This window comes from Camelus ferus, chromosome 19 (genome assembly GCF_009834535.1).
Source record: "Camelus ferus isolate YT-003-E chromosome 19, BCGSAC_Cfer_1.0, whole genome shotgun sequence".
Lineage (NCBI taxonomy): Eukaryota > Metazoa > Chordata > Mammalia > Artiodactyla > Camelidae > Camelus > Camelus ferus.
This window is the reverse complement of record NC_045714.1, coordinates 467,938-1,029,757: the sequence shown is the minus strand read 5'-3', so window position 1 is coordinate 1,029,757 and position 561,820 is coordinate 467,938. Positions and strand designations below refer to the sequence as shown.

The 561,820-nt window shown below is 44.5% G+C and overlaps 1 protein-coding gene, 3 long non-coding RNA genes and 1 other non-coding gene across 5 annotated transcripts; 2 read left to right on the top strand and 3 right to left on the bottom strand.

Annotated features, from left to right (window-relative positions):
- Nucleotides 1-2,615: 2,615 nt before the first annotated feature.
- Nucleotides 2,616-16,036, bottom strand: LOC116657812. The gene is made up of 3 exons (XR_004312930.1): nucleotides 15,801-16,036; nucleotides 9,118-9,124; nucleotides 2,616-2,626 (listed from the first exon to the last, which is right to left on the bottom strand). It is a non-coding gene; the product is annotated as an uncharacterized LOC116657812 (long non-coding RNA).
- A 67,102-nt stretch (nucleotides 16,037-83,138) lies between these two features.
- LOC116657813 lies at nucleotides 83,139-99,812 on the bottom strand. Its single transcript, XR_004312931.1, has 3 exons — nucleotides 99,650-99,812; nucleotides 98,535-98,544; nucleotides 83,139-83,149 (listed from the first exon to the last, which is right to left on the bottom strand). It is a non-coding gene; the product is annotated as an uncharacterized LOC116657813 (long non-coding RNA).
- An 8,188-nt stretch (nucleotides 99,813-108,000) lies between these two features.
- On the top strand, nucleotides 108,001-551,338 carry LOC116658023 (receptor-type tyrosine-protein phosphatase T-like). The gene is made up of 8 exons (XM_032462327.1): nucleotides 108,001-108,219; nucleotides 355,892-356,017; nucleotides 437,106-437,377; nucleotides 447,825-447,906; nucleotides 457,449-457,564; nucleotides 478,999-479,173; nucleotides 550,311-550,604; nucleotides 551,196-551,338. The coding sequence occupies exons 1-8, from the start codon at nucleotides 108,132-108,134 to the stop codon at nucleotides 551,336-551,338; spliced, it is 1,296 nt and encodes a 431-aa protein (XP_032318218.1). The 5' UTR covers nucleotides 108,001-108,131.
- LOC116657811 lies at nucleotides 129,490-135,517 on the bottom strand. Its single transcript, XR_004312929.1, has 3 exons — nucleotides 134,406-135,517; nucleotides 134,292-134,299; nucleotides 129,490-129,501 (listed from the first exon to the last, which is right to left on the bottom strand). It is a non-coding gene; the product is annotated as an uncharacterized LOC116657811 (long non-coding RNA).
- Nucleotides 153,702-153,773, top strand: TRNAA-AGC. Its single transcript has one exon. It is a non-coding gene; the product is annotated as a tRNA-Ala (tRNA).
- Nucleotides 551,339-561,820: the final 10,482 nt, after the last annotated feature.

The window sequence follows — 561,820 nt, the reverse complement described above, 5'->3', positions numbered from 1 at the left end:
CCATATATCTGTATACATTTATTTCAAGGAATTAGCTCACGTGATTGTGGGGGCTGGCAAGTCTGAAATTTTCAGGGCAGGCTGGCAGGCTGGAAACTCTCAGGCCAGAACTGATGCTGCAGTCCTGAGGCAGAATTTCCTTGTCCTTAGGGAAACCTCAGTTTTGCTCTTAAGTCCTGTCGATTGATTGGAGGAGGCCGCTCAGCGTGGACGGTAATCGCCTTTACTTTAAGTCGCCTGATTGTAGGTGTTCACGACATCCACAAAATACCTCTGCAGCAACACCTAGATTAGTGTTTGATTGAGTAAACTAGGTACCACAGCTGGGCCAAGCTGACATATAAAGCCGGGCATCAGAGCGTGACATCCCTAATCCCGCTAGCTTGTCCCCATGCACGTTGCTGTACTGACCAGCAGTATCTGACCTCCAGGGAAGTTTCCTTTCTTCTCTCACTGCCTCTCCTGTTAAGTTCCCTCCCCTCCATTCCTGACCTCTGACATGGCTATTCTCTTTCTTGCTTATTTCCTCTGTGGGTAAGGGAATTGGGGGGTGATTTTGGGTTCTTGGGGTGGCAGAGGGGAGGAAGACCAAAGAGCGTGTCTGGAGGCGTGGAGGCAGCCTGCTTCTTTCTCCCCGTTGACACTTGCTGTTAAAAGAAAGAAGAATCAGACCTCATCCACCGCCAGCGTGAATCTTATGCCAGAACTCACGCAGCTTTTGGAAACTCATTCAACTGAAAGTGTGTCTGTCTCCTTCCCAGTCTTGAATTATGTTAACAAGCCCCGTTTCCTTATTCCTTGCTCCATCCAATTTCTTTTCCTTGATCAATAGATAGGGGAGGGGAGGGCTGCCCTACCGGATGACTGTCACCCAGTTGGGAGGTTTGACTGGAAGATGAGGGCCTGGCTTGCATTTCTCCATCAGTTAAAAAGTGTGTCCCACTCCCACCCCATCATGGGCTTGTGACTCTTTAGCAGCAAATTCCTGATTACATACAGCTTGTCACAGTCTCCCCCAGTTGTAAAATTTTATTTTAAAACACTGTATGCTCCAAAATATTTACAGATGAAATTTATACTGTTCGGGATTTGCTTTAAAATAATGTGGGAGGGGAAATTGGCTGAAACTGGAACAGCCACAGATAGATAATTGTTGAACCTGGGTGGTGGGTACATGGGGGCTCAGTCGGTTATACCGTTCTGTGTACTATTGAATATGTTTAGACCATTTTCCATAATGAAAAATTTAGAGAAAGAAAGAGGAAAAAAACCCCACATTATGAAGTCTGTAAGTATGTTTCCAAATAGTGTTTCTCAAGAATATTTTCAAGCTTTCATTTGACTAAAATTTCAGTTTTTAATATATTCTTAACTCTTAAGAAACAAGACGACAGGACATGCGAGTCTAGAACTGGGGTCGACAGACTCTGTCAAGGGCCAGACAGTCCACATTTTTGGCTCCATGGATTACATAGTGTAAAAGCAGCCACAGGCAATGTGTAAATGAAGACACATGGCTGTGCTCCAATAAAACTTTATTTATGAACACTGACATTTGAATTCCACATAATTTTCACATGTCACCAAATAGTCTTGTGATTTCAAAAAAAATCACTACAAAATATAAAGAGCATTCTAAGCTTGCAGACCTTACAAAAACAAATGCCCTGCTGGATTTGGCTTGTGAGCCATAGTTGGAAGACCACGCTACAGATGATGGTTTAACAAACTGGGGATCACCGACCACGTAATTTGGTCTCCAAGGCTCATTTGTTTTCTTGAACAACCTGGGGAATAAAAGTTCTCCTGTCATCTCTGTGCATGTTCTGTGTGTCTATTCTCCTCCTGAATTCTCTGATCATCTTCACCATCGCTGCCTGTCTCCTCACCACTTAATTCTTCTTTTGGGATTTTATCTTGTGCCTTTGCCTGGAGTATATTCCTCTGCTGCCTCATTTTGTCTAAATTTCTATTCACATATTTATGTAGGTTAGTTGCATTTCTCGACCTTGGAGGAGTGGCCCTCTGTAGGAGACATCCTATGTGTCCCAGCAGTGAGCTCCCCTCTTGTCACCCAAGGGCCAGGGTCCAGCTGGTCCTAGGGCAGAGTCCGGCCTGTGTTTGGGGACTCCATGCACAGGCTGTGGTTACTTCTGGTGTCTGCCCCCTAGTGGGTGAGGCTGGACTAGAGACTTGTGCTGGTTTCCTGGTGGGAGGGGTTGGTGCCTGCCCACTGCTGAGTGGGGCTGGATCTTGGCCCTCTGGTGGGCAGGGCTGTGTCCGGGGGCATGCCTAGAGGCAGGTGTCTGCTGGGGCTCAGAAAGTCTGCTGATGGGTGGGGCTATGTTCCCACCTAGTTAGTTGTTTGGCCTGAGGCATCCCAGCATTTAAGCCTACAATCTGTTGGATGGGGCCAGGTCTTGGCACTAATGACCCAAGCAAGATGTCAGCCTCCAGGAAAGCTCATGAACCCTCTCCGAATGTCTGCCACCAGCTTTTATGTCCCCAGGGTGAGCCACAGCTGCTGCCCACCTCCCCAGGAGACCCTCTAAAACCGGCAGGCAGGTCCTGTGAAATCACTGCCTTTGCCCTAGGTCCTGGGGCATGTGAGATTCCGTGTGCTCTCCTTAAGAATGAAGTCTGTTTCCCCCAGTCCCGTGGAGATCCTGCAGTTAAGCCCCCCTGGCCTTCAAAATCAAATGCTCTGCTCTTCCCGATGCCAGAATCCTGGCTGGGTAGCCTGATGTGGGGCTCAGAATTCTCTCTCCTGTGGGAGGGCCTCTGCAATATAATTTTTCTCCAGCTTCTGGGTCTCCCACGTAGGAGGTATGGGACCCAATTATATCGAGAGCACACCCCTCCCACCATCCCACTGTGATTCCCTCTTTATGTTTCTGGTTGAAGAAGATCTTTTTTGGTAGTTTCCAGTCTTTTTTTTATCAATACTTGTTTAGCAACCAGTTGTGGTTTTGTTGTGTTGATGAGAGGAAGCAAGCTGGTGGTCCTACTATTCTGCTATCTTGACCGGAAATCCCCTCTGTGCGTGTTAACAAAACAAAACAAAACAAAACAAAACAAAACAAAACAAAACAGAATAAAACACCGAAACCAACTACAGAGTAAGTTGACTGAAAAAGAACCAAATAATTAAGATGTGACAAAAGTACACAAGTGGAGGTTTCTTCCTTCATTGCCCATTCCCTGGCCCACTGCCCAGAGGTGACAGCTGGGGTCCCAGTCTCCAGGGATCCCAAGACAAACTCCTCCATCCTTCTTCCTCCCCAGAAGGCCAGACTTATTCTATCAGTGCTTCTTCGAGGACTAAGCATGAAACAAAGATTAGCTGACCATCTCCCCAAATATAAAGAATTATACACTTTACATTTTGACGATCAGTCCACCCACGGGCAGGTGAACTCTTTAAATTGTTAAACCAACCAAATGAAAAGGGAATGATTATATGTCGGACCTGAACTGTTGTATGTCAGTGTTGCTCTAAAACTCCGTGGCTCATGATCCCCTTGAGCAGAACCTCATGGAGAACCTTGGACAGACCTTTCTTCCTGCCTCAGCTTCCCCTGTCTCTCTGGCCGCCCCCATCTGGATCCCCAGCCACGGGGAGCTAGGTTGTCTGATCAATCTGTGGGTCTGATGCCTCTTACTGTTTTGTTCCCTTTCTTTGGTTTTTCTTTTGATTTTCTAAGAGTGGACACTAATTTGACTCTCAGCTTCCTTTGTATTTTTTCCTTAGGGAATCAAACCAGGCTATTTTTGTTCTTGAGATGGTGAAACACATTGAAAGTAGAGAGGAAAAAAGCGTGAGAGAGAACACGCCCTCTGCTTCCGTTGGGATCCTCGCTGGCTGTTCCTGAGTTTTCCATGGAAAGCACTTAGATACTCAGAACAAAGTCTAAGTGGTTTGTGTGCTGAATTTTTCTTTTAGAACCAGGAGGGAAGAACCTCAGGGATTAGCCAGTCCAAACCCATCCCTTTATAGATGGAGAAACCGAGGCTCATGAGGTGGAAGATGGGAAGTAGGGGAGGCATGCATAGGTGGGAGGGAGATATATTTGAGGGAGGGTGAGCAGGCCTGGAGCCTGGGATGGAGAGCAGGAGGTGCTGCAGGTGTGTCATGGATGAGAGATGAGCGGTGAGGGGCCAGGCTGGGATAGTCCTTGAAGGCTAGACCTAAGACTTAGCCTCCTCTTGGGGGTTAAAAGGCTATTAGAAGGTGTAGGCAGGGAATATTGTGTTCTATTGTGCTTCAGAAAGATCTTTCTGTGGAAGAGGGACTTGTGATGTGGGGCTGGAGGCTGGAGACTTGGGGATTGTTGAGGAAGGACAGACAGCAGATGTGGATGTTTGGCAGCAGGTGGGCAGAGGGAGAGGATCATGGTATAGGAGGGAGGCAGAGCCAAGGCAGGGGGCTTTTGTCCAAGTGGGTAGATGAGACCTTGGAGGTGGTGACCTGGGGCCAGGTTGGGGAGCAGGGGAGGGCTGAGGTGGCAGGTGCTGAGGGAGTTTAAACCCAGCTACAAAGGCTGACCTGTGACACTCCTGTTCATGGTTAAGGCCCCTGACCGTAGGGGCATTGGCCACTGAGAGAACAAGCCAGATGGGTGAATTTTGGAGACCCCAGGGTTTCCAGTGCCCCTCTGACCTCCCGATACCCACTCATTCTCCTTACTCTTGAAAGTAGAATCAAGGAGGTGCTGGCTACTGTTTAATGATGGTTGATGTGAAAATAAAAGGAAAACCTAATTACCAAAAAGAAAATCCACCCACTGGGTGTCTGGAAGCATCCTCTCAGCATCCCTGCGTTTATTCTGACATCTTTGGCCAGGTTCCTTACGTGTTACCAAGTGCCGCTCCAGGCATATATATTTCAGACCCTTTCCAATCTCTGGCAATTCGTTTCTTGGCCACTAAGCTGGACTGAAGCAGGAATACTTTAATGTACTTATTTATATCTCATTGGTTACATAAGTTCCCTCGTAAGTGAGCTCCGTGATCCCCCAGCGTGTCAGTGTGAAAGCTTAAATGGACTCATCAGTTTCTCAGCCAGTCTTCCTGGAAGGTCAGCCTTGAAGTAAACTGCACCTTTGCCACCACCGATCTTAGAGCCCTTTCACCACTTCCTTTCTTTCTTTTTTCCCTTTTACCACTTTCACCTCATTTTGATTCATAGAATCATAGAGTTACAGTATTTGGATCAATTTGAGAGAGGAGGTGAGGGCAGTGGAGAGGGGGCCTGGATGAATATGTGGAGAGTCGCCAGAGTCTGGCCCCTTCAGAGAGCTGGAGCTTGTGGCGGAGGGGCCGAGACCCGCATGGGCTGGGGGTGGATGCACGCTGGTCACGGGAGGGTTATAAATGGGAAGATGGCACTGCCAAGCTTCATCCGAGGAGGATCATTTTGGCTGCATGGTAGGGGATTGCGTGGTGGGAGGAAAGGCAAGTGCTGGTCCTGCTGAGTGAGACCAGCTCCCACGCCCTATCGGAGCCAGCTCGGATCAGCTTCACGATTTCAGAGCCTGGTGCGAAGTGAAAAGGCAAAGCATCTTATGCAAAATTTAGGTACAATGGGATGTTTTTCAGCCATATAAAAGAATGAAGTGCTGACCCCTGCTGCAGCATAGATGGACCTCAGAAACATGGTGCTAAGTGAAAGAAGCCAGACACAAAAGGCCAAGTAGTGTACGATTCCATTTACATGAAACTTCCAGAATAGGTGAATTCATAGAGACGGAAAGTAGGATAGTGGTTGCCAGGGTCTGGGGACAAGGAGGAGGGAGGAGTGACTTTGAATAAGCATGGGGTTTCCTCTTGGGATGATGAAACTGGGGACTAGATGGACGTCGTGGTTATACAAGATCATGAGAACACTAAATGCTGCTGAATGATCTGCTTTAAAATGGTTACTTTTATGTTATGTGAATTTTGCCTCAATTAAAAAAAACTGCATTCCCAGGTGATGTGGATTAGGATGTGGAATTCATCAGAGGTGGAGGGCAGGAGGGTTGTGCTGGGGAGCATTATTCGGCCGACCACACCCTTCTAGAGTGATGTTGAATTCCTAAAGTTTTCTAAAAAGCTTAGTTTCTTGACAGGGTTCAGAGTGGGGTTTTTTTTTTACACTTTTTAGATAAACTATCTTTCTGCTATTGTGCTTGTATGTTTATGAAGATCTGTTGATGTATACAGGTGGCTTGGATATTTTGGATGGACATTATGAATTCCATGCCAGGATTATGTGTCATTAGCTCCTTTCCTTACAATTCATCTGGTCTGCAAGACAGAGGCTGGTTATAAGTGTTACAGAAGACTAAAGGAGAACAAGGGCGGGCTTTGAGTTAAATTATTTATTTGACTCATCACAAAATTTGAGAATTGCGGGAAAGCTTCTCCAAGCACCCTAATGATCTCCCAGCTTGACTGCAGTGCTTTGAGTGAAAGGCGCTCACTACTTGTCAGAGCAGATTACCCCAAGGTTGAATATTTCAATGCCTAGAATGCTCTCATTTTCCTGCAGTTGAAATGTGCCTCTCTTCGCTTCATACCCACAGGTCCTGGTTCTGTTCTCTGGGGCCCACTGGTTACCCTTCTGCAGGGAGGTGAAGGCAGAGGTCTGGTCCCTTCTTAAAGCTAAATGTCCCCTATTATCTTGCCAGCTTCTTCACAGTCCGTCCATCCTCCCCAGGGAACAATGAAGTTATTCACATCCCTTTTCCAACCTACTGACCAGATCCCCTTCCCGCATCCCAGTGCCCCCTCCTCCTCCCCTCTCCCCAGACTCCTTCTCAGGGTGCTGCCCTCTCCTTCGTTAGGCCACCTCTGGTAGAAGCCCTTCTTTTGATTCTTTACTCCCAGGTGGGGCGTAGGATCTCTTAAGAAAAGAAAGGCTTATCTGAACCTGCTGACCCTCCCTGAAAGGGAGTGGGTCTGTCATGGGCTGAACAGTGTCTCTTCGCCCCCTACATTTATATGTTGAAGTCCTAACCCCCTCAGTACCTCAGAATGTGACTATATTTGGAGATGGGGCCTTTAAAGAAGTGATGAAGGTAAAAATGAGGTCATATGGGTAGGCCTTAATCCAGTAGGATTGGTGTCCTGATAACAAGAGATCAGGACACAGATGCGCACAGGCCTGGAGGGAAGGCCTTGTAGGGGACACAGGGAGAAGACGGCCATCTCCAAGCCATGGAAGGGGGCCTCAGGAGAAATCAGAGCTGCTAAAACTTGATCTTGGCCTTCTAGCCTCTAGAATTGGGAGAAACTAAATTTCTGTTGTTTAAGCTCTCCCATTCTATGGCAGCCCTGGCAAACGAATACAGGGTCCTCGTCATCATAACCTCCCTAGGCCTCTCCTTCCTTTCCCCTTTTCAGAGGGTCACTCTCTAGACGCCTCCGCCTCCCACTAGTCAAGGGTAGAGGAAGTAACTTCTGGCTGAAGCAGAACAAAACAAAACACATGGTTTAAGTTCCTAGCAGGCCTCCCACTGGATTAACTCATGGCAGGGCCCTGACAGCATTCTGTGCTTCTCTAGGAAGTTGAATCCTAATTTTAGTGTCTTGCTCATGGATTCTCTCATCCCCTAACTGGACCATGGGATTATTGTCCCTGGTGCCCAAAGTAGCAGCCCTGACTCACCTAGTTCCTAATGGAGGGAAAATGGATTTAATAAGCCTGCCAGCAGGGGCTTCTGATAAACAGCATGGATCTGGCTGTGCTCTAGCAATACTTCTAAGTGCTTGGGGCCCAGGGGGTGGATCCAGACATCATTCCTTATCGCTCAGTGGCCCAAGGGACTGGGTAGGGCCTGATCTCCAAAATGAAGCTGGAAGCAGGTAGCCAGGGTGGTTTTCAAGCACTGGCAGCTTGAAGTCCCCATCCTAGCAGATCCTAGCCACACAGGGTCTTAACATGCCTTCATGGAGATTATTTCTGCAGGGTACAGGGTTTTGAAGCTCATTATTAGTTGGATGCCTGAACCACATTCAGAGTAGAACAAAGTTCACCTTTTTCTGTGGGTTCAGCCAAGTTGGTGTCTCAAGGCAAGAATTGATTATAAAAGTTGAGAAAGGCCAGTGCAGAAAGCAAACACAGCCCTCTGATTGGCTGAGCTAGGTCGCCGGGAGCAAACAAGACAGAAGGACAGGAGGTAGGGGTCTAGGAGTGAAGGTCCCAGGATGGACCCTTATCACTGACAGCAAGCTGCCTTCCCATGTTCAGTGCTATTGGCCAAAACCAGTTGTCTTGGTTACAGAGCCCGTTTTCTTATAGGAGCAAAAGGGCAGGTGTATTAATGTCTGTTTGTGTGAAATGCAGGTGACATGGAGGAAATCAAGGGATTCAAACAGCTAGGGGTGGGGATTTTTGAGATGGCTGAGGCAGGATGATTTGCAGGGTGGCGGGAGGATCAGGAAGGTGCAAGTAATGAGGTGTTTCTATTGCTTGCCCCTCGCTGGCTGATGCTTAGCTCTGAGCCACTTTGAGCAGCACTGATCACTAACGACTTGGGTTCTGAGATTCCGGACTCCCTGGGTTGAGATCCCATGCACGTTGAGGCTCCCTGAGCTGATGTTGCTGACTGGATAAGGTCTGTGGCTGCTGAGGTTCTGATCTCCAGGGAGCCTTCGGTGGTGTAAGGCCTAAAATTAAGGCACAATTTGATGGGTTGCCTTGATTATCTGGTGAAATATCTTGATTGTCTGAGGGGCCTTGAGTGGCCTAGCTGCAAGTTTCCTTCCCCTCTCTGTTTCTGCAGTTAAGGTCTTCTTGTCAACAACCTTCCCTGTTAAGGAGACCGGGTGCAGTTCCTGCTTACTGCCCTGCGCCTGCCCCCTTCAGTAGCAGGTTTCAGTTCTCTACTAGATTGTGGAATTATTCAAACAAGCCAATCCCGTCATCTCTTGGGAACCAGGGGTCATCCCACCCTCTTGATACTGCAAAGCCTGCCTCCCACAGACGCTAGTTGTTCTCTGTGTTCTGGAGTGCAATGCCTGTGTGGCCTTGAGTGATGTGCAGCGTTCTCCTTACCCAGGCTCTGAGTGTATACGATCAGTCTGTCAATCCTGTCTGTTTGGTGCTGGGTGTTATTTGGCCTTCCCCACGACCCTATCTCTTCCTCATCAACAAGGTGAGTAGGAGATGGTTAAAACAGACTCTCCCCAGCCATGCCTGGCAGCCGTCATGTTAGGCTCTCTGGAGAGTGGAGATGCTGTCTCATTTAGTTTAATTAAATCTTTGATTTGCTCAGATCAAGTACCCCTTGGGCTTGAGGTGGGCACCCTTCAAGTGGGCCCCTTTCTGGGTCAAGGTGGGCACCCTTCAGGTCAAGCTTGGGTACCTCCATCCTCTCACCTCCAAAGTCATTCTCTGTCCCTTCGTTTGATCCAGGGTACCGGGCCCAGCGCCTTAGGGGCTCTGCTAGCAATCCACAAGCCTGCCTCCTCTTTTCTCCTTCGAGGCACTGGTAAAATAAGACCCCCGATGGCTGTCTTGGTGTGCCAGCATTCCCATAGTTCAGATGCTTTCTTTCTAGATGAATGAATGAATGAGCAAGAGGGAGAACTGACTCTGTATAGTAAGGGAATTTGGCTTGATGTTCTCTATGGGTGTGTATTAGTTAAGATAAAAGGCACTGCTGTTATAACAAAAGGTACCAAATAATATGGCTTAAAGAGCAAAGACGTTGGTCTCCCATACAATAGTCAGAAGCGACGTTCTAGGTCAGGAGGCAGCTCTGCTCCACGCAGTCATTCAGGAGCCCAGGTTGATGATGCCTCTGCCATCTTCATGTGGCTTCCAAGGTCGCTTTGGTTATCACCACCCAGCCAGTAGGAAGGGGTAAAGTGTTCCAATCCAGGGCCATCAGGGCCATAAATTCTTTGTAAACAAGTGAGACAGAAATGGCACATGTCATGTTTACTCATATTCCATCACTGGAATGGGCACATGGCCATCCTTAGCCTCCAGGGATGCTGGGAGCTGCAGTCCCTAGCCAGATGGCCATGTTCCAATCACAACAACTATGGAACAAAGGGAGAATGGATTTGGGTGGACAGCTAGCAGTCTCCCCCACAAAGAGCCACTTGATGCAGATGAAGGGATACAGGACTGGGAGTCAGTAGATGCTGGTTCAAGTCCTGGCTTCCCCTCTTGTTAGCTATGCGCTCTTGGCCAAGCACCCTTCCTCTGTGAGCCTCACCTTCTCCATCTGCAGAATCAAGGTGCACACAGCCCTGTTTCCCTCACTGAGCTGTCCTGAGGGTCAAAGTGAGATGACATGTAAACTCTAAATTGCTGGCAAGCATGAGGTATGCTGATGTCCACGGCCCCTTCTAGCTTGACATTCTGTGCCCCAAGGGCAAGGGGCTCTTGCAGTGGTATCCTGGTCACCTGTGATGCTCATCTTCAGTGTACTGACTGTTTATTAGGAACCAGAGAATCACTGGGGTTTGAACTGGGGACTAACATCAAGTGCTCAGGGTTCTGCAGCTGGCAGATCCCTCTAGGGGTGCCTGCCTCCACCTATTCCTAGCTTTAGGAATTCCTTTCCTCTTCTGCATAGAAAATTGAAAGAACTCAGGAGGATTTGAGTGTATGTAGTGGAGGAAAATAAGAGTTGGGCAGGCGAGCATTAGAGCTGGGGTTTTCAAGTTAGGTCCACGGACCTTTGGAGGGAGATAAGTCTGGATTCTGGAGTTGGCGAACTCCTTGGAAGGGCAATGCAAACATTCTGTGTGTGGTGCACGTCCTTTTTTTCTTTTTTCCTCCAGGCCAGAAATTCCATAAAGTTACTGGAATCTCAAAGGGCTACTTGATGCAGGAAGGTGAAAAAGCTCGTGAATGATAGACAGTTTCAATCAATGCCCTATATATAAAAAGGACAATGGCCACGTGGTCTGTGTTTAGAGAAGGCAACTCGGAAGCTCAGGGGACAGGGAGCATGTTTTCTGAGAAGGACATGTAGAGAGAAATTGTGCTGCTCGGTGTGGAGGAGAGGGTTGGGGCACACGGCTAGGACACGCATGTGGTTATCAGATAACTGCAGGGCAGAGTGGCAGGTGCCGTTGGTGCTCTGCTCACATCCCCTATGCTTGAGGCTCTTGATCATGCTGATGGCTTCTGACAAGTTCCTTCAGCTCTGAGGGTTTTCTTTGGCTGCAGAAGCTCGCTGGTGTGTGGGGAAGGTTGAAATGCTGGGGAATTTACACCCCTGGGAGCAACACCCATCCAATGATGCCTGGAAATTGGTGGGTAGAACCCCAGCTCCCTCACCCCTTGGGTGGGATAACTCTCGGGGTTGTTCTGTAACAGCAGTGAAGAATAGAAATAGAATGTGAGCCATTGATGGGAGCCCAATGTACTTTTCAATTAAGGTAAAAAGAAACAGGTGAAACCAATTTTAATACTGTATTTTAACCCAGTATGTCAAAAATATTGTCATTACAATACATAATCAATATAAAACAAGATATTTTACTTTTTTAAAAATACAAAGTCTTTAAAATCCATTGTGTATTTTATATTTATTCCACATCTCAGTTTGGACTAGCTACAGTTAAAATATTCCATGTATTCCATAAACCCACACGGCTAATGGCTGCTACATTGGTCACACTGTTCTGTATAATTTCCCAGCCGTTCCCCAGAGGGATTAAGCTACATTGCCCACAGTGGTAACATACTCATTGATTCCTCCCATATTTCCTCCCTTTCCCTGTCTCAGTTCCTCTTTCCCCAACCTCCAGAATCAGGGTCTGCTTTTGGGGTTCCCTTTCTAAGAGAGGCAGTCATAGGACCAAGGATGCTCCAGAGGGTAGCACTAGGACCCATAAGTGAACGTATCAGGAGAGCTTTTGGAGCAGCACCAGAGATATTCATTCATTTATTCATTCATTCACTCATTCAGAAATATGTGTTGAACTCTTGCTGTGTGCCATGCACTGCTGGGGAGCAGGTACAAAGCTCCCCATCACAAGAGGGGACCAGGAAGGTGCAGGCTGACTTCTTGGTGGGGCAGCTCCACAAGCACTTCATGAATCAAACTAGGATTTTGATCACGTGCTGGCTGGCATCCTTTGCAGCCTATAGATGCTGCCTTTCGTGATTCATCTGTGCCTCCGTGAAGCTTCTTACATTGTTAATTGCCTGGCTCCCATGGCATGTCGCTCCCTAAAGCTGCAAATCAAGGTTTTTGTGACATTTCTTCTCCAGCAGTGACTTGTGATTAGGTTGTTGTTCCTAAAAAAGGTCCATCCCTCATCATCTTTGCAATTTCCCTTTGATTTTCTTGTTTGGCAAATTGCTGTTCTCCAGATAAAGACTAGTTTGCAGTCTACTCACTTTCTCCCTTCATTACTCAGCTGGAAAACACACCTAAGACTCCTGTGGCTGGATGGGACCTCAGAGACCATCTCGTTCAATGCCTTCATTTCAGAGATGGGGAAACGGAGGGCTGGAAAAGGGGAAATTGCCAGCTCAAATTCACATGGTAGAACAGTGGCTCAGCTGAGATGGAAAGGAAGTGCCTGGAGTCTCTGTAATCTCTTTTTCTAGCTCTTTGCCTCAACCTGGCCCAACCCATGCCAAAGCTACACGGTCTGCATACATCACTGGCTGGAGGGTGGAGTGTGCCCCAGGAAGGAAATGGCTCTTCTCATGGTGGGGGAGAATGTTTTTCCATCTTGCATTGTCCTGAGGCTTTTGAGGGTGATCCCACAGTAGTTACGGCTTGAATCAGGATTCTGGCTCCTCCTTTGACTGCCATGAAACTCTAAATGGGTCTCCTGGCCTCTCTGAGCATCAATTTCCACTTCTGTAAAGTGGAACACGGTAGCTGTTACATTAGTTTGCTCTGGTGATAAAGAACAAGTAAACCCTTGTTGCCACAGAATCTGAGTTTTTTAAGATAGAGACGCCAGTCCTATCTTTTCAAACAAAAAGCAGAGTGCATTCTATACAGAGGAAATAGCTTGAGCAAAGTCATGGAGATAGTGGAGAAATTGGTGTTGCAGGGACAATTATGAATGAGCATTTTGAGCTTTCTTCCTGATCCCACAGGGAAGAATCCTGACCCGCTTGGTCAGCTCCTGGGCTCACCTTCCTTCGCAGCATCCAGGTGAACTATGAAATGGAGAGAAAGCACTTAAGCTGTCATAAGATTAAGTCCATCTACCCAATACAGAGCTAATGCAGGAATGTGTGGAGGCAGTGAGAAATAGAAAGGCCTCATGGTTTGGAGGCCAAGAGTGAGTGAAGGAGAGAGAGAGTTTTGGAAAAGGGATACACTTGGGATATTGAAAGCAACAGTGATAGAGGAGGTTTTAAAGATGTTTGTTGTGTGTTAAGAATGTACATACTTATCCCTTTGAAATTCTTTGAGAGCTTGAGTAAATATTTGCAGTGCTCTAAGTTACTTTTTGGTTGCTGGACTGTTTCTTTCAGTTTAACACTGTGTTGGTCCACATCCAAACTCTGAGTTACATGATGTTTGAAATTGAACTTGTGAGTAGCTCGTGTCAGGATCATTGGAAGGGAATTGGGTGGAGAATATCAGTATGTGAAGTTGTAAAAGATGGCAAGAGTCTTCAGATGGTGCTGAACTATTCATATTCCCTAGGTTACCTGGGTCCTGCTGCTGAGTTCTTCCCCTAGCGAGTGTGTATGGGAGTAGTAGTAATAATATTTGTTCACACTTACCATACACTTACCACATGCCTGGAAAATTCCTAAAGAGTTTTACCTATGTTATCTCAGTTATCTCCACAACTACTCAATGAAGTAGGTATTATGATCATCCTCACTTTGTAGATGAAGAAGTTTAGGCATGGAGAGGTTAAGTGACTTGCCCAAGGTTACTGCACTTAGAAGTGGTGGGGCCTGTATTTGAATCTAGGTAGTCTGACTCTTAATAACTATCATAAGTATCAAAGCAATTGTTTATAAAGGGAGGAATGGCTTTGGAAATCTCTGCAAGGTTTTTCTTACTCTTTTTTCTCTTTCTTCCTCTCCCCTCCCCTCCCCTCTCTCCTTTGTGAGGGACTTATCATGGCATTATGTGGATTTATTGGATTTATAATATGGTTTACAGAGGCAACAGTTTTAGTTAAAGAAAATTGGTTTCCTTTTCAAAATGTCATGTTTCTCATTTTCTCTCAGCATCTTGGGCTTTTTTCAAGCTCCCCTCAGCTCCTAAGTCATTCAGAAGCATGTTTCACAATTAGAATGCTAGAAACCCTCACCAGCCAATTTGAGATTTGTGATTTGTTCAAAAAGACACTTAAAATAAACCCAGGAGTTGATGTTGAAGGAGAGGAATGAGTGGGAGCTAGAGGGGCGAGAAAAAGAAGTAAATGTGAGGCTGTTGGGCATCCCCAGGGATTAAGGACTCCATTTGCCCATCCATAAACTGTCCAACCATCTGTTTATCTGCCCTTCCAAAGGTACAGACATCCTCATCCGTCCATCCATCCATCTTAGAGTTTTTTCCCCCTTTCTCTAACATCTTGATGGAGTGAAGAATTTCTCAGGAATCAGTCTGGAATGGTTGATTTATTACCACTTATTAACGTCTTCTATATGTCTAGAAACTTTATGAACACATTCAATATTCCCAACAACCCTAAAGAAATGAGGCTCAGAGAAGTTAAATATTTTTTCCCCAAATCACACAGCTAATGAGAAGCAAAATAGAAACAGAAGGTGGAGGTAGGGGAGGGTTGGGAACTGGCACACGGTTTGCCCTTGACATAAGCCAGGTTCAGGGGTGGAGGGGACTGATCTACAGAAGATGCAGACATAGGAAGTTTAGTCAAGTCCAGAGTAACCACTAGCATCCAGTTAGCTATTGCTGCATAACAAACCACCCCCAGATTCTCACTTCTGTCATTCAGGAAATTTCAGAGGTTTAGAGGTTACCATTCAGGTGCTGGGAACAAAGCCTAGACCTCTATTTGGGAAAAGCTAAATTCTTTACTACAAAAAATTAGTTTGAGAAGTGTTCATTTAGGAAGAGGGGTGGCAGAGAGGCAGAACCTTGTTGTTTTGATCCTCAGACTTTCCCCTTGGTAAGCTTGGAACAGAATGGCACATTAATTGGCTCTCCAGTCACAATTGTTAAATTTCACCCCTCGTTTTCTTTCTCTTTCTCCTTCCTGCCCCACCCAAAGCAGAATTCCTAGCCTTTTTCATCTGTGCAGACCCTCCCATTAGTTTGGTGAAGCCTGTGAATCTCTGTTCAAATATAGACTCTTTAAATGCATAACAGATACATAGAATTCCAAAAGAAACCAATTGTATTGAAATATAGTTATCCAAATGTTAAGAAAGCAAACTTATGATATTGTAATATATGTGCTTCTTTATTAACCCTTTAACTGTCAACCCAGTGGAGAGGTAAACAATTACTGTGATTTCAAAGTAGTGTTGAATGTAAATATTTCAGAATATATGAAATATGTAGCAACTGTTAGGTGGTGTGAAAACATCCCTGGGTTTAATTGGTGAAAGCCAGTTCTTTCTAATACCACTGTGGTTTGTGTTCTATATTCATAATGGAAGAAAATGCCATATTTCAGTCGGAGGTTGGTGAAAAAAAGATGTAACTTCTTCCTGTCCAAGTTTGTAGATCACTGAATTCTATCCACACACCCTTAGAACCCAGGTTAAGAAGCTCTGCTTCAAAATCTTACATGGTATGTACTTATTTTTAAGTGGATACTGAGTGAAAACTCGAATTGTTCTGAGACATTTTTGAGAAGATTGCAAGAGTCATTGAGATAATTGGAGGCACCCTGGAGTTGCACAGAACTTGACCTGGGACTTGGTGCCCTCGTGCCTGATGGATTTACGGCTAAATGGGAGTGGGACTGTTGATGGCCTATAATCCCCGCATCTGGAAAAGTTATGTTGTGCGACATGGCTCAAAGGTGGGCTTGGCTTTTCCCATTATCAGTAATGACATTTAAATTTACTCAACCTGAAAGCACTGGCCCAAGGCCACGGTGAGGATGGAAGAAAAATACATGAAAAATTTTAGGAAAAGCTGAAAAGAAAGGAGCTGTGTGCAGCTTTTGGGTAATCCATTTGTAGCCACCCGGCATCACCGGATCCATCTGGATAAAACCAAGGTTTCCACCATCTTTCGGACAGAACAAGACCCAAGAGCAAGACTAACATTATAAGAAAAGGCATTTCCAGCATATCCCACAAAGATTTGGTTATGTTATCATTTTGTGCATAATTTTCACTGGCACTGTGAAGCCTTCCGCTCACAGAAGGGTTTTCCTCTACGTTCCTTTTTCAGAGCTATGAAGGCAGATGTTGACTGTTGGCCATATGCGAGGCTCTGTCAGAGCAGAACGTTTCCCCAGGAATTCAGGGCCAGACCCTTTTTATATTTCTGTGTAACTGGCACCATTCCCTGGCCCCCTAGGAGACAGACAGGCTCCTGGCATGGATCCCTTGGGAATCCAGAAGGGATGGAAGCCTAGCAGTGGGGCTGGGCAACACTTACCTGGCTCTTTCTAATTGTTAGAAGTTTGGCAGTGCAGAGGCGAGAGGAGAAGGCCTGCCTTACTGGGCTTAGGCTGACTTGCTGCTTCAAAGCTCATCTGACAGGCCTGCAAACGAACATCTGAGTCACTAGAACCTTCCTGAAAACAGGGGAATGGAAGGTGGGAGCTCTCTGGAGCACACTGCCATGGTGGAGGGCTGAGCCCACACACAGAGCCCCAGGAAGGGATGTTATTGGCATTGGAGGTGGAATTGAAAGGTGTATGTTCCCCTTTGAAGGCTGAATTGCTCTTTAAATGCACTGGGTGCAAGATGGAGTGCAAGATTTTTCTCTTTAACCTGGTCCTCTCCCAGGGAGTTGTGAAGCCAGGATCTTAGATGGGGACTTCCTCCTCAATCCCCGTTATCTGTTCAATCAGCAATCCTACCTTTCTCCATTTCCTTGAACATCTCCCTAGTCTCAGACACAGCCCTCCTTCTTCAGGAGTCTACCTGGGACCTAGACAATGGCAGCAGAGTCATCATCAATCTGCACGTCTCACTCTGCCCCGTTTCATTGATTTTCCTATGAACCTTTATAAGCAAAGGAGAGAAAATACATTTCTTGAGTATCCACTATATTTTAATTATTTAATTAATCAATTCATTTAATAAATATTTATTGAGTATGCACTAATGTCCAACAGCTCGGTTTTAAGCCTGGCAGAATGGGATGTGTGATCACCTTATCTCTGGTGCCATGAGTGTTAACCTGGAACCATCTTAAAGCTGTGTCTCTGTTTTCAGTAAATGATGATCCTTGAGAGTTTTTTTAGACAGAAGAACCTATTTGAAAGCTTAACTGTTTAATTTTTTTGTTGTCATAATGAAACATTTCAAACAGAATAAGGAATTTGGAAAGAAAGCCAAGTACCATCCAAAACTAACACATGCAAACATTTAATCATATTTGCTTTAAATATTTCTTTAAAAAGATAAGTAACATGCTACACTTACTGCTGTTAAGTGCCCCTTTGTGCCTCTCCTCAATCCTGTTCTCCATTTTTCAGGTAGCCACTGCCCCCAGGCAATATATTCTTTTTGCTCGTGTTTTAATACCCAAACTACATATGGATGGACTTGTAATCTCTTTCTTTGCCTTTGTAAATTTTAAAAATTAACTTAAGTGATATCATGCTGTAAATATTCTGCCACTTGCCTTTTAAAATTCAAACATTGTCATAGGAATTTATCCATGTTGTTCATAGAGATCAAGTGCATTCATCTTAACTGCTGTATAGTATTCCTCCAGCCTGTGACTCCATCACGATTTGCCTTTGTGTTTTTCTACTGAGGGATATTTAGATGGCTGATACTTTCTATTTTTCTGATGACAATCAATGCTGCAGTAGACATCTCTATACCTCTCTACTTGAGCACGTACATGGGATATTTGTATATCTTTAGTCTTTACCGGTTACTGACATACGACTTTCTAAAGAGGCTATCTTGCAGTGTGGCAGGAAAGTTCTACAGTTCGGAGACAGGTGACCTGGTTCTAGTCTAATTCTGGCACCAATTCATAATGTGACCTCAGGCTTCCCTTGTTTGGCCTCAGTTTCCCCGTCTTTAAGATGATGGCCTGGACTGGCAGATTTCTACACTTCCTTTTTCCTGAGCTGGTTTTGCAGAAAGATCTCTCTTGGAAATAAAAGAAACCTCCCAGAGGCACATTTGCCATAAGTGTTAGAGAAGGGTTAATTGTGGAAGGCAGCTCATACTTTCTGAGCTCCTACAAAGGGTTGGAAACTTTCATTTTTCATTTACTTGATTTAGGGAGATTAGATGGTTTGCACAAGACCACAGAGCTAGAGAGCATCAGAAGTGGGACCTGAACCCCAGTCTGAGGGATTCCAGAGCCTGGGTTCTGTCTACCATACAAGCTTCTCTTGCTTTGCCACGGGCCAGTTTTTTCCCTACACCCACATCTGGGTTGTTGGAATGACATTTTCCTTGGGCATCTCAACAAACACAAGGGGCCTCTATCCTGGGCCCTGCCCCAGGAATGCAGAGCTGAGTCTTTTTGACACGAGAAGGCACTACGAAAGAGCACTCCTTTGGAGGGAAGATAAGGAACAAGTGGCACTGAACCAGAAGCTGAGGACATCACAAAAGCATGAACTCTGAAGGCATTTATTCTCTGACCACAGCTAATGAACCAGTGAGGAATCGGCATCAATAAGAAGCAAATTAAACACCAGCTCCAGTTAATTAGTAAGCACAGCTGCCTGCTTTCCTACATTCAATTTCAGACTCACATTATGAATTGCCTCCCTGGAGAAACCAGCCCCCTCCTCCCCAAAAAAGCCTTGATCCAATAAACCAACTTTTAATGGAGCAGCTTCTTTCAATTGAAGGACAGTGACTTATCTCTGGGTCCTAGCTCTGTGGTGACACAAATTCTCTGAGCTGCCCAATCTCACTCAAGGTTAGTAATTAAGGCATAATTGAAATGAAATTAATTGCAATAAATGTGTAATTAGCACAGCCATTGATTAAGGGCATTTGAAACGCGGCCTGTGCATGAGACATTGATTGTCATGCTTTTTTTTTTTTTGATAAATGTAATTGCAATGATATCTTTTGTTACTCCAGAAGGTCTTTTTTTGTGTAATGAATTTCCACAGGAAGGACTGGCCTTGAAGCCATCTGACTTCATGAAATTCAGATATAAAGAGAATATTGCAGGTCTCATTTGTGTTGGGTATAAGTTCTTTTGCCCAGATTTCATGTAGGGTCTGTTTTAGGGTGACCCTCTAACCCATAGACATCTTTGTTCAAATTGGAAAAAGACACTCTTGGTGGTGTTGATAATGGAGGAAGCTGTGCATGTGCTGGGGTATGGAGTATACGGGAAACATCTATATCTCTCTCAAAATTTTGCTGTAAACCTAAAAATGCTCTTTAAAATAATAAAATAAAATGGGGGTAATAATAAAAAGAAAAAGAAAAAAGAAAAGGACACTCTTTCCTCTGTCCTTTGGGAAGTTCCAGCTCATGCCAGGTGCACAACTTGGCCAATGGAACATGGGCTGGATTTCAACCCACACTATTCCACCCAGCTGGGCACCTTTGTGTGATGAACTCTACATCCATACACAGCAGACTTGGTATGCTTCTCCAAGTACAGTGAGGTGACAGGAAGGCAGAGTCAGACCTTACGGGCTTGAAACTTGTCTCAGGAGCAAAGTCTACAGATCCTGGATGATCCCCTCCCCCCAGCCACCTTGATTGTTTGGATGTTATGCAGAAATTGCCATCTAGAATGCTGGGACTATAGCAGTAGCCAAGAGGGAAGACAGTGTTACTGGGCTAGGTGTGGCCTGGTGGGGTGGGGTGTAATATTAGGACCGAGGGGTAGGCAGATGGTAGAGGTGATGGTCCTACCACACTATGGAGAGGACATGGTGACTTCAGGAGAGTCAGGCTGGTGTTCATATGCAGGGGTCAGATATGGAGGTGGGGAGGGGAGTGGTTGGCAGGACCTGCCAGAGGAGTTTGTGGGTAGCAGGCCTAGGGTTCTCTGGGGTCTCACACTGAGTCTGGGGCAGTGGGTCCAGCCCTGAGTCAGTGGGGAGGATTTAGTATTTCAGGCAGCATGACTACTCCAGGCCCTGCCCCTAGGGGCTGAGCCCTAGGCTGGATGACAAGGGGCTCAAGGTCATGTCTGATGCTCTGTGACGACCCTTCCTCAGTTTTCTGGCTCCAAGGAGGAATGGCTGATCCTGTGTGATCCTGAGGCCTTCCCTCTATGAGTGTCTGTTCTTCATACTGAGGAGTTTGTTCATTCATCCAACCATTTATTTTTTCATTCATTCACTCAGGGACTATTTAGTGGGTGCCTGGTGTGCAGGTGCTATGCTAGCTGCAAAGAATGAAGTGGTGACCTAGTCCCTGCCCTCATGGAGTTCAAGGTCGAATGGAACAGACAGGCTTTGAATAATCACACAGACTTATATAGTCCCTTAATTACAAGGTGGAACAAATGCTTTGCATGTGGGCAGGGCCCCTTCCATTGGCCTCACAGATTTACCCTCCACTTCCTCCACCACTCTTCTCTGTGCCCAGGAGGCTGACCACTGTGGGCCATGTCAAATGGCTCTTTTGTTCTCTGCCTTTAGGTTGGACTGGGCCAACAGGGTGCCTGGCAGGAGACCAGAGGGAGGGAGGAAAACACAGTCAGGATATTTACTTCCCTAGATCATTAGTCATTGGCTGTGTCCTTACTGAAGGCCACAGCTCTCCACCCAGCCCAGGTTCTGTACAGTTTCCTCTCTGCTAGGCCCTGGGCTGTTAATGGTGTCCCGCTGTTTCTTGTCTGGAGCACTGCATGGACCTTTGTCTTTCCCTTCACCCTGCTCATCTTTTAAACGGGCCCTCTTTTCAACTCCCTTCTGCTCAGCTTGGCTGTGCTGTGTGTTTCCTCTGGGGGACAGAATGGTAGAAGTACAGGAGATTATGAGAAAGGACAACAGGGAGCACTGGCTTGACCTGGAGTGTCTGTGTATGTGAAGAAATGTTTCTTTGTGGTTAAAGCTCAGATATGATGGATGAGTAAGGGTTAAGCAGGTGTAGGAAAGTGACAGAAAAGAAGAATTTCCCTGTAGAGGAAAAGTCAGTGCAAAGGCCCTGAGGTAGGAGGGGAGAGTGAAATGTCCTTGGGGCCTGGGAGGAGGCTGAATCCCTGCTGGCATTTGCTGCCTCCTCTGGCCCAGAAAAGGGGCAGCTCTGGTCCCTGAAGCCTTCAGCATGCCATTTCCTCGAGCAAGAGAATCTCCCTTTCCTGAGGTCTACATATATCTTTTAATGTGCTTCTTGGAGAGGGGATGAACACTGGACTTAAGGGGCAGTAAGCTGTGTGTGGTTGACCTGTTGAAACCAGGCTTAGTTAGGTGTGACTCCTACTTACTCTGGGCCTGCTGCAAGGTAGTTACTTCTTTAAACCTCATTTTCTCACCTGTAAAGTAGGGCTCATGAAACCCAATCAGACGAAGCATCTCTCAGCTTCCCCTCCCCACTCCCAGCCCCTTGATTCAGGACTTCAGAGCCCCAATTCCTCTTGGCTGACTATGGCAACAGTCTCCCAGCTGGTTGCTTCCCACCTTCAGTTTTATCCCACCTGACCCACTCTTCCATTTTTCAGCCAGGTTAATCCTGAAATTAAATTTGACCTCATAACACCCCTAATTGTAACTCATCAATATGTCCATCAGTAACTCTCCAGCGCTCCCAGCACTGGGGCCTCAGATACACCTAGATAGTTTTTTAAATTGTTGTAAAAGCACATAGCATAAAATTTATCATCTCAACCATTGTTATTGTTACTTTTAAGTGTATTCATTGTTGTCCAACAGATCTCCAGAATTTTTTCATCTTGCAAAACTGAAACTCTATATCCATTAAATAATAACTCCCTATTACCCCTCCCCATGCTCCTATAACCATTACGCTTTCTACCTCTATGATTTTGACTACTTTAGGTACCTCATATAAGTGGAATCATACAATATTTGTCTTTTTGTGTCTGGCTTATTTCACTTAGCATAGTGTCCTCAAGGTTCCTCCATGTTGTAGCGTGTGTCAGAGTTTCCTTCCGTTTTAAGGGTGCATAATATTCCATTGTATGTATAGACCACATTTTCTTTATCCACTCATTCATCAGTGGACATTTGGGTGCTTCTGTCTCTTGGCTGTTGTGAATAATGTTGCTATAAACACGTGTGTACGAATAACTCTTTGAGTCCCTGCTTTCAATAGTTTTAGATATATACCCAGAAGTGGGATTGCTGGATCATGCAGTAGTTCTGGTTTTAACTTTTTGAGGAACCACCATACCAATGGAAAGGTTTTTAAAAGTGTAGATGCCTAGGTCCTACCCTAGGAGATGCTGACTCAGTGGATCTGGAGGTGAGGTTGGGGAGCTGAGAACCTATCTGCCTTTCAACAGCCTCCCTAGCAAGCCCCTCCCATGCTCCTCTGGACTCTACAGAATCAGATCTAAATTCCTGAGTCTGGCACACAAATTTCTTGATGATCTACCTCTACTCTACCTCTCCAGCTTCCTCCTCTTCACTGTCCCCCTCATCACACTTATGCCTGAAAAATAACCATCTGCTTGTTTCCTAGACATAACAAGGTCTTTCACACTTCCAGGCTTTTGCACATGCTCTATCTCCTATCCACAGCTCCCTCTCTTTCTTCTGTGCCTAGAAAACCTCAGTTAATCTGGCAAAATTCAGCTTAGATATTGGTTACCTCCATCAGGAAAGTCCTTTTCTTCCTGGTCTTGGCTTCCCTTGGGCAGAAGTCAAGCTGAGTCCCACAGAGGAAGGAGAACCATGCCAGGTCCTCTGAGGTCCACATAAGGAACCATTTCTTTATCCTCTTCAGCAGATTTTGAACAAAGTTTGAACTGCATACATGTCATGGTTGCCATGGTTACTGTAAAGGCATTCTAAATGTAGATGATTATATAACCAGCTGAAATGACTTGTTTGAGAGAAAAAGAAAAGTTTTGACCCTCCTCTTGCAATGAATGACTTGATGACCCAAGGGCTAGGGGTGGTGACTGTGCATGGGGTCACTGTGGAATAATGCACTTGGGCTGCAGGCAGCAGCAAGTCTTGCTTTCAAAGAGCAAGTGCCCCATGCCACCCTCCAAGACAAAACTCTCATTCTGAAGGTGGGTAAACTGAGGTCCAGAGAGGACATAACTTTCCCTGAGTTCCATGGAGAGCTAAAGCCTGAACAAAGACTAGCTTCAGGTCACCAGGGGCAGTGTGCTATGGGGAAAGAAGCCCCAAATTTGACATGAGACACTTAAATATGAACCTTGATTCTTGGAGCCTCAGTTTTTAAACTTGTGATATTACTTGTATTAGTCAGTGTAATCAATGCTGGTTGCTGTAACAAAGAAGTCCAAAAATCTCAGTGACTTTTTAAACAATGTAGGTTTTGGGGGTTTTGTATATGACAAGCTGCAATTGGCCATTTAATGGATAACCTTCCATGTGGTTACTTGGCAACCCAGTCTCCTTTCACTTCTTGGCTCTGCCATCTTGAAGGACCGTGAAGAGCAGATGGCAAAGGGCCTCCTTCTGCTAGGTGGACACATATATGACAAGCATGGTGGATCCATAGGAGGGAAGATGGGAAAAAGCTGTCCTCTGGCCAGGAATATCTGCTTGGATTGCTTCAGCCAAACTTAGCCTACTCTAATGTAATTGTTGAAGGTTCCTGGAGCAGAGCAAGTAATTGCTCTCCATCTTGGCAACTTATCAAAGCCTTTCACTTCCCCATGGCTCCATCCCAGCTGCCACTTTGTAATTCATCTTTTAGGGAGGCTACAAAGTATAGGGAAAGATCAGAAACTTTGAAATCATGCAGACTTGAATTTTATCTTTGTTTTCATTAGCCAAGGGATCTTAGGCAAGTCATTTACCTTCTCAGAGTTTCTTTATTGAAAAAGGGGATTATTAACAAAGATGGGAAGATGAAATGGACTATATTGTAGAACAGTGTTTGCCCAAAGTTGGTGCTCAATAAATGTGCTCCTTATTACTTTCCTGATCTGATTTTTAGAGCCTGGAAACCTACTGGCGCCTCAAACCTGTGACCACTTCTGCTACCATACTGTATTATCACCTCCTGTGTCTTCACCTCTTTTTATCTTTGTCTTGATAGCTGTGCCTGGGGCATATTCCATAAGAGAAGCTCCACCTTCTTAGCATTTCCCTACCACTCTAATCTCTGGACCCATTCTAGAATGCTCTCAACCCCAACAGGCCATAGAGGGATAGGCTGGTGGACATCTCTTAGGAGCCACAGGGCCAAACCAGGCAGTTTGTTGGAGGCCTTGAGTTGACTGGATTTTCTTCTGAATGCAACTGAAAACCGATGAAGGATGTTAACAATGTGTAAGAATGACTTGGTTTACATTTTAAAAGGGATGCTCTTTTTCTTTCCTGCTTGGTGGGGAATGAATTATAGAAGTGCAGGACTAAGCAGGAAGACCTGTTAGAATGGGAGTGGTTGGGATGGAGAGAGGTAGTCAGACTTAAGAAATATTCAGGAGAGGAAATCAATGAGACTTGAGGACTAGGAAGTTCTCTCAGAACACAAGGTGCTGAAAGTGATCAGAGGGAGGATGAAGAATATAAGGTACCCAAGGGGGAGGTTTGAGACAAAAAACATTGTTCTCAGCACGAGAAGACCCTAGCAGCACTACCAGTAGTAGAAGCAGCAGCACCTGAAGGTGTGCTTGTAGAAAACTTGACTGAGCTAAAGCAAAACTTGAATCTACAAATGGAAAGTCTTCCCATATAATAAATAAGAAAAAGAAACCACCCAATAGTCACCGCCAGGGAAGGTTTAAAATTTCAAGGGTAAAGAAACCATCCTACAAGTCCTCTTGAAGGTAAACATTTTAAAAAGAAACCAAGGGAGAAAAATCTAACTGACATGACAGCAAATTTCTCCACATTTAATACAGAAGAAGAAGCAAAGTCAAAGCTTTGAAGGAAAAGTTACCCCCAAATTCTGTACGCAGGCAACAGGTCATTCCTATTGGAAGACAATGTGAAAATACTTACTGATGTGCAGAGATACTGATTATACAACTTGTATATATTTTTTTCTCGGAAAAAAAAGACTGGAAAATGCATTTCAAAATGTCAAGGTATGAAGTAAACTCTTTAAGGATAGAAAAATCAGGCTATCAATGGTGGACAGTAAGAACTGAAACAATTTAAACTTAGCATAAATCTAAACATATTTTTGAATAGAAAACAAATATCATAAACAATCCTAGAAAGAATAAAAATAATAATAGCGAATGGTTAGTGAGCACTTCCTATATTGGGAGCACTAAATGTGTTACCTATATTAACTCATTTAACTCTCATATCTTCATAAGGTGGGCACTTTTAGATGCCTATTTTTATAATGAGGAAGTGGAATAGAGAGAGATTAGTTACACACACACACACACACACACACACACACACACACTCGAACCCAGGAAATCTGACTCGAGTTTGCATGACTAATTATACTCCTTTCTATACATATGGGAGGGAGAGGGTAATAAAAATAAACATGTGGTGACTCTCACAAACCTATACAAACAAAAATCGTATAGGAGAAAGTTCAGGTGGAATTTCAAGCAGGATACCTTCCTACAGCAAACACATAATACTCCTGAAAGAAAAACATATTTTAAACTTTGTATTATTTGACCTAGAAGTTCTGCTCCTATAAAGTTTCCTAAGAAATAATCAGTAATATACCTAAAGACTCATGTACAATGATACTTACTGCAGTACTATTTATTATAAAGGAAAGTGTGAGAGAAATACAAATGGCCAAGAATTTATAATTAGTTTTGTTCAACAACTTTTTTCTGGAGTCAGTAAATCTTGATGCTGAATGTTGGTATGATAGAAAAACATGCAGTCATTCAAACTATATTGTAGAGAAAGATCTAGAAACATGTATTAGGATATAGATTTGGCTGCTATAGAGAAGACCCAAATTAACAATGAATTAACTAATGTGGAAGTTTCTTTCTCCTTCACGCAGCAGTCTGGAGATGGTCAGTCCAGGGCTTGCAGCAGCTCTGCTCCATGAAGTGGCTCAGGGACCCAGCCTCCTTCTATCTTGTTGTTTTTGCCACCTGTAGAACATGGTCCAAGACAGTTGACACGTCATCCTCACTTCTGGAAGAGCAGCTGAAAGTAACAAAAGAAGGTGATGGAAGGCATGTCCCTTTCTTTCAGTGCAACATCTGGAAGTAGTATATACATCAATTCCACACTGACTAGAACTTGGTCACGTGGCTACACCCAGCTGCAAGGGAGGCTGGGAAGTGTGGTTTAAAAAATAGTATGAACAATTACATGAAGTTTTGGTGGATTACGTTACTAAAGGGAGAATAGGAGAGTAGATATTGCAGGACAGGTAGCTCTCTGACTTGGCACAGAAAGTTTTACAACATATTAAGCGGGAAAAGTAGGAAATAAAACAGGACCAACTTTACACATCTCTGTGTACCTATATGTAAAATTCTTTTTTTTTCCTGTATTAACAGTGGTATTCTTTAAGAGTTGGGATTGTAGATGATTTAAATTTTTTTTGTGCTTTTATTGTATTTTCCCAATTTTCTACAAATTAACACTACCCCCCACCGTAATCAGAAAAATCCACCATATATACAATAAAAGAAGTCATTTAGGGGAGAGGGCAGGGTGTGTTGTGTGCAGCTACCTTCCCTTTCTTCTGACTTCCCTCTGACAGGCCTCTTTTGTTGGTAGCTCTCTCGTCTCTTACACAAAGGGATGACATTGTCTGTTCTACGTCTCAGATATGAAACCCCAGAGGGAGTTGTCAGTGGGTTTATTCTGGTGTGAGGCAGGACGTTTCCTACCAGGAATACAAGCCAGCCTCAAACATGGCCTCTCCTCCTGGGGGATAATTAAGAGCAGTTCTCTTGTTCTCCTAGGAAAGAGGGGCTTTTGCACTGAGATGGGAGGAGGGAGGGCTGTTCAACAAAGGATGGTGCTGGAGGATGGGCAGGACCCTGGGTATAAAGAAACAGGAAAAAGGGAAATAGACTCTTTAAAGGGTCTTCGATTTCTGGTCCTTCTGCTTCTAGGAGCCTGAGACAGGAAGGGGTTTAGGCAAGACCTGCTTCTCCCTGGGGTCTGACTTCTTAACTGATCTTCCCTAAGGGAGGGACAGTCTTTTTTTTTTTTTTTTTTTTTCAGTCTTAACTGAGATATAATTGACATTCAGCACTGTATACATTTAAGGTGTACAGCATCATGACTTGACTTATATATATTACAAATCGATAACCACAATAAGTTAACATCCATCATCTCATACAGAAGCAAAAAAAAAGAAAAAAAGAAAAAATGTTTTTTCCTTTGTGATGAGAACTTTTAGGATTTACTCTTTTAGCAACTTTCAAATATACTATTTAAATATTTAATGCCATGTTAACTACAGTTATCATGCTGTTAGCTACATTTCCAGTGCTCATTTGTCTTATAAGTGGAAATGTGTACCTTTTGACTACCTTCATCCAATTCCCCCAACCCCCAACCCCACCTCTGGTGACCTGATCTCTTTCTCTATGAGTCTGGATTTTTTTCTTCTTCTTTTTTTTTTTTAAGATTCCACATATAAGGGAGATCTTATACTATTTGTCTTTCTCTGCCTGATTTATTTCAGTCAGCATAATGCCCTCAAGGTCCGTCCATGTTGTCACAAATGGCAGAATTTCCTTTGATGTGGCTGAATAATATTTCACTATACATATGTACCAAATTTTCTTTATCCATTCATCTGCAAGTGGGCACTTAGGTTGTTTCCATGTCTTATGAATAATGCCGCAGTGAACATTGTAGGGCAGATAGCTCTTTGACATAGTGCTTTCATTTTCTTCAGATATGTACCCAGAAGTGGAATTGCCGGATCATAGAGTAGTTCTATTTTTAAGTTTTTAAGGAAACTCCATACTGTTTTCCGTAGTGGCTGCATCAATTTACCATCGTGAGGACCGTTATAACTCCTCCTCAAAGCTTTGTTGGATTGGTTGTCAGCTTGTCCTGTGGTCTAATGACAGTGTCTCAAGACTCCCCAGCGATTGAGTTAGTGCCTCCTGTGTGCCAGGCATTGTTCAGGCTGATGGGAGTTCAAGGTTCAGCTCTGTCTTTTAATAACTGCGAGATTGCAGATGGAGCACTTACCTCCTCTGTGCTTCCGTTTCCTGTCTGTCAAGTGGGGCAGAACAACCTCTACCCAACAGGATGGGTAGGAAGACTAACTGAGTTAAGGCCTGTGAAGTGACTCAAAAACACTGGCCTAGTTTGCTAGCACTGCTGTCACAAACTGCCGCACACTGGGTGGCTTAAACAACAGAAGTATATTGTCTCAAAATTCTGGAGGCTGGAAGTCTGAGATCAAAGTGTTGGCAGGGTTGGTGCCTTTTGAGGGCTGTGGAGGAATTCCAGGCCTTTCTCCTTGGCTTGTGGACAGCTGCCTTCTCCCTGTATCTCTTCACATCATCTTCCCCTTAGGCATGTCTGTCTAAGTTTCTCCTTCTTGTAAGGACACCAGTCATATTGGGTTCAGACCCACCCTAACGACCTCATTGTTAACTGGATTATCTCTGTAAAGTCTCTATCTCCAGGTAAGTTGCATTCTGAGGTAGGGGTGGTTAACATATGAATTTCTGTGTGTGTGGGTGTGGGGAGTAGGAGGGAGGGCAATTCAATCCATAACAAGCAGCTATAGCACCTATAACAGAATACCAGAAATATTAGTCATTATTATCACCACGATCCTTGTGAGCTTTGACATGTCGTGCTGCCCCGGGGCCATCTCAAGTTGCCATGGCACTGCTTTTCTGGAGGGGGGTCAGAAAAGTCTTCCTTCCCCGAACCCCAATGGTGACATTCCCGTCTGTCTCCCAGGGCTCAATCCCAGACAGCTCAGTGTGCCAACAGTCTGTGGAGTGCTGGCCAGCTTCTACCCTGCGGGGTCATGCCTGTTTAGCTCCTTCTCTCTCCTGCTGAGAGTTTGAAAAATTCATTTGTTATGTTTATTTATTTAGCAACCACTTTTGTTATGCTTACTACGTGCTGAGCCTTATTCTAAGCACCTTACACATAGTAACTCATTTAATTCTCCTAACAACCCTGTGGGGCAGGTGCAATTATCACCTCCTATATGAGGATACTGAGCACAGAGAAGATAACCCCCCTGGGATTTCATGAAGCAAATGGCAGAGCTGGGATTTCAACCCAGGCAGAGTTTATCATGAACAACTATACTATGAAGGGGAAGCAATGTGGCAGGAATATAAACTTGGGGGTCAGAGAAATGTAAATTTGGATGCCAGCTAATGAGCAGAATTAGAAATTTCCATCACTGCCTGCTTCATCTGTAACTTTTCTAAGAAGAACAGGCCCATCCCCCAGTTCTCTTGGACGTGTTCCATTACATCATTCCAGGCCTCAGCTGATTGGATTGAGGTGGACATGTGACTTAAGTAGGCTCCATCTGTTGGCTGGGACCCGTGACTTAGATGGCCAATCAGATTTCATGCTGAGACATTTGGCTAAGAGGCTTGAGCTGTGAGGATCAGAGCTGAAACCCTTTGGTCCAGAGGCATCGTTAAGCTGGAATGGTCATTTGGGGTCAGGTGCAAGCCTGAGTTAGAAGGCAGGAGTGGGCAAGTGCGGGCAAATGGAGGACTGCTTTCAGAGGTAGGGAGAAAGGAGCAGGGCATTCTCTCTCTCACACAGACACACACACACACACACAGACTCTTGGTGACCCTCTCCGTTTTTGGTGCCTTATCCTTCAAGCTTCTGAAGTGTTGGCTGCCAACACCTTATAGTTTTTCCTTCCCCAGAGAAACCCTTGACCTAATGGCTTTCTGGCCAGGTTAGTTAGTCCCTCCGCCCTCAGCAACCAGCTGCCAATGACTGACTCACATAGGGTACAGAAGGCCAGCCTCGTGACTCAAGATGGGGCCAACTCTGTGGTGCCATTGACACTCTTGAGCTCCCTTGGGACCAGGCTGAAGCCGGTCTCCACCCGAGATGACGTTCTTGCTTAGACTTCTTCTTTCCCTACCTTGTCCTGCTTCCCTCTCTCCCATTCTCCTTCTCAATAATCACTTACGCAAGGATCCCCATCCCATCTCGAGGGCAAGTTGGATTCCTAAGACACAAAGACAGATAACTTGGCTCTCAAATCTTGTCCACTTTTAGGCTCCACACCATTTGCTCTTGTTGGGTTTCCTATCCTGGGATTCTGAGTCGTCTATTTTCTTTACAACAACTCCTCTTTTGTTTTCTTGCAGCTAAGCAAGTCCAAATTGTGTGAACTTGGTAAAGTTACTCAGCCATTCTCAATCTCACTCCATCTGGAAGTGAGATTATTCTTACATTATTCTTCCAACTTCAGTGCTTACTTTGGTGACTTAATAAGAGAATGCATATGATATGACAGCTTCTAGCACTATGATTGGTTTAGAGTAGGCACTCTATTAATGAGTTCTGTGGTTTTGTTTTTGTTTTTGTTTTTGTCTTTTTTACAGTATTTTCTTCTTCCCTCGCCCAAGTCAATTCAGGCCGGGAAAGCATAAAGAGAAAATATATCAGAGTGTTGTATGTCTTTCAAAATACTATGGAAATGTAGGATTTCAAAGAGATATGAGTTTAGAGTCCCAAAGATCCAAATTCGACTCTCTAGCCCATTGCTTCTCAAATTATAATGATCATGTGAGTGACATGGGGCTCTTGTTAACAAGCAGACTCTGATTCAGGAGGTCTGGGTGGAGCCCAAGTTGCAGCCTTTGTAACAGAGCTCCAGGTGGTACCAAAGCTGCCAGTCCTCAGAATAGCAAAACTTTGAGTATCAAAGCTCTAGTCTGCCTTTTGGTTCCAGAGTGATTTTTTCCTCCCCAAATAGTCAACCTGAATGGCAGGCTCTTCCCTTTCCATTCCATTTTGCACCTCCTGCGAGGTGTGGTTCCTGCCAACAAGGAGATCTCAGTGGTTGAGGCAGCCAGGAAAGCTGTCGGTTGTGAAGTGCAGTGTGTCGTAAGTAAAGCTCACTGTAGGGGGTGTGGGAAGCTGGTGAGGGGCACTTGCTCCCGGAGAGGAAGTCAGGGAAGTCTCCTTGGCAGAGATGAGCTGTCGTCTATCACTCTGCACAGATATCTCCTGATTCCTAACCCCCCGCTTTTTAAGCAAGGATCACGCACAAGAATCCCAGGGCTGCTGTGACATTTTACCTCCTGTTGCCCGGACTCTGGTATAGATGCCCTGCCTTCTGGACAACAGTATCCACACCTGAGCCCACCATGTTCCTTTGGCCATGGCCTTGAGCCTCCCAGCCCCCTACACATGAGAGGTCCTAGCCTGCCTCTTTCTGATCCAGGGCCTGTTTTTATACCACAACTATAGCGTGAGGTTCAGGCAGTTCCAGATATGAGGGTAAAAATGTGTGTTATTTCCACAACATTTAATGCATTTCCTGTTTTCATTCTAATCCTGCCAAGTCCTTACAAACATTATCCTTTCCAAACAGAGATTGGTTTTCCTTGTTCATGGATGCCAGCAGCTGGGACAGGTTCTCTCCATCTGCTCATTTTCTCCTTTGCCGTTCTTCTTTCTTTGCCCCTCTTTTCCCTTGGGAATCACAGCGTGGAGGCGTTGTCTCCAAGGCCACTGTTGGCTTGTGTAGGGGAAGGAGGTCTTCTGTTCATTGTTAAGTCATCTTCTGTTGGCATATCTGGGAGTTTTCACTTAAGCCTAGAAGTAACTGAACAGAAACGAGGCCCTTGATTGATTACTCCTTTCCTTAACACATGCTAAGTATCCTGATATGTCAGACACTGCTCTAGGCTCCTGGGTCCAGAAGTACACAAACATGGTTCCTGCCCTGGCAGTCTAGATAGATGTACTATACTTATTCTATCAATGGGGGGCACCTAACGCACGCACACACACACACACACACTCAAGTCTTCAATCTCCTGAGCAACCCAATCTCACTGTCTTCAGAGGAATGGTCTCTGTCCCAGGCCCAAGGAAAACAAAAGAAATTCCTAGAAACATACCTCACACCTGTTTGAATGGCTCTAATCAAAGAGATAAGAATTAGCAAGTGTTGGTGAGGATGTGGAGAAAAGGGAACCCTTGTGCACGACTGATGAGAATGTAAATTGGTGCCGCTAGTATGGAAAACAGTATGGAAGTTCTTCAAAAAATTTAAAAAAAAATAGAACTACCATATGAGCCAGCAATCCCACTTCTGGGTATATTTCCAAAGAAACTGAAGTCTGGATTTTGAAGAGATATCTGTACTCCCAGAGTCATTGCATTATTGTTCACAATAACCAAGATATGGAAGCAACCTAAATGTGTGTAGAAGGAAGAATGGAGAAAGAAGGTGTCATATGTATACACACACACACACACACACACACACACACACACACACACACACATATATATATATATATACACACACACACACATATATATATATATATACACACACACACACACACACATATACACACATACATACATACATACATATATATATGTGATATTATTCAACTTTAAAAAAAAAGGAAATCCTGCCATTTATGACTTATACTTGAACTTGGAGGACATTATGCTAGGTGAAATAAGCCAGACAAATACTGGGTGATTTCACTTATATGTGGAATCTAACATAACCAAACTCAGAAGCATAGAGTAGAATGGTGGTTGCCAAGAGCAAGGGGAGGGGAAAATGGGGAGGTGTTAGTCAAAGGGCACAAAGTTTCAGTTCTGCAAGATGGGTACATTCTGGAGATCAAATGTACAGGTAACAGTACTGTGCTGTGTGCTTGAATTTTGGTAAGAGGGTAGATCTTCAGTGTTCTCACCACACACACAGAAAAAGAAAATGGTAACTTTGTGAGGTGATGGATATATTCATTAGCTTGATTGTGGTGATTATCTCACAATGTACACATTTATCACAAATTTAATTTGTCAATTATACCTCAATAAAGCTGTTTAAATTTTTTTTTTCCTCTGGGGCCATTTTGAGAGCGAATGGAGTGGGAGCCACAGGAAGGGTTTAAAAGTCCCATTGGTCAAAGAAACCAAATTGCTGGGGACTCGTTTGGTGTAAGAAGGGAACAAGAGTCTCCCGGAGGGCCTGGCCCTCGGCGGAGGAGGGCTGCTCTTGAGAGACCACAGTGAGTCATATCCGGGCACCGTGTACTTACGCACAGAATCTCACGTTCAGCAAGGAGAGGCTGTTGCTTGAAACCTGATGGTGAATACAGACAATGCTCCAATCCCTGTGGAAAATGACTGCACTCAGCTCCCTAAACTCTGTGTTTCTCCATATTTATATATGCTGTTACCCAGTGAATACCTGATTAAGGAATGCAGCTGCCAAATGAATACATTTGTTGCTCATCAAATGGAACCATAAAGCTAGCGATGATGGGGCTTATTAAAAACCTCCTTTCACTCAGTGAAAAATCCCCCGCATGTCCCAGCCCGTCTCAATATCGTGGCTAATGAAATGGGTAACCAATACACAAAGAGATGTATTCAAGAGCAAATTAACTGCCTCAGGAATATGCATCATAAAGATTGCAGCCTGGAAAATAAATAGACAGTGTATTGGGCAAATTGGACTCGTGTTTAAGTGTTGATGAGTTGGAAATATTGGTTTAGCTTCTTGATGGTAGCAGGCAGTATGGGATCTTGGAAGGCAGACGTTAGCAATGAAAAATCAAACCAGGGACCCTCTAATCTGCTAGCACTGGGAAAGGAGTGAGAAGGAGTAAGCACTGAGGCATTACTGAGGCATTCCTAAGTGCCAGGCCCCATGCTGTTGCCATGTAGGCCTTACATCACCCAAGAAGAAGGGGCCACCATATTTTTGGCCTCACCTACCTGTGACCACGTAATGAGATGACACAGAGAGATTTTGTTTTCTTTGTCTGTCCAGACTATTAGTACATGAGTCTTTATCAGATTCTTTAAAAAGAATTAACAACCCCTCTTAAATAAGTCCTCAGACATTTCTGGTTTTCTTTGAGCCTTTGCTCATGATTTTAAAAAAAGAAAGAAAGGAAGGAAAGAAGGAGGATAAATAGATTTCCCTTTGTGTCTTCTGCTCCAGACTCTTGTCCTTCTATCCCATTCCTACTCTCTGCCTTCCTTCTTCTCTGGGCCCTTTTTGGACCAGAGGGAAGCAGCAACTGCAGGCTAAGTGGCCATCCCAGCCATGGATAGGTCTTCCTGCTCTCCCCTCCATCCTCATCCCAGTCAACAGACAGACACAGCCTGAGGAGAAGTTCATAGTGTGGCTTTTGAGTTATATGGATCTGGTCATGTGATCTCAGGCGTGTCATCTGATGCCTGGGAGTCCCTATTGTCCCAGGAGAGTGAAGGTGATCTTGTCTCCCTCACAGCCAGTCGGGAGGAACTGTGGAAATAACATGCAGTAAATTTCTGGAACAGAGATTCCCAAACATCAGTCACTTCTGAGTCCTGATCTCCTCCATGATTTTCACAGGCCTGCCTTCTTTTCAAAAAGAACCAGTGAAGGGGGTAATTGAAAGGAAGGTCACTGCAGCTGTGGGCCCTTCTACAGAGGGACTGAATGAGCTGATTTAATGTGTGGCAAGACCACAAAGAGACAAAACCCAGCAGCCCCAAGTGCTGGAACACATACCCACTGCACCTGCTCAGGCAGCATTTCTATTATTCTGTTTATTGTTTTATTTATTTATTCTTTTGTATTAGTATGTTTCATATCATGTAATTATTATATTTGATTACTTTTTATCCACAGTGCTGCAATAATTATTTTAAAAGGAGAGCTAATATATTGTTTGGGCTTATCCCCTGACCCATTCCAGGTTAACTGAAAGTCAGTTTCCACGTGGGGTAAATGGATTCTGAAGGGCTGTCAGGGCTGTGCACCCCATTTGTTTATTGGTACATGTCTCAGAGCAGGCTCCCCCAGAAGTACACAGGGTGTGAATACAAATGGTTTTCCTGGGAGGTGATCTGAGGAAGCAACTGGAGGTGAGTGGGGAAGTGGGACTGGGAAGGAAAAGTATGGGGTGCTTTATTGAGCAGGTTACTGCACTGGCCACTGGGGAACTTCCGGTAGACAGCATAGAACCCACATCCTAGTCATCCCACCTGAGGGGGAGGGAGCTGAGGTATTTATCTACCAACTCAGAGCTCATTATGGAAGCTGTAGGCTCTCTACCAGGGCAAGAGAAGGGTGGAGCTGAGGAGTTCAGATCTGCTTCCACATGTATTAAATTAAACACAGTTGAAGGGATTTTGTGATGCCCCTTGAGGTGGGTAGAAAGAACTTCAGGTAAGAATAATGGCCTCAAGTTGTGGGTGAGAGTTGCGTTTTTCGTCCTCCAGGAATTCTCAGTGTGATGTATCTCAATGGCATAGGCTAGACTCTACTCCTTTAGGGATCACTAAAGACCCTGAGTTACTCTTGGCAAATGATTCTGCTTCTGAGAGTCACTTTTCTCGCTCACTATGTGAATAGGTGACAGCAGGACTGAAGATCCTACTGGCAGGCAAAGATCTCTGAGCTTGGAGCTCCACCAGCAGCTTCTGTTCTGCTCCCAGGGATCTGGAACAGAGAGTGTGTATTCTCTACCCAATGCATGTCTTCTGCAGAAGGAGAGGGGAGGCAGCTCAGTCCTACATCATTTGGAGCAAATGTGTTCAAGGAGTCAACCTCTCTGCTGGATGTTTATACCCTCTACACATTCCCCAACAACCGGACGATGAAGTTCAGAAACCAGCCCTGGCTACTTCTCACAGAAGGGAGGTTGTTGGAGTCATCCAAATGGATGAAGGCAGAACAGGTGTAAGAAATAAGGCAGCTCCTGAGGGTAGAAAGCAGAACAGGGTGGGATGGGACGGGCCCCATAGTTTTTCAGTTTCTTTGTCCTGCTAGTAGAGATTTAAATTCCAGGGAGGGAAGCCAGTTATACAAAGCGTGGGGCATCACAGGGCATTCCCAAAGAGATGCACAGCCTTCTGGGACCCTCAGAGTTTCCCATGAGGAGGTTCCATTTTTGTTGATGCCACTGCTGGACCAAAGAAGGTAGCCTCTGCCATTCTCATGAGGGTTGTTATACTCTCCAGGTGTGTCTCCCCCCACCCTCCAACTGTTCTGAACACCATGGCAACAAATCAATACAATATAGCTATAGTGCCTTCCTGAGCAATGACGTGAGCCTGGAGGCTCAGAGGTAAGTTTTCTAGACATAACATCACTCAACAGGTCCAAACCTCAAAGCTGCCTGAGGTCTAATCCTGGGGCAGGGATTGGCTTACTCCTATTTGCTTCATCCTTTCCCCAGCTGGACAAACAGCCCATCCTTTAGGGCCTGTTTGTTACAGATTGTGACAGCTCCTTGGCCAGGTGCCTCAGTGTCTCTTAAAATCAACAAGTAATCCCAAGGCAATATTTGCACCGAGATGAGTGGGAAAAGTGGGTAGTTGCAGGGACATGGGTTACCAGATGGCTCTGAGAGGCAGTCCGATTTCAAAAGTAATTAAGAACAACGATCTCAGAAGAGCAGCAGAAACCAAACTCTCTGAACAAAGAGGCACCGGATCTTAATGTTTTGCCAGGGCCTTTAATGCTTCATTGTTTGGTCTTCTGGGCTGGGGCATCAGGAGGCAGGCATCTCTCAGTAAACAGACTAATTTCTGTGTGTGGGTCAGGGTAGATCTCTCAGAACAGAGAAAATCAAATCAGAGCAAAGATCATCACGGAGGGAGAAAGGGAATGTTTAAAAGGGCAGTCTTGGTCAGGTTTTCTCCCTCTTTAAATGACCGTTAGTGTGATAGCCAATAGCTTGTTTATCTCTTAAGGCATTTATAGAGCATTGGGAGGGATGGATGAAAACACAAATAAGGTACGGGCCCTATTCTCACAGGAGTTATAAACTACGGATAATGACAACAAGTACTATTTAGAGGGTGCTATATAGTTTGCAAGGTATAATTTTGGTGAATATTGTAATGCTATTGATCACAGGTATTATTCATTCAGGATTTTTCCTGAATGCATCAGGAAAGGGAAGCTCAGAGAGGTTAAGCAACTTGACTAAGTTCGCACAGCTTATCAGTGAAGAGACTCAGTTTGAACTTGGATCCTCTGCCTAAACTTCTTGTTATATGTACCCAAAGAGACAGACATGTATACAAATGATATGAGGGATTGTATTAATAGAGATAAGGAAGGAGGAGGGTGCTAATTATTAACTAAACATGAAATAATGAAAATAAGGTGTGGTGTTGAGGTGACTAGGGTGCATCCTTCATCTCTCTACCTCCCTGCTCTAACCTTCTCTCTACACTGCTGCAGATATCTGATTTGGTCACTTCCAAGCTTAAAACCCTCCATTGGCTTCATAGTAAGGTTGATATTGGACACCGTAAATTTACATGTTATTGTTATGTGGTTCCCCAGTCACAGCTTGGAGGAGGAAGATGGTTAATTCATTCAGGGTTGTGCTATTGCCAGTTGATGTAACAGAGAGATGAGGAGTGAGGCAACATAGTAATGATAGATCATAGGATCTAACTGACGAAATGAGGAAAGGGAAGGCAGGAGAGGCTCGTGGATGGGAGGAAGAGGAGAGGTTGGTGGACTGGAGGTCCTGATGAGATTGAAGAATGGCTGCAGTGGGGTGCTTGGGCAAACAAGCTGGGTAGAGAGGAGGTTTCAGGGGGAATGGGTGCATGGATTAATAAGTTTGGAAGAAGCAGTCTCAGATGATGATAAAGATCAGGAAGTGACCCTCTCAGTGGGTGAGTGGTAGAATAATGCCCCCTCCCAGAGATATCCATGTCTTGACCAAAAGGGGCCATAAGCCAAGGAATGCAAGTGGCATCCAGAAGCTAGAAAAGGTAAGAAAACAGATTCTCGGGAGAAGGGTACTATCTCAGTTGTAGGGCATGTGCTTAGCATGCACGGGTTCCTGGGTTTAATCCCCAGTACCTCCAATAAAACAAAAACAAAAACAAAAACAAAAACAAAACCAGATTCTTTCCTAGAACCTCCAGAAGCAACACAGCCTTGCTGACTCATTTTGGACTTCTCAGCTCGAGAACTATCAGAATAGTACATTAGTATTGTTTTAAGTCACTAAATTTGTAATTTGTTGCAGCAGCAATTTGGAAACTAATGAAGTGACTAAGGGCATGGAGAAGAAAATATTTGGATGACTTTTCACATCTTAGATTCTCTATTTCTTGACATGCTCATTATCAACTTAACTGGGTTTTCCAGAGCTGGATGTGTGTTTCTGTGTGTGTTTCTAGCTAACTCATTCCTCCACCATTTGCAGCAATTATTTAATTCTAAAGCTTTCCCCACTCTCACCGCACCTCTTACCTCCTCCTCCTACCTGGCTATCAGCAGCTGATCTGTCTCCTCAAATCATTCAGTGTGAAGTCAGGGAGCTGAGACTGAAGACTTCATTGAATGAAGGAGAGTTTCCTGGAGGTTATAACAAAGATGGAGAGAGACAGGTATAACTTGTCTTAGCTTCAAAGATGCAGGAATTTTTAAAGACAGAGGAGGTGTACTGGTCTTCCTGAGATCCTTAAGTAATGAAAAAAATCATGGTAAAGCTGCTCTATCTGGGAAAATGAGAGACTGTCTTTCAGATCTTTGAGGAGGAAAAGAGAAGCCAGTAGAAGGAGAAGGAAGAGGAGGAAAAGGTATAGGAGAGAGGAGATTTCAAGATGGCAGAAGGCCAGGGACCACCTGGGTGATGGGGTAGCTAAAATGGCCTTCAAAAGCAGCTATGTTTATGTGTAGTTTTAAGTCATTTGCCATTTTGTAATATGTGTCTCATGGCTTTCCAACACCTCTGGCAAAATGTTCTACATTCTTGCTTTCATCAGTGGAATTTTGGAAATTGAAGATGGAATTTGCTTTTACTTGTGTATAAACTTGATGTGGAAAAAAGATGTCACGTGCAGAGTCAGAATCCAGAGGTTGAAGTGAGCATCCATCCATCCATCCATCCACTCATTACCTATGTATCCATCATCCACCTATCATCCATCCATACATCATCCATCACCATCACCCATCCATCATCCATCCATCTACCCATTCACAAACTCATTTATTCAACAGATACTCAGTGAGTATCTATCATACATACTTGACTCTGTTCTGGGTCCTGGGGATATAGCAATGAACAAGACAGAATACCCTGCTCTCAGGGGCTTCCAATCAGTATGAAAGGCAGATCATAGTAAAGTAACTGAATAGATTACCATGATACTTTCAGACTGTGATAAACACTGTGAAGACAATAAAACAGGGTGATGTTATAGAGCAGTGGCTCCCAAAGTGTTGTTTCTGGACTGATAGCATTAGCAAAGCCTGGAAACTTGTGAGAAAGTAAATTCTCAAGACCCATCCCAGGCCTATTGAATTAGAAACTCTGGCTGTAGGTCCCAGAAATTTGTAGTTTAAGCCCTCTGGGTGAATCTGATACATGCTCAAGTCTGAGATCCACTGTTGTGGGGAGTGACAGTATAGTTACCTGAGGAAGGGTAGTCAGGGAAGACCTCTCAGAGGAGGTGACATTTAAGTTGAGATCTCACTGACGAGAAATCTAGCCATGCAAGCCAGAATGTGTGTTCTGGGCAGAGGGAATAGCCGAGGGAAAGCCCTGAGACAGGAACAATGTTGGGGGTTTCAAGGGCCTGTGTAGCTGGAGTGTGGTGTACAATTGTGTGCAAATTAACCTGAAAGACCCTGCTAGAAACATCCTGTCTGTTCTTTGGATATTTGTTCTCTTTATGTAGAGATACATAAATAGACATCTTTATTTAGAGATGTGATCTTTGCCCATTTGTATTGGAAGATATATATAGAAATTATCTTTTAAAGTAAAAAAATGAGTTCATTTGAGCATACAAGTAATACATATATAAATTTTCCTTATAAATGGATTTCTTGGCCTCTTATAAAGCTGCATGCTGTCTTGGGAAGGGCACTGTGGTCTGGGAGGCAAGGGACTTGGGATCTAATCTGGTCAGAGTCAGGTCATTGCTCCTCTCTGGTCCTCATTTCACCATCTACAAGGTCAGAATGTGGAGACGGTAGAAGGAATCAGCTGATCTGTCCCCTGAGTCAGAAGACTGCTGACATCTCCTTGAGGGGCCATCAGTTCCTCTTCAACCTCCCTTACCTCCTTTCCCTGTTCCTGATTCCACCTTGGACAGACATGCCTGGGGCAGGGCAGGAAGAAAGAGGCGAATGGGTTCCCTTGGAATTATTGTCTATGTCCGTCTGTTTTGAATGTACTGTATTGCTGGGAGCCAAAATCCATGCTCTTAATGGCAGTTTTCTCTGTAGTTATTGCCCTGCTGCTGAGCCCAACAGTTTTATTTCTTACAAATGAATGTCTTATGAAGAGAACACTGAACAGAGCTGCAAAGTCACAAACATGGCATTTGGACTTGACTTTGCAGGATTGGGGAAACAGAGTGAACAAAACCTAGCCCTGGTCCAGGGAGGCAGGGAGTGCAGAGGGAAGACCCCAGTGTGGATCCTTTAACTTGGTCTCTCTGAGCCTCTGTCGCAACGTTTGCCAAAAGGGGATGCTTCCCCGTTCACTGCATTAAGTAAGATGATGTGTGTAAGTGTCTGGCACACCATAGGAGCCTAATAAATGTCAGTGCTTGTCTTCCATCCCTCTCCTGGGAGTGGGGAAATGTCTTTCCTCCCCAGGCAGCCAACAAGCCCCTCTTTGCCTACAACTCTCGGGGTTTATTTTGCTTGTGTAGTAATTAGGCACCAACAGCTGAGAATATCCAAACCTGCAGCCTTATCTTTTTCCCAAGCTGCTTTAGTTGATAGAGGGTTGGGTGGTAGATGACAGCTTGTTTATCCAGAGAGGCTGTAAAATATTCTGTTGAGTGAACATGCAGAAAAGCTCGTTTGTCTTGTCTTTTGTCTCTACAACCACACAGTTCAGAAGGGATGCTTTCCTCCCATATTACGGACAGCTTTCTTCTCTGAGTATTGCTCACAGACCCTCTTCTGCCCACCCCTGGGAATTCTGGGGCCGCCCCAGCCCCTCCCTCTCACCTGCCATCCACCACAAGGGCTCCACGGACCACTCTCAACTCGGGCTCCTCCCCTTGGACCACCACCTGGATGTCCACAGGCCCACTCAGCCTTTCCAAGATGGAAGCCACCTCCCTTCCCACACTTGCTCCTCTTCTCTGCGTCTCACCCATTGGCAGCACTGGCCACCCACTCATTGGACCTGAAACCTAGGAGTCCATCCTGGATGTCTTGCTCTTTCTCTGCTCCACATCTCAACATCCTTCAGGCCCTGTCCATGTTCTCTCTCAAGTCTCTCACCTGATGGTCCTCAACTCAGCCTCAGTCACCACCAGCCTGGGGAAGGCTCCCGGTCCTTCTGCATGGCTGCAGCCGGGGTATGGTTCTGGAACACACACCAGGTTGTGCCAGCCTCTCTTCCTGGGCCTGCAGTCCTGAGGAAAGGTGTAGGGAAGAACCTGTGATCATCTCCAGAGGCCGTGGAGGCAGGAAATAAACCCAGGTTTTTGAGATAAACAAATAAATAAAACAAACCAAAACATCCTGGCCTTCACTTCTGGTGCCACCACGTATTAGCTGTGCTATTTCTGACTCTATTTCAGATTTCTTTGGAGCTCATTTTCTTCATTTCTGTAAAGGGGCCAATACCTCCAAAAGCTGCGGTGAAGTTCAGATGAAGCTATATATGCAGTAGATGGAACCAGTTTGACAAGTGTCAGGCTCTTCTCCCTGTCCTTCACTTTAAACAGGACTTTGTAGTTCTCAGTACCCTTCCTTAGCTTGTTCGTTCATTCCATTTGTTCATTCCACACATATTTGGAGTGGAGAATAAGTCGGACTTAGTCTCATCTACCCTTGGGTTTGCATTTTTGGTAGGACGAGACAGACAACAAGCAAACAAATGAGATAATATCAGCTAGTTTTAAGTGTCATGATGAAAAATCAAGCAAAGTAAGATTGAGGTGATGGAGACCGAGAACTTCCTGAAGAAATCAGTGGGAAAGAGTCAATAAATAAGCCAAGGAATAATTAAAATAATTTACTGACTATGGTATGTGCTGTGAAGGAAGTTAAATGTGGTTATGTGAAACCACAGGCAGGTTGAAAGAATTAAATATTAAAAATGTGTGGGATGTGCCTTGTATGATGGTAAATAGCATACACACAGTGACCTATTCTTTCCCCCCATTCTCTTTCCTGTGTCTTGAATTTCTCCCTGCAGGGGATCCTTCCTACCAGCATTTATGCATGTCCAAGTTTCCTTCTGCTTAGAACACACCTCCCTGCCCTAACCTCACACCTTCTTCTGTCTCTGAGCCTACTTTATCCTTCTCAGAGAAAACTGTGCTAAAGTGTTGTCTCCACTTCCACTTCCTCAATTTATTCTACTCATTTCAGTCTGGCTTCTGCCCCCAAAAGTGTCCCAGAAACTGCTTTCTTTGAAGTCACCAATGACATCTGTGGTTACTGAATCCTCTGAGTTCTCACATCCTGTCTCTTGGTCATATTCAATATCACTCTCTCTCTAATTCCCAATACATCACCATCTCTTCAAGTTTGCTTTTTCCCCACCTGTCTGCTTACTCTTTCTCAGGCTTCTTTGCTGACTTACCTTCCTCTGTTGGTTCCTTATATGTTGGGGTGTTGGAAGACTCCATCCTGGGCCTCCTTTTCTTTTCTCCCTCTACATGATCCCTCGGTAATGGCTCAAGCCTCCCTAATTTATGTCCTCTGCCCAGTTTGCTCACCTGAACTCCCTGGCCCATGTCTTAGTTCATTCTTAGACGCCTCCACTTGGAAGTCCCATAGGCATCTTAAACTCAACAAGTCCAGACTGGAATTCACCATCATCTTCCCCCTCAACCCTGTTCTGATCTTCCCATCCAGTGGATGTCACTATCATCCAGCTGTTGTGCAAGACAGAGCCTTGAAATTCACCAGTTCTCCTTGACCCCTCCCTCACCCTCACTCATATCTACAGGTCTTCAATTCCTGTTGATTCTACCCACAAAATTGCTCAGATTTGTCCCTCTCCCACCGCTTCCTCTGCCCCCTTCCTTAATTCAGCAGCTCTTGCCTGGACAACTGTGCAGTCTTTTCCCTGTCTCCACCTTTGTCCCTATGTTGCTTCCTGCACATAGAAACCAAACAGATCATCCAAAAATGCAAACCCATGGTGTTCACTCTCCTGTTAAAAACCTTTGACTCTTCATTGCCTGCAGGATAAAAACTAGACTCCTTTCTTTTGTACGCAGGCCCTGCAGGCTTAGTCACTACCTATCTTTCTGCCCTCCTCCCGCTTCTGTCCTCTCTCACACTCTGTCCCATCACACCAAGCTTGGTCCAGGCGCTCGGAACTGCTAAGCTCTCTCTCTTGCCTGGGACCTTTCCTACACTCTTCCTGCTGACTGGCGATGCTCTCTTCTCGTACTTTTCCCAGTTGGCTGAACTGGGAGCTGGCAGATGAGCCAGTCCAGCTCCCCCTTTTGTAGATGAGTCCCCTGAAGCCCAGAGAGGAAGAGTGACTTGCTGAAGGTCACTCAGCACGTCCAATGTGCTTCGTACTAAGCAGAACAACCTCACTTCTCTCCCTCCCTCCCTCCCTCCCTCCCTCAGCCATGATGGGAGGAAACTTGACATCAACTTGGACCCTTCCCCAAAGATTCTGGCTTTTTTTGCTGCTGGAATGAGAAAGATGAACAAGGGGTAAGTTTTACTGGGAAAGGGTGGAACAATGCAGGATCTCTTTGCCTTTGCCTGGGATTTCTGAGGCTGAAGCCCTGGTGACACCCTGGCTTCTCCTGCTGCTATTCCAGACCCCTCACAATTCTACCTTGGCCTTTCCAGACCCCACTTCTAATACAGACCCTCACCTGCAGACAGTCCTGCCTGCTTCCCTCACCTGAAGTAGCTTGAGTCACTCAGTAGCTGTTGGTACAACCGGGCTGGGAACAAGTTTGGCTGATACTTGAGACCAAGAGTGCTCAGGCAAGGTACCAAATCCTAGTAACCTAGCTGAGGTGGGGGTGATGCCAGGGCAGGCTCCAGCAGCGAACCCTTGGCCACAGATTGGGCTCTTAACCAGGTCATAGACCAGGCCCTGACCCTGGCCACAGACTGAGCCATGATTTTGGCTATAGACTGGATCCTAACTCTCCACCCAGAAACAGCTCTGATCCTGCTTCCTGACCTTGGCGACAGATTGAGCCCCAGGCTGTGCCCTGACCCTGCTTCCAGACTGAGCCCTGATCTTCATCCCAGACTGTGCCCTGACCATGGACTGACCCCTCTCCAGCTCACAGACAAGATCTGCAGCTGTGGGAACATGGTGAGAGTGTAGTTGATTCAAGGCAAACCTATCCCCTTAGGGGAGGGGCAGGGAATGTCTTTTCATGGGAAAAACAGAACAGGATCAGCCTTTGGTGTTGTTCCACTCATGGATTTCGGGGGTCACAGGCTACAGAAGGGGCAGGCTCAAAGGACTGCAGCAAAATCATGTTGGGTAGAGCTTCCCAGCCAGTATAGCTCCCAACTAATGGAGAGATTATTCCTGCCGATACCCATCAAGCTGAGATTGAGAGCATTTCCATGAGAAGGTGCTTTTACGACTCTTCAAGGATTTGGGGCCTAATGAAGCACACATCAGAGGACGATTTAATCTTTCCCTCATAAAACCTGTACAACAAGGAGATCAACTTCAGAATCCAAATTCATCCTGACATAAAAATGTGAGCTCAAGACAGTCCCGGATCAGTGATAATTGTCTGAGGCTAATTGCTGTGGTCTTGGGGGTATATAAGAGAAGCCAAGTGTGGGTGTGGCAGAGGGCGTCCAGGGACATGCTAAGCTGTCCCCTGTGAAGTCCCTGGAAGGAGCTGACAGTAGTGACATTGGAGGATGGGACAGAATAAGGTGAATGGGGGGGCAGTAGAAGGTCTTGCTTGACCGTGGCCAGCCCATCCCCTGCAAGGTGGACTCTTCTCCCCAAACCCCACTCCAAATGCACTAATGGTCAGCAGATATCCCACAGCCACTTGTCTAATAGGGAGCCCTAAGGAGGCCAGGAAACTCCTGTTTCCAAGCCATAAAGGTAGCAGTTAGAGCTTATGAGAGCTACTATGGAGACAGCCAAAGGAGGCTGCAGAAGTGATCCAGGCATGTGTGGGGTGGATCACCATCCTTAGAACTGTCTCTCCAGCTCTTTGGTGGTAGAAGCGGGGTCCTCTGATCATGGGCTCCTCATGGGCTTCTCTTCCATCCTTCCACAGCTTTCTGTTAGCCACATCCCATTCTTCTCTCATGCTGAGTCTTGTCCCTGTCTTCTGTTGCAAAGACTTTCTTTCTGTTGCCCCAAATCAATTGATGACATTAGGCTGGGGGTTAGGGGGGATGAGGGAATCATGAACAAATGGAGTTCAGCCAGTAATTTCAAAAGGGAATGGATTTTGTAGTAATTAAATGGCAAAAAGCTGGAAATGATGAGAAGCAAATTCAGTTGAGCCCTGGCTGATGCATAATATAATCAATCACTTATACTAAATTGATGTCCATAATGTACTGTGCAGCCAGGGAAGGTATGAGATAAAGTAATGGGACCTTCCTCCCACTTTTTTTCCCATTAAGAAAAGATAACATTCTTGAGTAAGACATAGAAGCCTTAAAGAAACAAAAGAACAGATTTTACTATAGAAAAAAAATTAAACTTAAAAAACAACCTGTAGAGTGAAACACAGGCTCAAAGTTCAAAGTAAGCAAAGAAAAAACCCATTAAGTTTGCAAAATCAGTCTGGATAAAAAAATAAAATTAAATTAAAGAAAGTAAAGACAGGGAGAAAATATTTGCAGCATATACAACAAACAGCTGCTACACTGGATAGAAGAATTTCTGCAGATCCATAACAAAAGACAAAGATGCAATAGAAAAGTAGGCAAAGGATGTAGCCAGTTACCTTCTAGAAGAGAAAAGACTGGACGACAGCAATGGCCATGGAGATGTTGCTCAGATCTTCCTTCAAGAGAACTTTCTATGGGGAGGAGAAGGGAATGACAACCTCAAGCTAGAACATCTTTTGATCCACAGTCACGCCACGCCATGCTTCCCCTAGGCTGTTCCCAGCAATGACCAAGCACAGTGGGATTTTTGAACCAGCCACCTTGGAAACTCCCAAGAGGTCTGATGGAGGCTTTCTTAGAGCTGTACTGTGGTCTGAGGATCATGCTACCCAATCCTTCCTTCCCCTCTTCTATCACAAGTGTCAGACCTGCACTTGTCCCGAAGGTTCTCCCACCTTCTCCTCCTTCTGTCCTTTCTCCTCCAGAAATATTTCCTTCTGGAAGGTTCTTGCTTGTCTAAGAACCTTCCAGAAGGTCTTGCCATCTGCTTCTCAGAGGACTTGAACTGACACAACCGCAGACCCACAAAAAAGGCTATTCAGCCCTACTCATAATTAAGAAAGTGCAAATGAAAATGTGATACTATCTTCCACAATAATCAAATTGACAAACATTTTCAAAAGGTCATTAATGTCTTGTTTAATGAGGGAGGTACAAAATCTCTCCCATATTATGCTGATGCCAAGAGTATAAAATATACATATTCACTGAATCAACATTTCACTTCCAGGAATCTATTCTATAGAATATATACATATATGTACAAAGATACACATGTTCATTGTGGCATTATTTATATTGGTAAGGAAAATATTCTAAATGTGCATTAATAAGGAACATTTACATCAGTTATGGGGCACCCACACAATATAACTTGTAGCTGTTTAAAAGAAGGAGGTCAAGCTATATGACATGAAAAGATGTTTGTGATGCCAAGCTCAGTGAAAAAAACAAGGCAAAACTGGAGGATACATTGTGTAATGCCCTTTGAGTAGGAAAACCCTTCTTTAAATGAGTTTACATGCATACAAATCGGTGAATAAGTGCAAACATCTGGAAAGGTAGATGTTGAACTGCTAAGATTATTTGTCTTCAAAGGGGAGAGTGAGGTTGGGGATAGCTATTAAAGACAATCCTCAACTTTTTGCTGTTTCCTTCCTTATTGTTTAGATGTTTGACAGTGAGCATGGGTTATTATTTTTAATTAAAGTGAGCAGTACGTAAGAAGAAAGAAAGACCCCCCTCCCCCAGAGTGTAAGTGCCAAAATGAGCATTGACTCCACTGGGAGGCTGTGTCTGTATTCCCATCAGTCTGTTCAGTGTTTAGATTCTCCTGAGAATGTCCTTCAGTGGCAGACAACAGCATAAGAAATTTGCTTTTATTCTTATCTTTATCCTTTAAAATTACTTATACAAAAATATTAATAGGAAGTGGCATTGCCTACTTCAATCCTCGCCTGATTGACAGTCCCTGACTCTGAGAGTCTTTTTACTCTTTTCAGAAATCCACCCCCTGCCCCCAATCCCCTGACCTGAAGGCCAAACACGCTATCACTGAAGATATTGTGGGGACACACCCAAGCTGTCTGGCCTCAGTTTCCTCATCTGAGTTGGCAGAGGTTGGATTAAACCACCTCGACATCCAGTGAATGTTTCAGAATTCCGAGGCCTCATGGCATAAAGCTGCTGTTCTTGGCATACTCTGGACAACTGAGGTACCAGAGAAGTCCACCCATGGCCCTCAGCCTGACCTTCAACCAGTTCTTCCAACCTCCTGTCGCATCCCCACTTTCCAGAGTGAGCCGCCAGGTTGGGTGAATGTGCCCTGTGTCTGCCCTCCCAGTTCTGTGTGCCCAGATTGCCCAGGCTCTAATGTCTCTTACTGAGTCTTTCATGATCTCCTCTGATCAACTAGTTTGGACTCCTGTTACATTTTCCCTTTGATCATATGGTGTGTAGAAGCCCAAACGGCCACTTTGCCCTGCTTCCAATATAATCAATCTCTTTACTTCAGCAGAACAAGAGACCCCGAACCAACACAGCTACAGACTCATAATCCTGAAGCAAACCCCAAACATCAGGGTCCCCCAAATTATACATCCTTGAATACTTCCCTTAATCCTGGACTCCCTAACAAAGACAATTCTATCCTTGATTTGTGCCGTGATTATCTCTGAAGATACCTTTGCGATTATGCAAATCATGTGAGAAAGTTGCTGTTTTCACGCCACGAGCAGATAAATGTAAACCCGGTGAGCTCTGTGACTTGGCAGTTGTTTTCCTGTAAATAATTGCTGTGCTTTGTGTTTGGTGAGCCAGTCCTCACGAAGCCTGACTCCCTTGTTCTCTGCAAGTAAAATTTTCTTTTCTTTTCCAAGTACTTCTAAGTCTTCCTTTGACAGATGGGATAACTTACTACATTAATTTGTGTTGTGTTCTTGCATTCCCTGTTCTAAGGTGGAGAGGCTTTTGTCTTCTCTTGCTAAGGGAGGCTTGTGTTGTAGGATGAAAAGGAGATGCTGCCGAACAGGGGTCTTTTTCCTGATTCTATTTTTCTGAAACCCTGGGCCTACTGGATGTGGGGAGAGTAATGCAAAGTGGGGAGGAGGAGGGATCTTTGGACGGATAAAGTAGAACCCGGTGAACGGATTGAGGGATAAAGTGGAACCAGGTGAATGGAAAGGGGGAAGGGGAGAGAGAGAAAATTCCCAAAGACCAAGAAGGACATGTCGTTCGGGGTTCCGTGGGCAGAAGGGAATTCCTGGAGTAGCAGGATCCAGAGGGGATGACTGTGAGGGTCTTCTAAGGAGGCTGGGTCCCCACCATTAGGGCTCCCAGTCCAGGCAGAGTGTCCTGAGCCCAACTCAGCAGGGAGGCAGCATTGCCGCCTGCCAACAAGGAGCCCCTAGAGCTTGGGCAACAACCCTAACAAAGGACACCTGTGTGGACCTACAACCACTGGACATCCGCAAAGTGGGCTCCTTGTAAGCCTTTTGGGACCTTCACAGGATCCTGGGGGACAAGAAGGAGGGCACTCCAAGTATAAACTTCCTGCCAGCTCAGTAAGCTGAGGCCTGGGATAGATTTAGAGAAAATAACATTATTGTAACATTTCTTGCCTTTCTGAGTTTGACACCCACGACCATTTCTTTCAGTATTTAGCATCCGTCTTGTACTGTCTCCCGACCTGTGCTCTACCCTCCCCCAGCCTCCTGTCCCCCTCACACTCTGCCACCCTGAAGAATACCCTTTTGTTTGTCTGTCTATCCTACTTTGGATGGTAGAGCCCATCTTCGTATTCCAATTGCCAATCACAGGCCTTATACACAGTAGGTACTCAAAAGATGTTGGTGGAAATGAACAAAATTGCATTGAACTGTAACCCAGCCCCCCACCCCAGCACCATGCTTTGTGTCTGGTTGACAGTCAACACATGTTTGCAGAATGGAGGCAGGTGAGTGCGGTATTCCAAGGTGACCACTTTGTAGGAGACAAGGCGAACCTGAATGTGTAAGTTCATGTGTGTTGCTTGAAAGCACATTAGTGACCTGGTTTAACCACAGGAGACTGGTGAGCCAGGGGCCTGTGCATCTGCGAAATGAGCCATTTTAAGCCAACCTTCACATAGGGAGTGGTGCCGCTTGATCAATTAACCCCACGCCCTTGTCTTCCATCTGTGCTTGGATCAAGACGCGTGGTTCTGCTATGAGCGCAGAAGGTAATAGCCACCCTTCGAATGGGCTGCATGTGTGTGGGTAATTGATGGGTTCCTGGGATCTGGGGAGAGAGGGAGAGATCTGAAATCAATTACTGGCTGTCTGCACGCAGTGGCCAGCCCTCCCTGTGGCCTGGGAGGAGAGGGGAGTCAGCTGCGGCCTCTCACCAGGGACACCAGCCGGCCAGACGAATTGAGCCTGCCAAGGGCCGCTGGGAGGGCTTGTCTTCTGTCCTCAGCCACAGCTCTCCCTTCTGGCAAAGGAATGAGTCCTGATTTGTGCTCGGAGCCACCCGCACACCTGTCGAGTGGCGAAAACAAGCTGTTTTAAAAGATGATGTCTGGCCAGTATGAATATGCTGGTCTCTCTCTGAATCACTTTTTACACTTGTTTTCAAAGTTAATGAGGCTCTTGGCTACCCAAGTCTGTCCTCTTAGGACACATTATTGGGCAGCCTTAAGAGTGGGCTCTAGAATCACACTGGTCCAAACCCTGACTCCTCCACATGTGAACTGTGCGCCCTTGGGCTTACTTAGCCTCTCTCTGACTCTGTTTCTCCATCTGTAAGCTGGGATAATATTAATCTTTAACTCATAGACCCTTGTGGAGGGTTAATGGAGGTAATTCATGGGATGATGTTCAGCTTGTTGCTGGATCATCTGTTAATAATGTTCCTGCTGGAATATGTGATGTGTTGAATGGATGATTCTGGAGATCAATCATGTTTGATCCCTGATTGTTAAGTATCTGTCTCCTTTGCTAGACTAACAGCTCCATGGGGCTGTGGCTGTGGCTGCTTTGTTTACTGCTAGACTCTCAGAATGTGGCATTGACCCTGGGTCATACAACACACTCAGTAAATATCTGTTTCAGGGGGAAGAGAAGCAAGGTGAGCCAGGGACCCAGAGGGGTTTGAGGTGGTGAGAATTAGGTCCAGATGTCCACCCACAGCTACACTGTCAGCTCCAACAGGGAACTGGAGTGAAATCCTAGAACAGGGTTCAAGGGGCCAGTCGTAGACACTGTATATAGATGGTGATCTAGAGCAGCTCTCTTGCCCTTGGGACCCTGTTGGGTGTGTAGGCAGCAAACCCAGGCCAGCTCAGTGTGAGCATCTGTTTGGCTGGGCCAGAAAGTCCACATGACTGGATATCATTGTGGGCAGCTGGGTAGGTCTGTGGCAGGCAGGGACCAGCAGCAGCCACAAGATGCACCAATTACTAAGAAGACCAGTGAGGGCTTCTGGGCACTTGCATTTGGAGTCATACAAATTTGGGTACACACTCCATTCTCACCTTTGTGCCCTGGGAAAATCATCTAACTCCTGAACCTCAGCCTCCCCATCTGTAAAAGGAGAAACTGTAATGCCAGCTTCACAAATGTGTGATTGAAGTGAAGAAATACACATAAAATGTCTAGCACGGTGCAGAGTAGATACTTCATAAACACTGGTGTTCTGCCCCCTCCCCTTTGGAAATCATTGAAAAGGCAATATCTCATTTTTTGGCTCCATTTGAAAGAAGCAAAGTACTTTGCAGACGTCTTTATTTGGGAGCAATGAGTGATCGACCCACAAATTCACAGTGGGAATTCAGTGATTATTTTCAAATATGTGGAGTTTTCAGGTTCCTGCAGCTTTCTCAAGTAGAGAGTAAACCCAGCACCAGCTTCTGACAGTCCCTGTAATTACCTTTCAGTGAATCAAGCTGAGGTTTATCTTTGTCCCTGAGGTTGGTGTGGACTTCACCGCCCTCACCCTCCACACCCACGTCTGAAGGTAACAGTTAATGATGATTTATAGCACTGGCTGGTTGAAGCTGACCTGCTTGCTTGGGGTAGAGCCTTATAGGTGGCCCCCTTCTCTGTCAGACAGCAGTAAGGAGATTCAAAGGTGGCATGGTCCCCTGTGATCGAAGAGCCCAGCAACTTTGCTATTAAAAATAAATAAAGTGTAGAGATAGGCACTAATGCTAGGCTGCTGACAACCTATAATTCCAATGGCAGTGGCAAGATGTATTTGTCTTTTAGAGCTTTATTAAGAGGTGATTTTTGGTGGGATGGGGGCTGTGTACACTGAGGCTGTGAATTAAATGTATGTTTTTTATTCTGTGGGGGCAGAGGAGGGAGCCCAGGCATGTTCTATAACTAATGGGGCTGTGTGTGTCCTAAAGATTGTTAACTCATTCAAGACCAACCAGGGATTATAAAGACCAACTCCCTGACCTCCAAGAGTCTTTTCATTCATCCATATATTGAACCATTCATCCAACCATCCACTCACCATGATTCCAACAAGTATTTATCAAACATCTTTCTCAAGTTTCTGAGGATGATGATAACAACAAAAACATCAGCAGCTAATGCATACCGAGGTGGATAACATAGCACACTTACTACAAGCCAGGCTCTGGGGTAAGCACTTTACATACTTCATTTGATCTTCACACGACTCTTTGAATTAGGGACTATTATTATCATCCTCATTTTACAAATGAGGAGATAGAGGCTTATGGAGGTTAAGTGACATTATTGACATTTCAGTCTAATATGTGACAGATCCAGAAGTTGAGATCAGCCAAGTTGATTCCAGAGTCTTCCCAAAGAAATCCCACTGCTTCCCAGTGTCTCCCTTTGGTTTGGCCCACACCTTATGAGCCAGTATCTGTGGTATGGGTTCATAGATGTTGCCTAGGTTTGTTACTGGAGGCTTTGTCTCTACCTTGGGTTCTTTTTGGTCAATCTGATGGACTTCAGAGAGGAGTTTGTGAACATTGTCTTATTCTGCAGTAATAACATTAGTAATAAAATTACTAGCAGCAATAACGACAGCTAGCATGTATTGGGTTTTTACATGTAAGCTCTGGTCTAAACGCCTTGTGAGTAATAACTATTTCAGTCTTCACATTAACCCTATGATGTTACTTCATTATCCCGTGATTACTGTCATTATAGAAAAGAGGATACTGAGGTATAGGGAGGTTAAGCAATTTGCCATCTTCATGGAAGTCTTTGTGTAACACTTGAGAATGCTTTGGCTGCAAATAACAGAAAATCTATCACCTGCTTACACAATTAAAAAAAAATCTCGTATAACAGGAAGTCCAGAGGCAGAGAGCTCAGGGCTGGTGTGGCAGATCAAAGAGGCCATCAAGGACTCACATTTGGATTTCCATCTCTCTAGTCCTCATACGTTGGTGCTTTGTTGCTGAGCTTGTTGCACATATGGTTGCAAGGTGGCTGCTCCGTTTCCAATTTCATCTTGCATTTTTAGGCAGAAGGAAGGGGGAGGTAAGAAAGCAAATACCTTCCCAGAAATTCTCAGTAGGTTTCTATTGTATTTCACCAGACAGAACTGTGTCACAAGCCCACCTTGAGCTGCAAGAGAAGCTATAAAATTGAGTACCTCCTCTAATTCCTTTCTAATCTTTAGAGTAAAGGAAGATAAAAAAGAAAGGGTTGGGGCTGGGGGGTGGTGGGCTGGGTGACCTAAGCGCCAGTGTCTACCATGATCCCTCTTATCTATTCTTGTTGTTGTTGTTGGCTCTCTTTATTCTTCCTTAATCTACAACTTGCTCCTTACACTTTTTGATTTTTCATGACCATAATGTTTTAAAGATCCCAGGCTAGTTGCCTTGTAGAACATTTCACATTGCTTCCTCTGTATTGCTTAAACTTTGAACAAAATGGAGATATAATCCACATACCATAGAATTCACTGTTTAAAAATGCATGGTTCATTAAAAAATGCATGATTCATGGATAAACAATGGATAAAGAAGATATATATATGTGAATATATGTATTCACAATGGAATATATTTATTTATTATATATTATATATTTATTTATTATTGTGAATACATATATTCACAATGGAATACCATTCAGCCATAAAAAAGAATAAAATAATGGCATTTGTAGCAACATGGAGAGACCTAGAGATTATCATACTAACTGAAGTAAGTCAGACAGAGAAAAACAAATATCATATGATATCACTTTTATGTGGAAACCAAAAAAAAATAAAATACAAATGAACTTATTTACTAACTGGAAATAGATACTCAGACATAGAAAACAAACTATGGTTACCAAAGGGAGAGGGGTGAGGGGGAATGATAAATTAAGAGTTTGAGATTGACATATACACCCTACTCTACATAAAATAGATAAGCAAAGACCTACTGTATAGCACAGGGAACTATATTCAATGTCTTGTTATTAACCTATAATGGAAAAGAATCTGAAAATGAATATATATATATATATATATATATGTATGTATGTATATATATATATGTATGTATGTATATGTATAACTGAATCACTTTACTGTACACCTAAAACTGACACAACATTGTAAATCAACTATACTTCAATAAAAATAAGTAAATAAAATTGTAAAAAATTCAGGAAAATAGTATGGTAGTGCCTCAAAAAATTAAACAGAATTGCCATATGATCCAGCAATTCCACTTATTCATTTATTTATAACATTTTTTTATTGAGTTGTAGTCATTTTACAATGTTGTGTCAAACGGCAATTCCATTTCTGAGATTATACATCCAAAACTATTGAAAATAGGCACTTGAAAAGATATTTGTACAACGGTATTCATAGCACCATTATTTATGGTAGCTGAGATGTGGAAACAGCCCACATGTCCAACTATGGATGAATGGACAAACAAAATGTGGTGTATCTGTACAGTAGGGTATTATTCAGCCTTAGAAAGAGAAAAAAAAAATTCGGACTCATGCTACAACATAAATGGACCTTGAAGATGTTATGCTAAGTGAGATAAGCCTGATACAAAAGGATAAATATTGTATGACTTCACTTACATGAGAAACCTAGGGTAGTCAGGTTCATAGAGATAGCAAGTAAAATGGTGGTTGCTGGGCTAGGAGGAGCAGGGAATGAAGAGTTGTTTCCAATGGGTACAGAGTTTCAGTTGGGGAAGGTGAAAAAGTTCTGGAATTGGATGCTGGTGGTGTTGCACAACAACGTGAATGCACCTAATGCCTCTGAACTATAAAGAACACTTAAAAATAGTTTAACTGATAAATGTTCTCTCACATATATTTTACCACAATAAAAAAGACCTGTAGTTCTGTGGCTTTTAGTATATTCATAAGATTGCACAATCATCACCACTATCTAATTAATTCCAGAACATTTTTGTCACATTTCCCACCACAAAAGGAACTTTGTACCTCTCCATTCCTTCCTCTCCCCATCCCCTGGAAGGACACAAAGGCCACATAGTGTATGAGTCCATGTTATGAAATATACAGTATAGGCAAATCCTATCTGGGGATACACATTTTTAAAAAATATTTCTTCTTGGTGAGGAAGACAGGTGAAGGGAGCTATCTGCCTTCTTTCTTCAAATTTCCATTAAAATCAGCAGTATTTTCCTGGAGGAGCCACGTTATCAGGGCCTTGGGTTCAACAGAGGAGAAGGTCAAGGGAATCAAATCAACGGTATGAACTGTGGTGAGCTTTTTCACCATCTTCAAGTTTGATGATGAATCACGACTCTGGAACAGATCAGGAACAGTTGAAAGACCTGAGATTGCTGAGCCAAATGAAAAGAAGACTCAGGGGAAATATTCAAAGAGCTGTCATGGAAGGGAAATATGGTTTCATGAACACAGTGAGAATTTTAGAAGCTCACAGACATGGATTTAAATTCTGGCTCTGCCACTTACTAGCTACCACATCTTGGGCATATTTACCTCTCTGAGTTTCAATTTCTTCTTTGGTAAAGTGTAGGTAATTACAGACTTACAGGGTTGTTGAAAGAATTAAATAACTTATAAAAGATATTTTATCCCTTTCCTGTGTGTCTGCAGAGGACAAAGCTGTACCTGTCCATTTATAAGCTATTTACTAAATCCATGTTGAAGGACAGGGCTTCATTAGACATGGGGTTGTCCTATGGAAGAAGACAGAGAGGCATCTAGTTGAGGATGCAGATAATTGAGTAAGTGGCTATGATCCAAGGTGAGGTATGCTTCTTTGTTGGAAGCATTAAAAGGGTCTAGGAGGCCACAGGGAAAGCTGTGAGTGACCCTGGAAGTCTTAGGGATGTTCTCCCTCAGTGGATCATTTAAGCCAGATCTAGAGGGGAAGACGAGTTCTCCAAAGGAGAAGGGAAGCACATGTATAAGAGGTGAGAGAACAGCAAAGAGGCTGTGAAAATAGTGCTTTTAGGGAATGGTGAGAGGTTTGGAGAGCTTGGCTGTGAAAAAGGTGGGGCAGTAGTCGTTGAGAGGTGGGTCAGACTGGATATGAAGGAAACTCAAATGTTAGGCCTTGGAATATGGCCTTTACCTCTCTTGAAAGTCTTGTAAGACTTTGCAGGCACAATATTTGACAGGACTCTAGGGATGATAATGAAGGAAGAGGCACTGGAGCCAGGGAGAAGAAATAGGAGGCCACCTCAGGCTTCAGGAGAAGCAAATGAGGTTGAGTTGGTGGTAGAAAGACTAAGGGAAACCAAACAGAGGAAACTTGGAGAAAGCTCAGGGTAGATTTATGGGACAAGGATGTGTCAAGGATGACTTTTCTAAGATCCCACAGGTTGGTGGTGACAGAGGTGGGACCAGAACTCAGAAGCCCTGCTTTCCTGAGTGGTGTAGTGTAGTGAAAAGAGCTGGATCTAAATCGCAGTACTGGCACTGGATGTGTGACTTTGGGCAAGCCTCTTCTCCTCTCTGTGCCTTTTTTTCATCTCTAAAGCACAAGTGATCATTTCCTCTCCATTGTATGAAGATTAGACAAAATTCTTCAATGCAGAATTTGCAGACTGGAGGCCTGCTTGTCAGCATCTGTGCAACACTGAACTTTCCGGAGTATTTTCGAGGACTGTTCTAGGTGTTAAAGATACATCAGAAACCAAAACAGATTTTAAAAGTCTGAGAATGTTTAAAAATTGAATTAATTTTTAACTTTTAAAAACCCAGAGATATCACCAAAAAGGTCTAAATTTCTGGTTTTTCTTTAAAAGCTAGCAGATCTGGCCTCTCTAAGTCAATGTTCCCATTAGTTGGAGGTGAGTAGTGACTAGTCCCTTTAGACAGAGCATTTACTCTCTAGTTTACTATAGTCCTCACCACTCCCTATTGTCAACCCTGCTTGCTTCACACATTTATATCACCTATGGGCATCTGAGTTTGCAATACCTGATTTGGTCCAAGTGTTGGTACAGAGTAAACTACTGAGTTTCATAGATTGGAAGCATGAAGACCCTGTGGGATACTGTTTAACAGTCCTAGGGCTTTTAGTCCAAGAGTTGAAGCTGTGGGGATGGAGAGGGAAGGAGATATATACATACATGGAAGGGGTGTGTGTGTGTGTGTGTGTGTGTGTGTGTGTGTGTGTGTATGTATAATGCCAATCATAAAAGTTCATCATCTGGAAACCAAACAGACCTGAGGGATAACAGGATAGATAAAGTCTATCTTAGATAAAGTCATCTAAGCTTTTCAGCCTGGATAGGGTGAGTGATGGGATGGTAGGTTGGGGGCAGGCATTGGAAGGCAGGGAAATTGGAAGGGTATGAGAAAAGATGACATTGAGATCTAATCCTAACTCCCATCCCCACCCTTAAGAAAATCCTCTCCAAGGCTGTCTTAGGCTTTGTTCATTTCCCAGAGCTGTGTAGACCTGCTCAACTGGATTCCTCAGATGTCCGGGAGCTATGCAAATGCTCAGGTCACCAGGAGCAATGCCAGGAACCTTGGACTTCTCCATAGTTTTAATTGTTGTGTTGCAACTGTAGACAAGTCCGTGCTTTTTGCATTTCTTCTCTGCACTGTCCTCCTGGGCGGATGCCCAGGGGCTCAAGCATGGCCTGGGGGCTGAGCTTTGGTGCCTGTCCATGGTGCCACTCACTGCAGGCTTTCCTGCCAGCACTTAGTCACTTACCATCCTTGGGAGCTGGTCCATTTGCTTACATTTGAGGGAATTTTCCTTCTGTTATTTCCTTCGTTATTGCTTCTCCTCCATCTGTCTTGTTCGCTCTTTCTAGAATTCCAAATGGGAGCTTACTGAGCCTTCAGGATTCATTCTCCATTTCTCCTCTCTTATCTCATCAAATTCATCTTTTCATCCTTTTCCTCTCAGTTTGAGATACTCACTCACACTGATCTTCCAAATGACTAATTTGGATTTTGGCAGTATCTAAATCCATTGTTTGGCCTCCACTATATTTAGATATTTTAATCATCATATTTGCTTTTCCTACTGAAAGTGTTTTCTGATTTCAGAGCTTTTCATTCATAGATGCCACGTTTGTTTTGTTTAGTCTTGTCTTATTTTTACATTTTATTTTAGATTTACAGAAAAGCACAAAGAAATTATAGAGAGCTCTCTTGTCCCCTTCACCCACATTCCCCTAGTGTTAACATCTTGCATTGTGTTCTGGGAACTTATCGCATATATTTAGGAGAGATTTCCTAAAGGTTTTTCAACTGTAGATGCAGGAAAACATCTGCAGAATTGGGCTGTTGTTTTCACCACCAAATCTTTTCTTATGGTAGGTGATTATTCTTTATTTTCTTATTCTTTGAGAGATTCATGTTTGTCAAAGACTGAGACGGGTTCTGTCTAATTATAAGTGTCTCAGCTCAGATGTTTCCCAAAGAGAGAGAAGTAGAGTCTAGTTGTGTGTGTGTGTGTGTGTGTGTGTGTGTATGGTGGGGTGGAGGCATTTAAAGGCGTGTCCCTCAGCAAGGTGGATCCTTTCCTATGTTCGTATTAGTTTGACATTAGCTAAGACAACAGCCCTCATCCCCCCTGGGCTCCTCTGCCCACTCTAGGACCCCACTGTCGCAGTGGTTCCACTTGATTTGACCTACCACTCACACCTTCAGAAGGTCTGGGGTTAAATCCCTGTTTACTGTGGGTTTCCCTGTATCCTGAGATTAAAAATTTTAGTGCAAGTAGTTTATTTGAGAGGTAATTTCAGGACACACCTGACACGGGGAATGAGGGAGTGAGTTAGGGAAGAAAAGGCAGCCAACACAAGGTACATAATCAAGCAGGTTACCTCCAGGGACACCTGCAGCGCCTTCCCACCAGCGGAACTCTGGGAACCAGCAGAGAGTATGTGCCTTAGAGTTATCTTGCTTGAGGGTGAGGGAGCTGAGGTATTTATATACCCTGTTTCCAGAGACTTGATCCTTCTGGTTTACCTCACACGGACTGAGGTGGCTCTGGTGGTCAGAGAGTCGTCAAGCAAAACAGTGCAGGTGCTGGCATTAGAAGTGAGGTTGGCCTGCAGGGAATTAAGTAAGTGCTGAGATGACACAGGCAGCGCCCTGACAATGCGTGTGCTCTGTGCTTTCTCTACACTCGTTTTTGTCCCCACACCTCTTGAGGGGGTTAAAATTTGCCCCTTGCCTCACGTCTCACATCTCACCTTTATCTCTAACCCCCAGTGCTGTGAGCTTTTCTTTTCTCTTCTTTTTTAGGTGGGGGGAGAAAGAAGCGATTCTGGTTCTACCAGAGATCTATACTGCCTACTTTCTGGATGGGCTTTTTGCTTTGTTTATTTTGAGTTGTGAATGGGTCAGTATTTTCCTCCATCTGCTGCTGCCTGCACCGTGTCCCACAGACATTCCATGACGATCTGGGCTTGTTGAGAGCACCATCCTTGCTTTCTAATGTGGAGATCGAGTCCTTCCTTTTATCAAATGTCTAGACTTTTTTTGTTCATTTCTATTGGTAGATCAGAGGAAAGGGATTTATATGTACACTCAAAATGGCATCTCAAAATGCAAGTAGTATGACTTATTCCCAGAAGGTATTCTTAGTGCATTATCGTAGGGACATTTGAACTTACATGTATTTAATTTAATAACAGTTATTTAAAAAAAAAAAAGCAGGCAGAAGCAGCTGCATTATTCACTTGGTTCAAAGACCATTTGTGTTTCCCCAACATTAACTTCCTGTACTTAAACTGACAAACCCCAGATAAATGCAATAATTTCTTCACATTTCACCGTGATCAGCTCTTTACTTCTAACAGCAACAATTGTGTTTTTCATTAACTTGTCCACTGCTGATCCTTGGAGTGTTTGAATCGTTAAAAAAAAATTATAAGAAACTGTCATAGCTCCTGTAGGAGACTGAAGAAGTAAAGAAATAAGCTATTGTGGTTTTCTCCTGGAGATAAGGATGCTGCTTGGGTCTTGAGCCAAAATTTCATCATGTCTTCCTCCTCTGCTGTTGTGCTAAATCTCACATATGCTATATGTAGTTGATGCTCTTGGGCATGTGATGGGTGCAGTAGGGGAGGCTTCAGTGGGAAGCTTAAGAGAAGGACGGGGGCTCTAGAATGTCTGGACTGCAAAGAGGAAAGCTGACATTTAAAAGCGAGAGTTTTGGATTGACTTCATATCCTTCACATGACTTTAGCATCATTGGCTGAGTTGAGGTCAGAGTGAGATCCCTCATGTTACTCTAGTTTCGTACCAGAAAGGAAAGTTTTAGCTTCCTGAGTGTACAGACAGTAGCTGGCTGTTGGCCAAGCCAGTTTCCTTTTCTTCCTGGGCACATAGCTAGATCATGTGTCCCAAAACTATCTTTCAGGCCGGTGTAAATTATTCTAGCCAATGGAATGTGAACAGAGTGATGGGCCACCATCTTCCAGGCCAGGCCCATAAAAACCTCCCATCCATGTCTCCGTACTTAATCCATTTATGCCCTATGGGGGGCATGCTGATCTTGGAAGCTACATGAGGAATATGGCTTCTATTCACAAGAGAAAAGGAGCCGGGGTCCTTGAATCACCACTTGGAGGAGAGCCAGACACTGATCCAAAACACCTCTTTTATCTTTATGGGAAGAAAAATAAATTTTTATTGGGTTTGAGCTACTATGTATAAATATTTTACAGTAGCTAATATTATCTTGACTAATATATCCAGGGTCTGGAGGCAGACCAGAGAATGCTAGAATTAGAGCCTGTACCCTCATCTCCATCTCAGAGACCACTTCTCGAGGCGTCTAAACTGGGACAGTTGGTAGGAGGAGTGGTCTGAGAAAGCAAGTGCTAAGATAGGATTTTGGAGTTGGAGCATCTGCTATCCAGCTGGCCACGCGGATCGCAGTAGGTGATGCTTGGAGAGCCCCTCACATAAGGTAGCAGTGACAGTGTGAGCTGGGATGGTATTCTGAGGAAGAGAAAGCACCAGATGATACAGGGTATCCGGAATTTGGGAAATGGGGGCAAATGGTATCTATAAACCCAGAGGAATTGGACGGCTGTTGCTCAGCTCAGTTGGCACATTGGAAACACATAAGGAAAGGCTTTGAGTGATTAATGGGCAAATAAAAGTGAACTGTGAAAGTCAGAGGCCCTCCTTGGTAACAGAGAAAGGAACCCTCATGGCCCAAACCTGAGGGCAGAGAAAGCTGACCCAGGCCCAGGACTTCATCATGAGAGCAGCAGAAAATAGATTTCCAGCTGAGTCCCATCTGAGGGACCTGGTTGGGAAAGAAGGTGACCGTGACACATGGGACAGGAACATTTGAGTCGATGCACCCCCAGATCTTGAGTTCCCAGACTCCCCTAAACTATCGGAGTCTGCAGAAGTGGTCACTAGCACTGCTCCCCACCCTCCTCGCCTGAAGATAAGGCAGAAGCCTCCTGCGAGGCCGCATGCTGCTTTCGGGATCTGCCCCCTCCCTCGGCCCTGGCCGGAGGCCACAGCTGGGCTTAGGTCTCTGGTTGACTCCGTGGGGGTGTGGCATGCCAGGGAATGGAGGAGATAGAACACAGACTGTCCCTGATTCATGACGGTTGGGCTAACTACTTTGTGACTTTACACATTCGGTAGAAACTGTACTTCAAATTTTGAATTTTGATCTTTCTGGGGCTAATCACAGGAGGTCCTATCCTCTCTGCTGATGTTGGGCGGGGCAGTGAGCGCAACTCCTGGTCGGCCGTGCCATCACGAGGGTAGACAGCTGAGACACTTACAACCGTCCCGTCCTAGACAGCCATTCCGCTCTTCACTTTCATTGCAGCATCAATAAATCGCATGAGATGTTCAACACTTTGTTATAAAATAGTCTTCTTTTTAGCTGATTTTGCCCAGCTGTAGGCTAATGTAAGTGTTCTGAGCACGTTTAAGGTGGGCCAGGCTAAGATATGATGTTTGGTAGATTAGGTGTATTAAATGTATTTTCAACTTATGATGCTTTCAACTTGTGATGGGTTTATCTGGACACAACCCCATTGTAAGTCGAGAATGATCTGTAGGTTCCCAAAAGTGAGACAGGATTGGTAAGCATGTGTCCCGGGGAGCCCAGCCAGTGCCTGTGAGGCTGAGTTCTGAGAGTGCTGGGTCAAGGGAGAGAAAGGCAGAGCTGGATCACAGAGGTTATTGGATTGAGAGCATTCTCCTGGGACACGAGATTTAACACCATGCTGAGGACCCGGAGAAATGTGTAGCTGTGCTGTTAGCAGTGCTTCTAGGAGCATGAAAAAAGCCATGTGGATGGTTAGGGGAGCTCTGATGTGCTGCCCAGATCCCCACGTGGGACTGAAGGTCTTACATCTCTGTTTGCTGGGGCACTGCAGACTGTTAGCCATGAGCTGTTGGTCCCCTGCAGAACTGTATCGCTGAAGACAGTCACCTCACTCTGGGTCATGACCCCTACCCAGGGCAGCCCCTATTGACACCTGTATGTGGAGTCCTAACTTGAGATGACTCTGAAAGTCCATCTTCAGAGCGCTCCCTGAAGCCAGCTGAGGCTTGTATTGTGTCCAGCTTCTCTCTCTGTCCTGTTCTGCTCCCTTCTCAGGGAACAATGCAGGAGTGTTTGCTACCTGAGTCTGCTTCCTGGGGAACCCAACCTGCTGGGAGCTCTTAGGGGGGGGGTCTCTCAGTGCAGACCAGCATAGTGCTTCTCAGTGAATCCAACACAGCTGCTCTTCCTCCAGGGCTGGAAGAGGTCACTGGCTTAAGGGCCTTGGATGAAGACACACATCTCCTCAAACCCTGGAATCCTAATCCATGCAGAGAGATGCCCACACCTTGAAAGGCTCAAGGGGACAGAGACCAACCAAAGGGATGGCAGGTTCACACCCTCAGCTCATATCCATTCTGAAACCTGTGCTTACTGAGTGGAAGGTGGACAGATGTGGTGTGAAGCCATGCTGAAGCTGATCACAGACATGGTAATCTCTCCATGCATCCTTGCACCCACCCACGGCTCTGTGCAGCCACCATGATTCCACCATGCATCCATCCAAGCATCTCTTCATTCTAAGCATACATACAGAGGAGTACTGTGCACAAGGTGCAGTGCTCGGCACAGGGGGTTATGAGATGAATAGGACTCAGAGCCCATCCTCCAGGATCTCACAGTCCAGGGGAGGAGACGGATGCATTCACAGGTCCAGGGCTGTGTGACAAGAGTAACACGGGAGCCCCATGAGCCTGGGAGACAGAGGGACCATGCTGCTTGTGTTCTCCTGAAGGAAGGGAGGGTGGAGCCTGGCTTTGAAGGGTGAGTAGGGGTTTTACGGGTGAGTAGGGGTTTTACAGATGGGAAGTAGGAGGTCAGTGGTGCTTCTGTCAGAGGGAATGGCATCCTCAAAGCCAAAGAAGAAAGATGGATTCCCCAGCATGAGATTAGGACATGGTGAGGCAGAGAGGCAGAGATGGGAGGCTAGGAGGGCTGGCAGGAGAGTAGCACACAGTTTAGACTTGATCCTGTGCTCAGTTGGGGCCAGAAGGGACCTTCAGGGCAGGGTACAAGGGAGTTAAACACAGTATGGAGAAGGGACAGTGAGGCAGGGTGGGGAACCAGGGAGGAGGCTCCTGGACACATCGAGGGAAGATATGGATGAGCTGGAAAGAGATGGGGGCAGTGGAGGTGCTCAGGAGGTGGAACCGGTGGGGCTTGGTTATGCAGATGTGGCAGGTGAGGGAGACGGTCAAGGCCAGGGTCCTTCTGTTATTTCTCTCTTGGGAGTCTGAGGATGTGATGGTGCCAGAAGTTGAGTGTGGATGAAAGGAGACCCAGGTTCATTTGAGAGAGAGAGAGAAAGTGGCTCACACACCTGGAAAGATTCCAGTTTGTTCCTCTAGAGGGAGGTGGGTACCGAACTCTGTCCGTGGGGACTCAGCGGGCTCTGGACCCTCTTACTTCCCTGGTCCCGGCCCTGTACTTGTGTGCATGTGGCCTAGTGTAAAATTAGACACTTCCAGCGTTCAAGTCACACTGTGAATCCACTTTAATGTCACATCTAACCCTTTGACCCACGAACAACGTTGGAACCGAGGGTGGGATCTGTAGTTTTCCTGTCTGAATTCCATTGTTAGATTTGGCCACCACCCCTACCTGGCAAGACCTTCCTGAAACCTGATTCTGTCATTCAATGAGTGTGGGTGAAAAGTAATCGTAACAGTTTAAGGCTGAATTCCAGGATTTTAAGCAGTTCTCCAGCCCCTTTTAGAAGAGTTTGACTGCTCAAAGTTGGGGTGGGTGGGGAGCACATGAGGGACTGGTGAGGTGAATGCCTTGTTCTGTAACATTTTTGTGAAAAGCTGAGACTGGATGTGTGTGTGTGTGTGTGTGTGTGTGTGTGTGTGTGTTGTGTGAGTGATGCCTTACCAACGCCTAAAAGAGAGAGAGAAATGAAGCAGGTAAGATGCCCAACCTCCATCATTTATCTCAAGTGCTGAGCACAGATTCAGGTCAGTTGTCATTTTCCAGGCCAGGTCTGTCATCTTAATCTCCGTGGGGCCAGTGCCCAGTTAATCTGAGCCAACGCTCACTGCTGTCTCCACCTCAGAGGCTCTGTGCTTGGCCTTGGGCATCAAAGACGACTCCTCTCACCACCTGCCCTCTCAGAGCTCCCAGGCTGGTAGGAGAGGACCTCGATGGCTCTTTGACTCTGATCCCTGCTGTGCTGTGGGAACCCAGCCCCTAGAGGCAGCTGGGATCCGAGGACAAGTTGAACAGACCAGGCACTGACTTCTTGTGTGGCTGTTTTTCTTGAGCCTCAGTTTCACCAGCACTAAAATGGAAGGAATAATCTGTGCTTCATATATGCATGAGGATTAAATGATAGACCTGAGCTGGAATGCTGGGAGCAAGAACCTGGGATTCGATAAATCAGGGGTGGGGGTAGGAATAGGTGGTAGGTTGCCAGGGTCCTAGTAACACAAGGGTTCTAGGAGTCCCTAGGGAGATGTGTTCCAGATCCCCAAGTCTGGCTTGGAAATGATGGACCAAACTAGAGAGGAGCTTCTGAGCCCAATGCTGTGTCTGTCACCCAGCAGGCCACTCATGGGCCTTTCCTAAGCTTTCTGGAAAGGTAGCTATGCTAAGACCACAAGGATATCCTGTGGGCTGGGGCGCCTGGAGCCTGCAGCTTTCACACCAACAGCTCCTACAAGGAGAGGGGAAGAAGCTCTCTGTGCAGATGCCAGCCCCCTCCCCATGTCAGATGCCCCACAGAGCCAAGTGGAGCTGTGGGAGCCCTGGGCAGGTGCAAATGGTGTGACTGTAGCCAGCCTGGTCCCAGAAGAGGGGACTGGCAGACACCACAGGGCAGCAAACAAAAGCAGAAACAAAAAAACCCAAAGAAACAAAAAACACCCTCTGGGGCTGCTCAGAAATGTTCAGGAGAACTTTGAGGTGGGGCATGGGTGAGGACTCAGGACAATATATGACAGTTGAAGTTCCTTTGTAATCTATTTTTTTTATTGTGGTAAAAGACACATAACATAAAACATGTCCTTTAAACCATTCTACAGTGTACAATTCTGTGGCATGATGTACATCATTCACACTATTGCATAACCATCGCCAGTACCTAGTTCCAAAACACTTTCATCATCCCAAAGGGAAGACCCATTAGTAATCCCGCCCCACTTTCCCTGCCCCCAGCACCCACACACTAATCCACTTTCTGTCTCTAGGGATTTGCCCATTCTGGACACTTCCTATAAATGGAATCATGCAGGTGTGACTTTTTGTGTCTGGTTTCTTTCACTGAGCATAATGTCTCCGAGGTCCCTCCGTGCTGTAGTGTGCATCAGAACAGCATTCCTATTTAATCTCATGCTGCACAGAGCCTGCTATCCCAGGCACATAGATAAAAATCAATCCCACCTCTTTCCCCCATTCACAAATTTACTGCCACCTGTTGGAGCTCAAGGGTCCGCTCAGAGTGAAGAGACAGGTGCCCACGAGTTGGGACGCTTTGTTTCTTGGAGGGTGTGTGAAATTCCAAGCTCGGGGCGGCACTAACCGCGCACGCGGCCAGGGGGCAGCATGTTCCAGCGGAGGAGCGGCTGTTCAAGCCGCCTGGCTCTGGGCACGTTCACCGCTTTTCCATCACGCATGTTTCAGATGTTCTGCTCCAGCCAAACAAATTGTCTGGGCTCAGTTTCTGAGAAATCATTGTCAAGAATTGCTGAAGCAGTTTAATTCTAAAGCACATATTTATACGGGGCTCCAAAACTCACATCCCTGCACACGGTTATAAATGGAAAGGAGAGGAAGTTTAATCAGGAAAGAGATTAGGTCTGAGCAGGGGAGGGCGGTGGAGATGCAGCCAGCAGGTGTGGATTTCGTGAACCCCACTGGGGCAGCACCGGTGGAACAGGGGTTGCGGGTTGGAACTCCCCTTGGACTCAGACCCATTGACAAGATGCTTTGGAAAAATGATGAAAATGATGTGTGAGAGACGCCAGGGGCTGTGTGTCCCACTGGACGTCTGGGAGCTGCATGGTGAAGTGGCCTGTTCAGTGTCTGTTGACTGGCCCCTGCCTCTGGGAGATGCCAGCCTGCCACCCAGTGGGGGATGCCCTGCTCCTGCCTCCCCTGCCCCATCCAGGTGCCTGCCCTCAGCTCGGGTTGAAGGGGGCAGGTAAAGTCAGTCACATGGAAGGAGTCAATTGGAGCCCTGACCCTAGAAGAAAGAAGATGGGCAGATTCTTGCTGACGGAGGTCCTCTGCCCTCTTCCCCACTGTGCTTGCTTGTCTTCCTCAGATGCAGGTCAGCTGCAGGAGGTCCCTGCTTGAAAGACCCAGGGAGGCGTCGACATGCCGTACAGTATGGGCCCGGAGACAGAGCCACAGTGTCCCAGATTCAGGATGAAAAGCATAAGAGGAAGGGGAGGAAGCCTTAGGCTTAGAGACAGCAGAGCCTCTAGCCAGACTTGCTGTGTGATCTTGGCAAGTCCCTGTCCCTCTCTGGTCCTCAGCTTCGTAATCTGTAAGTGGAGTATATCAGACCCATTCAGATTCAGAAACAAACATGACTGAACAGCTTTTATATACCAGATCGGGTGCTAAGATCTTGCATGTTTACAATGTTGTTTAACTCTCAAAACAGACCTCCAGGAAGGCATTCTGACCCCCATTTTACAGATGAGGAAGTGGGGGCTGAGATAGGGATTGCACACAGCTGGCAGGAACTGAAGGCCCCGCATCCCCATTTGAGGTGAGGAGGCAGCTTGGCTCTGATCCCTGTGTCTCCAGGCACACACCATTTAGGGGACCTGTAGCATGCGTCCTGCCTGCCAGCCACAGAGTGAAGCAGATTCCAGCCTTGGAATTTCCTGGCCACCATGACTTTAAAAAGTTCATGGAAATCTTTACTGCAAAAACCAGCTTTATTCACAGTGTCCCACATAAAGTTATCAAACTTTGAAAGAAAAGAAAGGCTAAATCTACATTATATTCTTTGACACATGAGGCAGTGTAGCTCCATGAACACAGGCTTTTGGATTCAGAGGCCTCTGTTCAAATCTCAGCCCTGCCACTTACTGGCACTATGGTCTTGGACAGGTTGTCCAACCAGCCTCTCTGTGCTCGAGATTTCTCTTTGGTAAAATGGGGGTGATAATAATGATTTAACTACTTTACAGGAATTGGTGAGATGCCTCACTAAACTGTAGCTATAATGCACACACACTGATTGAATGAGAAGTCTGAACCATATTTAATGTCAACTGAAATCCACCACATGTGTTAAAACCTGCATCACTTGCAACAGCCCATCTTGAAGAGATAAGGACTGAAAATGCTGGGACGGGGAGGTCTGGAGTTTGGGGGGGGTGTAATTCATTTGAGACTTTTCGAGGCTTTGGCCATAGGAATGAAGAGTGGGCCCTCATTCTGCTCAGCAACCTTCAACTTTATTTATTAAACCCCGCTTTGTGTTTAATCTTTCTTTTCTGTGGCCATCCAGCAAAACACCGTAATTTTCTAATACTGTACAGTGCCAACATCTTGGAGGGTTTCAGGATAGACCCTAATAGCCAGCAACCTCTGCATTATAACAGTCAGATACAGGAATCCTTGAAAGGCATGTGACTCTCTAAAACTGGGAACTGAAGCAGTTTTTCTTTAAGCGTTTATTACAAATACAAGCATTATTTGTATTCAGCACAGACCGAAGAGAGACTAAGCAGTTGGTCCTTTTTATTGCAGTTGAAATCTGGCCTGATCTGGCAACCCTTTTTAGAATCAGACACTGAATAAAGTTCCCAAGACATGTGGGGAGGTGTGACAGTTTCTGTTTGTAGCGCTGGAGTGTTGGGTGTGGGGGTGTCTGCCTGCGTGGGCTAGACACATGGTTCTCCAGGGAGCCTGCGGGCTACAGGCTTACCTCACTCTCGGCTGATGATGATGAGATTGAGAATAAGGGATGCCACATGACTGTTTATTTTTCACTAAATTAAGAGACCCCCAAGGTCAAGTACAACTGTCAGAGACTCAATTCCAACCAGCTTAAATAAAAAAGTGAATTTGTGGGCTCTTAGGGCTAGGAAGTCCATGGTTCTAGCTTCAGGCATGGCTTGATCTAGGGGTGTCTTAGGTTGGATTCCCTAGAAGCAGAGCTTGCAGTGGGGATTTTCATGCAAGTGACTTACTGAGAGAGTGCTTTCAGGAGGAACTGCAAGGGAGTGAATCTGTAAGCAAGATAGAGCAGAAGAAAGAGCCAATGAAGATTGCTGTTTCAGCTGGAATCTAGATTTGGCCTGACCCCACGGGGAGCTCTGGAGTGTGAATAACATCACAGAACTGTCCCATTCTAAGGCAAGAGGCCTGGCCTTTTGTCTTCCCATGTTAGTCACTGGCTGTGTGCCAGTCTCTAGAATGGGGCACATAACCTCCCGGGACTTTCTAGGTAAAGCGGCTCTCTTTGGCTGAGGGTAATTCTCTAAAGGTTTCAACCGTGCACTGTAAGCAATCCACAATTACAGTCAACACTTACAGTCGGGGGCACAGTCTGGTCGCGGGTGTCTGGGCAAGGCACCAACATTGTCTACACCAAGGGGCTCAAGCAATGATTCAGGGTTTCATCTCTCATCCCACTTCTAAGGGCTGCTTCTTGGCTTCATTCTCAAACAGAATGGGGACAAGATGACCACCAAAGGCCCTGAGCTTATTTTATGTCTTCCACGCAGCTTAGAAAGAAGAGAGGCCTGATCTCTCCTGGTGTTAAATATTTAGTTTCCTGGGTTAGCTCCACACTATGTCATGCTCTCCTCTCTGTTGGAGAAGGTGGGCAGCTCTAATTAAACCTCAAGGATAAGTTTCTCCACAATGGGTTTATATTTCTAGAAGAGGGAGGGATGCTGAGTAGGCAAAAACCCAGCAGCAATCACCTGCTGGGCTCTGAACTATTTTAAGCTGGAAGGGCATTCTGCACGGAGGGAACAGCATGTGCATGGCTGTGAGGTGCACCATCTACTTGGGGTGGCAGAAGTGGGCTAGATGGATGGGAGGAGGAAGGTCAGGAAGGAGCAGATGGGGAGGACGACACACACAAGTGCAGCTCATCAAGGGCCTCATGGACTAACAGAGGAGTACCAACTTTATCCTGAAAATTATGGGTTTGGTTTGAGGTTCTTCTGAGTCTATACTGTCCCTTCCTTACACCATGCTTACCCCAAGGGTCTGGTGTCAACCCACCAGTAAGGCTAGAGATTGTGGGTTAAATCCAGCCAGTGCCAATATCAAAGGGACCCATTCCAGGGGCAGAATTCAGTAGCAAGGTCGAGGGCAGTGGTCCCATGAGTTGGCAGGGGAGGGGGGTAGGTGGACATCACCTATGAAATTTGAGGTCATGGTCCATTTTAAACAGGTCTCAGTCCAGAGCTGTGATGAGGGTATGTTGACCAAGTCTAAACAGCCAGTTCCAAATGGACTGGGGTCAGAGTCAGCCCTGTCTTGAGCGAAATCTATTGTTCTCTTCAGGGAAATTGAGGCAGAAACCCAGCTGTGAGGGTCAGGTCAGCTCACAACAGGGAGAAATTGAAGATTACAGTTCTTTCAGGGAGCAAGTGGGATTCCAACTCTCTCCATGCGGAGCTGAAGGTGCCAGAGGTCAACAAGGGAGATACATTTGTTCAGTTTATTCTTGCTGCTATTACAAATAACCACTGTCATTTTAGCAGCCTAATATGAGTGTTTACCATTGGGATGCCCACGTTCCCTCTATTGTGTGGGTCCATCATTCCCCAAGGTCTGCATCCAGGCAGAAGAGAACATGGAGAAAACACACCTTGCTCAGGAGAGACACCGATCACTTTTGTTCATAAGCAGTTGGTGAGAATTGATCACATGAGTCCACTTAGCTGCAAGGGTAGCTGGGAAATGTAGTCCTGGCTGGGCTGGGCTGGGCTCCTCAGAGAGAACTCTATAACCACAGAAGGGGAGCATGCATTTTGGTGCACAGCAGGCCATTCCTGCTATAGGAGCCACGCTCCATCAGAAGGAGGCCTCAGTGAGCCCAGCTGGGGAGTGGGATCATGTCTTTGCCCTGCCGATAAGCAGTTGTCCCTGATACAACTCAGCCCCTGAAACAGTCTGAACAGATTTGAGCTCTTTCCAACCCAACAGACTGTGGAATTGGACCGAGGAGATAAGGAGTCAGTGAAACACGGAGCTTTGCAAAGTACACACGAAAAATAAACAAATGCATGAAATGACAATTTCCCGAAAGTGGGACCTGGGTTCCGGGAACAGCTTCTGAGTACACAGGGTTTGAGATAAATCCTGTTTCTCTGCTACAGCTTCTGTTTGTGCTCGGGCTGCGTTTGATCAACTCAATTTCTGTTTGGAATCAAGGACCTTCTCCCACTCGTTTATTCCCAGCCTTTTCCTGGATCTGCAGTGCATGTGTGTGTAAGGCTGAATTCATAGCCTGAGGCATCCTCTCAGCAGCTCCTCGTCATGATCTAAATATAGACGCCTCACCTCGGATGCAGAGCAGGGAGGGGAGAGCCTGCTCTGCAGACACCTTGCCGCGAAATTCTTGGTGGAGGGTCGGAGGACGGGATTCCAGTCTCAGCCTCTCCTCTTACTCTGTGTGACCTTGACAAGTCACAAGACCTTGAGTACTGGTTCCTTCATCTGTAAAATGGGAACAGCTGCCATAATGAAAACAGATGAGGAGTCCAAAAGAGGGCTGTAAACTGTAAAGTGCTGTGCCCACATTAGTGATCGTGGGCAGGGGCCGTGAACAGGTTAAAGCACAGACTTGAGAGCCGGCTGTCTGAATCTTGCCAGCTCGCACCCTGGCTTGGCTACTTTCTAACACTGTGATGTGGGTAAGTTACCGCAGGCACGCGTCTGCCCCTCAGCTTCTCATGTATTCAAGGAGATGATAGTAGTACCTGCCTCGCGAAGGGGTTGTGGTGTCAAGTGAGCTAATGCATGGGAAGAGTATTTGGCCTTTGGTTCCTGCTCCAGAAACCCTGGTGGTTATCACCTCCACGTGTGTACAGTGCATTTTCTGTCCACTGGATCTTTGTTCCTTTGGTTTCAACCCGGTGCAGCACCTTTCCCCTAGTCCCCACAGGTGTGGTCTGAGGCTCAGCGACAATGCTCACTCTTCTGGGAAGCTTGCCCTGGTACCAGAGTGACAGTGTGACCCGACCAGGTTTGTTTTGCCCGACACACAGCAAGCCACAACGCTGAGATGCCGAGGTTTGCAGCAAAGAGAGGGTTTATTTACAAGGCAGCCGAGTGAAGAGATGGGAAAATATGTCTCAGATCTGCCTCCCCAAAGGTGAGGGGCTTGGGGTATTTAGGAGACAAAGAATGAAGAAGCAGGGGGGCATGGGGAAAAGTGATTAGGAAAAGGTGTGGTCATCGTTCTGTGCAGGTGTAACTAATAAGCTACAGGCCTCTGCAAGTTCAGATGATCTGAGGATGGAGTTTTCAGCCTTCTGAGGTCAAACGGTTACCACGTGGACACCCACGCATGCCCAGTTGGAGGGTCATTGGTCCTATCCATTCTTAATTAGCTCAACTCAAACTACACACAGCTGACTCCAAGTTTCTGGAAAACTTGGACAAACATCTTATTGTTTAGAGGACATGCAAGTCCTTGATTACTGAATGTGGGTGAAATGGAATTCACTAATGATTATCTAAGGTTTCAACAGGTTGCCCAGATCCCAGGAGTGCTGGTGCCTCATGCAGGCGTGCAACAGGGCAGAACTGCCTGGTGTCACCATAAGAAATTTTCCTCTGGTGCCTGAAGTTCCAGTGAATCATCCCTCTGCTGGGATACTTGGGTACATGTCTCTTCTCTCTTACTAGACAGGGATCTCTTCAAGGGCAGGGAATTTGGGTTTGGGTTATGCTTGCTGCTGTAGCACACAAGCACCAATATTTTAATAGTTTAACACACTCACATTTATTATCCCAGGCCAGCACCGGGCATCTGGAAGGAGTACTGCATTATGTTCTGAATGAATGAAAGAATGAACAAAGGAATGGCCAAAGGGCTTCCTGGGATCTTACAACACTTGAGGGAGAGAGATTTACCCGGAAGCTCCCGTGAGCTCAGAGGGAAGGGTGCGAGGGAGGGTGGCAGGATAAGAGGGTCCAGGCTCCCAGAGTAGCAGGGCGAGAGGCAGAAGGAAGGGAGCAGCTAGCCTAGAGTTCTCTAGATTCCTTCCTCTTAACTGCCATGCTGCCTGAAGCTGGCTCCCTAGACCTGGGTCTATTGCGCCATTTACATACAAAAGCAGGGAGGGCTGCTTTTTATTTCAGGACAGTGGGTCCTGTGTGATACACTTGTGCCTTTGCTCAAAATATAACCTGAACACTGGTCCTCACAGTATGATCCCCAGACTGGTAGATTCAGCATCGCCCGGGGCCGAGGCAGAATCTCGCGCCCAGCCCAGCCCTCCTAAGTCAGAACTCCCAGGGTGGATTCGGGTAGTCTGTTTTGACAAGCCCTCCAAGTGATTCTGCTGCGAAGCACTGGTCTCCAAGGTGCTGCTTCCTTCCAGGGAGCTCCGTGGGTGCAGTTCTGGGGATGCCTCCTCTCTCTCCTCCTTCTTTCCGCGTTTATTTAGACACTCTGCTCTGGTGTCCTGCAGACAACACTAATCCTCTGAAACACCATCTTTATGACCACACAATAGCTGCCCTGCGTCCAGTAAGCTGTCCGCACCCCAGTGCTCCTAGTAGACTCTGCCCACGTGTACTGCAGGCTTCTCAAGGCTGAGAACCATTGGTCTTGTACACCTGGCTTCCAGGTCCCCCCGGCTGCCACCTTACACCACTGTGATTTATGTATGCACGTGTGAGGGGCAGCACCTGTTAGAAATATACACCAGGCAGGTTTTACTCTTGTATCATAAAAATGGATATATCTGCCACCCATAAAGGTTTATTTATTGCTAAGGGTTCATTATATATGCATGAAAAACCAACTAATTTAACTCTCTGGCAGTAACTTCTTGCCTGAGGCTGGATACATGATTGGGATTCAGGGTTAGGTGGGGGCCGTTAAGGTGAGTTTGAGAGGGTTGGACCTGCAGCCAGGTGCCAAGGGTCTGGAGGTATAAGGCGGGGTTCTAATCCTGGCCTGGCATTGCTAGTGCTATGATTTTAGGCAAGTCTAGCCTCTCTTAGCCTCAGTTTCTCACCTGTAAAATGGGGATAATCATACCTCTTGCCTGACATTATGTTAGCAATGAAAATAACACAGTATTTCATCAAACCAAAGCCACTGACCACTAACTGTAAGATGCACTTTTATTTTACGCATCACTGAGAAAGAAAAAAGTGCTGCTAACTAGTTTCCACGCTTTTTAATCACTTACAATTTTTATTTTATGCTTGTTGAAAGAGCTGCTTTAAATTCATTTAGACATAGATTCTAGGAACGCTTGCATACATAAAAAAGGAAAATACAAGCAAAATAAATTGGTGAAGGTACTCCTAAAACTCTTCTGCATTCAGAGTTTAATTTCTCAGAACACTTTTTGACTCAGACGTAGCTATCTGTATTTTCCCACATAATCCTGTCCTTTGTGCTACCTAGAGGTCCCCGATGCAGCAGTTCTTGGAAGAGTGCTCTCAACTCTGTCCCCAGGATTTTTTTTTTCCAAGCTGCCCATTCTGCAAATTTTGATGCTGGAATTTTTAGAATTTACCAGGAGGTGTCAAAGGAAGGTTTGCAGATAACAGCTGAGACTCGACAACCCTGTCTTTAAGAAATAGAGAAACAGAAGCAAAAGGATATTTATCTTAGGGAGGAAGAGGAGGAGACTGAGCTGGTAGGAATAGGCTCCTAGAAATTGGCTATGGAGGCTAAGTCCCATTTACAAGCTGAAGAACCAGGAGCACCCATGTCCAAAGGCAGGAGAAGATGGGTGTCTCGGCTCAAGTAGAGACAGCAAATCCATCCTTCCTCTACCGTTTTGTTCTATTCAGGTGCTCAGCACACTGGGGAGGGTGGTCTTCTCTGCTCAGTCTGTTTTCTAACCCAAATCTCTATCAGAGACACCCTCACGGACCCACCCAGGAATCACGTGCTACCTGCTATCTGGGCATCCCTCAGGCCAGTGAGTTGATACATAAAGTTAACCATCACAGTCTGGAAGTGGTTTGTTGATTGAAATGTGGCTCCTGCCCCTGTGCACCAAGACTCCCCAGCAGCAAGTTGAAGGATGCACATCCACAACCTCGCCGCGACTGCTGCCTCCCCTGGCAGCCAGACACATCCCCATTTCAGAATGGGAAAAGAAGGTGCATCTAGAATCAATCAAATGTGACAGATGCAGAATGCTTGTCAGTGAGTGTAGCACATAATGATGGGGAGGAAACTAACAATTTTTGCCCGCCCTCTGTGTGCCAGGTGTATTTTAGCTCGGGCTGCCAGGTCAAAACCACAGATCTGGGGGCTTAAACAACAGAAACTCATTTTTTCTCAATTCTGGAGGTTTGGAGTCTGAGACCAAGGTGTGGACAGGGTTAGTTCCTTCTGAGGCCTCTCTCCTTGGCTTGGAGGTGGCCGTCTTCTCCTGTGTCTCCACATGGTCTTCCTTATGTGTCTCTGCTCTAATCTCTTCGTGTAAGGACACCAGTCATAATGGCTTAGGGTCCATCCTAAGGACCTCATTTTAACTTCATCACCTCTTTAAAGGCCCTCCCTCCAAGTACAATCCCAGCCTGAGGTACTGGAGGTCAGGGCTTCAACATAGGAACTTGGTGTTGGGGTCACAAGTCAGCCCCTAACACAGGCCCACTGTGGGTGCTCTGCAAACAGGCTCCCCTTTCAGCTGTGCGGTCATCAAATTGGGCTTTATCTGCATTTTACTGATTAGCAAACTGAGGCTGTGAGTGATTATCTGTCAGAGATCCCCCAGCTGCTTGGGGGAAGATTTGACTTTCATACCCTGGAGAGTCCTCTGCTGTACCTTTCCTGCAAATCCCTATTGTCAAACTGCGCTTTATGGAGCCTGAGAGGGTGTCAGTCATGGCCACATCCTCTTACCCCCTTGACCCCTGAAGTTGTGGGGGGTGGGGAGCCTGATTTCCTGCTCACCGCCCACCTCCCCCCAATATGTGAATCAGAGCTCTTCCAATATCTTACTGAACATTATATGTCTCCCTTATACATTTTTATTTGAAGAAAGGATGGCTGAGTAGTGAGCCTTGGACACTCCTATGTTACACACTGTGTTAGTTTCCTAGGGCTGCTGTACATGTTACCACAAACTGGGCGGCTTAATACAACAGAAACTTATTCACCCAGTTCTAGAGGCTAGATGTCTGAAATCAAGGTGTCAGCAGGGCCATGCTCCCTCTGAAGGCTCTAGGGGAGGGTCCTTTCTTGTTTCCTCCTAGCTTCTGGTGGTTACCAGCATTCCTTGGCTTGTAAGTGTTTCCCTCCAATCTGTCTCCATCCTCATGTGGTCTTCGTCCTCGATATGTGTGCGTCTGTGTCTTCTCTTCCTATAAGAGCACCGTTCATACTGAATTCAGGGCTTGCCTAAATCCAATGTGACTGTACCTTAATGACATCTGCAAAGACCCTATTTCTGAATAAGGTCTCATTCACAGGTACCTGGGGTTAGTACTTCAGCAAATCTGTTTAGGGGACACAACTTGAACAGTAACACATAGCGTGGTTAAGCAAGAGCGTGTGTTAGAGCGGAAGCTGGCATCACAAATGTGGGACTTGCAGGCAGAGCCCAAAGATAATGGATGAAGCTGAGAGTGGTCACAGGGGTCAGGAGTGATGGAGTGGGGTCCAAGAGAGAAGGTGGACTGACTTCATCTTTTGGGGGGACATACATAACCTACCTATCATTTGATGAGATTGTTGGGTCTGAGCTGCCCTGTGCTCATTCCTCTGTCCCATTCATTTGCTCCTAAAACATTCAACAGGGAGAAGGCAGAGTGGATGACGGTTAGTAAGCACCGGGACCACCCTCTACTTTTCTCCTTACTGATGAGGCAGAAGTCTTTGAAGATACCAGGGGGCTCTGCTTTGAATCTGAGGCATCACAGAGTTTAATTCTTTTATAATCCATGATGCGGAGCTTCCAAAAATATACCTATCCCTTAAGCAGTTTTCATTATGGATGTTAGTTGCTCAAACCTTGACTAATTCAGGTTAACTTAGATCCCAGTGGAGTTCTTTTCTTTTTTTCTCCCGGCATCCTCTGATGTCAGGCCAAACAAAAATTCACATAGAGGATGTGAGTCCCACACTTCTCCCGGCATTATATCAAGAAGGCCCTGGGAGTGTATTAATAGCCTGGAGTGGTGGTACAAATGGTTATTTATATGTGTAGATGATGGCTAAAGTACACCCTCCAGTAATTATTCACAATTAACAAGCACTTCAGTAAATGAACAAAATCTGTTCGTAATCCATTGAGGCAGCAATTCTTTCTCTGGAACTCATGTACCTGAAAATTCTGGTTCACTAGCCCTCCCACACAGCTCCAGAACAAAGCTAATTAGAGATTATAATCATGACCTTCAGGCTCCTTCCAGAGCCTGAAGGGTACTTGAGTCATCAATAAAATATAATGTGTTCAGTAGAGTTTCAGTTGACAAGCATAATAGAGTTGAATTTGGTGATCTATATGTATCTGTTAACTTTCTGTTAACTGGAAAAGTGAGGGCGGTTCTTGTGCAGCGAGCTCTTACCATGTGTCAGGAGTGGTGCTGAGAACTCTCCAGGTATCCAACATCGTTCCACCTGGGGGAGATTCCAGCTTTGGGGAGTCCCAGTGTGTCCTTGGGTCCTCTTCCAGCTTGTCCATTCTAAGATTTTGTCCTTGACTCAGGTCTCTGTGATAATGCAGTTTATGGAGGGTCTGAAATGTCTGAATTAGAAGAAACTTTCAAGAGGATCCCGTTAAATTCTTACACTTTACTTGAGGAGACTGAGACCAAGGAGCTTGAATGATGTGCCCATCTTTGCCTCTGTCTCCTAGACCTATGTTCTCACTATTGTATCCCAGTATATTGGACTAATTTAGCTGCTATATTGATCATCTCTAGGGGTGTGCAGATTGATTTTATGGCCAAAGACAGGATCCAGAAGACAGATCCTGTCTTTTTTTAAGATGAAGAAAATTAACTAAAACCTGATGCATGGATTGTATAAGGGCTGGCTGAGTCTGGATCCTTGAGGGTAAATGTGAGATACATGGAATGTATGCCCACCAATGTAATTTGGTACATTTCCACTACTCCTGCCTTCATTCACTCCTCACAGCCAATCTTTTAGCAGTCCTGCTGGCACTACTTCTAAAATGTATCCAAGATCTGACTGTTTCTGACCTTACCACAGCTCCTGCCCAGGTCCCAGCCACTGCCTTCTCTCTCCTGGGTGATCCCAGCCACTGCCTTCTCTCTCCTGGGTGATTTTCCCAGACTCCTTTTTAGTCTCTGCTTCCATGATTCTCATCACAACTTAGAATACAATACATACTCCTTACCTGGGTCTCAAGTCCTGAAAAGACTTAACTTCTGTCTACCTCTCTGACCTCATCCCCTACCACTCCATACTCTTGCTCTGTTTCCATCACCTTGGCCTTATACTCAAAGCTGCCAAATTCATTCCTGCCACAGGACCTTTGCACAGGTTATTTTCTCCATCTGGAATGTTCTTTGCTCAGGTGGTTTCTTGACTCACTCTTCTCCTTCTATTCAGATCGGTGCTCAAATATTATCCCTTCAGAAAGCCTTTCCTAACTGCCATGTCTAAAATAATGCCCCCACTCTTTCATTTTGTATTTCCTTATGCTGCTTTAGTGTTGTAAAGAACATTTCACAATGCCTTAGTATAAAGAGCAATATTATTTGTAAATATTTATTTGTTTCTCTGTTATATGTCTGTCTGACCTGCTAGAATTTAGGCTCTGTGAGGCCAGAATTACGATAACTCCCCAATTCTAACAACAGTGCCTGGCACATGGTAGATGTTCAGTAAATAACTGTTGGAAAAAGAAAATAAAGAAGCTAAAAATTTAGAACCAATAGGAGAGTTCAGTAAGGTGTCTGGTTATAAAAAAAAATTTTCTGGAAAATAAAAACCTGAGGATTTTCCATAACCAAAATGTACAGTACCTACAAGAAATAAATAGCAAAGTCTCACACAGGCATGTGCAAGCTGACTGAAGTACATGGAGAGGCACACCATATTTTTGGATGTGAAGACTTAATATTGTAAAGAAAATAATTTCCCTCAAAATAGTTAATAACTTAAATGCAATTTCAACCCAGTGCCCTCAGGAATTTATTTTGCAGCTTGATGAAATTTTTCAACAACTCATCTGGAGGTGTGGCCAAGACCCTAAGCTCACCTCCTCTCACGGTCACAACAAAATTATGATTCGTTACAGAACAGCTCTCTATGAGAGTGACCTGAAGACTAGCAGAAAAGATTTCCCACAACTAAAGACATAAAGAAGGAACCACAACAAGGCAGGTAGGAGCGGCAGAGATGCAGCGTAGTCAAGACCCACATCCCCGGGTGGGTGACCCACAAATGGGAGGATAATCACAGTGACAGAGGCTCTCCCCAAGGAGGGAGAGGTCCAAGCCTCACATCAGGCTCCCCAGCCCGTGGGTCCTGTACTAGACAGACAAGCCCCCAGAACGTCTGCCTTGCTTACGGGAGGCCAGCAGGGCTGTAGGAAATGGAGACTACTTTCAGAGGGTGTGCACAAAGTCTCCTGTGCTCTGGGTTCCAGTGCAGAAGCAGTAATCTGAAAGGAGCCTGAGTCAGATGCACTTGCTGATCTTGGAGAGTCTCCTGGGGAGGCAGAAGGTAACTGGGCCTCTCCCTGGGCAGATAGATGCTGGCAGCAGCCATTTTTAGAAGCTTATTGTACCATGAAGACATGGGTGCTGGCAAGTGCCATTTTGAAGTCCTCCCTTTAGCCAGTTAGTGCCAGGGGCTTATCTGCCCACCAGCAGGCCAGTACCAGCCCCAAGATCCCCTTGGTCACACAGACAGCAATGCAGGAACCTGGCCCCCCTCACCAGCAGGCCAGCAGCTACCACACAAGGCAGGGCCTGGCAATCAGTCAGGCTTAGGGCTGGCCCACCTACAAGTGCATGCACAGTCGTTGGCTCTGCCACCACAGAAGGGCCCATGCAGCCCACATAGGGGGCACCTCTAGAGGATGTAGCTCTGGTGACCACAGCGGGTCTGCTGCTGGGCTCCACAGGATGTCTCCTGCATAAGGCCACCTCTCCAACATCAGGAAATGTCATTGCCCTACTTAATACATAGAATAAGGCAAAAGAGGGAGACAGAGGAATACGTTCCAAATGAAGGAACAAAGCAAAACCCCAGAAGAAGAACCAAGAGAAGTGGAGATAAGCAGTGTAACTGATAGAGAGTTCAAGGTAATGAGCATAAAGTGCTCAACCAGCTCAACAGAAGAATGGATGAACACGGTGAGGAGTCTCACAAGGAGTCAGAAAATGAGAAGAAGAACCAAGCAGAGCTGAAGAATGCAGTAACTGAAATAAAAGAATACACAGAAGGAAAAAAATAGCTGGTTAGCCTTCTTCAAAAATGTCAAGGTCATGAAAGGTAAGGGAAGACTGGGATGTCAGCTTGAAGGACACTGAGAAGACACGACAACTAAATGCAGGGCAGGATCCTGGATTGGGTGCTGGACCAGATATAGGACACTAATGGGAAAACTGTTGAAAATCAGGTAGAGACTTCAGAGTATTTAATAGTATTTTATCAATGCTAATGTTCTGGTTTTGATCATTACACTGTAGTTGTGTAGGTTCTTAACATTAGGGGAAGCTGGGTGAACTCTCAATTCTCTTACGGAAAATTTTCTGGAAGTCTAAAATTATTTCAAATTAAGAGCTGAAAAATTGTTTACTATAGGAATAAGGTGGGGGAAATAATGGATTATTCAGTCAATGATGGTAGGACAATTAGCTAACAATTTGGAGAAGTATATAGTTTTCATTGTATATATATTACATATATTTTATTTATAAAAACATAATTCATGCCATAAACCAAAATAAATTCCATGTGGATTAAATACTCCTAAGCAACCAAGACAGAAAGTTATATCTTCTCTTAAAAGCAAAATAAGAGAAATTAAGTTTGGATGTAACAATGTTGGAAAATGAATATCTCATTTATACATAATAATTAGAAGTCAGTTTATATCTATGTTAATACTTTAATTAACTTTTATAGCTTAATATATCTATGGTAATATATTTTTATAAATGTAGGTTATTATCCATACTTTTCTAATTATCTACTTACGGATATTCTGATCAGTTTTAAGGTGAAAGTCAGAGAGACTTGGGTTCAGATTTAGACTTCACTGCAAACTAGTTATGACTGTGTCTTTATTTAGACATTAATTAAATTACTATTTGTTGAGTGACCACTGGATATGTCAGCCATGGTGCTAGGATTCCCATTCTGTTTTATGCTTTTAGTCTCAGTTAACTCACTTATAAACTAGAGATTATAGTGTCTGTCTCCTAAGGCAGCAAACTGAGGTTTTTGGAACAAAGCCTGGTATATTTTAGATGCTCATTCAGTGTTGGTGCTTCCTGCATCCATAAAGTAGGCACTACTTCACTGGTAAGTGAATGGGTCACACGTGATCACCTGAATTATAAAAAAATAATATTTAAGAGGATAGTGCAGTGGTTAAGAAAGCGCTGGAATCAGCTAGGTTCAAATTCTAGCTCTTCTGCATGTGAGTTCTGTGACCGTGAACCCGTCACTGAAGTTTTCTGTGCCTCCGTTCCCATCCACAGACTGTGGATAATAAGTGAGTCTACCTAATAGGGATGTTGTGAAGATTAAACGAGTTAAGATTTGAAATGCATTTGGAATAATACCCATAACACATAACACATAGTAAGTGCCATTGAAAGGTTTGTTAAATACAAGGAAAGTTATCCCTAGCCTTTCAAAGTAGATCACGGGAGCAGAAATAACCACTTTGCTCTCTGCGTGGAGATGGGGAAGTGGTGCTATCATTTTTAGCTCTGTCTAGGCCTGACCAGCTCCTGGGATCAGTCCATGCCTTTTGCCCTGGGCCTCGAGATCCAAAGCCTCATTCACAGGCAAAGCAATGAGCTTGCTGAGGGGAGAGGGAAGGGAGGGTGGTGGGGAGGTTCTGCAATCACGTTAAAATTGTGGCAAATACAAGGAAGTGATTTCAGACAGATTTGCTGCTAATGAATTATTAACTTTACCACTTGTGACAGTGTATCTGCAGAGTAAATCATGTTGGGCTAAATAACCCAAATTCACTTACAACGAGGAAGGAAACAAGAGACCGCTTTTCAGTTGCAGAAATACAATTCCCCATAGATCATGGAGTGTTTCACAAGGATGCTAACAGATTGCTTTCCCGTGGAGAAGAGACATTGCCCAGCAGCAAGAAAGTTCACAGGCAGCTCCAGGGGGACTGTAGGACACATGTGATCCAGACCCGGGATTGATATTCAGCTGGCTTCCCTGGTGCAGCAAACCTCCTGGGGTCTGTGCTGATTGCTCCTGCCAAGGCCATATCTGCTATTTAATATCTTTAATATTGCTTCTCTTTGGGACCATGGTTACATGATTATGAGGCCATTTCTATGCACTGGTAGATAATTAGTTGAAATCCAAGAGACACCAAAAGTAAAATTTGTTTGCTTTGTCAGTTTCTCTCCCTAGAGCATTGGTTGCCAAGTAACTACTTGGCTTCTGAACTTTGACCCAAGTTGGTGGCCATACCTTAACTTTTTCTTTCTCAGTTGCACAGTTCATTCAGAGATGAATGCATGTTTAGCTTACTTTTGTAAGAAATTAGGGTGAATTAGTGCCAGGCCACTTCCTTAAGTGATAAAGATATTATCGTGTCCCTGCCTTTTTAAAACTCACAAATGAAAAAATACCAAACCACACACAAAAAAATGAGCTCATCAAGATTCAGACTTTGGGGCGTGCAGAGGAGGCAGTGTGAAGAATAGATTTGGCTCTCTTTGTAATCGCGAAAGGAGAATGAGGGATGAACCGAGAAAACCAGATCTTAAAAGTCCAGGGGTCTGATGTGAAGAGAAAGGGCAGAAATAGGAAAAATAAATAAATAAATAAAACAGTCTTTGAAGAATCTTTGCTTTGTGAACAGAGAGTGACTCTGGGAGACGTGTTAGAGATCTAAGGAGTTGTCATCTTCTCAATCTTCCCCAAGACGTGTTTAACTAAGGAGAGTTTAATAAAGGGACTGTTTACAAGGGCTGGGGGCAGAGTTTAGGGAAACTGACAAGAGCACTGTAGGGAGCCCTTCCCACCCTAGACCTGAAGGAGCAAGGGAATGAAGCAGTTACTGGAATTTGGAGAGGAGTCCAGCTGATTTAGGCTGGGTTCAGTTTGGCTTTGTTAACAAACCCTATCCTCAGAATCAATAGCTGATGATAATTGTATAAATACCCCAAGCTCCTCCTCCCCTCAAAAGGAATGGCTCTGAGACATGTGCTCTATACTGGCTCCCAGTGGAGCTTAAATCCACATACCAGGTGGCTTGATAATGCACCCTTTATTGACTGCCACAAAAAGGGAAGGCAAGGCTTAAATCCCTAGAGAGGGGAGCACTCGGGGAGGATTGTCAGAATGGAGTTGTGGCCTTTAGCAGAAGGATGCAACCCACTTGCCGTCCCCTGGGAGGGAGGGAGCTGGGGGAATAATGATAATACCCTGATCACACACTCCAATATTTGAATGTCTTTTCCTGTGGGTTTCCTCTGAAGGCAGAGAAGACTTCTCTGCTAGCAAGGTAGGACAAAGCATTGGGAATAAACATTACTCATGATCATCTCCACTTCCTGATATTCACACCCTTGTATAATCCCGACTCAGTAAGTGAGGACTGGAGTTAATTGACTCACTTCTAATGAACAGAATATGGCAGGAATAATGGATATCACTTCCAAGAGCAGGCTATGAGAAGATGGTGTTTCCAGTTCGGGAAAATTCTCTCTTGCTTTCTCACTCATTCCAAGGGAAACCAGCTCTTGTTGTGAGCCACCCTGTGGAGGGACCCACAGGGAAGAAACTAAGGGAATTCTCTGGCCAACAGCCAAGGAGGAACTGAATCCTGCAAACAACCACACAGATGGGCTTGGAAGCAGATCCTCCCCAGTTGAGCCTTTTGATGAGACTGCAGCCGCAGCTGACAGTTTAGCTGCAACCTCCTGAGACATCTTAAGTCAGCAGCACCCAACTATGCTGTGCCTGATCACCCCAAAACTGTAAGACAATACATGTTAGTTTTTTTTTTTCTTTTTCAGTTTCATTAGGTAGAATTATTATGGTTTGACTGCACATATACATTATATTGCATGTAAATACATATATACAATATACTGCACATTTTGTTTTAGTTTACAGATATGTACTGACCATTGTTTCTAAGAACATATTAGAGCTTTAGCTTTTTAAACTTACATAGTTATCAGAGGAATAAAGCCAACCACAAAATAAGAATCAACAGAATGCAGTAATCCAATCATAAAGGCCAGTCAAATGTGCTTACACTTATTCAAGAAATCAATCATCTAAGTTATAAATAATAAGTAGTTCATTTGTGTCCTTTTTTTTTTTTTAAGATTCCACATATAAGTGATATCATATGGCATTTTTCTTTCTGGCTCACTTCACTTAGAATGACGATCTCCATTTCCCTCCATGTTGCTGCAAATAGCATTTTTTAAAAACATTTTTTATTGATTTACAATCATTTTACAATATTGTGTCAAATTCCAGTGTTCAGCACAATTTTTCAGTTATACATGAACATATATATATTCATTGTCACATTTTTTCTCTGTGATCTACCATAAGATCTTGTGTATATTTCCCTGTGCTATACAGTATAATCTTGTTTATCTATTCTACAATTTTGAAATCCCATCTATCCCTTCCCACCCTCCGCCCCCTTGGCAACCATAAGTTTGTATTCTATGTCTATGAGTCTGTTTTGTATTTATGCTTTGTTTTTTTTTGTTTGTTTTGCTTTTATTTTTGTTGTTTTTGTTTTTTAGATTCCACATATAAGCGATCTCATATGGTATTTTTCTTTTTCTTTCTGGCTTACTTCACTTAGAATGACATTCTCCAGGAGCATCCATGTTGCTGCAAATGGCATTATGTTGTCGGTTTTTATGGCTGAGTAGTATTCCATTGTATAAATATACCACACCTTCTTTATCCAGTAACCTGTTGATGGACATTTAGGCTGTTTCCATGTCTCAGCTATTGTAAATAGTGCTGCTATGAACACTGGGGTGCATGTGTCTTTTTGAATTTTATTTTTCTCCAGATATATGCCCAGGAGTGGGACATGTTATTTTTAAGCTGCTAAATTTGGGGGGAATTTGTCATATCAAAATAGATAACCAATCTACTACTTCTCTTCCCCTCTTGCCTACTGGTATTTTTTTTTTCATTTCCCAAATAAATGACATGCCCTTGAATCCTTGACTCAAGGTCTGTTTCTGGGGGTAGCCCAGACTAAGAAAACACACAAAGAAACAGAGGCTGGGAAAGAGGAAGGAATTTTCTGGAAGTTCTGCTCCGTGTTTGAACACTTGATTCTGAGTGTAGTGTTCATAGCCCCACTTCCCACTGGGGGAGTCACTGGTCAGGATAAGGAGGAGCAGCAGAACGGGTTCTGGGCTTGAAGTCAGAGAACCTGGCTTCAAGCTACTCCCCTGCCCATTCTTCTGGTGGTGAAGGGATTTGATCCTTCAGGGGCTAAGTGGTCCCAGCTGAAGAGCTCTAATGACTAACTCAAGGGTGTGAGGATTAAATGAGCTTAAAGCCAATGACCAGGGATTTGGAAATGTGACTTCCTGCAAATGTGAGTCATGATCATGGGCAAAATGGCCATGGGTCCTCAAACTGCTAATCACAGGACTGGGCATGTGACCCTGGAGTGGCACGGGACTTTGAAACTGTCCACTGGGTTGCCGGCTTCTGAGCAAGTTTTTTTTCTTTGCCTGAAAAGCTGAGGGCTCTTGGACAGGAGGCAAAGCAAGAAGCAACTCAGCTGCTCTCTAAACAGAAGTATTGTGTCCCAAGGCCCTTTTAAAAGAATCCTATTTTGAGATGTTTATATACAAACGCGGGAAAAGAATAGGGGTATTATGCCCGTAATGGAAAGTGCTCATAAATAAAAAGGCGCCATTTCTCGTTCAAGGCTGCTCTGCGGGCTGCTGCAATCGGAGGTGGGCCTGGGCGTGATCTGACTGGTTGGATGGGCTTTTCTTGGGGTTTTGTTGGGCCTTGTCAATCAGGCTTGCTGGGGGAAGGAGTGTGCTTTGCCCTGGAGTTCCAGGAGTTTCTCTGCAGCCCTGCTTATCTGCCTTGTCACTGTAGATGGAGGAGTCTCTTTAGGAAAATCACTTTTTCTTTGTAATCAAGGCTTATAACATGTTTCAGTGAATTCTTCAGAATCACTTGTCATCATTGTAGAGAGCCCTTGGGGGCGGGGATGAAGATGGGCTTGAATGCAGCATATGAAACACACACACACACACACACACGCACATCACGGTTACCTTCTATGATTGTCTTGTTGCGCCTGCCACCCAACATATCATCTCAAGGCACACATGTCCAGTACCTCCCCGTTAACATCGTTAGCGTGTAATAGGAAAGGCACACTGAAAGAGGTGAGGGATAAATACATATATATATATATATATATATTTAAAATTCGTATTTTTTTATTGAAATGTAGTTGATTTACAATGTTGGTTTCATGTGTACAGCAAAGTGATTCAGTTACACATAGACATACATATACATATATATATTTTCAGATTCTTTTCCGTTACAGCTCCTTACAAGAAATCGAATGTAGTTCCTGTGCTATATAGTAGGTTGTTGTTGTTCATCTATGTTATGTACAGTCATGTGTGTCTGTTAATCCCAAACTCTTAATCTATCCCTCCCCTTCTCTCCCTCTCTGGTAACCACAGTTTGTTTTCTATGTCCATGAGTCTATTTCTGGTTTGTAAATAAAATTTGTATTTTTTTTGTTTTAGATTCCACATATAAGTGACATCGTATGATATTTTGAGCTTTTTCTCTTGAGAGGAGGATCATCACAGGATCTGTGGACATATATTTAAAACCACCCCAGTCGCTTATCACAGTTTGAGTTTTACCTTTATGTGTGTGATTACTTGATTAATATCTGTCTGGGCTGCACTATTCAATAAGGAAAAGTCTCTTCTCCCCACTCCCTTTTCTCACCATTTATCTACCCAACACATAGCACTGAATAAATATTTATTTAATAAATAATAACCCTATGTATTTAATTTTGTCAGTATGGTTCAAGAAACATCTTTGGCAAAGAATCATGATCAATTTGTAGTAGCATGTCATTGAAACTTGGTGTATACATGAAAATGCTTGCAGCTGACCTTCCAACCTCAGTTTGAGGGTAAGGTATAGAGTATGGAGTCCAAGATTTTTTTTCTTCATTCATTTTGCAAACGTTTACTGAGCACTTACTATGCGCTAGAAAGAGTTCCAGATACCGAGGATGTAGGCATCAATAGGGTGCACGATGGTTTTATAAATTGAGACATCCACATGTTAATGTGTAAAGTAACCCAAAGACTTTTGAATAATTTTTAAATATGAAAGACAATAGGCACTTGTATTAGAAACAGACCACTTGCTATTGAGTTTGCAGAAGCTGTTTTATCAGCCCAGCATGTCACCCAAGTGAAGCGGAGTATTTACATTTAATTCCAAAGTGGTTGTGCCAACATCAGTTCTCTGGTTTTCATACTTTTGGTCACTGTTTGCAAATGTATAAGAGATTTTGTCAAAGGAGCTGGATAAAGATGGAAAGAGAACGGCATTATATATGACTGTTGGGGGTCTCAGAGTGGTTGAGGCTGAGAAACAGTCAGCTGAGGTCACAAGGGTGTTCGTGGAAAGCAAGGATAACGTGAAGAAACGGAATTGGAAAAAATGAATAGCAGCAAAAATAGGCTTTGGCTGAAATGAATGCAGTGTGGCAAGAGGCCTGGTCTGTGGCTCAGGAGACCCCAGTTCCTGTCCCTGCTCTGCTACAGGGAGCCCAGGCTCCCTTTCCTGGGCCTCTGTGTCCTTGCTTGTAAAATGTGTGCATTGGATCAGACCAGAGGTCTTAAGATGTTTTTTGCATGTCTCTTGCATATTAGAGCATGTTAACCCAACACCCAGATAAGAGTTAAGCCTCTCTTCTCAAAGGAGTAAGGGTAGGGGGCTGTATCCCACACTATTGATGCCTCCTCCACAGTCCCTTGCTCTTAAATTTTCAGTTCATTCCACTGAATTCCAACTGTCAGCATGTCCTTTTTTTTACCCCCCAAGGTCTTTCTCTGGCTGCCAGAGATTATTTTGCCACCTACTTAGCAGGCTGGAAGTACTGGGGAATTAACATCCCTCACAAGCAGCACACAGCCAATGACTGATAGGAGCTGGGGTATTCATACCCTCAGGTGGGCCATCCTGGGGCTTATGATCTAGACTGGCTCCCAGAGTTCCCTGGGAGCCACAAGCTCTGGGCGCCCACAGTGGCACCCACATTGCTCGCACACCCCTTCCTGGCTGCCTTTTTCCCCTTCTGCACTTGCTTACTCTCCTACTGGTGATTCCTGGGATCACTTTGCAAATATACCACTTGCACTTAAATCCTTGTCTCAAGGTCAACTTCTGGGCTGACCCTAAGATAGGGTCTCAGGGCAGAAAACACTCTTCCTCCCTGCTTCCTTACCTCCTGAGACCTGCTCTGCAGAGGTCCTAGGCCCCAGAGCAGATTGCAAACCATTGGACTTAAAAATATATATATAACAACTCTGTTTCCTTATGGCTGTGGCATTCAAAAATGTCCACACATCTCTGCTTTCATAGAATGTGGTGTATTAAAAGCAAAGTCACACTAGTGTTTCCAGGTGAAAAGAATCAGATTCTTTATAAACCCAAAGTCAAATTACTCTTCGACTTTGGAGAAGCGTTATTATGAGTTAGCTTTCTCCTTTGCTCGCTTGCTTTATGGGGTGAGGAAATGAATCTGTGCCAGTTGGCAGACACGCTGGCCCCAAATAAGTTAGGGACAATGAAGCTTGAATGGTTTCTGGATTGATATAGGCACCTCCTTCCTTATGATTGGCGATTCCCTTTCTGACTCTTCTTCCAACCTTCAGAGCCTTAGTGGTGTTTGTCCTCCACATCTGGGAAGGGAGAACGTGAAGCTACAATGTAGTGCTCACGGTAGTGTGATGCTCAGATCCCCTCGCCCTTACTGCTTCGAGGCATAGTGGCCTGACTTCCAACTGCCTGTGTCTGCATTTCGTTGCCAGCAACATGTGGCTGCCTTCCAGGGAATTCACACTCCCCGGGAGCAGCCCTCAAGCTGAGATCGATGGGTGTTGGGGTACCAATACCCCAGCTCCCCTATCTCTGGTGTAGGAAAACTGCCAGCATGTGCTTTACCATTTCCTGAGCAACCCTGGAATCTGGCTCCAGGCACCCACAGTGGTAATGTGCTTGATAACATGCCCTATATTGGCTGCCTTCCCTGCCTCACTTCCCCACTCCTCTACTGGTATTTTCTTGCACCTCCCAAATAAATTCCAGCTGCTCAAATCCTTGTCTCAGAGTCTGCTCTTGGGAGGACCCCAACTGAAAGAAAATTTCCCAGACAAGTGCCGGGTAGTTAGTTTCTGCTTATCCTTTATTCAGTCCCTGGAGGCCTGGGTTGTTGGGCACAGTATCAACTGATGAGAGGAACTTCATGGATGCTGTTAAGTGCCCCTGGGATAGGGACTCAGGCTTGGTGAGTCCGAACCACACTTGGGTCCATTCACCTGCACACAGTAAAACCAATCTACTGACACCAGCTTGTGGTGAAGGAGAGTCTAGCATTATTGCAAGGTCAAGGCACAGTGTGGGGCCAAGCAAGGAGAATGAGCAGCTCATTCTCAAAAGACCTAAAGTCCCTGATTACCTTTGGGGAGGGGTTTTTACAGTCAAGGTGAGGGAGAAGGTTGCAGGGTGCCTAATCAGCTCATGGACATTCTTCTGATTTTTTTGGTGGTGAAACACCTGGTGGTACTTAGGAGTTAACACCATCAACATTCTGGTTCCAGTGGGTCTGGGGTCTACGTGCTGGTGGTCAGCAGTCAGCATCTTTCACCTGGTGGGGGTTTTAGTCTCTGCAAAACTCCTCAAGGTTATGGCTCAGGGTATTATCTGTAGCCCTTAAGGAGACAATAAAGGTCCTTGACTTTGTTTTATGGCTAAACTATTATTATTTTGTCTTGCTTGACTACTTTCCTTTGTTTCTGCATTTTCCCACTTCTCTGATTAGATTTGCTCTTGGGAACTCGGGGAAGGCCTGGGAGGGCTAAAGCTTCTCTACAAAGAGGCAAGGGACACGGTGGAGCCTGACCCTAGGAAGGCACTGCTCTGTTTCAAGCGCTGCCCTAGGAGACCACTGGGGGCTGGAGTACAGGTTAAAGACCACGTGTCCTTTGTTGATGACACTTCCTCATGGGTCAGACCTGCTCCTCCTGCTTAAATCCTACCCTACAGATGGCTCCCATGGCCCCCACGTCATCTGTGCTCTGCCCACCACCTCTCTTTTGCCATTTATGCTCCAGCCATAGAAGACTCCTTGGAGTTTCCCATGCCCCGTTTCCCATACTTTTTATGCAGGCTGACTTCTACTGTTTCCTCTGCCTGTATTGCCCTTCTATACCTTCCCTTTAGCAAAGTCTCATTCATCCTGTGGCATCCATTCCTAGGATCACCTCCTCCAGGGAGCATTCCCTGCCTCCCTTATTTTTATGCTTCCCCCTTACCTCCCAGCATCTCTCTCTTACCACATCTTACTGCACTGAAATCATCAGTGCAGGCATCTGTCTCTCCACCAGACAGTGGGCTCCCTGAAAACCCAGGCTGTGTCTTATTCTCCGGGTCTGCCGGGCACACTGCAGGTGCTGGATGTAGGTTGGATTTCCCAGAAGCAGACTCTGAGATGGGGACTTGTTTGCAAGTGATTTCTTAAGGAACTGCTTAAGAATTGGAAGTAATTGGAAGGGGGCCAGGGAAGGGCTAAAGATGTGATTTCAGGCCAAAGTCCATGTAGGGGAGCATTCCACCTGATCTGTAGGGAACTCTGGAGTGGAAGTCAAGCCTCAGCAGTTGTCCTGGAAGCTGGGCTTTTCCTTTCCTGTACCAGCCAGTAATGTCTCCAGGGAGACATGAACACCCGGATAAGTCCATGTCTGTGTGCATGTGCATGCAGAGGGGCTCCAGGAGCCCACAGCTGGTCTTCTACAGTCACAGATATGGGCCATCAGAGACAAAGGCCAAAAGATGAGGCCCCAGAGACCCCAGGGCAGAGTCCTATAGATGCCGTTAACAGGGCTGAGAAGATTAGGCCACGCTCCAAGAGTGTCCACTAGAGGGCTCCCCACGTGTTTTTATGACTGAACTGAAGTGTGTCTAGGTGGGCACCACACCTGCATGGCTCTTTGGCACCTCAGACCCAGCATGTCTCAAACCCAGCTCATCCTGTGGCCCCTAGGCCGCCCCGTCCCTACTCCCACTCTTCCCGTGTTCTCTACCTCCAGGGTCACCTTTAGCCTCATGAGTTCACCCTTCCTGAAGTCACACAGTTCTTTCAGTCCTTTCAACATCTTTTTCAGACGCATTCCCATCCTTCCCATTTCATTACCTTGAAGCTACATACTCAGAACTCAGTAAGATAGCTGTACACGTTGATTGAATGAATGAGTAAATGAATGAATGCACGAGTGATGGCCCAATCTGCTGAAAGACATCCACCATCCCCAGCCTGGTGTGCAGTGTTTCCAGAAGCTGATCTCACCCCCTCTTTCTTACAGCTTGTGAATCCCTACATGCACACTCTACTTAATGGCCAAACAATCCACTTATTTTTCTGCGATATAACTCTCATGTTCCTGGCTCTCTCATCTCTATTCTGCTCTTCACACCTAAAAAAGCCCAGTTTCTTACTTGTAAAAATCCTGCTCATTTTCAAAGGCACAGCTCTCCAGCCTTCTTTGAACTTGTGACATATAGTTTGTTCCTCTCCTAGGGAACTGCTAAAATTTTTTTTGCCACCACTATCTTTAAAAGACAATGAGCTTCTCCATATCAAGGGTTGTATGTGTGGTTGACATTAACTGTTCACCAAATATTTTGGGTTATCCCCTCTTGTGGAGACATAGTGGGACCATGTCTTCCTACTCCCTTGAACTAAGTCATGACCATGTGACTTGATTTGGCCAATGAAAGATGAGCAGTGATGAGTGTTCCTTCCAGGTGGGAACTGTAAGAGCCAGTGCAGAATCCTCCCCATCCCTTTCTCCTGATTAAGCAAATCACAGGAGGACAGAGATGGAGCCTCTCTCAGCCTGGGTCCCTGTGTGAGGACAATGTTGAACAGAGGTAGCATAAGCAAGAAATAAGCTTTTGCTGTTTCAGTCTTTAGGACTTGGGGATGGTTGTTACACAGCATAAGCTAGCCCCTCAGAATCTGGCATGTGTCTTCATGCTGGAGAACCTCAAGGTATACATGTTAAATGAAGTCACTGAGAAACTATTTCTTGGCTGGAGTCACCACCATTCTGTGGTTGAGATGATGGAATGGGTACACTCTGGAATTAAGGCATTAAAAAATTAAATTTGCCCAAAGTTAAGTGAGGCATTGAGTAACCATCCATTGCATTTTCATTGTAGGTGGCCAGTAAGGTGGTTCCAGTTTGGAATCAAAAGAATGTCCTCCATATACTATTTTTTCCCCTCCTTCCATCCTCCCTGCCTCCCTCCACCTCTCCCATTTCATGTCTTTCCCCATCCCTCCTCCCTTTCTTTTAAACGTAGTTCTGTCTGTTTGTTGAGCATGAAAAGCTTGTATGGTAAGCAGGAACAAGCCAGCCACATGATTTTTAATTTCTTTAAGGTATGAATAAAGAACAGAAAACCTTGCCATGAGAAAAATAAATTTGTATTTTGAAAACATTCATCTTGAGGCCAGCAGAGGCAGTTTTGATCCGATCTTTCATTCCTCAATTTCTCATCCTCTATATCTCAAATTTCACCCCAAAAGCAAAAAAGGGATGCACTTTTCTAATGACAAAATAAATCTAATATTCAACTTTTGCATCATGCTTTTCTCAATTTCCGGCATTATTTCCTACCATAATGGTCCAGGATCTTTGAAATATCTTTTAAGAAAAAAATTTTTTTCTTTTTCATCCGCGCTTGCAACAAATGAATCACACAGACAATTTGCTGCAATGGGCTTTTCTTTTTGTGTGAAGAGCAAGAAATCCTGAGCGAGGAAGCTCAGATTTCACCAACCTCTGGGTTCTGAAATTACTCATCCAGACACGAAACAAAATTGAAAAATCAGAGAGATCTAGTTTGAGAGAAAAAGAATGGTTGATGGCCTGGGAACCAAGTAAGTACTCATTTTGCTTTTGTGCTATTGGATGAAGATGCTTGGCTCCAAAGAGGACTTGGGAACATCAAGGAATTGACAGGCAGGGCTAATAGATGCAGGCAAAGTGTTTATCATACAAACAAGGGCGCACATCTGGAGTGTCAGCGGCGGCACTCAGCCCAGAGAGCCTCGCGTCGCCCCTCTTGCCATAACAAACTCATTGACAAGAACCGTCACTGACTCTGCTTTATCTTCCGTGTGCTACCAGGAGGGCACACGCCAAGTGCATCCTACCTAAATTGAGGTTTGCTTCCCGACCTGAGAGATCAATTCTCTGTCAAAGAGAGTTGAGTGATGGAACACCATGTGGCTGCCACTGCATTGAAAATCACATCAAATACCTTCTCAAGCACACACCTGAATTACATGCTGGATCTCCAAAGAGGTTACAGTTGCATCCTTGTAGCTCACCAACCTGCCAGCCTCACAGAGCAAATTAAGTGAGGCTGGTGTTCACTGGTTTGGGCTCTTCTCCCAGCCAGAGGCAGCCGAGTGTCAGGGTTAATAGCACAGATTTTGGAGCCTGGTAATTGGGCTTGAGCCAGGATCTGCTGCTTGCCAGCTCTGTGACCTTGGGCAAGTTATTCGACTTCTCTGTTTCAGTTTTCTCAGCTGCCAAATAAGGATAATAATATGGTACCTCTCTCCCTCTAAGGGCTGTATCTTTTGTTGTTGTTGTTGTTCGGTTTTATTGAGATACAACTGACCTACAACACTGTATAAATTTAAAGTGTACAACATAATGATACGACTTACATACATCATGAAATGATGACCATAATAAGTTTAGTGAATATCCATCATCTCATATAGACACAAAATGAAAGAAATAGAAAAAATTTTTTTTCCTTGTGATGAGCACCCTTAGGATTTATTCCTAGGGCTGTATCTTATCTTGGGTTCCTCAGAAGCAGACCCTGAGACATGGATTGAAGACGAGAAGTTAATTGGGAGGTGAAGGTAGATGAGGGTTACAGGGAGATGGGAATGAGCATACCCAGGGAGCAGTGAGTTACTGAGCAAGGCACCGGGGGGTGACTGGAACTTGAGACAGTCCAGGGAGCTTTGGGGACTGTGAAACACGTACCTCAGAGCAAAACATGCACTTGATGGGTGGAGAGGCTGGGGTATGGATACACCGACTCCCAACCATCTTCACGAGGACTGCGTGCACTTGCGCAGGGAGGTGGTGTTAATTCCCTGATGCTTCTGGCTCGCCACGCCGGCTACAAAGTGGGCTCTGTCAGGACGAGAAAGCCCTCAGGCAAAGATGCACATGCTGGTGGCTGGAAGTCAGGCAGTGCGCACTGAAGAAGTAAGACTGAAGGGGTAGGTGTGGGGTGAGGACAGACTCTTTGAAGATGAAATGAGTTAATTATTGTGCAACACTTAGCAAAGTCCCTGCACCAAGTAAGCGCTCTTCAAAGAGCCTGACTAAAACTGAAGCTAGACTGCTGTAGTTTGGGATGACTTAGTGTTTTCAGATGGATTTTATTTTTGTTTTTCACTTGTTCCTTTGGGATTATGACCCATTATTAGGGGCTTGGTACTGTAACAGTGGCCAAATACATTACAGGTTTTCTTGAAGATGATTGTGTAAATGCGAAGTGGGTTTACTGATGGAGCTGTCTCGATCAGGAGCACCATGGTGTCATGGCCTGTGTGCCTATCTGTTAGAAGGGCTGAATGTCATCAGCACCTCATTTGATACTGGAGGTCACGACCTAGGTATGCTTATGCTGCGGTAACAAATAAGCCCGGAATCTTAGAGGCTTCAAGGGAATTAACACCATTTAATCTTTTCCCCACACCCAGCCTGCACTGTGAACTCACTGAAGACAGGCAGTGGACTAGATCTTAGTCATGGCTGTCTCTTTAGCACCTAGGACAGGGCGCAGCACGAAAAGGGGACAATGATACGTGAATGACTGAACAAATCAACCAGTGGATCCCATGAACATCATTCTTGCAGACTTCCTGTTCTTTGAAATACTGGCCTCTTCCCATTGAATATCTGCTCAGCTCCTTAAAGCTTTTCTTGCTTCTCTGAGTCTGTAGTAGCCCCTCTCTGCTAACTGCTTGAACGTTTGGTGTCTCTAACCGGAGCATCACATTCTGCTTTGCATTATGGTACTTTGTGTACATGTCAGACCTTCTCACCCTTCCCTCAAATCCCTTTGATGGCTTCCAAGGACACTTAGGATGCTCTCCTTGTCCTGACCTGCGGATCTCACTCACCACTTTCTTGTCTCTGTTTCTCTTCTCCAGCCATGGTGAGCTCATAGCTGCTTCTGTTACATGTCACGCGTGGTTCTGCCTCTGGCCCTTTACACCTGCTGCTCCTCATGACTTCAATCCACCTGTTGCCTTCAGATCACTTGCCCCATTGATTCAGGTCGCTGCTCAAGTGTCATCACATCAGAAAGGACTTCCCTGACCACTGTGTCTTAAAAAGCACACACACCACCACACTCATCTGCTTTCTATATTTTTTCCATATCATACATTTACTTGGTCCTCCTGTCTGCCCCCTTCACCTGCAAGAATGCAAACTCCAGGAGGACAGGTACCTTGCCTTATTTTGTGTGGTATCTTCAGCTCCCACAGCAGTGACTGGTGCTTAACAGGACCTCAGTCAACATTTGTTACATGAGTACATAAGGATTAGCATCTCATTTTAGACATGGAGTAACTGAATCCTGTAGAAATGAACAAAACTACATAGAGTAACATAGCTATTTATCTATCATTTATATCACATCTACTATGTGCATATATCTCACTTTAATCTTTACAATAAGAAATTTGTTTTAAATATACGAAAACCAAGGCACAGAGAGGTTGTGACTTGTCCAAGGTCACACAGCCGAGGGAGCACAAAGCAGGGATTCAAACCCAATGGTCTAGCTCTGGGGCTCATGCTCTTAATCATGGCGCTGTGTTCTAGGAGGCAGCCAAAAAGGAACACATGGTGGGTTGTTGGAGGAAATACCAAGAGAATCAATTGAAAGGTCTTGGTCAGCTGTCCCAATGTTGACTGGGAATTTCTCACATGGGAAACATTATGGGATCTCCAACACGTAAGCCTGGACAAAAGCTAGGGGTGACATTTGGGAGCTGTGATGGAGATGAGGCAATTACTCTGTGAAAAGAGCCATCAAGCTCACATAGGGCATAGGCCTGGGGAGACAGTCTCATCACTGGGTCTGTAGAGATGGCTTATACAGATGCTTGAGGCATGACACACCATGGCAGCAAAAGTGAACAACATCTCTGCTTCCAGAATATCCTGATTTCGTCATCCAAACAGACCCATCAGTGGGCTACCATCTGAGTAAAGCATCCTTGCCCTAGCAAACTCCCTGAAGGCAGAGCCGGGGTCTCCACAGTACCTCACAAGGGCCATAGGTATATGTGAGGTGCTCAACTAATGGTCAGTGAATGGGGGCAGCTTTTTCCATTTAAAAGCAGACATTAATTTAGGGACATACCACCTGCCTGTTGCCCCACCATCAGCTTCTCCCCACACTAATTTACCTCTTACACAGGTGGCTGACTATTGTCACCATCCCAAATGTGATCAAATCCCTTCCATGCTCATGAACGTTCTCTGGATTTTCATTGTCCCAGAGGAAATTCCAGTGGCATCTCTACTTTAAAAAAAATGTCCCAGAAGACCTATAGGATGTCAGTACTTGACAGAGGTTCACAGACCACCTATTGGATTTCCTCTATTTTTCCCTCCACTAATCTTACAGAGTCCTGATAAAGGAAAGGGAATTAGCCAAGGATGTAGTGGTCAGTGGTGGAGACAGGCTGGAACTCTAGTCACCTAATGTCCAGTCCAGTGGTCTGTAACTGTAACTTCAAGGTCACAGAGAGCAGCTTTCTGTTGGAAGGCAGCTGAATCCTCCCCTCCCTCTATCATGGTAACCATTTCCATACAGTTTCATCCCTCTTTGGCCTCTGATCCGTGGGCTAGATAATTAATCAGGCTTTTGAATAATTAAAATTATTAAGAAATGCCTTTGTATCTGCTAAAATTGCTCCAGTAATTACTGCCTTATCGAGTGACTGATTCCGCAGATTGGAATACTATTCCAGCAGATGGGAAGGATTTTCACTTGAGGCTTCGGGATTCAGAAGTTGAGGAAGGAGCACTTGTTATGTTAGCCAGTCCCTTTGAAGATAAATAGTACCAGCTCTTGACTGCACCGTTGCCACAGAACCTCCCTCATTCTTAGATTTCCTAAGAAGATACAGTGTCTCTCTCTCTTTGCTTTCAGAACCTGCTGTGAAATATGTTCATTAATTAAAATATTGGATTGACTTCTTCAATCTAAATTCTGCCCTTGGGCTTTTTTGAGCCTGGTTTCCAAATTCGACATCCATCCTTCAATAAGTAAACTCTTGTGGGAGCAAAGTGAACGACGGTGCTTGCTTTTCCTGAGTTACTACCTGGGCCCTCCTGCCCCAGCCAACACCTGGTGCTGAGCCCTGAGATGGAACATTCTTTCCCTGAGGCCCCACCACTTCTTTGTGCTACCTCTTAAGTAGGTTTTTTTTTTTTAACCCCAGATCCAAGTTCCCCAAGGCTGACAATTCATCCTGGATTCAGGGTGCTTTAAAGAAACCAGGTGGATATTTCCAGAAAATTTAATGTGGTAGAAGGACCAGCTTCCCAGCCAAGGCTCCTTAAATTACTCATGACCAACGGCAACTAATCACAACATCAGGGGAGGAAATAATAAAGCAGGTGCAATCAGGTGGGGATTCATGAGGCTGTATAAGGGAGACATTATTTTATAGTAGTTAAGACCACAGGCTCTGGGCTCAGACAATCTGGAGATTTTTTTTCCCAGCTCCTGTTTCTTTTTAAAAGAATTTTAAAAATTATTATTTTTTAAAAATTATCACTTCTTTTCCTTGGGGTCAGGTTCACTTACGTATTTCAATAAAGGTACTGGGAATTGAACCCAGGACCTCGTGCATGCTAAACAAATTCTTTACCATTGGGCTATACCCCAGGAATAGGTATACCTATTCCCAGACTACTGTTTCTGATGGCTTCCAGCTGTGCGTGACCAGTGAGAGACGCTGAGGAAATGCTGAAGGGCAGGGGAAAGGGAGGCACACAGGATTTCTTCTCCTTTCTGCTTTGGGTGATTTCTCCAGCAGCAAAGAAGTATTCTCTTTGGTGTCATCTTCCCCTGGACACATCTGTCATGGTTCCAGCTTCCATGCAGTACCGCACCCCTGGGCTTCCAATCCCTCGGTCTTAACGGCTGGGAGTAGCTCCTTGCTCCCGTGCATTTCTCACTTACCTTCCCATCCCTTGTTGGGATCTCAGTTCCCTCATCACTTCTATCGCCAATGTCCTGAATTGAATTTCCCTCTGTTGTGAACACAGTGAAGCAGTTTGCTTTCCTGGTTGGATCTCAACTGTTCAACTACTGGTTGAACTATTGGTTAAGTCAACGCGTATCCTCTTCGGCTTACATGAACTTGGGATGGGTCTCTGTCACTTAAAACCTGGAGGCTGAACTCATGCAGGAGTCAACAGGAAAGAGTAATTACCAGCTCCTGAGTGGTGACTGTATGTCAGCCACTGTATTTATTGCTTGGTTTTCATTTTAGAATCTAAAAAAAAAAAGAGCTTTTCCAGGGGTAAAAAACAACCTATGAGGTAGGAATTATGATCTCCATTTTATAGATGAGGAAGTGGAGACGCAGTGTAGGCAATTTTAGCCTCATCAAGTTCATTTTCTTCACAGGGAAGCTCACTTAGAACCAGTTGCTCCTTTAAATAAGGAAGACTTCCCTACAGGTCTGTTGAGGCTCAGGGGTGGCAAGACAAGAAAGGAGGTGAGACATGACAAAAGGCAGGTCTACATGCTATTTCGTGGCACAGTCTAGAAGCTTAACCTGCTTCCCCAAGCCAGGAGGGTAATGAGTCAAGAGAGCGCCACGTAAATGAGCCACAGGCATCCCTAGTAACTGTGATTCAAGTCAAGTTCTCGCTGCTAATTGCACACACATTTCGCTAAAGGTAGTAAATAGGAATCATTCCCGTGTCCTTAGAGACCGTGGTGCCATTCAGTATTCATGGCAAATATGTCACTGAGCCTCATAAGAGAATCATTTTAAAACAAAGCTTGGTCAGCTGTTTAATAATTTACTGATGGTGACAGCAGGGAGAATATCTAATAACCAGTGAGATTGGCTTTCAAATAGAAAATAAATTCATGTTAGAAGTTACAGGAGGAGGAGGAGGGGGAAGCTTTATTAGCCGTAAGGAAATATTTAACATTTGTCAATTCTTGATTTTTTGGGGAAACCTATTAGAGTGGAGAAACCTGACTATTGAGAGATTGCAAAATTCCATGCATTTATATTTTAAAACATTCATGGGCCCTTAAATATTCTTCTTGCAGGAAACAAGAATTAGAGTGCATTCTCTCAAAGCAGAAGCCGTGATCCCCAGCTGAGCATTGGGGAGCACTCAGCTTTGTCCATCTGGGGGCTTTAGAGGGGGGCTCTGTGGTTTCCGCCATCACATCTCAGTTCTTCCTGGGGTAGGTAGGGCCTGAGAAATTTGAAGAGGAAAGCCTCAAAGAAACAAACTCAATCTGAACAATAATGGCACATTCTCCTGCTCTGGGGAGAATCCAGCCCAGAACTTATTACAGGGGATCTGGCTTCTGGGTAAACTGAACTTACTTATTTTTGTTTATCAGCAAAGCTCTATTGAAATGTCTGAAAAATGAAAAGTGTTTTGAGATGGTTGGGCTTGGAGTTCCCTGCTCATTCCAATATACTTGGTCTATGGTTGGGAGACATGATTACCGTCATCTTAAAAGGTCCGGGAGACAATGGAAAGGAAACCTCAAACCAGTATCCTTCCCGACTCACCAAACCTCCTTGTGCCTTTGTTTCCTCACCTGTACACAGGGAATAATAAGAGAACTGTAGGGTGGGTCATGCATGTAAGGCTTTTAGCTGTGGGTCTGACTCACAGTAAATGTAAGTTCAAGCATTTCAGAAGGGCAGACAAAACCAAAGCAAACCATCCCCCAGATTATCCATCTTTAAGCTTTAGCGGTGGACAGTGATGAATGGCATATTTTGGGTAACAGAGAATCTCAGGCCCCCCTGCCCTTCAGGTCCCCTCCCCCGGGCACAGGGCACACTCTGTCCTCCAACCCATCCCTAAATTTGCCACTCTGGAGACAGGCTTCCAGATAAGACAGATGAGTTCTGTGTTTCCAGGTGGTATTTTCTGTGGTTTTACATTCCAAGATCGTACCCTCCATTCTTCACGTTCGTTTCAACAAACTCACTCTTGTTCTGCCTTGAGTTATTAGCATTTATTTTAGCTTGTAGAAATAATGATTTTCTAGCCACATTTTATTTGACGTGAGGATGGCTTAAATAAACTTGCATAGTCTGGCCAGTCGTGCCAACAGAACAATCTCGGTGCATCTGGGAGTCCTCGGCCGCCATCCCGCGCGGTTCCAGGAGTGGGGAAGGGGACCCTGAGGGCTGACGTTTGCTGCTAATGTTTTGGGGGAAATGTCTTTCTCTGCAGTATACTATAGTAACATAGTTCTCAAACAGATGCTGTTTTCTGAAACTGAAGAACTCGTATTTATCCCACTGCATAGGCCAGGGAGTATCTGGGAAACGTTTTAGGGATAACATTCATGCTTTGGTACAGAGGAAGGGGAGGCTGTGTAAAAATCACAGGGTCTGTGTGGGAATGGGGGATCGAGTAGTGTCTGATGGAGCAGACAAGGTTAAGTAGAGGGCAGACCCTGGGTTCGTGGTTTGGTCTGTAGACCACTTACTAAAGGATTTTGTGAGCATTTTGATTCATAAGAGAGGTGGATAGATGTTACTTGATGGTCCAAGATCCTTTGGAGGAAACACTCCTTCCTCCTCCATTTGGTCCTCATGGGCTGTCAGTTATGGTGACCACCCCTAATGCGGAGGGCTGGACCAGCGGCTGAGGCTGGCCAAGTCTAGTACTGCCTTCCCCACCACTTCCTGGGCCAAATTGATTGTTTCAGGAAATGGAATGTGACCCAAATCAGCCAATCAGTGTCTTCACTAGAGTTTGGCAGCAGTGTTGCAGAAGGTCTCTCTCTCTCTCTTTTTCTTTTACTGAGGATGCTAAGCCATGAGAACTATACATGCAGCTGTTATTGTCCAATTTCCCTGACTATCCAGAGAGAAGCACAACTGAGATATGGATGGAGAGAGGGAGAGAGGGAGAGGGAAGTAGGGGGAGAGGGAGAGGGAAGTGGGGAGAGAGGATGGCAGTTGAGTACCTGGATCCTGCTTTGCCTGAAGGTGCCCATGAATTGCTCAGCTAAATAAGCCACTGGAATCCTCTTTCCACATAAGCTTATTTGAGCTAGATGTCTGCCATTTGTAAAAGAGTCTTGCCTGAAATACAATGTGTGTACATGTTCCAGGCTTAGTATTCACCCTCTAAGCCCTTATAGGTGTCAGAGACACAAAAATGGGCAAGATGCTGACCTGGCCTCAGGAGGCTCAGAGTTGTCCCTGGGGGCTCTCAACTTCCCTCGTTCCTGACACTGCATCAACCATTCACCAACTTACATATGCCTGAGAATCACTGGTGTGCAAGTTAAAAAAAATCAGACTCCCGAGCCTCAGCCTCTATGGATTCTGATTCAGTCAATGCAAAATTAATGAACACCTGAGTGGTTCTGGAATAGATAATGTCCCATAGACCCATGTTGAGAAATGTACTATCCACTTGGCCACCATGGCCTCTCCAAGAACATCTCCCCTTATGTGCAGGGAGTCCCTGACGTGGGCAAGGGGCTGGGGCAACTTGGGGCAACATCCCCCACTCCAACACCGTTCCAAATTTCTTAGATGATTCATATCTCACCCACCTAGGGACAGGGAGACAACATATTAGGAGTCCTTTTGCAGTGGTTGCTAATGGAATTATTAGAGAGATGAAAAAAATACGGTTGCATGGGTCCTACCCAAATAACTCAATGGCTGAGGGTGAGGCCCTGGGTAATTCTAATATGCAGCAGGGCTGAAAGTCATTGCAGTGGAAACCCAGACCTGGCTGCCCTGTGGGAGCCCAGGGACATCTGGGCTCTGGGATCTCCCCCCGAGGGCCCTCTTGCCAGCCTGAAATTTGATTTGTGCAGCATTCATGGGTTGGACCGCAGTGAACAGAATTCTGTCATTGTCAAGGGCATGGATTTTATGGTGGGCATTTCAGAAGGGCTTTAAGCTGGTGAGTGACAAGACTGTGGGGTGATGGTCTTGTCAAACAACTGCTCTGGCGGCCGTGCGTGGAGTGGGTTTGGCGGGAATGAGACAGCAGAAGGGAAGGGAGAAGGGAACTGAAATTTGAGCTAAGCTCCCTGTGGGGGGAAAGCGGAGCAGCAACAGGTTCAGCCCACCTCAGACTTGTGAGTCGATCCCTGCCTGGGACCCTCCTGAATTGGAGTCTGGAGTCAGGGTTGAGGAGAGGGGCTGAGAGCCCTGGGGGACCTCCGTGCTCTGAAATGCCCGTGTCCAACTCCAGGGTCCCAGGCCACCATGAGAACAGTGGCCTTTGTCCTGCTTCATCAGAGAACTGCTTTGCTAGAAGCAAGAAGCAAAGGCTGAGGCCATGTCTCAATCATGTTTGACGTCCATTATTCAAACCCTGACCCTAACACCACAGCGCTCCCAGTGTGCTGGCCTGACCCCTCAGCGTGGTCTGACTGTGGGCTCCTGTGGATGAGGTCACCTTACCTTGGCATCCTTACTGCTCAGCGTGGGGCTGGGCACACATTTGAGACTCAAGCATATGTGGTGGGTGCTTGGCACATATCACTTAGTTTTGTGGGGTTTTTTTAATTAAAAGAAACAGCTGGCTGGAAGAACACACTTAGGCAAAGCAAGATGCTGTCCCAGCATCCCAGGCACTGAGGTCTACCTGCCAGTGGTCTGGACCTGCCAGTGGTCTGGACCATGTGCTGGTGGTTTGGCTCAAAGACGAAGCAGCTGGCGCTCTGTGCTGTGTTGTCGTCCAGATATCTATGGTAACTGGCGTGGAGTCTAGGCTGGGGTGGTATGTGAATCTAAGACTTGGAAGTAGCAAAGGAAGGAAGCGAAATAATCTCTTGGGTGGGCCAGCCCCTGTTCTAGGTGTTCTCATATCCATTAAATCACTTAAGTCGAATTCAGCACAATCAGGTGGGAATAAAAACAGATCTGGAGAGGGAGCAGGACTAGTTCGTGGTCACCTGGGTGGTAAATGGAGATATAAGGAATGTGGGCAGGTGCAAAGCCTCAACTGGAAGAAGGGTGTTACCAAAATATAGCATAGTCTGGAAGAGGAACCAGGTGTTGGGGGTCTGAAAATCACACAAGAAGAGGACCAGGAAGGATGGAAGGGATTGAGAAGACTTACCCAGACAGAACACACCAACATCCAAATGAAAGTCACCTGGAAGTGTGTCCAGGCTCTGTCTGTCTGTCCCTCGAGAGAGGAGCCGACTCAAGGGAGAAAATTACTGGGTGGCAGCATTGGTGTAGCACAAGAGGCCTCAAACTGAGAGTGATTCCTTCGTAAAGTTTTGCTTTTGGACTCAGCAGTGTTATGGGATAATGTATGTTGTTAAAGAACAAAATGGTCAGATCATCAGCCTACACTCGAAACATATGCATGGTTTCTAAGTTGCATTTGAGTTATTTATATTTGCGTATCTTGACAGACAGCATTAATGCCTATTAATATTCCTACCGTAAAAAACATTATTCAAGCCAGAGCCACTGGCTCTGAAAGAGTCTGTAGTGTGTGCAAATCCACTCTGCTAATAGAAAGGTTAACTTGTATTTTTGAATTATTGATGATTGCTTGTTACTAATTTTTTTTCTCAGAAAGAAGGAAATTATTAATGAAGAGATCATTGCCAATGTGTCTGACATCTATTAATGGTTTCATCTTGCAACCAGATTAAAAGAGACAGCTGGTCCATGAATTTATGCGTGGAGACAGCTCCAAATGTGCTGACAACTTTATGGGAGGGCGGGGCTGGGCAGGCAGTGGGGCCTGGGCAGGCAGTGGGGCCTGGGCGTGAGCACAGGCGGCTGGTGAGAGGTCCTGTCCTGGCTGGTGTGGCCTCATCCAAGGGCTGTCAAAGGCTCTGCTGCAGAGGGACCAGGCAGCGGATGGGCAGCCACTCTTCTGACATCTTTCCAAACTCTTCTGTCCCCACCGGAGCCCATTAACACCTTTTTGTGCCAGTCACTCACTGGCATCTCCTCCACAGGTGTTTTAGATCCGTGGTTTTTCCCCTTGAGTGTGTATCAGAATCACCTGGGAGGCTGGGTAAAACACACATTCTTGGGCCCCACCTCCATCATTTCTGATTCAGATGGGTTTCGGGTAGGCCTGAGAATCCACATTCCTAACATGTTCCCAGGTGATGTTGATGCCACTGGTCCAAGGACCACACTTTGAGAACCAGTTTTTCACCAGTGATTTTCAGATTGTGCTGTTAATACTGGCTATGGAGAAGGGGCTGGCAGACGTTTTCTGTAAAGGATAAGGACACTAAGTATTTTCAGTGATACGGGCTAATCTCTGTCGCAAAGACTCAATTCTGCCTCTTTAGTGCAGAGAGTAGCCACAGGCAATATGTAAAGAAATATGCAGGGCTGTGTTCCAATAAAACTTTATAAAAATGGGGGGGGGGGCGGCAGGTTGTGGCTTATTTGAATGTTTTTTATGGCAGAAATATTAATATACCTTAGTGCTTTCTGTCGAGACATGCAAATATAAATAACTCAAATGCAACTTAAAAACTGTAAGTATTTTTTAAATGTAACCTCATAACTCATTTTATTATATAAAAAACACGCATTATCCAATAACATTGATGCACCTACAAGCAGAACTTTACAAAGGAATCCTCAGGTGGTAGTGTTACTGAGTTCAAGCTCATACGGCTTGCTGCATGACAGGCCAATAAATCGAGAGACGAGTTGTTGGGGCAAGGAACAGAGACTTTATTCAGAAAGCCAGCAGACTGAGAAGATAGTAAACTAGAACCAAAGAACCATCTTCCCCTCAGGTAGAATTCAGGCTGCTTTTATACTAAAAGGGGAGAGGGTAAAGTCAAACATTTCCTGGTTCTGGTCAGATTCCGGGTGGTGGGTGGTGGGGAGTTGAGGGGGGGGTATGTGTTAATTTCTTTCTTTCTGCAGGCATTCACGGCTGGGCCTGGTCTTGGTGTTTCTTGTGAGCTAAACAAAGGTATTTATTTTAGCTTAATGCTCATCACCTGGGAGGCAGGGTTCCCAGAGATGGGCTATTACGTATAATTTAAACTTATAGGCAACATCCCTTTAGTGATTAGCTAGTAATAGAATACAAAGGTTGTTCCCTATTACAGTAGTTTGCTGGCTTGAGAGCAGCACTAATAGAACTTTCTGCAAAAAGCAGCCATAGGCAGGACACAAAGGAATAAGCATGGCTGTGTTCCAATAAAACTTTATTTAAAAAAACAGGCAGTGGGCCAGACTTGGCCCATGGGCTGTATGTGGACCAGTGCTGTCTTAAAGACTTTTCTGTGTTGATAGAAATGTGCTGTCCAATATGGCAGCCACTAACCATGTGTAGCTACTGAGCACTTGACATGTGGTTAGTCTGACTGAAGATTGAATTTCTAAACTTAATATCTAAATGGCTAGTGGTGCCTGTTCCACAGCTCAGTTACCTTTGCAATGAAGGTTCTTCTTGGGGCCACATGAACCCTATTCAGTGGGAGTTTTTAGGGCAGAGATATAGCATCTCTTGAGTGTGGGTGTAGGAGGGCTTGTACTCTGAAGACGCTATGAGAACTGCTATTTTACACTTTTCCAGAAAGTTTGAGAGTTCGAGAGAGGTAATGAATAGGAGCCAGAGGGAACCAGGACAAGTTTTAGAAGCTCCTTGGTGTATTAGAAAATTGTTCCCCTGGGATCAGCCATGCCCAGAGGCACAGATCTTGGGCTTGGGTTGGACCTTTCCAGGGAGGCTCCCTAACAACTCCTCTGCCTGAGACAGGTCTCAGGTGAGGGTTTGGTGGAGGGAGCAGCCAGCTGTTTATCCCTGAGCAGAAGGGATCTTCCTAACCCAACTGTCCTGAGAGCCACTCATCTATGTCCCCAGAGATGAGCAGAGCAGGGCCCATGGTTAAGTGCTCTGTATATATCTGTGCAATGATTTAGAATCTCTGAGACAGTTGGTAATAGGTCCCACTCCTGGGCCTCCCCCCAGACCTGTGGAATCCCACTCTCCCCAGACAGGGGTCTGGGAGGCAGAACTTTGAACAACCTCCCTGGCAAATCTTTTGTGTGGGCTGCACTGGCTAGTTCAAGAGGCTAGTCCAAGCCCTTCACCTTTTGAAGGTGGTGGAGGGGGGCGGTGGGGGGAGACAGACTGTAGAAGAATTAGCCTGGGATGACAAGTAAAGTGTTGGGGGAGTTAATAGTTCTCCATTCAAGGGAGTTGTTCCAGTCCATCTAGTGGGAACTAGGGTAGGGTGGAGGGAGACTGTGTTCTCTGCCATAACAGCTTAATCCAGAGCCCTAGGCTCCCCAGTTTTGGAAACCCTAGCCAGGCCTGACTTTCATATTTGTCCCCCATAGTCTGTCCAGTCCAATCCTTGGAGTCCCAACAAGGAAAAGGCTGAGGGACTTGCTGTTTGCTGAAACAGAAAGAGGCTTTTGGCCAGGTTCAGAGCAGGAATCCTCTGAGCTTTGCCCAGGGGCTCAGCCTCTGGCTTTTACAGCCCAGGCCTCCAGCCAGGACCAAGTGGCATCTCGTTTCCTCCATGAGATCCCTGCTCCCAGGAGAGCAAAGTCCCGGCCTGTGGGCTGCAAGGGACACCTCGAACTCTGATCTATGTATGGTTTTAGGCTTTCAGCTCCAACCAGGTCTTTGTTCAGACCGAGAAGAAAAAGGAAAAAGCTACAGGGTGCTGTCTCCGGAGAAGGGGAAGGGGGAAAGCAGAGAGAGAGAATGGGATGCCTCAAGCCCAGTCTTCGCCCCCTCCCGCTAGGGGGAGGCAACAGGGGAGAGTTGTGGGTAAATAAGAGGGGTGCCTGGGCGGCTGATGAGGTGGTGGTGGTCGGGGGATTGCAGCGCAGTCATCATCGATGCACCCAGGAGAGAGAGAGAGGTGGGAGGCGGGGGTGACGACTCTTAGATGAAATTCTCATCTCAGGGCGTGACTGACCCTGGCGAGCAGAAGCCAGCCCCAGTTTAGGGGAGATGCCCCTCCCTTCCCCCTCTTCACCTGGCTCCCCCTATCCCGTGTTGAGACGTCTGCCCCCTCCTTCCCTCCTCACCCACCCGTCCCCCCACTCACCTGTTCTCCCACTCCGAGTTCAAAAGGCTGCTCCCTCTCTCCCTCCTCCGCCGACCGCCTCTGGTGGGCAGACGGAGCGTGGCGGCGGGGCGAAGAAGCGAGGACCCAGCAGGGCGTGTGGGCGCGGGGGTGATGCGTGTAGGCGCGTGACTGTGCGAGCGAGCGGCCTCGAGCCGGCCAGCCGGGTGAGGGTGCGCGGGGAGCCCGCGTGGGCCAGGCGCGGGCGTGTGCGAGGCGCGGGCGTGCGCGCGAGGGTGTGTGCGAGGCCGAGGCGGAGCGCCGGGCGGGCGGCGGCGGCGTTAGGACTCGGGGGACACCGCCCCCCGCCCCGCGTCCCGCCCCCGCCCAGCCTCCCGCCTCAGTTCGCGCCGCCGCGCCTCAGCTCCGAGCGCAGCCGCGCCGGCTCCTGCAGCCTAGCGGCGCGCACCGCCTGCCGCCGCGCCGGCGATGCGGGGCCGCCCCGCGCCCGCCCCAGTCCCGGCCCCGGCCCCCGCGGGAAGGGGCTGAGACGCCGCCGCCCGGATGGCTAGCCTCGCCGCACTCGCCCTCAGCCTGCTCCTGAGGCTGCAGCTGCCTCCTCTGCCCGGCGCCCGGGCGCAGAGCGCCGCAGGTGAGTGCACCCCCGGTCCCCGCTACCTCCCCGGCGCGTCCAGGAGCCCGCCGCCGGGCCCGGGAGGAGAAAGTTGTGCGGGCTCCTGGGGGGCGCGGGGCCGCCGGCCAGAGCCCCGGTCCCCGCCTGCAGCCGCCGACCGCCGCGTCCTGGCGTGCTCGGGCCAGCGGGCCCGGCCCTCGGTGTCTCTCGGCCGCCCGCGTTCGGCGAAGTGCCCCGCTTTACTTTCCTGCGGGCCCCCGGGCTCGAGTAACTTTCCGCGTCTGTGGCGAATATTTACGCTCGCTGCCTCCCACTTGTCGGAATCTGTCGCTTGAGTGTTTGGGGCGGCGAGCTGAGAAGTGGCATCGACGCCCGGGGTGGATCACCCTCTCCCCGGCAGCTTCCCGGGCAGCGCGCGCTTTTCGTGGGGAAGACCGGTCGCCAGCAGGCCGAGGCTGCCAGGGCGGTGGCTTTTCTTTTCTCCCGAGAGATACAGGCAGCTCCAGACTTGCTCTAAATACGACGCGCCCCTAAAGCTTGATCTCATACTGCTGAAGGCACTGTGGGGGTGTTTGTGTTAACGACTGAGACAGCAGCCCCTCCTCCCGACCCCGTGGTTTTTATCCAAAGTAAACGGGCCTCTTGTTAGGGCCCTTCGGGTGGAGTGGCTTTGACCGGTGAGCGTGTATGTTCCTGAAAAGTTTGGGGGACTCGAATTTGGGTTTGACGGGAAGGAGGTGAGCAGAGGTAGTTCCCCGTGTGTGGGGGGGGGGTTACCCTGGCATTCTCCTAATGGCAAGTTGGCACGCACAGGAGGCCACCAGGATCCGGGGTCTTACACATCCCCAAACCCCACCAGAGGCAGTTTCCAGCCTTGAGTCCCCAGAGAGTAAGCGGTGGGGTAAGGAGAGAAGGGAGGGAGTGGTGCAGGTGTGCTTCCAAGTTCAGAATCACCTTGAAGTTTCCTAGCACATTAGTTCAGGTGTGACCGCGCTGAGGGCAGGTTGCTGGGATCCCAGGGAGCGGCTGAGATGAGCAAGTGGAACTTGGGAAAAAACTCATTTTGGATTGATGAGTAACAGTGGTGCCCATTATATTATCACCCTGGAAGAAACAGGGAGAAAGAAGCTATGGGGGAGTGTAACCTCTTTAAACAGGCTGCTGCTTAGGCCAAGAACGGCTGGAGTGACATTCCATCGGAAATGCCTTGGAGTCTTCCTTGGGCCAAAATGGGAACTGAATATGGGACTTCTGTGAAGGGACATCCTGTTTCGTGGCTGGGAAGTTAGGCGAGTAGGATACTTTTGACGTGTGTGCAGCTGAAAGTCTGGCTTAGCAAATGAGAGAAGAGGGACAGCCACAGCACCGTTCTGAAGATGGTGCACAATTCGTGTTTTCCTCGTTTTGGGTCTGCATTAGGTGTGCTAGGGCTGGGAAGGAAGGAGGGTGTTTGGGGGCAGTCCTGGGGACCAGGCATCATTCGTGACTTAGGTTTTACTATCCTCCAAGGCCTGATCGGCCCGCCACACATTAATAGTACTCACAATTCGGCGGCGAGAACAATATCAAACATATTCCGCCGCGGGTCTCAAAGCGTTCTTGGGTAGCGGGCGGTAAAACCGTACGGGGTTGGGAAAGCGGCCCGATGCTAAAAGCACGCCGGTTCCGAGTGCTCCCGCCAGGTGGCGCTCGCCCACAACTGTTAAAATGCAAATCCAGTTGCTTTCATCTCAAGAATAGAACTTCTTTTCAATTTTTAAATGAGTAATGTGTTTATTCAGCAGCCTTTTGTTAAAACATTTAGAGAAGTGTGAGGAGCAAGCACCTTTTCTTTGTTTGTTCTTCAGAACACACGGGAAAGAAAAGCAATCCTGGAGTACAGTTTGGGAAGAAATCTACTGTTGGCGGCATCCTATGTTTCTTTTGATTCTACCTGAGCTGAGTACCCTCTGCAAACCTACTCTATCCTGTACTTCCCGAGTGTCTGCTTTTGTTCCAGGGGCTCCTTAAACGAGGGAGATTAGCTTGTGTTGAAGATTTGATGCATTCTAAGCCTCATTTGTTAAAGCGGAAATATTCTGCATGTATCTATTCTCTCCTTTCTGGGTTAATACTAACTAGACCATTTAAATTAATCCTTCCAGGTTCCAAACATCTGCACTTGTAGATGCCGGAATGCTGCAAATGTTGACTTTTTAAAATGGACTTCTTTCTTTCTAAACGCAGACATTGTTGGAATCCAGATCTAGTATAAATATGACACTGGTTTGATTTCTTCTAAAGAATCTTATTTAAAACTTTTGGCAAGTTTGGGTAAATAATAACATTTTAAAACTCAGTGGTGTGCTCTCCATATTCTTTTAACCTGAGAACCCCCGGTCTCGAAAGCAATTTTGATTTGTAAGCTTACATCCGGTATACAGTTGGGATGATATGTTTTGTTGTAACATGTTGGTCACGGTGTCCAAAAGTCAGCGGCAAAAGCTTGTCATCAACAGGCATTTTCCGTCTTCCTTCTTTCAAGATGTGTTTCATGAGCCAGGATGATGTTTGTAAGGAATAAGAGTTTAAAAAGCATTTAAAATCATCTTGCGAAGAGTGTGGCAAAACATGATTTGAGATGAGGAAAGAGGGAATCAGTTAAACAAATGGATAAGGGGATAATTACTTTATTTACTAGTGGGTTTCAGCATCCGTACACTGAGAGCGAAAAATGAATCCTAGAAGGGACTCACTCGCTGGCGATTGTCAGTTGTTAGCAATGTCATTGTTTAACTCGATAATCATTGCCAGATACCTCTGGGGAACTGTTAGCAGCACAGTCAGATTTCACTTTCTCTCCTGGATTGCTTGATTTGTTTCCTAATAAAAGAACAATTCATGTGCAAACCTGGCTTGGATTCATTTCAGCAACAATTGCAGACATGTTTCTAGTGGAAGCTGACCATCTTCTTGGGTTACAACCCACTGCCATTCTCCTCTCCTTAATTCGTTCTTGCTTAGCCCCAGCACAGCTCCTGTGGGCTCCAGGCTGCCAGCTGAGGCAGCATTCTCTGTAGTGGTGTAACTGTCACCTTTCAAAGCCACGATCACAGGACATTACAGCATCATTCTTTGAGCCCGGGATACTCCCATGACTCTCTGGCAGTGTGTTGCTGTGGAAACAAGAGCGATGCCATACAGGCAGTGGGTTCCTTGATGAATATTTACTAATGATATGAAGAGATGGTAGAGTCTTGTGGCAACTGTGATGGGGGACAGAGGAGTTGAACGCGGGAGGCAGCCTGATTTAGCAAAAAGCAGATGAGATTTGAAGTCTGAAGTCCTCAGTTTGAATCCTGCCCCTGCCACTTTCTAGCTGTGCCAGCTTGGGCAAGTCATTGACCTTCCAGCTTTTCATCTGTCAGGTGAGAATGATTATAGCTGCCTCACTAGATTTCATGAAGACTAGACTAGATGATGTACGCAGAGTGCATTGTACTGCTTGATCCTGAAGGGGGGCCTTGTCTCTCACTTTCCCTGGCATTGGGGTCTGTATACGGGCCAAGGGGGCACTGATGTTAGGAATTGAAAATTAGATGGCTGAGTTTTGGTGATGATTTTTAGTTTTTCTCCTTTTCTTCTTTTGAAGGGGGGTGGTTGATTCTCTGCAACCACTTTCACAAAGAGATTTAGAATGAAACAGGTGGCACTAATACATGTGGCCATTCAAGGGTTTAGAGGGGCGTGTTTAGTTCCAAGCATGTTTTACCTTGCAAATGAGAATGGCAAGAAACCAAGTGGTCGCACATTGTAACAGGAAAGTGTTCCTGTACATCTTCTCTCCCTTCCTGTCACCCCCACCACACACACACACACACACACACACACACACACACACAGTCCTCCTTGCCTCAGGGCTCTGTCTCCTGCTCCATTTCCATCTCTTACCTAACGTAGAAGTCAGGTGCATGACACTCAGGGGCAGTGGAGGGAAAGATGCTTTGTGTGCTCGATAAACAAGCAAAGACTAAGTAAACATATAGAGGGCTGTGGCATTCCAATAAATAAAAAAGCTATGAGATTATTGAAAACAAACCACGCCTGACAGATGTAATAGCATTTGCAGGCACATTACGGAATTGGGGCCAGGAGGCAGCACCATGTAGATATTAGAAAGCAAGTTAGAGTGCCTTGTGAAATCTTATAAAATGGATTCAAATTGGTTTGGAGAAGAAGAAAGCTGTGGTTTTTTTTTTTTTCTTTTTTTTGCGGATTAATAGCTATCAGATGCAGCTAAAGGGACAGTGGGGCTCATGGGTGCTGTGTCCGAGTGGGCCAGCGTGGGCAGTTGGGGTGATGGGAGTCAGCATTGGATGTGGTCTTGCTGGACACTCTTATTTGCCTGGAAGAGGGCGAAATGAACACGATACTATCAGTTAGGTGTCCCCTGTTGGTAAGAGTTGCAGGTTCTAAAAAAGATACAGAAGGATGCAGTGAGGATTCGAGGCTTAGATCCCAAGGGAGCTACCAGAGGTCAACTGTGAAAAATGGGAATTAATATGTCAAAAAGGCAGAGTGGTGAAAAGGTGAGGAGCCGCTGAGAAATGATAATCTGCTTGCCTGTTTTATTTCAAAATTTCAGTGTTATTTCCCTCTGTCCGTCCTAGGTATTTACCCAGGTGAGGGCTGCTCAGAAGCCCGTCAAATCCACCATCAGACTGGTGGGTAACTAATAAATTGAGGTGAGTCTCCAGTGTGACAGACTTACACTTTTGTTCACCCTGGAGCCTGGTGGCTGGAGTACATCTGGCACACATACATTGACTGGTGCACAAGTAGAACAGATAGAAAGTCTTTCCAGTCTCTTAAATGTTCAGCTGACACACTGGATGCTGGAGGGAGTGAAAAAACATGGCGACACCATTTTGGTAAGCAGTTTGTCAGTTTCTTTAAAAAGTTAAATGTGCACCTGCCATTGGATCCAGTCATTCTGCTTCTAGGAATGTACCCAACAGAAAGGAAAACATATCCACACAAAGGTACGGATGTGAGTGTTCAGAGCAGCATTATTCGTGGGAGCCAGAAGCTGGAAACAAACCAGATGCCCATCAACTGGTGAATCCATCCAACGGAACACGACTAACTATAAAAAGGAATGAACTATTGATGCATGATGCTACAGCATGGATGAACCTCAAAAAACATTAAGCTGCGCAAAAGAAGCCAGATGCAAAAGATTATGTGTTATATGAAATATTCAGAAAGGACAGATCTATGGAGACAGAAAGCAGAACAGTCATTGCCTGGGGCTGGGCATGGGAGCAGGGATGTGGGCAAGAGAGAGTGTTTCGGAGGGATGGGAAGATTTGAAAACTGGAAGGTGGTGATGGTTGTGTGACTATAAATCCCAGCTCTGGGCTTGTGGTGTGAACTTGGTAAGTTATTTCACTGTTCTCAGCCTTTCTTTCTGCACCTGCAAAGGGGGGCCCACCCATAACCCAGTACGGCGAGGGCTCCCGTACTCCTGTAAATTGTCAAGCTCAATTCTTGGCACAAAACAGGCACCGAGTAAATGGCATCACTCTTTCTCATGCCTCGCTAGTCTCCCAGATAGTTTGTTGCATTTGGTGTTTGCAAGGCGTTGTTCTTGGGTGCTGTTCCCCCTGCCTCCCTTTTAGGCTCTTTAGACTGTGAATTAAGCCAACGGAGCTAATGTGTCTTCCCCCTCATCGGTTTGGCAAAAATGGAAAAGTTTAAGACTATCAAGTTTTGACGAGGATCTGAGCAATTAGGTGGCTTTGTTCATTGTTGAATAGTGAGTATTGAAACAGCTTTTTTGAGTGCTCATTTGGCAACATCTGTTAAAATTGAAGACGTGAATGCTTTGTGCCTGGAGTGTTTTGGTAGGGTTTGGATTGGTAAGGGGAGGGAATCGACCATTCATTCATTTCCTTCCTCATTAAGCCAAGGATGTAGAAGTTTAACAGAAGAGTGGAGGCCCTCCTGCTCAGGAGCAGATACAACATATGTTTGGCCCCTTAGTTTCCTAACAGGATGAACAGCTTCCAGAGATGAGAGGTGAGAAAACAGCTCCGTTACTGTGTGTTGTGGGGGCCTCCATCAACACCCTGAAAGAACCTGGCACCAGCAGTCCATGTGCTGCTCTTAAAAAGATGTTTATTAAACTCAAACATTCTGGGCTCGATGATGCTTGTCCTCATGTGGGGAGGACGTGGTGCTGTCACCCAGGTTCCCAGCTCCAGCTTCCCGGGACCCTGGAAAGCCTGTTTCCTCTCACATCACCCCGACTTTGCTTTACTCCTCTTTTACCCCTGTTGTGAGATCACGTAACCATTTCTCATGGTCTTCTCATAACTCATGGTGGATGGTTACGGTTCATCTTCGGAGGGTCAGCTGTTTGTCTCTTTGGAACTAAGCATGAATTCATGTTAGCAAGGAGAACTTTTTTTTTTTTCTGGAGGAGAGATTATTAGGTTTGTTTGTTTATTTTTAGAGGAGGCACTGGGCATTGAACCCAGGATTGTGTGCATTTAAAAAAAAAAAAAAGACAGTATGAGCTAGATGGAAATCAGTCTTTTGTAACCTAGTTTTGGAGGTGACGTCTCATTACTCCTGCCAAGTTACTAGGTCCAGCTCACACTCAAGGGGAGGAAATCACCCAAGGGCTTGACTACCAGGAAGGGGGGCACTTTTTGAGCCATGTTAGGAGCTGCCTACCGTAGGAACCTCAGATAAAAGACACATAGGATAGGAAAGCGAGTATCTTAGAGAAAAATGCAAACGTCATTTTTAACGTGTGTTCAAATCTTTTAATTCTTTTTATTATTTTGGGCACCAGTGTCAGAGCAGTGTCAAGATTTTACTCTTTAAAGGACTTTGAGTAGAGAGACTTATTGTCTTAGAATGGACTTAGTCCAAATCTTAAAAACAGTTAATTATGAAGGTCAGAAAGTAAAAAATGAACTATACGAAGATCCATCAGAAAACTTTTCAAGCTTTATCCTACAAGTTGGAGTAGTATGTGTTTATAACACTGTAAGATGTTCGCACTAGTATGTAGGTTCCACAAGAATCAGTTTATAAAAAATACCAGTAGATGAAGGGTATAATATAATTTAGCTGAAATTTACTATTTTTATTGCATATCCCAGTTTTACAAATTAGTACTTATTTTAGGCTTTTTTTTTTTTCTGACATTCCTAGAGTTTCTTGTCACATAAAATCAAAATTGAGAATTTATTAGGTTACAGTGATTGAAAGGTTTAATGTAAATATACAGATTATTATATGGATCAACACATGTCCTGCCTGTACTGTTAGTTTTGATTGCTGTGGCAATAGTACAGTCATTACAGGAGAAACTCGATTGCAGTAATATTTTCAGGATAACTATGAGATCTTCCAGTGAAGAGTGGTTTTGTCAAAATCCAAATGGACTGACCAGACCTTTGACTTCCTGATGGGGATGTGCTCCAGGGATTTACCTGTTTTCACAGATTACTTGTTTGCTTGGTGTGTGGGTGGGTGGAAGGGTGGTTCCAAAGATCCTCATTGTGCTTGTCTAGGCAGTGTCTATAAGTAGACGGGAGGGTCACCAGTTTATGGTGGTTCCAGTCCCCTTTTGGTCTCATCTCTGCAAGGTGACCTTGAGGAAGAAGGAAACCAAGATACCTTGAGTTTTCCCTTCATCTGACTTGGGGAAGTGCTGGTCTGGCTTCCACTTTCAGGGGCTTGGATTTTGGAGCAGTTTCTCATTTATTCATTGTCATCTTCAGTCCTGCTAAATCAGGCTGTGCAAGGCTGGGTGTCAGCACCCCTCCTGGTGGGAGGGAGGGAGGGCATAATTTTCCTGAGTGTCTGGGTCAGGGCTGCTGCATGTGGCTATGTGGACCCGGCACAGCTGTACATGCAGGACCGGGTCCAGGACCTCGTTCTGCTCCACTGTACCAGCTTTGAGTTCAGAGCCATTTCCATGTCCAGTTCCTCTCCTGTTTCCAGGATCCAGAGCTCCTGATGTCTTAACTGTTACTTTTTTCTTTTTTTTTTAGTGAATCTTTCCTCTGCCAAATATTGTCCATTTACCACCTTTTTGCCTTTCATATTATCTTTTCACCTTTTGTTATAGGAAATGTATGCATTGGGTTGGGGGAGTGGCTTTCAGCTCCAAAAGTTCAGAAACCAAGACTTGAAGCAAGATGCTGACCTGTCTCAAACCAGGGCTGGGGCTGGAGGGGTGAGAGGAATGATCAGTTATATTCAGAAGCCAGGAGCACTGCCAGCCTCTCCCCTGTATCTCGGCTGGCTCCAGTTCAGGATGGTTGTCTTCCTCTAAACACAGTTGTCTGGAACAAAGCAGAGGGCAGCTCTCTAACACTTGGGTTGCGTTGTCTTGAGGTCTTTTAAACTGGATTTACGGAGGAACTGTGGGACCTCCTGGGAAAGAGGAAACTTAAAAGTTTTCAACAGTTGAGATGCTCAGCTCAAACTTGTAAACACCTTAACTGAACTCAAGTACCATACCACCTTTTGTTAAAACAAACGTTTATAAAACTTTTTTTCGGGAGGTATACTTCGTGAAAATTTTCCATTTCAGTTAAGTCTTTAAAATTTTCTGCACAGAGGATGTGTGTTCCAAGTAGAATGTTAATTCTGGGACTTGACACACTGAAGGCCATTTTTAATGGAGGAGTGCACTTAAACCTGAATGAATCCCAGAGTCCCAAGGTCACCATTGTCTATAGAGATGAATACATATTTTAAAACAGAATCTCTTAGTTTAGCTTGGGACCAGCTCTCTCTATTGGTCACTCTTTTAGTGAAGGTTGATGAAGTCAGAGCTTTCTTACCTGCATTATCTTTACCTCTTACCACACATTAAACTTTCAGGATACATTTAAAATCACTTGTGTGCAAAAAGCACATTGTTATTGCTTTCAGCTGAGAATGGACTTAGCAAGCACTGAAGCATTTCTCAGTTGTATTTTCATTTCCTCTCACCTCCAAAACCTCAGCCACTGTCATCTGTCCTTGGAAAGTTGCTGACCACCTGGACCTCTAGGGGCCTTTGGTACCTCCTCCATCCCAGCCGGCCTTTTCATGTGTCTAATTTTGGGCCATCCCTTTGTGATCCATAGGCTTTTGATTCAAATCTCAGACATTTCCTCCTTTTGGGGTTTCAACTCCCTTTAGAGAGTCTTAGTTCTAGCCACTGTTTTGATTCCAGGATCTATGCCTTGGACTCTTTGCCCTTGTCTCAACTGTCTTTTACATTATATACAAGGTCCAAATGATTGGAGGCAGAGAGACAGTGAATAGATTCCACTTGACTCAGCTCCTCTCACAGAAATTCTCACGTTTCAGGCATGTTTTACTTACTGTTTCCTTCTTTGTGACAGTCTGATCTCTGATTAAAATCTGGCCATGATAGTGAGCTTGTCATGGCTGCCCCGCTTCTGACACCGTGACATAGTTAAAATGGATTACAGATTATCTGACAAGACCTTGTATGTGCGCCAGGCTTCAGTAGATTCCTGACTTATTTAGTCAAAGATACCGGATATCATGGAAGTGAGGTGACTACCCAGATGTGAAGCAGACGTGGTGTATCTTGGTCTGACCTTTTCTGGCCTCTTGGTTCCCCTTTAGGGATGCACAGTTGTAGGGACATCTTCAACGCTGGCAGAATCCTGCTTATACAAGAATAGCATCTTGGAAGATCTTATCTAAAATAAGAGCATCTATTAAGGGATATTTACAAATATGATTAGGTTCTTCTGGTTCATGAAGCAAACTCAGCATGTGCAAGTCCACATCCTTTTCTCTAGGAAGGGGAAAGAGCCAGTTTTGTGGATATAGCAATCAAATGTTGTGTTAATAATCACACTATGTTTATGTTAGTATAAAAAGCATAATGGAAAGCTACACTTCGTAGAAGAGGGGTGGGGAGAAATGGAATTGAGGTGATACGTAAGGGGCGTTTTGGCTTTAATTTGTAATATTCCATTTCATCTGAAAAGGAGAATACTCTTAAAACCTTGTTAAAATTAGTTGATAATTCTTGATAGAGAAGAACATAAGTGTTAATTAAATTATGCTTCTCTTTGTAATATTTCTGCATTTAATTTATTTCCTGAAAAAGTGACACCCTTGCAGTTTAAGATTTGTTGCAAATTATGGAGATTTTAAACATGTGAACTGTTCTTCAATCATTCTTTCAAAACAAATTTTGGTGTTATTTTCTGTATGGAAAGGCTTCTTTCAAAGTCTGTATTGAGGATTCCTATGGTGAATTGTAAGGCCCCCTGCATCTGCTTAGGAGGAGCAAAGTAGAGAATTGTGTCACAGATACAGGGAGATACTTACGCATGAGTGATGAGTCCTCAGTGGAAGGGACCTTAGTAGGCATCAGTGTCCATCCACCTCCCACACCTCCTCTCTCCTGGGGCCTCAGCGGAGAAATAGCAGAGATTCTTCCATGGGACGGCCTCTAGGTTTGCTTGAGGCCCAAGGAGGACACATTTGACACAGAGGAATAATGTTTTCAGTGTTTAGAGATGCTGCAAACCTGGGCACAGTTTTCCCATCTGTAAAATGACCAGATGACTTCTTTGTTTCTTAAGGGCTGGAGTTCTAGTCTCTGGCTTTAGAATTTTGATTGTTTCCCCTGAAAAACAAATCATTTGCGATCTTTGATAGAGATTAAAATACTAAAAATCTGCCCTTTCCTGATTAATCAGGATTGTTATTTGACACCATCCATGGTCCATTCAAAAGGAGTGAGTTGTGAAATCCCCAGGTCTAGGAGATGAAACAAACAGAATATGTGTCCAGGATTGTTCATTTCAAACAGCAACTCCATCAGAACAGTCCTGATTAGAGTATGTTGGAAGGAATTTGCACTCTCCTGGGAGGAAGATTTCTAAACCCGAAGGAGGATACCGAGGAGAGGAGCATTTGGCTTATGCTGGAATGGAAAGCAGAAAACACAGGGAGATGACAAGTCATTTGGTGAAATGATGGATGATAAGGGAATAATAATAGGGAACCAGATTCAAAAGTTATGAAGATCACAGGTGCACTGGGGTATGTCTGCCGAGCATGAAGGATTCAAACTGAACACCAGGGGAATAGGTACACCAGATAGTGAACACTAACACTCTTCAAATGAGCCAGACGTTTTTCAGAGGCTTTACTAATTGTCACTTAAAGAGCCTTCTTTAGCAGTCCTACGATGTGGGTACAGTGGTTAGCCCAAGGTCGCATAGCTAGTGAGTGGTAGAGCCAAGGCTTGACCTCAGGCAATTTGAGGCTGGAATCTGTGTTCCTGGCCACTGCTTCCTGCTCTCTCTTCAGTTTACTCTGTGCCAGGTGCTGTGCTAAATTTATACTTAGGGGAAACATTTAGGTCCTATTTGAAATTCCTGGGTGGAAAGCCTTCCTTCAGAATTTTCGATGAGAATTCCTGTGGGGGAGTTCTAAGATTTCATTTAATTCTCATAATGACCTCATGAAGCAGGCCCAACAATTTCATATATCAGATAAGAAAATTGGGTTTAGGGAGGTTCAAAGGCTTGGCCACGGTCGTACTTGTAGTCTCGTTTCAGAGTCCGGGTCCTTCATCACATGATGTTGAATGTTAGAAGACTTTTATGGTGGTAAGAGGAATGGGAGAGAGGGGCTGTCTTCCCAAGAGAGAAGCCCCATCTTCTTCCCAAAGACATATCAACCATCCCAGTCTTAAAAACAGGGTAATTCATAGAGAGGAAGGACCCTCCCTTGTCCTGGGACAAAAGTTGGGCCCCTGCATGTGGCTGATTGCACATTGGAGGCTCAGCAGCTGAAGGTGCCACACCCACCAGAAACTCAGTTGGGATGAAGGGTTCATCCTTGACTACGGTCTTTGGACCTCTGGGTCTCCACCAAACACAGCATTTTAGGAAAACACTTTTTGGCTGACTATAGTTTATTGAGTTAATTTAACCCACAAGATAGTCACCCTGTGGATTTGAGAGGTGATTATTATTTGAGTTTTGCAAATGAGAGGCTGAAGGCTAAGCCATCAGGTGGGACTTCCCTTGCATTTGTAGGATGCACTGTCAAGTGTTGAACGTCTCAGATTTTGCAGCAAGAATCTTTGGTTCTGAAATATGAGCCTACGTAATTTTATCTCTAATTTTCCAAAGGTGCCAAATACCTCCCCACTGAGTTTTTCATTGTGTGCTCAGAAGAAAGAATGTGTCAGTTTTTGCTCCTGTGATGGCAGTTTTTCTGCTTGTTCCTAATATGACTTTTTGGTAGTTCTTGGCTCTTCTTGTGGAATCAGGTCTGGTGTAGGTGGACCCATCTGCTTGGACATGAAGGAAACCGTAATGGTTAAAAGCGCAGACTCTGATCTCAGGCTGTGTGGGCTCAAGTCAGTGCTGTGCTCTTTATAAGCTGTGTGACCTTGAACAAGTTATTTGAGCCCTCTGAGCCTTAATTTTATTATCTGTGAAATGAGGCTAATCACAGTAACTTGCTTGTAGGGTGGTTGTGAGGAATCAGTGAGGTGATGAATGTAAAATGCTTACCCTGGGGCCAGGCTGGTGGAAACAGCTCAACAAATGCTAGTCATGTTGGTGGTGGTGCTATTGCTGGAGCACAAGAGCACGTGGTGAGGGTGACCACTTGTCCTGCTTTGTCTAGGATGGAGGTGTTTCCCAGGATGTGGGACCTGCAGTGCTAAATCCGGGATTGTACCAGGAAAACCAGGCTGAACTGGTCACTCTAATGCCTAGCCTGGGCCATAAAGCTCTCTTCAGAGTGATCTCGTTGCATACGCTGTGCAGGTTCCTGCAAGTTGCATGTATAATTCATATTTATGTAGCAAAAAAGGATTATCTGATATTTGGCCTGCATTTGATAGATATTTCTGTAGGAAGAAATAGAATAGCTTTCTTTTGTCAGTTTCAGAAAGTATCACCACTGGAGGAGCTGTCTGGGGTCTGGTGATGTATTTCTCTGGATCCAGACAGAAAACAGAATTCAATTCCAATGTGTCATGAGACTTTAACAAAGAGACTGTATATGGGATGGAGTTGGGGTTAAGGAAACCTACAAGGGATGCTGAGACATCGAGAGACTAGGAACAGTGGGAGGTTATTAGTACCTTTTAATTGGCAAAGGGGCAGGGGAAGGGAGTTGTGTTCATGGAGCCCTGCTCTGCACTGCTCTGAGCTCCAGGGGCTGTGACTCCTTTGCCCGCTGGTCCTGATTGTAGTAAGCAGATGCGGAGCACTGGCAGGAGAGTACGAGGCAGGAGGAGGAGGCTTGGGGTATTTATCCTCTCGCCCTGCCTCACTGCTTTCTGGTATGGCTGTATTCCGCAGTGGCAGTGGTTCTCAAATGGTCCCTGGACCAACAACATCAACATCACCTGGGAACTTTTTATAAGTACAAATTTGGGGACCCACAAGAGACCTACTGAGTCACAAGCTCTGGGGGTGGAGCCCAGCAGTCTGCCCTAATAAGCCCTCAAGGTGACTCTGGCACTTGTAAAAATGTGAGGACGGCTGGTCTAGGGAGCAAAGATATACCATTAATTTCATGTGGGGCTTTTAGCCAGTCAAGTCCATTCTCTGGTTTGGAGGACAGTTTCCATCTCAGCCAAATGAGAGGGAGTTTTACCATCTCTATTCATAACACTTGATCCTCTAAAATAGCCTATTTATTTGTGTTTATTTTCTGACTCTTTATTAGAATTTATGCTCCACCAGTGTCAGGACTTGGTTCTGCTCACTGCTGATCCCGTGTGCTCAGCCCAGTTCCTAAACATGGTACTCAGGGTTGGTGAACGAACGGATAGGAAGTGATTTCTAAGATCACTTTCAGCGAGTTTACTTTTGATGTGAAGATTCTGTGTTCTGTCTTATATAATAATGGCTAGTTTATCTTAAATCTGTCAGTCTGAAATCTCAACCTGCAATTCCATGTTTTCAAGTGGGAAAATAATAATTGATGAATTAACAGAAGAGTTTTTAAAGCGTGCTCTGTGTGCTAGGGACCAGGACACATCGGTATGTCACACATAAATCTTCATAAAGTCTCTGAAATTGGATCGCTGTGAAGGAATACAATCTTAGTGAGGTTATGTGACATTCCCAAAGTCACATAGCTATTAACTGGCCAAATTCAGGTTTCAGTCAAGCTGTGTTCACTTCCAGGCCAATATTGTTTCAGTTTCAAAGCTGTGCAAGATTTAGAGAAACAGACTGAATTGCAAAGAATGATTGTAGCGTAAAAGAATAGTTTGCCTTGAAATCTATTTTGTCTTGAGTCGCTCAGCATGTTGGAGAGAGGATAGGCGTTGAAGTCAGAAATTGAATTGAAATCCCAGCTCTTGCCACTTAATAGCTGTGTGTCCTTGGGTGAGTGACTGTGCCTTTCTGAGCCTAGATTCACCATCTGGCAGGGGCAGTTGCGACCATTTGAGAGGATGCATATAAAACACCTGGCAAGTGGTAATAGCAATGGTGATTTCTAAGAATTTTTGAGATATACTAATTTATGTGCAAATTGTGATAAGTCTCAGTTCAGTGGGTGGATTTTAGAGTTTAATGTTCATTGTTAGGAAAAACTGATAATGTGACTTGAACTTGCAACAGTCTCTGGAGATGTTTTCATTCCCATCTGGACTGGCTATGGGCTCAGACTGCCTGGGATCTCTCATCATCTTGCTTACTTGCTGTATGTCTTTGGGCAAATTAATTAACCTCTCTGGGCCTTAGATGTCTTTATCTCAAAATGGGGGATGATAGTACGTATCTCATTAGACAGTTATGAGCATTATGTGAAATAACATATGTAAAGTGGTGACTAAACTGTGTGAAATTTATGATCATTGTTAAATGGGAATTCCTTCTGCATATCAGATACATCCATGGTCTCCTGACCTTTGAATATTAGGTGTGCAGATACATGTCTGTGCATGTAAGTAGGCACCAAGTGAGGTCCTATGTAGAGACAGTAAATAGTAATTATACACCAGACATCATGTAAAAGCTTCTTTCTTGCCCTGAATCCTACTGTTCACCTTCTGGTGTGCTGTGAAGATCTTGGAAAGAAGCTAAAGAGTCTCTGGGCTACACAGTAGATGTTAAACCCACACGCAGCTTCTGTCTTTCCTCTAAGGGAGAGCTCCCAGACTCTCATCCGGCGGCTGTAGCTCTCACTTTACATGCAGTTCTAACACGTTTGTATATGATGTCAAAGCCCAGACAGTTTAGAGGGAAGGAGACAGGCTGCTTCAGAGAGACATGCTCGCAGTGGTGGTTAACAGAAGAAGTGGTGACCTGATTGCTGGAGAGGAGCAGGAGAACCGCAGGAAGCAGCAATGAGATCTCAGTAAACTTGGTAGCGGGGCTGCTAGGCATGTGGGCAGGGGATGCTACTCTGCTGAAGGCCCTGAAGGCTACACCTTGCTGCTTGGCACAAGATGCCATGGCGGTCGTGACAATTACGACGTCAGGAGGAAGAAGCAGGTGTGGGACTCCGAATACAATGACTGATCTACAGATAACTCTGAGTTATAAGAAAAGGCTAAATTGTTTTCTTTATTGCCAACGATTCTACTTTTATAACACTTTCTACAGTATTTTCAGGCACAGCATTCCGTTTTAACTCTTGCCCTTAATATGTGCAACTACCTTTTTTGCAGATAAGAGGTTGAATCTTAGATGCAATAAAGGACAAACCAAGGCCACATAGGAACTGAGGGCCAGGGAAAGGCCTGAAACCTGCTTTTTAGGTTTTGAACCTGCAGTGTGCACCGTGGTCCCATTCTATCATGTGGGAGGGAAGGGAAATTTGTGGAACATTTTTAGAGGCTTTGCAGACACAGCTCTTCAACTGTCTGCTATGGTGGTTAGCATGATTAGCCTGATGCCTTCAGCCTGATAAACCCTGGGTTTAAGTATTTAGAGTAGTAAATTGAATTAAAGAGCAAACTTTAGCTATCTAGAAAGATCTGATATCATAAAGGCAAGTTTTCTAGGAGCAGCTGGAATGAAGATGGAGTGGAGGGCGAAGAGCTGGTCAGAGGAAATGCATTAAGAAAAGTACAGGTGAAGAGAGGCAGAGAGAAAGGGCCAGAGGTCCTGCAAGAGCACTGAGAGGACAGTGGTGGAACAGGGCACGTGGCGTTTCCTTGGAGGAGTATTTTGCCTCTTTTTCTCTGACTCCTTTGATTTTGCTTGACCTGACTCTTCAGGGGGAGCAAGTTTACAGCCTAAGGCTCTTAGTTAAAAATAACTTGTATTTAGCGTGAGAAATTCATGCTGGCATGGAAAAATTGCTATCGAAGATAGATTTTGATAGCAAACAGTAAGACAGTAGCTGCTGAAGGATACTCCACTACTGGCTTCCTCTGATGCCAGTTTTATCCAAATAGTCTGGGGAGGCTCATGACTCAGAACCATTTAACTGCATTCCTGGTGTGAGGCAGGCCAGGCCGAGTGCTGGTATCCCTTCCTTCTAGACCCAGAGATGGCGTGGTTTGATTTTCCTCCTTGTCACTTGCATCAAAGAGGAAGATTGGACAAATGACGTCCCTCTGTTGGAGGAAAGGGGGTCAAGGTGTGTTTCACGTAGTGGCTCTTTGAAAGACATCAGTGTCTAGTCCATTCTTTTAAATTTGTGACAGCCCAGCACAGTGCAGCTGGAGGTGTACAGAGAGTTGCCACCATGTGACTTCTGAATTAGGATGACTTGAGAAATTCAAATTGAAAGGGACCCTGTGTTAGTTAACAAAGTTAGCCGCTGAGGACTACACTTACTGAACCACTTCAGCCACTGACCACAAACGACATTTGTTATCTCGCTGTTTCTGTGGGGTCAGGAGTCTGTGCACATCTGAGCTGCTCTCTCAGGCTCCCTGAGGCTGCTGTCCATTCCTCAGCCAGGGCAGTGATCTCGTCTGAAGACTTGACTGTGAAGGATCTCTTTCCAAGTTCATGTAAGTTGTTGGCAGCATTCAGTTTTTTTGCAGGCTGCCAGACTGAGGGTTTTACTTCCCACAGTCCTGTTGCACTTGGCCTGTTGGCCAGAGGCCACTCTTAGTTTTTTGTGACATGGGCCTCCCCAACACAGGGGCCCGCTCCATCTCCCCAGCAAGGGAGGGAGTCTGCTAGTCAGACAGAGGTCACAGTCTCATGTAACTGATTGCAGAAATGGCATCCCATCACCTTGACCATATTCTGTTGGTTGGAAGCTAGTCAGCGGTCCTGCCCACATTCAAGGGGAGGGGACTACCTACAAGCATGAATACTGAGAAGTAAGGATCATTGGGGACAATTTTAGAGTCTACCTGCCACAGAATGACATCTGAAAACCCCCCTTTTTTGTATTCTTCAAAGCCTTGCCGCTAAAGGCTTCTTTGGGAATAGGGGGTGCCTGAAATTTAAGAGACTGAAAGACGGGGATGGAAAATTCTGTTTGGGTTTGACTTGATGGCTGATCTAACCTTGATGGACTTATCAAGGGTCTTACAGAGGGCTTGAAATACGTGATTTCCTTTCACCCTCACTGGTAACCCTGAGAAGTAAGCAGATGAGGGAACTAGGATTTAGAATCAACCTTGAATCTTGTCCGAGCTCACAAGGCTTGAGAGTTGTTGAATTTTTAAGAGATCAGAGGGGTCAGGAGTTAAGGCTTTGCTGGGGTTGATGCCATGGGGGTGCGTTCTCTCTGCCAGGGCAGGGTTAGCTGGAGCTGGGCTGCTGGGCTAAGCTGAATGTCAGGATGCCAAGTACAGTCTACGTGCAGATGCGAAGATCAGACTGGGCTCCAGAGGAGATGTTGGAAGTCAGGATTCAGGGCTGGTGTAAACACAGTAAAGCCAAAAAGGGCCAAGTCTCTTGAGAGCCTTTTCCTTTCATATAAGCAAGGATTAGCAGGGAGACACAGTACTGGTCTTCGTTATTCGTTCATGCTCCTCGGTGTTGAATTTGGACTTTATGAGACCAAGGGAAGCCGTTGGGCTCATGTCTGCCAACGACGAGGCCAGTCTTCCTCTCCTGCCATCCTTTGTCTGCATGGCTGTGATGGATGTTTTTCCAGTTTTCTCTTATAGTATAAAAATGAGCAGAAAATGGAAATGTGAAAATGCAGGTACTCACTTCGAGGACCTGGAGATCATCATTCTAAGTGAAGTGAGCCAGAAAGAGAAAGAAAAATACCATATGATACCACTTATATGTGGAATCTAAAAAAAAGACACAAATGAACTTATTTATAAAACAGAAAGAGACTCACTGACATAGAAAACAAACATGGTTACCAGAGGGGAAAGAGGCTGGGAAGGGATGCATTGGGAGTTCCAGATTTGCAGATACTAACTACCATATATAAAATAAACAACAAGTGTCTACCGTATAGCATAGGGAACCATATTCAATATCTTGCAGTAACCTGTCGTGAAAAAGAATGAGAAAAAGAAATTCTGTATGTGTATGTATGACTGAAACATCATGCTATACACCAGAAATTGACACAACATTATAAACTAACTAGACTTCAATACAAAAAGACAAAAAAAAAAGAAGACGCAGGTACTCAGTAATACGTTTGAGGCAGATATGGAGCCTGATAGATGTAAGGACAGGGTCAACTGTTCAGCTTCAGTTTGTTACTGGTCAGATGATTTCCGTTGTGAAAGGAAATCAAATGAAGCACACGTGCGAACTGCTAGAAATGGACTCTTAAACATTGTGTCTCAAAGGCCATGTTTAGTGATGGAGGAAAATGGGAAAATCTTTAAAATTATGGCTTGAGAATCAACATTAAAGAAAAAAAAAACCCAACGTCAGTGATTCAGATACAGAGAGAAATCAACAGATCGTAGCGCTTTTGTTGGGAGGATGGTGTGCTCCGGACTCCTTCATCAAGAGGACAGTGTTCAGCTTCCTCTTGACACATTTTTCAAGAAAGTTGATGACACCATCAGAACCACCACACAGCTGCCAAAGTAATTTTTTAAAAACATAAATCAGACCATGTCCCTTTCTTGTTTCAAATCACTCTACTTACACTTAGAATGAAGCCCCCAACCCAAATGACTGCTTCTTGCCTCTAAGGTCTGGCTCCTGAGACTGTTTTCAGTCCCCTCTTCCACTGTTCCCACTGCCATTGCTGGATTGAGTCTAGTCTAGGGGGCCACCAGACTTCATCCTATGGGCCAGATCTGGCCTGCCGCCTGTTCGTGTGTGGCCTGTCAACTAAGAATGGGTTTTGCATCTTGAAGAGTTGATAGCAAATCAAAAGGATAGCATTTCACAACCCATGAAGATGATATGACATTCCAATTTCAGTATCCATAAAAATGTTATTTGGGGACACAGCTTTGCCCATTTGTTGGCAAATTATCTTTGGCTGTCTTCATGCCGCAGTGGTGGAGCTGAGTAGTTGCAGGAGAAACTTAAGCCCTGCCAAGGCTAAAGTAATTCCTGGTTGGCTCCGTGTGGAAAAGGTCGGCTGACTCCTGCTCCAGCCGCATTGGCCTTCTTTCTTTTCTCAGACAGTCAGAACCTCTGCTCACCTCAGGGCCTTTGCTCTTGCTGTTCTTTCTACTTGGGATGCTGCTGCTTTTCAACTGTCACTCAAATATCACTCCTGCGCTTTCTGACCACATTAGCTTGGTTATATTGATATGTTAATAGCATCAACTGTCTCTGAGTAATTATTTATTTACGGATTAGTTTGTTTCTCCCACTTGAATGTAGGCTCTTGGAGGGAACAGTTCTGTCTTGCTCATCACGTAGGAAGCACCTGGCACATTCTGGGTGCTCTATTAATGTTTGTTGACAGACTGCATGAATGAGTAGAAATCAGTGCTGAATCTCCAGCCTAGTCATCTGCCATATCTGCACCAGTGTGTCCTTCTCCCCAACAATAAACTAATTTTCTCCTTCATATGAAATGTCCTTTTCAGTAAGCTGAGATAATTGGAATTTAAGATAAGACATCACAAAATTAAATTTATTGTTTGTACTTTAATTTATTTTAAAATATTTTCACTAATCCTGAACAATCAGGAGGACATTGTAGACACTCAAGGAGTAAGGAAATGAAACATTGACACCGAAATTAAAATTTCATGATTTTTAAAAACTCTCTCCCCACAGACAACCTCCTCTATTTTACTCTTAAAGCACATAAGAATCAGCATATTCCAAATTTCAGACTTTCAATTTGCAACCGATTTTTAGGAACACATTTTCTAAAAGAGAAAATGTGGAGTGGATGTATTTATCCCTCCTTCTCTCCCCTCTGTTTTACACACACGTAAGGACACAGAGGTGAGATGGATGTGCTGTGGGTGGGCATCCTCGGCTGGCTTTTCCCTCGAGGACACCAGTCCAGGGCAGGAGCCACAGAACCGTAACCTAATGTGTGAGAACGCTACTGCCTGACACATACGGCCTGTTCTTCACCTCACAGTAGCACGGCGTGGTTCACAAGAATGCTTTGCTGCAATTAAGGGCAGATGTGATTTGTGTTGGAGAGTAGAATGTCACAAAGCCGGCACTCTGTCCGTCTCAGTTGTTGACATAGATGCTTGTTTTGGAGACTCAAAAAGCTGCTGAGAGGCTGTGGTTGTGTGGCCAATCTTAGTAGGCGGGGAAGTGATAGGAGTTCCTGGCAGGGCGTCCTTGCTGCTGTCAAAGGTAGGTCTCTGTTCTCTCCCCAGCCAGTTCCTTTGGTCCACCCGTGTGGGCTGAGTTCCCTTGCTGGGTAACTTACTGGTGAGCTGCATCAGCAGGGGAGACACAGAGGACCATGCCTATTTTCAAGGAGCTCACTGTCTGGTTTGGGGAAACAGATGAGTGTGTTTGTGGTCACCATCCAGAGACCATAGATATAAGATGCTGCAGGGGGCAACCTGAGGAACAGCTCTGGCAGACTCTGGCTGTGCGGTAGTGAGCCAGGCAAGGGCGCTGGGGAGCTGCAGGGCATCGTTGTGAAAAGCCAAGCCCTTTGGTGTGGCTGGAACCATGGGAGGCTGAGCTAGTGTGGCAGGAGGGGAAAGGACAGGTGGGAGGAAGCCCCATGACTTGATCCAAAGGCTTGACTCCTTGCTGCTTCGGTAGGGAGGCAGTGCTGTGTTTGCCAGGGGTCACTGAGATCATTTTTGGGCCCTGCTAGTTGTGTGCTTCGGTGACTCAGGGTAGGATGGCGCAGAAGAGCTTTTGCTTCTGCTGAAAGCTGTTGCTGTTCTTGCTTTTTGTCCATTTGTTCACAGAACAGGGGCTTTGGAGTCAGACGCTGGCTTTGCCACTACAGCATTTCTGATCCTAGGAAGTTACTGAGTTGAGCTGTGCCTCAGTTTCATCATCTGTTAAAAGGGCGTAGCTATAAAACACACCTCGTAGGGTTGTTCTGAGAATTAAGTCAGTTAATATGTACGTAAAGCACGTGGGAAGCACACGCTCAGTGCTACCTGTTGCTACTAGTTGTGTTATTGACCCCCCTCCAAAATGTGCACGGCCCTTGTTTAATTACATCTCCCTGCTTCCTGTCCTCCAGTTTCAAATGCAGGAATCGCCGTATTAGCATGGTAATGCCGCAGTAATAATCTACCGAGTCTGTGTAAATAAGGAACATCTGTGCAGTATTTATGACCCATAAAGCACAGTTATACTCTGAAATGTTGTTCTAATCCCAAGTAGGTCATTGCCGTGGTCCACGATCGGAGGACCCTCCCGGGGCCCTCAGCTCTGTTCGCCGAGGTCTGTGCCAGCCAGCCCAGATGGGAGCGGGCTGTGCCACATGGCAGTTGGCGAAAATTAGGCTCCTGAGGGTTTTTTTGCCCATCAGAGCGAAAAATGAGTAATCTTTTTGCAGGAAAAATGGGATAGAAGTGCTTTTTAAATCAAGAACAGCCAGCTTTTAGTTGTGTGCATGGGTTTAGATACTCAGTGGACTGTGCAAGGGATGTTTTAAATCCCAGCTTGGTTTCCTGACATCCGGTGCATTTGTGTCACAGGTGTTGCCATTTTTTGCTTGGGTGTCCAGGAAACTCTGAGTCAAATTTGTAGCCTAATCTTAGTCATTATGTACGAGGTCACCATGGGTGGTTTTTGTAATACCTGTCTTGCCTTTGATCTTGATTTTCTTCCATTTGTTCTGGTTTCTTTCCTTACATTCTCATTGGATTGTATGTTTTTTTTTAATCAGCTAATATTTCAATTCTTTAATGAACACATCAGGGTAACACTAAGCTCTTCTTGTCATTTGACATGTTCTTGGAGTCTGCAAACTCACTTCCATGATTGACTAAGAAAAAAAAAGCAGAAAGATCTTCCAAGAGCCCAAGTCAAAATCAGTATAATGTTCACAAGGCTCAGCCGCCTTTTTCTTCCAAGGGTCAGAGAAGCAGAGACAATATGTAAATGAAAGGGCATGGCCGTGTTCCAATAAAACTTTATTTGCAAAAACAAGCAGCTGGCCCTCAGGTCGTGGTTTTCTGATCCCTGCATTAGTATAATGTACATAGAGAAAATGCCCTAGTCGCTGAGTGTCCACTGTGACGAATCATCACGCGATGATACTTTCATGAAACCACCACTGAGGCCAGGAAGTTAGAACAGGGCCAGGGTCTTAAAGTTCCTTCGTATCTTCTTCTACCACAGAGGGAACCAGTGGCTTCAAAACATAGTAAGTAACTGTTGCATTACATTTAACTCTGCATGTGAAAACACAGTAGATTTTAAAAAAATATTCTCAAGAGGTGGACTTGATGGCTGGCTCAGCTCTTCTGTTCACTGGCTGTATCACCATCATCAAATGATTGAGAAGCCCTTTAAGTTTCAGTTCCTTTACCTGTAAAATGAGATATTAATGCTTGTGTCGGGGGCTGTATGAGCAATCAATCAGATGCCATACTCGGGGCCCTTACTGCAGTCCTGTGTCCAGCAACCACCTCATGTAATTTTTTTTTTCATGAATGAAATCGCCTTGTCCATGCTGGAGGGCACCTGACCAAGGGCAGCAAGGTGCCACCTTTTGGGACTGTTGCTAACTCGAAATCGAGAGGATTTCTGAATCAACCGGACCTAGTTGTGTGCCTGTAACCAAGCCTGGTTGGCCCCAACCGTGGTCAGCTCCTTTCAGATTTATTTTGGCTGTTGGATGCCTCTGTGAGGCCTCCGTTGGTGTTTTCCCAGAACACCAGACAAATAGCCGTTGTGGGCCTTTCCTGGCGCCCAGGCCTCCCTGCTCGTTTGTATTCTGGTGGCTTCTTGTGCACACATGAGCGCTTGTCTCCGGCCCAGGTCCTGTTCGGCTGTACGGGCTGGTGGGGGGCTCTGGGCAGGCCTGCTTCCTGCGGGGCCCTTTCTAGACTGGTCTTTTGCGGGGGAGGGGTGGGCATGGGCAGAAGGGATTGGCTCCTTTTTGGGTCAACTTGCCAGTGCCTCTGTGAGCTGCCCAGCAACCAACGCACAACGGTGCCTAACATAATCGAGTTATGAACTGGTCCGTCTTCACCAATTTGCTTTGGAGATAAAAGGTCCCGGCGTGGCGGGTGCCACCAGCAGTAGCAGCAGTTAAGCATACTTTGGGGACCTGAATCCCCGTTGCCCCAAGCACCTCCACTTCCTGCATCCAGAAAGGCATATTGAGAGAGATGATTATCGACATCAGAGAGTACATTATGGGGAAGGAGCGCTCTGCAGCCAGAGAGCAAAGCTGTACAACTGAAAATGCCCTTTTGAAAGGGTCTCAGTGGCCCACGAGGAGGCAAGCTGTTCCCTTTATGTGCGAAGGGAGTGATGGGGAGAAAAAGAAAGAGGGAAGGGAAACTGAAATTCTTCCTGCCAGACATCATGCCGAGGGCTTTGATGGACAGGATTTTGTAAAATCCTCAAGCCAACTCTGAGGAGGCAGAAATTATTACTCCCCCCGTTTCATACAGGCTCAGAGGAGTTCCAGGGGTCCACAGTGGTCACTTGCTTGATAACACGCCCTGTATTGGCTTCTTTCCTTCCATTTCTTATATACCCTCTCCTTAACCAATGCTCTGTAGGATAACTTTCCTAATAAACCATTTGTTCTCTAATCCTGGTCATGAGGACTGCCTCTGGGGATCCCAAGCTAAGTCAAATGCTGCTAATAATAACAATAACAATGTAATAATTATAGCTGATATTTACTGAGCAGTTTCTAAGTCCCAGATGCTGTGCTAAGCTACTTAGATGGCTCTTGTCATTTAGTTGTTCAGTAACAAATCCCTGGGGTGGATGTTATTACTGTTATACACGTGAGGAAGCTGAGGTTCAGAGAGGTGGAGTGACTTGTCCAAGGTCACACAGCTAAAGAGCCACACTAACCTTAACAGAGCTGTGATCTCTCTTCTAGGTTTTCTGACTGAGTGTCCAGTGTCCTCTCCAACAGGCTTACTGTTTTAATACAAGTTGTCCTTGGTAACACTTGCACTGTCATGGGATGGATTTGTTTTAGGAGGTGCCCGTTTGGTATTACAAAGCACCTGTTCCCTCCTACGCCCCATAGTATAGCTCTGGGTGAACTAACAAGGGGGAATCAGATCTCTTTTTTTCCTTAGCATGTTCCACCCATACAATGTATTTTATTATATTTTTTGTTTAGTGGGTGTTTCATCTCCCACCTCCAGTAAGATGTAAACCCAAGAGCACGGGGATTTCAATCTTTTTTTCTTGCTGTGTTGCAATGACTGAGGGCAATTCCCAGCATTCAGAAATAGATGTTGAATGAAGGGGCAAGAGATTTCTGATAGTTGGTTCATCCCACCGCACCCACCGCCTCTGCATGAGTCCTGGCCAAGGAGCGTAGGTGCACCCTTCCTCTGACCTCAAAAGGCTCGACAGAGAGCCCCCATTGCAAGCCTGGCAAGAAAACCATTGCGGCTGGTGTCTCCTGATCATCCTGGACACAACAGTCTAGCTGTAGCAACTTTTGCCACTGGGTAGTTGGGGGCTGATAAGAACCTGGAACTGGTAAGAACATGGCATTCTTGGTGTGTGAAGAGTCTGTGTGTTAACCCTCCCTCCATCACTCACGTTGGCATTGAGTTTGAGCCAACTGTTCACTCTCCTCCACTGTAAACCATGCAGGAATTTTTCAGGTGGCCGAGTGGGGTCTTGGGACATGTTTTGGAACCAGGGAACAGCACAGCCTGGGGAGAAGACTTTGTTCTGGTTCAGCTTTTATAATAAAGTGCCAGCTAGTCATTTCTCTGTCCCTCTCTCTGTTCCTCCCTCCCATCCAACCATCTGTCCATCTGTCCATCTCTCTACCCATCTATCATTTGAGCCCCTTGAGCTCAGAGCCCTGGATTCCAGTTCTTGTCTGTCATTAACTTCCTCCTGGGAAATGCAAAAACCCAATTCCCTGATTTGGGTCTCAGTGTCCTCGTCTGTGGAATGGGTTTTGCTGAGGACCCTCTGGGTCTGCAGCTCCTAGTTGTGAGCTGCCATTATGTGCAGGCTTCATGATGGGGCTGCTCACTTGTTCCTGTCCCCAGGGCTGGCCGGGAAATGAGACCTATGAACTTCCAGACTCCACGAGCAAATAGAGAAGCCCCAGCACGGAGTCCGCCTGGCACTCCCTGTACCTTTCTAACTCAGTGAAGTTCCTCGTCGCTTGGGAGTGGTGTGGATAGTGTGCCAAGGAGCCAGGTGAAATGAACAGGTTTCAAAGGGGTGGAGATAAGTTCTCCATGGAGGCATGCTGAGAACAGGGCTGACTGTTGTAAAGAGAGGAACTTGACCTGTGGCTTAGCCCTCCTCACCTCTGTGGAAGGGTCCTGTGTGGAGGGCTCAGGCTGCTCATTTCTGAAGAGAAAAAAAAATCAATTTACATTTTTAGAGGGGGTTAAACAGTTTTGAGGAAGACCTTTCCTGCAGGAGAGTATGAATGGTTTTAGCAGTTTGATGTTTCCTTCCCCCAAAGACCCGAGGATGAAGAAGGTGGGAGATCTCACTTGGAAGGAACTTGCTGTAGTTCTTTTTCCTGGGGGAGGGATAGAGCCGTCTCCAGAAGTTTCTCCATAAGCCACCTAATTCTGAAAGGCTAACTTTGCTCTCTCACTTTTGTTGGGAGTGGGGTGGTTTACGGGATCTGGGTCTTGAGGTAGGAATAGGAGTTGGCCATTGTGAAGGGCAAGGGAATTAGAGGTGAGGGAGCTAAACTGAGATGCAGACTCCTGAGTCAGCATGGCAGATTTAGGGAGCTCTCTGAGTTGGTGAGACTAGAAGGAGGTGTGATGGGAAAGGGGCCGGAGATCCAGGCAGGCACTATTAGGTGACACCAAGGAGTTCTGGGGACAATGGGAAGCCATTGACAGGTTCAAAGTAGGAGAGTGACATCATTCAATGTGCTCTTGAAATAGTTATCCTCATGGTTAGTAGAGAGATGAATCAAAATGACAAGCCCAGAATCAGAGCTGTAAGTGAGGCGTGTCTAGAATAGTTCAGATTAAGTCTTGTAAATTTGGGATAAAAGCAGCTGTGTGTGTGCGCGCACGGGCACATTGTGGTAACTGATGAGGAAATGGATTTGACATTGCATTGTGACTGAGCAGAAGCTGAGGGAGAGGAGCGGTCTGGGATACCTCCTTAGGACCCTTGATACAGGATCTAGATGGTGGCAGGAGCCCTTTGTTGACGCCTACTCAGCATTAATTCTTTCTCTCCTTCTCCTAATTTCACCTCGATTTTTATTCTCTTTCCCAAGGAGTAGATCTCACTCCCAACAGCTTCCTCCTCATCCCCCAATCTGTGAGCCGGTCTTAGCCAATCAGAGTCAATCCAACTTTCCCAGACTCAGAGATTGGCTTAGGGGTGGGTTCCTGAACCAGCTTGTGCATGCATTTCCTTGGGCACAGCAGTTGGTGAATAAATGGGCATGTGACCCCATCTGGGCCAGTGAGGAGATCAGGGGAAGCCAGTCCACCAACTCTGCCTCCAGATGTAATGTTCACTGTGGGTCTGAGAAGTGATTAGTGGCTCAGGCAGCTAACGGCTTTCACTTAGATGCCCCAAGGCTAAATTTCAGGACATTTGATCCTGCTGTTGCTCGTCTGTGCATATTTGTTTGTATGTGTTTGTTTTTAGCACTGTGTTTTAATCTGAAGGCAGAGAGCTAAACTTCATACAGATACATACATTCATGTTCTTTTTTATTTGGGGGAAAAAAAAAGGTAAAACAAAAATACAGTCCATCCACAATTCTTTCACTTTATCTGAATTATATACAATAAGAAGTAGAAGCTTCTATCTCCCTAGCCCACTGGCTTTTCCACTTCAGCACACGCAGGGCTAATTATTATTTTCTACATGATGTATATCCTTTCTGATATTTCTTCTGTGGGTATGCACACACATCTGTATGCAAACACACATGCATACTTTTTAAACAGCGTTTCAGTCATGCTGTACATATTGGTCTCCAGTCTCAAGATACTTAGCTTCATGGAGAGGAATGATCAGAGGGATGATTGTGTCTTCAGCATGCCTTTGCCCCGGTGTTTCTTCTGTCTTTATATATCTGATGGTTAACTGGCTTCTCCATATACTTTGAGTGTGTTCACACATTTGTGTCTGGGTAAATGCCCCTTAGACTTAGGACGAAGAATCATGGGAGCCTTCCTTTAAATTCTTTTGGCCAGGACACAGCCTAAGAGGGAAAAAGGGAGTAGATGAAACCTGGTTGAAGGGTAAAAATGGGGAACAAGTTAGTAAAAAAAAAATCAGGGAAATGTTTAAGTAATACAGTCTCCATTTCAGGTTTTGGAATTGAATGCCAAGTGCAGAATGTTAAATGGGACATTTTCAGAGCTTGGAAGACGTTTGATATATAGTATGTAATTAAGAGGCTGAGGAGAGTGCCATTTCTTATATCCTCTGCTTGTCACTTGTGCAGATTTGATTTCAAATATGATTTTTGAGGTTACAAGGGTAATTAATTGCATGGTCTCTTCCAGGAAATATCATTCACCTGCGTAACATCCTCTAAATTGATAGACCCAGAGAGAGAGCAGGTGAAGGGAAACGCAAGAGGCTAGCTCTTATGCACTTAACAGGTGTTTGCTAGGTACCTACTATGTGTTGCGGACCTCACTGCTCAGATTGGGAGATACAGTGGAGACGGCAGGGCGTTGGGGGCACCTTTGCTAATCTAGCAGGGGACAGAAAGCAGAAGTGTAGGCGGTGCCCCACTGAGATGGATCGGTGGGTCCCAGATCAGGACCAGATAGACGCCTAACTGCACTCCCTTACTTGAGTGGGATTCACATATAATTTATTTTTCTCATCTAGTTATAGATTATTTTAAACAAATAAGGTCAGTCCATTTAAGAAAGAGAAGATATTAGAGGGGAAAAAAAGATCAAAAATGATACCTGCTATCTGTTAAGTGATCCTACTACGTGGAGTCAGCCATTTTAATAATCTGGTAAATTTCCTTTCAGTCTTTTTTTTTTGGCCTGCTCTTAAAATGTAGCAGTAAGCTTATTTATTTAGTCTTTGAGCCTGTGGTTAGACCTGAACACGAGACAAAGGCTTTTCCTGGCAGTTCTTGCACTTGATGAAACTGTTGTTTCCATGATGAGGGCTGAATCCAGAATGAAACCTTTAAACTTCATCCACATGTAAAAGGAAGCATCAGATTCTTCATTGTCTCTGGCTCCAGAATGTGGCTGGTTTCGTCAGTTGGGCTTGCTGAGGTCATCTGTCTCCTCCATCTTCAGGTGAGTCTGGAGTGTATTCTTAGTCTCACTAGTCTTCTCATTCTTGGTAACCTTAATGTTGATGCATCTGTGGATTGAATGGTGTGTGTTTTTAAGTAATTAGAAAAGCAAGAGTACAGGTCTTTGGTTTATTTATTCAAGTCTGAAGTCAAGAGTTCTTGGGTTCAATTCCCAGTTCTCACAGTTACCAGGACTTGCTGAGACTTTGTTTTCTTGCAGTTCTTTATTAGCGCTCCTTGTTAGATACTTTCTGTCCCCATGCTATCTTTAACCCCATTGCGATGCCAAGATTAGAGGCATGTTCTTGAATATGTAGGTGGAAAATCTTCAGGACAGCTCAGACCAACTGTGGTCTGTCCATTCCCTTCTCAAACACGTGGTTAAACATGGAGGCAGACAACGCTCGTCTTCCTCTCTGAGGAGGCAGAACATTCTATTGTGTGGACTGTAATGCTTTTCTTCTAGTGTTTCTTTTCTCCCTGGGGCTGAGTGAACTTCAGGTGTTTGAAGATTCTGTGAGGGGTCATGACAACAGTTGTGATTGTGGCTTCTGGGAAGAGCAGTGCTGGCTCCACAAATAGGAGGCTTGACCAGATATGATGGAGCGTTAGTTGAGGGTGGAGACCATCTTCTTTCACTGGGCATTTTTGTATTGTCTGGAGATCTATTTGAGAGTCTCCAAGTTTTTGTGTCCCAGGAGTCCCTTAGTTTATGCAAATAATGAACAAATGGAGGATGAACTTCAGGATGAGGCCACCTGGAGTGCAGTACTCCTTTGCTCCAGCCAGCTGTTGCCACGAAGCAGCTTAGGTTCAGTCTTGCCCATGCTTGCATTTTCAAGAGAATGTCTAAATCTAACTTTTTTTGCTGGGGAATCTCCTGATTTTAAATGTTGGCTACTTTTTAAGCAAAAGAGATTCTATTGTGTAGAATCTAAATGTTAGCCACTAGTTAGAGTAGAATTATCTAGAAACTCCCTTCTGGTCTTTCCACTTGATAAATCTGTATTTGTCACCATATCCTCTCCTCCCTGCAAACTTCCAGGGTGTTCATACAATTCTCTCCCCTGGGTCCTTCACAATTCTCCTCCTACTTTGAATGAATCTAGGTGGTTGTTATTTTACTCCTGAAAACATGAGACCAAGAGACCACAGTGCTACAGATGTTGTGCAGCACATTGGACGAACTGTGATCTTGCAAATCAAAATACAATGGCAGTAAGTGAGGGTTGTGATTTATGCTGTTGCAGCAAGAAGTCCCTACTGCTTGATGCGGGTACTGCCCAAGTGAGGTTGCAGTAGGGTCTTTCATGCACATCATCTCATTTAATCCTCTTGCTGAGCAGTGAGCGAGGTGGTGTGACCTCCACTTGACTGAAGATCTGGGAGGTTTGAGCATTTGCTCAAAGATGTACAGCTGGTAAGGGACAGAGCTCAGCTTTCTGGTCCATCTCTTCCACTCCAGTGTGGGCTGTGCTTGACGTGGAGGTGTCATTTCTCTCTACTCCAGGCCATCACCAGTACCTCCCTGGACCATGCCTTGCACAGGGTAGGTCCTCTGTAATTACCTTTCTTGACAATGATAATGTGAATGGCTTTCCTCCAATGGGTAGAATTAGCTGAGTGGAAGTAGTTTTTCAAGGCACGTAATGGGCCTTTTCAAACCTGAATTTTCATAACAAAGTTTATTTTGTTGAAATACAAAAGAAAGGCAAATATTTACTAATTTTTACTTTATTAAAATGTAATGCACAGGGGCATGTTTTTAGAAATGATAAATTGTTTTCCCTCACAAGGGGTTCTTGGGGAGAAAGAAATGTACTACATTTAAAAATTATATACTGTTCTATAATTGCACAAATCAAATATGTGTATTATTTGTAATTACATTGGTAATATATGTAATTACATGAGAAAACAATGAAAGCAAACTGCATTCCAAGCGAACATGCATCAACATTTTTTTTTCCTTTTCTCCAGTTACTCTGCAGCATTAATTTGTCTTGCAGAAGTAAAAATATCACACAGACATTGGAAAAAAAATCCCTGACCTACCTCAGGCACTTTAACGATTTCTCAAGCAGGAGATACCGATGTTTTGCAATCTCAGAGGTGGGAGTGAAACCCTCTTACTTCTTCACTTCTGCTGCCTTACTTTTTTTTTTTTTTTTTGCCTAGGAAAAAGGTAGCAGATAGTACAGTTTTGAAGCGTGCTAAAACTCTATACCACCGTTGCACCTGAGCCTCCAGAGTGGTTCTGCTATGGGTAATTTCTTCCTGAAAAAACCAGCCCACATATTCTTTATTCTGTCTGCAAAAAAAATAGCTAGTCTGGTTTGGTTATAATGAGCCATTGTTTGGGAATTTCTTTTAAGAAATTCACGGGTTATGTGGAACATAATTTAAGTCTCTGATTTCTGGGGGGTTATTCATTGAGCCATTCACTCTTCAGACAATTATAGAGCTCCTGCTGTGTCTATCAGCTGCTGTGCTGGGCTCTGGGGTTACAGAGATTGAAATATCCACTTCCTGTTCCACATATAGTCTGGTCTGGTGGGTGGAAGACAAGTGGACAAGTATAATGTGTGGAAAATGCTGAGAGCCACGTGACAAGAACCAGGAGACTCTGAGGAAGTGGAGTCCAGAAGACCTCACAGGATGGTGATGCCTTTGGAAGGAGTATATAGGAATTATTGCAATGGGTACCTTTTGCTGTGGGGATGGGGTGAAGGGTTAGTGAGAATGCATTCCAGGTTGGGGGTGATGGATGTGCTCAGGCAGTAGGATGTGAATGGTCTAAAAACTGTCATTTCTGTGAAGTTGAGAGTTAAGTTCAGGCATGAGGGTGTGACAGGGATGGGGTTAAACATGGTGGAGGAAGATCATACCTCCCAGCCTGGAGGTGTGCAAATGTCAGGAATCGGTGTTTTGATCACATTCATGAACTTGAATTGCACCTTCCCTGCATCACCACGCATAGAACTCCTGCTTGGCTGGAGGAGACCTTTTGTGGATTTGAACTCTTGTCTTGGGTTAGAGAGTTATCTGTGCTGTCTAATCCCACGGAAGAGATTGCCAAGGGTGAGAGTGCTAAGGTCTGCTGTCCGGCTTTGAGTTTCACCAGATTTCCCTTTCATCTGCAGGCCCCTCGGAGCTCTGTCCGCAGACGGAGGTAGAGGGATGGTGCTGTTCCTGGAGGAGTATGTTGTAGACAACCGGCAGCCTTGGGCTCTGCGGGCATGTGGTGGAGAAGGAAGACTCTTAGGAATATATAGAGAGACAGAATGCAAAGTGGCTTTGCTCCCTGTTCCTCCTGTCTCCTTTCAATTTTCATAAAATTCTCCTATATAGACTTAAAATGCTAGCAAACAGGAGACTGTGGGATGCATTATTGAATCCTACCTCTGTTGATCAGGTTATAAATATCACTTAGTTCCTTCCTGTGTTCAGCAAACGTTTATAGAGAGCCACGCTCTGTTCGTGGGCTTCTATCTCTGCCATTAAGAAGTCTCTGGTCTCATGGGGAGGTGCAGTGGATTGTTGAGGGATTTCTGACTGAAGAATGTGTAGGATGATGTGAAGATGACGGTGGTAGCTGGCATTTATTGAGTTTCTATTTTGCAACAATGTTATCCTCATGTCTGTTCTAGGAGGGATGAGGAAACTGAGGCATGGGGAGTTTCCGGTAAGCAGAGGAGGCAGAATTCAGACCCAGGGTAGTTACTAGCTGGTGGGCACAGAGGAGAATGTAGTCACTTTGACCTCGGGGCACCAGGAAAGGTTCTTCGGAGCTGGTGCCCCTTTAGTGAGTCCTGAAGGAGAGCCGTCCAGAGGGATAACACGGGGTGGAGTGTGCTTAGCTCAAGGAAAGCTGGGATGAGTTATCATTGCTGTTTCGATGAAAGGCAAGGGGGAGTGAGACTGGAGTCAGAGAGGTTCTGCCGGTCCATTCTGGGAGCGTCTTAGGTGCTGGCCAAGGATGTTCTGTCTTCCTGTTGGGGGATTTTGGATGGCCTGTGGACAGTTTATCCCTCCTGACAGCTGGGGCATCTCTGAAGTTTGTTTAGAAGCACTTGTGAAACACGTCAACAGGGGCAGGTCCAGGCGGTTTTGTAGAAGTGTACATGATGTCAGGGACTCTTTAAGAAAAAGAATACTATTTTAAATACAAAGTCAGGTGTAAGGCCTTGAAAGGCACGTGTGCACACGAGGGATCCTGAAGGGTCAGCTTTGTTAGCATCACGCTCAAGCCGCCCCAGACAGTCTTTTTCATTGATGTTGTACTTATTTCTGCACCAGTTCAGGAAAACAATGGTTCTTTTTTCCTGGACCAGAACTGAGGACCAGTCATTTATTTCATCATGACATCTACCACATTTGGAGGGTGGCCTAACCACAGTCTCTTTCCAGGATGTCTCCTAGGACTGGCTTCACACTTGTGACTACTCTGAACATAGAAGCATCTTAACGCATTCAGATATGGCCTCCTTGTACATCTATATATATATATTTTTCATTACAGAGGGTCTAGAGATGGTTGATATTCAGGACTTAATTCCCTGAGTGTTCCTGCCTTGCTAAATTTCAGTTTGTATGTCTTTCGTCAAATATTTGGCTTAGCTGGGGCTGGTTGGCATATTGTGTTAGCTCAAAGTGATTTATTGTCTCAGTGTCATCCATTCAATACAGAGAGGTAATATTTAGTATGTCAGTGGGGATTATGTTGTAATCTCAAGAAAAATATAGGAAGTTGGATAGAGGAAAAAAAAATCCAGGGAGAAGAATCAAGCAGTTATTAAAATAGACTTTTCTAATATATGTTCATTCGTGGAGAGTTACATCCACAACTTCATTTCTCATCAAAAAGTCTCAAAGAGCCAATTTTCAATAGTTCTTATCCCTCCTTGCAGCTGAATATTTGGGGGTATTTTAAAGTGATATCATAAAATAGATTGAAAATGAAGTCCTATAAATGATCTTTAATCAACAGGCTCTGTTGCTTTATGGAACAGAAAACAGTGAACAAAAGACTATGATTTTAATTCAAGGAAAGAGCTATTTATTTTAAGTATTTTTGCAGAATGGCAGAAGTAATTTATTCAGTTATAATTAGACACATTGTAAAATGGACGATTGTGAAGGGAGTGATTCTTACTGGCTTCTGTGAGTTGGGGAAGCCTTTCTGTACGATTCTCTCCTATCTGGCTGTAGATCCTGGGACCAGAAATTAATCTATGAACCGGGGAAGAACCAGAGAAAAATGGAAGCTGAAAGTGTTCATGTTTCCCTTTTCACCCTGAAAATGGTTTTTTTCCCTTCTGTCTTGGTGATAAATTTCTGCAGCAAGTATTTAAAGAAGAGAATTGTTTGCCTATGAGATGGAGTATGCCTGGTTTAAGAGTAGGTAATGGAGAAAGTCTCAAGGGGAAATGAGATGTTTATCTTTAGTGAACCATGGCAAGTTAAAAAAAACCCATGTCATTTGGGATTGCATTAATAGAAGTATAGGGAATAGACCATTGGAGGTGATTGATAGATGGAAATTCTTTCTTTCTTTCAACAGATATTAATAGAGGGCTTCTTATGTGTCAGGAATAGAGAGACATTGGTAGAAAACATAGACTCATTTCCTTAGAGATCAGAGATTTTGGAAGGATTTAGATAAATGGACAGATAATTATGAAACAGCAAGAAAAGAGAAGTCCAGCACTGCATGTAGAAGGAGGAGATAGGGATGGGGCAGAGGAAACAGCCTTTACATTGGTTCAGAGATGAGACAGCATGACACTTCAGGGGAACCAAAGTGTTCAGTGTGGTTGGAGAACAGAGTTGGAGGGTGGTATGGAGTAAGAGGTGAGGCCAAAGAGGTAAACAGGCAGATCTTGCAGTTAAGTTATAACTGTATCCCCAGAGCAATGGGAGCCAGTAATGAGTCTTAAGCAGTGATGTGTTGTGACCTGCTTTGCCTTTTGAAAGCATCACTTCTACTTCTGTGCCAGTAAAATGGATGAAAAGGACAAGATGGTGGAATGGAGATAATTTAGGAAACATCTTGGAGAGAGAGAGTGCCAGGAGAGAGAGAGAATGGTGGCTTCAGTTGGAGTCATGGCCGTGAGTATGTAGAGGATTAGGTAGATGGACCTGAGAACCAGTGTGTAAGGAAGAAACAACAGACAGGTGATTATTTGGATGTTTGAGGAGAAAGAATGAAAGCTGATGCCCCAGTTGGGAACTGGGTAAGATGCACCCTCCAGTGCAGAGTGTTTGGGTGTGTAGGGACAAGATCGCTTGTTCAGATCTCTGCACATTCAGAGTATGAGTGCCTGCAGGGTATTGCAGCAGGGGTGTGTGACAAGCAGTTGAGTGTTTGAAGTCTGAAGTCTGGAGAGAGGCTGGAATTTTAGATCTTGGAGCCATTAGCACGCAGATGGTCACTGAATCCTGAGAGTGATGGATACCTGTGCAGTTGGACAGTGGGAAGAACTGAGGGTTGCAACACCAGCATGATTGCTTTGGAGATATGGTACCCTATCCTGGACTCTTGCTCTGGACAGCTATAGGTGGCAGAACCAGAGTCCAAAAGGTCTAGCAGACAGATTATCACATGGCAGGAGGGAGACTTTCACATGATTATAAATGCCCAGAAATGCTTGGGTTCCTTGGAAGGTGGTGAGTTTCCTGTTACCATATATATTCAAGCAGAACCCCACTTGCCCAGGATTCTATAGAAGCCGTTCATGCATCAGGTGACTTCTAGATACCTCCCTGGTCTGATTGCTCCAATCAGTCAAACTTCCATTTTGTTCTTGAATAATTGTGTTAATTTCTGGTGTACAGCACAGTGATTTGGTTATATGTGTGTGTGTGTATATTTCTTTTCACCGTCCCAGGTTCACTTCTCCCTGTCTACTTGGCACGTGCCAGTGGTTCTTGGTGACCTGAGATGGGGAAATTGCATGGGGAATCTTTGCAAGCTGGAGTGCCTGGTTCCTGCCGTGGGAGGCAGACCAGAATCTCTGGGGACAGGAACCTGCACAAAGCTTCCCAAGGAGTTTGGGCCAGGATTTCACCTCTTATCTGAGCGCTGTTACCTATATGATGTCGCCCATACCTAATACATTTACATGGCAGGGCCTCCCAAATCTGCATCACCAGCCAAGACTCCTGAGACTGATCGAAGCCAGAACAGGTCCTGACCCCTCTTCTTCATCTCTCTTGTTGCCACCTTTGTCCAGGCTAGCATCCCTTGGACCCCCATCCCGACCTCCCACGTTGGCCACAGTGGCCTTTCTACCTGAGTGTAGTCACATCACCCTGCTGTGTAAAACCCTTGAGCATCTCCTGGGTGCTCTCACTCTGAGCCTGGCGTTTGGTGGGCCCTGGGTGAGTTTTTGTTGAGTGAATGAGTAAATGCATGAATGTGCAAGTGTTAGATTTTATTCAAGTGCCGAGTTAGCAGCCCCATGAGCCCTTTAGGCAGATAAAGAGCCAGAGCTGAGATGTAGAGCCAGTGAGCTGTTGAATTTATATTAGATCCATTTGCTGAAGACTCTCTGGAAAGTCAAAAGGAGGAGGGAGAGGGAGAGCGGAAATGGGAGCCACTTGCGTAAGAGTCATAGGAAGAGAAAAGTGAGGTGGGGGATGGTTGAGAGTAACTCACAGTGCAGGGGAGGGGAGGCTTCTGATCCCACGTGGAGAAGAGGAGTTTTTACTTAGACAGGGTCTCAGGAAGGGGCAGCTCTGCCCCGCGCTGGCTGTGTGCTCCTGGACAGATTCTCTGTGCCTCAGATGACTTACTTGTAAAGTGGCTATCGTAATGCCTACCTCCAGGGGTAATCACGGAAGTCTCTGAGAAATTGCGTCTAAAGCTGGCCTGTGGTGATTGTTCATAAAAGCTGGGTGCAGTCTTCTGTTGGCGGTGTGGTGGAGGCAGCATTAGTGATTGTGACTGGACCTTAAGGCTCCATCGGGCAAGTGCCGAACCTGGTACTTATCATCACTGCTTCTCCAGCCCCTTGGGTGGAATCCAGTACATAATAGGTGCTCAGTGAAAGCCCCTGAATGGATGTTTGTGCCCTGAATGCTAATTATTCAGTGTAGGTGGGCTGATTGGTAGTATCTGCCATATGATTTGACATCTACCAAATTGTAGCTATCACTCTGGTTATTTACCTGGAAATATAAAAAGTGGTTATGATGGGGGTTTATTTCCTTTTATAAAGAGCAAGCAACATTTAATTTCTTTGGGTCTTTAATAAAACCACAGGTATTCACGCTTTTCTTTCATCGGGTAGGGCTTTTTCCTAGCAAGGACACGTCCAGGAACTCATTCTCCTTTGGGAAGAGAGCGAGGCCATGTCCATTTCCATGGAGGGCACAGAGAGCACACAGTTCTGCTGTCTTGAGAATTTCCAGTCCTGCAGCCTCGTACCCTGTGGCCACACTTATTCTGTTTCCCTTCAATGCAGCCTTATAGCCTTGGTCTTCCTTCCAGCCTCCTGCTCACATCTGTCATTTTTATTTGGCTAACCAAGTCCTTTTAGAATTTTGGGTTCGCTGTTTCAAGGTCTCCTCCATGCAACACCGGGCACTTGCAGGTGCCTGGGGCCCGAGCACAGGTTGTTTCCTCTGCATCCTCCCAGCAGTTCTTTACATTGCTCCTGCCATCCCTGTCGGCAGAGGAGGGAAGGGCTGGCATGGAGAATTGAAATAACTTGCTATGAGAGCTGAGGTTAAGCTTGAGTTTTCTGTGCCCTCTGTCGGGTGATCTGTCTTCTGTCCCACCATTGCCATGAGGAAAGCCCTTCAGGGGCCGCCGCATCTGGATCAAGAGGGTCCCTGAGTGGTAACTTCTGGGATGACTTGGAGCCATTCTGTGGATACCTAACTGTTGGCCTTGGAGGTCTCTCCAATGGTTGCTTTATGTGGATCTTGTTCCTAGAAGCTGTGCTGGGAATAACGTCAGTGTGATTAAAAGCAGCTTGACATTGCAAAGTCTTGCACAAACATTGCTTTTAAGTTTGATGAGTTCAACAACAGTTTATGTGGTCATTTGTAAAAAGGGCCATCAGTCCTCCCCCTTACCTGCATCTGGGCACTTGCAGTGACATTACAGCTTCTTGCATGAAGAGGAGGAGTCTGTTTCTCTACCCTTTGAATCTGGACTTGGTCAGGTGACTCGTTTTGGACAACTAGATGGTAGTAAGTGTGACACAGGCTGAGGTTTGTAAAGTACTTGTGCACTGGGACGTGTTCTTTTCTGCTCCTGGGATCCCTGCTGCTGCCTCTAGATGAGGAAGCCCAAGCTAGCCTGTTGGATGATGACACACATGACCCAGTGGCCCCCATCACCCCAGCTAACCTAGGAGCAGAGCTCCTGATCTGAGCAGCCTCTGGTCACAGGTGCATGATTGGGTCTGGCCTAGATCAGCAGAAGAACCGCCCAACTGAGCCTCGATTGAAGTACTGCCCCCTAGACTCATAGGTAAATAAATGGTGGTTGTTTGAAGCCACTGAATTTGGGGGGTAGTTTATTACACAGGGAAAGCTAACTGTCTAACTAATAGAGTTGAATTACTGGCCAGTGATTTTTTTTTCCCTTAACCTAAAGGATTTAAGGAAAAAATTACGAATGGACTTGCTATAGGATTTCTTAAAAATTAACTTTATCGGGGGCTGGGAAATTTCACCCAGTGTAACAGCCTAGCATTTGTGCTAAAATTTTGCAGAACACGGGTGGCTTTTGAGTATGAATTTCTACGTTTGAAGAGAATCTTTGGTCTGAGTGTGAGTCCAAGTAAGTGGCCTCACCAAGACACCAGGATTAGTCGTGTCTGAGAATTCATGATCCAAAAAGCAAGACATTTAGCCAGAAGTACCCTGAGCATAGCTCTGGCAGTTGGGAGTAATTGACTGAAAACTATAAACTGCTTGGATTCAGCATTGTAAAAGATAATTTCACACACGGTGGTTCTGTAAGAGTATTAAGCCTCAAAAAAGTAAACTGGATTAAGAAGGCCTCGTGAATATGAAACATTGAATGGGGACATTAATAACCAAAAGTGTAGCTGAAATGGAGGAACAACAGACTCAAAGGAAAGCAGAGGGAGTGAGATAGGATGAGTTCCAATTTAGCTGTAATATCCTACAACCAGGTCTCATCCCGTTATAGTAATAAAATAAAAAAGGCCAACACACCATACACTGCACACATTACACAGACACACACACACACACACACACACACACACACACACACACACAAAACCCAGAGAAGATTTGCTAACTGTTGTCCGTTGATAAGTAGTTCCACTTCTGGGGAATTCTACCTGATGCAGAGTGTGTGTGTGTTCATGTATGGGAAGTATGTATGTATATTGCAGCTTCCCTTATACTTGTAAAAGACTGGACATAACATAAATGTTCCTACCAGGAAGTACTGTTAAAGAGAAAGAACATGATCTCTATGCATTGATATGAAACAAGATCCAAGGCCTATCCATTGGAAAAAGGCATGGAACAACTGCTGGTGGTTTGGCAGTTGTGTAACAAAGGGACACACACAAAATACACATGCATGCACATTTGTATGTACATCATAGACTTACATGCACAGCTTACCGCCAGAGGGAGATACAAGAAGATACTAATCGTCAGTGCCCGGGGTGGGAACCGTGTAGCCTGTGGTCAGGGGTAGGAGGGAGGTTTTATTGTATACTCTCTTGTGTTGACTTTTCACTGTATTTCTGGATTAGCTTTTTAAAAATCTTCTAAAGCATATTTAAAATATTGCTTCTGATCTGTATGAAGCCTCTTGAAGGCTTTTGTGTCTTTCTTCTGCCAGGAACCCGAGGCACTCTGATCCCTGGGGCAGGGGATTGCACTTCCCCGTGGGAGAGGAGAAACTGTACTAAGACCTTCAGGTATTTTATGTCCGTTAGTCCTCATAGGGGGCCTGTGGGGTAAAGGCTCTTGTCTGTTTACAAATAGTGAAACAGGCTCAGGGAGACCCCTTTCCCTTGCATCTCTCAGGACTAGGGAAGGAGGAGCTCAAGTTGACTCCAGTGCCCACCGTGTTCCCAGTCGCCACATCGTCCATCTCTGTCTTCCAGGCCAAATAGGGTGGCCTGTGTGGCCAGTTCTGGCCTGGTCACATGTTGTCTTTTTACTTTGCATTTCTGAGCATTGCCCTTGGAATGGGAGAAGCCTGCTTCAGGCCGTGAGTTTCAGAGGCTCTCCTGGATACTAGAATGTTGCCTCGCACGAGTCACATCCAGATGTCCAAGGTGGTGCTTACAGAGCTGCTCACCAGCACCCGACTCGGCCCTCACCCTGGGGCAGGCACTGTGCTGGGATCTCCACATGCATTGCATCATTGAATCCTCACACCTGTAGGTACCTTTATTTCATCGATGAGAAGCCCTGGCATCAGAGAAATAACTACCTCGAGGTCACTTGGTGGGTGAGGGCTGTAGATAAGACTTGAATTCAGGCAGCCTGATCCCCAGAAACCAGGCTTTTATTTTTTTCAATGAACTGGAAAAGGCTTCCTCCCTGTGGACAAGTCCCATGTCTCTTGGCCTTTCCCGTGTTGCGGAGTTGGGAGGCTCTCTTGTGGCATCTGAGGTTAATCTTCCAGACCTGTTTCTGAAGACCACAGCACACTTGGAACTCAGTGTGTGTTCATAGTTATGTGTGTGCATGTGTGGTGCTGGAGACAGCTAAAGGCTTGACAGTGAGTGGAGCTGAATCTCTGCAGAGGCATCTCTCAAGATGCCACAGGTAGCATAGGGGAAGTGGGGTCAGAGAGATGACTGGTTCTGACTTGAGTGGGTCCTCCTGTTCCCCTTTGGAGCTGGTCACCTTTGAGGAGACTAGCAAAATGATCAGCTGACATACCCTGAGGTGTCTGTATTGGTCTTTCCCTCCAACTTTCCTGTTCTTTTGACCTCTCCAGCAGGGCTTCATCAACATTTTCTGTAATTTAGTGAGACAGTAAATATTTTAGGTTTGTAGTTCTATGGTCTCTGTCACAGCTAGTCAGCCCTGCTATTGTAGCAGACACTAGTTGTAGATAATATGGAAATGAATGGGTGTGTATGTGTTCCAATAAAACTTTATTGACAAAACAAGCAGAGGGCCAGATGTAGCCCAGCAGAGTTAGTTTGCTGATCCCTGCTCCATAGAAAGAAACCTGGGCTCTTGAGGGGTCAGGAGACCTTGGACACAGTGCCCACACTGCCCCTCCCTCACTAGGTTACCTCTGACATGCTGCTTATGAACCCGTTTCCTCTTCTCCCTCGGGGGAAGTTGGACTAGATCTCTAAGGGATGGTTACGAGAGGACTTGGGGTGATATTTCGGGGACCCTGAGTGGGTATTGGCTGAAGGCCAGAAGACAGGAAGGGAAGGGGATTGTTAGCCGAGAGTTGGCCTTGATTCCAGAATCTGATGCCATTTCTCAAGCCAGACACTGGAGTGAATTGAGCAGGAAATGTCTGGGAATAGCAGCAAAGTCCGCTGTGGGCTTCTGAGGCCATGGGACCCTGTCTTCAAATAAGTTCAGAAGACTTTGTGGGTGGAATAAAAAAGCCTGCAGCTCGAGGGGATTCAGAAGCAGCTATAGATGTAGACGTTACATACGCAGCCTCATGAATTTTAACTCTGGAAATTAGTTTTATTAGGAAGACAATGAGATTGAGTACATCTTGGGCTGAGGTACAAGGAGTAAGTGGGAAGTATCACCAGGGTCTAGGGTGTGGAGGGTCTGGGGGTGTGGCAGAGGGTTGCATGCATGCACACGCGTGTGCGCGCACGTGTGTGTGTATGTGTCTGTAGTACAGGGCTGGGTGGGTGAATCTATCTTGACATCATCATTAATCCACTGGAAGTGGGGGTAAGCAGCATGTTAATGGAATCAGACCTGATAATTCCGGCCATTTGGTGGTCTTAGAAATGATAGCCATTCCCTGAGAAGACCAGAAATCAGGAAAACAGAGGGAAACACAGTTTTTTCCCCCAGCAATTATTTACTGAGCACCTACTGTGCACCAGTTCCCCTTCTAGGCAGGAGGGACACAAAACTGAAGAAGGTAAAAGTCTTTGTCTTTATGGGCTCTACCTTCTAGCAGAAGGGAATCACCATGAAGGTGGAGATGATTTGACAGCAGACTGTGGGACGGTTGAAGACGGAAAGGCAACTGAAATTTAAGCCAGATACCGCAGAAGGAATCATAACATTGGAGCCCTGGCTCACTGTTAATAACTTGTGCCTAAGTCAGGCTGCAGCCTCTCAGGTGAGCCAGACACAGTGATTAAATAGCAAATAATTTATATTTGGCATTGAAAAGCAGAAGAACTAAACCCCTGCTACTCAGAACCTTTGGGGCATGAGTCTAGCTTAATAGCTGAGTTTTCCACTTGGCTATGGATTTAAGCGCCAATGTGATTATTTAAAAAACTTTAGTATAAACATTTGCCTGGCAGCAAAAATACCATTCTCTGTGTGGAGAAAAGGATCTCTAAAATTTATTCCATGTGACTCTGCTTTCTGAAACGGGAGATCAAATGGAATTTAGATGCCCAAGGTCAGTATCAGGAAAGCTATGCAGGCATGCACATGCACACACACACACAGGGGCGTCAGTGAACTTGCTTTAATGTAGCATTTCCTCAGGGGCTGTGAGATATCTTTGCCTCTGTGCTCAGTGGCTCCCTGATTGTTGTGCTTTTTGAAATTTCATGTTTGCTTTGAAGTCTTTTTATTTCTTTCTTTGCCTGCTTTGTATCTCTCTATAGCAGTCCCTTTCTTCTTTATGAGTCTGTTTTATTTGTTTGTTTACGTGGAATAATATGTATATGCTCATGTGGAGAGCTTTGAAATGGGAGAAAGAGAATTATTACCTACAATTCTACCACCTGGAGACCATTAATGTGAATATTTTGATTCATATTCTCTCTGAGTATCCCTGTCTCTCTCTCTTTTTTTTATCAAAATGGGGTCACAGTGTACATACTGCCTGGTGATGTGTTTTTTTCTCACTTAATACCATGAACATTTGTCAGGAATGTGTTTCTACAGTATTACTTTATATGTTGTGTTTTTGCAAAAACCGTATCAGAAGTGTTCAAATGGATATTAACGCATAGGCACTAGAGTAATAACACCCAGGTTCTCCCTCCCCAGCTGCAGCAGTGGTCTTCATTTTGCCATTCTAGCAATCTCACCCAACTCCCCATAGTTTTTCCTAGAGTATTAAAACAACAACAAAAAAAGTCCAGGCGTATTACTTCACTTGTAAATTCTTCAGAAGACATATTAACACAGCGGTTCTCAGCTTGGGGTAGTTTTGCCCTCCAGGGTACAGGTGGCAGTTTCCAGAGGCAGTTTTGGTTGTCCCAACCTGGGGTGGTGGTAGTTGCGATTGGCTTCTAGTGGATAGAGGCCAGGGATGCAGCTCCACATCCTACAGTGCACAGGACAACCCTCCAAAACAAAGAATTATTTCGTCCAAATGTCAGCAGTGCTGAGGCTAAAAACCCTCGTCTAACAAATCAAGACTTCAAAAATATAAGCATAATTCTGTTACCACATCCATCAAAACTGATGACAATTCTTTAATATTACCAAATTTTCTTTAACTTCTGAATTAAAAAAAATAGGTATAACTACTTTGAATCAGTATCCCCAAAGGTCTTTTAATTTCTTTTAAGCTCTGGCAGTTCCTCCTTTGCTTTTCTTTATGACAGTTGCTTGTTGAATATTCTGGGTCATCTTTTTCCGTAGATTTTTCCTTACACTGGATGTGGCCTCACTGCATCTTTATGGTGTTGTGTATCATGTCCCTCTAGTCCCCCATTTCCTGTAAACTGAAGTTCAGATTTATTAGTAAGTTCAGGTGTGATGAGCCTGATGTATTGATTATAAATATCCCCATCAACCTTTTGTCTAATGCACGGGTGTTCACACTGTGGTCCCTTAATTAGCAGCCCCATCATCACCTAGAAACTTGTGAGAAATTCTAATTCTTGCACCCTACCCCAGATTTACTGAATCAGAAACTCTGGGGCTAGGACCCAGTAATTTGTGTTTTACCAAGCTCTTTAGTTGTATTAGGGTTCTCCAGAGAAATAGAATCTATAAAGAGAGAAAGAATCAGTGAATGAGAGTAAACAAGAGAGAGAAACTGATGTATGATAAGGAATTGGCTTATTCAGAGGCTGGCAAGTCTGAAGCCTGCAGAATAGTTTGGCAGACTTAAGACCCAGAGAGAGCTGATGCCACAATTCCAGTCCAAGAACCGATGTTGCAAATGAAGCCCAAAGGCAATCTGCTGTAGAACCAGGAAGAGCCAACACTACAGAATTCTTGCTTGGGTGGAGAAGGCCAGCCTTTTGTTCTACTCAAGCCTTCAACTGATTTGATGAGGCCCACCCACAATACAGAGGCAATCTGCTTTACTCAGTCTACTGATTTAAATGTTACATTCATCCAAAAACACCTTCATGAATATATTTGACTAAACATCTAGGTACCCTGTGGCCAATCAGATTGACACATAAAATTAACCATTACACCAAGTGATTCTGATACATTCTAGAGTTTGAGAACCACTAACAGTTAACAGTTTTAACAGACATTGATGGACATTTTCTAGTTTGATTATTTTGGTTCTTTCCTTAAAGATTGCTAAATGGTGTTCCTAGTTCTCTCATTCCTTTTGCATTTAACAGTAACTTTTGTATGAAGAAGAATTTTCCCTAAGTCTTTGCTTAGCCTGAAATATAGTACTTACAGGAAAGACAGGATAAATGCTTGATTCATTCCCTTTATTGTTCTTTCTTTTTTTATGGAGGCATAAATCACACATGATAACATACACAAATCTTAACTTTACAGCTCAGTGAAATTTACATATGCATACTCCCGTGCAACCATCATCCAGACCAAGATATAGAGCATTTCCAGAATCCTCCTCCCCTCTGATACCTCCTTCTGGTTGATGCCCACTCCCTGCTCCTCAGGGTAAACAGTTGTATTTAAACTGCATTTATTCTATCTTTTCCCACACAGTTTGTTTTGCATGTGATCAAAATAGTCCTTTGTTTTATTCATAGTTTCTGGACTTGGTTTCATGTTAAGAACTGTGTTATCCAACCCAAGATAATGAAGTGCTTTGCCTTTCTTCTAGGCTTAATAATTAATATGCATACACACACACACACACACTCTTTGGATCCAAGTTTTCCAAATGACTAGCTGGTTGTCCTAACATCATTTATTGAATCCTCCCTATCTCCCTTACTAATTTGAAATGCCTCTTTTATCTTAAATTTCCTTATAAACGTGGGTCTGTTTGGATATTCTGTGATATTTCTCTGTCTCTTCCTGCACGGTAGCATTATAATATGTTTTACTTTCTGGCAGACCAAGTCACCCCCGATCCTCACAGTAATCACACTTTCAGACTTTTGTTCTGACTGTTCTTGCTGCGTTTTCTCTTCCAGATGAATTTTTGGAGTCATGTTGTCTAGTTTCATAAATTGGGAGTTTTGATTGGAATTACCTTTTTATTATCACAAAATTGGGTATCACAGAGTTTCCAAGAACAACATTTTTGGTGGATTCAGTAGTTCCTTTTTGTCCTCCAGTAAAACTCTCCAGGGTTTTGTACGTTTTTGTAAAATTCATTCCTAGATATTTTGTTTATTTTTATTCTTTTAAGAAGTATCTTGGTAGAGGAGGGTATAGCTCAGTGGTAGAGCACATGCCTAGCATGCATGAGGTCCTGGGTTCAATCCCCAGTACCTCCATCAAAAAAAAAATAAATAAACCTAATTACCTCCTCCAAGAAAAAATAAATAAATAAATAAATAGATAGATAAATAAAAGTAAATGCTTAAAAAAAGTATCTTCCCCATTTTTTCTATATGGGTATTCTTAGTGTAAAAAATTAATGTTCTAATGTTTGTTTTTTAATCCAACTCTCATTGAAATCTCTATTTTTTTCTATTAGCTTTTCAGTTGATTCTTTTGGGTCTTTCATGTATACAGTCGGCTACAAATAAAGATGATTTTCTTGTCTCTTTTACAACATACACTATTTTGTTCTTTTCTAATTGTATCCAGTAGCACTTAGAGTACAATGTTAAGTAAGAGTGGTGATAATGGGCCACCTTTGTTCTTCCCTTTCCCTGACAGAAACACAGGGGTCCCCCTTGAGTACTCTGTTGGTTGTTTGTGATGTCATAATGGTGGTAATGGGGGTGTGTGCTGTTAATTTTTCACTGAGTTAAGCAAGAGTTCTATTTTAATTTATCAAGGTTCTTTTTTTCTTCCTTATTAACTCAAGCGTAAGTGAAGAATTTGATTAAATGCTTTTCTGGTAACTATTGAGTTCACCATAAAATGTTTTCTCTTTAATGTATTAACACGGTGATTATTTTTAATAGATTCTGTTCTGAGATGAACCCTATTAGGACATGGAGTGTTATTTTTAAAAATGTTTTTCTAGTTTCTATGTGATAAGTGCTTAATTAGAATGTTTGTTTATGTTCATAAGTTAGATTTTTTTTGAATTCTTTCTTCTGGCCTTTCTCAGATTATTATCAGTATTATACTGTCTTTGTTTAAAAAATAAAAGCTTGTTTAAATAAATCAACGTTGAATCCATCTTAGTTAAATGTTTCTTTGAGGGATAATTCTTTGACGAGAGAGAGGATATTTTTGTTTTTAATAAGTCACTTTGAAAAACCTTAAATTTGGTTAAGGGAAATTTTTTTTTTTGTCAAGTTAGTTTTTAAAATTATTATAGAAACAATCCGTAATCATTGCAGAGCAATTTGTAAGTTTCAGAAAGTGAGAAGAATATAAAAGTCGTTTTTTTGTTTTTGTTTTTGTTTTTGTTTTTACTACTGTCTATGTCTTCCTGGAGAAAAGCAGGACGGCCCCAGGACAAGCATAACACACTGGAGGTGGGGCTAGGGGTGTCATGTCCGATTTTGACGTAAGTGACGTTAAGTGTGATGAACAGAGTTCTGCAGTTTTCTTCTGGATCCTGTGGTAGATTAGTTTCAGACGTGTGTACCTCCGAAGTCTCTTGATGGTGTTCTCTGTTTTGTTTTGCAACATGTAAATAGTAAGTCCTGTCTTTTTTCTTTTCATCTTTATTCTTCTGTTCAGAAGCTGTTTATTGAGAAACGGGAAGGGACAAGTGCATTGTTCATGTGTGTGGTTGTTGAATGTTTTCTTCAATCCCGTGGCTACCAGATAGCTCCATAGATTTGGCTTTTAAACAATTCTCGCTTTGGCACCAGGCTTCTTTTTATTTCTGCTCCTACCTGATGTTCTTTATTCTAGGGAGAAGGCAGTATATCTCAGTGTTTTCCAGTTTCCCTTAGTGTCTATTTAGTTTTTTAGTATTTGCACTGTTTCTGGATTAGTTAAAGAAAACCGTTAGGAACCTGTAAACCCCTGTGGTTCAGTCTCTGAATGCCATTGTGTTCCAGGAGCACAAAATAATTAAAAGAGCATGTACTTATTTATTCACCTCTATTAAAGACTGTTGACGGGAATCCAAATATGTATTTCACAACTTTATTATCTCCTTTTCCGCCTGTCCATGCCATGCTTGGAAAGTCTTTGTAACATAGATCAGCTTAGTTTTTTGGCCTAAACTCTTTCCTTTTGTCTTCTGCTTCTCTCTATTTTTCTGTGTTCTCTTGATTCTGTATCACAAAATTGCCAGAAAAGAAGTCTTTGGAGTAGGGAAGCAGGTGGTGAGGATGGAGGAGCAGCTAAAGGCAGCATTCTGTTTGGTAAGAAGGGGAACGGAGGAAGTTGGCAAACAGAGTAGAAAGATGATGGGGTCAGAAAAGGGCGCTGAACTAGCAGGGTTGTGTGCATTAGCAAAAGACGCAGCCCCTTGTGGCTGAGTGCATGGAGGGCTGGGGTTTCAGACCCCCTGCCCTTTTGCATGGCACAGCGTGGAGAATCACGGGGAGTGGTCCTGACGTGAGGGGTCAGAACTCTGCCTTCCCTCTTCACACAGTGAGAGGGAAAGCCTGTTTGCAAGGCTGGGGAAGCCACCTACACCTTCAGCCTCTATGTCCTTCCCCGTTGGCCAGGGTCAGTTTCACTCACTCACTGAAATAACTTATGAATAATTTGGTGAGGCTCATGGCTGGGTGGGGGTGAATAAAACAGCAAACAAACAGTCCTCATGGAAGGGCCTCATGGAGCTTACCGCTTTGTAGGGAAGATGGACAGAAAACAGGATGTTATACACACGCATATATGTGTACTATATATGTATATGTAAGCTGACACATCTCATTACATTTTACTTATATATGTATGTTTAAAATTGTGACAAAGGGGAACTTACCCTGATATGATACTCTGATATGCACAGTTTGAGAATGCACTGGGGCGTCATCCTAGGCTGACAGCATGGGAGCCGTGGGAGGAGGATGCAGATGATTCCCTAACTTTGAAACCTGTAGCCCCAGCCAGGTCTGAATTGCAGTCAGAGTGGGCTTGCGGCCAGTGGCCTGCAATCTGATTTATGGTTCTCTTTCAGATGTGCTGCAGGCCAGGGAAGCCAAGGGCTTGGCACTTTTGTAATCGTAAAGCCCAGATCCATTTATTCAGGTGCAGTGGTAGAAATGGGGAGTCTCTTAGCGGGGAGGGGGGTGAGAAGGGATAAACTGGGAGTTCGAGATTTGCAGATACTGACTGGTATATATAAAATAGATAAACAAGTTTATACTGTATAGCACAGGGAACTGTATTCAATATCTTGTAGTAGCTTATGGTGAAAAAGAATATGAAAATGAATATATGTATATTCATGTAAAAAAAATAAATGGGGAGTGTTTTGAGGTCCTATATCCCTTCTCCCACTTCTTGATATTAGAGAAGTCTCTTTTTTATTGCTGGAACTTTCTCCTTTGGTGCCACAGCCAGTGGAGGTGCTGCTCTGCCTGTCGTCCTTTCCTGATTCGGGGCCCCCAAAGTGGTTGTGCTGGACCAGGCTAGAAAGAGTGGGTTGGCACCCCCAAGATTGTGAAGAGCAAGAAGCCGCCTGATTTGTTATAGGAGCGTGAACCTTTCAAAACTTTGCATTTTGTCATCTGAGATAAGATAGATGTAGCAATGGGTCCAAGACCAGACTGAATACAGATCAGCCAATAGTTCGTCCTTTCATCTTCCATCATTAAAAATTCTTTAGCCCTTTTGGAACCTATTTGTCGTTTTATATGGCTGCCCAGGAAAGTATCCAGGTGAATACTTCCTCACTGGTCCAAAGGAGAGCCTCGGGGTGCTTTCATCTGCCTCTGACATGATCACCTGATACAGACTTGCTCTGCTTTTCATCATTTGTACAGTAGGTGTCTTTGTCCTCTTCATACACATGACGTCTTCACTGCCCATTGCCTGCCTTTGCTCAATGCTTGAAAATACAGTCTAATTCTAATCCAGGTCATCACCATTGCGATGAGAACAATGGAACTCTTCCTAAGCTCCTTTTGTTCCATGGTGATTGTCAGCACAGAAGATCTAGCGATATCTTGAAGTATCCAGGTTTGTGGCTGTGGGAGGAAAATTGGGAAAATCAGTCAATCAGAGTGAGACCTGTCAACACCATGTGAGCAGCAGTGCTTAGCCCAAGTCTGGCATGCAAACAATGGGCTTCACCTGCTATCAGAAAGGGAGTAAGGCCCCAGCCTTTCTCAGCTCAGACACTGTCCCCTCCCATGGGGAAATTCTGTTTGGAATGCCAAGCTGGAAAAAGTGTCTATGTTCCCCCCACCCTAGACTCTATAACCTCTTTCTGGTTCTAGCTTGGCTACAAGAAGTCACAGCTGCACTGAGTGGTGCCTTAGTGTCCTAGCCTGGCCTTTCTGCTCTGTCACCCCTTCTGGTTGATGCTCGTGGCTGCGGTAACATGGCTAGGGGATGGCCACAGGAACTTGCTGGGAGTGATGGGCGTTCCAGTCTTCTTTGGCTTTTACGAATACCAGGAGGTGCACTAGGATGTTGCTGTGTCCTGGCTGTGCCTTGATTACCTTCTTTTTTTTTATGATTGCAATTTTTTTTCTCATCGGGGGTTAAGGAGGAATCTAAAAGAGGGAGAAATGTTCATAGCCATAAGTAAGTTTGCCACACAAATATTTCGCCTTTGCCATGTTTCATTTTCTGTTGCAATAAGAAGGACTGAAGATCATAATCATAGGACTGTTTCTTGTCCAGTGTGGTTGTAGTGGGTTGGGTGGCTGTCCCGGGCAGCTCTCCTCTAAGTGATGGTTCTGGGACCCAGGCTCAGACGCTGTATCCCATGGATCTTTATTACCACTGGAGAGCATCACTGCTGTGTGGAGTATTCCTACTCTTCCTGCTACTTTTATCACCATTACGAGTTGCCTCTGTCTCCTGCTGAGAGTGGGAGGGAGATCGGCGATGACTTGGAGGGGTTGGTGTCATTCTTAGAACGAAAGTTTATTTTTAGTGTTTAAATAATACAGTGACTCTAAAATTTGTTCTCTGACTTTCATAACATCTTTCCATTTTGTTGCAAAGTATGGGCATCTTGGTTGGACAGAGATAGCCCAAGAAAATGACAGCATTCAAGTGAAATGTCTTTCTTTCTCATGTGAATTCTTCCACTGAACACTGTAAACAGAGAAATGCAGAATTGTTCCGTCAGGCATGACTATACCATTTATATTTACAAATAGAACAAACTTTCTTTCTTCACATTTGGTCAGATTTTACCAAATCTTCAGCTACTTTCTGTCATCTTTAAGCAACACAAAAACAATGACTAGGTACCCAGTTTTCAAAGGTTTAAATCCATTTTTGACAAACCTCCCCAATGCCTTTCACTTTTTAAATCAATTACCCTATTCACAATGCCTCCCTAACCTCTTTCATTAAATTGCCATCTTTCTATGGCATTTCTTTTCAACAACATAATTTGCCTTTAATAATTAATATAAAAGAATTGAAAATGTAATCACTGAGCTCACTTAAAAGCTCTCTAATCAATTACCAGAATCTGTGGGTTTGCGACAGAGGTCTCCCTGAGGGTTTCAGAATCCCCTTTACCAAGCTTAGTTCCAATAGAAGCCAAAATTATAATGCATCCTCTTGTAGCTGGCCAGTCCTATGAAGACAAAGAATGGGTTTTAAATGAACAATGATCCACACAATTGCTTTAAGGTTCTTTCAGAGTGAAAATAATGCCAACGTTTATCACATGGAAATTAAAATGGAAATTTTGCTCAAGCCAAGTCTAGATTTAAGCATGGTGGATGCTGATAGGTGCTGGTGTTTGGTCTGCTACGGGCATTTCTTTAACCTTAGCCTTATTTTCTGAGTTAGAAGAGTCTCTAGCTGATCGGGGGGTGGTTATTAATAAGGATTTCTATTCTGTAGTCAGTGAGAAACGAGGTCCAGAGTTGCTTGTGTAGGTTTGGTCAGTTTTCCACCCATTCCTTGTGGAAGGGCAGGAAGAGGGCAGAACTGGTCACCAGGTCTGAATTCAAATCCCAAATCTAACTTAGTTGCTGATTTTAATTAAAGTCCTTCCTCTCTTTGAACCCCTTATTTATACTTTTCTTAATTATAAAATTCAGATAATACTTAGTTAATAAATTTGTTTCTCTTCATAACATTTATGACCTCCTAGCATTCTGTTAGCTCATGAATTTCAGATCTTTAATTTGCTTCTTTATGTTGATTATTATTTATTGTTCATTGCACCTTATTCTCACCCTCCAGGAGGACAGGTGCCTTTGTTTCATATGCTAATGTAGGATGGTGCCCTGCACACAGGTGTTCAATAGCTATATGTTGGATGGGTGACAGCGCTGAATCCTAACCACTAGACCACCAGGGAGCACGCAATATGTTGGATGGGTGAACGCACGAATAACTGTTACCCACACATGGTACAGCCTCTCTTTGAACTGGGCTGTGTGGTTTTCCTTCCAGGTGATTTATCTTCTGAATTATGTTTTGTGTGAGCACTCATTAAGTCCAGTCTTGGCACAGCCTGACTGATGAATGAACGGAGGTCTAAATTCATGGTCAGGGGAAGCCTGTTTGGGATTAATCCCTGGCCTCGGTTACTCCTCAGAGAGACAAAACCTGTGTGGAGATGTTGCCAGATGGTTGTGTGTGCAGAATCTAATTTATAGTTGTCCAGGGTCTCCTGAGAAGAATGTGCATTTATGTCATTACTAAACAGTAATTGATTACAAAGCTTGGTTGTGAAATTTACAATTATTGAATTACTCTATGTTAGCACATAAATTTCAAATCTTTATTTCTAAAAGTCAATTGATATTCAGCCCAATAAATATTTAATTTAGATGTAATAATGGTGTTAGAGCAAAGTTAAATTCTCATTTGGAGAATAAAGAATGACCTGGATGGGACTGGAAGAGGTGACTTGGCAGAGATAAGCAGAGAAACCATTGGTCTGATTCAGCTCCTTCTCCTTAATTAGGAGAGGCTTTTCAGACATGGCTTTCTCCTATTGCATTCTCTTTTTAAAAAATTCTCTTGTTTGTAGGAAATGAAGGTCCTTTCCATATTTGCGGGGCTTTGTATTTCATAAGGTATATCTGAGCTAGGTAATATTTATGCCTCACAAAGCCTTTTGAAGCAATTACAACTTGGGTTTTTCTTCCCATTTTACATGTAGGGAAACAAGGTACAGGGAGCTGAAGTGACTTGCGTAGGACAGACTACAAGAGAGTCTGTTTCTGTTTTGTGAATAAGTTCATTTGTGCCTTTTTTTTTTTTTTAGATTCCACATATAAGTGATATCATATGGTATTTTTCTTTCCCTACCATTTAAAATTCTTCCCTTCCACTCCTTCCTGTCTTGGCATGTATAAATTATGAATTACCTCTAAAATATGAAGCAATGTGGGTCAAGGGACTCGAAGAAGTGTTTTACCAGAGGGGACGTGACCACTAAGCACATGCAAAGGTTCTGAATCTCATTAGTCTCCCAGGATTGCAAATAAAGCTACAGCGAAATTTCACTGCACTCTCACCAAATCCATGAAATGGTAAAGACATGATGTCAAATGTTGGTAAGGATGTGAAGCAACTGGAACTCTTCTACTCTACTACTGGAAGTATAAATTTGACAGATCTAATAAAGCTAGTATATATTATATATATATTATATGTATTTTTATATATATATATATATAAATAAATATAATTTATGGGCACATTTCACTTTTAGGTATATAGCTAACAGAAATGGGTCAACACATTTACTCATAGAGGTGTACACACATTTTTTCAGCAGCATCATTTGTAAGAACCAAGGAAGACTGGAAACCCAAATATCCATGATAGAATGGATAAATCATGATATATTTATGCAAAGGAATACTATCTAACAAAGATAATGAACCACCTTCTGCAACAAGGTGGGTGGATCTCAGCTAACTGTGGGGAAGAGAAGCCAGACAGATGATAAAAAAAAGTGTATGATTCAATTAGTGAGTATTTTCAAAAACTGGCAAAATTAATCTATGGTGATAGAAATCAAGGCAGTACTTATGTTGGGAGTGTGGGGATGTTGATTGAGAAGAGTCACGAAGGGTGTTTCTGAGATGTTGGTAATGTTTTCTTTCTTGGTCTGATTGGCAGTTGTCTAGGTGTGTTTGTGAAAATTTATTAAGCAGTCTATGATTTGTACACTTTACGTATGCTTATATTAGTACAAAATGTACTTGAAATAGCTATGCAATAATATGCAAAATGTTTATAGAAAAACAAAAGGCGTGATTGTGGGAAACAATGACTGGCACTGGCTTGAAGAATATGTCAACCATTTTAACATCCTCTTGACTCCCATTTCTGTACAGCTGAATAAAACAAGAATAACCAACGGCACACACACACGAATATACATACACACGTCTTCTTCAGTATTGAAGAAAGTAACCCATTTCCAAGAAAGCTGCTTTTAAAAATCTGAGATCTGAATGTGGCGGATAAAGGAAACATCCCAGTATTATCACTGGCAGTCATGGCAGGCACACCCTTTATATACTTAATGCAGTTTTTCGTTATTTTCTCATTAAATCCTTATGACTCTGTGGCGGATGTTGAAAGTGTGGTTACTATTCCCAGTGTAAGAATGAGGATGCTAAGCTGGTGAGAGTTTGTGACTGGTCCTGGGACACTCAGCTCCTAAGTGGCCCTGCTGGAGACTCAAACCTGGTTCTTCTGGACCCGATTTCCTGACATTGCTCTTCAGTGGTGCCACTTCCTCAGTATTTGGAGGGAACTCCCAACTCACTGCTTATCTCTCAGGCAATAGGAAAAAACATACAGAACACATTAAGCACATTGCAGATGGTACTGGGATATTATGCCTAAAGTTAGTGGTAATTTTAAAGTTTTTGTTTGTTGTTTTTTGTTCAGTAACCATAGAATAGTGAAACAGGAAGGTTTCTTTTTGCTTAGAAGGGCTTAAAAAGGACTGGATTCATGTATGTATGTGATTTGGGGGATGGTTCTGAACATTTGAAGGACCACCGCATCAGCCTTTAGAGACCAGAGTTACAAAAGCCGGGTGTGTGTTGCAGCCTGCTGTTAAGGATTGTACACAGGATTCTCCCAGGAACCTAGAGGATGGAATGGTTGCTTAATTTTTTTTTTTTAGTGGAGGTCATGGGAATAGAACCCAGGTCCTCATGCATGCTAAGCATACACTCTACCACTGAGCTATACCGACCCTCTGGTTGCTTTAAAATGTTAATCTATGAACAGTTTACCCATAAGAAAATAATAAATAGAAGAGAACAATAGAAGAGGGAATAGAAAATAATTTAGGGTAAACTGCTTTTTAAAAACATTTATCTGATTGTAAATGTCCAGTATGTACATGGAATGAAATTTGGCAAAACCAAAAAAGTTCAAAAAATAAAATAAGATTACTCACTATCTCCAAACCAGGGAAAGTCAAATGATCATAAACAATTAGTGTTTCTTTCCAGAGCTTTCTGTATGTATAATATACATGCTAATAAAACAGTGGGGTCATGCTTTAGCCACTGCATTGCTTCTGTTTTTTTTTTTCACATAACATTATTGTAAACATTTTCCACTATCATTACATAGTCTTATGAGCATCATTTTCAATAGCTCCATCATAATTTGTTCAACTTTCCATTTCATATTAGACATCGAGTGTTTCCAATTTTGTAGTACTGTAAAAAAGAGCTTTAATGAACATCTTTTTTGTAAATTTGAGTTCATCACTGATGGTTTTCTTAGAATAAAAGTGGCATTTTCCGATTATTCTTTATAACCATTTTAAGGCTCAGGATGCATAATGTCAACACCCACTGATGCTGGAAAATCACTGAAATAGAATTAACACTGACCTTGGTTGAGATCCTTGCTTTACCACATACTAGCTGTGTGATCTTGGATGGGTCTCTAAGCTCAGTGAGCCCCAGTATTTTCATCTGCAAAATGAGAATATAATTTTCCATCTCATCAACCTGTAAGGAGGATTAAATGAATAGCTAGGTGTCCAGGTGGTGTTGCTTAAATCAGACTCTGCTAAAGAGTGACTTGAATTTTATACATTTTCTTTGGCCTGTTGAAAATACTGATCAACTTTCTAAAAGTTTAGCCAAATATAGTCCCATTCTTTTAGATTAGGGATCAAAAAATATAATGCAATGGCTGAAGTCATCTCACCCCCCATTTTTATGAATAAACTTACTGGGACACAGCCACTTTATATATATAGTCTGTGACTACTTTCATGGTACAGAGGCAGAGCTGAAAATACTTATTATCTGGCCCTTTATAGAAAAGCTTTTTCGACTTCTGATCAACCACAAAATATTTATTTCTGAAGTCATGATAGATACATGCATTGTACTTCTAAAATAAAAATATTTCTGTGATGGGGGATAGACCCAAGCTATGTATCGCTGAGCTGACTCTGTTGAATGTGGATGCTCTGCAGTTACAAAAGGAACAAGAAGATTCCAGCTTCTAACTTTGATTGACACACAGATCTTTTTAGAGACTTCCCTGGGAAAAAGCCAGGTTGACCTCAAATGAGAGTGAGATGCTTTTAATCCATGTTGTCTGTGTTTTAGAGCAAAAGCTGGTTTGATGGGGGAATGTTTTGGAAGCATTTGTCATAAGAATGCAGGGCTCTCTGGCTCTTGCTACTAAAATGACTTTATTGTTCTGAAATCGATTCTGGGTCAGAATGCATTGGACTCCACTCGCAGAATGTCTGAGATGTTCTGTCACCCTGTCCCTTTGGTGTGTGGATGGGGTTGAGCTTGGGGATGTGACAGGTTCACGAGGCTGGCTCTTGGCTGTTCCTCCACCTTCTCTTCATAGTTCTCCTGACTGGGTCACGCTGCTTCTAGAATACTTCAAAAATTAAGTTTGGGACAGGAAAATAGGATCTGACCAAGGCTTCAGAGATCATATTCTCTATCTTGACATGGTTTTGTTGGGGAGTAGTCAGCATGGTGGGCTCTGGTGTTAGACCTTGGTTTGTGTACGTCATTACTCCTCTCCAGGTGTGTGGTGTTGGGCAGATTAATAACCAGCGGGCATGGTGGTAGACGCTGTAATGTAATAATGCAGATTCTCACTCCTGATAGTGGAGGCTGGGATAGCATTTCATAACTACCCACAGATTCTAGAAGTAGATAAGAACAGCCCTCTGCTGTGGATGCAAGAGTTCCCATGGTGAACTGGGTGGTTGTTCCCAGATCTTCATCCCGCCTTCTATCCACGTCTTGGCACTTCCTCCCAGTAGAGAGGTAGCCTACTTCCCCACCCAGCGAGGTTGGCATCAGCCACATGACTTGCTCAAGCCAATAAAGTGTAGGTGGCGTTGTGTGTGCTTAAACCCCAAGAAGAACCACTTCTTGCACAAGTGTTTCTGTTCACTCCTTTTGTGTCTGGTCATCACCAGGAGAAGAACATCAGTGGCTAGTCTGCTGGTCCAAGGAGGATGAGAATCATGTGAAATGATACCTGCATCCAAGCTGATGCTCGAGTTCAGCCCAACTGAGCCACACCCAGATCATCTGGCACCCAGACAACCTGTAGATCCGTAACTCAGAGTAATGATTTTTGCTTTAAGCCACTTCGTTTGGGGCCAGTATTTTTATGGCAAGAGGTATCTGATAGTCCTGTTTCAACCCACATGGAATTCTCAGTGGGTGGCTGTTCAGCAGTGGCATGTACTAGCCCTGGGCCACATGCTGCAAGCATGGACAGGACCAAAAATATATTCCCTGCCATTGGGAGCCCACAGACTTGTGGAAAAAGGAAGACAGGCAGTCATGATAAAGCAGGAGAGCAGTTGTGATGGTGGTGGGTAAGCCCAGTGATGAACAGAACATAGAGTGGCAGGTGTCCCTGAGGTGAGGGCCCATCAGATAGGGCTTCCTGGGGGAGATCATATGTGAGCTAAGAAGCGTGAGCAGGTCTGACCTGGGTAAATAAGGTAAGTGGGACGAGCATTGCCATCATTTATTCTCACACAGGTGAGTCTGGTAAATAACTGTTGGACTTCGGTGCAGTCCTATTATGTTACTAATTTTATGACATTACTGTTAGCAACAGCTAGTGGACACAGTTTAAAGCAAGGCCTTGAGTATCTTGCTAGTCTTATCTCATTTAATCCCCCACCACCTGTGTGCTCTGGTTTATAATCCCCATTAAGACATGGCAGCCCGATGGGGATATCTGGGAGGTGGGAAGTTGAGGCTCTTGATTCCAAACGGCAGAGCCTGAGGTTGAGTGCTCTGATTGTGTTGTCAGATGGCAAGTGTTATTACTTGGAAAGAGCATTTCTTTGATACCTCCTTTTGGCCAATTCAGTAGATTCTTATCTAGTGCTAATGAGGCCAAAGTCATGAGTTCAGTCCCCTGCAAGGATCAGTCAGATTCATTGTTTGGAATTCATTACCCAAAGGTAAGGTTTCCAACTAGTATCTAGAGGTAATATTGACAGCAAGTGGATTGCATGATTTCTTCGAGGACAAACCTGTGGTAATAATAGCTGGTAGTTCGCTAAGTTCACAGGGCTGTGCTTGGGGAGTTTTCAAATGACTTTATCAGGCTTCTGTTTCGTAGATGAGAAAAGCAAGGCTCAGGGATTGTTACTTGCCCAAGGCTCTTTGACCATTGTAATAGAGCCATGGCCAGGCCTGTCTGGACCCCAATTTGTATGCCATTCAAGAGCAGGATTTCTCATCCTTGGCTTAAATTGGAAATTGAATTGGCATTTTAGGCTGGACAGTCCTTAGTTGTGAGGGGCTGTCCTGTGTATTGTACGATCTTTGACAGCATCTCTGATCTCTACTCATTAGATACTAGTAGAAACTCTCCCCTTCCCAGTTGTGGTGACTGAAAATGTCACCAGATAGTGTCCAGATTCTCCTGGGGCACAAAATCGCCCCTGGGTGAGAGCCATGCTCTGTGGAATCCCTGATGGGGTAACTGAGGGAAATCGGGATCTCTGACTGGGGGACGTGAACAGAGTGGACAACATTCTGTGATGGGGCTTTGGATTCAAATGCCTGTATGTTCTCTGATCTTGACAATCTGGATGCGCAGGCCCCTGAGAAGACCTTGACGCCCAATTTAAAGGCTGAACCAAGCATCATCCATCTGCTTGGTACCCTCTGTCTCCTGGATACTTGCTTAGCTCCTGCATGACCTTCTAGGGCAGGGATGTTGGAACTGGGCATCTCCTTCCAGGAAGTGTCCGACTGTCCTGCTCAGGGCACTGGCTACGGGGGTCGAGTAATTAGGGAAAGGGGATGGAAGAGAGAGAAGTAATGCAGAGAGGAGAGGACCACCAGTGTGCTTGAATTTGCACACATCACATGCAATGAGATGGTGCACGTAGCCCACTGAACATGGTGCCTGGCATGTGGATAATGCTTCATAAATGCGGGCCATTATTACTGTTATTATCAATACTATTTATAAATACGACTCTTTTTGTAAAATAAATAAATAACCAGTTTCCAGAACATACTCCTCCAGGCTTCCTGCTCCATTAATATTCAACTTACTTATTTAAATTTAATTTTTTCAAGGTCCTGTGTTTAATTTTTTAAAAACCTAGTGAATTATTAACGTTTTAATGAATCATGACATTTAATAAATAGTTACACTAGTGAGAGCTCAAAATATAAGCCATTTAACACCCTACCTGTTTTCTCAGAAAAGAAACAGAAAAAAAAATGCATTCAAGAAATTTTACACTGTGACCAAATGTTCTCTGTAATTTGAGCTTCTGGATTTTTTTTTTAGTACTATTGTTAGTGGGATAATGGCCTTGTGGTGGCCCCAGCTCTACATATTTCCTAGGGAGAAGTGCCTAGCTAGAGTTAATTTTATTTAGAAATAACAGAGTATGTACTGTGTCCCAGGCTTTAGAAATATTAATTCATTTAATTCTCACAACAGCCTTACGAATATTCCCATTTTTTAGATGAGTAAAACCAAGGCACAGAGAGATTCGTTACGTTGCCCAAAGGCACACAGCTAGTAAGTACAGAGCTGGGATTCAAACCTAGGCACTTTGGCTATAGAATTTGTTTTCTTAACCATTATGCATGCTGCATTGTCATGTACCAAGGAGGAGAGGTGGGGGACGGTATAGGAAGCGGTTTCCCCTCGGATGTTAGGATGTTAGAGGAAAGCTAATGAATCTTCTAATTCTTCCCTCCACCATTTCTACAGATATTTCTCAGTGCTGATCCTAACTATGAAGTAGGTTTACTCCACCCTAGATCTTCTAGAAGGAGAGAAAGTGTCACATCAGCAATAATCTAATCTCTTATATTTTATAGGGAGGAATAAAATGCCTTGTAGAAACACATTTTATTTTATGGGGAGTGTCTGTGTGTTTGTGCCTGTGTGTGTATTTATTTGATCTGTGGTTAGGAGTAGACAGTCCTTTACATTAACATGTACTTAGAAACTTATAAGGTATACGGAAATGCAGAGAATATGCATGTAAAATATCATTTGATATTCTTACGTTTTACTGTAGTGTTACAGTAGCAGTGCTACCCAGAAATGAAACGTGATTCAGTGTGTGTGGTTTCTTAAAAGGAGGTTCAGGCATGCTCTTGGTTACATCAGTTATGAGAAAGGCATTTCTGTGCGTGTCACAGTGTGTTTCCCTTCCTACCACATCCAACCCCACCGGTAACTCCAAGCCTTCAGTCTTTCTGCCAGAAGCCTGAGGTCCACCTTGGCTCATACTTGAGTTTTGCCTCTTCCCTGAGAATGACATTAGAAGGACATAATTCCTCCCCATGTAACTCATACTTTGGCGGTTCTTTCAAAGACAGAAGAGTGCCTGCCCACGTAGCTGACCTACGATAGTATTTCTGGGCTTTCCAAGGGTGACAGTTCTAAACCCTGTCACACAGAGATGGGAGAAGAGTGGAGCATTTAGTAAAACGTTCTCAAATTGAAAAACCAAGCAGGATCCAATGTGAGTTCTTCTATAAATAACTTATGAAAAGTGAAAAGATGTTTCTGTTAGCAAATTTAAAATAATCATTAGAATCCTTCAACAGATTGCTGCTAATTAGACTGAGAATTAAACAGCTTTGTATGAGTGGAGAGTTAATTAATAGCTCATTACTTTTTTAATAAGTCAAATTCCTTTGGAAACAGAAGAGAGACAGCAGAGTTCAACATGGATGAGATGTTAGATTGGGATTCTTTTCCCTTCCCTTGATGAGAGAAGGAGTTTAATTAAAGCAGGAGACACATTTGTTCCACGAGTGTGTTATCTCCAGAACCCCAACATCCAGGGGTCAAAAAATCAGCAACTGTCCTTATTTTGAAAGACTCCTTGGACCATATGGGGTTAATGAAAGTTGTGCATGAATCCCAACTTTTGAGTTTCACTTCACTTATGAAGTTATCCTTTTCGAACCAGAACAGGCTCATCCAAAAGGGTGGAACTTCTTTGCACTCCATATTGGTTTTGTTTTCATTCTTTTTCATTCCATTCACACTAGGATCTTCGAAAGGGATCCTCCATTTTCCTGACTTGCTTCCTTTCTTTTCACCCCTGTCTTTTCTTTTCCGCACAGCCTCAGATTTCATTATTTCTCCATCCAGTTTTCTGACCCTTAGGTGCCCTTTGTATTGCATAACATGGAACAGGATGGAATGGAAAGCAATGAACAATTTCCGATTGTTAAGGCAAGTGTATTCTCATTATCTCATATGGAAATTTTGTCTCACTGTTTGTAAGCTTGGAAGAGCCCCATTTCCATGTTTCCACATTGCCCATCCATAGTTCTTCTCAACTTTTGGTCTTGGGTAGACTGAGTTTGTCTTCTAGGTTGGATACATGTTCACTGAAGTGTAGCTTACCAGTGTTCTCACCATTTTTCCTTCTAGCCAATCAAATAAAAATCATCCACTCATAGATTTGAAAGAAATGAGATGTCATTATTTCGTGTGCTACTAGAACGTGCTGGTCCTCTGTTATCAGAGTGTGGGTCTAGTTTCTGCTCAGTCAATAGATGTCATTTGGGTTTCTTTGTTGCATCTCCTTCTACCCATGAAGACGTGTTTCCATTCAAGGGGGTTGGAGACTTCCCATCTGAATTGGGAGCTGGGTCAGAAGAGAATGTCTTTTTCAAGGAAATGTTAAATGTTTTACCTGGTGATGAGACGATGTCCCTTGGGGACTGAACCATAACATGCAAGTAAGTTTTTATTAGCCAAACAGATGCTAAGGCTGACTCTGCTAAGCATGAGAGTCTGACAACTAGGAGCTCATTTCAAGAGCTGTTTGCCCACTCCAGGAGTAATTAGCCTGACCTGTTTCTCAAAAGGTGATTAATTCTCAGTGTAATCTATTGTATAAATTTTTCTCAAGATCAATTTATTCTTTTCCTTTCCAGATGAGGACTTGGGCTCTCCAGCTCTCTGCTTTTAAGGTCTTAGTTCTCACCGGGTTAATAATTTTTTTTCTTCTTTAAGCAGTCTGCAAAGGACTGAAAGATGTGGATGTCTAGATCTTCAGCAAAGAACTAAAGAAGTGCCATTGTGAAACCATTCCCTGGGAGTGGTCAGAGTAGTGTGAACAGGGACTCACTCCTGTGGCTTTTGTGGGGACCCTCTGTGCCCAGATTTCTTGGAGGGTCTCAGTTGCTTGCTAATGTCTGGTCCCCAGCAGCCTCTCTGGCTGCATCTTTACCCTTTATCCTTGACTCTCCCCATCCACGTAACTCATCCTGTCCTGCCCTTCTCAGCCTTCTGTTTGCTCTTTCCCAGCCATTCCCAACAACTGAGGCATAGCAGGTGCTTTGTAAATACCTGATGGATTTGTTGTTGTTGTATAAACATTTCTGTCTCTTGTGTTATCTGAATTTTTCACCCATATTGGCCTGATTGGGGTGGCGCTGCCCAGGGTGGGGCTTGAGTTACTGGGGCTGGTGGAGGAGTGGAGTGCCTTTCCCAGATGCCAGGAGATATGAAGTCAATTTCCTGGGAGGAGCCGGAGTAATTTTTAGCAAATGTTTTCTTGAAATATGTCATATATACAGAAATGGACATGTCTCCTAAATATACCACTTGATGAATTTTAACAAAATGAAGATGGCCAGATAAACAGCACACTGGTGAAGAAATGGGATGTTATCAGCACTCTAGATGTTCCTGTCTGTTCCTTCCTAGTGACTCTTCCCTCTAAGGGTAACCACCGTCCTAACTGTGGGAAATTTTTTAAAATAATCAACCAGCTGTAGTCACTTTCCTATATAAAATTCTCCAGGTATTTCCCATTGCTACAGAGCTGAAACTCAGACTTTTTTTTTTTTTTTTTTTTTTTTTTACCATTCTGCATCAAAGCCTTGCCATCATTATCATCTCATCTCCCACCTCTCTCTTTCCTACTTTTCTATAATCTAGGCACCAGTCTTTTAAAATTCCTAGAACATGCCAAGTTCCTTTTTAGCTTCAGGACCTTTGCACATGCTGAGCTCTCTGCCTGGAATGTTGCTTCTCCAAGTCCCTTCCCTTTCAGGCCTTAGCTTGAATGCAGCCATCTTACTGAGGTCTTCCTCAGCCACCCAGCCTAAACTGGCCTTTCCCATTTGTTCCCTCTCTGCCACATCTCCTGGTTTTTTTTTTGTTTGTTTGTTTTTTGTTGTTGTTGTTGTTTTTCCTGTATTGACTTATCATTGTCTGTAATGTCTTGTTTTTGGTTTGCTTGTTACTTATCTTTTTCACTTTGTCTGACCAAGTGAAGGGGAGGACCAGGTCTGACTTGTTCATTACCATATCCTCAGCCTCTGGCATAGTAGGTGCTAAATAAATATTGGGTGAGAAAAATTAGCGCAAATATACTGACTAGGAATGTCAAGTCTTAAGGGTTCCAAGGTAGGGAGTGAAGTCACGTCCCACAGCTATGAGCTCAGAGGTGAGATTCCCCACCAGGCTTCTGCTGGGTGCCTGTGGTTCCTGAGCCTTGGACGTGTTTGAGACCTTCAGGTCTGGTCAGTTTCAAATAGCATGGGCCATCACTTTCCATCTGAGCAATCAGCAAGTGTACTGGGCCCCGGATCCATTTTGCTGTTTGGGAGGTTCATCCAGCCACAGTATGCTCTGTTTATGACTGTCCTCTGTAAGGAACTCCAGTCCCTTTCCTGTCCTGTTCTGCTATGTTGTTCACATGACCACTGTCCCTGAATAATGATGTTTGCTTCCTGACTGTGCTTTCTTATGTACTGGAGAGTAAGGAAAACAGCAGAGAAAGGAAAAGGGGGGGAAAAAAACCCCAAGAAAATAGGAAAACTCAGTAAGGGCTTGACCTCCTTAGCCAACTCCTCAGGTATGGCCATCCAATTACTGTGGGGTGGTGGGGTCTAGCCTTGGAATTTAACTACTTTACCCTAGATTGGTGCCAGAGGCAGTGCATTTGGCTAGTGCATTTCTTATTACTTTAAAATGCAGACTTAGAGAAGATAAGGTTATTTGGGTTTTTTAAAAGGCTTTTTTGATTTCAGACTTTTAAAGTTCTGTTTTGCTTGTCGCATTGCAAGTCTCAGAGCAGTGATTTTAGCACCTTTAAAATGGTGTGTATGGTAGGATGTTTGTTTTGTTTTTCACATCGTTGGCTTCAGCACATTGTCTGTCCCCCACCCTCGCCTCCACGCTGTGGAGTGCTTTTTTTTTTTTTTGAAGAGGTCCTCCTTAGCAGATATAGACAACTCTGATGGAAAACCCTCCAGAGGGCAGATTATTTATCTGTCCTTAAGTCCCCACCCAACTCTGTCTCTCAAGTTATATGTTACAGTTACTCAGTGCCGTGTAACAAATCCTCCCAGAATTTAGGAACTTAACAGCAATGTATTATTATTTCTCTCTGTGCCGCGAGTTGACTGGACTCAGCTGGGCAGTTCCTTCGTCAGGCCTGTTATGAGATTATGGACAAATGGTTTTGGGAATGGAGTTGTTGGAAGGCTCAACTGGGCTGGATGTCCAGGGTGGCTCCCTCACATGAGTGGCCGTTGATGCTGGACATCAGCTTTGGATTGGCCAGAGTACCCACAAGCCACTTCTCTGTGTGGCTCATCCTTCTCACTGAGAAACTAGTGTTCCCGGAGGCAGGGGACACAAGATGCCAGGCCAGCTAAGAGCTATGCCTGGGAGCCAGCCCAGCATTCCTTCTGCCATATTCTATTGGTCAAATTAGTTAGGGGGTCCCCTCTCTTAGAGTCAAGGGGGTGGACATATGGGCTCTACGTCTTGATGGAGGGTGTCAAGATCACATTGCAGAAGAATACATGACCTGGGAGAGATGGTTGCAGCCATCTTTGGAGAACTACAGTCTGCCCCACTTCCTTTTCTTTAGTTTTCCTTGCCTGCAGTTACTCCAAGACAGTGATCTTTGGGAATGATTCTCTGTATGGAGCAATTGCCCAATATTAATTCACTGATGGCCTCTGACATTTTTAATAAGCAAATATATTAAATAAGCAAATATCAAAGATGCCAGATTAAGGTGTTACTTCTTGCCACGTTTTAAACACATACACACCCCTAATGTTAAGAGATTTAAAAGGTTTTTCTGGAGTCTTGTAACCAACGTGTAGAAGCCAAATTCCTTAAGATTCTTCCCTTTACTCCTTGCATTTAGATAACCCTCATGAGTAAACCTGTTTTAATTTCTGCTGGCATCATGTAATTGTGACATCGACCCTTTAGGTTGAGAACTAAGTGCCTGTGCATTGCAGCTGACTCCAACTGACTGTTGAGACATTAACCACAAACCTAGTGTTCAGTGACAGTCATTTCAATTTTTTCCGTTACATCATTTATTACAACTTAGAAAAAAACCCAGTGGAAGATAGCATCTCCTGTTTTACTTTATTCTTTTAATCAGAGGACCTGGAATTCTTCAAGCTGTATTGCCCTGTTAGTTTTCAGGAGGGATGAGTCAAGCAGATTGGTAAATGCATGTTTTTCTTCTTTTCCTTGCTGCCTTTTTCTTCCAGCAAACTTTTCTAAAGGTGATGAATAGCCGGGAAGATGAAATGTCCACCCTCTGCAGACTAGCTGTCTCCCACACACCCCTCGCTGCATATCAATCTGAGACTATTTTTCCCCCTGGCTTGACCCTGCCTGAAGGTTTTGAGCCCTCTGCTGGCATCCTTTTTTCACTTGAAAAAATCCTTTAAAGCAGCCTGCTTCCTTCTCTCCCTTGAAGTGGAAACAGAAATAGAAAAGTTAAAATAAAAATTTTTTTAAATATTTATTTTAAAAATTTAATTTTCATTTTCCCCACACACATGACTCTTTCTAAACTAGAAGAAATCTGAGGAGGGGAAGGAATGTTAACCCTTTATCTTCTTTTTGATGTTTTATGGAACTTTGGGACCCAGAAAGGGGCTAGAAGGGATCTTGTGAGAAGCAGTTTAAGATTCGGGTTTACTGACAAGGCCCAGAGAGAGCAGGTGTTTGCTTAGGGTAGCCCAGCAGTGTAGTGGCTGCCATGCTGTGCCCGCTACACGAGGCTTCTCTGTTGCCTTGTCTCTTGTCTGGTCCAGGGTAGCCTTGGATTACCCAGGTGCATTCTGTCTGGAGTGGCCTCTCCTGTCATCTGCCTCCCTTCACTGGGCCTGTTGCATCCTTGTGAATGGAAGTCCTCAGTATGTCCGATAGACGTTGGAAATGAGCATCTGGAGTGTCTAAGAGTGAATTTACTTGAAGCTTGACTTTCTCAACCGTCTAACAAGAAAGCTCTTTCCACCAGGGTTCAAAGAGAGAGAGAAACAGCTGTAACTGAAATCCTGCCATGAGCCATGGTTATATGCTGTTGTATTTAACATTTATTTTCACTTTGCCTCTTTGCATTACTTATAGGATGCTGACATCAAGAATTTGGTGTAATGGGAGTCCATAGGAAAAGGCAGAGATGAGAATGAAGTCCTGATAGGGTCAGTGAAACTCTTGGCCCTCTTGAAGAGGGGCAGGTAGTAGGGGAGAGATGAGGCTGGAAGCATCTGATTTCGTCTGTGTAGACCAGGGGCATAAACTCAGTGTGCACTGGAATCGTATGAAGGGTTTGGAAAAGCAGATGTTTGGGTTCCACTGCCAGGGTTCCTGACTGAGTAGGCTGGGAATGGGGCCTGAGAAAGTGTATTTCTAATGTGTTTCTGTTGCAGGCCTTGGCCTAAAGCCCCTTCCCCTGACCTTGACCACACCCTCCCTTCCTCTGGTCATCTGGCCATGTTCTCAGACTCAGTCAGCTGGACAAGAGCTAAGTTTCTCTTGCAAATGCCTGATTTTCTTTTTGGTAAGAGGGCCTTGGAAACTAAGGCCCCCTTTGATATTTTGCACCCATGACTGGCCTGGTCTTGGAAAATAGTTTCATGGGAGAAACAATTAGAGGATGATTTGAAATCGGATATAATTAAGTCTGCGGCTGACACCGCACTGTCTATTGGGCATCTGCTGTGGGCATCACGTGTCTTATCCATTTAATAGTCACAGCAGCCTTGCAGGGTGGATGTTGCTATGTGACCCATGTTTTACAGATGAGGAGAATGAATTCTGCGAAGAGTCTGCCTTATTGAGTTATGGAGCTGGGGTGAGACTTCGTCACACGGTCTGCCCTGTTATGCTTTTCAGTGACGCTCTGCAGCCGTTTTAGAAGCCCGGAGAGTAAAGACACCCCCAGCGTTGATGACAGCGGCAGCAGTAGAGTGTCCCCCTTTTGCGCGCCTACTCTGCGCGCAGCGCTGTGCTAAGCATGTTGCATCTCTCACTCTGTTGAAAACACATCACTACTCTGCGAGGAAGGTAGCTATGATTTCTGTTTTGCGGGGAGATATGGTAGCTTGCCTGGGGTCATGGCTGGAAAGCGGCAGAGTTGGGCTTTCAACCTGGATGTGGCAGACTTCAAAGCCTGGGCTCTTAGCTGGTCTGTTATGGATCACAGAGACACCAAAATTTTTGCCTGGGACCTTAGGGAGTAGTGATGTAGTTGGTGGCCCTCGGGGGGAAACAGAAGGTTTGTGGGAAAAGGTGAGTTCCATTTGGACATGATGAATTTATGGAAATTCACCAAAATCTCATCAAAGGCCCTATTGTGTCTTGTGCTGGGAGCTGCATTCCAGGTGATGGTCGGAAAGGGTAAGAATCCTAATGCTGACATTTTTAGAGCTTTATTCTGTGACCCAGGACCAGCATGCCAACAACAGGTCTTTGCATCGACTTCAAAATAACGATCGATCATCTTTCTTTATTTCTGCTGCCTTACTACAGAGCAGTGGAGATTAAAGTAACCTCTGGAATTTATGAAAAGTGCCAGAAAAGTCACAAAGTGCGGTTGCGTGTGGTGAGAACACGTGCTGTGTAAGGCGTCTGCTCCCCATGCATCGCTCTGTGATGTGTGTTTTCCGCAGGATATTAGATGAGAGATAGCAGTTAAATTCTTATTGTGGTGCATGTTATTTCCTAAGAGGAGTTGAAAATGAATCCAGAATAGGCTTTTCATCATTATATCACTGTTTCTCAAGCTTTTTCCCCCGCCATTATCATTCTCCTAAGAGCCTTTTTTTTTTTTTGATATTTTTCCCCACTAATCCCCCCTCTCCGTGAAATTAAATGGAATAAGATTTTGAACTTCGGAGAAGCCCCAAACCCTTATGACATCTAAGACTATCTTGCGTCTCCCAAGAACAATTTTCGCCCCTTGGGGGTGACACTGCCCCTCCCTGAGGGTGCAGGGTTTACATAAAGCTTTGTAACATCAAAGAATGAGGCGTCCCAAGTTGGGATTCCAGGGCAAGGGTGGAAATCGTCCTTTCTTATGGCTTTGTTTAATCTCTGTTTTCATCTCCAAAGATTCTCAGCAAGGCTTCTAAAATTTGCCTCTTGCTGTCCCTTGCAACAGAACATGTTTTTGGGAAGGAGATTTGTCCCCACCAGAGTGCCTTTCACAGGCGTGTAGGCTCCTATTGTACCTACACTCCTGGAGTAGTTATTCTGGCCGAGTCTCTACCCAGTGATTTTGGAGCAGGGTGGAGCCTGACGGTTGGGAGGTCTGGATGGTGGGAGCCGTGGGGCCAGACTCTGTCCTCTGCATTGGCTGCTAGACCCAGTCCCAGGGACAGGAGGGCAGTGTTGACTGACCACCACTTGGGGGGGGGGCCGGGGGATGTCTAAGCCTTTGAGGGGGGAATGCGTGAATTTGTGGGGTTGGTGGTTTGCCAGATTGGAACAGGAGAGGTGGTGGGAAACAGGATCCCCTTCGCCAAGGAAGCTGACATGTCCTTTCTGGTCTTTTCTTTTTCCCGCTCAGCCCTCATTTCATCTCCCTTCATATCACCTCCAGGGTGACCTTCCCATTGATTATACTCCTCTTCTGGCTGTCCTGCCCTCTTTCTCTATTCTTTTCCTGTTTTTCTCTCTTGGTCTCCATTTGGTTCTCCCCAAAGCACACCTGAGATAGGGACCTGGATGCAAGTAGTTTATTCTAGAGGTGATCCCAGGAAGCACCCAGGGAGGGGGGTCATATGACAGACAGGGGAGGAAGGCCCACGAAGGTGGGGTTAACAAGCGGGTTCCTGCTGTGGGCAACTGGAGGCTGAGACTGCTATGGACTTATCGAGAGACTGTGTCAGACACACCATAATTACCCACCAAGGGACAAGGAAGCTGGGATGTTTCTTCATCAGCTCTCAAGTCCAGCCTGCTCTGCCCCCATGATCAGAAAGTGCCCTCACACCAAGATGCCGGTGGCCACAGGTGTAGACGGGAGATTTCTGCAGGCAGTGACCTTTGGGAAGCGCCAAAGGGAGGTGGGCAGCTGGCTGACCCTGTCTCCTGTACTCGGCTCCTCTCTTTCTCTGACTCATTACATCTTCATGTCGAAATGAAGTGAGTATTTTGTGAGATTTATTGAAAATAACCTGATGTCTCCTATTTCCAATGTAAAAATTAGGTCGGCTGAATATTTCATTCTCCAGCACTTGTTACACACATTTGTAAACCTGTCTGGGTTCCCCTCTGGGATGTGCGTACGTGCGTTTTGTGTGTTTGTGTGTCAGTGACCTCCAACGAGAAGCCGGTGGTCTTTCGGATTTAAATATATTAAATATGTAACCTGAAACATCTAGCTAAGAATTGCCCCCACTCTGATGACATTGCCAGGTTGTCAGGGGCAGCTGTGACCCAGAGTCAGCCCTAGGGAGGCAGCTGTGTTGAAATAAGCAGACCCAGAATTCTGTGCCCTCATATTGTGCCCTCCCCCTCCTTCCAGTGCCTGGGTGTCTGTGGACATGTGGATTATGAACTCAGTTTCCTAACCCACCTTTGAAATAGACAAACTATCTGACGAAAGTAACACACAGTACTAGTGTTGCTTTCCTGAGACTTGATTACCGGTACTGTGGTAAAAATTTCACCGTATAACCTCATTTTATCACTAGAACTATGAGGTATGCATTAGGATCCCCATTCTGCAGCTTAGGAGACGGAGGCTTAGAAAAGCTACCTGGCTTCTTCTAAGGTCATGGCCAGTAAGAGGTGGAGCTAAGATTGGAACCCGCATCTGCAAGCTCCAGCTCCCCCACCGAATGCTGTGCTGATTCCCAGCATTTATGTTAGAAGTTATCAAGAGTCTGCTATGTGGTTTTCATCACAAAAAGTGTTCTGGCTGCCCTACCTCATGGAATCTACCCCCAGCAGACCCCGTGAGGTCTGTTTTAACCTAAGCTGAGGTTCAGAGAACTTGGATTTTCTTATCTTTTTATCCCCTAGAGGTAACAGTAGGTAAGTCAACTTGAAGCTTGGTCATGAATGTGTGTGATCATGTGGCATCAGAACATTCTATGAAAAGGATGCTTTGTCTCTCTAACACCAGAAGTTCCTCCCACCATGGATATTGTCTGAACTTGGGATAAAATTATTTGGATGATTAGTTGAATCTTTTGCTTTGTCTGGAAATGTTAGTATTGTGCCCTTTAGCACTTTAACTGCTACTAGCTCCATCTGAAACACACACATACACATACAGAGTCACACGTACACAGATTTGCATGGTAAATGCCATCCTCTTCATGTTTTAGCCCATCCTCTCCCTCCTGGAAACCTTTCCATTTTGTGCTTTTTCATCACCCAGATGTGCCCCATTCGAGGGTTTTGGAATTATTTTGTCATTGTCTGGTTGTGTGTCTCTTTTCCAAGGGCCTGGGGTATGAGCCCCGTGTGTCCCTGATGCTAACTCAGGGCCTGGAGTGAAAGGGACATTTTGTGATGCAGCCCCGAGACCTGGAGAGGCAGGAGACCTTCAGGTTGTATCTTAAGGCCTGATGTTTAGATGATGCTTTAAGTTGCCTCCTTCGTGACTTTTGTTTTAATTCACAGATTCGAGCATTGCCTGGGTTTAAGGCAACTCTACCTGGACCCTGTGCAATGATTTTACATTCTGTTCACATTCTTGGATTTCTAGAGGGTTGACCTCACACAGGTAAACCTCTCTCCACATAATACACGTAGATCTTCTTTCCAGGGATGTGGACAGTGATTGCGGCAGGCACCATGTGAGGCCGGTGGGAGCTTCCAAAGGCAGGCACACCCTGGTCCTCACCGTGCCCCCAGTGTAGCAGAGGAGAACTGCCAAGACCGGAAATAATGACCCAGTGAGGAGGAATCAAGTGCTGTGGGGATACGGAGGGGCGGTGTCTCCTGGGGCTGCTGCTGTTGGGGTGAGGGCGGTCAGAGAGTATTCCCCATGAAGGGCTGTTTGGCCCTGGTAGGGCTGGATATGCAGAAACAGGAGTGAGACTGTTCGAGCAGGGGTGGGTGGGAAACACCATTTGTGAAGGGGAGGATTGGAGGTAGGGGTGGAAAACTAGTTTAGGCAAACTGTGGATGGCTGGGAAGCAGGTTGTCCTATCAACCAACCCTCTTGTGCTCTCAGAAAAGAAGCCCCGGGCAGGGAGGGAAAAGGCTGTGGGGAGCGTCACACTGGCGTAGGCAGACTAATGAGTGGGGTCTGGTCCTCCTCCAACTTGCTGTGTGTCCTTATAAAATTGCTTCCCCTCTCTGATCCATACTTCCTTCATCTGTGGCTAGCAGGACACCATTTCAGACCTGTTGATTACACGAGGTGTCATGACATTTAAAGCAGATGGTGGGTCTGAAATTATCTTGTGAGCTATAGGATTCCACATGCATACAGGAAATTGTTACCATTGGTTTTTGGATCGGGGATATAGAGGATAGATTTAATCATCCTCCCTGCTCATGTTGTAAAGACTTAACATTATCATTATGGAGAAATGCCCGTGTGTGTGTGTGTGTGTGTGTGTGTGTGTGTGTTCGGGTGGGGGTTACTGTCATGCTGCCTTCACCCAGGACAGACAATGGCACGAGGGAGAGGTTTGTGCTGTCTGATTTGGGGATTTTTCAAAGAGCTAGCATAAATCCTGTGTATGCCAGCATCCAGCCCAGCGAGGGACGCTGCAGGGCTGAGTATTAGTGGGTGTCAAGAAAAATATCTATCAGAATGAATGTAGCCAGTTCACACTATAAGCAGGCCAATGGGTAGGTGAGGGGAACCAAAACATGAAACCACTTAAAAGTTTCTGAAAGCTGGATGTGCAGTTGCGGAGTGCCGGCCGTGCAGCTAAGCCCAGGGGCCCAGCGTGTGAGCACTTAAAACATGGCCTTTGTAGACATTTGTGTGCTTATCATTTACCCTAGACGTTTTTTTGTTTTTTGGCTGTTTTTTGGCTTAAACATATAATTTGGTTTGCTTCAAACTATGGGGTCAACTTCAGCAGTATCGAGTCAATTTTTCATCCTTGGGAGGACATATTCCATCGGGTTAGGAGCAGATCCTGAGGCTTCAGGGCAGTCTTTGAAGATTCTTGCCCCGCAGGGCAAGGGAGCCTTCAGAAAGGGAAAAAGTCACCTTTCTGAAGAATGGGCCGACACATGGAGAGCCTTCTGTTTAACAGTCTTTTATTTTACTTGTGGTGGGGGGATATTCTGTGTGCTCTCTTCATATGAAGCCATGGAAGCTTCGGAATGATCCTATGAAGTAGGTGCAATTATCTCCACTTTACAGATGAGGAAACTGAGGCAGAGAGGCTGGCTAACGTGGCCAGGGCCTGCCAGTTGAGACTGGGCCCTTGGCAGTCTGGCTCCAAGATTTGAGTCTATACCTGTTGCGCCCTGCTGCCTCTCCATGGCTTTAAGCAAAGGGAGTCTTTAACTGCAAATGGAAGATTTGATTTTGGCAGTCAGGGGTCTGTGACAAAGTCCCAGATTTCAGTTTGTCGTCAGGCTCCTTGGGGCTTCTTTCCAGCATCGGGGATGGGTGGGGCTGGCTGGCTCTGGCCCCTGCCCTGGAATCCTGGAGGGCCCTGCCGCCTAGCCTCCCTCATAATGGCTGGTAGTGGGGAGAAGAGGGGTCCTGGGAGGCTACCCTGGGGGTCATCTTCGGAAGCATCCTGGTTCACTTTGCTTAGCCCACCACTGCCCTGCACCTGTGTCTTGCATGACTGTTAATGTGGGCTCATTTTCATATGAGAAATTTGGGGGCTGTCAAAGCCACACAGAAGACCCTTAGGATCACAAAGAGTCAGGTGCTTTTTGCTCTAAGGAGCTATGGCCTGGGTTTGGCTATCCAGTCACTGTCTGCCCGTGTGCCTGAGCTATTCTCTTGCCCTCTGGGCTTAGGGGGTCTCCTTCTTTGAAATGAATGTGGGGAAAATGATCCCTGTGTTCCTTCTGACTCTCAGATTCTGAGAGTTAGGGGAGTTCAGTGTTTACCATCCTGCAGGAGCCTGGCTGCCCAGGTTTGAATTCCAGCACCACTCATGACCGGCTGTGTGCCCTCGGGCAAGTTACTTTGCCTCTCTGAGCCTCCAGTTCTCCAAATTCAAATGGAACCCTGATGGCATCTTGTCATAGACTTATCCTGAAGACTGAAAGGATGCCGCCTTGTGCAGAGTGAGTGTCTTGCATTCTCCTTCTTTAATATTCATTCTGTGGCTCTTGATTTTACTTTCTTACATCATCAACAACTTCTTTGTTGTCATGGCTACCATTTTGCATGGTGCTTTCCGGGGCAGGTGCAAACAGTGACTCTGCAAAGTCCCTGTGATTTTACCCCATTTTCTGAACCAGGAAAGAGATCTGAGGTGACCTGCCTGAGGTCACACAGCTTGTGAGCCATGGAGCTGGGGTTTGAGCTGGCCTTTCCTGACCCCACAGCCCCCACACACCCCCTTCACTTCAGGCATGCTTTCTTGTTTTTTTTTTTTAAATGTATTTTACTATTTCTAGTTTTTTGAGGGGAGGTTAATGGAGATACTAGGGATTGAACCCAGGACCCCGTGAATGCTAAGCACACGTTATACCACTGAGCTGTACCTCCCACCCATTAGGCTTTCTTTTCTGAGGTGCCCCTTGATGCTCTCACTGGGCCTTGCTTGGAACCAGGGCCCTCCAAGGCCTGTGTGTGGCTGAATCCTGTCCTTACAGAGGCCAGCGTTCATCAGTCACCTGGAGAAAGCTGGCTGGCCTGCTGTTCTCCGAGGTCTTCCACAGGTGAATTTATGGTTGTCAGGGCCTCCTGGTGCTTGGAAGCTTTGGCTTTTTAATTTAATCTCCTCCAAACTTACCTTGGGCCTTCGTGCTGTGAACCCACACTGGCTGATTTATGCCGTCAGGATGGGGAGCCTGGAGCCTCCAGCCTCCTCAGCCAGCAGCCTCCTGTCCCCGTCCCTGTCCCGTGGGAGCCGGAGCCTGGTCTGGTGCCTGCAGATGAGCTGGCCCGCCCCGTTGAGGCCCTGGATTCCAGCCCTGTTCAGCCGGCCCCCCGGAGGCTGCGAGGAATTGTCTGGCCGTCTCGGTGCATCTGGAAGGGCCCTTTTTAGTATTCCTGGCAGGCAGAGCTGTGGATGGGGGAGCCTGCCAGGCCGGGAGCAGACCTGGGGTGGAGGAAGCCCTCTGTCTGGAGCTCCCAGGAGGAGAGGTGGGAGCAGGGCCCCTGCATGAGCATCAGACTTCAGTTACCATGGGCCGACCCTGGGAGACGGCTCTGTGTTGTCGCTCTGGGGACCACAGCCCCGCCTCAGGCTGTTCATGGTTTGGCTCGCCTAAGGAAGGAGTTTACAGACCTCACTGACAGTGTCAAGGAGCAGAAGCAAGTGTTCTCCTGTCTGAAGGCAGGTGATGGGAAGTTTTGAATCTAAAGAGCCAGGAAGGTTTAGAGAGAGTGGAGGAGGGAGAAAAAGGAAGACAGATTGAAAGAGAGAGAGAGGGAGAGAGGGAGGGAGAGACATCAGAAGAAGGAGGAAGAGGAGGGCAGGTGGAGGAAGGAGGGACAGAGAGGGACAGCCAGGGGTGGGGGTGGAGGTGGGGGAGCCACACGGACTCATCCAGACCCCACAGGGCCTCCTGGCCTGAGCACCCGAGACATGAAGGCTGTGGGCCCCAGGCTGTACGTGTGACCGCAGATGCTGGAGTTCCAGTCCCGTCTGGCTGCTAACTCTGACAGTCACTTAGCCTCCATGCTCCTCAGTTCTCAGCTGTAGAGCTGAAAAATAATAACAGTGATTGACCTCTCAGAGCTGGTGGGAGAGATCACTGATGGCAGGTGACAGGGTAAAAGTACAAGGTTCCACTGGCTGTAAAACGGCTTGATAACAGGCCGTGGGACTGGAGCCGGAGCCCAGGTGTGCTGGCCGGTCTCCTGTTTGAAACAGGCTTTATCCCGCCCCAGGCAGAGGCAGCTGAGGGGGTCGCTCTCTCCCCAGCTCCCGAGCAGGGTTGGGACTTCATCTCCAGGGTACAGAGAGGGTGAGATTTCACCTGGGCCTCTGGGCACCCTGAGCTCCCCATGCGCTGGCCCCACCCCACCTTGTGAGCCCCGAGCACTGCTCCAGCACCTTCTCTGCCTGGAATTCGCCCCTGATGGCCTGCCCTCCTCTTCCTCAGTGCTTGCTGCACACCCGTTAGCCCTTCCACAGCCAGCACACGGTCTGCCTGTCATATTCATTCAACAAACATGTATCAGGCATTTATTATGTACAGACACCGTTCTATATGCTGGGGATACAGGAACCAGACAAAGACCTTGTAACCGAGCAGGACCCTGTGGGGCCTTCTAGGGTCAGACCCCTCCCCATATCCTCTGCTGTAGCTCCTCTCTGAAGCACCCAGAAAATAGTATCTCATGTATATTTCCTGAGTTTTTCAGATGCTTAAAAACCACCACCAAAGGGAAGAAATTAACTGCTTGATGATTGAGAGTGTGTAGCCCCCAGACCTCCTGGTGCCCAGGGGTTGATAGTGTTGACTGCCCTGTTACCTCAGCATCAGCCAATCAGAGGATTGTGCACGAGGTGATCACATACCCTGAGACCCCCCTCCCTTGCCTGCTTTTAAATGTGCTTTGCTGAAACCCTTCGGGGAGTGCAGGGTTTTCTTGGGCGCGAGCCACCCCATCCTCCTTGCTTGGCCTTGCAGTAAATCTTTCTCTGCTCCAGACTTCGATGTTTCAGTCTGGCCTCATGGTGCCGTGGGCACATGAACTTGCCTTTGGTAACAAGCTCAGGCGGTAAACACCTGAACAGAAAAATAAAAGAAATAGGGTTGCTGTGAATTCTCTGAAGGGAAGGAACAGGGTGATGGGAGAATCACAGGGATGGACTCTTTCTGGATGGTTTGGGAGGGCTTCACTGGGGAAGTGGCATTTAGGCTGAATCCTGAAGGATGGGAAGAAGGAAGCCTTGCAAAGAGACCAGAGAACAGCATTCCAGGAAGGGGGAATAGCAAGCACAGGGGCCCTGAGGTGGAAGAATAGCTTGGTGTGTTCATGGGCCACAGAGGGTCATCATGGCTGGTGTGTAATGGGTCAGCGGGAGAGCTGGACAGGGACGGGTCACCTGGGCCTCACAGGCCATCCATTAGGAGTTGAGATTTCATTCCTTAAGTACAGTGAGAATCCCAGAGTATCGAAGCAGGAAGTTACCTGAACTGAGGGAACTTCCTGGGGATCCTTCTGGCTGCTGTCTGGAAAATAGATTAGAGGGACATGAAAGAAATTGGGTGACTGGTCTCAGAATAGATTTGAAGTACTGACCTGTCATGTGTGTTGTGTGTGCTTGTGTGTGTGTAGGTGGGGTGTGAGTATTCAGGGGTGTGTGCGCCATCTTCATGTTGTTGAATTCTGGAAGCTGGATTTTCTAAGATTCGTTTCTCTTTAGGGAAAAATAATCTCCATTAGCCAAAGGTACTGTAAGTTGTTGGGAGAGTTGTAAGCAAGGGGTAGAAACAGCCCAAGCTACCTGAAAACTTTCCTGAATGTTTAGAAGACTTTTAAAATATGCAAATTATAAAACTGATGTAAACTTTTGAGCATTTAGGACCCTGATAGCTGAAAGGAGATTTGCATATTTTATCAAGTGAAAAAGGTACAGGGGTTTAGTCTTCATAATAAGCACAAAGCAAAAATGTCCCGCCTGCCAATCTCCGTTCCTGGATTCGCCATTTTTCCTCACTTGAGTTCTTAATGTTCGTTCTATTTGTTTTACATAAATAATACATGCTCATTATGTAAAGTTTAGAAAGAGAAAATGTAAGAACTTTTCTCAGAATTCTGTCAACTGAGTGTAAAACACTGTTAGCACTCAGTGTGTTGTCATTCTTTTCTTATGGATAGGTTTAGTTTTTATATACAGTGTAATCGTTGCACACGTGCATGTGTGTGTAATACACTGGCTTCCTCCCACAGCATTATAAAGACTTTCCTCATTGTATCAGTAGGAAGGGCTGGATTGGGCTACAATAACAAGCAATCCCCAGGTCTCAGTAGCTTTAATCAACAAAAGCTTATTTCTCTTTCACTTTCATGCCTACTGTGGTGGACTGGAGCCTCTGTGCTGGGTCCTCTTTACTGGGCATCTACTACTATGTGCAGTATTGTTGTTCATTACAGCAGAAGGAAAGAATGCTCCAGAGTGTCTTGCATCAGCATTTGATGTCCTGAATGGAAATGAGATACGACTTTCACTTCAGTTCACTAGCCAGAACTAATCACATGGGCCCACTCAACTCCAAGGGGGCCAAAGAGTGTGATTCCATCTTATGCTTTGAAAGCTGAGAGCCAAAATTATGGTGCTCTACATACTACTTGCGTCTCTCGTTTACAGTTCTTATAAAATATGACATGTGCATGGAATGTTCAGTTCTAAATAGTGCGCAGTGTATTTCCCAATATCTGTCCTGGGACTTTGCTGCTGCTGCTTCTGGGAAGCCTCCTGATCAGCCATTCTGATGTAGCGAGACACCTGGAAATGTCAGGGCCCTGGGGCAACCCTTGATCAGTGAGGGATGGAAGCCAATGGGTGCATATTCCAGTCTTCCTCCCCCAGGCAGGTGATTCTCGGGGAGTCCTCAGTGGGGTGAAGTCTGGGCTGTCGCAGTGGGGATCAGCTCTGTCATATACCCTTGACTTGACTTTCTCTCCATCCTTGTTCAACTCTTCCCAGTCCTCCCCTCCTGTCTCCTGGGATCGCTTCCCAAAATAAATGACCTCTTCACATCCTCCTGTCTTAGACTTTGTGTTTTGGGAAAACCTGGGCAAGAGAGTCATGGATGCCTCTGCAGTTAGAACTGTGTCCCTCGAAAGTTCCAGGCACCAAGGTCAGATGAATTTGCTTTCTTTACCATTCTGTCATTTGCTAGGATCCTGGCATGTTATATTTTGACTATGCTGGAATCTGACTTTCTCGTAACAGCTTTTTAGTTTTCTAGCTGTCTTTCCATTTCTTGTTGGTGGAAGAAGCAGATGCCTTCTTCACAGCATCTCTAGTGCCTCCCAGGTGCTCCATCACACTCTTTGTTGTGCCTTCCTCGTGGGCCTGCTGCTCTGCCATCTTCCTGGAGCTTTTGTTTCTTGTTCTCCTGGAATTCTTCTCTTTCTGAAATTCCCTGTCTTCTTTGTTCCTGTGTTTCTTTTCATTTTGTTTCACTCTATTCCTAATTAACTTTTTATAGATGAGTATGTATAGGGAAAACTTTTTGTTCTGGAGGATTGAAAAAAATCTCTTTTAAACTTTCACACTGTGGTGTTTGTGTGTCAGAGTCAGAATAATGTGCGCCTTGACACTTCAGAACACATGGAGTTGTCCTCTAACATTCAGTATCGTTAATTAGTGCCACACGTAAAATTCTCATTCCTTTATGGATAATCTGTTTTGTTTTGTCCGCACTCTACCTCCCCTAACATATGTGCCCCTGGAAGATTTTAGCATGTTTGCTTTATGGTGTTTTCTATTTACCCTATTTGACACTTGATGGGCCCTTTACATCTGATTTCTTTCTTCAATTCTGTGAAATACATTTTTCATATTTTGGGGATTATTTCCTTCTCTCCACTTTCTTTACTGTCTCTCAAGGAACTCCTAGTAGATGGATATTTACTTCATGGAATGTCCTCCCCTGTCTCTTACTTTGTCTTTTATTTTCCAAATGCTTCTCTTTGCTCTCTATTCTGAGAGATTTCCTTAAATTTTTCTCCTAGTTTTTCTATTAATTTTTGTGGGGTTTGTTTTGGCATGTTCTTAGTTTCCATAAACTCATTTCTTTTGGTTCTTTGATTGCTTTTTAAAAATAGAGCCACCTGTTCTTTTTTCTTTGTTTGTTTTATGTGTGTAATATCTTGTTTATGTGTGTAATATCTTGTTCAGTGTCTCAGAAGATATTATCAAGGACTCCTTGAACATTCTTATCTGTTGCTGGGTTATCTCTGTTTTCTTTGGAATCAGTTCTGTTGGTTCCACTCCCTCCTTTGGTATTATTTTCTCCCCATGTGTGGGATGATTCTGGTGGTTCGTTCATTCCGGGAATGCAGGACTCAGGGATGGATGCACTCAACTGGAGTGGTTTTGGTTGTCCACCACCCAGCACGTGGGCAGCTGAGCTCATGGGAGGCATTTCTGGAACAAAAGCAGATGGGTTGTGCCACTCCACTCCCCTCATGCTTAACCAAAGAGGAACATATTCTAGGATGGTAATCCCGACTCTGGAAGCTTACACGCCTTTTGGGGGGATTGTTAAGTATCCTTAGAAATTAAGTGTCCTCTTTTAGCCTGGGAAAACTCACTTGTTGCTCTTGGGGGAGGGGGTGAGTGGTGATGGGTGAGTAGATGGGACGAGGCCAACGCCTGTAACTTTCCTGTGGACAGTTTTCACTCATTCTTACCCTTCCTCGCCCTCCTGGTATCCACGTGTGTTCACTAGGAGGCTTCTGTGATGGGAGGCAGCTTCCCACTCCTTTCACTAGCTCCTTCTTCCCGTCCCCTGTGTGCCCTGGTTCTGTTGCCAGCACTCCTGCCCCTGCCTTCTGGTTTTCACAGGTTCACCCTGAAGTTCACAGTGCTTCTATGATATTGTCCTGTTTGTACTTATTTACTGTAATATCAGTGGCTTTGGGGAGAGAGGAGGAGGTGAACATATATCTTTATCCAGCCTTCATAAACCATTGGTGGTGACGATTTAAAAAACCCTGCGGATTTATGTGAGCCATACTACTTATTGGATGTTAATTTTTTTTTCTGATTTTGTCCTCTCAGACTATGGAGGAGCATCTTTAGGTATGAAAACTTTTAAGCTGCTCATTATTATTTCCTTGGGACTGATGGCCAGAAATGGAATGAGGTTGAATGTAATAGTAAAGAGTACCATTCACATTCTCGCTGTACTGCTTACTAGCTGGTGGTTTTGAGCAAGTTGCTTGGCATCTCTGAGCCTTATTTACCTCATTTAATAGTTGGGGATAAAAAATACTCTTATCTCCTAGGATTGGCCATATGGATTAAAATCAGTAATGAAACTAATGCCTATTCCATGGTATTTGCCCCTTAAATATGCTTTCAATGAATAACATCTACTATTATTATTATTACCCATTATTTAATTCTGCAGCTGGGAGGGATGAATTATTAGCTCCATTTTACAGATGAGAAAAACAGGGCAGAGAGAATTTGTCCCTTTCCTGAGCTTCTGCTCTCCTGCACAGACCCAGGGTTGTTGTAGAGTCTAGACCACTTTGGAGTGAGATGTTCTTTCCCCACGTAATAGGAGTTCCAGAATCATATTGTTATTCAGAGGTGAAAATTTTATCAGAAGAGAGGTTTGGAAGGTCCCCCAAACTTGCTGGCACCAAGCTGGGTGCCAGACCAAGGGGCTGGACACAGCAGCACATGCCGGAGTGGGTTGGGTAGAGAGAATGCCTGGTTTGAGTACCTTGGTCATCCGGCTTTGTCTGGATGATGTTGCTGGGGAGTCTCTAGAGGATGGGAGGGCTGAGGTTAAAGGGTCTAAAGGAGAATTTGAACTCAGCACCGTCTGGACCTAGAGTCTGGGCTTTGTGGCTGGCTGTGTGGGCGGCAGCATCACTCCTGCAATGAGCATGGTGTCGTCACCAGGGGGCGCTCAGAAAATATTTGTAGCGCGTGCAGGTGCAGGAGTGAGTGTGTGATGATGGAAACCGGGACAATGGAAGGGGATGTTCTGGGGGCTGGGAGGTAAGGGGAAGCTCCTGGCCACCTGTGCTGGGAACCTCGGCCCCTCCTTCTGGTGGTCACCTGAGAGGGGGTCACCGAGGACCCTCTGAGCATGCTCCTCCTGACTGTTCATTTCTGCCTCATTTATCAGAATACTTGTTGCTCTTCAAGAGTTACCCTCAGCTCCTGATCACATGTTCTGAAGGTACTACCTTTTCCCAGAGTGCTTTTGGAAATGTTTTCAGAGCCAGTTTCCAACACACACACACACACACACACACCCCCAAAACAAAGTGAAATAATCTGTCATTTCTTGAGAAATTTACCCTGTGGGATTGTTTTACTTTTGAGCTAAAATAATACCATCCAAGTTGACCCCTGACTATATTGCAGCTCAGATGAGTTGAAGCAGTAGGTTTGGCAGCCCCTAACTGTGCTGCAGTCACAGAGGTCCATAGGCCAGAGTCTGTGTCCTTGCGTAAAAGCTTTGCTCTTTGAAAATATTGCCCAGATCTCAAAAAAACGAAGATTTGTCCCACCTTTAATATACAAAGAGGAAGGTATCAGATCTCTCAGAAGGCCCCTTGTAAAGGAATTTCATACCTTGTGAACATTGACAGAGACCCTGGCATGAGGTGACAGGTACCCACTGGGATGTCCCAGCCCTGTTTTCGTGAAAAAACAAAATCAATGAAACAGCATAGATAGCTCTTAAAAATTACATAAGTGGAGGAAGCCAGACTTTAAAGCCATATACCATATGATTTCACTTACATGATATTCTGGAAAAGATAAAACCACAGAAACAGAAATTAGATTCATGGTTGCCAGGGATTAGGGCAAGGAAGAAGGGGTTCACTATAAAGGGGTGTGAAGGAATTTTGGGAGGACAATGAAAATATTCTCTGTCTTGATTGTCATGGTGCTTACATGCTTGTATAAGTTTGTCAAAATGCATGAAATGATATACCTTTAATGGGTGAATTTTGCTGCCTGCAATAAACCTGGAATCAATTAAAATAAAACCAGTGACATTCCTTTAATAGGCACCTCTCCTACACCCAGCTCTGGCAGCATTTACCTTACATTGACTATTAGAAGAGCCATTCTTTTTCGCTTAGAACAGAAGGATTAGTAAGCTCTAAGCCTGCTGGGTTTTATTGAATAACTTTGTATGGATGTGACAACCTAGAGTCGTGGTCCTTATTCACAAATTTAAAGTGTTTCCAGGCATTCTGAATCCTCAAAGGAAGATTATGTTCAGAATGGTTTTAAGGTTGAATGTACTTTATTATTTTTTTTGGTCATTGGAAAATTAGTAATTCACGCTCAGTGGCTTGGATGACTCCCTATTACTGAGTGTAAATTATTCATCAGGCCGAAAAACACAGTCCCCTCTAGTGGAAGTTTTTGCTTTGGCTCTTGATATTAAAGTCATTGCTGAAGTTTTTCAACAAAGTATGATGTTCAGTCTAACATGATGGCATGTGATGTGTGATTAAACAATTATTTTGTCAAATGTTACATTCTTAAAAGGGACGTGGAGCTTTTAAGTGCCATGTCATGATGTAGGACAAACACAAGTCTGGTGGTACGTTTGGAGATTTTCTCATTTTAGACAAGTTGAATTAGAGAGTCCTTGCCTGGCTGCATTTGGATTTATAGTTGCCCAAGTCATCCACGTAGAGCAGGGTAGCAGGCCTTTGTGTGGCTGTCAGAAAGGAGGCAGGGAATGTGGTGGTGACTGGGAACGCAGAACAGAGAAGAGCATTTGATAGGGAAACTGGGTGCAGGGAAGGGGAGCATCTTCCATGGTCCTGCCTCCTAAATCCTTGTCTTGGGTCATCATGTAATTCCGGGACCCATGAGTTCCATATTCAGCTGACACCACAAACTCACAGGCGACTATTTCCTAGAAATGCTTTTCATTTTTCAGCTGGAAAAAAAATATATTCCTTTTCCAGAATCCTGTAGACCCTTCTGTGTGTTTGTCCTTTAGGACCTCAGTGCCCTGTACATTTGAAAGATCCATGGTTTGTTATTAGATTGTAAACTCAAGGGGATGCAGCCAGGTGCCTTATGCATAGTTGATGCTCAGTTACCACTTGTTGGATGAATGCTTTGGCAAGATTTCTAGCTGATGTGCTAATGGAGCAGCATTTACACTTACGTATGATGAAGTGGCTTTGACGGTCGTTAGCTAAACACGGACCTGCTTAGTATCATGTATCTGAAAGAGTTTAGTGTAAGAGCCAAATGTGGGATGGGGAGAGCCTGGACCATCATAGGATGCTTGTAAAGGAAGGAGACGTTTCTGTGTAGCCGAGGTCCCAGTGCTCTGACGTGGCACAGAAAGCCCCGTGGGATGGATGGTGGCAACAGCTGTATAGCTCAACCTCTTAGCTCACTTGAGAGAGGGCCCTGGAAGCTCTGCAGTTCTCTGGAGTTTAATAAAACCAACAGCTTCTCTGCAACTCAATCTGGAGGCTGGAGGGAAGCTTTGACATGTAATTGTCATTGTTGGGAACGTTAAGGTTGGAAAAATGAGGTTATAATAGCTGTAAAAACACCTCAGATTACTTACTATTTTACTAAAGTTAATTTTTTTATGTGATTAAAGTAAACACCTGCTTCTCATCAAGAAGAAAGATACAGGGAGATAGAAAGAAGAAAGACTCATAATCCTGTCATCCCAAGGCAGTTGTTTGCTATTTTGGTGTACTTCCTAATAATACTTGTTGCTCTTTTATTTTTCCTCCTCAACTTCATTAAGACCATAGTACATAGACACAATTTTCATATACTCATTTAAGTGCTTGTTGTCTCTGATTATAAAACTAATAAATGTATCCCCTAGAATGAGTATAATAAAAAAGACATAATAGCAGGTGTTGGCAAGGATATGGAGAAACTAGAACCCTCACACGTGGCTGGTAGGTTTGTCAAATGGTATGAATGCTTTGGAAAACAGTCTGGCGGTTCCTTAGGAAAGTGAAACATAATTTAGGATATGACCCAGCAATTCCACTGCTCGGGTAGCTACCCAAGAGAAATGAAACTTACATTGACAGAAGGACTTCTATGGAAATGTTTATAGGAATATCACTCAGAATAACCAAAAATGATGGAAATAATTGAAATGTTCAGAAACTGGGAAATGAATAAACAAAATGTGACACATCTTTATAATACAATACTACTACTCAGTAGTAAAATGAAATGAAGTATTGATGCATGCAACAGCGTGGATGACATTATGCTAAGCAAAAGCAGCCAGGCAGAAGAACCATGTATCCGATGATTACGTTTATATGAAAGGTTCAGAAAAACAGCAAATCAGTGGAGACAGAAAATAGATTAGTGGTTGTCTGGGGCAGGAGGTGGGAACAGGGTTTGACTGCAAAGAGGCGTGAGGGATCTTTTTGGGGTGATAGAAGTGTTTAAAACTGGTGTGATGTGGTAGCCCTCAGTAAACATAATCATAACCATTGACTCATACACTTAAAATGGGTGACATTTATGGTTCCTAAATTATACTTCAGTAAAACTGTTAAAGAATAGTGCTTCCTACGAATATTACTTTTTTTTCATTTTATATACCCGTTTCTTTTTTTAAAAAATTAAAAATATTTTTTGGGGTGGGAGGTAATTAGGTTTATTCATTTATTTATTTTTAGAGGAGGTACTGGGGATTGAACCCAGATCCTCGTGCATGCTTAAGCACGTGCTCTACTACTTGAGCTATACCCTACCCCTAGTATTTCATTTTAATTAATTTTAGATTTAGAAAAGTTACAAAAACAGTACAGTTTTGTTTCCCTAGCTTCCCCCAGTGTTAACATACTATGTCACCAGGATTCATTTGTCAAAATTAAGAAATTAACATCGGGAAATCACTATTAACTAAAATACAGACTTTATTTGTATTTCACCACATTTCATTTTGATTCCAAAATGACATCATTTGCAAATATGAAGGCGTCTGATTTGTTATTTATTTTTGTTAGGACTACTATTCATAATTGGCCTACCAAAAAAAAAAAAAGTAATAAACCAAGAGAATTCTGGTTTTAATCAGTATGATAAACAAAGCATGGTCTGCTGACCTCTGCTCAGGGTTCTGGATATGCCAGAAAACAACAGGGGCAGGGGTCTCATGACCAATCTGGAACTAAATTTCCAGACAGTGGTGACACAGGAAATGAAATGTGAATGCATATGTATGAAAGAGCAGAGGCAGAGGAAAGCAGTACTGTGGGGAGAATGCGGTCATGGATAATCTTTATATACGAAGGGGAAAAATAAGTAAATGTGGGTCTTCTTAAGTTAGGGACAACCAAGAAAATAATTACAACATATATTTTATAACTTTGAAGCTAGCAGTAGGAAAAAAAATAATGAAAATTAGATCAATTCAGCAAGTGGTAGGAAGCTAGAAGGGGGGGGGGGGAAGCCCAGTAAATAGAAAACACAAAATAGAGTGAAGAAATCAATCCTACAGTGTCAGTGATTACAGTTTAGATGAGTTAATCTCCCTGATTAAGACACAGGGACTCTTAGATTGGGTTACAGAAAAGACCCAGCAGTGTGCGGTTTTAAGAGAGTTACATAAACAAACGCATAGAGCAAGGTTGAAAATAAAGGGATAAAAATGGCTTTCCAGGAAAATAACCAAAATAAGACCAGGCTAGCAAGTTCAATATCAGATAAAGTAGAATTTAAGGTGAATAACATGAAAAGAGATGGAAAGTGATTATTTATTCTGGAAATGTGACAATACCACAGTATTCCAAGAAGATATAATAGTCATGAACTATAAATATAACCAACAACACAGCCTCAAACTATATAAAGAAAGAATTGGCAGAATTATAGTAATACATAGATAAAGCTACGATTGTAGATAGGGATTTTAATATATTCTCCTTGGAAACAGATCAAACAGACAAAATAAGCAAGAATATAAAAGATATGTATAGCATGCTTAATAAGCTTGCACCCAGGAAACACTAAATGCATATTATTTTTGGGCATACGTGGCATTTTCCCACAAATGTATCTAGTTATACACTAGAAAGTCAGTGTAAGATTTCTCAGAATTGACATCATTCAGACCATATTCTCTGACCTATTGAAACCAGAAGGATTGAAATAATAAGATACGGTAGAGACCAATAAAAGAGGGATGGCAAAAATAACAATGTTACAAAAAACCAAATATTAGTTCTTTGAGATTAGAAAGATGGACAAGTCTCCTGTGAGATTCATCAAGGAATAAAAGAGAAGGTGCAGATAAAATAACCACAGATATGAAAGCAACTTAGACAAGTGACTTGGGTGAGCAGCTGTACACAAATAACTGTGAAATACCATATGAAATGAATAGGTTTATGGAAAAAATATGAGATTCCAGAGTTGGCCTGTTGACAAATAGAAAACTTGACTAGAACAGTCACTGCTGGAGAGATTGAAATAGTGGTGAAAACTTCCTCCTCCTCCCCAGATCATAAGGCCCACACAGTTTTATATGAATAGAGGGACCCAGCCTTGTACAAGTTGTTCCAGAGACTTATAAAAAGGGGAAAGCTGCTCTTATTGCTTTCTGAAGCTTAATACCAAATTTATATCCTCAATATTAAAATCGAATGAAGATGATACCAGAGAGGGGAAAATTACAAGTCAGTTTCAGTTCAAATCTGAAAGAAAATGTTACTCTAAATCCAACATCACATTAAAATAATCATATATATTAGATTTATCCCTTGGAGTACAAGAATGGTATATTAGGGTAAGACTTGCTGCTCTAACAAATAAGCTTCCTTTTACAGAGAGCTTTAGTTCTTGCCCTCAAAGTCATACACTGGCTGCTACATGGCCCACGTGGCAATTCAAGGACCCAGGCTTCTTTCAAATTATGGTTCAATCACTCTCTAAGGCCCTGGAGTCCCAAGAGAATGTGGAGAATCTCCACCTGCTTTGTAAGAGCTCTGGGCCTCTAAGTGATGCACAGCATTTCTTTCATGTCCTGTTGAGGAGAACTAGTCACATGGCCACCCCTGCATGCTGGTAAGTGTAATTCCAGGCTGGGCAGCGGTCTCTCAGTGACAATGCCCCACTGGAGATTTTGGTGGACCAACTAATGACTGCTACAGATTGAACCTCAGAAAACCTATCAATAGAGATGATTACATTAGCAGACTAAAGAATAATAACCGTAGGATGATCTCAAAGGAGGTTAAAAAAAAAATAAAAGGACTTTATTTATGATAGTAGCCTAGAGAAAAATAGGAATAGATGGTATAGCAGTCAGCTTTTGCTAGGTTATAGTGCAGTAACAGACAACCCCCAAAATGTCAGTGTCTTATGACCACAAAGTTGGTTTCCTGTTCGTGTTACATGTTGGCTGTAAGTTGGCTATGTCTCTACTCTCTGTAGTCTTCATTCTGGAAGCCAGCCTGGAGGAGCAGCCCCTGTCTGGGATGTGGTGATCTACTAGCAGAGAAGAAAGACTGGTGGAAGTACCGAGTGATGGCTGTGGATGTCAGCTTGAGTGTATTGTATGTCACTTCCTTTCATGGTCCATTGGCTGAAGACAGTCACATTACCAAGCCTGATGTCATTGTGATGGGATCCATACTTTGCCCAAAGGATGGGCCTGGTAGAGAGGGAAGCACATAATTGGGAGCAACAATACAATCTATCGTGGCAAGGAATGCCCTTAACCTGATGAAGGCTTTCCTCTAGAAGTCTGTTGCAAACATTATATTTAATGGATACATTTTAGAAGCATTCATTTTCAAGGTTAGGAAAAAGTAAGGGTACCCATAATCACTGCTGCCACATACTAAAGAAGGTGTTGGCTAATGCAGTAAAAGAGATAAAAAGAAAGTTGTCAGGATTGGAAGGGAAAAGGCAAATTGTCATTATTTGCACATGATATCATTTACTTGAAGAAAAAATAATTAACAGACCAATCATCAGCAGTAGTGGGTTTAATAAGTTTGTCAGATGATATAAACATACAAATATCGGTAGTTTTTCTCTGTACCACAATCATAAATTAAGAAAATGTAATGGAAGATGTCATTTATAATAGCAATAACAACTATAGTGTATCTAGGAATTAATCTACTCAAAGAGCACATGTGATTTACCTGGAGGAACTCTAAAGGGCACGAAAGAAGGCCTAAGTAAGTGGAGAGAGAGATTGTGTTGTCAAGATGTCACTCATCTCAAGTTCATCTGTAAACTTAATGTAGATGCAGTAACATCACAGCATTTCTGGATTGGCCAAACAGATCTTAACAGTTGTATGGAAGGAAAAATGCTTATTAATAGCTAATTAAAGGAGAAGGACAGAACATGGCAGGGGGATTTGTCCTGCTGTCTCTAATGTGAGTGTGGCATCTGAAGGTTGGTTGCTGGACTTGTCAGTGAACAGCAGTTCACGGATTCCCAAATCTGCTTCTTTTCTTAGAAACTTCTCATAGTGAATAAACCCCTACTGCCACAGCATTCATTGAATGTTGACTTGGTGTCAGCCATTGGGGAAATAAAGGGGTTTGGCGCCTGTCTTCCAGGAGGTCCCAATTCAGGAGATGAGGCAGAACACAATGCTACTTAGCACGGTTGGTTCGTGATTACTGGCAGAGGAGAGAGAGAAGGAGAGGGAGAAAAGGGAACTGTGAAAAAGAAAGTAAAGATGCGCTTAAGAAGTGACTCTTAATTTCTAGAGGAGGTCTGTATTCAAAGTGTACAAAACTGGCACAGAGTGAAAAATGGGACTGGAGAGCCCAGAACCGCAGAGCACTCTGCAAGGATGGAAAAACGAGGCGGGGGAAGCAGAGTGGCACGTGTATTTATGCGTGTCTGGTGCTAGCAGCAGGATGGCTAGCGAGCTGCCAGTGAGAGGAGCAGCTTTCCTTTGATCATTTGGAAGCATCGTTTATTTCCAAGTCACTGGCTCTGCCTTTCCTCTGCCACTCAAATGTGATTGGGAAATGGATTCTCTTGCCAAAAGAGTATGATTAATACTGCAACTGGTTGTGGGCTTAACAACAGATTGATGGTTATATTTTTAAAGGGAAGCCTGCTTACAGTTTATGTCGCCATGGTATGTGGTGTTTATCCTCCCAAAGTGGAAGAGGCCTGTTTGAGTTAGATTTTCCTTCCTGGTCACCAGCCCTCCCTGCTACCTTGCACTTGCTATTTGATTTTAGAGAGTAAATGTGCATGAAACAGGAGCCGTCACACCAAACTTTGTGTGTGTGTAGCCCCGTCTGCAAGTGATGCAGTAACTACCACAGGACACAGTTTTCTGGGGGCTGGAGATGAGATGGGAGCATTAGAGATGAAGGCTGCCTGCCTGCCCGCCAAAGCTGGGCCTGGTGGGCCACCAGGTTCTAGGTCAAGTTGCTCATCCTCTCAGGCCCCTAGACTCACTAACTCAGAGCTTCCCGGGGAGTCAGTTTCAGGGAGACCCACTCCCTGACCTGAGTCCACAAGACACTGGTGCTTAAAACCAAATGGTGAACTTGTTATTTCATGATGGCCAATATGAATTTTTTAGGAAGACTGAAATCCGAATTCATCCATTCATTTGTCCAACAAAGATTTCTTGAGCATTTACTCTGTGCTTCAGCTAAGCCAGGAAGATGGAGTGGCCATCAATTAGGCCAAAGGAGTAGAGGTTGTGAATGGGGAGGAGCAGTTCAGGAAGAGAGAACAGAAAGCCAACATGGGGTAGGAATGGTGCTTGGTGAGCATGGTTCTTACCAAAGGGTTACTGGGAGATAGAATCCTTTGGTGTATTTCCCCCTCTGCATATACTCAGGGATGTTTGGGAAGGCGAATTGGAGTGGGTGCACTCTAAATTGCAGGCATGGGTTCAGCCTGGCTGCCTCTGCTTTAGTTCGAATTCAGACTTCCCAGTGCCTTCTGGATCTTCTCAATACCAAACTCTTAGCTTCAGCAAGGGGCAGCCTCTTCCACGTTTAGGGGTTTAGCTGAAGTGGGTATCATGAGCAGCGCCTAGTAGGTATTTGCAATAAGATTTGACCCACACCACCAGGTTGAGGTCACTTAGACCATCACTGTTGACATCATATGGGAGGCAGTGTGGCCCAGTGGGGGAGGAGTGATCTCTGTCACCTCTGCCTGGGTTGAGCCTCTGCCTGTGATACTTAAGGAGCTGTGCAGTCTGTTGCCTGATTGCAAGTGGTATTAATAATACCTGCCTTCCTGTTATTGAGACGATTAAGCTAATATTGAGCTATTGAGCTAATGCATGTATTTGGCACTACTCCCCAGAAGTAAGCATTTTATAGTGTTGGATGTGGTGGCCATTATTATCTTTCACTCCTCTTCTTCAGTACCTAAATCTGTGTATTCATCAAGTCCCACTGAACCTTACCATTAATTGAGTGGAATTGGAACCCAAAGGTGGTCTGGGGCCAGATCTCGTTGGCCTTCATAGTCATACTTGGCATTCTGAACCTTATCTTTTGACAGTGGAGGATCCAGCCCATTTTTTCCAAGCAGGGGCTGCTGTGATCCCATTTGTGGTTTCTGACCACCACTCTGGGGATCCTGGGGAAGAGAGGACCTCACGTCCCATTGGGAGGCTGGTTGGAGATCCAGCTGAGATGTCCTGGGGGCTTGACTGAAGGCCATGGCTTGGAGAGGAGAGGAGAGGAAGGGATGGTGTGGAGACCTGCTTAGGAGATGCAGTCGTGGGGATCAAGTGATGTTGTGGGAAATGCGGAAAAGAGAGGAATCAAAGCTGTGATCTGTACCAGGCTGGAAACACCGTCATGGAGTTAAGGAAGGAGAGTGGGCAGAGGTGGTGGTGATGGGCGCTGCGGAGTTTTGTCTCCTCTTTGTCTCAACTAGCAGATAGCTCCGGATTTCTGGGGTTGGGAATGTATCCCTTGGGATTTTTTTTTTCTGGGGGACCTGAGAAGACTCTTGAGAACAGTTTCTTTTTTTCTTCTCCAATTAAGACCACGTATTTACAGTAAAAGGTCAACTGAAGACCACATCAAAGTAAAAAGCAGCCTCATTAGTGTTCTCCTTTTCGGAGAGTATTTTTTTATATCATTTGGTTTGCATTTAAAATCAAGGATAATGAGATCAACTCCTATTAAATACATTGCATGGTAACATTTTATTTTAATTTCATGCTGTGCATAGTTAAGGAGGCTTATGGTATCCCAGGTGAATCAGAGACTGTAGTGCTAGATTCCAGGAATCTTAGCATTGGACCCCAGGAATCATGCGGAAACTGAGAAGGTAGTGATTTTCTTGGAAAAATGAGAGGGAAAGATGTGCACAGAAGAAAAGATGTTATCTGCCCACCCAACAGGAGGAAAAGTTTAGTTATATTCTGGCCACTGTTGGTTTAAAAAAGAAAACCCTCCATTATTGTATTTCCCTAATGAAATTAATGGAAATAATTTTCAAATAGGGGATTTAAGATCACTGACAGCCATAGATGTTTAGAAAACTTGCTGAGGGGCTAGATAAAATTAAGTCCTCTGGCCAAAGGCTTTTCAACTCTAATGCATGGGATTCTGGATTTGGGGTGGGGACAAAGAGGGTTTTAACACTTCCAAGACCTGAAAACGCACGTCTCTTGCTTTGGAAGTGAGCGTAAAGCTCTCATCACTGCTTTAGGCAAAGGTTTGTGAGAGTCTAACTGTGTGCACACCTGTTCTTTTAGCACTTTAGGCTCTGCACGTTTATTTGTCTTCCACGTTGAGAGACGTGCTTGCCATTTTGGATTTTATTTGCTATCAGGTCTTCCCTGGGTCCATGCAGATTTAGCCTACAATGTGGCTGTAGATGAGTCAGGCGAATGGCCCATGTTTCCTGGCCAAAGTCAGGGAGGATTTATTCTGCTCTTACCTTTAAATTGAGTTGTTCACATGAAATGAGAATGATTTCCAGTTGGGCAGCACATTTTACATTTCACTTCTTCTGGGGCACATCCGCTGCAGGGACCTCAGCTCCATCACAGAGATGCAGCCGCCTGTGCGACGGAAACTGACAAATGTTTATTAGAGCAGAGCCTGGCTGCATAATGAATTGCAACAGAAGAAATGGGTCCAGCCATGTGGCCTCTCCAAGCACATGCCACCTTCCAGCTCCCTGTTAAGCCCCCAACATCTGGGTGTGCGTCTCGGCAGGAGAGCACTCTCCATGGTGCCAGATTGATCGGGAAAGTGAGAGGGAGCCATGTGCACTTGAAATGATGCCATCCAAAGATACTTTCTAAAATATGCATGTTCTTTCCACTTAGGGATGCTCACACTTTGGTGAGGAATCCCACGAGGACTTGCAGTTCTTAAAACTTTCTTTTAATTAGACAGTGGTCTTATGACGCTGATACATCTCCGCTGTTTAGTGCTAAAAAGCTGGACAATGGCCTGGAGAAAAACAAAACACTGTTCATTAAGGGCTGGATGTTTATCTTCTGTATCTGTGCCAAGCTCTCCCCAGAGGCTTTGTACTGGGAATGAGCCTGAGAAAAAGCTCTGGGAAGGGGCAGAGAGAGTTGGGTGCTTTCGGAGTTGAAGTCAGCACGTCCTTTCTGGGAAGCTTTGCTCTGTGGGCAGAACCTCAATCATGAAGGCACAGTGCCTCCAAAATGTGGCTGGAGGGCAGAAACCAGCCTGCTGTCCTTCCATTTTCTGGTGGTTTCGACAGCCTCGTGTTTGACCCATGGGCCCAAACACCTAGCTCCTTGATTATCTGGAAGCCTGGAATTGTAAACCCCAATTAGAAATTGAGTCTAACCCTCTCATTTTACAGATGGAGAAACTAAGGTCTAGAAAGTTCCAAGAGTGACTTCACTAAGCTTCTGTGGGATTGTGGAAGGAGGACTAATGTAAGGACCACGTCTGGGCTCTGCCTCTGAATAAATGTGTAACTTTGAGCAGGAATTGAAGTGAAAATTGGCATCAGTGCACAGGCAAACTTGATGGTGTTCTGCTGAGGATCCCAGGCAGGCTTATTCACCGTTACTCTCCTTCCTGCCGCATTGACTTAAATGTTGGGCACGTGGAACTTGGGACGGGCCTCACCCAGATGGCCAGCATGAAGATCAGTTTCATTTTCCCCTGCTTTAATGACTCAGACTGTTGGAGATACAAACTGCAGGGAAACACATCTTTTACACTGAAAAAGAACATATGGTCATTAGCAGACGTTAGAAAATTTTGTTTAGTTTTTGCTTTTAGTTAACAGTCTAATATCAAGCAGTAGTTTGAGTGTGTTGGCAGGTTTTTTACGAAGTGGATTGATCAAGTCACAAGTTCTAGTCATCCACTACAGAGTTTCTTAATCTTGTTTTCCAGGATCATCCTAAGGAGCCTTTTAGACATCCCCCACCACCCCCCATTACCACTCCTACATACAGATTTAATACAACAGATACACAGGATGTATATTTACCTGTGCTTTATACCGAAAAAGACTTATGTAAGACATTTTCACTGTCCCCACTACCCTCTGCAAGACTTGAGAATGCTTAACCTAGAAGAAAGCCCAGAAGGGTCTGAAGTTCATCTCATCAAGGTCTTGTTCTCACTGGAAGAAAAAAGAAACAGAAATAAAACAATAAGAAAGAAAGAAAACAGTTTTGAACAATGTGAGAAAATGTTACATTAAGTGAGGGAAATGAGAGCAATGGACACACATATATTATACATCCATTGTATGTTCAACAATTAAAAAAAAATGGAGATCTATGTTAAGAGTAGTTGCTTACCACTAGGTAGCTGATTTCTTCCCCCCTCCTTTATTATATTAGCCTGTATTTCCTCCCACTTTTTCTATAGGGAACATGATTCTCTTTACAATAAGACAACTATTATTTTGCAAAGTAAGCAAGTATTATTTGCTTCTTTGTGGACTTGAAAGGATCTTAGTTGGTGATGGAAAGGCTACCTGGGATCTCGGCTGGAGGCTGGTGCCTTTTTGAACACACAGATGGTCTTTTATTCCTCTTGACTTCTTCAAATCAGCTTCTGCCTTGATCTCATGGCAAGGGACCACACCTGGACCATTTTTGGAGCTTGGTGGAAACTTAAAAGGATGTGGGAAGATACAAATTCCAGAATTAAGTACTAATTAAGTTCTTGGACACAAATCACTTCACACACTCCACTTAGAGGATTTGTTTAATTGACTGAGGAAATAGTTTGAAGGGGAAGAGCATTTCTTTTCATTAGTGTTCAAATGAAGTGCAAATTATAGAACTTGGACTCCGTATTTCCTAAAGATAGAAGCTTTGGAGAAAGGAAGAAAAATTAGGAACGGAACTTAGTTTAAAATCAGAAACAAATGCAGTTTGGGTAGAAAAGTTTGGGCAATTTTCTACATGGATAATTTGAGAGCAGCCAGCTAGTGCTGGGTTGGAAATGACTGTTTCTTTTCCAGAGCTCTGGTTTGCGGCCGGATTTTATTTTGTGTTTGTTTTATTTCATATTCAGCTTGATTCTTTAATAAAATGTATCTCTCTGGGCTGAGAAGACAATGTGAATATATGAACCGTGTGTCAGGGGCCTGCAAACCTACTTTGAGGAACTAGATGTTAATGAGTAAAGATGGCATCCGCAATTACATGGACTGGGATGAAATTACAAGGGCTATTAATCTGCAGGCTTCAGGGCGTAGGATGACTACCAGGTGAATCAGCAACCAGTTTCTCCCGCGTGTTACGTCCTTACACAATTACAGCCAATGCATAACTATAATGTCTATCAGGTTATTGTATTAATTTGTTGCAGGGATTGTTTCTTGGGTTCTTAACTGCATAAATGTTGTCTCCAAGTCTCAGAAATGTTGGCCAGTTTCAACAGTCAGCACTGATTCTATTCACGTGAACTCAGTAGACAGAAATGAGTGCCAGCTCGGTGCCAGGCTGTGAGGTTACAGAGATGAGAAAAGCAAGCCCTGGTCTCAAGGAGCTTACAGTCTAGGCTAGATCAGGTGTCCAGATTGGCCCACACAGACCAGACCAGTAGGCATGAGATAGGCTGGGGACAAACTAATGGAGATCCATGGGGCAGCAACTCTTCTAGGTCAGCTGATGGCTTTCCTGTAGGGAAAGAGCCATTTCCAAGAGGAGCTGGAAAGAACAGATTTTTTTAATATGAACTTTCCTGTTTTGGGTTGGGTTCCCTAGATGCAGACCCAAGATGGGGGCCTGTGTGACAGGTGCCTGGAGGGCATACTCTGAGGCTTGCTTCTCAGACTCTAGCATCCATGAGCATCACTGGGATGGCTTGTTTAAACCCAAATTGCTAAGGCTCCACCCCCTGGAGTTTCTGATTCAGAAAGTCTCCTGTGGGGCTTGAGATGTGCACATTTCCTAAGTTCCCAGGAGATGCTGATGTTGTTGGTCTGGGGACCACACTTGGAGAACCACTGCTCTAAGGAGAAGGGAGGGGAAGGAGCAGGACTGGCATGGGCAGGAATGAAGCAAGAGTGTGGCCTCAACTGTGTCCAGCTTCAGCCTGACCCTCTGGGGGCCTCTGGAACACAGACTGCTCCAAGCTTGGTTCCACCATGAAGTGATGTGGGGAGGCCTTTTGTCCCCTGACGTCCTCGCGTTTGTCAGTCATTGGCTGCTGCTCTGTGATGGAAGTGGGTATTCCCACTTGGGTGGAGGGCAGTTTGGAGAAGGCAGCAGCTGTGAGCCCTTCCTGTCTGGGGGATGGTCACCTCCTGGTGAAGAGGATCTGGGCACCAGCACCAGCTGCTACATCTCTCAAGTTCGAAGGATTGGGAGTAGATTCAGATATTAAACAACAACAACAACAACAACAACAACAACAAACAAAAAAACCCATACACACTGAAAAACTAGGCAGGGCCTTTGAAACTTAGCTGTAGAGCAGATTTGATCAGGTACACAGGCTACCTGTTGATTACATCTGAACTAAAGTTTTTTCTAAAACGTTTTTTTTCTAAGAAGGCATGTTCTGGGGCTGGTGGATTTCTTCCAACTAGCTCCCTGAACTTAGCTTGAAGTGCTCACCTTAAGAGCCCACAGTGAGCTTGGTTCTTCTGAACATTTTCCCTGGCAAAATAGGATGCTTTTGTGACTGATATTGTATAAATCACAGGAAGGCTGTCCAGAGTCTTCCAACCTGGAGTAACCATTATGCAAGTTGTCATACATGGCTAACCCATTATGATAGCCCCAGAGACGCTGAGGGACTCCCACCTCATTTCTGGGGGAGCCCATTTCACACCTGAATGGCTCTTATTTTAAAAAGTCAGCCTGATCCTCATTACAGACTTGCCTTTGCTGAAAGACATTCCGCTGCTTCTAGTTAAGCATCACCCTCCTGCAACAGAGTCCCTTCCTTGTCAGACCAGAAGTAATTCCTCCTCCGCCATGGTGCTTACCTCTTTAATGTTATAAAGGAGAGATCAAGGATGGATACATAGGATGTGGTTATATTATTTATTACAGCTTTTTTGGATTCCCACTTATGGTAATAATGGCAAGTAAAATTCATTGTTTCTGAGGAATCAATTTGCTGTTATATGCCAAATGTCATCGTTTTGAAGTTAGTGTAATATTGTCGATGATTTGTTGCTGCAAATAGAAATCGTTACAGCGTTGTCCAGTAGGCAGAGCCGCCGATGCCAGAAGGCCGAGGGCAGTGGCAGCATCAAGCCATGACTGTGAAGTGTACCAGCTGGAGTGACGTGCTCACCGAGGGGCCCCGGGGTACAGTTGAGCATGCTAGATGTTGGGTCCTGTGCTTTGGGGGTGAATTCGGCCTTGGACCTGGGGACCAGGCACGTGTTGGCGGCTGCCTGTGCCTTTCTCCCAAGCATGGGGTTGAGGGTCAGGGGAGGGCAGAGCTTACAGCCTTGGAGTCTTATTTCCCTTTGGCTGCTAAGCCGTATCTTCCTCATTTATCTTTGTTCATGGCCTCATTATGCATGGCCTCACTTACCTGGCAACCTCAGCTTCTCAGAAGATAAGTTGAGAACTAGGATTTTAAGCAATACTGTTACCCTGCAACTCCAGTATCCTTGCATCAGTCCTCCTCTTCCCCTTCCTTTCCCCTCTCCCTCTCCCCTCTTCATGCTTTTGCGGCACCCTTTCCATGGCTCTTCTTCTCACCTGGCCTTCTCTCCTGACCCACACCTTCTTTAATATTGTTTCTGGCTGCACTTTATCCCCTGCCCTATAAATACCGAGATTCTCCAGTGTTTGCCCCATTCCTTTCTCCTCTCTTCTCTCCTGGCAATACCACCACCACCACCACCCACCCCTTCCTGCCCCCTGCCAAGGATGACCCTTGCATCTCTTTCTCTGGCCTTGATCTTGCTCTTAAGTCCCAGTCCAGCAGTGATAACTTCTTGTTACGATACTCCGACCCCCCACCTTGTCCCACAGGTATTTAAACTCAACAGATTGCAAACTGAGTGCCCCCTTTCCAAGTTCGCTGCTTCTCCTTTATTTCTCATTTTTATTAATGGTGGTGCCCTCTTCCCACGTATGCAGGAGCAAACTGAGGACTTCCCTTTTTGTAAATATTGCTAGGGTTCTTGCCTGAAAGCACATCTCAGGTCATGTCACTCCCCTGTTGCAAAATCCCCAGGGACTGATTCATTTAAAAATTTTTTCTTTTTTTGAGTTAAAAAAAGTTATTGAGGTGAAATTTACACAACATAAAATAACCATCCTCAAGTAAGCCACTGAGTGACATTTAACAACATTCACGGTGTTGTTGGCCAACCCTTCTTTTTTGTTCCCAAACCTTTTGGTCACCCCAAAAGAAAATCTCCTACCCGTTGAGCAGTTTCTCCCCATTCTCCCCTTTTCCCAGCCCCTGGCAACCGCCATTCTGCATTATGTCTCTATAAATTTACTCATTCTGGGTATTTCATAGAAATGGAATCATAAAATATATGACCTTTCCCATCTGGCTTCTTTCACTTAGCAGGATGTTTTGGGGGGTTCATCCACATTTATCAGTACTTCATTCCTTATGGTTGAATAATGCTCTGTCATCGTGTGTATGCACCACAATTTGTTTACTCATCCTTTGATGGACACGTGGGCTACTTCCACCTTTTGGCTCTTGTGAATAATATTTCTGTGAACATGTTTGTACATGCATTTGTTTGAGTAGACTCCGATACTGCTGTAGAACTCAATGTTAGGGCTTAACAAATATTTCTGTAAAGATTTTAGGTTTTGTATGCCATAGAGACCTCTGTCTCAACTATTCAGTTCTGCCACTGTTGAGCAGAAGTAGCCATGGAAAATCTTTCAAGAAACGGGCTTGGCTGTGTTCCAGTAAAACTTGGTCTGTAAAAAGAGACAATGGTCCACACTTGACCCACAGCTCATAGTTTTCTGACCTCTGCTATAGAACAAAATGCAAGCCCCTCTCCCTAGAATTCAGAGTCCATCCTGATTGTGTCCCCTTCCTAATGTTCCACCGCTCTTGGCCAAGTTTCACAGTTCTGATGGAACAGGGTAGAGGTGACCACAGGAGTGGAGGCTGGAAAATGGGACAGTATCAGGGGAGGAGAGGAAAGTGTGATTGGTTGGAAAGGATCAGGAAGTAACCCTGGGATGAAACGCTGGTCTCACAGCTCCCAAGGGCTTGCCTGCCGTCCTGCTTCAGGCAAAGCATGGGCTTCTGCACTTTCTCAGAGCGAGAAAACAGTATGGAGATATTCCCGCCTCAGTGTCATGAAGCCTTTCACGGAGCTTCTGCAATGTTCTTGGGTTAATCTCATTTTAAAAGTTGGAAGGAAAGAAGTTCATTGTCTGGAACATCCCCTCTAAGAGAGTTGTAATTCACCGAGCTTGCAGAGAAGTGCTTCTGTAGGTGACGGCAAGGCCTCCGGGGACAAATAAAGAAGCGTTTATGGGTGGAAACTGAGCTGAGTCCTTCTTGCATGAGCAGGAAGCCATCTGGGTGACACGGACTGTGGTGGGTGTGTGGCTATCTTCGTCCTTGTGCTCCATACTGGCACCTGCCATGTGTCCAGTTTGTGTAATTTTGGATGGAGGGACTTTGGAAGAATAGAATATCAGGATGGGAGATGTGGTCTCTAGAGCTCTTTTGTCTGAGAGAATATTCTGGCTAGTAGTTTTGGTTTTTTTTAAGGCCCTTTTTTGGCAGATAAAGGGATATATAGACTGCCGGGAGTGATGGAATCCAGGAGCAGAGGCTTGGCTTTCCTGCTGGCTAGACTTGCAAATGCTTTACCTCTCTGGACATCTCCATTGCCCACCCCTGTAAATCGAGAGGTCCCCTACTCTGAGCCCTTTGCTTTCTGCGAAACCATGAGTCTGCTGGTCCCAAGCAGAGTGAATCTATGAGTCAACACAAGCTGTTTTTTCCATCTTCGGACCTTCCTCGTCCATTTGGTATACACACAGCTTCTCTGCTCAGATAGCTTGCTCCCAACTTGTGTGAGTTCTCACCTCACATCGGCCTCAGGCTGGGGGACATCATCCTGGTTTATTGTGTAAAGGTAACATCTGTTTTTGGCATAGCTCTGGGAGATTCCATTTTTCTATCAACAGATCTTTGGACTAAGTCCTCGAAAGCTGGCTAACTGCCTTCTGGGAGACATTCTCTTCCCGCAGTTAGTCGTATACTACTATGTGATCACCAAAATCCATTTCCTTTTTTCCTTTTGAGCCACGGTTGTTAGATGTGATCTGGTGTTTCCTAGACCCTCTTGTCGTTAGATGTGAGCTTGTCCTGAGTTCTGGCCAGTGGAATGTGGGTGCCCGTGGAGTATGTATACCACCACTTTCAGGCCTGGCCCATAAATCCCTGTCACATGTGACTTTTGTTCTCTTCCCTTGTTTGCAGAAGACTGAGGCCACAGGATTTAGTGGAGCTTTAGGAGCCTGGGTCTGGGAATCTTTCTTGGACTATTGCATGAGTGCAAAGAAAACGTTCATGTTTTAAGCTACCAAAATGTTGAGATTATTTGGTATAGCAGCTAGCCTGTGCTGACTAGATCCCTTAGAGGCATTTTCTGGGGCTGGGGATGCAGAAGGGAAGACGATGGTTGCTCTCTTTGGAGATGCCTCCAGGCTAGAGCATGGCTGTTCAGGAGATGGCTTAGAGGAAGTTTTGGCCATGAGTAGAAGGATCATCTTCAACAATGAAGAAAAGAAAGCCACGTCAGCACGAGAGGAAAAGGCAAATGTGCAGACAGGAGGGGGCCAGAGTAATACCTGCTAGCTTCCGAAACCATGACTGAGTCCAGAAATAACCTCTTCTGGGTGCTCAACCAAGTGCTGGCATTTTCCTGCTTTCCGCTCCTGACACTTCCCATTATCCTCTTCTTGGGAGACAGTGGGAAAAGCTGTACTCTCAACCTTATGATGAGCAGGCGGTGGGTGATGGACGTGTGACCTGAGGCGGCCTGAGACACGTAGGCTTCCTGTTCGACACTAGCCAGCTCCTGCCAGCTCTTGACTTCCAGAAGACTTACTGGACTTGATGTTTTTGGGGAGGAAGGCAGGACGACATCTGCAGACAGTTCGGCACTTGAAGCCACAGCTCGAAGGCCTGACTGATGGTGGGATTTGATCAAGCAATATTTGTCCTGAGTAAGTGAGATATTGGAATCGTTTGTTATTGTTGTTTTTCAATTTGAAATAATTCAATGGAGGTTTTAAGGGGATAACTGTATACGAGGAAGATACATTTAGTCAAACAGGCTAACCCTTAAACAACTTCAGCAATTCATTGTATTAATACAGTAAAATTTTGCCTTTATTTTTTTTTTTTTATCTGTGTGGGTCAACAGAGGAGCTGTGTTCCACACAGTCATTCAGGACTAACGAGTTTCCATCATGGGGCTCTTCCCTCTTCTAGGCCCATGGAATCCTTTCCATTCATTTGTAGATGGGAAAAGAGAAAGGTGTGGGATGACTTGGGAGGTTTTTATGGGTCAGGCCTAAAAACTATTATACCTACAGTACATTGGGCAGGATTCAGTTCCATGAATTCACCTCACTGCCCAACCTCATGGAATCCTGGGACATGTGGTCTCACTGTTGTGTGCTCAGGAAGAGGAGAAAATGGGGAAGGATGAACAGGGAGCAGTCTTTGCTGTAGCAAGGAAGTCCTTTTTTAAAATTTTTATTTTACTTTAAAAAATTTTTTATTTTACTTTTTTAAATTGAAGTGCCATCAGTTGCAATGTGTCAGTTTCTGGCATACAGCACAATATCCCAGTCACGCATCCACGCGCATATATTCATTTTCATGTTCGGGAAGTCCTTCTTAAGAAGAGTTGTTTGGGCCTCTTGAAAAATTGTTATTCACAGGTAAATACAAGGAAGGCCAAATCCTAAAACAAAATGATCATGCTGTTAACGAGTTTATTTCCTGAAGAGTCCAAGCGGGACTGTGAGCTAGTGAATCTTTATTCCTCGAGACTTCTGGTCGGTTAGGACTGACTCAGGCTGGGAATGGAGTGAACACCTGGGTTCTTCACAGCTTACTCTTGGGTTGAAGAGCCATGTTTCAGTGGCCTCTGTCTAGGTGATAACTGCTTTCTTCTTTCTCTGGAGCCTTCCATAGGTCCATAGAAGGCCCCTGATTCCCCAGTTCTCATGAGGGCATAATGGCACTGAGAGATTTCTGCCAGAAGAGACAGCTCATGATACTGAGTTGATCTGTCCTAAGACTGGCACAGCATTTATCAACAGAAGTTGGCTCTTCAGCCGGATAAAAGTGAGACAGGAATGTTCCCCAAATGAAGGGTTGCTTGAGGCATTTACTGGAAGATGGGTTGACTATACTTGTGCAGCTCTGAGCCCATCACTGTGTGGTGTCTTACATTCATTTCTCATCAAATCACCATTATTGCTCAGTCTTCCACAGCCTCACACCGAGAGTCTCCATTCTACCAGAAATCTTGGAAACTTTCTAATTTACCTCTGCTCCAGCTCCAGAGAAATTATTTGTAAGCCTAGACAGAAGTAACAGGTTTCTGCAACGCAATTTTCTGAATGTGGAAGGAGGTGACCAGAAACCAAAGAGACGTGCTCATGGGTTCTAACTTTAAAAATCACCCAAACCAGATTTGCTCTACCTTTGAAATCTGCTGTGCTGACCTATGCCTCATCCCTAAAGAAAGACACTCTTAGGAAGAAACTAATACAAAAGAACTATAGAGTCCAGAATTCTTTTCTTCCCCTAATGACCTTATTAGAGAAATTATACCCTGGATAACAATATAGTTTAAAAAAAAAAAACAAAACCAAAAAACTCCCCATGGAGTTACTTAGAATGAAAATCTGATTCCTTGGAAAGAAAATAGTAGCTGTCAGCAGTGTTCAGGTTTGACTTAATCTGAGATTCCATGGCCCATATTCATATATAAACATGAATTCTTTAATCTACATACATTTGGTATTCGTATTCATTCTTGATTATCTCTTCCAGCATAACGTTAAAATGATTGCATGCCACAAAAGAATGTGTGTTGGTTTTCAGTGAGAGCTAATAGCAAGAAATATTTAGCAGTTTGAGGTCTACCCAGCAAAGTGAAGTAGAGAATTGAAGCTGTTATTCAGATGATTATTTCTCATTATTATTAATTAACGGTAATAATAGAAGCTTCTGTTTATTGAAGGCCTACTCTTTTTCCAGGTGTTTGGCACATACTGTCTCCAACCCTGACAACAAGCCTGCAGCCAAAGTTCAGATGTGTTAACTGACTCAGCTGAGGTCACCAGCCGGGAAGAGACAAAGGGATTCAAAGCAAGGGCTGTTGCCTCGGAAGGCTTTTCTTTCTTTTTGCATAAAAATATCAGCTTTAGTCACTTACAATAAAGGCACACTTTTAAAGTCTACAGATTGGATTTTGACAAGTGTGTACACCCGGGTAATCACTACGTGGATCCAGGTGTCGAACATCTTCATCACCTAGAAATCTCCCTCATGCCCCTGCTCAGACTGTCCTCTCACTCACAGCCCCAGGCAGCCAGTGACCTGATCTTGTCCCTATAGATTAGATTTGTGTTTTCTAGAACTTCATAGAAATGGAATCCTGCAGTGTCTACTCTGTTGTGTTTACCTCCTTTTGTTCAGCAGATTGTCTTTAAGTATCACCCATGTCGTTCTGTGTATCAATCGTTTGTTCATCCAAGGCTCTCCTGTCAAGCTTTAGCTCCTGTTGTATGTATATTGGACAAGAGTTGTTCTTCCTGAGTCAGGCAGTTCCTTTACGGTGAAGGGTGGGGTGAAGATGTGGAGATCAGATTTGCAGATGGGGTATGGTGGGATCTGAAAAGACTGGGGTGCAGGGGTGCCCTGAAGTTCTGCTCACCTGTAAAATGGCACTGATGATAAACATCTTTATGGGCTTATTGTGAGGACAGAAGGCATGAAAATAGGTAGCATCTGGAACAGTGCTGGGCACGTAGGAAATGCTCAGTCAGTATTAGAGGTTATTGTGTTCCAGCCCGAACAGGATGGTGGACACCACTTCACAGCAGCAGAGCTGCCCAGAGCCCATGAGTTGAGTTCCAGGACACACCTTCAACAGATGACGTCTGGCAGCCCATCTGGGCTCATGGTCCAAGGAGATTTTGGAGAGTTGAGTGTGACTAGTACAGTGAAGGACTTAGAGAGGCTCATCTCAAGACAGAATAGGTTTGATGGTTGAGACCTCTGGGCTCTGTCGTGGGGAGGAGCTGGGCAGATGTCATCCACCTGGCCCCTTGGGTGGAAGTGTCAGGGACCAGGATTCAGGAAGAGAGAAGGAAGCACGTTCAGAACTGGCTGTGTCATGCACAGTAGACTGGGTGGTGTCTGGAGGAGAAAGAGTGGGAATGTTCATTTTGATTCCAGAATTCCACAAACATATATTGAGCCCTTAGCCTGAGCTACATGTTATGTTAGGTACACTTGGTGTTCTGTCTCTCTCCCCCTCCCCCTCTTTCCCCTCTCCCCCTCTCTCCCCCTCCCCCTCTTCCCCCTCTCCCCCTCTCTCCCCCTCCCCTCCCCTGTCTTCCCTCTCTCCCCTCGCCCTCGATCCCCCTCCCCCCGTCTTCCTTCTCCTTCTCTCTTCCCCTCTCCCCCTACCCTTGGCCCTCCATTCCCTCTCTAGCAGTTTAGCTTTTAAGCTACCTAGCTATCTAGTATCTAGATCTTACTTTATAATTAAAATTTTGGAGGTATAATTTATACTGTAAAGTGCATAGATCTTAAGAGTACGGCTCAATAAATTTTGACAAATGCATACACTCCTGTAAAACCTGCAGTCTTATCAAGATCCAGAACATTTCCATCACCCGGCAAAGTTCCCTTGTGCACCTTTGCACTCAGTTCCCCTCCTTCCAGGGAACACTTACTCGGATTTCTCTCAGAGACATTATGTCTATTCTAGAACATCACAGGAATAGAATCTTAACAGTGTGCACTGTTTTTGTGTCCAGCATCTGAGGAGAATGGAAGCCCTTGCTAAGTGCTGAATGCATGAGGGCACTGTGCTACTGACATTTGTACTGATTATTTCATTGAATCTTCACAATAACCTTGCAAAGTATGTTTTTGCTTCCATATTGCAACACGAGGATGCTGCGGTTCAAAGAAATTAAATAACTTGGCCATGGTCACATAGATGAACAGTGGGAGAGCCTGAATTCAAATTTGAATCTGTTTCTGTGAAACAACCCAGTTTTTCTCAGTCTTGGTGTATTGCGTTTTGCCTTCTATTTTGTTGTATTGCAAACTGCAGCACCTTCTCAAAAGATAAAAAGAAACTCTGATCACAGTCTGATAATTGGAGCACAGCAAGTGTGGAGCACAATTTCCCTTGGTTATTCCTAATTTATATCTCATTGCTGACCATTTTTTTTTTCATTTTGTTTTGCATGATGTATTTATTACTTAGTGATGAATTCTTCACATTGCGATACCATTTCAGAGCTGGGTCTTACGGAGTTTGGCCTTGTTGGTTTGGAACCTGTTCAGTGTCACTCTCTGTGCGTTGGGGCAGATTTTCTTTCCTCCCTTTCTCCTTCCTCCTCTCCCATCCTCCTTTTTCATGCTCCTCTCTCTCCCTGTCATCCTCCTCTGTCCTCTTTTTTTCTCCTTGTCTGTCCCTCCATCCATCTCTCACTCTTGTTCTTTCATCTGACATTCTTGCTGCCTCTCGCATTGTCTCTCCCTCCCTCCCTCCCTGTCACTTCTCTTGCCCTTGTTCTTACTTTCTCTTGTGCTCCTGCTCTTTCTCTTTCCCTCCTGTACTCCATCTCTGAGATAAAGCAGCTGCCAGAAACGTGAGCTGCCGAGAGCCATCTGATGCTATGGAAAGGCCGCGGGACCCTCCAGAGCCCTGATATGTTTGCACCCACTTTGCCACTCTCCAGCTGTGTGCCCGAGGTAGGGCACTGAAATCTCCGCACACCGTGGTTTCTTTGCAAAGCATAAGTAATCATTCCTTTCTTGTCTGTTGCTTCATTCATTCATTCAAGCAACAGAGACTTACTGGTACCAGACACTGGGTTAGGCATTGAGTGGGGAACAAAACAGACCTGGTCTCTGACATTTATATTGCAGAAAGGAGACAAAGAGTAAACAGGTAATCATCCAAGTAAAGAGGAGAGCTGTGTCACTAGCTCCTCAACTCTGAGGGTATCTCACTAGTGTTGCCCAATCACGATGCCTGGTTCCTGACTCAGAACTTCATGGTCCAGAACTTATGCTATCACTTAAAAAAAATTTTTTTTTAACTTTTGACTTTGAAGTGATTTAAGATGCGAAAATAGTATAGAAAGTTCCCTGTATCCTTTATCTGGTTTCCCCCAAAGATAACATCTTATGTTATCTTAGTACGCTGGCAAATCATGAAATTGTTAGTTCGTGGAAAGTCCTTATTTGGACTTCACCAGTGTTTATATGCATTTTTTTCCATCTCCTCCTCTGCTCTCTCCTCCTCTTCCTCATTCTTCGCATCTAGTTCTGTGAAATTTTATCATGTGTCTGGATTTGAGTGACCATCCCCACAGTCAGGAAGCACAGAAATTCCCTCGTGTTACTGCCTAGTGGTCACCCTCTTCCCCCACCCCTAACCTGGGCCAACTACTTATCTGTTCTTGATCTATAATTTTGTCATCTCAAGAATGTTATACAAAATAAATCAGACATGTATGTATGTAACCCTTTGAGACTGGCCTTTTTTCCCTCTGCATAATGCCCTGGAGATCCATCAAAGTGGTTGTGTGTATCAGTAGTTCCTTTTGTCATCGCTTTTAAGAGGAAAGAAATCAGGTGTAGGACAGGTGAGGAAGAAATTCCTTTGTGAAAATCCTCACTTTGCTTTCAAGGCTAACCTTTACTAGGTTCTTTTCCCCCTCAGAGACCTGGAACGGTTAATCTATTTGAGTCTGATTAGCAGTTTGGCAAGTTGATAGATTATTAATTTTATTATTTAATTTGTAAAATTTTTTTCCCACTAATATGATTTTTAATGGGCCCTAAGTTTTTTTGCTTTGGTCTTTATGTATTTGAGAAACTCCCTTCAAGTATAAAGTGTTTCTTGTATTTTCGAGGTTAATGCTAGGTGCTGTAATGGACAAGCCCCCAAATTTTAGTAGCTTCACACAGTAAAATTTTATATCTTACTCCAGCAACAGACCACACATGTCTTTAAAATGCTTTGCCCCACAGGATGATTTTGAGCCCTAGGTCACCTCTATCGTGAACCTCTACTGTCTCGTAGGATCTGACGTCTTTTGGACCCAGCTATCAGATAGAGGCAGAGTGTGGAGGACCATCAGATTGCTGGTTTGCATGGGTCGCGCTTGAAAATGGCATCCTCCATCACTTCCATTCCCATGTCATTGGCTAGAACGCATGCCGATGGCTGGACACAGCTGTGAGGTGGTATAGTAAGAGTGGATGAAAGCATGGCACGATGTAGCTCCTGGTGGCAGCCCCAGCTTAGAGGTAGCACTACACCGTGGAAGAGGGAAACTGCAGTTCTTTGGTGGGTGGCTCACTGTCTCTGCCTCCCTCCCCAGTTAAAGACCCCATTTCAGGTTAACAATATCAACAGCAGCACACTGACGGGGATCCAAGAGTTCAAGTCCTAGATTTGACACAAGACAAATCATTTCCCCTCTCTGGATCTCAGTTTTCTTATCTACAAACTATGGGTTAGGTTAGATAATTCTAAAGATTCCTCTCTCACGTTTAATGGTTTTAGGTTTTACTCAATTTATTGGTCTCAGACACATTTGAAATATCTCTCCGTGATCTTGGCTGAAGGTAGGTTCCTTAAATCAGAGATGGTCTTTTATGCCAACCCCATGTTCACCACCACCCAAGCCTCTCTAACCTAGAGAAGAAACCTGGGACCACACAGCACAACAGCTGCTGGCAATGGGAAGGTTTTGACAGTTCAGTCATGAGAGCAGTAAATTCAGCTCCTGATAAATAATTTACTTCAAGGACCGGGAAGCTGGTCTCACTGTGCTTGCCTAGCTCGCTGCTTGAGAGATAACAGACAATGCTGGTCATGTCAGGAAGGAAAGAAAAATAAAATTGATCTTCTCTGGTTCCTGACTGCCTATCCCCCGTGTTTCCACCATTGTTTTGGAGAAAACCAGAGCCGACTGTTTAGTGAGAGCAATGAACACCTCACACTTCCAGTTGGCCTGCCCCTGCCCAGCCCACCGTCACCCACAGCTCCATCTGTCAGAGTCACAAGAGAGACTTCATATTAGTGGAAATTGTGCTGATGGATACTGTGTTTACATCTGGGTGGAAGAGGAAGGAAGAGCTAAAGCCGAAATACCTCCTCGACCATTCCCCTCCCCCTTAATTGCCAGGATCTGAAGGGGCCCCAGCCACACTTGTGTGTTTCCAAGTCAGGTTGCATTTTGGGCTGCACGTTTCGTTTCTTTCATGTCTCTAAAGTTGCCGTTCTGCATGCCTGGGGAACCAGAGCTGCTGTGCGTTCAGTTCTCTTGTTGTCTGGGTCGATGAAACTTAGATGCTCATTAAGATTACCGAGCCTCATCATTTTTAATGTGAGGCCCAAGGTAATATTTAATGAGGCTGAAAAGTATATTAATAAAATTGCTTGTAGTAATTAGCAGGGAATTATAATGGCAGGGTGATGGCGAGATTTTAGAAATCAGGAGTGATCAAGACCAATCTCGAATGTCACTGCTTATTATTCTTTTGCTTTCAATCATCATGAGCTACACCTTTGCATTTTTAATCTTTTGAAAGTCTTTGCTGGGGCTCACACATATCACTGTTATTTCATGTTGTTTTGTTCCTTGCTGAGTATCAGAGAGAGAGCCGGCAGGGTCTTTAGAATTACTTGTAAACCATCGTATCCCCCACTGGAGGCAAATGGGAGCTCTCTTATTTCTGTCTTATCTGAAAAGAGAGGCTGTCAGAGACCAGGGACCACAAGTGCTTCTTCGAACATGAGATGAGAGCAAGAGTCATCCGTGGAGCTTATCAACCCAGCACATGTAAATGAAGGCAAGAAACCAAAGGCTCATAGATTTGGGAGGTAGACTAAGATCAAGGTCCTAAAGCCTCTGTAACATCTCCAGGTTTGACCCTTGTTTCCACCAGTTCCTATTTTGTTTTACAAGTAGGTTTGGAGGTAAAACCTCTAAAATGAAAAAGATTCCAGGAAGGCAGGACTTCTCATGATTACCCTGGTTGGGGCTTGAGCTAGGGTGTGTTGAGGGGGTTTCCTTGTTGATGCTCTGGCTTTTATCAACTCGGATCTTTTATTTGCTTTCAATTTAGACTGGGAGATTCTGGGGGGAAAAAACCAAAAGAGGGCAGAAGCTTCCAACATCTGAGGCAATAGTTATTTGTCGATTTGTGAAATTAGTACCTAAAGTACTGAGATCCATGCAGTTATTTCCTCTGTCCCTCTCTCCCTCTGTCCTTGCAACACATTTTTGTTGAGAATCTACTATGCATGAGACGCGCTGGGTGCCGGTTCCCGAGAACACAGCAGTGAGTGGATACGGCTCTTGTCTCTTTCAGACGTTCACCCAACAATGGTCAGTGAACAGTGCTCTAACGCCGTGAGGATGTGAATGTGTGAAGGTGTTGGACAGCTCCCTGTTGGAGGAGGAAATCTTGAACTGTGTGGAAAATGGAGTGATATTTCTAGGCAGGAAAGTTAAGGGCAGACATTCAGGCAGGAGGAAGAACACAGACAGAAGCAGGGACAGAATGCAGGATCCAAGGAGCTTTGCCTGCCTGAGTACTGTTTGATCCCTGGGTACCTGTCATGTGAATGTTGGGTGATGGGAGTTGATGTGTGATGCTGAAGGAATTGCTTTCATCTGGTTGATGGTGGAGATGCAGCTGAAGGGTTTTAATCAGCTTGGCTGGAAGTATTTTTAGAGATCACACTGGCAGCTGGTGCCTGGGATAAGTTGGAGGGGAAAGCCAAGGGACCAAGGAGGAGGCTGTAGCAATCATTAGAGGTGTGAGCCACATTGAGTGGCCCTCAGGATGGAATGGAGGGGATGGGTGGGAGACATTGGGGATGGGTGGATGCTGGGGTTGAGGGAAAAGGGATACAGAAAGATAACTTCTAAGTCAAAAGGAAATAGACATAAATGGAATCATAAAAATATGTGGTCTCTTGTGGCTGGTTCCTTTCACTTAGCATATTTTCACGGTTCATGTGTATTGTAGCCTTTTTGTGGCCGAGTAATGTTCCATTGTATGGATGTACCACATTTTGCTTATCTCTTCTTCCACAATGGACACTTGATTTGTTCCTGCCTTTTGGCTACTGTGAATAGTGCTGCCATGAGCATTTTTGTGTACAAGTTTTTTGTTTGAACATCTGTCTTCATTTCTTCGGGGTGTACACCTAGGCAAAGAATTGGTGGGTCCATTGGTAATTCTACGTTTAACTTACTGAGGAACTGCCAGAATAGTCAAATCTATAGCAACAGAAATTGTATTAATGATCACTTAGGGTTGGGGGAGTGTCGGGGGATTTGGAGGGTCATAGCTAAAGGTTACAGGGTTTCTCTTTGCCGTGATAAAAATGTTCTCAAATTAACCATGGTGATGGCCATGCATATCTGTGAATATACTAAAAGCCATTGAATGATGTACTTTAAATTGGTGAGGTGTATGGTATATGAATTTTATCTTAATAAATCTGTTTTTTTTTAAGAAATAGCATGACTTCATCCTACTTAAAGTTCTTCAAAAGGCATTAATGAACTTGTAGATTCAAGTGTAAAAACACCCATTGCAGTTGAAAATTATGCAGTTTCTTGTGCCCGTGTTTGTTGTACAAGATTGAAAGCTCTATGAGGGCAGGGACCTCACCTAGCTTTGTGCTGTCTTTGCAGCCGTTTGTGTGGTGCCTAATACACGCTAAATACCCAGTAAATGTCTGTGGAGTCAGTGAACGGTCTGTTTTGTAGTCCAGGGTACTGATTTATTGTATGAGCAAACGATCCTTTGTTTTATAGAGTAGCCAGTTTCCTAGGGCTTTGGGTTCAGTAAGTGTGTTCCTTTGTTCATTTATGCTACATTTTGAGTCATTACCCCTGTTAGGTTTCCATATTTCCTGCCAAGCTGACCACTCTAAAGCCAATGGCTTTGACCTCGTGCCAGTAGGGAGGTGAGGCTGCCAAAGACTGGGCTTCCTGCAGGAATGCTGGGGATCCCATGATACTACACGTGCTCTGTTTAGCTCACCTCTTACGATTTTGTTTCCCATAGCCCATTAGTGCAAATAGTAAAAGTAATTCCAGGAATTTTTCACTCATTCATATTTGTTCTTTAAAATGCAAAATCAAAATTATCTTTAAATATTTAGTTTTTTTTCCCTTAAGTTTGCTACTTTTTCATGTAAAATGTTTTTGAGCAATTTTTTATTTTCCTGGAGGCATATAATTCCAACTAGATGAAAAAAGTCATTAGTGAAATAGGATATATAGATTTTATTTGTATGTATCTTTATATATTTATGTAAATCTCTGTGTCTATCTGTTGATACATAAAAATTTTCCTTTAACTATGTAGTTGTTTTAAAGTATTGTTTTTGATAATTTGTTTTTCCCTCAGGAGATATATCCACAATTCACTCAGAGTTGTTTGAAAAAATGAGCTCTAAACATGGGAATCTGATTCATAAAAAGGGTAGTACTCTCTCTTTGATAGCTATAGAGTAGCTAGAAGGACGGTAAGTGACCATGTGTCTGGGGAAGCTTCCTGGATTCAAGTAGAATTTTAAGAAATTAAAAGAGATGATTTGGTTACATATTGTGTCTTACTTACAACTGTCTGTTGAGAATATCTTGATGGCAGTTTAGGTTTCTGTAGGTACTACTGCTTCTTAAATGCCATTCACATCTCCCCAGGACAGGTGACCTGCAACTGAAGGAAGGGAAAGAGCATTTATTGAAAATGTACAGTGGCCTTGCCACTTAATTTGATCTCATTTAATCCTTGTGGCAAACTTGCCTACCATGCTTTTGACAGAACTCTGTTGCAAAAGTGACACTTAACTCAGACTAGGATTAGCAAAATTAGGGTAATATTACCAGTTTATGTAGGACGCCTAAGAGATGCCTGGGGTTTCAGGCATAGCTGGATCCAGGAGCTCAGAGAAGGTCACTAGGACATGCAGACATTCTTTCTGCTTCTCTCCACCTCTTCTACTGGTTCTATTATACTTTCCTTTCTCTCTGTTGAACTCATTCTCTAGGAGTTTCTATACACGCTTGTGTCACTTGTATAGTTTGCCATCCTAGAAAAGAGAGCCACTCTTTCATGAAAGCTTCAAAAAAGTGCCCTGGGAGGATTTAGAATGAGGGAAGTTGGGTTGTTTGCTCATCACTGAATGTCTCAATGCAGCTCAAGGATGGGATATGCTTTGATTGGTCAAGTATGATGCCTGTGCTCCTGCCAATGGTAGGAATGGAGGGAAGGAGTTAGGCCCATCTGTATCCTATGGGATGAATTCCCCACGGGAAAGGGGGTTCTGTTACCAGAAGGAGTGAATTCAGAGTTTGCTCCTCAGACCAGTATTTTGTTATAAGGGTTATGTGATTCCCGTGTTTCAGATGAGGTTCCAAGAGGCTAAGTGGACAGCCCAAGATGACTCAGCTGTGAAGAGAGAGACCCAGGATCAAAACTGTAGCCTACCCAGTGTCAGAGGTCAAGCACCCCACCATTGCTGGTTTTCTAGAATGGATTTGGACCCTATGGTATGAGTAGAAATCCACCAGCATAGGGGTGGGCCTGTCAGTAGGCAGACATGCAGTGAATGGGAGAGCTGGCTACACGTGGCCCGGGGGTGCCCTGCTGAGTGACCATGACTCAGTGCTGACTGGGTGGGCCATACCCTTGTGCCTACTGTTCTCTCTGCCTGGACCTCCTTCTCTTCCTCTTCTCTGGCCAGAATCCTACCTCAACTTTGTGAAGCAGCTCAACACCTTCCCTGCCAGTGGTCTTTCTCATTAGCACCGTCCCCGGAAGGCAGAGACCAGGCCCTCTTTCTCTCTCCATTCCCAACAGGGTTAGTGCTGTGCCTACCACATGGTCAGGGCTGAGTCAGCCAGTCCCCTGGGAGCTGCTTGTTAACTGGTACGTGGTGCTCTGGAGCGCAGGGGCTGCAGTGAGAACGCCTGGGCTCAGCCTTCCAGCCATCCCACTCACGGGCCTCCCTTTCCTCACCGGTGAAGTGGGAATCATGAAAGATTGGGAGGATTGGCTGAAATAAGCCATGTCAAGTGCTTAGCAGAAAGCCTGTGGCATAGTACAAACTCGGCAAATATTAGCAATGATTGTCATCTGCAGCCCCTGGCTCTGGGAGATTTCATGGCTCGTCTAAATTCATACAGACAGCAGCAAGCAGGTCCTTGAACCCAGGTCTTCGGGCTCCTGTCTCATTTAGGAGGCAGGAGTGTGAGTTAACAGGCTTCATGCTGCCGCCTAAAGCGTATTTAAATCCAAGAGAAGGTGCCAGTTTCCCCCAGGAGAGCGAAGCTTACTTGTCAGAGAGATTTTCCCAGAAGACACTTGGGCAGGGGATACATAGGTTGTGAGAGCTAAAAGCCTCATGCCAATGGTATGATTTAGGGTTTAAATACAGATGCAGTCTGGCATTGATTGTCTGTGGCCCTCTCGGCTCTGGAGGGAATTCAGTCCCACCTGAAAAGCACGTTCTGCAAAGCTCTAGGTTTACCTGTGTCTCAGATGGTTGGATGCAAGATGATAATCGGTCTGCATACTGCTGTTTATACTCCTATTACCAACTTCATCCCTCTGGGGAAATATATCGAAAAGATAGTTGTTTACACATGGAAGTAGAGAGATGGGTTTGTGGCTGAAATTTTAAGGTATTAATGAGTATTTGTATGTATATATGAATCTCTAATCTTTACTGGGCCTTTCATGAATTCACACGATCATAGATTAGACATATAAATTGACTCTTCTTTTTCCAAAGCATATTCATCGTTTCTCGTTGCAAGACTGATGGGAACCTGCGACTCTTAGAAATTTGGGTGTTAACCCCACCACCTGCTCTGTCCCCGTGGGGTTTGATGAGGGCTCAGAGATGAGTGGCTGTCTTTTCCCATGTTTCTAGGATTGAGGGGAAGGCGGGACACGCATAGGGTGTCAGCCTTGGAGACAGAGCCACCACTGAATATTCAAGCCTCGTTTTTTTCTCTTCAGCCATCACGTATCAGTGCTGATGGCTGCCTCTGACACTCCGGCTGCCGTGTGGGGTCAGGCCACAGGTGTTGCAGGGGAACAGCGAGGGGCAGGTGTGTCACCAGTGATGGGAGGGTGGTGGCCGGGCAGAGGCAAGCAGGGCCCTTAGAGATGGTCACTTGCAGGAAGACTGCAGTTGGTCAGCACGTCTCTCCCTGTAGTGGCATCAAGGCTGGGACAGGTCTTCTTGGCATGTCGCCAACTTTGTCACTTTGTTGATCTTAAATCCCTCTCAGTTGTAGAGCAGCTGCAAAAATATGTTAGGACTTCACCAGCACCAGGAAAATAAAAGTGGAAACATTTTTTTTTTTTATCCAGGAGACTTCAGAAAATTAACGGCTAATATTCTTAGATGCCAACACCTGTCATTTTTTACTTCCTTAATGTCTCTCAAGTATCTGCAGTTTCCTCCCCATGGCCATTGCCTGGGGTCAAGCCCTCATCCTTTCAAACCTACCCAGATACCCATCTAGCTCCCTCCCAGGTGGGCTCCTCTCTGCATCCCAAATTCTCGCTGTGGTCGTGCAGCTGCCACAGGGCTGTCTCTAAGGTCCTGCGGCCGGCCGTGCCACTGAGGTGCTCTCACCCTCCCCTGGCTCTCCGTGACCCATCCTTAGCCTCCCTGAAAGGGTCTTCACACTTGATTGGCTCCTGCCAGCTCCCCAGCCAGGGCTCCTGGATCATCTGCCTACCCACCACTGGCCCAACCTCTTTGCATACTTACGCTTCCCCAGGGATGGCTCACTCTCTCAGGCTCCCCTCTCCCCCCTTTCTTCCCTCTGTCTGGAGCCCCCTTTGTCTCCCCCGTCTGCCTAGCTGGCTCCCAGGAGTTCTTTACCTCCTTCTGGGAGTGCATCCTCAGGTATCTTCCACTTCCAGGCTGAGCCCCAGACCTGCCTCTGAATTCCCAGATCCTCTTTCATTGCTTTTTGCAGATGATTCACGCAGTCTACCACTTGTCAGTTTTGCCCACTACACACAGTTAGTTCCTTGTCTTTGTACCTCTGAGATAAAGAAATACGTCGTTGAGTGAAGAGACAGTCTTGAGTTCCAGTGCCCCTTACGTCTGAGTGCCTTTGGGTAATTTAGGTAATGTTTCTCTGCAGTTCTGCAGTAGGGAGGAAACAGCCACAAGTTTATGGAGTTACTGTGGGGATGATTAAGGTAGTTCTTGTAGAGCTATACCTGACAGAGAGTAAGTGAGCTAAGTAAATGTTAGATGCTATTATTATTATGATTATGTTATCCTTGTCTTTAATATAAGGTTCTAGAAAATGCTGGATACTCAGTAAGTTCTTGTTGAATAGAAGGACTAAACAGGTGAGTGAGTTGAATCACTTTGGTGAATTCTGACGGTATCTGAAATGGAGTTAATAAAAGAAAACGACTTTTCTCATGTCTCTTTTCTCCCTAAAGCTTATTTTGCTTCCCTCCAAGAGAATGTTTCTCAGATGCTAGCAAAACACTGCTTGCGCGGCCCAAGAATGCTTAGAAGGGAGTCCTTTTGCCCAGTAAGCTGAGCACTAGAGTCAGGATTCATCTCCCTGCTGGTTGAGTGACACCCATTTCCCCCTCTTAAAAGAACTAAATGGCCTATGTTTCTTTTTTAAATTAAAGTGAATAAAAATGAATTTCACAACTCCCCTGGAGATGCCTAGAGACACACTGGGATGTCAAATAAAAAAGTTGGGAATTGCTGCGCTCAAGCACCATCCTGTGGGTTCCCAAGAAAGATGAAACATGAGACGCGTCATTGTGCAGGAGGAAGGCTAAGGGAGAATCAAGGAAAACGGCTAGATTAGGAGGCACAGATGTTGGGGGAGGAGGGAGGAGAGGGGGTGGGAGGACCCTTTAGAAAAGAAACAGTGGAGTGACTGATCTTTGATGCCGCTGAAAAGAAGCAAAACCCATCCAAGATGTGCTGAATAATTGCCCGAGAATTATTCCTGGCTGCCTTATAAATGATTCCTCACTATGCAAAAATATTGAAAGCAGAAGGGAAATGATTGTTTTGAGTGCAGGAATTTCTCAGTTCTCTGACTTTGCTAACGAGATTTGAGCCCCATTATCCTTGGCTGGCTGTGAGCCTTCATCAATAGCGGGGCTTGTGTCTCCTGAGGGATTGTCTACTGAGTTCATTTCAGTTTAACAAGTGTTTATGGAGACCCAGGATGTATGGAGGCCTGGAATGGGGACGAGGAGGCATGCCGGGGTTGTGATGGCTGGTTCCATGGGCCCAGGGTTGGGGGGGTGGTTTCTGGGCGAGAGGGAGGGAAACTGTTGGAGAATTGCATGTCCATGTACACCTTGGCCCCAATGCCTGAGCCGGGCTCTTCAGGGTGGACTTTTCCAGTGGGTTCTGTAGGCCTTCTAGTGGGATGGACAAAGCCGGTCGACTGGTCTGGGTCCCTGAGTGCTTCTCCCTGCGTTCCCCACCCGCCCCAGCCTTCTTTGTGGCCAATTACAGTGATTGTCTTAAATCATAAAACAGGACATGTCACCCTGTTGACTCTGCATTGCACCTGGCTTCCCTTTGCACCTGAAATAAAATCCAAACTCATTACTATGGCCCACGAGGGCCCTGCGTGACTTGGACACTAACCAGCCCCTCATCCCCTGTTCTCCTTTGTTTCTGGGCTTTGCACTCATTTACCCCTCTCTCTGGAGTATCCGTCCCTGAACTCTGCATGGTGTGGTCCTCCTGAGCTCCCAGGGTTTGGCTCAGACAACATCTCTAAGATTTAGAATCTAAATTTGCCTCCCATGGCCCCCTGCCCTCCTGTACTCTTTCTTTGTCTTTCTTTCTCTTTCTCTCTCTCTTCTGTAATTGCTATTTGTAATTCTTATTTGTTTTCTTTTATTTTTCTTTTCCCATGAAATTGTCAGCTAAAGAGGACAGGGCCATTGTCTGTCCTGCTTCTCTGTCCCAGTGCCTGGCATGCTGTAGATGCTCAGTAAATACCTGACCTGCCTGGAGCCGCTGAGCTGTGGCACTAATGAACTAGGGCGGAGGGGACTTTAGGGACAGGCGGTTATGGAAGGAGTGCTGCTAACTCAGGAGACCTGGACCAAATCCCCTGGCCCCTTGGGACCTGGGGAGCCTTGTCGCTAAAGGAAGTCATGCTTAAGGAGCCTCCTTTCTGGCTCAGAATTTGTTGAGTGTAAAAGCTCTTGAGACAAAACAATTTATTGATTGACAGCTCTTTGGCCTGAGCCTGCCCCCAAAATGTTTTTGTGAAGAGACCGTTGCTCGCTGCCTGCCTGTCTCACGCTGACGTTTTCAGGCTTAATTAGAGGCTGTTACCCTTTCTTAAGCAGTCACACACCCGACACACCAAATGACCTCAGCTCCCAGTGCTGGAATAGGAGAGTGGAATAATAATTTGATTTCGGGGAGTTAAAAGCCGAAGGGCTCTACCCAGAGTTGTTCACTTCCTTGCTTTAACAAGTTAAGTGAGTTCTGTTTGAGATTTTTTTAAGTTGTTCAATAATGTTTGATTGAGTCGTCTATGCATATGGCTCAGAAGCCGCAGGAGGTGCTGTTGAAAAAGGCTCCCCAGCACTCAGAGCCATTGTGAGAACACTGGGCCTTTTTCACCCCTGCTGCATCTCATCCAGCAACTCTAGAGGGCAGGTGCCATCAGCATCAGAATTGCACAGCTGGTGAAACGCAGATTTGGAGAGACTGCCTCAGTTGCAAGGCCCCACGTCAAGGAGATGCCGGATTCGAACCTGGGTGCGTGATCCCAGTGCCAACAACTCTTGAAAGGGGATTATTAAATGGGTGTCTGCTTCCAAGGAACTGATAATATATTGATCATAGTAGGAGCAACGTGCTGGAATTAGCAGCCAACGGAGCCCTTCACTCTTCTGTCTTTGACCTTGTGGACTAAAAGTAATTCCCGCAACTCTCCCAGTGCCTCCCAGGGCCGAGGGAAGGCGTCCATGGTGACCTTTCAGACCACTCCCAGGTGCTGTGCCCTTGTCATCAGCACCAACCCTGGAGGTGCCAGGAGCTTGGCAGCTGGCAGGCCTTGCTCTGGCAGGAGAAGGCTCACCTGTCAGTAGGACTGGTGTCCTAGAGGTCAGAGGTATGTGGGTTTTTCTCATCTGCCCCTTACAGGATGTCATGCCCCTTCCATGTGATTCTGATGGGCTATGTAGGACCAAGGACCACTGCCCACTAGACCTGGCGTCAGGGTATTTGGCGTTGATGATTGTGTTAGGAGGCTGCCATAACAAGGTACCACAAATTTAAATAACAGAAATGTGTTGTCTCACAGTTCCAGAGTCTAGAAGTCCAAGGTCAAGATGTTAGCAGAGCCACACTCCTGGAGGAGCAGGCAAGGATCCATTACGGGCCTCTCTCCTACATCTGGTGGTTCACTGGTCATCTTTGGCATTCTTTGGTTTGTAAAGAAGCATCACCCTGATCTCCGTGTTCGTGCTCACTTAGTGTTCTCCTTGTGTGTGTCTCTGTGACCAGATTTCCCCTTTGTATAAGGACACCAGTCATACTAGATTCGAACCCACCCTCACGACCTCATTTTAAATTGATTGTCTCGATGAAGACCCTCTTTCCAAATAAGGTCACAATCTGAGATACTGGGGGTTAGGACTCCAAACCGTCTTTTTTGGGAGTGACACATTCCACCCAGAACAATGATCAGTGATTCCATCTATGGATCGTAATATCACCGAGGTACAGACACATAGGGGGAGATAACCAGCAAGCAAAAACTAGGCATGAAGCACCCCACTGAGATGATCTGGCAGGACAGGAGCTTGGGCTGGGACGAGGAAGGCAGTGGTGTTGACTGTTGGAGCTTGGGAGACGGGTAGTACTGGAGGCGTGGGCAATGGGTGGTCGCATGCACATGTGGGCCCCTGGGCAGAACTCCCCTTGTGTGGTTGTTCTTGTACTTGACCGTGAGGCAGATTTAGTTCTTTCTGAGGTGGCTGGGGGTTATAAAACCTCCAGTCGTGAAAGATACTAAGGTCCCCAAGGGGGCCTCCTTCTGAGGAGGTGATTTGTGGGGACAGAGTGCTCAGAAGTTAGGCTGCTTTCTCTTTCCCTCCTGCAGCCGGGATCTGCTGTCCCTGGGAGCCCATTTTTTATTTCCAGGGCCAAGCCGACTGTTGGCTCTGGCAGGACAGGCTTGGCTTAGGAGATGATGTATGCTATCTAAGTGTGCTGCCTGGTTAGTAAATTATCCCCGGGATCACTGGACAAGGAGACATTTTAAGCCACAGCCTGTGGGCTTTGCGGAGCCTCTGTGTTCTGAATCTGCAATTTGCAGTCGGAATTGTCCTTGGATGATCAGACAGCACTCCTACTATGTGCCAGGGCTGTGACACTCACTGGTCTTGAAGAATGTCTCTCCCTAAAGCGGGGAAGGAGGAAACAAGCCCTTGAGGTGCACTTACTGTGTGCCGGGCCTTTAGCATGTTCTGTTCCATTTCATTGTCCCCGCAGTCTTATGGAGCAACCATTATACACATGAGGAAACTGAGGCCCAGGGAGGTTAAGGGACTTGTGGAGGTAAGACTCTGGTACATAACATACCTAGAATTTGAACTCAGCCATGATTGACTGCAACAGTCTATTTTTTCCCACTGAGTGATAAACACGTGTACCAAGGGTTGGCAGTCATTTTCTGTAAAAGGACCAAGTTGTAAGTATTTTAGGCATTGTGGGGCATTTGGTTTCTGTCTGATGGACTCAATTTTGCCATTGTAGCATTGTAGCATGTAGCTCCCTAGGCTCCGCACCTGGGATGGGGGCACTGGGGGCACCAACTGTACTCCATTTTATTTATTTATTTAGTTATTAGTTATTTACTTATTTAGTACTCCATTTTATATCAGGGATTTAGGCTAGCCATGGGGTGGTCCTGGAACCAATCCCCCATGGGTACTGAGGGACGAGGGATGACTGTATTAGCCATTATAATTTTGCAAACTATAGAAAAAACCTGCCTTCATAAGTGTATAAAGTGAAAGATCCTCTCCTCTCTCCCCAGTTCTGTTCTGTATTGGTAACCACTGTTGATCAATTGGGGTGTCTTTTTCAAGCGTGTTTTTTTTTTTTATTGATACTCATAATTCATAAATCTGAATAATCGCAAACAACCATCTAAACGAGTTGACATTTTTATGCTGCCTTCCTGGAATGGTTGTCATCAGTCTTTTTGATCTTTTTATTGCGAAGATGAAAAAATTTTTAATTAGCATTCACTGAGTTATTAGTGAGGTAGAAAAACATTTCCAAATGTTTATTGGTGTTTTGCTTTTTCTTCCCCTTCCTGTGACTTAGCTGACGTTTCAGGGTAAGGGGGGAATAATCTACCCTTCACATCTTTACCTGTCAGGTGATTTTCTTGTTTTTTCATTGGCAAGTGCTCTATGGATAGAAAGAGTAGTTCTTTCTCTATGATATATGTCGCATTATTTTTTCCTAGGTTGCTTTCTTTTTACTTGGATACGAGTTGTTACTATGTTTTTGTCATACAGAAGTTTTTTTTGGTTAATTTTTAGGGAGTGAAATTGATCACTAATTCTGTTGTGTTTTGGTTTCACGTCACCGTCAGAAAGCCTTTCCTCACTTTCATAAAGGAAATTTTCCTTTTTCCTCTGGTACTTTTACTCTTCTTTTTACCCTCCCTCCTTCCTTGTCTTAGGCACTTATTTTGATGTAAAAGGTGAGGTAAAGATCTTGCTTCATTATTATTTTATTACAAGGTGACAGCTAGTTGTCTCAGTATCTTTTATTGAATAATCCTTACATTTCCTACTTGTAAAGAATGCAACCTGAATAACATAGTCCCATGTATTTTGGAGTCTGATTAGCTTCTCTTTATTTGTCTTCTTATACAGGTGGTACCATCTTGCTTTTGTCCTGTAGCCGTTATATGTTTTAATATCAGAAAGCTTATTCCCCCATTCCCCTGAATTACCTGAAGTTTTCTAGGTACTTTTGCATGTCTCTTCTATTTGAAACATTTTAGAATAATTTTTGTCAAATGGTCTCTAAAAGGTCCTGTTTGGATTTTGGTTGGCTCTGCACTGGATTTTGTAGATTAATTTAGAGACCACGGGCATTTTTACATTGTGCCCTCCCGTTACCTAAGCACAAGATAGGTTTCACCATTTACTCAAGCCTCTGGCATTATGTCCCTCGGTGGAGTTTTATAGCTTTATCTTTTAGGTCTTGCACATTCCTTGTTTATTCCTACATCTTTGTTTCTTTTGTATATAGGGAAAATGTTTATTTTTTCAATTGGTTATTATTGCTGGTATTTAAAAAGATGTGTTCTTAGGCATATATTTTATATCTGGCTCCCAAACCAAAGCTCTCCTATAAGTTCTAATAGTTTTCTGTTATGCCTTTGGGTTTTAAGGTAGACTGTAATATCATCTACAAATAATGGCACTTGTCTTCTCCCTTGTAATACTTAATTGCTCTGATTTTTAGAGTTTTTATTTTTTGCTTGTGTTAGAAATTCCAGAATGAATTTAAATAATAATGATAATAGCATATATCCTTTTCCTTTTTTTCTGATTCAGTTATAACACTTTCTGGGTTATGTTAAGTATGATGACCTTTTTTTGAGATAAATGCTCTTTATCATTTTAAGAAAACAGCGTTCTATAATTAAGAGTTATTTTTTGTATCAGGAATAAATGTTGAGCTCATCTGTGGTTTTTACCCCATTGACCTATTATTTTAAAAAATTGTATGACTTAATTTCCAAATACGAAACCATTATTGTAATTAACTTTAATTGGTTATGGTTTATTATCCCTTTAATATAGTACTGGATTTGATTAGCTAGTATTTTATACAGCACCATAATCCCTTATCTAAAACCCTTTGGGTGAAATGTGTTTGCAATTCATATTTTATTAGATTTGAGGAAGGTAATATGATGCATATACTGTGAATGTTATGCAATAACCCCAGTGGAGTCTGGGGAAGTACCCCTTAATCAAACACACTAATGTTTCTGCGAACATAAGAATGCAAAGCTAAGTCAGATAAATAAACGCTGGAAATAGTCTCAGGTCAGTAGTGGCTGCTAAAGAAGCTGAGGTCAGGTTTTGTGTCTTAGGATGGGTCCCCAGCAGCAGACCCCGAGACAAGGGGTGAGGATGATGTAATAGGTGGACGAGTGTGACCAGAAAGAGGAGGAGGCCAGTGACGTCCCAGGGAAGGTGATTCTGGCTCCATTTCTTAGTGGAGTTCTGGAAACCATGACTCATGAGCTGTCCCGGTGGGAAGAAGGGAGCTGCTCCCCGCAGTCACCAGTGTGCCCAACAATGGATAAGAAGCACGAGGGAGGGGAAGGGGACAGGCTGTTGCCACCAAACAAGTTTAAAATGACACTGAACAGGATTCAGAGCTTCCTGACTTCCAGAATTCTAGATGAGAGACTGTACACTTCATTTCGATTTTGGCCCCAATATCCCCAAGTGATGCTGCTCTGTTGTTGCTTCCTGGGTCACCCTCCACTAGAGCTTGGTAGCTGGGCCTTACCAGCTGCTTAAAATGCACAGAGAACCCTTTTCCCTTTATCTCGGCCATGGAGTGTTTATAAAGCACCAGAACCATCGGTTCTCTGAAGGTTTTTCAGAACTAGCCTGTGAAGCCAGCTATCATGGCATGGATTTTGGAGGTAAATTTTGACAAATACTGAAGTTTAAAAATAAAGGTTATTGATTTAGTCAAACAAGTTTTTTTTTTTTTTAAACTGAAGTATAGGCAGTTTATAATTTTGTTGTGTCAATTCCTGGTGCACAGCATAATGGTTCAGTCATCCATGTACATACATATATTCATTTTCATATTCTTTTTCACTATAGATTACTATAAGATATTGAATATAGTTCCCTTGTGCTATACAGAAGAAACCTGTTGTTTATCTATTTTATATATAGTAGTTAGTATCTGCAAATCTTGAACTCCCAATTATCCCTTCCCACCCCCTTCCCTCCTTGGTAACCATAAGTTTGTTTTCTATGTCTGTAAGTCTGTAGTCAAACTAGTTCTTGACTTTGTATTTTCCTGGAAAAGTAACGTATTCCATTGCAATTTAGTTTCCTGATGTGGTTTTACAGATAAAACTTAATTTTTTTTTCATAATACACCATAAGTGCAATTTCTTATCTTTTTTCCTTTACAGTGAGTTAAAGCAGAGATTTTGTCTAATTCATTATTATATCACCAATCCCTGACCTTTAATAAATGCTCAGTGAATATTTGCTGAATGAAAGAATCAGTGAATGTAGTATATTCACTTTCTTAATTCCTAATTTTGCGTATTTATCTTTTTCCCTCTTGCCAAAGGTTTATCTATTTTAGGGTCTTTTGAAAAGAACCAGGTATTACTTTTATCAATCCCATCATTTTAAAAAATTTCTTTAATTCATTAAATACTTCTTTTACTTTATTAATCCATTGCTCTTTTTTTGAACTTGTAAGTTGATTGCTCCATTTATTTTCATTCTAACTTAATAGGAAAATTCAAGATATGAATTTTTGTTTGAATACAGCTTTGGCTTCGTCCTGAAAGTTGTAAATGGTAGTTATTTCTTTGCTGTTTTTCCAATTTGCCTATAATTATATTTTACTTCCTCTTTAATGCAGTAGTTTAGCATATTATTTTAAAGTTTTTGAGTAGTTGAGTTTTAAAATGTTGTATCTTTTAGAACTAACTTCAAATTTTATTCCACTATGATCATAGACTATGACTGTATGATTGAATCTTTGTGGGTTATTTTCATGTTTAGTTTTTGTAAATTCTTAAAAAACAAAATTAATTTTTTCTTCCTTTCTCTTCTTTTGTCTCCACCGCACACCCACAGAACTGTATGAGAAATTTTGAGAAGAGTTATTCCTCCCACTAAAATTGAACAGTATGGGTTAGGTTGCATTGATTTAATTTATTATGTGTTAGAGTCTGTTGTTGCTTTATTTCCCCGTTTCCTTTTTGGGGAGAGAGGCAATTTAAAATTAAGTCACACATGAACCACCTTACCAGCTCAATTTTGTAATACAGGTTATGGCATAAAATATAATGTCCTATTTCCTTTGCTGACTCTAGGAGAAGCTTTCTCTCTCAGCCCATTCACCTTTGTCCTTGGGGTTAGGCCCCTTAGCAGGTGTTGGGACAGACTCACCGGAGCTCACGGGAATGGAAATTACTGGCCTGTACCTGCTGGTCCCGAGGCAGCGCTCATTGTACGTTCACAGACCTTTCTCACCCTAGGCTTCCAGACGTGAGCATCACTATTACTCCTTTACATTATGGTGATGCCATGTAAATTTTCAATAAATATGCCTTATCTGGAAGTTCCCTCTGCTGGGCGGCCTGCTGTGAGTGTGGAAAAGAGAGATTTGACACAGGAGAGCAATTAACGTTGTTCAGTGGACTCCAAATTCCATTTTCTTAAACTGTCATGAGCTTCTTTGCACTTGAGCACTGGGCTTCAGTCTCCAGACACACACCCAAAGATGCATCAGGCCTCAGCAGTTCTGTCCATTACAGGAATGTCATGTATTCTAACATTAATTCATCATTTAAAAATATTTATCACCTTTTAATCAGTTTAAACAGTTATCTTTGTTTTATTTTGTTTTTCTGTTTTTAATAGCTTTATTGAAATATAATTCACATATCATACATTCATACATTTAAAGTGTACAATTCCATGTTTTAGTATATTCACAGTTATGCAGTCATCAGTACACTTAATTTTAGAATATTTTCATTATTCCCAAAAGAAACCCTGTACTCAGTTAACATCACTTCCTATCTTCTCCCAATACCCCCTGCCTTTAAACATTTTTTAATTGAAGTATAGTTGATTGACAATGTTGTATTTGCTTCTGGTGTGCAGCATAGTGATTCAGCATATATTCTTTTTCATATTCCTTCCATTACAGGTCCCTGCAAGCCATTGAATATAGTCCCCTGTTCTATACAGTAGGACCTTGTTTTTTCATTCTGTGCATAGTAGTGTGTGTCTAAGCAGTTATCCTGAATCATCTGATTCTTGAGCGCAAATTCCCCTCTCCTTCCATAAAGGGTCATGGAGTACCTGGGATGTTTAGAGGCAAAAGCAAGGATGAATCAGACGGAACCCTTGTCCGCTGGAATAGGGGCTAGAAAATTACAGTCTCGTGGCCATATCCAGCCCTGGGGCCATATCGGCCGGCCCACCTGTGTTCTGTGAATAGCATTTATTGGAGCACACCCGTGCACCTGTGGACTGTCTGTGTCTTCTGTGCCACAGCATCAGAGTTGAGCAGTTGCCACAGAGACTGTCTGGTCCACAAACTCTAAAATATTTCCTCTCTGGTCCTTTACAGAAACAGTTTGCTGACTTCTGATGTAGAGGTCAAAGTCTAGGCAGAGAGACAACCCAGACCCCCAGAAGCTCCACATGCTCCCAGCGAGGGTCGGGCCCCCTCCCGGGGTGATGTGGAGCGGGAGGTGTTTCTGCTGCTTCTTGGGTTCTGCTTCCAGGATGGCCCTGCCAGAACCGTCTGCTCTGGCCTGACAGCGGAGGGGCAGGGACACCCCAAGGGGCCAGGTCTCACTCTCCAGGGGCCACAGGGTTGCAGTTGGGTGCCCCAGCCCAGCCAACCAGAGAGGAGCACTTTGCTTTCCTTTGCCTCCACTGATATTTGCAAATTATCAGTGCCTGTTCTAAGCGCAGAGACAGTGCTACGTGAAGCAAGGGAAAGCCTTGGAGGCCCGGGGGGGGGGGGGGGCGCGGCAGAAGCCATTGGCAGCCTTGTGTGCCCCCTTTCTTGCCCAGACTTAGGGGATCTCTTCCAGCAAACCCCACCCTGTACCAGTCCACTGGGCCTCCTCTGGCGCTGAGGGAGGGCATGTGAGTTGGTGAATGACCAGCTCTCCCTCCCCATCCTCCTAACCTGCTTCTTTAGCTGTGAGGCTGGGTCCACACGCCTCTTACAGCTGCATGCAGGGTGAAATGGAAACAGTAACAACAGCAGCAGTAATAGTGAGTGTAATTATTATGAGAGTAACTATGATTCCGTTGAGGCTTAGTGCGTGCCACTTACTTGGCCTCCATCAGGGGTTGGCTTGCAGGCCACTCAGCCCATCGCAGGGTTTTTTTTGTAATATTGTATTGAAACCCCGCCGTTAATTGCCTGCGGCTGCTTTAACACTCTCGCGGCAGAGTCAAGTCCCTTTGGCAGACACTGTATAGCCTGCAAAGCCTGAAGTCCTTGCTGTGAGGGCCTTTACGGAAGAAGTTCATTGACCCCTGGCCTACATCATCTCATTTAACCCTCTCACCCCGTCTTTGGGGGAATGCTGCCATAAGCCCGTTTTGCAGCTAGAAAAGCGAGTGCAGAAGTTAAATGGCAGGCCCTCCTAGCAGCAACTCAGGGGCCTCATCTCCAAATGGGAGTAAAACTCTTCTCCTTTCCAGGTTGCTTAGCACCATGGGTGTGGAGGTGTTTCTGGAGCAAAGCGGCACAGAGGGAATTCCCTGTCTCTGGCGATGAGGGTGTCCTTCTACCTCCACATGCAGGGATCGCACTTTTCTTTTTTGTGTTCTTGTAATTTTATTTATTTTTGTTGAAATATAGTTGATGTACAATATTATATAAGTTACAGGTGTACAATATAGTGATTCACAATTTTGAATGGAAATATACTCCATTTATAGTTACTATAAAATATGGACTATATTCTCTGAGTTGTACAGTATATCCTTGTAGCTTATTTTGTACCTAATAGATTGCACCTCACTCTCCTACCCGTATGTTGCCCCTCTCCCCTTACCTCTCCACACTGGTGACCACTAGTTCTCTATATCTTTGTCTGCTTCTTTGTTACATTTGCTAGTTAGTTATATTTTTTAGATTTCACACATAAGTGATAGCATACAGTATTTAATACCCTCCAAGTCCATCCACATTGCTGCAAATGGCAAAATTTCATCCTTTTTATGGCTGAATAGTATTCCATTGTTTATCTATACCAAGTCTTTATCCAGTCATATGTCATTGGGCATTTAGGTTGTTTTCATATCTTGGCAATTGTAAATAATGCTGCGGTGAACATTGGGGTGCATGTACCTTTTTGTATTAGTGTTTTTGGTTTATTTGTTTGCTTGGTGTTTTTTTGTTTTTTTGTTTCTTTTGGATATATTCCCAAGATTCGAGTTGCTGGGTCATATTGTAGTTCTGTTTTTAGTTTTTTGAGAAACCTGCATACTGTTTTCCACAGTGGCTGCACCATTCACGTGGCACTTATTTCCTACTTTGAGAGAGACAGAGAGAAGGGTCAGTGTCCCACCTGCATTGGCTGTTTCTTAAGTAATTTAATTCGAAATAATCAATATGCCATTGTGGCATATTTGGGGGCAGCGTGCCTTGAGCCCCAGAGGGAGATTGATGTAAAAACCGTCTCTCCTTTCCCTGGCCTTCCGCAGGTACAGGGAGAGGTTAGTCCTTCACACAAACAGAGTACCCTGAATCCCCTGTGCTGATTCACAGGGAGGTGCTGCTGAGGTGGCAGGGGGTGGGTGGGGTCGGGGGTGGGGTGGCAAGTCTGAGGGGCTACCCCGGGATCCTGCCCAGAGACCAGCAGGTGAAACGGCACCCTCTATGTCCTTGTTCCAATACCTGGCTTTCAACCACCAGGGAAAACTCCTGGAGACCAGAAGGGAAATGCAGATACCTTCCCTCCACCTTCTTCTATGCACTGTATCTGCTGAGCTCTTTGTAAATTTGGGGGTAAAATTACCTTATTAATCTTTCTTTTGTAAATACCACTGTGAAAGAAGGGGATATTGCATTCACTCATCTTTTCATTATTATGGTAATAGCTTTCAATTTATAACTAATTACTGCTGCTCCTTCTTAACCTGGCCTTTATTAGAAGCGAGGAGGAATCCAGGAGTGGATTCCAGCAGGTAGGAGTCTATGTGTGGATGGAGGAGCACTTCCCTGGGGCAGCATCTGAGGGTGTGATTCCTGATGAAGGTTTATGGGTCTGGTGGCCCGAGGTCTTTTCCCTCTGCATGCAGGCGGGGGTTCAGGCTTGGCTGTCCAGCTCTCAGGAGGGGATTGGCACACAGGGGTAGAAGGCAGCCATGGCAGGGAAGCAGGGAAACATCCAGAAACCACCCCTTGAGAGGACCAGGGGAGAGATCCAGAGATATTCCAAAGGGAAAAAACAAGGCTCGGGGTCAGGGGCGTAATTCATGTCTTCAAAATAACTTCTACTTGGATCTAGACTTGTTCTCTGGGTCCCCAAGGAGAGACCCAAGAGAAATGGGCAGGTTACAAGGTGGCAGATTTGGATACATTGTGAGAAAGATGTGCCCATGGTTGTGACGTTCGTAGGTATCTGAAGATAGAGCTGCCTTCCTTGGAGGTCCCAGGTGCCCGTCTGCACACACGCACACGTGCACTACTGGAGACATTCCATTTAGTTCGAGTTTAGTAAAGACCCAGTGGCTCAGCATGAATTTTGTGGATGGAAAGCTGGACCAGAGAACCTCCCAGGCCTCTGTGATCCTGTACCACACTCCTGAGAATCTGTGTTTGGGGGAAGGTACCCGGACAAGGGGGTTGGATATCTAGCTGCAGCCAGTTTTGCTTTTATTTATTGGTATTAATGTGGACTAAAAGCCTCACTCTTTACTGGCAGGCAAATGTAGGCCAGGCTTCTGAATTGAGAAGGCTTGAAAACATAGGAGGAAAGGGGAGGCAGTTCTGTAATGACATGCACAGATCCTCTTTGATCTCAGGCGTGATTCAGAGCCCAGGCCCTCCTGCTCTGCGGGGGCTTTTCAGATAAGAGATTCCAATTTCCCTGTGGACTTTTCTGAAACTACAGAGTCATTAGCTTTTCCCTGTTTATCAAGCGAACATAAATAGGTACAAAAATGGTTTCTCTTCTCCCTTATGGATTAATTATATACACTCCCCACCCCCTTCAGATTCATTAGATTTATTTGCTACTGTATTTTCTATGAAAAGATTTGGGGGCACTGAATGAGGGGCATGGAGAAAATTTGCCTCATTATTGAGGCCGTGTTGCCTCCTCCAGGGCTTCAAAGCAGCCCCTTTTCAATGCTGCCCCGTGCAAAGTTCTGCAGTGATGGGAATGTTCTATACCTGACCCACCCAGTGTGGGAGCCACCAGCCCCGTGGGAGCACCAAGTCCTTGAAATGTGGACGGAGCAACCAAGGAACTGAATTTTTGGTTTTAATTCTGCATTGGTGGGGGTCCAGGAGGAAAGAACACAATTCTGGATTGACCACAACCACGTAGGTTGTGTGATCTCAGGCAAGGGACACAACTCTCTGAGCCTTAGTTTCATCAAGTGTGAAATGGGAGTAACAGTGAGGATAATGTGTGGACGAAGGCCTGGTACAGAGTTCTCTTGCATGGTACCTGGGATTATTTTTGACCATTTCCCCCCCAAATCTCATGCCACCTATTGGCCAGTCTTCATCGAGTCAGGCTTCTGCTCTCCTCCAAGGCAAGCTCAGCCTTGGCCAGGACAGGGAAGAAGGTTGAGAAGAAAAGCCTTTGTGGTTGAGGAGGTGAGTTGCCTGATGCAGAGACTGACAGATGGAGGGGGATTTCAGCAGCCTGTGGCTCAGAACGCCAGGGGTGTTTGAGAACCCAGCAAAGGGCAGTAGAGGTTTTCTTCTCCAGAGAGGCCCATGGACCGTCTCTTGGATTCGGCCTGCCCTGCCTTTGTACTGAGGTGTTCAGGTCTTTCTGAGATTAACACCAGTGTCTACAGGAAGAATGCAGACTTCTCAGGTGGATGCAGCTGACATTGAATTTCAGTCTGATTCCACTGTCACTTGGGCAGATAACATTACCCCTCTGAGCCTCTGTTTTCCTGTCTGTCAGGAAAGAACCTCCCACAGAGAGTTGTGTGAGGATTCAGTGATATGATACAAAAATGTAGCGCGATGCCTGGCCCACAGGAAGCGCTTAGTAAGCGTTAGTGGCAGTGGTTGACCTCCATGACGGCGTGTCGTGGGTGCTGGCACCTGCCTCCCAGACTCCCCCTTCAGGACCCGGCACTCATTCCTCAGCTGCTGAGAGCGTTTCCAGCTGACGGCCCACAGCTGAGTCCTTTCCCCATCATTGCCCCCTGTGGAAGGGAAATACCTTGTCCAAGACCACACCCCCTTCCTTGGGGGGCCCACATCCAGTGACTGCTAGATGTGAGGGTACAAGGGTCTGATACCTTTGCCATGGCTCAGGACAACTCACACGGGCCATCCAAGGTACGGGGCTCCCTGGTTGATCAGCTGAGGCCTCTGTGTGGACTGCATAGCAGTCCGACTTCTCCTGCTGCCCCGTCTGACCGCCTTCACTCCTTTCCGGGTGATGTTGCCAAGAGCGCTCCCCCTTAGACCTCCTGCATGCTCATCTTTTTCTGAGTCTGCTTTGCAGGGAACCCAGTCGAAGATGGGGTATGTGCTTTTTCCCTTCTTCCATTTGATACTTGCTGTTCTACATGTGCTAATCCCGGAGCGAATTCCTTTTTTTTTTTTTTTTTTCTGACTCCAAAACCCAGCCATGTTCCCTGTTCCACACTGCCTCCCACGGCTGGATGACTTCACTTCTGTGCTTAAAAGCCTCCGTAACCCCCAAGGTTAAGCCCAGTGTCCTTGGCATGGTCATCTAGGTTCTTTCCAATCTGATTTCAGTGGATCTTTCTGAAATTGTTTTATCTAACTCCTCCTCTGTCCTTCCTAAACCCCATCCTCACTGAACAACGGAGGTAGGTTTGTGCCATTGCACATGCTGTTTTTCTCTGCCTGAAATGTCCTTTCCCCATTTTTTTGCCATTGGAATGTCATTTCCTTTCTTCCTTGGCAGGAAAACCTCTATGCTTCCTCTCAAATTCACCTCCAATGTCAAAGTCGTTCATTCAACCTTATTTATTTAGGGAGCGTTGTGTATGTCAGGTATCTCTAGAAAGTCCTCCCTCTCCCCAGGTGGAGGAGATAGAGATAGAAACTGCCTCCTCCAAGCTCCTTGTAGCAGCACTCACTACAGTGTATCAGATGTATCTATGTAACGTTACCATCTTCCCATACGTCTGTCTGTCATTTATACTTCATGCCCAACCCAGTGCCTGCCACATAGCAGGTGCTCAATTCACAAAGGGTCCTCGCTTCATGGATGGTGCTCAATTCATAGCAGGTGCTTGGTAAATAGCAGTGGAGGGAAAAGGAGAAAAGGGAACACGGCATTTTTGTTATCATATGCTAGGTTATGCGTCTATAATAAGTGGCCCCTGAATATCAGGAAACTGTAACCACAACAGTTCATTTTCATCTCTTTTACAAATCCATCAGGAGTTAGCTGTGGCTCTGCACTACGTGGCCTTTAATCCGCTACTCAGTTTGGTGGGAAATAGGTGGTCTGTGACACAGAGAAAAGACTGACATGGAAAACCAGGAGCCATTTGGAAATGACATGCGACTGCCCACATTTAACGGGCCAGTCTAAGTCACGTAGCCACTCCTGAGTTCAGTTAGAATGAGGATGTATCGTCTTCCATTAGGAAAGATGCAAGAAATCACATGGCCGGGTCTCCTACCCTCTGGGCAGGGGGATCTAATCTTCTAGGGAGAAGTACCCCAAGTCACATGGCCAAGCTTAATATCAATGGGGTGGGATGAGGTGAAGCTTGTACCAGGAAGTATTTTGAACAATAATACAACATACCACAGAAGGAAAAGGAAAATAGAAGTTAACTGGCTAAAGGGTCTTTTGGAGTCAGTTTGCAGAATGCATGGCCATTGAAGGTAGGAGAATGAAGCGCTACGTGGTGCTTTTGTTTCTGGAAGCTGCCATTCTTGGGTGTGATGCCAAAGCCTCCTCTGCTGATGCTGGTGATGACAGCAAAGCACTTCTAATCACGGCCGCCCATTGGTGGTCTATATGCACGATTTAACTCTATATCACCGGCAGTCGGTGGACCGTGGAGACACTTGATGGATGGCTGCTCTGTGTAATTTCTGGGGCCTGTAACGTGTTTGGAGCTGTCAGGGCCAAGACAGCATGACTACTGTACCATCATGGCTTTGAAACATGCCCTTTTAAAGACTTGTTTCAATCCATCACAGGATGGAATAAGTTACGGAAGGAGCTGAGAGTCCTGGCAAGGCAGATCTCATGATTTGGAGGATAGAATTCAAAGCTTGCACCTCAGCGCACGCTGCTGAGAGGAGGAACTGATGGATGATTGCCCCACTCTCATCCCTTCCTTTTCTGACCAGAAGATGCACAGCTTTGTTGGTTGGGGGAATCAAAGAGCTGATGCACAGAGAAATGACCATGAGAAGTCTGACACTCTCTGCATCCTCTCCTGCCATCCACCGCCTCCCTCTGGGTCCATTTCACATATTCCTTCTAGCCTGCCCCCCAGTTTCAGTTCTCGTCTTCCTCTCAGATTTGGCATTTGCTGGAGGTTTTCTCAGGCTTAGCCTTTGCTGCTTCTAAGGCATTTAGATCAGATTTGATTCCCTCTGCCTTCAGCCCCTAGGGATCTGTTACTTTTGCTTCAGGCTGTAGGATGCTGAGGCCAAATGAAGTCGCACTCAGCATCTCTTTTGGTGTTCAAAGGCCTTTTACTGGCACTTCATCCTTAGGGACACTTCATGACCCCAGCTTGTCTGCCCTGAAATGTTAGAGCTCTGGAGGGTAAGACTGTGCTGCTGAAATCAGTTTAAAAAGGGATCGATTTTATAACATTCGATTCCTTCTTTCAGGATGAGGATAAACCATGAGCGAGGACAGTGTGTGCAAGATGGTGGAGGCTTCCAGAACTACAGTGAGTGAGAGGCTGTATTTTGCTTGTGACAATTTAGGGGAGTTTGAGTGTGAGATCTGTTTCCAGGGAAATGTTGTGGTGCATCAAATTCAAAGGGCAAAGCAGGGGCAAAAGGGAAAGTCCAAGAAGGGATGCTTGTGATGACAAATGCTGGAGAGGCTGTGGAGAAAGGGGACCCTCCTACACTGCTGGGGGGAATGCAGTTTGGTGCAGCCACTGCGGAAAACAGTATGGAGATTCCTCAAAAGACTAGGAATAGACTTACCATATGACCCAGGAATCCTGCTCCTGGGCATCTATCCAGAAGGAACCCTACTTCAGGATGACACCTGCACCGCAATGTTCATAGCAACACTATTTACAATAACCAAGACATGGGAACAGCCTAAATGTCCATCAACAGATGACTGGATAAAGAAGAAGTGGTATATTTATACAATGGAATACTATTCAGCCATAAAAACCAACAACATAAAGCTACTTGCAGCAACATGGATGCTCCTGGAGAATGTCATTCTAAGTGAAGTAAGCCAGGAAGAGAAAGAAAAATACCATATGAGGTCGCTCATATGTGGAATCTGGAAAAAAAAAAAAAAAGAGCATGAATACAAAACAGAAACAGACTCATAGACATAGAATACAAACTTGTGGTTGCCAAGGGGAAGGCAGGTGGGAAGGGACAGACTGGGAGTTCGAAACTTATAGATACTGACAGGCATATGCAGAATAGATAAACAAGATTATACTGTATAGCACAGGGAAATATATACAGGATCTTGTGGTAGCTCACAGCAAAAAAGAATGTGGCAATGAATATATGTATGTTTATGTATAGCTGAAAAATTGTGCTCTACACTGGAATTTGACACAACATTGTTAAATGACTATAACTCAATAAAAAAATGTTAAAAAAAAAAAAAACCAAAAAGCAGGGATGCTTGTGTCCTACAGCGTCTGAAGGAGCCTGAGATCAGGCGTGAGACGAGGTACAGTGGCTCGTAGCGCCGTGCATGCGCAGTGACTGGGGCTTGACCTTTTTTCTCTCTCAGGCCTGATGGGTGCTGCAGGAACGGGTGTGACAATGTGAAACACATTAATAGTGACTCTTGTTGCTTTCAGGATTTGATATTCTTGCCTCCCTTTTATGTTTCATTAGGAACAAAGAACTTAATTCAGAAAATTTTGGCCTGTATCACGTTAAGGGCCTTTCACTTTCCTTTTAACAGAGGAATCGCTGTTTCTTAAGGAGATGGACAGTACTGGGATAGAAACGAGGATGGGGCTGTGTGCCATTCTTTGGATGTTCAGAAAAGGAGCAGACCCAACTGTGAGATCTGTTCCGGAAAGTGTCTTGTCCCTCATCTCTTGATGGGAGAAATTGGCAACTTCATGCTCTCAGGGCTGTGCAGGCAATATAAATGAGTTATGTGTGGGGTTAGTGTATTAATTTGCTAGGGCTGCTGAAATAAAATACCCGAGACTGGGTGACTGATACAACAGAAAAGAAGCCACCTGCAGGGCTTGCTGTGGTGGGAAGGATGCGGGTTTGGGCCGGAGCTGAGGGGCTCTGGAGAGAAGGGAGGGGGAGGGGAGAGGAGAGGAGGGAAGAAGCATCCTGTGGCCACCAGGTTCTTGCTCAGGTGGCTCTCTGTGTCTCCTCTAAATGAATGTTGACAGATATTTATAGAACATCAGTAAGAAGAGGCACCAAGTAACCAGTCGGCCTGGGGGGGTTGCGTGTCTCAGTTCCAATCAGGAAGGCAGGGGATGCAATTGGGAAGTAAAATGGGCTTGCTGGGGCTGGTGTGAGCAGGAAAGCAGGCCAGTGTGGGCAGCCCACTGGGCCCCCAGGGGAGCACCCCTCTGGTGTGTTTGTCAGAGGGAGATGGGCACTTGGTTTTTCTCTGTGCAGCTCAGTCATGGACCGGGTGCCTCTTCCCAGCACACAGACCCTGCCCAGAGCAGCAGGAGCTGTGTGTTGAAGCCTCCCTGGTATGGGCTGCTGCAGCCCTCCATCTGGAGCTCACAGCCAAGGAGCACCGGGAAGGATGCTTCAGGTCACGTCAAAGTCGCTATGCAAAATAGGTCAACGTTATTCAAGCAACAGACGCCGAGCCATCAACCCTGTTTGGGAAGCTGGCTCATGGTAGAGGTGTAGACACCGGTCCCGCAGACTCAGAGTGGCAGACATCTCAGTAATCATCAGACACAGAAGTGGTTCTCAGTGTGAGGCGGTTGATGGCAAGGTCAAGGTATCATTTCTCCTTCTTTTAGAAGGGACAGGTTGCAAGGTTGCACGAACCCACCCTTTGCCATGAGGAGCTTTGCCTCTGTGCTGTCTTGCTGTGGCTGGGCATCTTGAGTGCCCTTGGGCATCAGAGTCCAGCTGCATCCTTCAAGTCACCCTGTTGTGGGTCCAGTGAAGCCATGTTGCAGACTCTTCATACACAGCCCCAGCCAGGCAGAAGTCAAACCCTGGAACTGCCCACCTCCTGGCATCTCTCCCTCCCCACACTTGGCCTCTTCTTGCCATTTGTAACCTGCTCTGATATCCATCCCATTAGGAGCTTGATGCCACATAACTTTATGCTCATTGCGTGCGACCTGCCCGCTGATGGGGTGGGACTACCCTGGCTTCTCTGAGGTCAGGTGTGGCCGGTCCCCTCTGCCCCCACCTCCTCTGTGATGGCCAGCCAGTTGGATGTGCTATACAGACTCCCCTCTAACTCCCCTCTTTCCATAGTACTCAGCTCTAGGAAGCAGCTGCCCTTCCAGGAACAGGATAAGCGAGCGGACCCCCTCGGTACTTCTTAGGGTTGCTGCTGCTCCCTTGCCTTAAGTGATCTTTGAACCTCAGCTGAAGAAAACATACTCCGTACTGTCTTGCCTCAGTTTCTCCTCAATATGCAGCTTTCGGGAGGACAAAGACAGACTGTTCAGGGGAGACCACAGAAGCCAGAGTGCAAGGTTTATTCACCCTCCCTGTGTTGGGGGACCCTTGTGAGATCTCCCTCCAGTGCAAATATTGAACCCTTTGCTCCCAGTTCCAAAACTTTACATGCTGTATGTCATCCATTCCATCATTCATGCACAAAGTTTATTCCCCGAAGTTACCTGGTAAGGTGGACCCTGCTAGTTGCTAACCCAATGGCCATTCTTCCCTTATTCCTCCCTAAAAAAAACTCACTGAATTTGTTGCATAATGTGTCTAGTTTAAAAACTACATTTCCCAGCCTTCTTTGCAGGGCAAGTGACTGTGTGACCCAGCTCTGGCCAGCGAGATGGAAGGAGAAAACTGCGGGGTGAGTTTTCCAGGAAAGATCACTAAAAGGGAGGCCGGCTCAGCCAGCTCCTGCCTCTTCTGTCCTGTGTCTGTCCCTTCTTCCTGAGTGGAGCAGGGACGCCGTGCTGGAGGCTGAGCGGTCCCCCGTGACAGTGAAGAAACCACCGGGATAAGAGAATTGCAGACCTCCCAGCCTGACAGCCTTAAGCCTTTGACTCAATGGCAGCAGACTTTTTTTTTTTTTCCCTGTACATTTCACTCTGTGAGAAAAAATCAAATCCTAATTGTTTAGGCCACATTATTTCAGTTTCTGTTAAAGCTGAGTGCAGTTGTTAAGATTTATACCTAGTAACACTGCTTCACTTAACCATCTCTTATCTCCTCTGTTAGGCATAGATTTGAAAGGACTCTGGCCAGGATGAGTTAGGGCCCCCGAGATTTGCAACCCCCCACCCCAACTCGCCCACACAGCACAGCCTTCTCACCTCCAAGTGGAACCTACTCACCTGGTCCTGGTCGCCTGCTCTTCTGGGAGTGTGACCAACTCCATTCAACTGGATTCAAATCCGTTCTTGAATCACACATGCTGGGTGGGCTCCAAGGTGGGCTCTAGGCGAAAGTAAGCAGGCTCTTGCCTGTGGGGGAAAAGTGCAGACTTGTCGAGAGCCGCATACTCAGCGTTTACAGCCGCAGTTCTTTGAACAAATTGAACTAATGCATGTCTGGGGAGAGCCCTCCCTGGGACCTCTTTCTGCAGCCTCTTGGATCAGGTGAGGTGGGTGTGGAGAGGTGGGTTTGCTCTCTGTTGGCTTACTTCATCAGGATCCTGCAGTGTCCTCTGGGTATTCGCTGTGTGCTCTTGATTTCAGTGGTACTCTGGGTAAGCGGTTTCTGCACAATATCCTTGAATCTGGTTGGTCAGCGGCCTGGGGTATCTGGTCATCTTCAGGGCTGCCCAGAAGACCTGGGTTCACATCTCAGCTCTGAGCAGGTGTCTGAGATTCTTCAGTAAAATAGACGTCATCATCCTTAATAGGACAGTTCTGAAGGGAGGAGAGGCTTAAAAGCGCAATAATGAACTGGGCATTCAATACGTAAATTGTAGACCCATCTAACTTTGGTTTAAAATGGGTCATGGTTCCTTGAACATCTCAGAACATAATTAGGTTTCATTTAATTACAAATAAATGGATACCATGTGAATAGTGTCTGAGATTGCCAGCTCCCTTGGGGCAGGGAATCCTTGATCAGAAGGGATGGTGGGGCCCAATGGGGCTGATGTGGGAGGGCGTGCTTTCCACGTTCCGTTCTGTAGGGTCCTATTCAAATCACAGCTGCTGAGTGCTTTTTTTTTTTTTTTTTTTTTTGGTTGCTGTTGTTATGGAAATAGCTTTTCTTCTATGAAAATAGAAGTAACAGGTACTCATCGTTTGTAAGTAGTGGGTAGCGCCTGGAGGGAGAAGCGAGTCTTCTGTAATCTCTGCCTCTCCCAGTGGGACCACTGTGGCTTGTTCATAGCTGGGCTTCCAATTCTCTTTCTTTTCCTCTTTTTAATTTATTATTATTATTTTTTTACTTTTTTGAGGGGAGATAGTTAGGCTACTTATTTATTTTTAGAGGAGGTACTGGAGGTTGAACCCAGGACCTTGTGTGTGCTGAGCATGCACTCTACCACCTGAGCTATCCCCCCCCCCCCAATTCTCTTTCTTTGTATTTCATGTAAATACACACTCACACTCACAGACACGTGTCATTTATAAGGGATCATAACATCTCTATTTTCTGCATTTTTCTTTTGATTGTCTTTCTACGATTCGTACAGATTTATCTCCTTTTTATTGGCTGTTGTATTCTGTTGCCTGGAGGCACTGTAATTTACTCAGTACCCAGTTGTAGGACATTAAGAATATTTCCATTTTTTATTGCTCTCTCAAACAACACGGTGAGGCATAACCTTGTCCCCATGTCTGTGTGCAAGCGTGCATGTATTTCTGTAGGATAAATTCCTAAAAGTGAAACTCTTGGGTCAAAAGTAAGGTGCATTTGAAATTTTGATAAGTATTTGCAAACTTCTCATTGGGGGTCGTAGCCGTGTCCACGCTCGCTTACCAGCTCTTTAAACTCCTGATAACAATGGGTATTTAATCTTTGCTAATCTCACGGTTGATAAATGATGTTTCATAGTTTTAATTAAAATTTGGAATACTTGAAGGTTTTTTTTTTTTTTTTGGCCTTTTTTCTTCTTTATTTGTCTTGTGTAAGTGCTTTTCCATAAATTGCTTGTTCAAGTTCTTTGTCCATATTTTCTTTTAGGGTACGAGACTTTTTTGTTGATGGAGATGCACTCTTCGCATTTTAAGGACATGAACATTTTGTCATGTAGGTTGCAGATATTTTCCCCATTTTTCATTTGTCTTTCAATCGTGTTTTGCGATACAAAACCAACCGCTTTTTTTTTTTTTAATTACGAAAACAGTCGACCTTTCTCTGTGTGTTTCATGTCATACTCAAAGTAGTCTCCTCGTCCTCCAGCTCAGAGACAGACTCCTGTGTTTTCTCCCAGGAGTCTCATGTCTTTCTTTTTGCATTTAATTCTTTAATCCATTTGTAATTTGTTCTGAGTGTGGTATGATCTAGGGATTGAACCTGATTTTTTCCAAATCGTTTAGCCAGTTGCGAATGTTTTCTGTAGAAGAATGTCCGCAGAACCGTTGGTCTGCTTTCTGTCTTAGCCTTGTGGTGTGTGAGAGGAAGTCAGCTCTTTAGATAAATAAGGTGGTAGAAGGACTCTGGACTGAGACTTTAGTGTCCTGAATCTGCATCAGGCTGTGATCCCTTGGGCAAGTCACTCAGCCTCTCTGAACTGCAGTTCCTTCAGTTGCAGAAGTTGTCATACCTAAAGTGGAGTGTAGGATTAAATTAAACACAGAACATGATAGCCTCAGGCACGTCCAGAGATGTTAGGCAAATCCTCTCTGTTTCACTTTTCTAACTGCTATTCTGAGAAGGCCCCAAGGAGAGTGGATCGCCCAGTCCTGAGGCATCTGGGTCCTCCCCAGCCTCAGGGTCTCCAGTTCCTGCCAGCAGGCCTCCTCCGCTGGGGTCTGCCCCTTGCTGTGCTCCGCCCCTTGCTGTGCTCCTGTCTCCATCCTCCATGTGGGACTCTAGCATCAGCCAGCTGCCTGCTGACCCACCTCTGGGACCCAGGGCATTTATTGCTCAAGATGGGTTTAGCAGGAGTGCTGGCAGATGGCAGTGGATCTGGAAGTCTGAGTCTGGAGCTCTTTGAGTCCTGTTTTTCTGCCAAGAGAAACCTGGTCCGTCCTTCCTTTGTACTCTTGGCAGCCTTTGGGCTTGATGGGTCGGCCACAGGTGCAGGCAAGATGAGGGGAGACTTGGAGGGTGGCGAGGGAGGGCGAGAAACTTGGAGAGACAGACACATAGAGATCCAGGGAAGAAAGAGATACTGCAAACATGTCAGAGGAGGGAGGGAAAGGGACAGAGACAGAGACAGACAAACAGACAGACAAAGAGAGAGAGAGACAGGGGGTAAGATTGAGGTGTCCAGGAAGAGGGGGAGAGACACAGTTCTATAGAAAAAGGAAGGAAGAGGAGGGGAGAGGGATAAACGGGGAAAGAGAGAGGAAGGGGCAGACAGGGAAGTGCCTAGAAAGGGAGAACCTTACCCTCAGTGCACAATTGAAGGGGATGCCAAAACCTCAGCCACCAAGGAAATAATATTTTAATGCTGGGTTAAAAAAAATCAAATTGGCAAACTACAGCCCTCAAGTTGGCCACCAGTTCTTGCAAATGAACTCTTATAGCAGGGATGGGGTCAGGTGCGACGAGGGAGGGAGTGGTACGGGGTCAGATCCTGCCTTTACACACGTTGTTGATTCTTTCTTCATTGTGGGTATTTTTGGCATTAGTTTTGATTTTTAATAATATTACCTGAAGGTGATACTTATTTTGGTGACGGTTTTTTAGGCACCTCCTTAAATTTGTGCCTCACTGACCTCATCCTAGCCCCTGCTCTTTGAGAGAAAGAGGGAATTATACTGGGAAAATGAGAGGAAGCCAGGGAGAGCCTGATGGGAAGAGAGGAAAAGCAGGGAAGATGCGAGGAGGTGTTGTGGGGAGAGAGAGACGGGAGGGAGAGGTGGAGGGAGGGGGCAGTGAAGCAGCTGGACAAGTGAGCAGACAGAGGGCAAGCAGGGTGGGAGGAGGGGCGGGCTGATCTAGGCTGAGGGGAGGGAAAGGGGAGACTGACACCTGTTAGAAAGGACAGAGACTGGGGAGGGAGGCAGAGGAGACAGAGGGAGGGGGGAGGAGAGGGAGCGAGGGCCCAGGAACAAGGTGGGAAGAGGCTGGTGGGAGGCAGTAGGAGAGGCAGAGGCTGATGGCCGAGCCAGGACCGTCCTTTTGGGCAGCGGAGTCAGCCAGCCTCCAGTTCAGCCTTGCTTGGAGCTTTAGAGGAAATTCTGTGAGGGCAGCGGGCCCAGTGTGGCTCTTACACTTCCCCTCCCCGACCCCTGGACCTTTATTTAGCTGATCCGCAGACCTCCTTGGACAGCAACTAAGAGAGAAGCGGCCAGGGGGCTGTCAGGTCTGTCAATGCTCAGGAGGGAACAGGGGACACCGTCAGCTGGGGGATGGCTGGGTTCTGGCAGAAGGGACACCTCTCAGTGCTGGTGTGCGATGACTTCTTTTCCTTTTGGGGGAGAGTTCAGCGTACGTTTATTCATTCTGTGAATCTTTCTGATTTGGATATGATTCCCCAGATCTATTCTCGTGTTATATGCTTACGTCTCCAAAGGAATCGACTGACAGGTGGCTTATAGGAGTTGCAAAGCAGAAGAGTTTGGTGCAAAGATTGTCCCCAGCTACAGGTGAAAAACCAACCCCTGTAGCCTGTGCCATACGCCTAGGAAGGTAAGGCAGAGGCACCGCGGTTCAGGACTCAGCACCTTGTCCTTTCCCACCCCAGCAGCTATCCCTGCCCCTGGACACCCTCTGTGCGATCTTTTTGATTTGTGCCCTTTTTTCCTGCAGACCTAGACCATAGAAAACTGGGGGTTGGTTATTCACCGAATTGTAGTATCTGTAAAATACCGCCTGGCCCTCCTTGATTTATTGCTGCTCCAAGGAAAAGCAAAGAGAGTGAGGGTAACACTTCTGAGGACCTACCGTGCTCTGCTACGAAAGATAGGAGTTATCACTCTTTGCAGATGTTGGGAGTGAGGCTGGGAGACTGAGTAACTGGCAGTCAGTGAGAGGCAAGGCTGGAATTTGAACTCAGGTCTGTCAGACTCTGCATCCAGTGTTGGCTTCCCTCTGCCTCTCTGTCTCCTGCGAACCAGGTACTCCTGGGTCTTCGTGTACAAGGTCCAAGACCGTGCTCTTATGGCATCTGGTGTTCTTGTGTTAGTGTCACAGTGGGACCAGGCAAGGAAAGGTTTTACAGGTTATAAAAGAGAAAAATTCTACGGTCACAGGGGAGACCAGACATTGTTCCTTTACTGAGTAGGACACAGGGGACTGCAGAGGGGTGTGCATCCTGAAAGGCTTAGGTTGGATGTGGAAAGCTGTCCTTTTCTTTTAAAGGATCTTAGGACCTATAACTTGTGTGCAAGTGCTTAAAAATGCATAAGCCCCCATTTCCACATCCCTTATACTGTTTGACATGCAGAATGTCATATTCAAAAGCAAATTAGTCTGAAATGAGTCAGTCTTTTACCCTTTTTATTTCCAAAATCCAGATTTAGAATTTAGGCTCATTAATATGCACAAACACTGCTTGGTTGAGCCTGTTTTAATTTCTCTGTGTGCTTTGTAAACAAGAATTACAAAGACGTTTGAATTTTCATGGCAAATTTTGGAGTAGTGTATACATTCGGGCCATTATCACATAATAAATAAATAACCCCCTGAAACTCAATGTTGATGGTGCCATTCCCGGAATCTTGATTTTTTTATTCTCCTCATAAGTGTCTTGTGACTACGTGGCTTTGGCTTTAGAAGCCACTGGGGGGGTCTGAATGTGACTGAAAAAATAATGCTTTGCCCCTCGGTGGGTGTCCATTTGGTGCACATATGCCAGCATTAGCACTGAGGGGAATGAAACCTCAGCTTGGCTCATGAGACTGGGCTTGGAAAAACACCCCATTTATTAAATCTTTCACTAAACGGTGACAGTTGTAGGCATTAGTTACTCGTGTTGTCTGCCAAATGAGCTGGAAGTGTGGGCTTATCTTGTTCTCTGCAGATAACAGAGCCTTGTAGAGGAAGGTTCCAGCCATCAGAGTGAGTGGCCAGGAGTCAGGACAGGGAAGTGCCACGCAGAAAGCGGGTCCTTAAAGAGAGCTCCTTTTCCAAAAATGAGAGGGACAAGATGCGTTTTCCCTTGATGCAACATGGCGCCAGGCTTTAATCATCCCTCTGTATCAGGTTCTTGAGGGAAGGAAATGTGTCCAGCTGGTAACAAAAGAAACAACAATAACTAGTACACGTATTGAGCATCTTCTGCTAGACAGTGACCTCCGTTGCCTTATCTTCGTTATCCTTATTCCTCACAACAGCCCCTTGAGACATTTACTGTTACTCTCCTCATGCCACAGATAAGGAACATAAGTACTTAAGGAACTTGCCCAAGATCACCAAGCTACACCATGGAGAACTCTATCCCAGCCGGTCTGTCCCTCTCTCTTCCTCATTTATGTTGTATCCTCAGGGCCGATGCAGTGCAGGGTGTAAGAGAAGGTGCTCAGAATCAGTTGCTGAGTGAACGAATGAATTAACAAGTCAGGAAAAGCAGTAGACCCCTTTCTCTTCTTCAGACTGTGCTTACCCTGTGACAGCTCCCTGAATCGTTGTGTGTCTCCCTAGAGTGTCTGCGGGCTCCAGGAAGGTGGGGTCCCTGAGCAGGGTGGCCCATTCCCAGGCGTGTACTTCCACCTGCTCCACACTTTGCCTTAGTTCCTGCAGCATCTGTTTAACTCTTATCCTGCATGCAAGTGGACTCGAGATTCAAGCTTCTTCATTATTTCATCTATCTCCAGGGTCTGGCATAGCTCCTGGGCACATAGGAGGTGACAGATTTTACATTTTCTTGCCCTAGCTGGTTTGAGAGTTGCTTGTTGTGAATAAAATGCATTAATGGTAGCAGAAATCATTTCAAAGCACTCCATGCTTTGGGGGAGAATTTCATATCTCACACATCAGTCACTGAGGCATATCCACACTGTGTTAAGCCAGGTTTTCTAGAACATGCGTTCTCAATAGGGGTGATAGTGCCTCCAAGAGGGTGAAATGGGATATTAGGGAGTGAAAATTTCTTATTCTTCTTGTGTAAAAGGTGCAGATACACACACAATACATAAGCAGATGTACAGTAGATCTGTGTTACTAAGATATCATGGAGGTGATTAGGAAAAAGATGTCTAAAAAGGTTCCTTAGTGGGCACAGTAATGCAGAAGAGGTTGAGAAGCACTGCTTTCTATGCAGAGCCTGAGACGGGGGTTCATGTAAAAGTGATTTATTGAGGGATCACTCTCAGGAGAAGAAAGAGGGAAACAGGACAGGGCAGGAAAGAAAGTAAAGCAAGGAGGTGTTCTTAGCTGGAGATCAGCCTCAGCCTGATCCCACAGGGAGCCCTGGAGCATGACTTGTACCACGGAGTTGGTTCCATCTTGACGCAAGTGGCCTTTTGCACCCCCACGTCACTCAGCCATTGACTGCCAGCTGTCTCCATGGAGGTGAGTGGGTGATGGAGTAATCGCTCGAGTGCTCCTGCTGGCCGAGAATTCTCTAGAGAAGGCAGCAGGTGTGAGCTTTTAGCAGCCCACCCATAGAGGCTGGGGGTGGAGTACCCCAGCCCGGTAAAGGGGATCTGAGCAAATCCCACCAGCATCTGCTACAGCTCAAAACCTTCCTCCCATGACACTGGGGAAGTCCTCTAATTTCTTCCTCTGATTTTTAAAAATTGTGGTAAAATATACTTACATAAAGTTTACCATTTTAGCCATTAAGTGCTCAATTCAGTGGCATTAACTAGGTTCACATTATTGCTCAGTCATCACCACTGTCCATATCCAGAACTTTTCTCATCATCTCAGACATAAACTCTATCTGTTAAACACTTTCTCATCCCTCCCTCTGCCCAGCCCCCTGGCAACCGTCATTCTGTCCATCTCCATGAATGCGACGACTCTAGGTAACTCAGAGTAGAATTACGCAGTGTTTGTCCCTTTGTGTCTGAGTTATCTTTCTTAACAAAAGTATCTTTAAGGTTCTTTTAAAGATACTATGTTGTAGCATGTATCAGAATCGCCTTCCCTTTTAAGACTGAATGATACTCTGTTGTGTGTATATACCACATTTCGGATTTCTGTTTATCAGTAAACGGACACTTAGGGTTGCTTCTACCTTTTGGCTGTCGTAATAATGCTGCTATGAACATGGGTGTACAGATATCTGTTTACTTCCTCTGATTTTATGCTCACATGCATTGCTGTCTTGAGGTGGGGGGAGTACAGTGGGAGGCTCTGATTCACCATTGCATCCTCACTCCAGACATAAATCTCCCCCACCTGTCATTGATATCTTTGGTTGTGGAGCATGATGACTTTGGCAGAGGTGGGAGGGGGTCTTGGATTTGGATAGGAAAGGCTCTCCTATTTTGGGGGATTTTAATTTTGGAAGTATTTATAGAAATTGAGTTGAATTTTTAAATTTGATTTTTATAAACAATTACAAGAGGGGAAAATTAAAATTGGTAAGGTTTTAGAAGCATTCTGTCTTCGTATTCAGCACACAGGACAGACCCTGGCCATTTATTGCCTGGGGCATTTTCTTAGGCTATACTTCATTCTCTGGCCTCTCTTATTCTCCAGAGCCTACTTGGTGCTTATAGAGTACGTGGGAACATAGTCAGGCTTAGCAAAAGATTTTGAATGAATGAATGAATGAACTAAGTGAATGAATGAATCCGAGAGTATGTGAGGTGGCTCTGCCCTGGATTTGAGCCACCAGCCGACCGCACGCTCATTAGCTTTCAGAGGAAGCAAAGGGCATCTGCCTAAGGCGTAAGCAGGAGGGTGGTCCATGCTTCCCTCACTCCCCAGGCCTGGGAAGCGGGCTACCTCCAGCACCAGGGACAGCTACCGTGCTCTGTTTCTCTGTCCTCACACAGCCTGAGGGCAATGGAAAAAGAGAGGCTTACCTGTTGCCTCTCTCTCAGGGGACTTGTGAAGCCAAATGGAATGAGATCTTCTCAGCTCTTTAATCTCTTAGGAAGAAAGGAATTTTATGAGGATAATAATATGCTGTCCTTGATACGTGAAAGAGCTGCAGTATTCATGGTTAGTGGGGGCATTAATTTTGAAGAATTTTTGTTGTTCTTTTTTTTCTTCCTTGCAAGCAGTGACTTATGCAGCTCTGTGTTCCTAGCTGATGCAACGCATTTGAAAATAAAAATTTGATGATGATGGTGATTTGTTGATGACAGTGCTGCCCACCAACATACATTGAGTGTTGCTCAGTATGAGTCTCTGTGCTGATTACTTTACCTGAATTGTCTCATTTAACCCTCATGACACTATATGGTCAGTGCCATAGTTATACCAGTTGTATAAGTGGGGAAACTGAGGTCCAAAGAGGTTAAGTGATTTGCTCAAGGTCACACAGCTGGTGAGGCACAGAGTTTTACATACATGCTTGCAACCATACCCAATGATAAGAATACCCTAAAGTACGTATAAGCTGAGGTCGAACCAACCCTACAGGAAGAGAGCTGATTCCCAATGGCTTGTGATAAATCAAGACCTTTTGGAAAGGGTGGCATTTGAGTTATTCTTGAAGGGCTAGGAGGATTTTAGGGCATCAGAAGATAGAGAAGGGCATTCCAGCATGGGTGGTCAGGTGGAGGGGGTGCAGGTTTTGAGATTCAGATATGGATGGATATTCAGATTTGTTAGGATGGATTGGAAGGCACAGTGGATGGTGTGAGGATGATAAATGTAGAAAGGGAGCTTCGGATTTAATGATGGAGAGTTGGAATGCTGTGTCTCTGCCTCCACTGGTGACCGAAGGCAGATATTTACGAAATGGTGGCTGAAATTAGGAGGGAAGTTTGCGGTCGTAAAACAATGACTACCCTTGATGGAGGTGAACTGCACCCCCTCACTGGCTCTCATTTGCAAGAGGAACAATCAGGAAGCTCATCAATTAGTAATTCAAAGGCGACTGAACTTGGATTAGTGGCCTTTGGAATGTGTAGCCCCCAGAAACCCAGGACTGATAAGACGTGGTGGAGGTTTTAATCTGAGGAATGGGAGGGCTCCAAGGCTGTCTGCAGTGGCCTGAGGAGCTTGAGCTGGGCCTTTGGGGAAGGTCTCATTGGACAGGAAGAGGGATGCGCACTGACCATTCTAGGTGGCGCACAGGACACTGGGTCTTAGTTTCCTAGGACTGTCATAGCAATGTACTAGTTTCTGCTTGAAACACTAGAAGTGTGTTCTCCCACAGTTCTGGAGCCTACAAGTCTGAAATCAAGATGCAAGTTCCTTCTGGAAGCTCTGAGGGAGAATCTGTTGCATGATTCTCCCCTAGCTTCTGGTGGCTGCCGGCAATCTTTGGCATTTGTTTGTATCCTTCCTTGCCTTTCAGGCACATGGCTCCAATCTGCACTTCCATTGTCACATAGCCATTTTCTCTTTGTGTGTCTTTGTCTCCAATTTCTCTTTCTATAAGGACACTGGCCATAGGGTTAGGGCCCACCTTAATCCGGTATAGCCTCATCTTAACTATTTACATCTGCAAAGACTCTATTTCCAAATAAGGTTACATCCTGATGTTCAGGGGACACTGTTTGACCCAGTACGCATTATGAGCAGAAGGCAGAATGATTGGGTGATTGTTCGGTGGGAGGATTTAGCAGGGTGAGGCTGAGAAGGCGATCCTGCTGGAACACATCTTTGGGACCTGGCTACCTTGGGACTGAATGTCTTTGCAATGATGATCAATTCCACACTGCTGGGAGTTTGGGGCCTGCCAGCTTTGGTGGGGAGTGACTTGGTGATGGAAGTGGACTGACAAGAAGTGTAGCAGAGAGCCCAGGTGGGCCATGTGGTGAGAGTTCACAGGTGAGGTCACTGTGATCCGTAGGGTTGGGGCAGTGGGGCAGGGAAGGAAGTGGGGAGGTGGGGACACAGCAGGCCTTGGTGGGAGATAGGACGTGGCAGGGAGTGAAAGGGAGTTTTCGAACCTGGGTGACCAGAATACTAAGAAGGAGGAGCCAGTTCTGAGGGAAAGATGGTGAGTTTGGTCTTGGATGCGTTGTTAGCGCTGCCTCTGGGAGGGCGGAGGGGAGATGTGTATCAGGCAGCTGGAAACGTGGTCTGCAGCTGGGAGATGCTTTCCCTCTCCACTCCGCTTGAGTAAACCCGGAGTAAAGGTTACCGAAGTGTGAGGAGCCCCCACACTCTGAGGGCTCAGATGATCAGAATCTATGTAAATGGAGCCACAGTCACAGATGTCCAGTGAATGGGGTGAGCCTGGAGTGTGCAAGAGACAAAGACAGCAGGATGATCCTCCTAAAATGCAATCCTGAGCATGTCACACTCTTGCCTACTCTCCAGGGGATGGTCCCAGGACCAGTTGCCCCCAGGGTGACGTCCAGCTCCTTGGCTTGTGTGTAAGGTCCCTTGAGGTCTAGACAGCATCTTACACCATTCTCCCATCCCCTCCTCACTGCAGCCCCTCTGGACCTTAGACAGTTGGAAGCACACATGGTGCTCTGCTCTCTCTGGGATTCTGCACCTGCCACTCCCCTTTCCAGGAGCATCCTCTTCAGCCCTCTCTCTCCTGTCCTTCATCACCCCAGCTTAGCATCTCATAGCCTGGAACACTCTGCAAGGCTGGGCAGAAGATGTGCAGATATCAATGAGTGAGTGAACGATGAATAAATGTGTAGGTAGAGAGATGAAATGCTGACTGTTTAGTCTTTTTTTCGGGGACAGCTCTTCTCAAGTTCTAATTTTGCTTTTGTTGAAGAAACATTGGAGCTTCAGGAGCGGAAAACACTCAGGGACCTTGAGGCAGGCAGTCTCTGCCCTCTCCCTGACCTCTTGTTCTTCTTTGCCATTCGCTGCCCAAGGTGTCGGAGTCACTAGCTCAACCACAAGGTGCTGATGGGTGCCGGAGTGACCAGAGGAGCTCCCAGCTTCCTCTGACCATCACAGGACCCGGGAGATGAGTGGGGCAGGGCAGCAGTGGTCAGGAGAGACGTCTGTCTTTGCTTCTTTGAATGTAGCCGCATGTTGAGCCCCTGACCTCACAAAGAGACTGTGGCCATTACTCCGTCGTTGAGAAGAGTGATTCCTCAAGTCTTAAGAACGTGACAAGGCTGTCACTGCAGCATTTTGCCTAAGGAACTGTAGTCGGCTAACATTTATTGGCACTGGGCGAAGTCAGCGCTTTTACTTGGATTATGGTATTTCATACTATTGAAATACGTATTTCAAGAATCTGTTTCTTCACCCATTTTACAGTTAAGGAAACCCAGGCAAAGAGAGGTCGTAACTTGGCCCAGGTCACACAGCTGGCAGGTGCAGATATCGCCTGAAGTATTAACGACTAGGCTTTAGACTTTTCTGAGCCTAGAGACTTACAACTCTTCATATAGGTCTGAGGAATGATTCTACCTGTATTTTAAACAGAAAATTTGATCCCGGTGTTAAGGTTGCTAGACAGTGCCATGATGACAAACTGGAAAGCACTTTGGATAGGAAATCTTCCATCGATGCATTTGGGTTGTAAGTGGGTTTAAAAGTCTGCAGAGTTCTGCCCAGATATTTTCCCTGCCTTGTTCAAATAGGGCAATTCTCTTGGATTCAGTTGGATAAGCAAAATCTGTAATGAAAAATATTAGTGTTTCTAGATCTTTATCTAAATCATAACATTTGGTACAGTGGCTTTCATTTGCATATCAAAGTTATTGAAAGTGAAGTGATAAATAACTCATGAAGGCAAAAATGGCTCAAGATAGAATAAGATCTGATGCTGCATGTATTTAAAGTCCAAAAGCCAATCAATATTTCCATTCTGAGAAGCGTTAACATTAAATGTTTTTCTATTTCCAAGTAAAAAAAATTGGAACCCCCCCAAAACACATTTTCTTTTTGAGATGTTGTTGTTCCCTGTGAACCCTTAAAAACTGAAAGGAAGAGCAAAACCACAAAGCTGACAGACACCTTTCACTCTGCTGGATACTGTATTTTCTACTTAAATGACGATGTTTCAAATCTTGAAGCTTTAGGTCGACTACAGGATCTCATGAGCTGTAATCTGCTCTCTTTCTGGACTTCTCTTGATGTCAGATTGTTCCAATTGCTATGATTGTTCTGGGCAAGACTCATCCGGGTTCACTTTATGCTGGTGTATGAAGGATTTGTTTCCCTGAAAGAGAATAAGGTACTTTTTTTTACGACCTCCTGGTTGCTTCACACTTACTGTGGCCTGCAGATTTCTGGGCAGACTTTACATTGCCAAACCACACCTCACCTCACAGCTTTTTTTCTTAGCATACGTTTTAATCAGCTTATCATCAATGTCTGCTTATGTGCCAGAGTGCTAGACTTCTCAGCAAGGGCACGTCTCTCTTTCTGGGGGCCTCTCCTGAGGGGGGTACTCATGCGCTCCTGAAAGTTGGTGACCCCCGGAAACAAAAATAATTTGATTTAGTTCTTTCTGAGAGAGATATAAACAGGTAATTTTGCTCCTCTGACTTGATATTAATGGGAGGAAACCAAGACAGTTTCTTAAATGCTTCTCATATATTTTCATATTGTGGCCAATAAAGTGGGGGGGGGGGAGGCAGTTCTGGGGAGAGTAAGGGTGACAAGAATGTCAAGTTCAAAGGGAAGTGGAGGGACGCTGAGCATGAAACATACAAGCAAAGAGAGAAGTAGCCGGAGAAATCAGAGCTCAGTAAGGGGATACTCCGAGAGCAGACAGTAAAAGGGGGCGGAGAGACCCAGGCCTGAGAATTGCAGGATGTGATGCGTTTCTGTAGATTTTGAGGTGAAACAGTCCATATTAATGATTTTTTTCCTTGGGTGTTGGGAAGCAGAATAAATTATCTTATGTTATTACCATGCTTCGCATGCTGATAGAATCTTGCGCCATTTTAGCTAGAGCAATCTTCTTCGATTGAGTTATTCTGCTGTCTTTTCAAAAGTATTTGAAAGTAAGTTTTTGGGGTTTTTTTTGGTGGTTACTGTTTTCAGTTGTTTTTCTGGAACAGGGGTTATGTTTACAGATACATTGTGACATCAACACAAAACTGAAAAGATACAAAAGGACTTAACAGTAAAAAGAAACTCTCCCCCTCCTACTGTCTGCCCCGGTAGTAGATGTTGGGCGCGTATCTCACCCCACCCCTTTCGCCTCGCTGGACTGAGACGGTCCTCCTCACAGCTGCTGGGAGTGTTGGCAGTTGAGAGTTTCCTTTCCCATGAAATCTAAAGATTACAAGGAGAGGCCTGTTTTCTAAAACATTTTAAAAAATGGTATTTACTTTGCATTTCTGTTTTAAAAAATGAGAGCAAAATCCTCTTGCTCAATGTCAAAAATTTCAAAAATATGTAGAATTGGAAAATGTAGGAAATATATGGAAGAAAACAAACTCATGACTCATATTTTGGGCTATTTCCTCTCTCTCTCTTACATATGGAATTGTATGCTCTGTTTTAATAAATTTAGGGTTCAACTGTGCACTGTTTTCTTACTCTCCTTTTAAAATGTATCACATTAGCATATACTTACTATTCCATTCCATGCATTAACTTATTTAAATATTTCCCTCTTGTTGGGCACATAGACTGTTTCCAATTTTTGCTATTAGAAGAGTGTTGTACACAACATTGTAAAATGATTATAAATCAATAAAAAATGTTAAAAAAAAAAAAAGAAAAAAAAACCCCAAAACAAACAAACAAAAAAAGAAGAGTTTTGTAATGAAAATTTTGGGATATTGATCTTTATGTACTTCTCTGATTATTTCCTTAGGATCAAGTCCCGTTAATAGATAAGAGAATCAAAAATATTTTTTTTAAACATGCTGAAGGTTGTTGATGCCCTGTTCAAAATTGTGTTCACATTTATTTATTCATTTAACAGCATCTGAATGCTCTCAGCATGAGAGCTAGCTTGCCGGGGATTCAGTGAAGAGCAGAGTTTAGACAGAGGGTCTGATTTCTGGAACACATATTCTAATGGAGGAGGCAGATGGTGAATGAGTAAACCAATAATTAGTTTAAAAATGACAGTTCCTTTTTTTAAAAAAAAAAAATTGTGTTAAGTGTAAAGGAGGAAACAGGCAGGGAGTGGTGATGCCTGAGATGAAGAAGGTGGGTTCGGGGATGCCACTCAGGGGAGATGCTGTGTAAGCTGAGACTTGAAGGCTGGCAAAACCTGCTCTGAAAAGAAGAGGAAAGGAACATTCCAGGTGGTGAAGGGCATCACATGCAAAGGCTCTGACGTGGGACAGAGTTGGGAGCATTCCGCTCTGAGGATGGTTAGGGGCCAGAGCACAAGATGGGAAAGGAAAGGTGGAGTGAGATGGGGTTGGAGAGCAGGCGGGGTAGCTGCCGGTCACCATCATGCAGGGCTTTGCAGGCCATTGTTGTTGGGAGTTTGCAATTTTGTGATAAGATCACTGAGAAGCTGATGGAGGGAGAGCCTGGGTGTAAAGCCCATTTTTAAAAACAGCCCCCTGACTGCTGTGTGAATGGATACCTAGGAGGGGGTGTAAGTGTCAGGAGCAATAGTGATGGAGGCATCCGGACAGCCAGCCACCTGGGCGTCTGAGCGCTGTTTTGAGGACTGTTGGACTCTGTTATCAGAGGCATCTAGTCAGCCTTGGACCTCACTTTCAGGAAGCTTTGAGTGATACTTATTATCTGTAAACTTGTGTGTGTTTTACATATAGGACCGAATCCTCACCTAAATTATTCCATTATCGTCATGTAAAATGTATTAAGGTTCCTGTTGCCCCAACATATCTTGGCTTTGGATCCAAAATACTGCAGAATAAATGAAATATTTCAAAATTACATTTTATTCTGCCATTGATAGGATAAAAACAATGCATCCCTAATAAATGAACAGGTAATAGCAGGTCAAGTGATATTCTTAGATTTTTTTTTTTTTTTGGCCGTTCTTCTCTTGATGGACATGAAGGTGTAAACAATGCTGTGATGAAGATTTTCATACATATTTGACCATTTCCTGTGATACACTGTTAAAAGGTATGCCTTTAAAATAATTATTTACCTAATAAAATGCCCACACAATTGTGTACTACTTTGAACTCCATCACTGATATGTGAAGGTGTCCATTTCCTTATATCCTTGTCAAGCTGGGATATTAACCTGTCTTTTTTAATGTTTGCCTGTCTGTTGTTCAGGTGAATACATGCCAACTGGCATTTCTTCTGAGTATTTGTTAAGATCATCTTTACTTATAGGAAGTTACTTTGTTTCATTTGCTAGAACAGAACTTTGAACCTGGTGTCCAAGCTGTAGTAAGTGCTCATTTAATGCTTGTTGGTTGAACAAATGAAGGCATAGACCTATTTTTTGGTCATTTACCTTTCTTTTTGTGAACTGCATAATATCCTTAATCATTGGAGTGATTGTCTTTTGCTTGGTAAGTTTTAGTAGCTCCTTATACATTTTAGACAATAACCCCTTGTCAGAAGTTTCAAATGTATTATCTGAGTCAGTCATTTCTCTTCAAACCTTGTTTGTAATTTTAGTGATTTTTACAATAGAGGTTAAGAAAAAAAAGCTGTCATAAGTATTTCAGCCATTGCCTTGCTGGTTTCTGGCATGGAAATCATATTCAGAAAAGCCTTCCCCAGACTAAAATGATTATTTTTTAAATATAAGTTCACCCACATTTTTCTTTTCTCCTTATAGAGCTTAGTAACGAACTATTACCATAATCCTGGAATAAACTCCACTTCTTTGTTGTGTGTTATTTATTTAACAAAGTGTGGATTCTTTTTCTTGGGAATTTTATTTTAGAATTTTGAATTTATATAAAGAGAATAATGTGTAGTTTTTTTTTGTGTATTATCTGAAAGAATAGTAGTGGTTTTCTTAACATACCTCTGAGAGTTGTGATGTTTCCTCTAGCTCTGAAGTCATGGTGCTCAAGCTTGAATTTGCCTGTGAATCACCTGAGGAGCTGGTTAAGCTGTAGATTCTGTACATGTGGGGTCAGCCTTTGCAATGAGCTCCCAGGTGGTGCTATAAAAACTCGTTGAGCTGTACTCTTAAGATTTATTTATCGTTATATACATTATGCTTCCAAAAAAAAGTGTACTTACAGAACAGTAATAAGCAACATTTGGAAATATTTAATGCGTGTCCTGAGTTATGCTAAGTATTTTCATTTAAGCCTCTAACCTATTTTATGGAGTAGTAGGTTCTATAATTACTTAATTATAATTACATAAAGTGGACAACACTTTGAGTAACAAGACCTTAAGTTCTTTAAATTACCAATGCTCGGATTCTGTTCTCTTTTGACAGGCATACACACACACACACACACACACACACACACACACACACACACAGTCTATATATTTAATTTTATTCAGGTTCTCAAATGTGTCAGCAGATGAGTCTTTGAATTTTTTTCTGTAACTAAATCTCCTCATTTCTACTTTTACTCATTTATATTTTTTCTTTGTTTAGACTGTATCATGGCTTGTCTAGTTTATTGTCTTCTTCTCAAAGAACCAGCTCTTGGATTTATTAATTTTGATGTTTTACTATTTTTTTAAATGAACTGATTTCTGCTTTTATCTGTATTAAGCCCGTCTTCCTATTTCATTCAACTTTTTATTTTCTAGCTTCTTGAGTTGATTTCTTAAATAATTGATTTATTTTATGTCTTGCTCAGTTATTGAAGTATTTAAGGCTGTGAAATTTACTCTGAGAACCCTCTGGCCACTTTCCGTGTGTTTTGATATGAGTTGGTTTCATTACTGCTGTTCTCTAGAATTCTGTAATTGCTATTTTCGTTTTATTTTTGACCCAAGAATTATTTCCAAGCTGTTGGAATAATTATTTTGCTCTACTTTTGAAATTAATTTCTAGTTTATTATAGCATGAGTGGAGAATATAATCTGTATTATTAATTTCTTTTTTGGGCATTTAATGGGATTTTCTTGGTAGCTTAATATTGGTTGATTTTATAACTATTTAGTGGGCATTAGGAAAGGAACTAAATTCTTTATTTGTAGTAAACAAAGTATGAATAAACTTTTACATTGACTCTAATAATATTAATAAAACCCCCTACTTTAGTACTTATCTTCCTACTTGGCTACTACTATTATTTTTTTCCATCTCCCCTACTTTGTATTTTCAGTAATTTAAAAAATAAAATATTTGATGCTATGTTATTCAGACCATGGATATTTTGACAATTATAGTGAGCTTTCTGTATCCCTGGGTTCTGCATCTACAGATTCAACTGACAGTAGATAGAAAATATTTGGAGAAAAAAATTCCAGAAAGTTCCAAAAAGCAAAACTTGAATTTGCCAAGTGCCAGCAACTGTTTACGTGGCATTTACATTGTGTTAGGTATTGTAAGTAATCTAGAGATGATTTAAAGTGTACAGGATTTGCAGATATGCTATTTTACATAAGGGACTTGAGCATCCATGGATTTGAGTATCCATGGGGATCCTGGATCCAGTCCCCTTGGGACCAATTAATCCAAAATTTATTGTGTGTTATGCCATTTGTCAGTTTAAAAATTATCTTTTTTTATTTTTTTGTAAAAGTTAGTAATTCAACCTAATCATCTATAAATAGATTAATCCCTGCTTTCATTTTTTTGAACTTGTTTCTGGTATATTTTTGCCTTTATATATATTTTTGTCTGGTGTATTTTCCATCTTTGAGTTATAGCTTTAGTTTTCTTCCTGATAAACATCATATACTTGTTTTTATTGGTTTTGGATTCATTTTTGAGAATCTCTTACTGCTGAGTTCATCTTTTTTGTGCTATTAGTTTTAATTGATATCTTTGCCTTTAAATCTGTTTTCTGTTTGTTACAAGTATTCATCTTAGCTACAGGGAGGACCTAAAATCACTTATTTTCAACCACCACTTATTTTTTATATTTTAAAAATAATAAAGTTATATGATTTAAAATATTTTAACTATATTTTCTGTAATTATTTAGATTTAATTCTACTTCTGAATTTTAAAATACTTCCATATCACTACTTACTTACCTTTGAAATCTGTATTTTGATTGAGCTCTTGGTTGCTTAGAGATGGCTTTGAGTTGTTCTTTTCAGCAACAGTGTGGTAGCATCAGGCTTCTTGAGTTCTTATATGTTTGAGAATATCATGATCTTCATCTGTCTCCACATTTTCTCCCCTTTTCCTCTCTCCTTCCTATTTCTACATGATCATCTTTTTCCTTTTTTCTCTTTACACATGGTTGGCTGGGTGTAGAAGAATACCTTCTACCTTGTATCTCCATGGACATTGCTCCATTGTCTCCTGGAATTTAGGATGATCAGGAAAAAGCCTTCCCTTTTTTTCCTTTGTATGTCACTGACTGGCTGGCCTACGTGCTTGTGCAATTCTTTCATCCTTGATGTGCTAGGATTGCACTAAGGTATTTCTCCATGCTGGTCATTTTTCAGTAATTTTTTTCTAATGCCTGTGAGTCCTGTTAATAGTCAGATTTTCTTGAAGATCATGAACTTTTTCTTCTGTCATATCACTGAGTATAGTATCTATTTTGCTTCCTCAATTCTTTTTTGGGCCCACTCATTCTAGATCCCTGTATCATTGTCTCCCTAATTGCTTTTATCAGTTTACCATGTACTTCTGCAATCTGCATCCTTAATGATCTCAAGCTTGTGTTTTTCATTGTTCACTTGGCTTGTTATGCTGTTTTTAATTCTATGGTAGACTTAATTGTTTCTTTAACTTGTTTTCTTAGCTCCATCATGTCACTTTGTTGTCTTACGATTTCATATTTTGATTTAGATTGATCATTTTCATATTTTTTCAGTTTCTTTGAGAGTTCAAATCATTGCTGTCACTTTATTTCATTTTCTAGAATAAATCTTTATAAGAAATATGCTCTTAGAGATGCATACTTATAAGTCATTTAAAATGTTTATTTACATCTTTTTTTTTTTTTTTTTTGGCTGCAAAAGTGTTGCATGAATCTCTTTTCTACCTTTTGTTTCCTTTTAAAGCCATTTTGAATCAAGAGTATGTATTTTCAGGTCTCCTACTTACCCCCAAATAGTCTGGTTGATTTTCCATTAATCTGCTACTTGTTTCCTAGGTACTATCAAATTCCCCTGTAGACCAAGGGAGGAGGGCTCTGTCTAAGGTTTATATTCTGTTTTCAGTTGTTTAGCCCTTTGTGAGGTTGGGCAAATGGAAGGGGCTGGGTCTATGGTTTATTGCCACTAGAGAATTTTGCCTTTGTAAGCTTTTTAAAAATTTTTTTTCTTTTTTCTCTTTTTTCAATTGTTTCATCATGTCTCATTTGAGAACATAGTCTGGCTCACTGTGGTATGAGATTCCAATTCAGTCCCCATCCCACACGTCCTCCAAATTTACCTATACTGTTAGGTAATTCCCTTAAAAACAAACAAACAAACAAAATCCCCAGTGAACTATTTATGGCTTCTATTAGACGTGGGCTCAGAGGCACTTTTAATACCCTACCTCCCTGTTACAGTTTGCTTTAGTTTTACAAATGACAATTTCAATTACGAAAGCAATACATTCTCATTGTATAAATCTCTGAAGTCTTTAAAAATGCCCAAAGAGGGAAACAAAAACTCCCTATAATCTCACCATTTGGAAATAATCAGTATTAACCCATACTTTTAGTCTTCTTGTCTGGGTGTGTGTATTAATATAACGTGGATAATATACATGTTGTATGGAAAACTTCTTCTCTTAGCTTAGCAGTATATTGTGGAAGTTTTCCTATGTAGCTGAATATTCTTCTTCATCATTAATTTCAATGGCTCTGCAGGGCTTTTATTTCCCTCAGACTTGCCTGTGTTTCTTTGTTGTCTATAAAGAGATGCTATGGAGAGTAAACAAGAGGCAAATTGGCAGGAGGTACAAAATTATTCCGGTATACATTTGGAATTGATTTATTCTAGGACGTGGTTGAAGAGGTTGTGGGTGGCTGTGTGACATTTCTCCCTACACACACTCACGCTCGTGTGGACACAGATATCCCCTCAGTGGGATGTGGAGGGTGGGTGTACACAGGACGTCAGGAGTCCCGAGATTAATCGTAGCTTCCCTCCTCCCAGCCGTGTGACGAGGGGCAAGTCACTTGGCCTCTTTGCTTTATTTTCCTCAAGTGTAGAATGGGGGGTGGTAATACCGGCTCTTGCCTGACTGAGCTGTTTTACTCCTAAATAAGATTGAAATGAGAAAATGTCTGTGCAGTTGCTTACTGAATGAATAATTCCGTATACTGCAGATGGACATTCTTGGTGGCAAAAATGCATTTAATTCTGCTAACATTTGTTGAGCACCTGCTCTGTTCAGAGGCTGATACAGGTAATCAATGTAAAGAGGTACCATCCTCTGCTGAAATGGCCTTGTTATGAATGTTTTATTTTTCTCAAATCAGTGATCTTCTGGGTGACAATGCTGGCTTCTTCTCATCACTCCGATATGATTAATTCATTCATCATGTTAGACTGATTTAATTGTTTATTATGTCGTTTTGTTTATTTAATTTGCATATCAATTGCCAGGGTGCTGCGTATCTCAGCTTACTGCAGAATCATATTAAGAATGATTTTGATGCTGATGCAGGTCCAGTGGTCTCCCCAGGGGCAAAAACTTTTCCGTAATTGAATACTTAGGTGCTGGGATGCAACAGCTAGAAATTTTTTTCCTGACCTGATGTTCAACCTCCTCCTTCCTGCTTCTGTCCAGGGAGACAGTTAGTTGTGAATTATGCATTCTCACCTATCCTGTGATCAGTGTTTGTATATTTTACTTTTCCACAGGATAGCTTTTCCCTTGAGAAACAAGTATTTCAAACTCTCAGTATTTGCCTTAAAGGAAAAGAAACAAGGCTAGTCATTGTTCCCTTACCTATTGTCTCCTGATTCTGTTTTCAACCCAAACTAGTGTAGGAGCCCCAAAGAGATATTACGTATGTTCTCATGATTTTATTCCTTCAGCCTCCCATCTGGGAGTAGAAGCACCTGAATCCTTTGTTTACCTTCCTGATCATCAGTGTAATATGAAGTGAGACCGAGGACCTGGGGTTGAATCCTGGTCATGATCCCTATTAGCTGTGTGACTTTGGGAAGTTACTGAACAATACTAACAGTGATACAGCTAACGAGGACTTAACACATCCCGGGCTTTAAGTGAAGAACTTACTTTATTGTCATTTAATAATCTCCCCGGTGTTCCTATTCTGGTTACTATTGCTGCATAGCAAACCACCCCAAAACTTAGTGACTCAAAACCACAGGGCAGGACTCAGTGGAAGAACTCCTCTCTCTTCTCTGCATTATCTGTTGGAGGAGTCAGACTAGGAATGAAACTAGAGAATGTTTCCTTTGCCTGATTCCCGAGTGAGTGCCAGCAGTTCAGCTGGGCTGTGGGCTTGGGGACTTCTCTCCGTGTATGCCTCTTCTTCCCCTGTTTGGGCTTCTTCACAGCATGGAGCCTGAGTTCCAAGGGTGAGCATCCCAAGGGAATGGCTTTTTCTGACCTATTCTCAGGAGTGACACAGCATCATTTCTGCTATCTCCTATTTGTGGAAAGGGTCACAGACCCCAGATTCATGGGGAGAGGGCTTTGTTTCCGCATGTTGATGGAGCAGTGGCAAAGTCAGTGTAGAAGACCACGTGGGTGGGAGATGGCCCCAGCTGCCTTTAGAAAATGCTGTCTGCCACAACTCTGAGATGGAGGTTTCTCCCTCCTTTCGCAGAAGGGTTGGGTAAGTTCTCTGTGGCCACAAGCCTGTGGAATCGTTGTGTGGGTTTTGGATTCTGTCAGTCTGGCTTAAGAGCACACACTCTTCACCACTAGTGATCATTAGGCAAATACTTATTGGGCTGTTACTCTGTGTTAGCTGTTTTCTACAATACTGTCAATATACGCTTTGACTTAGAATCAGTGAGCTTGTTTCTACTTCTATTTATTCATTAATCTCAACTGCAACCTCATGAGGGACCCTACGCTAGAACCACCCAGCTTAGCTGCCCCTGAATTCCTGGTGAAAAGAAACTGTGAGATAATGAATGTTTGTTGCTTTAAGCTGCTGAAGAGTTTAGGTGATTTGTTACACAGCAATAGATAACTGATACAACAGGGAATTCCCATTGGCCAGTACCAATAGGCTGTTTCCGTGTTGCTCTGTCTCCTTTCTGTCCATTTGTCCTTGAAGGACCCTTCTCAAGAGACTCCTGGGCACTCCAAAATTCCTGTTATTTATCTCAATGAACAATTTTACTATTTTTTTTAAAAAAAAAATTAAATTTCACTCTCGTCTTGACTGTGTCTAGATAGGCCTCATCATTTATGGACACATTCAGGTGTTTCCCGAAACAATGGGCTGTTGCTTCTCTATGACAAATTTTGCTTTCTTCTGGGCCAGTTGGCTCAAATGGTAACCAGGTTACCCAATAATCGTTGTTCCCCCGTCCCATAATCTGAGGCTCAGAGAAAGGGAATGACTTGCTCAGTGATTCAGTTAGGAAGTAACAGAACTAGGTTTCATCTGTCTCCAGAGACTGTCTCTGCCAAATGCTTTAGGATACTTCTCAGATGTTCCCATTGAAGTTTTCCTAATAGCAGAAATGAGTGCGTGCATGGTCCCTGGGGAACTGGGGCATAGCTAGAGTAGCCTGCCTCAAGCAGGAGATTTCTTTAAACTTTCATGTTTTGACTTAAAAAATTCATGTGAATTTTTAATTCTGCTCATGAATATATTCATGTTGGTTTTAACATAATATTACGTGAGTCAGGCTAGTCGCGGTTATACTGCAATAACAAACAAACTCCAAAATCTCGGTGGCTTCCTTGACTGGGGAATGTGCCTGCATCTAGTAGTTTTACAAGGTATGAGACAGTCTGAGTAACAGAAAAGTGTATTGTTCCAAATTTCAATATCCCCCCTAGTTTTGGATTTCTTAATTTGGCTGTTACCTGTGGGGCAGGAAAGAAAAAAAAATCCCACTGGCTTAATCCACACACACAAAGGAGATTTCTGAGTCAAATCACATTTCATTGTGGGTTCTGTAGTGCCTCCAAGTGGTCCTTTTATCTTTTGGCCTCTGAGGTTAGCTTGGAAAGAGAAGAGAGAGCAAGTGTGGAGCATATACAGAGGTTTTATGGTCAGGCTTAGAAGTGGTTTGCAACCCATCCAGTTGATGGGAACCCAGGCACACGGTCCTGATGGACCTGTAAGAGAGGACAAATGAGGTGGTCTTGGATGCCCAGCAAGAGGTCATGTAAACAGGATTTGACAAATACAAAGCATTACTTCTGCTGCGAATACTGCCCATTACAACCAAAAGAACAACATCAAAAAAGTTTTCTACTCTGTCCATTATTTAGTGGGTGAGATCCTATTGCTCTGGACTGTCACTTGGAAGATGATGTTGAGCAAGATTGCTGATAATGTGCTTTGGGTTCTATGTCCAGGCAATTCCCCTTCTGTTTGTGTCACAGTATCTCAGCAGGTCTTAACTCACATACATCGCTTATTTCTCTGTGTTACAAGCAGGAAAATCACCACGCAGACGGGTTCTGAATGCTGCCAGACAGATGGCATGAGGTCGGATTTTGAGCTAATGTTGGTGGGTTTTGGTGAGGAGGAAATCTGGTTGCTGATGTTGTACAGTTCACCATCTCTGGGAAATGCTGGTCAAAGGAGTTCGTGAGCAAAGAAAGAGAATCAAGAATATTTTTTTATCAAAAAAAATTTTTTTAATCACTCTTACTTTAATTTATTCATACGTAAATAAGCTAACAATCTCAATTAAGCTTTCGTTCCTATGGCAGAGTATGTATTTTAAAAATGGCTGCAACAATATTTCCCGTCCCATGTGCTTTTCCAGAACCTCGCCACTCCCCCTCCCCAACTCTCCCTGTCAAGTCTATGTCCCCTCCCCCTGATGAATAAAAAGAGGTGGAAATGATTTGTGTGGCTTCTGAGTCTGGGCTAGAAAAGGGGACACTCACCCTTGTATCTCATGGATACTCAGACCTTTGGCGCCTCCACCTCCATGTAACACGCTTGAGGCTGCCATGCACTGAGGAAGCCCAAGCCAGCTCATGTGGAAAGTCCACTCGGAGAGACCTGAGGCTAAATAGAGGAGGAGAGATGCCTGCCAGCCCTCAGCTGCTCAGTCCCTCTGTGCCTACAATCACACTAGTGACCCCAAGCCAGAACTGTCCAACCAAGCGGTTCCCAAATTCCTGATCCATAAAGACTGTGAGAGATAATAAATGCTTTTTGTTCTTTTAAACCATTAATTTTGGGGTGATTTGTTACACAGCAACAGATAAGTAGAACAGTTTCCCCTAATCAACTCTAACCATCCAGTCCTCCAACCTTTTTTTTTTTTTTTTTTTTGGCTCAGTTATCATGATGTTTGTCAGTAAAACACTAAGAGTTTTGCTTTGATTGCTGGACCAAGATGTTAACTTCTTTTTCTGCTCCCTGTTCTCCTGGGTGGCAGGTAGAGAAAGGGTGGACGGGGCAGCTTCAGTCCTCAGATCCCAGGCCTGTTTACACAGAGCACCAAAGATGGGTTTCCTCCTTTTTCCCATCTTTCCAGGAGGGATCAGGTAAGGCAACGTGGATGCGCGTGGACACCATTTGTGACCTGCAGCGACTTGTCTAGCATCAGCCAGGGAAGGTACCCTTCACGTCTGGGCTCGATTTAATCCTTTTATCCAGACTGCATGTTCTTTTCCTCATGGTCTTGTTCCTGATGGGCCTCACAAATGGTCCTAGGCTTTCCTCCTACAATTATCTCACGTAGAGGATGGAAAACTATGACCTGGGGGCCAAATGGCTTTAAAAAAAAAAATCACTGATTTTTATTTATCTCTTAAAAATACTAAAGATAAGTCTTCAGTATAATTTCGAGAGAAATTGTGTCACATATGTTAGCTTGAGTAAATAGAAAACCAAGAAAGAGTAACTTTGGTTGTTATTCTCATGCCAACGTGGAAGAAATCTTCACTAACGTGAAAAGTTTGTTGGCCGTATTTGGAAGCATTTTTAAACTGCTGGCAATCCTAAGAACTTTTCACAGGGTGATTTGTCTGAACCTGGTTGTAAAGCCATCCTTGTGGGACTTTTCACTCCATTAGGTGGGAGATACCACTGGGATCCCTATGGTGAGACGTGGATGTTTGCAATAAGGCATCAGATATGTGTGCATGTGTGTGAGTGTATGTGTATACATATATATTTTAATGTGTTTAAGTGGTTTTTTTTAAATTGCGGTAAAATATACATAACATGAAATTTACCATTTTTGAATATATGATTTTGTGGCATTAAGTACATTTGCAGCGTTGTGCAACCATCATCACTATCCATTTCTGGAACTTTTTCATCATTCCCAGAGAAACTCTGTACCTATTAAACAATGACTCCCCATGCCCCCCCATCTGTAGCTCCTGGGACAACCGTTCTGCTTTCTGTCTCTGTGAATTTGCCTCTTTTAGGTATCACATGTAAGTCGACTCATCCAATATTTTAGACAGCCTTTTTTTTTTTTTTTGAGTAAGTAAGATTTTATTGAAACACAGCCATGCTCGTTCATTTATGTATTGTCTACGGCTGTTTCTGCACATCAACAATAGTGAAGGTCATTGTAATAGATACCGTGTGTCCTGCAGACGCGAGCATCCACTATCTAGTGCTTTACACAGAAAGTTTGCAGACCTCTGAACTAGATCGGGGCTGGCTGGCCTGTGTGATTATTTCATTAGCATGCGAAAGGAGCCTCTTTTCCAGCCCACTGACAGTGGATTTTTACAATAGAAAGGTTAACTAAGACCTTTAGCTCTTCTTGGTCAAATTCCCACTCTGTTTTCAGCCTCCCTCATTTTTATAGTTAAAAAATGCAGACCATTTCAGAGTTCTACCTGCCTTCTCTCCTGGATTTGTTCCTCTCCGTGAGATTTACCTGACCTGTAAAGCGTTTCTTCCACCCTTGAATTTAGCAATTTAATGACCTTTATTATTGCTTGATAATCTTTATTCCTTTCCCTTCTATGTAACAGATACCCCTCTGATCAGTACTGCTCACTTCACACAGTTGTCTTGCAGGTGGGAAATAATAGCTGCTAAATAATCTACAGGCTCCCCGTTTCATTAAGGTGGGTCAAGCATTGGTTCTTCTTATGTGGATTTTGAACTTTGTGCTACCATTTTATTCCCTCCGTGAAGAAGAGTAAGACTTTGACCTGGAGTTCTACTTCTGTGACAGTATGCGTTTTCAAAGTCATTTCTCATTTTACTATGCATTTGTTTAAAAAGACAACTCAGATTGCCATTTCCCTTTATTTTTCCAAGATTTATCATTTTAGCTGTCCTGTTGAACATGCTCTTTGATGGGAGGTGGTGTCCAGAGATGTTGCAGAAGTTCCTAGGGCTTCAGGTTTACTGTGGCCTCGAGTCACACCACAGCTCTCTTACTGATTTGGGTGCATTTGTGTGTAAGTATCCATGTTTTAAAAAATGAATCATTTTGTGCTCCCTAGACAAAATAAACCAAAATCCCATGTACTGGATGATTTTGCCATCAGTCACTTACCACTTAACATCTTCATAAATATCAACGTTATAAATATACTGAACAAAACCTCAGTGAAATACCTCAATTGGGGTTGACAAACATTTCTATAAAGGGCTGGCTGGGAAATATTTTTCCCACAAATTTTTCCAATAACACTGTTTACAAAAACAGGTGGCAGGCCATAGTTGGCTAATCCCTGTTCTAAATCATTCATAATCATTCTTTTTTTAAACTATTAAAATGTCTTTAAAAGTGCATATTATTTTAAAGATCTCTTTGAAAAAGTGATGGCTTGAGCAGGGGATAGATGTTTGGTGCATAGTTACCATGATACTTGGGTACATTTTTAGCTTCTGTCATAACCTGTAGTAACCAGTCTCTAACACCCAAGCATCTACGTGCTTCCTCCTTCTGCCCCTTCGTGCTGGGACTTCTGCTGCATCTGAGCTTTCACCTGCCCCCTGAGGGCTTGTGCTGTTGTGCGACCTGTGGTTTGAAGTTTTCCTGTGCTTCTCTCCTTGAGTTTCAAATTCTCAGTGATTTCAAGTTCACCCCTCACCATCAGTTTTTCATCACCAACTTTCCCAGTTGAAAAGATACTGAAAGAAGGTAAATGAAGAGTCAGAGGAAAATCACAAAATGTAGAAATCTGTATACTCTTCTGCTGTTAAGGAATTCATGGAGGGAGGGAGGGAAGGTGTGGCTGGGGAAGTAAAACCGAGGGTTTGTGAATAAAAAATACAAGTGGTAAGAATTTGAGTTGATTTGTAGGAGGCAGTGGGGTTTTGCGTAATAAAAACCATCACAGCCTCACTGGGGAAATCAGCCTCCCAGGTCACCTGCAGACTCAGTAGGACACTAGCCAGTGGCCGAGGTGTGCCCTGAGGACTCTGACAAGTGACTAAGTTGATACCCCTGGGTCATCCTCCCAAACCACAGAAAGGTCAAGTTTTCTCATCTCTTGCTGCCCACAAATGTTTTCTGGTCTCAGTATTTTCATGAAGAATCATGTCATAGCATGCACAGTGGAGGAAGTCTCATTGTGCTTGCACCCACGTGCACCCTATTTAAAGGTGTAGTTTAATGTGAAAAGGGTCTTGGACTGGGAATCAGACAATTGAAGGTTCAAACCCAGCTCGACTCAATACTACCCATGTGATTTTGAGCGAATACATAGACCTAAGTTTTCTGTTCTGTAAAAGGGGCATGATAATAGCCATCTCATGGCACCAACCCATTCATTCACTAATTCACTGACACAGTGGCTCCTTGGGTACCAACTATGTGCCAGACTCTGGGTGATGATGTCCTGAGATCTATGGCACATGATAGATGTGGACTTACTGTTTATTAGATGTTGTAAGGATTACAGATAAGGTATATAAAGTGCTTAGATGCGGTAGGTGCTTAATACGTGGTAACTATTACTATCCCATTATCGTGATGGTCACTGGTGTTGGCAATCCCAGGTCACTAGGGACATGGTTACCTTGTCAGAGGGTTGCCCTCATTCCTAACATGTCCTGCCAGTTGACTGTTGGCATCCTTGCCAAGATTCTATGTTCATCTCTGCTTCAGTGATTGACCTGATCACAGGTTCTGACCAGGGGCTCCTATTCCTTGCAGCCACTGCCTCTCCCGGTTTATTGCCTGGAAGAAGCATCTAATAAAAAGTCAGTGGCTCTGCTGGTCTTTGTGAATGTGTGCTTCCCTGCTGCATGGAGCATATAATTTCATTGACCATCGTGAACCTCTCTGTCCCTGTGTGATGTAAGGCAGAGCTGCTGGTGGCACCGGGGGGAGCTGGGAACCCTGGACTAGACTGAAGTCAGGGAGGGAATCCTCGTATGTCTCTCCCACCCAAGATTCTGTCCCTGAGAGAGCAGCCCTATGGGCCACCCCTTCATGCAGTGGTCCGGGTGACAGGTGGTGGCTGCCCCACCTGCACCTCTGGGCTCTGTGACCTCTTGTGGCCCCAGGACCATGTGAGTGCTGGTGACGCTGAAGCTGAGGTGTCATTGGGGGATCATTCCCACCTCATCTAGTCTGATACAGGGGCATGGCCTCCAACACAGCTGTGTCTTAGACGCTACAGAGAGTGAATGGGTTCTTCTTGTAGAGGAGGGTCTGTCCCCAGCCCCTGGTTCCCACAGAAGTCCCTGTTGTACGGCCCTCTCTCCAAGGCTCAAGCATAGCCAGGTATCTGTGCAGTCCTCCATTGCAGGCTGCTTATTATCTGTGCTTTAGTTTTTCATCTGCAAAATGGGATATCAAAGCTGTCTATCGCTAGGCATCTCAGGGCCTCAAATGAGATAAACCCATGTAAACCACTTACCTCCATGAGTGGTAGATGGTGGAACTGATAATTGTGTGCTGTTGTTTGCCTAATCATAATCCCCTGCATCATCTCTGAGCTGGGAGTCTAATCTCATCTGACCCTGTAGGAGCCTCAGGGCTACGCAGGTCCTGATTCAGAAACTGCCTCGAGCTGCTGTTAAGCGGGGTTCTGGGACTGGATTCAAGGGGCTGCCACAGAGGGGAACGGATGACCCAGGATGAGCTCAGGTGGAGTGGAAATACCCGAATGTTCTGGTTCCTTTTCATCAGATGCTGATCATTGTCCTGAAACGGACAGGTGGAAGTCCCAGGAAGCTGACTGGCTCTGAGGACAATGGATACTCCTTAGTGAAGCACAGAGGAGCTGGAAAGACCCCCAGGTCTGTACCCTCACAGCCAATGGCTCTCTGGAAATACTTCTAAGATAAGGAACCCTGGCATGAGGATCCTCTCATCTCCTGTGGCCTCAGGAGGGGAGCCTGCATCCAATGAAATACTAATTTCAGATGGTGTCAGATCTTCATATTAATGTCAAGTATTAGTTGAATATCATTAATGTACTTTTTTCTTGCTGCTCAGTTGATAGAATGTGTGCTCTCTACAGATGAAAGTATCACCAGTAAGCTCAGCCCTTCTACACCGTTGTGCTAATTTTATTTCTTGACTGTCTCGCCTTTCCAGGCACCCGTGGTTCACAGGAGTAAATTTAGACCTTGTGCTTCCTCCATTTTTCCTTACTCACTTGGCTTCAGCCACACTGGCCACTTAGCTGTTCCTTGCGCGAGGAGATACTCCCCTGCCTTGGGGCTTTGGTACTGGCTGTTCTGGTTAGTTACATCCTTCCCCCAGAGATCTGCAGGGCTTCCTCTCGCATCTCCTTCTTTGCTCAATGCCACCTTCTCGATGAGGCCAAGCCTGACCGTGCTGTTTACAATGATGCCATTCCTTACCCTGATCTGCGTCTGTTCTTTCTTCCCCAGAGTCTTCACCACCTTCCTTTTATATGACTTACTTTAAAAGAATTCATATTTATTGTTCTTGATCTCCCCTGACCCTGCCACAAAAAGGTAAGGCCCACCACAGGAGGCATCTTGGTTCTCTTCTGTTCCGTTTGCTGCTGTGTCCCCGTTTTCTAGAACAGAGCCTGGCATCCAGGGCGGGGCTGAGCTATAAAAATGTTGGATGCATAACTGTCCAGGCTCTTCAGTCTGCTCTTCAAGTCTCTAACTCCCAATATCAACTTTGATTTTATTCTTTCAAGATCCATCCTGTTCTGGCTTCCAATTGGAATATATTCCTTGACCTTCACGTTTGCATGTCCTTCCTTCCTGCTTCCTGAATTGCCCTCTGTCCTCTTTTCCACCCAGCTAATATACCCACCCTGCTGGCCTCCCAAGGCTTCCTAACCCATCCCACCAGCCTCCCATTGGCCTTCACTGGCTCTGCCCGCCTTGTTATGCTCACTCCTTTAACCGTTGACACTTCTTAGGTCTTGAGTCTTTCTTGAACTCTTACTGCTTGTGCTCGGTATTACACAAGGTGAATGGACTTTGGTGTTAGACAAGCCTAGGTTCTTCTCCCATTAGACTAAGTCAAGTTAAAGAACTTCTCTGAGCCTATTTACTTCTCTCTCAAACTATGAATAATGGGAATGATACCTACCTGCGAAGTGATTGTGAGAACTAATGTGCATGAAAACACATAGTAGGTGCTCAAGAAAACATGTTGGGTGACTGTTGAGTGAGCTTGGTGTCATGGGGTGGTGGTGGGGCACTGCAGTGTTAACTAAAGATGTTTTATTCCAGTGTGCTGATTTTGGAATGGGAAGTTGTTTTTGTTCCGCATGAGAATAATGAGAAAGCTCTTATCTTTATTGAAATCCTTCTACAGAAGGAGGAGAGCTGTATTTGTGTCAGGGATAATGTGGTCTTTTTACAAACTTCTGTGTGATAGACAATAGTTGGGGCCTTTTCTCTAGTGTGTTCAGGGCTTTTTCTGTCTCTTTGCATGGTCTGTCAATTCCAGTCTTCGCTTGGCTTCTGGGTGACTTTTGTGGCATTTGAGTAGTCATTTTTTTTGGTGAATTGAGGGTATGTGGGTGCATTTATGTGCCTGGGCACTTGCACATACATCCACACTTGTGCAGACGTGTGCATGCATATGTGAACATACCTGCTTGTATGTGGGGAGCTGAGAGTTTCTGCATATATAGATAAATGCACATCTTTTAACACACATGCATATGGTGTGGGTGAGTACAGGGGTCTTTATTTGCATGTATGTTGTTATGAGTGAACTTGCTGCTTTCCTGCAAACAGAGCCCCTGTGGGTGTCACTGACCTGCCCAGAGAGAGCCAGGCCTAGGGGCTGAGATCCAAGTGGAGTTCTCAGAGGGTATGAATGGGGTAAGGGGGTAAAGGGAGATCAGAGTGCACAGCTTGGGAAAGTCTTACAGTGGGCTTGGCAGCCTGCAGGGAGGCGTCACCTTGCTGAGTGCCTGGACTCATGGTGTTCCTGCCCTGTGTAGTTTGTGACCTCGGGCAATTGCTCAGCCTTCTGGTGTTGACTAGGGGATTAAACAGCATGATGATGTGAATAGAATGTTGAGGGCAGAGGAAACTCATTCAGGTAGTGGCATTCTTCCTTCTCAACTTGACCTTCTTGTTTCCAACCCTGAGATTCCAGAGTGTTTGGTAGCCAGTGTGGCTACAACAGGCCACAAAGTGGCCTGAATTTAACCCAGTGAAACTTAAGAGGGAAGTGTTTTCAGGCTTCCTTCTGGGCTCTGTGAAATGACCAACACTGCATGCGGAGGACCGGAGAGCTTGAAATTAGCAAGCACAGAGGAGACAAAGCCCCCGGGGTTAAGTGACATCAACACCAAGGAGCCACCGGAGACAGCCTGGGGTCTGGGCCTAGGGAAACAAGGAAGGCCCAGATCCCAGGTGTTGGTAGCTCTGTGCTGACCCCTAGTGGGTGCATGACCATGGGCAGGTCACCTAGCCCCACTGGAGTATATGGGGGTAATGATTGTATCTACCGCCTGGGTGATGAGAGGTTAGAAAGTCAATCCACAGAGTGCCTAGCATAGAGGAAATAGTACCCCCGGTCATTGCATCTCTTGACCTCTGTACTGCACAACTCAGAGCAATGATGACAACCTGGAGCATGTCCTTAGAGGACAGGTGTGAGAGGATGGAGGGATGGAGGTTGTTGATGCTGGTGAAACCCAGTAGGGGAGACAGTACATAGTTCTATATATATACACTGATGTAGCCTCATCTCCCAATACACTTCCCCTTGCTCATTGGGCTCTATCTACACTGGCTGCCTTCTGACTTCTCAAAGGATCCTTGCTGCCTCAGGACTTTTGCACAGTTCCCTTGGCCTGAAGCTCTTTCTTTTTTGTCTTTTGTTTTTGTTTTGTGAAGACTGGCTTCTTCACACCCTTTGATCTTGTTTCAGAACTCACCTCCTCAGAGAGGTCTTCCCTGACCATCCTGGCCAAGTAGGTGCTCATGGCACCTGGCCCAATCACTTTTTTCCAAGTGCTTGTTTCTTTCATAACTTTTGTCCCCTGATATGGTCATACTGCTCACTCGTTTCCTCCTTATGGTCTACCTCCCACAGCAGACTGGAGCTCTGTGAGGACAGGTGGATGACTTCTGAGTTATTGCTGTCTTTCCATCACTGAGCCCAGTGCCTGCCCCATACTGATGCTGAGGTAATACGAATATCTGGATGCTAATCTCTGGGTCAGTCTAAGAAAATCTTTCAGTTCTGCAAGGACGGAGTGTTCCTTTACCAGGCTGTTTGTGCCAAAGGCGGGAAACCAACATACTGTTGTTGCTAGATAAGGTTGCTCAGAAATCCACATCTCCCTACAGAAGAGTTCAGGGCCTTCGTGACATCTCCCTGGCTGGACATCTTCTTCCTGTGGGTCTAATTCTGACCTCTGGAACTGGAGGAGGCTGGTAAGAACACGAGCTGCAGACAGCACTGCCCTGTCTGACTAGGTTGGTGACTATTTTTTTTTTTTTTTATGCTCAGCTCTCCTAACCACCCCTAAAAGCCATCCATAATAAAAGGAGGAAAGAAGTGAATAAATGCAAATTTAGTACCTGATAATATCAGGTAGTTTTTTTTTTTTTTTTTTTTTTTTTTTTTTGCTGTGTAACAAATGAACCCCCAATATAGTGCTTTAAAACAAGAGCTATTATATTTGGCTTATGAGTCTGTGGGTTAGGTAGGTGGTTGCTGTGAACTGCTTGTTTGGTCTCTGCTGAGCTCTCTCACGTGTCTGAAGTGCCCCCCTCACAGCTCAAGTGTTTGGGAGGCTACCATCTGGGGGTGTCGTGGTCTTCCTCCTTGCGGATTCTCATTCTCCAGCAGGTTAGCTCTAGTTCATGCTTATGACGGTTTCAGAGTTCCACGTGCAACCAGAAGGCAAGCCCAGGCAGAGGTACTTTTAAAGGCCTCTGTTTGTAGCATGTTTGCTGATGTCTTACTGGCCAAAGCAATTCACATGGCCATAACTACAGTCATTATGGGAAGGGATGACCCAAGGGTGTGGTTGTTACAGGGAGGTAGATTTTGCTAACAGTTTACCACTCAGCTTTATGACAGGCATTTGCATGCATGATTTGATTCATTCCTTGAAGATTTCATTCACTTCTTAAAATAAGGAGCTTCTTTATAGTTTGTCTTTTAGGGACAGAGACTCTGAGGTTCAGGGGAGTTGAAGGAGGTGCATTTGCATAGTTGGAACTAAGTGTAAATTGCACTGGACAAAGTTAAACAGTCATGGATGAGATTATCCAAGACTATTGCAACTGAGGAGAGAGACTGAACTCAACTCCACTGAAAAGAAGGCCTGGAGAATTTTAATGGGCTGAAATGGGAGAATTGTTAAGCTATCTGTGTTTACTAATTGGTCTTACCAAAGGAAAAGAAAACTGTCTCATCTTTTCATGACAGGAGATAGTTTTATGACTTGGAGCAAGTTAGGCACCTATTTTCCCACAGAGACTGGGAGATAGGGGCTTATCTCCTCGGATGCTTATAATTCAAGGAGATAGTTCCCAGGTCCTTGAAAAAGACATTTTGTTTCCTGGGTTGTAAAACTGGTAAGAGGCTGGAGAAGCTTTCCATGCATTTCAGAGGCAGCGAAAGAATTTACAATTAAAAGTTTTCTAAAGTAAATGCTCTGAGAAAAGGGAAATGAGAGGCCTGTAGTCAGGAAGAAACTTGTATGAAGTTTAGTCAAATCCAGGATAGCACTGACATCATCTGGGTCCAGAACTGAAATTTGAACCCTGGTCCATCTGAGTCCATCACTCATGCTCTCTTTCCCCGTAATTCACCCATTACAGGCTGTAGTTTAGACGGTAAATTTGTCATCATTTAGAGGAAGCTGCTGAAGAATTTGTCTTCTTGTTTGAATAAGAGAAAGCATTTAACACATCGATGGCTCCTGTGAAATTGCAGATGCAACAAATAGAACAACTCGATCTTAAAATAAGCTGTAGAATTCAGACCCACAATGTCAGAGCCCAGAGGGCTCATCTAGTCTCCCGGCAGCACAGATGGGAGAAGAGGTCTTGCCCAAAGTCACAGAGTGAGCTGGGGTCAGACCTGTGACTACACCCAGCTCTCTAGACTCTCAGTCCCCAAGACTCAGTTCTTTCGGGTCCCATCCTCCCAGGCTTTGCACCAGCGGCTTCTCCTGTTTTTTTCTTTTCTTTTCTTTTTAAAGGCTCATTGGCAGCTACTGCTCCAAGGCAGAAAATGTATTCATTTAAATGACTTCGTGTGGAAATAGAAGCTTGAATAATGATGTTACCATTTATAATTGCTCTGATTAACCACACCACGTTTTGCAGTTGAGAATAAAAAAAAAAAAGCCTCATTCCTTTTGTGATGTGAATTTTAATTGCTTTCTCTCAGGAAGTCCCCTCCAGGCATACCTGCTTGTTCCCCAGTTCCTAGAATGTCAGAAGGACCCCTCTCGGCATACCTGTGTGCTCCGTGGGTTCTCTGGTGGAGATTTGGGGCTGTGCACAGAGCAGATGTTCTGGGAATATTTGGCTGGTTTGAGATTTGGAGACAGAAACTACCTGCTTCCACACTGGAGCGGAGTTTTATACTCCCTGAGGGGATCACAGCATTAGGCTACCCGCCTCCCCCAGGCCCAGACTACAGATCTGGGGTAAGGGAGCTTCTCCAGGGTGTTTGCTGCTCCCTGTGGTTGTCGTCCCTGAGACCACAAAGAGGGCAGAACTATCCATGATTGATCTGCCAGCAAATGTGTGTTTTCAGGTGGGTTTTCTTGTTCCCTTTTTTACCATAAGGATATTTTTACTTGTTTTTCTATGCTTGTTTGAGATTTCACCCATATGAAATAAGAACTAGCACAGTGCTGTGGAAAAGGCAAGAAGAGTTCAAGAAACTATAGGTGAATATTTATTTGATCTCAAGAAGAACAAGAGCTTTCCAAATGTAAAAGCCAAGAAACAAACTATGAGGGGAAAGGATGATTGATTTGGTTACATAAAAGTCATAAACCTTTTTAAGTAACAATGCAATGACAAAAAAATGAAAAGACAAACAACCTTGGGAAAATAGATACAATGTATATGATTCATAATGGTCAAATATCTTTAGTATATAAAGAACATCAATAATCAACAACAAAAATTTGGTGTCTTGGTAGAAAAAGAAGAAAAGGATGTGACTAGACACTTAATGTAAGAAAAATTGCCACAGTCAATAAAAATCTGAAAAAAAAATCAGTTTCACTTGTAGTTACTGAATATAAATTAATACAGAATAAAGGTACCATTTTTCTCTATTTTCATTGACAACAATTTAAGCAGTATTATGGATGAGGATGAGATGATATGGTTGTCAAGAGTGTAAGTTTCTGCAATCTTTCTGGAGGGCAATTTGATAAATGGTTTGAGAGTCTTAAAATATGCATACCCTTTGGATTTATAATTCCATTCCCAGGAATTTATTATTTTAGAGAAATAGAGATGTACATAAAAGATAATATAAAATAATTTTTATCAGAACATTATACGGGATAGAAAAAGATGTAGAAAACAAATTTAAATGCCCAATAACAGAAAATAGCTAAAATAATTACGTGGCTTTCATGTAATGGAATTATCTGTAGATGTAAAAAAATGATAGTTTCAAGTACTGTTGGATGCCATGTGAAAAGCCTCACACTAATACTAGTTCTAGATGACTTACTGATTTAAAAACAACAAAAGCCCCACAAAAAATAGTAAAATAGAAAAACAAATTGATGTTTTATAGACCCCAGGGAAAAAATTTTCAGCAAAGTACAAAAGTTTAAAGCATTCCTTTACATTTTTAAAGCATAAATAATCTTCACATGCAACCTATTACTAATTTTGTTTAAACTGTACATAAACACATAAAAATGAATGGGAGAAAATGAATCAAAGTACAGGCAATTCTTGTCTTTGAGTGGTTGGTTATGGGCAATTCTTAATTTCTTCTTTAAATAGACTTCCAAACTCTTTTTTTATATTTACTGTAATTTTAAAAAGTATTTTTTTTAAAGTCTGAGAACCTAAAACATGATGTAAAAATAAAGCACTAAAATAAAAACAGTGGGAAAGAATCAAGAAATTGGGGAAAGATGAGTCTGGGTTCTAATTTGAGCTTTGGGTTTAATACCTAGTTGATTTTGCTGGTGTTTATGAACCTTTTTTCCCCATTTATAAAATAAAGGTAAATGTAGTTCTGCAGAGGTTTGTTCTCAGGGCTAATTCAGAATACAAGTAAAGACTGTGGCACTGAATAGACTTTTAGTAAGTGTTAACTAGGGTTCTCCATTCTCTCTGTTAGTCTGTCTGGCATTTTGAATTTGGAACGTGGCATCTGGATTGCTCTTTGACCTGGGGTCTGAATTGGTCTTTGAATTCTCTTCTATAGTTTTGTGTTTGTTTTGGGTGTTTCCTAATTATTTAACCACAGCCACTTGTTCCCTTTCCCAAAAGAGGGCTAAATTGAACCAGTTGTCTAGCGCTGACATGCTGTGCTTGAAAATTTGAATGAGCATGTTCAGATTATATTATGCTAGGATATGGACTCTTACATTTCCTCCTGATTTCTCTTGTTAGTTTGACAGAGTATTCTCTGTCAAAACTGTAATCCCCGGTGGTGGCAAAGTGTGACTGAATGGTTATTTGGATACCAAGTTCATAGACATGTAACCTCATACACTCTTTTTCAAGGAAAGTTTAGAAAAAATATATTACAAGCCTTTGAGCATCTTCATATCTTTTGATTTAGTATTCCCATGTTTAGGAAATACTGTTTTAAGATAAAGAGATACATGTCATAATTTATCCGTAATTAACTCCAACCCAGAGTCCTTTTTGGAATCTGAGGGAATAAGGCCTAAATCTGGTTGCTTGTGTTCATGAAACCCATAGGGTTTGGGCTTCTTTGGCAGGAGGCACTGTGCAGGTAGTATGCAGGACTCCAAATATCAGATATAGTTCTCTTAATCATTTTGGTCTGGATCAAAGAGGCCATGTGGGGTAATACAAATGCTGATCACTGGCATCAGCAAACAAGGATTTGTTTGCTGGTTGATAGATGACTGCCTTGTGGTCTTGAGCAAGGTACCTCTCCTTTCTATATGTCCATTTTCTCATCTGTAAAGTGGGTATGATAATGTTAACCTAGTAAGGATTTTGTGTATAGAGAAGGAGAGAATGCATGCAGTGCAGGGTAGGAGAGACCAAGTGCTTTGTGATCATATCAAAGTCAGGCCCCACCTACTTTTTTGAGTGAGTTGGACTAATAATTGTGAACACTGTAGTCTTCCATGTTAATCCCCTTGGGCTCCCCGGGAAAGAGCCAAGCTGCGAGACTCCCCACCCATCTGTAGACCCCCTAGAAGCAGTGTTAGTTGACTCCTTAGCCACCTCGTCTCAAAATTGGAAGTGTGTATGGATCTGGGGGTAGTTCTGTCTTGTTTCCTCAGACATCATAATGCCACCAGGGCAATTTAAGACAGAAGCTTTTGCAGAAGACATTTCTACAAAATCAAAGGACTTTAACATTTTTAGATAAGCTTTATTTTAAAATTCATTTTTGCTGAGTGAAAAGGTTTTGTTAAAAATAATATGTACCTACTACATAAAGTTTGGAAAATAAAGAAAAGTAGAAGCAATAGGAAAACAAGGATGCATATATTTTCTGACTACCCAGTGGTAACCATTGTTAGTATTTTCTTGCATTTTCCTTTAGGGTCGCTGTAAACTTTCATGTGATTGGAATCATGCTGTATATATTGTCATGCACATTCCTTTTTTTGTTTTTTTCATTTGGCCATATATTGTGCACTCTCCTCATGTTATTAAAAACTCTTTGTAAAAATAGCTTTGAATAGCAGCATGTTATTCAGTGGATATTAGATAGAATAATTATTCACTTCAATTATTTTCAGATCAATGGCAAACAGTATTGTTTCCCAGATCTGATATTTTCTGTCTCTTATCCATTATGTCTGTATCAGATAGTCCTCAAATTATTTCCTTGTTCAGAATGTCTATATATCAGGCTCAGGGCTGGCAGAATTATACCTTCTTTCAATGTCTAAAATGACTCATGGTTAAATCTTTAATACATTCTAGCTGGGTTTTTTTTTTTTAATGTTGTCTATAATTTCCATTGGAAATCAAGATCTCTGATGAGGAATCGTGCTTCAAAAAGTGAAGAGAATGGTGCATTTCTGGTTTGGAGTGATTGCGATGGCAAATAGAAAGTCACCTTTTGGGGTGGTGCCAGGAATAGCTTTTGTTTTAATTTTTGTTAAAAATTGGAATTAGAAAAATGAGGGGCGTGTTCCATTTTGTGGGTAATGTGTATACAGTCGAAATTGAACAGCTTTCTCTCCTCTTTGTCTCCAGCCTGAGTGGAACTTGTACTAATTTTCTGGAGTTGTTCACCCAGTGCTTAGGATTGCTTTTAGCAGAAACGACCTCATTTCGGGAGCCTGTGAAGAGGAAAAGGAAATGTGTTCTCACGACTGTGAGTCAGTGTAGAGTGAAAGAGGCTGCAGAGAGCTCTGCATGTGTCTGTGGATGTGGACTTGTGTGTGAGAGTGTGTGTGGGGGGTGCAATGCGTTTACAGAGAGAATTAAGTCTGCAGGGAAAGGGGAATGTGGGAAATAATGACAAACTTGTGTGCAACTCCTGCTTGCCCTACTGAGGTGGGAAAATGTAAAGACCTACTCCTGAGGTTCAGAAGTTTTGGGGTGATATGATTTATCTGTAGTTGGGGAGAAAATATCTAGGGGTGGTGTTTGATGGGAAGTACAGGGTGACCTGATGTATGCAAGGCAGGGGAGTGGGGAGTGGAGATCAGAGAGGCTACTTGACTTTGTCAGGATTGCACAGCTCAGTTTCAAATCACTATCTGCTTAATTGCAATGCTCCCCCTCAGTGCACCCTGCCAGGTAGCACCTGTTCAGCCAGGATACAATCTGCTCCTAGTTGAGGGGATGTAGGTAGGTGATGATGATGAATCCTGCTCCTCAGGGCAGGTAACACTCAAGGACACTCTGAACTTTAAAAATGGCAGCCCTGGATTTACCCTGTGTTCATCTTATGCACCCTCTGCTCTCTCCCCAATAACTCTGGAAGAGAAACGAGAGTGCAGAACTGGAAACCACATCCTGATTAGCGTCTCATTTTTGACCTATCAGATGAGGTGATCATTACCTGAAAATGATACTCTGTTTTCTGGATGAAAGAAACTGTTAAATAACCCTAAACAGAATTTACCCATATATACCTGCATCAGGTGTGTGAGTACACATTGTTTTCCACTATTTTATGTCATACAGATTCACATTGTAAACATACTCTTTGTGGTTTCAGCCCTGTTTTTTTTTTTTTTTCTGCTTTTTTCAAGGTAAAGATACTTGTCCCTATCTCTTTAATTCAACACATATTTAAGAACCTGCTGTTTGCCAGGTACCCTTCTAGGCAAGTGTGGGGGTGAGGGCCTGTATGAGGAGAGTTTACAGTTTAGAGAAGAGAGGCAATGCATTAGTCAAATAATCAAATAATGGCAGATAATGGTAATAAGTAGAAAGAAGAAAGCGACAGGACTGTGAGAGAGAGTGTGATGAAGAGGTGGGGTGGGTATTGTGTGCTGCTCCGAGGAGGCAACACGGGAGCTGACATTTGAAGCCCAAAAGTCAAAAGGAACCTGCCCCATGAGGACCTAGGGGGAGCACGATTTTTTTTAGTTGTTGAATTTTTGTTTCCTCCCCTCAACTTGCTTCTTCCTCAGTCTTTTCATATCAAAATGGTGCCACCATCCACTCAGTTGTACGAATGAAAAATCTGGGAGTATCTCTGGTTCCTCACTTTCCCTTTCTCTGTCTCACCCTCCTGCCTCCAGCCCTGAAAGATATTCCCAGCTTGCCACTGCCTTCCATCTCTACTTCCAGCCATCGCCATCTCCCTGCGGGACCACGGTAAAAGCCTCCTGATTAACCTTTCTGCTTCCCCTCTGGTCCCCATGTAATTACAGTTGGCCCTTGAAAACACGAGTTTGAACTGCATGGGTCTACTTACATGCAGATTTTTTTCAAAAATGAATACTGCAATACTACCCCGTCTATGGTTGGTTGAATCCCACGATGCAGAACTGTGGATACAGAGGAGCTGTGTATATGGAAGGCCAACTATAAATTATTCACAGATTTTCAACTGCGTGGAGGATGCCCCTAACCCCTGTGCTGTTCAAGAGTCAACTCTCCATCCAGCAGTTACGGTGCATGGACCAATGTAGTAGCCACCAGCTTTGTGTAGGTATTTAAATTTACATTATTTAAAATAGAATAAAATTTAAAAATGCAGTTTCTCAATCACATGGTCCACATTTCAAGCGTTCAATAGCTACATGTGGCCAGTGGCTATTGCATTTGACAGTGTAGATATAGGATATGTCCATCATGGCAGGAAGTTCTTTCAGATAACTCTGAGTTCTAGAATGGTCTTTCCAAAATGTGCATCAGATCACAACACTCCCTGCTTGAAACCTCAAATTGTTTCACAACTCACTGGGAACAAAATCCCAGCTCTTTATGCTGACTCACAGCGTCCCACCTGATCCTGCCCCTTCCCACCTGTCCGGCCTCATCTCATTCTTCTGCCCTCTTCGACCACTACTTTCTAGCCATACCCTGACTTCCTAGTTCTGGAACACAGAGAGCTTCTTCACTCTTTGGGGTCTTTACAAGAGTTCACACCTTGGATCTCCTCTGTAAGGAATGCCCTTCCTTCCCTCCCAAACTCAAACAAATTCTTTATGTGGATGGTTCCTTGTTGCCATTTAGATCTCAAAATAAATATCACCACCTCCAGAGGCCTTCCTTGACTACTCAGTCTAAAGTAGCCATCCATTCACTGCCATATAACCAAGTTAAATTGTCTTCCAGCTCTGGTTACTATCTGATGTTTTGCTTATTCATCTCTTGCTGAATTGTCCATTGTGTATCTGGTATATGGGCTCCCACATGGCAGAGGGCTCGTCTGTCTGGTTCAAGGCTGTAATCCCAGGGCCTAAGATAGCGCCTGACTTACAGTAGATGCTCAGCTAGTGTCTGTTTTAGGAATGAAGGACTCATCACAGGGAAGCAGCTCGTATGGCTGATAGCTCGTATGTCTCCTTCGTATGAATTAACAAAAGGTCCGCTTTGCTCTGACCCTGTACAGTGAGCATCCGTTACCACTGAGCCTGGTAGCCAGAGAGGGGGCGATTTTCCCAAACTGGAGGAATAGCAGATACAGAGAACCTGGGGCAAGAATATGCTTGACGTTTTTGAGAAAAAGAAAGAGAAAAGAGACTGGTATCTTTGAAATATAGTTTGTAAAGGAGAGCATAGCATGGAAAAAAGTTGGGAGAAATGGGTAGGGGACAGGTCACCTGGGGCCCAGAAATCTGCGGTAAGGAAATTATATTTTATTCCAAGTACAGTAGGAAGCCATTTGAGGATTTTAAGCAGAGGAGACGCATCGGATTTACGATTTATTTATTCTTACGGTTTTATTTCCTTGCCTCTATGGATGAATCTGTTTTAACATTTTTCTCAGATATATGATTCAGGGAAACTTTTAGTTTTGAGACTAGTTTTCCCAAGGGGTGGGGACCTGCTGTTTCACAGGCTGAAAAATCCTCAGATGACACTCTCAGGTGCAGCAATTCAGTTCCAGACCCACGTTGACTCTTTGAAATCCTTTCTGGCACGCACTGCTGCTAATTTTGAAGGTTAAAATCTTCAGCTTCCTCGGAAAGGTGATAGAGGCGCAGAATAAAACTAATTAGGAAAAATCCCAAGGAGTTGATTGCGGCTGTTTGCTAAAGGTTTGAAATGCAAATAGAAGTTGGCTCAGCTCTTTGGAGTGGGGACGCTTGTTCAGCCTGGTGTCTGGTCTTAGAATTCATCTGCCTGTGGACGGAAAAGAGTGACCTCTCTGCGGGGACCCAGTGAGCACAGCTTGAATCTCTACCCTGCTCTTGTCTCAGTTCCTTCTCTTGAGAACAAAGGAAAAATGCATCCAGTTTCCCCAGTAGTATTATTTACCATACTCTGTCCGTTCTAAGACGTTGTCAAGACAAAAGAGGCACCATTGGTTAAATTGCAGCTTTCTGGGAACAGCGACAACATAAACATTGTCTTAGAATCACACATCAATAGCAAGAAGGACTCCAGTTTCAAAGAAGTTAAAATGTGAAGCATAGCATTTCCCTCTCTCTCTAACTTTGTCTATTTATGAATCAAAGGCTAATATAGACTTGCTGTATTCTAAGTGCTTTAAATGTAGACTTATTCAGTCCTCATGGGAACTCCTGAGATAAGTGCTATTATTAACCCACGTTCTAGGTGAAGAAAACTGCAGCTCAGAGAGGTTAAGAAACACAGCCAAGGTTAAGCAGCCATTGAGTGGCTGAGCCAGGATTTGAACATAAGCTGTGTGGTTCCAGGGTCTGACTTGACCTCTGTGGTGTGAGAACACGTGATAATTTGGTGTGGGGTGGCCATCAGCAAAATGATAGATGTTTCTCTTTTCTTCTCACCGTGAAAACTCAAATACAGAGCCTGATCTTGACAGGTAGTTACCTAATTATGACTGATGCTGTCATTGCATTGGACTCTAGGTTTGGAACACAGGTCTTTATCCCAGGATTTGTTTTGATAGAGCATTTAAATTATGGTCCTGCTGCTCTGGGAATCATCTTGCAGCTCACCTGAGATGGTAAATCCTGCCTTCCTGCCCAAGAGCAAGCAGGAGCTGAACTGCTGGGCTGAGAGTGTGAAGGCTGAGACCAGCCAGAAGGGCATCTGTCAAAGGCTGCAGAGCACAGGGTTAACCACGCCAGCTCTGGAGGAAGAGTCTTGGTTCCAAACCCAACCACTGTTTTTGAGCTGTGTAACTTCATACAAGTTCCTCAACCTCTTCAAGCCTGTTTCCTCATCCATGAAATGGGTTGAACAAGTTTTCAACCCCTTATCTGCAGCCTTTGGGGCCAAATGTGTTTCTCAATTTAGATTTACTTTTTAGGAAGGCATTATAGTCCATATACTGTAGAATAAGTAACACCCCAAGCAGGGTCTGGGCAAGCACCCCAAAATCAAGCATGTTGCTATTTTTTTCAGCAAAAAGTACAGATATTACCACTAAGAAGAATATGTAAAAACTGCAAATAAGTCCATATCAGTTTAACCCAAGTTTTAGCAGCAAATAAGTTTGCACCAAACTAAGGGCAAAAAATCTTTGGTTTTCAAAGCTTCTGAGAACTCAGAATTCTGAGATCTGTACCTGCCTCACAGGGTGATCATGAGGCTAACCGGAAGGTAGAATGTGTACTCACATATTCCATAGTCCAGAGTGACATGCTCAGTAATAATGTCTGTTATTATTTGTATATTTAATTATCATTGTTGAGCAGAGGTGAGCCTTGCTTGGCTGAGAGTCTAGTAGTCCTGCTTGGACTCTGAACACTTTCTAGCTGTGGCTCTTGGATCCTGAAGTTTTGATCTAGAGCCCAGAGCACTTGGCTGCTCACAGGACCTATGTCTGTCCTCTCACTTACACCAGCATTTTGACTGGCTCTTGGTTGCTCCAGTCAAGGAATGAAGGAACTAAATCAGAAGGATGCTTTCCTGCTCCACCTCTAGGTAGAATCATCCTTTTTGCTGAATCTTTCCTTTTTTTATGGCTGTAAAATGAGGGGGAAATTGAGAACAACAATATCAACCACCAAAAGAGCATTTTCCTTTAGGCAGACATACGTGTGACACTCCATTAACGATAAGTGACATCTTCTTCCATCTAGTGGGAATCAACACAATACTCACGTTACCCAGTCGTCAACAGCACCAGAAGCGGATGATGACTTGTCAGTTTCCATCCTATCAGTCATTTTCAGGCAAGCTGTGTGAGTCTCTGAGTTCTGCATGGACACAATCGGTGGGGAGATCATACTGCCCTTCATTTTTCTACAAGTGCTTGATAGACAGTCTGTGACTTAGAGCAGAGACCAGGTGGATCTCATGCAGAAAGAGTGTAGAATAAAGAACTGGACAGACCTATGTCCTGGGGTCCTCATTGGCTATGAGACCTTGGCTAATGTCTGCATGCTCTATGAGCCTTGACTTCCTTCCTTTTTAATAAAGATAATAGTAATTCCTAACCTCACCAGGTCATTGAGGGAGCAAATGGTTTGAAGCATACGAAAAGGATTTACAAACTGGGAAGCTCCAGGAAATGCCAGTCTTGTTATGATATATTTATTGTCAGTCAGCTTTTGATGTGCCACAGAGTTCATGTGTGTAACTCCCAGCTGTTCCTCTGTGTCTCTGCACCCTTTGGCATTTAACTCCTCTTTCAACAAGTTGTCCATTTATTGGTTCATTTGGTACTTTGCTAGTTGGTGCATTCATCCACATACCCATATCTCCACCCACCCACCCAGCCATTTCTCTGTTGGATCCCTGTTCTGTGCAGGTACCAGGCTAGGATTCTGGGATACAGAGGTGAATCAGGTAAGGATGGAACTGGCCCTAAAGGAGCTCGCAGGCTAACAGGGAAATGGACAAGTCCACAGATGAGTGTGATTGGGTGTGCTTGATGCTATAACTCGGGGGCGGACGGAAAGTGTGGGAGTTAAGTTCCACTGGGTTGGCAGTAGAGGTAGAAGGAAGGACTAAGTGAAGTTCTCAAAAACAACATGGCACTTGAGCAGAGTCTTGAAAAGTACTTCCCTGACAGACAAGGGAGAAGAATGATCTGGAATTGCAAGTGACAGACTTGCAGCCCTGGCTGGAGTAGAGGGTGCTCAGGGAGTTGGTCTTGGCAGATACAAGATGCAAGAGGCAAGTTGGGGCCAGGTGATGGGAATCCTCAGACCCGAGACTGAGCATCTTGAGTTATCCTGATGTCCACGACTGGGTTGCCAGCCATTGTTTGGAGGTTTCAGGTGGGAGGATATATTTGGTTTGAGTCTGTGGGAGCTTTTCCTGACATCTTGTGGAGGTGTGAGTTGGCTTGGAGAGGGCAAGGCTGGGCTATGAGAAGACAGTCTGAATGACAGTCTAGGAGAGAAGGAAGCAACGTGGGGGATCGGGGAATACAGATGCCGCAAAAGCATTCAGACGTAGGATTGGCCGCTGTTTAGATTCCAAGGCTGCGTGACAAATAACCATGAAGTTGGGCACTCAAAACAAAGGAAATGTACTCTTACACAGTTCTGAAGGCAAGAGCCTGAAATCAAGATGTCAGTGGGGCTGTGCTCCCTCTGAAGGCTCTAGAGGACAGTCTGTTCCTTGTCTGATTGCTGTTGGTGGCTCTTGGCGTCCTTAGTAGCTGCATCACTCCAGTCTCTGCCTCCATCTTCATATGACCTTCTCTTCTATGTGTCTGTCTTCTCCTCTTCTCTTTCTTATAAGGACACTTATCCTTGGAGATAGGGCTCCTCTGGGTAATTCAAGATAATCTCATCTCAAAAATCTGAGTTAATTACATCAGTAAAGACCTACTTTCCAAATAAGGTCGTGTTTACAGTTTTGAGGTTTTAGGATGTGGACATAACCTTTGATGGAGGAGAACCCTTCCACCCACTACAGCTGCTAAATGGGTTAAGCACTCCTGTTCCCAGGGTCCCCTTAAGTAGCTATGGAAGGAAGGGCTGGGCTCTTGCACGAATGTCCCAGCAAACTTGTATAAACTCATCATCTGCATAAGTGTCCTACCATCTCCTCACTGTGCCTGTAACATTCCCAGTGTCTGATGAGTCGATAATGCCAGACCAACTGCCTCTCTGAAAGGATGTGTTGTAAAGACACAACAAGTGGAAGTTAAAGAGGGGAATCTTTAGAAATACAGTGGAAATTCAAGTGATGGTTATTTGCGGAGAATCTAATTTTCTCTGACAGTTCCGTAGGTACACTGGAACCGTCTCCTGAGCAAAAGATATTTTCTGAAGACAATTCTCCTTGAATTTTACAATCTTTTCCCTGCCTGATGATCACGTACAATGGGATGAACTACAGCCTTGCTCTGTTTTTGTTTTTCTCCTTGTTTGTGCCCAGTTGCTGTTAATAATGTTGGCAGAACTGTCTCTGGGAAAGCAGCGCTGTTTTTATGTGGTTCAGTTATGGCCGCGGCTGACATCCCAGTGAGGAAGTACTGAGTTCTCCAGAACCCGCTGTCATGTTCATTTGGCATATGCTGTCAGGGCATCTACTACAAGGTTCGTTGTGCTCTCTGCTGCAGATACAGGGATAAAGTAGACCCAGTCCTACTCCTGACTTGTTGGGAAAAGGGACAGACGCATGGCCATGACATGGTGTATTGAGGGCTATTGGATAGCATGCGGAGCCGAGGGAGCATGGAGAAGAGATGGATTTCCACAGAAGTAAAACTAGGAACACCCAAAGAGTGTATGAAATATTACCAGCCTCATTAGACATCAGACATGCTAATCAAAATAAGGTACCGTGTCCACCTGTCAAACTAGACAAGATAAAATAAAAACGAAAAATACTCAGTGTTGGCAAGCATGTTAGAAAATAGACAGTCTTACACACTTGAATTGGTAGAAACTTTCTGGAAAGCAATTTGATGAAAGGTCCTTTGAAGGACTCTGAAAAGACAAGTCTATTCAGATGTCCCTTCCTTTCTTTAACATTCCCAGGCTCCTCAGTTCCCTGAAGTCCTCTTGGCTGCCATCGCGACACTTGCCACATGGGACTGGAATTACCTGTTTGGGTGTCTTTTTACCCCACTGGACTGAGACCAGTGCTTCTGTTCCTTCAGTGCTTATTACCGTGCTTTTCTGAACATTATAGCCTAGTACTAGATGTAAGATCACGTGCGCCCTGAATGTTGTTGTCTTTGTAGTATTTTTCTAGATATTCTTACATGTTTATTTTTACAGATGAAATTTAAGATTACTTTATCACCTTCCCCCTCGCCCAACCACTGCCCCCAAAGAAAATTAAATTGGTATATTATTTGGGATTTCTTAAATGTATCGATGAATCTAAAGAAAATCAATATCTTTAGCATATTAAGTCTTCCTGTCTGAAAGCATGCTAAATTTCTATTTGTTTAAGTTTTGTTTTATTTTATGGATCTCAGTGAAATTTAGAGATACTTTTATAAGTACTGACTTTTTCTCGTTGAGATTTTTTTTTTTTTAAAACAGTGATGCGCTGGAGCCAGTCCGTACCTGCTTGCAAGAGTTGATTATTAAAATTTCAGAATTTTGGTGAGGTGGTTGTCAAACACAGTCATTCTTAAAGCTTAAATGATACAAAATTACAATTAGATAAATTATATTTAAAATCAAAGGTAATAAATACTCAAAACTCATGACTCCCTAATTATTTTACTGCATTTTATCATTATCTGTCTTCTTAGAGTTATGTCTATTGCAGAGTATATCTGCAAGGTATAAATACTGTATAATGGGGTCCCATTAGACATCTCTTCCGAGTTCTAATTCTAACCAAGTTCTATACCACTAACTCTTCCAAGTTCAGTGGTACCATGTTGGCCATTTTTAATCCATCATGGTGTGAGTATTTAAACCACAGAAATCAGCAAACGCTATAAACCAGGACTTTTCCCCTGAAAGAGACAGTTGTTAAACATGTACGTGCACACTATACATGCGTGCTTATGTGTGTCATTGTGTGTGTGTGTCTGTGTGTGTGCGTTGGTACTTATACGTGTATATATGGCAAATGGGATGTCTTCTTCCCCAGATTTATGTTTTCGTATTGGCTGATCACTTTATATGATAAAGCTATGAGTTAATTTGTTTACTTTTATGCTGGGCATCTTGTTGAATTTGTGTGTAAGTTATAATGATTATCCTGTTGATTACCTTGGCTGTCCTAGGTACATAATCACTTTCAAGTAATGATAACTATTTTACTAAGAATTTAAATCAAGAATGGATATCTATGTTCGAGATTTGTAGATATTGACAGGTATATATAGAATAGATAAACAAGTTTATACTGTATAGCACAGGGAAATATATATAAGATCTTGTAGTAGCTCACGGTGAAAAAGAATATGAAAACAAATATATATATATTCATATATGAGTGAAAAATTGTGCTGTACACCAGAAATAGACACAACATTGTAAACTGACTATAACTCAATAAAAAAAAGAATGGGTATGTATTCTAATCAAATATCTTTTGGCATCTTTTGATTTACTTGTATGATTTTTAATTTAAAATTTATTACTCCTTGGATTAAATATGTTCATTGATTTATTGATGCTGAAATATCCTTGTATTTCTAGAATGAAATTTAGTCATGTTACTTTTTTCATACATGATTGGACTTGATTTCTTAATTCTTTTTTTGGATTTTTATTTTATACACATGATTTGGTTTATGGTTTTATAATTTTTATGACTTTGGTCAGATTTTGGTGTCATGATTATTACAGAAATTGTTGTGAAATGAATAGTGGTGTGTACTATCTTTTTCTCTGCTCTTTTAAAATTTTCAGTAGTTAAGTGTTATTTAACCTTTGATCTTGTGATTAGATAATAGAGTTTAAAAAACACTTAAGATTATCTATTGAGCTTCTTTTGGGACATTACTGTTATTATTTTTAAATCATCCTTTAAAAAATACTCAAAGCATAGTAAAAAGAATTCTCTGTAGGGAAAAAAGGTTTTATTTATGTCTCTTATATCAGTATTAATAATTATACTGGTATATTTCCTGATCCTTATTTAAATTTTGCCTTTTTGATTGGGCTGACTCAGAGAGGTATGTTAAATTGATTTATTCTTACTATGTTTCTGTTGATTTCTTGATTTCTAACAGTTTGCTTTGTATATTTGAGTGCAGTGTTACTTGCTGCAGAAAATGTCGTGATAGTTAGGATTTCTTTGTGAATTACATCTTTTATCAATGTAGTATGACTCTCTTTGTATTATCTAGTGCCTTGTCTCTGATTCTACTGTGATATGAATATTGGCACACCTGCATTTTTTCCATTGATAGTTGCCTATTAAACATTCACATTTAACCCTTTTTTGAATCTAATTACTTAAGGTTGTGTCTCATGGGAAATACTTAGTTATGCTTGATTTTTGGACTCAGTTTGTGAGTCAGTGTATTTTATTAGGGAAATGGAGACCATTTATCCTATCATAACTGTTATATTTTGTCTGATTGTCACCATCTCTATTTGATGCTTTCCATTTCCTCTGCTTGTTTTTAGATTTTTATTTCTTTCTACCTCCCTTCCTCTTTAATCCTAGTGCAGGGCTTGCCAACCTACAGCCTGTTTTTGTACAGCACACAAGCCATAAATGGCTTTTTCAGTTTTAAATGGTTACAAAACAAAACAAAATAAAGAATAGTATGCAACAATAACTATATGTGCCTCAGAAGCCTAAAAATTTACTAGCTATCGTCTATAGAAAGAAATTGATGATTCCTGGCTTATTAATTCAGTATTCCTATTACATCCTGCTTTTAGTCTCTCTGTTGGATACATTTAGCTGTATTAAAAACATATGTAAATTGTAACTTTCTCTAAAACTTATTTCCAGTTGCCTTCAAAATACAAAATACTTTATTGACTTTCCCCTGTGTGGGGTAGGGCAGGTAGTGTAGGTTTCTGTACCTTATATAATCTTTTCTTTTTATTGAAGTATAGTTGATTTACAATGTTGTGTTAGTTTCTGGTGTACAGCATAGTGATTTTGTTTTTTATACGTATATACACATATAAATTATTTTGCATAGTCCTTTTCATTATAAGTTATTACAAGATATTGAATGTAGTTCCCTGTGCTATACAGTAGGTCCTTGTTTATTTTCTCAGTTATTGAGGGTGCCAAATGGGATTTTTATCCACGTTTCTAACTTAATCATTATTATTTTAAATTGTATGCTTGTGCATCTTTTTAAAAAGAACTGTTCATAACATTTATATTGTTTAGAACTGTATTTATATCATTTTTAAAGAAAATATTCTATTTAGCTTATTTTGGTGCTTACTACCAGGTCTTTAAAAATATAACTACCTGTTCTTCTTTTAATAAAAATTACCCCTATTTGGTTAGAATATTTCATTTAGTACTTTCTTGGGGAAAGTGAATTGGCAGAGGGAGTGAGTAGATGGTGGTGATGGTGTTTCTACATATACTTAGAATCCTTTTACATTTGTAAATATCTTTTTGCTTCTTCTATATATGGAAAAAGAGTGCTTTAAACCCTGTAGATATTTAATCATTAGCTTTTGCAGTCTAATATTGTAGAGGAGAAGTCTGAAATTGTCATTTAACTATTTAAATGTTTACCCATATAGATACCTTGTTTTTTCTTCTTTGATGCTTGAAAAATTATTATTTAGGATGTTTGGGACGTTCAGTGTAGCTTATTTTTTTAAATCTGATCTAAGCTATGCTTTAGGAAGTCTCATCCATATATCTCTCTTTCCTTTCATAGTCCTAATTCTCTTCCTGGTAATTTTATTACTGGGAGCTTTCTGTCTGCACTGGTACCTGGAGTAACAGGCTTATTACCCAGTATGCCAAGTTTCAGTACTCTTTGTACACTCTTTATGGAAATTCTATGTTTATTATCATAGTCAGTGTTAGTACTTCAACTGGTGATAGGAAAGCATCAACGCTGTAAATTAGGTATAAGGGATAGAAGCTGAGAGTTAATTCTGCAAATCTATTCCTCTTCCCAATAAAGCACCGTTGTTAGTATCCTGTGGTTGCTATCACAGACTACCACAGACTTAGTGATTTAACACAGCACAGGCGGGAAGGAGGTCAGAAACCTGAAATCAGGGTGTCAGCAGGGCTGTGTTCCTTGTGGAGGCTCTAGGGGAGGTCGGTTTCTTTGCCTTTTCAGGCACGATGGCTTCTAAAGGCCACCTGCATTCCCTGACTCATGGCCCCACCTTGCCCAGACCTCTGCTTCTGTCATCACGTCTCCTCTGACGCATCTGCTTCCCTCTTTTACTTATGAGGACCCTTGTAATTATATGGGCCCAGGGATAATCCAGGAGAATCTCCCATCTCAAGATCCTTAACTTAGTTATATCTGCAAAGTCCATGTAAGTAACGGAGTCACAGGTTCTTGGCATTAGAATATGGACATTTTGTGGGGGGAACCATTATTCCATCACCATAGCACCCTTCCCTGGTGCATGCAGGGCCCCCTTCACAGGTGCTCCCCTGGAGAAGGCAGTTGAGGTGGTCTGTTTTCCTCTCACTGTGCCCTGTCCCAGCTGCACATCTTTGCTGATGTCTAGCGTGTGTCTGCCGTGGGGATGCGTGTTGTGCTAACCCTTTCTTCTACCCAGGACACCCATCCTACTTCCTTCCAGCCAAATGTAACTATAACCTTACTTCTTAGAGGTAATTTTTTTAAATTAAAGATTTTAAAACATATGATACATTCCTAGGTAGGTTAAGATCAGCATTTACATTTGATTGTGTACTCTTTTTGGCTTCTGATTTTTTTAAATCTTTCTTCTTAGGGACTTATTGCTTATTTATTTTTCTCTTCCAAATAGCACTCTATTGTATAAAATAGTAGAATATCTAGTGTTTCTGAGCAAGGATACTATAATATATAGAGATTTGCTTTTAATGGTGGATAAAATAAGGTTTTATGTTCCTAGAGAATCGACAACACTGTAACGATCTTCATTGCCTTCTTTCCTTCTTCATTTTCAGAAAGTTTTTTTTCCCTACATATCATTGCTTCAGGATTCCACAGCGTCGTTTCTGCTGCCTATAGCTTTTAAATACATTAAAGTTCTCTTATCAACTATTGAATTTCAAAACAGTCTTTCTTTATTGTGACTTACCTGTAATTCAAATTTTTTTCTAGCCTTTTTAACTAGATTCCTTTTTATCCCTGTGTATCTCAGTTTTTTAGCTTTCTGTTTTTCATAGAAACCAGGTTTTCTTGAATTTATGGAGAACACAAAGCAGATAGTGTGAAATTTAATGGCATTTCATGCAATAACTCATTTTAGAAAAGTGTATTTTCCCTGCATGCTTTATTCTTTCTTGCTTAATTTATAAAATATTTTCCTAGGCCCCATCCTGGGGACCTTATATTTTCCTCTTGTCATCATTTACAAATGGGGAAAGTTCTACCTGTCCTGGTATGTTCTCCAAAAATAGAGAAATGAATTATTTGGGGGTGCTGTTTGCTCTCTGCTCAGTTGCTCTTTGAGACGTTGTATTACCCTGGCAGCTGCTGCTTCTTCAAGCCAGTTGTTTAAGGGGAGTGTATGCAGGTGTGTGAGTATGTGTGTGCATTAGTGTGGGGGGGAGGGGAAGCAGTGACAGGTGTTACCTGATGACTACACCTACCTAGAGAGGGGACGCTTCTATTGATTCGACTAAATGCAGTATTTTATTAACTTTATCAAAATATACATGAGTTATATTAACCGTACATATGACCTGGTTGGTGACTGTATCTGAGGCGGCTCTTGGGAGGTAGTAGTGGGTTGGGTGGTCAAGGTGCAGAGGTGCCGTCAGTCACCTGGGGACGAGAGCTGTTTATTAGTGGGAGGGGAAGGTCTGGGTGCCAGGAAGTGGGCCAGCCCTTGGACATCAGAGCAGCCCTATCCCTGCAGTGGGACAGGCCGGTGTGGTCCAGGAGTGCATTCCCCATGGAGGATTGAGCACTGTTTAGTGTCAGCTGTACCATTTCCCTGCCTCCTGTGCTCGCAGCTTAGGAAATCCTTCTGAACATTCTAGCCAGTGTCAGCCATTCACAGAGCCAAGGCAAGGCTTGTGCAGGGGTCCTGGCTTTAAAGGGGGAAGCGGGGCCCTGTGGGTGTGGGTGTCAGTGGGTGCTGGAAACCACCAGCTAGGAGGACCCAAGCAGGTGAAAGTTAGCCTGACACTCAGGTTGGTTTTGTTTTTCACTTTTTTTCAAGTTGTCCCGACGGGGCTCAGTTCTTAGGGGCTTTGATTTTGGGGTTTGGTGAAGGCAAATCATCTCTCTGAACCCCATCTCCTCATCTGTGAAAATGCGGATGATCACAACTCCTACCTTCCAGGGCTTTTGTGTGAATTAGATGAGATGATGCATTTGCAGTATTTGCCTTCTTCCCTGGTGCAGGAGGCTCTGTTCAATCAGATCTGGTTTTCTTTTCCTTTCTTCTCCTTGAATAAGAGATATTCTGCTTGGTTTAGGATTAGAACTTAGTTTAGGGTTATTTCTTTGGATCATCACTGCTTCTTTAACTTTTTTATTATTATCTTTTAATTTAGCAAGTACGTATGTGGCTCTTTCTATGAGCCACATGTTGTTTTAAGCACTATCCACACATTAACTCATCTAGTTTTTGTAAGAACCCTTTGAGGTAGGTACTGTTTTATCTCCATTTTACAGAGGAGAAAATTGTGGCACAGAGAGCTTAAGAACCTCAAAGATACTTCGCCAGTAAGTTAAGTCCAGACATTTTACTTTAATTCATTCTTGACCACTGGGTTAACCATTAGGATAAGAAGTTTAGTGCAATTCAGAAGCATTTTATAAAATAATAGTTGGGAAATGGTAAAATATAGAGGATGAAGAAAGATACTGGGTGAATTAAAAAAATCTAAAGACAGAAAGTGGGAATGCTTTTCATTTCCCTGATGATTGGTGAAGTTAAGCATCTTTTCATGTACTTTTTGGTCGTTTGTATATGTCTTCTTTGGGGAAATGTCTATTCAAGTTCTTTGCTCATTTCAAGTTATTTGTTTTTTGGCGATTGAGTTGTAGGATTTCCTTACATATTTTGGGTATTAATCCCTTATCAGATATGTATTTTCCAAATATTTTCTCCCATGCTGTACGTTGCCTTTTCACTCGGTTAATTGCTTCCTATCCTGTGCAGAAAGAAGCTTTTTAGTTTGATGGAGTCCCACTTGTCTAATTTTGTTTTTGTTGTTTCTGCTTTGTTGTCGTATCTGAGGTATCGCTAAGTCCAGTGTCATAAGCTTTCCCCCTATGTTTTCTAGGGGTTTTACATTCTAGTTCTTATGCTTAAATCTTTAATCCTTTTTGAATTGTTTTTTGTGTATGATGTAAGAGAAAGTTCAGTTTCATTCTTTTGCATCTGTATATCCTGTTTTCTCGGCATGATTTGTTGGAGAGACTGTCTTGTCTCCATTGATATACCTCCTCACACCCATTAGGATGGCTATTGTCAAAAAAGATCAAAAGATAACAAGTTAATAAGGATGTGGAGAAAGTGGAACCCTTGATCATTGTCGGTGGGAATGTAAAATGGTCCAGCTGCTAGGGAAAATAGTATGGTGGTTTCTCAAAAAAAAAAAAAAAATTTAAAAATAGATCCAGCAGTGATCCAGCAATCCCACCTGTGGATATATATCCAAGAGAATTGAAATCAAGGTCTCAAAGAGACACATGTATTCCCACGTTCATTGCAGTGTTATCCACAATAGCTAAGATACGGGAATAACCGAAAGGTCCATTGACAGATGAATGGATAGAGAAAAGGTGCTATCTACTTACAGTGGAATGTTTTTCATCCTTAAAAAAGAAGGAAATCCTACTGTGGGTGACAGTGTAATTGTATGGAGAGGGCATTATGCTAAGTAAAATAAGACAGTCACAGAAAAACAGATGCTGCATGGTTCCACTTACACGAGATGTCTAAAATAGTCAAACTCCTAGAAACAGATTAGAATAGTGGTTGCTAGGGGTTCGGGGAGAGGATCATGGGGGTTTGCTGTTCAGCAGGTGTAGTTTACATTATGCAAGGTGAATGAAGTCTAGAGATCTGCTCTACAGCATTGTGCCTGTGGTTAACAGCGCTGTGTTGCACACTTAAATTTTATTTCTCATGTTAAGTGTTCTCACCACACACACACACATACACACAAATGAAAGAAAATGGGAATAGTAAGAGGTCAGAAGGTGGAGATTGTATGATATTATTATCATTAATCAGTAAGTATTGAATTTTCAGGAAAAATACTGGGCTATCTTAAGGCAGCAAAGGCAGAGTTGCCAGTTTGACGGAATAGTTCCCTCTCAGAAGATTTACAAGCTACAGCCAGGGGAAGAGTGAGCTGGCATGGGGGTGATGGGTTGGGTGATGTATATCCCAGTGTGCTGGGGACATTTCTTGGTTTGTGTCTGTTGTTCCCCAGCACAATGATTAATAACAGTGCTTTTCTCTCTCAAAGGTGTCCTGGTATATATGCTAAATTATATATTCATCTTGGTAATGAGGTGAGGGGTGCCACAGGAAGCAGGTGAACGTGAGAAAAATATTGTAGTCAGATATTCTGAGAGGTTGGGGAGGCTCCTCCCCTCCCTGGGTCCCCATCTGCAGGCGAGTTGGTTGGATCAGCCATCGTCTGTGCTTCTTTCTTTCTTTTTATTCCTAGATTGCCTAAACGCTCACAGCACAAATTTTGGCGTGAAACCCGCCCAAAGGGTGATGTGTAATTTGCAAGGGAAACCCAGAACCTGCCTGGAGTACTAGCTCTCTGCTGGACTATTTCTCGGCCCCTCTGCTTGACTGATGACAATAAATGAGGTGTCCTTTAAGAGCGGGTGATACGGAGATTGCAAGTCTTGGGCCGAATGTACAAAATATTAATTGATAAAAAAAAGTAATTAATGAAAACCTAATTAAAGCAGACATTCTGAGCAGGGCTCTCCTGGAATCCTGGGACAGTCTAAATTACCAACTTTCCTCTGAGCTTATAATGTGTAATTGGGCGATATTAGGCTCTAATGGATGAGATTAATACAAAAATTAATTAATGAAAAAGGAAATTAAATGTGAGTTTGTTCAAAATTTCCAGAGATGGGTACATTTCACCAGAACAGTACGTACTAGAAGGTTTATTAATGAAAATCTTCCCAAGTGACCAAGTCTCGCATGTGGGGCTGACATTGGAAACCCCTTTCTATGACAACCTTACCCTGCATCATTTATCTGCATTAAGTAGCATCTGATGTCAGCTAGGGCCAGGAGAACCAAGGTAGCATCTTAATGTGGCAGAATCAGATTTTTCATTATTACCCGGGAGAGAAAGTCCATCCTGGTCTCCGTCCCTGCAGCTTCACTCAGACAGAAAAGGGTAAACACAGACAGAGTCTTCTGGTCGCTCAAAAAGAAACGGAATCTCAAATCGATGTAGAGTATGATATTAAACACAAATCTACTTTTCCTGCAGCTCTATGAAAAATTAACTTCCTTGCATATCCAGGAGACCTGTTTTTATAAATGTTTATGAGCAAGTGACGTTTGCAAGGGCCCCTAGTTATGTTGGTTTGCCGCACATCCCATGGTCTCCGGTGTGCTTCTGTGCACCACAACTTGACCTTCTGCGTGATGCATTGTTCTCTTCTATTGATCTGTTGTTAATCACTTCTGAGTTTCGATTTTTCTCCCTTGAAATGAGTTGAGTTTAGGTGTGCTCAGGGCAGTTCATGACGCTGCTCTAGCTGCCTCTGAAATTTACATGAAAGTCACTCTGGGGAGCTTATTAAAATTATGTGCATTCCATGGTCGCATCGCTGTGAAGCGGCTCCTTTGATTCTGGGGTGTGCCCAGGGAATCTGCATTTTCAACGGATGGTTTAGATACTGGTGCCAGGGGCATTGATGAGCCGAGTGCTTTTTGCCACTGAATGAAGGCATACTTGCTTTTAATTCAAAGATGTGGGTGCTGTGGACTGAATGTGTCCCCTGAAAACACATATATTGACTCCTGATGTCCAGTGTGATGCGTATGGAGGTGGGGCCTTTGGCAGGTGATTACATCACTCTCATGCATGAGATAAAAGGGGCCCCGGAAAAATCCCTTCCCCTTCAGCCATGTGACGTTACGGTGGGTTCTCACCAGGCACAGAATCTGTTGGTGCTTTGATTTTGGACTTCCCGACCTCCCAAACTGTGAGAAAGAGATTTTTGTTGTTTATAAAGCCATCCACACTGTGGTATTTTGTTATAGCAGCCTGGATGGGCTCAGATAGAGGGTGTCTGGGTCTCGGTGTATGTACCTCCCTACATGTCCTTGGCCCTGTCTGGTCCCAGGCCTCGGCTTCTTGCTCAGCGTACTGTACCCACCTCGGTGGAAGCTGCAGCATCTTTGGTGCCCAAGTTTGAGCAGACAGGGCTTGGCTGAGCCCTGTACCATGAGTTGTGATCTGCCTTTTCCAAGGGTTGCCTGGAGGAGCTTGGGTACCACAACTGTGCGTGCAGGAGTCAGGACTGTCTTGCAGGACCAACTTTAACCAGAGAGCCAGGAAACACAGCAGCAGATAAATTCCTCTTCCTTCCTTTCCTGGAAGGAACTTTCCAAGGCAGAATGGCTTCACGCAGCTGTGTCCAAGCTACTGGCTACATTATCTTGTGAGGCTGTGTCCAGCTGAGGGATGCACCATTCTGTATGGGTTTTCCCTCCTCCCTCCTTCACCTCTCTTTCCCCCTCACTTCTGCTGTCCTGGCATTGCATCCTGTCTTAGCAAGAGTACTTTGCCCCAGCCTTTGTTCCTGGACTGCCCTTGCAGTTTGCTGGCTGGGATTCCTGAGCTGGTCAGATAATCTTAGTGAGCCTCCCCCTGTCCATTTGGTAAATGGGTACAACAATTTTAGTACTTTCCTCCCAGGGACAAAAGCTCAATAATTTTAAAGTTTATTAATTTATACTTTAAATAATACTTAAATTATATAATATACAATAATAAATATGTAAGTTGTATTTTAATTTATTTTAATATAAATATATTTTACTAAAAGTGTAGCATATTTGATACGATTTATAAATTTATAATGACTTTATATTTTAAAATACAAATTTATGAATTCAAAATGTATAATTAAAATATAAATAGGATAATGTTATAACAAAATATTGATAATCATCATATGAATTTTGCCATCATATAGTTATGCCAAAGTTATGACAGTTTAGGCTTGCTTTATGCAGGCATCAGATACGCAGTTAGCAGGGTGAACCAAAACCCACACCGTTGTGGAGTGTGCTTTCTGGAATGTGTCCTACTGCCTGTTAAAAGATGCTGTTCGTGGAAACAGCGGCAGCAGCAGAAACAACCACCCAACAAACACAAAAAAGCAAGGTGGGAGATGCTGGGGCCGTGGGCGCTGGACGCAGGACTTCTCAGGGTCTGTGAGTTGCCTGGTTGCCCTGCCCTGCACCTGGACTAACTGGTTAGCCACGTAAAGTAACCGAGTTAGTTAACATCTCTGTGCCTCGTAGGGTTGTGGTGAGGACTCAACGACGTTGATACAGATAAACGTGGAGAAGAATGTCTGGTCCACAGTGAAAGCTCAATAAATGTTAGTGGTGATCATTCACGTGATTTATGCTGAAAAGGCAGGGTGCATTTTGTGGCTCATTAAGAGGGGGCAGAGTATACAGCACGTTTTAGACTCCTGTAGTCTGTAGAGAGCGAGCCTCATCTCTCTCCTTCCGTATCCTCCCCTCGCTCCCCCCCCCACTCCAGCTTTTAGCCCCTTTCACTCTCTCCTCCTCCCCGCCTCCTCACTTTCTCCTTTTCCTCCATTCCCTTCCTCTCTCCTCCTCCTCCACCTTCTCCCAATACAGTGATTCCAAGATCCCCTTGGACAAATGTGATCCAGAAAGAAGTGGGCAACCAGCGTCGCTGGAAGCCTGGCTGCGTCGCCCAGCTCAGGCCAAATTTGAGGGAGGCCCTCCAGCCTCTCTAGAGTCTGTTCCAGTCTCCTTCTGGAACCGGAAGTCTCTTTCGCCTCCTTCCTTCCTCCCCTCCCCACCCACCCTTTCTTTCAAGAAGACTGCGAACGGTAGAGGGAGCAAACACACACGGACTGTGCATCTTCTAAAGACGTGACTCACGTGCAGCCCTCCCCTTCCTGGGACCCCCAGGGCGTAACGCCTGTCGGACAGGGTTCGGAGCGTGCAGTGCCGAGGACCTGGTGTTTCAGCCTGCGTGACCATACCACGGGACAGCCATCCTCCCCTACGTGGGAGGTCTGGGAGGCCCCTTGGCCCCTGTGACATTTCTCTGGCCCAAGTGTGATCTCTCAGGGTGTGATGCATCCATCTAGGGCAGTGGTTCTCAACTAGGGGCAGTTTTGTCCCCCGGGGGACATTTGGCAATGTCTGGAGACACTTCTGGTTGTCATAGCTGAGAGAAGTACCAATAGCATTTGGTGGCGTGTGTGCTGATTAGCATCCTGCAAAGCACTGGACAGGTCTCTGCCAGAAAGAGTTAATCCAGTCCACATGCCAGGAAAGCCAAGACTGAGAAGCCCTGGTCTAGACAGGCTTAGTTATCTGGGGTCAGCCTTGGAGGGACAGCACAGTAAAAAGTCACTGAGGGAGAATTCTGCTGCTTTTGCCTAAGCTAGAAGATTGAGCTTCTCTGGGGGCTGGGAAGCCTCGGATTGATGACTGTTCCGAATCCTGGGGCCACAACCTCTTTAGGAGTCTGGTAGACTCCATTCTGCAGTGGCTACCTGCACGTGGAGGTGCACTTTTCCGCCAGAAGCAGAGGTCATTCACATTCTCCTTCAGACAAGCAATAAACTGTGTTTAATTGCTGACTCACAAAACTAATGCTTTTAACCTGCGTGGTTTACCCAGGGATGGACAGCAGTGGGTGTCATGGCAAGACCATGTGGGGTCAGGTTAGACCTGCTTTCGAATCCTGTCTTTACCTCTTACTGAGCAGTTTGACCTCGAGCAAGTTTCTTAGCATCTCTGAGCCGTAGTCTTCTCACCTACACACTGGAGGTGGTCATGCCTGCCTCGCTGTGTGCTTGCTAATGGGGAGTCTGGCACTGGTGGAGGGGACAGCTCTGTCTACTGCCCCCCACCTTCATGCCGCCTCCCAGATAAGGGAACTGCCACTGGTTTGGATTTTCATTCTTTCCCTCCACCCTCGTACTGTCTTTTGGGTTGGCTTGGTCCAGCTGCATTTGCAGGTTCTGAGGAGGAAGGAATGGTGTTAAAAAGAAGAAAGCTGGTGGAGGAGGGACCCATTTCAGTCATGAGCTGGAAGGGCATAGAAGTGCCTACCAAGGCACTGTTTATCCAGCCCAAGATTTTTAAAAAGTACACATTAAAGAAAACCCACCCCTTCGTTAGGTGCCTGCAATTTGTACTCTGTGTCCATTTTAAAGGTGAAAAAGGAGAGCCTCAGGGAGGTTCAGTGTCTCCTCAAGTCATCAGCAAGGTGCTGGCAGATCTATTTCAAGACCCCTTGTTCTGTCACCCACCCTCAAGTTTGTCACCACAGGGACCAGCCCATCTAAGAACTGAAGTGGGCAGCTGGGGTATGTTTTGTTGTTTTTGTTCTCCTTGTGCTTTGTGACGACATAAGGAGAGACAAGAAGGTTCTGGTGGAGCAGGACGTGATCTGCCTAACTTGGTCTGTGCAGCCTCATGATTCTGGCTCCATGGATGTTCTAGTTTGGTGGTCTGGCCCCAAGTTGGATGGATGGGGCCTGGCATCCTGGAAAGGCTTCACCGGTTAAGGAGGGTGGTGTGATGGGTAGGGGGGCAGCTGGGCGGCAGGCAGCTGGTCGAAGCCTGGGGACTGGAGAGGGACAGGGCTGGACACCAAGTGGCCAGTGACCCTGCTGTGCTGTGTCTTTGTGTCACCTCTCTTGACCTTTTGCCTACTCTTTAACCCTGACAGCTTCGAGTGTTCCTCGTGGCTCAGAGTCTGGCAGTTAGAACCAGGCATCTGAATGTCTTTCCCTAAAATGGAGGCTTTGGGTCTTAAAAATGTTTTCTTGGCCAGGCCCTGTCTTTGGCTTTTTCACATCCTTCATCTCATTTATTCCTTACAGCAACTCTAGGAGATAGGTGCGATTATCCACAATCTACAGCTGAAGAAATTGAGGCTCCTACAGCGTCTAAGTGGGTGAACTGAGATTTAGACTCAGGGCTGCGTGTTCAGTCAGTCATCAAGGCCTGCTGATAACTCCCGAATCTCCTTCTCCTGCCTCCAAGTGTCCACGGCCATCATCCTGGGCCGGGCTGCCGTCAGCTGTCACCAGGACCGCTGTGATAGACTATGCACGAATCTCCCTGCACTCACTCTTCCTTCTTTTTAGCCCATTTCCTATTCCAAAGATATTGAAATCAAGGACTGGGACCTTATCTCAAATATCCACTGCTGAGTCCCTAGGGCTTTACGTTATGCCTGGCACATGGTAGGTGCTCAAAATGTTGTGAATGAATAAAAAAGGGTGGTTGGATTTACATTTTTAGGAAAATTATCCTGGTGGACGTGATTTGCTCATCCATCCGTCCAGCCATCCATTCCCCAACTCCGTCCATCACCCATCCACCCGTTCATCCATCTCTTTATTCCTATCTATCTAATCAGTCATTTCCCAGAGCAGGAAGAAGGCAAAACACACTTCGCGCATGTTAGGTCAGGCTCAAGTAGGTATTATAAAAGGGCTCTTTGATGAAGAAAACATCGTATTTTTTCTTTTCTAAGAGTGAATCAAGATAAAAGCAGGCACTTTTCAGGAGTTAACATGTGTCTCAAAATTCAGACCTTCATCTAAAATATTAACATACAACCTATGTTTTTTCTAATTTTCTTCATAGATGATCAGAGACAGCATGAGTAATTCAGATACAGGCTGAGTGCTAATCCCTTGCCTGTTAGAAAGCTACTTGCACTTTGGGGTGCAAAACGGAGATTGCAGACGTATTAATATTTAAGAGCTTAGAGACAGTCTAAGCTAAGGTACAGGCATGTAAAACAAGTACCCGATTACAGAGCAGATTTTCATAAGGTCCATTTGGGGGCCTGTTGAGCCTCACCTGTAACGTCCCTGTCCACCATCCTGGGTGCTGCCCAGCACACCAAGTACCCTGGATCGGCCTCTGCGCTTCGGGTTTGGAGCTATTGACATCCCAAGGGGATCCCGGGGATTCCACGCTGCTTCCCCAGACTTTTCGGCCTGTGGTCATAGTTAACAAAGGCCGCTAGGCGAGGAGGGACGAGATTACCCACGCAGGAGCCTCATGAATATGAGATGAGACGGCTGGGATGGAAATGAAAGCTGAGATGCTGAAAAATAAAGCGTGAAAGAGTCCTGGCCCCTTATAAGAACAGGACTGATCTCTGTACGCCGACAGAATGCACGATTTCCCTTCGCTTTACTACAGTCCTTCTGTTTCTATAGAAACCACCAATTTTATAGACAGATCGGCTGTGTGAGAAGGCGCGGGGAGTTCAGTTTGAAGCCAAGTGCCGTCAGGGCACCAGCACTCCCAACCCCAGGGAGGGGCCTTTCTTCTCTGCTATCTAACTAGCTCTCCTGGGGATAGTTAATCATCACCAGGCTTGGAACCTGACACTATTATTATAATAACACTTGTGGCATTTCTTCCTTCCATAGACCCCCCGAAGACACGGCTTGTTCTAGGCCTCTTAGAGTGTTCTCACGGAGGGCAGCGGTGCACAGCTCTGCTTCTTTGATTCAGTTCATTTGTTCATCAGATACACACCGAGATCTTAGCCCCAAACAGTGTGCTGAGCCCCGGAGGAGTCCATGCTATGGGAAGGGAGTCAGGCAGGCAACTGGACAACTTCATTTAAGTTCTGCGAGAGAGGTTTTTCCGGCCAGGGCTCCCTTAGAGAGAAGTGACCGGAGTTGATTGGATCTCAGGGATGGGCTGGCAAAGATCAGCAGTATCTGAGTGGTTCACTTATTTTTTTGCTGTGTGACAAGCTATCTCCAGTCAATTAGTATCAACCAACAACTGTTGTATATGTTCATGATTCTTTGGGTTGGAAATTTAGGGCAGAGCACGGTGGAAAGCTTTGTCTCTGTTCTGGAATGTTTGGAGCCTCAGCTGTGGTAGCTCAAAGGCCAATAAAGATGACTGGCATGGCTCAAATGGCTCATGGATTTTGAATGTTGGTTCTCTGCATGGTATCTGCTGGGGCTGGAATGTCCAAGAACGTCCTTTATGCTCCCATGTCTAGCACCTGGCTGGGATGGCTAGAATAGCTGGGGCTCGCGGGCATCACACCTGAACGTCACTAGCTTGGGCTTCCTGACATCATGGTCTTCTCAGGATGGTTGGACTTCTTCCATGGCAGTGGGTGCTGTGAGACTCAGAAGTCCCAGAGCATCACGACCGCTGCCTTCTGTTAGGAAAACTAATCACTAAGGCTAAAGCAAAGTTAATGGGAGAGCAGGAATAAGCCCCACCTTCAGCAGGGGATTAGCATGCATGTCTGGGGAGGGAAGGAGTTGATGGCAGACACCTCGGAGGTGAGTGTCCCCACAGAAGCTTCCCATGTTTCTGTTTTCAGGAGTGAGGTGGGACCCTCATGGAGAGGAAGTCAACGTTGTAATGTAACAACAGTGTTGTTGTTGGACGAGGGAACTAGTAGATGAGATGAGGGCACAATGTGGGAGGTGGGGTGGTTATGCACATGGTGAGGGGCTCTTGTCTCAGATTTCAGTTCAAGGAGTGTGTTCCCAACAGTGTGTCCCTGTGGCATAAGTCAAAAAATGTCTATGGGCATTTTTGTGGACCTGATGCTCAGAGTGGAGTTAGGCTTGGTGACACGGACCTGGCAGTCATTGTTCTAGCAGAGGCTGCTGGTTTTACAGGACATGCCCACCCCAAACTGGCTAAGCAAAAAGAAAATGTATTGGGTTATTTCACTGAAAACTCTTGGGGTGGGATTTTCCCAAGCATAGCTGGATCAAGGGTCTCACATGAGTCATCAGTTCCTGGTCTCTCTCATCTTTTCACTTCGCTTTTTTATGAACTGGCAGATCTCTTGGGCATGCTTTCCTCTTAGAGAGGAAAGATGACCACATCCTTATAACTCTAAGCTCAGTGGAAGAGAGAGAACGGCTCATTGCCAATCATTCAAAGCCTGGGACTTCTACTGGCTTGTATCGGGTCACATGACCGTCCCTGAACCCTTTACGCTGGCCAGGGGCATGTGTGGTTCTGACTGGTCAGCCCTGAGTTTAGTGCCCACATCTGGGGCAGAGGAGGGTGGGGAAGGGCAGCTCTCTAGAGGAGGATCCTGATGTTCTTGGAGATCCATGAGGAATGGATATAGGGCCGCCCGAACTGTACTGCCCTCTCTCGATGGTAACACATACATTTGTTTTCATATTCTCCTGCTTAATTGTTTGTTAAATGAGAGTGGGGCTCTCCTTTTCTCTACATATGGTAATTATTCGTCTACTGCCTCAAATATTGTGACTTGGTGTATGGGCTCAGCAACCCCCAGAAGACCTCTCTACTTGTCTGTTTGCCAGAAGGAGATATAGGTGGGCCCTTGGAGGGTGAGAGGTATGACCAGAATTTTCCCTGCACCAAGGAGAAAGGCAGGGGGGTCCTGCCATCCAGGGAAGAGGAGAGGAAGAGACCCCCTTCCCACCTCCCTTTACTGCCTCTGCTGTTCAGGGATGGGGGGAGGCTGGGCAGCATTAAATACCCACACGACTGGGGAGGATGCATTTTAACATGCACAAGACTCTCCATCCTAAACAAAACAAAATAAATAATCCAACCTCCCCGTGAGTCTGCATTCTTGATTTTTAAATTCCTTCTTCTCCCGCACGGTGCCAGCTGCTTGTAAATGGTGAACTGAGCAGACTGCAGGTAGTGGGGGCGGGGGCTGGGGTAATGTGGATAATTGCCCCCTGGATAATTCGGAGTTGATTGTAATTAACCTATTTTGGAAGCACAGTACAAGACCCCATGGCTACAATTCTCAGGCAACCTGGTCAGAAACCTCTTTGTAGCTGCTCTCTTTCACCTGACTTTCGATCAGTGGTTCTCAGCTGAGGTTTATCTTACCAGCCCCCCTTCTTCCCCCACCCCTGCACTGAGCAACATTTGGCAAAGTCTGGAGATATGTTTTTGGCTGTCATGGCCAGGGACGGCTCCTGCTGGCATCTAGTGGGTAGAGGCCTGGACAGCCCTGCACCCCAGGACAGAGAACTACCTGCTCAAAATGTCAGCAGGGCTGAGGTTGAGAAACCCTGCTGTTTTTTTGTGGCAGAGGGGAGTGGTCATGATGTTGGGTGAAGAAAGAAAGGAAGACTTGGAGCCAGAACTAGACAAGGATGTACCGCAAATGACGCTGAGACTCCTGCTAGAAGATAATGGATGTTCAGTACTGGGGCTGATTTCTTTGCTAGAGAATTTGGCAGTTGCATTTGCAGTCATAACTCAAGGCTCCTGTCTAAGGAACTGATAACATTCTGACCCCGTGTCATGTGCATAATGTTCTCTGCTGATGCCACAGTGGGATCAGGCCTCAATTTGTTGTCCTTGCAGCTAAAATACAGCAAAATTTAAACTGTCGAAGTTGCTTAGTTCCTGGGGATTGCAGGTTTTGGTTTCTGCAGCCAAAGCATACAGGCACATAAATATTAACGTTCTTCTTTCTCTTTATGAGTGCTGGACCTCCCAGGGCTGGGCAGAGCTGGACCCTGATGTCCCTTACTGGTCTGGCCCTGCCACTTGTCACCCTGCAGCATTCCCGAGGTGATGCATGGGGAGGTGATGCATGGGGAGGGGATGCATTTCCCACCCCCACACCCCTCCACCCAGTTTCTGCAGATGAGGGAATATCCAGGTGAGTATGATTCTGACTCTCCCACCGCTCAGCAGGTCAGGGGAGACTGAGAGGAGACAGGTTGTCTGTGGTGCGTTCTCTGTGCCCCTCCCTGGACACTTTGACATCTCCAACTAGCAAGTGGTCTAAACCCCAGTGGACATACCGATCCATGCTACAACATAGGTGAACCTCCAGAACATGATGCTGAGTGAAAGAAGCCAGACACAGAGGTCACACAGTGTATGATTCTGTCTGTGTGAGATGTCCAGAATAGGCAGATCTATAGAGACAGAAAGCAGATCCGTGGTTACCGGGAGCTGGGAGGAAGGGGCACGGGAGTGACTGCTTAGTGGGTAGGGAGGTTTACTTTGAAAGTGATGAAATGTTTTGGAACTAGGTAGAGGTGGTGGTTGCACAATATTGTGAATGTACTTTAAAAAATGCCACTGAATTGTACATTTTTAAATGATTAATTTTATGCTATGTGAAATTGAAATTGAAATCGCAATCAGTTGAAATTAAAAAATAACCCGATGGACAGAAAGGTTCAGCTGGCCCACCTCTAGACCACAGAGCCCTGGGCCCACTGCAGGGTGTGCGGGTTCAGTGGGCGTTTGGGGTCGGGGAGGCCCTGCCTCAGGGGAGCCGGCCCCTCGGAGGCCCTGGTGGGGGAGGGCCTGCCCTGTTGGTCACTGGAAGCAGGGAGCGTCTGCTGGAGTTTTGTCTCTTTCATGTTCCATTGGAAGTGATAAATGACGCTGTGCATCTGCTTCACAGCAGATTAGTCCCAGGAGAGGCAACAGACACTCTGATAGACACGTTTAAATCCTCCCCAGTAGCCGGCTTCCTGCAGGATATGAAACAGAGCTGGGGAGAGGGAGCAGTGCGCCAGCGACCGTCGCAGGGACAGGGTGGCCTCACACCTTCTCCCTGGGCTCTGACACCAGAGTGGTCCAGCAGAGGCAGGGGTGCAGAAAACAGCCCTTTGTATGTATCACATGCACCTCGGGGGACACGTGATTCTTGTGTTTAGTCCCAGACCTGAGATAAACGATCCCTTGGTGGTGGTCAGTGATGACAGAAGTCAAACTGCTGTCATTTATTCGCTGTGAGACCTTAGATAAATTATTTAACCTTTCTGTGCTCTGGTTTCCTCATCTGCAAAATGGTGATAATGTCTATCCCACAGGAACCAATGAGGCTTGGATGAGCATGTATAAATACATGTGCTTTGTGTGTGTGTGTGTATATGGTATGTATATATCCTACAAATATACAAATGCATTAATACATTTATATTGTTATAATTATTGTAATGATATTTAATATAAAACCAAAAGTATTTGTAATATATAGATACTGTGTACTATAATGCATATATTATGTGCAGTATGATACACACAGATACACACACTTGGCTTCTTCTTCAATGCCTGGCTCACAAATGATGCTGGTGAATAATTCATTTCATCTATAACATGGTGGAGTGGGTTCATTCATTTATTTATTCATTCTGCAAGTTTATTGAGCTCCTACTGTGTGCCAGGCACAGGGACAGAATAGTGACTAAGGTGAAATGTTCTCTGCCTTCATGAAGAGATAAATGAAGACATCAAAGGCAAACACAGTTGCAAATGATAGTGAATACCATGACTCAAAACAAGCGAGTGCTGAAGGGAGAAAACAGCCGCATGTGGACTTTGTACATGGTGGTTGAGAAAGGGTTCTCTGAGATACTGTTGAAACTGAGACCTGACCAGAGAGAAGGCTCTGAGCAATAAAAAGTGAGGGGCTTTTTGGATTGGTGGCAGCAGATGCAAAGGCCCTGAGGTGAGAGAGAGCTTGCCCTGTTCAAGGAACTGAATGAAGACCAGTGAGGGCAGGGGGTGGGTAGCACACAAAGAATGTCACTCTGGAGAAGCTGGAGCAGCAGGAGGGGTGATCTGCATTTAGGGCCTTGTGGGCCGTTTCCAGGGATGTGGATTCCATCCCAAGTTTCAGGCGAAGCCAGTGCAGGCCAGTGTTGTGGCTGGATTTTTGTTGGAGGAGGGTCATGTTGCTGTTGAGAGGGAGGATGGTTTGGTGAGCTTTGTGAGTGGAGCAGGAAGAGCAGCTCACAAGTTCTTGCCTTTGTCCCCATGAGGGAATCCACACTTGCTTTTCCTGTCTGCTTGGGAAGATAGACACTCTAGCAGGAGCTCTTTTGGGTTCTCCAGCTCCAAGATTCTCAACTGGCATCTTCTTTGCCCTCCTGTGTTTGGTTTTTAGAAATCATCACAACTCTGGAGGGGGTAGTGAGGACAGGGGTGTAGAAGCTGGTTTGGGAGGTGAATGGAACCCAGACCCTCCCTGTTTTGACTGCTGTCTTCACCCCTGATTTGACCCCAATGAATGAGGTTCAGCTCATGACCAGACCCTCCTGGCGCAGAGGGGGCTTAAATCATTTCAGTGGGGTTTCTTGCTTTGAGCTATATGGGGAGAGAGAATAATGGGACACCTTCAGGTCCTTTCTGCCAGAAGAAAGGAACGTAGGGATGTCGTAGCAAGGAAAGTGGGTGATTCTGGCCAGGGTGGAAGTTGGGCTGTGTCCTCTGCCTGGTTTGCACCATTCCAGATGCCTGAAACCACTTGGTTGGAGGGGTATCATGGGGGAGACTGTTGCTGCCCAGAGCCTGGCATCTGGGGGAGGAGGAAAAAGCTGCTGGGTCTTCAGTGGACGGCACCTTCCATTAGGCCAGACTTCCCCATGCTGGCTCAGCCCCAGGCATTGGGCAAAAGTTTCCCAGCTGAAGACTCTACATACCCAGCCACGAGCCAGCCCCCCAAAAGGGCTGGTTTTAGTTCCTGCAGCTGGTGAGCTCTCATCTTACTGCTCTGGGCTGATAGCTTCTGGGTGTCTGGGGACTCCTTGGAACACTTGCCACACTGTGACGCTTTCCTGACCTCAGCCTTTTTGGCAATCAGGCCACTGGGCTTCTGCCTGCACGTCCTTAAAATGGGAGTTTTGGCTGAGCCATGAAGCTGTGTTGAAAGACCTCTTTCCCCTTCAGGTCATGTCTGGGTTTTGATTTAAACAAATGGATGACGGAAACTGATGCCACAGGAAAACTTCAAATGACAACAGGCCAGGAGCCCTTCTCATAAAGAGTGGAAGTACTAAATATTAATATCTGTGGATGCCAGGGCTCTGTTGCAGTTTAATATGCAGTTAATGTAAGCCTTTCTCCATTTATTCAACAAGCATCTATGGACCCCTGACCAAAGCAAGGAAGTAATGATAGACATTTATTGAGCACTTCGTATATGTCAGTGAGGACCAAAATATTCTGTGCATTTTATCTCTTGGAATCCTCTGTCAACTTCATGAGGATGGTACTTTCCATATTCCTTTTGGGCATAAAATAGCCAGGATTTTAGTAGAAGAGGTAGATGCTGGCTAACGGTCATTCAGCTACAGCTAGTGGTGGTACTGGGTACTAGGGATGTAAGAGAAAATAAGAAAAGACCCCTTAGATTGGTGCAAAGAGGCAGGCTTTAGACAAACACTTAGAGAACCACATAAATGATAAAGGCGGTGAAAGCAAAGTCCAGTAAGAAGGTGTGGCGGGGACCTAGCTTCATCTTGTTTGGGTGGGGCTTGGTCAGGGAAAGCTTCCGTAGTGAAAAGTCACTGAAGCCTGAGAACATTCCCCATCTAGAGATAGTAACTGGCTTCTGCCAGTGGCTTGTACCTGCTCTTCTCTGGGGGCCGTGACTGGGGTGGATGGAGAGGTGACCTGTCCTTTTCCTCACTTGCTGACTGCCCCCTCCTCCGCTTGTGCCTCTTGCCCTGTCTTGTCCCTTGCCAGCCCGTGTGGACGTGCCACACCCATTTCGATTTGCAGAATGAATGTCTTTGGGTTAGGCACCTGCAAATGCTCTGCGATATCCTTGGAATCAGGTCTCCATCAGTCGACGTCTTAGGACAGTGGCTCCCCCTAGGTGGCCTGCATTTCACTCCAACCACAGCCGCAGTGTTTCTGCAGCCTGAGTGTTCTCCTCTTGGGCTTGGCTCTTTGCTCCTGCCTCCTGCCCTGGGAGAGAGTTGTGTTCTGCTGGTTTTGGTGGGAAGAATGACTTCTCAGATGAAATGTGCTAACGAAGGGTTACTTTGATGTGGCCTCTTTCATGTCACCACCTGGGTTGTGCCTTTTAATGTCCCAACTACCGGGGCCACTGAAGGCAAGGCTACTTGAGCATGTCCTGCCCAACATCATGTAGCCTCACCTTCATGACAGCCCTGTGGACTTTTCTGACTTCAGCATAATTTTCTACCTGGAGGATGTTCCCATTTGACTAACATTTTGTTCCCTTACCTCAAGGACTTCGTGGTCAGGTGGGGGCATGTGAGAGTAGCCTGTGAAGTTTAAGTCCCATCTCTGTCTTTCTGGCATCTCAGAAAGTGACATCATCGAAGGGCGTTCTGGGAAGATTGATCGGGGCTCAGAAGGACGGGAGGGTACAGACAGGAAGCGTGGAGACTGGTTAAGAAGCCATCGCAGTCCAACCAGGTGGGAAGTTGTGGGACAGAAAGGAGGAATTGGATGTGAGAGACACTGTGAGTAGGAACATTCGCAGGATTTCACCACCCACTGGGCATATGTATTGAAAAGGGAATAGGAAGGGGCACGATGGTTGCAGGGTTTCTCAGCTACCATGTACCATCTATAGGAAAGGACAGTCAACGGAGGCAGATGGAAACTAATATTTATTAAGGGTCTGGTATGCAGGATGACACCTTTCAGTCTTAACAATGACTTTTGAATTCTTTTTTTTTTTTTTTTTGAATCGTTGCCTTATTTTACTGATGAAGAAACAGGCTCTGAGAGGTTAGGCTGTTCCTATCAGAGGGGGCTTTAAAGCTCTTCTCTGAAATTTTATTTTGCTGAAGGCCAGGCTTACCTAGAAATATTGATAACATTAGTGGAATTTAATGAGGCCAAGGTAGAATGCTACAACAGAAGTTCTACTTTTGTGGTGAAATGTACCCATCTTCAAGAGAAGATAAAACCATAGGGTGGAGTCTTCATTTTCTGGGCACCCTTCTGGCTCTCGGGACTCTGTCCAAGGGGGATGCACGTCAGGTTCTGGTCCCCTTGTGTCTGAGCTAGATGTGAGCTTGTCCTCTTGCCTGGTGGCAGGTGTCACATGTGTTTTTGCATCTTTTATATGCCTGATGCATTGTAGATGCTTGATGGAGTATGAGCAGTGTTCCTTTCCCCACTCAATGTCATCTCTAATTTGCAGATCTTTTCTGCCTTTATTTTAACCTTTCATGTTGTTTTCCTGTTCATTCCAGCTCATCCCATTTTCTCGTTCTTTAAATATATGTCCTCTTTGCCTTGGTGATGGCTATGTAAATATATCCCATTTCCCTAGGGGGCTCGTGATCTCTTTGACAAGGTCAAAGGATGCCGTCTGGCCGTTTTATATTTCCTATGGTATCTGGCAGGGTGCCTCCGGTCCAGAGTTGGTACAGTGTAACACACAAAGCATGCATTTTAGAGACAGAGGAATCTAGACGCAAATCTTGGGTCCACCACTCTGGAGATAGGGGATCCTGAGCACGGTGCTTTCATGACTTTTAGCCTCTGTGTCCTCAATGGTAGACCTCAGGTAATAAAGCCTCTCTTCTGGGAAGTTTATAATTTTAGGATTAAATCAGATAACTATATATAAAAGGTCTGGCACCACGTATGACATGCTGACATACAGTGGGCACTGAATAAATGCTAGTCTGTTCTCATTCATTGCCCATCGGAGAGCAACAGAGTAGTGGTGTTGAGAGGGGAGTTCATTTGCTTTACCTTTATCTCTCTGTCCAACACGTCTTCCCTGAATGGATAAGACAGTGCTCAGTGAGTTTTTGTTGGATCGATGGATGGATGGATAGAAGGCACGGTGAATTATCTCTCCTCTCAAGACGTATCTCTCCTCTTAACACTCTGTCACTCTCTGTGACTTTACCCTGCCTTTTTTCTTTAGAGCCTTTATTTCCACATGAAATGTTATTATTCATTAAATGATATCATGTGTCCATGTATTTGTTTATTACCTTTCTCTCTTGCTAAAGTGTAAGCCTTTTGAAAGCCAGAACCTTATCTGCTTCACTGCAACGGCCCCAGCTCTGTATTGAGAATATAACTCGTAATAGGTAACAAGTAAATATTTGATGAGTGGATGAAAAATTGAATCAATGGATTGAGTTCAATTTGCTTAAGCAAACACTGGCTCAGCGCCAACTCTGGTCCAGGTACTGAGGTAGACGCTGAATGCACAGATTAACAAAATAGTCCCTACTCTCAAGAAGGAAGGAAGGAGAGGACAAAAGGGGGGGTGGATTAAACAAGCTCTGTCCCTCAGTCAAACAGAGAAGTGATGAGCATCCAGCGTTTTCAGTTTCTGAGCCAGTATTGGAAGAAACATGGATGGAGTAGGACAAGTAACATGTGGAATGAAAGCTGTATGTATTTGGAGTCACATTCTACTTTGGAATTGGCTCCCCGCCCTCACCCTAGATGGGCCTAGAAGGCGACCTTGCCTGGGAGGAGAAATTGACAGCCCATTGAAACTGGCGAAATATTTAAGCATTTGCCATCAAAGTACGCTAAGTGTTGCAATTTGGGGAAAACGCACTTAATAAGAGGCCTGACCCATGCGAATATGTGAGAGCTGGTTGGTGTGTCTCCTCTTTCTATGGATTATACAGAAACCAGTGCTGGTTAAGGGGGCAAGTGAGTTGATAAAAGCATCTCTGGAGAACAAGTACTAAATGGCTTCTTTATTGCTCACCTCTCAAGGAACCTTCTGTTTAAACTGCCGTCAGTAAGTGCAGGTTAGACCTGTGAAGTTATTATAAATGCCGTTCTTAAGCCTTAGAACTTTATTTTTTAATTGGTTTCTTTTTTATTTTTTTCAGACTACTAATGCAATAGGAAGAATGAAATTTTGTAATTTCTTAAGACATAGAAACTATTGAGGGAGAGAACAAAGAGGCCATTGAAAGACTCTAGACTTTTCTTAAAACCCAAACCAGGCAGAACCCCCTCACCTCCTTTCACTGCACGAATGGAGCCCTCTCTAACGAGTGTGGGGGAGGGGAGCCAGGCTGGAAATACGTGGCACAACATGTTACTGAATAAGAAATAGGCTGCTGGAAAGAGGAAGGGAAAGGCTCTTACTGACATGGAAAAAATGCGGAGAGCCAGAGACATAATGATCTGCTGAACTCCTTCTTCTTCAGAGCCCTTTTCTGCTCCTCCTCTCATATGCTGCCAGCAATTTAAGGTCTAACCATTTTATGATTGAGGCTAAAAAAAAGGCAATGGATGTTTTAAACACATTTCCTTAGACGGTATTGTGATGAAGTGGAAGGAGTCGTAAGGAACCAGGTTCAGATCCTAGCTGTGCTCGGAAATTTGTGCTTCAGAAGGAAACTGTGATGGTCTAGACGCTCCATGTTTGAAGACGCCCCTCTGGGTTATCTGATTTTGATTTTATGGAACGTATTTTATACTCTGCGAGTGGTAAATACCTGACAGATGCACACATTCTGTTGCATCAGGAAGAGGTTCCAGTGACCTAGGCAACCCACCCCCACCCCCAAAAAATTTTTGCCTCCATTTGTGCATCTGTTTAGATACTTCTTGTTTGTGGATGTGGTTTCTTTTGAACTAGTTATAATATCTTCCTAATCTTCATTGATTAATGATAGGATAAAATAACTTAGTGATAGAAGAAAATAAGTCATCACATATTCATTTTATGTCTGTATGAGAGTCATGATTTTACCATTTGGGGATTATCTTTCAACACTGTTACTCAGATATTCTAAGTGGCTTAACCTCTGAGTCTCAATGTCTTCATGTACAGAACTGGAGTAATAATATGGAGCAAAATCGTCATAAATTTTATCAACGTTTTTCCCATTCACTGTCCCATCTAGAACTGATAGCTAAAATAATATTTAGCAATTAATTTTCAGCTGTTATGGATGGTGAATGGGAGAATGTCTATGAAAACACTTCTATCAAGTGTGATTCATGAAGTGTGATTAAGAAGTTCGCTAGCGCTATCATCGTTGGTGTCAAATGGAGACTTAAAGATTGCTCTGAACTCTCTGAGAACTTGTCTTTTGGTAAGGAGAGGAAATTTTCCTGGTGGCTCCAGAAGGTGCACTAGGGCCAGTGGACAGAAGCTGTACGGGCAGATTTTGGTGAAGGCTGTAGTGACAACCAGCTGTAGTGATGGTGTGGGCTGACTTCTGGGGTAGTGAGGTCCCCACCACTGAAAGTACGCAGGCAGAGACCTGGTTGCTCATGGTAACTGTAGAACTATAGGGAGTCCCAGACTTGGCCTCCATTTCTGAGAAGCTTATTGTAGATAAGACACATATGGGGATGGTGGCCATAGCCCACAGCCAGGGAACCCAAGAGCCTCAGCCTCACTATCTCCAGAGACCCCATGGACCCCATGCCTGTGTATTCATGCAGATAACATAGGAGCTATGCCTAGCACACAATAGACGGATGTACATCAAATGCTGGCTTTTGGTAATCTGACCTCTTGGAATAGTTTTCATCATTTACCTGCACAGTGAGACATTATGTTTTTATTCAGCAGCAGCATGCTATGCGGAGATGACCTGTAGAGCTGGAATTCCCACTGCACAGCTTTGGGCTGCAGGCTGAGTCTGTGCCTTCAGAAGGGTTGGGCATCGGTAGGTAAAAGGAGGAAACTGAGACTAAGTGTGCTATGTGGCTCTACCTCCAAATGCATATATATTATATATATACATCTCCAGAATCTGAAATATATGCAGAATCCGGCCAACTCATCTCTGCTTCTACAGCCCTGGGTTCATCCAATGTCACCTCTCATCTGGATTAGAGCAGCAGCTCCCTAAATGCTCTCCCTCTGTCTGTCCTGGCCCCCCTGCTGAAATGTGTTTTCCATCCACTATTCAGAGGAGGCCTGTGAAGCTATAAGATATGTTATGTCACTTCTCTGTCCCAAGCCTCCAGGAATTCCCCAACTCATTCAGCATAAAAGCCAAAGTTCTTCCAGCAGCTCCAAGGCCTTATGTGATCTGCCCCTCACACTCCTCTTGCCTCATTCCTACTGCTTCCTCCCATTCCCTTTCACATGTGCCACCCCATCCCCACTGACTTACACTCCTGCCTCAGGACCTTTGCAGTTACAGCTTCTGGAATGCTCTTCTCTCAGATAGCCAGGTGGCTTGTTCCCCAGTCTCTTTCGTGATTTTTCTCAAATGTCACCTTCTCATGGGGGCTTATCCTACGTGCTGTATATTTCAACCTGCACCTGTTGCCTCTTCCTCAGCCTTCCCTGCTTTGTTTTCTGCATAGCCATTGGCACCATCCAACACATTACATATCTCGTTTCTTGTCTTACTCTTTCCATTAGCCTATAAGCTCTCTGGGGACAGGGGGTTTGTTTACTTTTGTGTTTGTTCACCTACCACTTGGAACAATGCTTTGTCCCTAGAGGATGCTCATTAAACATTTGCTGAAAAATAAATGAACACATTTACCTAATACTCGTATGTTCCAGACCTTAGACAAGAGGTGATACCTTTCTGGGGTTTATTGGGCATTTCCGTGGTAGGCAGTTTTTGACATGGTTCCCAATCAGTCCACCTCCCAATACCCATGCCCCTGTATAATCCCTTCCCTGCAATTGTGGGCTGGACCTAGAGAATTGCTTCCAAAGAATAAAATACTGCAAATGTTTATCAGATGTCACTTCCTCAATGAGCTTACAACAGACTAACTTTGGACCCGCTAGCACTCTTTCTTGGCTGGCACTTTCCCTTGCCCATCAGAGTGAGTAAGCAAGGTGGCGTGTTGTGAGATACTCTGAGAGAGGCCCAGGAGGTAAGGAGCTGAGGGAGGCCTCCAACCAGTGGCTCGTAAAGAACTAAGACTTTAGTCTGACAGCCCACAAGAGACTGAATCCTGCCAGCCTCCCCATGAGTGAGCTTAGAAGCAGGTCCTTCCCTGGCCGAGCCTTCAGATGAGACCACAGCCCTTGCCAGCATCATGATTGCAGCCTTATGAGATACTGAAGCAGAGGGCCCAATCTGTGCCTGGATTTCTGATCCATAGAAACTGTGAGATAAGACATGTGTCTTTCTTTAAACTGCTACATGTTTGGGGTAATTTATTCACAGCAGTAAATCACAAACACACTTTGTTTTTTCTTTGCCCATTCGAACCTATATTCCTTTATTACAAGAGTTGAATTCTCCTTTCTGTTTCTTTCCTTGGCTTAAGACACACACACACACACACACACACACACACACTTTAGCTTGAAGCATTCCTGACAGTGGTATTTGACACAACTTCAGGCTTGGCAAAGTGTGTTAGCCATGCCCTAATAAGATGGGTGAGTTCTCAGCACCTTCAGACACTACTTAAGACAGAACCAAAAGCGATGCTTGTTCGATAATGCCAAGGAGTGCCTCTGCCTGGAAGGCCATCTGGTACTAATAGGAAGCTGAAAGTTAGGCACAGGGGAAAAATGAGTTCCAGACTGTTGTGCTTATTTTCAGATGGAATCATATCCTCTGAAAAATTGCATGGGACGTTGAGCTGATAGGGAATTCACCATGATTGTACGGCTCACTGGGCTTGTATTGTGGTTGAGAAAAATCACCTTGTCGGGTTAGGGAGACGACAGTCACATCTCCTCCGCCGGCCAGTGATAGATGTTTCGAGACACGCTGAAGACGTGGCTGCATCCTTCTTCTCTCTTGAAGCTACTGAGTTGCATTTTAAAGTAGATCAACAAAACAAAGGGTGCTTTGACAGAAATGTGGCGCGGCTCACCCCGTTGGCGGCACAGGCTGGTAGGAGAAGCTGAAAGCATTGAGGTAAGCATTTGGAAATTCAAAGAGGCACCTTGTCTGTCATTTGCAATGGCTAAAAACTTGGAGGAAAATACAGTCTCACATGGAAGGGTTTGGGAGAGGTAAGTTTAGTCAAACAATCAGTCAACCAGCAAACACCTACTGTATATGTGCTTTTTGCCTAGAACCATGCTTAGGTATGGAAAAATGTAGTTAAATAAGACTCAATCCCTGTTGTCGAGGAGTTCATGGAGTAGTGGTGGGCAGTACACACGTAAACATAAACAATTGCAGTATAGTGAAACGAGGGCTCAGGCTCTGTGGGAGGCCAAAGAGAGAAGCAATTGATCCAATACACAGGGGACAGGCTAGGGAAAATAGAGGTTTTTCTGAGCAGGCAAATACATCGGGTTGGTAAGTGGAAGGATAAGGATCTAGGAAAGCAGAAAGCATTCTAGATTGAAGGACCAACCTGTTGTTGGGGCTCTCTGGGGAGTTTTATTGAATGAATGATGCCCAGGGACACATGGCAGGGTCTTCCAGTAGAAGTAGGTCCTTGGTAGATGGGCAGACTTCTGGCTCCTTAGGGGAAGACTTCATAAAATGGCAAAAGGACATGGCCCACGTCTTCTGGAACGTAGACCTGCAGCAGGAGTGATTGCCCCCCTCAGCTGATAATGATATTGGCCCCAGGGAGGGCACCTGAGTGGATTTCCATTGTACCGAGGCTGAAGGCTGATGTCTGTGGTCGTGGGTGTTCTAAAGGCAAGGCTCATCTTTCTCACCATCAACAAGCACCACCCAAGCCTTTTTCCTGATTTATCAGAAACAAGTGCAGGGAGATTATGCTTAAACTTTCCCCAAGTGACTGTTTCCTTGAATGGATACCAAGCCGACTGATGGCTGCAGCCTGGAGCTAGGCTCCCTCATTTGGGAACCATCTGCAGTCAGCTCAGGCACTGATGGGACCCAGCCCTGGCAGTGATGAGTTACAGGACCATTCCAATACCCATTTACTAATCAATAGTGGAGGAGAAATTTCAAGTACTTAACAAATTGTTTGCTAACACGTTGCCATGGCAACTGCTAACCCTTGAGAGCCCATTCAGGAATGGGTTCTTCAGGCTTTTCCTCTGACATATGCTTGCTGCAGCTGAGAACACTTGTATTCCTATAAACATTGACCGAATATTATCTTGTAGAATTGATTTAAGGGGTAAAGAATATCCCCCTCATTTGACCGTGAGAGTAGGGAAAGGTTTGCCCAAAACGGGATATAGGCTGCCTCAAGTCTAAGCACCGTATCTCCCACCCTGACCTCTCTATCATCCTTTTTAGTTTTTAAACTTTTTTATTGAAGAAAAAATTTTAAGTTTTTTACAATATATGTTTTCTGTAGAAAATGTAGGTGAGAAAATGGAAAAACACAGGAAAAACAAACCCATTCTTAAGAAGAGAGGAGACTGATGTTTTATTTGGTGTGCTTCCAGTCTTTTTTTTAAGATTCACATTTTCGCGTTTGTATATTTAAACACAGTTGGAATAATTATGTGACAGTTTATTTCACATTATGCTTTATTACTTAATGTTTTATCACATGTCCCCCCACTTTGGGTGATTTGGAACTCGAAATTATTGATAATGGCATGCTCTTTGAGTGCTTAAGTAGACCACATGTATTCAACTGGAGTCCTATGTTGGAACATTTCTAAATTCCTTTGTGTCTGTGTAAATAACCCTTTCCTGAGTATCCTTGCCTGCAAGTCATAAAGTATCTTTCTAGGAGAGAATTACTCTATCAAGCTGGTGTCAAAAGGACACAGGTCCCCCAGTTGCCTTCCAGGAACGTGGTAGCAACTTAGACGCCCCATGGCAGTTAACTCTTTCACTGTCACCTTGCCAAATGGATGGGCCATGCCAAAAAGAGGACCATGATCTGTTCTGTTCTCCTGGCTATTTTGTTATTCTAGTATTTCCAGGATGGAGTTACCCAGAGCCACAGATGGAAAAGGTGTCAGATATGAAAAGAATCAAAAGGTAGGGTCAGTCCTTGGGGAGGCAGTGTCTTTCTGTTTTATGTAGAGGACAGGTTTTTGTGTGGTGTGGCAGTACCTGCCCTGGCATAGCTGTGGGATGGGGGATGACTGTCACCTGGAGAAGAGAAGGTGTTGGGGATATGTACGGGCCCTAATACCTGATACATAGGAGTTAATGCCACAGCAGAGGTCTTGAAGTCACATGCCGTCTTTAATCTGGCTGAATGCCATTGCTCTGACACCTGCTTCCTGCCCCACTGACCCCGTCTTGGCCCCCTGGGTATCTATACCACATCCCTGCCCTACCCACCCAATGCTCTACAGCAGGACATCCCCACAGTCCTTGCTGTCATCCCTCCACTTTGTCACTTTCACAGGACACACGCCAGACGCACACGTTCTGTGGCACGAGGACAGGTGTACCCCAGAGGGTCCGTCCTCCTCTTGCCTGCTCCCTGTCCATTTCGTCCAGCCCACGGCTCGCAGCTGCAGGTGCCAGGGCTCCCCCGACAGCCGCAGTCATCCGCGTCCTGTCTGAACTGTGTCCTCCCTGCACCTCGCTCTGCCCCTCTCCAGGCATCTCTGAGGGCCTCCTTGCCGGGAGCAGCTGTTGATTCAGATTTTCATCAGGACTCTGATAATTAAAACTTGAAGCTCTTCAGACATTTGCGTTCCATTACATTGAAGGAGCAGCTGTTTAAATTTGGAACAGGGAACCAGAGCCTTGTGCAATGAGCTTGGGTTTGACTTAATCAAGTCTGTAGATTCACTTGCCTTCTCATCATCCAGATGGAGACTTTGGGAAAGAAAACCCCTTCCCGCTGCCCCCACCCCCCGTTTGTATGAACCACTCTGCTCCAGGCGCTGTGCTGTGCTGCCTATGGCTAACAGCGTGCGACTTGGAGGAGACTGCATGGGTCCAGATCTTTGCTTGGCCCTTTATTGGCTGTGTGACCTTGAACAGGTCACTTAACCTCTCTAAAATGCACGGACTCTAGTGTTGGTCACAGGCGGTTCAAGGACGAGTGAAATGATGCACAGGGGCCTGAGCACAGCATAAATGCATCATGGGTGTTTGTTTATATTATTGGAATTTTATTTAATGCTCCTGACAGCTCAGTTCACTGTATCACTGTAGTTTATAGAAGAGGAAGCAGAGCCCGTGGGGGTGAAGTTGTGGGTGTGAGCACTTGCAGGCAGTGAGTAGGGCGCTGGCTTTGAGCCTTGGTCTTCCTGACTGCGGACACGGGTCCCTCACGCCGCTTCCCTGGCTCCCTGGCCCTCTTCTTCCCCTGCCATCTTTGTGCCTCTTGTTCCTCTCCTCAACTTAGGGGGCCGCGGCCTCAGCTCTGGGACTTGCCAAAACCCCAGCCTGCTCCTGGGGAAAAGTAGGAAGTCCTGGATGAATGGGGTTTCTTCCTCCTTTGCTGGACCTTGGGTTTTCCTTTCCAGACATTCAGCCATTTCAACAGCAACGTGGAAACACCATCTGTGCATCTTAACCCTTTTTATTTTAGCTTCCGGGGCTGTTGGGATCTTGAATGAGTGTGCGTACTTGCGGGCATGCCGACAGACACACACACACACACAATCGTGTGCGTGCACCAGCAGGAAGACGTTCCTCCCTGGTATTAGCAGTCTGTGGGTGGCCTGGAGCAGGAGTTGAAATAACCCTGCCCGGAATGGTTGTTCCATCAGTAATAATAGAGGTTGTGTTGGCAGCAGCCGCCATCCTTTCCTGGGGACATGTTGGAAACCTGGCCGCCACCCTGCTGGGGTTTGACATACATTATTTAACTCCATTCTCACAACAATCTTGCAGGTACGTATAATTTCCTCTGTGTTGAAGAGGAAGAAATGAGATATGTGCGGGTTCAGAGAGAGGCCCTGGGACACAGGGAGTGAGTGTGAGGCTGAGGCTTTCCCCTGGCTGTGTGGACCCTCGTGCTCACTGCATGGGTTCTGACATCCCTGGTGAGTTCTTTCCTCAGGGGTGTCATCCCATTGGGGTGCACAGCTAGAGTCCAGGCCCAGGGTCCTCTGGGAAGTGGTTCCAGTGGGAGATTTCTATCCCCCAAGAAGCGTGTTTTTCTTGATCCCGTATTTGATGCTGTAAGCTCCTTAAAAGCGTTAGGTGCAGTGCAGTGAATTGCAGGAAGAGTTGTTTTGAAAAAATATTTGTTCTTTGCTACCTGAACCTAATGCTTAGTGGAGAGGAGCCAAGAGTAGGGTGTCCAGGCTAACACAGCTCATTGCTGGGGTCTGTGACCTGGGTAAGAGTCGGGGCAGGGGGTCCAGGCAGGTCCAGGAAGTGAGGACAAGAGGTGTGGGGAGGGACCCGGGGAAGCTGAGTCATGTGGGTTCAGAGGAGCCTCAGCTTCATCAGAGAGAGAAGGCAGACCAGAAATGGTCCCTTGGGCAGGTGTAGAAGCCCCCTGTCATGGAGACAACAGGGTCTGAAGGAGGCACATGGCCCCCTGGAAGTCAGGCGCACAGGCTGGTCCATCTACTGATGCCGCCCCAGGGGTCAGTAGGCAGCAGACTAGCCAGACTCCCTCCCCCCCACCTGCCACGAATTACCCTGGGAGGAGCTAGCCCATCTAAACCATGTAGCTGGGGGGGTCTAATTCCCTCTTAGAGGAGGCTTCTGGAAGAATATTGGAGCCAAGCAATTGAAGGCTTTGGGATAACAAGGTGCCTGATGTTGGGACTCTACAGGACAGTATAAAACTTCTGGGCACCTGGTACTCACTTGCAGTGGACAGCCCCTCATGGATGTTTATGAGTCCCAGGAATTAAGCCTTCCTTTCCTCCATTGTTCTGCTCTCCTTAAAGTGTGGTCCCTAGAGCAGAGCTAGCAGCATCCCCTGGGAACTTAGTAGAAATTCAGACGATCAGGCCATGCCCCAGACTTCCTGAATCAGAAACTAAGGCAACTTGTGTCTCTCTGGGTGATTCTGGTTTACTCTTCGATCTGACAACCACTGCCTTAGGCCAGTGACACCCAGATCATGTCCTCTTACTGCTGGTGATTCATAAATGTTTAGGTGCTGCGTGGACAGGGCACTCAAGAGCATTGGATTACAGAGACAACTCTTCTTTGTTCATTTCTGTTACTATCCCTCTGCTGCAAGGAGACTCTCTCCGGTTTTGGGGTGTCTGTAATGCCCCACCCTATTAACACTTACTAATGTCCATTTTTATCTAGAAGAAAGCAGCTCTCAGGATCGGACACTGAGGCGAGCAACAGTAGCTAGCCAATATTTACTTACTATTTTAGGGTTTTTGTTAATTTTACTTTTAGCCTCATCGTATGTTTATGGCCAATGAGATATAGGTTTCCATTTTTGGTAGTGATACGGAGTTTCTTTTTAAAGTAAGTTAAGAAAAGGTGAGTCATTTAAAAATATTAATTAAATATTAGCGCAGGCCAGTACTAGGATTTGTCAGAGCTTTTGCTGGAGGCCTGGAGGAGTTCAGGAGGCATGCTTAGAAGTCAGCACTGCCCCTGATGCTGGGCTTATGGACCTACGAGTGAGCTCGGGGATGGCTTCTCATCATTTTTGTGTTGTCTTCATTTCAAAGGGTACTTTTCTGAAAGGCAGTGTGACATGGCCGTGTGATTCTCATATTATGGGCAGGGAACCACCTGCATTGGACTCACCTAGTAGGCTCTTTGAAAATAAGGATGCTTGGGTCTCACCCTTGAACTATTAAGTGAAAATTCTGGAGCACAGCCCAGGAATCTGCACTGAACAAGCTCCCAGGAGATTCATGTGGCCAATAAAGCTTGAGAATCACAGGTGAGGTTGAAGGAACACAGATTTGTGAATTCAGCTACCTGCACTCATGTCTCCACTCAGCCTCGCTGACTCACCTAGCCTCTTAGAACCCCATTTCCTTATCTGTAAAGCGAGGTAAGCAGCAGTTGTTTTTCAGGCTTGGGATGAAGCTCAGGCAATGTACCAGCTGGGATGTTCTCTGCTCATAACAGCTATTTTGTAGGAGTTCAGTTTTCTTCACCTTGCGGATGTAATTCGTAGCTATTTCATTAAACTTAAACCATTCTGGCACAGAGGTTGAGATGCTAGTATGCGGTTTAGGACACCTTTGGGTTTCTCTTGCCGATTTTGCTCCTGTAGGTGTATTTTTGGACATCATGTTACTTGTTCCCCCCAAGGGTGGCCTCAGATGCTAGTGAACACTGCACAACCTGTTTATGAGACCATGGCTGCTTCTGTTACCAGAATGGAAGGCTGTTTTATATGCAAATACCACGGCCTTCCTCAGCTAGCTGCGTGCTCTTTTAACCCCAGAGATCTTCCAGGGCTTTGCAGCACAAGCTGTAATTAAAATATAAATGGAAGGATTAAAAGATGGGTTTAAAGTGATGTTAACGAGAATTCTTTTGTGGGTCCACAGCTTGTACCTGAATGCTCCCTTCAGCTTGAAATGGGTGGGGTGTTAACAGCGTTGGACACTGTTTGCCCAAGGGAACCCTGGACATCCCTCAGCCTATGCAGTGTCCTCTGGTTGAGCAGTGCACCTGGGGACCAGGGATCGGCGCCAGGGTTTTGGGCTCTCTTAAGTCCTTATTGTGTGACCTTGTTAAATCATCTGCCCTGTCCAGGCTTCAATTTTCTCAAAAGCAAAATGGGGATAATAAGAACTTGCCTCCTCAGGCCGTTACGGGGATGGACTGAGAAGAGGTATGTGAAAGTGTGTTGTCACCTAGACGCTGATGTGCTGGCCTCGTCTACCCATCTGTCACCTGGAAAGTTGTGTGCAGGCATTTTCTGCTTGTCAGGAAGCCTTCATTCAGTATTAAGCCCCATGGTTCTGCACATTTAGAGACTTTGTATGTCATTTGGCTTAGGGATGGCAAATTCACAGACCATGAGACCAGCTTGATGCACAGGCATGAATCGTCTGAGTACACAGTGTTCTTTAAAAATTGCTTTCGAAGGCCCTTAGATAGGCTCTGTATTCTTTGGTTTGCTGAGCACCTTCCTCCTCTCTTTTGCACCATTGGTGGCTTTGCACATTTATAATACCTGTGGACCCAAAAATCCCTGGAAATGACCTCTAAATTCTGGATGTCCAGGTATAGTCCCCAGGTGTAGGAGATGAACAGGCCACCAGCGTGACTGGTGCTCCTGCAGCCATGATTGGCCACCAGTAGGGACCTCCCCCAAACAGCCACGAGTGAAGTGTTGGGAGCCACAGGGTGGGATACCCTCCCAGCTTGGGGCCGGAGGGCTGGTGGGAGACAGCTGCCCTGAGGACATCTTGATGCTTGAGGAATCTCCAAGGTGAGGAGACAGAGGGGGATGGGTGGCCTAGGCTTCACTTGTCTGTGAAGATAAGGATGTGAAAGCATTACATGCTGCTGAGTGTTTGAGTGACCCTCAGGTTAGGCAGGCTGAGATGAGGCTCATGCGGTGGGTGGTGACAGGGGAGGGGACTGTCCTCTCTAAAGATGTCGTGACATCCAAGTCGGTGTTCCCACAGGAAAACAGAATTCTACTCACAAGTGTGTAACTGAAGAGAATTGCATGAAACAACTCCTGGCAGTGTAGTCAAGGCTATGGAAATCTACAAGGGGGGCTGAGGGCCCAGGAGAGACTCGAGGAACGGGTTTGGGGTAGGGTATTCCCTTTGGACACGTGGGCTTGACATATCTGTTGGACATCTCTGTGTGTGTGTGTGTGTGTGTGTGAGGCAGTGAGAGACACAAGTGTAAGAGTCCAGAGGACAGGTCTAGAATGAAGATGTAACATTGTGAGTAGTCAGCGTAGAGATGATACTTTAAGTCATAGGCCTGGATTGAGATCCTTGAGGAAGTAGAAGGGAAGAAATTCAAGGGCTGAGCCCTGAACACTTCAACATCTAGAGATCAGGAGGAGGGGAAGGGCCTAGCCTGGAGGCTGAGAAGGAGTGAGGTGGGACAACAGAGCCGAGTGTCTGGAATGGGGAGAGGGGAGGATGGAGTGTTCAGCTGTGTCAGCACTGCTGGTAGGGCCAGTTGATGAGGTCTGAGAAGTGACCTTGGGATTCAGCAAAATGGAGGTCACGGGTGACCTTGGTGAGTGTGGTTTCATGGTCCAGGTGGCATCAAGAGCCTGATTGGAGTGGGTGCCGGGTACCATGGCATGAGAGCAGACACAGAGACTAGAGAGAACTCTTCCCAGTTTTGTCTGGATCTAAGGGGGCACAAAGAGGTTGAGAACATGTGTGCCTTTGCATGTCTACAACAGTTTTTTATTTTGAGAAAAAAATACTTAGGAAATTTTGGGAAATGGAGAAGATAATACCCTGACCCACCTCCCTTGTACCATCATGGATAGAATGTATTTTAATTTTGAGCTCCCCACCTCCACCGTGCTTATAATTTTTTTTAAACCACTTGTTATATTAGTGCAGGATCATTTTTATACCTTGATTTCCTCTCTTAACATTTCTTCATGAGCATTTTTCCATGCTGTCTTTTTGCCACTGTAACCTCGGTAGTTAAAATTTGCATGATCTCATTAGGACCTGTTCCCAACCTCCATATTTCCTGTGGAGTCTGAAACTAATGAAAGGGATGAAGAAAATGTCTGTAAATATTTTGTTGTTTTGCAAACACAAGCACTCTTAAATCCAGTTTAATGATTGCTCAGTTTAATTAAACACTCTTAGTATAACTTGTTACCCACTTCTCTGCACTGATTACCACCCTGATATGAAAGGAAAGATTCAAAGGCACCTTTCACGTTTTCTTTTTTCTTTCTTTCTCTTCTTCTTTCGCTAATGTGGGGGAAGAAATCTGCAGGGAAGAGTCTGATTCTGCTCTGTGCAGTCTTCTGACCATACTGCTTCATCTTGTTTGGGATAGAGTTCTCTAATCTTTTTGTATGGAGGACTACGGGAATTTTTCCCCCTCCTCTTTTTAAAAATGCATTAAAATAATGTTTCCTGGCTATAAGCGTTTTAGGGTAGTGAATTTTGGTCACGATGTACACCATCCCATCAAGATACAGAATCATCCCCTCACCCCAAGAAGCCCTCCCCCACTCCATCCCACTCTTTGTCTTGTCCCCCAACACCCTGCCCCAGGAAACCACTTATCAACATTTGATACCATAGCTTTTCCAAGTCTACAATTTTATATAAAAGGAATAACGCGACATGTCGTCTTCTGCACTTGACTCTTTCCCGTTAAGTCTACCGTTTGTGAACGTCATGCATCTCGTCGTGAGTATGAATATTTTATGCTGAGTAGTCTTCATGGCAAGGATCTACCACCATTTGTTAATCCATTCACTTGCATTTTGTTCCCTGTCCCTGACTCAGCTCACTTTATTCATCCTTAAATTGCAAGTGACAGAGACACCCAGAGAGCTTCTGTTCGCGTGGTTTTGATCACCTAGGACAGAATGCTGAGCGCCCTGTCAGTAACTGTGCTTGCTGCACTCCCCTGACGTGATGATCATAAACTGTAACTCAGTGGGCTGGAATCCTAGGTGGGCACTGCGTTCTGAAGTCAACAGACAAATTGGGACTTGCATATCGTCAGAATTATCGTTGGGAGAATCTCTGAAGGTGCTTGTGATATAGTATGTTTGGCTGAGTAATTCTTATACACACTGCAGTTTAAGACCCCCTTAAACTAGACCAAAGGAAAGAACAAAAAAGAAATAACTGCAGATGAGTGGACCAGGAAGGCATTCTGCATGTCATGGTGGCAATTCTAAGGTCTTCCTGACCTATTTTAGTATTAAGGCTCTGTAACTTTAAATCAAATGATTTTATTTACTCATTTTTGGTTGTGGGGTGGGATTTAATGAGATAATGTTGGTAAAAACACTTAGCGCAGGGATTGGCACATGGTGTGCACTGCAAAATGTTTCATGGATTTGAATCTATTTCTAACCAGATCGGAATCACATATAACCCCTGTTTATCAAAAAGTTCAAAACTTGGCCCCCCCGGTCTTGATTTTTTGTAGCTGCTGATCTCCGCTGTGGCCCCACAGACCAGCCGTAACTCTCATGCCTTTGAGCCCTGGTCTCATAATTCCATTGTCGTATGTCTGGAGATCAAGGTTCAGTCCTCAGAGGGATCTCAGCTAGCAGAGTCTAGCCACCCTCAGTCACATAGCTTTCCCACACAACCCCCTCTCCCCCAACCAGCAGTTGTGTTTCTTAAGATAGGTGCTGTTTAAATTTCAAGCTGCTTGGCCAAATCAGAGGGTATCCTTTGATGTCTTTCTTGGGGAGACCCTAGCTGAAGGGGCTGGAAGGATGGTGGGTACCCCTGCAGCTCACAGAGGAGAACGTGTCTCTGGAAGCATTTTGTTTTATGCATGGAGAAACATCAGCTTTCGTGTGCCTGCTTTGTCTCCTGGTGTCACCCCCTCGGTCCCTGAGAGATGGGAGCAGCTCATGTGCCTTGCCTTGCGAAATCTGCTTTGCTGTTCAGGGTGGGTGGTGTGGCATGAGAGGAGAGGGCCTCCCTTGGGGTTGAGCAGAAAGAGAACAGAAGGGGGAGACAGACAGAGTTCAGATTCTTCTTGCTCACCTTGCCTTGGAGGTCTACCTGGTGGAGTTGTCGGAAAGGGGGAAATTTCCCTCTCAATCCCTTTTGAGCTCTTATGGTTGAACTAATGATAAAATCAACACGAGACAGATTCAGAGGAGAAAAGGAAACAAGTTGCAATTCATGCACATGGAGCTCTCGTAGGAATGAGACCTAAGAAGTGGCCAAAGCACGCAGCTTTTACACTTTTTAGACAAAGAAACAATAAATTTGGGAGAAACCGACAGGACAAAGAAACTTAGGTTTTGGGTACTTAGTGAAGAATGTAAACAGAGTTAGGGTTTGGGGTAGTAAATTAAAGAAGTAACAAGGCTTGTTTATATAGGCTTCTTGGCCTGAATTTCCTATTTCTGGTGATAAGGGTGTCCTTTCTAGATGCAGGAAAGGTACCTTTCACATGAGAGATTTATTTCCTGCTTTCAAGGAGATGGAGAGAGGAGGGTCAGAGTGTACCTCTTGCATTGGTCATTTCTTGAGTAACTTAATTCAAAATGATCAGTATGCCGTTGAGGCATGCTTTGGGGTCCTACCAAGGACCCCCACAGAAGACACGCACACAAACCTGGAAGCAAGTACCAGTTCCTTTAATCCGAGCAGGCGCTCTCTGACCCCTCACTGCAGCATGTCTTACAAGCTTGAAGTCTCAAGTGGGAGTTAGGGTTCATCTTCCTTCCCTCTGAGGACAGTGTCAAAGAAAAAAGCCTGGAAGTTGGACAGTAGTAAGGGGTTTATCCAGGGGGACATTTGTAGTCCAAGGAGAAGGACTATTGCAGTGGACAGAATGGTTGTGGTAGGCAGGGTGAGCAGGTGGCCTGATCCCTTAAACGAGCAGGAAATATTTTTCTTTGCCATCAGTCGATCCTTGGAAGGGCCCAGTGGGAGGAAAGAAGTAAGCTTGTGGGTATTTTGTCCAGATTGATCAATAGATATAAACAGTTCAGCTGATCATATCTCTGGCAGAGAATGGGAATTTGTGGGATCTATGTTTGGCTTTGTCACAGGTATGTAGAGGGGACTTCCCAAGTCTTATCTAAGCCACGTGGGCAGGGGGTGGGTCTTTGTACTAAATAGATCCCTGAATACAGAAGGAAGGAGGTGGACTTATTTCCGCTAGCTGCTTTCCAGGAGCAAAGGGCTCAGGTAGAGCTCAACATTGTCACCAGAGCTCTGTCCTGACTCACCACTTGCCCTGGGGCATGTGTGGGTGACAATGGCTTAATTCTCCCTGCTGGTCCCCAGGAGAGAGAGAGAGAATGATGGTGCTGGACCCTGCCCAGGTGAGCTTACTGCACCTGAACTGGGAGGCGGAATGAACTGGGCAGTAGGACAGGGAAGAGCAGGGCGGAGGACTTGTGTCTGCGCTCAGGTGGGCAGAGGTAGAGAGCTGCACGTCTGAGACACGGGACTCTGCCCGCTAGTGAGAAGTAGCCCCGTGGCCGGCTTACCAGTCAGATGTGCAGTTTCCCCACCTTCAGGGAGGATGAAGGGGAGCATTAACCGTTCCCACCCACCCACCCACCACAACTAGCACCAAACATTAGCTTGTTAGCTTCGTTCCTCTCCGTTCTTCGTTGCCTCTCTGTTCTTCGTTGCCTCTCCGTTCTTCGTTGCCTCTCCGTTCTTCGTTGCCTCTCTGTTCTGGATTGATGGGAAGGCCAGAAGCCATATGATTTCACTGGTTAACTGTTTAACTTTTCTGAGATTTTCCTTTGGTAACAAGTCGCTCCCAGTGAGGGAAATGGCTTTTAAAAAACAACAGCAATTTGTCTGTCTCCTGCAGTAAAGCTGCAGACACATGGGGAGGAGTACGCTTCAGGCAGCTGCCTCCCCTGCTGAAACATCATGGGGACCCACTGACACAGCTGCGCGGTCCTGCGCGGAGCAGAGCACACGGGTGGGTCTGGCCCCCACCCTGAGGATGCAGCCGTATCACTCCCTGGGCAGCCTGCCTAGGCTGGGGAGCAGCCAGGCCTTGGGGAGGAACCTGGAAGGAAGAAAGAAATTGAAATTGGAAATGGGAGGTGAAAGAACACACCAGGAAGGCAGCTTGCAGAGAGCCTTCGAGCTCAGACCTGCTGTCGGGGGAGAGACCCACAGGTCTTAACTGTGGCTGGGCCAGGTCTGAGAGGCGCTAAGTGCATCCCGGGGTGGGGGTGGGGGGTGGAGGGTACCTCTCAGCCATGCTGTCAACTTTTTAACAGGAAGCTCAGATTTTGAAGCATATTGAGCATTGCAGTTGAACTCCCAGAGAGGCCCTAAAATGGCAAAAACTGTAATCCTGGGAATGGTTTTCTCTTGGCTTTAACAAAATCATCAGCATAGCCATTTTGCTTGGACGGGCCAAGGTTTGCCTTTGTTTCCTCAATTGCTTCCCTCTTTTCCTCCCCTTCTCTTGGCTTATTAACTCAGTGGGTAGCACGCTCGTGAAGTAGGCCATTGAGGGAGGGCTAAGGGCTAAAAGTCGGAAAGGGTGCCCCAAGGCCATGTTTCCCAAGCCCCTGCCTCACACAGATTTGGTCCCATGTGCTTGTTTTTTTTTTTTTTTTTTTAAGTGTATGTTTTATAAGACCTCAAACATGTACCATAGAGTAACATAATGACCCTTCATCACTGGCTTTCATAATGATCCCCTTGGAGCCAGTTTTGTTTCACTTATACCCTTCTAAGTGAATAACTCCTTAAATATTATTAATATATTTTTTTCTCCCAGTAACCCCTCATCCATTTGTGCTTCCTATAATTTAGACTGTTAAGGAAGAAGATAAATCCTTTACTCTTCCAGGTTCTTCTGACTGCTCTAAGGATGAAACTAACATTAACAGGAGAAAATCAAACAAAAGCTTAGTAACATATATGCAGGGGAGACCCAGGAAAACCGAGTCACTCGCCAAAATGGCTGAAGCCCTCGCCTTAAAGACTACCTTCAGCTGAAGGAAAAATAGACTTGGGGGATAGTGGTTTGAGTCAAAGGGGAGGAAGGCAATTCACATGGAGATGGAAAAGCAAATGTTTGCTAAAAAAAAGTTTGCTGGGCCACGTGGAGACAATGGGACACTGAGCAGACTCTGTTCTCTAGGCCCAGCCGAGTTTCCCCATCACACTTTACCCCTGTTCTTTGCAGATGTCTCTGGTCACAGGGCTGCCTAGGAATAAGACCTTTATCTCAGGTCTTTAGGTAGCTAAGGGAGAGGTAAAAAGAAAGACTTCCCAAATCTTCTGTTTCTTAAAAATAATCAGCCTCCATGAATCCTCATGCCAAAGAGACATATCTTGGGGTGATAGATTTTACTCTGTCCCTCCATGGCTCTTCCAGAATGTCAGATGAATGGAGACATGCATTATGCAGCATTTTGGTTCTACCTTCTTGCAGTTCACCTAGAGCATCTAATCCTTGTCCATGTTGCTGCATGTGTCAACAGTTTGTTCCTTTTCATTGCTAAGTAGTATTCCATGTTTGGTATTTGAGCTGCCGTCTAAGGCTCCACGGACCCGTAGAGAACCAGTGGCATTACCTTTGTGGGTGATTCATACAAATATGTACAATGGGCCAGGCTTCAGAGGGAGAGAGGGGGTTTTGAGCACAGCTGGCTAATCACCCTGCCTTCCTTGAAATGAACTGACAGTGACAAAAGGATGTACCAGGCTGGGAATGGGGAAAGGTGCCGTCCTTCTGCTTTGTTTTCAGAGTAGTTCCTAGGGGATACGGTGATGGGATTAGATTGAAGAGGTTCACCTAGGGTTGATCCGCAAATCTCTCTTCTGAAGAAGTGAAAACAATCCTGGTTGTGAAATCTGTCAAGGGAATGTCTCAGACAGTGCCCCAAATGAAGATGGATGCAACCATCACATCGAAGCAATAAAACGAAAACTCGCAATTCCACTCCAGTAGTATGTGAAAGGACTAATACGGCGCTGTGCAATAGGATTTATCCTAGACAGGTAGGGAAAATTCAGCATTAGGAAATGAAATAGTGTATGTCACATTGATACATCCCCACAGGATAACCATAGGATTAGTTCGGTAGTCTCAGAAAAGCTCTTGATAAAATACAACACCCATTCTGGTTTAAAAGTTAGTAAGCAACCCGGCACACCAAATGCTTTGGTCAACTACAAATGGAGAGAGGAGTCATTGTACTACAAAAACAACAGCAACAACAAAACCCTAAAGCTTTTTTAAACCTAAAGCTAATTTCCTCATTTGCGGTGAAAGATTAGCACCGTTGACATCAAAGCCAATATTAAGACTGAATTGTCTGATGCTGCCATTGTTCAACACGAACAAGGCTGTTACGGCTTGAATTGTGTTCTCCAGAAGAATATATGTTGAAATCTTACCCATCAGGACCTCAGAATGTGACCTTATTTGGAAATAGGGTCTCTGAAGATTTAGCCAGGAGAAGATGAGGTCATTAGGTGGGCCCTAATCCATTATAAGTGGTGACCTTATGCAAAGGGGAAATTATGACAGAGACAGATGTGCCCACAGAGAAAACAGTGTGGAGAGACACAGAAAATGTCATGTGAAGGTGAAGATAGAGGTTGGAGTAATGCCATCTATAAGCCAAGGAATACCAAAGATTTCTGGCAAACCACCGGAAAGTGGAGAGAGGCCTAGGACAGAGTCTTCCTCAGCTGTCAGAAGGACCCAACCCTATCAACACCTTGATCTCTGACTTCTGGTCTCCAGGACTGTGAGACAATACGTATCTGTTGTTTAAGCCACCCAGTGTGTGGTTCTTTGCTATCGCAGCCCCAGGAAACAGATATAATGGTGAACATTTTATTAAGGGCTCACTGTGTGTCAGGCATTGCTCTGAGCACTTGATATCCATGAACTCATTTTCATGTCTACAACAATTCTACGGGAAAGAGATGATTATTGTGGATGTAGTGTCAACGAAGAAACTAAGGCACAGAGGCATTAGCAAACTTTCCCAGGGCCATCTAGCCAGTAAGAGGTAGGTCAGTGACTTAAACGCAGGCGGTCTGTTTCCTGAACTAATCCCTAACATCACCATTGTTTATTGCCGTGTTCAAGATCCATACTAACTACAGCGTGTTGGTACTGATGTATTTAGGCACATACATCAATGGAACAGATAGAAAGCTCAGAAATAGACTCATGTATATGAGTAAGCATTTAATATATAATAAGTTATTAAGGAGTAGAGGGATTATGCAGTCGTGCTAGAAAAATAAAAGTATTTTAAGACGTAAAACTTAGATTCAGAGGCCACATCATATAGTAAAGTTATTTGTAGATGATTAAAGATTTAAATATACTCATAATTTAATAAGAGAATTGAAAGCTGATACAAGTGAATATTTATTTTTTCTGCAGGATCAAATACCAAAGTGTCAGGTATCCTATGTGGGGAGTTATGCCAGAGTAGGAAATGATTTATAGGTTTTACTTTATACTCAACAATGTCCTTATGGCAAAAGTAATTCAGAGGTTAAAAGAAACTAGACGAATGTTTATAACTAAAAGTATAGAAAATGGTTAATGTTCTTAACCTATTAAGAGCACTTATAAGTTAGAATGGATAAATAGCACAATCATAGATGAATGAAGAGAATAAGCAGGCAATCTGTCAATGAAGGAATGCCAATGGCCGCTTGAACTTAGGAAAAACATTCGCCCTCCCATAGTATTTGAATAACTTGAAAACAGTGGACCTCTGCACTTCACTAATTAAACTGAAAGAGATGAAAACCAATGCTACTGAGTACTGGTGAGGATGCAGAAGTGAGCAATCACACACTGCAGATAGCAGTATACTTGGAACAGCTGTTCGGAAAGGCAGTTTGACTATATATGTAAAATTATGCATGCCCTTTGCTTCTGGAAATTCAACTTCCAGAAAATTACCCTAAGGAAATAAATGTGGCTATGTCCTAAGATGTATCTCCTTACTTTATAAATAGTAAATTATGAAAACAACAAAAATAAGAAAATGGGATTTGGTTTAGTAAATGATAGGCTTAATAGGATGGCAACCATTAAAATTAGATTTTAAAAGAATGTTGAGTGAAATGTATTCCTGATACGGTGATGCACTTTAAAAGCAGGTTGTAAAGCTTTATGCTCACTCTGGTTCCATTTTGTTTTTTAGAAAGTAAATGTCTATATCTATCAATGGAAAAAAAAAAACCTATAAGTCCATAGATCAGGGGAGGTATAGCTCAAGTCGTAGAATGCATGCTTAGCATGCATGAGGTCCTGGGTTCAATCCCCAGTACCTCCTCTAAGAATAAATAAATAAGTAAACCTAATTGCCTTCCCACACCAAAAAAAAAAAAAAAAAAAGAAAAAGTCCATAGATCATGATATGAACACCAATGACTCTTGGAGAGAGAAATTTAGAGGGGATTGTGTTCTTAAATTTTTCCAAATTATTTGTAGTAAAAATGGATTATTTCTGCAATTAGAATAAAGTTAATAAACCTGACATATACATACATATATGTAGATTTGTGTATAAATAAATAGATGGAAGGTGCCCCTGTGTTGTACACACCTGTCAGATGTTAATTACACCAAAAGATGCCGTGCTGTCAAATGCATGGGTGCTAGTAGGGATTTTGAATATCTGTGACTTTAGGGTAAGCAGAATAGTCACTATTTACTACAGATCAACTGTTACAACTTGTTAGAATGTGGATTGTTAAATTATGAATACATTTTATAGGCACTGTACTCCTAATAACAGGAGTGATAGCTAATATGTAATTAGCTCTTAACATGTGCCAGAATTTTTCTAACGTCTACATGTTTATTGTCTCTTTTAATTCCCCTGGGAAATCTATAAGGGGGTGTGTGTGTGTGTGTGTTCGTACACCAAAATTCACAAAGAGATAAATAAGATAAATACATTAGTTTTTTTTGGAGACAGCACCATGATTTGCAAAAATTTTCTTTTGTGGGTAATTTCAAGGAAGATTTTGTGTTCTGTAATCCCCTCCACCTCAATTTCATCCTTATTTTGTGCGGCGGCTTCTTATGATGCTCTTGTGGGTACCACGGCCCCACTGAGTGAAGGGAGGACTCAGCAGCTCAGAGCCATGTGTAGACTCAGCCTGTTGCTCTCAGCAATCTGTTTGGTTTGATCCTGGAGCAAACTGTATAGACGCCCTGGGGGAGTAGATGGAATGAGTTTCCTTTAAGCCTACCCTCCATCAACATTATTTCTGCTAAGTTTTCAATAAGACAACAGAGTTTTTCCTCTCTCACATAACCTTTATTATTTCTAAAATAACTAGGGAATGATAAAGGAGAATATGAAAACTGCCATTGATTCTACCATCGAATGCATTGTTACTTCCTAGCAAATTCCTGGTGTACAGATGTTGGCAACCAGGACCAGGAGCTCTGTTTCTTAAAGCTTGCTTTGAGGGGCCTCCCGAGGCCATTGGGAAGCTGCAGAGAGAAATCTATATGAGAGCTCCTAGGAGGAGATCAAGGAAATTCTAGTGGATGCTCATCGAAACAGTGTCAGACTCTCCAGTGTGCCGCAGGATTCCTAGGTGATCCTGGGGACCGTGGTCTGAGGTGTGTCACATGATGTGGACTGAGGCTTCTGGTGAAAACTTGCATCAACCAAGCAGCCTGCGGGGACTGAAGGGGATAAGGTAACGAGCTTTATGATCCCCACTTAGAGGTTCAAAGGTGTGATTGAGGCATGGAGGGAGCTGCAAGGGAGAAAAGAAGAGGAGAGGAATGGGAAAATTAACAAGAGTCTCAAATACCGATTGGCCTCAGCATGTTTTAGCAAACCGAGCCAAAGTCTGAATTATAGTATTTTACTGAAGCCGCGGACAAAAGCAATAGCAATGTTTCCTAGCACAGTTGTTGAGTGTTTTTCTTCCCAAGGCAAAATCCAGACTGTGTGTGAAAGTAACTGAATGTTGGTGGATGTTACAGATCTTGCCCCCCACGGCCCACCCCCATCACCTGCCGGAGGTCTGATGTTAAGTGAGAAAGGTGAGGGGTTTCCCCTCATTGGACCACAATTTTAAAGTTTACAAGACACTATAGAAATAATGACTTGCAAACTTGAAGGAAACTTTAAAAAAGCATTATTAATAGTAAACAAATTTCAATCAGCATGCTAGAGGGGATATTGAAGTTTCTAGTCTCTCTGTCAAAAATGATATTGCAAAATTATTGTCATGAAGAGAGCATCAGAGGGAATGCAGCCAGGAAGTTAAGGGGAAATGTTGTCAGGAAGATAATTAATAAAGATATTATTTTTCTGGGTTGCACAATGTTTGTGGTACCTGTAGGCTGTTAGCAGTTTATTATTTGTTGTGATTTCTTTCCTTATTTCAAATAAATAGTCCCCTTTCTAAGTTTGTAGTCTATCCCCTAAATAATGTCCCCTCCCCAAGTTGTTTAAGCTTCAGGCTCCACAGCCCTCAGACCTACTCCTGGATTGGACGGTAATATTATTATCTTCTTACAGATGAGGAAATTGAAACTCTGAAAGGTGGAGTGGCTTGTCTGAGGTCACATGGTTGTGGCCTGGGCTCCAAGAGGCCCGTCACCCGTGCGCTGCGCCATATTCCCCGTGGGGCATGATTGGGATGTGGTTTTGCTTTTCTCTGTGTTGGTGGAGGTGCACTGCTAACGGCCAGCGCCCTAGGCATGGAAGAGCTCTCCACCGCCAGCTGCCCCTCAGGGAAGTGTTCATGCACTTGCTGCTGGTGGTTCACAAGCCGGGTACTCTTCCCCCTGGCACCAGGGTGTCAGCCGTGGGGGAGAATTACACAGTCCTCATGATTTTGTGGCTGCTTTTGGTCCTCTTCTGAAAAACCATTCTGCCACTTCTCACCCCTTTCATTCTGCCTCCCGGCTCTCAGCCTTTCAGTCAGTGGGCTGCCCCGGATGACAGAAGGCTGCAGGTTCTCTGGGGACAGTGGGTTAGAGGGGGAAACAACAGCCTTGAAATGCTGCAGATGCAGGACGGACAAAGCGCACCGAAGTCGAGCATCCTTTCTTTTCCATGATTCTTACCTCCCACAGCCCCTGACATTCCAACTGGCAAACACCACTGGGTTTTCCAGAAGACCATCCACTTCCTCTCAGACTGTGCAATTCTCTCAAGAAAGAGTTGCGTGGTATATAAGTTGCTGGCATTTTGGGTGGGCCCAAAGATGTCTTGCATCCTCTAAGTACATGATTAAAAAAAAAAAAAAACAGCTCTGTAAGCTTCAGCGTTTATGGTTTCTTTGTTACATTTGCTTCCTTTTGTTTATTCCTGTCACATTGAGGTCAGAGGGTTGAGAAATCTACTGTGATGCCACCATCTTTCTCACGAATGTTGGTTTTGATTCTGCTGTTTGCATTCTTTCCCTCCCTGAAATTCTTTATTAACCCACAGATCTGTCCCCCATTCCAATGTCTTTGCATCTTCTGTTAGTCTCTTTGTGGCTTTCTCTTCTTGTTTCACGATGGACTGGGTCTCTGCATCCTGTGAGGATGCTGAATGTTTTAAAAGCATTGCTGTAATTCCTGGAGTAGATTCCTGGAGTAGATAATTTTTAGTGGTCTTCTCTTAAGTTTTCATGGTTTTCCTCTCTATTCCTTTTTTGTGACCATAATAATTTTTATTATTTTTCCCGAAGTTTTTATTTTCTGACTGTAGGTGGGAGATGGTAAGGGAGAGACTCCAGGTGCCTGGAACAAGTCTTCATTAGAGGGCCAGTGACATGGTTTCCTACTTGTTAAAAACTATGTAAAGTGACTATAACTCAATAAAAAATGTTAAAACAAACAAACAAACAAAAAAACTATGTATTTCTGAAAGTGAGAATTGACAGTGTGGAAGGAACACATGTAGCGAATTCCAGGCAAGTGAGGTTTAACTTTTCTTTTTCCAGATTATAACAAGGGTGTCTCAAGAGTGGTCTGCCAGTTGAATGTTTAAATCCATTTCCGTTTCCTCCAGATGCTAGTGATAGTTTTATTGTGAGTCCTTGTTTTCAGTTCTGTTGGAAGCTTTCCCCTTTTCCAGTGTTTTCTTAGGCATGGCAGTGAGGCTCTGAGAGAGACCCGGGGGAGCTTCCTGCCAGATTTCATTTCAAAGGGAATGCTACTCGGCCAAGGTCATGCAGCCAGCTGGTGGCAGAGCCAAGTCTGTAACGTGGGGCTCCTTTCTTCCAGGCAGATCCAAGTCTTCCAGACCACTGGCCGCTCTTGTCCTGTGAGGGCCTGAGCTATGATGTGGTTTAACAAGTGGTGGCTTTGCTGGACGTTCCTTTCTGTTCCAAGGAGTTTTAGCCCAACGTGGAGTCCTGCTGGCAGGGCTGCACTCACAGGATCCTATGCGTTGGGCTTTTTCAGATTTGAGAGAAAAAAAAAAGTGCACAGAGTTGGAAGTGGCTGACTGCTTGTTCCAAAGATGAGAAATGTGTTTATGTGTCCTGGACATGAGGAGGAGATGTGGCAGCTTTGAGGTACTGGGTCTGCTTTTTGTTCTTAGGAATCTTAGTGACAGCCCTGCTGTCTCTTTTTGGAATGTTCATCGAAGGCCAGTTCCTTAATTACTAGGCGAGTGCCTGCTTCCTCTTTGTGGGTGCCTCCGTCTTTGGGAGATTTACCTCTGCAGGGAACCAAAGTGTCAACATTTGGGAAAAAGGATGCAAGCCTAATGATTTAACAGGGTGACATGCTGGCACAGCTCAGATCGCAGTTACCTGAGACACCGTCATCTCTGAGACTGCAGAACACACTTCTATTGTGCTGACCCAGTCGTGGCATCCCAGTAGTATGAGCTTTAGCTTAGCGGAGGCTCCTTTATACTCTGCCCTTAAAAACCTTTCATTCCACATTTAATGCCCATTTAAGAGGCGATGGCGGATGGAGCCCAGCTGTCCACCACAGACAGACTGGCCAAAGCTTCACGTTTTGAGGGGGCTCACACCACCTCCCCTTAGGATGCTACTGAGACCTCAGTAAATATTTTATCTACACAGTCACCAGTTTGGTGATTTATGTAACACTAGATGGCTATTATTGAGTTTAATGGACTGCATGGAACCCGAATTTTTACTTGATGTAATTAAATGTTAATATACATATAAAAACTGAGTTCATAAACCAGTATCTGTCAGCTAGTCCTGAACGTTTCTGGGGCTTTTGTCGGCACAGTGTTATGTAGCAGAGAGTAATGGCCTTTGGGGAAGGGAAATAGAGTAAGAATCCCAAATGTAGGGAAGTTGGACTGGATTCTTTTCTCATTGAAATCTCGGTTTCTTTGTCTTTATAAGGAGAATGAGTAATCTCTGGATCATAAGATGACTGTTATGATTAAGTGGGATTATGTGGGATTATGTGGAATGATTGGCCTGCTGCCTGGCAAGGAATAGCTGCTCAATAAAGATCATTTTCTGTATCCACCTTATGGAGATATATATATATATATATATATACCTGTGTGTGTGTGTGTGTGTGTGTGTGTGTGTGTGTGTGTGTGTGTGTGTATGTATAAATATATACATGGAGGTACTGGGGATTGAACCCAAGACCTTGTGTGTGCTAAGCACATGCTCTACTACTGAGCTATACCCTTTCCTCCGTGGATATATTTATTGAGTGCTTACCACGGTCAAAGTATGAGGGTATGGGACGAGCCAAGGTGGGTACCTTACCTGCTTCATTTATCTCCGTGTTTTCATTGTCAGACTTCCCCACTAAAACATGGGGCAAGTTATTTAGCTGGTTCTCAGTTTCATCGTGTGTAAAGCAATGGGCAGTAACAGTACCAATACCATGGGGCTCTCTGAGGATTAAATGAGGAGATTCGTGGACGTGGCTCAGCACAGTGCACAGCACGTAGCGAACACTCAGTAAATGCCACCTGCTGTTATTATTGTTCCCACTTCACAGATGAGGAGATGGGGGCGTGAGATCTTCTCTGACCCACCCGAGGCCCCAAAGAAAGTGCCAGAGCCAAGCCGGGCGTCATCCTCTGGTGCCACGTTCTGCACTTCCGACGCTGTACCACACTCCCTTCCTTGGTGCGTGAGGCATTTATGGAGTTTCCCTCAGGCTCTCAGGCATCACAGTGCTGGGCTCTTTGACGTGTCCTGAGGAGTCGGTGGCCAAGAACACAGACACATAGTTCCTGCCCTGGCAGACTTAGCCTGGTGATGGGAAGATAGAAAATAAATAAGTGAGTGAGTAAATGAACAATTCCAGGGTTACTCAGGGGGCATGAGCAACAGCCCCAGTGAGTGGAAGCAAGATGGTAACAACAGAGAAGAACAGGGGGAGGAAGGAGGCTGCTTCTCACAAAATGTTCAGAGAGGCTTCTCTGAGAGGCAGCATTTGATTTTTGATGTGGAAGATGCCCAGAGCCAGCCACATGACGCCATGTGAAGCTCTAGGGCGAGAGCATTCCAGGCAGAGGAAACGGCAGTGCAAAGATCCTGAGGCCACCGAGAGCTGGCTTAGGCTTCCAAGGCCTTCAGAAAATAACACAGCTCCTGCCAGAAAGCAGTGACAGCCCTTCCTTCTGTGGAGAAGAAGCCTTTACTCCCCTTTCCCGGCAGATCTGAAGTGTCCCTGACATGGGTTATGACCCCTGGCCATCTCTTTCTTTCATTGCTCCCTCAAAAATGAAAATGAAAAAGACAGCCGTTGTGTGAGAAAAGATGAAAGATGCTATTCTGGCTTCTGAGTGGGCAGAGTTCTGGCTTGGGGCCAGGAGAGCTGGCTTCCATCCCAGCTCTGCACCCCTCTCTTTGCAGCCTTGTCCTTTTTATGCCTGTCTCCCCACCTGTAAAGTGAGGAGTGGGGCCAAATGATCCCTTCCCTCTTGAAATGTGGGAGAGCAGCGGAATCCCTGAATCTGCTTCTGGGGTGTTTGGGAGGGGAAGCAGACTTGCTGGCTTGGGTGGGGCTTCTGTTCAGGCTGGTGGGCTCTCCAGCTGGTCTCCACATTGAGCCATCTTCACTTTAACTGGAGGTGACTGCTCTCCCCACCGCCGCCCCTCATCCTCTTCCTGGAAGGTTGAAGCTGAGCCCTGACCCCTTGGCCCTTCCCTGCTGGTCACAGTGCACGGCAGCATCTGTTGCAGTGTTGCCCAGGGCAGAGCAGCTGGCCGTCCTCCGTGCTCTCTCCTGTCTGTGTGCACGCCAGAGCCTGGGAGGGCTGGCATGCGTGAGAAGACGGAAATCCACCTGCCTCGTCCCACTGTGTCCTCTTCTTGTACGACATACAGATGCGCCAGACTGAGGCCTGCGGCAGACCCCGCAGAGAAGCTGGTCTGAACAGAGGCTTTTATTTCCAGGGGACACCTGGCCCTCCTTGTGTCCCTGCAAGCGTAGCCAGGTGGCAGGATGGAGGACACAGTCACCATCTCCTAGGGTGTCAGAAATCCGAGTGCCCTTCCAGAGAGTTTAATTTACTGCTGTGTTACGTGGGGAGACCCTCAAGGTTAGGTGACGGCCCAGGGTCACACAGCGGTAAGTGGTGAATGAGGTTGGGATGGACAGTGTGTGTCAATAGCTTATCACACTAGGCACTGCTGACTCTTACAAGATGTGGTGGACCAGCTCAGAGAGTTTGCTTAAAATATTTTGTTGGGATTATGCACGATGAGCACATGTAGCATGGCTGTCTTTCCCGTTTCTAATTCGTACCCTGGGATTAAATGTTCATTTAACAAATACTTGGCACCTACTGTGTGCCAGGCACTGTTCCAGATCTTTACAGATATTAAATTTGCCCAGTCCTCATAACAACCCCAGGAGATGGGGACTATGCTTATCCTCATTTTACAGACGGAGTAATTGAGACACGTAGAGGTTAAATAATTTGGTCAAGGTCACACAGTTAAAAAAAAAAAATAGCAGAGCTGAGATGCAGGCTTCAGAGGCCACACCTTTAACCCCTAGGATGTGGAGTCTCCCTGGTCAGAGCCCATCACCCTCTACTCAAGGTGGGCGTGCCCGAGGGCCAGTTATCTCCTTGAATTCTCTGCTTTACAGGGAGAGAAACTGGAGCCTGGAAAGGGCTTGAGGGTGTTCGAATCAGGTTCTAGAAAGTTGCTGTTTCTGTTACTCCTGTCTTTTCCTGCTCCACTGCCTTGGAAGTCAGAACACGTCTCTGGTCTAGAAGACACCCAGCAGCAAGTGCATTTTTCTCCCTTGAAGTCCCTTTGCTAACTTCCACCTTTGTTGTTTTCCTTCCTGGATTTATTATAATGGGCCAAATTAACCTGAGTTGCCTCCCAGAGTCTCTGGGAGAAAGAACCAAATGAACAGATCAGACACTGTTTCCCTGGTCCTTGGGGAATGGCCAAGCCATCAGAGAGACATCATCTTATTTATAATAAATTCACTGTTCAAAGAGCTTTAAAACATTTTTTTTCCTATTAGGAGTATTGTTTCTATCTGTTGAGTCCATGAGTGTTTGACATTGGATGACTTTATAAAACATTCTACTAATTGGATTTGTTAAAGCAAATAAATCAAACACTAATTGGAACGTGCCCTGCCATTATTTTTGCTTACTGAATTAGATATAATGGTGTGAAGGCCTTCTTATCATATTTGTGCACTTATTTAAACACCCCCTTGGCACACACTTCTGCAAATTCAATTAGATATTCCAAAAAGGAATTCAATTTATGGCCAGGCTGGTTTACATTCATTCTGGGGGCAAGACTCGCCTACCCACCATAGCCTGCCCACGATTAATAAGCCACTTAGATATTGCCCTGCCTTCAAAGCATTTGTCGGCACGAGGGTGGAATCTCGATGACTTGGGGGTTGGGGTGCATCATTGTTAGGACGTGGGCATCCACAGAGCAGGGCTAGCTTCACGGGCGTGTGACTTGACTAGTCACACCCGGCCTGGCACTTGGAAGGGCCCTGTACTTAATTTAATCCTCTGCTATGGTCATCTTGAAATTTCTTAACTAGTTTTTAAGCAAAAGGCTTTGCATTTTGGTTTTGCACTGGGCCCCCCCTATGAACTAAGAAGGTGAGATCTGCCCTGGTTGTCAGACTTTCTGGCTAAGGAAGGAGTCCCTGATTTGAATCTTGGCTCTGCCCCCGATTGACTGTGTGGTGTGGACACTGTCACCTGCTCTGGCCTTCGTTTCCTCGACTGTGAAATGGGAGTACTGCTCCTTGCCCATGAGGAACACATGCTATGATGTCAGTGAAGTGCTTATTAAATCCAAGGAGCTTTTGTGCTTCTCTCAAGCCTTTATCCTACAGGCCGGGAGTGTAGCTTCAGAAAGCAGTGGATGACATGTCCCCCCTCCCCACCTCCTGGAGGAAAGGAAGACACAATCTACAACTAGATATAGGAAGGAGGTATCAAAAGCACATGACATCAAACACTCAAATGGTGAAGCACAGTACTCTTCTGTGACTGTGTTAAAATTGGAAATTTTTACAGCATCAAAGCAAAGGTTAGCAAACTATACAGTCTGCGGGCCAATTCTGGACCTTCACCTATTTTTACTCCGCCCACCAAGGAAGGTTGTTTTTTTTACGTTTTTAAATGGTTAGATAAATCAAAAGAAGAATATTATTTTGTGGCATGTGAAAATCAGAGGAAGTTCAAAGTGCAGTGTCAGTAAATCAAGTTTTATTAGAAAACAACTCTGCCCATCTTTCTGGTTTGTTTCTGGCTGCTTCTGTGCTATAGTGGCTTTGCTGAGCTGCAGTGACAGACACTAAGTGGCCTTCTGTGGTTGGCAGGATTCCAAATTGGTCCCCGAGATGACCAGCCCCTGGTATCCATGTCTTGTATAATCCCCATCCTCGGGGCGGGGCTATGAAGAGACTAGATTTTGCTCTCATGATTAGGTTATGTTAGTGATGAAGGTAAAGAGGTTTTGCAGGTGTAATTATGGTCCCAAATAGGTTGACTTTAATCAAAAAGGAGATGATCTTGAGAGGGCCTCACTGAATCACATGAGCCCTTAAAAAGGATGGAGTTTTGTCCAAAGGAAGAGATTTGAGACACGAGAGGGCTTGTGGCAGGAACTGTGGGTGGCTTTTAGGGGCTGAGAGTATCCCCTGGATGAAAGCCAGCCAGAGAGCAGGGACCTTGATCCTATAACGACAAGAAACTGAATTCTGTCAAATGCCACATGACGTTGAAAGATGACCCGGGCTCCAGAGAGGAAAACTGTTTCCCTGATACCTTGACTTCAGCCTTGCGAGGCCCTGAGAAGAGAACCAGCCCGGCCTTGCCTGCAGAAACCATGGGATAATAAGTGTGTGTTGTTTTAAGTCCCTAAGTTTGTGGTGACTTGTTTGGTAGAAACAGAAAGCCAGTACACCTGCAAGGTGAAATGCTTTACTCTCTGGCCCTTTACAGAAAAAGTTGGTTTACCCCTGTCTTAGCAAGTGGCGGCGGTGGTGGTTGGACTTACATTCACCATAGACATGTGTGTATAAATACGTACTTACACGGCTCCAGGACAGTGCCTGGCATATAGCAGAAGCCCAGCAAATCTTTCGTTTCTCTTCTGAACTCAATTCTGCTCAAGAATACACAGGATCATATCTGAGAAATGCAGAGGCAGACACATTTATATTTTTATTGAATTCTATTTCTCTCTCATTTTCAAAAGAGGAGCTCATGTTTAAAAAAAATTCTGATTGGCACCATAAACTTTATTTACGCTTTAATGTGTCCTGAAGTAGGTGTCCTGCACTATTTTCACTTCCCTTACAGATGCTGATATGCTATACATTACCAAACCCAAATGGATTTTCAGAATCCAATTTCCTTGCTGCACTTTTCCATTTCTCTGTTGACTTTTTATGCTTGACTCACATCAGAGCATCTGGGGCCTTGGCTGCATTTTGACCTCAACCTGCCCAGGGAAGCAGCTTCTCTGTCCCGGTGCAGGGAGGTAGTGCCGGGTGCTCGGCCTGTGGCTGCACCGTCCTGTCCTCCCCTAATGAAGTGGGTCTTCTTCAACCCAGGACACGTGCTCTGGAGGCTGAGCCCAATTTGGGGGTTGGGGTGTGGGTAGGGGTAGGTTTATGAGATTTTTGTTTTCTTCCAAAATGATAATGATGGAGATGACAGCAGTTAAATGGGACCACTTACTCTTTAAAATGGGATGAGGTGAGCATCCATCCACCTGAGTGTCTTTTGGGAGTCTCTCCGACCATAAGTGTTCCCCAGGTGGCCTGCCACAGACACCTGCAGAGGTGGTGGTCCAGAGCCTTCTCTGCAGGTGTCAGGGCACCAAGGAATTGCACCAAGAGGGATAAATGTCATTGTTGAAAGAGCAAAAGGAGCCGCAGTGAGACTCAGCATCATAGGCTTGACTGTTTGACATTGTGGGTCCACGGGAAGCTGACTTTTCCTTCCTCCTCTTCCCCTTGGTGGCCCTCAGTAGCCCGTCCTGGGGCTGGAGGCCTGGCTCTGCATCTGTGTGGCTCCTGAGAGTTCCCAGTTCTTCCTGAGTCTTTGGAATCCTTAACCTTTACCCCTGGAAGGGTCCTCAGTGATCCGATCCACCTTGCACACCAGAAAGTGAAGACCCAGAAATGAGGAAGGCAGGAGAGCGAGGGGGCTGTACCCAGGCGGCAGTGTTGTCTGCTGCCAGACTGTACCGTCTGGAGCTTGTTACCACTCCATTTCTCAATCCGTTGATGGAGAGGGGGGAAATTCAGGGAGGATTGCTTAAAAAATACTTATCAAGTATATTTTCTCCCCTGAATTGCTTTTAAAACTTATCTCTGGGTCCAGCCAGACCGACAGAGAGCAGGTCTCTAGATCATATCATATTGGGCTCCACTGAATTGCTTTTCCTGAACTGTATGTTTGGGTGATGCTGTCAGTTTATATGGAGAATGATTATGAGAAATAGTCTCATGAACTCGGCTGTGCACCCCTTGTGTGGATGCTGTTTCAGACGTTGTTCATTATGGGATATAGGATTTCTGTTACCAGTACCCCTGTGAAGTTCTTGTGCGAGCTAAGCACCTGGAATGACTGTAATTTACCTGAGCAATTTGGCTTTTATTGTATGAACACAGAGCATCCAGTATCTGAACAGATTATCCTTTTTCTCTTGGCCTCTGGAAGCTCAGAGCCAAATATGTAACTTCCTTCAGCAGGTGGACGGGTAGGACATTGCAGCGTGGACTTGTATGTAACTCTTTCTGTTCTGCTTTTCTTTTTTCTTCTGTCCTCTATTTGCTTTTTTTTTTTAGTTGAAGTATAGTCAGTTTACAATGTGGTGTCAGTTTCTGATATGCAGCACAATGCTTTAGTCATATGGAAACATACATATATTCATTTTCATATTCTTTTCCACCATAAGTTACTGCAAGATACTGAATATAGTTCCCTGTGCTGTACAGTATAAACTTGTTTTTAGTTTGCTTTTTGTCATCATGCTATAATTCCTGCTTCTGTGTTTTATCAGTTGACTGTGGCTGGACTAGAGTTGACAGGGTGGATGGTGCCAGTGAGAATGTGGTCTATGTTCTTGATCTACACAAAGCACAGGATACTTAAAACAACCCCTTGGCCATGCATCCTGCTTTGCTGGGAGCCCAGGAGCTCCATGGAAAAGTCACGGACCAGGTGGACCTCTGGAGTTCGGACATACTTGTGTGATAAGGTGCAGGACAGAGGCCTGCTCCTAGAAACTTTCTTGTAGAGAGGGACACTGAGGTTCCCATGAGGGACACCGAGGTTTGCATAAGGGATGACAAATTCTGGCAGAGTGGAATAGAACTGACAGCTGGGTCTGCCTGTTCCAAAGAAATAGCAGCTTGAAAGAAGAGTGTGAAGCTGCTTTCAACTCTACTTTAAGCCAGCTCCTCCTCAGGGGAAAGAGGGCTGTGGTCACTGGGGCCACAGGTCTGCTGCTGTGGGACCCCAGTATCAGAGAGTAGACTGTTAGATGGGAAAGGCATTTGCTCACTGGCTGCGAGTTGAAGTGGTCACCAGAGCTCTGCAGGTGGAGGCAGCAAGGTGCCTGGGAGTGGCTGTGAAGAGGAGGTGGGTCCCCACCCTTAGGGGTGGGACCTATCAGCACTCAGCTCAGGTGCAGCTGAGCAGGCCACCTACCACTGGGTGGAGAAGGCAGGTGACGGGTGAGTGACTGATCTGATCTAGGAGACTTAAGGGCAAATTATTGTTGTGAACTTACTTGGGGTTTATTAGCTGGGATGCCCAAATATATAATGTGAGCCCTCCTAAATCTTGTCTAGAAAGCAACAGAGAATTGGCTTAATTAGACCATTAAGTAAAATTTATTAACAATTTCTCCTTTGTGCTTCAACATATCTCCATGAAAGTGGGTTTTTTTGCATTGCACCTTAAATGTATGTTTGTGTGGCTGTCTTTCCCTGTTCTTTGCAAACTCGGTAAGGGTAAGAATCGTATCTGTCAATTCTGTGCCTCTGCACAGACCTGTTTAAAAAAAAAACTGCACTTAATGTTTCTAGAATAATAAGTAGGGGAATGGGTTCAAATGGAAAGACCCAACCACTTTGGAAGCACTATCTGCCTGATGCCGTCTCATCACTTTGTAAGTGAAAGTCTTGGTCTTTGGTTTCTGGGGAATACATCTTCCTCTGGTCTATAAGAATGAGCCTGGGTTCTCTGGTTAGGTCACCATGGATTTAAACTTGCCTCCATCACTTCCCTTCCATATGACCTAAGCAGATCACTTAACCCTTTAATGCATCAATTATCTTATACTTAAAGTAGGGACAAAAATCTATCTCAGTTGTGAGGATTAAGTGAAAGCAAATGCGATAGTATCTGTAATCAGTGCCTAGTATATTGTCTGACATGGAACAAATGCTCAAGAGAGTGTGCTTCTTACATTAGTCAGGATGTGCAGGGCTCTGCTACGGTAACAACTAAACTCTAAGGTGTCAGTGGTATTAAGACTAGAAAAGTTGGCATTTTGCTCCTGGTAGGTTGAATGACAGTATTACTGGTCAGGCGACTGGGTGGTTCTCCATTGAGTGTCTCAGGCATATAAACATCTTTCTTTCTTTGATGCCACTGCCTTCAGATATATCTTTGAAGGTCCTCACAATAAGGTAGTTGAGAAGGATTACTTGTAAGAGATTATTTTTATGGGCTAGTCCTGCACATGGTGGATATCACTTTATTACACATTTCCTGGGTTTACTAAATGGTCTTCCTCTGATGCAAGGTGGACTGGAAATGTGAAGTTCTTACATGCCCAAGAAAGAAGACGTCAACAGTTTGTCATATACCTAACGTTGTCTTGGCTGTACGTTCCCTCTCTAGCCCTGGAGGCTGATCTCAGTTTAGGGTGACCTGCCCACTCTTGGGGTGAACACTCGAGATGCTGCAGACTCCCCTCACTCATCGGTTCCAGCACATCGGGATCTGTTGTCAGTGGCGTTGACCTGGTCCATTTGTCTCCCACAGGCTGGGCTCCAGTGAGGCAGTGGTGGTGCTGAAACTATTTAGAAAGCTTTAAATGGTGTGTTATTATCTCCTACCTGTGGCATTCACTCTGCTGTTCTGGTCAGAGAAGGTCTATAGAAGAAGTGACTTGGGGAAGGCTAGTTTGGAATATGTCAGACAGGCAATGTAGGGAAGGAGCTTTCTAGGTAAAAGTGGCAAGTATGAGACCAGAAAGAGCAAGTTGATCTTGGGGACTGCTGTGGGCTCACTGTTACTGCAGTGTAGCTGGGTCTGTGTCTGGCATCTCGTCCACAGTTACTGGTTTGTTCATTCAGCAATATTCATTAATCCCCTACTCTGTGCCAGAGCCAGTCCCAGCCATTCTGAAGCTTATGTCTAGTGGAAGCTAGTTGTCCTTGCCTTTCAAAAGTCAACCTTCTCCACTCTATCTGGGATGATGTCTCTCCTGCCATCTGCCTAACCTTTCTTCTTGTCTCTTGGGACTTCCCTCCTTGTCTGTTGACCCTTGTCAACCCACACTGGGCCTTGCCCTTCTTCCCTCAGTTCCCCAAAGCCCCAGTGACACATGGCTGTTGTATGTAGCCAGGTCTCACCGAGGAGTTGGGTGTAGCAGAGGGACATGACAGCACAAGACAGGGAACTGTTTCTAGTTCATGGTCAGAATGGCTTCCTGGACCTCTCCAACCTAGGGGTCCTCTCAGCCACCACAGCTGTAGCTGTCATAGCACACCCTGAGATGTGCGCTACTTACTGGTTTACTTGTTTCCTCTTTGTCTCTTGCTGGTGATCAATAGCATGTCTCTTGTAAACCGCTGTATAGATAGCACCTTGTACTCCGCTGGATCTGCAGTACGAGCTCAATTAAATAATTGTGAAGTAAAGAATGGATAAATGAAAGCACACAGGTATTTTTGTTCCTACCAGGGCATCAGGCATTTTCCATCACAGGAAATTTCTCATCAGCTGTCACCTTCTGCAAGTATCTCCTTTACATTGCGTTTCTTGGACCTCTCTCTCCCTCTCCTTTCTGTCTCTCTCTCTAGGTGTCTGTACTGAAAATTCCTGTAACTTTTTAGTGCAAAGCAATTTAATACTCTCAAATCAAGTGCCAACCCTTGCAGTATGAAAATAGGTCCAGCCCTCCTTTGCCCAGCCGAACTCATTGGGGTGCTAAAGACTGGGTTTCCATAGTCAGCAAGAAAGGAAAGTGGAGAAAGTTTTGACCTCAAAGGTTTCCTTTAGCAATGTTGTGACCAGGTTCTGTATCAGATCTGTCGACAGGACTTCCACCACCACTCAGAGGAAATCCCAGGTCTGGGTTCAGAGAAGGGGTTTTGTCCTTTGTAGCTGATGGAGACGATGGTGATATCACGTGAGGCGGTGGACACAGGCAAGGGCTGGCAAGGGATGGTTTCTGTACATGGATCAGAAACACCTTTGGATGTGTGATGGGGAACCAGTGGGGGTTTAAGGGAGGGAGATGGTGATGTGATGAGATCTGAGCAACAAGGGGACAAGCCAAGGGCAGTGGAAAGATGGACTGGGGTGTGAAACTGGGTCCTGGTGCTGCCCCCAGTCCTCTGCGCATCCTGCCAGCTCAGCCTGGAGAGCTCTTCCTCCTGCTTTGTACCCCTGGAGATGCTCCTGAACTTCAAAGCCCTAATGAGTTCTCTTTTTACCCCCACCCCTTCAAGGATATACTCTCCTGCTGTTTCTCTGGACAGACCAGCATTTCCTAGTTGCAGCCCCAGTTCTGTACTCCACGTTTCTCTCAGTGTCACCTGGAGAAGGGGACTTAGAGCCCAAAGCGTATGCTCAGTAAAGTCAACTTGACACAGCTCATTGTAAAGTGGTGGGTGGTGGAGGGCTTGGACTTTAAGGGAGAAGCTTTAAACACTGTCAGCCTTGGCTTTAGTATCTTCCAGGTGCACGACTGTCTAATTCTTCACGAATCTGACTTTTACTCCATGAAAACTGCTTTTATAGGGAAGGAAGTGGGTGTTGAGAATTTATTCTGTACCAGTTACTTTTCATATGTTATTCCATTTAGTCCTCCTGGTATTTCTGTCAAGTGGATCGTTCCCTCCACGTTCCAGGTGAGGAAACTGAGACACAGATGGTGGAGCATCTGGCCCGAGCTGACCCAACTTTGCAAAGCTGAGATTCGTGTCTAGTTTTGCAAGACTCGGAAGCTAGTGCCCTCCCCACTGCCTTGCAAGCATCTCTCAATGTTGCAGGAAGCAATTACAGAGGCATGCCCTGGCATTCATTTTTCCTACTTAGAATGAGACGTTGTTGTTTACTTTCTCAGGAAGGAAGATTGAAATCAATGTAAGTAGCCTTATTAACTTTTTTAAATAGGGGGGCCTGCAGATGCCAATGTCTTTCCTGAGAGCACCAAAGCAAATATAAAAATCCAATTTGCTTGCCTTTTTTTTTTTTTTATCTTCTCCAGAGTTTAAAATTCACTGCTGTAAATGAAGAGCCGATGAGACGGGGGTAATGAACCAAGCCTCAGACTCAAGGATATATTTACCCATATCTCTTTTGTCTGCAGGCGGCTGTTCCTTTGATGGGCATTACAGCAACTGTGGCTATAGCGTGGCCCTGGGCACCAATGGGTTTACCTGGGAGCAGATCAACACATGGGAGAAGCCAATGCTGGACCCTGCGGTGCCCACAGGTATGTGACCAGCTGTGTTTGAGACTGTGACGACAGCTCTGATGGTGACTTGTGGCGGGAAACTTCCTTCTGGATGGAGCTGCCTGAGAGGGCAGTAGATCACTTTGCTGGTAGTAAGTTCCCCATCTCCAGAAGCATGCAAACCAAGGCTGAGTGGATTCTTAGGGATATGGTAGAAATCATATGTCACCCGGATTCAGGAAACTTTTCACTTTGAGATTCTAAGCATTAGCTATAAGTGGGGGCATCACTGGGTTTTGTGTGAGAGCCTGACTGCAGTGGGATTTTAGGGGAAGAAAGAGCTTCTGAAGAATTGAGGTCATTTCTCTCCTATCAGATCACATAGATGCAGCTTGCATTTATGCAGGGAAATTTCTACAGTCCAGATGTTGCTCATAAAGTTGAGGTTCTGACATCCTCAGTGCCAAGTTTATCCTTAGCCAGGGGCTGAAGACCTAATGTACATTCCTGATGGATGCCTGCCTGAGGTAGGCCTGTGAGAGTTACACCTCATGTATTCTAGGGGAGGCACAACTGGAGGAGGTCTAGATGCAGGGTGAACACATTTAGGGTGGGGCATGCCTGTGTGAGCTGAACCTCGAAGAGGCTTACCTGGTGACATCATCCCAGGAAGAGTTGCAACTCTGGGACCTCTAAGACCACCTCTTTGGATAACGTGATCCCTGGTAAGTACGGTTGTAAAGATACTTGGTTGCTGGAGAAATAGGCCATTCTCTATGGTTCCTCCCTTTAACCCACACACCCTCTAGTTTTTTTTACCAGCTCCTCCTGGTGCTCTTTCTTAGTCTCCTCTGTCTGCTTTCTCAGGCCATTAAATGTTGGCGGTCTTCAGACTTGTTCTATACTCTTCCAGCTGTATTAACCCTGAGAGTCTGCTGTGCTCTGCATGGCCATCTTTGATGTTGGTCTACTTAATTCAGATTTTATAGTGTGCACGTGTGTGTGTTGTGTGTGTGTGTGTGTGTGTGCGCGCACATGCTCTTTAGCCCACTGGAAGCCCTGTGGGGTCTTGTAGCCCTCCAGACTCAACCTGCCCCAAATCGAACCATTGACTCATCTCCATCTACTCACACGCGAGTGCTCCCTGTCTCAGAAGGCCACTTCATCACTCAGGTGCTGATCAAGAAACCCAGGGGTCCCACGTCTCTCTTTCCTGCCCTTCCTGACAGTCAGTCACTCCGTCCTGCCCCTCACCTCCTGAGCCCATCTCAAGTCTGCACACCTCTCTCTCTCTGCCACCTCTGCCCTGGTGCCACTGTCACATCTCGCCTGGGTCACCAGAAGTCTCACACAGGCTTCCTGGCTTCCTCTTATGACTTTAACCCACTCTCTGCACAGAAGCCAGAAACTGTTCTAGAAGGTAGACCTGTTCATGTCACCTCTTCCTTTCATTGTCCCCACCCACCTTCTGCCTAGAATCTTTTTGAGGCTTTCCTCTGGCTCCGAGAGAAAAGTCCGACGCCCTGCTATGACCTCCGAGGCCCTGCAGAGCTGGTCCAGCCTCCCCAGGTCCCATTCCCTGCTGTGCTTCCTTTCCCCTGGCTTTTGTCCATTCCCAGAATGTTCCAGACCCTTTCCTGCCTCAGGGACTCACATAGGATTGGCATTGTCCGGAGAACCTGCTCCTCCATTCTCTTGAACTTGCCCTCGGTATCTCAGCTCGTGCCTCACTCCTGAGGATGCTCAGGTCTGGGTCAGCTCTTTCTGCAGATGGCCCCCCTGGCACCCTGCACTTTCCTCAGGGACACGCATCACAGCTGTTTGTTCAGTGTACATTGTATCCCCAGAGGCGAAGTTCCATGTGAACAGGGACCATGACAGTCTTAGTCCCAGCTTCATCCTTAGTGCTTAATTCCGTGCATCATGCACAGTATGTACGAAATACCATCTTGTTGGATGGACACACGGATGAATGGGCAGATAGCTTTTAAGTGTTTCTTTAATGGAGAAATGAATGATAAACATTATTAAATGCCTTTGGGCCCCTTATTAACTGATCACACATTTTAAGTCTTTCGCTGCTACCCTCCCATTTCACAAATCAGAAACCAAGGTTCCCAGCACCCGGGTGATGTTGCTTTTCCCACCATGCCACGCTCTCCCCTGGGGGGAGCAACCCTTGCTTCTCATCTTAATATTTTCAGCCCCTCATTATGGCACAGTGTCATTTCATAAACATTCGAGTGTGCTAATACAGTCTTCTGAGCTTTTCTGAATAGAGGCATTTGATAATGATCACCGAAATTATTCTGTCGTGATGCGCCTGTGGATTTCAGGGGCTCCGTGTGCTTCTTAGGCAGAGAGGCATGAAAATGAATTTGGATTAGGCAAAACTGTTTGCTCTTCCTCATGGGCAAAGGCTGAAGCCTTCCTCTTCCTTCTGTAAAGCCAGCAGTTTCCATCTTTTTGGAAATCTAGTCTGACTCTGTTTACTCAGATGTTCCACAACCTTTTACTGCTCCCTTTCCGTGTGACAAGCTCTGTGCTAAACTATGGGTCAGTCAGTATATGTCATTTGGGCACCTCCCCTGGTGCACAGAGTGAAATCTGAACTCCTTGTCATGGCCTGCAAGGTCCTGCATGATCTAGTGTCTTCTCTGAGCCTCCTTTTCTTCTCTCTCAAAATGCTTCATGTACCCGGATCATGTTTCAGTTTCCTGGACATGTCAGGGTTTTTCCTGGCTCAGGGCCTTTGCACATGCTGTTCCCACTCACTGCAGGCATTTTCTCCACTCTTCACTTGACTGGTTTCTTCAGGTCTCAGCTCATTTACTCCTTCTCAGGGAGAAAGACTTTACTCCTGGTCAGAAGAAAGACTCCTCGGATGATCTCACTCCCAGCGTCCTGCTCTTTGCTTTCAAAGTCCTTATCATAGACTTGTTCCAATCCTCCACCACGGCCGAGTGACTCTGGGCCTTAATCCCTCTGCTTCCATTTCCCCATAATTAACATGGGAACCAGTGTGAGGCTTCAGTGGGATGATGCCTGTGTGCGTAGAATGTGTCTGCACATAGGAGGGCTTCATCAGTGCTGGTTCCCCTCGGTGCTTTTCTGGTTCTTGCAGTCTCTGGGACTGTAAGTCTGAGAGCACCTTGGAACCTTGTCTCCTCCTTCATGCTCACCTGACCCCAGATGCTGCTTTACACAGGTGAACCTTCCAGCGGGAGGTCTACTGTGGGTCCCTGATGGTCCCAGAGAGACTTTTCAATACCGGGGATCCATGCTACCCCTGATGGAGAACACCTCCTCCACCTTAACTCTGTTAATTCAGTGCTGCACACAGCCACCGTCACACTCTTTTCCTCATTCCTCTTTATGGGAAAAGCCCTCAGGCTAGCATTCCAGGCTTCAGACCTGCTTTTGCACCCACTTCATCTTCACTGAGGCTATCACAGAGGAATGGGGGTCACTGTGCCCACAGACTTTCTCTCTAAGCCTCTGTCTTGCCTGTGGAATTAACTACAGCTACCACTGGTTCCCAGCTCTGACTTCCCCAACCTCAGCATGAGTTTCCACATGTCCACCCTGAGATCCAGCCCAGGGCCCTGTAGAAGGGTCTCAGGGGTGCTGAGGGTAAATGTAAGTGCTCTAAATGTCCTTTTAAAGAGGCTGAAGCCAGAGGCAGTGGGGCTGGGAGGTTTCATTCTATTTCCTCCTGATACTGGTAGGACATTGTCAGAATGAAGTAGGGCTGGACCTCAAGCTGCAAACCTGGGTGCATAAGAAAAGCTGTATTTGCATCAACTTGAATCTGACTCTAAGCCTCCAGGGAGCCAGACATTACATTGTAGGTGTGATTGGGTCTCCCCCTTCCCTAGGGGTCAGCAAATATCCTGGGACGTAGGCAGGCCTTTGTGGTTTCCTCTGAGAAGCCTGCTGTCCCATTCCTTGTGATCCCTTTGGGTCTAGTAATTCTGCTGCTTCGTTCCCAGGCTTGGAGTCCTGGTCCTGAGTTGAGCCAGCCCAGGGGCATCACCCAGCATCCCTCCTCAAGTACTGCCAACGAGCAGTCCGTATCCATCACCAGCACATTCATCCCTTTCCTCTCCCCAGTGTAGGAACTTCTCCCCTCTCCTTCCTGGCCCTCAAAAGCACACCCAACTCACCCCAGCCCTTCTTGGATCCACAGCATAATCTCTTCAGTAAGTTTAGACTTCAAAAAAAAATAAAAAAGGAAAGAAGGAGCCCTTGGCTTCAAGCAGCTTCTTCTCTCCATCCTGCACAAACCTCTAGAGCAGAGAAATACAAAGAGCCTAGTTAGTTACCTGATTGGAAAGGACAGGTATTGGGGAAAATCCAGAGACAACATACACAGGCATACAGACTGGAATACTTCAACCAATCAGCCTGCCAGGGGAGCAGGCACAGATCCAGGGTGGTGCTGCCCTTTTCCTTGGTGCCACTGGGCCCTCCGTAGTGTGTTTCTGCTCTGCTCTAACTGCTGATATTTATAGAGAGAAGGTTGGGGTCTGTTATGGATTGAATTGTGTCCCCCAAAGAGATAAGTGGAAGTCCTAACCCCTGGCACCTATGAATGTGATCATATTTGGAAATAGGGTCTTTGCAGATGTAACCAAGCAAAGATGAGGTCTTGCTGGTTATCCTGAGCCCTCATACAGCATTATGGGTGGAGGAGTGGAGACCTATAGACACACAGAGCAGAAGGCCATGTAAAGCCAAAGGCAGAGATTAGAGTGATGCGTTTACAATCCAAAGAAACCCACAGATTCCCAGCAGACACCAGAAGCCAGAAGCAGCAAGGAAGAATCCTTCCTAGAGCCTTTGGGGAAGGGAGGGGTGGTATGTCCCTGCCAACACCTTGGTTTCAGACTCCTGGACTCCAGTACCATGAAAGAACAGGTTTCTGTTGTCTTTTTTTTTTTTTTTTAACATTTTTTATTGATTTATAATCATTTTACAATGTTGTGTCAAATTCCACTGTGGAGCACAATTTTTCAGTTACACATGAACATATATATATTCATTGTGCCTTTTTTTTCTCTGTGAGCTACCATAAGATCTTGTGTATATTTCCCTGTGCTATACAGTATAATCTTGTTTATCTATTCTACAATTCTGAAATCCCAGTCTATCTCTTCCCGCCCCCCACCCCCTTGGCAACCACAAGTCTGTATTCTATGTCTATGAGTCTATTTCTGTTCTGTATTTATGGTTTGTTTGTTTGTTTTTGTTTTTGTTTTTTTTAGATTCCATGTATGAGTGATCTCATATGGTATTTTTCTTTCTCTTTCTGGCTTACTTCACTTAGAATGACATTCTCCAGGAGCATCCATATTGCTGCAAATGGCATTATGTTGTCAGTTTTTATGGCTGAGTAGTATTCCATTGTATAAAAATACCACCTCTTCTTTATCCAGTCATCTGTTATGGACATTTAGGCTGTTTCCATGTCTTGGCTATTGTAAATAGTGCTGCTATGAACATTGGGGTGCAGGTGTCATTTTGAAGTAGGGTTCCTTCTGGATATATGCCCAGGAGCAGGATTCCTGGGTCATATGGTAAGTCTATTCCTAGTCTTTTGAGGAATCTCCATACTATTTTCCACAGTGGCTGCAGCAAACTGCATTCCCCCCAGCAGTGAAGGAGGGTTCCCTTTTCTCCACAGCCTCTCCAGCATTTGTCATTTGTGGATTTTTGAATGATGGCCATTCTGACTGGTGTGAGGTGATACCTCATTGTAGTTTTGATTTGCATTTCTCTGGTAATTAGTGATGTTGAGCATTTTTTCATGTGCCTATTGATCATTTGTATGTCTTCCTTGGAGAATTGCTTGTTTAGGTCTTCTGCCCAGTTTTGGACTGGGTGGTTTGTTTTCTTATTGAGTCGTATGAGCTGCTTATATATTCTGGAGATCAAGCCTTTGTTGGTTTCATTTGCAAAAATTTTTTCCCATTCCATAGGTTGTCTTTTTGTTTTACTTCTGGTTTCCTTTGCTGTGCAGAAGCTTGTAAGTTTCATTAGGTCCCATTTGTTCTTGCTTTTATTTCTATTGCTTGAGTAGACTGTTCTAGGAGAACATTTTTGAGATGTATGTCAGATTTGTCAGATAATGTTTTGCCTATATTTTCTTCTAGGAGGTTTATTGTATCTTGTCTTATGTTTAAGTCTTTGATCCATTTTGAGTTTATTTTTGTGTATGGTGTAAGGGAGTGTTCTAGCTTCACTGATTTACATGCTGCTGCCCAGTTTTCCCAACACCATTTGCTGAAGAGACTGTCCTTTATTCCATTGTATATTCTTGCCTCCTTTGTCAAAGATTAGTTGACCAAAAGTTTGTGGATTCATTTCTGGGCTCTCTATTCTGTTCCATTGGTCTATATGTCTGTTTTTGTACCAATACCATGCTGTCTTGATGACTGTAGCTCTACAGTATTGTCTGAAGTCTGGGAGAGTTATTCCTCCAGCTTCTTTCTTTCTCTTCAGTAATGCTTTGGCAATTCTAGGTCTTTGATGGTTACATATAAATTTTATTATGATTTGTTCTAGTCCTGTGAAATATGTCCTGGGTAATTTGACAGGGATTGCATTATATCTGTAGATTTTCTTGGGCAGTGTGACCATTTTAACAATATTGATTCTTCCAATCCAAGAGCATGGGATATTTTTCCATTTTTTAAAGTCTAATTTCCTTCATCAATGGCTTATAGTTTTCTGTGTATAATTCTTTAACCTCCTTGCTTAGATTTATTCCTAGACATTTTATTACTTTGGGTGCTATTTTAAAGGGGATTGTTTCTTTACTTTCTTTTTCTGTTGATTCATCGTTAGTGTAAAGAAATGCAACTGATTTTTGAATGTTAATCTTGTAACCTGCTACCTTGCTGAATTCTTCCATCAGCTCTAGTAGTTTTTGTGTGGACCTTTTAGGGTTTTCTATATATTAGTAACATGTTGTCAGCATATAGTGACACTTTTACCTCTTCTTTTCCAATTTGGATCCCTTTTATTTCTCTCTCTTGCCTGACTGCTGTGGCTAGGACTTCCAAGACTATGTTGAATAGGAGTGGTGATAGTGGGCATCCTTGTCTTGTCCCAGATTTTAGTGGGAAGCTATTGAGTTTTTCACCATTGAGTACTGTGCTGGCTGTAGATTTGTCATATATAGCTTTTATTATGTTGATATATGTTCCCTCTATACCCACTTTGGTGAGAGTTTTTATCATAAATGGGTGTTGAATTTTATCAAATGCTTTTTCTGCATCTATTGAGAAGATCATGTGGTTTTTGTCCTTTCTCTTGTTGATGTGATGTATTACATTGATTGATTTGTGTATGTTGAACCACCCTTGTGTCTCTAGGATGAACCCCACTTTGTCATGATGTATAATCTTTTTTATGTGTTGTTGGATTCTATTTGCTAATATTTTGGTGAGGATTTTGGCATCTATGTTCATCAGTGATATTGGCCTATGATTCTCTTTTTTTGGTAGTGTCTTTGCCTGATTTTGGTATCAGGGTGATGGTGGCTTCATAGAATGAGTTTGGGAGTATTCCCTCCTTTTCAATCTTCTGGAAGAGTTTGAGAAGGACTGGTATGAGTTCTTCTTTGTATGTTTGGTAGAATTCCCCAGTGAAGCCGTCTGGTCCTGGACTTTTATTTGTAGGGAGGTTTTTTATTGCTATTTTGATTTCATTTCTAGTGATCGGTTTGTTCAAGTGATCAGTTTCTTCTTGATTCAGTCTTGGTGGACTATATGTTTCCAGAAACTTGTCCATCTCTTCTAGGTTATCCAATTTGGTTCCATATAGTTTTTCATAATATTCTCGTATGATATTCTGTATTTCTATTTTATTTGTTGTAATTTCTCCATTTTCCTTTCTTATTTTGCTAATTTGTGCTCTCTCTTTTTTCTTCTTTGTGAGTTTGGCCAGAGGTTTGTCGATTTTATTTACTTTTTCAAAAAACCAGCTTTTGGTTTGATTGACTTTTTTCTGTGGTTTTTTTAAATCTTTATTTTATTTATTTCCTCCCTGATCTTTATAATTTCCTTCCTTCTGCTGCCTTTTGGGGTTTTTTGTTCTTCTTTTACTAGTTCTTTCAGCTGGTGGGTTAAATTGTTTATTTGAGATTGCTCTTCTTTTTTGAGGAAGGCCTTAATCGCTATAAACTTCCCTCTTAGCACTGCCTTTGCAGTGTCCCATAAATTTTGTGTGGTTGTGCTTTCATTTGTCTCAAGGTATTTTTTAATTTCAGCTTTGATTTCCTCATTGACCCATTGGTTTTTTAATAGCATGTTGTTTAATCTCCATGCTTTCCTTTTTTTCTCTTTTGTTTCTCTGTTGTTGATTTCTAGTTTCATGGCATTGTGGTCAGTAAAGATGCTTGAGAAAATTTCTGCCTTCTTAAAATTGTTGAGGTTTCTTTTGTGCCCAAGTACATGCTCAATCCTAGAAAATGTTCCATGTGCACTTGAAAAGAATGTATATCCTATTTTTGGGGGGTGTAATGCTCTGAAAATATCCACCAAATCTAATTTTTCTATTGTATTATTTAATTTCTCTGTTGCTTTATTTATTTTCTGTCTGGAAGATCTGTCTAGTGATGTTAATGCGGTGTTAAAATCTCCAACTATGATTGTATTCCCATCAATATCCCCCTTTATCTCTGTTAGTGATTGTTTTATGTATTTAGGTGCTCCTATATTGGGTGCATATATATTAACAAGTGTAATATCCTCATCTTGTATTACTCCTTTAATCATTATAAAATGTCCTTCTTTATCTTTCTTTATGGCCTTTGTTTTAAAGTCTATTTTGGCTGAAATCAGTACTGCTACACCTGCTTTTTTGGCTTTTCCATTTGCATGGAATATCCTTTTCCATCCTTTCACTCTCAATCTATATGTGTCCTTCTCCCTAAAGTGGGTCTCTTGTATGCAGCATATTGAAGGTTCTTGCTTTATTATCCAGTCTGCCACTCTTTGTCTTTTGACTGGAGCATTTAGCCCACTAATGTTTACAGTAATTAATGATAGATGTGTGTTTATTGCCATTTTGAACTTATCTTTGCAGTTGATTTGGTATTTCCTCTTTGTTCCTTTCTTCTTCCTTTTGTGGTTTGGTAATTTTCCTTTGTATTATCATGGATTTTGTTTAGTTTTTGTGACTTCCTTGTAAGTTTTTGGCTTGTGGTTACCCTTTTTTGTAAGTCTATTAGCCCATTACTATAACTGTTTTTTATTAAATTGATAGTAACATGATCTCAAATGCATCCTATTGAGAACAAAAAATTTTAAAAAGAAAGAAAAAAAATTATATATTTTCCTGCCTCCTTCTCCCACTGTCTAGTGATTTAGATGTCTTCTTTTACAATTTTGTATTTATTTGTAATTTATGAGTTATCAACTTTCCAGTTGTGAGTTTCTCATTTCTGTAGCATCCTGCTGCTTTTCTATTTAGAGTAGACCTTTCAATATTTCTTTTAACATGGGTTTAGTGTTGCTAAACTCTTTTAGTTTTTTCTTGTCTGTGAAAATCTTTGTCTCCTTCTATCCTAAAGGATAGCCTTGCTGGATAAAGTATCCTAGGCTGCATCTTTTTTTCATTCAGGACTTTGAATATATCTTGCCACTCCCTTCTGGCCTGTAGTGTTTGTGTAGAGAAATCAGCTGAGAGCCTTATGGGGGTTCCCTTGTAACTCACTCTTTGCTTTTCTTTTGTTGCCTTTAGGATCTTTTTCTATCCTTGACTCTGGCCATCTTGATTATGACATGTCTTGGTGTGGGTCTATTTGGGTTCTTCCTGTTTGGGACCCTCTGAGCTTCCTGTACTTGGATATCTGATTCCTTCTTTAAGTTTGGGAAGTTTTCAGTCATGATTTCTTCCAGTACCTTTTCAATCCCCTTTGATCTTTCTTTCCCTTCTGGGACCCCTATTATGCGAAGATTGGCATGCTTTATATTATCCCATAGGTCCCTTATGCTATTTTCATTTGTTTTTATTTGTTTATCTTGTAGCTGTTCTGATTGGGTGCTTTCTGTTGTCCTGTCTTCTTGGTCACTTACTCATTCCTCTACATTATCTAGTCGGCTTTGCACAGCCTTTAGATCATTTCTCATCTCAGCCAATGAGTTTACCAATTCTACTTGGCTCTTCATTATAGCTTCCATTTAATTTTTGACATATTTTATATCTCTAAACACTATCTCTTTTAGTTCATTCAGTACTTTGATCACTCCTTTTTTGAAATCTTGATCTAGTAGGCTATCGATGTCTATTTCATTGGTCGTTCTTTCAGGGGATTTCTCTTGTTTTTAAATGGGAATGGTTTCTCTGCTTCTTCATCTTGCTCCTACCTCTCTGGCACTGTGGTTTATCGAGTATCAGTTATCTATTGTGGTTCTTATGAAGTTTATTTATTTATCTATCTAATGCCTATGTAGGAATAACACTTAAAAAAAAGAGAGAGAGAAAGAAAGAGAATTTTAAAAGAAGGGAGAAAAAAAGGTTTGAAAACAGTGTATAATGAATAATAGAAGAGCAAGTTGAAGCAGAATAGCAATCGGGTTGAGACGTCTTTTAAAAACCTTTAAAAAAGGAGAAAAGAGGGAAAAATGTATTTGAAATCTGTGTATAATCGATAACAGGACATCAAAACCAAGAGAAATAGAAATGGAATGATGTGGATTTTTAAAAATAATAATAATAAAAATATTTTTAAAAATTTTAAAAGGAATTAAAACTGGGAGTATATATAATTGTTTAAGAAGTAGAAATTAAAAGGGTAATAGAAAATAGAACAGGTAAAAACAGATTTAAAAAAAAGGGGGGGTGGTGTTCTCCTGGAGACTGTGTGCTCTTAATGCGAAGTCTGTCTGTCTTTGCCCTGTTTTGGAAGCTCAGCTTCCAAAGGCCCTCCGTTGGCGCCTTCATCTGTGCTGCTCCCAGTGCCTGTTGGCAAGCAGATCGCTCCCCCTCCCAACACTGGGTCAGGTGCAGCTCTCCTTTGCTATGGGCGGGCGGGTCACTGCCCCTCCCAATGCTACAGTCAGATGTTGCAGACTGGCCAGGTAGGAGGACAGGTCACGCCCCCTCCCAGCACCAGGGTCAGGGGCTGCATTCCTGCCGGAAAGGCAGGGGGGCCGCCCGCCCTGTCCCAGAGCCTGTTGCTCCGCTGCTCTGTGCCGCTGTGCGCTCCGTAGGTGGGCTCGGGGAAGACCAAGAAACAGCCCCGTCCCTGCTCCGGGCCAAAACCCAGCTCCTTGTTTGTCTTGGCGGAGCAAGTTCCCTGAGGGACCAGGACGGAAGGATCCTATCTGCCTCGGTCTGTAGACAAGTCTCCATCTGGCCTTTGAGCCTGCTAAGTCCTTAGGTGCGAATGCAGGTTTCACTTTCGCCCCAGCCCTGGCCTGGGTGCTCAGTGCTGGAGGATATGGCAGCTGTGCCTGAGCCCCGCCTCTCTTCCCCCAAAAACTTTCTGTGGGTTTTCAGAGATGGGGGTATGCACCCTTCCCCCCAGGGCACATCAGCCGTGTTGTTTTATGGAGGGCCCAGGTTGTTCTGCCCTGTGCACCCACACCAATGGCGCGCAGCTCCCTGCAGTCCCCCGCGGCCGCCTCAGCGCAGCCGTCCCTGTCCTCCGCCCAGCTCGGACAGCCTGGCCCAGCCCCCAGCTGCCGGCCGGAGTCTGGGACTGGGTGTTGCAGCGACCCTCTGTGCCCGTTTAACTTAATTCTGTCGGTCAAGGGCTGCTCTGTACAGATCGGAGCCTCGGAGGCTCCCCCTCCGTTCCACTGGCCACTCAGTTGGAGAGGGGATACCCAGTGAACTAGCACCAGTCCTCCTTTGCCGCTCCCTCACCGCGGGACCCGTCCCGCACTGTTTTGCCTTTTCTTCTTTCTTTTTTCCTTTTCTCCTACCAGATTTTTGGCGTCTCTATCTTTTGAAAAGGACGATGTTTTGTCGGAGTTCCACAGGTGCTCTGGTTGGCTGAGTGGGTCTGTGGATGTGAGTCTTGGTGTATTTGTGGGAGAGGGTGTGCTGCAAGCGTCCTTCTACTCCGCCATCTTGGCCTCCTCCCTAGGTTTCTGTTGTCTTAAGTCACCCAGTTTGTGGTCATTTGTTGTGGCAGCCCAGGAAACTGTTCCTGGGTCAATTACACATCAATACCCTGACCCCATGACCTTTTCTACACTAGAACTCACACCAGAGTGCTATAAGTATTGCAGCTTTTGCTTTTTTTTTTTTTTTTTTTTAAAGAGAACTGGCATTTACTGCGTGATCAGTTTAAGCGAGAATTGGGTTAGGCATTTTCCTGCACATTTCATCTAATATGCCACCATGCCATGAATTCAGAGATATTGTCCCCTCTTTATTTTTGAGAAAACCAAGCCCCAGAGAGATGAAGTGACTGGTCCAAGGTCATGTAAATTACATATGAAAGAGGAGCCAGGTTGCAATCCCAGGCGAGAGAAACATATATGAAATATAGGGCGCCACCATCATCTAAACATCTTTTAGAATTATTTGTTTACAGTTGTGGTTTATGATTGCAAAAATAATGCACATTCATTGTAGAGAATGTGCACAGTAGAGATGGCGATAAAAAATAAGTCGTATGTGCACACACACTTACACAAATATCTATTTTTCTTTTTAATGCTATTTTTGAAAATTTTCCTGTGGCATTTCATATTCCTCAAAAGCATGCTTCCTAAAGCCTCCATAGTTTTCCATGATGATGACTGCTCCATGGTTTATGTTTAACCACCGTATTGTTGCATGCTTCAGTTCCTTCCAGTTACTCCCTCCTAAGTCTCACTGCAGTGAGTGTTCTTGTCCATAGGTCTCTGTGCTCATCTCCAAGAGAAGTTATCAAATCTGCTTTCGTACATCTGTCTGTTTCTGTCCTCCCTTGTGTACCAAACACAGAGTGGCTGTGTGTTATTTTCGAGATTTGAAGGAAGAATATCATCCATGTGTCAAACATGGAATCCTGGAAATTCTCCCATGAGTTGATATTGGAAAAAGAAAAGCTTTGTGAATTCTAAAGCCCTAAGCGCAAGTCAGGAACTGGCGATGGTCCCCTGAGGGCACTGCATTATGGCTCTCAGCTCAGTGGATGGCGACCTTCTGGGGACTAGCAGGAATTATGTTGTAAATAGTCATCAATTACAGAGCAGTCCAAGCACTGGCCAGTCACGGTGGACGTCAGCTGCAAAATGCAGGATGGGCTCACCAGTGCTTACCAGCAAGCCTCTTCATAGTCTGTGTGCCGAACTCCTTCTGTCCTCCTTGTAGGCTGGGGCACCATGTTATTTACATGTAACCCCAGAGCCTGGGATGTTGGAGGTGGTGGTGAATGTTTGTTAAATGAATTGCTCTTGTTAGTAATTGAACATTCTTATGATATACAACCCCAGCATCTGTCTCCAGCCTCGGCCCCCTCTCCTGCCTTCTCCTCTTCCCTTTCCCCTTCTGCGTCATCACACAAGAGAAGCCTTCATGCTTTTGTTTTGGGAGTCCAGCCTCCAGCCCTGCTTCCTTATTTGGGAGTGTTCTCATTGTGTAGGATCTTGGTGGAATGTGGAGCTTGCTGGCAGGTGAAGGTGCCAGAAATTTACCACCTGGGTGTGCTGGACATGTGACCTGGCCCCAGCCAGTTGGACCCTCTTGCCCAAGACTTTCAGTCAGGGAAGTTTGAGCTGGCGGCCAGAGCTTGTGCGTCTGGTGGAGGGGTGGTGCCTGGACCATAAGCGGTTGTAGTAAAGGAGGTTGATGAACTGCCTGCTCCTTGGCCCCCAGGGACTTAGTTTCTGCTTCCTCTTCAAGTATCCTCCAGCTCCCTGTTTATTATGAGCCTCCCAATATTCTTCCAGAACATTCTCAGTTTTGAGACAAATTGTCATAGTTGATTTTTCTTGTTTTCAACCACAAACCATGTAGGTCACACCATCATGCCTTTGTCTTGAAGGCATCTCCTGTTCCCCTTCCTCCTATTGACAGAGGATGTCACCTCCTCCAGGAGGCCCTCCCTTGACTCTTATGTGTTTCTGCGGCTAAGTTCATTACATGTTTTCTCTGATTCCTCACTGAGGCTGTGAGCAACCTGAGGGCATGGGCTGCCTCTCGTAGGCTGAATTCCTTGTGCCCTGCATGGGGCTTAGAATAGGACAGTTGGTCCGTAAGTAGACTGAATTGCCATTAGGATTGTTAGTGTTAGGAAAGCCAAGAGAGGAACGCTGTCAGGAAATTTTGGGAGAACCCGGTGAGGCTGTTTCTTTCTTTGGCATTTTCACAGGACCTGGGGCACCTACAGCTTTCATACCCTGAGTGCTTCCTCTCAGCTTGACCTCAGACCGTGGTCAGCTGATGAGGCTATGGCCTGGCTGGTCTTGGCTCTTCTGAGTGGAGTTGATTCTTGGGGAAAACAAAGGGACACCTGGCACAGTCTCACACAGGTGTAGATCTGCTTGTGACCTATGTAATAGGCTCCCCATTGCAAAAATATGACTCGTCCAAACTTGACCTACTGTTTCTTTAATGCCGTGCTTCCATAAAAATGATCTGGAAGTCTGGGCCTCTGAGTGCCCTTAGTTATGCGTGAGGTTATTGATTGGCTGAACGCTTCTGTTCCCATTTAGTCACTGTGGAGTCAATACATTTTTCTCTTCCCTCTTTAATGATAAAATATTACATATTCTTAAAGAAATGCTGAGTTTATACATAGAAGTTAACTCTCTCCACCTCCATTTCTGTTCTCTCAAATATCACTATCAACAGATTGATGTGTATCCAGAGAAAGAGAGGAAGGGAGGGACGGTGGGAAGGAGAGAAGAGGAGGAAGAGGATGAGGGAAGGAGGGAGTCAGAGAACATATGCGTGTGTGGTAATAGTAACAATAATAGTAGGAAAGCGCTATTGATATAGTACTTATTGAACGGCAGGTACTATCCTAAAGACATTAAATGTATTAATTCGTATGTTTATATATAACAGTCCTCTGATGGAGATACTGTGATCTGCATTTTACAGACTAGGGAACTGGAGGCACAAAAAGCTTAAAGGGCTTGCTGAGGCTCATAGTGAGCTTATGATGGCGCTGCGACTTGCCTGTAGGAAGTGTGGGTTCTGACCCCGTGGTTCCCCCAGGAGGCACCACTCTGGCCCCTCCTTAGGATGCAGGTGGCGAATGGGATCGTGGTTCCCAGGCAGTTGGGTCCTTGGTCCCTTTTCAGACCACTGTACTCAGACCTAGTTTTCCCCTTCCAGGGCTGCATGCTGTTCCACTGTTTGGAGGCACCATGGTTATGACTGACACCCAGGAAGTGGCAGTGGGAGAATAAAAGATAAAAGCCAAAATAGACCTCAAATGTCTGAAGAAAAGGCAAGATCTTTGCCTCCAAATAGCTCTCAAAAAAGTTCTTATGGAGCATCCCATATTATGAGATGGTCTCTTGGGTACTTTGAGACGACAGAATTAATTGGGGGAAACTAAGTATTGTTCTGGAGGACATGACCAAATAATGATGTGTGCTAAGGATGGTTTGGAAAAGCCACGAAGGATCTTTGCAGTGATCAGAGATGCATTTGTCAGATAAATGGGAAAACACATCTGTTTGAATGCCCACCTAGATGCTTGCCTTGATGCTCAGTTTTCTGTGATATCATACCTGGATTCAGACAGTATTGTCTGCAGTATGAGTGTTAATCAAATTCCCATAGTGTAAGGGAGTGGATAATAAACCACTGTTTTTAAACTAACACATGTATTCCACTAACCAGACAGTGTTCTAAGGGCTTTACCTATTTTTAACTCATTTAATACTTCCACAGCACTGTGATCTGGGTGCTGTTATTACCCTTTCTTCACACATGAGGAAACTGAGGCCCTGAATGTTAAGGAACTCACCCCGAAGTTAGTACTGAACCGAGGAGCTGGGATTTGAACCCAGGCAGTCTGGCTTCAGAGTCTGTGCTCTGAACCACAGTCTGTTCTTAAGGTAATATATTATTTTATGAGACATGTGATTTTTAAATATGTAATTGTAATGAAATCACAGCTTAGACCCCATAGTGTTAATTTAGATACCATTTGACTAATTCATCTGTATGTTGAAAATTGTGTATACTGAAACTGCCTAAAAACTTTTTTTGGGGTCTTTTTGCTGGGAAAATGAGGGGCATGCACTGCTTCTAATCCCTGTGGTGTAGACCATCCCCTTGGTACACCGCATTGACTAAGCCCGTCATTGTCCACCTGAACGCAGTCACATTAAGCCTGCGTGTTGTTCTGAATGGTTTGTCAGAAGGAGATGTCATGGATGCTCATGTATCAGGGACATCTCAGGGGACCACAGAGATGACCTCCTCATGCCTCCTCAGTCACCTGCTGCTTCCATGTCAGCCCCTCCCAGGCCAGCCCCAGAGAAAGGGAACCGTGGACGTCATCACAGTGGTAGATGTGATGCCAGCCCGGAGCAGTGGGTCATGTTTTCACCAACTCTTCAACTCATGGAGCTGCTGCTCCGGGGGCTTAGGGCTCCTCCACGTGAACACATCGTTTTTGAACATTTGGATTGCCTTATCTTTAACGAGGAAACAGGTTTTCTTTATGCTTTGGCTACTATAATAATTTGAATTATATGTTATGAGAGATCTGATAAGCAAAGAAAATTCTAGTTTAATAGAAATATAACTTTTTTTTTCATTTAGTGAATATAAGATGTCTTGTGTGATTCCATAAAATAGAATCCAATCACGTGGAAAACCCAGTAATTCACTGTAGTCCCATTTAGGAATGTTTGAGACATGCAATGTCCAATATGTTGGCCACCACCACTCTTGAAATGTGGCTGGTCCTTTACACATAAAATACACACCAGATTTCCAAGACTTGGTATGAAAAAAAAGTAAAATACCTCATTTATAATTTTCCTATTAACTTTATGTTGAAATGATTGTATTTTAGTTATTCTGGGTTAGATAAAACAATTTATTAAAATTAATTTAACCCATTTTTACTTCTTTTTTAACGTGGCTATGTGAAAATTTAAAATTGCATATATGGCTCATGTTATATTTCTATTGTCCAGTGCTATCCTAGATTTTCAGATTTTCATTGTTCCAGTTGTACCCCCACTCAGAGGGATGTGCTCCTTTGATATTAATAACAGCTAACATTTACTGAGCACTTATTATGTGCCAGGCATTTTAGATATGTTTTCTTCTTTAGGGTTCACAACAACCCCATGTAGTGTAGGTACCATTGCATTCCCTGTTTTGCAGATGGGGAAACCGGGACACAAACAAATAGGTTAGGTAACTTGACCTTAGTCACAGAGGTAGTAAGTGGCAAAGAAGGGATTTGAACTAAAGCCACCCAATTCAGTGGCTCATAATAATGTCTCCAAAACTTGCCAACTTGTGTCACACTGACACAGGGGACTTTTGTTCCTTTCTTGCTGGGCTGACTCAACCCTGTAAGGCTGTTTCCCAACTAGAGTGGACTGGAGCATTCCTCAGGGCCCCTGGCGCTGCTCTTCCTGTGGTTTCTCCATGTTTCTGGGGAGGCTACAGGAACATGGTGCGGCTGGGAGTGGATACTTTGGCTTCTACGAGGTCTTTTGGTTAGCCTGGTCCTCTGTCACATGGGTAGGGAGCCGTACCTGAGCACCTGTCTGTCGCTGCTTTGCCACTAACCTGAGACTTTGAGCAGGCCAGCAACTTTTCTCTGTGCCTCATGCATCTTTTTCTATGAAACAGATCTGAAAGGAAGGAATCCTGGGTTTTAGCCCAGCTCTACCATTTACATGCTGTGTGACCTCAGGCCAAGCACCGTCCCTTCCTGGGCCTTATTTACCTTATATGTAAAATCCGGAGTCAATCTCCGCTGACTCTAGCATTCTTTGATTTGTAATTGATGACTCAAGAAGAAAAGGAGACATTTTTTAAATGTAGGAATTCAGTGATACGTTTACAAAATAGAACATCTGTGAAAACCCCCATGGTCCTAGCCCCTCTTCTGCCTATCTGTCAGTCATGGCAGCTGCTTCTGATTCCTGGACAGGGGAATTTGTCCCCGTGAGTGTGTGGAGACGGGAAACAGGGAAGATGAATCTCCCAGGTGAGCTGCCGGTCCTGACTCTGTTCTCAGACCGCCCCACAGAGCTGTAGTCATCTATCCCGTGCCCCCTTAATATCACAGATATATCTTCAGATTTTATTTTCTCCCACTTACTGATTTGTGAGACATTGGGTCATTTACAAAAATGTCCTTTTTTCCCCCCTAAAACAGACCTCCTATTCCTCCCTCACCCCCTTCTTAGTCCATCTTGGTCTTGCCACTGTGCTCTGTGCTAACACACCATACTTCGGCTTGGGAAAGTGACAGTTACTCACCCAAACTGTTTTTAAACTTTCCTCAAACCTTCCAGTTCTTTTAAAATTGCTTTCTTGCCTAAGTGTTGTGCTCATCGTTAAGAAACTCAGGTTGCACTATCTCAGAATTTAAATCATTACTTGTTATCAGTGAAGCAACTCATAAACACCACAGACAAACAAAAGTCTCCTCTGCCCTTGGTTAAGAGTCTCGAGTGTTTCCAAGGTTAGAATGAGATTTATAGGTTGAAGAAGTCTTCTGAATTATAGCTGCTAAAACATGTAAAAAGGATGAGTCTATTAGCTGGGGTTTAAGTGGGAAAATAGGAACCACCTTAGGTATTTCAATCAGGAAGGTGTTTAATATTGGGTACTATAAACCTTCCAAATAGACTCTCATAAAACCTTGTGAAATGCTCATATACATAGTCAAATGATCTTCACCAACAAGGTGCCAAGACTACACAATTGAGAAAGGACAGTCTCTTCAAAAGATTGGGTTGGAAAAACTAGATATCCACATGAGAAAGAATGAAGTTGGACTCTTACTTTACACTGTAAAAATTAACTTGAAATGGATTAAATACCTGGATGTAAAACTGAAACGGTGAAACTTCTAGAAGAAAACATAAGGGGAAAGCGTCATAACATTGGACTTGGCTGTGATTTTTTTTTTTTTTTGGCTGTAACACCAAAAGCAGAGATAACAAAAGCAAAAATAGACAAATGGGACTACATCAAACTTAAAAACTTCCATCAAAGGAAGGAACCAAAGGAATCAAAGGAAACAACCAACAGAGTAAAAAGGTGACCTATGGATGGGAGAAAAATATTTACAAATCCTATGTCTACTAAAAGGTTAATATCCAGAATATATGAAAGAGCCCATACAACCCCACAATTAAAAAAAAACCAAAAAACAAGTAATGATTGAAAAATGGGCAAAGGACTGGAATAGACTCTTCTAAAAAGAAGATAAATGGCCAACAGACATATGAAAAGATGTGGAACATTACTAATCATTAGAGAAAGGCAAGTGAAAACCACAGTAAGATATCGCCTCACATCCATCAGGATGGCCATAACAGTAATAATAGTAGTAACAATCACCATCATCATAATAAACAGAAAGTAAAAGGTGTTGGTGAGGATTTTGAGAATCTAGAACCCTTGTGCACTGTTGGTGGGTCTGTAAAATGATAGAACCACTACGGAAAACAGTATGAAGTTTCCATTAAAAATTAGAGTTATAGTTACTAAATGATTCTGCCATCCCACTTCTGCGTATATATCCAAAAGAACTGAAAGCAAGGTCTTGAAGAGAGATTTTCACATGCATGCTCATTGCATCATTTTTCATAGTAGCCAGTAGGTGGAAGCAACCCAAATGTCCACTGACAGATGAATGGATAAAGAAAACATCCTGTATATGTACAATGGAATATTATTTAGCCTTTAAAAAAAGAAGGAAGTCCTGCCACATGCTACAACACAGGTGAACCCTGAGGACATTCTCCTAAGTGAAAAAAGCCAGGGAGGGGGAAGTGGGGAGTTGCTGTTCCATGGATATAGAGTTTTAGGTTTGCAAGATGAAAGAGTTCTGGAGGTCTGTTGTACCACCGTGTGCATACAGTTAACACTACCAAACTGCACACTTAAAAATGATGAAGATGGTAAACTTGATATGTTTTTACCACAATTACAAGGAAGGTGTATTTTTTAGGCTTCCTGCCCCAGTGATGTGTGAACGTGTTACCTACCCTTTCAAGTCAGGCACCAATAAGGGTCCTCCTGCCCGATGTTGTTTGAGCCAACAGAACGAGCCTGAGTTCTGTTCAGAGGCAGAAGAATGTTTTATTCCCTGATGGAAGAATGGAGAGGGGCAAGGTCGGGCTCTAGAGCACACGCTCCTCCAGACAGTCCGTGCGCTGGGCTCCTTTAAAGTGGGGAGGGGGTGGAATTCTTGCAGGTCGGGCGCAGCTGTGCGGGTCAAGACTCCAGAAAGCGCAGCGCCTCGCCGCCATCTTGAGTTGCAGTTCCGTGCGCAGTGTCTCTGCACGCGGCTCGCTGCCGCCAGGCGGAACTGCGCAGCCTTTGCACGCGGCCCGCTGCCGCCAGGCGGAACTGCGCAGCCTCTGCACACAGCTCCGCGCGCGCCTGCGGAGCTGAGGTGTCGCTGCCCGCCATTTTGTACTAGGAGCGCTGCTCTGAAGTGCCGGGCGCAGGGCTTCTGCGTGCAGTCCCCTGTGAACAAGTGAAACCAGACTAAGCACAAAGGAGAAAAGAAAAAGGTTAGACTTAATTTTATTATCTAGACTGTATTTTTACTTCCTGGGAATTGTAAATGGGCTCAGCTGGCGACGGGAGAGCTTAGAAGGGTGGGAGTGACGCAGACTACCAAGCCGGTTTCCAGTGCGTACGTCCTCAGCGAGTAAGGGCCTTGGTGCTCTTTCTTTGTGGAAGAGGTTGTCAACTGAAATAAATGCACAACTTGAAACAAATGCGCAGCCTAAAAGTTGAGTTATGTTTTATTTGGTGGGAGAACTCGAGCCAGAATGACACCCTCTCAGATTCCTCTGAGGGACTGCTCTGAAGAGGTGGGGGAGGAGCTAGGATATGTAGGAGCTTTACCACAAAGACCAGGTAGTTGGAACAATGAAAGATTACTGGTTAACTGAAGAAAACCAGACATCTTAAGTTAAATAATTTAATGCTTTTCTAGGTATGGGAGGAAGCAAACATTTGGGCTCATTGAATTCATTCCTTTGACAAGCATCCTGCTATTTAGGGCCAGTATCCTGTCCTTTCTTATTCTGAATCCCCTCAGAGTGCACCATTGTTGAGTGGCTGCGGAGGCTGGGCTGCAGGCTTGTCTTCACTGGGGGGGTGGCGGCAGCGGCTGATGACTTGATGGTTTCAGCATTCTTTGTTTACTGATCCGTTCCCAGTATTTCAGTATTTTTCGTTCACAAAATTAATGGAGTGTGAACTTGGAAATCAGGCGGATGCGAGTTGGAATACCTGTTCCACCAGTGACCAGCAGTCACATCTGGGGCTGGCTTGGTAACCTCTGGACTGGGGTCAGGAGTCCGCAGAGAATGAGAAGAGCAGCAGGCAGAGAGCAGAACTGACAATTCCCACTGCTCTAGGGGTTGGGTAGGGGGACTGGGGGCCTGAGGAGGAGATGTGGCCTGTCCAGGCTTGGGGCCCTCGGGCGCCTCTTCTTTGCCCACCTGCTGCTTCCATCTTTACTTGCTTCACTATTCTGTCCTTTGCTCTGTTCCCATATTCTTTCCTTTGCCTGGGGGACCACTCAAGTCTCAGAATTCCCTTTGTGCTTCCAGCCCCTGCTCCAGGCCATGCACCTGGAGAGCTTAATGCAAAGGAGATATGTGTAAAATTGCATTTAAAACTCCTCTTCCTCAATCAAATATAAGCACCATCAGGCTAGGAGTCAACTTTCCTGTTCATAGCTATGTTCTCAGCCCCTAGACTTGGCCTTGATACGCAGTATGCTCTGAATTAATATTGAGTGAGTGAGCTCAGAGAGGATTGAAATGTTCAGCTACTTGGAAACATGATTAAAGGAAACAAAATCTGAGAGGACTGAAACACAGGCTTTTGGTTTAGAGGACTGTGCCCTGTGGGTTTCCTGAGGGATTCCCAACCTGCTGTGTTGCTGATCAGCTGTGTGGCCTGGAGCAAATTGCTTAGCCTCTCTGGGCCCCAGTGGTTTTATGCATACAATGAAGGGCCTTAATTAAGTAACACCCTCATGATTCTATTTGTAACCGCACAGGTTCTGTGAGGCAGTTCTGCTTCTTCACAGTTTGTTCTGTTACTGCAACCAGGGACCTCAGGACACAGGAACAAGGAGAATCTAAAGTGCACGTGGGAATGAGACAGGAGGGGCTTAGGGGAAGCCAGCCGGGGCAGGTGGAACACGGCAAGATTGTGGGTCACCCCTCATGTAGTTCCAACCTTTGAAAACTTAATCTCACTTTTCTTTGCTAGGTACTAGCAACAGTTAGAAAGTGCATTTAAGACCCATGACGAATGAAACAATTACCTAATTTTGACCATTTCAAGCAAAATCTCAGCTTTACAATCCTGATTTTAAGGCTTTGCACTGAGTTTTTAGGCTTTGCAGTGTGGAAAATAATAACAGAAAGGTTATTTGCTTGAATAGAGGCTGCGTTCCTGCATTTGATATAAAACGTCAATAACTTCTGTCCTTGATTCTCTGGGTAGTCAAGTTTTACAAAGGCTACTAGAGCTGTACCCATGCACAGAGTTCATAGGCACTTCAGCCGGAGGGACATGCAGGCAGGACCTTAAACAAAGCTATTTAGTGTTTCTGTGGTTCTGGGTTTTCTTTAACCTATGAAATGAGTGTAGTATGATTGGAGGATGTGGATATTAAATGAGATTTCATGAAAACATGAAACAAACGCTTGGTGCATGGGTACATGGTAAGTCCTCTCTGTGGCCCCGGTATGCCTCCTTACCGTCCTGTCTCAGCTGGGCCTTGTCATGGGGGTGCTGTGTTAGCCTGTCTCTACTGAAGGAACACCTGAGGCTTTATGAGGCCTGAGTTCTGTCTGTGTGCATGCACTCCACCAGATGATATGGCTGTGACACTGGTCACCCCAACTGGCCTTTCAAGCCTTTAGACCCTTTATTGTAAATGTGGTTGTCAGAGGTTTCTTGTTCAACGTGCTTTCCAGGTCCTTGAGTGACTGGGCCTGGCCATTTGACCCTGACCTGGGAGGGTCACATGAAAGGTCTCATTTGCCAATATCCTGAGAGCCAGACCCTGCTTGGGAAGGAGTCCTGACTCTGTAGGAAATGGACAGGAACAGCAGTGAGGGGAGGTGTCCCTCACTGGGACACCTTGGCCAGATGGCTGGACCCACTTTCTGAACCCACTTTAGCTTCTGACTCTTCCAGCTCTGCAGTTCCTCCCTGCCACCTCTTTCCTGCCTCCCAGAGAGCTGGAGAGGTGGGCTGGACCCCAGGAGACGCCACTCCGTACCAGAGCTGTCACCTGTGACTGTGATCCCCTTTAGGGCAAAATCAGCTCTTCTCACTTCTCTTTCCCCATCATGATTAGGGGGTAGGAGATGAGATGAGGGTCTTGCCATCACTGACCCATCTACCACTTTCATCTTATTTAGGAAATGAAGTTAACACATCGGTAAGCGTTTAGGGCTGGATCGTGTTGATCAGTTATAAAATGACTCATTAATTCATGAGCGTTTGTGACCTGAAATCTGAATGTCACTGTGGGCTTGGCTTCTGTTTCCAGGAGAACGAAAACATCCACAGAGAGCAATCCCCAAACCTGAGGCTAGACCGTGCTTCCCCACTCTCACGTCTAGAAAGATCACAGACAGAGGCATACTTGGCTGGAGCAGGGGTGTGAACCCGGAAAGCCAGCATTCTGCAAGGTAGACTCCAGAAGTAGGTCTCCTCAGTGATCACAGGTGCTGTGGGCACATCAGGTTTGCACACTTTTAAGATCATGCCCACTTTTCTGCCAACGTAACTATAGGGCTTCAGTCTTTGCCAGAGCTCAGGCACTGCTACATGGCACCACAGGCAACGCATGGGGTTTCCCATCACATGGATCCAGGTTTGAGCCGCACCCTTGCTGTTCACCCGCCTGTCACCGTGTATGACTGAGGACCTCTCTGAATCTCAGTCTCTTCTGCTGTGAAATGGGAATGGGAGTACGTGTCTGCCCTATGCTTTTCCTGTAAAAAGCAATCAAGACAGTGGATGTGAACCTGCTTTGAGAAGTCAGTGTCTCTGTACAGGTTAGTTGTTGCTGCTGTTATTGTGACCTTGATGAGCAGCCGGGCCCAAGCTTCCTGTTGCAAAGAAATGGAGTCTTCTCAGCTAAAAAGATCACCCTCTGCTTATCCACCCAGCCCCTCGAGTGAGGGCGGATTAGAACTGTTGTGTCTGTAAACCCAGCCGATATGGGCTGTAATATAGTAAATTATCACTTGTTTTGCAGTCTTGACGAGAAAAATAAATACAATTACACTCATGAATGTTGAAAAATGAAGAACAGCAATGTGGATCGGCACATTCGAGGTACTTTTCCAAATGAAAAGCCGTGTACAATGAATGCTAATGGGCTCCCTCCCTCTCCCTCTTGGCATGTGCTGCAGTGTGATCTTTCTGAATTAAGGGAGCAGCTGTGCCAAGTGCCCTAGCCACAGGGGAGGTGGCCCTGAACAGCCTCCACAGTGGGAGACCCAGCAGGCAGACAGCAGTGTCCAGACCCAGAAGAGACCCAGTTTCCTAAAGCTGATCCAAGCCGGTCCTTGAGTGATCTCAGTGATGCTTCTCTGCTTGTGGAACCTGGCATCTCTCTGCAGTTCTGTCATTCTGTGTAGCAGACATTCACCGAGCACCTACTGTGTGCCAGGCTCGATGCCAGAAGCAGCAGAGATGAATCTCACATGTCCTGCCCCTGCCGACTAACCTCCACTATCACCAGGCCTGACTGGTGTAAGCTCGCCCCGTGCTGGCCGACACGGTGGCCACCAGCCACACGGGGCTATTGAGCACTTGAAATGTGGCCAGTCCAAATTGAGATGTGCTGTAAACGTAAAATGCACACCACATCTCAAAAGTGTAGTGTGTGTGTATATAAATAATCATTCATTTTTTAATATTTAACTGTTGAGAAGATATTCTTTGAGGTATATTGGGTTACATAAATACATTTAAAATAAATCTCACTTGTTTCTTTTTACTTTTTTTTACTATGGCCACTGGAAAAGTTAAAAACTACAAAATTGCACTACATTTCTGTAGGACATCAGTGACCTGGCCCCTGCCTACCTGTTTGTTTATATCTTCTACTACACCCCCTCGGCTGGTGGCACTGCTGTCAGTTCATCTACCACACCAGGCTCTTTCATGCCTCAGGACCTTTGCACTTGTTGTTCTTGCTTCCTGGAAGGCTCTTCCCCAGTGTTTTCTCCACTGAAATGCCACTTTATGTAACAAATGTTCTCTGACTCTCCTTTCTATATAAACCTTTCCCCCTCTTATTTGCCATCAAAACACTCTTTCCTAGTCACTGTTGTAATATTAGATATTTTACTATTAAATAATTGTTTGTGTATTTGTTTCCCTAAGAGAACTTCAGGGGCAGGGAGCTCATCTGTCTTTTTTTTTTCCCCTTCTGTTCTAATCTCAGTGCCTACCACAGCAATTAGCATGTAGTTAGGTAACCAATTTTTTTTTTTTTACATGAATGAAGGATTAAATGTCACATTACTGTTGTGAAGGAGAAAAATACTCTGATCATTTTGACATGTTGCAAAGATATTTAAAAATACTTAATAGTGGGCCCTAAATTATCAGTCCATTAAGGAAGGTCTGGGTGAGCAGCATATGGTATACGAGGGGTACGATGAAGCGTTTGATGGAAAGAGAGGCAGGGTAGGATTAACAGAATCAGCAAGGCATGGCGAAGCACCAGGGGGCTGGCAAAGGTAGAGAGCTGTTACTACCCCAGGACGGAAGGGCAGCAGCAGGAATGGCGTTACACGACTGCCTGACAGCTAGTAGAAGAACACAACCACCACCAAAATTCACTCCTCCCGCCCTCTAGGCTTCTGCCAGCACCTGCCTTGGTCAAACTCAGCCAGAAGCAGAGGGTGAGGGAGGCTGGAAGATGCAGACCACAGAGGTTGGACCCTCAGAGAACAGAGCAGGGTGGGGACAGGTCATAGTAGGAGGGCGGGGAGCACAAACAACTCTCACCCTGAAATAGCTTGGGAAGCGATTTTCTTAATGTGCTAGAGCATGTCTATTCCAAACTAACAAACCATGTCCTAAATATATAAGGGTGCTTATGAACACTGTAGCATTCATCCAGGGGTTTCTAGTAACAGAACTGGAAGTACAATTATGGGAAAGGAAGAGGGAAAGTTATTATTTGCAGAGGATATTATTAACTACCAAAAACCCTAGAGAAATAAATGAAAAACTATTAGGACCCATTAAGAGAATCTAGTAAAGTGACTAGTAAGGGAATAAATATACAAAATCAACAATTTCCTAAATTCTAGTGATAGCCAGTTCACAAACATAAGAGGATTCACTCTCTAAAAGTGACAAAAAATATAAAAGACAGGAAGTAAGTTGAGATGCAACATGAAAGACCTTTAGAAGGAAACTATAAAGCAAAACAGAAAATAAATAAATAAGTGGACGTATCTCATTCCTAGATGGGAAGACTTGATATTTTTAAAGCTTGTCATCTAATTTAAAATATGTAATGTGAACTATAATAACAAATTTATAAGTAATATTATAAAATGATTTTAAAGTTTATCTGGAAAAATAAATGGTCACAGATCATGAAATAGATGTTGAAAGAGAATAGTAGGGGTAAAAAGATACACAGCTCAGTAGTAGAGTGCATGCTTAGCACGCACAAGGTGCTGGGTTCAATTCCCTGTACCTCAATTTAAAAAAAAAATGAAAACAAAACTTTAATTAAAAAAAGAGAATGGTGGGAGAAGTCTTAGAAGACTAATTCTGAGTTTTAGAACTATATCCTGGAATTAAAACTAATTAAATTACTGCCCAAATAGTGTATACCAGTCCAAGAATAGACAGATCAAAGTATGTCCTTAAAAGAGGGATGTGTGTGTGTTAGTTGTAGTTAAACTTAACATTTCAATTAGTGAGATAAGTCAAGGTGAAATTGTAATGATGACTCACCAGGGAACAGTGTGGGCCAGTCAGGGTAAGTCTTACTTTATTCTGTGTACCAAAATGTATTTTAGATAATTGTAACACATTCCAGTTAAGTATCAAAATTTGAAAGTATCTAAGACATGAGATGCATATATAAATCTTTAAATAATCTTTGAGAGTAGGACAGTTTTTCTGATGTTATCATTAAAAATAGAAGCAATAAAGGAAAATATTTATGTATTTGTCCCTAAATACCATAAACAGGATGAAAAAAAATCCACGGCAAAATGAGTTGTGATATTTGCAGTACATATACACAAAACAAACAGTTGACATCATTAATATCAAAAGGGCTCTTCCAGATCAATAGGGGGAAAACAAATGATCCATTAGACATATGTTCGGTGTTGGTGGGACTTCTGAGAAACAGGCAGGTGTGAGGGCAAGTTACGATATTTAGGGAGGACAACTTAATATCTGTCAGAGACATAAAGTGTGCCTATCTTTCATCAGAAATTTTAGTTTTGGGACTGTATTTCAGGGAAGTAATCAGAGATGAGTGTAAAGTGAAAAATTCTGGCTGTGTGACTTATGACATGACACTTGACCTCCTAGAGTATCCGTTTTGTTGACCATAGTACAAGAAGGTTAAAAAAAAGAACCAAAAACAACAAAAACCTTGCTTCTCAGGGTGGCTCTGCGGGTTATTTGGGATGACTGGCCTGGGAAAGCCTTAGAGCTATGGAACCCTGGGAAAATAGTGTGTCCTCCTGGCTAATTTGGAGCTGTTAACATTTTGCCGCCTTCCTGTCCTGCTCCCAGCCCCTTGGACACCATCTGCTGGGGAGCCTACTCCTGCCATTTCAGCTCAAGGAAGAGCAAAGAGAGAGCTCTGAATCTTTGCTCTGGGAATGGATTCTCAGCTGGGCGCAACAAGCATTTAGTTAACGCCAACCACATCAGGACAGGATTTGTGGTGGATTGGGGATAACAGAGACTCCTGGACACACTTTAGTTAGAGTCCTCTGCGCCCTCTTCTCAACTAGGCCTTGACCTTGTCTCCCACTCCCCACCCCCATCCTGTCTGTAACATGCCTATCCCAGGTTTAGCAAGAATCCTGCAAGTCAGTATGGTGAGAATCTCCCCTCCCTTGATATCTGATCAAATTCCTCATCCCTCACCCTTAATATCTGATCATCCTGGCTTGCCATCCACAAGAATCCTATTAAGTCAGTTTAGCAAGAATCCCTCTCTGTCTTTGATGTCTCCTCTTAGTAAATTTTCAGCCACTGACTCCCTCACTCTGCTCCTTGGCTGTAAATCCCCAGCTGTCTTCATCATATTCAGAGTTGGACTCAGTCCTGCTCCCCATTGCCATGCCTCTGTCACAATAGTCTTGAATTAATTCTTCCTTAGAGTATTAACAAGTGTCAAAATAATCTATTTTTCTTTAACAGCGGTTACTATGGTGAGTAAATCCCAGCCTGCCCAAAGAGAGCTTTGGGTCGAATGGGTAAAAAGATAGGCAGGCCCCTGATCGGCTGTATAGATCAGGTGCTCATTCATTAATTCCACAAACATGTATTGAGGACCTACGGTATGTCAGGCATTGTGGATACCACTGTGGACAGGATACTCCAGCCCCTGCCTTCATGAAGCTTACAGTCTGATAAGATGGAGAGATGATAAAAACAAAGAGAAAAAGTACAGAGAAGGGGGCAGGTTCCTGGTTCTTGGGGCTGTGGAGGAAGAGGGGGCACCCCAGGTGAACAGGAAAAGCCTCCTTCAGGAGATGGCATGTGAGCTGGTCTCCAGTGAGCTGGAGCTCCAAAGAGTTGGTCTTTGCTTGTGAGCTACAGGTGTCCACATGTTCAGAGCCTTGTAAGTACATTTGTGAATAAATATGATGTTGGGTGGCTCAGGAGCGAGCCTACAATGTATAGACTGTGGGAAGGAAGGCGGCTGAGGTCTCCAGAGGCAGCCCAGCTGAGAGGAGACACGGACAGGGAGAGATTATCCTAATAGGATTTCACAAAGACCACTTAGCAGTCGCTGAGCTCGAGGGAAAAATAGTTATGAGCTGAGGGTGGAGAAATAGCCAAGAATCTGGCAACTCTGCGAAAGCTTGGAGAGAAAAGCTGACAGCCAACAGACAGAACAAGACGATGCTTGCAAAAAGGTTAAAAAAATAGACAAGAGGGAAAAAAAAGTGCACTGAGAGATATGGATGGAAATGGAAGCGCATTACTATAACTTGGGAGCAGGCATTAAGATAATTCCAGCTCTAAGAAGGAGCAGAGCTAGGACTTATTCATTAAAGCACTTCATCCTGTCAGAAAGCTCCTGGAATGAGGTGTGGGCAGTAGAAAGCCGGAATTGGCTAAAAGAAAGCGCGTGTAAATATAAAATGCCACAGGCTGAAATGGGATAGCTAGTCCTAATCCCCTGTCTCTGCAGATGTTAACTGAGATCCAGAGAAAGGACACGAGTTACCCAAAGTTACTCAGTGTAGAAAGTGGGAGAGCTGGGAAATTGGAGCCCTGTTCATTCCTGGTAGGAATGCAGAGTCATGTAGCTTCTGTGGCAAAGAGTACGATATTTCCTTAAGGAGTTAAACGTAGTGTTACTCACATGACCCCGCAGTTCCCATTCTAGGCATATACCCCAAAGAATTGAAACAGGTACTGAGATTTAATCCACCGTAGGTGTTGTGGCTACTAGTCCAGTGCCCGTTCCAGTGCACCCCAGCTGCTCCTTCAGTCTTCCATTCTCTCCCCCTCTCTTCTCTCCTCTGCTCCCTCCCACTCTCCCTCCCTCTTCTCTCCTTTTTATATGGGGAGAGTTGGGTTCCCAGTTACTCTAACACTCGATAAGTACATGACCCTGGTTTTTTTTTTTTTAGATATCAAATTCATTTTATTAAAATTTTTGCATTTAGAAATCTGTGCATTTTTTGTTCTTACCATATTTAAGGGAATTTGGTCATTAGCATTACAGTCCAATCTTAGAACTTCAATTTACAATAAGTAACTGAATGGTTAATTTAGACATGAGTTTAGGTTGAAATCTTAGTTTATATTGTATTCAAATAACTAAGAAAACTTAAGAATAATTATTTTTAAAAGGTTAATTCTTTAGGTTTATAAGAATCATTTACGTAATTGAGAAAATTTGTTGGACAATCAAAATTCTCTTAAGTGAAATCAAATATGTTAAATGTATCAACGGGGTACAGAAAGTTTTCTTTAATAAGTTTGTAACTGGGACCAAATATTAATCAAAGCTTCTTAAAAAATGATAGTTAAACTCACTACTAACTCATTCCATAATGAAAACTATAAAATTTATAAATTATAAGTAATAAATTAAAGAAGAACTAGATTTTTGAAGGTGGAACTTTAATTAATAGACTATTTAAAAATTAATTTTATTTTTTAATGTTTTTTTAAACATTTTTTATTGATTTATAATCATTTTACAATGTTGTGTCAAATTCCAGTGTAGAGCACAATTTTTCAGTTATACATGAACATATATATATATTCATTGTCACATTCCTTTCTCTGTGAGATATCATAAGATCTTGTATATATTTCTCTGTGCTATACAGTATAATCTTGTTTATCTATTCTACAATTCTGAAATCCCAGTCTATCTCTTCCTGCCCCCCCCACCCCCTTGGCAACCACAAGTCTGTATTCTACGTCTATGAGTCTATTTCTGTTCTGTATTTATGCTTTGCTTGTTTGTTTGTTTTTTAGATTCCACATATGAGCGATCTCATATGGTATTTTTCTTTCTCTTTCTGGCTTACTTCACTTAGAATGACATTCTCCAGGAGCATCCATATTGCTGCAAATGGCATTATGTTGTTGGTTTTTATGGCTGAGTAGTATTCCATTGTATAAATATACCACCTCTTCTTTATCCAGTCATCTGTTATGGACATTTAGGCTGTTTCCATGTCTTGGCTATTGTAAATAGTGCTGCTATGAACATTGGGGTGCAGGTGTCATCCTGAAGTAGGGTTCATTCTGGATATAAGCCCAGGAGTGGGATTCCTGGGTCATATGGTAAGTCTATTCCTAGTCTTTTGAGGAATCTCCATAGTGTTTTCCACAGTGGCTGCAGCAAACTGCATTCCCCCCAGCAGTGAAGGAGGGTTCCCTTTTCTCCACAGCCTCTCCAGCATTTGTCATTTGTGGATTTTTGAATGATGGCCATTCTGACTGGTGTGAGGTGATACCTCATTGTAGTTTTGATTTGCATTTCTCTGGTAATTAGTGATGTTGAGCATTTTTTCATGTGCCTATTGATCATTTGTATGTCTTCCTTGGAGAATTGCTTGTTTAGGTCTTCTGCCCAGTTTTGGACTGGGTGGTTTGTTTTCTTATTGAGTCGTATGAGCTGCTTATATATTCTAGAGATCAAGCCTTTGTTGGTTTCATTTGCAAAAATTTTTTCCCATTCCGTAGGTTGTCTTTTTGTTTTACTTCTGGTTTCCTTTGCTGTGCAGAAGCTTGTAAGTTTCATTAGGTCCTATTTGTTTATTCTTGTACATGACCTTGGTTTCACTGTCCCATTGTTGACTGGGACCGGCTGGGGGTTCCTTCCAGCCCTGGTAGTGTGTGCAGCTTTCACACACTTTGCCAGCGTGTGTTCCAGAACTGCAGATCTGGTCCTGATGAGGGGACAGTTCCTTCCCAAAGATGCAGACCTGGGGGACTGGAGCTGACGCAGTCCCAGTCTTGAGACAGCCATTGCTTCCTCTCACCTTTTAATTGCTTGTCTCAGAGAGTTCATGGTCTCTTTAATTTTCCTGGGATTACAAAGCAGATGTCAGTTTATGTGTCCCAGCATACCTCTTCTTCTAGAGTCACTTTTTTTTTCTTAACTATCCTTGTGTGTCTAACCCACCTTGGGGGACACGATATTTGCTGAAGTCTTATGCTGTTTTTTTTCCCCTCTTCTTGACTATATATTGAGGTGGAGCGAGTGACATGATGGTATTATTTGATTAAAATTGAGAATGCTGCATTTTCTTTTGCTTCTTTCCCTATTTATTTGGACACAGTTTGACTCCTCCTGCTAAGGGAGGTGAAATTAATGGGGACTTGGAAAAGCCTTTGGGAGCCTTGTCTCGTAAGTTTATCTAAAGTCTTTGATGAGGTCCAGCTTTGCTGAGTTAGCAATAGATCCTGTTCTTGGAGGTAGAGGGAGGGGCGGTCCTCGACAGCTTATATTTGCTTTTGAGTTAACTGTTTTCATGAGAGGCCATTTTGTTTCATTCTGTTTCATGGGCTTTTGCTTTTTGTTTTTGCAGGCACCCCCCCCCCAACCTTTTTATGTCCTATTTGAGCTCTTGTATGAGATAACTGGTTTCTGCCCGACAGGTAGTTCTAGTGTGGGATTTAAGGAAGGATGTAGATCCATAGTGAGGAAATAAACTCCAGGAGGGATGGTTTGTGTCTGTCCCATGGTTTGACAATACTTTCCAGTGCATTCCCTTTAAATTGAGAGCTATTGTTGAGGTTTTTTTGGTTTTTTTGTGTTTTTTTTTTTTGTTGTTGTTTTTTTTTTTTAATGTAGCCAGCACTTTTCTCCTCCAACAGCACTGTTCCATTTGAGAGGGCTTGAAGATGGGCACGTATTCTTCTTGTGCTTTGGAACAAGATGACACTTCAACTCTATGGCCTGAAGTTAGGACTCTTTCTGGGTTTCAGCATTCATAGTATATTCTCTGTTCTTTTCACTTCTTTTGGTTCATTTCAGTCAACTTTGGAGATGAAAGTTGTGTGAAATGGTATTCAAGCCACCGTATTTTCTGGAAGACCTGGCATTCTTTCCGCTCTGCCATGCTGTGTAATTATGAATACACGCCTGCACAGACAGTATGACATACTCCTATTGGAAAAGGTTTTCAATGACCGTATTCACTGAAATGGCCTATTTGTATGTCAAGTACATTATCGGATATGTGTTTCTGTAAGAGTAGAACAGCAGCAAGCAAAAGCCCCGGTTCCATGTTGCTGGAAGGCACTGCAGGGCCTCCACTAGCCCTCTACCCTGCACGTTTATGTCAGGTTGCCACATGTGGTCTCAGTGGTGAGTGCCTTCTTAACTGGGCAGTGAGATTCGGTTTTCAGAAGCTAATGTCCTTGTTTTCATTTCAGCGTCTTAATTTTATTGTTGATGCTGTTGCTGTTGTTGGTACTGGTATAGATGACCTAATTTAATTTAATTTGCTTCCTTGTAAAGGAGGCGATCCGTTGCCCAGTTGCTGCTCTGGTCAGAGAGGGAGCAAGCAGGCTTGGAGATAAGCTGTGAACTTTGTCAGACTTCTCCAAGGTTTATGCTGGTAAGCAATGCTTAGCAGTTTCAGAAACTTTCCCCCAGTGATGGTTTTAACTGTCACGCTGTTTCCTAAACAGCAGGACACCCTCAGGAGTCTCTATCTTTGGGGCCATGAGGAAGGGGAGAGGTGGAATAAAGGTGGAATCGTCTCTTCTGACTGGTCTGTTCCATTGCTTCAAGGTGCCATGTGAGGGGTACAAGGGGTTAGATAGCCCTTGATTAAACCCGGGCTGTACCTGACCTGTTTCCTTTGTGGGGTCGTTCAAGGCTGCTGAGTCTTGGCTGTCTTCAACTCTGTGTGAATAGGCTAAGTCCGTTCAGGAGCCGTGTGTCCTATTCCTGTCTGTATTCTTAGTACCTAAAAAGGTACCTGCCAGAGAATAGGTTCGGTGAGGATTTACCAAATGGATGAATGAATGCATGAATGAAGGAATGGAAGCAAATGGATACTTAAGATGGGAAGATGGAATGTCACCATTGCATCTCCAGATACAGACTCACTTTCCAGACAAGCACTGTGTGGGCATAAGAGGATTCAAAACCATGCTGTGACAGAGGGATTGTGAGCAGGAATGGTACAGCATGCCTCCCCAGTTCTACTCCATGTAGAGTAGATTTGATTTGAGGGGTTGGAAGGGATTTGGTATCACTTGCCTGGACATGCACATGACTGAGAATAGGAGGGACAGAATCATCCTATTTTTCTGCCTGGTCCTGTGTAGATTTACTCTGTCACAGGCCCAGTCTATTCGGATCTATGACTCAGCTGTGTTGTAGGAGTCTATCCCTCAAGACAATGGAGGGTGGGGGGGTTGGTGTTGAAATCAGCCTGCTGGCCCAATCCTGGCACGCACTTACTCTAGAGTTAACTTGAACTCTAGTCTCCCTTATTGCAGAATGATTTTATCCCAGGTCTTTTTATGAGGCCTCTACTTCAGGTTCCTTGGCTAAGACTTTGGTTCCTGAATCCAGCCAAAAAAACTCAGGGCCAAGCCACAAGAGGCAGGAGGCATGGTTAACGTTGAATTCATCTTGGTATTTCAGACCAACAGATGCTTGAGATTTAGATTTCTTTGCTGTTTTCCTGAAATGCACGGATCTGTTGCTAGTTCCTCCATCATTCAGGATCTGGTTCTCAGCATTTCTATCTCCTGATGCTTGACTTGAACCTCTGCTGTTCAGCTCTCCCATGGCTTTGACTCCTAAAGCGTCCTGGCAGTCTGCACGGAAACTGCATTTGTTATGCCTTCCTGGTCACTTGGATTGAATCTTGCATCCACTCCCTGGGAGATCCAGTCTCTCCAGTGGGCTTCCCCAGTGCCACCCACTTCTCAGTCTTCTTCCCCATCTAACCATGTTGAGCTAGTATGAATCCCATCTAAGCTTCATGAACCAGAAGGCTATAGGTGCTGGAACACATGAGGACAGGTCAGATGGGCAGTTATGTGAAGTAAAGGAGGCATGTAGGCAGGCCATGGTGGGGATAGAATCCGTGGGAAAAGAACATACCTCCAACCATAAGTCAATGGAGGGAGCTCCTCAAACCAATGAAAAAAATGCTGTGGCTCTGAAAATCAAAGGACATGGCCCTCTGAACAAGTGTGATTAGTGTTCTGAAAAACCGTATGCAAGAGCTTCAAAGAAAAACCCATTAGCATTAGCAAGAGGTTTTAAGGACCAAATGCAAAATAATTTTTTTTTAAAAAAGTAACATTTTTAGGTGAGCATTTTTTGAGTTGTACTATATAGAACAAAGAAAATCCTAATCATAATAGGACAGAATATTTTTGAAAGCCTGGGACTTGGGATGATGATAATAAAAAAAAATGCAGGACCTCCATGAAGACTTTAAAACATGGAGGCACATCAAAGAAGACTTAAATACTTGGAAAAACACCATGTTTCTGAATGGAGACGTTTAGTCGTGTAAATATGTCAGTTCTCCCCCAAATTGATTACCCATTTATGCTATTCCAATCAAAATCCTTAAGGAATTGCTGTTTAGAACTTGACAAAAATTATTCTAATGTTTACATAGAAGCTTAAACTCATTAGAATAGCTAAATGTGTTTTAAAAACAAAAGGGAGAATTACACAGTAAAAAATTATAAAGAGTTATAAAAGTAATTTAACACTACAACCATTTAGTGGCTGCTGAAATGAAATATAATTGAAACAGAGCAGAAAGTAAAATAATAAAAAGATTTGAGTATATGTACATATTTATTATGTGATAATGGTGGATTTCAGACCAGTGAGGGAAAGGATAGATTTTTTAATTAATACTGCTAGGAAAATTGGCTATTTTGGGGGGAAGTTAGATCATTAATTCAGTCCATATATACAAACAGATTGCTTATGTGTTAAACATAGAAAAGAAAACGTAATGCATCTGAATTACCATGAATTGAATACATGCTATTAGGGTGAGAATGATATTTTAAAGGACAAAAAATCAAAGATGGAAATTGTAATGACTGGTTGATATTATATGTGAAAATGAATGTTAAAAATATCAGAAAACAAAAAGAAAATATCCCATTTTTCTATTCCCCTTTTCAGCAGAGCTCCTCCAGAGAACTCTTATTCTTACTGTCTTTAGTTACTCTCTGCTCATTCTCTGCCAGAGTCACTCCAGGTCACTGAAGTCACACCATTTCTGCTCCCACTGCTCCACCAGCACTGGTGTCGTCAGGGTGGTCTCCAGTGATCTTCAAGCTGCTAAAGGCTGGATTTCTCATCTTGCTTGACCTGTCGGCACTGTTCAGTCCAATTGATCCCTTTCTCTTCCTTGAAACTTGCTCATCATTTGGCTTCTAAATCACCCCACTGTCTTGTGGCCACATTGATTTCATTTATTCTCCTTTGCTGGTTTTAGGTTCTCTTAAGGAGATGTGAGCCCTGGATTTTTTTTTTTTCCTCTAGCTACACAGACTCTTTCAGTGGTCTTATCCAGGTCCAGGGCTTAAAGACCATCTATAGGCTGATGACTCCCAATTTTTTTTTATCTCCAGCCTAGGCCTTTCTCAAACTCTAGCTTGATGTATCCAACTGCCAACATGACATATTCATTTAGTTTTCTGATTGGTTTTTCCAGTTTTCAGCAAGAATACCATCAGACTTACCATCTTCTTGCAGCCCTGCCCCCAACCTGTACCTCCCATAATCTTCATAAAGAGGGGGAAAATATCAATCTCATTATCAAATAATGCAAATACAAATTAAATGCCATTTCCTTCTGTCACAGGAGTTGGCAAATGATAACCTACAGGGCAAATCTGATTTCAGAAATGAAACCTGTTTTTGTAAATAAAGTCTATTGAAACATAGTCACATTCATTCATTTACACATGGTTTATGGCCACTTTTGAGATGCAGTGGCAGAGTAGACTAGTTGCAGCAGTGACAGTGTGGTCTACAAAGCCAGAAATCTTTTCAGTCTGACTCTATGGAATATGTTTCCTGACCCCTGCTTTATTGCATTGACAGTGAGGACTTGAGTTGAAGCAACAGCAGAAAACAGAAAGCATCTTATTCCCTATGGTTGGGTCACTATGTATATATGTGTAGTTGTCCTACCTGGGAGACTTTTGAGAGTGAAAGGGATGCCCCAGGAAGGCAGGGAGGTATTTTAAGTATAGATACCTCTACACGATGGATCTTTGAGAATTAGATTGGAAAGGGAGAAATGCAAGACAGTGATAATTAGAGTTGAGTAAGATGAGTTAATAAAGTTAGATCAGAATAATGGAAATCAGATATTGGTAAAATCACAAAGTCTTTAACAGCAGAGGGGAGCTTTATGACTCCTGGTGTATCTTTGGATACTTCCGATAGACAATAGTAAATCATGCAGTAATTCTCAGTCCCACACCAGACAGAGTGCTATTCATTATGCAGTGTAACAGGCAGAGACGAAAACTCAAGTACTTCTTAAGCTGTGCAGGGAACAGAAGATGTAAGACAAGAACAAAATGTCCAAGGCTAATGAGTGGATAAAGACATTAGAAGACAAGTAACTTGGATGCTTGAGATTGTGGAGAGTGGCTGACAGGAAGGAACAGCTATAATTAAGTGCACATCTAAGGAAGTGGCAGGAAAAACAGTGCTTTGCAAGTTTGACTTAGCAATGAGCCAGCTACCGAGGGCTCTAATGAGGACCAAAGAGTGAAGGCACTTGTGGGAAATGAGACCTGACTAATCAGCTTGCTCTTTCCCATCTGTGAGCTTTCCATGTGATGAAAGGAAAGGGAGTTGGGAGGTAGGCTGGACCCGGGGCTGCTCTGTGAGGACGTCTGATCCCATATCCCTCTGCATGGTCAGGAGGGGGTGCTCAGAGGTGAGCTCCTAGAGAACAACTTTGCAGAAGCAGATTCTGAGCATCCTCTCTGCCGTGTGGGAATAAGGACCAGGACACAGGCTGTAGGTTAAACCCACAGCCCATAGCCTTACGATGGAATGTGCAAGTGTGGTGCCTTCGAGGTGACACCTCAAGACAGCGGGTATGTAGTGACTGAGCATGGGATGTTGGCTTCCTACTGCCAGGGGGGCACCAAAAGGTTTGCCTCCAGAGGATAAATTCACAGCAGTGGACACTGGCATTCAGCCTCCTAACAGAAGCACAGTCCTTCTGTCCTTGTGGATCTAGCCTTTGCCGAAGGAGCCACGAGCTGTCCCATGTGAGCTAGTGCCTTTTCAGGTTGGGCTGTTCTTCCATACTTCTTCCAACTAGGATCTTACGATGGCAGAGCTGGGGGCTTCTCAGGAATTGATGAGTCCAGCATTTTTCAACTTGAGGACCTAGGACTCCGGGAAGGAGAAGTGGTAGTCTTTGAACCACTCTTAGTATTTTGAGATGCTTATATGATAATATGCCTAAGCTACACAGGTTCAAAGAAATCTCAAGTTCCTTAGGTTAGGGTTTGAATGAAATGGAGCCAGAGAACAAGGTTGGTGATCTCACACAGCTCAGGATTTCCAAGGGGACAGTTATGTGTTGCTTTGATTTAGAGAAAATGGAGGAAGAGGTAGTTCTTATTTTGGAGATTTTGTTGATGGAACATACATGTCTTTCTAAGTATGTGGTCCAGGGAGAAGCATACCTATAGGGAAGGTTGAGGACCCCTTGTTTAGTCCACTTGTGGCCTGCTTCCCTCCATCTGGTAGATGATGAGACTTAGACCGAGAACTAAGTGAGACAAGGTAACGTGGCCCCCGGGGGCAGGAAACAGAAGCAGCAGGATTTGCCAGCTATGAGTCTGAGGTTTTGAGGGAAGGCATGGGAAACACTAACTCAGGCACCTAGAGACCTGGACCTGCTTGTTGGGCTGGAGTTAACATTGGTTGAGGGCCTACTGTGTGCTGGGTGCCATTCTAGGATAAGGTGCCACATCATCTTATTTAAATCCTCAGAGTGATCCTGTACATTAGGGATTATTCCCCCAAAAGATTCATGGGAGTGACTTGCTTAAGGCTATGTGAAGAGTAAATGGTGGAGCTGGGGTTTAGACTGAGGGTATTGTAACCCCACAGTTGATGCTCTGCTCACTACTCCATCCTGCCTTGGAGAATGTACCTCTCCCAGTTTGGACTGACCTACGGATATGTGAGGAAGGATTCCAAGATGGTCTTCTTGGAGAAGAGACACCATTGACAGTGCCTGCAGACCTGTCTGATCTGTTTCAGCACTCCCCAGAAGCAGCATGTGCCTGAGTCTCCGTAAATGTTGGATTAATTGATTTGATTTATTGTATTGTCACTCCAAGGAGCTCTTTTGTGGAAGAGGGAGTTTCACTGTTCTGCAGAGGTCTGCATTCAGACCTGGAGCAAGTGGGGAAGACTGATAAGGGAGCTGTTTGTAATTTAAGAGGAGGTGAGCCTCTGCTAATTGGAAGAATGAACTTTTATTTACAGGTTCCCCTGACCCAGTAAAAGGCTAGAGCTGTCTTAGCTGTCAGAAGGACCCCTGATTTCTGATATGAGAATGGAAACATCCCCTGTCTCTTAACTCAAGTCACCGTCTCCAAAGCCCAGTCATCCTCAGAGTGAACTTGGTAGGTCCAGGGAGGGTTTGGGGAGCAGTTCGCCCAACAGCAGCAGCTATGGGCCTGTGAGAGACGCTGATGGCTAGGGCATTTAGCTCTAAATGCCTGTGTAGTCTTCTGATGAGGAGGACTGGACCATTGCATCCCCAGCAACGGTCATGGGTAGCACATCTCGGGTGCACCGAGTGCCTGTTTTTGGGCACTGCATCTACTGTGCTGTGCACTCCATGAGACCTCTCAGCCATTCTCTTCCCTTCCCCGTCCTGCTCACTGCCCTGCAGGGCTGAACTGTAGGGACCCCACCAATGCCCTCTGGCTTCCTCTGTATGTCTAGAAATTGGGAGGAGGGAGAGAGGAGAGTGTAGTCTGGGTATAGTCTATGAACACCTCCCTGTACAATTGTCTGAGGCCAGCCATGGCCCTTGACTGAAGGTTACTGGTTCCTTTCTTTATTTTTTATTTTTATTTTCATTTTTTAAATTGAAGTACAGTCAGTTACAATATGTCAATCTCTGGTGGTCAGCACAGTGTCCCAGTCATGCATATACATACATATATTCGTTTTCATATTTTCAAATGACCTTTGTTTTTCAAGTGACCACTCTCCTTTTCACCACTGTTTCTCTTGCTGGAAACCAGTAACTACTCCCTCCTCTAATCGCTCCCATTCCGAGGGGTGATGACAGCTCTGTGCACTTGCCCTTGTTGTTACCCTGCTTGTTTATTTGTAAATAGGCCCTTTGTTAACTCTTGTGTATTCTCCCCATTTGAACATGCCGAGTGTGACCCTGATTGATATCAATGCATTATCTAACTTGACCTTCTAAAAACTGGAGGAAATAGAGATGATTATCATCATCATCCTCATTTTTAAAGTGAGAAAACTCAGGTATAGAACGGTTTGGTCATTTTTCCCGGAGTCACATTGTTTGTAAGTGGTAGGGGCGGAGTTTACATCCAGCCTGTCCATGTATTTTACCAGTCCACAAGGGTACCTAATTCCATGACCACTTTTCCAAGCAGACCTAAGACACAAGAGGAAAAAAGGGTGGGGGGAGGGAAAAAAGCAGGCTGTATAGCCTTTTTGGAACCTTGTCCCCAGATCCATATCCTGATCTTGTCTCTCCAGGGCTCACCACTGCAGAAGTAGGATCAATCTAGCCATATGGGGGCTCAGAAGTCCTAAGTGGCACACCAGGGGATGCCTGAAGTGGTCATTTCCCAGAGGCCTGAGCTTTAAACCCTTTTAGCTAGGCTCAAATTTTTTCCCTTCTGCGTTTAAGCATCCAAGGCTTGACAAATGTCAGTAGCCTCTACCACAAGCTTCCTATTAAGCAAGAGTGATACCTCTTGCGCCTCCTAGAGGCCAAGAGATTTGCGGCGGTTACTGTGGTTATCTTGAGGGTGAAGAGGGGAGAGGGGCACCAAAGACTAGGGAACACCTGGTGGGGATGAGGCCAGCCCCAGTGCCTCCCTGCATGACTTTTGAGCTTTGGAAGCAATTGCCCCCAGCCTGACATCTGCTTCTGTGATGCATTTTGCTGAGCTGTCCTCAGAGGGGACAGCCACCACAAGGTGTTTCCTTAGGTGTCTTAATAAACCTTGTAGCTGCTGCCTGGCCTGCCTTTCCCCTGCGGAGCTGCTTTCTGCATGAGGCAGAGAAGGGTGGACGGTTCAGACATAATTTGCATTGGCAGCAGGAATATTATTTTTGCGTTATAAAGCATGGTAGGTGACCTTATCAGAAGTGGGAGAAACAGGCGGGCGTCCAAGGTTCCAGGTGACACATGGCCTGGCGTGCGTGGGGTTGATGGGAAGGTGTTAACTCCTTCAGAGGTCAGGCTCCATCGCTGGGGGCTGCAGGCTGCTCAGCTCCCCTGCAGACCCCAAAGAAGTCTGACTTTCTGTGGACACACCCTGGGCCCAGCAGGCGTGGACTGTCTCTTGAGTGAGGGCAAGGATTTTGTGTGCTCTTTGCGGTCACGCCGAGCTCTGGCCCGGCTGGACGTTTGATTCTTCTTCTGCCCAGTTATTCCTCGTCCTCGTTTCCCCCAGGGGCTTGGGGCTGTCTCTGATTTCCTGAGATGTTCTGGGATAATCCAGCCTGCCCTTGAGTTCCTGCTTCATACTTGTCTTTTCCCAAGACCAGACTGCAGAGCTCTGTTTAACTCTTGCCTTGGATTCATAGACAGCTTGTCAAATCCCAGTAATCCTGTCTCAGCATAGAGTCTGACCCAAAATTGGGGTTCAGAATGATGGATTGATGGATAGATGGATGGGTGCATGAATGAACGTCAGCACAGTAGTAAGCTGGCTCTGGATATGCTGGACAGTGTATTTTGGTGAATTGGGGGAGAGCAGGGAGGATGAGGGGAGCGTTAGGGGCCCTGTGTAGCCAGTTGTCATCAGAAGGAGGGTCGGCATGGGTGCCCTCAGGAATCCCAACTAGCGAGCCTTGGGCTACTGCAGGTGACTGTGTTGGTTTCCTGACAATGTTCTGGACTACCAGGGGGGAAAATATAGCCATTGGCATTTCTGAAGTCACTAGTCCTGGGGACCTTCTATACGCATAGAAGTCATCTTGCGGAAAGGACCTCTTAATTCAAATAGTGAAGTGAGACACTATGGTGGCAGGTGCGCTGGCATCAGGCTTCTCTATGAAGATGAGTTTATGAGAGTTCTCATTTTCGTCTTCATGCTTCTTGAATTTTAGACTTCCTACTATGAACCTATGTTATTTTTATTTCTGTTCCAAAAAATGTTTAAAGATACTATTCCTTCCAGTGTTTTCCTTATTATTACTGCTACTATCACTGCCAAAGCTACATCATACGTTTTTTTATGAGAGTGGAGTGAAGTTATGAATTTAAAGTGCCCAGCACTGAGTGTCTGGTACCTAGCTGGCACTCAGACAAAGGCTGTCCCCTCTCTTATGCTCATTTGCATAAATATTGTCCCCAAGACATGTATTGAACTTGACTGCTTTGTTTTAAAAGTTTTGCTTCATTATCTTCTGTTGTTCTGACAACTTTTATTCAGGTAATTGATCTTGCAGTTTTCTTGGCTGAGTTTCTAAGGTTGTACACTCACATATAACTCACACGCATTATTTTTTCCTGGCCAGTTATAGAATCTGCTGCCTAAGAAAGGAGATGTACTTGCTGATGTCACCATAGCATGATGGTGTGTGGTCAAGTCCTTACCCCTTACTTCAGTCTAATAAGAATGTGACATCCAGAATTAATCCAGAGATGCCTTTAGTCCAATTCAGGAGCCCCACAAGCTCACTAACCTTCTAGGAATCAGAGCAACCACGTGGGTATGGCCCCCTTTTCTCTGTACATCTCAGGCAGCGCTCTGTTCTTAATCCATCTCTCCCCTAATATGTCCCCATTACACCTGCCACATCCTTTATATTTCTCATCTTTGGATTCAGGCCACCAGAGGTTGTCACCCTTGCTGGCTTTCTTTGGAGAAATGACAACTTGAGATGCTACCATCTGTCACATTTACCTGAATTACCTCCAATTCTGGAGTTTTTGCTTCCCAAAAGAAGTAATTCTTTGGGTTGATTTCTGACAGGTCCCTGCTTGTGGCAGCTGCTCCAGCAGAGGCCACGTGGGAGCGGCCAGTCTGTGGGGGTCTCAGGAACAGAGCTCCCCCGGTTCCTGCAGAGCCATGCTGATCTTGTGATTCCGTCAGTGCACGGAGGCAGCGTGTGGCGCCCAGTGTGCACTGTGTAATTGCTTATTTACCTCCCGCCTGTGATTGCTTATCGGAAGCTATCAATAGCAGCAGTTTATTTTCCAAATCTCTTTAGGGAACCAAAGTTTATCTCACGTGGGTAGAATCCTTTAATTGTGGAGTTTTTAAGCTGGAAGCTCCTTTGGAGGGAATGTAATCCACATGCTTATTTGGCAGGTAGAGAATTTGAGATCCAGGAAGTGGATTCTATTATTCGAGGTCACACGAGGCTGGACTGGTTACACTTTCCTAACCTTGCCCTCACAGGGTGTAGCCGCTCAGCTGTCTGATAGGGGCAGCTCATGTTTTGCAGACACTGGGCTCTTTTCCTGTTTGCACGTCTTCTGGAGCTTTGGGAATGTTCTCAGTGCAGACTCTGTGGAAACCACTTTCAACATGAGGAGGGAGACGTGTGAACCCATGTGTGGCTGCCTTTCCTGAGACCAGGCTGCTGTTGGAGAATACAGGAGTTTTCTGATTCTGAGGATTTTTCTTAAGAGTTGGTCTTTTAATAGGATTTTTGCCAAATCTTAGAAGATGTGGAATTCAACTAGAATTAAAAAAAAATCACCTGTGATGATTAGAACGGACGTGACTTCTGTAGCATGCTGAGACCCCGGTTTGGGGTTGATGATGAAGTGGGAAGCGGGATGGGGTGCTGCGACACGTAGCCACTTTTAATGCAGAGATCAGGGGCCTTCAGGCCAAGTTACATTGTTTTAAGAAAGGTGGCAAACTTTGGCTTGAGCTGGATTAAAGCGCCTTTTCTTTCGTAGATTCGTGAGTATTTACTTACTCTGAACTAGTCATTCTGCAAGGTAGCTGCACATATATTTTCTCTCGTAATGTTCCCCACAAGCTCATGAGCTGGATTCAGGTGAATATTTTCTTAGATACAGTCCAGAAATTCAAGAAGCTATGAAAATGGAAAGTTTTTTTTGTTTGTTTGTTTAGCGTTAAATTTATTTAGCTGCCAAATCTGACCCCAACTGATGTGAAACTATTTATAGTCTTTATTTATCTCACCTTGTGTGAATTTTCATATGCTTCCTAGTGGAAATATTTATGTGTTTGCCCCAGATCCCACTGGGCAAGTTATAGGTGCCTATGTTTTCTTTCTGAAAATCTGACCCATTGTGAATTCTGAAGTGCATCTTGTCCGGAAGGTTTTGGATCAGGAGTAAGGGCATAGGTGACAATCTGCATTTTTAAAGTTAAGCACACAGAGCCTCAGAGAGGTTGAGTGACTTGCCCAAGGACACTTAGCTCATGAATGGCACAGCTTGGTCCAATCAATGCAGATTTCGAAGGGACCTTGGCTCATTCATGGGGGAGGTTCCTCCTCTGACCTATGATGTTCCTCAACAGGAAGCAGGTGCCAAGTCTGCAGATGAGGGTTATCTGCTTTGGGGTTGGGCCCCAGCTAGCAGTCAGATGGGAGCTGGGAAAGGTGCAGTGTACCTCTCATGGAAAGAGGGCTTGTCAAGCTTAGCAGCTGTCAATAGCTGGCCAAGCAGCCTGGGGTTGAGGACCCAGAAGCCAAGGGCAAACTGACCCAGGGCAGAGGTTTTGATCAAGTAGTACAGACACCTCCATGGACATTAAGGAGAAAGGCAGAGGCTCTGTGGGCAGGAGAGCCACTGAGGATCCCCACAAATATGTGGGGGAACAGGGCTCCAGCTGAACCCTGTTCTGAGCATGGAGTTCAGACAATGGGCAGGCAGAATCCACAAACTGGAGCTGAGAGGCCTGCAGGAGCTGGGACCTATACCCATTATTGTGGGTCAAATTATGCACCCCTCCCAGAAAAACCCCCACAATATGTTAAATTCCTGGTCCCAGGTACTCAGAATGTGACTTTATTTGGAACTAGGGTCCTTGCAGATGTCATAGTTGAGTCATACTGGTCTAGGTGGGCCCCCAATGCAGTATGACTGGTGTCCTAATTAGAAGGTGACCATGAGAAGACACACAGGAAGACCACCAGGGGATGGTGAGCGCAGAGAGTGCAGATGTGTAGCCAGAAGCCCAGGAATGCCCAGCATTGCCCCAGACCACCAGCAGTTAGGAAGAGGCAAGGAAAGATTCTCCCTACAGATTTCAGAGGGGTTGGCTCTGCCCACACCTTGATTTTAGACTTCTACCCCCCAGAACTGTGAGCCAGTCAGTTTCTGTCCTTGCGAGTTTCCCAGTATGTGTGCTTTCCTCCGGCAGCCCTAGGAAGCCAGCACACCCATGTGCGTCACTAGGCAGCGGTTTTCAGCCTCAGCTGACATTTGGACCTTTGGGATTCTTAAAAAGTCCTGATGCCTGGCTGCACCCCAGTCCAATTTCACTAGAACCTCTGGGGGTGAGTCCACGTGGCAGGGATTTTAGTGGCCACCCCCCACCCCCCAGGTGATTTCAGTGTGGGGCCGTGTCTGAGAACCGCAGCCCGCAGCACGTGCTCTTCAAGGACCCTGGGCAAGGTGTCCTGTGCCCTGTATTAACTGAGTGCAGGGGAGTCTGGGCTTGGCTCCCACCTGACCCTCAAGACCACTGCACCCCGTCACAGGATTTCCTGGGTCCTTCTTCTTAATCCTGCCTTTCTTCTCTAGTTTCAGCCTTCAGCCACCAGGGCTCAGGAAAACAGCTACTCTCCATTATATGTCACACATTTAGAGCAGGGCCTGGCTCACAGCAAGCACTTTGTAAGAGTTTGCTGTTATGATTTCTCCAGCCTCCTTTATATAAACCCTTCTTTTCTTAATCCACACTTCCTGGAGGTTGACCCCATAGTGGTAGGATTTTATCCTGGCTTAAAGGGCGATGTTTCTCTATGTGCTTGAAATTTGTGCTTTACTTTCTTTTAATTAAAGCTTTTCTTTCCCTCAGTTTTCCTGAGAGCTCGATCATATGAAGGGTCCTTTTTTGATTTTTAAGAGAATAAGCATAGAGTAAGTGGTTGAGCTTCAGAGTGACATTGAGCCGGCTTTTCACTCGAAGATTGAAGAGAGCCAGGGGTTGGAATCCTGCCCGAGGTGGGAAGGGCTGAGGGGATCAGGGAGGCTGTGTGGCATACTCATGCCCGCAGACCACCTCCTGGCACCCACTGCGTCCCTCCTGCGTTCTAGGCCTGCTGGAGCACAGGGAGGAATGAAGCCTGGCTCTGGGCTCGTGCAGCTCATGGTCCAGGTGGGGAATGCAGACACTTAGAGTAGCCAGTGCTGTGCAGAGGGACACAGGAGGCACAGGCTCATGTCCTGGACCAGTCCCAGGGCCAGAGGCATGGGAGCCACACATACCATCCACCCAGCCCCCGGCACATGGCTCTCCTCTCCCTCAAAGGCGCTCCCAAAGGTGCCACTAGGAAGGATGAGGAGAGGAGAATGAATGCTGGGTAGGCAGCCACTGCAGTTGGCACTAGTGAAGAAGTGGGAAAGGAAGACTGGCACCTGTTCGTGCTGGACCTTGAGCTCCCCTCCAAGGAGGTCCTTGCCCTCCACAGAGCAATGGGCAGCACCACAGGCTCAAAATCAGAGAATGGGCATGACTGAGTTTTGAACTTAACCCCTTTTCATTTTCTCCTCCATGAGTGGTCAGTGGTCAAGACCACTGGGCCCATTGGTTTGAGCCCAGCTTTCCCATGATAATAGAGCTTCAGGGTCGTGGTGACCTTACAGTGCAGGGATTTGGTCTTCAGTGGGTTTCACTGAGCTCAGGGAAGACATCTTCTCTTCAGTCTCCAGCTTCACAGACCCCAGTTCAGGCTTGTTAGCTCAGTCTGGGCTCCCTGATTAAAAGCATACAGAAAGGGGCAAGGACTCATGGCATGCCCTCATCAACAAACTAGCTTTTTATTTGTGGTCTCATTTCATCTAACAGTTTAAGTCAGGGTCCGGTACTCCCAAGCTGCTATCCCTGTTGGAAAATGTATTCAGTTGTCCCTTCTACTTCCTGGGGAGGATAGAACGTACCATCCATCCAGGTAGCAAACAAGACCAGAGTCACCCCTGACTCCTCCTTTCCCTCAACCCCCAGTCCTGTCCAGTTTTCCCCCTAAATGTCCCTTAGATCTGTTCTCTTCTCTCCTTTGCCACCAGGATGCCATCATCTCTCTTTTTGGCCTTTTTACTGCATTCTGCACATAGCAGCTGGGAAGAACTGAAAACCAAACTCTGATCATGTCACTTCTGTACCTAAAAGCCTTCATGACTTTCCCTTATTCTAGAATAAAATCCAGATTCCTCAACAAGCTACAGAGCCCTGGGTCACCTGGACCCTGCCCCCTCTCTGTCCTTAACTGGACATGTCCTGCAGCTCTAGGGACTTCTTTCAGGGCTCTGAATGTGTGGTACAGTGTGTTCTGTTCTGCCCCAAGACATTTGCATTGCTGTTTTCTCAGCTGGGAATACTTTCTTTTTCTACCTGGCACTCCCTCCTCACTCTTTAACTCCCAACTTGAATGGCACCTCCTTGGGGTCAGGCCCCCAGGGTGACAGTCCTTTTCCTTCATGGAACATACCACAGTTTGCAGCTATATATATACTAGAATGCTTATTGATAAATGTTTACCCCCTGCCCCCTCCCCCTGCCAAAACATTTTCCTGACTCTCATATTCCAGCGACTAGCACAATGCCTGGCACACATTAAGAACTGAATAAATATTTGTTGAATGAATTAATGATTGGTGAATGACTGTGTGAAAAAAAAAAATGAGGCTCTGTGATTAAATGCAGCTTGCCTGTGGTAAAGCTGGGACTAATATCCAGGCCTGCCCATCCCAAGCCCCATGTGTTTTCTGGTGGTACCTTCTGAGGATCTTGTGTCCCAAGCCCTGGCCCTGACAGAAGGGATTTAATGTCACCTCCTCCAGAACCCTGGGGCTGCCCCAGTCAGAATCACTCTTGCACAGATGGTGACCTGGAGGCTTCTCTGTGGAACATCCTAACTCTGCTCTGTCCTAACCTTCCAGCTGCTGGAGACTGCCCCTGAGGATCTGCTGATTTATCGACAAAGATGTCAGTAGAAAGAGGCATATTACTCTGGCTCCTTTAGAAAGTGATTTTTAAAGTGATACTTGGACCATTCAGGAAAAGAAAAATAAAAAAAATGTCCTCCAGCAAAGACAGTTACTCTGTTATGTTCTGACCTGGGTTTGTCTTCCTGAGGCAACATCCCAGAGAGGAGACATGGGAGGGGATCACCAGTCTCTCCAGGTTAAGTATGAAGAGGGTCATGAAGGCTGGAACCTCACAGTTTATTCTGTCACTTAACAAATATTAATTGAACTCCTGTTTGTTGCCAGGCACTGTAGAAGGCTCTGAGGATCCAGCTGTGGATGACTTCATGGTCCCTGAATAAATCAATCACGTAAATTTAGTCAGTGTAATGCCAGGAGGGAGATGAATCACTTGCCGTGGTGAGCATGAGCTGTCTGAACAGTCTATAGACCGTCTGGACTCCAGCAGGCCTTGGGGAGCCAGGGCCCTGGGATTTGTCTGTTCCCCACCCTTGGCAGTGTGCATGGGTGGGGCCGTTGATGGGCATGGAGAAGGGAGTTGAGAGCTTGACGGGGTGGGCGAGGGTAGGTGTCACTACAGGATGGTGAGCCTGTGAGCGTGACACTCGCTTTCCCATCTGAAGACGGTGCACATATCAGAGCCAAGTGAGGGAACTGTGAGTGTCAGGGAGGTGGGCTGTCTAGGGCAGCAGGGTGCTGGGTGCACTCACACTGGGGGCCCACGAGTCTTCTGGATGTGCCTTTGCAGCCTCCACTCTGGGACAGCATGAAGAATGGACTGGAGCTGAATTCTGGCTCTCCCCTGCTGCCCCAGTATGTGGCCCCCCATATCCTGGCTTCGTGCCTTTGTCTCCCCATCTGTAGCGTGGGCAGGGAAGAGAGGGTTGGTGAGCATTCATCTTCAGGAAGCCCTGCCTGTCATTAGGGAAGCTGCTAGGCGCTCTGGGAAAGTCTGACCTCCCGCTGCCTGGGTTCAAATCCCAACTCCACTTCTTCTGGGATGTATGACACAGGACAAGTTACTTAGTCTTTCTGTGACTCACTTTCTTTATTTTCAGTATGGAGAGAGTAATGCCTAATTTTTAATACTTAATTTCTGAGGGTTAAATGAAACAGTGAACATAAAATGTCTGGCGCCATGCCCATAGACATAGCTAGTGCTCAGTAAACTTAGCTATTGTATAAATCTTTGCTAGTCATTCTACATAGAAAGTAGGCCTCTGAAAAATGAGAATTTAAAATTAAATAGACAGTAAAATTGTCCTGGTTTTATGCATGAGATACTTGCTAAAAGGTGTCTACATTAGTGACGGGGAGTAAGGGGCAAACTGGGGATTTGAACCCTGCTGTTTTGTTCCACAGCTCACCTCATCACCTTCTGTTTTGGTGCTTTTTTGGCTCACGAGCTCTAGAAACCAGATGTTAGCGCTTGCCCAGGTCTTAAAGCTTAAAGCCTTGAGTTTCTCTAAAGACATGGTCTTTCTTTTCATGTTTAAATACTCTGCTTGGCTCTGGGTTGCCTGACTTGTGAGGAATCATGAGAATCAGCCTTGAGCATGGGAGGGCTTTGCAGAGAATAGAAATGTCCCAGGGCTTTCTACTTATTCAGCAGCTGGGAGTACAAACGCCAGCAGACACCCAGGTCCCAGCATCCGTTTCCGACTGGTTTGGGGAACCTCTCTCCTGGGTGGTGGGCCATTGAGAGAAGAAAAAATTGCAGGGAACTTGCAGTGGATGGACTGTCCGGTGTGGGAACAAGCCTGGTTCTGCACAGACAGTAAGCAGAGGAGGGCTCCTTGCCTCCAGACTGGGGTGACCTGGTCCTGGCAGCTTCCTTGGTTACAGCTTCTAGGAGTCAAATTCTAGAGCTAGAGAGAACTGGCTGACCCCAGGCCCTCAACTTAAGATGCAAATGGCAAAACGAGCCTGGGTGATGGGGGCGGAAGTAGAGAGGTTCACACTGTCTGAACCCCTGTTGTGTGTCAGGTACCATGATGGCCACTTTCCCATCATTCCCATCAAGCTGTCTGAGAGACCTTTACTCTGCACCCTGAAGTCCCCAACTGCTAAAATGCAGAATTCCTTCCTTACAAGACCTGGATATTCATATGTTTTGTCTGATTAAGGTGAAGGAGAAATGTTTTCTCCTCTTGATCTCGCTCATTCTCTCTCCATCTTTCTCTGTTCCTCTGTCCCTCTCTCTGCCTCCATCTCTTTCTCTCTCCTTCCTGCCTTTTGATTATTAAGATAGAAAGTTTGGAAGATTCGGGAAACTGTGAAAAAGAAAGTGATAATTACCTACAAACCCAATAACCAGAGATAATCATTGTTAATAATTTGGTATGAGTCCTAGCTGTCTGTTCTCCTTTTTCTAACTTTTTTTTTTTTAATTCAAAATTTCTATTCTTGTTTAGAACAGTTTTAAAAGCAGTCGATTCTGCAAGGCTCACAGTGAAAAAAACAGCACCCCTCAGCCCCGTGATTCTGTCTCCCTCGCGGCAACCAGTTCCACCTCTTATTAGCTGTTGTCTTCTCTTTGTGTTTAACACCACATTTCTAAATAACATATAAATTGTGCTATTCCTTGTTTGTTTTGTTTTGTTATGTTATCTGCTGACTGCTCCTTCTTAACCTTCCTCACCGTGGCACATGTTCACACACCCCAGCATGATTCTCTCCTCCATCTGCCCAGGACGGTTGGTTCATCATAATCCCAAGGGAAGCCAGTTTTCAGGGTTGGCCTTGTTTTAGCTTTATTAACATTATTTATGTCTGGGCGATGTAGTATATTGTAATTACATTCATTTTTCTCATTTCTCCTCTCGTAGAGTTAATAGCTTCCTTTTAAAATTGATTATTTAGTTTTCCTTTAACTGATCACTAAGTTTTTCCAACTCTTCCCCCAGAAGGGCCATCACATTGTGCTCAAACTTGTCAAGTTATACATTGGTTTCATTCTTTCAGTCACATACCTGTGGTCGTATGTGTAGAGACCTTTCTAACTTCCTAGTTTAATCTGGACTGCAGAGTCTCTGGGCCCTAGGCAAAACAGTTGACTCGAGATTTCCTGTTCTCTCTCCTTTTTCCAGGTCCCATGATTTCTTCCTTTTGTAGTTTACTTCCTCATTCTGATAGAGCACAGAGGCTTCCTGAGAAAGGCTTCATGGAAAGTAAAAATTTAAAAAATATCTTGTGTGTCTGGCAATCATTCTCTTCTATCTTTACATCTGATTCATAGTTTGGCTGGGTATAGAATTCTAGTAGACAGATTCTTCCCTCAGAAATATTTATGTGGATATGTTTTTATGGACACATAGTTAAGTTCGTTCTTCACTATGTAGTTTCATGTGTTTTGTCAAATGCGTAGAATCATATATCCATCACCCTAGTACATATAGAACAGACCTATCCTTCCAAAAAAAAATAAAATCTCATATTGACCCTTTGTAGTCAAAGTCTTCCTTCCCCACTTCCTGCCCTTGGAAACCACTGGTATGTTTTCTGTTCCCATTATTTTGTCTTGTTCAGAAAGCTCTATAAATGGAAACATACAGTACATAGCCTTATGGGTCTGACTTTTACTTGGCATAATGCATTTGAGAGTCATTCATATTATGTTCCTAGTTCATTCTTTTATTGCTGAATAGTATGCTGTTGCATGGATTTACCACAATTGGTTTATCCCTTCACTATTTGAAGGATATTTACATTGTCTCTAGTGTTTTGTTCTTCTGAAGAAAATGATTATAAACATCAGCACACAAGATTTTTGTAATAAGTTGTTTTTCTTTCTTTTGGGTAAATACCATGAGTGGGATTGCTGATTGTATGATAAATGTATATTTAACTTTATAAGAAACTGTCAATCAAAATGGCTGTACTATTTTGCATACTTATGAGCATTGTGTGAGTGTGTAGTTTGCTTCACATCCTCACCAGCACTTGGTATTTTTTAAAACTAATTATAGCCATTCTAGTACGTGTGTAGTGGTATCTTATTGTCATTTTAATTTGCATTCCCCTAATAAGTAATGATTTTGAGCATCTTTTCATATGCTTGTTTGCTTTCTATATATTTTCTTTTATGATGCATTTGTTCAGATATTTTGCCTATTAGAAAAAAAGTATTGTTTGATTTCTTATTGTTGAGCTTTGAGAGTTTTTTTATATATTCTGAACTCAAGCATTTTGTCAGATATGTAATTTTTAAATATTTTCTTCTAGTCACTGACTTTTCTTTTCATTCTCTCACCAGTATCTTTTACAGAGCAAAAGTTTAAATTTTGATGAAGTCCAGCTAATCAGTTTTTTCTTCTGTGAGTGGTGTTTGGGTGTCACACTTAATAATTTCTAGCCTAACCCAAGGTTATAAAAGTTTTCTCTCATTTTATGGTTTTAGATTTTACATTTAGGCTTATGCTACATTTTGAGTTAACTTTTGTGTCTGGTGAGAGGTACAGATCAAGTTTGTTTATGCATATGAATGTTCAATTGTTCCATCACTGTTTGCTGAAAAGACTCTCTTCTCATTGAACATTGAATTATCTTTGTATTTTGTCAGTCCCTCAGATTTTTTTCTCTCTGTAAACCTTTAGAGTCTTTTTTTTTTTTTTAATCTCAGTGTCTTGAGGATTTCATAACGTCTTGGAGTAGCTGTTTTTCATTCAAACTGCAGAGCTCTTTGGTTACCATTTCCATCTACAACTTTGTTATTTTCTAGTTCTAGGATTTTTTGAGGGGGTCTATTATTTCTTTGATACTTCTTTGATAATGTACTCTTAGTTTTCTCTTAATCTTTTTTTTTAAAACAAATCCTATTAGTCAGCTTTTGGACCTCCTAGGCTAATCTTCCAATATTCTTCTCCTCTTTTTTTAATTTCCTTTTTTTGTTGTTCTATTTTCTTGATATTTTTCTCAAATTTATCTTGTAAGCCATCTTTTGTAATTTCTGTTTCAGCTTTCATATTTTTAACATCTGAGGGTTCTCTTAGTTCCTCTGAATGTTCCTTTTTTTTTTTAATGGCATTCTATTATTGGATGAAATTTCTCTTTAAATGCCTTAAAAATAATTTTTGAATTGAATTTTGTTTTCTGTCCATCCTTTTATCTCCTCTGTTTTGGTCTCTTGCTCATGTTGGAGAATTTCCTCAAATGCTGGTGGTCATTGACTGTCCATTCGTATTTAATGAAGGGGGACTAAAATGTTAAGCAGTGTATACTAGGTGGGAGGGGGCTTGTTCACTGGACGGCTTGACTGTATAGAGAAAAGGCAGTACACTGCCTTTTGCATTGTTGACCATTGGAATGTTCATACCAAAGACCTTTTCCTACTCATCTGTTCAATTTCCCTAAAGATAAACCCTCTGCTCTTTGGAAGGGATGGGCTTTGTATATGAAGCGTGGTGTCCAGTGCTCTCAGAGCTAAGTGAGGGAATGCTCTCGCCACTCAATGTGTTGGTTTCCCTGGATTACCCTAGTTTTGTGTGGCTCATTACCTACCCTCTGTGGGTCATGACAGCCTATAAGCCAAATCCTTTCTGCTGAATCAGTTACCATCTGTCCAACTGATTTTCTTCTTCCAAAATGTTGATGACACCTCTCAGTGGTTGTCATTTCCTTTCCCATTCTCTTGGTACTTGTGGGTTTATGTCTAATCCCTACATTGTGATTTTAGTGAGAATTAGGGAGAAAATGGAGGTTAATGCATGTGTTTATTATGTTAAATCGAGTTTTTCTCAAGTCTTTTCTGTAGATGTAGATTACTATCTACACACACAAGCTCATATTTGCTAACGATATCCATTTTATTTTACAAAATTAGAAACAAGCTATAAATACGGTTAGATAGCTCTCTCCTCATTTAAAATGGTATCATTGGCATTTTTCTGTCACTGAATATTCTCTGAAGAGTGAACTTTCGCATCAATTAAATTATATCATATTGCTGTTATTTTTTTAGTCATGTTCTTACTCTTCAGCATTGAAGTTGCTTTTAATTTTTCACTGTTATAAATAGAATGGTTGTGACTTTTTTGTGTGTAAATCTTAGTTTAAGATTTCTAATTATTTCTTTTAGATTGGGAATGTCCACTTAGTGGTGTGGGCATTTGAATGTGATATGTCATTCACATTGTGATATGTAATGCATAATATGGTAAAGTGATACGTAGTGTCAGATTGCCCTTCAGAAGATCTTTGTGCCACTTTAGTCGAAGCAGCAAGTGATTTTTCACTAAGTCTGCTAACATTAGGAATCATCACTATTTTTAAATCTTTGTTAATTTAACAAAGAAAGTGGACAAAAGGAAGTAACACTGCACATACTGATTTGGATTTTTTTTAAACATTTTTTAGTGAGTTATAGTCATTTTACAATGTTGTGTCAAATTCCAGTGTAGTGCACTATTTTTCTGTTATACATGAACATGCATTTATTGGATTTTCTTTATTATTTGTACAGCCAAACATATTTTCTATGTTTCATACCCTATGAATTATCTGTTCATGAACATTTTTACATTTGTCATACATGTTCATAGGATCTTTTATGGAATAAGTTTACCTGCTACTTACATTGAAATGTATTTTCTCAGTTTTCACTTTCTTTCAGAATTTTTGATGCTCTGATGAGTAGTTTTAATTTTTATATTGTCGATGATATAAAACAATGTATCTTCTTTGGCTTTTTTTTGGCTTTAGGACTTCAAAAGTTATTTCCCCACCTCCAAACGAGATAAACATTCTCCTATATTTTTTCTAGATCCTTAATGATTTGATTTTTTTTTTCATTTTTCTCATGTTCAACTCTTTAATACCTAATATTTATGTGTTAATTAATTAACTGGTTCCTTCACTTTTGGTTCATCCTGTGAATAGGTCTGTCGTTTTCCAAAAAGTTAACCAGTATCCCAGGACCGTGAATTAGTAGCCTAAAGTTTCTCTGCTGATTTGGAGCACGAACTTTCTCATCGGACTTGTTTTCTCATTGCATGTGTTGACGTTCTTTCTACGTGGAGGCATTAGTTTATCTGTTTTTATGTTGGTGCAGCACTCTTAATTACTGCAGATCTATCAGGTATTTAGTGCTTGAAAGGGCATCTTCTTCTCTTCATCCTTTATTAAAAAGAAGTGTGGCTCTTTGTGTTTCTTTTTAGATGATCTTCAGAATTATTTGATCAGATTTCAAAAAAAACTTGGGTTTTATTAGAATTGCAACTATTGTACAAATTATGTTTTTGTGAGAATTTTCATCTTGACTTTATTGAGTCTTCAGATTTGGAATCATTACATGTATCTTCACTTTTTCAAGGATTCTTTTATATCCCTTAGTAAAGTTTTATGGGTTTCTTCATCTGGCTCTCACACATTTCTGTTTAAATTGATTCCTAGATGTTTGCTACTATTGTGATTTAATTTATTTCCTGTTACCATTTCCAAGTGGTTAATGCTGCTATCTAAGAAAGCTGTTGTGTTTTATCTCTTTATTTTTTAACCACTCACCTTACTGAACCCTTTCATTGGTCCTGCAGATTTTTTGAGTTGATATTTTGGGTTTTCTAGGTGTTTAATCATATCATCAGGCAAATAATGGTAATTTTGTCTGACTTTTCTCATGTGTTCTTTCCTTCCTTCCTTCCTCCTCCCCTCCCTCCCTTTTTAATTTCATTGGTTAGAACTTGGAAATAAATATTGAATAATATTGATATAACCATGTTTCATTCCTGAATTTAGTAGAAATGACTTCAGTGTTTGACTCTTACATGTGACGTTGTCTTTAATTTCAGATGGACAGTCCATTATTCTAAGGAAGTATTCTTCCATGTCTAGAATACTGACTTTTTTAAAACCAAGAATGTTGAAAAGATTTTATCAAAGCCTCTTCAGCAACAGTAGATTGAAGATTGTCTTTCTCACCTCCATCCCGCTAAAACAATAACATATTAATGTATTTCACATTTTCAAACAGTGTTTCTATTCCTAAAATAGGCATATTGTCTCTGAATATGCATATATTTCTTTTTCACATAATGATTAATTGTGATAGATTCAGGAACTTTTTTGTGTATATATTTATAGGTGAGACAGTTCTATAGTGTTTTAAGTTTAATTTTCAAAAAAAATTTTTAAAGATTTGTTAAATTAAAAAATAAACATGGTTAAGACACCAAACAGCTCAGAAGGGCTTGTATTGAAACGCCACTGTATGCTACTCAACTCTCCTGCCTCCCAGATCCCACTTGCACTGGCATCCATTTCTATTTTTGTTTCTTGGTGGTTATGTCTACCTGTGTAAATGCTTAAAGTGCTTTTCTTGACTTACTAACTTCAGGTGTTACCTACTGGCTTTTTGTTGCGAGAAATAAGAACTTGCCCTCTAATTTACCCTCTACCTCCCAGTATAGTAGGGTTTTACTTTTTATGTCCTCCACTGGTAATCTTTGCCAAGTCAGACAACATGCTTACACCTCCACTTCTTGCTCCAGGCTCCATCAGCTGTGTCTCCTGGGTGAGATGAGGGGTTCCTTGGTGTTCTCCCTTTCCCCTCACTCCCCTCCCTCTTCTCCGTCTCTCAGGCTTGTCTTGACTCTGTCATGTCTAAGGTTGGTGACTTTGAAATTTTTCTCTGTAACTGTTCTTGCCTTTCATGATTGATCAGTTGCATGATTCTAAAAGCTGAAAATCCAGAAACAGCGCTCATTTTATTGTGACCGTGGAAGCTGTTTCCCTGCAAAGCCCGGCAGTATGTATGCTAGGATCCTATTTTGTTTTCTGCTGGACTCAGGCACACTTCTGTACCTCTCAATGGAGAATGCTCCTGGCTTCAAGGTTGAATGAATTCTCTTTTTTTATAGTCTACTGTTTGCTTTTATATTTCCAACTAAACAAACAACTCTTCCTATTCAGTGAGAGACCTCACTCACTTCCAGAGCCACGGGTCCTACTGTCCAAATCACTGACACTTTTCATGGTCATCATCTGAGATGGCCTTTTTATAGTTAGTATCTTTGGCCTCAACCCAACAAGGAAGATTTCATTTTCTGCCAGTCCCAAGCCTGGAAGTTTCTTTGCTTCCAAACACATTTTAGGGGTTCACATAAACCTGGTATTAAAATAAAATGAAAGTGCAAAAAAATTAAGTACTTTCAGTCCAAGCAGGATTACATTCTCATAATTTCTTAAGGAAGAGTAAGTGGGAAGTAAAATTTTTGAGAACTTGTATAACTCAAAATGCTGGCTCAGATTTAATTGATAGGTTTTCTGGGTATATATAAATTTTGGCTAAACACCATTTTCCCTTAAAAATTTCAAGCTATGATGACTTTTCTTTCCAGGATACAAAGTGGTTGATATGAAGTCCTGTTGACTGAGGTTCCCTCTTGTCCTTGTTGTTTTCAAGTCTAAATATTAAAAAAAAAAAAAAACCTACTTATTTCATAGAGACCCTAGGAGATAACTGTCAATGGTTTCTTTGCTATTTGGGGCTGAAGCTGTTTAAGTTTTGCCATCTCTTTTGGTCTTTATATTAGGCTCGTGCAAACCTTCTGAATGTGCTGGGAAGCAGACAATTTCTAGGTTGGGGACTGGCAGAGAAAATTCTTCCCTCTTGGTCTGAAGCAAATGATACAGACATAATTTGCTGCCTGCTTCCCTTTGCTGCATATCAGTCTCTGGTTTCCATCATGGAAACTGGGCTTTGCTTTTTCCCTTGATATTGGCAGTCCCTTTAGCTTTAGGCTAAAACTGGTCTCTCCACTTTGTCACCTGACAAGCCCTAAACCCTTCCAGGCTAGCCCTCTGTCCCACCCTGTCCCCTGCCCCAGGGCTGTGTTTGAACACAGGAAGGCACAAGTGACCCACGTGTCTAATCCAGTGGGTCCCACCCACATCTTCTGTTTCTGTAAATGAGTGTGTCTGCTTTACTCAGATCTAAATGCATTCAAGAGTGCTCCTTCCAAGGAACCTATTACAAAACCTAAGTGAGGAGAGTAGACTTCACTAAATATTCTTTGTGTGGGAAGGAGAAAGTAAATACTTCAGCACAAACCACTGAAAATTAGTATCAAACTTTGGCTTTTCAATGCCCACTCTCATCTCTCTTTCCGCTGATTTTATTTAGCTCTTCCTTTTCCTCCTCAGCATTTGGTCTAGTTTGCTCTGTTTCTTTTCTTTCTTCCACTGTATTTTTTCTCCCCTCAATTATGGAAAACAATTAGGCTTTGCTCCCAGCTTCTTTCCTCAAGCTTGCACACCTCCACCCAGCTTGGTGTTAAGCAAGACAAGGGGGCTTGTGAATGATGGGACTTCCCTTCTAAGAAATAAAGAAAAATATTTTTCTCAAGCATGAAGGTTGTTCTCAGGAAGAATTCTTGTGAATGACATTCGTTCCATCAGATTACAGACAATAGAGTTCTTGTGTCACCTGCCTCTTGATGAAACGTGACACTAAAGATGATAGCAAGGCATGTGTTTTGGTTCCTTATGTATGAAATAAATGGGATGGGCTGCATGGTTTCCAGGATTCCTTTAAGTGCTAACATTTTATAATCCTGTGAATTACATAACTAAGTTCATTTCCAGGGAGTAATACCAACTCATTCATTCACAAATACATTTATTGAAAACTTACTTTCATATAAAACTTGAGAGCTTGTGAAGCAATTTACATATATTAGCTAATTTAGTACTACTAAAAAAAGTCCATGAGTTCACTGTGATAATTATCATGATCTCAACTGATGCATGGAAATGGTGACTCAGATGTTTAGGTTAAGATCATTGACAGAAATTAGTATTACAGAATTCCTTTTGCCCAATACCTATTGAATGGAACAAACAAAAATACAGGAAAATAAAAATAAATAAAATTCATCACAACCTCTAAACAGAGTAAAGGGAATAATGAAATGCAGTAAACTTTTAAAACTAGTAAATAAGGAAAAAAACCCAGAATACCTGTCATGTTGAGAGAGCTGGACTTTGCATTCCCCAGCCACCAGAAAGCATATCCTTCAACTATTCACTAATACCCAAACATCTAGAAGAAAACAAATTGAGTGGGTGACATTATCCTTTCCATTGTCTGGTGAAGGAAAAAGAAAAGTCCCTGGGGCAGAGGTGGGAGTCGAGACAAGTGAAAGGAGAAAGGTTTTGGAGCTGGTTAACTTTCTTTGATAGTAGTAAAAGCTTCAGGACTACACACTGGATTGGAGAAAGAATATAAAAACAGAGAATATCTCCTCTCAGGAAGAGTAAATGCCTGCAAATGGATGGAGTGAATCTGACTATAAAGATATTTCACAAACTCAAGGAAGAAGGAATAGATCTCCAGTATTCTGACCCTGCTAACATCACCCCTGGCGATCTCTCTTCTTGTCACTGTTCCATTAGGTTACAGAAATTGGGCAGGACAAAGAATACTCAATCTTCAAACTTATAGCTTCCAGGGGAAAACAAAATGTCCCCTGCAATGGTGGGAAGAAAGTCAGGTATCACTAATCTATCACAGCAAATAAAATGTCAGGACAGAGCCACCCAAACAGAGCAAGAAGGAAGGAAATGGCATGGCAACCTTAGAGCATACAACAAAGCAAAGCAGAACAAAACAGAGCAACCGCAATAAGCAGGAGTCTGTAGGATCCAAGGGCAGCACTCCCAACTAAGAAATAAAAGTCAAGGAGCAGAACTAAATTACTCACAATTGCTTTACTCTGTGGAACAACTGATACTCACATTCATGAAGGCAACAAGGTAAGAGTTCAAGGATAAGGTGATAAATTAATAGAATAAGATTAATTGGGACAAAAGGAAACAAGTTGAGGCCCCAGAATAGCTTTCATAGGATTAAAGAGCCCATGGATAAATTAGGGACAGCAGAAAATGAAACACAACAGACGAGAAATAGAATCACATGGCCGGAAAAAAAGGATGAAGGAACAACGTCTTGACAGGCACACGAATGCAGATGAAAGTGTGATGGAAGTTGTCAAGGGAAGATTAAAGGAAGCTAAAGGGAAAAGATGATTTATTCAAGGATAGATATATGTGTATATATAAACATGGTTTATTCAAATACATAACATAGCTTTATTTAATGTAAGAACAAATCCTTTTTGAGTTGTCTGTGCATGAGATACTTTTTTTTAGAGGTTTACATGTATTGATTAGTTTCTTTGCAAGAGTATGAGACCCGGTACTGTTAGTATTCCCAATGTATAGATGTGGAGATTGACATAGTTACGTGACTTGCCCAGGGTCACAGTATATAGAGCAGAACTGTGATTCAGAAGAACAGAATTATGCTATTCTGCATCTGAATAGAAAAAACTTTCTGAAGTGAACAAGTATCTAAATTTGCAGTTCAAAAGACACTGTGTTGCAAGCAGTGGCATTGTTTTTACCTCCCCACCAGCAATGTGTAAGGATTCCCATTTCTCCACATCTCCCCCACACTTACTGTTGCCTGGGTTGTTGTTGTTGTTGTTGTTGTTGTTGTTGTTGTTGTTTTTGAGTATAGGATTCTACTTATAAAATCTAGGTAGCTAGCTAGCTAGCTAGCTAATTATCTATCTGTATCTTACATATGTCTCTATAAATCTGTATCTGTATAGAATAGGCAAATTCGTAGAGACAGAAAGTAGATTGGCAGTTACCAGGTTGGGGGAAGAGATTATTGCTTAGTGGTTACAGAATTTCTTTTTAGGATGATGAAAAAGTTTTGGAAATGGATAGTGGTGATGGTTGTGCAAGATTATGAATGTAATTAATGCCAATGAATCATACAATTAAAAATAGTTGAAACAGCAATTTTATGTTGTACATTTTACCACACATAAAAAAATAATGAAAAAGACAAGTGTGTTCCGGGAAAATATGGTACAGAATGCTGAATGCCAAGACATCCTAGTTAAGCTATTAAACCTTTAGGATAAAGAAATAAATTACCCAGTTTACCAGATACTAGAATATCGTTCACAAGGAGAGGTTAGGAAAAAAAAAAAAAAAAAACAATCAGGCTGGCCTCGAGCTGTTCTACAGCAACACTGGGTTTGGGGAGACGGTGGAATGATGGCTAATATATTTAATGGGAAAATAAAGTACAGCCCAAGCACATCCTGGGATATAAAGCCAACAAACAGTTGTCCTCAAGAATACACGTCCTCAGAATAAATGTAATTTTCCATGAGATCTTGAAAAAATACTGAATCACAAAATCCAACTAATTAAGGGCGAGTAAAAATAAGATTCATGAAAGCTGAACTCATGGTATATGGACAGATGATGAGTAGTGTCTCTGTTTAAATACAGAACTAACAGTAAACAACTCGGGCGATTACAGTTATAGATCAGAGTGTGAAGGTTATAAACCCGGCGGCCGCCAGCAATTAAAGCTGAGAAATCGGGAGTTTGGGAGAGGGAAGTTGAGAGGACGTGTGAGCGTACGAATGCTATCTTTCACAGCATGGAGCCATTAAATAGTGTCTAAAATTAAAATTATTAGTTAAGAAAACAACATAATTACTCCAGACTCTTAATGTTTTCTTCACAATCTGTATTCTTAACTTCAAAGGGATGTTTCAGCAAATCTATTTCATGCTGAAGAAGCATTTGATGGTCTAGATTTCCTCCAGTTTTAATTACCTTTTTCTTCTGTTAAATACAAGTAAAAATAAATGTCAGACATACAAATTTTTAAATAGTACATGGTATTTTATCCTATATCTGATAGTATTTATTCCTACTGATTCTTCTGCCCATTCAACCATCCGCTATCCATCCCTTTGTCTCTGCATATATCATATTTACAGTGATGTTGGCCATATGTTAATGACAGCTATTTCTGGGTGGTGAGACTTGGGTTTGGTTTTGTTTTGTTTTAACTTGGATCTTTGTATTTCTTGGCATTTCTTGAATTCTTCAAAGTGAATGAGTGTTATTTTCACATGAACAATAAAGTGATCTTTCTTTAAAAATAAAAAGGCAAGCAAATACATCACGATGTTGACAGCGGTTAATCCTGGATAGTGGAGCTCTGGATGTTTGCTACAGGGTTCTCTGCTGTCCGAAAGTGGAGCATTCCTGTGAGACCTTTCCTAAGTGGAAATGGCATAAAGCGAAGAAGCAGTTTCCTTAGGACACATCTTGCTAATGATACACAAAGTAAATGGAGGTAAAGCACAGCTGCTCACCGACACAGTTCAGAGCGTCGGCTGCTGTGTGCTGAGACGCTGCATGTCGTCCGGGGAAGGGGTTGGAGCTGCCTCTCTTGCTGCTCGGGGTGTGTGCTGCCTGTGTCACTGCTCCCTGCAAAACAAATGCTGAACCTTATTTTTGCTTTTCTCCTTTTTCTTCAAGAGTGAAAACCCTTTTTGGATTTCTTTTGGTTGGTGAAAACAGGTCCTAATGTAGGTCTTTTGTCAAAGCAAAGTGGAGTAAAATGAACTTTTGAAAAGTGGGGGAGGCCTGTATTTTATTCTTTTAGGGGTCTCTATTTTCTGACTCTAATTTATCAAAAATTTTAAAAACATTTAACAAAAATGAGGTGCTTGTCCTCAGATAGAAAGTGGTGGAGGCATGATTCAAGCCTTGCTGCTAGAGGACAGGGCGCCATGAGCCAGGGTGGGCCATGACCTGAGCAGAAGCAGGAAGCAGCATTGAGAAATGGCTGTCGAATCTGATTCTCCCTTGTGGGTGGGGGACAGTATTTCAGTTCTTGAGTTAGTTCCTCATCACGAATCTAATGCCTAAACTTTTGTAGAAATCCTAAAACGATAGGCTGTGAGAGCTGGAAGGAATCTGGAACTCGTTCCATCCAACCTGTGTGTTTATCCAACAGATAAGGGACTGGAGACACCACATTCTGTTTCATGCAGTCGTAGGTTAGAACTGGAAAATACTTTGGGGACAGTTGAGTGCAATCCTGAACGTGAACGGGGTTTAGTGTTTTGTGTTAGCTCTGCAGGAGCTAGGTTAGTCTCTAAGTTCTAACCAGCCCAGGAGGCCACTTTGTGGCCATGGGGTGGGTGCCTGATGCAGATTCAACAAATGTGTAATTCATGCTCTTCCTGTGCTTCTAACTGTGCCAAGCAGATCTCCTTCTCCTCTCTCTATATTTTGTTAGTATAGACATTGGGTCTCAGCCTGAGGGCAAGTGACACGCACAGGGTCATTCACTGGAGTTGGAATGAGTTGATAGTGACCCATTTTGTTCAGGTTCTAACGCCCAGAACCTGTGGAAAATGGAAGTCTTTGCAGATGTAATTAAGTTAAGGATCTCAAGGTGAGATCATTCTGGATTTGGGGTGGGTTGCAAATCCAGTGACAGGTGTTTCTATAAGAGAAAGACAGAGGGAGATTTGAAACACGGAGGCACAGAGGAGAAGGCCAGATGAAGACAGGGGCGGAAAGTAGAGTGATGCAGCCCCCAGAGGATGGGAGAGGCAAGAAATGAGTCTCCCCTGGAGCCCTCAGAGAGAACACAGCCCTTGATTTCAGACTCTGGCCTCCAGAACTGCGAGAGAATAAATTTCTGTCATCGGAAACCGCCAAGTTTGTGGAAATTTGTTACATCAGCCCTAGGAAGCTCATCTAGGTACGAGAGAACCCATCTTCGCCTATATCTGTTGTCTGTGCTTTAGGCTCTGGGTCCTAATACATCATTTTTGGTCGCAATGGAAAAAGCAGGGTATAGCTTACTTGGTGTAGGTGGTAAAGGAAGTGCTGGGAAAGTCCCGAGACGTGGATGAAGAGTTGGAGCCTCATGTTTGGGGTGAGACAGAGGGCAGCCCGAGATCACAGGGCTCAGCAACTCTACTCTGGATGCTCGGAGTCCAGGGTGGAAATCAACTTTATGATCCTCTGGGAATCCAGCCTCTTACAGCTTCCCATAAAAATTCCCATGAGGACAGCAACAAAAGCGACATAGCAAGGCAGGCAGGCAGCCCTTGGGCAGAATCTGGGAGACAGGTCCCTCAAGTCTAAGGCTACTTGAAACGGTGAAGATAAATGTTAAATCAACCACCTGCTCTGTGCCCCAGCAAAAGCAAGACGTGGCTTTAGTTCTTTCCTGTTCCTCTGGTCGAAGACAAAGATCCGCACCCACGTAACATGGGATCAACACCCTTTTAGAGCATGAATGCAACATGGGATCAACACCCTTTTAGAGCATGAATGCAACTTTCTGAAGCACTCGAAGTTCTATTGTTTTCCTCCCACCCTTTCTTTTTACATCCTACTGGAGGCTGAAACTCACAGAAACCACAAGGCAAAAGTTAGTAGGGAGATGGTGGCAGCACACTGCATCCTGGTGGTTGTGGTAGAGTGCTGTAGGTGGGCTGGGAGGGAGGCTTCTGTGGACGGGGGTTTTTCATGTATACCATCTGTTCATAGTGTCAGAGAACCAGACAGTAAGCATAGGAGATGAGCCAACCACCATCCTTCTGAATCGAATCATAGTTAACAATAATAGTGTCTAACATTTATTGAGAGCTTAGTATTTGCTGGGTACTCTTCTCAGTTAGGGGTCCGCAAACTACAGCCTGTAGGCTGCCTCTGCCACCTGTTTTTGTGAAGGTTTATTGGGACACTACCTCGTTTACTTGTCTGTCTCATTTTTATGGCCGCTGTCATGTTCCAGCAGTAGAGTGGAGTATGGTCACATGGCCTGCAAAGCCTAAAACATTGATGATCTGGCCCTTTGTGAGAAAGTTTGTCAGCCTTTTTTCTGAACCATTACGTATATTACCTCAGTTAATCCTCATGATGATCCTAAGAGGCTGGTTTTTTTTTTTATTATTATTATTATCCCCATTTTACAGATTAGGAAGCAGAAGGCATGGAGAGTCTAAGTAGTTTGCCCCACAATGCCCTTTAGGAGAGGGCAGAGAAGGGATGTGACTACAGGCAGTATGACTCCTGCATCTGTATCGCCATGCTGAGCTCTCAAGTGTAAACCCACCGGATGAAAGAATCTTCTGTATACTAGGAATTAGGGTGTGAGATGTGCCCAGCTACCTGCTTCACAAGATGAGGATCTGACAGAAAGACCAGCTTGCTTGCCTTGTTCTGTCAGCCAAGTGTGAAGGCATGGGTCTGTGATCTCTAGAAGGCAGTAGGTTGAGAGCCAAGAAAATCAGTTGTAGCTTCATGGTCTATGCTATAAAAATGATGCAGTCTGAGAAATGCATGGGCTCAGAAAATATACCATTCAGAGATCCTTTCTGGGGAAATAATCACTGAACAGGTACTTCAGAGCATCAAAAGATGAACTAAAAATCAAGAACTCAAAATGAAAAGATCATGGGATGAAAAGGCTGGTGAGCATCCCTGGGCGGCACCTGCAGACACCCTATTCAACTTGTCCCAAAGCCCTGGAGGAGAATTTCCATTTCAGCAAAGTGCCTCTGATGAAGTACCACTGGCTGTTTTGCACGCAGCTGTATTCCCAGGACCTCTGACAATGCCCGGCGCATAACAGGTGCTTGATACACGTTTGTTGCAGAACAAACTGGTGACATCAGTGAGCAGGCAGCCCTGTGGAAGGGCTGCCTGTGCCTTTCCCAGTGGGTGTAGCTTCAGTGCAAACAAGTCCATTATAAACCGTAATCCCTCATTAAGCCTCTTCTTCAGGAAAGGTTTACAAACCACAATCGCAAGCCCAGTTAAGTGCCACAACTCTGTAGAAAGCAGTAACCCGTGCCAGGAAATGTAGCGACTAGGAAATGCCTCAAGATGTGTGTGTGGTTGTCTTTCTGTGGTGGGTGATTTTCTCCCCTCCCTTCTTCTTTTCTGTTTTTTTCCTGGGTTTCACTTTAAAATGAAGAATAAGACTACACTATGTTTCCACATTTGGAGTTGGATCACCTCTGCAGAAATCTCCTGAGGCACCTCTTTGGGTGTTGATGGCTCTAAGAAGCTTGTTATGGGTTGAAATGTGCCTCCCTCAGTTCATACATTGAAGTTCTAGGCCCTGGTCCCTTATTTGGAAATAGGGCCATCGCAGGTGTAATTCGTTAAGATGAGGCCATGCCAGAGTTGGGTGGGCCCAGATCCAGTATGGCTGGTGTCTTTATAAAAAGGGGAAACTTGGAGACAGACACTCACATAGGGAGAATGCCATGTGAATTTGATGGCAGAAATCAGAGGGAAGCCTAGGAATGCCAGAGATGGCCAGCAAACCACCAGAAGCTGGGAGACAAGCCTGGAGCAGAGGCTCCCTCACAGCCCTCAGAAGGAGGCAACCCTGCTGACAGCTTGACCCCCAATGCCTGGCTTTTGGGACTGTAAGATGCTGCATTTCTATGGCTTCAGCTACTGGGTTTGCGACATTCCCTTACAGCAGCCACAGAAAACAGGCACAGAGCTCCTTGCCTGCCTGGCAGCTTTCAACCCCAGGGCTTCCTTCCCTTCCTCTTGTCCTGCTCCGACTTTCCTTCTGTGTCCCAGTGGAGCTGGCGGGGTTGTTCTCTTTAGCGGTGTGCAGTGTAGACTTCCCTGGACTGGATGGGGAAAGAAGCACCAGGGAGGGAGGGTAACCAAGGCGGAGGGAGGCGTGTGCATTGTGGTCAAGGAGTCCAAAGTCCAAAGTGGATTTGGGTAGAAAAAGTGGGACAAGGGAAGGAGGCTGGGGCTGGATGTTGGGGGAAATATAAGGGTGAAGAGGGACATCTGATTTGCTGTTGACAGGACTGGAAACAGGTTGAGAAGTGAAGGATGAGAGAGGTGAAGACTGTCAGGGGGCTCAGGGGCTTGATTTCAAAGCCCCAACTGATATCCATGGGGACATCTTGGTGGCTTCAAGGACTCAAGCAGAACTGTGAGACCCTGTGTGTCTATTTCTGTGAGCCGGCATTTTCCCCCAAGTATTGTCCTCTTCCTGCCCTCTGACATGCAGAGCCAACTATGGTCGCCTCCTCTGGTGATGGAAGCCCCCTCCCAGGCTGGGCCACAAGGGGCAGTGCTTGGAGGCCTTCCTGGAAGTGGGAGTGGGAAGGCAGTTTCATGCAGGTGGTGGAGGGCAAGGGTCAGGAGCACAGGCTCTGGCCCTGTTTTGCAGTGTGGTGACACCCAGGGGGCCTGTCCCTTCATGGGAAATGCAGGGACCATCCAGTGGACTGGGAGCTGGCATAGTCCCCTGGGTTACCATGGTCCACACAAATAGGCTGAGCCCCTGGGAACTTGTTTGCCCAAAACAAATGGTTCTCAAACTTGAGCGTGCATCCATATGACCTGGAGCACAGGAGATTGGACCACACCCCAGAATCGCTGATGCAGAAGATCAGGGGTGGGCCCAGGAATGTGTTTTTCTGTCAAGTTCCCAGGTGATGCTGGGGCCACTGTTTTGGGGGCCACATTTGGAGAACCACTGGCAAAGAGAAGTATTCCTTGAGGTAAACTGGGGAGAGCCAGGGCTTTCTGCTGCTCCTGGGACTGTTGCATGCGTGGAAGGTGAGGCTGGGATCTACCTTACCCTGCTGGTTTGTAGGGCCAGCTCTCTCACTCTCTGTTGTAGTCAGGGGTCCACAAGAGGGCTCAGGGATGCTGCTGCTGCCGCCAACGACCTTGGTAGCTAACATTTACTTAGCTCTTGAGAGGCGCCAGCCACTGTCCTAAACAATTAACATGTATAAACACATTTATTCTCAAACCCATGAGGCAGGTACTCCTATTACTGTCATCACTCACTTCACGGATGAGAAAACTGTGGCTCAGAAAGGTTCAGTATCTTCCCTGAGGTCACAGAGCTGGTAGCTGGCAGTGCTGGGGTTTGACCTGGCCATCTGAATTCAGCGTCTAGACTCTTACCCTACATTATTCCACCGACCCTGCAGGAGACAGGGGGCAAGAAATGACCCTGATGATGTTGGCTGTTTTATTTGGCCTCTCTTTGCCCTCATTTTCACCTCAAAAAAGGAAATGGCTTTTCCTATCTTAGATGAAAGAAATACCTTTACATTTTAAAAACAAAAGCTGTCAGGATTAATTGGATAACAGCTGTCAAATTCTTGTAGCTCCTTAGAGGATGGTAAAAGAGGAGGAATAATTATTGTGCTATTTTCTATGCAGACCCTGGTACATTTGGGGGAGTCAGTAAGTGCCTCATGATATTCTTGGTAATTAGCGATGATTGAAGGGGGGTTGTTCACGTCAGAGGAGAGGCCTTGCTAAGGTCAGGCTGTAGAGAGAGCCTTCATGTTTGATGGTCAGTGGCCAGAGCCCTCTTGTCCCTAAGAGAGGTGCACAGGGTGTGGCCCAGGGTAGGAGGGAGCGTTGTCAAGCAGGTTAGCGTGCTTGCCAGCCCTGGATGGAGAGAGGGGGCAGCACCACTTGCCCATCTGCCAAGGTTTATGGACCCCTGGCTCATGATGGCTGGCAAAAAAAAAGCCCAAAAAACAACTAGACTAATGTTTCTCAAAGTGTGGCCCTCAGATCAGCTGCATCAGCTTCACTTAGAAACTTCTTAGAATTCTGAAGCCCCACACAAACCTACAAGGGGTGAGATCCAGAAATCTTTAAATGAGCTTTCCAAGTGGCTACGATGCATGCTTCCATCGGGAACCACTGTTTTCGTTTGAAATAGCACTGACCTTGGAGCCAGACACACCTAAGTTTGAATTCTGGCACTGCCACTCTCTGGCTGTGTGACTTTGGACAAGTCACTGTACCTCTCTGAATATCAAGTTCCTCATCTATACAATGAGAATGGGAGGTTAGAGGGGTGGTCTACAGGGCACTCGTTCTGTATCTGCAGTTCCTTCTGGTCCCACCGTAGGTTAGAGACTGTCTTGTTTCTTGGCTTTGAAACAGTGTATTTCTTCTTCTGGGAACATTCTCTCTGCTCCCTCCTCACCTTTCTGACACCTGTGCGACCATAGGCCTCAGCATAGAGTTTTTTTGCTCCAGCAAGTTGTTGTTTCCTTTCTCTGTACACCTCCTTCCCTGAATCACATCTGGGTTAGATCTCTCCGCATGTTCACGCCCGACCATAGGACTCCCCACACCCTCAAAAACTGCCTTTTACGTGGCATACTCTCCACGAGGGCAAAAATCTCGTGCTGACTGCTGTCTCTCTAGAGTGTCAGACACACAGCAAGTGTGCAGGTGATATCTGAGGCTAGAACTGATTTCATTCCGTTTAAAAAATGCTTGGTCCTAGGGTATTTTGTGAGGAAACTGGGGGAGGGGTTACCCTCATGCATGGAACCCCGTGGGGGAAACTGAGGCCCAGAGGTACGAGCTGACTTAGGGATGCAGTGGCAGGGAGAACAGGTGGAGAAAGTGGGCCCTGGTGGCTGAGGATTTCGGGGAGAGGCTGCTGTGGAATCGGGGTTCAGACAACACTGAGCACATCTCGACGGGGCAGAGGGCTCATCTGATGCCACCTTTAGGCAATGTGATGCCCTCACTTGACCAACCACCGTGGGCTCTGCTGATGAAGAACAAAGTAACACAGTGGCCTCTCGCCAGCACTCGTAGTAAGAAGTCTATCCTAGCATCACCAGGGCAGGCATTTGGCAAAGCTCAGGGTGCTTCTTAACATAATTTATGTTATGTGTTTGTTTGTTTGTTTGTTATGGACCTCTTTGAGAAATAGATGGACCCTCTCCCCAGAAAAAAAAAGCACAAAAACACAAACCTTCCCCAGTGTTGACCTTGCCACTCCATGGGGATGTAATCAGGGTGCTTCCAGAATCACTCCCAGTTGTTGCAGGGGAAGTAAAAGTGTCAGGTGAGGCAGAGTAGGCTTTAATGCTTTACGTCTCTTAAGCCCTGGTATTTTAAAGCTCGGGAAATAATAGCAATGACCCAATTTAGTAATGCGAAGGCAAGACAGCACTATTTTAACAGGCTTAGTCATCACTTCGTTTTGCATTTTTTTCCCCTGTTGCCATTTGTGACTTTTCCTATTGCAAATATATGAAGTAATAATCGAGTATTTTCCATGGACCATGGCAAACATGCTATATATAAAACACCATTGAACATTCTCTGAGTGTAATTGGAGCATAAATGTAACTAATCAAAGCATTATCATACCAACGGATGTGTGAAGAGTTTGGAGATTTAAAAACACACACACACACACACACACACACACACACACACACACACACACACTCTTACATGTCATTTCAATTTAGAGATTTAGAGCAAAGGACTCAGCCCAATGAATGTCAAGAACAATTTGGGGTCTGACAATGTTCCCGGCAGCCCTGTTGTTCTCTTTACTCTTAATATGACAGCAGCTTGACAACTGGCTTCAGTTTTGTTCTTTCCTCCTGCTCTTATCCTCTCTTTCTGCCTGTACCAGCTCCACAGGGCAAGGCCGGCGAGCCCCAGTGATCACTCCTTGCCAGCAAACATGGCACGCTCACCTTTGGTGTGGAGCCTAAGTGCTGCATGATGATTAGACTTTCCTGGGTTTGAATCTTGACTCTGCTACTAGCTGTGTGGCCCTGGGAAAGTTATGTAACCTCTCTGTGCCTCAGCTTTCTCATGTATAAGAGAAGGATGATAATAGTGACCACCTCTTAAGGTTGAAATTAGAATTAAATGAATTAATAGAAATAATATGCTATAGTATGTGTTTGCTGTTGTTCTTATTAATGGGCAGGTGTGATTAATGAGGGAAAGGCATTCTCGTGGGAACATAAAAATGACTGTGTTTCTCCAGGAACAAGACCCAAGGAAAAAGGTCTCTCTTTTACCTTCTTTCCTGAAGGAGCCTAGTTAGAAAATCCAAGGCAGTCCTGGCTCCTTACTCCCCACCAACTAGTCATGTGACTGTAAAGCGTTGGAACCATAGACTTCTCTGGCTGGAAGGAACTTCAGAAGCTCTACCTGCACACCTGTTTCACAGGTGAAGGAATGGAGTGAGGCACCACGTGACTAAAATGGATGTGCAGGAAGAGGTCGGGGTCTGAAGGGGGAGTGACATCATCTGCCCTTCGGTTCTATCTGGACGTTGTCAAAAGAGTTCTGCAGTTTCCCACATCAAAGAGCAACTCAGACAAACCCTTATATTTCATCATTTATGTAGCAAGTTCTCATTGTCCTGTGTTGGGGTCCATTCACAGTAATGCTTGTTCTTCCTCCTGGGATGTTGGGACATTAGGCTGAGACGCTGGGGGAAGTGAGTTACGCAGTTACAGGTGGGGAGAACCCAGTGTGCTCCATGATGTTTACCTGGGGCTGGTTTTGTCGTAAGATTATTAGAAGGTCTAAAAGCCGGATATCGTGTAAAAACTTCCTTTGGATTTTGGTTCGGGACGTGAGAGGGGTGAGAAGACGTCAAGGGTGGAGCATGATTTAGGCTTTATTCTTTGCCTCTGTGATCATCATCCTCCCGTCTCCTGTCTCCCTGCTCAGAGTTCTTTTCCTCACCTGTGTTCCATTTCTCTGGCACCACCGCCTCCCTTCCCCTTCCTCCCCATCTCCTTTGTCCCTTCTCTTCCTATCTTCCTCTCTGTCTGCTCCCCTGATTTCTCCTCCTTTCCTTACCTCCCCCGCTTTCCTCTCCTTCCTTTCTCTTCTCTCTCTCCCTTTTTCCGTCCTTTTCCATCTTTTTTTTTTTTTTTTTTTCAGGAATGGGGAAGGAATGCAGGTGCCCAAGTACCTGGTCTTTGGGGGAAAGGGTCCACATAGGGAGCCCCTCCAGCAGCACCTTCAAATCCAACCACCTGGGTTTAATTGCATTTTTCAACTACACTATCCACAGCTACTTGGATTATCAGATAGCTGTTTGTTGGAGAATTGCCTTAACACATTTGCATATGAAATGCTTAACCTCAACTTGCTGGTCTGAATGAATGATTACAGAAATAGTTATTACTTGTTCACACAAACTGACTCTGACGAAAACATTCACAAGTATTCAGTGCCTTTGAAACTTCAGGATGTATTTTCTTTGTTCTAAACAGACATTATGTATCCATTAAGCTGTAATTATTCCCCCTCCCCCATTTTCTGGTGTATTAGAAAGGAAGCAGATTTCTTTCCTTTTTTTTTTTTTTTTAAATACATGATAAATAGAAGGCTTTCCATGATAGTATGAATAATGTTGAATGATATGTTTGCTACCCTGGCTGTTGGTAAATTGTTATGTTTATGATTGACTTAATGATTATTAGTTTTCATGATACTTCTGGTAAAACTCTGTTTCTCATCCACATCTATTTTCTTAGTTTATGGTGCATTGTGTCTTTTGACATTTTTGTGTCCCTTGCCCTTTTATTGTGCTCGGACAGCTAAATTTCATCCTCCTGAACTTTTAAATCAAGCCTTGTCCAGGAGAGCTGTAATAGAGGTATATGTAGGGTCAGCAGTGCAGGAATAACTGGTCTCTAGGCTTTAGTGAAAGCCATAGAGAGAAGTGCATTTAAGTAATTTAGTGAAGGACCATGGCTGGACTAGGCAGTGTGGATTTCAGGAACGGCTTCACCTGAGCAAAAACTTGGAAGCAAGGAAGTCTGGAGTGTGTGTTAGTTTCCTATTGCTGCTATAACAGCAATTTCTGGAGGTCAGAAGTCCTAAGTAGGTTTTACTGGGCTAACACTGAGGTGTCAGCAGGGCTTTACAGAGGCTCTGGAGGATGGGGGGACCCTCTTCTGTATTTTCTAGTTTCTGGAGGCCACTTGCATTTCTTTGTTCATGGCTCCTTCCTCCATCTTCAAGGCCAGCAGCATAGCATCATCAAATCCCTCTCTGATTCTGCCTCTTCTGCCTCTCTTATCCAGAATACTCCTCCTATCTTAAGGTCATCTTATTTGCAATTGTAATTCCATCTGTAACCTTCATTCCCCTTTGCCGCGTAAGGTAGCATTGTCACAGGTCCCAGAGATTAGAAAGTGGACATCTTTGGGAAGCCATTACTGTACTTACCATAGAGAGAATAAGGGCTTCATTGGGGGAGAGCCTTCATATACAAGGCAGGAGATGGAGGCCTCCAGACATCCTCATGAAAGACTCTGGACTTTATAGATAAACAGATTTACCACTTTCTACCTCTGTGTAGCTTTGGGCAAAAAAAACCTCTCTCCCTTCCTCAATGTTCCTTGCTTTAAAACAGGCATAGCATGGCGCCACCTCATTGGGATGCTGAGAGATGCTTTGGTCATTGCCTGGCACATAACAAAGTTCTCAATAACCATCAATGACATTAAACATGTTAAATTGCATTGGGCCCATTGTCACCTGCTGCTGGCCATTTGTTATAAAATTAACATTTATTGAGTCAGGTCCAGTGTTTCATGTAATACTCACTGAAAACAGACCAACAACAAAACTTGGATGGATAGCTTTCAGTATCCCATTTTATAGATGAGGACCTTGAGGTCCAGGGAGTTTTATTAAGTTGCTCAGTCATGCAACTAAGAGATGCCACAAGCGGGACTGAAACCCCGTTTTCTTGACTGCAGATCCAGGATTCGTTCCAGGCCGCCACAGCTGCCTTGGCTCCAGGCAGCAGTTGGGTCCCTGCTGCTATCCGCTCCCTTCACGTAGGTGCTGGCGCTGGAAGCTGGCGGGGCCCCCTGTCTGCAGGGACGACTCTGAGCTCTCGGAGCTCTGGGCCCTCGGCTGCCAGTCGCTGAGCACACTCATGTAATCTTAATGAACAATGTGCAAAGCCATTAAAAACTCAATTAGGGCTTTCTTTTTACTGCCGACGTGAGGAAATGCAATCCTGAGGTGCTCATGTGTAAACACAATAGCCACCATCTGCTACGGAGAAGCGTTTCGCCTCCAAAAAGGGGATCTATGTTGCAGACACATCAATGACGGGGCTCTTATCAAGGCATTATTATGCACAAAGGGGGAAAAATGCAAAATTTATGGCCAGCCAGAGAGTGCTTCCTGGTTTAATTCCACAGTTTTTGGTACTGTGTATAATAACTGTGAGGAAGCTAATGCTGTTTTATGTTCCTTATCAAGCCAATGGATTTTGTGGGGGGGACAGGGGGAGAAGGGAAGAGAATGTATTTACAGTCTTTCTCTTTCTTGTTTCTGACTGATCTGAGCACAATGACTGGCTCATTTTTGATCTTCAGGAAATTGACAGCCCCGGGATGGTATTAATTAAGCCAACCTGTTGATCAAAGAGGGTCCCACTGAGCTCTGATATATGAGGGCTTTCATTCCTGAACAATCTCTACAACGGCAGGCCTGTGCTCAGCTCAGAGATACAGCTTTCTTCCTTTCTGGAGGGTGGAGCAAGACCTCTGTAAGGTGGACTAGGTGTGCGTGGGGGCTACAGATGGCTGGATCCCACCCTTCCCGAAGACTCTGCACTTGCATTGCTGCATGCCATGGCTTCCTGCCTCTGTGCCTTTGCACATGCTGTTTGCGCTACTTGAAATGCCCTCCCGGGTTACCACCAAGCCCATTTCCATGGAAGGGATCCTGACTGGGAAAGAGAAGAGGCGCACACATTCTGATGTGTGGAGTTTAGCTGTATACCTACCACCTAGTGTCTCTTTACATCTGCTGACCTACACTAGATTTATGTGCAGACAGTATCCCTGGGGCAGGAGCATCAGGAGGGAAAAAAATAGAGCCCTGTGCAGTTAGGATATGAAAATCCTGGAGGGAGACTGTTGCAGGGAGTAACTGACTGCAGGGCGGGGATGGAGGAGGAAATCCAACACAAAGGATGATGCCACATGGAATTAAGAGTTGAACTGTAGGGGGCAGTGGTGCCAGGTAAGCATTGACCCTGGTGGAGGAGGGGAAACTCCATATGAGTTTGCAGAAGGAGCTGCCTCTTGAACCTTGTTGACTGTGGGCCCAAAGCAGTTTCGTTATATGTCCTCTGAGTGTGTCCCAGGGCAGAAAGACATTAACAAGGACCCACCCAATCGCTAAGACATCACTAGTGATGGCAATGGCATATGAGGGATCTGCACCTGGAAGTGCAGTGAGGACAAGAGGATTGGCATCATTAATTAGGGTGTCTTGGTGAATTTTGGAAACACTAGTGAGTATCGCTCAGAGCTGCAGTTCCTACAGGTACAGGAAAGGGCTTAAAGCTGATCAGATTCCATTATCAGGGTTCATAATATGCTCAGTGGTTGGTGAGATTTCACTTCTAGTCGTTCTTCAAGTTCTAGCTCAGCTTAGTCCAGTCCTGGAAGATGTCCCGACCCACCCTGGCTGAGTTTAATCACACTGCTTCTCTGCCTTGTACTCATGACTCTGCTCTGCTCTAGCAAGACTGGTTGCTGCTCGAGCTACTGTGATTGCAGCTCGGCTGCCCTCTCTGCACAGTCTCAGCTTCACTGAGGCCCTGGTTTACCGAGTCACTAGTTTCTGGTTCAGAAATTGGAATGGGGTGGACCTCAGTAGAACCGAAACTGTGTGCCTGAGTCTTAGCTGCAGAGGAGGCTGGTCTTTTCCATTTCCACAGAGGAAAATAGGCTTTTCTTAAAAAATTGGTGGTGGGAGTGAGGTTCCCCCAAACACAGGAAGGGAGTTCAGATGTCGAGTGTCCAAACCACAGGGCAAGTTTCTGCTCCAAGTCATCAGTCTGATCAGCTTGGAGGATGACCTGAGAGCAGCCACATGCCGTGGTGGGGGACACCTGAGGAGCAACAGGTGACACGATTACTGGCTGCACTGACCAGCTGCCCTGATGAGTTTCCACTGCTGAAAGGTGGATCCCCCCCATCTCTAGCCACAAAACCTTTTCTTTTTTCTGTCCAGGTTGGGAGCCAAATGATCTAACTGCTCATTTTGCTTTTTATACCATACTTCCCTCCTAAGACTTTCATGGTGACAGGATCTGATACTGCAAGGAACCTTCTACACCCACACAGGAGCACTCAGATTCCCTGGGGCACCTGCTGTTTAGAGAGTGTGCTGCTGGCATCTGATTGGGTCTGTCATCCTTATAGCTCTGGATCAGTAGCTTGGGAGTACATCTGTGGTCATAGTACCCCAAACATTTGGAAAGGTGCATGTGTTACCTTTCATGACAAAAGGGACTTTGCACATGTGATTTAATAAAGGATCTTGCAGTGGGGAGATTATTCTGGACTGTCTGGCTGGACCTGTTGTATAGGGTCCTTCTAAGACAGAGACAGGAGGGTCAAAGTCAGAAAAAGATGTACCTGTGGAACTAGAAGTGGGAGTGATGCCCTTTGAAGATGGAGGAGGGGCCCATGGGCCAAGGAATGCTGGCAGCCACTAAAAACTGCACAAGATAAGAAAATGGTCCTTCAGAAGGAAAGCAGGCCTGCAATACCTTGATTTCAGACTTCCGACCTCCAGAACCAGAAGAGAATAAGTTTGTGTTGTGTTAAGCCACTGAGTTTGTGGTCATTAGTTACAGCAGCGATCAGACACTAATCCAAGTTCTAAATCTCTGTCCCCAAGCCTCCACCTGCTTGACTGCCAGGCCTCTGTCTGCTCTCCTAAGGTTCCCCCCAGTCACTCATGAGAATCCTTGGGCATCTCGTGAGTGCACGAGTATAGGTCAGTCGCCTGTGTTGCCCCTTTCTGGACTCCTCTTGGAAACCCACTGCCTGCATGGTGTAGAAAGAGACCCCCACCACGGATGGTGCTGTGGGAGCCCTTCCCAGTGTCACAGTACCCCTCCCCTCTCGTGGGGTGTGCCAGATGCAGGTGCTGCTGGCCTCCCCCACCCTTCCGCATCGCCGGGGGTTACTCTCTTACACTCTGTCACTTGGACTCCAAGGCCACGCTGCTCATTCTCCCAGCCTCACTAGAACATTCCTGAGCAGGGCTCCATCCTGCTGTTCCCTTCTGGCCTGACCCATCCCTCCTTTGTGGGTAGGCTGGGTGGGGTGGGCAGTCATCATTTTCTTTCTTCTGTCTTCTTTTTTTTTTTTTTTTTTTTTTTCAATTTTCTTGTTTATCTCTCTGAGCCTTGCACCCAAACACATACCTTTCTGTCTAGTCTACAGGCCAGAGGATGCGTATCAAGTCACAGAGATCGACATTAGGGGGCAGGGGGTGGTGTTATGCTAACTGAACCCAACTCTGGCCCCCCTGAGGCACAAAGTGTCTTAGTGAAGGTCCAGGATGTTTCTTTCCCTTCTCAAGGATTTATTCTTGGAGTCCGTTCTTTTCATTCTCATCTTTCTGATTCTTTTTACCAAAGGACACTGCTCTTAATGACATCCCTATCTGGAGCATCTTGCAGCCTTGCTTAGTAAATACTGTTTCTCATGTTATCTCCTTAAATAAAGGGACTAGGAGGAAGCAGAGGCTCTACGGGGAAGCCAGCATAATAATGATAATGCTAGTTGCAGAAATAAGCTTCAAAATTTCAGTGGCTTAATAACCCAATAGTAGTTTATTCCTTGTTTAATTAAAGTCCAAAATGAGTGTTCCCAGTAGGTGGGTGGCCTTCCTCGTGGTCATGGTCATTCAGGGCACTGGACTCCTTTTGTTGTGGCTTTGTTGTCACTTAGGCTCCTAGAATCCCTTACTTTCAGCTGGTAGATGGGAAAAGGACAATGGAGCAGTGATTCTAGAACCTTAATGTACATCCAAATTACTTGGGGACCTTTTTGTTTTTTGGGGGTTTTTTGGTGCTCATGACACACTGGGTATCATGCCTTTTGCCACAGTAGTGATCTTAATAAAATGCAAATTCAGATTCAGTAGACCTGGGGTGGGGCCCCCAGAGTCTGCATTTCTTAGCAGCTCCCCGGTGATGCTGAGATTGCCAGTCCGAGAATCATCCTTTAAAGAATGATATAAAGGAGGATGGAACAATGAGGGTCAGGAGAGGTAGTAGGGGTGGTCAGCTTTCAGGCACCAGGCTTGGAAGTGGCACACTTCATACGCAGGTCCTGTTGGCTGGAGCCCAGACACATGGTCCCATCAAACTATGAAAGGAGGCTGGGGAGCATGGTCCAGCCATGTGCCCAGAACAGAGAGGACAAGTTTGCTAATCGACCAGCAGTTTCTGCTGCGTGGAGACTTGATGGAGGACCAAGCACCTTCACCAGCTCCTACCTTCAGGGAAATGGTATCATCTCTATTAACAGTCATGGGGACAGCAAGATGGAAGGGATTCCTAGACTTGCTGTCTAGGAATGGACGTTAAATGGACGTTAAATGGCTGGGTGGATGGACGTTAAATGGCTCCACCTCCTCAGTGAGCCTGCTTCACCAGCAGAGCTGGGATGCAAAGCGATGGGAACCTGAGCTGGTGGAAGAGAAATTTTCTCAACTTTCTGCTGTGGACAGAAGAAGCCTGGTGTGAACTGGCAGGAGGCTAGAAGCTTAAATGTCCATGGGGCATCCTAGGGTTCTGAGTGGAGAAAGCCAGACACTGCCTGCTTCACAGGCTGCCTTCCCTACCTGTAGATGTGCTCCCCTTCTGTGGCCAGGGGCTTGTGGGTCTTGTGGGTCATCACTCCTCTGTCCCAGGGAGACCTTCTGGAAGCCTGTGGGGTGTAGGTCAGCAAACAGATACGGACATGGATGCTGACTTCTCTCTGCACCTCAGTTTCCCCCCTGCAGTGGTTCCTTCCTTGCTGCCTTAGTGGGAGGTTATGATGACTGGAGATAACACCTGACAAGGGACAGCTCTCCATGTGCCCTGGCCTTCCTGCCTGGCCATAAACTAGGAAGCTTTACCCTCTTGGAAACACAAGGAAGATACGACTTTTGCTTCACCTGCAGTGGCTCCTACCCCAGGGGGTGGGTGAGTTTTCTGATTGGTGGGATGTCCAAAGTCTGATTCGTGTTTCTGTCCTTATCACCTTGCTTCTTGCCGGCTCAGTCTGGGGTAAGCCCTAGGAATCTGGGTGGAGTCAGAAGGAAAGAGTCCTTGATCATCTAGCTGCTGTGCATGCTGGTTCAGGGGAGAATACGAGCCTCAAGTTCAAGTTGCTTTCTCTAATCCAGCTTTGTAAATAGTAAAGTCGAGATTTTGAACACAAACACACTCTCTCTCCTGTGTCTATTTTTAAATTTGTTCTGAACCGAAAAGAGACAAGCTACGAATGACTGGTACCCTCTAGAACCCCAACATGATATGAATTGCCCAGCACGTATTATCTGGCAGCTGTTAGTCTTTTTGGTATTAGGGTGAAAGAATGAGGCTACTTACAGCTATTGAAGTGGCTCATCTTGGTTGAGGATAAGGAGTCTTAAGGTTTCATTCTGATTGAAGATTTTAGTGGCTAAAATAAGATTTCAAAGCAACAGTGGTTTTCTAGGTGTGAATATTCATTCCAGAATCACTTGAGTGTTTTATGATGCAGTTTATTTCATAGAATCATAAGACTCTTTAAGTCACAGAGTTCAGCCTTCACAGTTGATTGTGAAATTTCCTTAGTCATCTCCTCAATTTGTCCAGGCTCTGTTTAACCACCTGCAGTGATGGGGAATGCACTGTGTCTCTCCAGCAGTCCATCCCATTTTGAATCCTTTCTGCTTGTTAAGAGGTCCTTTGAACTGAAATGTGCCTCCTGGTGGTTTCTTGCCTAAGTCGGCTCTCTCAGGCGACCTTCATCAATTAGCTATTGCCACAGTAATGGTGCCTAACAAACCAAGAGGGAACTCTGTGCCAAACAGCAGTGAGCATTTATCTTCCCGTTCCTGGGTCTGAGCAGCCAGAGTGGACTGGCTGATCCAGGTTGGGCTTGTTGGCCATGTGGCTGTGTTTCCAGCTGCCTGGGTAGCATGGCTTGTTTCTTCACTGTCCATTGAGCTCAGTTCTCTTCCACATGCATCTGTTTTTCATCCCAGGCTGAAAGGGCAGTGGCTACTGGGGGCACATTCTTCTCATGGAAGGTGGCTGTAGTGCCAGAGGGCAAGCCCGACAAGGCAGGCACATTTCAAGCCTCATTCTGTTGGCATCCTTTTGACCAAAGCAAATGGTGCCCAAAGTCGTGGGATGGGGACACATCCTGTGCCTCTTTTGGGAGGGACTGCCTAGACAAAAGCTAAGGGCATAGATCCTAGGAAGGGTGAAGAACTAGAAGCAACCATTTAATCAGACAAAGTAACTCCAAAGAGGCTCACCTCCTTTCTAGGAGACAGCCTTTTCTAATGCTTGCAAATAACAGTCATGTTGTTTGCAAATAGTGAAAATAGCATAAATTGTGAGGTTGGAGATCATCTGGGTGTCATCCCTCCCTGTCTGAGTGGCCCAGAGTGAGTCACTCAGTCTTTAAATAAAATGAAAACCCTCCATCTCCCAGAGTCATTTTGAAGATTCAATAGAATACTTCATAAATGAGATACTCAGCATCACACTGGTACTCCTTACGTGCTTAGCAAGTATGACTTACCCTCCATTTCATCTTTCGGTTGGTTCTCTCATTTCTTGAAGGTCTTCTTTGCTGACTTGAGTATGCTGTACTTTTCACATGCCTTCCTCTGATAGATTCCTGATACTAATGCAGGGCTCCAGGTGGAATATGTTAGAACAGCACGTGGGTGTTGTAAAGTTCCTGCTTCCACTGAGACAACCCAAGCTTGAATGAAGTTATATTTCACCTCATTTCACCCATGGAGGTTGCAGTTAACTAAATTCCTGGGTTTTTATTCCATGCTTCCTGTAGGAGCTACTGGTTTTTAATGTGTTTTTTTTTTTCCCTGTAAATGTTTGTGGAATGTTTACTTTGTAGAAATGCTCCATGCATGTATGTTCCTGTCTCTTAATTCTTAAAACTGCCTTGGTGAGTAGGATTTTTCACTCCCAGCTACAGAACAGGATACTCAAGTTGAGAGAGGAAATGTGGCTTCCTCAGGATGAACAAGACCCTCCTAGAGAGACTTGATTTCCGGCCACTGTGTTTATGTGTATGACTGATTTTCAGAAGAATGTTCTTTCTCTCTCCTTGTCTCTGCGTCCCGCCCCCTTTGTGGGTCTCCAGGATCCTTTATGATGGTGAACAGCTCCGGGAGGGCTTCTGGCCAGAAGGCCCACCTTCTCCTGCCGACTCTGAAGGAGAATGACACCCACTGCATCGATTTCCACTACTACTTCTCCAGCCGTGACAGGTCCAGCCCGGGGGCCTTGAATGTCTATGTGAAGGTGAATGGCGGGCCCCAGGGGAACCCCGTCTGGAACGTGTCCGGAGTCGTCACTGAGGGCTGGGTGAAGGCAGAGCTTGCCATCAGCACCTTCTGGCCACATTTCTACCAGGTATGGCATTTTACCATAGTTTGATTTTTTTTTTCTAAGTAGTTATAAATCTATATACCTCTTGCCCTGATTAGAGTTTAGGTCTAGAAAGGACTTCGTTTACTTACTCGCTTGTTCACCTTGTGTTTACGGAGCTGATCCTAGCTAGACCTGGTGGATGCAGAGGTGAGCCAATCCAGGAGACTGACTGATATATAGATAAACACTTACAGTATAGGGGGATGCATGTGGATTTGACAAGATGCTGGAGGAACCTAGAGATTGAAATTATAAAATAATTATAAGAATTATAAAATACAAATTATATAAAATTCTAAAATAATTTCTTACAACAGTTGGATTAGGGAGATACTATTAATATGCCTGTTTTATAGATGAAAAAACTGAGGTTCAGAGAAATGAGGTAACTAGTTAGATATTGTGCCTGAGGAAGAGGGTGTTTGAGGGTGAGACAATAAGGATGGTTTCTAAGAGGAGATGACAGGTGAGTCTTAAAGGATGAATAAATAGTTATTGAAAATGGCAGGGAAAGGCATTTGAGTTGAAAAGGTAGTGCATGCCATGGACTGGAGGAGTGAGTGAGAGATTTTGGCAGAGTCTGGAAACTCTAGGTTGTTTCCAGGTAGGTTGAAAAGGAGATATGGGGGGGGGCTAAGCCTACAGGGATGAGTCGGTCATGGGGGGCCAGGATGAGGAGATTAAATTTATTCTCTAGTCTGGAGTGGTGCTACTCAAACTATCTGTGATGAAAGACAAGCTTTTTCTCAACTGATTATGAACCAGTACTTTTACAGACTGCAGTAAAAATGCCACAGCAACACCAAATTGCTCTAACAGTTTCTTAACGCCTTTTATCTCGTTGTGGCCTGATAACACAAACACTGTATAGGATGCCACCAGCCCACAGAGCACACTTTGAGGGACAGCTCCATGTCATCTCGGCCTGGGACTGTTGAAAGTTTTTCTTTTCTTTTTTTAAACTCAAATTACAATTTATATATCGTAGAACCCCCTTGTTTTAAGTATGCAATCCAGTGATTTTTAGTAAATCTGTTGAGTGGCACAACCATTACCATAAGCTAGCTTTAGAACATTTTCGTCACCCCAGTAAGATCCCTTGTGCCTATGTGCAGTTAAACCCCTTTCCCGCTGTTGAAAGGCTTTGAGTAAGAAAGTGACACAGTCAGATCTGCATCGTGGAGAAGTTTCTCTGGGGTCTGAAGCAGGAGATGAACCTGAGGGTGGCAAGGTGAGGGGTCAGGAGATTCTTAGGTATCCTTCACTTCAGCATCCATGGCATATAGTTCTTTCAGATGTGCTGTGAAAGCAGCTGTAGACAACATATAAATGAATGGACATGGCTGTGTTCCAGTTAAAACTTAATGGTACAAAATCAGGTGATGGACCAGATTTGGCCTCTAGGCCACAGTTTGCTGAACTCTGATGTAGGTGATAAAGCTGAGGTCCAGAAATGGACAGTGAAGTTCAAAACCACACAGCAAATCATTGGCAAAGCTGGGGCCAGAGCCCTGATGCCCTGGTCCTAAAATTCCCCCTCTGTTTCACTCGTATAAATGTCAAGTGTCTCTATAAGCCCATGGGTCCCCTCAGGGAGGCCTTAGGGTTCCATTTGGAAACTCCCTACCTAGAGGCTGGTGCAGATGGGGCCAGAGGTGCAAGTATGAAGAACAAGAGAAGTGGCCCAGGAGAGGGACAGACCTACTGATGGCCACGCTCTTTGACGGGGTGTAGAGGGAAGAGAGGGCATTTCCTAGGCACCTCCTCTGCCCCAGCTCTGTGGTAAGCATGTTGCCTCTCATTTATCTGGTAGTAGCTCCTGTGTTGTGCAGCAGCATGTCCTGGATAGGGGATATTATTGGTAAATTGAGGTCCCATAATCCCACCTGGGTCCTCTGACTCCAGTTTCTTGCTTTTAGAGAAAAAAAATCATGCCCATTCTGAGACTCTTCTGCTCACTAGCTGTGTAATGTTGGATTCTATTCCACCACCATCCTGAATCACAGCTCTCTGGTTTGTAGAATGGAGAGGCCAGTGGGTACGATGAAGCGTTTGTCTGTGGATTAAATGAGATAGTATCATATCAGGTAACACACACCAGGCTTGCCACGGGCCTCGGCAATTGTTGGAAGGGAGGGAGGAGGAAGAGAGGGAAGAACAGATGAAGAGGATGGAGGAAGAAGGCCTTCTTTAAAGAAACACTGCTGTGATTGTGTTCTGAGCGGGCCCTGTGATAGTAGCCTGCCTCTGGGACAATGTTCTGATCCCCAGCTTGCTGGCCACGACAGTGTCATTACATACATTATGTTTCCTCTGCTCTGAGCTTTGTGGTGAAAAATCCACTAATGTGCTGAAAGAAACAGTTGAGAAGAGACGCACACACAGCCGCTAATGGATAGTCCCATGGCCGCACACACAGTGAAACACCCTCAGGTGCACACACACCAGCCTGCTGCTTCCAGACTCACCGCACACCCAGGGACAGCCACCTACATCTACATCTGAGGAGAGAAAATGGGGCATATCAGGAGGGTCAAAGATACTTGCAAAATGCTTTTGAAAATTCACCAGCCCCCAAACTCTGGTTTTGCACGTCTGATTCGATAGACTCAGTACCATTTTGGTTTTCAGCAGTGCTGGGCTTCAGACCCTGCATGGCTTATGTATTCATTTATTAAAATCATATTTCACAGTGGCCCTGTAATAAACAGGGAAATTTCATCTTTCTTATCAGTGGGCTTTCTAGCAGCAGACCTTCAGCAGGGCCACCCACCCCCACCCCTGCCTCCTCTCGGGAGGACAGGGCTCATCCAGTGTGACTGCAATCATGATTCAGATGGCTGCCTCCTTCCAGGTGACAGTAAGTCTATTTCACGTTTCTAATGATTCTGAACTTTTCTGTCCTAATATTAAAAAAAAAAAAAAAACAAGAACTTTAATTAATTTTGCAGCCACTTGCTTTCTGTTCTCCATCACCTGCCTTGGTGAAATTACCTTTTATTCAGCATTTCTAAGTGCTATGGAGAACCCTGAAATTTCAGACTCCCCTGACTTGGACTCAGCTGGACTCGAAGCCCAGTCTTTCTCAGGAATTCCTCTGGCATCTGGTGCTCTGTGGATTTGGTAACTTCATGCACCATCCAGGAGGGTGCCTCACAGGGAGGAGCTCCCTCTACCTCCCTTCTCTCTTACCCACCCACACCTTCCCCGCTCAGCAGCAAACCCCCCTCCTTGTCTTACACAGGCCTCCTTGGGCTGGTTTGGGAAAGGGAAAAGAGTGTCTATTAATTTCACTTCAGGCAGTCTTCCCCCATGATAATGTATATGGTCTTCCTCCGAAGAGGAGTTCTGGAGAGCCAACATTGTTCTATCTCTTATCTTTTGAGAAAATGTTTGCAGCCCCTTGAAGTTTGTGCTGTATACATTTCTCTGCTTGAGGACTGCAAAAGTGGGCATAAAATGCCAGGTGTCTTACACCATGTCCTGACATACCCACACCCTCCCCCAGACAGGGACACAACCTACTTTTTGGAGGGGTTATGGGTGACTCATCTCTGAGCCTCCCTTGGGAGACTACTTCCTGGTTTTGCCCAGCAGCTCCCACTCTGGGAGAAGCTGGCACCTTTCTGTGCAAACTTCATCCCCTCAATACCAGGAGGCCTCTAAGGGTGTAGGGGCTGGGGAATGTGTGGTTGATAGTAGGAACACATGGCCTCCTTGGGGTTGAAGGATGTCCTGCAGGGAAGTTGGGATTCTCAGCCCAGGCTTTCTGCTCCAGTCCCTGCACCTCAGTGTCCTCACCTCTGTAGACTGATATGGAATATCACTGAGAGCCGTCTTCTGTGTCCCCTCCACCCCTGCCTCCCTGCCCTCTGTGAACAGACAGTTCTAGAGCAGCCTCCACAATTTTTCACTCATTCCTCTGGCTCTTCTTCCATTCCTGGCTTTCATTCCTCAGGGGCCTTGGTTTGAGTTTCCTTCTGAGCATGCTCGGCTTGAGGATGACCATTCTCCCTCGCCTCGGAACACTGGGCAGGTCTTTCTATCACAAAGGTCTTGACATCACCCTGTCCCTTTGTGGTGCCTGTACCCAGGAATGGGAGCTGGCTAGTACCAGGTAGAGTCTTCCTGACCAGGGTCCCCACGCCAGAAGCAGATTGATGGAGTGATCATCTCCACCCAAAGCTGCAGATGTTTCCTGGGGCACATTCCGACCTGAAGAGAGGATGCCAGTGATCCACGTTCCCCAGAACTTTGTCGGCTGGGAACCTGGCCCTGGGGGCTGAACTGCAGCTCTGGCAGCTGCTTTTCCTGAACCCTACAAGATGAAGCTCTGTTCTGTTCTTCCGTGTCTTTGAGAGGGCTTCCTCCTTTTTCATCAGCAGTGAGAATTCTGGGGTGGGGGAGCCCTCACATCTCTCCTGATGTTTGAATGTCTCTGGCCATGCTGCTTTCCTGTGTGCTGCCCCGTGATAATTTGCATTGCCAGGATCTTGTTCAGAACAAGAAAGCACGCAGCATGGATAAGGAAGTGATTTCTAGAGGCTGACCCAGCCAGCTTACTCCCAGTACCCATTGCTTCTCCATGGCTGAGACCTGCCACCCCATAATCTTTTGAGGGCAGGGTCTAGCCACCATGGGGGATCTCCCTCTTCAGTGCCTGGCTTTGTGCTCCCCGGGGTTGGTGCTTGTCCCTGGAAGCTTGGATGTGGGTCTGCAAGTCAGCCCCATTGCAAGAGCTGAGTGTTCAGGGGACGTGCGTCAGCACGCGAGTCCAAGCCCATTCACCACGGGCCTGCCTGCCTTTTCTTTCCTTTCTAGGGAGGAATGGTGGCCTCCTTGGCACGGTTTCTGATATCCCCAGCCTTGTGTCTGTGCTGTAGCTCTTGACTCTTCTGGCACTGAACTGAGGGTTCTATCTCATGGCAGTTTGCATGACTTTTGTTTTTTTTTTTTCATCTTAACTCTGGAGTTGCGTGCCCAGAACAGGACCCTCTTGGCTCCTGTAGGTTTTGTGAGCATTCTGCTCGGAGCAGCCTGGCAATGATGGGGAGGATATTCCCCATATGTTCTGGGAGGTATGTTATTCTCAGCTGCATCCAGGGCCTGCCTTTTGTTAGAAACATACCGTGGACCTTAATTCTAATGTCTTGTGAGTCTGGAGCCTTCATCAAGGATTCTGTGGGCTGTTAGGGTCTCCTTCACCCAGGCTTCTGTACTCTCTTCCCACCACCTCCCCCAGCTTCCATGGCTCCTGCAACCACATGTGTCTCTTAATGTCCACATACCTCTGCATGGACCCAAAGCCCAGCCTCTATTAGTTTCTGCCTGTCATCACTCACATCAAAGAGTCTATTGAACTTCAGTGGAAACTTGGAGTGGGCAGCACAAAGGACAGTTCCACTGGGCAGTCCACTGCTTTCTTCCCTCTCCCACCATTTCCTCATATTTTCCCTCTCCACTCCCCCATCCGTCTCCCCAGAATAAGGGCAGTAATAACAGGAACATTTATTGGTATCTTACTATGTGTGTTATAAGTATTTTACAGCTGTTCATTCATTTCATGAAAAACCAGAACCTTCTTCCCCTTGTTTCTTATACAATATTACTCTCTCATATTTGAGAAACCGAAGTCTCACCTATCCCAGCGCTTTTCATAAAAAAAAATTCCTGAGAGGAATTCTGATGAATAAAAGATTGTCTGTCTCATTAGAAAATTGTTATTTCTGCAAAAGAAAGGAGAGAGATCAGTGAAGAAATGTCTGTTTCACTGTCACGCATCCATCCTCTCACGACCAGCCTTGGGTTCCTTCACGGAGTGTTTGTTAATAATTACAATATAGGTTAGATACTGGGTGATGATGTGACAAACAGAGTGTTACAGGAGCTTAATAGAGTTGAACTTTGATTAACCGGGAAAAAAAAAAAACAGTCAGAACTCTGCCCAACCACGTGCTTTGACGCAGTGAGAGTTGGACTGCTTTTCATTAACGTCTGGGAGTGGATGTCGTCCTGGACTGTGAACCGGGAGACCAGGGCCTCAGTCCTACATCCACCTCTGGCTTCCTTACTGAGCTTTGGTGATTCAGCTGGTCCCCCCTCTCAGGGCTGCTGAGAGGCTAGATTGAGACCACCTACTAATAAAAGGTTAATATGGCTGGCCTTTATTATCGTGGTTATAGGTCTCTGTTTTCATTATCATTCAGTCTTAGTTGATGAGGTGTCCGCCCTGGTCAATAATGATACGTACCTCCCCTGGTCTCCTGATCCCAGCTGACTCCTGCCTCCTCTGGAACCTTATTCCATTCATTCCTCATCCCCTTGTATTTTATGCTGTTTCCCTGACTCATTCCTCTCTACCTAAAACCAAGTTCCAGTCCCCGCCGTCCTATGAAATCCTTTATTGGGCTTTCAGCACTTGGCCTCGGGCCCTAGTCCTGTTTGACCTGTGCACTCTGTCTTCCAAGGTGACCTCATCTAGTTCTATAGCTTTAAACGACATTTAGATGCCAAATCTGCCACATTTGTAATTCTGGTCCTAGATCACCCATGAGCTTCAGAATATGATGCCAGCTTCTTACTCAGTATATCCAATAAGATGGTTAATTGGCATCTCAGAATTAACATGGCCAAGAGAAATCTTGACGTAGCCCTGCGGGCTTGCCCATGCACACATGTTCATCTTCCCAATGTCAATAAATAACACCATAATCAGCCTAGAATCTCAGGCCTTTAGTTGAAGAGTTATCATTGCAATTTTTCTTTTCTTCACTCCTCCCCTCTTAATTTGACAGCAGTTATTTTCATCTCTCCCTTGAAGATGCCTCTCAAACCATCAACATCTTTATTCTTCAGAGCCACCACCTTTGTCCAAGCCTCACTCATCTTTTGATTGGGTCACTGCTGTAGCCAACGGATAGGTCTGTTTGTTTCATTCTTGCTCAGGTGTACCCCCTCCTAGTCAATTTCTACAGAATAGCCAAAATGATCTTTTTAGAGTGTCAATTAGAGTATGTCACTTTGCTGCTTCAATTTGTTCAGTAACAGAAGAAAATGTGAGCTCCCTACTAAGTCTTATAGGCCTTCATGTGATCTGACCTGAAGCTAACATTCCAGGCTTGCCTCATGCCTCACTGTATCCCAGCCACACCAGGGTCTCATTCTCGTGTTCCCAGGTCATCCCCGAGCTCTTTCCTGACTCATGGCCTTTGCACGTTCCACCACCTCTTCCTTGATTTGCCAGTTTCATCCTCCTGGTCTCCTCTTAATTATCCCTTCCTTAGAGGTCTCTCCTGAACACTCTAGGTAGACTCTCTCCCTCTTATTTACTCTTCATCACAACATTCTGTTTATTTCCTTCATAACACCAGTCACAAAATGAATTTAATTTTCTACATTTATTTAATTTCCATTGCCATTCACAAAATGTAAAGTTTATCAGGGCTAGGAACCTAATTCTTGTTCACTTTTATAGCCCCAGCATGTGCCTCAGGGCTTCGTACAGAGAAGGGTCTCTGTAGATATTGAATGAATCTGTGAGTAAATGAATGAAGACACTGCTCCTGTTTCCAATAGGTTTAGAGTTTAGAGAATGAAATAATTGATGAAGTGATTACAAGATGGCGTGATAGATGCTCTAGTGGAGTTGGACAGTGTACATGACACAGTGATAGTGTAACAGGCAGAGAGATAGGAAAATGTAATGCACATTAAAGCATTTAATTTTTATTGTCAATATGAAGTAGCTCATTTTTATTGCAGAAATTTTGGAAAATCCAGAAAAGTATAAAGAAAATATTCATGCATCATAATCTCCCTAGTGTCGTTAAGAAAATTGCATTCATAAATCATTACCAATTCTACTTCATCTTTTATGAGTTACCTACTGAGCTCACTTGCCAATTTTTCTTCAGGAGAGTTTACTTATTTTGTTGATTCTCAAGAATTCTTTACACAAAACAGGATATTTAGCTGTTAGCTGGCGTGTGTGTTGAAGATACTGTTTTCAACTTGCCATTTGACTTCTAATTTTGTTTCATTTAGACTTTTGTTAACATGCAAAACATATTTTGACATTATAGTTATTATGTATTTAAGAAATACACAATATTTCAACTTACAGAAATTGATTTTTAAGCTTTTGTCATCAATGTATTGCTTTAGTGAATTTGGTTAGAAAATGTATAGCTCCAAACCTGTAGAGTTCCTTCTTTGAAGGATTTATTGAAGTTACGCTTTAGCCTATTATGTGATCTTTGTAGAAACAGTCCATGAGCATTTGAAAAGAAAATTTCTGTTAACATATATCTAGTAAATGCATTATCATTCATGTTAGATACATACTTGATAGTTAAATTTTTTCCATTTGATTGATTAGAGTCTAAGATGTGTTAAAGTCTTCAGTTGTTGGGTTTTTTTTCCTTTTCCCATCATTTTCTCCTTTTAAGTCTCTTGACTCATGCATCTTTTTTATATGACGATTTTAGTCCACTTAATGGTTTTATAGTTCTTTTTGGTTTAAGTCCTACTTTGATGCTTTTGCAACATTTTTGCAATTTTGTGTTTATTTGCATTTTCCTATTGTCTTTGTTCAACTTGTTTTTAAGGTCACTGAGTCCTTCTGTATTAGGTGTTTATCTTACAGCATACGATTAGACTTTGTTTAGAGAGTCTGAGCGCTTTTCTCTATTTTAACCTATTGATGTTTCTTGTCACATTAGAAATATTTCTTTTATTATTTTTATTACGCAATTTGAATGTTTTTGTGTTATTTCTTTTAAATGTGTTTTCTGTGTTCATTGTATTTTATTTTTAATTTTTCCTATGGACTTTGCTTTTGGTTTCCATTGAATTATTAGGAATATAATTAAATAGATAATTCCTTATGGAAAGATATTCTGTTGACTTCCCCTCCTGCAGGATGAGGCAGATATCACACTTTTATTTCTGCAAACTTTTCCCCTACCCTCTGCACAATTTGCTTGTTAAATCTTGCCGAAGGACCCTGCTGTCTTAGTAAACTCCTCTTCTAGAGTGGTTGTCATGCTGGTGTCAGCTCCTCTGTGTTTGATGTGACTGTCTGTCCCCAAGTTACTTTACGTAATTCCCCGGCAGCCACATGTTGCCTTAGTGATAGATCTTACCACCCAAGGAAACTGCCTTTTCATAGCCATCACCACCTTTTCCTCCAGTTCCCTGTTCATTTGTTACAACTGTTCAAGCTCTGGGCCTCACTGACACCACTGGCCTCTGAATATCCTAGCCTGGAGTGACCACGTGGACCATAAAAAGTTTCCACATGGAGGCTTTCCTGTTGGTCTCATCACCCACCTTCCAGTCCATCCACAGGCTTAAACTGAGGAGTAAAAGACAGGAGAGAGAGGGTCCATTTGGTTGGCTGTTGAGATGGTGGAAATGAAAAGCAATGAAGATTTGAAGCAGAGTAGTGCTGTTAATATCCAACTGGTTTTGACCTGCAAAATGGTTGCTTCCTGTGGTTCAACTTAATAGCAGAGATGGGAAGACATGGGCAGACATGAGAAATACTAAGAAGACAGAGTCAAAAAGGAAATGAATGTGAGGAGTGAAGCAGATGGAGAAGCCCAGGCAGCTGTCTGCATCCCAGTTTTCAGTGACTGGGTGGGCCATAGTACAACCCACTGAGGTCTGTATTTCGGGAAGGAGGCCCTTTGGGCAGTGAGGGAGACAGTCTGGTAGGGAAGCTATTCAGATCTGTTGCATCCTATTGTGTGGGAGGACTTATGTGATATCTAGGTGGAATTACAGATCTGTGAACTGGGTAAGTGAGACCCATGTTCAGGTGAGGGGTCTAGAGTGGAGATCGGGGCTTGGGAATGATCAGTGAATTGATAGCCGTCGAAGGAAGAGTGTTTGCAGTTAAAAAAAAATGAGTAGAGGAAGCCCACTTTTGAAGGGTTATGTATGGGGCTTATTTTCAAGAGGTGTTATTAATTTAGACGGACTATTCCTTGGGGGTGTAGAATCATATCAAGGTAAACCTCACCTGACTTATGGTGGCTTTACCCTCACCCTTCATAAGAAAGTTGGGATATTGGGAAATAATTCTTCTAATTATAGCTTCACTTGAAACAACATATTAAATAGGTGCAGATTAGGGTTTCCAGCCATGTTTGGGTGGTTTTCCCTCCATCCAAGTGTTATTTCTGAAAACCATTAGAAATGTGTCATGTGGCTGATTCTTCTTTTGCTAGTCCCCAGAGTGTGGCCTTTTTACTTTGTTTTGAAAATCCAAGTCTATTGCCAGAGTAGCTTCTTAGCCTAACATAAGACCGCCTTCAGTGGTTCTGTTGGGAAGCTGAGACAGAAAGGGTTTGGGGGCTGGGCAGCTTCCTGTGATAAATGCCTGCAACCACGTCTGCAAAACTGACTCCTGCCTTGTGTGTTGCAGGTGATATTTGAATCTGTCTCGTTGAAGGGTCATCCTGGCTACATCGCTGTGGACGAGGTCCGGGTGCTTGCCCATCCATGCAGTAAGTCTCTTCCCTCCTCCTAACGCAGCCTTGCTGCACGCCAGACTGGGTAGCTTGGAGGCTGCAATCCCCCCTATTCATTCAGCTCACAAACATCTCTCTCTCTTTTTCTTAATCCTTCAAAAAACACTTACATACTCAATGCAATCAGTCCTGAATAAATCCATAATTTTGCCGGCCTGTTCAACAGGCAGCACCTACAGGAATCTGCAGAGAGTGGCAAAACATCTTCGTTTGAATCTCTCTGCATTATTAAGGGAGTCTAAAGTCCTGATTGTTTATTAGTGGGATTCAGACCACTGAAGTGGAAGAATTAGAGGGCTTTGGGTAGAATCTTGTGCAATTGTCTCAAAAAAAGAACAACGCCAAAACACTGAGCAAATTAGCACACTGTTCACTCAAAGGGAAAAGTACCCCAAAGCTATTAATTCTTTAAAAGCAATTTTAAATACCCTCATCAACTCTCTAGGTGCAGGGAGAGACTTCTCTCAGTGGTTAGTACTTATGGTACAGTGGGAGGAATTCTCAAAGACATTCTGCTCCATGCCCATCCAATTTCCCATCCAAGTTCTCTCTTTCTGCTGTATTTAGTCTAAGATATTTGAATGTGTTGGAGCAAAAAGCTGTGGTTCCCAGGATCACTGAATCTCAGAGGGGACAATCCCTGGGTGTGGGTCATTGAGAGAGCATTGTATCTAGTGATACTTGGTGGGGGGATTTTAATCAAAGGGATGTGCATAGCGATTATGGCAGCCTCTGGGAGGGCTAGCTAGATTGCCAGCCCCATTAGATTGTTAGTGTCTGCAGACTGGAGATTCCCATTAGTTTCTTGGCAGCCATCTGACCCCTAGGTAACTCCTAGTAGGGCTCTCTCTGCTTCTCTTTACAGCCACGAGTCGTGCTAAGGGCTGTAGTGCAGTTTGCTCTTCCCTCAGAGATGCCATGTGTCTTATCCTTACATGCCTTTCATTTCTCCCATTTTGGGACTATTCTCATTTCTTCCCCAACCATGTTGCTTTAATTGAAATGGTTCTTTCTAGTTCTGCTGCAGTGAATTTGTCAGAGCCTCAAACATTACTTCCTCCGCCTGGCACTACAGTGGCATTGTTTGACTCATTGTCTTCGAGCACCTTCTCTGGAGGGATTTGGGAACAGTTCCAAGGGGTTTTGGCAAGACAATATTTTGGATAACTGTGTTTGGTATCTATGCAAGAGAAACCTCCTTTCTAGCATCTCAGGAATGCTGAGATCCAATTAGACTCTCCACTACCCTGGCTTAAGGTTTATACCCGTGAAGTTACTTCCTAAGTCTGGGATTTTTCAGATGGGTCTGTCCATTCAGTAATGCCTGGAAAATGTCTTACTGAACCAGGCTTCATGTGAAGAGGGCCGCAGAAATTTCCCAGCTTTGCAGGGTTTATGCATATGAGTCTCTCTTACCAGAATTAAGTCTTCATCTCCCTTGAACTCTAATTCAAAAAGATATGCGCTCCCCAGAGTTCACAGCAGCACTGTTTGCAATATCCAAGACATGGAAACAACCTAAATGCCCATGAACAGGTGACTAGATAAAGAAGCTGTGGTACATTTGTACAATGGAATACTACTCCATAAAAAGAATAAAATAATGCCATTTGGAGTCACATGGTTGGACCTGGAGATTGTCATTCTAAGTGAAGTAAGCCAGAAAGAGAAAGAAAACTACCATATGAGATCCCTTATGTGTGGAATCTTTAAAAAAAAAAAAAAAAGACACAAATGAACTTATTTACAAAACAGAAACAGAGTCACAGACAGAAAACAAACTTACGGTTATCAGAGGGGAAAGGAGGTGGGGAAGGATAAATTGGGAATTCTAAATTTGCAGATACTAACCACAGTATATAAAATAGATAAACAACAAGTTTCTACTATATAGCACAGGGAACTGTATTCAATATCTTATAGTAACCTATGATGAAAAAGAATATGAAAAGGAATATATATGTGTATATGTATAACTAATATATTATGCTCTACCCCAGAAACTGATACAACATTGTAAACTGACTATATATACTTCAATAAAAAAATAAATTAAAAAGTCTTCCCCTCCCTTGACTTGTGGAAATCAGCACCTGCTGCCCTTTGGAGAGTGACCTTTGACCTCAGACTATGTCAGGAGATGTCTTTCCTGCATGTGGTGCACTTAACCTCACACGCCCCACCCTGCACAACCACCGGTTTTGAGGCAGCCTGTCTGAGACAAGCCGCCAGCCTTCCCCAGGTCCTGCGTTCACCCCTTCCTTGTAGAGGACACTCATCTTTGCTGCATCCTGCTGCTCACTCTGCGCTTGTCGCGTGCACTGGGTCTTTCTCGAAGGTGACATTGGCTCTTCCTGAAAGAAACTGGCCTGGTACTCGCTCCTGGGATACCAGAACTCCGTACTGGGATTTTCTACCTCTGCCATGACACCCCTGTCTCAGACTCAACTCTGCCTTGACTCTACACACTCTCCGTGGTTTGCCCTTGCAGCCACATGCTTCCTTATCTCAGATAAATCTCCGTGGGAGAGGGTTCTCTGGGGGGCATCTGAATGCCTTTCCATCCCCAAAGCCTCATGGCTCATCTTGGAATCCTTGGAATCCTTCTCCCACTGGGGCTGCTTCTGACTTTAGGATTCTTCTGATGGCTTTATACTCCCCCCCCCCTGAGGAGTGTGGATTACATGGTTATGGAGTTTCTAAGAGCCAGTTACCCAGAAAATGGGCCACGGGACATAACTCAGCAAGACGTGACCTTAGCTGTGTTCTTGTGACACGTGCTTCAGCTGAGTTCAACCTCGGTGCTTAGGTGGCTTAAGCTTAAACTTCCTAGAAATCAAAATGTGAGAATTCTGTGGTAGTGGCTGGAATTGGAAAAATTCCATTTAACTCTGTACACAAGTACTGGTGGTACATACAGCCCTCAGATCTGTCCATAGCTTACGAGTTATGAGGAGTTGACCAGGGCCTGGCAAAGGCTCCTTCCCAAGGCCCTCTGTTATTCCACATCCCCTCCAGGGTTTTATTCATGCTTGTTTTCTTTTTTAACTGAAATGTAGTTAGTTTACAATGTTGTGTCAATTTTTGGTGTACAGGATAATGTTTCAGTCATACACATATTCCTTTTCATATTCTTTTTCACTACAAGATACTGACTGTAGTTCCCTGTGCTATACAGTAGAAACTTGTTTATCTATTTCATATATAGATAGTTAGTATCTGCAATCTTCAAACCCCCAATTTATCCCTTCCCACCCCCTTTACCCCCTGGTAACCGTAAGTTTGTTCTGTATGTCTGTGAGTTTGTTTCTGTTTTCTAAATAAGTTCATTTGTGTCTTTTTTTTTTTTTTTAAGATTCCATGTGTAAGCGATATCATATGGTATTTTTCTTTCCATATCTTGGCTATTGTAAATAGTGTTTCCATGTCTTGGCTATTGTAAATAGTGCTGCTGTGAACATTGGGGTGCATGTGTCTTTTTGAATTATATTTTTCTCTGAATATCTGCCCAGGAGTGGGATTGCTGGATCATATGTTAAGTTTATTTTTTCATTTTTTTTTAAGGAACCTCCATACTGTCCTCCATAGTGGCTGCACCAATTTACATTTCCACCAACAGTGTAGGAGGGCTCCTTTTTCTCTACACCCTCTCCAGCATTTATTATTTGTAGACTTTTTAAGGATGGCCATTCTGACTGGTGTGAGGTGATCCATCACTGTAGTTTTGATTTGTGTTTCTCTAACAGTGAGCAGTGATGAGCAGCTTTTCATGTGCCTGTTGGCCATCTGGATGTCTTCTTCAGAGAGATGTCTGTTTAGGTCCTCTGCCCAATTCATGCTTTCTTTCAACAAGTCATTTACTGAGCATCAGCTATATGTCAGGAACCTCTGCTGGACATTGAGGATACTTAAGTGACCAGGATAGGTTGGGTCTTTGTCACACATGGTGTGTACTAAGCAGAGGGACAGAGGGGGGAAAGACTAAGTAACTGATGTTACATAAGTCATTAATATGATTTCAGATGGTGATAAGTGTTGTGAATATAATAAATGTGAGAGCTCTTTAGGTAGAGTGGTCAGGAGAGATGTCTTGGAAGATGTGACCTGAATGAAGACCTGAGTCCTAGCAGGAGGTCACTGTGTAACGATTCGAGGAAGCAGAGTTCCAGACAGAGGAAACAGCAAGTGCAATGGCCCTGCAGTGAGAATTGGCTTGACGCTGCCAGAGTGTCCTGAGCATCGGAGACACAGACACAGTGGGGAGTGGTTTCTGAGTGAAAGGGAAGCAGGGCCCTGAGCGTCTTTGTGAGTGGTCTGGGTTTTAGTCCAAGTGTGGGGAAGCACCCCTTGGGGGGGTTTATGCTGGGGAACGATGTGATCTCTTTTAATTGTTAAAGGATCACGTTGGCTGTTCTGTAGGGGATGTGAGTTTGAAGGGGAAGAGAGAAGTCAGGAGACATATTAGGAAGAACGTTCTGGAGTCATGCAAGAGCTGGCAGTGTCTGGACCAGGGGTGGAGGGGCATCATTTCATTACTCAACACGTTTGCTGAGCGGGTCCTCCATGCCAGGCGCTCGTCTGGGTTTATGGGAGTGAGTAAGTCAGGTTTATTCTTTGCCCTCATGGGCTTCCACTGAAGTGAAAGAGACTAAAAATAAAACAAATGATCAGGTAATCCTATGACCTATAACAGATGGTAGTATTAGTCAGCTAAGGCTGCCAAATTGAAATATGTAGACTGAGTGGCTTAAACAGAACTTGATTTTTTCTCAGTTCTGGGGGCTTCAAATCCAAGATGAAGGTTTGGTTTTTCCCAAGGCCTCTCTCCTTGGCTTGCAGGCGCCCACCTTCTCACTTTGCCCTTATGAGGTCTTTCTCCTGTGCACGTGTGCCCTTGATGCGTCTGTGTGTCCAGATTTTCTCTTCGTTAAATGATACCAGTCATACTGGATTAGAGCCCACCCTACGCACCTCACTTTAACGTGATCACCTCTTCACAGGCCCTGTCTCCAAACACAGTTACAGTCTGAGGTGTTGAGTGTTAGGGCTTCAACATAGGAATTCTGGGGAGACACGGTTCAGCCCATAACAGATGGCAAACAGTGCTGTGAAGAAACGTAGAGCATAGAAAGGGAGAGAGAAGTGGTAGACAGATCAAAGGTCAGTTTAGGAGGCAGCCGACTGCTCCTGTGTGATGGGTTAGAGAAGGACCCAGAGGCATCAGAAACGGTGCGCTAATGGGCGGTGCAGGCTGAGGTGGTGTGATTCTGGGGGAGGAGGGAGGTTGAATAGAAGTGCTGTGGTCTGAAGTACTGACTGTGCTTGGGTCCTGGTGGTGCTCATGTGGTTCCAAGTCACGCAACTGACTAGTGCTTTTTGAACCATCCTTTGGACTGACAACGCTTCCCCACCCCAACCCCAGCCTTCATGCTTTTATGACTTCACTCACAGATGGTTGAAAATTTAACTATATTAAAAAATATGCATTCTCTTTAGGTCCTCAGGCTTTGTAATTCTCCACTCCAGCTCTCTGAAACATTTTTTTTTAAACTAACATATGGTCAGAGTTTATCAATAAGCAATTCCACTGAATATTCCAAAAGTTCCGGGGAGGTTAGGGCCCTATTGGCAGTTGTATTCTCGATCAATTTGGGCTGAAGTGATGACTTTGAACACTTGCCTCGAAGCTTCCAAAAAACAGTGACCGGAAGATAGGCGTGATACTCCAAGGAAATTATTTCCTCTTACAAGCTGAAGCCTCTTGTCCATATTTTAAAACCCCTTTTAACATTTTTGTGTTTTTCTGCAAGGACTTTGGCCGTAGTTACCTTTTGCTGCCATTTTTCAGCGTCAGCCATTAGCAGGGCCACTGCAGTCATGGCTGTGGACGATAAATGTCAGCACAATTTTCCACTTGGTTTCAAAGTTTCTAGCTCCTAGGTTGACTTTTAGAATTTTTTAAACTTTTTTTTTTTCCCTATCACAACCTTGCGGGGCCCTGGCACTGAGCCCATGGAGTGTCTGCAGCACGTTTTTAATATATGTACTTCACTTTGTCCTCAATTGTGTGGCTTCCTACTGAGCACTGTCAGGTTCAGGGAGGGAGATAAAGGGCACAATAATATGTCTTCAGATGCTGCACTGACATCTGCAGGAGTTTAAATGTCACCAATATCAAGGCATTTTGCCCAAATGCACAGGCAGGTTTCTGTTCACCCTGTTCAGCAGGGTCCCATTTGGGGGGCGCTGAGTCTCAGTCGGGAGTGAGTGTAGAATGCTTAAAACCACGAGCTGGTGGCTGGTCTGGGCCCCGGGGTCCATGGTGTTTGGCCAGAGGTTGGTGAGTTGAAGCTGGTGGGATAATTTTTTTCCCCAGACTGTAGATGCTGGGGGGAAATAACATTTGAGACAGCACAGGGCTCGGGAATGGACTAGAGTAGGGGGATGGGAGGAGGATCAGGGAGGCCAGGAGCTCAGAGAAGTGGACCAAACAGGCCCCCGACATAAGGAGGATCCCTAGAGAGAGCTATCTGTCATGAGCTGGGGATGAAGCCACGGCTCAGAGAGTGAGGGTGTGGGGACGGATTGCTCAGCAGGACGAGGGTGGTCTGGATAGTTTCCTGCGTCCAGAACCACGATCTAGGGCTAGCATTCACTGATGCCTCAGTGTGATGCCTGGAAGGGTGGGGCATCCCTGAGCTTGTCGTTTCAGACCGGGCAAGACTGGCCAGTGGAAGTTATTCCACAAGGACTATGTAGCAGAGACCACACACTAGAAGAGCCTGCCGGCAGGCATGTTTTGTTAAGACTTCATGGTGTTTTAATACATTCAGTCAGGATTGTAGAATGAAAGCTTTCACCTAAAACCTGGATTTCTTACTTGCCTTGGAAAATCAGATGTTTGTCTCCCCTAAGCACAGCACTGTCACATGACCTCCATCCACTGGATTTAAGGAACAGCTGCTCCCTTCCAATGGGGCATGGGGTCTTCACTCAGTTCCCGTAAGTCCCCACCGCTCCTTATTGCCTCTTCAGTGCTGAGGCTGGTGTCAGTTACTGGTTACTTATGCCCTTGCGATGTTGCTCTTCTGATACAGAGAAACCTTCATTTTACCCAGATCTCTATGAAACATGGGAAGTGAATGATGGGGCAAGGAGGTGGTATTTTTGTTTTTGTTTGTTTTACTATTGAACCACTTAATTCCTTTACGTAACTGTCTGGCTCCTGCAGGTGCATAGGTTTAACATATCTGCTATATGTACACCCTCAGCATTTCACCAGAATTTGTAGCACCAGGGGCCATTAAGCCTCTTCATTCTCTACCACTGAACCTAGAGAGGAGGGCAGAAGAGGGACTGAAGATGGAAATCTAGGTAGAAGGTCTGCTGCTGAGGAAAAGGGTGGAGTCAGAAGCATGTAGGGGATGTTGATCCAGAGAAGATCCACTTCTAACTGCACAAGTCCCAGAGGTTAAACCATCTGCCCAGGGTCCCCAACACTAAGCCTCCCATCATTGGAACTAAGACTCTGCCCCCAATCTCTGCCATGGAGTAGATGTTCCTTCCGCCTTTAAACGGGTGGCATAAATGGGCTTTTACAAGGTTTACTCTATTCCCACTTCAAAATTGACTTGAACTGATAGTTCCAAAAATAACTTTACAAAATTATACGGGAGAGCAAAAGGGAAACAATTTCAGACAATCAAAGCAGCATGACATCTGTCAGGTTGACTAGATGCACGGATCTTCAGCTCTGAGAAGCCCACAAGGAGACGTCTTCCCTGGGCCTTGGACTCTTGACGTCATCTAGTCGTGAGGCCCTGGAGGTGGTGTGAGAGAGTCTCTGAGCCATGGTCACATGTTTAAAAACCTGAGCAGAAGGTATATGTTTTTTTTTGCACAGCAAGTGTTCCTGGTCACATCAAGGTCCTTGACTTTTGCTGAGCATCGCAGGTGGTGACACAGTCTGTTACAGCAGGTAGTTCAAAGTGTGAAGGCCATGGAGACAAATGGCAAGGAAAGGGATCTCTTGTGATGAAGTATTCCGGAGGGGTGAGAAGAGTCTGGAGGGCCAGCACAGCCTTGCCTCTGAGCCCTTTTCTCTGGACCCTGGGCTCTGGGTGATGCCACTGACCTCCTGTTGCCCACGAGGCAAGAGTGTGTGCTAGTTAGATGCTGAGTTTGGGGCTAAAATGGACCTGGACTGAACTCTCTTTCTGTTATTGATGCCATGTAGCATTGGGCAAATTAAATTTTGGTGAGCCTTGGTTTCTGCTTCTCTAAAAGGGAAATAATAGTAATGTCTGCTTTATAGAAATGCTTTGAAGTTAATGTAGTTAAAACATGTACAGCATTTATCATGTTGCCTGGCACTGTAGGAGCTTTCCATAAATGATGTTATTATTACCTGCCTCTCTGGATGTTTGACTCCCTCTGGAAAGATGGCCAAAAGCCCTTGTTGAACCTCCTTGATCCTCTTAGCAACTCTCCATATGATTCCTGGTTCATCATTGATTTGGTTGATGTGATAGGGATCCTTGGCACTTCTGTGCCTTGATGAAGAAACTCATTCTTCTAGACATAAGTTATCAACCCACTCATCTCCGGAGAGCTCACATAGGTGAGGACCCGTCTCCACAAACAAGGATAGAGATGAACCCAAGTTAGCCAACATGAAATGTATGTTTAATTCTACAATTTATTGCTTATGAATACCATGAGTTTCATCTGAAAGTCCTTTCGCCTGTTAAGCCAAGTCCCCAGAGTATATAATGTCCCACCTCCATCCCATCTTATCCTAGCTTAGAGTGAAGAGTGCAGACTCTGAATAAGTCTTGAATTCTCTGTGCCTTGGTTTACTCACTGTAAAATAGAGATAATGCCATCGCCTACTGCATTGGGTTAAATGAGTTGCTGTGTGTGGGCCAAACACATAGTAAACACTAAGTGAAGGAAAGCCACTAGTGCTCTCCTCCGCCTTTGCTCCAGCCTTACCTCTCTGCCCTCCTCCTCATCCTCCTTATCAGCATCATCACCAGGGCCAGGGATGGAGGTCTTAGGCCCAAAGGTGCTTACTTCAATTTTCTTCTTTCTGCTATCTTCTATGGTGAATCTCCCTACCGTTCCAACTTCCTCCAAACATGGCAGTATTGCCCAGCAGATAATAATATGGACTTTGAGGCCTCTCAGAGACATGGATTTATGTCTTGCCTCCTCCAGTTTCTGGCTGTCTGATGGTGCCAAGCTATGTAACCCTTCAGAGCATTAATTTTCTGATTGGTGAGATGGAGTTACTGCCCACTTCATGGATTTTTGTGAAGTTGAAGTGAGGCGATGCATGTAACTGTCTTAGAGCAGCACCTGGCTCACAGTGAGTCATTAATCAGCAGTAGCTCTCACTGAACCAGCCCACCTCCCAGGCACAAATTCCCCACTGCCTGCTGAGCCGCCGTCCTCCAGCAGGGAGTGGTATAGGCTGTTAAGTTCTGTCCTCATATGTTTTTTGATTTCTCTCTTAGGAAAAGCACCCCATTTTCTGCGGCTCCAAAATGTCGAGGTGAATGTGGGGCAGAATGCCACATTCCAGTGCATTGCTGGTGGGAAGTGGTCTCAGCATGACAAACTTTGGCTCCAGGTAAGGATGGGAGGGGCCTCCTGCTCATAACTGCCCATCCGTGGGTAAGGAAGGAAAGTGTGTCATGATGAAGGACTTGGTGGGAAAGGGGAAGAGATTTTTTTTATATACTTCTGCTCTTTGGATGATACTCTGCATCCCCAATCTTGTTAACTATTAACTCTTATTCTGTTATGTAGGCATCAGTACCATTTTACAGATGAAGAAACTGAGGCCACAAACATAAAAGTGCCAGAACTAGAATTTGCAACTATGACCTTTCCAAAATGCCCTCTAACAAACTTTGTCCTTAAGTCCAGATTCCCAGGGCGAAAGCAAACCTGAATATTTCAGATTCTGGGTACATTTGCATTTCCATATGAATTTTTTGGGTCAGTTTCTACCAAAAAGCCTGTTGGGATTTTGATGCAGGTTGAGTGCATTGAACTATAGATCACTTTGGGGAAAACTGACATCTTAACAATAATGATTCTTTTCACCATGAACATGATATATTTCTTCAGTTATTTAAGATCTTCAGTGATTTCACTCAGCGAGGCTTTTGTAATTTTCAGTGTCCATGTCTTATACATCTTTAGTCAGACTCATCCCTAAGTATCTCATATTTTTGATGCTATTGTAAAGGGCATTTAAAAAAAATCTCAATTTCTGATCTTTCATTACTAGTATATAGAAATACAGTTGACTTTCCTGTATTGATCTTGTACCCTACATCCTTGTTAAACTTACTACGACTATTTAAATTTAAACTAAATAAATAAAATAAAAAACTCAGACGCCCAGTCACACTAGCCACATTTAAGGCACTCAACAGCCACATGCATCTCGTGGCTCCCATATTGGACAAATGCAGATGGAGAGCATTTCTGACACGGCAGTAAGTCTCACTGGAGAGAACATCGTTCTAGAAAGACATCACTTCTGGTTCAAAGGAATCATGAATAATGCTTGAAAGAAGCTGACTCCAGTTACCTCCAACTTCATATATTAAAAGATCTCTATCGTCTCTTTTCACTGACAGTTTGGATGATGGTCCTTGACCTGTGCTCAGCCCACTTTGTTGAGAGTTCATAGTATCACTTCTCTTCCTGCATTTAAGTCCATTTCCTGCAGGTGGAAAATCCCTGGGCAGAGAGAGCACTCTAGGGGCTAACGGTTCTTCCTTGCTCCTTAGCAGTGCAGTAGAATGAAAATAACAGTAATGCTGGCTCCTCCTGCTTCCCTGGGCTGCCTGCAGACCATAAGAGAGCACTAGAAACTTCCATGTGTCACTCAAGTATCAAGTAATGCTATTCACTCTATTCACAAGTCATTCATATTAAAGTGCTCCCAAGAAGCCTTGTCATTTCAATGGTGTTGCCTCACTTGGGTCACAAGAATGAGAAGAGACAGTCACAGTACATTCAGGATCTTTATTTGGGTTTTCCAATTATTTTATGAACGCCGTTGCTGCAGTTCTGAGCTGCGTGCCCTAAACCTTCAGTCTATCGGTGGAAGAATGTTAAAGCAGAACGTAATCGAAATTTTAAAAGAAAATAGATAGAAACACATGGTTTAGAGCTCTTCCACATCCTATTATTTATCTACTTTTCAGTGTAAACCAAATCGCATTTCACAGAGCGTTTCTTCAGGTGGCTTACCGTGGGATATAAAGTATGACAAGAGAGCATAAATTAGAAGTGAGGTAACAGGAGACAGGAGGAAGAGAACACACTGGAGCCAGTCATCTGCTGCTTCCTGGTGGGTCACAGGCAGAGCCCGCAGCACCGCGGTCACCAACAGAATAAGGGAAACTTGTCAGATACGCAGTTCACAATATCCTCAAGATAAACATGCACCAATTGCTCGGGAAAATTCTAACTATTGTTCACACACAAGCCAGACAAGAATTGCTCCCAGGAGTCCTCATAAAGAAAACAGCATGTGATGTAGGGAACAGCATTCACCACCACAGTCTTATTGAGGGCACACGAGTGAGTTGTGCAGGCTTGTTTCCGTGATGATGCCCTGTGTAAAAGCGATTTGGGGAGGAGGTTGATGAGAGCGGAGGTGGGGTGGGTGGTGTGACTTCACAGAGGTCCCCAGCTCTCTGCTAATCCATCTCCATCCTCGGATACCTTAAATGTACCTGGAGAGTGAACAGATTCAATACTGTTTCTTCAAGGAAACCACCAGAAATGTCTCCCTTATCTATATTTCAGGAGATATGGGGAAGTAGACGGTTTATACTATGCTCTCTGGCAAAATGCCTGCCTGGCCAGTGAAGTCCAGGCTTATATTCAACAGTGTAGTTGGAAGTAGGTTAACATCTTTCTACAAAATGTGAGACGCCTGTCATGATACCCACCACCCAGGAGACAGTTGCAGCCCTGATGTGAGACGGGCTAAAGCAGTGGAGGATTTCTTGTGAAGTATTGCTTTGGATTTATTCCAGTGCCTAGAGGACCAGCCTACAGACTCTCCAAGTTCTGTTCCATGTAACAGGGCTGTGGTGACCCAGCCTGAAAGTTTCCAAGGTGAGTGACACAGGCACTTTGTGGCCAAGAGTCCAGAAGACACCGCCAGCACGTGTGCCTTCCAGCAGTGCTGTTTCTTCCTGTAGCTTCCAAGATGAGCTGAGGCATCACTGAGTCACCGAAGGTGGAAACTTTTTTATCCACCAGTTTTACGTCAGGGAAGTAAAGGCAGTGGCTTTCCTTTCAGAGTAGTACATCAGTGGCCCTTCTTTCTGGCAGTGGTTAGGGCGCAGTTGGTGGACTCAAGAGTCGGGCACAAATCCCTGTTGCCCGTGTTGTAGAGAATGCTTGGTTTCCTTTCTGTGGAGCAGGGTCTGCAGCCTGCTCATCCTTAAGTGCTCTCAGATCATAAACGAACAAGTTAAAAAGGAAGACTAGCCTGTACCCCTGTTTTATACCATCCTGAAAACTTAGCATGTTCTTTAGAAGACCCTGTGTGCTGGTGGCAGCTTCCATGGAATTAAACAGTGCAAGTTTCACACGAAAATCAACAGACAGCACCTGCAGAAACACGTATACCTGAGCGTGGAACAGTTCTAGTCCTTTGGGGCAAAGGCGGAAAAAAGGCCAATAGGAGTTAGAGACAAGCTCACCCCCGTTCTGGGGTGACCTCTCCTGCAGGTGGAGCGTGTAACGCCACAAGTGATCTGCGGCCGAAGGGCCTCACCCACAGCCTACTGATTCCTTATGTGATGCTTTGGTCTCAGGAATCCAAACTTGTCATTTTTCAAGCACATTTTCAAACGAGGAGGCGATGTGCGTTCTGAGTGGAATGTCTAGTAAGCAAAGCAGCCTACAGTTTGGGGAGCCCTTTTACAAAAAAGAGGGAAAAAGAGCACCACTCAGGGTACAGTGAGGTGGAACAGTGAAGACAGAATTATCCGTGCAGCATAGTGAGGACGGGCGTGAGCACGTCTTTAGAAGGTGATTCAACGGGAGCTCTCCCATCCATCTAAGTGCACATGATCTTCCAACAAGTAATCTTACTTTTGGAAATTTACCTAAGAAAATAACCGGAGACGGGGCAAAATTTATATGCAAGTGTGTTCAACAGGATGAAATACTGAAAACAGCCTAAATGTCCGGGGAGAGGGGCTGATTAAGGAAGTGCTGGGACAGAGCCATTAAATATCAGCTGATGGAAGTGCATTTAACGCTGTTTTCACAACATGTATTTAAGTGAAAAGAGCAAATTATTTAAAAAAAAAGTCCAATATATTAATTTTTATCAAAAACAATTGTATATTTATACACACAAATATATACATACCTGTGTAAATATACACTTGTGACACTGTAAAACACATATTAAGACACTTAATAATTGATTGTGATGGTAGATTATGTGTGCTTTTTATTTTCATCCTTAATCTTTTCTGTTTCATCTAAATACTCTAAAGTGAATATAGGCAACAAATATAAACAGAAAAAAATAGTATTAAAAAGGAGAAGGATGGCCACTGTTTCCTAGATTTGGAGTCGTCCGAGGACGGTAGGAGCCTTGGAAAGGCATGGCAGAATCAGGGGCAGCCACTCCCACAGAAGCAGTCACACTGGTCCCGCTGAGGATGAGGGTAAAATTACCCTCGGGCTCCCTCACACCCTAGTCACCACCGTTGGATACTGTGCACCAAGGAGGAGTTTAGAAATGTTTTGTGCACCACCTCGTCTTTATGGAAGACCATGGTCCACGGGATCCATGCTTGCACGTCTCGGGGGCTCCAGGGCTGGTTTCCAGGCCTCCCTACAAAAGATTTTGCTCCATCAGGAGTTTGTACAACAAATAACATTTGAAGAGTCAGAAATGAGGTCATGTGTCCAAAGCCTCTGCACGGATCTCAGGAGGGGCAGCATATGTGTTTAGACAAATCACGGGCATTGGACAGAGAGCAGACCCTGCTGATCTGGCAGGAAAAGTCTCCTGCCCTGTGAAGCCATCAGCTTGACAGCGGCCACACCAGGGCTGATAAGATGAGCAGATTCTTAAGGTAAACCTGTCCTCCCGCTCCCCGGAGGGCCACCGCCGGCTCCCAGGGCTGGGAGTGTTCTGGAACCAGCCCCTCCTCCTGCCTGTATCTGTACCAGCTGTCCCCTCCTGCATGAGACTTCTGCTGAAAACCCAGCGGTTGCTCCACAGCTACCCAGCGAGGACAAATTAGCGGTGACACTCATAATAGCTGACGTTTATTGAGTGTTACACACATGATGCATTTAATTCTCATAACCAGCCTTTCAGATAGATGCTGTCTGTAGCCCCACTTCGTAGACGAGGATTCTGAACCTTCAAGGGGTAAATGAGGCCCACAGGTCAGAATCACAGGTTGTGAACGGTGGAGGCAGGATCTGAACGTAGGTCTGTGTCATCTTCTTAAGTCCTGGGCTCTTCCTTCCATGTTAGCCTCATGGTCCTCCCAGCTTGTGTCATTACCCCCAGCCTTTCCTCCCATACAGATGACTTCCTGTGAAAAAACAAACTTATTTATCACATAGTTAACATGCTCCTAATTTTCACTGTGCTATCTACTGAAAGAGATTTGAGCATCTCAAATCTGTAAACAAAATATCAGTACCTTTGGAATGTTTTTGAAAGCTTTCCCCTCTGGTTGCCTTCTTACTTATCCTCTTCTTGGCCACATTTCTTAAATATGATGTCTACACATGCAGTGTGGCTTTCTTGAACTCCCAGCTCTTCCCAGAAGTGGCCCTTGTGACGGTCACCAGTGCTTTCCTTGTTGCTAAAGGTAAGGATGCTGCGTGTTGTTATTTATTATTATTATTCCTTATACTTGCCTCTTCTTTCAGCGTTTGATGATGCTGACTGCTCCATCTTTGAAAATCTTCCTGCCCTCTTGGTTCCATGACATCATGTCAGCAGCTACAAAGGGTCTGAGAGTTTACCTTAATTGCAAACTAACGAGTCAGCATGTCCATCGCATGGATGTTGGCAAAGACTCATGTCATGACTCTTGAGTCAGAGACAAAGGACTTTATTACTTACCACCCTGCAGGCAGTACAAGCTTCATGTCTGCAGTAGTTTCCCTTGCCCCTCCCACCCCCAAGTCCTGTGAAGATGATGTGGGGGGTAGATCCAGGTAGGGTTCATGCATAGTAGATCTGTGTCATAGCTAGGCAACCCCATGCTTAGGAACCCCAGTCTTTTATTAGTAGCCTTATTGAGGTATGATTTATAAACCATGAAATTCAGTACAGTTTTAGTGTGTGTACAGAGTCATGGCATCATCGTCATGTGTTCTGTCCTTTTCACCTGTAGAGACCCCGGATTTAAAACAAACAAAAAAAAAAAACCCAGCAGCTCTTTTGGGGTGACCCAGGGGATGAAAAGCTAGCTGAGCTTTGAATCTGCACAAGGTCGTGTTCTCTCAGGTTCATCTGTGCCTGAGGCATGGGTGGGCCTCATCCTCCTCCATCCTGAGCGACTCATCTTTTGAGGGCCCTGGGCAGCTCTGACCTGGAGATGTGCCCTCACGTTCTTATCTTTACCTCCTTTACTTCCTGATGTCTTTCCTTCAGTGTTTTCCCTCAGTCCATCCGCAGTCTGTGCACTTCGGGATTCGATCCAGCCCATCCTGGCCCCACTGGCAGGAGCTGGGAGGAGGAGGGATGGGCTGGCAACTCTGTTTCTTGCGCTTGTAGAACTTACCTTCTGGCAGCAGAGACCGACATGAAGCAACTCATCACCGCGTTAAATGTTTCGTCACAAATGTGACCAGGCTTCGAGGGGAAAAATGGGTCTGCTGAGCGGGGCGAGGGAGTAGGGAGAGTGGGGAGGATTATGAGTCCCAGAGAAGCATCCTCAGAAGAGGTGGCCTTTGAACAGTGTTCTGAGAGGTGAACTAGAAATAGAGGGCCATGAGGCACACAGGGCGATGCCACGTGTGCAAGCCCTTCACCACTTCTCATCCTCTTTGCTCAGGGCTGATGGCTCCCTGTGGGGCTTATGCAAGGACCCTCCTAACTCTACAGGAACTCCGAACCCAAAAATCAACCTTTTATGGGGAGTCAGCCATGCATGCAGTGGGCCCTTGTGAGGTCTTCAGCACAGCTAATCAAAAATGATTTATGTCCACTTCTATTTCTTTTAACTTTTAATAAAGAATAATTAAAAGCTGTTCTTTAGAGACTGCCAAAGAAGTACGAATATGGTCTTAAGAGAATCAGTGGGCCAGATTTTAGCAAGTTTCCAAATGTCATGCCATTGAAGCAGTATGACTAGAAGTGAAAAGAATATTCATTACAAATGAATTGTGGGAATTTCATCTAAATATTTTCTAGCCAGGAGATTTCTGGAGCAATTAGAATAATTTTCAACTGAAAATGCTGGGCCTTATTTTACTTGTGTGTGTGTGTGTGTGTGTGTGTGTGTGTGTGTGCGTGTGTGTGCACGTGCACTCAAAGCTTAAACCAGTACACGGAAGGCTTCCAGGACCCACGTGTTAGAATATCTCCTGTGCAACAGGCCTCATGTCAGGTGCACACAGTTTCCCTTTATTAAAGACAGTAGGGCTTCCACTTCTGCTGATTATAAATCAGTTGCAAGCTGGCATGCACTCTCTGAAATAATGACAGCCATTTTTGCAGGCTGTGTCTTATCTCTTTGTGCCGAGAATAATGTCCTGACACAGGAGCAGAGAGAATGGGGAATTGCAAGATGGCGAGGCCATTATAGGTACCTTGATAGCTAATCAGGTAATATGAAAGCAGCAGACTCTCCATGACATCAGGTGCTTCTCTTGTCTGCCTTTCTAGATGGTTCCTGGAGATAGAGAGGTTTTTGCCTGGGGGTGGAAGGAGGCACGCGTGCCAGCGTCAGAAATATTATACGGTGTCGGTATTTGCAGCCCCTGCTCTTGCAAAGACTGTGCTCTCAAACCCAGCCGACTTATTCCACATAAAACCAAACAAGCTAAGGGGAGATGGAATTTGAGTTGTTTTAAAAGAAAGGGACAAGCAGATGAAAGAGGAGGAAGAAAAAAGAAGAAATTTCAAACGGAACTGTTGCCAGGATGAGACGGATGTGGGTGTAAAATGAGATTAAGCAGGACCACCAATTAGACTATAAAATGCTTTTGTTTGGCTTAGAATAATACATGTGACCCCTGGGTGGATAAATTGGAAAAAAAGTTCACCCTCTGGGCAGATGCAGCCCTGGGGCGTGTAGCCCAGCAGTCAGGCAGAGCCTTTGGGCAAAGAAAATAATAACCTTTCTCCAAGTGGTCAGGACTTTGCCAATAGAGCATGGGCTGGATTTGAGGGAGCAACGCCCTTGGCCCATGGCTGGGCATCCTTGGTGCTCAACCTCAGGAAGTGGTCTTGACTACATTAAGGAATGTTTCCATTCATGGGTTCTGTGGTATTATTTGGCCCCTTGATTTCTTCTGAGGAACCTAAGATGGCATTAACCTTCAAGTCTTGAAGACCCAGGATAAGGCCAGCAGCATCAGTATCACTCCGGAACGTGTCAGAAATGCACATCATCTAGCCTCACCCCTGACCTGCTGAGCGGCTCTGGAGGTGATTCTCATGCGTGAGAGGCACTGCTTTAAACTGATGGAGTTGGGTTAAGAAAGTCTCACCAAAGCCTACTAGCACACTGGATATGCCATCCCTTAATAAGACATTCAGGAGTTCTGTTCGCTAGGAAGGTAGGAAGAGGCTTTGCCCCACCTTACATGGTATTTCTGACCTAGAGACCTGGGAGGTTTCTAGAAAGCCAGGCATCTGGGCTTTTAGCACATCAGTTCCCAGACTGTTTTCTATGAAGCAGTCATTTTCTGCAAGATGGTGTTTGATGCTCATTGAATAAGCGAAGTACGTTTCCAGAACCCTGCGCACTCTACCCTCCTCGCTCAGAGTCACAGTGTAACTTTATGTCCTGTCCTGGGTGACAGCTGGGCTTAAGGCCTCAGTGTCTGGTATCAGGTCACTTAGGTCCAAGGCCTAACTCAATCCCTCAACGGAGTCGTATAAGGTTTTGCTACTCCTCATATGGTTCATGGGCCAGCATCTTTGGCAATATTTGGGAGCGTGCCAGATATGAAGGATTTCAGGTCCCACCACAGACTCACGGAATCAGAGTCTGCATTTTTTTTTAACGAGATTACCCAGGTGGTTTGTATGCATATTAATTTGCGACGTGTATTCTAAAGCATGTTGCTTGACCTCTCTCTGCCTCAGTTTACTCACTGGTAAAATAAGAATATTCAAAGGACCTATCTCATACCTTATCATGCATCAGAATCACCTGGAGGATTTGTGAAAACAAAAATGCCTTGGCTCTAACAGGCACATGAAAAGATGCTCAACACTGCTGATAAAGAAATGCAAATCAAAACTACAATAAGGTATCACCTCAGGCCAGTCAGAATGACCATCATCCAGAAGTCTACAAATAGTAAATGCTGGAGAGAGTGTGGAGAAAAGGGAACCCTCCTGCACTGTTGGTGGGAATGTAAATTGGTACAGCCACTATGGAGAACAGTATGAATATTCCTTAAAAAGCTAAAAATAGAGTTAAACATGATCCAGCAATCTCACTCCTAGGTGTATATTCAGAAAAGATGAAAACTCTAATTCAAAAAGATACATGCACCCCAATGTTCATGGCAGCATTATTTACAATCGCCAAGATATGGAGACAACCTGTCTATCAACAGATGAATGGATAAAGAAGATCTGGTGTGTATATATAATGGAATCTTACTCAGCCATAAAAGAGAATGAAATAATGCCATTTGCAGCAACATGGATGGACCTAGAGATTATCCTACTAAGTGAAGTAAGTCAGGCAAAGACAAATACCATATAATGCCACTTATATGTGGAATCTAAAATGATACAAGTTAACTTACAAAATAGAAATAGACTCACTGACATAGAAAACAAATTTATGATTACCAAAGGGAAAAGGGGGGAGGAATAAGTTGGGAATCTGGGATTAACGGATACACACTACTATACATAAAACAGATAAACAACAAGGACTACTGTATAGCACAGGGAACTATATTCAATATCTTGTAGTAACTTGTGGAAAATCTGAAAATTTTATATATATGTATATATACACACACATATATATGTATAACTGATTAACTTTTCTGTATACTGGAAACATTGCAAATCAACTATATTTCAATAAAAAATAATAAAAAAGAAAACATGATATAACTTAGTAAACATTCATATTGAAAATATCCCGGGGGAGAGCGGCCAAGATGGCGGAGTAGAAGGATGCTCTTAGCTCACCTTCTCCCACGAATACACCAGGACATCCATGGACTCACCCATTGACTCAGAATACCTGCTGAACTTTGACGAAACATCGTCGTCATCTTCAAAAGACAAAATTCGTAATAAATCTGGTAGGAGAAAAAAAAAGAAAGGAAATTAGTGCGGGACTGATACCTCAGGGAGGGAGAGGCAAAAGAGAAATAGTGCTCGTACTCTAGGTCTCCCCCTCTCCAATGGAGAGGTCAGCAGGCTGGAGGGGTAACCTCTGAGGCTCTGATCTGTACAGAACAGCCCTTGACCGACAGAACTAAGTGAAACAGGCACAAAGGGTCCCTGCGACCCCTAGACTTAGACGGGAGCCATTGAGAGTGGGCTGGGGCCAACTGTACGGAGGCAGCCTCAGGTGACTGCAGTGTGTTGTGCGCCGTGGCTGGGAGGGGACACAGAACAGAACAGCCTGGGTCCTCCATAAAATAAAGAAAGCAACATTGCTGGTGTGCTCTCGGGAGAAGAGGGGTGGGGCTTGGCCACAGCCTCCGTGTTTGCTGGTGCTCAGCTCCCAGGTGGAGGTGGCATTGAAACCTGAATCCGTACCCAGGGGCTCCGCAATTTCAGAGGCGGGACTGAGATTTGTTTATAGCCCCAGGTAGAGGGGAACTTCAGCGGGTGCCTTTGTGGACCTGTGCCTCTAAGACAAATGAGTAAGGAACGGAGTTCTAGCACACTGGGGGCGAGGGCTGATGCGGCCATTTTCTGCGAGCCCACCTACCGTGTGCGGACTGGGCGTTGGGTGGCGCCAGCTGGCAGTGGGACGAGTGCAGGGGCGGCGTTTGGCGCTGGAAAAGGTGCTGACCCAATAGTGCACCATGATCCAGGTGTGGGACCCAGAAGTCAGTGTAACTGCACTGGTAGCTCTGAGGGCAGAGAACAAGGGGGACAACAGAGCAGCATGCTGACATTCCCACAGCTAAAGCAGGGACAAGGGCAGAGTCAACAAAGAGTAGTTAAAGCTCGCCGGCCCTGCCTGCTACGCACTGCAGCTCAGAAACGGGTCTGGAAGCCTCCATTCCAATGAAAGGGGAACAGACCCGGCCCCTGTCAGGGCTGGGACAACCACAGAACAAAAAGGAGGCCCCGCTCAACAACCAGGGCAGGCTCTGGTCACCGCAACACTGGCCTCACCCCCAATCAAAGGGATAACAGCCAACACACGTGGAAGAAAGACCTGGCAACCATCCATGATAAAAACAGACCTCAAGACAAAATTATCAGGGGTGCACAGCCTACACAGGAACACATCCTCTTTTTAAAAAAAATTCTTTTTCTTAATTTATTTTTTATTTTTATTTGTTTTTCATTGTTTGGTTTTCTTTTAGTTTTATTTCCACATCCTCTGTTAAAAAAAAATCCCTTCCAGACCACAGTAGATACCTGATACTCCATAATGCATAGAGCCGGAGAGATACAAGTAAAATGAAGCAGAGGAACTATTCCCAATTAAAAGAACAAGAGAAATCCCTAGAAGGAATGATCGTGAAATAGACCTCAGTAGTCTACTAGATCATGACTTCAAAAATGGGTGATCAATGCACTGAAGGAACTAAGACTATGAACAGACACAGAGAATACATTAAAAGGGAAATTGAAACTATAAAGAGGAGCCAATAAAAACAGAAAACTCAATGGCAAAAATAACAGCTGAGCTAAAGGCTGTCAAAAATAGATTGGACAATGCAGAGGAACTGTAAGTGACTTAGAAGACAGGATAACAGAAGTCATCCAATCAGACAGAAAAGCAAATGAAAACTAATGAAAGCAATATAAGGGATCTATGGGATAATATAAAGCATGCCAACCTACACATAATAGGAGTCTCAGAAGGAGAAGAAAGAGCAAAGGGGATTGAAAATGTATTTGAAGAAATCATGAGTGAAAACTTCCCAAACCTAAAGAAGGAATCAGATACCCAAGTACAGAAGGCACAGAGGGTCCCAAACAAGAAGAACCCAAATAGACCTACATCAAGACATAATCAAGATGGCCAAAGTTGAAGATAAAGAAATGATCCTAAACGCAGCAAGAGGAAAACAAAGTTAGTTATAAGGGAACCCCCAAAAGGCTTTCAGCCGATTTCTCAAAAAAGAACAACAATCTCAAATAAACAACCTAACCTATCACCTAAAAGAATTAGAAAAAGAAGAGCAAACAAACCTAAAAGTCAGCAGAAGGAAAGAAATAATAAAGATCAGGGAGGAAATAAATAAAAGAGAGATCAAGAAAACAATAGAAAGTATCAATCAAACCAAGAACTGGTTTTTTGAAAGAGTAAACAAACATGCGTTTCTGATAAAGACTCTTACCAAAGTGGGTAGAGAGGGAGCATATTTCAACATAATAAAATCTACGACAAACCTACAGCCAGCAGAGTACTCAACAGTGAAAAACTGAAAGACTTCCTACTAAAATCTGGAACAAGACAAGAGAGCCCACTCTCACCACTTCTATTCAACATAGTCTTCGAAGTCCTAGCCACAGCAGTCAGGCAAGAAAAAGGAATAAAAGGGATCCAAATTGAAAGAGAAAAGGTAAAATTGTCACTATGTGGATGACATGATACTATATATAGAAAACCACAAAAGCTCCACACAAACTACTAGGGCTGATGAAAGAATTCGGCAAGGTATCAGGATACAAGATTAACATACAAAAATCGGTTGCATTTCTTTACACTAATGAATTAGTAGGAAAAGAAAGAAAAAAACCCTTTTAAAATTGCATCCAAAACAATAAAATGCTTGGGAATAAATTTGATCAAGGAGATGAAAGACTTATACATGGAGAACTACAAAACATTGATTAAGGAAATTAAAGATGACTTAAAGAAATGGAAAGATATCCCATGCTCTTGAATTGGAAGAATCAATATTGTTAAAATGGCCATACTGCCCCAGGCATTCTGCAGATTTAATGCAATCCCTATCAAATTACCCAGGACACTTTTTTTTATAGAACTAGACAAACAATCCTAAAATTTATATGGAATCACAAAAGACCCAGAATTGCCAAAGCAATATTGAAGAAAAAGAATGAAGCTGGAGGAATAACTCTTCTAGACTTCTCTTCTTCCCAGAGCTACAGTAATCAAAACAGCATGGTATTGGCATAAAAACAGACATGTGGGTCAATGGAACAGAACAGAGAGCCCAGAAATAAATCCACAGACTTATGGTCAGTTAATCTTTGACAAAGGAGGCAAGAATATAAATGGAGAAAAGACAGTCTCTTCAGCAAGTGGTGCTGGGTAGACTGGACAGCAGCATGAAATCAATGAAGTTAGAACACTCCCTCACTCCATACACAAAAATAAATTCAAAATGGCTTAAAGACTTAAATATAAGACAAGACACGACAAATCTAGAGGAAAACATAGGCAAACCATTCTCTGACATAAATCTTAGCAATGTTTTCCTAGGGCAGAATACCCAGGGAATGGAAATAAGAGCAAAAAATAAACAAATGGGACCTAATTAAACTTACAAGCTTTTGTACAGCAAAGGAAGCCATAAGCAAAACAAAATGACAACTTACGGAATGGGAGAAAATATTTGCAAATGATTTGACTGACAAAGGCTTAATTTCCAAAATATATTAACAGCTCATACAACTTAATAACAAAAAAACAAACAACCCAATCCAAAAACAGGCAGAGGACCTAAACAAGCAGTTCTCCAATAAAGACATACAAATGGCCAGTAGGCACATGAAAAAATGCTGAATATTACTAATTATCAGAGAAATGCAAATCAAAACTACAATGAGATATCACCTCACACCAGTCAGAATGGCCATCATTCAAAAGCCCGTAAAAGATAAATGCTGGAGAGGGTGTGGAGAAAGGGAACCCTTCTACACTGCTGGTGGGAATGTAGTTTGGTGCAGCCATTATAGAAAACAGTATGGAGAATCCTCAAAAAACCAAAAATAGACCTACCATATGATCCAGCAATCTCACTTCTGAGTATATATCTGATGGGAACTCTTAATTCAAAAAGATACACGCATGGCAATGTTCATAGCAGCACTACATACAGTAGCCAAGACAGGGAAGCAACCTAAATGTCCATAGACAAATGACTGGATAAAGAAGTTGTGGTATTTTTATACAGTGAAATACTACTCAGCCATAAAAAGGAATAAAATAATGCCATTTGCAGCAAAATGGATAGCTCTGGAAAATGTCATTCTAAGTGAAGAAAGCCAGAAAAAGAAAGAAATACCACATGATATCACTTGTATGTGAAATCTAAAAAAAAAAAAAAAAAAAAAAAAAAAAAAGACACTATGAACTCGTCTACAAAACAGAAGCAGACTCAGTTATAGTAAACAATCTTATGGTTACTGGGGAAAGGGGGTGGGAAGGGATAAATTTGGGAGTTTGAGATTTACAAATGTTAGCTACTATATATAAAAGCAGATTTTCAAAAAAGTTTCTTCTGTATAGCACAGGGAACTATGTTCAATATCTTGTAATAATCTTTAATGAAAAAGAATATGAAAATGAACATATGTATGTATATGCATGACTGGGACATTGTGCTGTACACCAGAAATTGACACATTGTAATTGAGTGTACTTCAATTAAAAAAAAAAGTCCCAAATTCCCAAATGAAACTTACTGATAAAAAAAAAATGGCATGGCTCCCCCTGTAGAGTTCCTGATTTATTAGGTCCGGGGTGGGACCAGAAATTTTGCATTTCTCACAAGTTCCCAGGGGATGCTAATGCAGTGGGTCTGGCGGGGGCCACACTTTGAGAGCCTCTGCTCTAGGTTATTCCAGTGGCATTGCTCATTCCCTGCTGACCCTATTTTCCTCTGTGAAGGATGCTATTTCAATCCTTGACTTTATGTTTATGTTTTGCCCTATTTGCTGTTTGGTTGGAATCTGAACCCAGCCGGTAAATTCTTCTAGGCAGAAATTATACCTTCTGCACTCCACACACTCTCATTTTCTGTTTTGTTTTAAATAATGAGTATATTTCCAGCACGATTAATAATAGATTAAGGAAAGCGGAGAAAACAACTCAGACTGCTGTCCCCAATAACCAGCCTCCACAAATGGATATCAGCCCTGGAATTCTCATTACAACTAACATTTCTTTCAGGTTCCCAGGTGTTGCTGATGCTGCTGATCTGGGAATCACCCTTTGAGAAGGACTGTCACAGGGATTTTAGGAGGATTAAGTGACTTGTGCCTTGTAAGCCCGTTAACACAGTGCCTGGCACAGACTGAGCCCTCGAACATGTTAATGTGACTTTTACTTAATAAATGCTCAGACAAGTCCTGTCCCATTGAACAGAGTATTTATTAAACTCAGTTATGGGACTTTATTCATGAAGGATATATTGACTTTTCAGTGGAAGCAGTGCATTATTGCAGGGGTGCTTGAGTTTCCCACATCGTCGGTGTCCTATGGAAGTCAGTTCCAAGCCCCATTTTTTTTTTTAACATAGATTCAGGAGCGGACAACCAGCAAATCTCAAGGCACTGGCTCGTGGGATTTCAGGAGACCCTCTGTGTAATGTACCAGAGGACGAGGCAGAGATAGAAAAGTGCTGGGTAGAATGGATCAAAGCTTCCTTTATGAGCCAGTGACCCAAACCGCAGGGCACTGTGCATGTTAGCTGCTTTAAGCTCACAAATCCTCCTTCCTCAGAAAACTGTGCCTTTGAAGTGGTTTTCTCCTCCCCCACCCGGCCATGACTGATGACTGACTGGTTGCAATACAGAAGCTGGCTTCTTGCCTTCTGGTGGGATCGACTCTGGGGCACTTCATGCTCTGGAGCTCCGTGGAATCAGGCTGAAGCCAGACCCCAGTTTCTACCACATCTATGATCCACTTCTTCCCTCACCCTGACTTTCACCCCCGTTTCTCCAGAGAGCACTCAGTGAATCACCACGTCTCAGATTCTGCTTCCAGGGAGCCCAACTTAAGACACTTTTCTCAGTGCCCACTGGGAAGTTTATTCAGTTGATCCATAAACTCAGAGGGGCTAGAAGATGATTCTTTTTAGAACAACAGACATAGATCTGAAAAACTTGCCATAGGAGTAAAGGACACGCGCCCTGAGCTTTCAAAGGAAGGATATACTTAATGGCTGGAAAATATTACAGGAGCCAAAAGAAGATTTCCAACAAGCGGAAGTGGTGACATGGGCCCAGTGGTCTCATAGACTCTTCCACAGGCTTCCACGTGCATCATCCATGTCACACTTGTCTCTGGCTTTTCCTGGGGCTTTGACTTCCCTTCACCGTCCTGCTCCTCTTTCCTAGCGTCCTAGCATCTGCATCCCTGTGCACTTCCATGGCACCCGACGTCATGGCTGGGAAGGTTTACTCTCTCACCTTGTCACTGGGCAGTGGTCCACTTCAAAAACCTGGCACCGCCCCTGTGCCACCCCTCCCTGTGCGCCCTCCAGCCTGCTCGTTGCCTGTAGGCTTGGGTTTCTGGATCGTTTCCTGCTTAATGAAACCTCCCTTTGTTTTCTCCCCTTGTATTTTCTCTTCTCCTCTGGGGCTGAGACAGTGACTGGCACTTGGTTCTCTCTGCTTAAATCCCTTCTTATGCTGCTGCAGAATTCTGGCATCTGAGCCTCTTACCATCCCTGGTCTTCTACAACCCCTCCTAATCTCTGCTTCTGGGTCCCATGAGTGACTGTCCAGGTGCCATGACCTTGAGCACCTGCTTGCCCTTCTGGCTGGGCTCATCCCCCTGAACTTAAAACTCCATTCCTCCTTGCCCGTGGTCCATCACAGCGCTACTTCCTACCATGGCTCTGGGCTCTCCTGTCTATCCCTGTCCTGCTGTTGCTTGCTCCCAATATGACAAGTGTGATTATCGAAAGGCCTATTTTCCAGCGATTTTGTAAGACAACCTGCAATTTCCTATCCTTCCGTGGGAGAAAGCCTGGTGTTTCAGGAGCTAGAGAGGAAAATGTAAATCGTCCAGGGGGTAGCACTGAATCCTCTCTGGACCTGCTGGAATCTGACATCATAAAGAAGAAAACTTAAATAATAGTGGAGGAGATATCAAAATAAAATTTAAACTAAATTTGAAACATTAATGCTTTGCATTTAGTCCTTTGCTTTTTGTGTTAATTTCTCATTGCTGACATTTCACAAACTTAGTGACTTAAAACAACAAAAGTTTATTTATAGTTGTGGAGATCAGAGGTCAGAAATGGGTCTCACTGGGCTAAAATCAAGGTGTTGGCTTCTGGAGGCTCTAGGGGAGAACCTAGCCCCTTCCCTTTTCTAGGCCCTGGAGGCTGCCCCACATGCCTGGGCTTGTGGCTCCCTCCTCCATCGTGAAGCTGTCAGTTACGTTCCTCTGACCTCTGCTTCTGTCACCACATCTCCTGCTCTGACTCTGACCCTCTGGCCTTCCTTTTCTGCATATAAGTCCTCTTGGATAATTCAGGTTATCTTCCCCATCTCAGAATCCTTTATCGTATCTTCAGAGTCCCTTTTGCCACGTAAGGTGACGTATTCAACAGGTTCCAGGAATTGGGATGTGGACGTCTTGGAGGGGCCCTGAGCCTGCTTACCTTCCTTCACTGGCTAATTTCATGGTTAATTTCGAGAGCTCCACTAACACCAGAGCATGCCCTCATGTGCGAAATGTTTTACATGCCTTCTCATTTATGCGTCACAGTAACTCTGCAAAGCAAGCATCAGTATCAAATCCTTCGTGTAAATGAGGAAACAATCTCAGAGAAATGATATCGCCGGCCCCAGGTTGCACACACTGGGTACTCACGTGCGTTTGTTCTTATCAGCCCCTATCCTGTCTTTCCGTCCGCTCCCCTTCTGCCTTCTCCCCAGTTTCCCAAATAACTGTAGCCTCCTGGGAGCTCACCTGTGACCACTGGGGATCCGCCACATCTGGGAGAGATTGCCTTGAATTTGAAAACAGTTGCAGTTGGGGAGTTTTATATCAGATTGGTTTGCTTATTTATTTATTGGCATGTTTTTCCAGCTTGGATTTTTATTTTTATGTTTTTCTACTTTTTAAGTTTTATTAGGTAGAATTATTACAGGTCGACTGCACATACACATTATATTGCATGTAAATACATATATACAGTATACTGCACATTTTGTTTTAGTTTACATATATGTACTAATTGTTTCTAAGAACAGATGAGATCTTTAGCTTTTTAAACTTACATAGGTATCAAAGGAATAAAGCCAACTACAAAATAAAAATCAACAGAATGCAGTAACCCAGTTGTAAAGGACAATCAAAGATGCTTACACATATTCAAGAAATCAAAATAATAATTATACTTCCTTATCCTTAACATTCAGTATTTTTATGAACACGCACCTCAGTTATTCTGGTCTTCATAACTTTGATCCAGTAGCTAGTGGGCCATTTCAATCTGAAGATTTAGGTTTTATTTAAATGTAGTGACCTAGTGCATCTGGGGATAGGATTTGTGTTCTGTTCATTTAGTTTTCTTCCTCAGGACACCAGCTGTCTGGGAGTTAGGCGTCCTGTCTCTGTTTTCTTTATCGATTTTCCTCTCTCCAGTTCTTTTTATCTCAGCTTTCTTTGCTATATGGATTCTTTTGTTTTCCCCCAAGCCTGTCCTCCAGGTCACTGATTTTCTGCAGTGCTGATTCTGCTGTTCACTTCGAATGCTGTTTTGGATTCTGCCAAAGGCATTGTTTACTATAATTCTTCTCTTAGTCCCTCAAGGAGTCTTTTCTTTCCTCATACTTTTCCTTGTCCACTCTCCTCTGAGCCCATGTTCCATAGATCCCATGGGTTTCCATTGCTCATGGTCTCTCCTTCTGTATTCAAAGAGTTGGATGTTGGAGGGAGAGCTCTGGGTCTCATGAGCTGTCTGTTTGGTTGGAATAGATGCATTTTGCTTACCCCCCCCCCACCTCCTATACAACAAACCTCTCTCCATCCCCATCTTTGCCTTTGTGTGTGTGTCCTAGTTAAAACACTGGCAGTAAGTAGGCAGATCCTCTTCATGCCTGTTACCCAGGGAATGAAGGTGCTGAATGGAGGAGATGAGTGATGGGAGGGTAGTTACCCCGCAACATACAGGGTGTTTTCAGGACAGGCTCTAAACTGGGTGCCCTGCAATTAAAATCCCAGCTCTGCCGCTTCCAGGCTGTGCAACCTTAGGTGGGTGGTTTCACTTCTCTGAGCTTCAGCTTCCTCGTTTATACAATGGAGATAGTAAGTGTGCCCACCCGATAGAATTTTGTGAGGAATTAAGAAGATACGTAAAACACTTAGCTTAGTCACTCTTAGCTTTAAAAAGAAAGACAACAGTGTTTATTATGTTTCAAATAAATCAGATTAGAAAATACCCACGCAGAGCCTCATCACTCCCTTCCTACCACAGTGGCCTTGAGAGGCCTTGCTCAGCAGTGAGGAAGGTGGATTCCTTTCGGGGACTGCATCTTTTCCCAGCCCCTCCCACACATTCAGCCACCTCTTCCTCAAATCAGGACACATTCCCGGCGTTTGCCAGAATTTCCTCTACTCCCTCCTTGAACTCTTTTGGGAAAGGGAATTGTACTGGGTGTTTGGTCAGATCTCATAGTTTGGTCAAGTTGTACCTTATTTTGCAAAAGTGGGTCAGGGTACGAGGCAGGTGGTTGGCCGTGTTGGCCCTAAGGCTTCCCCCCTTCCTTTTCCTTCGTTGGGTTTTGTCTGGTGATGCTGCTTAGTTTCTGGAAGACGAGGGGGTTGGGGCTGCCTCTCATACTGCCATGGCTTTTGAAAAGTACCACTTGTTTTTTTATTTTCAAGTGGAAAATCAATACATGTTTGAGGCAGAAAGCCTAAAGAACGCCAAAAAGTGAAAAAGAGGAAGATCGTCACCTGCAATCTGTCCAGTCCGGAGCAAGTCTGATGGAGGCCTCGGTTACTTTGTGTTTCTTGGTTTCCTGATCGCTGCCCTCCCTGCTGTCCCACCTCATTGCTTCGTTCAGCTGAGCACAGTGGCTCTACCCCTTCTTTTCTTTTTTTAAATATATATTTTTATTGAAGTATAGTCTGTTTACAATGTGTCAATTTTTGGTGTACAGCACAGTGATTCAGACATCTAGGAACAAATATATATTCATTTTCATATTCTCTTTCACCATAAGTTACTACAAGATAATATAGTTCCCTGTGCTACACAGTATATACTTATTGTTTATTCTTTATATATCTGTTAGCATCTGCAAATCTCTAACTCCCAACTTAAGCCTCCCCACCGCCTTCTCCCCACCCCATATCTACCCCGCCTTGTGTCCCTGTCCCGACACGTCCCTGAAGAGGGTGGTCAAGATGATGTGGATGAAAGTAGGTCATGCATGTGGTAAAACTGTTTATTTTGCTCAGGAAGCGATGAAGATCACATCTCGGAAGACTCAGGGCACGGGAAAACTCATAAATCACAAGGTTTCCCTAAATCTGACCAGACAATTAAAATACTCAATTTTACTTTTAGGGAAAAAAAATTAAATTAAGGCAGGCAGTGAAGAGAAGGTCTCAGTGAAAAGAATACTTGGCTTAAAGCTGGAAAACCTGAATAGGAAACTTAATGCTCTGCATATTTATCCAGCCTCGCTGATGTTTGAATTCTTCTAAGAGGAGCAGCAATAATACACACCTCAAACACAGCTAAGACCCAGGCCCTGGCACGTATCAGGGGCCTAATAAGTATTCACTCAAACTACATCCTCATGCACGTGCCTTCCCAGTTATTGTAACTTGCTACTGTGGAAAGGGTCTTACTCAGATTCAGAGTATTGCATCTAAGATTCAGGATGGTCAAGACAAAAATACTGTGCTCATGTTGATTCTAGGAATGTTTACCAAGTTGGGAGGCTTCAGGGCACGGTGGGTGCTGGAGATGAAGAATGAAGTCCTGCGCTGGGGGAGCTCACAGTCAGCAGTGGGAAACGGTTGCAGGCAAAAATGTGTGCAAAGTTTGCATCACACACAAGAGAGTGAGGGGCTTCCAGGAGGTGGTGTGACAGTCGGGGGAACTTCCTGGAGATGCTGATGAGCTGAACCTGGCTGTTTAAGGGAGAGGGAGTATCTTCAGGCAGACAGGAGGGTTCCAGGAAGAGGAAGGAGCATCTACCTAGGAGGAGAGGTGTTGAAAAGCCCCCATCCATACCCTGCCCAGGAGGACAGAATGGTCCCTGTTGGGGGTACTTAGAGCCTGTGAGTGGGGTACCAGGGCACCAGCTGTTTATTGTCACTTCATGGACTGTCTTTTCAAGAACCAGCCTGAGTCTGTCTTTGGGGAAACCCTGCGAGTTTTGCTTAAGAGATGAAGGAATATGGGAGGAAGCTTAAGGGGCTAAGTGCCAACCCCAAATGCAGAGAAGCAAGGAGCCAAGGTATTTAGAAGGGGCTGCGCCCTCTCTTCTTGCTGCCAGGCATCCACCATCTTGAGTCAGCTCACTAGTGTTAGTAATTTATTCATAAATCACGTCACTTGTAGAAACCAGCCATGGAGACTCCTTATTATGGAAAGTCATGGCCCTCGGGGGCGTGGGGACCGGTGGAGCCTCCACACTGGGGGTCATCCAGGAGCTTGTGATAATATGATTTCTCCCTCCCTTCCTCTGTCCTGCAGCAATGGAATGGCCGGGACACGGCCCTCATGGTCACCCGCGTGGTCAACCACAGACGCTTCTCGGCCACAGTCAGTGTGGCCGACACTGCCCAGAGGAGCGTGAGCAAGTACCGCTGTGTGATCCGCTCTGATGGTGGCTCTGGTGTGTCCAACTACGCCGAGCTGATTGTGAAAGGTGAGTGCTACCAGCCCGTGCCTCTCCCAGGCGGTGGATTTCATGGGTACCCCTTGGCCCCATCTTACCATGTTGGGAGAAGCTAAGGTTCCCCCTCTTTTCTCATCTGCTGCTCCTCCACCCATTCAGCAGAGTGAGACGCAATTTCCAATTCTCCCCACCCACACACAGCAAGAAAGGGGTGGAAGTTATTGTAAAATCTTGCAATATCACATTGTTATTCAAAGTTGAGGCTTACCTGTAGAATTTGTATATGAAAGCTTCTGGAATATATAACACAGAAGACATCTCCAAATTCAGCTCTGTCTTGCACTTAAAAGTTACAGTATAACAAGCATGTCAAATGTTAGTATAAATGTGTATTTTGCTGTCATTAAAAAGTATTTAATAATCATACATGTAAATGACTGTATCAGACTAGAAATTAGAACATCAAATTTTGACTAAAATCAAATTTACTTCAACATAAATTTATGTTTAAAAAATTAAAAACACATAAAATGTTAACTGATTATTTTAAATATTTGGTATGTTAATAAAAGCAACGTTAGCAGTGCTAAAAAAAAAAGTTAGAGTGAACCAACGTCCTGTGCTTTGGTGGCGTTCTGTTACAGTGTTCAGAGAGTACACTTGTTTCTGAGGGAGATTTTAATTGAAAACTTGATTTAATGACAATATTTTGGAAGGACTTTTGAAATAAGTAGCCCCCTCCCCCCCACCCCACTGGCTTTGATTCAGGTTTTTTCAGTTTTCTTCTTCTTGTTCACCTTGAGGTATCGTTGACATGTTTTTCCATTAAAATGTGCATTGTTCCTGCTTCTTTCAGGGAGCTGGACACTCCATCCACTTTTGAAAGGCTGTGTAATCTTTGTTACAATGCTTAATTGTTGTATACTATTTCATCAAGTGAATCATCCTTTTAAAAAAAGTTTCCCTCTCTGTCCTCATTTAGGTAATTCCAGGTGTTTTTGTTTTTGTTTCATCTTTCCTTTGTGCATGCGACAATTAACACCTCGATTGAGTTCCTCAGAAGAGAACCTTTTTGTTCTGTTCAACCAGATTATCTCCTTGGATAAATTCCCTGGGGGTAGAGTTGGTAGGCCAAAGAATATGAGCATCTTTATGGATTTTTCTTTGTGTTGCAATATTGCTTTTGCAAAAAAAAAAAAAAACCAAAAAACAACTGGTTTGACAGCTTACACTGGGAAACAGCAGTGTATGGATGTACTCATTTTCCAGTGTTATGTTCGCCGATTAAAATTTTAATGTAGCATAATTTAGTGAATGAAATAATGAAGCTGTTCATCTTAATGCTCGCTGAAGAATGACACCCAGTGCGTTTGAAGGTAAAACCATCGCTCCATCCCCCGGAAGCTTCCTGAGTTGGTTTCCTTGATCAGAGCATGCTTTGGTGTGAAACCTTGACCTCTCTCTGCCTCCCCTGTGTCATGGTACCCTTGTCTGGGCAAGACGGGACTGCAGCCTGGGATTCTCTCTCTTGCTGCTATTGTTCTGACTCCAGACGGAGACACATGGCTGCCCGTTTGTCACTCATCAGGTCTCAGCCTGACTGTAATCATTCGTCTTCTCTGAGTCACTCTCCCCTGACCCCTACATTTTGATGGTCACCTTCTATCACATCACCTTGTCTCTTTTTCACTCATCACATTTCCAAAGTATATGTTTTCTTAATTTTGTTTACTTGGCAATTTTCCGGCTCCCCCTTGAGGATATCAGCTCTGTGAAAAGAGGGGTGTCTTCTGTTCGGTTTCTGGTTCACAGTCAGTCCCCCCAGCTCAGTGGCGCACCTGGCATGAGTGCTGAAACCCCCCCAAGCCAGCTGAGGTTGCCCGTGCTCAACTGCTTTCACCTGCACAGTCAGTCACTTCCATAAGGTTTCACCTTAAAATATTTGTTGAATGGTGGGTAAGTAAAGGAATGCTTGGCCTCAGCAGGAATTCGTTTTGTCACCAGAGTGTTGTGGACACTTCAGCTGTAGATTCACAAACTGGGCGGTCACGGACAAAACTACTAACAGGAAAAAAAAATCATCTTTAAAAAATTTACATTGAGTGCCATTAATGTATAAAAGAGACCATCATTTTGATCGCATTAGGCTCGTATCTCAGCTTTTTGGTGCCGTAAGATTGATTTGTGTGTCATGGTGGCCTTGGCAGGTCTTTCGGGTGCTCGGTGAATATGTAATTTCCTGAGCTGTGCCCTCTGCAACTCTTCCTCTTTAATGGCGACCTCCCACACCAGAATGGGGGCCATCCGAGAGGGGGACTGTGTTTTCTCGTGTGCTCCATGGCCTACCCAGCACCGTGCACGTGCCTGGTGCAGAGTTGGCAATGAGAGCAGAGGGTGAAGGACCATGGCGCTAGTGCAGGGTTCTGGACTTCCCACACGCAGACAAGTGGAACCAGAAAATGCCTCGTTTAGTCTTTCCTTGTGTCCCCAGGTGTGGAGGAGGAGGTGTGGGAAGCCAAATCCAGAGGCTTCTGGGGCAGAGGGTGTGATTTCCATGGTGAAGCATCCCTGCCTTTGTTTGGAGGGCTGGCTGGGGTTTCCTGGGACAGTGATTTATCCTTTGCTGGCTGTGTGTCCTGGGCCTGAGTTCAGCCTGGGGGGGAGCCGTGTAGTGACCACGTTTGTCCACATGACCCATGAGCCATTGCCGCTCTGTCCCCTCACCTGCAGCCCTCGCTGCTCTGTTTTAAGGGACGAGCTGGGTGGCCTCCTTCAGAGGCCCCTTCACGGTGGGCAGTGGTGGCTTGGTGCTCCTGGTAACCAGGACCCTTTATATTACACCTTATTGAAATCCTTTATGAAATATCATGTTTTTAGTGTCTGTTTTTTCCCCATTGCATTTTTTCCCCTTCTTACATTTAGATGGTGGTAAGCTGGAAGCTGGGCCCCTCGAATGTAGAAGTTCCTTCACATTTGCGGTCTCGTTTAGTCCTGCCTGTGGCTTTGTACCTTGGTTTCATTTTAATTCGCCTTGTGGCTGGGAGAGCAGCCACGAGCAGGTGGAGAAACAGGAAGAGGTCCTCAGAGGCAGAGTGGTAGTGAACCAGCGGCTGGCTCAGGCTATTTTAGTCACACCTGGAGGGCCTGAGGATCATAGCCTTTTTGGCATCTGGTAGCAGGATGACATGAACAGTGTTGAAAGGGTCCAGACAGCAGACAAGGCTCATGATAGGGGTCCCCACCTTCTGTCACTAACCTGCCCTTTTAACTCATGCTCCCCCCTCCCACCACTCCCCATTTGTCTGGAATGGGGTACTAACTTCCAGTTTCCTGAAGAAACACACACACACACACACACACACACACACACACTACTAAAAAGCTGACGGTACCCAAGCCAAACAAGAAATTGAAAGTTACTGACACCCAGAAGCAGCAGCAAGCAGAGGAAGCCTGTCACCCTGGAGCGTGCGGCCAGGAACTTCCTTGAAGGCCCCAGAGCTCTGCGGGGCAAGTATCTTATGAAGAATGACTCACTTACGTCTTAGAGCCCCTTGCCACGGCTGAGCCAGAGTGCTTAAATACATTAGTACTGAAGTATTTGCACTTGTTAAAAACAAACAAACAACAAAAAAGAGAAAAAATAGAAATCTGCCTTCTTTCCTGGTAGGGAGAAAATCTGATGAAACAAAACAAAACAAAACAAAACAAAATCTTCTCAAGGGCTAAGTGCTCTCCCAGGAGACAGGGCCGCTCCCCAGATTTAACTTCCCGTTCCTGGTTTACAATCACACAGATTGTGTGGGCTGAGAGGGAGGGAGCGGATCCTGGGGCATCCCAGGAAGACAACCACCCCGGCCAGCGTTTTCCCCAGGTTTCCTCCATTTAGTTCTAATTCAGAGACAGGGAAGGACTCTGGAGCTGGAATGCCCAGGTTGGAATCCTGGCCCCGTCTCATCGCAGCACTGTTACCTCAAACTTCACCCTCTCCCAGCTTATCTGGGAGAGGGGCTATAGGATTACCTTCCTCACAGGGGTGTGTGTGTCCTGAGAATTACATGAGACAATGGATGTAGGGGTTCTTAGAACAGTGCTTGGCCCACTGACCTATAAGAGTTTGCTAAAGAAAATAAATGACTTGCCAGGATGAAAGGTGGTGAAGTCATGAATGGGTGGGTGCGGCAGGACCCCTGACCCGGGTGCCGTACCGATTTGATTGGTATCTATGTGGCCCTGGAGAAATCAGTTAAGGCCTCCTCTGCAGAGTGGGGACCAGCGCCTTCTCCCCATTCAGTCATGTGCTGAGCGTTCAGAAAGGAAGGGAGGAAATATAAAAGTAGGGGGCAACATGTGGGCTTGAGAACATTTGAATCATGGGGTTCCCCACTAGGTCAGACTCCCCGGGTTCCCTCCTGTGTCCACCACTGGTGAGCCAGGAATCTGGGACAAAAGAAAAGGTGGTTCTGCTTGTGCTCATCCACCTCACCACCTGGCATCATTCATTCAGAACTGGGGCCGTGCTGGGGTTGAGAGGTCATAGGTCCCTCAGTGCCCAGGAGTGCCAGGGGCTGGAGGCCCCTCTGATGGCTTTGGCAGCAGACGCTTGTGCTGGGCCAAGCTATGGAGGGTGGAGGTCCAGGCTGGATCTCTGTCTTTCCCTGAACAGGTGTGTCTATGGCTGTCTGGCTTGTGGCTCATGTGTTAGCCGGGAATTGTGAGCATTAGTGCCTCAGAAGATGACACCTAATTTGAGTGTAGGTAATATCAAATTCTCGGGGCGACACACCAGATCAAAATGAAAGCAAATTGAAATTACTTAATTCTGAAGAGCTGTTTATTGAGTTGTGATAATGGACCTGGTGTACATTAGATTACTCTGTAATTGAGGTTTCGCTCATTTGACAATCTGGCCCCTCAACCTACCTGTTCCAGACCAGTGCTCATAAATGCACTAATTCTCTCTCTGTTTCTAGGTTTCCCAGTGTCTCTGATTTCAAGGTGTTTTAACTTATCCCAAGGACGTAGATATCTTCAACCAAACTTATGCAGATGTTATCCTGATGAAAATTTTCTAACACACAAAAAATTCGTTGGTGGAAGTGATTTTTAAATTTGTCTTCTAGTTCCATTTAACAACCTACCATGGGCTCAAAACCTTCCTGTCAATATACAGATTAGTGCCCGGAAGAAATCCAGTACTGGTGCTGAGAGTCAGATGTTCTCATTTAAGTACTGACATGACTTTCTATCAAAGCAGCTGGGTAGGGTTGAGAGTAGGGATTTTGGATGTAAACATCCTGAGTTTCGATCTCAATCCTGGCCCCAGTTGTCTGTGTCTTCAGGCAACGCATGTATTTGCCTCGGTTTCCTCATCTGTTCAATGGGGGTAAATACATCTAATTGGACTTTTATGAGAGGGAGACATTAGAAGTATATAGCTCCTAATACCCAGTTAAATCTGTAACTCAGTAATCATATTTTACTATTATTAAGGGGTACAGACCAAATAAACGGTCCATTTTCCTTTTTCGGCTTAAAGGAATGATAACCTGGACTATGGAGATTTAAATTTAGTCATCTTAAGGTCTCTTTCCTCTAGAATGGGACTGAGGTCATCAAATGCAGCCCATTGGCCAAGTCAGTTGCAGAAATGCTTTACTTCTGTGACACTGCCTTTTTCTTTTTCTTTTACCATTTTGTTTCAGTACTTAAACTCCTCTTGAAGTTGTACTGGATTTTAACGTGTTCAGCCTGCATTCTGAGATGGCAGCGGCGGGCAGGTGCGACTGTCCTGTTCTAGGGCACATGCTGCACAGCCGACCATTGTCCTTACATGGCTCATTTTGTTCACGTCTCTAGTCTGGCTCCGGTAGGCCTGTGAGTTTATAGCCTCTGGTTTAAAGATTGCATGGCTGGAGTAGCTGACCTGTTCTTGTATTCATTTGTTTAAGAGTTCGTTGAGCCCCAGCTGTGTGTCAGGAAGCGTCGTATGCTCTCAGTCTGGCGGAAGAATCGTGTAATCCTACGATGCATGGCCATCTAGTTGTGTTGGGCACTTACTATACTATCTTACTAATCCTATCAATAACCCCATGCTACAGGGGCTGTTAGCATCCCCCTTTTACAAATGAGGGCATGGAGGATCAGAGTGGCTAAGTAATTATTCCAAGGCCACACAGCTTACACATGGCAGAGCTAGGTTTCAAACCCAGACCTGCCTGTGCTTCAGCTCATGCTCTTTCTTCTATACCACATTTGTTGCAAAATCCAATATGGTGGTCTCTGTAATCAGGTGTGAACTGAGGAAACACAGAGGATGGAACAACTAATGCAGTTTGGGAAAGTCTTGGAAGAGGTCTTAGAGTTCCATTGGAGCTCTGTCCTGTGGCCTGACAGGCTCATGAGCAAGGACACCCTGACTCCTAATTCTGAGACATGAGTGGGTGACATGTTTAAGCCTGGAACTGTAGGCAGGGAGGGGGGCATTTGCAGAGGTATTTTTGTTTTGTTTTGTTTTGTTTTGTTTTGTTTACAGAATAGGAGTTGTAACTTTATTCTGTAGGAGTCAGGGCCTCTGATGGGCCCTCCCCCATCCATGGTCCATGGACAGTGGTACACATACACTCCTGAGTCTGGACCTCTGCATCCATCTATTCTTCTCCTCCCCAGTCCTGCCAGTGCCCAGTGGAAAACCATTGCTAGGCAGTGGCTTTGGCTAGAGGCACCGCCTGTGTTTGGAAGAGGAGTGAAGATGAGAGGCACATAGGATAGGGACCCTCTAGAAGCAAACTTGGCAAAGATTTGAGTGTAATAAGTTTATTTGGGATTTAGAGAGGTGAAACAGGGAAGAAAGGACAGTCGATAAAGGGGACATTTTCAAGTGACCATTGCGGGCATCTGGACCTCAGTCCTAACTGCAGAACTCTGAGACTCAGTGTAGACTCCTGCGGCCTGCGGGAGTTGGGTTATTTGTACCCTAACTCCTACCTGTCATTGGTGGAGGAGTTAATTTCCTGGCACTTCTGGCTTGTTGCTCAGGATGGAGGGGGCCTTCCCGGAACTTGGATAAAGGCCAAAACCTTGGAGATTCAGACAACTAGAAGTTGGTCTGCAGTCACTGAAATAGTAAGACCTGAGAGATGGAAGTGGGGGTACAGTGGCTTCTGGTACAGGAACCCTGCAGCGTCTTCGGCCTTCCGAGACGACCAGGCCACTGGCCCCCGTCTCTTCAGTGAGAGCAGCCAGGGAGGACAGCGGCGCGCTGGAAGAAGAGGCAGAGCCAGTGAGCGCTCTGAGCATTCAGCTGGGACAGCCCCTGGAGCTCCGTGAAGGTTGTCGTGAGAGCTGGACTCGGAGCACCGGTATTTGTTCTCTGCAGGCCTTCTGAAGCAGAGAGGGGCTGGGGGCTCTGTGGCTCAGCGGTCAGAAAGCAGGCGTGGTGTCAAAGAGCCTGGGCTGGAGTCTGGCCTCTGCCCTCCAAACTCTACTTCCTAAGTCTGCCTAGACCGTCCCACTGTCCACCACCTCTCCTGTCAGTGCCCTAGGCCAGGAGGTGGCAAACTGCTCCTGCACAGGGCAGGACAATCAGCGTCGTCGGCTTTGTGGGCCATCTCGGCTCTGGTGCAGCCGTTCAGCCCTGCTGTTGTAGACGAAATAAAAGCAGTCCTAGACAACATGTAAGTGAATGAGGGAGGCTGTGTGGCAGTAAAACTTTATCTATAGAAACAGGCACAGAGCTGGATTTGGCTCCTGGGACACAGTGTGCTGATCACTGCACGGGACCAAACCCCCTTCCTTTGCAGTTGGATGACTTTGCCAGCTTCCTCCCTGCCCTGCTCTTGCACCACTGACATCTCTTGGAAACAAATTAAATCATGGTGTTTCCTTAAAACCCTCCAAGAGTTCCTTAGCCTCAGAGTAAAACTCAAACTTCTTGACATGGTCTCTAGATCTGGCCCCTCTCTGTGTCTGACTCTGACCTCCCTCACCCCTGTTTGTCCTCTAATTCTCTTCTAGAGCCACACTGGTCTGTTTCCTCTTCCTCAAACCATAGCCAGTTAAGTCTGACCTTAGGACCTTTGTACTTGCTCTTCTCTCTTTGCCCGAAATGCTTTTCTTCCCGATGATTATGTGGCTCATTTGCTTTGTTCACTCTGGTCTCCACTCAGACATCGGCTTCTTGGAGAGCCTCCCCCGACCACGCTGCCTCTTGTATCTCTGTGCCATTGTCTCAGGCTCTGGTGTTTTCCGAGCTCTTACCACGGCCCGTCGTTGCCATTCACATCTGTGTGTTACACACACTCCTGAAGGAAGACACTTTGTAGATCTTGCTTCCTGATGGCTCCAGGACACCAGCACAGTACCCGGCATACAGGAGGTGCTCAAACATTGTTACATCCAGCGGGGAATTCTCAGAGCCTTCCTTCACAAGCACGCCAGGGGCGTTTCTGACTCCTCACATTCCTTCCTTTCCCAAGCTTCTCATTACTGTTTGAACTCTAGATTTTCCTCCTACCCCTGAGGATGTTTTATATCCTTTATGGGTGCCTCTTTTTTTAAAAAAAAAATCTTTTCCTTTAAAAATTTTCCCCCTTTATTCTTTTTTCCTAGTTATGGAAGCTGTAAGCTTTGTACTTCGCCATGTTCCTCCTATGGCCTTCCTTTGCCTTTGGTTGCAATTTCGGGGCCTCAGAGTCTCAGTTGACCTGCCGGCATCATGCTATTTATCCAGTCTTCCATGTGGCCATGATGATAGTCATTTTAGAAAGTTCTGGGCTTTCCTCAATGACTGTCAGGGAAGGCTTGCCTTGAGGTGAGCCCTCCGAATTCCTCCCGAGTCCTGCCTCCTGGTGTGTACCTGCTTCAGCCTGTGTCTGCAAGTTCAACACGTGTTTACGTCAGACTTACCTGCTTCCTCCCTCCACTCCACATCTGACCCTAGTTTTCCTGGAAGATTCTATTTCAGAGAAACCTTAGTGTCTTCATCTTCTCTGCAGGCTCCATTCTCTGTAGGAAAATACCCTGATCCTCTTATTTTTTGTCTTTCTTTAGTTGTAACTTTTATCAATCTTTTTTTAACCATGACTGCTATTGGCAAGCACCTATACATTGCAAATCATAAGTCTTGGAGGTTCAAATCCTGGTCCTGCCCTGTGTTAGCTGTGTGTTAGGAATGGCATTTCATGACTGTCTAAATTATAAGATGGAGTAATGTTGCAGCTTTTCTAGATTTGGGAGAGGGGTCATGCATGTGTTCATCCTTCGTGAACTGTCCCTATATTTATGTTTGTCTTCATCAGTCTGCTTCATTCCCGCCTTTGCCAGCTGCCTGGTCTTTGCCCCTGACTCCCTCACTCTTGGATAACGTCCACTGTTAGCTTTCTGTGGGAAGAGAAAAATGACAGATGGAAGGAAAGTAGGAAACTTAACTTGAACATATGTGTGTGTGGGGAGGAGGCGAACTGGAAGATATCTATGTATATTGTACTCTTTATGGGCACAAAGACCAGCTTATTTTTTAAAAAAAGCGTAAATGTGGATAAATAAAACCTGACAAGTATTGGTTTCCTTGAATTATTTTGACTACTTCATCAGCTGCATGCTGATGGGTTGCATTAACACTTTTAACGCGTTTGGAAATTAAATCAAACGGCAACTGCATTAAACCCTCATTCACTTGGAACATTACCCTCCTGTATTCAAATGGAGGAATTATCTGGGGTATGGAATGAGCTGCAAGGACTGTGTGTTAGTGAGCTAACATTTGTGGACCATTTGTTGTGTGCTAGACACTGCCCTGAATGTTTCAGTGAGGTTCTACTTAATCCTCACCTGCTCCCTTGTTTCAGATGAGGATGCTGAAGCCTGATTACCCAGCCTACTTAGAATCTCAGAGCCCACGATCTGTCATAGACCTGCTGTAATTAAGACTTTTTTCTGAGCCTCCCAATGCTAATTTTCCATAATGTTCTCTTCTGTGGCAAATCTACTTATAATATTGTTTCTGAGGACCAACGTTTCGGGCTCAGATTCAGATAAAGCTTGGGTTCCAAATCTGGAAGAGATGCTCCAGATCATTGCTTCTGTCCCCTTACTGGTGTCTGGTTTACCTCTGAGGGGTTATAGCCTCTACCTAGATGAGTGGTTCTTAACCGAGGCTGATTTCATCTCCCAGGAGACACTTGGCAATGTCCTGAGACATTTTAATTGTCACACCTGGAAGGGGAGTATGGACATCTAGTGGGCAGAGGCCAGAGATGCTGCCAAATTTGTATGATGCACCAGATAGCCTTCCCAACAAAGATGATTCAGCCGCAAAGGCCAGTTGTGCTGAGGGCGAGAAGCTCTGACCCAGACCCCTCCCCGTGGAGAGGCTGCTTGACCCCTCGTACTGTGGTATTCGTCTGCGGTGTTGTGGGCTGCTGGCCAGGTGGGGCGTGAGACGAGGGAGAGAGAAGGCAGAGCTGCTCATGTGAGTGTGAAGAAGACTTCAGCTCTTCTGAGCCCCAGTCTCTCTAAAACATTGACGTTTGATTTCTGGTTTATTCTGATATGGGGAGCGAGATAGGATGTCCAGGTGAACAGCCCGCACCAGCCCAGCTGGCCCTGGGAGCTGTCACTGTGCCCACACTCCCCCAGCATGCCCCCCCTTCAGCCCATCAGGCAGTCTACCTGCTGGTGGAGCCCAGTCACTCCAAACGGGGATGGGTGGGGTCGGGGAGGGGTGGACGAAACTCCTGTACACGTCAAAAGCAAACGTAACCACTCACCTAGAGATGATCCTCATGAAGAAATTGTAGCAACACGTTTAAACAGTTAAAAAGCAAAGGTGGAGACTTGGCAGGAGGCAGAGGCTAAAAAGCAGTAACTCAGCAATTGCAGGGGGTGGACAGCGGGTTTCTGATGTAATCAGTGGGGTTCCTTATGCCCACCCTGCGTTGTTTTTAAACTCCTCACTTGTGTCCCCTGCCCACGATGTGCTGGCACCCCAATCCAGGGACCGCAGAGCCGGTGCTCAGATGAGGTTTATCTCAGAAGGGAGGGGGCCTCTGTTTTGCTGCTAATCAGATCTGAACAACCATTTCTTGGGCCTCCGCATCCCTATTTATCAAAAGAGCGGGCCTGTTCTACAGGTGGATTTCAAACGCATTCCCCCCTTAAAGAGTAGCATGCCTTCCTAAAATAGAATGAAAAACAAGTGATGCGGCTCTGCAGAATCACGGGGCTCCTGGAATAGTATAAAATTTTAGTTTCCCCACCACCTGGGCAGGTGGATTTCTTTGCTGCTTTAAAGGGTGTTGTTTGTTTTTAAAATTCATCTCATCCTCCTCCTTTTTGATGCTTTCCTGGACCCCGGTAGAAAACGTAGCTAGGATTTGGCCTCTTCTCTTCTAAATGAGATGTGCCTGTTCCAGCTTTTCATTACTAATCAGAGGAGCAGGTCTGTTGTTTTAGATGTGTATCCAGAGGCAGATGTGACCAGCTTGCAGCTCAGTAAATGGAGCTCTTCCTCTCTGATGGAACAGTTTTTGGCAGAGTGGCTGATCGTCTGTTCTCAGGGAGGGAAAGCCTCCTGTTTGAGTTAATCAGCAGCAAAATGTGCTCCGTGGTTTGCTCTTCTAATCCCTCACACATGTGAGTGGGAAACTGCTGGACCCTCATGAGACAGGAGTGTGGTTAGCGGTGTCTCTGCGAGCAGTTGAAGGTGCTCTTCCTTAGCGGAGACGGTGAGGCAGGCGGGGCTGGATTTGACTCCTTGCTCTGCCCAGTTTTTGCTGTTGGATTAAACTCCACAAGTAACGGGGCCTCAGTGTCTCCATCTAGAAGAGGGACAGAATGATATTACTTGACTTACATTTTCTTAGGCTCAGTGAAATCAAGTGTGGAAATTACAGAGAGCAGGGCCTCCTCTCTGCTAGCTGGGCAAGTGCAGAGACTCATGTGGAGGTGTTTTGTTCTTTGTACCATTTATTTCTCCTCCTGGGTGGGCAGGAAGGATACAATTCCCAGACTCCTGCCTCCAGATGAGGCCAGAGGACTGTGTGCTGAAGTGATATATTGCCTCTTCCAGGCCAGACCTGTAAAAACCCTCCCCTGTGCGAGCCTCATCGTTCCCGCTCCTGCTGTGACATTGGAGACCGTGAGGTGAGGCAGGTAGCATCTCCAGACAGCAGCCTGGGTCCCTGAATGGGATGTGGAGCCCAGCACCTCCCCACCCTGTGACCTCACTGGGCTGTGACATGAGTGAGCAGTAGCTGAACCAACCGTGACTACTCCAGTTCCTGTTGAGGGAGCCTCAGTCCTTCCTGCCTTGATGGCTTTGAGACCTCATTCTGAGGTATCTACCTGTGTGGTGGGCAGACACGCATAGCATGCAGACCATGCTGTAATGCCCACTTGGCACTTAGTGGGATCCTGACAGTGATTGGATGGGGTTTGCTGAGTCTCCCCTCCCAGCAAAGGGAGTTAGCTTGTTCTCTCTGCCTGCTGCCATCGGGACTGACTCATCAGAAGGCTGTTCCTTCTCTCTGGGCATTGCTGCCACACGCACACAGTACTCAGTACTCACCGCTGTGGCTTTTATCGGTGGTGGTAGGGTGGTCACTGAGCTGACCACCCCTTTTGCCCTTGGCCTTTATTCCCCTAGGTAGGTTAACGCAGCCCATTAAGTGACCTAGCCAGCTTGCAGGCCTAGGTACGAGGGTGACTCTTCCAGGCATCTTCTCATGTCTCTGCTGAATCTTGGGCTTTGTTGATTTTATTCCCTGACTTCTGCAAGAAGCAGACATGAAGGAAACTGCAGGATACCCACTTCCAGGCCTTCACCCACACCTGGAAGTTTACCGAGTATGGACATAGTCCTCCTGCCCCATGCAAGGGGCCCCACTTGTATGGCCTAATCCCCAAGCCACCGCCTTTCCCACCCTGCCTTATCCAGCTGTGACTCCAGGACTCCTGATTGACTTCTGGTCTGGGATACCGTCAGTGGGCTGCTGCACCATTTCCAGAAGCCACTAAGAAGCAGCTCCTAGAAACACCAGTAGCCATTGTCTTTGACAGAGGGCCCATGCCGGGTATTCCTGGGGCTGGATCTCAGAAGAGTTCCCCTAATCCCAAATTTATCTGCAACCTGTGTGCTAACAGAAGCCACCCTTCCCTGTGGGATTTGGGTAGAATGAGCCCTCTTTCAAATTTCTGCATATTTCTAAGGCCTCATATTATGGTAACGTCTGCCCCTTCAGTTTCCATTCCCACTGGCTCTCAGTGTCAATTATCTCTCTCTCCTCACAGCTTCTCCGCAGCATCCAGATTTGGAACTCAGTCCCCTTCCCTTAATTTTCCTTCATCCTTTCCTTGGCACACACATGTACACATTCTTTGCACTGTGGTACTTTTGAGGATCTAGGGCAAGGGAAGGGGGTCACAGCACAGAATTGCAGATGCCCCCAAATGGAGTACGAGGGGTGCCTGCTCTGGCACGTGCTCTGGCCACCCTGTTAGGAAGTCCTTGGTGGCTGCTGCCTTCTCTGAAGGCTCTGGCTTCCTGCCATGTTGCCCTGGGGCCTCCCCTCCCCTCTCTTGCTTCCTCAGAAGCTCTGAGGCAGCGTGGTCTGGCAGCAGACAGTTCCCTGGGACCTGTTTGCACTGCTCATTTCTGCCAGTCTCACTTGCCAGTTATTCCCCGCCACCACTGGCTTTGGATTAATTCCCTCTGGCAGATGCATGGCTCTTCCTTGGCCTTTCTTTTGCATCTCAGGAGTGGGCCCTGTTTCACTGCCAGAGCGGATCCCACCCTTGACTTGGTCCTCGACACTTATCTGGGTCTGGAGGTCCCTGCAGGCCACAGCCCTGCCCACACCTCACTCCTGTCCTGCCTTACTGACATCAAAGGCAGGAGGCCCAGCAGGGGCTGCTCTGAGCTTGAGGATGCAGATGGGGAACCAGTGGCAGTGCGGACCCTCTCATCATGGAGTGGTAGCAACACAGCTCTTACTGGATGCAGCCCTGGAGGGAGGTGTTGGCATGTGTCCCTGGGATCCCCAGGCATGGAGCTGCTGCTTTGCAGCCACATCTCACATCTCGAGTGGTGGGCCCGGGGCTCTGTCTCCTCCGCATTTCCTATGCTGCTGGTTCCTCTTTGACATTATTCTCATACATGCTCATGGGGACTGTTGGGGGGCAAGTCATGGGCTGACAGCTCCGGATCCACACCTTCTAGTTTACCAACCTCCAGAGGAAGAGTTTACTTCTCTCCATTTCAGAACATCAGTCCCAGGGAAGGAATTTGGTCATCCTTGCCTGGGTTGAGCATCCAAGGCTGAACCAGGGATTCTACCCAATGGCATGGCATGTGGAAGGCTCATGTGCCCAACCCTGTGGCCACCGTGGCGCAGAGTGTGAAGAGTCCAGGCCCTGCAGGAAGATGCGGAGCGGGGCAGGAGCCCCTCCCCTAAAGAGGAATTCTGGACAGACAGGGACCAGATGGGCACAGGCCAGGCTCCCCTGCTGTATGCCCTGCCGTGCTGGGCTTTCTACTGTGGAGGGCGAGGAGTTAGCCACATGAAGATTTAGGGCTGTTGGTAGGTTGTGGTTCAACAGTCTGAGCCCCCTGGTTTCAATCTTAAATAACCATGATGTACATATATTTTTTGGTTTGTTTTAATGAATTTCACACAAGGCCACTTTAGAACCAGAAGTGTTCAGAACTCAGCTGTGTATCTGCACCTGTATTTCCCGACATCTTTTCTCTCGATTCCCCATCATCGTTTCTCCTCTGGTCAGTGTCTGCCCAGCCCTGCCCATCATCCTCTCTTGCCACCTTTGCTCTGCATCCAGAAAGTCACAGATGGACACCTCAGCTCCTCCTTCCCTGCTGGGCAGTATCCTTGGTAGGATATCTCCTCCTGGAAGACACGTCCCTCTCCCCCTTCCCTGCCCTCTTCTCTCCCAGTCTGTCCTCCCTTCCTGCTCACTCCCCCCTGACTCCCATACTCTCCATCTCTCCCTTCTGTTACTTATTACATGCCAGTGTTTTGGGTCACAGCAGCCTTGCCCACACCAGTGGGGTTGTTGGCAGTGGCTCCCTGATTCTGGTGCCTGGGGGTCAGGGTAGAGCTGTACCAATGTGTGGCATTAGCATCTTCCTCCAAGCACGCTCTAATCAAGGACAGCAGGCAGATAGCACTGTTTGCTGCCTGGCTAAATCACTGTTAGAAAGATGCACCTGCACAGTGCTGTCTCCAAATGCCCCTATTAATTGATTGATCAGCAAGGCAAATATTCACTAAATACCTCCCATCTCCCAGGAATCGTCTAGACATAGGGATACACCAAAAAGCCATATGGGGACAGGGCTTCTCTTATCCGAAAATGTACATTCTAGTGGAGGGGGAAAAAAAGGGGGAAATGAGTTAACAAGTGAGATCATTTCAGAGAGCAGTAAGAATGTGGTCAGGACTGCTGGTATGTATCCCTGTGGCCCCAAAGCAAGCCACAGGATGACTTGAATTTAAACCCCAGCTCTGTCCCTTGCCAGCTCTATGACCTCGGTGTGCCCCTGTGCTTCTGCAAGCCTGTTGTACCATCTAAAAAGTGAGCACGATGAGGCTGATCTCTTATGAGTTGTGAGTGTGGCCAGAAGTGAGACAGTGTGGCTGGAATAGTAGCTGGCTGCTCTGTACCCACAGGGCTGACACGCCACCTCCTGGCCCAACCCCACAAGGTGGGGTGAATGCAGTTGTTGGGGGTTCTACAGCTTGCCACCCCCGAGGCCGCTAAATGGTTCAAATTCAGTCCAATGTTGAATCCAACGTTGCCTTAAATTCTTAGGGCTGCTGTAACAGGTGACTGCAAACTGGGTGGCTTAAAATAACAGGAATCGACTCTCTCACAGTTCTGGAGGCAGAAGTCCAGAGTCAGTGTGTTGGTGGGGTTGGTTCCTTCCGGAGGCTGCGGGGGAGAATCTGTCCGAGGCTTCTGGCGGCTGCTGGCGATCCTCGGTGTAGACGCGTTGGCTCCAGTCTCTGCGTTAGCTTGTAGACGCATGGCTCCAGTCTCTGCCTCCGTCATTACGTGGCCTCCTTGTCTGTGTGTGTTTGTCTCTGTGTCTGAATGTCCCTCTTCTTGTGAGGACACCAGTCAGTGCATGAGGACCCACCCTAATCCAGTATGACCTCATCGCAGCTTGATTATATCTGCATAGACCCTGTTTCCATATAGGGCCATGTTCACAGGTACCTGGGGGTTAGGACTTTGACATGTCTTCCTGGGGGACACAGTGGGACCACTGGCACCTTTATATGTTTTATAGATATGAAATCTCTCCTCCAGCTCCTCCCGAATTATTCTTGTGTGTCTTTGCTGCTATGGAATTCAAACACCCTCTTTTCTGATGAAGCAAGTATGTCTTCCCAGTGTGTCTTCCTGGCCCAGACCCCCCAGGAGGTGAGAGCAGACAAGAGAGGGGTAAGGCTGTGGCTGAGAGGCGTGGGCTGGTTCTTCACCTCCCTCGTTCCATCTCTCAGAGTCTGTCCCGCTTTTCCTCTTGGACATCTTTCTGCGTCCTGCTGTCAGGCCCATGCCTGTGCCCTCCCATATCCAGTGGCTCCATTGCCTAGAGAAGGAGGCTCTCTCCACAGGCTGGACCCAGTGCCTGTCCAGCCACAGCTTTCACGACCCTCTTCCTGAGCCATGCCACAGATCTTAGTCCCCCTCCTGGCTAGTGACATCAACACTCCCATGACCCACCAGGGTGCCTGGATCCTGGCCTTGCTCTTCTGCCCTGCCTACCCTTGTCATCTAAGGGGGCCTCTCTAAACAGCACATCTTTTCAGCAAATGTGTCAAGTTCATTAGACTAGGGGTTCCACGAGGATGGGTCTGTGTTTGCTCACCAAGTGTCCCTAGGGCTTGGCCCGCTGTAGGCAGTCAGTGGCCACTTATTGCATAAAACCTCAATAGCTCTCTATTACTTACTGCCTCTTTGGAAGAATGAGAAAAAGCCCTTTTCAGTCTGTTTACTTCCAGACCTTTATACTGCACCCAGGCTGGAAACCAGCCAAAATTACTGTAGTCAGCTTCTATGCTTAGCACATACTGTTCCCTTTTCCTGGAATATCCTTTCTCACTGTGTCAGCCCTTTCATAGCTCAGCCCAAGTGTTTCCCCATCCAGTGAAGCCCTTCCTGGCAACTTTTCCACCACTGAAAGTTAGGTTAGGTGCTCCCAAATCTCTACCCACCTAACAGGAACCCCGTTAGACTGTAATGTCTTTGAAGTCAAGGGCTGTGCCCTATTCATCTCTTTATTTCAAGATGGCTGTGTTAAGGAAGAATTCTGTTAGTGACTGCTTGCATAAAATCAGGTAGTTCTTTAACATGTACAAAATGATGAAGAGCCCCCAATAATACGTACCTGTTACAATTTCCTATTTTCTAGGTGAGGCATCAGAGGCTCAGAGAGGCTCAGTGACCTGGATAAGAACACACAGCTTGAATAGAGTAGGTGGGATGAGGGGTCCCAGGTTCTCTTGGGAGAAGCACAGACTCAGGCACACAGAAGAGGCAGATGCTAGGGTGTGAGTGGCCCACCCAGAGACACACGGAGCACTGAGGGAGGCCCAGCTCCTGGCCGCGCCCGTGTGGAGGCGGTGGGCCCCGGGACCTGCAGTGCTGCCCTCATCGTGATTCTCAGACTTCTGTTCTAATTGCTCTTTTCAAGTGTTGTTCTTGCAGTTCAGCGTGTGGGGGACATAGTGTTTGTAGCAACTGCTAATGACAGGGCTCCTGAAAAAGACTGCCTATTTTTGGAGTTAAGCTTCATCCTAAAAGAAATAAAAATAAACATTGAGAGTTTTTTTTTTTTTAAAGAAAAATATGTTAAAAAAAAAAAAAAAGTCAATACCATCTCAGCCTGCTCTCTTTCCTAGTGTGAGTGGAGCAGGAATTCAGTCTAGGAGGTCAGGGGGCCTGGGTTTAAGTCCTGGCCCTGCCATGAGCTCACTTTTCTCTGGGATCCGCCTTCTCCGATTCCTGCTGGTCCCGAGGACAGCTACAGGGTCAGACCTGACCTGGCTGGGTTGCGGCTTCTTTCCTCTCCTCCAGTCTCAGCTGGCCCCATCACAGTTCTTAGACTGGTCTGGACCAGCCAAGAGGGGTTAAGCTTTCCCAGGGCCACTGCCACGTAGCAACTCCCAAATTCTGCCTCATCTGCCTTAACCTTATTTGAGCATCAGCGAATCATCAGCAAAATGCCACTGCTACTAATGCTAATAATACTAACGTTGATCGTATCTGGCGCGTTCTGAGAGATCTCTGTGTGCCAAGCCCTCGCTAAGCACCTCTGGAAGATTGTGTTATTCTTCTCATGTTTACTTTTCCTGGTCCCACCCATGGGCAGAATGCACTTCCTGATCGGCTTTGCCAGAGCCTCACTGACTTTGAGCTTGGCTCTGTGACTTGATTTGACCAAGAGAATGTGGACGGAAGGAGCAGTGGGCCAGTTCTAAGGAGAGGTACCGCGTGTTTCTGTCCCCCTTCTGCATGTCACCATCCGTCATTAGAACCTGCCACAGGCAGCACCTCCTCCTTCAGCCTCATTCCTGGGATGAGGAACATAAGGGGCATATTTGAACCTAACTTGGAGCCAAGCCACATTGACCCACAGGCCTGAGAGCAAGAAAGAAGTGCTGTGAACATCTTTAAGATTCATAGATGTTTGTTACTGCAGCAAAAGCTGACTAATGCAGCACTTTTAAAGGATGATCTTGGATAAGTCTCACACCAAATCCTCCAACATAGATGTGTCCGTACTTCATTTTATGCATGTCGTTGGACTAGAGCTTTTCCTTCTAGGGTCCTACCGAGCTCTGATCTTCTGTAATCCTAAGCTTTGGTATCTGACAGCATCGGCTCTTTATTCCAACTGTGGTCGGTCGTCCTTGAAGAACAGCATCACTGTACTGGGTGTGGATGTGAAGGGTATACCGAGAGACACTCTGAAGGCAAGAAGGGACTCCCTCTCTTGGGTTCCTGCTCATGTCTGGCAGGGCTTAGAGTGGTCCTTTACACCCGAGAGAGGAACTGGCTTCTGGAAGGCGCCCGGCAGAACTGGAGTCAGCAGTGCTCCCCAGGACTTACCATTGTCCCAGCGGTCCACGGAGATCCCAGTTCCAGAGTCCTCTGGCTCAGTTAGAGTGATGGTCTGCCCAGAGATATGGGGCCTACTTGGCCATGTGTAGAGCTAAGATTCTTTTGGGCCCCGGCGGTTATATGCAGGGCAGGTAAAAGCAGGCCAAGGCAGCAAAGGGCTCATTAAGGGAAATAAATCTCTGACACAGTGTTCTTGAGGCCTTATGTCTGGGTGGGAAACTTAGCTTCAGGGTCTCCAGCCAGAACTCCTGAGCCATCTCTGGAACTGCGTAAAGGACCTCCCTGCCGCAGGCAATACCTATTATCTCTATGGCCTTCTGCCTACATAGTCCCTAGTCCCCAGCCGAGACCTGGATCTCTGCTCCAGCATGTTCCTGAAGGTGCTTCTCCCCAGCTGGGGGTCTTGCTGTGTCAGGAGTCCAGAGGACCAATGTGCAGAGGAAAGAATGCCATTTCCTATGAAGTGAAGGCATGTGTGTTGATAAGCCCAGAGGTTCTCCTTGGAAGTCCGTAGCCTTCAATGGCTGCAAGGGCAGAGGATGGAGTGACTGCAAAAGCATTCTATTGATTGCAAGAAGGAACTGAAGTGAGGGTTCATAACACCTTCTGGAAGGCAGGCAGCCCATGGCTCTGGTGAGGTGCTAATGAGCTCCCCAGCCAGCTGCAGCTCGACCTGCATCTTCCCGGCAAAAGACCCAGGGCTGGCTTCGAAGAGGGCATCAGCGAGAGTAAGTGATGAGCTGATTAGTGCAGAGCAGCTTCCTGGGCTCAGACCAGCTCCTCTCCCTCAGTCTTTTGTTTCTTTTTTCTTTTATCTCAGCAAGGTAAAGCAAAGAGCCACGCCTGCACGGGGAATTCCTCCCTGCTTATATAAATGAGCTAGTCTTTCAGAAGAGAGTGAATCCTTCTCTTCTAAAGGGACGTTAAGCCCAAGGATTTGCCTCATTCCCTCTCCCCGTGATCCTCGCCACCCTCCTGGCTTCCCAAGGCTGAGTCATCCATGTGGATGTCAAGATGCGTACGTCATCTGGAGGGCAGGTGGCTAAACCATGTACCTGGGGAGGTCATTGTTTGAAAGCAGGCATGTGCCAGCATATTGAGTGGATGCCTTACCTCTGCATGAGGCTGCAGCATTGTGTTTTCATGCTGAGAAGCCTTCTCAAGAGGTCGGGTTTTCTATTTATCCATCCTAAGATTGGTGCCTTGTCTCCTGTGCTGCCTGTGTGTGCTAAAGTGTGTCCCCTGGATAGAGGCAGCAAGATGCAGAGCAGGAGAAGGATTCGGGGATCTTCTCCAACTTATTAAAATATGAGCATTTGCATTCCCTTGTTTCTCCTTGGGTTTAAAAAGATCACTATATTTTTCTTGCTTTTGAATGATATGCTTTACTAGTACACGTTTAAATTCTGGACTTTGAATCAGATATCTCAGCCATGAGGCCCGGAGCATCAGCCTTTCAAGGAAAGGAAACCTGAGGTCTAATCTTAACTCTACCACCAACAGCACCACCGCCAAGAAAATTGCCAAGTCCCTGAGCTTTAAACCGCATGGTCGTTCATCCTCCAGTGCCTTTGCCTCTGCCGTTCTCTGTGCTCCACGCCTCTTCTCCTTTTCCTCATGCTGTCATCTTTCAAAACGCAGTTTAAATGTCACTTTCTCTGTAAAGAATTCTTCAGCTTCCCCAGACAGGTGTGAACATTGTCTCTTCTTAGCTCTTTTGAATCTACAGCTATTGGAAATATTGGTTGGTTGGTTGGTTAATTCATTTACTCAAATATTTATTGGATGGCTACTGTATGCCCAGGCACTGCTGTAGACACCAGGGACATACAGGGGTTGCTCAAAGTGACAGAAAGTGTGTCTTGTAGGCCAGCACTGTCCAGTAGAACTTTCTGTGATGATGGGGCTGTTCTGTATCTGTGTTGCCTGCTCTCTGTGGCTCAGTAGCCATGTGAGTCTGTCAGGCCCTTGAAATGTGGCTACTGTGACTGAGGAACTGAATTTAAAATTTTTCTTCAGTTCAACTTCAGTAACCACACAGGGTAGTGGCTGCCATGTTGGACAGCACCATTCTACGGGAGAGGCGGACTTTGAAAGAGTTAATAGACCACTATGCTATTCTAAGTTGTGATTAGGGGTGTGTTGGAGTCAAATAGAGGGTGCTGGTGGAGAATTACTGGGGAGACCTATTTTGGTGAGTGAACAAGAGAGACTTCTTGCGGGAAGTGACATTTGATCTAAGACCTGGAGGCTGAGAAGATGTCAACCTTTTAAAGAGGAAGACTTTTCTAGGGAGAGGAAACAGTGAGTAGAAAAATGCTAGAGGTAGGAATGAGTGTGGCCTGTTGGAAGAATTGAGGGCGGTCAGTGTGACTGGAGTGGAACAGGTGAGTGGTGGCAGTGGAGGCTGGAGACAGTCAGGGGTCAGATCATTCGAGGGGTTAGAGGAGGAGGGAGAGGAAAGGGCTTGTTGGAAGTCGTTACATGGGGAGAAAGAGCGGGGCACTGAGCCCACATCTCCTGGCTGTCCAGTCAGTACTTCTGCTGGGATGCACTGGCCCAGCAACTTGGGCTCCGAACCGTCTTACACAGTGCCGGCCTGGTGAAGGCCTCAACTGCACTCTGTCTCCGTCCCCGTCTCCAGCCTGACTTATTTAGGCCTGCCTAGTTTATGGAGCTGCTGAACATGGGTAGTACATGTCGGGCTCAGGGGCCTGCCCGTGTTTGTCCCTGTGAAAGAGAAATACTACCTTCTCCACTGGAGCCATCTTTTCTGATCATGCCTGCTCGGTGGTTAAAATTCTGGGAGCATTTAGCACAGGAGGAATTGCTGTCATGACAAGTGGATCCTTCTGTAACCTGCACTTAATTGGATTAAGTGACAGCCTTGGGAATGACTCAAATAAAATTTGGTGCAGTTAGACAGTGCTGAATGGCTGGTGCCAGAACCAGTGTGGAAATCTTGCAGCCATTCATGGAACCATCAAGGGATCTGGTTGGACAGGAGGAGCCTGTGCTTACTTCACCTGCTCATCCTCTCATCTTCCCTGTGAATTCTGCGGCTCTCCCCAGAAGTTTCCTTGAAGGAAGTGGTGAGAAGCACTGAGACGGAGGGTGTCTTAGATTGGATTCCCTGGAAACAAAATCTGAGACAAAGAGTTGGATGCAGAAGGTTTATTGAGGAAAGCTCTTTGGAGGTATACCTGTCGGGGAGGGCAGAGGGGGAAGCTGACTTGTGAGGTGGGTACAACTGAAGATGTGCAGCTCAGGTATAGGGCTCAGGCAGTCCTTTGGGAGAACTCTGGAGCTTGGATGGCCCTTGTCCCAAATTGAGGTTAGAAGTTTGGGCCTCTGTATTCCCACATCTACTGGTCATTGGCCATGCCCCCTAACCCCCAGCAAACATAACCTTGGGTGGGGCAGTTCCTGGAGATGGATGAAGCTGCTAGCAATCAGCAACTGACATTTCCAGTTGCTGGGGGAGGGGCACACCTGCCTCCTTGCCAGCAAAACACCTCAGTATTCACCACAAGGTCAGCTGGAACTGACACCTTGTGGGTCCCTGGGAACTCCTGGTCTTCCTCAGAGGGTGACTCCACGGTCCCCGCCATGCGCTGAACCCACCGCTCCTCTCCTCCAGTTCTCTTTACTCTGTCCTCCACCTGTCCTGGAGCCCAGGACTACCTGGGGCCTAGGGTCTCCTCTCGCCTCTGTTCTGCTTGCTTCTAACCCCCTCCCTGGCCTCCGGGGCTCCTTTCTGATGGCTTTCTGCTTTTGTTCCCCAGAGGCTGATCTGCTGTGCACAGAGCAGCTTCTCACTGCACGTCCGCTCTGCTGGGACTCTTCCTTTCGGTTGGCCTCGTTTCCAGCAGTGAGTCTGGAAGTCTGACTCCACCCTCTCTCAGAGCTCCTATGTGCAGTGGTGAAGTGTGTGGGCTCCAGGTCAGGTACCAGAATGAGGGTCTCTGCTCTGCTGCTTCCCAGATAAAGTGATTCTAGGAAAGTCAGGTTTTCTCTTTGTGGACATGAGGGACACAGACGTGGATCCGTGTGTTCTGTGCCATGCTTTGGTCATTTTGAATCTTTCACATCTATCAAATTGGCATACGTCCACCTCCATCACAGAGCTTCTGTGAGAACTGGATATTGCCTGTCAGGCCCGCAGCACGGCACATGGCATGTGGCAGGGGTTGTCATTCTTTTGTCTTCATTGAAAACCTTGGTCAGTGGTCAGCTCAGCCTAGCCAAGGGCAGTCCAGGCCAAATCTCAGAGCTACGCTTAGAACTAAGATGCTGAAACGCAGTCCTGACTGTAGCACAGAGTCTCAGGGTGAGAGGAGGTAGCTGTGGTGAGACAGATCATCCACAGTTTGGTTGTAGGGCCTCCAGCCAAGTCTGAGCCCGCTCCCCAAGGGGTCTGAATGCATGGACACCTTGAGGGCTCTGTCTCAGTGCAAACCCATGTCTCACAGCCAGGGGACTGGTTCACTCCCTCTCTCCACCCATAACGTCCTCCCACCCACTTCTCTCCATATGCAGCCACAGCCTCAGCCTCTGCGTGGGAGACGGGGGCTGGGAGGGGCGTGTCTCTCCGGCCCCTGACTAGGGACTCAGCGGGGGCGTCTGTCTGTCCTTACATGCGATGGGAGCCGACGTGGACCCCCTGCATCCCAGTCCTGTTCTTCCATTGTTGGACACCCAGCAGGACTCCACAGGCAAATGGAAAAGAAAAGCCTTGATCACTGTTTATTTTCCTTAATTTTCCTTAATTGTGCTTCTTTTATTTTTAACCTTGATTACAAGCAACAGAAAAGTTCCTCTCTGTTTTTTCCCCCCTTTGCAGCTGTTTGAATAACATCCGCTAGACCGACCCCCCCCCCCCCCGCCCGCCCCGGTCGGCTCAGAAAGGAGAGAAATCAGCTACAAGGGAAACAAGAGAAGCATTTTTAGTTCAGGGTGGGAGCCTTGTTTTGCCAAACCTGCAGTCTTTTGCCTGGCTTCGGAGCCTTTGAATGCCAGCCCACAGCTTCTGGGGACAAAGTGTTTTTGTTGTTTCATTGTTTTGCTTTATTTGAAGACAAACTGCCCCCCTCAAAGCCCCTCTATGGATAGTTCGGTGGATCCAGTCATGCCATTTATAGGGAGGGGTCATCTGCTGTCAAGTGGTTAAGATTTCACGTCCTTTGTTTACTCCTTCAGTCTTGTATATTCGTTCATTCATCAAACATAGTTATTTATCTGTGGATTGCTTGTATTTTGCCAGTGGCTGGGATGCGAAGTTAAATTAGACAGTTTCCCTGACCTCAAAATACTCATAAGTGTGGCTGGAGAGTCTTACATGTAAACCAATCATTGCAATTAAAGATGGACAACATCCCATTTAGAAAATGGTCATTGCTAAGGTTTGAGTGTGCTGTCATGGTCCCTGGGCCCAGTTCTCCATTTTTAACGCACACTGCCTGTGTGCTCTTGGGTAAGTTACCCTTTCTGTGCCTGTTTCCTCATCAGTTATAATGTGGGAGTGCTAGCATTCGCCTCAGAAGATGATGAGGGTTAAATGAGATCACCTGTAGTCGTGCTTGGTGGAATGCCCTGTGTGGAGTAAACTGTTTGTGACTGTCAGCTGCTGTCCCTTCTTGTTGAGTAAGAAAGTCAGGCTGTGTCTCCAGAGACTGGGGTTCAAAATTTGGCCTCGTCACTGAAGAATTTAACCCATAGCAAGTCGCCGAACTTCTCCTCCCTTATAAAAGTTATAATATGATTTTACTCACATGCAGGCAGGGCTACTCAAAGTGGGGTTGTGGACCAGTAGCATCAGCACTGCTGGAAGCTTGTTGGAAATGTGAATTCTCAGCATCACCTGCCCCAGGCCTGTTGGATCAGAATTTGGAGTGAGGTGTAGGAGTATATGTTTTAAAAATCATGCAGGTGATTATGACACATGCTAAAATTTGAGAAGCCTTGGGTTACCGTTGAGGTGTGAAAGTCGTCCAGCACACAATCTGTCCAAATATTAACAACTGATAAAGGTATTGACAGCTATTATTGCACTACAGTAAAAATAACAGGTGATGGGTAAGGTTGCAGCATACTTCACTGAAGTTTAATTTGAGTCATCTCTAGAAAGATGACTGGGGCTTTGAAAAGGAAGGTCGCTTCTGGCTGGAGGCATAGTGTGGCCAAAGGCATGGTGGTGTTTGGAGGATGGTGCAAAGCTGGGTGCTGCTCAGGCACAAACCTGGGGAGGGGATGGTGAAGACACAGCAGTAGAGGTGCAGCCTGGTAGAGCCAGATCACAGGCACCTGCTGTAACCAGGCCAAGGACTTTGAGCTTGACCCCCCGGGACAACGAAGATGTTTTCAACACAGAAGTGATAAGGCCAAATCTGTTATGAGTAAGACGAGTCATGGAGACGACAGTGTGGAAGCAGGGAGACCCAGTGGATCAGGGCAAATGATGGTCCCCAGAGTCTCCAGAAGACACTTTCTACTGAAACTGAACATTGGTTTACCAGTTGGCTTCTTCTCACTTGTTCTTCCATCTGGCTTCCAGTAGATGTTTGTTGAGTGCCTACAGTTTTCCAGGCATTTGGAGACACACATAGAAGGCATGTGAAGGAACATTCTTACCCAGCCACGGTCCACAGCCTCCTGAGAAATGTGATGTGCTTACCAGACACTGTGATCAGGAAGGGGAGCCAACAACCTCAAGCACCTGGCACACTATAGGTGCTACTGGTAACGTGATCACCATCGGTTACTCTCCCCTAACAATGTTCTTGCGGTGTCCCCAGTGTGGGCTCATCCAGTCCTCATAATGGCCCATTTTACAGCTGAAGAAGCTTCCCTCAGAAGTGTCACATGTATCAGGACTTGAAAAGGAATAGATATCAAAGAGGATATCAGATTTGGGGATTTTTTTTTTTTTTATTTTTAATTCCACACAGGAACATGCAGTTTGCAGGACAAAAGAGTTTGCAGGAAGGGCAATCAGGAGACAGGCACAAGGCCATCTGAGGTTCCAGACAAGGGAGGCCTCATTTTGTCCTGTCAGCAGCAGGGCAGTCTTTAGAAGATGTTAAAAAGACGGGTGACATGATCAGAGCCATTTCAGAGAGACGCTCTGACATCTCAGAGTATTTGCTGGCAAAAAGTGAGGTCTTGGGAGGGAACGTTTTGTAAGGGGCACTGACATTTATCCACAGCATTTCTGTTTCTTTGCTGATTCTCCTAAGATCTGTGTCTGTGTCAGAGTCTCAGCAGGATGAGTGAGGAGCTCTTCTCCCCTTCAGCCCCCACCCAGAAAAGTCCCATTAGTAACAGCTCATCGGTCCCAGAAGCATAGTGATGGCAGCCACTGAAGGCTGAAAGTGGGCCCCACGTACGTGTCCTGAGAGTGGAAGGCAGAGCAGGGCCAAGAGGAGTGGTGGGAACTGGGGAGCCCCCCTCTCTGCTGGGCTCTTGATACGCACCAGCTCACGTGGTCCTCCTGACGTAAAGAGTAGACAGTGTTCCTGTTGTACCGATAGCAAAGTGAAGCTCAGGAAGGCTGAGTGTCTTGCTCACGGTCACACAGCTGCCAGGAGGCTGGACGAGCCCCTTTTGCCAAAGGACCTCAGAGTCCCGGTTTTGTGTGTCGCCCCATGTAGGTGACATTGCTGCTGATGATAACCTCAGCAGTAGGAGTCCGTCTTTGTGATGGGCAAGTTTCTAGCCACTCCAAGACATCAGGGCCCTGTGGCAGATAGGATAGTGCCTCCCCATGATGCCCACATCCTAATCCCCAGAACCTGTCAATTTATTGCCTTACATGGTGAAAGGGACTTTGCAGATGTGATTACGTATTTTGAGATGGGGAAATTATACTGAATTATCTGGGCCCAGTGTAATCCTAAAGGTCCTTCGAAGGAGGGAGACAGGAAAGTCAGAGCCGTAGGAGGAGAATCAGAGCCAGAGGAGGAGATGTGACAATGGTGGGGGGCGGGGGGAAGGAAAATAGTGTGTTGAAGATGGAGGAAGGGCCACAGGCCAAAGGATGCAGGGGCATCTAGAATCTGAAACAAAAAAGCAAGGGAGCTGATTCTCCCCCTAGAGCCTCCAGAGGAAATACAGTCCTGCTGACACCTTGACTTTGGGACTTCCCGCATACAGAGCTGCAAGATAATACATTCATTTTGTCTTAAATCCTAGGTTTGTGGCCATTTGTTACAGCAGCAACAGGAAAGCAAGACAGGTTCCTGTGGCTTGTAAGGCAGCCCTCACCCTGTCCTGCTTTGCACACATAGACACGGCTGAGTTTATATAACCCTGCTACCCTTCCCTTCTCTGAGCTTCACTTTCCTCATCTGTAAAGTGGAAGGGGGGTTAATCTTCATTGTGCCAGTTCGTGGTTACTCCATACTCATTCTTTCCATCCCAACTAGGATTTTATTTTCTCAGCGAAGACCTTCTTCCCTTCCTAGATGATGTCTGCTCCTGCCTTACTCACTCTCCAGGCACCCTGCACGTTCCTTCCTGCGTTTGTGTCTTGTAAGAGTTTAATGAAAAGGTCATTTATGGAGATGTGGGCAGAGTTAAGGCAACAAAGAATACTGGGGCACCCAGGCACAGGGACTAGAAGGAAGCAGTTACTCCCTGGGGTAGAAGGGGCGGGAAGGTGGTACTGGAGCCCAGTGAGAGCTGGGGGTAGGTGTTGGGGAGCTGAAGTCCCAGAGGGAGCAGCTGAACCAAAGAAAAGACACGGAGACAGGAAACAAGAAAGAAGTACCTGAGCATGCTTCCTTTTCACCCTCTCTCTGACCTCCCACTGTAGCCTTTTGTTGGCTAGGACCAGAGCCCCGCTGGGAGCCAGAGGGCAGGGGATCTGAGAGATACAGTTGATAAGGGGAGGTCTCAAGGTGCAGGGGCAGAGCAGAGACTGGATTCAGGGGGGCAAACAAAATAATCAGCACAAACATGTAGCTAATGTTAATTCATTCTCACTGCTCTGTAATATTCCTTCACAAGATTTATCTCAGTGGTAATATTATACTTATTGTGAAGTGATTCAGTTTAAAAGTGAGCTTTCTGAAGGCAAGAATTTTATTCCTTTACCTACCATTGTCTCCCCAGGGACAGAACACACAGTAGGTGCTCCATGGATGTTTGTTGAATGAATAAGTGAGTGTACAACTGTGAAAAACACTGAAAGTTGCAGTTTGTTCTGCACAAGTTCATTTTAATTAATTGAGACCAACTCCAGAGAAATCAGATAATTTTCTAAGGTAAAACATAGTGAGTACCAGAGCCAGGATTTGAATACTAGTCTGCTGGGTCCCGGTCCAGTGCTGTTCCCATCCTGTCCAGGTACCTGGGCCTTGTGGTCTGCTCATCCCTTGTAGGCTTCTTGAGTGGCTGGCTCCTTATGACAGGTTCTGCCTCTGAGTCACTGCTGCTTGGGCAGGGGTGCCTTCTGCAAGGAAACACAATGAGCACATCTTAAGAGAAGCAGGTGGCATCTTCCTGGGGACCACTTCATCTAGAAGCACATGGCCTGGCTCTATTTATTGGAAGGGGAAAGGTGTCCCTGTATGGTTGAGCTGAGGAGGGGGGTTACCCCAGGCCCTGAGGCTCTAGAAAGTGCGGAGTGGAACTCCTTGTTGGCCCTTTGTTGGGTAGGACTGGGCCACATCTGCAACAAACTGGCGATCCTTCCATTGCTGCATCTGGACCACCAGCTGCTTCTAGGGGTGTGGAAATGGTGAGCTCTGAGAGGACTGTCCCCAGTGCCCGGCCTCCTGCCTTCCAGGTTCTATGGTCACCATAGTCCACAGGGGAGCCTGCCCTGTGGATGGGCACTGCAGCTCTGACACGCATCTCCCAACCACAGCTGGCTGCTGGCTGCTGGCTGCTTCGGCCCTGGGCGGGACTGGGCTCAAATGTCAGCTTTCTGTGTGTTCCTGACTCCTTTTCCTCTCTGCACCTCAGTGTCCTTATGTAAAACAGACAATAAACCCCTCTTTGCAAGACTAGTGTGAGGATTTGATACTAAACAAATAGCATTGATGGAGCACTTACACGTTAGACACTGACCTAATGCTTTATATGTTCTTGCTTGTTTAATGCTCAGAGCAATTCTGTGGAATAAGGACTGTTCTTAACCTTTGCGGCATGTGAAGACACTGAAGCTCAGAGAGGTTGTGACTTGCTAAAGTCACTCACTTAGCAAATGTCAGAGGCAGGATTTGATCTTGGGCTATCTGAGTCTGACAGGCATGCTTTCTCTCCGCTAATGTTTACTGCCTTCTGTGATGGCTTTGCAGAACTGTTAAAATTTGCCATAGGCCCGAGAAACATCTGGTGTGCGATGAGACTGTCTCTGAGGTATTCATTCCTATAGATCTGTGCTGTCCAATATAGCAGCCATTGGCCATATGTGTGGCTCTTTAAATTCAACTTTAAATTAATTAAAATTAAATAAAAACAAAAATTTTAGTTTCTTAGTCACATGAGCTGCACATGCCTGGTAGAAACCATATGGGACACTGTAGATATAAGAACATCTCTGTCATTACAGAAAGTTTTTCCAGCAACACTGCAATCGATGATAGCAGAACCTTGAGTTTGGCCGGAGAGTGGACAGGCTGACACAGAGTATCCTGAGACCCTTAGAAGGGACAGTTAGGAGTATTGCAGCTCCCAGGTCGGACGGAGAAAGTAGAATTCACCAACATTCTTTTTGAGAGAGGGTTCCTTGACTAGACCATTTAGAGTAGAAGCAGAAGTCTCAAGAAATCTTGATGACATGTCAAAGGCAAGGCAAGAGACTGTTTCAAGGAGGGGGAGGGTCAAATGCTAACGCCCAGTGCATTTAACAACCTGGAGGATGGAGGTGAAGTAGGCAAGTTGTTCTGTGGCAGAAGCCACGTTGGAGTGAGGTGTGAGGCAGCGGAATCATCAAACAAGATGATTCTTGTTTGACATCTCCTGGAAGCTCATTTGAAATGCAGAGTTTCAGTCTCCCTCATCAGATCTACCGAACTGAATCTGAATTTTGACATGTCCATCAGGTGATTCCTAGACCCAGTAACCTTCAAGAAGCACTGCTCTAGTGGCTGTTTGGGTGTTTCCAGACAGGTGACAAGATGAAGGGAAGTACAGGTTGGCAAGAGAGGTTGGAACAGAGGACCAGTCAATTCTGAGTTGGATGAGGAGGGATGTGCAGAGAGGAAGGGGTGCTGACCTGGAAGAAATAAAGAGGTCAGTGGGCAGGGGGTCCTGATGAGGCTGCACAGTGTCAGGTGCTGTAAGGAAGGGAAGGGAGTAGGTAAAGTTTGGAACTTCTGACAGCATGGGGCGTTGGCATCCTTCTGAAGGGCTGCCCCAGTAGAGCATCAAGACAGACACAAGATCATCGGCCCCAGGGGGAAGTGGAAGGAGCCACTGGAGGGTCAGGCTCTGGATAGGTTCTCACCAAATGGTTTGTAATTGACTGAAATGGATTAACGTGATAGTTGGATGGAGGGAGGTGTCTGTGGAATTAGGAGATGGAGGTGAGGGATGCATCTGTGTCTGTAAGAAGCGGGGTGTGTGTCTGCATGCACTTGGGTGCACAGAGTCTCCTGGGAACAGTGCAGGCAAATCCCTGTCTAGGCCACTGGCTCATGATAGGATTGGGATGGGAACCCAGTGCCCTGATACCAGTCCCAGGGCCCCATAGAGCCTGCAGATCCCGTGGGCCTTCCCCCTCACTCTCCACACTGAACTGATAGACCTTCTCCCTGCAACCTGCTTCTTTTTGCCCTTCTCTCGACATTGCTGTTCACCCACTTGTTCAGCCAGAAGCCTGAGGACCATCCCAACACCCCCCAGCACCCTTAAGCCCGCTCAGTCACCTGATCACACCAGCACTGTTCCCCACATGTTCCCGCACCACAGCCCCCTTCCATCCCCCACACTGCTGAGGCCTGACTTATGTCAACATGTTCCCATCCTCTGAGTCGTCCTCCAGCCCTGCCTCTTGCTGATCCACGTCAGCTCCAGGCCCCCATCACACATTTCTCCTGACATTCCCTGTGTCCCTGCCTGCCTTTCAGGGGCTCCCTGCTGCCTCTAAGGTGAATTTAAAACTCCTGAGCCTGACTTCAACCATCCACTGTCAAGTCATTTCCAAGCATGCCACCCCTGTCCAGGCCCAGATCATTTTTGTTCTTGAAATTGCCCCGAAGGTGCAGACCCTCCAGCATCTTTGTTTCCACTGCTGAAGCCCTGTGTGTATCTCCTCGGAGGGGTGCTACCCATTTAGAGGTTAACACTTAGTTCTGTCACCACAGTCCATCTCATGCTCCTCTCATTTGACACTTGTCACAGTTTGTCAGCTGTGTGTTTACTCAGGTGTCCTCTCACACAGTCAAGACTGTGAGCTCAGAGCAGCCCGGACGATGTGGCCATTGCATGGAGGCCTCTCCAGCTTAGTGAGTTTATGAGGTTTACCCAGCCCCGGCTCCAAGAAGCCAGAGTGGTACGTGTGCTGGTTAGAGACAGTCCTTCTCAGAATGCTCCCAGGACTGGCCGCATCAGCATCACCTGGGAACCTGCTAGGAACTCAGATTCTTGACCTCTACCCAAGACCTACGGAATCAGAAAGTTTGAGGAATGGGCTTAGGAAGCTGTACTTTTATTAAGCCCTCCAGGATTTTCTGATGTACACTCATGTTGGAGACTCACTGACTGAGGGTAGGTACCATAACAAATCCAAAAAAGGGCTAATGATTAAAATGGTACAGAAGAAAGTGAAATATCTAAACTGGATGGCTCTCCTCCACGTGGTGACTCAGGGACCTAGGCTCTTTCTGTCTTCTGTCATCCATGTTCACCGCATAGCTTCTAAAGTCACCCTGCTCTCCTGCATCAAATATTGTTTTATATTGTTGTTTTTGTTTGCTTCAGTGGTCCAAGACTTTCCATGGGCTTGAACTCAGATGCATGGGGAGGCCAGGAGTATTGGCCACCTTGTGCCAAGGAGGAAAGAGATGCAGGCTTGTGAACAGTGAGACAGTCTCTGCCAAGTGAGATAGTCTTTATTCATTTATCAAAGGACAACTAGCCCCAAACTGGCACCAGGCCCAGTGCTCATCTGTGGCAGTGTGACAGTGGAGGCCCCTCAGCCACTGGGTTAAATCACTTACTGTAAATAATATATATAGAGATAGCATGGTTAGAGAGGGCCAGACAGGTGAACAGAAGTTCATTACTCATTTGAAGTATTTGAGAGTTAGGGGCCATACATAGTGGGGTCAGGGTGAGGAAGGGTCCTCCTTATTGTTGGTTCTTTTGTGCCAGACACCATATGATGGTATTTGAAACATGAAATAAGAAAGATGAGGGAAGCAATGCTCAGGGGGGCTAAGTGACTTGTTCAGGTTGTACAGCTAGTTAGCTGCAGAAGGGGTAGTTGAATTGAAGACTTACAACCCTAAAGAGCTTGGGTTTCCATCTGAACCTTGATATCCATATCAGAGTGCATCCTTCTGAAGGCTTCTCCTCCACATCCCCGTGAGGATCATAGAACTCAGAGCTGGAAGGAAGCCCTGAGGCTGTTTTGCTCAGGGCTCCATCACAAGCTCTGGGAAATTCAACTTCAGAATCTCTGCTTTACAGAAGCAATCTTCATGGACTTGTATGCCTCTGCAGCGTCCAGGTGTCAGCCTCCCTGCAGGGTCTCTTTATCCCCAGGTTGATGCTCTTATCTCTCTCCAGAAGAAGCAGCATGAGTGCAAGTCTGCACAAACGCTCATCCAGCTCCAGATGTGCCCCTTTCGTTGGTCAGTTGCAGTGGATCCACGCAAGCCCCTCCGACACCAGGCTAAATCACCCACAGATGTTCTGCTACTAACACTGTATCTGAGATCTAAGTGCTAAATCATTCCTGATCAAAGTCATGTTCGGATGAATGCTTCATTTTGGTCAAAATGAGATTAAAGGGATATTTTCAAAGTTAGGCTGGATTTTATGAAGATGCCCTTTCCCATGGAAAGCAGTTTTCTCCTAAATGGAAAAAAAAGCAATCTTTTCTTGATCATTTTTGTTAAAAAAAAAAAATGAGTCTTAAATATTTCTGCCATCTGTTCCCTATTATTTCTGAAACTTTGTGTTGAGTATCTGGGGTGTGGGAGAGACTCAAATGACCATCAAAATTATTTTAAGTAATTAAAACTGATAAAATTTGTAAGTTCTTACCTAATCTCTGGATGATTTGATTGGAGTCAACCAGATGTAAAAGTGCTTGCGACAAATTATTCTGTGCCTATATGACATGCAATTTTGACAAAATATCTTGAAAAACAGCTGCTAAGTATGTGATCTGGGGATTTGACAGTGACAGAAGGACAATTCTGGGTACTCAGAAAAGCGTGGAGAAAATCCAGTACAGTTTGGGTCATAAGGATGGGTTGTGCTTATTCAAGAGGGAGCTATATTTTGATAATAAGGAGGCAAGCAAGATCTACAGATAGGTTCTCCCTCTCTGGGAGGAGTGGGCTATTGGGCACATATGTTCTGGTCACATTTGAGCATAAGTCAACTGTTCTTTTCTCTTGGTCCCATTTCTTTTGGGAAAACTCTTATTTCAAGACCTAACTTCTGTGTCAGTTTCTTCACTGAACCCTTTGTGATTCCCATGACAGTTTGCCCGTCTGTGACACCCATGTCACTATATTGCACGGTAATCACTCACTTATATGCCTATCTCTTCCTCCTCTACTGGCTTCAGCACTCACAACTGTGTGACCTTGGACCAATCACCTAAACTTTCAAGCCTCCTGTGTTGACATAGGTAAAGTGGGAATAGTGAGTTTTACCTCTCATTCCTGCTAAAAGATAAATGTGATTATCACACATTTGTCACACCTGTAAAGCCCACAGTTTGGTACATAGGAAATGTTAATTATTTGTTAACTTCCCTTTCCTTCCTGATTGGACCTCCTGGAAGAGTGTAGTCTCCTCAAGGGTGGGAACCTATTTCTCACTTCCATAGGTTGCAGAGTAGGCTTCTGCTGTGTGTTTGTCACATGTGAGTGAGTGGATATATGTATGATACGTGGATAAGTGAAGCCTGTTATTTCCTGCAGTGTCTCTAATATCTGCACTGATTGTTGCAGAGATGGGGGTCCTGCCCAAAGGCATGTAAGTTCACTGTGGAATTCCTGGTAGGAATGACCCCTTTCATTGCAGCATTTACCACTTCTTCATCAGCTGTGCCTGTCTCCACGTCTGTTCTGACCCCATGTCAGAGCAGCAGGTGTTCCCATCAGCTGTGGCGGTGGGGCCTGTGCTTCCTGATTCCTCTCTGGGGTATCCAGTGACGTGGCCCTGCTGGCTCTTTTGCTTGCTCTATAAACGTGTTCATATTACTCCTGTCCTGAGAAATAACACCTTGCTTGATTTGCACATGCAAGGATCATGGTGATTACAGGCAATGACCTCTCACTATTTGCTAAACACTGTATACATATCATCTCATTTATTTCTCACCATACCCTTTAATGCAGGTACGGTAACATTCCTTCCTTTGAGTTGAAGAAACAGGCTCAGAGCGGAGACATCAGTTGCTAGGACCACAGCTACAGAGCCAAGCTTTTTGAGAGAACTGTCTGTCTTCATTGGCCTCACGTCTTTGCATCCCTTTAGGACTGGGCTTCCATGACTGATGTGTCTTGGTTTCCTTCCTGTTTCTACAACCGAACCTTTTCTGTCTGGTCATGAGTTCCCATTTCAGTGTCTTTCCCTTAATTGTGGTGTTCCCCAGAGTGCTGCTCACCTACCCCTTTGTGCCCCGTGTTCCATCTGTGACTGATTCCATCCAGTCATCCAGTCTTATTATTTTAATTATGGCCAGGGAGGCTGATGTGTCCCACACGCCTTCTCTTGCTCTGCCAGTTCCACTGAACTCCCAACTAATTAGCTGCCAGAGATATTCCTGTGGATAGCCACAGGCACCTCGGGCTCACGATGTTCTTCCTGAATTTTTGATCTCCATTAATGGCCCCACCATTCATGTCATCACCAACCCCAGAAAGAAACCTGAGATTTGTCGTAGATTCCTACCTCTCCCCGAATCCTTCTTCTACCCCATTCCCACATCTAATCAGTCAGAGTGGACCTGCTGATTTATTACCTGGATATTTTTGACTATATTTCTTCTCTGCCATCATTAGTATTACTGCGCATCAACGCTCATCAGTTCTGAACTGGATTCTTGCAGTGCCTTTTTATGGAAGGAGAGGACAAACTTTTATTTTGGAGCATAACATAAATGCAGAAAAGGGCGTGGATAATAACTAAACATACTAGCATAAACAGCACTCCAGTCAAGGTATAGAAAGTACCCAATACCACAGAAACCTCCCTTGTATCCCCTCCAAGTCATTAGTTCTTCATCTCAAAGGTGTTCTAATTGCTAGAGTAGTTTTTCCTGTTTTTGAGCTTTATGTGAATAGAATCATTATGTATTCTTTGTCTTATTTCTTCCATTCAGAGTTATGTTTCTGAGCGTCACCCATGTTATATGTAGCGATAGTTCATTTTTTTGTTCTTGAATGGTATTTCTTACGTGACTATATGAAAATGTGTCCCCTCTACTGCTGATGGACACTTGGGTCATTTCCTGTTTCACTCGGAGTGAACCATGCTATGATGAGCATGCTGGGTCTTTTTTTTGGGGGGGGGTAAAATTAGGCTTCATTTCTCTTGGGGTTATAATTCTAACTAAGAGTGAAATTGTTATTTTGGCTAAATATGTTTACTGCCCAACAGTATTCCACTGAGACAAACTGGTGCTGTTGGTCTTTTAATATTAGCCACTCTGGCAAGTATATGGTGAGAGCTCATTGTGGTTTTAATTTGCATTTTCCTCATGACTGATGAGGTTAAGCACCTTTACACTTAAAATTTTTGGTAATTTAGAAAACTTCTTATGTGATTTGTCTGTATTTTGCCTTTTTTGAAAAATTAAGTTGTGTCTTATTGATTTGTAAGAGCTCTTTATATTTGCTGGATATGAATCCATGTCTAGTATGTGTATCATAAATATCCCCTTCCATTCTCTGGTTGCCTTTTCACTTAACTACTGGTGTTTTGATAAATGGAAAGTATTAATTTTAATAAAGTCCGATTATCAATCTTATTTGTTTATTTTTTTTTTACCATGTTTAAGAAATACTTGTGTTTCACAACATCAAAAATGTCCTAGGTTATCTTTTAGAAGTTACATTATGCTACATTTCACATGCAGGTCTATGTAAGCTGTCAAAAATTTGTTTTGTAATGTGTTGTATAGAGATCAGGGTTCATTTTATCCATATGGATGTCAGCTGACCCAATACCATTATTAAGAATATTGTCCTTCCCCAATTTATTACTGTTGGGATTTAATAATATGTCACTTGTCCATAAATGTATGGGTCCATTTCTGAATTCTCTGTCCTTTTCTGTTGCTCTGTCTACCATTATTTTGATACCTCATTTTCTTGATCAATGTAGCTTTTCCATAAGACTTGAAATCAATCCTGCAACTCAATTTTTTTTTTTTTTTTTGTAAAACAATGACAACAGCAGACAACAGTTACTTGCTCACTTGTCTGTGGGTTAGCCAGAGGTCAGCTAATCCAGCTGGATTCATCATAACAGCTCTATGTAAGCCGTGAGTCTGAACAGGATGGATTTCTGCTCTGTTTTTATTCTGGGACCCAAAAGGGAGAGAGCAGCTACCTGAGGGGAAGATGCTTATGGCAATGAGAGTGCAAGAAGGCAAACCCCACTGCACAGGCTCTTAAAAAATGAACTCTACTTTACGAGCAGTTTTAGGTTCATAGCAAAAGAACCTATAAAGAATTCTCATATAATCCACACACATGCTTATTTATCAAGATTGTTTTAACTATTCTGTGTTCTTTTGCATTTACATATTGATTTTAGCATCAAAACATCAGTTTAAAAAAAAACCTTTTGGGATTTTGACCAAAATTTACATTGAGTTAGTAGAGTAATTTTAGAAGAATTTACCACTTAATAAATTAACCATGCAATCTATGAATACGGAATATCTCTTGATTCATTAAGTTTACAATAGTTTTCCTCTGCTATGTTTTTAAGGTGTTTTTCTTTACTTTTAACTTACATTTTTTGTGACATTATTTTTGGATACTTTTTCTGCCCATTCTCTTAGCTCTATCTCTCTGAGATGATAAACATACGTATGTTGGATCACTTAATATTTTCTCATAGGTTACTGAGTCTCTTTATTTTAAAATCATTTTTTCTGGGTTATTCAGATTTTTATTTGTCTGTTTTCTTGTTAAATAACTCTTTCTTCTACAGTGTCTGAACTTGCTAAGCCCAGAGTAAACTTTTCATGTCAGAAATGGTACTTTATATTCATAAAATTTAAAACAGATTTTTACTTTTTCATCTTTCTACTCTGTTTCCCTACCTGTTCTTCCATTCTGTCCAAATTTCCTTTATAATAGTTATTTTGAAGTTCGCATCTCTTTGGATTCTAATATCTGAATCATTTCAAGGGTCTGGTTTTTTTGATGCTCTTTGTGTGTCCTTGTGTGTCTTTGTGTTTCCTTCCTCTTTTTCTTCATATAAGAACTATGGCTAATATGCTGTAAATAGTCTGGATTATGTCAGTTTGTTTTAAATGGTACTGAATTTTATCTTGCCAGGCAGTTAAATTACTGGCGTCCTATTGGAACTGTCAGGATTGTTTATTCTTTTTTTTAGGGTGGATCTGTTTCATCTTTGTCAGTCATCTCATCGTGTGGTCCTTACTTTTGGATGTGATAGTTGCTTACTGAGTGGCTTGTTCTTTCTGGGGTCTCAGCTGAGTTGCTGCTGCATCTGGAGCAGGATCCTGGTGTTTCCTAACCCTGTACAACCTCTGGTGTTTCTGTTTAGCTCTCAGCTCTGTATTAACTACTTTCTTCTAGACCTTATAGAGTTTTGCCTTATATATATATATGCAGGCCAGCAGTCACCCTAAGGCTGGCAGAAAATCCCCCCATGTACTCTCTGGTACCCTGTCTTACAAATTCTGGCAACGTCAGCAGCCCCCAAACTCCAGCCCTGGCTCCCTCACTCAGCAAGTCTGCCATGCTCTGCTTAGGCTCCACCTCTTTGTACTGGGGTCCAGGGACCACCACCTCCTTGCCCCCAGGACACTCACTGGTCCATCTGGGATGTTGCCAAGTTGCAGTTAGTAGATGGGGAAAATACATGTCAGGGAACATGTCCAAAGCTTTCTCCAGGATATGGTCATCTTGCCTTTGCTTTATCCCATGCGATTCTTAGAACTCTTGAAAGAGAAAGCTGGGAGGAAGCTGGGACCTGGGGCATCACCTCTCCATAGTCCTTGTTGAACCAGTGGAGAGAGGCCCTGAGAGGGCAAGGGCTTGTCTGACAACCTCATGGGGAACTAGAGCTCTGCTAGGAGCTGCTAACTTCTTCCCATGACTCCTTTATCTTACGTATCTATTCATTTCTTCAAAATTGAAAACGTTAAAGGAATCTAGGAGTCGCATTTTAGGTACATGGTGACATTTCTGAAGAACAGGGTGATAGGAAAGCAGATGGTATAATGTGTATTGGGAAGAGATAAGGGAGAGATTTGGTCCATGAGAAGCCTTTGGGTGCTGGGTTCCAGGAAGAAGATACTGGAGACTCTTCAGAATCTTCACAATGTTCTCTCAAGACTTTTCTTGATTCTTATTCAACTCTCACCTGGCAGCAGTTAAAAAACATTGTACTGTTATTACTCTCTCTTTTTTTTTTTTTTTTTTGAGGTAATGTATTTAAGCAGTTTGAAAATCCAAAGACACAAAAGAATATGCACTGAAAGTTCATCCTTCCATTCCTTATCCGAGCCACAGACTTCTCTTTCCTGGAGATTATCAGTGTTACTGTTTTCTGGTGTATCTTTCCAGGGGTATTTTATGTGTAGATTAATCAAATTCCCATTCTGTGGTCTTCTTTTTCTTGCAGAGACTATTACATATGACACAAGCTCTTTTGAGTCTTAAATGCCCCCCCTGCTTGATATACCTTGGGTACCTCTCTGTATTCAAACATAAAGAACGCCCTCTTCTTTCTAACATCTCCAGGGAGTTCCATTGTATGGATGTACCATTGCTTATTTAATTGGTTCCTATGGATGAGCATTTGAATTGGTTCCAGTCTTTTGCTGTCAAACAATACTGCAATGAATAACCGTGTGCAAATATCGTTTCATTGTGCAAGTGTATCTTTAGTATAATTTCGTAGGTCTGGTTGCTGAACATTTTTAACTTTGATAGATATTGCCAGCTTATTCTCCCTAGGGATTGTGCAATGTGCGTGCCTACCAGCAGCGGGTGAGAGTTTGGCATCCATTTTGATCACTGTGTTTTCAACCTGGAAATCACCTTATATTATCACCTTTTCCATTCTCCTTGTGCTACGGCTAGAGAATCTGAGGCTGGAGCTATCACCAAGGTCATGCTGATGGTCAGTTGCAGAGCTGGCCCTGAATCCCAGTATCCTAACTGTTCAGCTTAAGTGATCTGCCAAGCCCCAGGGTGCCTTGATGTGGACTGTCCCTGGCCAAGCATGTCATATCACTGTCCATCCTCACCTCATTAGAGACATACACAGAGCTTGACTCGGTACCCAAAGCTCTCAGGAGGGACCTCTTTTCTGAGCTGCAGTATGTCTATTCTCTTAAAATAAGAGTTAATCTACCCACTGGTAAGCCAGCTATGGCCTAAGAAAAACTAAGCCAGCATCCAGGCTGGGCAGATCTCACAGTTAGATCCTGCAGGACTTGATGGAAGGGGCCACTTTGGCACCTGAGCAACAAGAGGCTCTCCAGGGGAGAAAAGAGATGTCATTCAGGATTCTTTAGCTAATGATGTCCCTGTTGCAGTCAGAATGCCCTCACAGTTGGCATCTCCCACATCGCTTCTGACTCATTAGTCAAGGTAAAGAGAGGCACATTATGCTTCTTGATTTGAAGTGGGACTCTTGTCAACATCCCTGCTTCCACTTGAACACAGTGTCGGATTATTCAAGCATCAAGGTGCAGAGGAAGGTTTGCATAGCACATAAGGGTTGTGGGCTTTAGAGTCAGGCCACCTGAACTTGAATCTCAGTCCTGTCATTAGGACTTAGCGTCTTTGTGAACTTGATTGAGCCAGTTATTCTATCTCTCAGCCTCATTTCCCCCACTTGTAACCCTACTAGATAGGATGTGCTAGGTAACATTGCAGTAAAAAACAACCCCCAACTGTCAGAGCCTGAAAATAAGGCATGTTTTGTTTGTGTTACTTCGTCTTGGGAGGTTGGATGGGGTTTTTACTCTATACTTGTCCTTTTTTTTCTGAAACCTGGAATGATAGAGCAGCCACCGTCGGGAACTTTGCTGGTGACTGTGACGAAGATGAAAAGAGGATGTGGGGAGCTGTGCACTGGCCCTTCATAGTTTCTACCCAGAAGGACATGAGTGCCTTTTTCACTCACATTTTAATAGCTAGAACAAGCCCGGCATGTCTCTGAGTTTACTTGGGCCACCTGGTCTCAGGGCCGTCCATTACCAAGGCAGCTGCCTCTCTTCATACCTCCCCTTGGCCACCTCAGCCTGCATTTCCTGCCCATTCTCTCCACTTCTATGTCTGGAATGTGATGTCTTCTCTCTGGACTTGACCTTTGGCATACTGTGCTCCTTGTTAATGCGAGTGCTGACATTACCCCTTTGGAGGTGGGTGAGGTGGTTACCACCCATTTTCCAGGTTATAAACCTGAAACTCAGAGACAAAGTGTTGTCCCCAAGGTCACACAGCCAATAAGTGGGAAAACAGAAGTACAATTTATTGAGCAATGATCTTGATCTTTATTCTGATAGGGAACTGAGGCCATAGGACATTAAGCAGCTAACCCAAGGACACTGAAAAAGGCAGCCATGGAGAGAGGTTGAGGTCAGACAGAAAGAGAGACCCAGAGCCCTAAGGGAAATGGGCTCTGTGTATGTGGAAAATGTAGAGCACACTAACCACCTTCGGCCGTTGGCACAGACCACGATTTTAGCCACAAGGACTGATGTCTGTGTTTCTTCCTCTTGGGCAGGGGAGCGATGGGCAGCAGGGAGGGCTTCTGTGGAACTTCCAGAGAGAAGTTATTTGTGATGTGATGATGTATTAACCTAACTGAGCCATTCCTTCTCCCCAGTGGAATTTTATAAAGCCTCAGCTCTTGTGTGTCTCTCTCTTCAAGTAGCTTGAACTTTTGGGAGGCTGTGCTCACTCTGAGACCCTACACTGCTCTGTTCAGTACGGGCTGAGGGCAGGAACAGTCTTGTTCTTTCATAATTTTTGAAAATGCTTAAAATGATATCAGAAGACTAAAGACCACTTTGAATCTATAGTCTTGTCACCCTCGCACATCCAAAGTCTGTTTTTTTTTTTTTTTAATCCACCTCTATGTTTGGCAGAGATGCCATCAGGAGAGAGTACCATTTTCCTTTCACATATTTTTAAGTTAATGTTACATTACGCATATTGTGTGTGTTCCTTTATGGCTTTGGGCATACTTACATTTAACAGTTTTGCACAGTAGTGTCCCTACCTGTACTGGTTTCCTATGGTTACAAGACACAGTACCACAAACTCAGCAACTTCAGATAAAGCGTGATTATCTCAGAGTTTTGCAGGTCATAAGCCCAGGCACAGGGTCGCTGGGCCCTCCATTCAAGAGAGGCTAAAATAACGGTGTTAGCTGGGCTGAATTCTTGTCTGAGGGCACTGGGGAAGAATCTGCTTCCCAGCTTATTTTTGCTGGTGGCTGACTTGTGTTCCTTGTGATTGTAGGTCTCAAGTCCCCATTTCTTTGCTGGCTGTCAGCCAGGGGCCCCTCTCATCTGCTAGAGGCTCCTGCCTTCTCTGTCACCTGGCCTCTTCCATCTTCACTACCCACAATGGAGACTCTCCCCTGCATCCAAAACCTTCCTGCGCTTCAAATCCCTTTCACCAGGGAGAGCCCCATCTTTTAAAGGTACCTGATTAGGTCACGTTTATTCAGGATAACATGCATTTCTTAGAGTCAGCTGTGCCAAAGATTATACAGGGCGCGTGAGCACTAGGAGACGTGAGTGCAGAGAAATATCTTAGAGTCCTACCTACTATCCGTCTATTATAATTGTATTCACTTCTTAGGGCTGCGGCAATGAAATACCGAAGACTGGATATGGTAAAACAACAGAAACTTATTCCCCCGCAGTTCTGGAGGCTAGAAGCCTTGAATTAAGGTGTTGTCAGGGCCATGTTCTCTCCAAAACCTGTAAGGGAATCCTTCCTTGCCTCCTCCTAGCTTCCGGTGGCTTGCGGGAGACCTTTGTAATTCCTTGGCTTGTAGATACATCACTCCAATCCTCCATCTCCAAAGGATGTTCTTCCTATGTCACTCACTGTGTCTTCACATGGCTGTCTTCTCAGAAGGACACCAGTCATGTTGGATTAGGGCCCACTCTACTCTGGTATGATCTCCTCTTAACTAATTACATCTGCAACAACCCTGATCATTATTTCCTTTTGGGGCAACATCCTGAGATACTGGGAGTTAGGACTTAAAAATATCCTTTTGTGGGGACAGAGTTCAACCCATGCCAACCATAGTCTTTCATTGTTTCAAGATACTGTATAGTAGATAATCTGGTAATGACCACTGCTGACTATGACGTAGTTTCATTCTTCATTATTTCTTTATGGTAGAGTTCTTAGAACGAGATCTCTGTACAGACATTCTTTAATGACCAGAAGCTACTACAATCTCTAGGCTGGATGGCCTGAAAGATGGAGATAGTATTACAGGAGTTCAGGGCTCTGGGTTTCTGTAAAGAAGCTGGAAGTGTGATGGAAATTTTAGCAGAAGCTGGAGGTGCTGCAGGAACCCCTGCCTAAGTCACAGATGGAGATGGAGATAGAGGTAGAGGAAGGAAAGAGGGACAGATGGAGGGAGGAAGACATACATACCTGGGTTACATGTATATATACATGCCCTGGGCTTTCCCTTCCTCCTACCTTCCAGTCTCCTAAAAGTGGATCTAACTGGTCAAATCAGAAGCCACCTGACAACAGGAGCATGGTTTCTCCCTGTTTCTACCTGCCCTCCCCACGCCCCACCAACCTCTCCCCTATTATACAGAGCAGGGTAAGGTCAAGGAATCTGTCTGATGGTAAGTGGACTAGGATCATCCTGCTTAACAGCCATAAGAATAATGTTAGCAACATAATTATATTTACTACGTGCTTATTATTACTATGTGCCAGACACTGTAGAAATTCTCAGCTTACATTTTCTCATTTTATCCTCATAACAACTCCATGGAGTAAGTACTGTCACAACTCCTATTTTATGGTTGGGTAAACCAAGGCTCAGAGAGGGTGAATACTTTTTGCAACGTCATACAGTTGTTAATTACAGTCTGGACACACCCAGTTCTACCTGAGTTCTCAACCATTGTTCAAACACTAGTGACATTGACTTAACTATTTATATATTTATTCTAATGTATAACTAAAGGCAGGACAGATAGAAGGTGAGATGGTAAGTAGCAGACATGGTTCCCAGAAGACTCTTTGGCCGTGAACTCATGAGCTGGTGGGGCCCCCAGTGAACTTGGAGCAACAACCACCTGTCACCAGTTTATGCAGCCACAGTTTATTGCCTGGTTGTGTCCCAGCCTTGAGTCCTCCAAGCGTGTAAGAAGCAGCTTAGAAGAGCGAGGGGACGTGACCGGAGCCAAGGCTGCTGTGTGGGTTGCATTAAATGAGATAAGGTAATGAGGAAGGTGCTTTGTAAATCACAGAGCACCCAGCAGATGACAAGTGACACTATTATAACAGACCAAAGCCTGCATTTTCCAGATGGGCTTTGATTTGCACATTATTATTTTGACTCTTATTTGGAATATGAATTGAGTAGGAAAGACATTTGGTTCAGTGCAGGAAAACACTGAACAGCCAAAGAGTGGAGTGTCTGGTCTGTGTCAGCCCTGCCCTGGACTCTTTATTTCAAAGAGCTTTGAGTCTGGTGGGGTAGGGTCACCAAGGGGCAAACGTGTTTACAGTTTGGTGTGACCTGTGCTGTAAGCATTATATGTGCAGCTCGGGGAAGTGATAGGAGAGGGGATTTATTTACTCTATCTGGGGTCAGAGAAGGCTTCCCAAACTAGTTCTCTAGAAGGAACCAGACGGGCAGGGCTTTCCAGGTGACCGGATCTGCATGTGGAAGGAACGAAGTCCTTAGTGTGCTTTGGCACGAGATAGGGTGGAGGAAGTGGAGGTGGACTCAGTGGGAGGCCGGGTCCTGGAGGGAAGTGTCCTCATTCTCTGGCCCCACGTGGTTCCATGCAGGCTGCAGTGGTCCTGATCCTCGCCGTCTCTTGAATGCTTGAACAGACTGCTTCTGACTGCCACTGGGCAGTGTGGGTCACATGCCCATCCCTGAACTATGGGGGTGGGAGGGTGGATGTGCTGATTCAGTTGAAAGTGCCCTGGAAGATTCATTCAACTGAACCGAACCAGAGCCCACACCTGGAGCCAATGGCAGGGTCATCACATAGCACACAGCTGGCTGTGGAAGAAAGGTCTCCCAGAAACATTCAGGATGGTGCCTAACCAGAAGAATTGTGAATTGGAATTGGGAGGCCAAAACCAATCTTGGTTTGCCCCACTCAGGGATGCTCAGGGAAGTGTCAGTTGTGGGGGACAGAGCCTAAGGAGCCAGGTTCTGAGATCCAGCCCCAGCACTGCCAGTGTCTTCCTCGGGGACCTCGAGTAAACATCTTGCTGTCTCTCTCAACCGCCAGTTCCCACTAGGCTGATGAGTGTAGAACAGTGCTCTCCCAGCTCTGTAGGGCTGTGGGTCTTTATCCTGCTGTCCAAGGGCCTTCCCTTCCTTACAGGACACAGGACAGCAACCCCAAGGGGGCTGGAAGACTTTGGTCAAGGAAGACACTGCAGAGTGGACCTGGGGAGGGTTCAATGTGTCAGGGGAACCCTCGTCAGGTAGAAGAGAGATCCCATCCAGGACTCTGGAGACAAATGAGTTTTCGCACCAACCTCATACAGCTTCTCCAGCAAGGTGCGGGTTCCCTTCCTTGCAGCCGTGGGCTCTCTGCTTGTTCTTCCCTGTCTTTGTTGGCCCCTGGGGATGATTTAATGAGAATGGCACGCTGAGAAGAGGAGGCAAATACCTTCTGGGTCCAACAGCATGAAGAATTTCAAAACAACTCAGAGAATAGCCATCAAAGCAAGCCCACAGTTATAAAATCACCAATCATGGAGGACAAAGAATAGTCTCTTCAAAGTTCAGCAGGGCTCCAGTAGAGGGTGGGCGTTTCCCCATGGGTGTGGCTGGAAGGGGCTGTGGTTGGTGAGTGTGGTCTGTGATGGGCAGTGGTGGGACACTGGTGCCAAGCGTGAGGTGGGTGAGCAGGAGATTCTGGGTTTAGAGGAGTTAGGAGTGGGGCTAACCTCAGTGATGTGAGGCTGCACACACGTTCCCTTTCTATTCTGTCTTTGCCACTTAATAGCTCATGGCCTCAGGTGTCTCTCTCTGAGTCTCAGTGTCCACATCTGTAAAGTGGGGAGAAAAAGAATTCTGGTTCTAGCTGTACCATGGGGCCTTTGGACACTCAAATATCTCCAAGGCGTGTAGGTACGTTGAGTCCTGTGACAGGCTACTGAATGATGAGGTCTATGGATATGGTGACAGCCAAGCTTATGATCCAGATGTCTATGCCCTGGGCCCCTCAAATCCTTCCGAGTGGACACCACCTTCTCTGGTCTCCGGGCATCCAGGCTCCAGATGCTGGACTCTCCATGTCTTGCTCTGCCTTGATCTTTGTTTACACAGTTCAGAGCCCTGAATTCACCTGGCCATCCCTATGGGGCTTGTAATTCTCTGCCCAAACCCCAGATCCACTTGTTCCTGCTGGGGAATCTCTTCTCCCTACCAGCTTTGTGTACTGAGTTCTGTCAAGGTGAGGGAGTTCCAAAGACTCAATGAAGACTGGTCTCTGAGCCTGAAATCTGGACCGAAAAGGGGTTCTCCAGTTACATGCACCATGGTGTTTTCTGCATTGCATTGCTGAACATTCCACATTAACACCCATCGTTACTGACTAATCCAGCATCGAGTGGGTTACTGACGCCCACTGTTACTACATCAGTAACCTCTCCTACCGCTCTCTAATTCTGGTTTAGATAATTTACCTTGCCGCTCCAGGATTTTCTCCGGAATGAGCAGGGATGACTCACGTTATTGCCCTAAAACCCCATGGAAATGTGTCTCCACTCTCTTCCTTCCCAGTGTGATAAATCTGACTATAACTTGCGGATGGTCACTCGTGGCGGTGCAGCAGTTTAAAATGCACTGAAAGATTCATTCAGCTAAACTGAAGTTGTCAGGTGGATTGCCAGAGGGAATTCTCGTTGCAGACACAAGTTGTGTTATGTCTGCTGTAGCCTTGTGGCGGCTTTCAGATTGCTGTTAGGAAATAAATCCATTAATCAGTGTGGACCTCCCCCACTGGCTCTGCTAGGCTCTGGGCTCCTTGGAGGCACAGCATTATGTCTTAGTTCTGTCTCACCTGTCTCACAGTGTCTGGCATAATATGCCCTTGATAGTTCATTATTTTTAATTTTTTCATTTTTAACATTAAATTCTTAAAAAAATAGAATCAGCAGTTATCACAGTTGGAAATGACATATGAGACCGCCTTGTCCAGCCCCTAGATGAGGGTCCTGAGGACCAGAGAGGGGCAGTGATATCTCTCAGGTCATACAGCAAGACCCAGTGAGAGCTGGATGTGCACCCTGACTCCTGATTCCCAGCCCAGGACTCCGACTCCTCTTTGTGCTTTTTTTGGCGGCTCCTGTCGGGGAAGCATGCGAGGGATTCCACTTGGGCTTTATTCTACTGTTTTACGGTCTCTTCTGAGTAATAAGGTCGGCTTGTTTAATAAGTGCAGCTTCAAAGTAGGTCAGGGATTTTATTTCTGTGCACAGGCCATTAGCATTCTTAAGTGAGAACACATTTTTTAGCCAAGAAAATATCCGCTGTGTCAATGAGACGCTTGGTGTCTGGTGTCTGTGCATTTCCTAAGCTGTGTCAGACCGTATTATACCACAGAGCCTCTGTGAGGGGGCCCCCAGCCTCCAGGCTTCTCAGTGGGGCCAGGGACCGTGTGCTCTAGGGGGACCCTGGGAGCTGCAGCATGTGGATTGCAGTCTGGAAGGGCAAGGTGACTTCCGGCGTTCTCAAGCTGGTGGCCGCATTGGAATGAGCTTTGTGTTTTGTGTGTCAGAGTGAGTTCCCTGAAAAACCCCAGACGCTACTTTAGAGAGGGTTGAGCGCTGTGTCAAGAAATCTCTCCAATCTCTTGTGACTTAAGTGCCTTCCCGGATCCTGTCACCCAGGGGCCCACCTCCTGCAGAAGGAGTTGGGGCCGCAGATCTTGCTGCTGTTCGTCAGGGAGAAGGATCAGGACGTGCCCTGCTGGGGAGTTGGGGGTGGTGAGGGGAGGAGGGCGGCGTGACACCTCATCTATTTAGGGCTGCTCCTGAGGGTAATATCAATTTTATATTTTTAGCCATGACCTGAATTGTTTCGTGGGCTTACTCCTTTGTCATTTGCCTTTAACCTAAATGGGGCTGGTAATGCAATAAAAGAAAAATGGCTTCCATTCAAAATTCCCGTGTAAGGCCCTGTGCTTGGCATCGTGCGGGGTGCAGCAGCAGGACTGGGTGCAGCCCCCACCTCGCAGTGACTTTTGTTGGGGGAAAGGCAGGGACACAGGTGATCAGAACCATGCAGCGTAGTGGGCAGTAGTGGGCTCCAAGGCCTCTGGCAGAGCTTCCCTCACACCACGATTTCTCGTCCTTATCTCTCCTCTCATTTGTTTGATACCTGTGCTTTTAAGAAAGACATACTTTCCTTGCTCTTCCAAATGTGAATTCTTATCACTATAATCACCATGTCACTGTCATGAACAGAAATCTGATAGGTTTCCATTGTAAGCAAACGTACATCTTCAACTATTAAACCAATGTATAGATAAATGCCCATCGTGGTGGACCTGCCTTGATCACAGGGACTGCCCTTTGGGACGTGTCGGGGAGCTTTCTGAAGCAGGTGAAATGTTAGCAGGGCCTTGAAGGGTGGGGCTCTTTCAGCAAGTACGTGATGACCTTGAGTACTTCATACGTGATTCAGTGTGCATACGTAGGGTGTCTCAAGGTACAAGGACTTTGTGGGTAAGAGGTGATGTATCGGCCCCATAGGATTGTGCTTTTTAATGCTCCTTAGATTGTTTGCAAAGGGAATATCGTGAGGTCGGATTTCTCCACTGTCTTTTGCCTTCACTGTCTAGTTTTTCATGCAGTATCATTACCTAATTGTGAGTTGGTTATTGGGTTAATCAGTGCAGGGCTGTCTGTATGCATTAGAACTCCTCTTTGGATCCCACGCCAGGAGGAGGCAGATAGATGAGAAGGCTGTTCGTTCTTTCGTTCATTCATTCATTCATTTTTGTGTTCATTCACTGCTAACTCCAGTGCTGGAATTAGAGACAAGGACATACATACAATATTACCAACTAAAGAACAGAGAGATTGAGGGATTATCTGGAGGCCAGGCATATAATGAGTGTTCAGGAAGTATTCTGATGAATGAATGAATCGTGCAGTCCAGGAGTGCTCAAACTTGGCCACACGCTGGAAAAAAAAATGAGGAGTTAAAAAAAAAACCAAAACACTGATGTCTGAGCCTCGCCCCACAGATTTTGATTTCATTGGCAAAGGGTTGAGACCTAAACATGGGAGCTTTAAGACCTCTCTAGGGGATTCTGTTGTCCAGCTAAGTCTGAGAGCCACTGCGTGCAACCACTGACGATCATTTTTGAAGAGTGGGATAGCTTAACACACACGACCTTTAGTAAAAATGGTACCTGGGACTGTGTGGAGAATGGACTGGGAGGGACCCAGGCTGTTGGCCATTTAGGAGAGAGCCCGGTTTAGCCGTCTCAAAGGACTCCTGTGAGCACGAAGCCCTGCAGAGTTGCAATAGCGATCGTCCCATTTCTTAGAGGGGTTCCCTTTATGCTTCTCTCCTGCAAGGGAGCTAGTTACTTTAGCCTTTGAATTGGCCTTGAGCTCCCCAAGATGCGCCCACATCAGCCTTCTGGGCAGAACATCGATAGCTTGGGGTCAGTGTTGAGTACATCCTTGCTGTTGGGAAACCTCATTGGGGTTTCCAACTAGGAACATATAATCAAAGTTACATTTCCTTTCCTTTAGGGGAATCAAAGGTAGGCAAGGAAATTCATGGGGCAATTTAAAGGGGCCATAAAGGCCTTCAAGCTGTGAAGAGCTCTGTAGGAATGATGCCATTAGAGATCAATTCTTTTTAAAAAAATGTTAATACCTTGGGAAAATTGCTGCATTAAACCTGTTTGTCCTTTGGTGTATGTGTCTTTAATCAGATTGCTTTCCTGATTAAGATCTGGATGAGGTTTACGGCAAGATTTTTAAAAAACTTGGTTATTTCTTATATGTGTTTTCCCTCAATGAAGAATGGTAGCAATTTCACCGAGGCCATCAATGTGCCCCCTTGAATAGGCCGAGGTATATCTCTGAAGCCAGGCAAGCTTTCAAATTCACTTCTCATTTTATTGCATCTCTGACTACAAAGGTGAGTTTTAAACATGTCCTCCATTTTATACCACCCCATTAAGAAATAAAGAGGCAGATTTTTAGGGCTGGCTTTTATTAGTAAATGATCCTCTACCTGCCAGAACACTTGAATTCATAGCACCTCAGTCTAGACCCTTCTCTTCTGCCCCACAGTTTTGTCCATCTTCTGTTCAGTTCTGTCCATGCAGACATCCACCCATACCTTGTTGACAGTTTCTTCACCAGTTACCTTTGCTTGTAGTCATCTGCAAATTAATGCTTTCACAGGTATCACCATCATATAATGTATGGAAGAAATATCTGAAATGGCCAGATGTTAGTTCCCTTGTTGGCTTACCACTGGAAAATGAAATACTGGGTTTTCCAACTGTCCAAGTACATTTTTAAGTGCATTAAAATGTCTCCTTTGAGGGCTTCCTTCAATAAAAGGAGGCTGCCTCCTTTCATTTTTATCTCAAATAGATATAGCTGTGTCTTCCCCAGTCTCTTGCCTAGTTTGTGAGCTTCAACTTCAGAGGTGATTCTGACACTGATCTGAAAGATGTTTCAAGGCTTTCTGTGTGTGTGTATGCACATTTTGATTGTGCCTCTTCATCACATTAGCTTCTAGCCAAGACTTTTCCCTTTTCAGTTACAAAAGTCTGGTGATATTCCACCAAATTAGTAGTTATCTATGGAATATGTACGGTGTATTAGTCACCTGTGACTACATAAAAACGTACCCCCCCAAATGTAGTGGCTTAAAACAACAAGCCTTTGTTACCTCATGGGCATGGTCAGGCGTCCTGATACTGCTTGACTGGGCGATTCCGGCTGCGGTCTCTCACAGGATGCAGTCATCTCAAGGTCTGACTGAGGGAGGATCTGATCTCAGGTTCACTCACATGGCTGTTGGCAGTTTTCGAAAGATCCTCTTAAAAGATCACTTGCATGGCTGTTGGCCTTGGAGCCTCATTAGCGTTGGCTGAAGATACCATTTCTTTGTGATGTGTGACTCAGCGTAAGACAGCTCACAACATGGCAGAGAGGAGGGGAAGGGAGGAGAGGAGGAGAGAGGAAGTGAGGGTGAGAGTGGGAAAGAGAGGCTGGGGGAAAGGAAGAGGAGACCAGAGAGGGAGGGAAGGGAGAAGAGGGGGAGCGACGGGGCGGGGGAAGAGAGAGAGAAAAGGGAGGAGGGAGGGTAGATGAGGAGAGAGGGGAAAGAGGGAAGGACAGGAGAGAAGGGGAGAGGGGCTGGGGAAAGAGGGGAGGAGGGATGGACAGAGAGAGTGGGAGAGGGCACAGAGTCTTTTTTATCACCTCATCGCAGAAGTAATGGCATCACATCAGTTTTGCTCCACTCGCCCACTTTCAAAGGGGCAGGGTTGCACGAGGTTGTGGATTCCAGGAGTGAGTCACTGGGGACCATGTTGGAGACTGCCCACAACAATGGTGGTCCTTTGACATTGCCAGGAAAGTGGCGTTCTTTTGCGAATGCTCCAGATTTTCTTGCTCAGGAAATACTGAGTTTTAGCTCTTCGCAGCTCTACAGTAATAAAACTTCCATATTGAATAGGTATCTAAGTATATCTTACACTTTCCAGACTGACAGCTGCTTAATACCAAATCGCTAATTGAACTTGGGGGCAGCGCTCCCATCTTCTTCCCAGTCAAGTTCAATGAGGGGATTCTGAAGGACAGTGCCTGTCAGAGCCATGCCTCCCAGGTTGTTCTGAATTTCACTGACTTACATCTTTTTAATAGTTCTGAGCATATGTTTCCTGTTTCCCATTTTTAAGTAACTATCCATCATCCTGATTGAAAACATAATTTAAAAAATATTATGTTTCTAAAAAATAAATGAAGAGTGCCACTAAAACTTTCAAAACAAAACAGACATATTTTCTCAGCATTTCTGCGTTATTGAGAAACTCCCTATGGCAGGAAATAGAACCAAGTATAGTTGTATGTTTTGTCAACTGAATGTTTAAGCACAGTCAGGAATCAGAACTGATTTGTGAGCACTGATAAAGTTGAGTATAGTCAAAAGCGAAAAATAAACACAGATTTGACATCGAAAGCATGATTTATAACTGCAAGATTGATAAATTGAACCTCATCGAAATGAAAACTTCTGCTTTGGGAAAGCTCATGTGAAGAGAATGAAAAGACAAGCTACAGAGGAGGGGAAAATATTTGCAAACCTCCTATATGACAAAGAGCTGTTATCTAGAATATATAAAAATTCTTAAAACTCACCAACAGAAAACCCAAACCATCAAAAACAACAGTCCAATTAGAAAGTGGGCCAAAGTTGTAACCAGACATTTTACTGAAAAGGATATAGTGATGACAAATCAGCATATGAAGAGAAGTTTAATGTCAGCCATTAGGGTAGTGTAAATTAAAACCACAGTAAGGTAACACTACACACTTACAAGAATGGCTAAAAAAAAAAAAAAAAAAGGTAACACCAAATGCTGGTGAGGATGCAAAAAAAAAACCTGGATCACTCATACATTGATGATGAGAGTATAAAATTGTATAGCTACCCTGCAAAGCAATTGGACGGTTCCAAATTCCGTATGACCCAGGAATTGTACTCCTTGACATTTATCCCAGAGAAAGGAAAACGTAACAAAAATCTATACAGTCACGACTGTTCTCAGCAGCCTTGTTTGTAATCGCTAAAAACCAGAAACAGCTCATATGTCCTTCAACCGATGACTGGCTAGGCAGACTCTAGTACACCCACACCAGGGAACACTACTTAGCGATGAAAAGGGACAAACTATGGATATACACAACCTGGATGAGTCTTCAGGAAATTATGCCATGTGAAAAAAAGCCAATGCTCAGAGATGATATATTGTCATTTTTGAAATGTCGAAATTTTAGAATGGGTTTGTGGTTCCCAGGAGGTAAGGATATGGTGGGGGGAGTGAGGAGGGAGGTGGCTTTGGTTGTAAGAGAATAACATGAGGGACCCACTGTTGATGGACGTGTCCTGTATCTTGACTGTATTGATGTTAGCATCCTGGTTGTGATATCATACAAAAGGTTTTCTTGATGTTATCACAGGGGAACCTGGGGAAAGGATATACAGGGTCTCTCTATTATTTCTTACAACCAGTGTAAATCTATAATTATCTAAAAATAGAAGTTTGATTAAAAAGACTTAACACTGATGTTTAAAGTGACAAATTGAGTTCTCAACCCCAGCTGATGGGCCAACTGTGGACAGGCATGTCGAGTCCCCTTTATTGTACTAGGGAGCTCTGTTCAAGACCTCTCTGGGTTTCCCAATTCTTATAGTCCCTCTCTACTCATCAAAATATTATTCACACCAAGCTTTAATGAAAAGATCAGATTGGCTGACGGCAGAACAGGGTTCTTCTGACTTTCGTTTTGACTTACTCATCCAACAGATATTTATGAAGCATTTATTATGTGCCAGGGATCAAGGCGGGTGCTGTGAATAAGAAGTGGTCTCTGCCCTTCTGGTGCTTAGTCTAGTGGGAAAGACCAGCATAAAGAATCACACAGAATGTAAGTTTTGTAGAGAAGACTGGGAGCATGGGGAATGTCAGGGAGGGCTTCCTTGAGGAGGGGAGGTTTGACCTGAGAAATGAAGAGTGAACTGTGTAAAGAGGGAGGAAGAGGAAACAGTGTGCAAAAGCCCTGAGGTATAAAGTAGCATAACACATTAGGACTGTTTGCAAATAGACACATGTGTCCTGAGCCTGGATGGTGAGAGGGGCAATGGCAGAAGATAAGGCTGAAGAGGTAGGCAGAGGCCACATTCTTCATGGTGTCTTGAGGCCATATAACACGGAATGGAGCTGTTGTTTTAGGAAGATCAGTTGGGCTGTAAGAGAGAGAATGGATCTGAACAAGGCAGAAGTAGAAGCAAGATTAGAAGGTTTAGGTATATTGTAAAAACAGATGATCTGAAACTTTTTTCCTTCTGTTAATTGAAATCTAGCCTACAACACATTTAAGTACACGAATCTCTGTGCACACCTTGATAGGTTTTTACCAAGTGAAGACACTGTGTAACTGTATTCTGAGATGTAGGTCACTACTTGTACCCTGCAAGCCTTGCTTGACAACCCTTCCCAGTTATTCCCTCTCTCCCAGTACACACATCACTGTTGTGACTCCTTTTACCTTAGGTCCCTCTCTTGAATTTCACACACAGTGACTCATGTAATGTCTGGCTTCTTTCTTTCACTCCATGTTATACATGTGAGATTCACTCATGTTCTTCTGTGTAGCAGGGACTCATTCTTCTTTGTGGCTGTACAGTGTTCTGTTGTGTGAAAATAGCACAGTTTATCCATTTTACAGGTGATAGACATTTGAGTGGTTTTCAGTCTGAGGTATTCTGAAAGATGCTGCTATGAGCATTCTCATATGTGTATTGGTGACACATATATATATGCATAGACCAAGAAACAAGACAGAGTCCATATATATATATATGCATATATATATGCATTTCTTTTTGGTATTTACCCAGAAGTATACCCAGAATTGCCTTGGTTATAGAATATGTGGATATTCAGTAATAGGTACTGTCCAAGTGTTTTCCCAGTAGTTACATCAGCTTTTTCTCCCATCAGCAGTGTATGAAAGTTTCAGTTAATCCACATTCTGGGCAAACACTTAGTGGATTTAATTTTAACTGTTTTGGTGGGTGTGCAGTGGTATCTCTTTGTGGTTTCAGTTTTCATTTCCCTGAAATCTAATGAGACATTTCTGTAAGCTTATTGGTCTCTTCTTCTGTGATGGTTCTTTTCAAGGCTTCTGCCCATTAAAGAAATTGAGTTGTCTGATTTTTTTTTTTTCATATTGGCTAGTAGGAGTACTTTGTGTATTTTGAATAACATCTTCTTTCATATATATCTTCAACTGTCTTCTTCCATGGCATATCTTTTCACTCTCTTAATGGTGATTTTTTTTTTAAGTGGTAACTTTTGATCACCAGAACTTCTTAATTTAATAAAGTCCAATTTACCTTTCATTTCCATATGGTATATGGTTTTTGCATCTTGTTTAAAAATGTTTGCCTAGCCCAAGGTCAAGAAGATATTATTCTGTGTTATTTTCTAAACACCGTATTGTTTGCTCTTCACATTTAGGTCTACAGTACACTGAAATTGACTTTGTAGATGGTGTGAGGTAGGGATTCTCATTCACTTTTCTCCGTTTGGATGGATACCTAATTGATACTACACCTTTTGTTGAAAATATCATCCTTCCACCACATTAACAGTGTCAACTTTATTGTAAATCAAGTGATCATGTGTATATGGATCTGCTTCTGGACTCTGTCTTGTTTCTTGGTCTATTCTTACATTATTGGCCAATACTTCACTTTCTTAATTACTGTAGCTTAATGATAAGTTGTGATATCTTAAAATATAAGCCCTCTAACTTTCTTTTTCTTGTTAAGTGTTGCTCTGAGTGTTTCTAGTCCTTTGTATTTTTGTATAAACTTCAGAATAAGCTTGTCAAATTATACAGATAGCCTGCTGGACATTTGATTAGGATTACATATAATTCAACTTAAGGAGAATCTACAACTTTACAATACTGATTTTTCTAATTTGTGAACATACACTATCCGTCCATTTTTTAGACCTTTTAAAATTTATCTCAGTAATGTTTGATAGTGAAAGTTTCAGTGTAGAGAAATACAAATATATATGTCATTCCTAATATATTCCTAGATATTTCAGTACTTTGTTGATGCTATTGTAGCACTTATTTAATTTTTTTTATTACTGAAGTTTAACATAATGTAGTAAAGGCCATAAAGTACACTAATCTTACGTAGACAGCTCAGTGACTTTTATATGAATATACACCCATATAACCATCATCAAAATCAAGATATGGATGTTTTTGTATTTCTGGTACTGCAGTTCCTTCAAGCCTCTTCCCCACCAGTCACTTCCTTCCCTAGCAGTAACCATTATTACGGTGTTGATTATCATCGATTGGGTAAATGTCACCTTTCAAATTTTATTTTACAATTGTTTGTAGCTAGTCTATAGGTTTAAATATATCGAACCTTGCTTTAATGAGTTTTTGATCCTGATCATAATTTGAGATTCTTTCTCTATACGCAATCATGTAGTTTGTGAATAATGAAAGCTTTATTACTTCCTTTCCAATCCTTATAACTTTTACTTCTTTTTCTTGGGCCTGTTGCACTGACTAGAACATCCAGTAGAACTGGGGAGATCAGAGGAGAGCATTCAGTGTTTTATCATTGATTATGGTGTTAGACTTAAGCTTTAGAGAGCCTTTATCAGATTAAAGAACTTTCCTTCAACCCACAGTTTGCTAAGAGTTTTATCATGAATAGATATTGACTTTGATCAAATGCCTCCTTGGCATATTTTAAAATTATTACATGATTTTTTTCTTTTAATCTGTTAATATGATGAGTTATACTGATTAATTTTCTAATATTAAGCCAGTCTTGTAGTCCTGGAATAAATTCAACTTGGTCATGATCTACTAGTCATTTTATATATCACTGGATTTTGTTTGCTAATATAATGTGTAGGATTTTTGTCTCTATGTTTGTGAGAGACACTGGCCTAAAAGTTTCTTTTCTTGTGATATCCTTGTAAGATCCTTGCGTGGTAATTGTGTTGGGCTTGTAAAATGAGTTTGGAAGCACTTCTCCCCTTTGTAGCCTATGAAGGAATTTGTGTAAAGGTGGTAGTTCCTTGAAACCAAAAGTGCAAGCTTGTTTCACTCTTTATCTTCCAGTAGAATTTCATCCTGGGAAGATGTTCTATCTAAAAACTCCGTCACTTTGTAGGTCCCCTCGGAAGATGCTGTATATTTCTTTGGATTCCCTGTGCTGGTATTTAAGAAGTACATGATTAAGATGTTAGAAATATCTAGAACAGTGTCCAACATTTGCCTTCCCCTCTGTGTCTCGTCTCTGTCCCCCTCCCCCATATTCTTTACCTGCCCCAGGAGTACCCAGTTGCAGGGGCTCATGGTAGACACCAACATGAAGACTTTAGGCCTGCTCTCAGAGCTCAGTGTCCACCTGGTTGGGTCAGAATTGTGGTTCTTGGGGATGGGGACACTGGCACGTGGTCTGTGTGATCTTGCAGTATTGGGTTGATTCAAAGTTCTTTCCCAGACAGCTTCTGTTTAAGTTCTGCTACCTCTCTCTTCAGGGTGGATATGGCAGAGTGCAGAGGCAGCCGTAGGGGAGCCAGGGGCGATTTGAAGAGGCTAATTTTTCAGTTCCTTTACATAAAGAGGGCAATCATCTCTTAAACTCTCCCCACAAACTGAGCAGGCTGTTATGGATAAGCCTCTTAATCCATCTGGACACCCTTTCCTGACACTTCAGAGCAGTCGATACTTCTAGTCACTTCCAGCCATTTCAGCAGCTTAGAGACTAATTATGTATCTCCCCCTGCACATAGGGTTGTGCCAAGGAGACAAATTTGCAAAACAACAATATCTCTAAAGCCCCAGCCCTTTCATTCTCTCTCTGTGGCTGGCAGCGTAATAACCAATGAAGCTGCCTGGACTCAGGTTGCCCTGAAGCTCATGTTTCTTTCCTCCCTCCCACCACCCCCTCTTCCTCTACTGCAGCTTTTCTCAGGCTTGTTCTGTTAAGATCGTTGCCATGTTTCCCTCTGATACTTGCTGAGTGTGAGTCCTGGTGGGAGGTGAGTGGCTTCCTCATGCGTAAAGATGAAAATGATTTCATCACATGTGCAACACGAGCCCAAGATGCTCCAAGTGGAGATCACAGGAGGCTTGAGAAGCTGAGTCAAAGGGCCCCGTTAATGGAGAGGGCTCTCGGGTGGGGAAAGGGACTAGCACAGGAGGCCAAGAGGGATGGGAGAAGGAAGAAGCTCACATTTATTTAGGGCCTGTCATGTTTCAGGCATGTATATTTGTTCCTCACAAGGACCCAGTGAGATAGGATCCATTACCCTGGTTTTACACATGGAGAATCTGAGGCTCAGAGGAATGATGTAATTTGTCCACAGTCATACATTTAAGTAATAGAGGTTGTAAGTCAACCTCTATCGGTCAGACCCAGTGATCTTGCATTTCCAGTACACCACACTGCCCTTTGTAAGTGAAAATGCAGAGGGATGGAGTGGAGGGTATTGGCCATGGTGTGGAGAAGTCAGCATAGTGCGCTGGGATGCAGGCAGGGAGAGTGAGATGGACACCTGCTTATATGGCTCCACAGGTGTGCACATGCCCAGGGCTCACCAGCCGGTTCAGTCCTAGCCTTATACTTATGCTAGTCTCAGCATCCCTTGCCCCTTACATCCATTCAGTGACCAAGTCCTGTCCAGTCTCCTGGTCCCTCGGATTGTGCCTCTTCAACCCCATGGTCCTTATCTTGGTCCAGACCTCCATCATCTCTCCCCTTGGTAAAGCACACAATGTCCCCCTGACTCTAGTCTCTCTCCTTCAGACCCATTCACCCTACACTCAGAGGAATGTCCAGAAAGAACACGGGTCTGGGTCACACCACCACTTACGAAGCCTCAGGCTCCTCGGGAAGACCCTTCCCGATCTGGTCCCTGTGGACCTCTAGGGTCGCCTTGTGGCTGCTTCCCCCACTCTCACCTACGCTGCAGCAGGATGTGCAATTCCTGACCGACCCGGTCTCTTCTCGTCTCTGGGAAGGCTTCCTTCTCACCCAGGGCCTGTTAGACTCTCCTGTCCTTTCACAATTTCATGATTTGATTTCTCCGGAAAGCTTTCCCTCTTCTCCTCTGTCTGATCTCCTCCTCCTGTTCGTTTCCTAGGGCTGCTGCCACTAATGACCACTAACTTAGAGGCTTAAAACAACACACATTTATTATCTTAAAGATACGGAGGTCAGAAGGCGACAATGGGTCAGCGGGGCTGCATTTCTTTTGCCTCTGGGGGAGAATTGTTTCCTTGCCCTTTGCAGTTTCTAGAGGCTGCCTGCATGCTTTGCCTGGGGGTCCTTCCTCGCTGTTCAAAGCTGGCAGTGCAGCCTCTCCCAGTCTCCCTCTGACTGATTCTTCTGCCTTCCTCTTGCACGTGTCAGCAGCCTTGTGATGACATCAGGCCCACCTGGCTATTCTCTCACCGCTCGAGATCCTCTCACCACTCAAGATCTTTGACTTAACCACATCCTCAGAGGCACTTCCACCATGTAAAATTCTGGGGGTTAGGACGTGGACATCTCTTGGGGACTGTTGTCCTGTGCACCGAGTCCTCGATATGTCCACAAGACCCTGGGCCTGCTGTTGTTCTGCTTTTGTCATTTTATTCTGCAGCTCATTGACTTCTGCATCTTTTTCACTCCCTGGTCTTTTCAGTTCCTCCAGGGTAGAGAGAGCTCTTTGTTTCGACTCACTATCCTCAGAATGCCCCAGAATCAGCCCTCAGTACATTTTTGTTGAACAAAAGAACTTATCTCCCTGGCTCTCACCTCCCTGCCTCACTCTCCGGCCGACTGTGGTGTTGACACTGGGGCAGTCTGGTGCACCAGTTAGAATCGCACACGAGAGCAGGGCCGCTGAGCCTCCCAAGGCCTCCACATCTGAGCTGCAGGACAAGTTGCTTAGCTCTGTGCTTTAGTTCCCTCGTGTGCAAAATGAAGATAATTATAATATCTACCTGTATCAGTCAGGGTTCAGGAAGGAAACCCCAACCGTACTAGGTATTTCAGAGAGATTTTATTGAAGGGAATTACACAGGTGTTGGAAAGCTGCTGGAGCAAACGTGGGGCACAAAAGTAACCAGGAATTTCAGGAAGCAGCTGCCATGTGTGTGGCCAGGGCAACAGAAGGGAATAGGTGGGGCTATGGGGCCCAGAAGTCTGGAGGAGGGCCCTGCTGGGCTGATGCTTGCACCTCTGAAGAGGGAGGTCCCCCACATGACACCACACTCATAAGGGGGCCTGGCCAGCTTCCACTAGTACCTCCAAAAAGATTCTGTGCTCTCTGTGCTGTGAGGGCCAGAAGAAATTGAAACCTGGACTTCAGCTGCCTCTGTTGCTGGAGTGATACCGAAAGGACCTTAAAACCAGAAGAGAGCATCTTCTTCCCTCGCTCAGACCCCTAGTCTCCATACAGAGCCCCATTGGGAGGACTCAACCCAAGCTGGCAAAGGGAGTCCAGAGGTGTAGTTTGCAGAATCCAAGCCCTAGAATGTCAGAGCCAATTATAACAGGGTGGGCTTGAAGCTAAAGGACCAGAGGTACATAACTAGCACTTAGCTTTAGTTTTTTCTTGCGTAGAGTGGGTGCTGTAACAATGCTTAGCTCATGGTGTGATATGAGGAATCAGTTAGTTCATATATGTAAATCCTGGAATGGAGTCAGGCACACGGCCGTCAGAGAGTTAATTGTTCTTGGCCCATGGTCATGAAAATAGCTCTCCACAGCACATAGGAGTGTGGGCTTAGATGTCTGTGAAACTCAGAGATCTAAACTGGCCAGGGCATGAGTTCCTTCCACCCCGTTCTCCATAGCCGGGCTGCTGGGCAAAGCGTGCTTGTCTGTGAGCCCTGTGCTGCTCCGGGACAAGGTGCTTCTGCAGTGCAGCCTCTGATTCTGAAGATTTAGAATCCAGTCCCCTCTGTGGGGGAGATAGACTCTCAATTCCTGCTTTCTTAGGAGTCTTGATTAGCAGGCAAGGAAAGAAAGGCCCTTCTAGGGTGATTACTCTGCTCTTAATTTGGGGAAGTGGCCCTGCAAAGGGTCATCTCAAAAATGTCGAGGCAGTAGGGGAGAAAGAGGAGCCAGGAGCGGAGAGAATGTCGCAGAGCACAGAGTCTCTCCTGGTGCCAAGTCGTTATTGAATTATGCGCTTCTAAATGACTTCCTTAGTTGCAACATGACTGTGTGAAGTAGACCGAGGCTGAGCTTGTAAATGTGTTTGCTGGTGGAAGAGCTGGCGGGAGTGCACACTAACATTACTGTGGCCCCATTTTATCCTGACACAGGGAGGGGAAAGCCTTTAATGGGATCTTTGTGTCTCTCTGTGGGGGGCACAGAATAGGGGCACCAGATGTTCCCCCGACTGCTGAATAGCTCCACTGACTGCTGGTTGGGATGACGAAGGTAACAGTAGCTAACACAGGGCACTTGCTATGTGCTGGGCCTATTCTAAGGGTATTGAATGCGTACATTACATAATCCTCATGGGGGAGGAGTTTTTATTACCCCCATTTTACAGATGAGGAAACTGAGGCACAGAGAGGTTAAGTAACTTGTCCTAGCTTTCATAATATCTTAATTTGGATTTCTCCAAATCCCAGAAAACCCTGAAATGAGGGTTTGCAAATAGTTTATTTGGAAGCTGAAGGGACTACCGGTTGAATGGAGAGGAAGTGAGACAGGAAAGGAAGGAAGGCACTAACCCAGTATGTTCACATCCTTGTAAGAAAAGGGAAATTTGGACATAGAGGCGCAGACCCACAGGGGAGAAGGCCATGTAAAGACAGAGGCGGAGACTGGAGCGATGCATCAACAAGCCAAGGAAGATGAGGATCAAACAGCAGAAGCACGGTGCCAGAAGAGGCGAGGAAAGATTTTTCTCTGGAGCCCTCGGTTACAGCATGTCCTTGTTGACGCCTTGGTTTCGGACTTCTCACCTCTATCACTGTGAGGCAATACATTTCTGTTGCTTGAAGCTGCCCAGATTGTGGTGCCTAGTTACAGAGGTCCTAGGAAACTAATACACACATCCCAGGATAGTTGTCCTTGGCCATGCGGAGCTGCTTGGCTGAGGGGCAATGCCTGCACCCTGAGAGCAGCCCATGTCCAGTTGATAACATGGGGTACAAAAGGCCTACCGTGCTGCCTCCATGAGGGACTGTGGGATCAGGGTGTGCTCCAGCGCTCCCGTGGGATCAGGATGACCTAGTCTGTGGCCAAAATCACACCCTTGTTTCCTTGTTCTGCCTTCTTCTGGGAACTCTCCTCCAGTAGATCACTTGTACAGAATCTTTGTCTCAAGCTCTGCTTCTTGGGACCCTGGACTAAGACACTCCTGCCCCAGAGAAGTTGCCCAGGAGGAGGGCATCTCAGGGAAGAGCTCACATCTGTGGGGTGATGGGAGCTCAGTGGCCTGGGAACCTGGAGAGGAGGCTGAGAGAGGCCAGCTCTTGAAGGCTTGATATGACACCCTGGTAGACAGCAGGTGGAGGCAGACCTCTGGCCTGTACTTCCAAGTGCTTTCTCACTATTAAAACTCTTCACCAGTTATGTGGATGACAGACTGCTCCTCAGCCCTGGAGGATTTCACGCTGCGTCGTGTTAGGGATCTCTGCATCTGACACGCAGAGCTCAGTGACTTCCTGTGTGCCTCCCACATCTATGCGTCTCTGACAGTCGACTACTGTTACTGCTGCCGGGTTAAACTGGCTAGTTACCAGCTCTGGCTTCTGGTTCTCACCAAAACCACTTTTCTGTGACCTTGGATGAATCACTTCATCTTCCTCAACTGGGAATCCTTATAGCAGGAGATGGTATTATGTAGAGATTATGAACACTGCCTTGAGATCTCCCTAAGTTTAAATCTTTGCTCCTTTTCTTACTAGCCTCCTTCTTGTGAGCCATTAGCCTCTTCAAGCTTCAAGGCTTTAAAAAAAAATAAAAATTTCTAAAATGGGATTGATAATAGCACCTGCCTGAAAGAGTTGGCCAGGATTAACCAAGGTGATGCAAGTCAAGTTCTGAGCACGGCACCTGGCCCGCAGCTTGGCCTCAGCGAGCGCTTTCGGTCTGCTGAATTCACGGGCTGCGGAGCTGACACAGAAGCGCACTTTTATGTCAACACCTGCAGCACAAAGAGGGTGGGCGCAGTATTGAGGAAGGAGTGCGGACTTTGAGAAAGCCTGGGTTTGAACGTACTTCTGCTTACTCGCTCTGTGAGGTTAGGCAGGTTGCCTAACGTAGCTGAGCCTCGGCATCCTCATTTGTAAAATGGGAGTAAAACAAAGTCTGCTTTTAGGTCCCCTGGAGGGAGTGCAGGGAAACAGGTCAAGTACTGTAGAATGTTAGTTGCTCTGATTAGAGGGCCACCTAGAAATCAAGTCTCAACGGTGGAGGCTTCTGAGCAGGGCCAGGAGCAGCCAGGATCTCTCCTTATGTGGGAGCTATGGCTGGGGAACTGGCTTGGCAAATGGACACAGTTGTGGTTCTTGATTCCTGCTACCTGGTACCTGCTTTGTGGGCAGATGAGAGGGGAGACTGGCTGTTAAATACTCCTGGTGGTGGAGGGCATAGACCCCCAACAGAGGTCCCACCCATATATAAAAAAGCTCAGTGTATAAGAAAACCTCACTTATTTAAAATGCTTTACTTTGTAATAAACCCCCAGTGCAGGTTTATTAGAGGACATTTGCAGAAACATAGAAAACAGTACTCATTTCTTAACAACCCTAAGGAAAAAAAAATCCTTTTGGTGTATTTATGTCCAGGTATTTTAACAGGCATAGGTTGGTGGGATTTTTTTGTTCATTTTAATTTAGTTAAACTTGGACTTCTGTATCCTCAGAAACTCTTGTTTAAGGCAGAGACTATTCCAGAGAAATTTTTCATGTCTTTCCAGTTATTGCCAAAGCAAGGGCTAACCATTTATAATGCAATTCCTTGCTTTTACGCACAATCTAAATGCCATTGGGTTTTCGGCCTTGTTTTAAAGTTTGGGTTTTGTCTCCACTTTAGTCTGGCATGAGGCAACGATTCTTTCCTAGACTCTTGCCTGAGAAAGAAGGGTTTTGTGGTAGTAATCATCCCATGGGACCGATCCTTTTAACATCCCACTTCCCCCATCTGAGAGGTCATGGTTCACCCCAGTGTGGACTGGGGTCTATCTTCCAGTAATTTTTCTCTAAGGAAGGGTGTGTAAATAATATGCTTTCTGCATTTTTCAGAATCTGAAATTGTCTGTCTATAGGCTTTGTAAATGCACCACAGCTTAGCTAGCTGTAAATTTCTTGGGACATGAAACATCCCGTTAAAGCCTTTTGTGTGTGTGTTATACTATTGTGGTTGGGAGTAGAGGACCCAACCCCACCCCAGTAAGGCTGCCCTGACCCCAATCCTGGCTCTTTGAGTTACTAATTGTTTGATATTGGGCAAGTTACTTAATCTGCATCTCTTTCTCTGTTCAGAAGAATGTGAATCGTAATATTGCTTATCTGAAGAGTTACTATGAAGATTAAATGAGTTAATATTTTAAGTCACTAAGAACATTGACAAGTGCATCAGAAATGTCCAGTACCTATTAGCTGCCTCTTCTGTCATTTGTTATTATTATTACTGTTGTCACCTTCGCCCTTATATCCTAGTGCTTCAAAAATGATGAAGACCAAGAACTGATTTTTTTAGTCTTTTTGTTTTGTCTTGATGGAGATGTTTTTTGTCTAGATGCTTGTGAGAATTTTTCGTTAGCCTTGTATTTCAAAATATTGCCAGTGTGTGCTTAAATGTGAGTCTCATCGTTTATTTTTGCCTGTAACCCACTGTGCTCCTTGTAGTCTGCAAACTCAGACCTTCATTTAATTCAAAGAAATTTTCTTTAGCTATGTCTATGATTATTGTTCTCTTCCAGTAGTTTGATGTCTTTTCCCAAACATGTCTAATTCTCATCTTGGACGTCCATTCACTCTTCTCTATAACTCTTTCCTTCTTGCTCTTTTTCTTCTTGCCACCCCAACCTCCGCTTTTAAGAAAACATAGTCAATATTTTCCCTGTCCATTTAAATAAGACATTAAATGTTTATTGAACATTGGCCATATGCTAGGCTAGATACACAAAGACAAAGACTAATTCTAGTGGGCACCTCCTGGTGGGTTGGATGCTATATCTACTTATTGTATCTTCTGTTCAGGGACCTCATAGGCCAGAGAGGCCTGAGGGAGTGGAGTCTACTGTTGACAACAGAGTCAGGGTAGTCAGTGAACATATCTGCATAGAACCTCTATGGTCCTTGGCAGAAAATTCAGATACTTTTATAATTTGAATTGTAGAACCATCTTCCATTCTAAACATGAAGAAATTGAGAACCATGAAGACTGAGTGGTGTGTCCAAGGTCACACAGCTGACTAGTAGAGAAGGACAAAGAAAGACTCGGACCCTGGCCCCAGCCTACATTACCTTCTCCTTTTTGATCCTCAGTCTGTTACTTATGAAACAGTGTACATGCCAATCAGTAGAAAGTCTAGCCAGCAGGATGCTTTTGAATGCCTACTTTGTGCCCAGCCCTGTGATCTACAGAACTGAGTAGTTATGAAACAATTGAAAAGAAAAATGGGTGTGGTTGGGTTCCAGGCAGAAGGAAAGATGTTCCAGTTGGGAGAAAGTGTGTGTGCAAACGTGTGGAAGTGGGACTGATGAAACAGTGTGCAGGTATGTGTGGTATGTTGGCAGGTGGGGCAGGGCATTCCCATGGACTCTCACAGGCCTGTAAATAGCAAAGCAATTAGAAGGGTGATCAGGTAGGAGGTAGCGGGTGACAGACACGGTCGGAGGCCAGGTTAGGTTTACCTTAAACATGTCTCAGGGCTCACTTCACATATTAGTAACATTCAGGTTTTTTTTTTTTTCCAAAATATTTAATTTCTGTCTGGAGCAGACAATACGTAAGTGCAAAGCTTGCTCTCCAGCTACATGAAGCACTTTTGCTCTCTGTAGGAATTTCTGGGGAGTCAAACTGTTACAAGTACTCACAGCAGGAAAAAGAAAGACGGAATTGGTCTGGAGATTGCTGCCTGAGGATGAAGCATAATTACGTTAAAGGGTCACCTCACCGCCTGCATGTTGAAGGAGAGCCTTGAATAGCCAGGGGCAGTTGCTGCCCAGGCCTCCTGACGATGGCCCATGGGGTCCTTGTCCTCCAAGTGCTTTTATTCCCTCCCGGCTGGAGGGGGCCAGTGCCATCTCCCAACTCAGAGCTCTTGAGTTCCTCCCTCTTGATTTGGTTCCAAACTTTGTCAGCAGAGAGTGCGGTCAGATGTCAGACACTCACTGCTGGCTTTGCACAGTTAATGGTGTGGAGCCAGGTAGAGAGAGGAGGTTGGTTGTTTCACAGTGGAAAGACTCTTAAGAACTGATGTGTGTCTGAACAAACTCTTGTTAAGAAAATTCACGGCAGTTCAAGCATCTGATGATGCTGATGGAATTGTTTGGACAGAAATGATACAGGATTAAAGGCTCATTTCCTCCAAATATTCTAGGGTTCAGTTTCAAGTAAGATTTAGTGCCATTCTTCCTAATTCCAATCCACCTGCTGGGTTACAGACAAGCTATATTTTTGTCTGTTTGTTTTCTTAAGTCTTTCTTAGGGTATTATTTACATATAGCCAAATATCCATATTTTAAGTGTACAGTTTAATGAGTCTTACACAACTCTAGTCAAGACACATTTTTATTACCCCAGAAAGTTTTTTTATGCCTCCTTCTAGGAAATCACCCCACCAGAGGTAATACTATTTTCTTTTAATTGTTTTGATTTTTATTGTTTAATCACTCAAATCAGTAAGTAGTACATTGTAACACCCCAGAAATACCTTGTCCCAGTCAGTACTTATTCCCATAGGTAACTGTGATTCTGACTTTTATCTTCATAGATCAATTTTGCCTGTTCTCGAAATTTTTGTATACATGGAATTATTATGCATTCTTCTTTTTTTCTTCTTTTGCACAGCATAGTTTTCTTTTGATATTAGTCCATGTTATATATCAGTTGTTTGCTCCTTTTTCCTTGCCGTGTAGTATTCCATAATATGTATGTGCATCAAGTGATTTATCTATAAGCATCCACCTATGTCTGGCTTGTCCTCTGATTTCCTCCTCTTCAGCAGCTTCTGAATCAACTTTATTCTCTCCTTATCCCTCTTTTCCTCCTTGAGTAAAAGCTAGAACATGAGCTCCTGGCAACCAGGACTGTGTATTTTGGGGGGTAGGACAGCGAGTGACATGTAGCAGATACTCAATTCTTGTATGATGACTGCATGGATAAGTGTTCAGAGCACACCGTTTACCAGTCTGGCTCTGCATGGTGCCTTCCCAAGCATCACAGAGCTACCGGATCCCTAGGACGATCTCTTTGCTCACAGACTTTGTATGAATTTCTGGCCCCATAGATCTTGCTTAAGCTCTGTCTCTAAGAGCCTCCCTAAACTTTAGACCAGAGTAGGTCCCTTCACAGGCCTCCTGACTGTTTCTGTCATCCCTCCATCAGGATTCTCTTTATTGTCAATACTGCTTTAATTGACTGCTTCACCCTGGGAGTCATGGGTACAGACAACCTATATTTCTTTCACCACTAAATTCCAAACATGCGGCACTCTGTCTGGCATGTGAGAGGCACAGACTACACACGAGTTGGGGTTTCTTTCACAGGGGCCTTCTCTCTGCCAGGTTGCTCATCTCAAGACTCCAGCAATTAGATGATGTCCTTTATGGAGAGAAAGATGGATTTGAAAACATGGCCTCTGCTATGCACCCCCTCAAATCCCCAGTCCATATGCTGAAGCCCCAACCCCTAATGTGATGGTATTAGGAGGTGAGGCCATTGGGAGGTGATTGGATTTCAATGTGGTCATGTATGCAGAGCCCCTATTATGGGATTAATGCCCTTATAAGACAAGGAAGAGACCAGAGCTCTCTTTCTTTCTCTGCACCGTGGGAGGACACAGCATGAAGGCAGCAGTCTGCAAACCAAGGAGAGGGTCCTCACCAGGAACTGAAACTGCTGACACCCTGATCCTGGACTTCCCAGCCTCCAGAATGGTGGGAAATAAATGTCTATTTTTTTAAGCCACCCAGTCTATGTTATTTTGTTACAGCAGTCCAAGCTAAGACAGCCTCTGTGGAAGATTTCTACTTCAGATATAACATTTCATGGGCAGGGTCATGTCTTTTTCCTTTAAATATATATTAGCCCAGGTGTTGAGTCTATGAGTGTACTAGGGGGGTCATGATCATGGGAACCTAGACATTTACTTGGTGCTGTCCTGTGGAAATCTTAGCTTGTGTATTTTCACCCCTGTGTTTGGGGACCTGGGGGCCTGGAAGTACTAGATCAGTGACCCACTACATCAAGTTCCATTTCCTTACACTATTGTGCTCCCAACTTCTAGCCCCTGCAACAAAGAGTGGCATCAGGGTCCCAAAGAAGTGTGAGCTATTAGGTCATCTGTCAGCAGAGTCTCTGTGAATTTCCTTTATTCTCAACATAGACTCTTCCAGCATTCATGCGGGGGCTTCAAAAGGATTCATGAATTCCTGAAATGGTGTGCAAAACTCTAGGTAATAATGCTTATGTGCATTTTCCTGAGAAGAGAGTCTGGAATTTCTTACCACATTTTCATAAGGGCCTAAACATCCCCAAAAGTTAAAAGACTTCTGGTATAGACTTTCTTTAATGATCCTTTCGGTTAATCGCTTAAACATCTCAAGTACAAGAAGAGAAAAGGAGGGGCAGGAATGCTACCTGGGCCCTGAATTCTAATGCTGTGTCCACATCTCCTTCTAGGTTAACGGTTCATGGGTTCTCCCTGGGCCTTGGTTTCCTTTCTGATAACTCTAGTTGTTGGATTAGGTGGCTTCATAGAGTTCTTGCACTGGTTGAACAGCTCATCTCAAATAGAGAGGACAGTGGACTCAAATAAACATGGTCTTTTAAAAGGTAGTGTCTACCACCCAAAATCATTCTGTGTCTCTAGCCTGCTTGTCTTTGAACTTAAGTGTTCCCTCTAAAGAATGCCAATTATAAATCAACAAAGTACTAAAAATGGAGAAAAAAACAATAATCTGTTGGCTTCTTGGTGCCAGATACAGGAAACACTAGGATGTACTTCATGATATATTCTTGAGGGGACGGAGGGAGAGATCATTGCATTGGCTAATCTGTACAGTGACATGTAAACCAGGGAGTCATTTGAGATGGAGACATTTATACCCTTGAGGGAATGTCTGTTACTACACTTACACGTACCATCAGAAATACATGAAAAGAGACTAAACGTTTAGAAAGACTGATACTTTTTTTTTCTTTTTCTGGTGGTCAGCAATTTACTGCTAGTGCCTGAATTAGGAGACCAAAAACCATGGTAGAAAGTCGATGGAAGAGAGCTTAATGTGGCCACTTGCTCAAGCCTTAAAAGTATTGAAACCTGCTGATCTTAATTCTGCCAGGGCCAGTCTGTGAATAATTATACTAAGGAATTGGGCAGAGTCATCACAGAGCTACAAAATATCACCCCTGGGGCCTCATTGGAGACTGATGGGAGCTCTGGAGAGTTGATAATGGTGATCAAAGGGTCTATATATTTAAAATGCACAAAGGATGAGCCCAGAAATTATCTGCCTGCCAACTTAACTTCTCTACCTGGAACAAATTATCCAAAAATCAATTTGCAAACACCTTTGAGATAACAAGGCCTTGAGTAATAACCTCCATGGCTTTGTAAGGAAAAGCATCTAGCTTGACTAATCTGCTTAATTTCCTCCTCTGAACAAATGGCAGGCTATAATAGAGACCATTTGAACTTGTCCCTTAAGATTTGCTTCGAGTCATACTGAGAAAATATTGTCCACCTCTGTTTCATAGCAATTATTCTGTTTCTGGAGAATCTTCGTTACTAGATAATTAATTAGAAAGAAAACACTGCATGAGTCTTAGCTATCCCAAAGCTCTCACCTGAGTTCCAAACTGAAACTGATACCTGCCTTACCCACCTGCATAGCCCAGAGGCCCTTCAAAAGTTACTGAACAAATCCACCTTGTCCAATACTCCCAAATGCCTTCCCCACTCTTCACTTCCTAGTTCTACTCCAAGAATCATTAACTTGTTCATACCCTCTGAGAAAATAATCCCATTCTTGGAAGTTGGTCCTAAGAAAATATGAAACTAAAAGGACTGGAGTCATTTGCACAGAGATGTTCATTGCAGCATTATTTACCATAGCAAAACTTGAAACAACTCATGGGCCCAACAACTGGAGAATAATTGATGTGATTATCTATCTGATGGACTGTTCTGTAACTGTTAAAGACAGTGATGGTAAAATCCACATAGTATATAAACAAAGTCCTTTGGATATAATAAGTGAGGGAAGAAAAGAACATCTACATTGGGTCTATGTGTTGCTATAACCATATGAAAAACATTTAAGTATATGCCCAGAAACTGGAATGGAACGTGGAGAAATAAAAATGGAGGTTATATTAGGAAGTAGGGAAGGGGGCTTATTTTCTCCTCCTCACTTTTTTATTGTTCCACTGCTGTTTTGGCTCTGAATAATAATAACATACACATCCACTTTGATTTTTAGGAAATGGTTATCAAGAAGCAGACAGCCTTTCAAGGGGAAAGCTGATCTGGGCAGGCATGCAGACATGGATCCCATCTTGCCTTACCTGCTCCACTGTCTTGGTTAGGTGATCTGATCATTTAGGTTCCCAATTTTTTTATCCATCAAAATGGAGGTGATAATGTCTCAAGAATTACACTAAGTAATACATGTGAGATTTCCTGGTAAATACATACAAAGTAAATGTTAATTTCTGCAGCTTTGCCAGTGAGCTCAAAATTGCCAGAAAGAGGCCACCATTAATCTTGGTTGAAATTCTAGTCTAGTAAGTTGAAAATATAGAACTTACACATAGAATGGAAGAGAGATGGCAACGCAAGATAATTCAGCATGACTTTTTCACTGACCTCTGATTCCCACTGGGGCCCCTGTGGCCAGTGACGCTCCCTGCTGGAGGAAACTGCTAGGGTCGAGGAAGAAGCTGCATTCCTGTTAGGCCATCATCCTATTGCTACTTAGGCTCCTACCACTATTTGGGAGAAAGTCCACTAATAGTTGGTATGTTCCTATAAAAAAAAGATTTGTAAACCTCAGATTCCCCTGGGTTTTGAACCAAACTCCACTTTAGTAAAGGCAAGTTCTCATTTGAGGATAGAAAACAGAATATTAACCCAGATAGCTTTGCAGTGTTCAGGAAAAATATTTTCCTCACTGTTTCCTTCTTTCTTTCCTTTCTTTAAACGAAGGAGATAATGGTGGGTGTTGAATATAGTTACTGAAGAAATACTGATTCAAGTATTTACATACAGTTAGTTAATTAAAGTAGGACACTGAGTGGGTTGAGAAAGGGATTTGGGCTGTTTTCTGTGGCTGTCTGGAATTCCATCCTTTGTCCTCACAGCTTGGAGTCTGCTCTGTGGATCATTTGGGTCTGATGTCCTTTGCTGATTCTTGTCTTTCAGAGCCTCCCACACCCATTGCCCCCCCGGAGCTGCTGGCTGTGGGGGCCACATACCTGTGGATCAAGCCAAATGCCAACTCCATCATCGGAGATGGCCCCATCATCCTGAAGGAGGTGGAATATCGCACCACAACAGGCACCTGGGCAGAGACCCACATTGTCGACTCTCCCAACTATAAACTGTGGCATCTGGACCCCGATGTGGAGTATGAGATCCGGGTTCTACTCACGCGACCAGGGGAAGGGGGCACTGGACCACCAGGGCCTCCCCTCACCACCAGAACCAAGTGTGCAGGTAGGACCCTGCTTCCTGACTACGTTTTGAGAGGTTGGGCAGCTGCTGTGAGTGATCCTCCTCTTGGCGTTCTGTGACAGTCCTTCCTAAACTTCTTTGATGTGAATGTGCTTCCTGGTGTAGAGAAAAGCAGTCAGAGTTTTGGTCTTGCCTTAGAGGACCTCCTGGCTCTGGTGGCATCTCTGGGGACCTCCTGGCTTTGACTGTGATTCTAAGAACCGCCTGACTCTAGCTATGTTGTGGAGATGTTCCTTATTCTGATAATGTCTCCAATGGGACGCTGGTTCTTTGTCTCCAAGGGCTCCTTGTGCCATCGGTGCGTCTGAGACTGCCCAGTGCTGATCATGTCTCTGAGTGCTCTTGGTTCTTTGTCTCTGAGGGTTCCAAGCTCTGGTTGTATCTCTGAGGGCTTCTGGCTCTGACAGCGTGCCCTGAGGCCTCGTTTGGATTGTATCTCTGAGTGTTTCTGGTTCCTGTTGCCTGTCTAAGGTGTTTCTGATTTTAATTTTGCTCCCAAGGATCCCAGGGCTGGGTCTGTGACCCTAATGAGCTCTTGGTTTTGACAATTTCCCTGAAGGTTCCTGGTTCTAGTTCTGTTTCTGAGGGGCTCCTGGTGCCAGCTACATCTTGAGTGCCGCCTGGTTCTGAAAGTGTCTCTCAGTGGATTCTGGGACTTCTTAGCCCCTGAGAACCTCCTGGCTCGTGTCCCTCGGGGGCTTCTGGCACCTACCTAAGAGTCTGGGTGGAGACTGTCCCTCCAAGGGTCTTGTGGATTCCACGTCCCTGCAGACTCCTGGCTCAGTCTTCCCTCTAGCCAGGCTCTAACTGTTTCTCTGAGGCTTCTGGATGCTGCTTAAGAGTGTCCTCGCTGGGACCGCATCCTCGCTGGGACCACGTCTGGGAAGGTTCTTTGTCTCCAACTATATCCCCAAGGACTCCAGACTTCTGTGGTGTTTCTGATACGAGGTGTCGCCTGTAGTTGTACCTTTGACTGTATTCCTGAGATGTTCTGGCTCTGAATGCAGCTCCAAAAATTTAAAGGACTTAGTGTTTTGTGGGGTTTTTTTTTTGCAAGTTGCATTATTTATTTTATCTCATTTTTCCTCTCTAAGTAACCATTTGATACAAGTACTTTTATCTTTATATAAATGAAAGAATAGCGACTCTGTATTTTTGATTTTCTATCCAAAGTCATAGAATTGGCCAGTAACACAGTCAGAATTTGCACCCAGGTTTTCTGACACTAATGGCCTTGATCACTGGTCACACCTTGGTGCATAGAGAGTTATGTGCCATTAGCGTGGTATACAGAGCTGGGGGTGTTCAGTGGGAGATCAGGGAAATATTCACGTCCCTGTGTAAGCCAGGCCACTGGCTTCTGAGGGAAAAGGAATCCCTTGACAACTTCCGGGTGGGGAGAGAAGGAACCATCTGCACAGTGTTTTCCATGGAACAAAAAGAGAACTAAAACACAGTCAATTCAGCTGTAATGCAACATGCATATGCCTAAAAATCCCTGCATTATTCAGAGTTATGCAATAAAAGACACTGGGTTCATGGGGGAAAGTGGGGTTAGGGCACAATGCTCCAAAAGAGAGGAAAGTAGGAAAAGCTGCAGCACATTGTGAACATGTTAATGGCTAATCTGTGCGTAAATACTGCAACACAAAGGGGGTGTTACCTCGAAACATCCAGAAGTTTGCTTGTGGGAAGTGGGTGTCGGAGAGGCTGCAGCCTGTGAGCTACGGTGCAGTGGTGAAGGAGGGCTGTCTGAAAGTGGGGGTGAGTTGTGGCACCACGTGTGGATCGTAACACACACCATGAACGGAGGGAGCAAGTAGATGTTTGAGGTGGGTGCGTCTTGTGTATGCCTGCGTGGCTCAGTTTAGCTGGGTGCAGTTTTCTGCTTCACTGGTGTTTCTATGATCAAACTAACACATAACAAATGTGAAATTTGTGCTATGCTCAAGTTGTTCCCTAATATATCAAGTGTGTTGGAAGACCTTTGTGTTGTCAAAACAAGCGTTACAGCAGAATTGGCTGCAACCATTCTTAAATATCTCAGTAGTGCATCTTGATAGCATGTTTCTCAAAGCTAGTGTTTCTGTTACTGGGGAATATTCCTTTGAATGGCATTGAACCACTACGATGAATGGAGATAACCATTTTCTTGATTATTTTCAAAAACAGACCTTTGGTAAAATTCCTCACTGAAACCTGATTATGAAACTTACTACTTTAATAAGACATAAGGATATGTTATTAAACCAGGTAATACCTTATCTCAGCTTTGCAATTCAATAGTCACCCATAAAAATAATTGATTTGATCCTGCCGATGAGACTTTTCTCTTTCCACAGGGTTTCCAGGGTTTTTGATCTTTATAAATGATATTCAAAGCACTTTAGCAGCCCCCACGGACTTATTTGCTGATGATCATATAATACATTTTGAAATTCAATCGCAAGATGATCATCTCAATAAAAATTTACAGTCTATTGCAAACTGTTGCCACGACTGTGTAATGGATTTTACATGTTGAAAACACAATTGTCTGACTATCACTATAAAAATTATGGGTTGAAATGCTGTTTGTGGTTTTATATTTCAAAAAATGTTGGTGTTTAAGTAAGTTATGCCTAAAATCTTGAATAACCCACACTTTACAAAATGTGTCATCAAAAAGATAATCTTCTTTTCTATTGCTACTGATGGTAGAATGTTCCTTGCCTCATAATTAATTTTTAAGAGAATTCCAAGGCTTATATCCATTTGTGGACGCTGTTTATTGGGGTTGGTAGTCTGAGTTTTTCCCCTTTTCTCTATTCTATTATTAATCGCACTGGAAATGTACTCATTATTTTAGAAAACAGAAAATGAGAGTGTGTGGAGCGTGGAAGGTATAATTTCGGCCCAGAGGAATTTACAGGCTGGGTTAAGATTCCAACAAAACAGCAAAAAGAGTAAAATTTAAAGTTGAGAATTGAAATAGCATCCTTCATGGAGAAAAACAAAGTTGGCATGGGAAAAACAATGCTGACAAAATGACCTAGAGCAGTGATTTTCGAAGTGTGGTCTCTGGACCAACAGCATCAACATCACCTGGAAACTTGTTACAAATGCAAATTCTCAGGCCCTATTCCCTGACCTGGTGAATCAGAAAATCTTGGAGTAGAGCCCAGCAATCTGTGCTTTGAGGAGCTCTTAGTGATGCTGGTGCGCACCCAAATGTAAGGACCACTAATACACTGTGACACCCCCAGATGCCACTTTGGTAGTACGCCCATTCTGTTGCTTAATCTTTGTGGCATCGCTGAGAGGCAAATGGGAAAAAACTGAGGCACAGAAACATCAGACCAACCTTAAAAGTCACTTATGTTCTTACAGCTAAATCTCTTGGCCTAAGGAGCTCACCATCATATGGTTTGATGGAGTTTTCTCTGCAAGTGTCCTCTTGAGGGTGGGACTGAGTGATAGGAAGACTGGTAACTATGGAGACCAGCTGAGAATGAATGGCTGCCACACAGTGCCGCTATCGTCCTGTTCACCAAACATCTACTGAGTCCCTCCCATGTGCCGAACTCTGTGCTGGGTACTGGTGGCAGAGGCTGGCCCAGGAAGGACATGCTAGAAGTAGGCAGAGGCGTGCAACTAGAAACTACAAGCTCGTGTATCAAGAAGATACCAGTGGGCCCATTTCCGCAAGGGCAGGTGGGGATGTATTCTGGTTCTAGCAGGTCTGACAGGTCACCAGGTAGATCCTTGAGGCACTGGGAGCAGAATCTCACCCATAGGAGAGCGATTGTCAAGAGTTTAGCTATAGAACAGCCTCCCAACACGGTGTCTTGAGTTCAGATTAAGACCTTTATCCAGTTAAGTTGGAACCAGGACAGATTTTCATGTAGGAATCTGGAAAAAGAGAGATGACACTCCCAGGCTTCTGTTTTGGATGCCTGGGAGATGAATGATGAGGCTGTTTTCTGAGATGGAAAGCACAGAAGATGGATTAGGAGCAGAAAGCTAGTTCAGGTTTGAATCTGCTGTGTCTGAGGTGAAGCCTCACAGCAGGTGATGGAATATGTAAATCTGGAGTTCGGGAGAGACCAGCAGATTACCTCTTCTTCCATGAGAACTACCTGATTACACCTGGATTTTGAAATCAAAAGAACTTCTTAGCACCAATGAAAGCCACGTAATTCTCTTTCTTCATGCTGTTCTCTTGAGATGCCTCGTTCATCTTTTTTTTTTCATTCATCATTTTGTTCCCTTTGCTCAGTTTAATCTTTCACCATCCTTCCTGAGATGCAGGCCTGGGGAGCAAACGTGCTAATGTACATCAAAGTGCTTTGAAAAGCTCAAAAATGCTCTTTAGATGCCTGTAATGAAACAAATCATTATTTGTTGCTACTGTTGTTGTGGGTGTTCTGATTATGCATCATGATTTCAAAACCGGAAGTCTTACTTGTCTGTTTCTCTGGACTGACTGGCATGTGGAAGGGTGGGCCATGTTCTTTTGTTGTTTTTCGTCATCCCACAGGAAGTCCCATTTCAGAACACGATGATTGTACATACTGTAGTCTGAACTCTCAGAGGTTTTCTGCTCTAGGACAGCGGGTGGTTTCCTCTGGTACATCCCCAACAGCAGATGTCCAATAATGGGAGTTGGGTCCTAGAAGGACTCTCTGGTGCCCGCCCAGTCTCACCTTGAACGCCCCCTCTGATGGGATGTTCATGTTCTCTCGTGGAAGACAAGTCACTGCTGAGAGTCCTGGGTGGTTATTATCCTTCTCTACCCAGTGTTAGCCTGGCTATCATAAGACTCTGAATGGGGTCCTGTGTGGGAGCAGAGAGTATCCATTAGGTTAAAAGAGTAGGGGCAGTAGGCAGGTTAGTAGCATCAACTATCTGGAGTCCTCAAGGAGAGCCGAGGGCAATGCCATTGAGAATGGGAGCCATAATGAGTAAGTGAGGAAGGCCGGCAAGAAGATGAGAGGTGCAGACACCGTCCTGGTCCAACATGGTCCTGCATCTTTTTTGCAGGTACCATTTTTAATGGCCTGAGCACCTGCTTACTGATATCTTAAAATGATCACCCGGCATCAGATGGAAGAAACTCTCCTTATTTTCACCCAAATCTACCTCCTTACAACACCCACTTATGGATTCTGATTTTACTCTCAGGGAGCGTGTTCCTCCTTATCTCAAAAACAGGTCTTCAGCAACCTAAAGTTGTCTCTTTTATGCCCCAGAAACCTTCCCTTCATCCCCAAAAGCCCTGCCTGAGCCAGGCCCTGGAAAGCTCTCTTCACATCACAGTTGTGGAATCACACACCAACAATCCAGCAGGCCAAGTGATCACAGCTCCCCCCTGTGATTGCTTGCTCTCGTGAATCGAAGGGCCCTTGCCTGGGAACCCACTTCATCGTGGTCTCACAGAGTCCAGGCTCTCTTAGTGAAAAGCGACTTGATACAGCAGAGATGAGACATGCACTGCTGATTTGGAGGGCTCTCTTCCTGTTCCCTCCACCTGAGGGTTGATTGCACATTATATTTTATTTACATATTTATGGATTTCTACTTGAAGTGATATGAGACTAACGCTCTCTTTTCTCCAAGGGGATAAAAAAGAAATTCCAATAGCTGAGCTCAATGAAGTGAGAGTAGTCATTAGAATTTAGTGAAAAGAATAGGGGCTTTAGAACTAAAAAGGTTCTGATTTTTATTTCAAGCTGGCCCTTCCTTGCTAGCTGGATGATCACGGCTGAGTTACTTCACCTCTCAGTGCCTCAGTTTCTTTTCTTCCACTTGCGGGAGATTACACATTTCCATTTTGTTGTGAAGCTTCAGTGAGATAAATGATCTGCCTAGCAGAGAGCCCAGGCCATAGAAGCTCTTTAATGAATGTTATTTAGAAATAATCTCAGGCTTGGGAAGATTTCCCTCACTGTGGCGTTATGGACTTGCTGTAAAGGATTTCTCTAGTTGCTGCTCTCTTTACTTTCTCAGACAGCTGTGGATTCATGCAGAAGCTCAGATGAGTGGCTGTGCAGGTGTTCTGGAGTCTTTAATGTGTGGCTGCAGGACCAAGAGGTGGCTGCAGTGGTACCTGCTAAAGGGGGCGGGGGGAGGATGGGAATGGTCTTGGCTGTCCTCCGTAGAACAGGGCAGTGCTTACTTACTTGTAACTCTTCTTGGTTTTGTAGCCTTACATAAAATTCCAAAGTAACAAGAAAAGCCTTGTTAATCATCCTGTTATGTTCAGCTTGTTCTGCCACCCTCTGTTTCCTAGAGAACTAGGGCCACCTGGGAGGTGAAGTACAGTCAGTCAACAAACACACCCTGGTAAACACTCCCTTATCCCTCCTAACTTTGAAGGTTGAGTTTGAGGAAAAAGTGAGCCAGGGAGGGGTACTGATGATAATAAAAGCTAACAACGTTTGTTTGTTTGTCCAGTTAGCTGAATTAAAAACACAGCCCCCAAATATACTAAAATTGAAGGTCAGTCAACCCTATACCTATGGAAATCTTGAAATAACACAAAGAAGACGGATGACTGTAGTAATGAAGACAGCGGCTGCCCTGCTTGAGTATCTGCGATAGGCAAGGCCCATTGTACTGAGCTTGTTCCGAGTACTATTTTACCTGTAATTCCTGCAGCGACCTAGTGGGGTGGATGTAACTTCCTCCATTGACTGTCTAGAAGATAAGTGACTGACCCGGGCCATATACCTGCTCAGATGGCCCAGCTAGGAGTTGAATCTTTCATTACATGGTTGCAAAGCTCAAGCTCCTTCTCATATGAACCCTGAAATCCAGCATCATTATGAAAGCATAAGGCACTGTGACCAGAAATGCACTGATGAAAAATGCTGAATATTAGAAAAACTATTGGTCTAATGCTCCGTATGAATAGGTCAAAGGATAAAAACCATCTGATCTTCTCCAGAGAGACTAAAAGTAATTGGAAAAAATTCAGCCCTCCTTACTGATCAGAATTCTTAGTAAGCTAGGAATGGAAAGGCACTTTCTTATTTCTAGCAGAAAATGTTCTTAATAGCCTCAAAGCCTCAGAGAATAAACTAAACCAAAAAAAAAAAAAGCTATTAGAACTTCTAAGAGATTTCAGTATTATGCTCAGACACAAAGCAAATAAACAAAAATCAATAGCTGTATGCCTGTAATAACCATTATAAAATAGAATAAAATGTATCCTATTCTCAAATGCAATTAAAATATAAATACTTAGGGGTAAACCAAGAAATGTGCAGAAACTGTATGAAAACACACACACTTATAAAACTTTATTGAGAATGATAAAACAAGACATGAATAAATGGAAAGATAACATCATGCTGTTGGATTAGCAAATTTAACATTGTGAAGATATCAATTCTCCCCAAATTAATTTATGGGTTTAATACAGTTGCAGTCAAAACCCTAATGAGCGTCTTCTTGGAACTTGACAAAGTGATTTCAAAATTGACCTGAAAGAATGAATATATAGGAGAAAGTAGTGAAGAACACTTTGAAAAAGTGGTGGGGAGGTCGATTTCACTGTGAAATATCAAAGTTTATTATAGCTGTAATAATTAAAGCCCAGAAAAGAATCCAGCATAGAGTGAAACTGGCTTTCAAAGTTTATATGAGTGGAGAATTGCTTAACACATAGTATCCTTTAATTGTTTAATAATTTGGAAGGAAATAGAATGCATTGCATAGATATCGTGATATGCTATATAAATTCTGGATTGATTAAGTGCTTAAACGCAGAAAAAAGCAAGAACCGGAAGAAAACAAAGAAAATACTGTTCTTGTATGAGGAGGGACTTACAGTTCATTAAAAAGAAATGCATACACCACTGAGTCACAGTTTACAAATTTAGTATATAAAAAGGGAAGAAGAAAAACCTTCTGTGCTATATTAACAAAATTCAAAGGGCAAATAGGTAAACTGGGTGTGGGAAAATATGTGACAAATTGAGAAAAAGGGAAAAATATTCTTATGCATAAAGAGCTCTAACAAGTTGATAGAATGTCATCATGCTGCTTTTTTTTAAAGAGGCTAAAAGGTATAAACAGGCAATTGCCAAACAAAATATGAATGATTAAGAACAAATTTAAAGTGTCTAGTGTCATAGATTGATAATCAAGTAATGCATTTAACCTATAAGATGACCAAATGTATTTTTTTAAAGTAGTGATAACCAGCACTGGCAAGAACCAGTGAAGCAGGCTCTTAAAGACATTTCTGCAGGTGGGTTAACTGGCACAGCGTATTTAGAGAACAATTTGCTATTATTTTCCCTAATGAAATAATCAGAGCTACTCAAAAAGAGTTTGTATACCGAGGTCACTGTATGTAAGGGGAAAAAACTTGGAAATCACTTAAGTTCCCCAATAGGACCATAGTTAAATACTTTCTTTTTCATGCACACATTGGACATCTATGCTGGTATTACAAATCATGTTTTTATGGAATATCTAATGGCATGGATCAATGTTCATGCTACGATAAGTAAAAAAAAAAAAAATCAGCTTGCGAAACCACATATGTAATTGCTGTCCCAGTTTTTTTTGAAATACTAATATGCAGCCTGAATGTCAGTGAGTGCCAGTTTATCCAATAGAGCTGCGAAGTGCTGACCAGAATCCCCCATTCCAGATCCTGCACGTGATCTGATCCTGCCCTGAAAATGTCTGGAGATTCCCAGGGAAGCACATGTGACCCCTCGATACGCCAGCTACCCTGAGTTCCAGAACATCACTCTGTTTTTCCTTCCTGGCTGTCCAAATGGAGTCAAATGTGAAACTGGCCCCTGTCCACCACCCTCCCAAAGCTGCATGAACCCAAGACTGTTTCCTGCAGCAGTAGAACCTCTCTTGGTGTTGGGGGGACACAGGCAAGAGACTGCATTGCTGTGCTACCGAGCAGACAACTCAAAATCCTTTCCCAGCTTTAAAAGTCCTTTCAGGGGCCAGGGATTTTTGACATTTTCCTCCCTTCTCCCTCCCAGATCACATATAGGTGATGCAGAGTCTTCTAATTTCCAGAGCAGTTCAACTTCCTCCAAATCAATTTCCAACTTCAGGCTCAGTCCTCATTTTGCACATCTTTTGCATCAAGGTGAACATTAAAGGGCAGTGTACAGAGGGCAGCTAATGCTGGGATCGAAGCCTTTACTTTAATGGGAACAACCCTCCCTTAAAAAAGGTATTTTATCTGTCTGCATTACTGTGCACGCACAGACAACACATTTACATATATAGGAGTATATGTGTATATATACGTGTGTGTGTATATATATATGTATATATGTGTATATATATGTGTGTGTGTGTGTATATATATATATATGGTATTATGAGATTATGGGTCACTGTAAGTGTTTTCTTTTCATTTTGCTATGTTATAAAATTTGTACAACTTAAAAGTAGGTTTCCCCCTTAAAGTCAAGTGTGACTGTGAAAGATTGTTATAAATTGTAAAGCACTCTGTATAAATGTGAGAGGTTATTTTTATCATAGTTAGTAAATCATTGACATTCTTGGAAGGTACAGGAACAGTTGCACATTTGCTGAGCCCTGGGATGCAAACCAGACTTTAAAACACTGTGTTCAGATGGAGAAAGGGATGGTCAAACGAGGGGTTTGTCTGCAGCTCCATCTGAGTTGGAATCCAGGTTCTGCCCTTAGTATGCTACACAGCTTTGGGCGATTTGCTTAACCTCTCTGAACCAGTTTACCCATCTGTTAAATGGAGTAATACCGCTAATCTCACTGGATAGAAATAAGGGTCATTAATATTAATGATGACTAATATTGCATTGACTTTGCTTGCAACGCCAGAAGGAAGTTACATACCATCATCACCATCACTACCAAAGCTTAGAAAGGTGAAGTACTTTGTTCCAAGTCCTGAGGCTTATTAGGAAGTGGCCAAGTTTAGAGCCTTTAAGTCTGACTCTGATCCTTGTTCTTAACCCACCTGGCTCCATAACTAAGTGCCTGGCACAATGCCTAGAACTTAGTAGATGCTTTGGGCAATTTAACACCCTAGAAGGTCTCTTTCTCTCTCCCTACCAAGGTCCTTCTCACAAGTAAACCCCAAGATCTTCACTGCAGTGAGTTCAAGGGGCAAAGGTTAGCCACTTGCTGCATTCCCAGAGGGCTGACAATTTCAAGAGTCTCATGTGCACCCTCAGCCAAAATTATGTCCAGAGGAATCCCAGGGTGCCTTGCCCATCACTGGCATTCTGGAATGCAGAGGTCTTGCTGCACTAAGAATGATAGAGTATGTGCACCATTGAGTACAGACCTGGCTTGATGCAGAGGAGTAGACCGCACATGCCAGAAAAGAGGGGAACCAGAGTGTCAGTCCCTGGTTTCTGAATCACACCCACTGTTGCCTTGACCCTCGGGCATCCTGAGGTTCTTAAGGGGAGCTGCGGCAGGAACTGAGAGTGGGGGTTGTTGGAAGGTCTGTGGGGTGCCAGCAACAATTGGATGTCATCCACAATCACCACGTGGCTTTCCCTTGCTGGGGATGTCTTGAATCATTAGAAGCTTGTCACTCTTCCCACCGGCCCTTTCCCAGCTGGACCCAGGGCTAAAAGCAGGCACAGTTGCTACAGCTGCTATGAGAGTTGCTGCTGTTCTTCCTTCTTTGTCCTTGTCACATTTGAAAAAGGTAAAGCAGTATCGACATCAAAACAAAGTTTTGAAAATAGAAAATGTGTCTCATATACCAGTTAATTTCTTTTTGTTAGTGCATAGCCCCTTTCCATCACCGACACCATTCTTTTTTTTATTTTTATTTATTTTGATTTTTTAAAATTTAATTTAATTTTTTAAACATTTTTTATTGATTTATAATCATTTCACAATGTTGTGTCAAATTCCAGTGTAGAGCACAATTTTCAGTTATACATGAACATATATATATATATTCATTGTCACATTTTTTTCTCTGTGAGCTACTGTAAGATCTTGTATATATTTCCCTGTGCTATACAGTATAATCTTATTTATCAATTCTACAATTTTGAAATCCCAGTCTATCTCTTCCCACCCCCTACCCCCTTGGCAACCACAAGTTTGTATTCTATGTCTGTGAGTCTGTTTCTGTTTTGTATTTATCCTTTGTTTGTTTGGTTTTTTTTTAGATTCCACATATGACCGACCCCATTCTTATGTAATTATGCCCCATATCCTGTGTC

Coding starts and splice junctions, on each gene's coding strand:
- LOC116658023 (XM_032462327.1), top strand. CDS start 108,132: ATGGCTAGCCTCGCCGCACTCGCCCTCAGCCTGCTCCTGAGGCTGCAG. Junction 437,378..447,824: donor TCTGGCCACATTTCTACCAG/GTATGGCATTTT, acceptor TGTGTGTTGCAG/GTGATATTTGAATCTGTCTC. Junction 447,907..457,448: donor GGTGCTTGCCCATCCATGCA/GTAAGTCTCTTC, acceptor TTTCTCTCTTAG/GAAAAGCACCCCATTTTCTG.